The 539,589-nt window shown below is 30.7% G+C and overlaps 65 protein-coding genes, 2 long non-coding RNA genes, 3 other non-coding genes and 1 pseudogene across 102 annotated transcripts; 36 read left to right on the top strand and 35 right to left on the bottom strand.

The window, feature by feature from the left end:
- Window positions 1-4,950: 4,950 nt before the first annotated feature.
- LOC103496538 (ubiquitin-like domain-containing protein CIP73) lies at window positions 4,951-14,710 on the bottom strand. 5 transcript variants are annotated; one of them, XM_008458433.3, is made up of 17 exons: window positions 14,551-14,693; window positions 13,883-13,952; window positions 13,357-13,482; window positions 12,965-13,082; window positions 11,729-11,806; window positions 10,624-10,742; window positions 10,456-10,530; window positions 10,195-10,356; window positions 9,757-9,826; window positions 9,491-9,669; window positions 9,035-9,199; window positions 8,824-8,895; window positions 8,621-8,750; window positions 8,116-8,535; window positions 6,495-6,823; window positions 6,230-6,307; window positions 4,951-5,385 (listed from the first exon to the last, which is right to left on the bottom strand). In XM_008458433.3, exons 3-17 carry the CDS (start codon window positions 13,477-13,479, stop codon window positions 5,377-5,379), a joined length of 2,127 nt encoding a protein of 708 aa, XP_008456655.1. In that variant the 5' UTR covers window positions 13,480-13,482; window positions 13,883-13,952; window positions 14,551-14,693; the 3' UTR covers window positions 4,951-5,376. The 5 variants fall into 5 exon arrangements, with proteins under 5 accessions (XP_008456655.1, XP_008456646.1, XP_008456664.1 ...); XM_008458424.3 differs by lacking the exon at window positions 13,883-13,952 and having other exon boundaries at window positions 14,551-14,710; XM_008458442.3 differs by lacking the exon at window positions 13,883-13,952 and having other exon boundaries at window positions 14,369-14,650.
- A 10,518-nt stretch (window positions 14,711-25,228) lies between these two features.
- LOC103496525 (uncharacterized methyltransferase At2g41040, chloroplastic) lies at window positions 25,229-29,181 on the top strand. 2 transcript variants are annotated; one of them, XM_008458413.3, is made up of 8 exons: window positions 25,229-25,456; window positions 25,656-25,756; window positions 25,850-25,990; window positions 26,435-26,516; window positions 26,703-26,896; window positions 27,051-27,162; window positions 28,217-28,321; window positions 28,904-29,181. In XM_008458413.3, the coding sequence occupies exons 1-8, from the start codon at window positions 25,304-25,306 to the stop codon at window positions 29,030-29,032; spliced, it is 1,017 nt and encodes a 338-aa protein (XP_008456635.1). In that variant the 5' UTR covers window positions 25,229-25,303; the 3' UTR covers window positions 29,033-29,181. The 2 variants fall into 2 exon arrangements, with proteins under 2 accessions (XP_008456635.1, XP_008456627.1); XM_008458405.3 differs by having other exon boundaries at window positions 28,901-29,181.
- Window positions 29,182-37,650: 8,469 nt separating this feature from the next.
- Window positions 37,651-39,147, top strand: LOC103496511 (protein RGF1 INDUCIBLE TRANSCRIPTION FACTOR 1). Its single transcript, XM_008458383.2, has 4 exons — window positions 37,651-37,746; window positions 37,847-38,092; window positions 38,195-38,335; window positions 38,581-39,147. Exons 1-4 carry the CDS (start codon window positions 37,744-37,746, stop codon window positions 38,917-38,919), a joined length of 729 nt encoding a protein of 242 aa, XP_008456605.1. The 5' UTR covers window positions 37,651-37,743; the 3' UTR covers window positions 38,920-39,147.
- A 6,765-nt stretch (window positions 39,148-45,912) lies between these two features.
- On the top strand, window positions 45,913-49,392 carry LOC103496501 (uncharacterized). Its single transcript, XM_008458372.3, has 9 exons — window positions 45,913-46,113; window positions 46,223-46,413; window positions 47,223-47,404; window positions 47,500-47,784; window positions 47,862-47,920; window positions 48,008-48,044; window positions 48,139-48,210; window positions 48,475-48,802; window positions 48,913-49,392. Exons 1-9 carry the CDS (start codon window positions 45,993-45,995, stop codon window positions 49,282-49,284), a joined length of 1,647 nt encoding a protein of 548 aa, XP_008456594.2. The 5' UTR covers window positions 45,913-45,992; the 3' UTR covers window positions 49,285-49,392.
- A 6,222-nt stretch (window positions 49,393-55,614) lies between these two features.
- On the top strand, window positions 55,615-59,075 carry LOC103496492 (uncharacterized). Its single transcript, XM_017046968.2, has one exon. It carries the CDS (start codon window positions 55,615-55,617, stop codon window positions 56,218-56,220), a length of 606 nt encoding a protein of 201 aa, XP_016902457.2. The 3' UTR covers window positions 56,221-59,075.
- Window positions 59,076-60,331: 1,256 nt separating this feature from the next.
- LOC107991560 (uncharacterized) lies at window positions 60,332-63,289 on the bottom strand. 2 transcript variants are annotated; one of them, XR_001763740.2, is made up of 3 exons: window positions 63,140-63,289; window positions 61,072-61,442; window positions 60,332-60,900 (listed from the first exon to the last, which is right to left on the bottom strand). It is a non-coding gene; the product is annotated as an uncharacterized LOC107991560 (long non-coding RNA). The 2 variants fall into 2 exon arrangements; XR_007821004.1 differs by having other exon boundaries at window positions 60,332-61,442.
- On the top strand, window positions 60,588-63,375 carry LOC103496476 (calcium uptake protein, mitochondrial-like). The gene is made up of 6 exons (XM_008458349.3): window positions 60,588-61,002; window positions 61,103-61,397; window positions 61,723-61,806; window positions 61,919-62,126; window positions 62,629-62,925; window positions 63,007-63,375. The coding sequence occupies exons 1-6, from the start codon at window positions 60,588-60,590 to the stop codon at window positions 63,223-63,225; spliced, it is 1,518 nt and encodes a 505-aa protein (XP_008456571.2). The 3' UTR covers window positions 63,226-63,375.
- A 911-nt stretch (window positions 63,376-64,286) lies between these two features.
- On the bottom strand, window positions 64,287-67,645 carry LOC103496469 (uncharacterized). The gene is made up of 9 exons (XM_008458330.3): window positions 67,263-67,645; window positions 66,183-66,266; window positions 65,901-65,935; window positions 65,646-65,757; window positions 65,428-65,516; window positions 65,130-65,241; window positions 64,937-65,058; window positions 64,794-64,827; window positions 64,287-64,628 (listed from the first exon to the last, which is right to left on the bottom strand). The coding sequence occupies exons 1-9, from the start codon at window positions 67,458-67,460 to the stop codon at window positions 64,551-64,553; spliced, it is 864 nt and encodes a 287-aa protein (XP_008456552.1). The 5' UTR covers window positions 67,461-67,645; the 3' UTR covers window positions 64,287-64,550.
- A 103-nt stretch (window positions 67,646-67,748) lies between these two features.
- On the top strand, window positions 67,749-67,822 carry TRNAT-AGU (transfer RNA threonine (anticodon AGU)). Its single transcript has one exon. It is a non-coding gene; the product is annotated as a tRNA-Thr (tRNA).
- Window positions 67,823-73,296: 5,474 nt separating this feature from the next.
- Window positions 73,297-77,629, top strand: LOC103496455 (NADP-dependent glyceraldehyde-3-phosphate dehydrogenase). Of its 2 annotated transcripts, XM_051084807.1 has the most exons (10): window positions 73,335-73,706; window positions 73,876-74,069; window positions 74,159-74,287; window positions 74,854-74,973; window positions 75,245-75,381; window positions 75,469-75,624; window positions 75,986-76,364; window positions 76,567-76,683; window positions 76,760-76,868; window positions 77,400-77,629. In XM_051084807.1, exons 1-10 carry the CDS (start codon window positions 73,562-73,564, stop codon window positions 77,441-77,443), a joined length of 1,530 nt encoding a protein of 509 aa, XP_050940764.1. In that variant the 5' UTR covers window positions 73,335-73,561; the 3' UTR covers window positions 77,444-77,629. The 2 variants fall into 2 exon arrangements, with proteins under 2 accessions (XP_008456541.2, XP_050940764.1); XM_008458319.3 differs by lacking the exon at window positions 77,400-77,629 and having other exon boundaries at window positions 73,297-73,706; window positions 76,760-77,109.
- A 2,336-nt stretch (window positions 77,630-79,965) lies between these two features.
- LOC103496446 (bHLH transcription factor RHL1-like) lies at window positions 79,966-84,388 on the top strand. The gene is made up of 7 exons (XM_051084806.1): window positions 79,966-80,570; window positions 80,684-80,782; window positions 80,868-81,044; window positions 81,147-81,212; window positions 81,922-81,987; window positions 82,165-82,236; window positions 83,780-84,388. The coding sequence occupies exons 1-7, from the start codon at window positions 80,136-80,138 to the stop codon at window positions 84,140-84,142; spliced, it is 1,278 nt and encodes a 425-aa protein (XP_050940763.1). The 5' UTR covers window positions 79,966-80,135; the 3' UTR covers window positions 84,143-84,388.
- A 12,902-nt stretch (window positions 84,389-97,290) lies between these two features.
- Window positions 97,291-99,152, bottom strand: LOC103496422 (CBL-interacting serine/threonine-protein kinase 6-like). Its single transcript, XM_008458261.3, has one exon. The coding sequence runs from the start codon at window positions 98,777-98,779 to the stop codon at window positions 97,478-97,480; it is 1,302 nt and encodes a 433-aa protein (XP_008456483.3). The 5' UTR covers window positions 98,780-99,152; the 3' UTR covers window positions 97,291-97,477.
- Window positions 99,153-103,324: 4,172 nt separating this feature from the next.
- On the bottom strand, window positions 103,325-108,929 carry LOC103496431 (reticulon-like protein B21). Of its 2 annotated transcripts, none has more exons than XM_008458274.3 (8): window positions 107,713-108,929; window positions 107,523-107,625; window positions 107,365-107,439; window positions 107,108-107,255; window positions 105,903-105,972; window positions 105,276-105,317; window positions 103,716-103,838; window positions 103,325-103,602 (listed from the first exon to the last, which is right to left on the bottom strand). In XM_008458274.3, exons 1-8 carry the CDS (start codon window positions 108,362-108,364, stop codon window positions 103,472-103,474), a joined length of 1,344 nt encoding a protein of 447 aa, XP_008456496.1. In that variant the 5' UTR covers window positions 108,365-108,929; the 3' UTR covers window positions 103,325-103,471. The 2 variants fall into 2 exon arrangements, with proteins under 2 accessions (XP_008456496.1, XP_016901883.1); XM_017046394.2 differs by having other exon boundaries at window positions 103,325-103,616; window positions 107,713-108,738.
- A 2,803-nt stretch (window positions 108,930-111,732) lies between these two features.
- LOC103496437 (uncharacterized) lies at window positions 111,733-116,350 on the bottom strand. Its single transcript, XM_008458288.3, has 5 exons — window positions 115,909-116,350; window positions 115,055-115,177; window positions 114,642-114,747; window positions 113,375-113,490; window positions 111,733-112,169 (listed from the first exon to the last, which is right to left on the bottom strand). The coding sequence occupies exons 1-5, from the start codon at window positions 116,203-116,205 to the stop codon at window positions 111,960-111,962; spliced, it is 852 nt and encodes a 283-aa protein (XP_008456510.1). The 5' UTR covers window positions 116,206-116,350; the 3' UTR covers window positions 111,733-111,959.
- Window positions 116,351-118,428: 2,078 nt separating this feature from the next.
- Window positions 118,429-122,574, top strand: LOC103496408 (biotin carboxyl carrier protein of acetyl-CoA carboxylase, chloroplastic). Of its 2 annotated transcripts, none has more exons than XM_008458243.2 (7): window positions 118,429-118,824; window positions 119,710-119,763; window positions 119,850-120,025; window positions 120,110-120,425; window positions 120,549-120,620; window positions 122,093-122,158; window positions 122,265-122,574. In XM_008458243.2, the coding sequence occupies exons 1-7, from the start codon at window positions 118,672-118,674 to the stop codon at window positions 122,286-122,288; spliced, it is 861 nt and encodes a 286-aa protein (XP_008456465.1). In that variant the 5' UTR covers window positions 118,429-118,671; the 3' UTR covers window positions 122,289-122,574. The 2 variants fall into 2 exon arrangements, with proteins under 2 accessions (XP_008456465.1, XP_008456473.1); XM_008458251.3 differs by having other exon boundaries at window positions 118,432-118,824; window positions 119,868-120,025.
- Window positions 122,575-123,270: 696 nt separating this feature from the next.
- Window positions 123,271-128,095, bottom strand: LOC103496398 (uncharacterized). The gene is made up of 11 exons (XM_008458235.3): window positions 127,638-128,095; window positions 127,311-127,489; window positions 126,837-127,059; window positions 126,574-126,715; window positions 126,299-126,499; window positions 126,005-126,139; window positions 125,737-125,865; window positions 124,807-125,222; window positions 124,373-124,589; window positions 123,943-124,133; window positions 123,271-123,698 (listed from the first exon to the last, which is right to left on the bottom strand). Exons 1-11 carry the CDS (start codon window positions 128,000-128,002, stop codon window positions 123,521-123,523), a joined length of 2,376 nt encoding a protein of 791 aa, XP_008456457.1. The 5' UTR covers window positions 128,003-128,095; the 3' UTR covers window positions 123,271-123,520.
- A 10,699-nt stretch (window positions 128,096-138,794) lies between these two features.
- On the bottom strand, window positions 138,795-140,154 carry LOC103496393 (protein LIGHT-DEPENDENT SHORT HYPOCOTYLS 2-like). The gene has a single exon (XM_008458229.3). It carries the CDS (start codon window positions 139,583-139,585, stop codon window positions 139,016-139,018), a length of 570 nt encoding a protein of 189 aa, XP_008456451.2. The 5' UTR covers window positions 139,586-140,154; the 3' UTR covers window positions 138,795-139,015.
- Window positions 140,155-143,458: 3,304 nt separating this feature from the next.
- On the bottom strand, window positions 143,459-148,305 carry LOC103496384 (low-specificity L-threonine aldolase 1-like). 3 transcript variants are annotated; one of them, XM_008458222.3, is made up of 10 exons: window positions 148,137-148,305; window positions 147,519-147,974; window positions 146,743-146,854; window positions 145,677-145,727; window positions 145,313-145,384; window positions 145,092-145,224; window positions 144,901-144,959; window positions 144,305-144,402; window positions 144,016-144,082; window positions 143,459-143,740 (listed from the first exon to the last, which is right to left on the bottom strand). In XM_008458222.3, the coding sequence occupies exons 2-10, from the start codon at window positions 147,959-147,961 to the stop codon at window positions 143,699-143,701; spliced, it is 1,077 nt and encodes a 358-aa protein (XP_008456444.1). In that variant the 5' UTR covers window positions 147,962-147,974; window positions 148,137-148,305; the 3' UTR covers window positions 143,459-143,698. The 3 variants fall into 3 exon arrangements, with proteins under 3 accessions (XP_008456444.1, XP_050940762.1, XP_050940761.1); XM_051084805.1 differs by lacking the exon at window positions 145,677-145,727; XM_051084804.1 differs by lacking the exon at window positions 143,459-143,740 and having other exon boundaries at window positions 143,878-144,082.
- An 814-nt stretch (window positions 148,306-149,119) lies between these two features.
- Window positions 149,120-149,192, bottom strand: TRNAR-CCG (transfer RNA arginine (anticodon CCG)). Its single transcript has one exon. It is a non-coding gene; the product is annotated as a tRNA-Arg (tRNA).
- A 1,127-nt stretch (window positions 149,193-150,319) lies between these two features.
- On the top strand, window positions 150,320-150,392 carry TRNAR-CCG (transfer RNA arginine (anticodon CCG)). Its single transcript has one exon. It is a non-coding gene; the product is annotated as a tRNA-Arg (tRNA).
- Window positions 150,393-151,100: 708 nt separating this feature from the next.
- On the top strand, window positions 151,101-154,067 carry LOC103496378 (uncharacterized). Its single transcript, XM_008458216.3, has 7 exons — window positions 151,101-151,526; window positions 151,940-152,083; window positions 152,254-152,321; window positions 152,434-152,484; window positions 152,557-152,616; window positions 152,704-153,126; window positions 153,671-154,067. The coding sequence occupies exons 1-7, from the start codon at window positions 151,400-151,402 to the stop codon at window positions 153,707-153,709; spliced, it is 912 nt and encodes a 303-aa protein (XP_008456438.2). The 5' UTR covers window positions 151,101-151,399; the 3' UTR covers window positions 153,710-154,067.
- Window positions 154,068-155,470: 1,403 nt separating this feature from the next.
- On the top strand, window positions 155,471-161,167 carry LOC103496370 (uncharacterized). Of its 2 annotated transcripts, XR_007821003.1 has the most exons (6): window positions 155,567-155,789; window positions 155,929-156,001; window positions 156,129-156,177; window positions 156,752-156,875; window positions 157,701-157,871; window positions 160,821-161,167. XR_007821003.1 is itself a non-coding variant. In XM_008458208.3 (5 exons), exons 1-5 carry the CDS (start codon window positions 155,775-155,777, stop codon window positions 157,785-157,787), a joined length of 348 nt encoding a protein of 115 aa, XP_008456430.1. In that variant the 5' UTR covers window positions 155,471-155,774; the 3' UTR covers window positions 157,788-157,984. The 2 variants fall into 2 exon arrangements, 1 of the variants encoding a protein (XP_008456430.1); XM_008458208.3 differs by lacking the exon at window positions 160,821-161,167 and having other exon boundaries at window positions 155,471-155,789; window positions 157,701-157,984.
- A 1,117-nt stretch (window positions 161,168-162,284) lies between these two features.
- On the top strand, window positions 162,285-168,252 carry LOC103496356 (AT-hook motif nuclear-localized protein 14). 2 transcript variants are annotated; one of them, XM_008458196.3, is made up of 6 exons: window positions 162,285-162,757; window positions 163,980-164,032; window positions 166,717-166,848; window positions 167,106-167,258; window positions 167,442-167,730; window positions 167,829-168,252. In XM_008458196.3, exons 1-6 carry the CDS (start codon window positions 162,352-162,354, stop codon window positions 167,882-167,884), a joined length of 1,089 nt encoding a protein of 362 aa, XP_008456418.1. In that variant the 5' UTR covers window positions 162,285-162,351; the 3' UTR covers window positions 167,885-168,252. The 2 variants fall into 2 exon arrangements, with proteins under 2 accessions (XP_008456418.1, XP_008456410.1); XM_008458188.3 differs by having other exon boundaries at window positions 162,293-162,757; window positions 163,974-164,032.
- Window positions 168,253-170,717: 2,465 nt separating this feature from the next.
- On the top strand, window positions 170,718-174,038 carry LOC103496346 (uncharacterized). Its single transcript, XM_008458177.3, has 7 exons — window positions 170,718-171,083; window positions 171,190-171,299; window positions 172,323-172,537; window positions 172,627-172,709; window positions 173,054-173,156; window positions 173,290-173,432; window positions 173,634-174,038. The coding sequence occupies exons 1-7, from the start codon at window positions 170,886-170,888 to the stop codon at window positions 173,730-173,732; spliced, it is 951 nt and encodes a 316-aa protein (XP_008456399.2). The 5' UTR covers window positions 170,718-170,885; the 3' UTR covers window positions 173,733-174,038.
- A 581-nt stretch (window positions 174,039-174,619) lies between these two features.
- Window positions 174,620-176,310, top strand: LOC103499597 (probable prolyl 4-hydroxylase 10; annotated as a pseudogene).
- Window positions 176,311-178,077: 1,767 nt separating this feature from the next.
- Window positions 178,078-179,153, top strand: LOC103499590 (probable prolyl 4-hydroxylase 10). Its single transcript, XM_008462615.2, has 5 exons — window positions 178,078-178,167; window positions 178,246-178,343; window positions 178,464-178,561; window positions 178,675-178,807; window positions 178,940-179,153. Exons 1-5 carry the CDS (start codon window positions 178,078-178,080, stop codon window positions 179,151-179,153), a joined length of 633 nt encoding a protein of 210 aa, XP_008460837.2.
- Window positions 179,154-181,723: 2,570 nt separating this feature from the next.
- LOC103496316 (probable prolyl 4-hydroxylase 3) lies at window positions 181,724-184,841 on the top strand. The gene is made up of 6 exons (XM_017045879.2): window positions 181,724-181,799; window positions 181,892-181,989; window positions 182,677-182,774; window positions 183,884-184,013; window positions 184,097-184,284; window positions 184,369-184,841. The coding sequence occupies exons 2-6, from the start codon at window positions 181,937-181,939 to the stop codon at window positions 184,437-184,439; spliced, it is 540 nt and encodes a 179-aa protein (XP_016901368.2). The 5' UTR covers window positions 181,724-181,799; window positions 181,892-181,936; the 3' UTR covers window positions 184,440-184,841.
- Window positions 184,842-188,553: 3,712 nt separating this feature from the next.
- Window positions 188,554-192,289, top strand: LOC103496331 (probable prolyl 4-hydroxylase 3). Its single transcript, XM_008458166.3, has 8 exons — window positions 188,554-188,926; window positions 189,026-189,107; window positions 189,207-189,304; window positions 189,984-190,081; window positions 190,541-190,670; window positions 190,754-190,941; window positions 191,501-191,578; window positions 192,054-192,289. Exons 1-7 carry the CDS (start codon window positions 188,739-188,741, stop codon window positions 191,569-191,571), a joined length of 855 nt encoding a protein of 284 aa, XP_008456388.1. The 5' UTR covers window positions 188,554-188,738; the 3' UTR covers window positions 191,572-191,578; window positions 192,054-192,289.
- A 7,618-nt stretch (window positions 192,290-199,907) lies between these two features.
- On the bottom strand, window positions 199,908-201,512 carry LOC103496307 (AT-hook motif nuclear-localized protein 19-like). Its single transcript, XM_008458120.2, has 2 exons — window positions 200,843-201,512; window positions 199,908-200,663 (listed from the first exon to the last, which is right to left on the bottom strand). The coding sequence occupies exons 1-2, from the start codon at window positions 201,210-201,212 to the stop codon at window positions 200,152-200,154; spliced, it is 882 nt and encodes a 293-aa protein (XP_008456342.1). The 5' UTR covers window positions 201,213-201,512; the 3' UTR covers window positions 199,908-200,151.
- Window positions 201,513-209,179: 7,667 nt separating this feature from the next.
- On the top strand, window positions 209,180-213,179 carry LOC103496301 (F-box protein At5g03970). Its single transcript, XM_008458108.3, has 2 exons — window positions 209,180-209,323; window positions 211,811-213,179. Exons 1-2 carry the CDS (start codon window positions 209,257-209,259, stop codon window positions 213,103-213,105), a joined length of 1,362 nt encoding a protein of 453 aa, XP_008456330.2. The 5' UTR covers window positions 209,180-209,256; the 3' UTR covers window positions 213,106-213,179.
- A 1,279-nt stretch (window positions 213,180-214,458) lies between these two features.
- Window positions 214,459-227,763, top strand: LOC103496290 (myosin-11). 2 transcript variants are annotated; one of them, XM_008458093.3, is made up of 38 exons: window positions 214,459-215,175; window positions 216,038-216,166; window positions 216,418-216,561; window positions 216,645-216,790; window positions 216,859-217,015; window positions 217,165-217,223; window positions 217,642-217,801; window positions 217,906-218,055; window positions 218,152-218,288; window positions 218,369-218,515; window positions 218,658-218,759; window positions 219,180-219,237; window positions 219,314-219,415; window positions 220,286-220,323; window positions 220,529-220,655; window positions 220,734-220,904; window positions 221,111-221,242; window positions 221,330-221,439; window positions 221,612-221,672; window positions 221,980-222,157; window positions 222,307-222,512; window positions 222,601-222,720; window positions 223,006-223,104; window positions 223,429-223,650; window positions 224,012-224,151; window positions 224,502-224,613; window positions 224,717-224,764; window positions 224,884-225,135; window positions 225,235-225,390; window positions 225,489-225,695; window positions 225,803-225,946; window positions 226,151-226,221; window positions 226,305-226,404; window positions 226,477-226,533; window positions 226,629-226,685; window positions 226,785-226,865; window positions 226,988-227,070; window positions 227,269-227,763. In XM_008458093.3, the coding sequence occupies exons 1-38, from the start codon at window positions 215,173-215,175 to the stop codon at window positions 227,390-227,392; spliced, it is 4,590 nt and encodes a 1,529-aa protein (XP_008456315.2). In that variant the 5' UTR covers window positions 214,459-215,172; the 3' UTR covers window positions 227,393-227,763. The 2 variants fall into 2 exon arrangements, with proteins under 2 accessions (XP_008456315.2, XP_008456307.2); XM_008458085.3 differs by lacking the exon at window positions 214,459-215,175 and having other exon boundaries at window positions 216,032-216,166.
- Window positions 227,764-263,946: 36,183 nt separating this feature from the next.
- Window positions 263,947-268,515, top strand: LOC103496282 (GRF1-interacting factor 1). Its single transcript, XM_008458074.3, has 4 exons — window positions 263,947-264,544; window positions 266,189-266,265; window positions 267,456-267,540; window positions 267,811-268,515. Exons 1-4 carry the CDS (start codon window positions 264,464-264,466, stop codon window positions 268,240-268,242), a joined length of 675 nt encoding a protein of 224 aa, XP_008456296.1. The 5' UTR covers window positions 263,947-264,463; the 3' UTR covers window positions 268,243-268,515.
- A 6,337-nt stretch (window positions 268,516-274,852) lies between these two features.
- LOC103496267 (myosin-binding protein 1-like) lies at window positions 274,853-279,675 on the bottom strand. Of its 2 annotated transcripts, none has more exons than XM_008458054.3 (4): window positions 279,303-279,675; window positions 277,302-278,654; window positions 275,439-276,945; window positions 274,853-275,331 (listed from the first exon to the last, which is right to left on the bottom strand). In XM_008458054.3, the coding sequence occupies exons 2-3, from the start codon at window positions 278,554-278,556 to the stop codon at window positions 275,483-275,485; spliced, it is 2,718 nt and encodes a 905-aa protein (XP_008456276.1). In that variant the 5' UTR covers window positions 278,557-278,654; window positions 279,303-279,675; the 3' UTR covers window positions 274,853-275,331; window positions 275,439-275,482. The 2 variants fall into 2 exon arrangements, with proteins under 2 accessions (XP_008456276.1, XP_008456282.1); XM_008458060.3 differs by having other exon boundaries at window positions 274,853-275,321.
- Window positions 279,676-284,351: 4,676 nt separating this feature from the next.
- LOC103496257 (protein ACCELERATED CELL DEATH 6-like) lies at window positions 284,352-288,109 on the bottom strand. Its single transcript, XM_051084803.1, has 3 exons — window positions 287,515-288,109; window positions 286,082-286,599; window positions 284,352-285,100 (listed from the first exon to the last, which is right to left on the bottom strand). The coding sequence occupies exons 1-3, from the start codon at window positions 288,065-288,067 to the stop codon at window positions 284,417-284,419; spliced, it is 1,755 nt and encodes a 584-aa protein (XP_050940760.1). The 5' UTR covers window positions 288,068-288,109; the 3' UTR covers window positions 284,352-284,416.
- Window positions 288,110-299,035: 10,926 nt separating this feature from the next.
- LOC103499576 (protein ACCELERATED CELL DEATH 6-like) lies at window positions 299,036-301,377 on the bottom strand. Its single transcript, XM_051085376.1, has 3 exons — window positions 300,777-301,377; window positions 300,062-300,582; window positions 299,036-299,635 (listed from the first exon to the last, which is right to left on the bottom strand). Exons 1-3 carry the CDS (start codon window positions 301,375-301,377, stop codon window positions 299,036-299,038), a joined length of 1,722 nt encoding a protein of 573 aa, XP_050941333.1.
- Window positions 301,378-306,597: 5,220 nt separating this feature from the next.
- On the bottom strand, window positions 306,598-310,533 carry LOC103496245 (protein ACCELERATED CELL DEATH 6-like). The gene is made up of 4 exons (XM_008458030.2): window positions 309,850-310,533; window positions 309,486-309,629; window positions 308,383-308,912; window positions 306,598-307,446 (listed from the first exon to the last, which is right to left on the bottom strand). Exons 1-4 carry the CDS (start codon window positions 310,493-310,495, stop codon window positions 306,817-306,819), a joined length of 1,950 nt encoding a protein of 649 aa, XP_008456252.2. The 5' UTR covers window positions 310,496-310,533; the 3' UTR covers window positions 306,598-306,816.
- Window positions 310,534-312,337: 1,804 nt separating this feature from the next.
- Window positions 312,338-315,505, bottom strand: LOC103496241 (ankyrin repeat-containing protein BDA1-like). Its single transcript, XM_008458017.2, has 4 exons — window positions 314,821-315,505; window positions 313,944-314,087; window positions 313,324-313,853; window positions 312,338-313,048 (listed from the first exon to the last, which is right to left on the bottom strand). The coding sequence occupies exons 1-4, from the start codon at window positions 315,476-315,478 to the stop codon at window positions 312,422-312,424; spliced, it is 1,959 nt and encodes a 652-aa protein (XP_008456239.2). The 5' UTR covers window positions 315,479-315,505; the 3' UTR covers window positions 312,338-312,421.
- Window positions 315,506-320,019: 4,514 nt separating this feature from the next.
- On the bottom strand, window positions 320,020-326,212 carry LOC103496231 (flowering locus K homology domain). 2 transcript variants are annotated; one of them, XM_008458012.3, is made up of 7 exons: window positions 326,000-326,212; window positions 325,015-325,426; window positions 322,502-322,751; window positions 322,206-322,351; window positions 321,809-322,102; window positions 321,363-321,557; window positions 320,020-320,488 (listed from the first exon to the last, which is right to left on the bottom strand). In XM_008458012.3, exons 2-7 carry the CDS (start codon window positions 325,405-325,407, stop codon window positions 320,318-320,320), a joined length of 1,449 nt encoding a protein of 482 aa, XP_008456234.1. In that variant the 5' UTR covers window positions 325,408-325,426; window positions 326,000-326,212; the 3' UTR covers window positions 320,020-320,317. The 2 variants fall into 2 exon arrangements, with proteins under 2 accessions (XP_008456234.1, XP_008456230.1); XM_008458008.3 differs by having other exon boundaries at window positions 322,206-322,354; window positions 326,000-326,211.
- A 1,563-nt stretch (window positions 326,213-327,775) lies between these two features.
- On the bottom strand, window positions 327,776-329,490 carry LOC103496224 (uncharacterized protein At2g34160). Its single transcript, XM_008458000.3, has 5 exons — window positions 329,078-329,490; window positions 328,737-328,785; window positions 328,576-328,638; window positions 328,419-328,483; window positions 327,776-328,225 (listed from the first exon to the last, which is right to left on the bottom strand). The coding sequence occupies exons 1-5, from the start codon at window positions 329,189-329,191 to the stop codon at window positions 328,088-328,090; spliced, it is 429 nt and encodes a 142-aa protein (XP_008456222.1). The 5' UTR covers window positions 329,192-329,490; the 3' UTR covers window positions 327,776-328,087.
- Window positions 329,491-338,073: 8,583 nt separating this feature from the next.
- On the top strand, window positions 338,074-341,718 carry LOC103496211 (protein WVD2-like 1). 2 transcript variants are annotated; one of them, XM_008457989.3, is made up of 7 exons: window positions 338,074-338,355; window positions 339,059-339,665; window positions 340,166-340,251; window positions 340,367-340,460; window positions 340,549-340,620; window positions 340,755-340,865; window positions 341,074-341,718. In XM_008457989.3, exons 2-7 carry the CDS (start codon window positions 339,063-339,065, stop codon window positions 341,386-341,388), a joined length of 1,281 nt encoding a protein of 426 aa, XP_008456211.2. In that variant the 5' UTR covers window positions 338,074-338,355; window positions 339,059-339,062; the 3' UTR covers window positions 341,389-341,718. The 2 variants fall into 2 exon arrangements, with proteins under 2 accessions (XP_008456211.2, XP_008456216.2); XM_008457994.3 differs by lacking the exon at window positions 338,074-338,355 and adding an exon at window positions 338,488-338,948.
- A 1,098-nt stretch (window positions 341,719-342,816) lies between these two features.
- Window positions 342,817-348,136, top strand: LOC103496197 (uncharacterized). Of its 3 annotated transcripts, none has more exons than XR_539109.3 (10): window positions 342,817-343,314; window positions 343,842-344,108; window positions 344,478-344,604; window positions 344,882-344,943; window positions 345,030-345,260; window positions 345,854-345,975; window positions 346,413-346,551; window positions 346,739-346,942; window positions 347,152-347,293; window positions 347,902-348,136. XR_539109.3 is itself a non-coding variant. In XM_017045541.2 (9 exons), exons 1-8 carry the CDS (start codon window positions 342,922-342,924, stop codon window positions 346,898-346,900), a joined length of 1,503 nt encoding a protein of 500 aa, XP_016901030.1. In that variant the 5' UTR covers window positions 342,823-342,921; the 3' UTR covers window positions 346,901-346,942; window positions 347,902-348,136. The 3 variants fall into 3 exon arrangements, 1 of the variants encoding a protein (XP_016901030.1); XR_007821002.1 differs by having other exon boundaries at window positions 342,823-343,314; window positions 347,156-347,293; XM_017045541.2 differs by lacking the exon at window positions 347,152-347,293 and having other exon boundaries at window positions 342,823-343,314.
- Window positions 348,137-348,377: 241 nt separating this feature from the next.
- On the bottom strand, window positions 348,378-349,584 carry LOC103496189 (histone H1-like). The gene is made up of 2 exons (XM_008457952.3): window positions 349,285-349,584; window positions 348,378-349,190 (listed from the first exon to the last, which is right to left on the bottom strand). Exons 1-2 carry the CDS (start codon window positions 349,468-349,470, stop codon window positions 348,579-348,581), a joined length of 798 nt encoding a protein of 265 aa, XP_008456174.1. The 5' UTR covers window positions 349,471-349,584; the 3' UTR covers window positions 348,378-348,578.
- A 1,614-nt stretch (window positions 349,585-351,198) lies between these two features.
- On the bottom strand, window positions 351,199-354,373 carry LOC103496176 (receptor-like protein kinase ANXUR2). Its single transcript, XM_008457933.3, has one exon. It carries the CDS (start codon window positions 354,048-354,050, stop codon window positions 351,483-351,485), a length of 2,568 nt encoding a protein of 855 aa, XP_008456155.1. The 5' UTR covers window positions 354,051-354,373; the 3' UTR covers window positions 351,199-351,482.
- Window positions 354,374-358,510: 4,137 nt separating this feature from the next.
- LOC103496164 (uncharacterized) lies at window positions 358,511-366,607 on the top strand. Of its 3 annotated transcripts, XM_008457925.3 has the most exons (14): window positions 358,511-358,609; window positions 358,706-358,772; window positions 358,891-358,953; window positions 359,060-359,230; window positions 359,711-359,842; window positions 360,345-360,484; window positions 360,933-361,019; window positions 362,714-362,839; window positions 363,494-363,646; window positions 364,248-364,313; window positions 365,063-365,164; window positions 365,282-365,452; window positions 365,604-365,683; window positions 366,198-366,607. In XM_008457925.3, exons 2-14 carry the CDS (start codon window positions 358,742-358,744, stop codon window positions 366,250-366,252), a joined length of 1,377 nt encoding a protein of 458 aa, XP_008456147.1. In that variant the 5' UTR covers window positions 358,511-358,609; window positions 358,706-358,741; the 3' UTR covers window positions 366,253-366,607. The 3 variants fall into 3 exon arrangements, with proteins under 3 accessions (XP_008456147.1, XP_008456139.1, XP_050940758.1); XM_008457917.3 differs by having other exon boundaries at window positions 358,550-358,772; XM_051084801.1 differs by lacking the exon at window positions 358,891-358,953 and having other exon boundaries at window positions 358,553-358,609.
- A 573-nt stretch (window positions 366,608-367,180) lies between these two features.
- LOC103496149 (PRA1 family protein E) lies at window positions 367,181-369,806 on the top strand. 3 transcript variants are annotated; one of them, XR_539084.3, is made up of 3 exons: window positions 367,181-368,189; window positions 368,974-369,189; window positions 369,304-369,806. XR_539084.3 is itself a non-coding variant. In XM_008457902.3 (2 exons), the coding sequence occupies exon 1, from the start codon at window positions 367,510-367,512 to the stop codon at window positions 368,149-368,151; it is 642 nt and encodes a 213-aa protein (XP_008456124.1). In that variant the 5' UTR covers window positions 367,181-367,509; the 3' UTR covers window positions 368,152-368,189; window positions 369,304-369,806. The 3 variants fall into 3 exon arrangements, 2 of the variants coding, with proteins under 2 accessions (XP_008456124.1, XP_008456115.1); XM_008457902.3 differs by lacking the exon at window positions 368,974-369,189; XM_008457893.3 differs by having other exon boundaries at window positions 368,974-369,806.
- Window positions 369,807-371,504: 1,698 nt separating this feature from the next.
- LOC103496138 (probable prefoldin subunit 4) lies at window positions 371,505-372,969 on the bottom strand. The gene is made up of 3 exons (XM_008457883.3): window positions 372,851-372,969; window positions 372,624-372,734; window positions 371,505-371,984 (listed from the first exon to the last, which is right to left on the bottom strand). The coding sequence occupies exons 1-3, from the start codon at window positions 372,857-372,859 to the stop codon at window positions 371,724-371,726; spliced, it is 381 nt and encodes a 126-aa protein (XP_008456105.1). The 5' UTR covers window positions 372,860-372,969; the 3' UTR covers window positions 371,505-371,723.
- Window positions 372,970-375,112: 2,143 nt separating this feature from the next.
- LOC103496108 (E3 ubiquitin protein ligase DRIP2-like) lies at window positions 375,113-380,785 on the top strand. Of its 6 annotated transcripts, none has more exons than XM_051084800.1 (7): window positions 375,113-375,564; window positions 377,034-377,133; window positions 378,310-378,649; window positions 378,773-379,275; window positions 379,366-379,411; window positions 379,805-379,877; window positions 380,395-380,471. In XM_051084800.1, exons 1-6 carry the CDS (start codon window positions 375,450-375,452, stop codon window positions 379,862-379,864), a joined length of 1,164 nt encoding a protein of 387 aa, XP_050940757.1. In that variant the 5' UTR covers window positions 375,113-375,449; the 3' UTR covers window positions 379,865-379,877; window positions 380,395-380,471. The 6 variants fall into 6 exon arrangements, with proteins under 6 accessions (XP_050940757.1, XP_050940756.1, XP_008456071.1 ...); XM_008457849.3 differs by having other exon boundaries at window positions 375,114-375,564; window positions 379,361-379,411; window positions 380,395-380,785; XM_008457844.3 differs by having other exon boundaries at window positions 375,114-375,564; window positions 379,355-379,411; window positions 380,395-380,785.
- A 686-nt stretch (window positions 380,786-381,471) lies between these two features.
- Window positions 381,472-382,844, top strand: LOC103496095 (photosystem II reaction center W protein, chloroplastic-like). The gene is made up of 2 exons (XM_008457827.3): window positions 381,472-381,834; window positions 382,396-382,844. Exons 1-2 carry the CDS (start codon window positions 381,750-381,752, stop codon window positions 382,710-382,712), a joined length of 402 nt encoding a protein of 133 aa, XP_008456049.1. The 5' UTR covers window positions 381,472-381,749; the 3' UTR covers window positions 382,713-382,844.
- Window positions 382,845-383,427: 583 nt separating this feature from the next.
- Window positions 383,428-384,184, bottom strand: LOC103499571 (pathogenesis-related protein PR-4-like). Its single transcript, XM_051084798.1, has 2 exons — window positions 383,918-384,184; window positions 383,428-383,592 (listed from the first exon to the last, which is right to left on the bottom strand). The coding sequence occupies exons 1-2, from the start codon at window positions 384,182-384,184 to the stop codon at window positions 383,428-383,430; spliced, it is 432 nt and encodes a 143-aa protein (XP_050940755.1).
- Window positions 384,185-387,058: 2,874 nt separating this feature from the next.
- LOC103496086 (pathogenesis-related protein PR-4-like) lies at window positions 387,059-388,009 on the bottom strand. The gene is made up of 2 exons (XM_008457816.3): window positions 387,743-388,009; window positions 387,059-387,223 (listed from the first exon to the last, which is right to left on the bottom strand). Exons 1-2 carry the CDS (start codon window positions 388,007-388,009, stop codon window positions 387,059-387,061), a joined length of 432 nt encoding a protein of 143 aa, XP_008456038.2.
- A 5,341-nt stretch (window positions 388,010-393,350) lies between these two features.
- Window positions 393,351-393,976, bottom strand: LOC103496077 (pathogenesis-related protein PR-4-like). The gene is made up of 2 exons (XM_008457805.3): window positions 393,679-393,976; window positions 393,351-393,515 (listed from the first exon to the last, which is right to left on the bottom strand). Exons 1-2 carry the CDS (start codon window positions 393,940-393,942, stop codon window positions 393,351-393,353), a joined length of 429 nt encoding a protein of 142 aa, XP_008456027.2. The 5' UTR covers window positions 393,943-393,976.
- A 1,560-nt stretch (window positions 393,977-395,536) lies between these two features.
- LOC103496070 (pathogenesis-related protein PR-4-like) lies at window positions 395,537-396,359 on the bottom strand. The gene is made up of 2 exons (XM_008457796.3): window positions 395,989-396,359; window positions 395,537-395,823 (listed from the first exon to the last, which is right to left on the bottom strand). Exons 1-2 carry the CDS (start codon window positions 396,250-396,252, stop codon window positions 395,659-395,661), a joined length of 429 nt encoding a protein of 142 aa, XP_008456018.1. The 5' UTR covers window positions 396,253-396,359; the 3' UTR covers window positions 395,537-395,658.
- Window positions 396,360-400,094: 3,735 nt separating this feature from the next.
- On the bottom strand, window positions 400,095-403,283 carry LOC103496065 (equilibrative nucleotide transporter 1-like). Its single transcript, XM_008457791.3, has 2 exons — window positions 402,719-403,283; window positions 400,095-400,930 (listed from the first exon to the last, which is right to left on the bottom strand). The coding sequence occupies exons 1-2, from the start codon at window positions 403,242-403,244 to the stop codon at window positions 400,221-400,223; spliced, it is 1,236 nt and encodes a 411-aa protein (XP_008456013.1). The 5' UTR covers window positions 403,245-403,283; the 3' UTR covers window positions 400,095-400,220.
- On the top strand, window positions 402,960-404,016 carry LOC107991574 (uncharacterized). Its single transcript, XR_001763762.2, has 2 exons — window positions 402,960-403,109; window positions 403,537-404,016. It is a non-coding gene; the product is annotated as an uncharacterized LOC107991574 (long non-coding RNA).
- Window positions 403,970-407,754, bottom strand: LOC103496058 (aldehyde dehydrogenase family 2 member B7, mitochondrial-like). The gene is made up of 11 exons (XM_008457782.3): window positions 407,527-407,754; window positions 407,180-407,314; window positions 406,936-407,078; window positions 406,453-406,606; window positions 406,127-406,356; window positions 405,958-406,047; window positions 405,084-405,257; window positions 404,865-405,002; window positions 404,607-404,744; window positions 404,467-404,528; window positions 403,970-404,384 (listed from the first exon to the last, which is right to left on the bottom strand). The coding sequence occupies exons 1-11, from the start codon at window positions 407,606-407,608 to the stop codon at window positions 404,111-404,113; spliced, it is 1,620 nt and encodes a 539-aa protein (XP_008456004.2). The 5' UTR covers window positions 407,609-407,754; the 3' UTR covers window positions 403,970-404,110.
- A 3,143-nt stretch (window positions 407,755-410,897) lies between these two features.
- LOC103496046 (auxin-responsive protein IAA16) lies at window positions 410,898-416,406 on the bottom strand. Of its 2 annotated transcripts, none has more exons than XM_008457763.3 (5): window positions 415,765-416,406; window positions 412,660-412,871; window positions 412,109-412,244; window positions 411,652-411,713; window positions 410,898-411,130 (listed from the first exon to the last, which is right to left on the bottom strand). In XM_008457763.3, the coding sequence occupies exons 1-5, from the start codon at window positions 416,022-416,024 to the stop codon at window positions 411,090-411,092; spliced, it is 711 nt and encodes a 236-aa protein (XP_008455985.1). In that variant the 5' UTR covers window positions 416,025-416,406; the 3' UTR covers window positions 410,898-411,089. The 2 variants fall into 2 exon arrangements, with proteins under 2 accessions (XP_008455985.1, XP_008455992.1); XM_008457770.3 differs by having other exon boundaries at window positions 411,620-411,713; window positions 415,765-416,144.
- Window positions 416,407-438,741: 22,335 nt separating this feature from the next.
- On the top strand, window positions 438,742-440,427 carry LOC103496036 (auxin-induced protein 22D-like). The gene is made up of 4 exons (XM_008457752.3): window positions 438,742-439,090; window positions 439,252-439,457; window positions 439,570-439,669; window positions 439,883-440,427. Exons 1-4 carry the CDS (start codon window positions 438,879-438,881, stop codon window positions 439,959-439,961), a joined length of 597 nt encoding a protein of 198 aa, XP_008455974.1. The 5' UTR covers window positions 438,742-438,878; the 3' UTR covers window positions 439,962-440,427.
- Window positions 440,428-445,531: 5,104 nt separating this feature from the next.
- On the top strand, window positions 445,532-456,141 carry LOC103496018 (mediator of RNA polymerase II transcription subunit 14). Its single transcript, XM_008457733.3, has 8 exons — window positions 445,532-445,937; window positions 448,236-449,300; window positions 449,483-449,580; window positions 450,204-450,378; window positions 450,505-451,522; window positions 451,651-452,657; window positions 453,342-454,423; window positions 454,766-456,141. The coding sequence occupies exons 1-8, from the start codon at window positions 445,725-445,727 to the stop codon at window positions 455,568-455,570; spliced, it is 5,463 nt and encodes a 1,820-aa protein (XP_008455955.3). The 5' UTR covers window positions 445,532-445,724; the 3' UTR covers window positions 455,571-456,141.
- Window positions 456,142-456,418: 277 nt separating this feature from the next.
- Window positions 456,419-459,156, bottom strand: LOC103496026 (pentatricopeptide repeat-containing protein At3g04750, mitochondrial). The gene has a single exon (XM_008457743.3). It carries the CDS (start codon window positions 458,957-458,959, stop codon window positions 457,004-457,006), a length of 1,956 nt encoding a protein of 651 aa, XP_008455965.2. The 5' UTR covers window positions 458,960-459,156; the 3' UTR covers window positions 456,419-457,003.
- Window positions 459,157-459,853: 697 nt separating this feature from the next.
- LOC103496009 (light-inducible protein CPRF2-like) lies at window positions 459,854-464,110 on the bottom strand. Its single transcript, XM_008457728.3, has 6 exons — window positions 463,658-464,110; window positions 461,830-461,917; window positions 461,419-461,641; window positions 460,904-460,979; window positions 460,677-460,802; window positions 459,854-460,478 (listed from the first exon to the last, which is right to left on the bottom strand). The coding sequence occupies exons 1-6, from the start codon at window positions 464,060-464,062 to the stop codon at window positions 460,092-460,094; spliced, it is 1,305 nt and encodes a 434-aa protein (XP_008455950.1). The 5' UTR covers window positions 464,063-464,110; the 3' UTR covers window positions 459,854-460,091.
- A 9,384-nt stretch (window positions 464,111-473,494) lies between these two features.
- On the top strand, window positions 473,495-476,605 carry LOC103495988 (GDP-mannose 3,5-epimerase 2). 2 transcript variants are annotated; one of them, XM_008457709.3, is made up of 7 exons: window positions 473,495-473,883; window positions 473,998-474,408; window positions 474,739-474,832; window positions 474,920-475,049; window positions 475,144-475,276; window positions 475,834-476,041; window positions 476,150-476,605. In XM_008457709.3, exons 2-7 carry the CDS (start codon window positions 473,999-474,001, stop codon window positions 476,303-476,305), a joined length of 1,131 nt encoding a protein of 376 aa, XP_008455931.1. In that variant the 5' UTR covers window positions 473,495-473,883; window position 473,998; the 3' UTR covers window positions 476,306-476,605. The 2 variants fall into 2 exon arrangements, with proteins under 2 accessions (XP_008455931.1, XP_008455939.1); XM_008457717.3 differs by having other exon boundaries at window positions 473,550-473,747.
- A 2,198-nt stretch (window positions 476,606-478,803) lies between these two features.
- LOC103495980 (uncharacterized) lies at window positions 478,804-483,235 on the bottom strand. Its single transcript, XM_008457689.3, has 4 exons — window positions 482,868-483,235; window positions 481,557-481,751; window positions 480,687-480,868; window positions 478,804-479,515 (listed from the first exon to the last, which is right to left on the bottom strand). Exons 1-4 carry the CDS (start codon window positions 483,154-483,156, stop codon window positions 479,183-479,185), a joined length of 999 nt encoding a protein of 332 aa, XP_008455911.2. The 5' UTR covers window positions 483,157-483,235; the 3' UTR covers window positions 478,804-479,182.
- A 3,716-nt stretch (window positions 483,236-486,951) lies between these two features.
- On the top strand, window positions 486,952-488,889 carry LOC103495973 (calmodulin-like protein 8). Its single transcript, XM_008457678.3, has 4 exons — window positions 486,952-487,075; window positions 487,295-487,452; window positions 488,357-488,437; window positions 488,755-488,889. The coding sequence occupies exons 1-4, from the start codon at window positions 487,009-487,011 to the stop codon at window positions 488,887-488,889; spliced, it is 441 nt and encodes a 146-aa protein (XP_008455900.1). The 5' UTR covers window positions 486,952-487,008.
- Window positions 488,890-491,193: 2,304 nt separating this feature from the next.
- Window positions 491,194-494,426, top strand: LOC103495964 (putative calcium-transporting ATPase 13, plasma membrane-type). Its single transcript, XM_008457668.3, has one exon. The coding sequence runs from the start codon at window positions 491,251-491,253 to the stop codon at window positions 494,290-494,292; it is 3,042 nt and encodes a 1,013-aa protein (XP_008455890.2). The 5' UTR covers window positions 491,194-491,250; the 3' UTR covers window positions 494,293-494,426.
- A 505-nt stretch (window positions 494,427-494,931) lies between these two features.
- On the bottom strand, window positions 494,932-498,157 carry LOC103495959 (protein ECERIFERUM 26-like). The gene is made up of 2 exons (XM_008457656.3): window positions 497,495-498,157; window positions 494,932-496,140 (listed from the first exon to the last, which is right to left on the bottom strand). The coding sequence occupies exons 1-2, from the start codon at window positions 497,915-497,917 to the stop codon at window positions 495,148-495,150; spliced, it is 1,416 nt and encodes a 471-aa protein (XP_008455878.2). The 5' UTR covers window positions 497,918-498,157; the 3' UTR covers window positions 494,932-495,147.
- Window positions 498,158-501,731: 3,574 nt separating this feature from the next.
- Window positions 501,732-508,184, top strand: LOC103495944 (peptide-N(4)-(N-acetyl-beta-glucosaminyl)asparagine amidase). Of its 2 annotated transcripts, none has more exons than XM_008457625.3 (16): window positions 501,732-501,992; window positions 502,113-502,184; window positions 502,397-502,483; window positions 502,919-503,001; window positions 503,219-503,332; window positions 504,652-504,706; window positions 504,785-504,871; window positions 505,060-505,115; window positions 505,232-505,291; window positions 505,386-505,473; window positions 505,633-506,394; window positions 506,473-506,533; window positions 506,720-506,822; window positions 507,614-507,748; window positions 507,833-507,898; window positions 508,028-508,184. In XM_008457625.3, exons 2-16 carry the CDS (start codon window positions 502,125-502,127, stop codon window positions 508,083-508,085), a joined length of 1,875 nt encoding a protein of 624 aa, XP_008455847.2. In that variant the 5' UTR covers window positions 501,732-501,992; window positions 502,113-502,124; the 3' UTR covers window positions 508,086-508,184. The 2 variants fall into 2 exon arrangements, with proteins under 2 accessions (XP_008455847.2, XP_008455857.2); XM_008457635.3 differs by having other exon boundaries at window positions 502,110-502,184.
- A 716-nt stretch (window positions 508,185-508,900) lies between these two features.
- On the bottom strand, window positions 508,901-512,734 carry LOC103495923 (PITH domain-containing protein At3g04780). Its single transcript, XM_008457604.3, has 8 exons — window positions 512,585-512,734; window positions 512,327-512,413; window positions 510,793-510,916; window positions 510,197-510,245; window positions 510,049-510,106; window positions 509,897-509,943; window positions 509,720-509,797; window positions 508,901-509,270 (listed from the first exon to the last, which is right to left on the bottom strand). Exons 1-8 carry the CDS (start codon window positions 512,621-512,623, stop codon window positions 509,222-509,224), a joined length of 531 nt encoding a protein of 176 aa, XP_008455826.1. The 5' UTR covers window positions 512,624-512,734; the 3' UTR covers window positions 508,901-509,221.
- Window positions 512,735-514,831: 2,097 nt separating this feature from the next.
- LOC103495934 (probable ribose-5-phosphate isomerase 3, chloroplastic) lies at window positions 514,832-516,243 on the top strand. The gene has a single exon (XM_008457613.3). The coding sequence runs from the start codon at window positions 515,139-515,141 to the stop codon at window positions 515,988-515,990; it is 852 nt and encodes a 283-aa protein (XP_008455835.1). The 5' UTR covers window positions 514,832-515,138; the 3' UTR covers window positions 515,991-516,243.
- Window positions 516,244-518,850: 2,607 nt separating this feature from the next.
- On the bottom strand, window positions 518,851-522,009 carry LOC103499567 (uncharacterized). The gene is made up of 6 exons (XM_051084796.1): window positions 521,867-522,009; window positions 521,583-521,738; window positions 521,398-521,478; window positions 521,135-521,260; window positions 520,941-521,039; window positions 518,851-519,184 (listed from the first exon to the last, which is right to left on the bottom strand). The coding sequence occupies exons 1-6, from the start codon at window positions 521,967-521,969 to the stop codon at window positions 519,105-519,107; spliced, it is 645 nt and encodes a 214-aa protein (XP_050940753.1). The 5' UTR covers window positions 521,970-522,009; the 3' UTR covers window positions 518,851-519,104.
- Window positions 522,010-526,382: 4,373 nt separating this feature from the next.
- On the top strand, window positions 526,383-527,905 carry LOC103495905 (protein IQ-DOMAIN 19-like). The gene is made up of 3 exons (XM_008457587.3): window positions 526,383-526,478; window positions 526,997-527,227; window positions 527,336-527,905. The coding sequence occupies exons 1-3, from the start codon at window positions 526,383-526,385 to the stop codon at window positions 527,903-527,905; spliced, it is 897 nt and encodes a 298-aa protein (XP_008455809.2).
- Window positions 527,906-528,056: 151 nt separating this feature from the next.
- Window positions 528,057-534,451, bottom strand: LOC103495912 (serine/threonine-protein kinase Nek2). 2 transcript variants are annotated; one of them, XM_017045480.2, is made up of 15 exons: window positions 533,879-534,451; window positions 533,278-533,389; window positions 533,076-533,142; window positions 532,542-532,607; window positions 532,353-532,399; window positions 532,213-532,258; window positions 532,046-532,126; window positions 531,353-531,395; window positions 531,197-531,246; window positions 530,952-531,033; window positions 530,819-530,868; window positions 529,994-530,067; window positions 529,862-529,913; window positions 529,202-529,615; window positions 528,057-529,111 (listed from the first exon to the last, which is right to left on the bottom strand). In XM_017045480.2, the coding sequence occupies exons 2-15, from the start codon at window positions 533,361-533,363 to the stop codon at window positions 528,449-528,451; spliced, it is 1,821 nt and encodes a 606-aa protein (XP_016900969.1). In that variant the 5' UTR covers window positions 533,364-533,389; window positions 533,879-534,451; the 3' UTR covers window positions 528,057-528,448. The 2 variants fall into 2 exon arrangements, with proteins under 2 accessions (XP_016900969.1, XP_008455816.1); XM_008457594.3 differs by having other exon boundaries at window positions 528,057-529,114; window positions 533,879-534,450.
- Window positions 534,452-539,589: the final 5,138 nt, after the last annotated feature.

Here is a 539,589-nt window from a genome sequence, read left to right as displayed (position 1 = left end):
AGATTAAATCGAAATTTAGGTTCACGTAATTAATTAAAAACAGAAGAATTGACAAAATATTTAATCATTAATAATGAATTTTGTCTTTTAGTGATTTTTTATATGAAGTATAAATAGTTTGGTTTTTCTTTTTTTCTTTTTGAAAAAACCCTTTAGTTTATATGATTTATAATTATAATTTAGTTCTTACGGTTGACACACTCATAAATAGTTTTGATGGTAAAGGTTATGTTTGATAATTTTTTTGAACTATTTTTTAGTGTTTTATCAAGTCATAGAGTTATTTATGAAGATTTTTTCTAATGACATAGGCTAAAATTTTAATTAAATTTTTTTCGTTGTTTTGAACTAGATTTGAATCATAGATTTTTTTTTGTTGACATGAAAATGTATCTATTAAGAATTGAAGTAATTATTTTAAATGATAAAACTGTAAACAAAAATGAATATTTTAGGAATTATGTGTTCTTAGGTGCTGTTTGAATAGTTGAAATATAATCGGGATTATGTGAATTAAAGAAGTGTTAGAAAGTGTGAGTAATAAAAAGACAAAGTAAAAATGAGATTGTGAAGCATAAAGTGCGAAAACAGTGAAAAAAAAGGTTAAACGAGAATTTGTCAGACGAATAAATATTGCATTACAAATCGCACCCAAAACACTCGATCCAAACATTTATAATTTCTCCATCCTATAATTTTCAAAGTTATTGCAATATTTATATCAAAAGGATCCTTTTTGTCTTTAATACATTTCTCTCTTTTTTTTTTGTGTGTGTATCACTATAACTAATCTAACATTAATCTAATTTATTCATCATATAGCACTCTCTTAAAGTGGGCTTGATAAAAACTTGTTTTTTAATTCATAAAAAGCACTTCAAAATATTTCAAGTCGTTTATTGTTGATAAGAAGTAAAATTTTTCTATATTTTCAACAATTTTACCATTTAAAATTGAGAGTTGAATCCTCCTATTCTAATTGTTTTCTATCGTCGACAAAAATTAGAATTTTTCTATATTTTCAACAATTTTACCATTTAAAACATTCTTATTTTTACTGTGTATATTTTAAAAAGTACATTATCTATTAGTTTTTTTACTATAAAAATTTAAAACGTATTCATCTATAGATTTTTTTTCAAATATAGCAAAATAGATCAAAATTTTAGATTTAATAATAGATAATGATATCTATAAGTTTCGAGATATCAAATTCATTAATAGATTTTTATTTTAAAAAATCTTTATATCCATTGAGGGAAAAGAAAAATCTTAAAAAAGTAACCTATCACTTTAATAAAATGAAAGTAGATATTTTAGAAATTATTATGAGCAATGATTTAAATTGAAAAGTCAAATATTCTTAAATGTAGAAGTTTATACCATTTCTCTTATTCCTTTCACATTAGCATTTTGTCACATAGGGCCACGCAACACATTCACTAACCTCTAATTTCCTTTCAATACTTTATATTACTTTTTATATTTTTAAAATTTTAATCTCCAAAAAGAAAATTATAAAAATAGAAATAAAAAAATTAAATAGCCTAATATGCCAAATAACAATTTGTGTGCTTCCCAATTAAAGTTAATTAATTATTGTTGATTTTACTTTTATTATTACTAATTAAGTCGGTGGGTTTTTAATTAAATAAATTTGTTAGAAAAAGATATGATAATGAAGGTTTGAGTTAATGATAGGTGGGAATGGAAATTTGAGAGGAAATTCCATTGGAAAATGATGCATTCATGATAATGACTTTTTTCAAATTTTGGTTTCTCTTTTTTTCTTTATATTGTTTTCACATAAAAGTAATTTCTCTCACCTTCTCTAGAAATAGAAATTGACAAGTTTCATTTTTTATTAAAAAAAAAATATATCATTTTAGTTCAAAGCTTTCAATTTTAGTTCATTTACTTTCATCCTTTGAATTCGATCGTCATGGTTAGTAACATATATGAGGAATTTAATTTAAAATTTATTAAAAGTATAAGGACTAAAATTTAATATTTAAAAATATGATTACTAAAATTAAACGAACTCAAAATATAGAGAATAAAACGGTATTTTAATCGGTTTCATCTAGTTTGTAGAAGAAAGTCGATATTTTGTTTAATAATTATGAAAATGATACATGAAGCGAAGTTTCTAATAAAAGAAAATTAAGTTGAAGGGTAGATTGTAAATACAATGGATATAATAAAACCTTAGAATAAGTATGTAGTATGAACTTTTAAATTTTTTTCGATATTCTAAGAAATGTATGAATATATTGAGCTAAAGATTCAAGTAATGATTGTAACATAGACCATTGAGAGTTGTATTTTAAACCCAAAAGGAATTACTTCAATGCTTGAATCTGATTGGGGTTTTGTGGTGATGGGGAACTGAGTCGGAAAAAAGAAGGATTCCAATGGTAAGATATCTAATGAGATCGCCGCTGGAATTGAGATCTCAATCAAATAGAAAAACATCAAGTATCTGATTTTTTTATATATATTATATGCATGACCAAATCTGCAAGGACCATGGTATATAGGGAATTGTTCAATCGTCTTTCTCCGAGGGCGAAACATAATCGACTTGAATTTGGGACAGTTATACAAAATCTTTGTGAAAGACTGAATTTGTTATCTCATGTTTGCTTTTCGTGAAAAAGAATACCAATCGAAGTGGAAGGCTTCTTCAATCAAACCGAAAAGATTAGATTAATTAAATTGGGTAAGAATTATTATTTTTTAGTTGGTTTAAGATGTCAATGTCCAACAATAACATGGCTTTGTGGTCCCTTTTCATTTCTATTATTAATTGCATATCAAATACCCCTTTACCTAATATTTTGGTTGACAATTTTGAATTTGTGTAGTTTGCATCTTCAATGCCATTAAAACTTAAATTTCTTATTTATTACTCGTGAAATTCTCTTTAAACGTCGAAGTTCTAATCCTCCATCTAGAAGATGTATTAAAAGATTGTAATTTAAGTTAAAAGCAAGTTCACATATGCACTATATCAATCATCTCGTAAATCCAACAACTTTAAGATTTAGACATTTGAAACGTAGGATTGAATCTAAATTTCATGATTTTGTACAAAGATTAGATATGGATCCAAATTTTATGTTTCTAGAAGGAAGGAATAAAGTGGATTAAATTAAAAGTGGTTTTTGGTTAGCCTTATATTTAAAAAGTGTCCAACTTTAATCTTTCAGCTTCTTTCTTTGTTCCACTTTTACTAATACTTCTACTGTTTAACCTCATGATTTACAAGTTTCTTCAACCATAAATATTCTACATCTTCCAACAACTTTCCCACATTTTAACAATGTAATTCAACTTAGGTTCTTTTTCTTCCTTTTTCCTACTTTCAACACTTGCATATTATACCATCCACTATTTTTCATATCTTAATCAACAAAAAAACTAGATCACGTCTTCTTTTTTTGTTTTCATATATTGATACATTCGACTATGTCTCATTTTCTACCCTTCTTTCTTTTGTTAGTTGGTTTTGTTGCTTTCAATTTAGGGTGCTCTAGCTAATATAGTCACGTACCAGTTAATAAAGTGGAGAGAGCTTGTGAGTAGACAAAGAGAATAACGTTCAAAAAAAGAAAAGTTCAAGCCAACGAGATTACAAAAAGTATGAATGAGTTGGATGACAATTACAATAGATTGTCGATCTTGAAAGTGGTAGCAAATTTATCGTAAGTTAACTCAAAATAGAATTCAAAATATAAGATTCAATTCCTCTCGATCTTGAAAAACAAACCATATCATAATCAAATAGCAATTACAAGAGAGGCAACAAAGTTGGCTTCTCTCTCTCCAACTATAATCTAGAATCAATCACATGAAATAGGTTAAGGACGCACCACCAAGAGTAATGGCCTTAGAAAGGAAATTGATGATATAAAAGAATATCTAAAGCCACAACCCACATGCAAACATAAATATGGGCCACAAAAACAAAGGTTTAAAGTGACTACAAGGATTCCAGCCTTACCTTGGATGCCAATCAGCAAATCATTTTTATATACAAAGCCAACCTAAGAAAGATGCCTTATTTTGTTGTATCTCTAATCCAACAACATCCAACTTTTTATGGGGTAATGCCAACAATGTAGAGCCCCATAAGCAAGTGGTGGACCTTGACATTGCAAAATGTTCTCTCTATTGGAAGCAAATACAGCTAGGTTAAATGTGCAAACCTAGATCTATTATCCAAATCAAGATCTTTCCAATGATCAAATCTAAGTTGCACTTCAATTTTTAATCCATGGTATTAAATTCTTTTTTAAACAGTTCATATTCATGCATAAACAACATCTAGTCAAGATCTAATCACATTAACACATTACATTGATTCAAATTCCAGATGAGATCATGTCATAGTACTTCGATCAAGCACACCAAATCACTACCAAATTGACTAAATATCGCGAGATTGTTAACATACATGTCTGTCTTAACTCATGCTCGAGTTGAGTCACCTTAATCAAACATGCACCCCAACGACTTCAAGATTCACAAACTATCTAATTCCAACAGTCGCAACTGCAATCACGAGATAGCTCATTTCATGGTTCCTATTGACCATTACACCAATCCACAGTCAAATAAACCATCTTTGCCTAATAAACGAGTCAAACAAAGATAAGAGTAATGATAAGTCTTGACATGTATAGTACAAACCAACCATATACACACCCAGACGAGATCATGTGGGTGGTCCCTCAAATTGAATAGAAGTAAATAGATAACAAACATAAGAGTGCTTCAAATTTTTGTGCAATTACTCTATTTCTCTTCCATATCAACAATGTTTGCAACATAAAAAAAGGCAAATACAAAGGGCAAATGAGTGTTGGGGCTCTCTCTTAATAAGGGTAAAACATATGAAATTCAACTGGAGCAGTCTTGCAATCTCAGATGGAAGACAAATCACAGTTTCAAGAAGCAGAAGATGTGCTTTATAAGGACTTTATCTAATAGTTTTATGATCATTCACAAATATGGGAACACTGTAGATTCGAAGAATGCTTTCATTTTACTTCTTTTCCATTTCGGGTTCCAGGTACGGGGCAAAGGGGGGACGAGGGGTAAAATAGTAATGTCACACGATATCGTACAAGGTGATGGGGAAGGGTGGAGCCAGGGGAGGGAGTAGCCAAGGGAGGGAGGGGAAATGCAAAAAAAGAGAATGAAAAATAGTACACTTAATTGGCAAAGGCTGTGGTGCTCTGCTTGAAACTCTCAAAGTGAATTCCACCATTAATTGGACTCTGTTTTGTGATAATTTTTCGTTCCCAGAAGTTTGAAGGTGCAATTGCAGATTAAGATCCCATCCATAATATCTAGACGCCTTTTGTTGTATCAATCTTTCTGCAATAAGAAAACAAAAAACAAAGAAAACTCTGCTTAGCATCACTAATATCATATTTATAATCCATTCATCAATTACACTTCATGATGAAATATTTGCCACCATAGATTATAAAAGCTAAGACCCCATTGTGGAGTTTTCCTAGTTCTTCATTTTTGAAATTTTGATGCTCTCATCTTTTAAACGAAAACCAGACTTTTCATTGAATTAACGAGAAGAGTAATGTTCAAAGTAGAAAAGATCAAAGCATGATGCCAAAACTTGGAAACTTCACTTCTTTGAATACTTTGTTCAATTTTGAGATTTTAAGAACACTTCTAAAACATGGAGAAATTTTCCAAAAAAGGAAGAGAGAGAGAAACCCTTTTTTAAATCCCATTTGATAATACGATGAATTATGATTTCTACTTTAAGATTTCAAAAGCGTTTCTAAACAGCAGATAAACATAACAAAGACAAAAGAAATGTAAAAGGTAGAAGTAGCGTTTATTAGCTTAAAATAGGAAAATAGAAACAAAGGGGTTATTCAAAGGGACCTAAATACTGTATTTTCTAATTTCAGAATTTCCCTAGGATTTTAGATAGAACATTTGGAAACGACTGCAAAACAAAGAAAATTTACACATGGGTATCAAAGACTACCACAACGGCCAAACACACCACAAAAGCCCCCAGTTCTATGCATCTATCTGCTCATACTTGCTTTTGAAAGAACAATTGGCACAGCAGGCATCATATTACCAACCCAAGTCAAATTATAACATTATCTGGTGATATGCATGCATGGAATGATTAAAATTAAATAAATATATAAAGATAATGATAATTTTTCAGTGAAAGCACCTTTTGACGTTTTGAGCTTGGAGCACCTGCTTCTGAATCACCACGTCTGCGAGATGTTTCGGCATCCCGATTTGAAGCCTGCAAAAACCCACTTTTTTAGATCTTTGTTGGAAAAGAATGTGCATATGAAGATGCCGAATGGAAATTCAAACATGTATCATTTTCAAGCCTGCATGGAGTCGTAATTTGCAACAGATAAATACTGCTCCTTCAAAATGGGCAGCACGATGAATAGATCACAGGCGGTCTTGTCAGAATTGCTTACTTGTGCAGAAGAATCTGGAGTGTTTTGACGCTCAGAGGCATTTGCCTCTACTGAAGGCATATCCGGCTCACCTCCTTGGGCTGTAAATGGCATGATTTGGTGAAATATGTTGGACAAAAACATTCCTTCATCAGTAGTTCTTGATTCTGATTCTTGAACATTTGCAACAGAACTTGATGCCATTGAATGATGAGCAGGAATAGAACCACTAATCTCCTGGAAACTGGCATCTTCAATGTTGATTTCACCACCGGGAAAGAGAGTCCGAAGAAACTGGACAACATTACTGGGTACTTGTCGTTCAGACTCCAGGGTACCTTGGGCCCCACCTGTAAAAATATGTTGACGTCAATACTATGTGCATTAGATAACAGTAATACCTGCTGCCTTGAACTGTGAGATACTGACCACAAATTAATTAATTGGCTGACGCCTATTTGTGGAATATTAAGAGAAATAATTAAAAGGAATTAACTTGAACGTTTTGCTACTTGAAGAGTAAATTTCTGCAGTGAATATACAAACTTATATATGAGTTGTATGTTGTGGTGACCTGATGATCCTAGCAATTATAGACTACAAAGGTGACAAGTAAAATATTATTTGCTCAATGCAAAAAAGTAAGGCGTTAAAATAACCCTGACGGTGTAAACAGAGGTCATGCAAGCAAGCAACTATATCAACAAATTACAACATATAATAGGAAAGGAAGAGAAATTATGTAGTTAAAAATGCTGACAGTCTTTTCACAGTGGGTATACGAGTAATAATTAATATATATGAACTTAAGAGATCCTATAATCTTGAGGGCAAAAGAGGAACTTTTGGAATAGGATAGAATGGGTAGGCATCTCCACATTTAAAAACTAAAGGTGAGTTTTTCTAAATATAACTCAAGTAGTTACATAAAAGCTAGGGTTTCGCATACAAATGTTAGTAGTTACCTAAAAGCTTGGGTTTTGAGTACAAATGTTAGTAGAACTCTCTTTCAGCTTCTTCAGAAAGAAAGAAACGTGATCTTTTTTAGGATAAGCACAGATTTAGTAAATTTCTGTGATCGTGTGATATATTATTGGAGTGCTCTTCACAATTTATTTCTTTAGAAACACCCTCAATTTCTATTTAACTTATATCGGAAACCTCTGTAGTAATTCCTCCAAAGCAGAGGGACCCCTTGTCCCAAATCCCAATAGCCTTGGTTTTTTTCTTTTCCTTTTTTGGTACGTTGTTTGGTACACCTTCAGATTCTAATAAAATAACAACAATAATTGCCCAAACCCAAACAGCAGTACGGGGTAAAAGTACAAAGAAATGTGATCTTCTCTTCAAGGAACCCTGATTTTACGACTGCAAGTCTCTATTTAAAGGAATAAACAATGCATAATCAACTAATTTGTAATAATAATAGGCTAATGGATCCCATTGCCCCCTTCCTTAGCTTTGTATCTGATCATCTTTTCAATGAATATATGAACTGTTTCTTACTTACAGATGTAGGATTAAACTTCCAACAAAGTTGTTAGGCATGTAAGGCAATAGACTGAATATGCAACATCAATAAATTGACAGTTTCAATATTTAATAAATTAATCTATCCTATGGCTCAAAATAATAGGATTACCATCTCTTGCAGCATCTTCAACATTTTGCTGTTCCACAACTGATTCAAGAATTGTCTGTTGCTCACTCTGGAGGCCAGTAGACTGACGCTCCGATGAAGCTTGACTTCCTCGCTCGGCCCTCGCATTTGCTGAAGCAGGGTGAGGAAATCTTCCGAGAACAGGATAGTATAACCCAAATGAATTACCCGAAGAATTTGAAGGTAAGCGGCTAAAGGGTCCAGGTAATGCTGCAACCATGGTCCTAATTGGCACTACTCGCACTCCAGATTCTCCACCCACACTTGGGCCCTCTACAACCCTAGTGGTTGCTGGATTGGTGGAATTTTCACCCGCACCTCTGGTTGCTTCTTGTTGCCCTGAAGTCTGTTGAGCTCCACTGCGTTCCTCTGGATTGCCATTTGATGCCGTAGTTGGTGAACCTAGAAATTAGTAGAAGTAAATATAATCTTTCTAGACATCCAACAAAAGAAGAATAGTTAAGAAAAGGCTAAGTCTGTAGGTTACCTCTTCGAATTTGTATGTCAATACGCCTTGGGAGAAATCCAGAACCAAGACCATGAATTAGTGCAGAACCAGGCTGCATGGCACCCATGGGAACTGGGCCTAAGCTTGCATTTTGTTGGAAGGGAAGAGGCTGTTGATAGTACAAGAAGATATAAACTCAAGCCAGAAAATAGTCAAAACCCAGCCAGGCATGAAAATATTACCTGAACCATTATAGGATTTGGACCAGTTTGGGAAATGAAAACTGCTGGTCCTGCATTAACAACAGCTTCTGACTGCAGAGAGTACATCAAATTGAAATAAATGCACCAAATGTTAAGTTACCATTCAAAAAGAAACATAGAAAGAGAGAAATGACAAAACCATATAAATTAAAAGGAAACCACAGGGAAAGAAATGGAAGAAAAAACATACAGGATTTTGACCCATTCGCAATGTCATCATAGTGCGACCAAGTTCTAGGAGATATGCACCTAGGTTATTGAATAGAACTCCACTTCTCCATGCAGAAGACTGAGTATTCATCCTTAATGTAGGATCAGTAACATTTCTGTGATTCTCCAGTTGCCTTGCAAGTTGCTACCAGCAAATAAAGTATAAAAAATAAATTGTGTTCTCCTCTTAATCAACAGAAGAAACGGCTATAAGCTCTAAATATTAGAACTTGCTCTTATATTATAACTCGTCAAAAGGGGAAAAAACAAAACCTAGTTCCTTTATTAAGAAAACAATATTGAACTATTTGCATTCACCAATAAGTTCACAAGTTGAAACAAACGTATGATAAATTAAGGACTAATTATCAAACCCTTTATAGAAGAAAGGCCAAAATTTTACACTATTTGTGAGCATTAGATAGTTAGAACGCACAAGTAGGCACTCTGAGACTTCCCCTGTAAGCATTTGTCTGGTAGAAAGCATGACTTCAGCCAACGATGCAGGAGTTGGGAAACTTTCTTGGGTGGTGCTTGGACGAGATGAGGAATTAGAGCTGCTCTCCTCATCTCCATGAATATTAGCTTCTTGGGCATTATTTCCTCCAACTCTGCCTGCCAACCATTTCATGATAAACAAATATTATATACACACATGAGGAGACTTTCATAAGATAAGTTGTCAAACGGAACTCAACATACCAATATTTTCAAAATCACGCCTCATATTACTGAGGTTTTGAGACAAAGTTGTCAAAGAATCAGGAATCACCTGCAAACACCAAGAATCACTACCATTCGTTTCAACCAGATGAATTTCAGAAAGAAAAAAACAAATCGTGGAATGAAGTACTGAAGTACAATAACAGCCCAAAAATAATGTCAGTAGTCAGTACTTGCTTGTTTTCAAAGGTTGCTTCTGTTTTTAGAAGTCAAAAAACATCTAATAGTATAGCCGTTCAACTATACTTCTACTTGAAACAAAGGGTAAACCTTGATTTTTGTTGATAGAAATCACATAGGGCGCAACCAGTAGTTCAGTGAACCCAGTACAAATTGACTTTTTTGAAAATACATAGTGTAAATCTTAAGCTGAAAAAGACTCTTGAGCACCTAAAAAATCCCCAAATTTCAACTTACAGGAGGAGGGAACGATCCTAAAGAAGGAATTGATGGATGTCCAGAAGTGCCATGAAACCTATCAGATAGTGGCCTGGACCCATTGTCACCAGATTGATGCTGGTTCAAATCTATCATCCCAGCTGCAATCACCCGTTCTCCAGATCTTTGTTGGTCAATTTCCTTCAGTCATCATAATTCATATGAGGAAGATAGAATTGTACATACGAAGACACAAGATGAACAGACAACTAAGGAACCCAATTCAAAATGAAAACTTACCCTGACAACATCCATCCCATCACTGCCAGTTACAGAATTTGAAAGTCCAATTGAACTTAGAACGGCAGACACAATCTGTGCAGGAAAAAAAGTGTTTAGTTAGACACCTAAAACAGACTATACTAAGAACCTGAAAGAACGTCTTCATCCTCCAAGCCATAGACTGACCCTGTTGATTTCTGGGGGCACACCGTCCCCTTGAACAGGCATACTAAAAGTTTCAATCACCACACCCGGAGCCACCCGATTGCTATGAACACGACTTGTACTTGAATTTGGATCAGTCTCTGCAAACAACTTTCAAAAATAAAAAGTTAGTCAACACAGCAATGGTATTGGTAGATATGTCAGTTTGAAGCATAGTTTGAAGTGATCTAAGCGGTGAAGCAAAATAAGAAATTTCATCTGATTTATCTGAGTCTAATATGATTGAAGTTGTGCAAGGGGATTATGGTAGAGCGACACTACAAAATTAGGAAGTACAAAGGTCCTTCAACCCTCTATTTCCGATTGGAAGACTGCAGGTCTTATTGATAAAACAAGAAGAAAATTTTATATCGAGCTAAGTGGAGATTCAGGGAATACAATCCAAAGAGCACACAAAAAAGCATACCAAGTAAAAGCCAAAAGCTTTGGCTAAACGTCTCTCACAATTTCTACATTCATCATTGAAAATTCTTTAATTCTTTCCGAATAAAATATTTCAAAAAATAGCTTTAGACTACATCAATCCATAAGATCGTTGCCTCAGCCTTAAATTATGCCATACAAGGGGAACAGCATTGATTGAACGTGTGCTTCTGATTCTCTTTGTCGGGTACATGCTGGTTTGGGGACACGGCCACCAGAGGATGCTTCTTCTCCATAGTACACCAATTCCTGCCAGTTCCTTCATCCATGATGCTTCATCATAGTGATGATTTGTATTTCATCTCTCTCCTTCCCTAGCACCTATGAATTAAAAGGTCACACACTCTCCCTTCTTTGTTCCCTACCACAATGCTTCCTGATATGAACTGCCTGGTCTTCTTTCTAGCATTAGTGATAATGCTGAAATTTTAGACTTGACATAGTCGCTATACCAGTAGTCCATGCCTCACAACTTAAAAATTATGCAGTCATGCCTAGATATATGCCTCAAGGTTGCCTTCAGTCTTTTATAACAAACGAGAGTAACAGGTTTTGCTTTCAAGAGATATGCAACAAGGATCATAGAAAATATTCAATTCAGCATTGTCTATGAAGGAATCTTTTGCATGAAAGCAGACCGAACCTGGCCGATTGGGCAAAGTCTCTGATGGCGGAAGAGGCTGTCTGACAACCAAATGCAAGGTGTGACCATCTTCAACGTCTGCCTCCCATTAAAGAATACCTTACCATAGATTTTCAACTGAAAGATCATGTGAACACTTAATATGTAATAATAAATGACTTGCAGTACAGCATGAAAATCCACCCTACACAAGAGGGTTTTTTTTCTTCTTCCTTTTAATGAATGGCATGGCTTTCATCAAGAATAAAAAATGAATGAATGAATACAAGGGCATATAAGAAAAAAGTCACCAGGTAAACTACAAAAGGGGCCTCGAATCAAGAGAAATAAGCCATACTCGTAACAAATCATTGCGATAAGTGTTTGGTGGCAAAGGCCCATAAATTCAACAATTCTAACAAATTGCCAAACCTCACTTGAAGATCTCTAGAGCGCTAAAAAAATTCAATTGTTTCTCTCACAAGTTTAAATCAAAACCACGTATACAACACAAGCACAGTCCAAGCAGCCTATATAGTATCTGTGAGCTTAGTACTTAATAAATACAATATCTCTACACCCAATTTAGCCTGAAATTTTTTCCAACCGAGAGTACTTTCTAATAGGAAATATGAAAACCGAGAGTATTCTTATCAAACATATGTATATATAACTAAGACTTTACCGAAGGGTGCTTCATCTGGGAATTAAAACAAAGTATCCATAGCAAAAGAAGAAGAAAAAAGAAAAAAGGTAGAGCACACTAATTATTAGGCGCAAACTTGGATCTCTCCCAGATCTTCGACAAATTTTTAAACTTATCACTGAAAAGCAGCAACCCTTCAGTTAGCTCTTTTCTGGATGAATAACCAAGACTTGAGCACAATCTTGGTCCTCCTCGACTGTGATATCCCATAATCATACTTTCACGGGAAATTATTTCTTTTATATTTTCATTAAACTTTTGATATATTCTTGCTTCCATGCAAGTCAACATACAAAAATACCAAGCAAAATAGGCTGAAAATTCAGTTACAAAATTTCCATGCCTTTTTCACTTTTCATAGCACTGGCACACGACACATAAGACGTATCAATTCAAATTACACGTGGATCTGTATAAAGACATGAATCACATATTATCTCAGGACTCGGTGAAAATCCTAAATAAAGCAGCACTTCAAATCACAAGAAATATCAATTCAATCGATGTTTTGAGAAAAATAAAGGAAAATAGTAAAATCATATAGAGGATACGGTAGGCAGACAAGAGCTGATCATCCTTGAGAACTTTTCCTCGACATATAAGACGTTGTTGTTCTGATAACACACCAGTTACAGAAGCAATTTGTTCTTTCAAAGCAGGGACTGGCATCTATACAAGTTTACAAAAATTAATTTTTTTTAAACGAAAATGTGCCTCTTCAATAGATCTTCATTGAAGCCACAAAACTTGAATAAAATTCAAATACCCATTTAACTTATCACATTTCTAGCAACTTAACATGTTAACTTAAAATGTTCCAGGAATGCAGCACTGAAATTCTCTACACTATAAATACATTTTAAAACATCATCTTGAGTTAATTGATCAGAAAAATTAACTGTCCTTCAATCTTTATGACCTAAGAGAAAGTGAAGATATTAACCTGTTTATCCACTCTGAGAGTATAAATTTGTGAATCTAAAGTTTTTAACTTAATCTCAATAGTAGTTTCAGACCCATCAGCCTCACCACAGCTGGTAGCTTCGCCAATAAAATTGCTTCCCATACTCTGAAAACAAAAGGAAAAAGAGTAAGATACTCGCTTTGTATCCCTTAAAATGGAAAATATATATATGTATAAAAGCTTGCAGTGCTTGATTCCGTGGCATGATAAATTGTAACTAATTGCTATCCCGACTAGAGAAATTAAGGAAGCAAACTGCGTTGAACTAATTGAGAGACATGCATGAAGCATGACATCATGATTGGGAATTGTAACTAACGCCTTAACTGCACTCCTTTTTTTCTAATATTGCTACAGACGAAACATGCTTTTTGGTGTAAAACATAAAATTCACTTTCTTGGACAACATTTACAATGAAATGAAGCACATAAGCTTTGATATGCTAAGCCGATAACCAAAAGACATCCCATCTAAATTTCAAAATAATAAATTAGGTTCAACCACCTGAATGGAAGAAAATTAAGACACTTCCCCTTTGTTCTATCCCTCCTCCTCCGGGTTCTCTTCACCAATGCTAATCAAAGTTAAAAACTTATCATAAGTGAGAAACTCTTTCAACACCCATCATCCATTTAAAACGATCAGCCATTGAATTCAAAAAAATACATCACAAGGGAAAACAAAAAGACACAACCCAAGCCCTAAGTTAATTCAATGTCTCCCCAAGAGCAGAAATACCACAGACAAGTAAGCTGTCTAAGAATCAAAACCCAGTTGAGAAAAATGAAAATCAAGCAGAAAAAAAAAAAACAATCATAGGGTTCCCAAATCAGAACAACGACAAGGGGTTTCAAGATTCACCCCTACAAGAAAACAGAACACTAATTACAACAAAAATTCATATTGGGGAAAAAGAAAAAAGACCCAGATGAGGGAAAAGATGGAGGAATCAGAGAAAGAGAGAGTGAAAAGAGGGGAAATAATGAATACCCTTTTGAAGAAACGAGGCACAGTGAAGGATGAAGGGGAAAGGGGAGATGGGTGATGGGTGATGATTAAGAGAGAGGAATTTGATGGTTCCTTTATGGAAGTGGGAAGGGGAAGAGAGGGAAAGAAAACAAAAGAAGAAGTTTAAAACAATCAAAAGAGGAAAAGGGGTAGAGAAATCTTACAGTGAAGAGAGGTGGGTGGTGGTGATTCTGAAGGGGCGGTGAGACCCTGCAAGGGAAAAAGAGAAGGGAAGATGGGGAGGCCCTCGAGAGCTTTGTACTAGCTCAATTTTACACCTTACTGACTGAATTTCCCACCCCTTGCGAGAGAAAAATGGGATCTTTTTCTTTTTCTTTTTCTTTTTCTTTTGGGTGGAAATTAGAGTAATTTTTTAAATATTAACTTATTTTCAAAGAAATTAAAATTATTAGATGAGATTTTAAGAAACAATTCTTGAAATCTAAGTTAAAGTTTTAAAAAATAATGAACAAGTTTTTTGATTTACTATTTTGCTATTAATTCAAAGGTTTGAAAGATGGAAATGGGAAAATGTCTCAAAATCACCCAAAATAAAAACTTTCTATACCAGACCAATATGTTTTTCTTCTTCTTCTTTTATTTTTTTTACATTTTAGGAGAAATTTTTGTCTTAATACTTGCATTACCAAAACCTTAAATACCATAAATTTTGATCATGTCTCTTTTAATATGATTTCAATTTTATATTAAATCTTTTAAAATATCCGGCTAGTTGTCACATCTCTTTTTTATTCTTTTTCATCTTTGATTATGGACTAAACAAAAAGTTTAATGCTTTTTTACTTTTAACATTTGGATAGTTTAAATAATCTAAATATAAATTTTGTGACATCATTTAAAAGTTAAATATTATTTAACATTATTACTCAACTTACAGTAAAAAGAAAAAACAAGCAAATGTGAATATCATTTAGTTAAAACGAACTATCCAAGGGAACGAAAACAAAAACCATACGAGTACATGATCTCACTATGATTTTGTGCGTTGGTTATATCTCATCCCTATTTATTTCGCCATATCTGAAAAATGTGAATGGGGAATAAAACAGTAACATTGTTGTGTTATCGTGTAACGTCTAAATTAACTACCATTTTACTCACTTTTATCCTAGTCTTCTGAAAAAATAACTATCGTCCTTCTATATTCTTTTTTTCATTTGTTTACTATTTACTTCTCAAACTAAAACAATTTATATCTCAAAAAAATAACACATATTATTATAATTCAAATTAACCTCACAAAAACATATGGTTATAATAACTCACTTCGAATCTCAAATTACCCGTAATGATTTAGTGTTTTTCTAGATTCAATAAATCTATCTTAGGTTCAAGCAATTCCAACGTTAGCAAAGTACCAAGAAAGAATAGTATCATACTTGTATGCTTTTTATGGTTTTTTTTTTTTGTTAACTTTTTTTAATGTTCATAATTGAATACCAATGAGTTTGTGGTTAGGATAATGTTAAACTATGTTTTACCTACTCTTGCAAATTTGTATTTCACTTTTCATAAAAAAAAAAATTGAAATAAAATTAAAAACCAAGATCTCGAGGCAAATTTACCTCCGAGTTTTAAAACATTTTCCATGTTTTTTGATCGAGGAATTTGCTAAGGTACACATTTTCTAAGTTCATCCTTATATCTAATATTTCTACCACTTTGCCTACAAACCAAAGAACTCCTCAATGTGTTCATTTGTTCCTTTAATAACATGAATTTGAACTTTTGAAAACTTTAAAATTTGAAATCTTTATCCATCTTGGATAGATGAAAAAAAAAAACTAACCCGGCCCAACCAAAATTTTTTGAGTTCGATTGGGTTGGGTTGGATTGACTCATGCATATTGAATTGACGTGGTTCATTTTCTTGTTTGGCAACCATAATACTTTGGTTCGTCCATAATTTTTGTTCGATCTAGCATGTACATCCATATTTTTATTTAATAATAATATGAATATATATTTCAATTCTAAAGAGTAAATCAAGACTTGCCATTTTAGGGTTAGCATGTGAATTTTATTTTGATTACAATGATTTTGATATATGGGTTTAAATATTAATTTTTTAAAATATTATCATTTTACTTGATAATTAAATGGATATATAGAATCATCTCAACAAATTATCGTAATAACTAATAGACGATTTCTACTGTCAATGATACTAATCAATATTAATAAAAGTCTATCATATATTTTATAAATATTTATTATTTATTAGAAAGATGTCTCGCCATTCTATTTCAATTATGAGTATATGATAATTATTTTTTAGATTTAAAAATTTAAATATATGGATTGATTTTTTTGGAGAATTATCGTAAGTACGAAAGTAAATATTTTACTAATAATTTATGACTATTCCCTTATTGCAAATCACAAAACTGTATAAAATATTTTCAAACTATATATAACAAAAATTTAAATTCTATAAATGATAGATTTGAAATTTTACTGTATTTTGTACATATTTTGGTTTACTCTGTTGTACTTCAAAACATCACTATAGTTGTTTTAAAGATTAAATTAAAAACTTTATTTTATTTGATAATCATGGTTATATGAATACACGAGATACTTTTATTTTCATGACAAATATTAAATAATAAAATTGTTATTTTATTGTTACATGGATGTTTGAATATTTGAGATCATTTTATTGCAAGATTCATTATGCTTGTATAGTTATATGACATGCTTTTGTTTTAATTTTTACCTTGAATTTGAATCTTTTATGTATTTTTTTTCCACCATCATATTAACCAATTCAAAATAAAATCAAACTATCTCTCCTATTTCCATTATTTATTTTTCTATATTGTTATTTATATATACACACATATAGAATTGGTTTATGACTTCTATATCCAGTTTTTTTTTACATGGTCTATTTTTTATTTTCTTTTTTCGATTCTACATAGGCATCGCCTCCAATTTTCTTTTATTCAGATGTTTCTTTTTATTTTTCTCAAATGTATACCATCGATGTAAGATGAAAATATAATTTTAATCTTTAATGACCAATTTTTATAATTAGAAGTCTAGATGTAATTGTAACTAACAACGTCATACTTTAGACATAATTTTTCCAATTTATCACATAATTAATAAAATAAATTAAAAATGTAAAATAACAAACCTATCTTCTCATTGAAATTAATAATAATACATTTTCTTTTTATTTTGATAGTCAAATCATTCCAATCAAAGTAAAAGATTTTTGTCTCGAAATTAAAAAAAAAAGAAAGCACAAAATATTTTAATTTATATCTTATTTTTTATACAAATTTTGATAAATTATTTACTTTTCATATTTTATACCTAATTTTTTTTATATAATGTAAATATTTTTGTAAAATGTTTTATTTTTTACCATTTCTTTATTATTATTTATTATTAAACTTACTCAATTTAAAATAAATAAATAAAAAAAGATAGATACTTATAGACAATATAAAAAACCGAAAATATTTACAATGAAAAAGTTGATGTCAAATTTACAAACCCTACCCATACATTGTTAAACTACATACACATTCATATGTTAATTACGCATAGTCTGATTTAAAAAGAAAGTGAAGATATATAAACATATTTTCTATATTTTTACATACAGCACTAATATGAACATCAACAAATTTTGTATAGGTCAAATACATATACATATATATAACTAAAATCATACAAATACAAAAAGTTAGTCCATTAGTATATTTGTCTCCCAACTTGCTTTATACCCAAGTTCAAATCTCACGCCATAAAAATTATATAGGATGGTTAATGTTAAAATAATATATTGAATTAAATTTAGGTTAATTCGTGCACCTCATTAATACGCCTAACTCATGGTATGTCGTATATTTCTATTTATCTTAGTCATTCAAACTTAACTCGACCATGAATCTTGTGGTAACCTCGATTACATTGAGATTAAATTAGAAGAAACCTTTAAGATGTATATATATATATATAGTATAGACGCAACATATACATTTGCTTCTCAATATGTGTGCATATTAAATTAACAAAAGTTACCCAAAAAATGTTGCAGCTTTTCCGCTTACATGTTACTCTTTTTAAATCAACTTTAAGTAATTAATTAATTCAAGATTTCTATATACTTTGGTCTCTAAGTACTTCTAAATATTCCACACTTTATATCCTTTCAATTTAAAATTTTCATTTCTCAATGGCTCTTCCTCTCAATCAAGTAAAATGAAGTACTATGAAAAGTGAAAAAAAAAAGAAATTAAAATAACACAAAACAAAACTATGAAGAATGAGAATAATGGATTATTGTGGTAAGAAAAAAAAACACACACACACATAAAATTGAGTTAGACAATAATAAATGGAAGACTCAATATTTTCTTGAATCTTATTTAATAAAGAATTTTATCCTCAAAATTTCTAATCAGTAGAGACTGATCTATCATGGTCCTTGATTCAACCTAGAAGGTTAAAAGCTAAAACTGTACAACGTAGCTACCACGAACATGGTTGATTTCTCTATCGATCGTACACATAAGAAATTGACAGCCACATTTTGTTCTAGCTCTTGGAATGATTTCTTCTAAATCGGTCTGCTCCATGATCTTCATTAACTAACTTTACTAAAGAATATAATGATATTGATCCAACTAATTGATGTTTGGTTTCTATATGTACGCTTCAAATAATAATAATCTCATAAAAGAAGAAGAAGAAGAAGAAGAAGAAGAAGAAAAATCAATGGTGCCTAGATTTATGGCTTCTTGGTCCATGATAATCTTCTTGAATGCCTGGAAGCCAATGGGAATATGGTTTTCTTAAAGCCCTAATTGGGGCTCTCTTCTTCATTGTCATCAATGAGTTATCTCCACCATTTTTACTTACCAAAAAACCTCCACTTTTCTTGTACTCTTTGTTCATCCCTTTCTCCAACAACCGAATCCCTTCAAAAAAAAGAAGAAAAAAATCATTTTTTCTGCTTAACAAAAGGATGTCGAATAACTTTACAAGTGCACAGAAACACTATTACGTTAAAATTGTAGCTTTTTGTTATTAAAATTTATGTTTCGTTAGGTTTCTCTTTTCTTAAAAGAATATTCGAACTTTCTGTAAGTATTTAAAACGAAACAAAAAATAAATAAATATAGGAGAAACTGTTAAAAATATTATTCTTACAAAAACAAACGAATTTTTATTTATTTATTTTTTTCTTTCATTTTCAGAACTTACAAGAACGAAAGACATCGAAACTCAAAACAAAACAAAACCCAAGTTGGAATATATATATATATATATATATATATATATATATATATATATATTTGACGTCAAAACTAAACAATAATGATATTGGTACATACCTTGAGCTTGAAGCATGATCATAAGGAAAAGAAGAAGAACGGCCATTGGAGGGAGCTTCATTTGGAACAGTATGTATGAACAAGAAAGCTAAACTTTTGGTTTAGAGCAAACAATGGCGATGAGAATCGTCAAGACAAGATTCTAAAACTTGAGTGTGTCTTTTTTGAGTTTTTGATCTGATGATATATATTCTTTTTCAATCCAATGAACTTCTAAGGAAGGCTAGAATTTATATTGATTGGTATATATATATATCTATATATAAAGAGAGAGATAAAAAATGGAGCTACTTTATTTCCGGTTTGTTTTGTCTCTTTTGTGAAGATGGGGAACAGTGAAAAGACCAGTCATTTTATATAATGCCTTCTTTTTAGGTTATTACAACCATTGGAAGGGCTTCTTTCTTTCCTTTTTTTTTTTCCTTCTTTTTTAACAATAATAAATTATAATTAAAAGGGTAAATTACAAAACCCTTGTAACCATCGTAGAAACAAGAGATCAAACTTTTCACTTGGGCTAAGCTCGATTTGGATACGAGTAAAGATTATTTATGAAGATTTTACCGAATCAATAAAAACTATTTACAAGGTTTTATCTAACTATATAAATTAAGTTTTAAATCTTAAATCGATTACCCTCTAATTTTTTTAGACAACGTAAAGACCAAATTAGTATTTTGATTTTTTAAAATAGAAAAATGGCTTAAAAGTGATTGCATTGTGGGGTGTGAGTTGGTTTTTGTTTTGATTTTCTTATGATGATTTTAAAATAATAACAGTAATAAGGTGTCATCATTGAAAAAGGAAGAAAGAAATATATATTTATTTTTAATTTTTATAAGGATGATTATAATATTAGTAAGATCTATGTTGGGTTGAATGGTCAAATCTTTGTCTCATATTTATAATATAATGTTTGGTTAACATTCTAAATTGGAGTTAATTAATTGGGGGTTTGTTTTTTTCTTTGGGGGCATGTTTTTGTAATTTTTTTCAAGAAAGAGAATGTTTTTTTTTATAAGCAATTGATAGTCTTTTTTTTTTCAAAAGTAAATAGTTTTTATTTTTTTATTCTTAAAAAATGCTATTTTTGAATGGTTTTTATCTATAATATTTATTTTCTCTCGATTTTTCTATATATTTGAGTTTCTAGCTAAATTATAAAAACAAAAAAAAATTAATTTTTTTTAAAACAATAGTAGAAAAGATAAATAACAGAACATATAAACCTATAAATGAAAACCAATATTTATAAGTTCTATTTTTTTAGAAATAAATAGTTATAAAATATAGTTTCGATGGCTAATAAATTATAAATACTCTAGATTTTTGGGAAAAGAAATGAGATAATGTAATACACAGTTGTTTACGAACCAAACTGTAAAGTTATAAATTTTGTCTCACATATATATTGGCGAATTAAAAAGAAAAAACTTTCATTCAAATACCAATACAACTCGATGAAATATTTTCTTACGATAAAAAACCCCTTCCACGATATAAGTTATTACAAGGTTCAATGAATAAAATATGAAATTTGGATATGCATCCATAAATGGAGAGACAACGTGATTTGCTATCTACCAAACACATATATATGTCTAAGGTGAATGAGTTTGGCTTTTTGGCTTGGAATTTTCCTTTTTTTTGATTGACTAATCACAAAATTTGGTTGATTGATGTAATTATTCAATCTTGACATATGAAAATTTCCCTTCTTTTGGATAAAAAAAGAGTATACAAAACCCTTATATAACAAATTTGAGATTTTGAGAGATTTTAGTAATCATCATATATATGTACCTATACAATTTTCTTTCTTTCTTTCTTTCTTTTTTTCTTAGATTGAGCTAGTCACATGTTTTCGTTTGAAAACAAACGCTACGATAAAGCACATATTTCTATACGTTTATTAGGGTAAAATCAAAAAATTAAAGTCTTGTTTAATAATCGATTTATTTTTTTGTTTTTTCTTCTGTTTTTAAATTTTTGTTTATTAAAAACAAAATCCATCCTTGTTTTTTGTTTTTAGAAAGCAAAATGTATATTTTGAAAGCTTATTTTTTATAACTTTTAAATTTCTAATATAATTTTTAAAACAACTTTTTTTTGTTTAAAAAAACAAAAAGTAAATTAGTTAAAAAAAAATTAAAAAAAATAAAAGAGTTACCAAATAGGAGTTAAATAATATATTATTTACTTGGAGCGGATAACCTATTTGTTTTCTGTTTTTTATTTTTAAAAAACCAAGTTAAAAAAAATGTTCGTTTAGTAACTAATTCATTTTTTATTTTTAAAAACTTTTTTAAAAACATAAAACAAATTCGGTTACCAAGTATAATCAATTTTGTTTTTCAAATAAGCAAAAATTTAAAATAGAATTTAAAAATAGAAAAATAAATAAATAATTAAAATAGTTACCAAACGGAAGATTACTCATAATTTTTCATCAAATTAAATTTGATAAAGATGGATAATTTTAAATTCGCAATAAAATATTTTTATATATATATATTTCAAAAAGACTGAATGAATGTTATCAAAGGATCAAAATTTGTAATTTAAATTAAAATATTTTAAAATGTTATAACTAATTATGATCATATGCACAAACAGATATCTTCAAATTGTGTTTGGGAGAGAGGACTCTACAAAAATTAAATTATAAAGAATATTATGAAGAATTTAATCAATAGATTATTAGAAAAGTGAAACCCACTTTTCAGTTTCCACTAAAAATATGCAAAATTTACCAAGTAGTTAAAGTACAAGAACAATCAGACAAACTTAACATTAAAAAACCCTACCTATTAACACACAACACACACTATATTCTCATCAAACATGTCTTCTTTTTACACATTCTATGTTACTTTTGGATCATAGGTTATTTTGGATGTCTATTTCTTTTTTTTTTTTTAAATATATGTTTGTAAATGAAAAACGGTTGAAAGTTTTTACAAAATATATAACAAACTTTCATATTCTATTAGTGATAGATATTGATGATAATAAAATTTTGCTATATTTTTGTATATATTTTAGTTTATTTTGTTATATTTGAAAACATTGCCTATTTTAAATCACGACGAATTAACAAATTATAATTGGGATTATTTTAAAAAAAAATTATTGCATTTAATTTTTTACGAAGTTTAAATATTTTGTTAAATATTCTATTTTTACGACTTTTCTAAATATAATACAATTTTAGTACTTTTTGTATAGTTATTTTTAAATCAAAACATATATAACAACGGGACATTGAAAAAGAAATACTAAACAAAGTCTTACAAAATTGCTACTCAAATTGAATTTTGTTTTAAAGAGGAACAAATTAGAGAGCATTTAATTAAGATGTAACACTAAGTTACTTGATTTGATAAAATATAAAAACAAAATTAATTAGTAAATGATTAGTTGATTAAGTCGAATAATTAACTTTTATTTTGCACTTTTCTGTTTGATTAATTGGTCAATGTTTGGGATTTTAAAATTGATTTGGTATGTTAGTATTATTTAAAATTAAAGAGAGAGAGAGAGAGAGATGAAATCAAAGAAAAGTAGAGTTAGGTTTTTGGGAGATGAAACTGAAGACAGGAAAACATTGATTTACCTGTTTAGTGGAATTGGTTTTTATTGTCGTCATGTCGTCCCTCCCAACCTAATTATGTGCGTCATGTCGTCATAGTGAATACACATGCTTCATATATATATATATATATATATATATATATATATTTTATAAAGAAAAACATGCTCGTATTCAAATTCAAAAGCTGCTAATTGGAACTTTTTCTTTTCTTCAAGTCAAACAACATTGATGAGATTCAAATCTCTTCTCACTTCTTTCTTTCTTTTACTTGTTTAGTTTTGCAACGAGTTTTAAACATCTTACATTTCGATGTTACTAAAATTTCACATTGGTTAAGTAAAAACAACTACGTAGTTTTTTATGACATGAGGTAGTTTAGATAAAACAAAAAAACAAAATGAAGGGTTTCGCATTGTGGAGATGTTGGAGGTTTCGATGTATCGAAAACTTACTTTTTAGTTGAAGACGTGATGAAGGTAGAGGCTTGTCTCAATCTCATTTTTCTTGGAGGAAAAGGGATTTGCAACTGCGGAACTTTCTTTATTTTAAGTTTATTTTTTTTATATAGATTATGTAGTAAATAAATTGTAAAACTACTAAAAATATCTACAGACATAACAAAACTTCAACATTTAGCAATATCTGCTAGTGGCCGATGATAATAGCTTATAAGTGTTTACCAACACCTATCAATAATATTTTTTTAATTTATAAATATTTAGGTTTTTTTTTTTCATTTAGAAACAGCCCTCGATAAATTCCATTTTATTTTTTTAATTAAAATATATAGTTAACTTTACACTAAACATCAATTTAAATTTAAATGGTATAATTCCATTAAACAATCATTATTTTGGAAATAAGTGTCTTAATTAAATCATACCCACACCCAAATTAAACAAGTCACTCGATATTTAGACTATACATGTAGTCCACATATCAATATCTATCAGCAATTTTTATTTGTGATTATATCAAGGAGATTAAATATAGTTTTGAAATTTTAGTCAATACATCACTCAATCGGGTGATAATATTTCTATTTCATGTTGTTTTCATTTCTTATTTTGTAAAAACTGAAAACAATAATATATTTGGTAACTATTTCGATTCTTTTGTTTCAAATTAAAAATATCAAAGAAGTTTATGATATAAACACCGTCAATCCAAAATCATCAATAAAGTATAAAATGTTTATTGATCAATCAAAATAATTTTTAAACCTCTTTTTTTCTTATAAAATTTTCTAAAAGTATCACCATTTGTATGGACATTTTCGTAAAATTGAATTGTAAACATGTTTTTTTTTTTTTTTTTTGTGGTATGAAAATTATTTATTATTCCACTAATTTTAATAACAAATTGCAAAGTTTAATTATGTAAAATAACAAAAAAGGTGATTTCCATATTTCACATTCAGGGCGTGGAGCGCGTGGTGCCGCGTGGAACATTTCGTTTCATAAAAATACCTTTTGAATTCTATTATTATTATTATTATTATTATTATTATTATTAGAGATTTCATTCAAACTTTAGTAGAACAAAATTTATTTTTTTTTAAGTGTAAATATTTTGTTATTATAATTTTATTTTTTTTATAGAGTTTTAATTTATAAAATACAAAATTGCTTTATAAAAATAAAATTGTTAAAAAAATAAAAAAATATCAAAAATAAAATATTTTCGTGTGAACAACTTCATGCACGTTAATAAATTTTATCTTTTAAGTATTTTGTTTTGATAAAAAAATAGTTGGAATTTTTTTTTTAATTTTTGAAAAAAAAACTCACTAAAAAATAAAAAAATAAAAATAATTAACGACAAAATGTTAAGAGATTATTTATATATATAATCGACGTCATCAAAAACATTTATTTAATCTATTGGTGGAAGGAGGAGGAAGAAGAAGAAACAGAGTTCAGAGGAGCTCTCTCTCAATCCATTTTCATGGCGGTAGCAACTTTCTTTCCTTCTCAAACTTCATATAATAACAGCCATTATCTTTCTCGCAACATCCAATTTCGGTATCCTCTTCGTTTGTCCACTCCTCGTTCTTTCCTCTCCACCATTCGAGCAAGCTCGGCTCTCGTTCTTGAGTCGGTAAGCTCCACTTTATCATTCTTGTTTCAATCATCGTTTATAATCCCCCTTTTTGATGTTGAATTATACCATGATTTCCCAATTTCCATCGCGCGTTTGGTTGTTGGGGAAATTTTTGTTTAATTTGTAATTGTAACTCAATTTCGAGCTGTTTCATCAAGTTGAATTCGAAATTACTATTACTTTACGTTGCTATCAGGATTCCGGTACTCAACAAGATCAGAATTCGAAAATTGACGTGTTTTCATGTCCGGTTTGTTTTGAACCATTGTTGAGAAAAGGTCCGCCAGGTTTTAACTTGTAAGTTGACTAATTGAGATATCTATCATCTTTTGAAATTTATCTTGTTACATAACATTATAATTTGATCTGGTTGAAGTGGAAAATTTGCAGGCCAGCTATTTATAGGTCTGGTTTCAAGTGTAGAAGATGCAATAAGTCATATACCAGCAAAAACATCTTTTTAGATCTCACAGTTACTTCTGGAATGAAGGAATATGTTGAAGTCAAACCTGGGGGAACTGAGCTGTTTCGGTATCTGTTTGATATTTCCTCTTCATTTTTTCTTCGCTTAGTTGTCCTACTTTGTTTCATCTTTTTAGTGTTAGATGATGTAGTATCAAATTTATCTTTAACCACCGGCTTAAGCTTTTAGGGTAATCAACAATTTGATATAGCATTAGATTAGGTGGCTGTGGTCTAGAAAGGCCTGTGTTCAAACCCGACAATGTTATTTTCTTCTCAATTAATATTGATTTCCATTTGTTGGGTTTTTTCGAGTCATTTCGAGGCCACAAGTCAGAGGAGTGTTAGAATAATATATTATTAAACTTACTTTCACCCATCAGATTAAGCTTTTGGGTTCATGGTAAATTGATGTCATTCATTAGTCTAGTTAAAGGAAGGCGTACAGTATTGTTGCAGTTTCCCTCCTTCAGGTGACAACTCTGAACTGCTTCTGATTTTTGAACTTTATAGGAGTCCACTTGTTTCATATCTGTATGAAAGAGGATGGCGTCAAAACTTTAACCAAAGTGGTTTCCCAGGCCTCGACGAAGAAGTATGCTCTGTCTCAATAATTACACTATCATTCAAATGGACGTAGATTTTAGAGTTGATATTTTGATGCCATTCAAAATATTATTTGTGGAGAAAAACAAGTGTAATTGCAATGTTACATAATTCTCCCTGGTATTGTTCATTGGACTAAGTGACTAACCTTTTCTGTAACTATACACCATTGCAGTTTAAAATGGCCATGGAGTATTTTAAATCTGTTGAAGGTGGTCTTTTAGTGGATGCAAGCTGTGGTAGTGGTTTGTTTTCCAGAAAATTTGCAAAATCTGGTTCCTTCTCAGGTGTAATTGCTCTTGATTTCTCTGAGAATATGCTTCTTCAATGTTATGACTTCATTAAGAAGGATGCTACTCTCTTGAACAGGTAATTTTAGTGACTTTTGTTCTGTATTAGTTTAGTTCCTTGGAACTGCAATCACTATTATATTCTGCTGGCTTGTGTATTAAGTGAAGTCCAATTCACTTGCAAGAAAGAAAGTTTATATTAATTAGCTCATCTTCTTTTGGAAAATATGCAGTAATCTTGCTCTTGTGAGGGCAGATATCTCTAGGCTTCCCTTTTCATCAGGATCAGTAGATGCCGTTCATGCTGGAGCAGCCTTGCATTGTTGGCCATCTCCTTCAAATGCTGTAAGCATTGTCTTAAAGAACACATTCTATTATTTGATTTCCTACCAGTAGTCATAATCCGCTGAGTTCAACCACGTTTTTTTTCTTTTTTTTTGAAAGGAGACAGAATTTTCATTGATAAAATGAAAATGAAAGGACGATTACAAAGAGACAGCAATGAGACAACAACAATCCAAAATAAAAACCCGAATACAAATAACAGTACCCAAAAAAAAGAAAAAAACAAAACCCGAGCTAAACTAACAGACCAAACCAACAAATTCGGCAATAGTACAACAAAAACAACCCATAATCAATACAAAAACAAAACCTTCAACTTCAAAAAACCGTGGATCGAAAAAATCTTGACTTTCAAGAGGAACAGAACAGGGCTTGAGCAGATTCATGAGCTAATCTTCTAGGAGACAGATGTCTTGCAAAATCCTGAACAACTTCAAACCAAGATTAGATCACAATCTTTGACAATGGACCTTAGGTGAGCTAGAATTTTGGAAAGGGGCATTGGGGTTCGATGGGAAGGATCTTCCAACTTTGGAGACAAAAACTCTTCCTCAAAAACATAGTATTTAAAACTCCTCCCAAATTGTCTAATGGCTCCAGCAAATCTTGAGCTAATCCTTCCTTGGCGTCAACTGATTCTTCTCTACTCACACTAAAAGATGAACCAAACTCGGGATCTAACCATGTTACAGATTATCACTCTCGAGTCATTGAATTCATCCTATTATTTCCACTATTGAAATTGTCTTCTCAACCAGCATGCATGATTGAAATCATCTAAAGTTTCTCGCTTCATGTTAAAGCCTTTCTCTTCACAATAGTTAACATGGGACTCGATTCGTATGGAACAGTGCACATCAGTGTGTCTGAATTAACGGCAGGTTCATTGGCCAATTGGTATTTTGATACATCTTCTTGACTAATTCATTCCTTTTAGGAAGTTTTAGTTGAAACATGTAGGAATTAGCTCCCGGTTATTTTTATATATTCTAAGGTTAATATTTTTCCACTTCTTTTAGTTTTAGTAATGGGTTTCTTTGACTATTCTCATCAGATTGCTGAGATCACTCGTATAATGCGGAGTGGTGGAGTATTTGTGGGAACCACTTTTTTGCGGTACACTTCGTCTACTCCCTGGTACCTAAGATTTTTAAGAGAGGTATACTCTTAATCTATCCTTGCCCCATCCTTACTTTTTTGGATATTTGATCAGTATAAAATTTAGTTTCACTAGTTATCAGGAAGCAACTATGATTTAAAAATTTGTGTTATCTGATCAATATTTCTTGGGTCATAAACTTGGTAATCATGCATTTGCATATACGAAGTCCGTCCTTGCATAATTTCTAATAGCTCGCATTTTAAGGCAGTATAAACAAGCTAGCTTTCTAAATGAGACATTGGACTTCTTGCTGGCTTATATTTTTCAGTTTTATAGGACCGAATATGGATATTTTTCAGTTTTATAGAATTTCTGACTATTTGATCTTATGGTAAATACCAACCTCTACACTATGAATAATCTTGAATCCTGTCATAATCCGTCAATTGTTCAAAATACCAACTGATCCCAAACCAAACATATGTGAAATTGCTTTTGACCATCTTATGATAAACAATTACATTTTAACGATTCATAAGATTCTAGGTTTCTCCAACTCTGAACGATGCCATGATTTTCATACTGTCTTGATTATAAAGATGGAATTGTGAGCGTTATAAGTTTGTGTGTGTTCAGCAGCGTGGTTTTCAGCCATATGGCTACTTAACGGAGGAAGAAATAGAGGAATTGTGCAAATCCTGCGGTCTGATTAACTATTCAAGCAAAGTCCAACGATCTTTCATTATGTTCTCTGCCCAGAAGCCTTGAAAGTAAGTTCTCAATCTCATCTACATTATGTTGTCTATGTTCAGAAACAAACTTTAAAGAATTATATTGATAAGTAAATACAATAGCTTGTAAATTGTTGGAACTGAAGAATAATTGATTGAATTGAATATAAATTAAATTGAGATCAAGAGATGTGTAATGATGTCCTCTTTATTTGGTTGATTTCCCTTGAATCTTATTTCGTAGGCATAATCTCATAAGCTTGGTCTGGTTGTTTCTCTCTCTCTCTCTTTGTTATACCATTTCATTGTCTCAATATCCGTCCAAAAGTTTAAAAAATGAAACTAAAAGAAATAGGAAAAGAAGAGGATGGGTGAGGTGGGGTTGTATTTACTATTAAGCAAATAATAAAAAATGGAAGGGGCAAATGGGAAGGAGAAGTGGGGATTCAGAAATTCAGACTGACAAAAAGACTGTCCAATCCCCCACGTGCGGCACCCACGTACTCACCTCCCTCTTTCTTTGACCAACTTTTTTTTTTTTGTAGGAAAACCTTTTCTCATTATATATATACTGTAGATTTTATGATTTTGATGGTACTTTTTGTGTTCAATGCAAGTTGAATTAAGTTATTGTTGACAATTTTAATAATTCGGCCTATGTCATTAATATAAATCAAGTTATTGATACACTTCGATATTTCAATTAATCTATTTACTTCCCTTCCATATCACACGCCAAATATACTTCATATTTATTCTATATCACAATTTCACAATTTTTCGTATGTTAGAATATGAAATGATTATAATTATTTTTGTTATTAGGGTGTTTTTAATAATAATAAGAGAACAAACTATTTACGCTCAACAATAAAACAACTACAGATTTAGTTATTAAAAACATTTTATAAAAAAGGTGATCAAAAAATTAATTTTGAATCATTCAGATGGGTAATTTGAAATCATCTCAGGCTAATAAAAAGAAAATAGGTATCAGTTTAATTTTAGTTAAAATTCAAAAGTTTAGATCTATTTAATGTTTGTTGGACAATTCTTAAATTATAAGAACAAAATAAGCACAAATTTAGAAAGTTAAGAACTTGTCTATAACTTCATTTATTTAAAACCGGATAACACCAATTTATAGGGTTAATTGATCGATTTTTTTAAAATCATGAGTGATTGATCTAACAAATAGTGTCTTATTTATTCTTTTAGTTCAAAATATTATGAGGACAAAGATTCAAATCTTAAGCCTTCTTGATCGATGATATATGTCTAGATCAATTGAACTATGTTTAAGTTAAATCTCTCTTGTTCATCAAACTATGTTCGAGTGATCAATAAAGACATGCATATATATATATATAACATAAACTCAACTCTCTAACGTCTAATTACACAAATCTAACATTATTAAAAAAAAAAAAGAAAACATAAATGAAGCCTATGAGTAGATCTCTTGCACGTGAGCTAGCTTTATGCCAAAATTCAAATTGCTTTATTTTGTTGTCATGGCACGTGCACGTGGGGTTACCCACTCTTTTCTTTTATTACATATTTATTAGTTTTTCTTTGTAAAAGATATTTATTATTTTTTCTTTGTAAAAGATATTTATTAGTTTTTCTTTGTAAGAGTTTATATATATATATATATATAATTTGGAAAAAATATGTGATTTGAAAATAAGGTTTGCACGTGTGGGGTACAATTTTAATTGGTCGGTTTTAAAAGACAATCAAATAAATTGCTGTTAACAACCGAAAGTTCCATTTACTTTTTACTTTTAATTTTCATTTATTCAAAATTTCCTCTTTTTTTTTTTTTTTTTTTTTTTACTACAAATAGAAGTCAAATTATTTTATTATATTTCTATTTTTATTTTCTAAAGAATCAACTTAGTTTCTACTTAATTTGCTAAAAGAAAGCATTATATGATATGTGAAATCTATGTAGTAAATGAAAGTAATTAAAAAAAATATTGATATAATTAAGACCATCACACCATGATGATAACGATTTTATAATTTGTGTTTGTTTTCTTCTTATTTATTTATTTACTTACTTTTATGATTTTATCTTTGTTAAAAAACAAACGTAAATTTATAGTCAAATTCTAAAATAAATAAACATGTTTTTGAAAATAATCGTGTATGATTCCCTCTCAATTTATAGCAATGGTTTTGATCTTAGTAAAAAGGTTATATTCTTAGTTAAATTACAAAAACAATTAAGAATTTTTCTATGTTTTTTTTTTTTTTTCGTTTTCAAAACTTGACTTGATTTTTGATTTCATGAGTGAAAAAATGGATAACTAAACAAAGATAAATCTAGCTAGAGATTAAAGATCTGTTTATAGACATAATCTTTTAAAAAATGATTGGCTAAATATGGTTAGAATAATTATCAAACGGGTCTAAATTTATATACATTTTTATGTGATTATCTTTTTTGAGTCCATAAACTTAATTACCTTTCCCTTTCGCATGGGGAATTTGTTTTTGAAGTTGTGAACAAGTCCAAGGAAAGTGAATTATTTTATAAGGAAAAAAGAAGTAATATTTTTTTTTTACCTAACAATATTTTAGAGACCCACTACCTTATGGATGAATAATAGTTTTTATATATTTAAGAATTTGTCTTGCAAAGAATTAAAGTTATGTCTTTGCCTTCATAAATAAGAAACATATTTGATGTGTTTAGTTAAGCCATTAAAAATACTGAAAATTTAAGATTCTCCACAAATAAAGTGTGTGTGTGTGTTTTTTTCCCAAACCCTAGTTAGTAAGAAATATAATTAAAGATAAAAGTAGAAGTAATTAATTATAAATATAACGATTAGATTTAAAGTATTGACATATATATAACAATATTTTAAAAATAGTTGTAAATATAATGAAGTTTGTTAGAACGTTGATATAAACATTATATTTATTTTCACTCATATTCAAATTAACTCGTGCAACGTTAATTAGTGATCAAAGGTTTTCTTTCTTAATATCGTTATCATATAATATAGAGTAGCAATGATTTTAGTCAAGTAAATTTAAACGGAAGTCACGGTTCAATTTATGTTGGTTATCAATTAAATTTGGATTTTTTAATAACATAATTTTAAAAAATAATGTTAAAAATAGGGTTAAATGGGGAAGTATCGTAAAAATAGGTTAGTGAAGTTGTGTATCTCGTCCACGACTAGGTTAAGTTGTGGACTGAATACACGATATGGCATTCAAGTCATGTACCGTTTTGACATTATATTTTTAAAATAATATTATTTAAAGAAAATCTTAAATTTTATTTCACTATGTCCACATTGGTTTTTGTCCCTTGAATTTTTAATAACCAATAATCGAAAATAATGATGAAGTGAAAATTAATTAATCAAGGATAAAAGAGTGAATCTTGAAACCTAGAAAACAAATATAAACAAAACCTAAAATTCAAAGGAAAAAAATGTAACGCTTTGAAACTTAAACGACCATATGAAAATAAAATTCAAAGCTCAAAATTTATGAATAAAAGTGTAAAATTATGTCTCGTAAGGGATCAAATAAAAATCAAAAAGTATTTTCTTTTTCTTTTAAAAAATATAGATACACGTAATCGACTTACAATTATATTAACTATAATTTTTTCATGCATTCTAATCTCTTGTATATGTTCAGTGTTAAAACGAGCTTAAGTTCAATTGACACATAGTATTTGTTACGATCAACTTCCAAGTTAGAAATTTGATCACCATATTTCCCCTTATTATATTTTAGAAAAATCCGATGTTCAATTACCAAAGCTAATATCACCAAACAAAAAATAGAATCGTTAAGCTCAACATAATATTTATGTTCATGACAATCACACATAACATATCGTCTCTTTTTCCTTATAATTATAAACAAGTTTTCAAATATGATAATTAATAACTAAATGTATATTGTAATTTTCTTTTTGAGAAATAACCCTAAATATGAATTGAAAGAAATTAAACAAAATTTATTTAACCTAAATTGTAATTATATCTTTTGTCACGTAAGAATGAATGAAAGGTGACCTCTTGCAAAATTATTAATATTGAAAGCCCCAAGATGAGCCCTTGGTTAGAGCATAAAGCCATAATTTTTTTTTAAAAAAAAAATTACAAAAGTTAATTTAATTGAATTGAATTGAATTTTAATAATGGTGGGGTTGTTTTCTATGTTGTTCCTTAAAAATTGAAGCCAAAAACAAATAATTTTAGGTAAGCTATCCCATTTTGCCCTAAAAACTAGTGCTTTGTGAGTTGTGCTTTGTCTCTCTGTCAAACATTTATGTTATACTTATATTATATAATTTAATTTAATTTAACCAAAATAAAAACAATACATTATTATTATTATTATTATTATTATTATTATTATTATGATCATCAATTCTTACTAAGAAATAGAATTTAGTCTTAGTTTCTACTTGATTGTTAAGTTTTAAGATATTTTGAAATTCAATTTTAATCTAAATTTCAAATTAATCTTACCAATTTTACCCTTTTGTTTCAATTTGATTCCTATTTACATTTTAAACCTCAAAATTTTAAGTAAATATCCATTTTCAATCATTAGTGTTAAATATTTCTATTGTTTATTTAAAATTAATTAAAAAGTGAAATTTAAAATGAACATTGATTAATCATTTTTTTAATTAAAAAAATTGACATTAATGCTAAATACAAAAAAAAAAAAAGTGTATTTAGTCTAATTTTAAAATCGTGAAACTAAGGGACCAAATTGGAAATAATTTAAAACCTAAGAAGAAAATTGAAATTACCGAACCCAAACGTTAAGAACAAAACATAAAACATTCCAAAACCTAGAAATCAAATGAAAACTAGACTAAAAAAATCATCCATGCCAAAACGATATTTTTTTCATTATTACTATTATTATTATTAGGACAAATTTTTGGAGAGGATTTTGAAAAAAATGGAATTGATTTTTCATTAGTGGAGTGGTTGGTTTTTTTTTTTTTTTTTTTTGATTTGTGTTTGGTTTCCATGTTTGATTGCTTCAAAACCGGATTAATTAATTAATAAATTTTGATATATATATATATATATATATATATATATATATATATATATATTATAGTACAAACAAATGGATGTCTTATATTGATGTCTTGTTCCACTTCCTATTATTTGCCAAAACAACAGACAGAATACAAGGGATTTGAGGTTAAAAAGTTTGTACAAAAACTTCCCAAAGTTAATAATATATATATATATATATATATATATATATATATATATATATATATATGTATGTATGTATGTTTTTCAATATATAATCAATAACCCTAAACCCTTTTATTATTCCCCATGAAGTCTTTTCTTCTTGTTTTTTTATTTCTCCAACTTTCAATGTATGTTTGAATGCTTAAAAAAAAGGGTTTAAAAGGTAGATTGAAGAAAGGAATTAGTGTTTTGGTCTCCAACTTTAGAAAAAAAATTTAACATGTGTTTGAATTCTATTGAGGAATGGAACTTTTTATGTTTGGCTTTACGTGGTTTTTGTTTAGTTTGTATTTCTCGAGTTTATGTCTATTTGATCTCTAAGCATTTAAAAGCACTTTGGTCCGCGTACTTAAACTTTCAACTTCGTGTTTAATTAATAAATTTAAGAGTTTTCATTTTTTGTTTAATAAATTATTGATTTATTTGACAAATTATGTCAATTTATACATTTAAACTTTTTGGACTAAACAGAAAATTCAATTTCACCGAGTCCATATGCCGAAGATTAGCAGTACTATATCGGTACACCACATATAATATAATCCATTTAAACTTTGAATTTTCATATGTATATTAATTTACATACAAAAAGTTCATAGTCTGAATTAATACAATTATTCATTGATAGTTTAAAACAATACAACTTATAGAATTTGAGAGTCTCGTTAAACATAAAATTCAAATTTATATCTATTAGATTATTTTTAAGTTAAAAGTCTCATTGATTGTGTGAAACCCTTATTTATTTTATTTTTATCTAAAATTGTTTATTATTATCAATTTGATTCTTAATCTATTTCTTAAATATCTCATAGTAAATTTGGCTCAACGACAATTAATATTTTTTTACCGCGGAAGTTAGATAACTGTTTGAGTTTGTTTTTATTGTACTAAAAGAAAACAGAACCCAGTGGTTGTGATGAAATTCAAGACCTGCAAATTGAACAATTAATTAGCAATATCTTTTAGATTATAATTAAGTTCCATTTAGATTACTACAAATTGATTTAAAAAAAAACATAATTACTATTTTTATGTTCTTAAATATTGTTTTAGAGTCTACTTTACAGCAAATATTAATATTAAAGCATTTGCTAAAAAATAGAAAATAAGTCAAAGAATTTCCTAGTCAAACAGCCTTTTTTTTTTAATAGAAAGCTAAGGTTTTCATTTTAAAATTAATATATATCTCTTTTTTAAAAAAAGAAATCTATGAATATATATATATATATATATATATATATATATCATATTTTAAAAAGTATATAATTTATTATTGATTTTGTTAATTTTATCATAGTTCTTAAAAATTAATTTTGAAAACAAGAAAATAAAGTTTTTGGAATAATTTTACAAACAAGTAATTATGTGTTCGTTTGGTTAACTTTTTCATTCTTAACATTACACTTATTAAATTTTAAAATTTTGGATTCCCAAACCACTATTTGTGTAGAAATAAAAATTTTATTTTTAAAAACCTTTCAAAATCCCAACCAAAATTTAGTAGAAAAAATAAAAAGAAATGAAATGGAAACTAAACAAAGAAAAGTAATTATGTGTGAATATAATCGTAGAACTAAAAAGATTGTAGTTATTCTTTCGGTATATAATTTAAATACTATAGTTTGAATTTCAAAGTACAATTTTCATTCAAACGCATGCACTTCATCTTATTATACAAATTAAACATGAAATTTTTCATCTCAACATATATAAACACATAACACAATATTTTTTCAAACACCGAGAATACAACGTATCGAAGATCCAATTATATAATAAAATTTAAATTGCCTCATGATATTAATTAGGATTTTAATAAGCCCTACCTTCATTTAGACCTAGCTACATACATATTATATATTATGTAAAACACATTATAGTTAATTCCAATGAATAATGGCTGCTTTAAGATGATATTGACAACACTATATGAAGACAAGCTCCCATTTTTTGTTGCTTTTCTAGTCAAAACCAATTCAACTTTTATATATTTTTATTTAACTTTGATTATATGAATCTTTTTTTTCAATTTGTTTATGATCAAGCTAATAACAAAGCTCCAAGATTTTTTTTTCTTCATAATTTATTAACTACTCCTTTAAAAAAAAAGAAAAAAAAAACCTTGTCTATATGTGAGTATCAAGGCTTCCTATTGAACATTGTGCTTCATGGGATTGGGAGTCCTTTGAATTGTCTTTTCCTTCTCCCCTTTTATTCTGCCTCTAATTACTCTTTAATCATTGCTTTTATGTAAAAAACCATATAAATATCTTCATTTTTTGAAATTCCTTAGTATTTGTACATTAAAATTCAAATTGCGCGTTCATTCATTGACTTAAACATTTAGATCAATTGATATTGTTTTCTTCTCATTTAATATTGATTTTTATTTATCGGGTCTTTTACATATTTTAAATAATAGAATTGTAATTTAATATGTAGATTAAATAGTAACTTCTCCAACAAATAATATGGAAGTATGATTTACAAGGTTTCCAAAATTTATAGCTTATGTTTGCATAAATCAATTCATATATATATAATTTTTTTTCTCACACATGAAAAAGACTTGCTAAATATAATGTTCTTCTTCTTGACCCAATAAATATATCTTTAAAATAACCTTGAATTTTTTGTTTTTTACCCAAGATATTCTTAACTAAGCAAAAAAAAAAAAAAAAAAAAAGAAAAAAAAAGAGAGAATAGAAAAATATAATTAAACCAATAAAAAGACTATGCCAAAAACAAAAGATCTTTTAGATCTAAGACATAAATCAAACAATGATGCAATAATAGAGATAAACTTTTCTTTTTCTTAAAAAAAAAAGAAGATAATTTATGGATCTTTATTTTGGAATTAGCAAGAGATGAGGATCAAAATAGAGAGAGAAAAAGGGCAGCTAGTTCAAGAAAAAAAAAATTAATTTTGAAAAAAATAATAAATAAAAAAAGATTAGTTTTTTTTTTCTTTCTTTTTTATTTTTTTGAAAAACAATAATAATTAAAAAGAAAAAAAAAGATTAGTTAATTAAGTTAAGCAATTGGAGCACTTAAGCCAAGAAGATGAGTGGCAAATTAATAGTTTAAATTTAGAATGGGAGACATAAAAACACCACCCATGTTCTTTCTCATTTATCTTACTTCTCTTTATTAATTAATATATATATATATATATATATATATGTATGTATGTATGTATGTATGTATGTATGTATATTAAACTAAAACTAAAACTAAATTAAAAGTAATAAAATAAATTAGCCTCCCAATTGACAAAATGTTGTGTAGTTCCCCAAGGAATAAATTTAATTAATTTCATGTCCTTTCCTCCTTTGTGAAACTCCATAAATACTTCATGTTTGCCCTAATATTAATCCCTCTCTCCAAAAAATTTCTCATTAAAAACCCAAAATATATACTACTCTTCATTTCCTAACCCCCTATCTCTTTCAAACTTTTTCAAGTGTTTTATGTCATCATGGTAAAATTTTTAGAAATTTTTTCTCTCTAATGATTATTATGGGTTTTGTAGTTCGATTGATGATGATGGGGGGTTTTGTGTATTTTTCCTTTTTCGTTAGGGAATTCAGAAGCCTGCATGGTTAGAAGCACTTTACAACCAGAAGTTCTTTGTGGGATGTTCATTTCACGAGACTTCAAAGAAGAATGAGAAGAACATTTGTTGTTTGGATTGCTGCATTAGTATTTGCCCTCATTGTTTGTCGTCTCACCGATTCCATCGCCTACTTCAAGTTCGTCGATACGTTTATCATGACGTCGTTCGACTCGAAGATCTTCAAAAGCTTATAGATTGCTCAAATGTTCAGGTTAGTATAATATATATATAATTGATCAACTCTTTCTCTTAATTGAGCTTAATTAATTAACAATTTAGCTAATTTTGAAGGTTTTGTTTGTAAATTTCTTAGCCTTATACCATAAATAGTGCCAAAGTGGTGTTCATCAAGAAGAGACCTCAGAATAGACAATTTAAAGGGTCTGGAAATTTTTGCACTTCTTGTGATCGAAGTCTTCAAGAACCTTATGTTCATTGCTCTCTTGGATGCAAGGTACCTACATTAATTATATATTTTTTTCTCAAGTTAAATTACAATTTTGGTCCTTGATGGTCAGAAGAAAATTAAAATTTAGAATTTCAACCCTTATAATTCGTTGTTTTTAAGGGTTATTTTTATCATACTGTAAAGAGAAATTCTACCTTTTAAATCATAAGAACTAAATTCTAATTAAATTTTACAAAATTTAACCAAGATTTTAAAAGGGGTTAATTATAATTTTTTTCCACTAATTTCAGGTGGATTTTGTGTTGAAGCATAAGAGAGATTTAACTTCTTACCTCAGACCATGCAATTCTCTCCCACTTAGTATGGATTTCTTAATTCCACAAGACGTAGGCGACGATGAGATGACAAACGAGACTCCTCGTTCGACAATCGTGGACTACGATGAACCGATGAGCTCGTCCTCAGGTTCCGAGAACATGAGCATAGCTCAACCACCAATTGTTCGTAAGAAAAGAAGTGGTCTTTGTTTGTGTGGAAGATCGTCTAGAAAGATATCGAGTGAAGACATAGCAACAAGTATAAGCATAAGTAGAAGAAAAGGCATCCCTCATAGATCTCCCTTGTGTTAACTAACACCAAAAAGAAAACGAAAAAAAAAAATTCTCATTTTGCTCTAAATTAATTTGGTAACTTTTTCTTTCTTTGACAATTTGACTGAAATACCCCTTCACAATCCCATCTCTTTTCTTTAATTTAATCTATTTCTATCATTGAAATTAGAGCTTACCTTAATTAATTAATCAATTGGTCGGGTGGTTTTGTCTTAATGGCATCACGTGGTTCCCAATTCCAAGTTATGGCTTTGTGCAATTTTCTAATTTATCATATTACAATATACTAATTTTATATAAGATTGTGTGATAGCTTAATTTCCTTTTTCTTTTGTTACTTTTAGAATCTCGTGAATAATATCGAGTGACGTTATACATCTTAATCGGTTAAATTATAGTTTTAATTAAGTTTTTTTCGATATAAATTAATTTACTTTTACAACCTATGTTTGAATGAATGATTGATATAAACTAGTACAAATATGTTGTATGAGTTAGCTACACGATTAACAAACATGTATCAAACACTCTCGTAATTGTTGTTATCAAAGAGCTATTTTTATCTCTACTTTTGAGAGAAGATATTGCATTCAAAATCTTGCTTTTTTTTTTTTTTTTTTTTTCCAAAATCGATTCTTTGTCATATTTTAAATTTAGTGCATCAATGATGTAACTTTAATTATGTGTGCTAGCACATTAATCTAGTTATGAATTTAATCAAGTAGATTAAGGACAACAATGGACTATAATAATTGTTTTTTTTTTTTTTAACAATTTTATAATAGAGTAAATTATTTGTTTTTGGAAAATTCAAAAAATCAAAATATAAAACAGATTTGTAGTTAAGAGAGAAGTAAAGATATTAAAATAAAATAAATTCAAACTCTTTATATATATATGATTAAAAGAATATAGTAATGTAATAAAATAGGATTAAAGTGTCAATCATTGACTTTTAATGTATTTACACGTACACACTTACACATAAAATGTCTCTCAAAGAGAAAATAAACAAATTAAAGGAAGAAAACCCCATGTTTTGACTGGTCAAATCCGTACTTAAAAACCATTTTTTTTAATAACTTAACACTTAAAAAAGTAAATTAAAGAATCAAAATATATTAGTATTACACTTTCTTAAAATAATAAAATTTGTTAAATTACTAATTTGTCCCTAAACCCTAGATTAAGTTAATACAACTTCTTACTAGTTGAGTTTTGCTCACATTCGCTTTAATTTAGAATATTCCCGTCATTAAAAAAAAAAGTTACTTCAAGTACATCATTGATGTGTGATTATGAATTTGAAAGATCAAATTTAAAGACATGTATAAATTACTATTAAACTATCGTCGTTGTTCGAGGTGATTTTAACTATGGGTTGTATAAGTTGTCCATACACTTAGGTGTTGGAGTTTGGGCCAAGTATGTGGTTGGGCTCCCTTCCAATATTGATCGTTAAGTCTTTGCCTTGATTTGGTCTCTTATTGGATCCCCATGTGACTAAGTTTCTAATTATGAAAAAAAAGTTTATAAACATTATCTTCGAATTTTTATTTTTAAATTGATAAACTATTTATGCTTAATATGACAAAATCACTAAAAAGATAAAATTTATTATACTTTATTTTTCTATGAAGTGTAAATGTTTTTGTCAAAGATTCTATTTTTGATAATTTTTCTTACTTTTTTTAATATATATCTAAGTTTAGAAAATTAAGTCAACATCTGAAAACTTTTGAAAATTATTTTTGTTTTTAAAATTTAGTTAAGAATGTAACTATGGTATTAGAAAATAAAATTTAATTTAATAAAAAATAACCAAAACCATTTTAATTAAATTAAAGTGAATAAATTGGAACAAAAATTGAACCATAACACATTATTAAGTTGTCGATAAATGAAAACTTTGAAGATGAGTACAAATATTATTTTAGAATTAGAATCAAAGGATGAAGATTATAGTCAACAAAACATCATTTTAACCAACATAATAATTAAAGAAAAATTGTTGATGCATCATTTCAATTGAAATATGTTGTTTGATTGGAATTTGTTTGATAACCCAAAAGATAAGGTTTGGGAATGTTGAGGATATTTTTCTTTAAAATTAAAAAAAAAAAAAGGAAGAAAACATATATAAAAGACATTTTCTTTTCCATTGATCAAATCAGCCAGCATTAAAAGAATATCATTATATATTAATATATAGAACGTAAACGACCTACTTTGAACACGATCTCATCAATTAGTTAAATATACGTTATTTTATTTTTTTTTCATAAAAATCATTATTAGACTAAATTTAAGGTTAATTGAAACATCGTACTTTTGAAATTTTGAAAATAAAAATTAAACAACCTTAAAAACGAATAAAAATTATCTTACAATATTTTTAATTTAATAGATAAATGATATGTTGTACACTAAATATGCTTTGATTATTTATTTATGTAAAAAAAAAAATGAATAGATGACCTTTTAAGTAATATATTTTGCATTGAATATGCTCAAATTGTTTGTTTACATATTTATTTATATCTTTTAGTAAAAAAATTAGATAATTTTTTTTTTGCTTTTGAGTAAACTAAGTTTGGATTCAAGCTTATCAAGTTTCTTAGTTAATATCAATTTTAAAATAGACATATATATTCTCGAAGATTGACATATAGGTTTGATATCGATCTTAAGAATTGATATCAATAGTTATCTCTTATAAGTACATATAAAAAGACAATGATAAAATAAAAGAAAACATATATACATTCACCCATCAAATTTCATATAAATATGAATAACAATATTTCTATCAATGAATGCATATTTTAATCGAAAGAAGACAAATTTAACTAAAACATATAAAGAAAAAATATGCCAAAAAGGGGATGGTTTGATCCTTATAGGATAAAAGTTTTCAATGGTTTATTTGAATGATAGGAACTATATTAATCTCTATTCAACTTTTTTTTAAGAGAAAAATGGAAAGTGACATTCAACTTTTTTTTTAGTTAAAAAATGTTAGATTTTAAAGTAAGCGTTGGGATTAATTTTGTTTACTCTTTCCATATATGAAATAACGAATTAAAATATTTACAAAATATAGTAAATTTTTAGATTCTATCAAATTAATAAACATTAATAATTGATAGGTTTTGATAGAAGTTTATAATTTTGATGAAGATGATTAGGCTTGGATTGAATAAGTAAAATAGTCAAAATAAATAGATTATACAAACATTAATTTTATAATCAAGCGACTTGACGGTAAATTGTAAAACTTTGTCACTTTTTTTTTTTATTTATTAAACTATCAATAAATTATAACTTAGGTTGTTTATATTTAGGATGGTATTTGTGCAGTTAACGTTGGACCCATAATTGTCTCTTTTCAACTTTTATGGAATCAACGAGTTAATATTTGTTGGGTGGTTATGCTCCACAACGTGATGTTGTAACTAATGTCTTAAGTACTAGATCATCCCAGCAATTTCTAACGATTTCTTTACAAATAATCAAGTGAGAACCTAGACGGTTTCACTAGAAAGTTGAAATAGAGGAAGAACTTGCATGGAGAAATTTCTTTTTTGGATGATATTATCGGTGTGTACTCTACTTTCTCAATTACTATAAGGTCTTCCATAAATCTTCCAAGATCTCCCATGGATCCTACAATGTTTTTCATTTGACTTCTTAAGTCCTCGTGAGTTTCTATATAGATTTTCCATGGGCGTCCTTAGTCAAATTCCTTAATGTGACTTTTAAGTGGTATAATATTATTCACATGTCATACATAGGTCTCTCTAAGCTCCTTCTAGACCTTCTTATGAGTTATTTGAGCTACGTACCTTTATCACTATGTTTCAAAGCTCTTTACTCTCTACCCTAACCTACTTCGATATATAAATCTATCCAATCACTTTAATTTACGAATATTTCATCAAACATGTAGTTGATCAAAAGAGAGATTAAGATAAACATAGTTCAAGTGACATAACATTTGCATTATCAACTTTAAACGTAGAAGTTTTATTCTTCGACCCACGTATTCTGAAAGGGAGTTATACTACACAACGGTAAAGTGGTCGAAATACACATATTAAACTCGTAAATTCCAACGTCCAAAGATAATTACTTCTTAAAACTTCACGAATTAAAATAAAATAAAATAAAAGCAAAAGAATCAAGAGATAAACTGAGAATAAATCCACAAATTTATAATTTAGCCAACGGACAAGAAAACAAAAAAGAAAAAAAAAATCTAAACTTCAATTAAAATACTTGATTATGGCCCAATGATTAGGGAAACGTATGTCATTAAAGTAATTAAATTGCATTACGAATTCCAACCGGCTTTTTCTTAGCTGGAAAATCAGAGAAAAAAAGAAAAAACAAGGAGAGTTTACCACGTGGCGTTTCGCTGACGTGACAGCACGTTCTCTCTTTTTGGTATGCCGACAGCCAAAACGGTGTTTCTGACGTGGCATTTGTCTTTAATTTTAATATCAATATTTTGTTTTTAAAATGAATAATAAATATATTAAAATTATGAGAGAAAATTCCTCTCATCACACATCCAATATCTTTCCACTCATATTTATATTTATGGGTTTTGGAAATTAAAAATTTATACATTTGATAGCACAATGTAATGTAATTTAGAATAAATACGTAAATAAATAAAACTATTTTTACTATTTCGTAAATAAACCATATATAATTGGAAAGGTTTTACTACATTTTATAAATAGTTTCAAACATTTAAATATTTAAAAATGTCCTAAAATATATTAGACAAGTTTAAAGGAAGGAAATGTTGTAATAAGATAAAAATATTAATAAAAATAAGGTTGGTTAAGTTCGTGTTGGTTCAGGGAATTTGATATTATTGCCGGTACGACTCATTCTTTAATCTCTTTCATGGTTTTTTGTGTAAAAAAATAAAGAATAAAAACTAGGTTGTCAAAGTGAGCTTATCTTAGTAGTAATTGATTGACATGACTTTTCATTCAAAAAATGGAAGGTTCCATCACTCATATTCACGATTGTTGTACTCGAAGATTTTTTATTATTTTTGTTCTTATACTTTTAAAATACTTATTTTGATCTATATATTTTGAACTTTTGTTTTATGTACTTTCAAAACATTTTGATCGATGTACTTTCAACTTTGGTTCATTTCGGTACTTGATTTTTTAAATAGTGACAATTTTGACTCCTTTAAAATGAAAAAAAAAAAAAAAAAAAACAAAACAAAAATGAACCGCAGTTGAACATTTAGAAACTAAAATAGATATTTTGATAGTATAAGAACCAAAATGAACCACAGTTAAAAGTATATGTACCAAAGTAGTATTATAAACATAAATACTAATGTTTCAAAGTAAGCGTAGTTCAACTGACCTATAATATGTATTAGTGATCAAAAAAAGGTCTACGGTTTAAAATTTCTTACTCCACTAAAAACAAGTAAACTAAAAATTAAGTCGATTGGGTTCAAATTCTTTAATATTTTTTATTGTTTGTATTCAATAATGTATGTATGTAGGAGATTTCCAAACTTAAAACTTAACTATTTTGATTAAAGTTATATGCTTTAATCAATTTGTTCACACGAGATTTCGGAAGAAATTTGGTTCGTGGAGTTGAACTTGTGTTGATGTTGTATTTATGTTGATTTGATGCGATGTGGTTCGATCTCTAGAATTTGATCCTCTGATTCTCTCTCAGCTGGATGCTTACGCTTGATTTGAGGAAGCGAAACACGTGATGTTTTTGAAGTTGGAGTCTTGGAAGAAAGCTTGTATCTTCGAAGAAACTTCAATCTTCGAGGGTGTTCTTGAAGTTGAAGACTTGGAAGAAAGCTTGGATCTTCAAATGAGCTTCAATCTTCAAAGGTGTTTTTGAAGTTGGAGACTAGAAAGAAAGCTTGAATCTTCAAAGGAGGTTCAATCTTCGAAGATGTTCTTGAATTCGAGGGTGGTCGACTTTAGGAGTCAAAAATTTCCCACTCCTGCAAAGAACTGCTCTATTTATAGAGTTCCCTGATTGGTTTGTATGGACTTGAGTTGGTTTGGTCCATGGACTTAATCACATGAATTTGAGTGATTTTTAATTTTGGGTTAAATTAAGCTTATTTTTAGGCTCAACTAAATAATATTTAATTGAACCAAAATAATTAATTTGACCCAATTGTCATAACAAAGACATGTGACATCAAATTTAATTTGGGACACATGTCAATTTTTAGTTAATCCCAAATATAATTATTTTAGTGAATGATGTGACAATTTGTGATTGGTTCCAAAATTTCTTATTCAACACAATTGAATTGATTAATTTCAAGTCTCCAACTCATATTGTTTGAACTTAAAACATAAACATATACCTAAAGTCAAACATTATTATTTTAAAATCGAAGTCAAATTGTTATTTTTATATTCTATAAATATTTATAGTCAACATGTCAATAAAACATTAGATTCCAAGGAGGTCACCTTTTTTTCCCTAAAGAAAGAAACTAAGATTTAATTGCATAAATTACGTTTATGCACAATCATATTAAAATTTAACTTATTCCTTAAATTCAGATGAAACGTTTCGTTTGATAACCATTGTATTAGTATAATCATTTAATTATTAATTTCCATTGTTTGAAAATTAACACTCACCCCATCTCTTGTTTGTTTTAGAAAAGAAACGTAGTTTTAAAAACTAAAAAATATTTTAATTTAAGTCAAATTTAGAAATGTGAAAACTATTTAAAGAAATAAAAAGAAAACAGGTTCAAAATGTTTTTTTTTTTTTTTTTTTTTTTTTGTATAAAGAGAATAAAATTCATTAATTACATAAAAGTATTATATTTTTATTAATTTAATTGTAAAATTTAATTTGCATTAATTTTATGAAAAATTGTTGATTTGTTAATCTAATTATGAACGCGACCAAGGAATAATTGAAAGGTCCCACTTCAAATTCGTCCATTCCAATTCCCAAACCATAAGATCAGACATTGCCAAATCCAAAGACAGAAAAATCAGCTCGGATTCTGCAAAGCTCTATCCCTCTCTCCCCCTCTCTCTCTGAATGTGAGAATGAGAGCCATTATGTTCCTCCTCCGACCCATCTTCTCCATTTCCCTTCTTTTTTACCCTCTCTTCCTTTTCTCTCATTCTTCACTCACCGTCTCTGCTCTCAGCGACATTCCAATCTTCGGTACTCTTCTTTAACTTCTTTCCTTTTTTCTGGGTTTGTTTCAAAAACTCCTTTTTTTTTTTTTGTATAATCTGAGTTTTTTCTTTTCCTTTCTTTTGTTGAAAATCAGAAAACTCTGCTGGGGTTGAGGCTTTTCAGGGGTCGGAGCCATGGAGGAGTGGAAGAAGCCTTGCCGAGCAGGACCCTGCTGTGAATTCGTCTCTGATTTTGGCTGAAGACAGGACTCGGAGGAAAGACCCCCTTGATGACTTTAAACCATATACGGGTGGATGGAATATAAGCAACCAACATTACTGGGCTGTAAGTTCTGTTATATGTGATTACTCTGTTTTAATTGTTTGTATTGTGGTTTATGTGTTGCTCTTTTTGGTCTCTTCTCCATTTAGACTGATTTTGTTGTTGTTGAGAATGACTTGGTTGTCTTTTTCATTGTGTTGTTTCCTCCAAGTCCAATCTTATCATCTGTGTTTATTTGTTTATGTTATCTCCCCTGTTTGTGAATCCAAAAGTGTAAACTGATGAGTGAGTCAGAGTTGTTTCTCACAATTTTTGTGAATGGAAGTTAGTATAGGACTAACAAGTGGTTATTAATGTTAATTGGAGAGGAAATGGTATTTTATAGGATTTAAACGGAGAATCTTCTGTCGTGATATCATGCTAAATCACCTTTGAACTCACGGGCTTAAGCTCATTTATTCGTGATCGTCTTCGAAGTGAACAATCATGCGATCGTTTCTATGTCGTTTTGAACGTTTTTGCACGTTGTTTCTAATCATTGATCTTTCTTTGTCCTCTACTCGCTAGTGCTATGTATTTCTGTCCTTTCTTGTAAGAGAAGAAAAAGGAAGGAAATTTTAGAGCATGGTCATATGTGGCCTATGCCGCGTGTCTATTTTTATGGATTAAGTTTTAGATGGATTTTCTTTGCTTGAAACTAGATCTGTCTCGGTTGAGATCTTTGACGATTAGATTCAGGTCGGTTTAGATGTTAATTTTTGGCTAAACTTGAACTTGGGTTCATGTTTTTAGGTTCTATCTACATTACTTTTTGTGTCATTTGATATTTATGTTAACCATGGTGCCTTCTTTCCTGTTCCAATTTGATGCAGTCGGTTGCTCTTACTTCTATTCCTTTTACTGTCATTGCTATTGCTTGGTTTGTGCTCTTCGGGATATGCTTGTTCATCACCTGTCTTTGCTGTTGCTGTTGCCGGAGGGAGCCTTATGGCTATTCTCGAACGGCCTACGTTCTTTCTCTTGCTTTCCTCATTTTCTTCACCATCTCAGCAATGTAAACATCCCTCTCCCTCCAATCTGCAGTCTCAATATTCTTATGTGGCTCAGAAATTAATATGAAAATATCTCTGTTTTCATACTTTGAATCAGTGTAGGATGTGTTGTGTTATATGTTGGTCAAGGGAAGTTTCATAGCCGTACATCGAGCACATTGGAATATATAGTAAATCAGGCAGATGCAACTGCTGAAAACCTCAAGAATTTGTCGGTATATCTTTCTTCAGCAAAGTCAATCAGAGTCGATTCGATATTTCTGACTCCAGATATCCAGAAAGGAATTGACGATATTGGCACAAAGATAAGTTCTGTTTCTTCCACTCTTACCGATGCAGCTTCTAACAACTCAGACAAGATACAAAATGGCCTAGATGAAAAGTAAGTAGAACCTCTTGTATCGAAGTTCATTGCTTTCAGTGACCACGAGTAACAAGTTTTCGTGTTCTGTATCGCAGCCGACGCGCCCTCATTATTATTGCTGCTGTTATGCTCTTGTTGGCATTTATTGGATTCTGTAAGTGTTTTTAATTCTGTGAGTAAATAAAATTTGAACCGACCATAAATGTAACCTTTCTTATATCTTTTTTGATTCCTCATCCAGTATGTTCCATCTTCGGATTGCAGTGTGTTGTATACACGTAAGTATATGTACAAATCCATTTGCTCTGTCAAAATCATGTTTTTGATGTCATGTTGTAATATATTAAACACTTCCATGCTTAATGGCTGCAGCTTGGTAATACTTGGTTGGATTCTCGTTACAATCACATTCTTTCTGTGTGCCGTGTTTCTTCTTCTCCATAAGTAAGGGCCTCTATTTCATTAAGAGAGTTCTTTTTTTTTTTTTTTAATCAAAATGATGCATATAGGAAGAATACATTACACACATTGCCAATGGAACTCTTAGGATATTCAAAATGATAGATAGCTAAATATGGCTTTGGCTTGGATTGAAAAGCAGCAGTTTGAAGCTTGAAACAGACATCTGTTGTTCAAGAAGTGTTCTTGTTTTGTTGAATGTTGTCTCTATCAGCTCCAAATTGATCCATTTTTCGTCATATGCATTAGTGTGGTCGGAGATACTTGTGTTGCAATGGAAGATTGGCTGCAGAATCCCACTGCCAACACGGCGTTAGATGATATCCTTCCTTGCGTCGATAATGCCACTGCCAAAGAAATTCAGTCGGTAACCAAAAATGTGAGTTTCCAACTTGTTAGTTTGGTCAATGGAGTGATCAACACAGCCACAAATGTCGACCCCCCTCCAAATATCGGTCCCCCTGTTAATTACAATCAATCTGGCCCATTGGTGCCGCTTCTCTGTAGTCGGTTTAATTCCGATCTCACCAGTCGAACCTGCTTGGCGAATGAAGTACAACTGAACGAAGCTCCTGCGGTAAGAGATATTATGTTAATAGCTAGCTCAAACAAGTACATACGACACATCCTTTTACTACAATTTTTTTCTTCGATAATCTCATCGAGATCATGAAATTTTGCATGCAGGTTTGGAAGGATTTCACTTGTCAAGTATCAGCTTCTGGCATTTGCACCACCACTGGTCGGTTGACTCCAAGTCTCTACAACCAAATGACAGCAGCAGCAAACGTGAGTTATGGTTTGTATCGCTATGGTCCATTCTTGGTCGAACTTGTTGACTGTACATTCGTTCGACAAGTATTTACCGATATCAGTAACAACCATTGCCCTGGTCTTCGACTATACACAAAATGGATATATGTCGGGTTGGTTCTGATGTCTAGTGCTGTCATGTTCTCCCTGATCTTCTGGATTATATACGCAAGAGAACGACGACATCGGGTTTATACAAAGCAGTTTATTTCTAGAGCTCCAGGAGGAGAAGACAAGGGAAACTAGATATCAATCCCATATACTCATGATATTACACTAAACACTTCTCGAGTGTCTTTTTGTCTTCCAATGTATATTTATTTAATTATGAAACCAACTGAAAAGTTTCATTCATCTGATGTTACTTGATGTGATTTTAATGGGTCACCTTCTAAAGCAAGAGCACTTAAGAGGATAAAATTGATCAGAAAGTAAACTCTGAAGGGATCCTTTTTCTTTTTTTTTTTCTTTGTTAAATCTTTAACATCGTTCTTGCTGTTCCAATTGGAAAATGAGTTTTGGGGAAGACAATGAAACCTTTCTTAGTTGGAAGTATATGCTTTAATATTTGTAAGAAAAAATGATTTTGTAGCAGTCAATTCAACACCAATAAATCAAACTGACAAACTTACAAATTACAACTCTAACTTGGGGGTTATCTGCCTTTCTTAACTTAGAATTAAAATCTCTCCCCCAAATATATAATTATCTAAAGATAAAAAGACCATAGTTTGCTTCTTTTTCCTTTAGTGGGTTTTGGAGACCCACATTTTTTCTTTTTTTTTTTTGAAGTAGGCCCATTAGGGTGACAAGTGACAAGTGACATGATAATAGAAAGACAAAAATTTTGGTCTCTTTTCCCAAAATTGGATATTTCACACCAAATGGCCTACTTGTTTGTATTGGTAAAATGTCATCATCATCATCCCCTTTGGTTGCTAATGGCTGGCCCCCTCCATTTCCCTAATTTCAACTATTCTGGATATACATAACCCCTTCAAATATATATATATATAAAAGTTCACAGTCCGGGCTTTATTTTTTATTTCAAAAGTTTAAGAGTATAATTGCAACTATCTATCATATTTAGTAGGTTTTGTAATTTGTCCATTTTTTCTAAACACGAAACAACCAAAAATAAAAATAATAGTAGTGCAAAAGTCCTTGTTCAAGAGCCACCATCTAATTCGTACTTCCAACATCAACTGTTACCATTGTTACGATTTATTACAATTTCTACATTATAGTTTCTTCACCTTTCAAAAATAGATGGACTATAACACGCAAATATAATTGATTATTTATTAAGATATTAAATAAACAGAAAAAATCTAGTTATGGTTAATTAGAGTGCTTTCCTTTCTTATGTTCTTTCTATGTTTTATTGTCACCTCTAACTAGTGTTTATCAAAATAAAAATTAATTAATTAATTGTAAGTTAGGAATTAATTAAGAGACAAAACATGTTGATTTGATTCCAAAAGAATTTTTAATTAATAGAATTCCATATTCTATAGTTCAAAATCTTATATTTGATGTGGGTCCTAACTACAAAGTATATCATATATTATGAAGATATTAAATCTATATATCTATATATTTATAATAAAGTAAAGAATAAATGGGATTATATCAAACTCTTACTTTTATGGTATCTTCCAAGTTGCATCAATCCACCAAAGCTTGAATTGACACCTTTTGATTTTCCATAATCTTTTTGAATTTATATGATTTGAGACATTTTAGATAAGCATCAAAGTGATGAAGAGAGCTTATTATTCTTAGATGTCAAAGTCAAAAACTAAAGTGGAATATTAAAAAATTATAATTAATTCACCTGTTTCAAATTTATCTTTTAAAATTAGTATTTAGTAATTAAAGCTTTTATTCTTTTTAGTTTTCAAATCTTCAAGTGTATAATTTATGTTATTATAAGGTACATTCATTTGAGGATAAAATATCTACCTATATATGTATATTAAATATTGAATTGGGAAGATTGATTTTGATGAATGATGTGTTGTATATATTAAACATATTAATTACGTACGTTAAAAGTTTAAAAATGGAAAACTCGGGAAATTTTCATAAATATAATAAATTAGACACGTATAACCAAACCCATCAAATCTTCATTTTTTCAATGCTCTTTCATTTTTTTTGACGTCGTTTACATCCTTTAGATTTGGGTAACCTAATTTGATTTGTTAAAAATCGTCTATAAAAAAATCTTGAAAATTTAGCTAAATCTAGACGATTGTATACCAAATTTTGAAAATCTAAACGATCGTGTAACTCAATTTATTAAATGAATGGTTAACCAAATTAAACGATAGAATTGAAAAAATAAATCATTTATCTAAATCTAAACGAACGATCGTGTACCAAATAGATAAATCTAAATGATCATTGTTGATAGGACATTTTTTGTATTTTCTATTATCGACATGAACATTTTTCGTTTTTAGAATTATTCTCTACCCTATAAATAATTTTTGTGGTTTGTTATGTTTTAAAAAAGACACCAAACCCTTTTATATTTTAAAATTAGAAAGATAGAGATGAGTATTGGAATAGCCATCCTTCTTTTGGTTTGGATAACCACAAACCCCTTTGCACATTTTTTAAAATTATTTTTTATTATTTTAGGTTTTAAAATTTTTAAAATTTATATTGTTATATGATATATAATAATTATTATCATTTTGGGACCAATGCATGTCTTTCTCTTCAAAAGGGCAACTTCTTTGATTCTTTCTTAATTACATTTCATATTCCAAATTCCAAAGCTAAAACTAAATATATAAAATAAAAATCTCAATAATAATAATAATATAAAATCTTAATTCTATCAATAAAATATCGACATTTTCATATATATATATATATATTACCAAAGCACAAGTAAAAATGTGGAAGGTGAGATGTCTCTTTTTTTTTTTTGTTTTTAAAAAAATGATTGTATATATTATATATATGCCTCTAAAGATGATTTAGATAATATATGATATTATGTAGTTTATGTTTAGGTCAAACCTAGTACACATTATCTTTCAAGGTTTGCATTTTTCTTTAATAATCATAAGTGATCACAATTTAAATAATCTTCTAATTATAAAATGTCTTCTTTATGAGTAAGGGTCCATTTAAGTTTATAGATAATGACAACATAAGAAAAATGAATTGAATTGAAATAATCATTTGTACATAAAATATGAGATAAAGTTTTTTCCAAGTGAAAAAAATTTGAGTATGAAACATGTATTAGTTTCAATAGCTTGAATACCCACTTGACATATAGTATACATTAGAAATAGACAATGTTAGATTATATTAAATTGATAGGTAAGAATAAATAAATTTAGTTGATAGGTGGATTTAATAAATTTGATAAAAATATATACAACTTTTTGAGTCAATGTATGTATTTGATATTTATACTTTTAGAATGTTATAATAAACAAAAGTGTTTCCCTCTGGAATGGGGAAAGATTACCTTAATGAAAAGAGTATGATCGATCCCTATCAAAAGCACTTTTTCAATTATTAGGAAATTGATATTTCTTCCTTTCTCTAAAAAATCATTTTTGTTTTCTAAATGTCAAGTAAAAGAGCAAGTTCTAAATCTATTTAATTCAATAAATAAATAAATAGATCAAATATCTAAACTTTAAACATTATTTTTCAATTTCAACCCTAATTTAATATTTTTTATAATTAAAATTTGAATTTTTGTTAATATTTCAATTTATAGTCTTTTGTCTCAAACTCATGAATAAATTCATTTCACTATTTTTACAAACGGTCAAAAATAGCAAATTTGACAAAATATTTAAACATATAGCAAAAGTTTTAGATTCTATCAATAATAGACGTTAAACGACAGTGATAGAAGTCTATTAGTTTCTATTATCGATAGAATCCAAAATTTTGCTCGTAAATATTTTAATTTATTTTGCTGTTTTTTTAAAACCCTTTCATGTATTTATTATGATAATTGAAAGTTATATTGGATTATGAAAAGGTATGAATTTAGTTGAGCCAAATTATAAGATTCATGCTATATTTGATCAAATAAAATTTAAAGGAGTATAAATTGATTAACTTAAGAAAATTTATACAATTCACAATTTTAATTGATATTTACCCTTTTCCAAAGATTAACTTTTCTGGGTTTTTCTTTTCATAAGAAAGAGAAGAATGGTAGGGAATTAGATATTGGATTGGCAAAGAATGTTGGTATTAAATTTATAATGTTACACCCCAACTACTTGACCCCTTCTAAGAGGTCAAACCAAATATTTGAGCAAAGAATTATAAACCAACCCTATTTATGATAATAAATAACCTCCCAAATATATATTTATTTTATTCCATAATTGTCATTTTTAAACATAAATATAATTTTGGGACCATCTTCAATGTTGGAACCCAAAAATTTAATTAGTTAGTTGGGCAATCAACCCTTTTAACACCACACCACACCACACCACCTTTAAGTTTTGGTTAAGATTTTATATGTAGAGAAAATTAATTGTACAAAAATCTATATATATTCACATTCTACCCATAGATTCTTACACCACTTTACAAGTTTTGGAATATAGTTTTTGAGATATTTATAAAAAAAAAATTAAATTAAATTAAATTTGTAACATTGAAATAAAATGTAGCATTAAGAATATACAAAATTAAAAAAAAATTAAGAATATAATTGAATTTTAAATCCTAGGCAAAATTATTTAGATAGACATTAAGTCGAAGTTTTGAAATTTTGTTATAGTTTATAAATATTTTTGATAATTTTATTATTTATAATAATTTTACTGCGACCATTTTTCTTTTATCTATCACAATTCCAATATGTATTTGTATATATTGAGAGATAATTGTAAATATAACAATTACATTTAAAATAATTATATTAAAGCCTATTATCGATAGAACATAAAAATCTATTAGCAATAATATGTAAATATATCATAAGAATCTATCGGCGATACGAGTCTATTGAGAATAGATTTTGTTATGTTTCTACGTACTTAATTATTATTTATAAAATTATCGTAAATTATAATTACATGATCTAAAATAAATTTAATTTAAATGGAGGGCAATTTGGGGAATAAAGAAAGAAGTAATCTGATTGGATTAGATAGAGTCAGCAGGACGTGTAATCCAAAGCGGATCTGACAGCTTACGTGGCAAAAAGACCGTAGAATAGTATGACAGCTGTCAGATCAAACGGTGCAATTTTTGTCGTTTAGGTATTTTCGGGTTAGACAGCCGAAAAGGATAAATGAACAAAAGAGAAGAAAAAGAAGATAAAGGGGTAAAAAAGCAATACACTCAAAAGAAGAAGGGGCAAAAAGAAAATAAAGAAAAACTGAGCTCATGCACCTGAACCACAGCCCGGTTCAACTAACCCAACCGCTGGATGGTTGGTTTGCTTGGGTTAAACTTTTATTGAGAAATTAAAATAAGCATTTGAAAGATAATGAAAAAAAAAAAAAAATTGAAAAAATGTGAAAGTTTGAAAAATAAAATATATTCAAATTCTATATTTATGTGATTTTTTTTTTCCATTTTAGTCATGACAGCATCACAATTTAGTTATGTTTTAACATAAACTAAAGTATAAATGTACACATTAAAACAAACAAACACAAACTAATAATTGAATTTAACAACCTAAAATAATTGCCTTTTTTTTTTCTTGATGTTTAAAATAATTAAGATGATTAGGGAGGGAGGGAGGGAGGGAGCGTAAGGGCATATAAATTAGATGAATAAATTAATAGAAAGATGCTTTTATTTGTTAAAATATTAAAATGAATCTTATTTAAAATTAATAAAATCAAAATTTAGAGGTAAATGTGTGATTTTATTTTGAATTATTAGCTGAACAATTATAAGGAACATCACATGTATTTCTGTCCCCCCCATATTGGATTTGTGATTAATTATTATTATTAATGCTTAGTATCTTTTTTGTTTAATCATGGACCAGTAATGCTTTGTTATTATTATCATTATTATAGTTTTACTTTACTTTAACGAATAGAACACTTCTAAGATTATAATAAATAATAACCTCAGATTCCTCTCCACCTACATACATACACATTTATTATCTATTGATTTTAAAATATTCCACATTGAATATAGGAGTGGTCCATCTTTTATTTAAAAAATAAATAAAATTACTTTGATATAATAAAATTTTAGATTATATCGACGATAGATAGATAGAAGTGATTTTATTCGATGTCATTTTAATATATTTTGTTAATGGTTTATCAAATTTATTATTTTTAATAATTTTTAAGTGTAGGATGTATATGGAATTAAAAAATTGAGATGGGGTGTTTTAGAAATATGTGAGAGATGAAGGGTATGTTAGAAAAAGACGCCGCTTTCAATATTTGGAGTTGTTTTAGCGTTGAATCCCTATAAATACATAGTGGGAGTGAAGACGGGTTTGCCAAACTCAGCAGCCGAACGCGGCCTATAAGGCTTTTAGACTACAAAGCTTAGATTCATTCCCCCTTCTATTCCCTCTCTTCTACGACCAAAATGGCGGCAACTTCCCGAAGATCAAGCGCATCAGTTCTCAGGTCCCTCTCACCGTCCGGAAGATTCTACGGTCATCGGACTTCATCTTCCTCCGCCTTCGCATCCTCCACCTCCACTTTCTCCTCCAGATCCGCCACTTCCTTCTTCTGCAGATCAACTTCCCCCTCGCGTGTGAACCTCCACGGTTCGCCTTCGGTTTCCGTTCCCTCCGTGCGGTTTTCTCTTGACCGTGCGACCTCTCCGAACAGATCCGTCTCTGTTTCTTCTTCTCGCAGCGGTGGAACTAATCGTGTTGTGCAGAGACAGAGCAGTTCGAAGAGGACGTGTATGTGTTCTCCTACAACTCACCCTGGCTCGTTCCGGTGTAGTCTCCATAAAGGTATAATTTCGCAACCTCCTGCTCTGTACTCGCCGAGTAGGTTGAATGCTCGTAGATCGGCGATGACGAATTCTCTTGTTAGAATTGGAGGCGTTGAAGGTGATCTCGTGAAACGAGCTCTAGCGGCTTTGATTCGACCTTCCTCTCATCAGCAACGTCGTCGAGTTGATTTTAGGCCAAAACGTAGCCGGCTCTCGATTATGTCCAAAGCCGATGAAACATTATAATCCTTTCGGTATGTTGAAAATTGAAATTGCCTAATCTATGAATTTCCGGAGATAAGACAGACAGACGTAGTTCTTCTAATTCTCCGGCGGCGGCAGTTCGTGACGGGGCTATCTTTTCCTCTCCGGAGACCGTTACACACATTCATTCATCACTACAGAACTCTGAAATCTCCTTTTGTACAAATTAATATTTTATACAGATTACTGGATGTGAAATTGTTTGTGTTCGTCGCAATCGGCGTTCCGATCAGACCTAAAACTGAGAGTAATTGGAGAAATGGATCACAAATTTAATGAAATTCACATGAATTTAAGAATTAGGGTTTGGAAAATCCTCCATTAGCAGTTTTGCATTCCGTTATCTCCACCGTTTGGTTTTACGGTTTCCGTTTCGATAAGCATAAACAGCGTTAAGATGGCGTTTGGTTTGTTGCTTTGTGGCCTTTTTCTTTATGTGTGTGTGTGTGTGTATATTTTACCTTCTCGTGTTTAGAAATGTTTGTTTATTTGTTTTTAATGTTTGTTTTTGTTTTTTTGCAGGGATATGATTGGATTGATTCTCGGCAGCCATGGATGTGGATTCTTATTATTGTTTTTAGCAACAAATACTTCAAAATGGAGATTTCTTTTTTGTTTTCTTAAATCTTCACTTTGCCTTTTATGTTCCTCTTAACATCTGTTTTTGGTTCTTGAATTTATTTGTTTTCCTTAGAAAGAAATTTCACATTTTTTGTTGATAGTAAATCTGGTCCCTTATTTTTAAATGTTATTCTTTTAATGATTTTAGAGGAAAATTACTCAAAGTTTTGAAGAATACGGTCCTTAGTTTTGAAATGGATCTTTTTCTTTCTTTTTTCTTTTTTCGAGTGAACCGATCCTGAGTTTTCAATTCTATATTTTTAGTTTTGAGGTTTCAAAATTTGATTTAAAATGGATGAACTATTTAGGAATAAGGTTTTGTGTTTCTAGTGGTATTTTTAGGGGTTTTGAAAAAATGTAACACACCAATATATTTTGCAAACGGAAAATGTCTACGCCACGTTGGAAACAATATCTTTTTATATTTGTTGAGGTTTAAATTTTTATATTTTTGGTATGGAATATTTAGAAAAATAAATGAGAGAAAAAAATGTAAACGAATGGAAATTTTTGGAATATTTAAAGAAATAAATGAAAAAAAAAAAAGAGATGGGAAGGAAGTACATATTTAGAAAAAATAAATAGGACGAAAAAGAGACCACTTGGAATATTTAGAAAAAATAAATAAGAAGAAAAAGAGAAACTTGAATATTTAGAGAAAATAAACGAGAAGAAAAAAGAAAAATAAATTAAAAAGAAAAATAAAAGAGAAAAAATAAAACTAAAAGAAGGATAAATTTGAAATGTTTAAAGAAAATAATTGAGAAAAAAATTATATGAAACGGAAGATCAAATTTTAAATATTTAAAAAATATGGTCTCTTTCATGTGATTTTTTTGTTTTGTTAGATTAAATATTTTGATATTTGGTGTATTTAGGAAAATTATTTTTTTCTATTAGCCTTTGATCAAATATTTACGAAATTATTTTGAAAATGAAAAAAATTATATAGTACAATTTGAAAATAGAGTAAAGAAAATTTTCGAAATAGAAAAGTATTGTATAGATAATTTTAAAAATGAAAGAATACTATATAAAATAATTTTGAAAATAGAAAAATTTACCAACCTAATAGAAAATACAAAAAATGTTAATTTAAAAAATAGAAAAAAGTTTAAATACCTATAATAGAAAATACTTATTATCTTTATTTAGCTACTTTTTTTAATTTATATTTGACTATGTAAATCTAAACGATATTTTTTTAAAGTTTTTTATAATAAATAATAATTTAAGAAAAAAAGAAAAAGACGATGAAAAGAAAAAATAATTAGAAGATGAGAAAGAAAAATGATAAAAGAAAAGAAAAACCTCAAACATTTTAAAAATGGTTAATTTCATGAATTATGTTACACATAAAGTCGTAAATATTTTATCAATTTGTTACGAAAATTTTTACTATTTTATTTGTATTTTTTATTATTGTTGCAAAAATTTCTAACATTTGTATTAAATAATTTATCTCAATTTTACCCAACTCTTCAAAAGCTTAAAAAACAAAAATTAAATATTTTATATATTTATATAAAGACTATGGAGCCTAAATTTTAAAACCCAATGAAAAAAGTAGCCTTTGGAAACTTAAAAAAACAAATGTTTAAACTTTACCTTTTGATAACTTAAAAAAGTAAAAAATTTATATTTAGAGTTTATATTAATAAAAAAAATTATTTTCATTGTTTAATCATTTAAAAAATATAGATAAAAGATAATTAAAAATGAGTGGTGGTCAAAAGCCTTTACCACTCTCATTAAAGTCTTCTTTTGAAAGGAAAGAGACCTAAACCCTTTTTCTTTTTCAATTAGGAGATAACAAACAAGAAAAAAATGTCCACACAACCCCCCAAGAGGTCCAAAGGGTTAACACAGACATTCATCGTCCCCAAAAACATACACTTTACTAAGGATAATGATCATATGATAAAATGATAATTTACTTTAGTATATTATTTCTAAAATAATTTGATTTAATTAATTTGTATATTCTTTTTGCAATAATGAAAGGTGTCACAATCAATCATAGTAAAGAAGGTGGGGGCCCTGCCCTCCACGTCACCTACAATCATCTATTGATAAGTTTTTCCCTTTTCTTTTTTTGTTTTTGTTTTTGTGGATTATAATAATTTACTTTGTAAAAGGAAAAGTGTGGATAAGGCACTCAAAATGTGGGACTTTAATACAATGTCACATCAATAATACAATATGGCTTCTCTTTCTTTCTATTATTCTTATTGGATGTTTTCACTTTTATTCTTATTTTAATTCTAAAAACAAAAGACTTTATATATATATATTTATATATGTTGAAAAATATGATTGAACCTTTTAATTGGTCTGTTTCGTTTGAGGCAAGGATTATTCGAACTATAATAACTCATTATTATCGGACTAAAATTTATTTTATATTTTACAATTAGCTATGCTGCTAATACCATTTCAGAACTTTTTATAATAATTGAATTAAAATAGTTTAAACTTTGAACATATATTTTTGTAATTCAAACTAAAAAAAATTGACATTTAAAATACAAACTATTACAACTAAATTATAATAATTGAAATCTATAATAACCAATTATTCGCTCTAAATATTTTATTGTTGTCAAAGCTTGAAATTGTTTAGAAATATGTGAAATTGAGCTATTTTAGTTAGAATATTTCTCGAGTTTTCAAAGGGTATTTTTTTGAATAATATCTTTTTCTTTTTCTCTTTGAGATGAGGCAATTATAGGTACAGCAAATTTGACAAATACTATCCTTTACTTTCTAGGGGTAAACTTGATAAACCTAATTTTTATTAGGGCAACTATAACTTGTAACGATTTTAAAATAATAATTTAACATATAACAACATTAAAAAAAAAAATGTAAATGTAACAAAATAGTATGTGTTAAATTTTTTTTTATCTAATTACTATATTTATCACTATCTTTTTCTTTTTGTTAAAATTCAAAGGAAAAGCTAAATTTTTGGATCCAGTCTTATTTGCTAAACATGAGAATATTATTTTAAGTTTTCAACTATTAAAAGTGACCAAATTTTCTTAGAACTTTTCAAACAACATAAATAGCAAAGTTTAAACTTTCTTAAAGAAAAATAGTAAAAGCTTATTCAAATCTTAAAAATAGCACAACAATTTCTAAGAAAATAAAAAAGTACACTTAGTTAAACTCAAACAAATTTTGAATCGAAAGTTTCAATATCTCACTGAACAAGTGAGAAAATTATTTTCATAAACTTTTAAAAGTATCAAACATTAATATATCAAATATAGAAATGACATAATTATCAATATATAATAAAATCACATATCAACATCTATAAGGAGATTTATATATTTGAAATTTATAATACGTAGATTACATGTAATAATGAATTGTTATTTATATGTGTAAATTTAAAACAACAATATGAATATGAAAAATAAAAAGGGTTTATCTAATTTGTTTTAATTATTTTAAGTCACATATGTATTAATAAATAAACAAAGAATATTTAACCAATTTACTAAAAATTAATTCATTCAAACACAAAAGCCAACTAACTTTTAAAAAAACCGTTATCAACAAATGGCGAAGTCAAAGCCCCAATTTTAGTATCCAACTTTGCTAAAGCTATTAATCTCTCCTTTTGTTGTTCTCTGTCTCTCATTTTGCAAATTTTCTCCTTCCATTACCTTTTTCTTGATGATATTTGGAAGAACCTCAAGGTAGATCTAAAGCATAGTATGTTTTCTTCGACGTTTTTGGTTTCAAAATCTTCTAAGTCGATCTGTAGAGTTATACCTTCTCAACACCTTACTGTTCGTTTTCTCAACAATCAACTTGGTGGCTCTTTAGGATCGCCATCAACATCCCCATTGTCTTCTTCTTCGTCGATCACAACTCAACAAACTGGCTGCGGAGGCGAGAATAGAAGAAACTTTGTATTTGAGTTCTTGATCAAATTGATTTCTTCAGGGATATTGATTGGCGGAGTGGGATCACTTCTCAGCTCCAATTCTTCCACGTCCAATTCGCATTTATCGTTTGCTGAATTCCCTAAAGAAACAACATGGACAACAGTGAAAGAAGATCAATTCCAATACCCATCACCAAATCAAAATATAAATGCAAAGAAGAAATCCAAATTTCTATTTGGAGGTAAGAATGTCCCCTTTTTGCCATTAAACTTGAAGCAATCTAAGTTAAATGTGTTTAGGGTAAAGTTACCAATTTATTCACACTTTATGCTGGATGCCAGATGATTATAGGAGAAGGGTGTTTTTCAACTATGAAAAACGTATAAGAATCCAAAGTCCTCCTGAGAAGGTGTTTGAATATTTTGCCTCTATTCACACACCTGAAGGGGAAATATATATGAGACCATCAGATCTGATGAGGGCCATTGTTCCTGTATTTCCTCCATCTGAGTCCAATCGTGTTAGAGAAGGCTTTCTAAGAGGAGAAAGAAGAATTTCTGGAGAACTATGTTGTGCTCCTTCCAAGTTTTTCATGCTTTTCGACACCAACAATGATGGCCTCATCTCTTTTGCAGAGTAAGAATTCGACCCTTCTTCCAACTCCATGATAATTTGCACAACCTAACATTCACATATAGTTGAACCTCATTCAAACTTAAAATAAATTTCTAATCAATGCATATAACATTTTGTTTATACACCTAACTCTCAACATTAATTCTAAACTTTGTCTTATTGGTCTCAAAATAAATTATTTATTTATTTCGGGTGAGCTATCTAATAAATTGTTGAACTTTAACAAGGTTAAAGTATTTATCAACTTTGTTTATATGCCCAAACCTATTGGATCAAAACCAAAGGTTGGAAATTCATGCATTGTGGACTCGTCTTCGGTTTGCAGGTACATCTTTTTCGTCACACTTCTCAGCATACCAGAATCCAGCTTTTCAGTGGCTTTCAAAATGTTTGACATTGATAACAATGGGTTAGATAAATAATTGCTCCTTCAAATTCATCATTTTCCACGTTCGTTTCCTCTTCTCTTCACAATCCTCTAGGGTAATGGATGTTATCTTTGTCTTTGTTGATAAAAATAGTGAAATAGACAGGGAGGAGTTCAAGAAAGTGATGGGTTTGATGAGAAAACAGAACAGACAGGGAGCTCACCACAGAGATGGAAGAAGGTTTGGGATGAAAGTTAGTGTTGAAAATGGTGGTTTAGTAGAATACTTCTTTGGTGAAGACGGAAAAGGCTCACTTCACCATGACAAATTTGTCCAATTCCTTAGACAACTTCATGAAGAGGTATGTCATTCCTCCCAATATCAATTCTTCAAATACTTGAACTCTTTAGAACTCAAAGACACAATTGTACAACCTATAAAACAAAACCTGTTCAAATTCAGAACAGTTCCTATTCAAATTCAAGTAAGGTATTTCTTCTTATACTCAACTCTTTAGAACTCAAGGCACGGCTGTACAGCCTATAGAACAGATGTATTGAAATCCAAGTACAACTGTTCTTCCTGTACTTAACTCTTTAAACTCAAAGATTACGGGTGTACAAGCTATAGAACAGATCTATTCAAATTCATGTAAGGTTCCTCTTCCTATACTTTTTAGACTCTTTATACTCAAAGACACGATTGTACAATCTATACAATAGATCCCTATTTAAATCCTTCCAGTACTGAACTCTTTAGAAATAAAATACACGGTTGTAGAAACTCTAAAGCAGATCCTATTCAAATTCACGCAAGGTCTTCTTCCTACACTGACTCAACCTACATAAATTGGATGAATGCAGATACTTATACTAGAGTTTTCACATTACGACTTCAAATCACAAGGAAGCATATCAGTCAAAGACTTTGCACTATCAATAGTTGCTTCAGCAGATATAAATCACATAGACAAACTACTGGACAGAGTTGAAGCATTAAACAAAGAACCCCATTTCAAAAACATCAGAATCACATATGAAGAATTCAAAGACTTTGCAGAGCTACGCAAGAAATTAGAATCCTTCTCTTTGGCTATTTTCAGCTATGGTAAAGTAAATGGAGAATTAACAAAACAAGATTTCCAACGAGCAGCTTCCCAAGTAAGTACACACCAAACATTTCAAGTCAACAAACTTAAAATCAATCTAATACATAATGTGGGTTTTGTTTTTCTGTACAAGGTGTGTGGAGTTTCAATCACTAAGAATGTTGTTGACATAATATTTCACATATTTGATGCAAATGAAGATGGGGATTTAAGCTCAGATGAGTTCGTAAGAGTCATACAGAGAAGAGAAGTAAATTCTTCACAACCTGCTGTTGGTGTTGGAGGACTACTGTCTTGTTGGTTTAGCTGTGCAGCTAAATGTTCTTCCGCAAAGCTCTTTGTTCGCAGCTGAAGAATTTGTTGCCCTAATGATGTTCCTGTAAACATGTAAATTTTCCGACATGCTGATATACTTTCTAGTGGACTATGTTCTTTAGGGATATATTCATTTACAAGATTGATCTTCGATTTTAAGTTCAATCAAAATAAATAAATTACAAAACCTCGTTTCTCTTATTTTGAAAACAAAATGAAGAACGGTAGCAGAAAGTGATGAACAAAAGATACGCGGCTCAGATATGGAAATGGGGCAAAGCAGAAGAGGCCGGCCATGGCGGCGAAAAGTAGCAGAACAGCCAGATCGCCAAGCCCATGGATCGGACCTCAATCATCGTTGCCCTAAAACCCTCACACTCCGAGTTTGACACCATCGTCATAGCCTTGGCGTTTAGAGAGAGAGAGAGAGAGACAAAGACAGAGACAGAGACAGGCATCATTATATATATATATATATACATACACACACACAGAATGGAAGAGAAAGAGAAAAAGAAAGAAGAAGATGAGAGAGTTCGGAGGGGAAATCACCGATGCCGGCGAGACAGAGCGAGGAAAAGAAGGAAGTTCTTCTCTTCCAATCGCTCTGAAACGACGGACGGAGCATCCTCATTCATGGCGGAGTGTGAGGCCGAACCCTAACTCTTCGCCACTTTCCTCTGCTTCTATTTATAATCTCCTCTCTCTCTCTCTCTAATTCAAAAGAAAAATAAGAAAAAACAATTTTTTTAGCGCTTCAATGTGAAAGATTGATTTAAAGTTTTTTAATTCACTATTTTAGAAGATATCAAATTTTTGCACAAATTACCAATATAAACCTTATTGCATTTATCTATGGAAATTATTTTTCATAAAAATTGTCTCTTGATACCAAAAATTTTAAGTATAATTTTGTACTTAAAAGCATAGTTGAAGGTTTTTTTTTAAAGCATAACACATAACATATTTAATATCTATTTGATAAAAAAAAAACGATATAAAACGAACTTTCAAAATGTTTAAAAAACTATTTTAAGTAGTTATCAAATACTTAATTTTTCCAAAATGACTTGTATTCAAAATTAAACACTTAAAAAATTAACCCAAACACATTCTATTGCTTCGATATTCTCAAATAGAGTACAATTTTGGAGTGCCAAGAAAATAACAAGAGATACACGCCCACGTCAAAATTTTGGAGGGAAGCAAAACTCAAATTTCATTACATGTGTTTGAACTTATGAAACTCAAAAACACTAAATCTCTTGGTCGGGATATATGCTTTTGCTACAATTTTTCATTTTCTCGGGTGAGAGAGTGGGAGGACTTCTTTACTTGGTATTATAAAGCTGAGTAGTTTTTTCAAATGACTTCTCTACCCTTTTGCTGGAGTTCAGTTTTATGAACAACATCTCCTTCTGTGTTTACATAGTAAAACACCTGCCATGGAAAGAATTATACATTAGAACTTTCAAAGCATTCCTACAAGTTCCATTGAGAATGCCTGCATTGCATTCTCCTCATATAACGTATTTGCAAGACATATACGAAAGTCGAATAGTATTTCATTGAAACATCTCGAAACATGTTAGCATCGATACCCACCGTCTCTAGTGAGCTGACACGCTGAAGTAAGAATCTGTAGCAGATAAAAGATGGATTTAGTGATATAACAATGAGTAAAATGAGAGTATATAGAAGCTAAACATTGCGACGTTCAATCCAAACCAAATGTTGAAGGAACTTACTCTCTGAAGGAGGATTTTCGAGATTGGAAGTGCGTTTTCTGAATAGGACCAGGAATCCCAATGTAAGCTATGCTACCAATACGAACATTGTAACTGCAACCACGTCTACTAAGGTACGCATTCTGGCTCAATGAAAATGTATAGTAAGAGTTTGAAATAGAGGAAATTCAAACCCTCGACTTGACTTACTTACCACCCCATTTTCAACAAAGATTCGATGGACTGAATCAAACAAATGCTTTGTCTCCAGCGATCGAGTATTGTTTTCACAAGTAACCAATGGGTGAAACCCAACAACTATACGCCTTCATTTCAGAGAAACAAAAGGTAAGAGAATAGTTAGAAACAGAACGAGAAGTTTGGAGCACATAAACTAAGAACCTCAGGAAGGAAAACAACGTGTAATGTAAATGAGGTCATTGTGAAGAGGTCGGAACACCACAATAATTGTGAATGTCAACTTACTCAACAATAATCGTAAAATGTCTTACCAGTTACTGCTTGATGCTTGCAGAGTCCTTTTCAGCCATAGTAAATGACTGTTCAATGCTTGACTTGCTGATCCCATTGCAACGTGCTCCTAGAAGTTTGATAATAACATGTTAGAGCATCGAAAAATTCCAATTACCTACAAAGCTTGCAAAGGAAGTTCTAATTCTTGGATGCGACAACAGACAGAAAAATAAAGAATTGTGAAGCAATTTCAAACCTGCAACAATCCTGTATCTATGGCAATGATGTCTAATGTTTGCCCATATTGTAACTTGATTCGCTCAATAAAGTGATTTCCATCAACTCCTCGGGACGCTCGTATGCTGTGCCTGCATTAATAATTTCTGATGAAGGAAAGTAACACAAAGATAAGAATATGCAAATAACATCAGGGTTCATAAGATTATACAGCAAACATCATGGGACACAAATTTACCAAATTCACAGAACTGGTTTGAGAAGGATCTTATACCAGGGAACTTTTAACGATGAGAAATACCACGTACCCTGTCACGTCGAATAAAAAAAAGATAATTTTCTATAACGAACTAGCAGCTTAAATCCGAAGAAAAACCAAGTTGCATATCTTGATAGATTGAAATGATCCACAAACATATTATATGTAGTGTATCAAGAGGACCTCTATTTCAGTCTCCAATGAACATTTTAGCAAGCTCACTGTCAATTTACATCAGAACCAGTATATTTTGTTTTTTCAACTATTTGTTTGTTATCAACAAGAATATATACTTACATTCTGCATTAGGCGATCGTTCTCACCCGGTTCACGGATGTGCAAGATAAACTTTGCATGAGAAACCTTGGCCATCTTCTCCATCTTCATTATTCACATGAAACAATCTTAGCATTGACTTCAATAAAGACCCCCTCTTCCCCCCACCCCCCAAAAGAAAAAAAAGTGTAATTGACAATAACTTAATTCGACAATGATCAATCAATATACTCCATGGATTTAAAATATTGGAGATACTCATTACATATGGTCTAGAATTGGTTGAAACACAAGGATAATAAAGCTAAAGCTATTTTAAAAGTCATATAAAGTGACTTTGAAAAAGTATTTTCTTAAAATAAAATCATAATACTGTTTCTGACGAAACACTTTATAGACTACTTTTGCCCCATTTACTTCGATCAAGGAGAAAAGCAAACATTTGAATAGCTTATTCTTAAGTATTTTATTTAGATCTAAAAGTGCAGAGCAGTTATTCTACAAGGATTCTCAAACACACTCAAAATCATATCTTAGTAATTAATTTAATGCACATAGAACAATGATAAAGTAAAGACTAGTAATGTGCTTCACTTTCTAGTAAAAGATCAAGAATCCCAACGGGGAAGAGAAATTCCCATTGGCTACAGAAGAAAAAGTTGATCAGTCTTCAACCATAGCAATCAAATGTGTTATTGATCGTGATCAGTCTCCAAATACGTGTGTTCTTTGCAAAGGAACTGAGGAGTCACCTTCTCACAAAAAGGGTATGGGATTTCTTAAGGTTAGTCCAACTAAAGTGTTTCTAACCAAAATGACTAGAAACCAAAGTCATACACTCCTTTTACTGAACTAAGAGCCCATCACCTCCACAAATCTTTCCAATGTGGACAACTACTCTTCTAATAGTTAGATATCCTCGTCCCTTTGCTCGTTAGATTGTTTTATTTTTTTGGCTATTTTGGAATGAATGATTCACCATTCTTTATCAAAAATGGGAAAATGAATCGCCATTACAGTTTCTGCTATCACATTAGAAGAAGCTAATAAAATCTATGCAAAAGTAGGAACGACAACCAAAATGAATACACAAAATTTCACCTGTTTGAGAAGAAGGGTCTCTTCTTTTACAGATCGTAAGCCACCCCAGACGGAAATAAAGTAGAAATCGAGAGGGTTTTCATCACGAATCTTCAACAAGTCGTAGTTTTTAGAACGACCCATGTTGAGACACAAGTAGAAAGCAAAACAGAGACAGACCTGAGCAAGAACAGTTGTTGAAATCGATGGGTCTGCCATTTTCACTGGGGAAAACTAATTCTCCCGCCGAGCTTGATCTAGAAACGAAGTATAGGATAGAATTTCGCATAAATAAAAGATTTGAAGGGAGATGCAGATGCGAAGGCACATGGAAGTGAAATTTCCATCACTACTTTTTTTTTGGGGTGATGTTTTGTTTATTTGGTGGCATCTCTCGTCGTTAAGCTCACCTTAACCTTAATCAAACAGAATTATAACCAAAAACAATTCAAAGGATGTCTCAAATATTTTGCAATAATAAATGAAATATTCAGTCTTTCTAACAAAGCTTTCATAGCTCAGTTGGTTAGAGCACCCGTTTAGTAAGCGGGAGGTCTTGAGTTCGACTCTCAATGAAAGCAGTTTTTAAAAATTTAATTGTTTTTCTTTTTCTCAAATTTCAACTTTCAACTATAACTTTACAATTTAATTTAATTTAATTTCTATAAGTTTGCTTTTATTCTATTTTATTGATTATTAATTTGTTCAACCAAAAAATTTAGAGATACTCGAATTCTATTTGGAGAGAAGCACTTTTCAATCTTATAGAAGTGGGTGAGAGTTGGTAGGGTTTCTTCTCATTTCAAAATTCATTTTCTTGATTTTTTTTCCTTTCAAAATTATTGTTTTATAGAAAAATATTCTTAAATACAATTACAAGGTTTAATTAGGCTATAAAATATTAGGTTTTGTACTTAATAGGGTTTATCAACACTAATTAAGTAAAGTTTTGAAAAAAAAAAGATATATAATCCCATGACCATTTTGTTTTTTAAAATTAAGCATATTTTTTTTCGAACTACACAATTTGCATATTTTTCAAGTAAAATATTCTTATTTTTGACCAAATTCTAAAAAACAAAATAAATTTTAAAGAATACTGTGCATTTTTCTTTTTTAAACAAAAAGACAAAATAAATTTAGATTATAAATAGAAAATGAATCTTTATAGACATTTGTTTATTGAAAATAAAGTCTATTAAATATTACTTTTATTCTAATCGCAAGGCAAAATTTGAAAACTAAAACGATTACCAAGTAGGATTCACGTGTTTTATTAAAAAAAAAAAGGGATAGTTGCAAATTTAGCAATTATATTCAAAATAATTAAGTATATAGCAACATTTTAAAAAAATTGCAAATATAGCAAAATCTGTCGAAATCTATCGATGATAGGAGTCTATCACCGATAGACTATGTAGCAAATGTTGGTCTATCACTGATAAACCATAAGAGTCTATCAACGATAGAAGTGTATCACTGATAGATTTTGCTATATTTGCAATTTTTTTAAAATATTGCTACATACTTAATAATTATTCTAAAAATTGCTACCTATTATAATTCCCCCAAAAAAAAAGAGAAAACATATAATTGAAAAATCTTAAAAGAAATTAAAATGAATTTAATTTCAAATAATTTTCTTTTTCAAACTAAAAAGAAAAAAAAAATTGCCTTACCAATTTATTAGAATTTAAGAGCATATGCTATCCTTTTTAATGAAAGAAAGAAAGAAAGAAAGAAAAAAAGAGTGGTTGGACAGTGGAAAAATGTTGAGTGCAATTCACTTTATTACATGAATGATATTTATTATTGCCCCAATTATTGATATGAAGAAACAATGCTTTTTAACACCACACACCTAACTCTTCTATCATTCATCAACCACAAATATTTATCCCTTCCAAATTCTATATATTCTCTCTCTTTTTTATATATATTTCAAAATCTTTCATAATTGTAGTATGAAATTCATATATACCTAATAATATAGTATTAATTATACTCATTTGGTATCAACTACAAATTGTCTAAAAAGCCAAAAAGTTGATAAAATATTTGATGATTTAATTTGGTTAGATTTTATTGGACCAAAATGAGCATATAAGTCGATTGGAACAAATTAAACACATACTAACAACTTCAAGAGGCATAAGTTTGTTTTTCCCGCTCTACAATACCAAACAAAAAAAGTTTAGATTATGGGTTGTAAACATCGCTATAAACTTAATTATCAATCATACTCTACGTTGTAATTACTCTAGAAAAAGCGAAAACAATTTGGCATTGGTTTTTGGCTAGAAAAAGTAAATATATATATATAGTTGGGTTAGGAATATTCCATTGGCATAATATTCCTTTTGTATAGTAATATTTATGGGACAAATTATGTAAAAAAAAAAAAAAAAAAACCATTTAAGAAATTAAAATTTCCCTTTTGCTTTTTATGCAATATATATATATATAATTATATAATTATATGGCTATGGAATAGAGAAAGAGAAGTGGTGGGTCACTTTGCCTTCATTTTCTCACACAATGACCACAAAATATTCACATTAAGAAAAATGTCTTTTTGTTCACAAAATTTTTGAAGTCTTAGAAACCACAAAAAAACAAAAACAAAAAATTACACCATCATTTTTATAAGATGCACCTAACCCCTTTCTATAATGTATCACATACCTTTAACAAAATTCCTTATGTCAAATTTAAAAAAAAAAAAATTTACTTATCGATGCCGATTAGAATTGTCGAATTTTTTTCCTAAAAATGCTAATGAAAATGTCAATAGCAATCGAGATTTCTAGAAAAGTTATAAAAATAAAATACGTAAATAAATATTCTACTTTTTTTTTTTAACAAAATAATTGTATTCATGTCATAAGTTGGATTCTCCCTCTTTAAAAATTAAAGTCAAGAGTAAGAACCCATCCTCTTTACAAATTACATGTTTTCGTCTAAATTAACATATATCGTAAGAAAAAAAATTACTAATCTTTTCAAGTCTTTCACTCGAACAATAAAAAAAAAAGTTACCCAAATTAAACCAACTTTAGAAAAGAAAAAGTTACCCGTTAAAGTTTGGTTTGGGAATATATATAGTACTAATTCTCACCACACAAATTTGAAAGAGGGCTTTACTTCCTCTCTCTTTAATTTCTTTCTAACAATTGATGGGACCTCCTCCATAATAAAAGATGAACTAAGAGAGGAAATTTTGAATTTTATGTTATTGACAAAAGATGTCTCCATCACCAACCCAACTTTCTTGGAGGATTGATAACTTTTCCAAAATTAATTAATTAATTAAACATATAACTATTCAATATATATACAAAACATATGCATTGGCTAAGTGTTACATATATATATATATATATATATATATATATATAATATTGTACTTATATAGTGTGTTATATTTATTTTTTCAACCTTTCATGAAACGAGATATAGACCCATCGACTAATACGACTTTTATCAATATTGAAAGGGAAAGATAATAAATCAATTTTTAAATGAATAGTTATCAAGGAAGTGTTTGAAGGATTGAGTTGTGATTATTATAGTTTATATATAAGTAATAATAGTAAGGGATCGATGTAAGAAAATCGAAAATATCAATAGGATTAACTAAAATGAAAATATTGAAATTAAGGGGGATGTGAAGGGATATAGTGAAATGAAGGGCACTACTCTCTATGTAGAAATTGAAATGTGAGAAAAGGGAGAGTTATGGGGTTTAGGGGTATTTACCCATAAAGAGAAATAACCTTCTCTATCATATACATATTTATAACCTTATCAATTCATGAGAAAACTAATGTCTCAAATATTTGTGCACTTTTCCCAATAGGAGGTTTCATGTGGCTCATGATGGGAGGGCAAAATGGGAAGATGATTAGGGAATTTGGAGTTAAAACTTAAAACGTTCGCATGGATAACAACAGTGTATTAGTTACGCTTACAGATAGGGAGGAATTGAAGAATAATATATAAAACTATAATTCAAAATGAAAATTGAAGATGTCTTTAGGAATGGATCTTTGACTCGTTGATCTGAGCAACAGAATCTTGTACTTGGTCATTTGTTAAAAGAACTATCAATTTGATCTTTATAATTTGTTGATTATCCCAAATAGTTGAATGTGAAAAAAAAAAACTTTCCTTATGGAATAGTATTTCAGTTACACGAGTGTCTAAACTAACTTTCGTGCATCTAAACTAAATTTCATGGAACAACCCGCTTGACCCTACAACATTTGAATATAAAAAAAACTCTTAAAAAATTAATTCCTAATGTAAGTTGCTACACTAATGGATTAAACTCATGGCTTCTTAAGTTAATGAGTTTATTTATTTTCACACGTAATTAGAGTGGTTGTAGGGTATGCTTTTATGCTATTGATGTCAATCAATACTATACTTCTAGAAATAATTAAACTATACAAACAACATTAAGATGTGGGTTTTTTAACATTAACAAATCCACAAAACTAATAAAGGATTAAACTGAAAATATTATCAAATCAAAAACATAAAAGAAACGTTTTCTTGTTGTCATTGAAGAAAACAAAGGAATCAAAAGTTTGAATGAGTTGAGAAATTTAAGATGTGGGTTTGTAATGAAAAAAAGAAAATCAAATAAATAATAAACTCCATAAAACGACGTTTGCATGTTTTACATGGAAATGCCAAATTAAATCGAAAGTTTACACAATAAAAAGAATACAGTTTTTATCGATTTAACTGTACCAAATTAAATCTTCTAAACACATTCGTTCTCTTGGTAACATTTTGTATTTCGAAAATCATTGATACGTAGAATATTGGCTTATCCACTTAATCAGTGTTACTAAAAAAGAATGGTGTATTTACAATTCAATGTGAATATCAAAGACGATTTTGTTTTATGCTTAAAATAGATTTTCAATCATTGTTATACGGTATATTATTGATGCTGTTTTTTTGAGGGAAAGGATGACAAGAGAATACAATCATAGTGATCATACGATAGTTTTTTTTTTTTTTTTTTGATAATACATCTAGAGTGGGAGATAATAATTAATCGAACTTTTTATCTCGAGAGGTTGATAGTATTATAAGTTTACGTCAACTAAGCAATGCTCACACACTAAAAGAAAAATATTTTGAGATTAGGTTATGATATATTCATTTTACAAAAATTGATTTGTGTTAGAGGATCTAGGGTTTGATCCCCTTCTATAAAATTGTTGTGCTAAAGAAACCGAATATATAATTATTACTATCTGAAAAGATCGATAGTTGAATATATTGACATTGTCTAATTAAGTCTAACGTTAGTTTATCAATTTCATGATCGTCATGTGTAGGCTATATTAGTTGTTTGAACTTTAATTACATTATTTTAATTAACCTTTGATTTTATTTGAATTAAGGAAATTAAATGCATATTTTGTTGCTAATATTTCTCTTTTAATATTCCAAAGCATCTAATTTCCTCTTGCAGCATCATGAATTCAGGTTCTTACTCATAAAACTATGTGTTTTTTCTACACATAAGGATTCTTTTTTTTACTTCTCTACAATTCTTTTTTCAAAAATTAATATTTTGATTTTTTAATAAAAATTTAATCAGACAACTTTGTATATTTTTCTTTAGATAGTAGATAGAGAAGAGAATCGAACATCCGATCTCCAAAAACACAATAAAAGTTTTACTTTTATGTTAAGTTTGGTTTGTCTTTCTTATTTCAAACGGGAATTTAACATCTTGTTTACTAAAATTTAGGATGAAATCGGAATTAGAATAAATTTAACTAAAGATCCATTTTATTTCAAAGAAAAGAGTAACAACACAGATGAAATATCCACAACTTTGGGAGAACAAAAATATTAAAAATTTACAAAAAATTTAGTAAATATTTAAAATGAGAATGTTGTTTAAAATTAATTTTTTTAAAATACAAAAAATATGTCTATATATATATATATATATATATATATATATATATAAATATATAGATATATTGATTGATTGATTTATTTTAGAGTTAGTTTATAAGGAAGAAACCTTTTCCTTACTTTGCCATAAAAAGACAGTGAAGAGTAAAAAACAGTTAAAATGCTCACATGGCGAAAGAGAAGCCACTCCCTTGTCTGAGCCTTTCATATTCAAAAGCGTGGCTCTTCTTCCTCCTTCTTCCTATTTAAACCATCAACCCATCACCCAAATTCAGCCACATACTTCCACCAATCTTCCTCTTTCTTATTTTTTTCAAGCTCCCTTCAAATTCCTAAATTCCCCATTTAATTCCTTTTTCTCGTCAATTTCCATGGCGGGTAATGGGGTTTTTGCAGAGATTTTCGACGGTGAAGTCTACAAATACTATTCCGAAGGTGAATGGAAGAAATCCTCCTCAGGGAAATCCGTTGCCATTATCAACCCCACTACTAGGAAGACCCAGTACAGAGTTCAAGGTATAATTATGAAAATCCCCCCATTTTCCCATGTTTTTCTTTGAATTCTATGGTTCTGAACTTCAATTTAGAGATATTTATGGAAATTTTTTTGTGGGTTAATGAAATTGTTTGTGAATAATGAGTGTTCAGAAGGGTATTAATGACTGTAAGGTGTTTGTTAAAATAGCTTGTAACCAAGAGGAGGTTAATAAAGTGATGGAAATAGCCAAATCTGCTCAGAAATTATGGGCAAAGACTCCATTGTGGAAGAGAGCAGAGCTTCTTCATAAAGCTGCTGCAATTTTAAAAGAACATAAAGCTCCAATTGCTGAGTGTTTGGTGAAGGAAATTGCTAAACCAGCCAAAGATGCAGTCACTGAGGTACTATTTATTAGTTCAATTTGTTGTCTCTGTTGGATTAGTAGCTTTTAGTGTTGAAATGTGAAAAAGGGTTTGAATTGTTTGTGTAGGTTGTAAGGTCTGGGGATCTTGTTTCATATTGTGCTGAAGAAGGTGTTAGGATTTTGGGTGAAGGGAAGTTCTTGGTTTCTGATAGTTTCCCTGGAAATGAAAGGACCAAATATTGCCTTACTTCCAAGGTAAAATGTTCTCATCTTCTCGTTTATGTTTATGTTTGGATGACTAACACTTCATCTTAATCATTTATAATATACTTTATTACTCCGATTACTCTATAAATCTTTCTTTTCTTCTTAACATCTATTTTCACTCTCTCACTTCCTTTTTTCTCTAAAGTCTGCACATACCTTTTCTTATGGATCACCTTTTACCCATATATTCTCTCACTGATTTTTAATTTTCCCATATGATACTTTTTAAGGATAAATTACAGAAAATACCCCTTAATTTGTCCATTTGCTTAATTTTTTCCACACATAAATACTCTCTTGGTAATCTCTCTCCTCATGTACAATTTGTCACTAATCTTTCTTTTCACACACTTTTTTTGTTACATAATTTTCTTTTGTATTATTTTGTGTTCGTCTTGGTAATTTTTTATTATCTTAATTACTCTTCTAATTTAATTGATCTTCCAATTTTTGAACTAATTTTTAAGTTGAAAAATTACGGATAAAAACACCATTTGAAGTATTTCAAGTTGCTAACCTCTTTTGTGCTCTATTTTTTAACTTGAAAAATTCAGATCCCTCTTGGTGTGATTTTAGCCATTCCTCCATTCAACTATCCTGTCAATCTGGCTGTTTCAAAAATTGCCCCGGCTTTAATTGCTGGAAATTCTATTGTACTGAAGCCTCCAACTCAGGTACTTTATACTAATTAGCTCTCATCATACATGATTGTAGTCTCTTTAATACATTTTCCTTTGATGAACATGGATTCAAAAAACCCAACGTGCTTGGAACCTAAATGTACACTCCTGTTCTGTTCATTTATCTCTTCCTTACTCTCAAGTGGATCATGAGAAAACAGAATCAATATTTAGGATCATGGAGTAGATTGAATAAGTATAATAAAGGAGATTTGAAATTGTAAAATATGTTTGTCATCTGTATGACGCTCTTATCATAATGCAGGGCGCTGTTTCTGCTCTCCACATGGTACATTGCTTCCATCTAGCTGGTTTTCCTAAAGGCCTTATTAGTTGTGTCACGGGAAAAGGTTCCGAGATTGGTGATTTCCTCACAATGCATCCGGGTGTTGACTGTATAAGGTAAACAATGCTTCTTTCCCACTCGTTGATGATTTATGAGGTCTTCCATTTGCGTGACTCGGTTTTGTACTTGCTTTTTTCTGTCAGCTTTACCGGTGGGGATACCGGTATTGCAATTTCAAAGAAGGCAGGCATGATACCTCTTCAGATGGAATTGGGGGGAAAAGACGCCTGCATTGTGCTCGAGGATGCAGATCTTGATTTAGTTGCCGCTAACATCATAAAGGGAGGCTTTTCTTACAGGTATCCTTCTCAAATTCATCCAAGGATTCATTCATGAATTTCTAGGCACAAGCAATATTTTCGTATTCGGGCTTGGAAAAAGCCTGCTTCCGTTTATTTATACTGATTGATACTATTCTCATATTAGCTTCCTATTTTCCATTCCTTGATATGAATGAAAATCTAAAGTACTTGGTCGATTTAATAGAAAGTTGTCCTTGTTCTTCATCCTTAGAAGTAGAACAGAGTAGGTTGTTTTCTGTGAACTGAACATTGGATGATCTTTTTCTTATCAAAGTCATTTATTCTTAAAATCCATTTCAAAAGCTTACTAATGTATGTCAACACAGCTGCTCGATACTTAATTCTCTTTTGATTACAGTGGCCAAAGGTGTACTGCCGTCAAGGTTGTTTTGGTAATGGAATCTGTCGCAGATTCTTTAGTCGAGAAAGTAAAGGCACGAGTGGCTAAATTAACTGTTGGTGCCCCTGAAGATGACTCAGACATTACTCCAGTTGTGACTGAGTCATCGGCGAATTTCATTGAAGGGCTGGTTATGGATGCAAAGGAAAAGGGTGCAACATTTTGCCAAGAGTACAAAAGAGAGGGCAACCTAATTTGGCCCTTGTTATTAGATAATGTTAGGCCTGATATGAGGATTGCATGGGAGGAACCTTTTGGCCCAGTTTTGCCAGTCATTAGGATCAATTCTATCGAAGAAGGAATCCACCATTGTAATGCTAGCAATTTTGGACTTCAGGTATAAAATAACTTCATCTCGCATCCTAGTTATCTGAAAAAACATGATTTATCTTTTACTAACTTGAGTAGAAATAACTTCGCCTTGTCGTTTGGAAACATTTAAATAACAAATAACCTGTTTTTAAAGAAGAGGTCGATTTAATGCCATAGCAAAACTTCCAACATTGTGATTTGAGTTTCGAGTAATGTGTGAAAAACAGGGATGTGTCTTCACGAAGGACATCAACAAGGCGATATTGATAAGCGACGCAATGGAAACCGGAACAGTTCAAATCAACTCAGCACCTGCTCGAGGACCCGATCATTTCCCATTCCAGGTACCGTAAATATCTAAATGCCCTCCATTATTATCAAAACTTTCATCGTTCTTACAAACACACATGTGTGGAACAGGGAATCAAGGACAGTGGAATTGGTTCTCAAGGTGTTACTAACAGCATCAACATGATGACGAAAGTGAAGACCACAGTTATCAACTTGCCAACACCGTCCTACACCATGGGTTAGTTAGTTTGTTTGTTAGCTTTATGATCCAGCTTTATGCCTTAGTCTTAATCTAAGTAGTGTGAAAAAAAAAAAAAGAAAACATATGTGGTGTGAGTTTTGTTTGTAGCTCTTCAATATTATCTTCATCCTCTTAAATCAGTTCTTCCACTCTTGCCCAATGAAATCATTAGTAATAGCTAACTTGTACTCCTCTATAAAAATGCTATAGTAGTTAAAAAGAGTTTCATGCTTTCTTATATTCCTCTCATAACATGTACGGAAATGGACATTTTTTAATCATTGAGCTCTCGATTAAATGATATAATGTCTTAACTAATTGAGTCATACTCATCATTTTAAACTTGGATGGATATCACTAGAATTCTATTTGTTTATTATCTCTTTAAAATGGCCAATTTAACTTTGTTATCTTTTAAATTTCTATCGATTAGTAAATTAAAATTAGAGGGTATATTAGCAATCTTCTTTTATCGTCAACTATTAGAGCTCAAAATTTGATTTGTTCCCAAATGTGTGTTGTTGTTAGGGACCAAGTCCATTAGTAAGGGAGCCCTAGGGTCCAAATTGTGAGAGGATTTGACATTGTGGGCAGAAATAGAGCTACAAATTTGAAAAGCCAGCAATTGAAGATCCCCAAAATTTTTGTATTTCCAAAGCAATTCTAAATAGATTAGATTAGATTAGTATTTAATAATAAATATATAATAAAACTGATGCCAATTTTTCCAATAGTGGATGACAATTAGACTTTGCTTATAATTTTCTTTGTTAGTTCCTTCTTTTTTTTTTTCTATTGGTTTCTACGGTGGGTAGATTTATAAGAATTATTCGATAGTAATCAAACGAGCATGGTTTAATTGATATAGTATTTGTTTTATTAATCTTAAAAAGATATATAATAATAAAGACAAAAAAGTAATTTTCTAATTGCCATAATGCTTGATAAAGTGATAACTTGACCTCAAAGTCAAGTTCAATATATTAGGTTAAAAAAGTGAACTTTTTTTTTTTTTTTTAAATAAAGTTCCTTCATCTTACCCAATAAGATCTCTTGTTGAAATTCAAAAGGTGTTTTTTAAATTTGTGTGTTGATGTTGTTTTGGTAGCAAATGACATTATCTCAAAGCCAACCAATAATGTGGCCAACAACACATTCCCATTCAACTTCATTATGATTTGTAAATCTTAATCTTAATCTAAATCCAAATAATCCACTTTATTTATTCAAATCTTCCCCCTATTTCTTTCAACTATAGTGTTTAATTCGAACATACATCCATATTGAATCGTGATGAAAATAATATACAAACCAAATAGATGTTTTACTTTCAAGTTATATTTGTAATTTTTTTCACATAGTTTGTATATGCGTTATATTTGAAATTGATCCTATTAGATATTTTAAATAATTAAAATATTATTAATCACTATCGTATATTCCCAAGATATATAATTATTTTATATACATTGATTATATTGTTAATAAAAAATTGTGACACCCATACACAATTCCCTTCGTCTAAACTTTGTAAATCCTAATTGGTTATATATATCCACGATGTGATATGATATTAAATGGCACATGTGACATAAATCTTATATGTTATACTATGAAATATATATATATATATATATATTCTTACACCAATTTTCAATTAAAGTGGCAACCATAGCCACCTAGCTAGCTTGTTTTGGAAATCCCAAAATATTAAAATGATAAAAGTATCGAGTTGTAAATCTCCGTTGATACTAATCTTCAATTACAACACATTCAAGAATCTCTTAAAAGGCTTTCATCATATCTCTCGAGACTCAAGAGTCTTTAATAATATTGCACGTAACTCTTATACCAGACATCCTTACAGATATATGTTCGTCGAACGAAATTTGGCTTCGTCAATAATGATATGTCTTGAATTTGCCATTTTTACGTCATTTACTTTTATGAAGTTTAGAGAAGTGTATTATATAAAGTCTCTAACCCTAGAGATACTTTTAGTTTTCTATAATAAAATTGTTTCCCCTTTACTCGTAAACGTATATAAATAAAGTTTTATAATTTGAACGTACAATTAAACCTTTGTAAACCCCATACTCGAATGACTCAACAAAAAAAGAAAAAAAAAATCAAGAAATTAGCTCAAAATATGATTTTTGAAATTTAAAAATAACAATACTATATTAATTTCAATTTTCGTTTTCAATCGTGTCGAGATAACAACGATATAGAAGATTGGGTTAGATAATATGGTCGCATGTTTAGAGACAAAGTATTAAAAGAAAGATATACATTAAGTGTATATATTAATGTTAAGACATATATAATTTATGAAAGATAATATATATACATGCACTAGGACAAATAAATAAGTATGTCAAAAGACAATGAAGGGATCTTGTAGAGGTAAATGTTGTTGATTTTGCTATATGGTTTTTGGCTTCATTAATAAATTATATTCAAAGGGAAGAAGAGATAGAATAGTATGATAATGAGCAATATTATATTTTAATGCCCAAAAAGATTCAGGTCAATAATATGGAAATATTACAAAATTGTGCTTTGACTTTAGACCAACATTATCTCTTCATTTTCTATATAATTAGTTGTATTTTATTTTTTAAAAATAGTTACATTTATTGCTAATTTGTATATCACCAATCTCCATTATGTAATAAATTTTAATTTTGTATATAATGAAAATGTTTGAATCTTTTGGTTTCCAATAAATCATTGCTTTATTAGAAAAGTCCTCAAAAATAGTAAAATTGTGAAATAATTATTATTTTTTTTTTTTGAAAAAACCCTTAATTTTAAAAGATTAAATGTTTATTTTACAAATTCTCACACCACATTTACAGTAAAAAAAAAAAAAAAAAAGAAAAAGAGAGAAAAGTATAGTCTTAAAATTCAAAATTGAAAAATTAAAAAATGGTTAACCTAACTGTCTCAGCGAGATTAGTGTCAAAATTAGCGGGAAAATAAAATTAAAAATTTTAATTACATAAGGTTTTAAAAGGAAAAAGGAAAATGAAAGTTTTGTGTTGTCTATTTTTAGCCCTTTTCTTCTTCAACAAACAAACACACTTTCCACTTTCAACTTTCCACTCCCTTCCTTAATTTTTCGTCACGCGCCTCATTAAAATTATTGCTTGAATTAACTTATTTAATTAAACATGTAAACTTCATCTATAAAACTTCACTAATCCCTCCTTCAATGGCTTCCTCACTCACTTTCTTACTTCATTTCTCCCCACACTGATTATGAGACTCACCAACTCTCTCCCGGACCTCCATACCCATCGCCGTAACCCTCCGCCGGACACCGGCGCCTCTCAACTCCACCACCACCACCACCACCACCCACTTCAAACCTCCCTCTTCCATCCTAATTCTTCCTTCTCCTCCGACGATTTCCTCGAACAAATCCTCTCCACCCTCCCTCCTCCCTGGGAACTTCCCCCCGGTCTCCCTCCCCAACCACTGCCGCCATCTAATACTGACAATGTTGAGTTTCAGGTCGGCGACACAACTCCGGCGGCTAAAATGGCTATGTCCTTGCTTCAACAGCAGTTACTCATGTCGAGAGGAATTGACCCTTCCTCCACCGGCGATGATTCCGGTCTTCTTCAAATGCCTAGTAACAGCGTCGTTGAAGTAGACGGCTCTTCTTCTTCGTCTTTCAAATGCCCTAATCCGGTACTCAAAATTCAAACCGCTTATATACGTTTCAATTCGAAAATTAGGTTACAAATTGGTACCGTTTTTGGATTCTATTTCCTGAAATTTAATTAATTCCGTAAATCCTGCAGACTGATCACGGTTCTGTTGTCGTTCCTTCTCTTTTCAACGAATTCGCCGGGTTCCTGAACTCCTCCGGTTCCGGCAGTCAGAATCATAACCAATCTCAGGCAACAAATTAGTTCGATTCCATCGTTCAGTTGAAACAATAACTCCACCAAATTTTTAAAACCTTTTCAATTCACAAATCTGCAGGGGAACTCAAACTCTCAGAAACAAAACTTCGGAGCTCCGATATCAGCCAATACACCACCTCCGGCCGGGCCGAGCTCCTGCGGCGGCGCTGCAGCAGCACCAGCACCGGGTCAGCCCCGGCAGCGAGTCAGAGCTCGGAGAGGACAAGCCACAGATCCTCATAGTATAGCCGAAAGAGTAATTAATTAATTAACGCTAATTACAAACCGCTAATTACATATTATAATTTTGTAATTTAATTTTTTTTTATTTAACTTATAATTTGTAATTTTGTGACAGTTACGGAGAGAGAGAATTGCGGAGAGAATGAAAGCTCTACAAGAACTTGTTCCCAACGCTAACAAGGTCAGTTTTGTCTTTTCACGCATTTTGGATCTTGATTACACGTGTCGATAATACGTTATGCCTTTTTCTTCATCTCACGGTTCTGCTTTTGCCACGTCTACTTAGCATTCTGTATTTCTTTTTAAATTCTTTCCATTTTGTTTTCCTGGCCGGACACCGTACTCTTAGTTGCTGGGATTTGCCGCCCTAAATTTTTTATATATTCCTCAATTGAATTTTAAGATAAACTATTATAATGGATCCATATTTTAAAATAAAGCTTAAATCGTGAAATGAACTGTGTAGGTTGATTTAGCATATAAACAATGATGAACAATACCTCCAATTAATAATTGTAGAACACATTCTAATACTTCAATTTCTTTAAAATATAAAGTATGTCAAGCATGTTTCTCTTTATGGAAATTCTAATCATGTACACCATAAGAGTTTAAATAGCATACAAGCTTCTAATACGTACCAACCCCTTTCTTTAATAATTTTTTTTCTTTTTCTTTTTTTGGTTCTTTCAATTCTTTTTTGTACTTGTGCTCAAGAGTATGGAGTGTAGATTGATATTGGTTAACTAAAAAAGATAATATAAATAGTTCTTAGATGGGAGTGGAAATTTTAAACCTTTAACTTGTGGAACGAGTTGAGCTAATGATTTCATAATTAAGAGGGGTGGATTTAAATTTATATATTATGTTTTCTTTTTTGGGAATGACAGACAGACAAGGCTTCAATGCTGGATGAGATCATAGACTATGTAAAGTTCCTCCAGCTTCAAGTCAAAGTAAAAGTTCTCTCTAATTTTCTCTGTCTTATAATTTATTTCTGTCTCTCACAATAATTCCAACGTAAAAACATGATAAATTAATTAAAGAATTTGGATTGGAATATGAAATTTATTTAATATATATATTAAGTGGGTTTTGCTTTTTATTATTGTTGGGTTTGTGGTTTGCTGCAGGTTCTGAGTGTCAGCAGGTTGGGCGGTGCCACTGCTGCCATGCCTTCCCGTCTACCCGATCTTTCCACTGAGGTACCCCAATATTGCTTCTAATTACAAATTTAGTTCCTCTTGACTTTCTATATTTCAAAAAATTTCTATCCCTCCTCTACATAACTACTTGTTTTTTAAAAGTTAAGAGTCTTTAACCATCATATTTGATTTTTAAAAGTTAAAGTCTACAACCATCATAACCATATTTGTTATTAAACCAGATCTAAATTTGCAATACATTTTACTTTTTTTCACCTTATCCATACTTTTTTTTGGAGTCATGAAAAGGATAGTATAATTAGGACCCATTGAAACTACTTTAGGTGAAGAAAATTCAACTCTCCACAAAAAAATTTCACACACAACCATCATCATTCATCATGGAAAAGGACGCATGAGATAATCCTTAATTCATGAACATTCCTAATATAGGATTTCATTGTCATTTTCATCCATTAGAGATTCATAATTCAATTACCCACTTAATTGCTTCGTAAAATGTTTTGCTTTTCCACAATATCCTAAAAATTGGCACTTTAAAGGAAAAACAGTCTTTCTTTCAACAAATATTCCTAAAAGGAAAAAAGCTATATATATATACAAAATATTTATAGATATAATGAAATTAAATCTAAAGTTTTGTTATCGTTATAAATATATATTAAGTGGCTTTGTGATTTACAATAATTTCTTATATATTATCAAAATTACGATTTTATCTGTTAAAGGTCGGTTGTCTTACTATTCTAGGTGTTAACATGGATTGAGATTATAGTTTAGTTAGAGTTATAAATATAAGGAAAAGATATTATTGCTTTTATATATATAAATATATGAGTTTGGTTGTTGATATTATATATATAAATAGGGAGAGAATATTATGGAGTTGTAGGGTATACATATGTATTGGATTGGAAATTTGAAAATAGAACAGGAGAAGAAAAAGTTAGCTAATATACGTACAAGCATGAAGAAACAAAGATGTGTTTTTCAAGTCCACATTCCTATCCACTAACTCTTGGCTTTCTTCTCCATTGTCCAATGTCCTTTCTTTTCAACGCTCTTACAATTAAGTTTTGAAACATTTTACAACAAATTTAAGAGGGATTTTTGAATCCGAGATCTTCAAGTACATACAAGAGCTCATAGATATATATTTATATTTGAAACAAAGAAAAAGTTTAGTGGTACATTTTGTAACTTACTTTTCATTCTAATTAAAAAAAAAAAAAGTTTGTTATTTGTTTGAAAAACATCTATTTTCTTTTGAAAGTTACTATATTTGATTTGTCTTTTATGGTGAGATGTTCTGTTCTCAAGTTTTTGTTTAGATTACCTCAATATCATTCTTATGTACATAAGGTAATATTGAAAGGTTTTTTTTTTTTTTCTCTTTTTTGAGATTATTAAAGATATCAATTTTAAAGTATTCATAAAAACTTTGGAAATATATAATATTGCAACTTTCGGAATATGTGGATATTTTCTTTTTAACCAAGAGTGTTATAACGTAGATTTATTTCCATTATAACATGGGTCTAATTATATTACATATACAATTAACATCCTCTTGTCTATTTAGGGTGGAACTGAGTGCAACCAGTCCAACGGAACTAATGGGGCCGGCGGGCAGACTTCCACCGGAGCTCCGTCGAGTGACGACGCGATGACGGTGACGGAGCACCAGGTTGTGAAGTTAATGGAGGAAGACATGGGCTCCGCCATGCAGTACTTACAAGGCAAAGGCCTCTGCCTCATGCCCATTTCTCTCGCCACCGCTATTTCCACCGCCACGTGTCACAGCCGCCCAATCACGGCGTCCAAGGGCGGAGGAGATCCCCCCACCTCTCCCAGCCTTTCGGCGTTGACCGTCCAGTCAACTGCCTTGGGTAACGCCACCGTCGACAAACCCATCAGAGACTCCCTCTCCGTTTCCCGGCCGTGAGTTAACGGCGTCATGACGTTTGACCTGGTAAGCAAATGCCCACTAAAGTCTAAGAAAACATGGCTCCTCTCAATACGACGCCGTATTTGCTTCGCCTTTAGTAGGAAAAAAAAGAAAAAAGAAAAACCCTTTTACTTTTACAATGAATTTCTCTCCCTCTCTCTCTCTCTCTCTCTCTCTCTCTGTCACTAACTTGTTTTCAATGTATATTCCCTTTTTTCTTTAATGGAAAATTATTGTTTGTTATGATGGAATTAATTAAATAAAATATTGGGTAATAATGAATGGGCTTAATTAAAAATGATTATTATGCTTAAACATAACATAATCTTTCTGTGTGGACCATATATATATATATATATATATATATAAACAACATGATTTGATTAATTTAGTAAGTTTTTGTTGGTGTTTATTCTTTTTTAATTTAACATGTAGATTAGGACTTAAGTCAACTCTCTACAATGATTCTCATTGATTTGTTTGATTTGAATAAACAAAGCTGATGTATGTTTTGGTACAATATATCATTGTTTAAACTTCAATTATGAAAGCTTAAACCAATTTTGATTCCATTTTAAATACTTCCATTTGGCATTTAATTATGAAAGCCTCCATTGATTATGACTTTGTATTTGTTATTATTATTATCCAATTTTGTTTAACTGTTCGTGATGGATATTATATATATATATATTTCAATTCTTTACAATTTTTGTTATGATTTCAGAGAAAAAAAAAGTTTTATGACAATGGTTATAAATTATAAAATAGTTGAAAATAGTCGAGTTATGTTAATTGAAATATTAAAAGAACATTGAAAAGTATTATAACGAGGAAAAAAAAAAGTTCTTCTTATCATTTTTTTTCTTAATTTATAGATCGAAGATATATTAATTTCAAGGATAAATTGTATTTAAATATTTTTACTGGATTTTATTGATAATAACTAGTCGTGATAGTTTCTATAATTTGATATTTTTATAAAATTTATTAGTTGACCGGTCGATATTTGTTATTTCTATAAATATTTTATCTTTGTACTATTTTCTAATTTATGCTGTTTGTTATAATTTTCTTTATTTTTTAGGGCTATTTTTATTTTAATTTTACTTAATTCTAAATGGGCATGATTGGGCTGAAAATAATGGACTGGTTTTCAGTTCAATTCCCAATGAAACAAACAATTTTGTGGGCCTCTTATATTGCTGGCCCAATACCTTTTGTGCTTGGATTAGAACGAATCATGGACCCATACTTCACAAAATGTCCAAAAGATACTATTTTCTTTCTTGCTCAAATGGTAAAAAAAAACTAACAATTATATTCTTATAACTTTCTAATTTTAAAATCCGACTCTCAAACTTTAATTGTATTTTTTATATAAGTTTGAGGTTTCAATTTTATCATTTGAGGTCTAATTTTTATCATTACTAAATAGTAATTTAATCATTTGTTGTCATTAATAATTTGAGATTGTAATCGATTAATCTAAATTGAAAAGTAACTTTGAAAAGCCAAAACTAAGATTGCAAATCCTTAAATAAATTCAAAACTAAAAACAAAATTTGAAAATTCAAAACTTTGACTAATCTAATTTTGAGAGAAGAATACTAAATTAGAGAGCATAGAAAAGGGTATGGAATTTTTTCAAAAGTAACCTTTTATGAAAGTTAGAGATAAAAAAAATCATAATTAAATTTAGTAAAGTAAAAATTCATAAAAAAAAAAAAAAATCTTCCATCCTATTTTGCATTATAGACAATAATGTCTTGTCTATATCACTTTGAGTTAACTAAGTGTCTCTTGAATGGGACATCATTAATAACAGTTCAACCAACCGAGTTTAATGTTTAGTTATTTGGTTCAAATCTTTCCACGTCCGTGTGATTGGTACAATATTAAAAATATTATAAGTGTACTTCATGGAAGAAGTAATTTGAATATAGGAATCTATTTATGATCAATATGTGAAAAATAAAACTCAACTAAAACTACACTATGATCCAACTCTACATGGTCTCAATTCATCTTAAATTTGTGACGTAATAAAATGTGACCAAAAGGTATCATTTTTCATGGTGGAACTTACTATTTAGTACCTTCTTTTTCTTAACTAGACTACTAAAGTTCATACTTTTTTAAAAAAGACTAATCTATATACATATAGTTATCGTTCCAACTTGTTCCTTACATGTTCGTACATCTTATTATAGTTTTCAAATCATTCAAACTCAATCTATAGTTGAAAACACATCTACTTTGCTGCAAAAACAATGTTAAAGATTTATCAAGAGTCAAACGATCAAGGATTTTTAACTATAGATTGAGGTATTAAAACATGAAAAAATATGAGAAAAGTTATAATTTTAGTCCTAACATTTTGAGAGATTTTCACCTCAAGATTGATTTTAAACATATGTAAAATCATTCCTTTAAAATGACCTTAGAGCTAGAAAAATGCTTAGTAATAAGGTCAATGAATAATTTAGTTGATGATGAAACTTTATTTTAAACCTATGTTCTTATAGTTTCAAATAAAAATAAATCACCTCTTTTTTTACTTAAAAAAAATTAATTAAAATATTAAATTGAACCTACCTCAATTAACATAATATTTTTTTAAAATTAAAATTTTCTCCCACACACAATTTCAAAATATAACAAAAAAAAAAAAAATGAACCAAAATACTTGCATTAAAATTGAATCTGAAATTTCAGTCATATTTTAAATATTAAGAATAAAAAAACTAATAGAACATTTAGAAGCTAAATTTAATTTGGAATTATGGTGAAAACAGAATAAATTAAATTAAAGTAGCATTCCCACCAACAATTCGTAGTGGGAAGTTGACAAAGTGATGAGAAGTCAATAGGGAAATTAGAGGCATTATTTATTAAATGTGTGGTGTGGGTAGGGATTTAGTTCATGGCCATAATTAGTGCATCATTTCAAAGCCAATCTTCTTCTTTCTATACAAATGTGGAAGACTACTCAATATGCACACAAATTAAACCCAAGATATATATATATATATATATATATATATATATATATATATACAGAGAGAGAGAGAGAGAGAGAGAGTAATGAATTCACAATTTAGTATAATTAGTATATACTATATATTACTTGGAAAATCTTTAATCACTCATGCATGACTTCTAGGGCTTTAGTACATCATCTGGCAGGTCTTAGTAATATAGCGTTGATTAGGGTTTTTTAGTTGTACCAAAATTTTAAAACTTTTTGGTCCTTAAACTTCCATCGGACTGTATTTTTTTACTTTTAATAAGAAACTAAAATAAGAAGGGATCGGGGGATGCGCCAAGACATCTCACAATCAATTTGATATCTTCGTAGCAATGTTCCGTCGTTACACCCTAATATCCATAACAATCCATCACATCTCCACAGCATCAGGTGACAATATCAATTTAGTTCGTTAACTTTCACAGAATTTATGTCTTCTTTTGATTTAATTCCTTAACTTTCAAATAACTAGGTTTGAAGATTTGATTCGCACATTCTAACACATGATTTTATTAAATACTCATTTTTTCATCTTCAATGTTAAGATTTTATCACTTGATTTAAAATAATCTAAACAATTGATAAATTTTCACTATTTTCATTATCGATATAATAAAATTAAAGGACAAAAGAAAAATGAGTATTTAGTAAAAGTTGAAATTAAAAACGTAAATTTTGGAATGGAATAACTAAACCGAAAATAAAACTAATCAAATCTCAAAGAAAAATTGTAACCCTTTTGATCATAACATTATTATTCATCAAAAGAATAAGGTTAAGCCAATTTGGTATGTGTGTATATATACTTTCACTAGTTGAAAATGCAACTATTATATGTCACTCTCTCATAAATAATAATAATAATAATAATAATGTTATGATCACTCACACCACTAAAAAAGCAATCTTTTTTTATGCTTGAGCTTATATATATATATATATATATATATATATATATATATATATATATATATATATTATTATATCTTTTTTATTTTTTCTACTTGTATCTTAAATTTTATTTATTAAAAAAATTACCTCAGCCAGTTTTATATATACACACACACACAAACATGGTTTAAAAAGGTATATGGTCCCATAGTACTTTGGTCAAAATCGAGATGTTGATGTGAATTTAATTATATAAGACACAAGAATAATGAATATTAGCTAAATTCCAAAATATAATTATTCTTTTAGTTTTATAAATTTAGATTGGCTTTTAAAAAAAGTGGTAAAAGGTAGATAATAAATGAAAAAAATTAATTTTAGAAAAGAAAAATCAAATACTTATCCAATAAAAACCTTTATTTATTAATTAAAAGTGATCGATAAACTTGTGAGTACACTTACCCTAATCAAGAAACCAATTACCTAATTTTGGAGATTGATGCTCTAACGTAAAATGTTTTTTTACTATTACGTTCGAAAAAAAGAATTTAGAGGTCGAGAGATTAATGGATGTATCTAAACAACTCAATTAGTACTATTTGAACTAAAAAGATTTATTACTTTTTGTTTTTGAAAAATTTAAAAAAATTAATGTGTGGTCACTTTCTCTACTCTTTATTAACAATGAAGTAGGTGAGAGCCTTTGTCCTAACTAAGTTTAAAATCCTATGTCTATGGAAAAAAATAATAATAATTATGTGTGTTTGTATACAGTACTAAGACATTCGTTCTAACATAAGACAATATTTATAAGATCAATAATACTAAACCATCTAGTTCAATATATATTTAATAATAATTATCAGTTTCTTTTTTTTTTTTAGGTTTTAACGTACACAAATTTATGTGGTCTACAACGTATATGCATTAAAATGCACACCAACGCGTATACACATACATTTGTGTGTGGTTATCTTATGATAAACTAATTTTAATTTTCTAAGTGAACTGTATTAATTTAACTTCTATAAATCTTGAAATGTTTTGGATAGGTTAGTTGGCACATTGAATGACCATACACAGATCTTACGTTTTTTTTTATTATATAATATTTATGTTATTTGCAATTTTGACTCTAGGTTTAAAGGATTTTGCTATATAAATTAACCATCTAACAATAAAAGTTCGTCGTTTTGGATAATCGAATTTATGTAATGAGTTACTGGTAAATTCAATTATATCTCAACACTTTATTACACTCTCACTTATAGATAATATTAAAAGTTTTTGTGTGTGCAGTCGTTAAATATAACACGTTTGTCATTTTGGATAATCAAATTTTTATGTAATGAGTTATGGATAGATCCAATTATATCAACATTTTACTACACACTCTCACTTATAGGCTTATATGAAATTTGTAGAAAGCCCCAACAGACTGACTAATTGAGAAGGAAATGATATTACAAAAGTTTCAATATATGATCTCATATTCTCATCTATGTCAATTAATCACCACCCGAATCAAAAACCAGAACCGATGAATGTTAAAGATAAATTTAATTAATATATTAACAATTTCGATGATACCATATTAAATCACAGAGTGTTGTCACTCCAAAATCAAACCACAAAAGTTAGACAAAAGGTCCCTATCACCACCATTATTAAATCAATCTGATTGCTCCAAACCCCAAGAGCCTATTGAAACTTCCTCCACACAAAGCATTAAAACAATATTTAAAAGATATTGGATATCAGTAGTCTTCCCAATCTCCATCTTTCATGTCTTTTCTCTCTTCAATATTCCCAAAGCAATATATAATCTTTCTCAACTCTCTTTTTTCACATGAGAAATTTTTACTTACTATTGTAGATATCTATTTTAGCTTTTAGGTTTTTTGTTTCATTGATTTTGATTACGATCCAAAACCCCAATTATTTATTTATGTTCATTTGTCCATATCACGACCTAGACAGATCTGTGTAATTTAGATCATCAACTTGCCTTTGTATTGTACTATTCATCTCCTCTCTCTTCCCCACCGAGGCAATTATTAGACCAAAACAAAGCAACAGATAAACCGTTGGAAGACATAAAAGAAAGATTAAACATAACGTATCCCAGACTAATATACAACAAATATCAGAACAGACACATATACGGTTTGGAAAATCTATATCGTCCAACAGTTATTGTGAAGCAGCGCACCTTCAATAATTTTTCCCTTCCCCACCTCCCTTTTCCTTTTTGTTTTACACAGTAGAAATCAATGAGAGCATTGAGTGGTGGGCATAGAAGGTAAAGAACCATATACACATGCATCTTGCTTCTATATATACATATACATACCTAATTTCCATATGGGTTCAAGAAAAAACAAGATTGATAGAGAGAGAAATCTTGGGTTCCCCTAGATGAAAGATTAGGGTTTTTGTTTATCTATAGATTGAGAAAACGAAAGAAAGAAAGAAAAACCCTAATTTCAAGAGATAGAGAGATCAAAGAGGAAGATTTAGAAGATGGGGTTTTTTCTTTTTGGGGTATGAAAAAAAGTGGGAATTGAGAAAAGCAGAAAAGACCCAGAGAGAATTGAAAGAGCTGACAGAAGAGAGTGAGCACACACTAAACCTAATTGTATGAGAAAATTAAAAAAAAAAAAAAGTTGAAAGTTCATACCTTTACTTAGTATGTGCTCATTTCTCTTTCTGTCAGGCCCTTCTCTTTCTTTTTCTTCTTCTTCTTCTTCTTCATTTTTTCTTCTTCTTATTCTAATTTTTACCATTAAATATTATGATTGCTGAATCTGAATACTCTGTCATTTCTCTGATATAACAATTAGAATCATATTTTGACACTCAATTCTTCTCTCTCTCTTTTGTGTTAAATATATATTAGGAAAAATCAGAATTTTGTAGGTTTATATTCTTCTATACTTTACCACATGATACTTGAGGCAATTATAATAATTACCAAATATATTGTTGTTGTTATTATTATTTTGGGATTTGAGAGAGAACTTTTGATGATTGGTCTTTTCTGCCATTTTTCAATAAAAGAAATGAAAAGTGATTTGGACTTTTCATAATTATTACATTAAATTATTGATGGGGTTGATTTAATTTCATTGCTCAGGTGTCACCTTTTCTGATTTTTCTGGAGACAAAGGAGAAAAAAATAACACATCAAGGCTCAAGGCTAAGGGAGAAAGTTTTGTGTTTCAATTCTCAAGGAAATTAGGTATGTGAAATTCTCTTTATATTCTCAAAGACTATTCAAATGATCACATATTTTAAGAGTATTAATTCTTTTATTTCTCTAGTGGTTCCATACATTTGTTAAATCAATGAAAGATAATTTTAATTAATAGTAAAATGTTGTTCTTTCGTTTCATAGACGTTTGCTTTAAATTTGCTTGTGTTTGTTTAGTGTTTCCTTTGCTATATGGGCTGATCTCTGGCCCTCTTTCTCTTTTGCCATCATCTCTTATACGTTTTTAGACTCGTTGCTTATTGAGGGTGTTACAAGAGTGTCTACTTATGGAAATGTGTCAGCATAAACGGTTGACCCAATTGTAACTTTTTTCGAAGAAAAAAACGAAAAGCAAAATAATTTAGGTATGGAATGAGAGCATATTGTTCTAGTTGTTGTTTCGTTTATAAAGTCTTCCTTATTTGCAAATTATTTTGTGTATGACTTTGCTTTAGTTTAACATGGTTTTACGTAACTCTTGTTTGTAGGATCATCTCTTCCTATCTTATGTTAATATTAGTATTTTTTTTCTAAAATACAAAATAAAAAATAATTGTTGGGTATAATATGTAAAAGTGTACGATGGGTTAGTTGAATATTTTCATTGTAAGAATACATCAACCTAACATATCATTAGCTATGAAAAATATGTTGCATATAACTAACAATTTCTATAAAGCCTAATTAAAAATGATTAAAGATCCCACTCATTTGACTGTATATGTTTATTCAATAGGTTTCCAATAAAAAAGAAAAACTGTGTTTTCTATAACACTTAAAATCCTCGGGCATGTTGAGTAATTGACAATGAAATTACCCATAAACGCTTAACTAGGAGTACTTTCGGTGGGATCTGATGCATCGATAATATCTTGATGATTGAACTCGTAACTTATCGTGAGATGTATCAAAGTATTTCGTTATTATATCTAATTCAAAGATATATTACTTAATGAAAATTAGCACATACTTCTTATCTTTAAACTTGGTTTGACCAAATTATTTGACCTTTTTTTTTTCTTTTTGTGAAGATTATTATTGCAAAATGCAAAAAACTTTTAAAGGAATGTGGCCCTTTGAAGTTTTGGGCTGCAACAAATGAAGGGTATATCTAATTTAAGTGAAAGGGCCTTTTTTTTCATTATATTTTGCAATTATGGGCCAAAGATTTCTAAATAGAAAAGTATATAAATTTCTTGAAAAATGTATTATGGCTATGGGACCTTGGAAACTTTTTTTATAGAACTTGTTATATTATATATTACACTTCATTATTCTTTTATGACTTTATGAACTTTCAATCCATCAAGTCGTATGGTTAAAAATGGATCAAAAACTAATCTTATAGTTTAAAAATCTTCGAATTAATTAATATTCATGTTCACGACACTTTTCTTAATAAATTTTTGTGGTTAAATTGTAAATTTGATCCATGTGATTTACAAAACACCAAAATTTAGTATATAGTTTGATAAAATCTTCTAAATAATTTCTATAGTAGAAGTTATTTGTGAGTATTTAATCCAACCATAAGTACTGTATTCCTAACTTTTGAAATCATAAGGACTAAATTCTAATTTTTCCAAATTATGGGACCATATTTGTAATTTGACATGAATTGATCTTCGACGATAAATGAATAAAGATATAAAAAATAACTTTCTTTTCCTATAATCAACCTGTCCTAATTTCATTCTTTTTGTATTCTAAATTAGATTATATTTAATATCGGTCTTGCTATTTAGACGACAAACAAATTTGCTTAACGTCTTTTATTTCTATATAATATTGACTTGTTCAACACGTGAATGTGTTTACGAAATTCTATCTATATCATCGAGCTTTTAAACAATTCCATCTTATTGTACGTTTCTAACAAATATTTATTTTTGCATGTACAAAGATAGCAAAAATATAGGAGAAATTAGTAGGGAAGATTCTTAAAAGATGTGGACAATGGTGTTGTCCATATAAGCATATGATAAAGTTGGACTAAAGATTATACATGAGGCTAAGATTCTACTAGACACCAATGAAGATAGATTGACATTATCATGTTAAAAAGAAAAAAGAAAAAAGAAAAAAAGGCATACTAGTTGAGAAGAATTAATACAATCTATTACTAAAGTTAGATAGAAACCAATTAGGGTTTGAAATGCCAATGTTTCTATAGATATTTTTTTAAAAAAAATTACCTCAAAAATATCTTTATGTATAGTAATTATCAAATTTTATATTCCATTTACTATTACTAATAAAATGATTTATTTTGTTATATATGTCAATATGTAAAAACAACTTTTAGTTGTTTAAAGACCTTCCTAGGTCTAAAAATGCAACTAATTATTAAACAATGGCTCCCACATAACACATATAATTACACTAAATTAAAATATATTTTTTTTCCTTATGTTAAATTGTTAATGATAAAACTTTTCTAATAAACTTGGGTTTAGCTTCATGAATAAAATAATGATATGCTGAAAAATGTCAAATCATTATTTATTGAATTTAAACATATTAAACACAATCATTGTGGAAGCTATTAATTATTAATCAATTGCCTAAAATTAATTCCTTTACTAATTATTAAAAAAAAAAAATTGCTAAATTAATCATTAATTATCTGGATTTCTAATGCTTAAGCATAAATAATTTTACCAATTTAGGACCATAAATACCTCCCCCATAAGAATACAACACCATGAAAACAATGATATGTATATCACCTTCCTTTTCTTTTTTTGTCCCTTTTGAACTTCTCATGCACATATATTGGTATGTATAGGATGTAAAAATTAATTGAAATTACTTTCATTTGGACTTTATTATATTGAGTTTTTGGATGTAAAATAAATCAAATATATATATATATATATATAAAGGTGCAAAAAGAGAAATAATTGAACACTTTTGAGAATTATGAATGATGTATATAACATCATTTGAATTATTGAAAATGAATATTAGAGATAATATTTTTTTATTAGCTATGGAATAACAATCGTTCTTTTTCACATCAAATCATTTTTAATTTATCTAATGACCCTAAACCCTAATTTTAATAATAATTAAAAGTTTAGCCTCTACACTATATATATATATATATATATATATATATATTCAAAATTAAATTCATTATTTTTGCTTTTGAGGTTTTAAAAATGTCATTATAAATTTGATTGATGAATTGTCCAAAAGAGGACAATAATTGATGAAGTTTTTGCTGTTTTTGAAGATAGCAATTCCATGGCCAAAAATTTTAGAACTCTTTTATCTCTCTCTCCAATCATACAAACAACCCTATGCCCATATTCTTAATTTCATGCATCTTTTTCATCAATAATAATAATATGGGGATTTGGGAAACATTGGATTCCTTCTTTTATTATACGTTCACCCTTTTTCAATAATTTATCTTCCATATATAAAATTACTTGACCACACATCTGTTTTCTTCATTAACTTCATAGGTGGATATTTACAATAGACAAGTGTTTGGAGTTTTGTATTCTATGAGTAGCAAGTGTTGGATTTTCATTTTAAGTAATGAAATTGATAGAAACATATGAAGGGTTGATAATGCACCAAAGTAACAATTTAGATCAATTAATATGAAGTTTGTAATGACGGTTAGTTGGAATTTTCTTGCTTCATGTTGTATTAAGAAAATAAATTAACAATAATAATGATATATACTTTCTCAAATGAATCGTTCTTTGAGTTGTACTTTTTCAAGTGATTAAGTGTTTTTGACTTTCTTTACTTTGAGTTCAACGTATTATTTTAAGAGTGAGATACTTAAGGTAGTTTTACTCTCTCGAAAAATAATTTGACCTAGAATACTTAGGTCTTGTTTGATAACTATTAAGACTTTTTTTAAACTATAACATGGTTGTTATCTTTGTTTTCCTAATGAAACATTTGAATTACAGTCAAAGTTCAAAAGAAAAAAAAATAGTTTTTGTATGGTTTTCAAATATTAATCAATGTTACGGACAATTTTAGACAAGGGGTAGATTTGGAATAAATCAACTTTTTTTGAACATAAAATAGAGGTAACATGTCCTAGAGGAGTCCGCACACATACTAATTTAAGGTAGGTCGAGGTGGAGACCGAGCTTTATCTTCTAAGGGACCCATTCTCTGTGGGCACCAATCTATCCTCCAACGGGAACTCAAACTTACTTTACTAAGTCCTAATAGGAACTGTATAGGAAAAAAACTCTAAATTTGGTACGTCTCTATAATATATAGAACATGATAATTCTACATAAAGTACGTAGATTCATCTTTTATTTTAGCTACTAGTTCTTACGGCCAATTCTAAATATTGACTTAAGAATTGGTGTTTACCTAACAAAGCATCTCACCGATGTATTACTCTAATTGTTTCGTAGGTGACCTTTTCTTCCAAATCACAACTTCACGTGTGAAATTTAGATGAGAGCCGTTCTTAGCCAATTTTTTCCCTCAACGAGTAGAATTTTCCAAACATCTTCTTGAAAACAAATTTCAAAAATTAAAAAAGAAAAAACCAAATAATTACCAAACGAATCCTAAATTATTTTTTTTATTAATCTCGTACCCAACTCTACAAATCCAATTCATCTTTCCTTTTTTTCTCTCTCAAGAAAACGTTTAGTACTTTACTTTTCTTTCAAAAAAAGAACAAATTTTTATTTTACTTAATATTAGATATTACGTTTTCTTCTTTCCATTGTTTGATTTTAATTTCGAAATTTCGTAATATCTTTTCCACCTGTGTTTTTAATTAAATATATACAATAATATTCAAATCTAAACAAATTATATTTTTAGACGATATTTACATTTTAGGCAATTTCAAAACTAAACATATTATTATATATTAATTTACGTTTTAATTTTGAGATTAAAACAAATTATATATGTAGACTTGATAGTTAAATTTCCTACGTATTTCTAATTTATTCGACAAAAATCCACTATTCTCTACCTATCAATTTAATGTAATTTTCTATACTACTTCGTCTATACAACAAAAACGTTCCATAATAGAGAGATTGATCTATGATCTACTTAAAAAATTGATCAGGTAGTCGACCTAATCTCATAACTATATTAAATCGACAATCGATAAAAAAGACTAAACTTAAATAAAGACTTTTGTTTTCCCTTTTTCTTTTTTTTTTTTCTCTCTCTTATCTTTTATCCCTTGACAACAATAATAAAGTGTAAAAGAGTAATTCCCTTTTTCATTTTTCGAGGATGAATATAATTTGAATGATAAACTTGTCTATGACAAATGAATTCATATATTTTCACACGGTAAGAATAAGAATATAATGTATTTATTATCTGTCTAACACTAACGTCATAACATAGCTTAAAATAATATTGTGTGTTTAGTTGTTCAAGATATTTGTCACTTAGATTTTTCTAACTTAATGTACCAAAAGTACATATCTATCTATAATAAAAATCTTACGATAACTCACTATTATATACATTGGGAACCATCAAATAGTGGTTGGTATGAATCTAGTAAATATAAGAGATCAAAATTAATAAACGATACTAATTTGGATAATTTTAAATTCAAACATTCATGTAACATTCATTTTATAAAATTTGACATGATTTTAACATCATTCGTTTAACAAAATAAAAATTCATAAAATTAGGTATATATATATATATATATTTCAAATTTACTCTTTTTTTGAGTCTTTACAAAAAAAATCATTTAGATTTGGAATAAATTGTGTAAAGAGAGGAAATAAATCTAAACAACATTTATCGAATATAATCAATTTGAAATAAAAAGTAAACTATTAAATCTAAATGTATATCAAATCTACCGTTTAAATTCTAATAAAATATAAAAGATGATGTTTTCTAGGAGACCCCTTTTTTAGATTTATATTTCAAACACTTATATCTCAATTTAAAAAGAAATTAAACAAACACAGATGCCCACAACACAAATTGAACAAATTGGCTAAGGACCCATCCATTTATGATTTATCACAAATCATGAAACTAAAAAATTAACAAACTACAAGACATCATCATCATCCTCATTCCAATTTATCAATTTTGACATAACATAACAAAAACTACTCAAATCTTACTCCTACTTCAAATCTCAACATAATCTGATCCATCTTCTTCTTCAAGCTGGTGTCGAATTCCCCGTCGGAGAAGTCCAAACAATGTCCTTCAATGCCGGCCGGAGCTCCTTCCTGCAGAACTGATTATACTCCAATGTATCTCCGTTATCCTTCTTCACCTCCACCACCACAAACGACGGCGTCATCGCAAAGATATCCGCCGCAATCGTCAGTTTCCCTTTTCTCCCCATCTCCTGCCCCTGCAATCGAACCCGTGTTTCGCTCTTCTTCACATCGAACTTCACCGCCTTCGCCACTTCCTCGAGCTTCGATATCACACTGCTCGCCGTCGACGATGTTGCGAATCTCATCTCCTCTTTCTCTTCCCTTTTCTTCTCTTCAAACAGTGGCGACAGATCAAACCCTTCCGATAGAGATATTATGTGGAACGCGTTTAATGTTTCCGCCGGTGGCTTTGATTTTGTGAAATTCTCCTCTGTTTGTTCTTGTTCATCCTTCCTAATCAGAGTTTTCGGTACCGATTTCTTGAACCAAGACGAGGATGTAATCTTCGTGATACCGGCTCTGGTCACGGGATTTGGATCTAGCAGCTTCGTGATGAGCCGACGGGCTTCAGGGGAGAACCACGGCGGACATTTGAAGTCGCCTCTGTAAATCTTCCTGTACATGGCCACCATGTTGTCGTCTTGGAATGGAAGGTATCCGGCGAGAAGAACGTAAAGGATGACTCCACATGACCACAGGTCGGCCTTAGCGCCGTCGTATCCTTGCTTTCCGATGACCTCTGGTGCGACGTACGCCGGAGTTCCGCACGTTGTATGCAACAATCCGTCTTGCTTCAAGTGTTCTGAGAAAGCGGTGAGGCCGAAATCGGTTACCTTAAGGTTACCGTCTTCATCGAGAAGGAGATTTTCCGGTTTCAGATCACGGTGGTAAACTCCACGGCTATGACAGAAATCGATTGCAGAGATTAATTGTTGAAAGTAAACCCTAGCTACATCCTCTCGTAGCCGACCTTTCGCAATTTTGGAGAACAGTTCGCCGCCTCTAACAAACTCCATAGCGAAATAGATCTTCGATTTACTCGCCATTACCTCATGAAGCTCCACAATATTCGGATGCTTCACCATTTTCATCACAGAGATTTCTCTCTTGATCTGCTCCGTCATGCCGACTTTGATTATCTTCTCCTTCCCAACCACTTTCATCGCGACACTCTTCCCCGTCCTCAGATTCCGAGCATGATAAACCTTAGCGAAGGTACCATGCCCTAGAAGACGGCCTAATTCGTACTTCCCATCGAGTAAACTTGAGTAACCGCCGTCTCTGCCTTTATCCGCCATCGGATTTGAACTCGATTGAATCGAGATTAGGTGATTTTTGTATACAGAGTGAGTTGAATTGAAATGAAGTTAAAAGAAGGTAAATGGGGAGGAGAAAGAGAGAGGAGATAGATCACCCGTCTTCGACGTGTTTCCGGTGGCAATTTCTGCCGCCGATGATGAAGGTTTTGGATCTTCCGATCAACTCAAACTGAATCAACGAAGCAAATTTCATCTTTCCGCATTCCCTGCAGAGTTCTGAAACCCTAAATTTTTCGAATTGGGGATGATTTTCTGATTGTTTCTTTCTTGTTTGTCTCTGTCTCTCTCTCTCTCTCTCCGATTGTTGTTTGGGTTTTCTTCTTCCTCCGCTCTCTTGTGAATTGAAACCGCCTGGAAGATTATATAATAGAATTTAGATATGAAATTCCACTTATGCCCTCCTCTCTTTTCATTCCTTCACTGCCAAAACAAACAAAATGTGTACTTAACTGTATATTCTACTTTTATATATAATACTTAACTATAAAAATGGTAAATTTTAATTATATTTTCAATTTTAGGTTTATCGAACTTGATTAAATATTAGTTATAATTTCCATTTTAAAAAATTGTTTTAAAATTTATAATTAAAATTGTTATAAACAACAAACCTTTTAATTTCGAAATATTTACGTAATATAACAATTTTTCATATTTTTCATATCAATAAACTTAAAAATTTATTAACTTATAATATTTTTATAAATAGTTTGGTTTATTTTTCATATTTATTTGTATAAAAAATATGTTAGTTAATTAATTAATTTTAATAAATAATAATTTTTAATTTTTATAAATATAATAAAATATTCAAATATTTACGAACAAAATAAAGATATGTTCGTAAACCCGGCTTAAATATTCTAAGTTTATCTTTATTTCCATCCTCTTTATTCTCTCTTCTTTTCTTCTTTTATATATTTTTAAATCATGATTCATCCTAAATTTTATTTTTATTTGGTTCAATATCGGATAACAAATATATAAAATATGTACTTTGGATTTGAGATTTAGTTACAAAATACAAAAAAAAAAAATTCTTGCAGCAGATAACCTTGAGAAAATCCTAAACCAAAACTAAACCGACAAAGAATCTTAAAAAAAACAAATTGTTTAATAACCAAATCTAAACTAATAAAATTTTTGGAAAAAAATGGTTGGATGTAGGGTTTAAAACCAAATCTAAACCCGATTAAACAAAAATATTTTTTTAAGAAAGCCTAAATTTAATTTGAATGCTAGTGAATTTAAAAATAAAGTAACAAAATCTTAAACTAAATTATTATAAGCTTATCGAAATAGAAATAGTTGAGATAAATATGAAATCTTTTAACAACGTGTAGTTCTTATCGATATACCAACAAGGAAACGACGTCGTAAATCCCGCGAAACTGCCAAGAACCACCAGCACACGGGAAGAAGAAAAAACGTGGAAATTACTGTTCTGCCACTGGAATGATACGGAAACGGATATGATTGGTGGTGGAGACATGGCCCCAACAAAACATGGAATATCACCGTCCCGTTTTCTTATGACGGACGGGGACGGGAAGGGTAAAGTTGTAAATTCGTCATCCATCATTTAAAATTCGTGTGATGTGGCTGTGCTGTCGAGAATTTATGTTTCTTGGGGAACAGTAGAGATCGGGCCTACCCAACGAGGATCTGGCACGTGGCAATGTAAGCAATTTTTCTTATAGTTTTTATTATTCAACAATGTGATAGAATATCAAGGATTGTTGTTCTTTTTATTTATAACCAATCGCACATTTAATTAAATTAAAAGGCTATATATATATATATATATAATTCTTTATTTTGGTTCAATAATTATAATAAGAAAATTCAATTATCGATTTGTAAAATAAAAAGTGATTAGATTTTTATTTTCTCTAAAAAAAATAGTACTTTTGTACACTTTTTCTTTTAATAAAAGAAAATGGTGCAATTTGGTAACAAAGAGAGTTACCTTTATTAGGTATGAGTTGCATGGTCGCCAACTTTTTCTTTTCTTTTCCTTTTTATAATTTCTTTAAAAAAGGAAAATAATTAAGTTTCATGTTCAGAAAAGTCAAACTCGTTCATATATTTAGATCGTAAAGAAAAATCTGGCTATCTAAGGATAATCATTGGTTTATACTAAGGAAAATCAACAACGATGTTCAGCAGGTCAGTTTCGACCAATTTTGATTAGTTTTGGTCCTAATTTTTAATAAAACCAACGATTGAATGTCATTTAGATCGGTTTTTCGTGTGTCAATGCTCAACCCTAGGTACATTTGCATCGATATATATTTTATCATCAACTTTTTCTTAGTATTACATATATTAACTATATATGATCGTATAGTTATATTTGAATACAAACAAATATTATTTCTATGTTTCTTGCTCACAAATTTGATTTTGAACCTCAAAGGTGAGATGTGATAAGAATAACTTTAATTTTTAGTATTCAAATTGTGAAAAACCTAATAATTAGAAAGGGAAAAGTTTTAATTGAATATATATCATAATGTTAAAAAGAATGAAATAAAAAGACATGGAAGAAATTGGAGGGAAGTTGAAACACGACGCCGATGACAAGTGGCAGCCACACGTCAGCAGGTGGTAGTCCACGTGTGTGCGGCGGCGGCTAACCCTAATTTCCAAAATAATAATAATAATAATAATAAAACTCGAAACTCTCTCGCCGCTGAACCCCACACCCTCCGTCGGCCGCTACCGGACAAATCTTCTCCCTCCACTCATTACTTAATTTATATACAACAACACTAATACTAATAATAAAGTTAAGTCTTTTTACTTTGTAATTGTTAAATTTCTTAGGGCTATAGTCAAATTAAAATTGGAAGAGAATTTGAGTACAATTTTGATTGATTTAATTGAAATTTTTAATGTTTTAGACAATGACTTGTAAATTTTGCACAAACCAATTGGTTAAGTTATTGTCTATATATATAATTTTGTGAAGTCAAGAAGAGTCCAACAGCCATTTTAAAACCACACAATGAGAAGATATTAGAATTTATAGACACTTAGATTGACCTCTTCCTTTTGCAAAAAGCCATCCCTAATTCACTACTTATATTTTTGTCCATATGCAACATATTTATTCCTCTTTTTATTAATGGGTTTCAAATTAAGTATCAATTTGTATCAATCATTTTGTGAAATATAATAGAATTTTTTGCTAAACATGTGCATCAATTTTCATTAATTTTGTATTTACTATAGCCTCCTAATTTCGGTATTTATATTATGCAATATGGTTTAAAATAATAGACTTTAATTTGGCTAACTTTGTTGATTTGTGAAATTATTATAAACCTAAATTAATACTCATCATAAGACACAATCTTATCATCTTTTAAGAATCTTTTCTTTCCAAAATATAAAAGAATATAAAAACTCTGTCAACACATAATAGAAAATTATTGAAATTTTCTCACTCCTCATATTATAATTTTTCTTTGTTTGGCAATAAACTTGAATCTTTATCCATCTTAAAAGGATAAGAAATTGATCACACTTCAATGTGTTAATCCTAATGAATAAATAAACAAAAAGAAATGAGTAAAGACAAAGAAAAAGAATAATGATAATATTTGGAGTGACTTTTAAAGAAAAAAACAATGAGAAAACTATACAATTTGGAAAATGCTAAATATAATTATAAGAAAGAAAAGTCAAAAAAGGGAAACAAAGTTTTGATTTTAAAAAGAAAAGGAAGAGAAATTAGACTCTATGCATTGCTTTAAACCTATTAATATTAAAAATGTTTCACATGCTTAATTTGTATCTTTCTTTATTAATAATAATTTCAAATTACATCATCAAACTTGGAATCTTCTCTCTCACTCAATTCTATAATCTCCCACTCAGAAATAACATCTTTTAATTACAACAAATGTCAATATTTCATTAAATTTAAGGCCAATGAAGAACTGTCCTTAAACTAAAATTTGGAGATTAATACAATGAAAAGCTAAACAAAATGCCATTTGGTCGCACAGTAATCTACTTCTCCAGTTCGATGGTTACTAAATCGAACCATGTAGTTGGATTGGGCTGAGTGAGTTGAGTTGATCAAACAAGATCATAGATTAGAAAGTTTAGCAAAAGAAGGGATTGGGACAAAGTCCAATTGTTGGACCCAAAAGACAATTAAGCACAAGCCCACTTTGGGCACAGAAGTGTCTTGCCTTTCACTCTTGGAGAGACTAGAATGGAAGCCACTAACTGAAGAATGGAAGATCAAACCTTTCAACCATAGAAGCTCTGAAAACCGACCTAGGAAGATAACCGAAGACTTAAATTTCCTAGAAGATACTGAAGATTTCAAACTTGAAGCCTCAAGAAGATTTGGAAGACTTGAAACTTTCTTAAATAGCATTCAAGAGAAAGCCTCAAAGGAACATGTATAACATAATGTAGTTATGCTTTAACATGATCCTTCCCTTTTTCACTCACTTTGAGATAAAATAAAATGAAATTATTGAATTTGAAAATAAAAAATAAAAATAAATAAAAAAGAAGACATTTTCCATTTTTTTTCTCCTGAGATACAAGCTGATGCATTTCTACCATAGTGTGCATGAATTTACATGGTACATTTTAACTATCTTTAGAAAAAGAAAAAAAAAACAGAGAAAAAAGGCTCAAAATTGCTCAATATTGTCTCTTGAGCTTTGAACTCGTCGAAACGGTGTTGTTTCTTGAAGCTACTTCTCCATTTTTAACCCAAACATCTCTCTCTGGAGACTCCTGGTAGTACCGAAAGCTAACCAACACTATGAAAGCTGCCACAATCAAACTTTTAATTTCAAAATAAAACATAATGACCATGTTTAAACTATGTTTACGGAATTCATTTGATGATCTAAACGTCAGGTTTTAAGTACAGAACGTCTACCTGCCCATACGCGATATAGAGTCGATGAGAAATTCCATACGAGAAAAAAGATGGCAACGAACACACCTCTCTTGTGGGAACATAACTTCCAAGAACTCCCACAAAGTTTCAACCAGTGTTCACCTAATTTCACAAAAGTGAACACCACATCATCAGCCATATAGTTGGTTTAAAAAGTGATGTAAAGGCTTTCATTATAAGTCGCCCCAATTTCAAGATTCGGTTAGATTACCTTCTGTATTATAAGTATGAGAGATGAAAAGAGCTTGATTTTTTAGACAGCCACATAATAATCTCAGATAATATAAAGTACAATACTTTTTGAAGGGTAGTCCCCTTGGGTTAGAAGGCCAAACAACTCTCAGCTAGAAGTTAGGTAGTGGCTAAAAAAAGGGTCACATGGTGGTTGGTTTGTGACAGCCAACTCTCAAACTAGGCACAGACGTAGGATCCTAAGTAGTGAGGTAAGAAATTGTTTCTTCTTTTTCTTTTTTGGAGTATGGAAGAGACCAAACATAGATAACTGGTATTTCCTTTCAGATACATATATCTTAAAAAGATCAAGTTTCAAATTCCAATAGTGCTTTAAGGATAAATGAAAATATAAGAATAGGTCCATCAGAGAAGAATTAAATTACAATCATTTACTTGCTCCTAAACATTATTACCTTTTAATTTCGTGTTTCAATTTTGCATCAAATAACAACATCCAACACAAAATTGATAGTTTTGAAAATTTCAAAGAAATTTTAAGAGCTTTAGGACAGTCAAGGACATGTCAATGACATATATAACACAAAATTGATAGTTCATACTTCTAAAAAATCTTAAAAGTTTAGACCCAATTCGAGTTACTATTTGTTTCTTTGTTTATAGTTTTTGAAAACTAAGAACTAAGCCTACCTCTAAATTTTTTGATTAGTTATATATTTTTTACCAATGTTTTTAAAAATCTAAGTCAAATTCAATAATTTTGAAAAAGAAAAAAATTAAGCAGCTGTTTTAAAACAATAGGACCAAATTCAAAAAATTAATAAACTGAAAAGAAAATTTAGAGGACAAAATACTGTCGGGAAAAAAGTAAAATCCAAAGCAAACCATCCGACAAGAAAACCTATGGAAAGAAAAAGAAATCACCGACAAAAGAAATTAATAAAATTATTTCCTTCTTCCCAAAAAATAGAATTAAAAAAGAAAATAAAATCTCTGAAACCATCTCGTGAGGGTTGGCGTGGGACCCAGGTGACGTATAAAATGAGTAAAAGAAAATTCTCTTTTATATTTCATCTTTGTAGTGAAGAAGAAATTGATGGAATTTTTTAAGTTTTGTGATTGTGATGTGAAGGAGGAAACGTAGCCGTTATTTGAAGGGACAAAAAAAGGACGGTCAGGATGGGGGGGTAAGGAGTCAGACCCGTCAAACAAATCGACGAACCAAAAGACAAAGCGTACGGTGCTTTGTTGTACTCGGCCGTTTTGAATTATAACCCCGACAAGACGTATCAAACAAAAGAAAGGTAAAAAGAAGTAGAAGTGAGTGAAGGTATTTCTTTTTTTTACCGTGGGTAATTAATTTGGGCAGTGTGAAAACCCCGATGAATCCTGTCAGTCAAATCAAGTACATCAATTTGTCAGAATATATAAAAACAAATACATAAACCAAAGTGAAAAAAAAAGAACTATGAATAGTAAGTGTTTTATTTGAATGTTCTAATTATTAAATTATGAGCTTCTAATTGTAAAAAGGCCCATTGTAGAACAGACTCAAATATGTGTATAATGAAAGCCTTATACCATACAATTGGTTTGGTTTATTATGATATATCCAAAATTGAGGAATGGTAGGAAGAAATGATAGTAGAAATGAAATGAGAATGAAAACAACCAATTTAGAAACTTGAATGGGAGGTAAAGTAAGATGGACAAAAATAGGTTAGAAGTTAGATGTACACAATGTATGAAAGAGACAATTTCAGAAATACATACATAAACCAAGAATGAAGCAAGAACTTAGTAATATATATAATAGTTAAAAACAAAAATCAAATTACTATTTATGCCATTTACCTTAGAAGTTAAACCATAGATAGAGATTAAAATAGAAGATTTGAATCATTTGATGGCATAGGATTGAGTTTGAAAAGACAGAAGAGAGAGAGAGAGAGAGAGAGAGAGTAAAAAAGTTACCAATTTTGAGGACATTCCAAAGGGTTATGAAGCTACCCCACTTTGCCAAAACAAACAGCAACACACCCACCTACACATTCACATTCCAAACATTAAACAATATTATGTAATATTACAATAATATTACTCATAATTCAACCCTACTTCATTGAATATATGGACTACTTTACACACAATTTAACTAATCTCACGAAATAAGCCAATGTCAACGACTAACAAGATACCAATTATATCGTATATAGTTATTGCCAGTTTATTGTTTGACCTCTAACCCAATAATTTTATAACTGCATAGAATACTTCCCTAAATCAAAATTAATTTTATTCTCTTTTGCTTTTATCTTTTCTTTTTGGTTTATAATACTTGAAAAGTTTGTTTTTTATCCTTAAAACATTAAAACCTTTCCAATAATGTTAAGATAGGATTGACATACCTTTCAACTTGTTTAAGCATTACATTTCAACTTGTTTAAGCATTAGAATTGCCACTTGCATATTTAGTTTGATAGACACGAATGGTATCTTGTTAGACACAAATGCTATTGTTGATAGAATTTGAGTTTTGATATATTTGAAAATCTAAAAGAAAAAGAATTTCATGTGGTTAGATATCATCTGCGTAAATTTAATATACATATATATAATATATATGACCGACACTCAATTAGTAATCACCAGTTCATTTTGTTTCTTCATTATTAAATCTTACCATAAGTATTTAAATGCTAAATTCTAACCATCTCTGCCTTTTAAAACCCTATTTTAAGCATAGGTCTAACTACTACCTCAAAGTTGGATCATTCAATTTCAAGGGTTAAAATTGATATCTTATTATTTTCAAATAAGTAAACATTTCTATACATTTTCTACGTTATTTATTTTAGTAGAACTTCAATATTTTTTTTAATTGTTTAGTGGCTTTGTCCAGCCATGAAAATATAGATTCGCCCATCATAACAATATCGAACACAAGAAGAGATGAAAATATGAATTACAAGACAAAACCCGCTCTTAGTTAGAGCGGAATTGAGTTAGGTTCATATCGGCTAAATTACAAACAATAATAGCTAATAATACTCACTGTTTATAACCTACCCTAAGGTATGAAATTGAATTGATATATTTGCTTTTAGGAAAATATAATAATTTAAGAAATGAGAAAACTATTTCCACTATAATTTGGCCATTAGAAAAAAAAGGTTTACCTTCATGGTGGCAGAGGAATCTCCACGGAATAGAGCCTTGAGATTTTGGAGCAATTCATTCACAAAAGGAACTGACCGTTTAGCAAATCGAATCATATCTTCTTCTTCAACCACAAAATTTTCATCATCAGAATCGATCCTTTTTCTCCTGTAATTTTCCCGGGAAAATCAAATAGAATATCAGAGATCTTCTTTTGAATTCTCAGAAACTAATTATCAAAGAAACAAAAGAAAAACATATTAATTGAGATCATCACCTCCCAAAAATGGAACTATGGACGAAAATGGCAGTCAGATAAAGAAGACCCATATGCGAAATCAAACTGATAAAGCTGCAAAAACGCACACAAAAAGAACTTAACAACCCATTTTCTTCTTCCTCTCAACAATGGCGGATTTGGAATTTTTCTTCTACCTGATATTGATGTTTTTGATAAAACAAGAGAGGATTATAACCAAATTTCCCACTCCAAAAACCAAACCGGATCTTGAAAAATCTCTCCACATTATCAAATCCACTGAAAAACATCAAAGATTTCATGAATTAGGTGAAATGAAATTTGACATCGAAATTTAGGATATGAAGTGAAGGGAAGTTTTCTTACTTAATGTCTGCAATTTCTGTTTGTTTCCCGGGAAAGTTTGTGCGATGATTTTCTTCCGTTCTGGTAAATTAATTTCCTTAACATCGAAGCTTTCTTTCTCAATCTCTTCTTCAAATGCATCGAAGAAATCTTGAGATGTGGAAGACGAAATCACTTTCTCTTTGCATTCGTTTAACTCTTTGAAACTTTTCTCCGACGAGGTTTTTCCGATTCCATTCGTCGGTGGTTTGGTAAGCCCAACAACCGATTTACGAGATTGATCAGTCTTCTTCCTCGTTGAGTTTCTCTCTGTTTTCTCGCCGGAAACTTGAACTGGCTTATTTGGACTGCCGTTGGATCTCAATCTCCGTGAAGGAGTCGGACTTTTCCGACTCTGTTCATCGCCGCTACTCGGCGATGACTCTGGTTTTTCCTCCGCAATAAGAATCGGGTTAAAACCCTCATCGGATTTCCACGTCTTCCTCCTTCCGCTGCCGCCAGCGGCAGCGGAAGCGGCGGTTGTCGGAACCCCACATTCAGCATTTTCATCGTCTCCATTAAAAACCTTAATACCACCTCTGACTTCATCGAATCTGATTCTACTCTCCCACACAGACCCAGCTACCACGTTCCCTCTGGCTGCCACCGCCGCTCTCCGCCGGCTTAAATCCATGGCCGACGTCTAGAAAAGAAAGTAAGAACCCAACAGCGAATAAATTTGAAGAATTTAAAAAAATGGGGAGATGGGAAAGAAGAAGAAGAAAATCCCAGTTGAATGTGGGTGTTGTGAAGGGAGTGGAAGGTTTGGAGCAGAGAAACAATGGCGGAGGGAAGGAGAATCCCTGTGGCGGTGAGAAGAGAAACAGAGAATTTTGTCTTTATGATGCCAAATGGTAAGTGGCAAGTTGAGGAAGAAGAGATGGGATTGATTCTTGAATTTCCTCTTCTTCTTTTTTTTTTTAAATTAATTTTTATATTTTGTTCTTGGGAATCTGAAAGAAAAGTGAAGATGGGTGAGAAATGGAAATGGAAATGGAAATGGAAATGGAAATGATTTTGGGTGTTATCAAAAGGAGGGGATTTTTTGGGGTAATTATTATTATTCTCATGGAAAAAAGTCACATTTTCTAAATAAATAAATAATTGTGATTTTTTATGAAAAAAAAAAATGAATTGTTAAAAGGATTGATGGATGGCCATTTCCACATGCAAACAACCAAAAAGTTGAAAAGAAAAGAGAGCAAAAAAAACTATTCAAAACAATTTTATTTTATTGTCTTTTTTTATATAAAATAAATATTCCAAATCATTCTATGAAAATATTTGGAAAAAAAAAAAAAAAAAAAAAAAGAAGTTTAAATAAATATGTTGCTTAATTTTGATTGCTAAAAATTAGACCTACCACCAAACCAACATGATGTCCTCTACTTGTTCATACAAACCTATATGGCACCCAACACTTCCAAATAAATAAATACAAATTATTTTCATTAAAAATCACATGTTATACAAATATAAAATACTAAATTACATTTTAACCCTTATATATATATATATACACACACACACACACACACTCACATAGTTAATATCTATGTGAAAACAACAAAGGGAGAATTATGTTAACTAATCTGAAAGTATGGATTTGGTACCATAACTCTCCCATTAAATTAATTTGATTAGTCATTTTAATTACTTGCTATCCGATTTGATTGTTACAACAATTAAAGATAGTACTTAACGTTTACATGACATCAATAACTAATTTGTAAAAAAGATATGCATATTTATATCATGCTTGTCACACAAACTCTAAGAATGAAATTCAATTTATCTCATATGAAGTACAAAGATGATTGCTCTAGGTTGTTCTATTAGGGTTTCGAAACATTTTAGGATAATTATAAAACGTGTCATAATTTTAAGTTTGGTTATAGTGTTGGGTTGGCTAAGGTAGAGCATCTCTCCCTATGTCTATTTTGATTTTAAGATGGTGCTTTGGGTCGGGGCATATGCATGGGACATGCCCTCTTCATTCCTTGCCCTTGATCGAGGTTGAAGTCTAGCTAAGTTTGAGTTTTTCCATGAACTAACACTCCCTCCTACGCTTATTTCGGGTCTAAGATTTATCCTTAGCCCCAACTTTCTTATTTTTTTTCCTCTATCTTGTGTTTCCTTTCTTATTTATGTCGATTATACCAAACATCATTATATATCACTAAATTTGAAAGAGTACGTTAATATCATTTGTGTAATTATATATATAAATTTTACTCCATGAAAAAAAGAATATTTAAAATATAAGGTGAAGTTTGAGATCAAAGTTTGAAGGAGATAAAATTATTAAAATATCGACATGCGACAAATTAACACAATTGTTCTTATCAGTATCGATGGTTATCCAAGCCGACAATGATACTAAGCTATAAATTTAAATTATAAAATCGAACATATATAAGTAATTTATCACGTAATCGTATAAGTAACTACGAGATCCGTTGTTCAAATTTTCATTTTTCCTGTGAGGGTAAAATGAGATTTTTGTATTATTAAAAGAACAGAGAAGCAACGGTAGAGAACGGGAGACAGAGGGCGGTGGGATGGCAGTACGACGCCGTTTCCTACGCCCACTGAGGTTGAATTGCACCGACACAAAATGATCGGAATTTAAATAATAGTGATTAGGACACCATAATTAATTAATAATTAATACTTATAAACGTTTTTAATCCAAAAATAATAACAATAACAATTAATTTAATTAAACGTGCACACTAAAAAGAAACTGCATAATTGACCACTTTTATACTGCCATCACAATTTAATATTGATTAGTCCCCAACATAATCAATTATGCCCAAGTTTATTTAATTTTTATTTTTGATGTTTGTGCTCTTTTATTTTATTTTCCATCTTTAAAGAAAAAGTTACATCTTTATTCCTCATTTTCTTGAAGGGTCTCTTTTAAAAATTTTAATTATATGCTTTCAACAATATGAATATGAGATTGTGTCTTCAAATTAACAATTTTGAATTAAAGTATTTATGTTGGGTATTTGTAAATTATGATTGAATTGAATTGAATATTCTAACAAATGATGAAGAAAAGGGGTAAGTAAATTATGTAATAAAGAGATTAATAATAAAGGAAATGTAAAATTGACCAATTATTTAGTTTTTATATATTGCATTGGTACAAACAAAAGACATAGACTTTAATTCATTTACTTTTTAGGCTATCTTTTTCAATTCTCTTTCTTTTTGTTTTAATGCAAATTAATCAAAGGGGAAATTGATGTTGTTGTTGCCAACCATTATAGTTGTGGACCTCATGTTATGGTTTAGTGTTCTTTTCTTTCTTTTTTTTTTTTTTTAAAAAAAACACTTTTATTCTTCTAAAGGTTTTTAGGATATGTTGACTAATTTTCTAAATTTTAGGAAGAATAATTGTCTCTATTAACAATTCATTGATTGGAATTGCTTGATAAAAATGGAAAGGAATACTTTGCAAGACTTGATTAGACTTTGTAGCTTGTTTTTTTTTATTGAAAATTACATATATTCTTTCAAGATTAAATACTTACAAAGTTAAATTAAATATACCCTTTTATCTCTCGAGATCGATTTAGATTTCCTGTTTTCAAAATATAGTCGTTGGTCTTTCTAAAAATGGGTTGAACAATTGGTCGGTAACAATTTTAGAGATTATAATTAATTATATAATAATATTTTAGAAAAATTATAAACATAATTAATTTATCAATGTATAGTTTACTACCTTTGCAATTTTTTAAAATGTTGCTACGTATGCTAATCCCTTATATCTAATTATTATATTCCTAACTATATAAAAATATATTATACTAGACGATCTGTTTTTTCAGAAACGTACTCCACTTTTTTATATAAGAAAATATTAGTTTAAAATATCATTTTAGTACCTTGATTTCAATTAATTTGTATAAATGTTAATAGATGAAAATAAAAATCATCGTTGAGACTAATTTTAATGTATAAGAATTAAAATTAAACTATGAAAAATACAAAAGAAAAAATTTGATAAACTTCAAATTATTAATTTACAATGCAGGCTCAATTGATTAATAACTTAACATAAACCTTTCAAAAAATGAGCATATAAAATTGCAAATTGACATTCTAAAGACTCATTCGTCGAAATTTAGGGAAAATTTTTGGAGATTTGAGGAAGAAACTCCCAAAGGTGGTTGAACCTTTCACAAGCCAAAAACCATCACTTCGAATGTTATTTAAACGGTAGCCAACGAGCGGGCCTTGGCTGCAGCTCTTTCTAAGGCCTTCAACCTGTTTGCTTCCATTCGAACTCTCTGTTCCTCTGTGAGCTCACTTGTTTCACTTGAATTACTAGTCTTTGGTTCTTGGTTGGGTTCTTGGTTGGCCACACCTTCCATAGTTCCACCAGTGGTTAAGGAATCACTTTGTTCATTCTGCAACGGTTCCTACAATCATGTAAATAAAATCAGCAATCAGTTGAAGATTGTTGGGTAATACATCAGGAAATGGTACTGGGTTTCAACAAATTTGAGTTCTCTTAGATCACATTGGAACTGTTTTATGTAATCTTCTGGGCAGTCCTATAATTGCCAATGCTTCTCATAAAAGAAACAAGCAATCTCTAGTTAGAGATGATACAAATGCTAGATAATATAATGGAAGTATTCTTGCTTCAAGTTTCTCGTGGAGTGGAAGGTTCCATCGATAGATATCGTTAGTATGCAGAAGGGTTTTGACCTAAGAGCTTACTCTTAATCATAAGTAGGTAAAAACTGTTTTAACGCATAACTTTCACCCGTGTATAAAACTTCTTCGTACGTGTATCACACTTCATAACTTTCACTTATGAATGAAGCTTCTCCATATACAAGGACAGATGTAAATGAGAAAAATGCAGTTAGGTAATAAATGGTGGTGCTATTTTCAAGAACTTCGAATGATTTTTCATCTTCTAGTCTCGCTCTATTCTTTCTTTACTTATTTGGAAAGAATCACATGACAATTTTTCTTGCTTCTTAGGTGCGATGGGATTTGGGAGAAGAATAATTATATTCATGTGGTTTTGATCTTATATTGGAATTAAGTGAAAGGAGCTATAATCACTAACAATTCATCTAAATTGATTTGAAAGTTAGGGTTTAAACTGGCAGAATTATTAGTTTGGAGTTCTAAGAGTACAACGTTTTAGAGATATAAATTGGTTTTATCCCTAACAAAAGAAATTATAGACCATCATATGGGCCAGTTACTTAAAACAGCATTTTCTTACGATATCATTAGGTGAATATTCTTGCACCAAATGTGAAGATGCATGAACTAGTGCAATAATTAGAAAGTACCGACCTGATAAAAATAAGCTTTCAGCGCAAATTTTAGTTAATTGGGGCATTAACATATATATTTTTCATAAACGAGCTGACAATTTCACCTGTAAAATTGGTCTGCCAAGTAAAGGGCTCAAGAAACACAGTTTGCCTCACTGTGAATATTCCTGAAATCTACATTTGTGACTCGTGGTAAAATTTCTTCATTCAATTCAGTAACTACGATGCTTTTCTCGGTAAGAAATGGTATGATTGAAATTAAAACAATTGTAGGGATGGAAACCAACCAATTGTTCAGAAGGAAAAAACATAAGAGAAAGACTTACTTCCGTAGCTTTCTCATAAACTTCCTGAAGCATGTCCTCTTCAATGTCATCAGCACCATTATTCCTCAAAGACGCCTCTTCTGGATTATCGAATACACCCTCCGGATCCTTGGCTTCTGCAAGGATTGACAGATGGGTTTAAATTTCAAGCAGAGGGGGTAATCAAATAATGTTAGCCTCAGGATTTATATTTTTTTTCCAATCATCACATCAGTGAATAGTTCCAGACATGAGAAAATAGAAAATACTCGAGTAGATGGATTTAAATTCCCAAGTTACATTTCTAACCACACAGCCGGCGTCATACCATGCCACAAAGTACAAAGAAAAGTAAGAATCCAACATAATTATAAATTACTGACAACATTCTGATACAATATGCCAATCCCAAGCACCAACTGCTTAGTGCATACTAAAGTGCGCATCCAGATGCCAATGGGTTAGAGGGTATTGAGAACTAAGCCCCAATTAGCAAAGGTTTATATTGTTATCAAAACCCCCAAGCATATGAATGTGTAGAGAAAGATGAAAAGTTACTTTTTATTCCATCTCAAAATCAATAGTCAATTAGATAGTAACTCATGTATCTTAAAAAGATTGTGAAGTCTCTCCACTTTTCTAATGTGATCTAGGCCATTTTAAATTAAAAAACTAACATTCATCGAGAAGAAATGAAAGTATACCAGGCAAACAAAAAGGAGAAGCCCACAAAAAGAGAGCCAACTATAAGAAGCTCCAGTCGAGTAAAATGTGACTCGACGGAAAAAAGATTTGGATAACAATCCCTAAGAAAGATGAAAAGTTGACGGAGGCAGTATATTGACGGAAGATGAAGATAAGTAATGGCTAATGACAAACAAAAGCCACATATAGAACTCCTCACCAGAGGGTGTGTTTACCATCATCGGAAAAAAAAAATTAAGCTTAATGATACCAACCATCCCATTAATTACGCTCAGATAAATTGAGCCCTAGCCAACATCGTTCTCCAACGCAAATCTGAGAACGACAATTTTATATGGAGCTCTGTCTGGTGGGAGTTGGACATGAAAAACAACGATAATAATTGTTTCTTGCTTACTTATTTTGGCAATTCAGTCGACTTCAAATTTATCTAAACCAAATTTGATTTTTTTAATATAGAATGAGAGAGCAATGCATAACTAACTAAACACAAACACAATTTGATAAAATACATTCTATCATGACCAAACAGCTGATGAAAATGTACGAGTGTCTTTTGATAAATGAGAATGTTAGAAGGTACCTTTTTCATTGTTGACATCATCATCATCATTTAAAATTGGTGCCTCACGCCACTTCGTAGGATCCCCTCCCCTGGCAACTCTCTCTCTTAGTTCTCCAAGACACATCTGCTCAAAATGTCTTTTTAGTAAGAGTGCCAATTCATTACAAATTAGATATCATTTAATAAACAAACTTGCTCCGTGTTGATTTGATTTAGAAAAAGGACTCAGTTAAAATATTATGGAGTTCGCACTCTCTGTCTCTACTCCCTTCAGATGCACTGGGTTTCTTAAGAGCAGTTCCTTTAGTTCAAATTCTATCTATACTAGTATCACAGTATGCTATTAGGCTAAATTTGTGTACTTTGAAGCCATATATGTACACCTCTGCGATACGTTCATTGTAAAAGAACAAAAAAAAAATCATTTTTACCTTTACACGTTTCGTAGCAGCTACCTGTTCCACCTTATGTACAAAATGCTCGAAAGAGTAATAAGGGAGTATATGAGAATGCCATTCCCTGTATAATCCAATAAGATTTTCCAAATCACTGATCTGCAGAACACCAGTCAAGAGTATAACTCAATTAGTGCAATAATCAAATCATTAGAAAATGACAATGGATGAGAAGAAGACACTGTAATAAGAAAAATTATACATGTACACGTTGATGAAACACACATGGCTATAATTCAATGGAAAAGAGTTCGAAACCGGATTTCCAATAAACAAACCATTAGGATAAATACCGATTTCCCCTGATGAAGCTTGGGCTCTCTCAAACAATTCTTTATTGAAATATGTATGCACATCAAAACTGTTTCTAATTATACAGGAATGTCTTAAATTTGTTACTTGCTGCTCTGAATGACCAATCACTATTGGGGTTTAGGGGTGTTGGTATGTATTCGTATTTATATTATTCACAATTTTGGCTCTAAGGTTTAGATTGGTGCGCTCTGTATACAATCTCTAAGCACTCTATAATCTGTAATCTGGCATTAATCTCTGATAATATAATTGATCTCTACCACTGCCCTTAGATGATGTTAACATAGTCAGTGAACCACCTTTCGATTATTCAACAATTTACGTTTACTGTTTCCTTTGATTCTCGAATTCGTAACAAAAACGCATACCATAAAACGCATCAGACTGTAATTACTTCGAAACCCCTCTTGTTCTTGAACAGCAATGTTGAAATATATCTCAAACAAAACTCATATGTGCCAGATGGGAACAAATCGACTAATTAAGTTAGAATAGGAAGGAAAATAGAAGATAACCTCGTGTCCACGGCCGCGATACTTGAAAGCACGAGGAAAATGGCGAAGGACGTAACCTAGACCATCCTCAGAAAGGAGTAGCTCGGGAGTGAGCTTGGGCCTGGTTCTGGGGGCTTTCTTTGGCTTTTCTACAGCTTTTGAAGGAGCAGCAGGAGCAGAGGAGAAAGGAGGTTTGGAAGAATTGGAAGTAGGATTGGGATTTGGAGCGGAGGAAGGGCAGTCACGAGACCAGTGGCCCGGCTTCCCGCACTTGTAGCATCCCGTCGGCGCTGCGATGGCATTGTTGTCCTTGTCCATGTTGGATCCGTGAGGTTGGAGAGATTGGAAGGAAGTGTTTGTGAATCTTTGTGATTATGAACAAAATGTCATCAACCCTATGGGAAAATCTTCTTGATGTTTTTGGCGCCAATCTTGGCGCCATTCCCACCTTTTCTTTTCCTTTATTTTCTTTTAAGCCACATTTAACCTTTGTCTATGACGTTTAAATATAATTTTGACTTGATTTAAATTTATCGTTTAAATGTAAAACATTTTTTTTATTGTTTAAGATTATGTAAATCTTATCTAAACGATCACTTATCATAGTTAGTATGGTCAACACAATTGTTTGATTCAAAGTTTTAAACAATCATTTGCATTAGATTAGACGATCGCTTATCACAACCAACACAATCGTTTCAATTTAAAATATTTTTTCTCGAGTTGACCGAAGTATTTTTTATATATTTTATTGTGAATCTATGAGTTTTTTTCGTTTGTAGAGTTATATTATGCTGTGTAAATAATAAAAAATAGTTAAAATAAAGTTTCGTTTGATTTTATATAGAAATATTCTAGATTGGTCCAGAGAGGAAAGAGAATAATCTTTTAACTTTGTTAACAGTGTAATTTAAAGAATTCAGCTTTTGTAAAGGTATAATTTTGAACAATCAATATTGAAATTAGTTGGGAGTAAGGTTACCAAACATCATAATAAATATGTTTGACATTAATTTAGGTCACCCGATTGACCGATTTAATCACTTTTGAAAAATCTCATTAATTTAAACTTAACGCCAACCAACAAGAAACTAATTATTAAATTACAAAAATCACTATGTGAAATTTTATATTTAAATCTAACATATATATATATATATATATATATATATAAAAGCTTGAACGAGGATAAATTTTTTTTCCATTTTTGACCTTTTTTTATAAGTAACTTTTATAATAAGGTAGATGACAGTGTTGTATTTTTCTTTTTCTATTTTTATGCTAATTGAAGAAGAAATGAGGTGATTTTATGAATTGATTAGGCAAATTAATTGTAACTTATGAATAACTAATAGCTCAAAAAAACTTAAAATCTTTCTAACTTCTAATAGCTCAAGAAAACCAAAAGTTGTGACTGATAAACAATTTTATAGCTAAGAAAATCTAGAAGTTCATCTTTTTAAATGGAAATAACTAATAATCCATTTAATTATTGATTCTCACACAAAATACAATGAGTGAACATTTGCGAATTCTTAAATATGGATGGCTATAAAACCCCCTTTCTACCTTGGAGTTTGCACACAATTTGGATAGTCTTCCAAGTAATAAAATATTTTAGTTACATGTAGTATGTAGTTTTCAGCTGTGGGTTGTTCGTTTCCTTGTTTTTTTTGGTTTTTTATGCTTTTATAGATGTGTTTATTTTAAAAATATATTTCTTGAAAATCTTTTACATTTCATCAATGTTTCTAGTTGATACATAAAACATGCACTTTAGAATATCTCCATTAGTTGCCGAGTGTTCGATCAACCTACTAACCCAGGGGCTAGGTTGATCAAATCGAAGTTACTGGGTTTGATCAAATAAATCCATAAACATCACTAAAAATGAAAGCATCCAATACGAGCAACCATAGAAAAAGATTCAACTTATAGAAAAAATATATCTTTAATTGATAGTATGTGATTTACGAAGTTATTGTTTTTTTTTAAAAAATTATCTCATAAATTGACATCTTTAAGAATATCTACATGTACTTACATAAAAAAAAAAAAAAAAAAAAAACTTTGGATTTACCATCCTCTCTTAATTTGTATTTTTTTATTCACTCATCAACTCTCTTTTTTAAAAGTTTCTAGAATTTAAAAGGGTAAACAGATGTAGTATAATGGAGAGGAAAATTAATAAAAAATTGTTAGGAAGAAAAATTCAAGTTAAACAATAAAATGAAAATGAAACACAAATATCATGTGCACGATACGTGTTGACAACTATTGTACTTTTGATAGATCAAAGATAAACTACATATTACAGATAGTAGTTCATCTAATAAAAATTTATTATGTTTATAAATATTTGAGTTTATTTTTACTGTATTTAAAAAAATCAAATTTTCTTTAGTGTAATAAAAGTATAAACTTATAATTTTATGTAAAATAGAAATTAAATATTTGAATAAAAGATCAGATGTTGAAATCTCGACTATGGAAGCTAAATGTTAAAAAGAAAAGAAATAAAGGGAGAATTGAAATGTCACGTGGTAGTTAAGAAAAGAGACCCCATTTTACCAAAGGCAAGTGGCAACAAAGGGCGACCGAGTTAATCTCATCTTCCTCTCTCCGTCTCATTGGTTTCATCGTCTTTCCCTTCCCTTCGCCACCTCCATCTTCGCCGGCGGACATTCCTAAGCTCTCTCTCTCTCTCTTCCTCTTCTTTCACTACAATCTCTTTTTCATTATCGAACCAGATTCATTTTTTTTCTTTCCATCTCATATCATCCAATGGCTTCCTCCGTTGCTTCAGCTTCAGCAGCTTCCGCAGTGGCCAAACCTCCCTCCACTACTCTGCCTCCTCGCACTTTCAACTACAACACCTCTCATTCTTCGCTCTCGTTTCGCCTACCCAACAAGCCCAAACTCCGAATCTTCACAAGGGTATGTGCTAATTCAAATTCTTTTTTTTTTTTTTTTCCATTTTTAACTAGAATTTCTATCTTATTTCTCCCAATTGTCGTCATTTTACGTGATGCGTTTCTGATTTACGATTCTCCTGCAAAAAATAATTTCTGGGTTGGTTTTGACTTTCGCTGGGTGTTATTTGGTTTTGTGATTTGGAAAGAATCTGGAAGAGTGTGTTTGGAGGGTTCTTTTGAATGGAATTCTTGGACTGTTTTGTTGTTATATGAAGTTCGAAAGCGATTTTAAAGAGTGAAAGAGACGTAGATTTGGTGTTAATTGGGTACATGTAGCATATAATTCAGGGGGCTATGTTACTGGAAACGTATGCAAAACAAACTCCTCCAACTATTGGAATGGCATGTAGTTTGAGAGAGAAGCAAGGATATCGTCAGAAGCTCCCAAATGATTAAAATCTTTAAAAGGGTAGTATGTATAGAAAGGGAAAGTGTCCTTTTTGGTGGTTGCTATAGTTTGTCACTAGTGATGTAAGCATATACCAAAGATATGTTTTTAAGTAGCTTTCGGGGTATTTTGTGCTTCCTTTTTCACAAATAGCCATGGTTCAGCTTCAGTGAAGTGTATTTCATCTCTGTCAATTGTCTATCAGATTCGAAATCCATCTGTCATAGCTTTTTAGGTAGAACAATGAATGAACTTTAACTTAATAACAACTGAATCTTTTGGTGATCTCAAGACTCGTTGTTTAGTTTACTTGAGATCCATTGTTATTTATTTGGAGTTTTGTCAATGCTAATGGTCATTGCATTGAACTATACCACTTCAGCTGAAAATCTATTTTCCATGCCATGCTGTTACCCTCTCATGATTAGAGCATGTGATATACGTAAGCTTATGTTGCAGGGGGTGCAGCCTGTTCGTAAGCATTCAACTTTTATTCAAGCACAATTGAACGAGGTATGCATGCTTACTTCAAATTCTAATTGTAAAAGGATTTGATTTTGTTGAAGTATTCTCTCCTTCCTAACGTGCTGTTCTTGAAGTTGTCTGTTTCATTGAAGGATCCTGTTGATGTACCTACTGTTGCAAAGATTACATCTGAATCTGATGTTTTAGCATCAGATGGAAGTGCTAAGCCATCGAGTGATCAATCTTCTAAAATTTTGGCAACGGAAGAGTCGATCTCTGAGTTCATTACTCAAGTTTCAAGCCTTGTCAAGTTAGCTAGCTCAATCTGTGAACTTTTTCTCTAAAGTAACCTACGTATGCATGTGGTATAACATGTTCTTTTACCTGCTCCCAGATTGGTTGATTCCAGAGATATTGTAGAGTTGCAATTGAAACAGCTTGACTGCGAAGTGGTAATTCGGAAAAAGGAGGCCTTACCACAGCCACCACCTCCTGCTGTGGGTCCAATGATGTATGCACCTCCACCGTCAGTAGCACAGTCAGCTCCTCCACCTATGCCTGCTGCACTACCAGCGCCTGCTTCTGCTTCAAGTGCACCATCTTCACCTCCGCCTGCCAAGTCAGCCACATCCTCCCTTCCAACTCTTAAATGTCCTATGGCTGGAACATTCTACCGTAGTCCGGGACCTGGAGAACCACCATTTGTGAAGGTAAATTTTTATGGCCAATGCTAAATAGTATTTCATAAATCAATTTATTTGAATTGTTCTGCTGCAACATCTATTTTGATTGTAAATTTGTTTTTGGGTATATTTGTGGAATTCTTCACATAGGTTGGCGATAAAGTTCAGAAGGGACAGGTTTTATGCATCATTGAGGCCATGAAATTAATGAACGAAATAGAAGTAAGATTTCCCACCTTCATCCACTTAAATCTTATGAATATGAAAAGTTATTTTGAATTTTACAGTTGATAGAGTCGATCCATATTCTACCATTGCTTGCTAACTCACTGTCTTCCTTCAGTTTTATGCCCCGTTCCCTGTTTGTCTTTCTAACAGTATATTCTATACTTACCATTGTATTGTCTATTGATGAGGGAATGTACTTGAACCACTATCAGATTCACATAGTTCACGAATTTTACATTCACTGTTTATAGCGGCCTCATTATGGATGAAACAATCACTAAATACACAGGAAAGATGGAACAATAATCCACTTATTACAAGTTAACATTCATGAAAACAATATACGGGGAACAGAATTAGATCAGACCATTTTAGTTTGCTTCTTATTCTTCCATGTGAACAATTTACCTCACAGTATATATGTGAATCAGGGTAAATCTCCTATTAGTCCTGCCAATCCACAACTTATATTTGGTTCTTTGATCATTTCTAGTGATTCCATTTATTGATCAACGAACATTCATACAACAATGTATAAACAACCACAAAGGGAACTTACACAAAGGTGTTCCCACTGGCATTAATTACAAAAGGAGTAGAAAAAGGGAGAGAAGGAAGAGAAGCATCAAGATGAAACCCTGAAGTGAATAGCCTCCCACACATGATCTCAATCCTCTCCATTTTAAAAAAGTTGACTGTTTCTTTCCTTCCTAATATCCCAAAATGCATTGATGGCTGCAATCCAAATAAATCTTAGCTTTATGATTCATATCCAAACCATAAAGCTTTTGGTCCAAGGACCTAACACCATCCGTATGGGAGCACCAAGAGACACCAAAAGGATTAAGTAGATTAGTCCACATTTTTTAGCTAAAGTAGAACCAGAAAAATATATCCTCCTCATTCTTAACGCATAAATAAGCAACAGTAGTGGACAGGCAAAAGAGTGAGCTTAAAAATACAAAAGAACACATACATACGAAAAACTGAACCTACAAAAGATAGAGTTAACTTGATCGAGGAGGAAACGATATTATTAGAGTTTCAATGTAGGACTATATTATGTTAAATCACAACTAAACCCAAAGTTTAAGTTCGATGGGTTGCAGATGGAAAATTTTAGGAAGTATGTTTACATATGTTTAGAAGTTCAGTAAATTTGTAACACATTTTAATTTTAGAAGTTACATTATTTTATGAAGTGTATATCGCAATATATTACATAAAAAGAGGTAATAATATGCCCATGATGAAGGCATACATTCGACCATGGACATCTGTTCTGTCAATTGAACTTGAGAATAGTTTTGTTGATTCCGGCTTTGAATTCCTTGAATGTTGTTATCGAGCCACCCTTAAAGTTAATATAGAGTTGAGTAATGTCTCGTTGTCAGCTACTACTCAGATCACTAGTTTTAGTCACAACATATGCTAATGTTTGCTCTTTAAAAAAAATTAATCTTCAGGCTGATCGATCGGGGACCATAGTCGAGGTTCTTGCAGAGGATGGGAAGCCTGTTAGCGTTGACACGGTAAGTGGTTCGAACGATTACAGTTAATTGTAATGAATAGATTAACTCCACATTATTTGTTTTCTTGGATTCATGGACTTATTACTGTCCTCTGGTTTCTTTGCAGCCTTTGTTTGTCATTCAACCTTAGACTAATCCTGTTTCGAATACAAGTGACGAGTTAAGCAGATGAGATTAAGATGAGTTTGGGAAGCAAATTGAGTTTCCAAGGAAGTTTCGGTTGTGAGTTAGTTATGGTAGTGTCTATTTTTATCCCTCTTCTTTCTTCCTTTTTCCTCTTTAATTGAGTGTAGACAGAGAGATATTGTGTTGATAAATGTCAATTCCTTTTACCAGTTTTTGTGGGAACTTTCATCCTTCTTTGTGATATCTGATATAAATATATTTATCCTTTAATAAGAACTGCTTATTTGGTACTTTCTTTTAGTTGAACCCCGTTTGTAATTCCACAAATTGAAGTTCTTCATCTAGTAATGCTTTTTCCACATCAATTTTGAGTGAATAATCCACCTCCCCCTACATCTTTCTATTAAAATACTTTGAGATGGAAAAATTACAATTTCACTTCGGAATTCGATTTGTAGGCTTCACATTTTGAATTTTTGGCATCAATAGTGATGAAAAATCCATGTAGATGTAAGTCGGTAGAGAACCTTTTAGTGCGATAAACTCGGGTGAAAAATCTAATCTTGCAATGCACTATTTACTTCAACATCAACATCGGTTGTAGCAAATGATTTAACAAAGAAATGTAAATGCATTAGGCAGTGGTCAGATCCCAACAAGGAAATTTAAATGCAGTGTGTATGGATCACATCCCTATTAATTATCAAGATCTTGCATGGAACTTCAATTTGCATCGACTTTTTCAGAACAATTCATTCCATGGTTCCAAAAAGCAATCCATCATTGTTTTCTCTTAGGTTAGGTGTTTCAAAACAGGTCTGTTATAGAATCTCCACGTTTAGTTCGATTTCTGAAACTCCATACGGATGAATTTTAACGTCTTTAGACTAGAGGATCTAAATTCCTAACATATTTCATAACCATATGAACTAAATTTGTAACTTAACCAACCATAAACAACAAATAAACAGAAAAATGGCCCATGGTTGTAAAGCATGTGTTTCTGGTAATTTATAATTTGTCTAACAAGGTAATTTCATGTCTGTCGTTTACCCATTGACAAATTTTGACACAACCAAAGAAATTAATAATAATAATAAGAAGAAGAAGAAGAAGAAATAGACATATGCACCCTCAGCTCTATTCTATTATAATCTAATCTAAACCTAACCTTGATTACCATACGTCTCCACGACAGCTTAGATGAATAATCTTTAGTTCTTAAACACTGAAGTTCTACGATTCCATCGCCTTCATAAGAAATGCCGTTTCTAAAGCTGATTCTTTACAGTGCAAATACCTGTTTTCCTCCACTATGTCTATTGTTAAATTGAGAATTACCGGACGTTTTGGATCATAAATACTATAATCCCGTACTCGAGCAATCCACTTTGCAGCTTCCCATACCCCAAATCTGTGCAACACAAACAAAAAGATTGAACATCGCATATGAACAATAAAACTAGACGAGTATACGATATGATCGGAAAAGAAAAATGAAAACAAGCTGAAATATGAAATGTTAATATAAGCCAAGTACAATATCCTGAACACCTGTACAAACCGATTGTCTTCTCTAAGTAAGAAACATGGACAAGGATGCAACTATGACATATTCAAGTATATGAACTTTGACTAGCAGCAGAAAAGACGATTACCTTGTATTAAAGGAAGAGGTTATCAAGACAGCAGGATATGCGACATCCTTCTGTATGTTATCATAGGGAGAGTATCTGCGTATTGCATGAAAATCATCTTCATTTCCAGGGTATCCAAACTCTTCGTAGTCAGCAGGAGTTAGTGGTATAATGGGATTACGGAGCGTGCTTATTGGATCTAGAAATGGAACCTGGAACAAAATGGAAGATTTAGTGAAACAAAATGAAATAAGACTAAATTTAGTCATACTTTTCTTAAGGAAAATTCTTCTAAAACAAGCAGAGGAGGCAGAAAGAAGAAAACAAATTGATCATAGTAAAAGAGTAGAGTCTTTAGATAAGGAAATCCTTCCATCCAACTTCATAAGTAACATAGAATGCAACTAGTGTGCAAAAAAATAAATGAAGAAAGAAAGAAATGGAAGCATACTTTCAAAACAGCAGCTCGAAATAATTCTGGGCATTGATTGATGGCAGAGGCAACCAAAAGTCCTCCAGCGCTATAGCCCCAACCAGCAAGCTTCTCCTCATTTACAATCTTTCTTTCAGCAAGGAATTTTGCACATGAAATATAATCTTGAACTGAATTGAACTTTTTTATACGCCTACCATCTTGATGCCACTTCTTACCCCCTCCGCCTCCACCTCTGGAAGCAAAGCATCAACTTATATTTCAGGGCCAAACAACAGGAAATGACATGTCAAATTCGAGATAAAAAAGTTTTGATGGAATCTGAATAAATTATAACTATCATATGGTGAACGAAAACAATTTCACGAGCAAGCTGTCTAGCAGCATCACCAAATCAATAAAACAAAGGGCCAAGGCACACAGAATAGCGGGAAGTACAAATGCTTACAAACCTAACATCAGCATATGCAATGACCCAACCACGATCAAGAAGGCTTTTTAACTCACTACGCCACCGTTTGTCAAGTAGCTCACCATAAGCTCCATGTACATGAAGTAATCCAGGGTTTTCATTTTCTTTTTTACACTTGTAAGAGTATATGACGGTTAAAGGAACCAAAACTCCATCATCTGATGAGACGTTGTAGTGTTCACAAGCATAGTATTCAGAAAGGCTGTTCCACATCTGTTCATCATCAAAGTTGGCTTCACCCATAGAGTTCTCCAACGCATTAGATATTTCTCTTGATCCTCCAGCAGAGAAAGTTGTTCCATAAAGAATTCTTGTTCTTTCATGAAGAATGCTTTGCTGCTGGATGATATTCCATTTCCCATCTGATAGGTTATAATCAACTACAGCATCAGGCATCTGTTTGATATATAAGTAAACATTAATGGACAGCATACGGTCAGACAGACATCCGTCCTGAAGTCTAAATATGTTAAGTTCTTAGAATCATTACATTCCAAAGGATAAGTTGCTAAGCCAGCGCTAACATGGGTAATAGCTCAAGAACATAGAGAGAAACAGAAACCTAGGTTTACAATTACGAAACAAGTTGAGATGCAAACAGCAAATAGACAACTTTACATAGGTAAGAAGGTAAGAAAACCCCAAGTTACAGAAAAGAAGGAACTGCCTTTTGGAGAACTGAGACAAAAACTAAAAAGGGGAGGGGGATCGTTTAGCCTAAACATCTTTTGTATGGCTTACAATATAGCCTATTTCTGTATATCCTTAGATAGTTCATTTGACTAATGAAATTATTTCATGTCCAAAAAATTATCCATCATAAATTTGTGCCACAACCACCAAACAGTTATAGGCAACACTATTCGCAAAAACAATCTTAAGAATAAATGACCGGCAGAAATCCACATACCACAGGCGACGAAATAGTAAATCGCATCGTTGATGAATAAAAATCATAATTTGGTCCCGAGGAAATCTGAGATACATGCTTTGGAAGAGGCAGATATTGTAGTTCAAGTTCTTTGAGATTGATCGGTCCCTGGCACATTGAAAGTGGCAGATGAAGGAATAAGTACTGGTAGTCAAGGGCCAGCTTAATTGTATGGTAACTGTAGCTGCTTATTGTATGCAACAGGAGCCATAGATAGTCCTAAGTCCTACAGTTCCGGAAATCAGACCTTTCGACCAACAGGTAAGGGTAGACGAACAGCACAGAGTCTAAATTTCCTGCCTTCCCTAAGTATAAGCACCAAATGTGTGTGGCTGAAATCAACATCCACGATCACCAAGTCGGGGTCATCAACAAATACATGCTGCACTACATCAGAAAATTGGTTGTTTAAGAAAATGTTTTGGACTAAGAACTGCCAAAACAGAAAAGAAAAACTGCATTCATTGCAATGTTGAAATTTTTGGATCATTCAGAGTAACAGGATCAATAAGGAAAACAAGTCCCAATGAACAAAACCAACCTCCCATGTTCGTGAGGTAGAGTCAACCTTAAGGGGGCTTCGAAGAAGATAATGAGAATCAACGGGTTCATGACCTTTACTAGCATCCGTAAACAAATAAAGATCTCCAAGATGATGTTCCACTATGCAATGGGTCAATTTTTCACACTCCCAAATTAACTCCATACCCGATAATGGATCAGCAGCATCAATTAGAAAGACCTGAAATGGGGGGCAATAAAAGTATAATTTCAACTGACTACAAAACTAAGAAGTTCTTCAGATATCATACTTACCTTGGAAGATGTAGGAGAGAACCGATTAACAGTAACAAAACGAAAGTCTTTTGTGTGTCGAATGTAAACATGAACATCGTCATCTTGTTCTTCAAGAAGCAAAGTATCTTCATCGATTGATCCAATCATGCTACAATACAACCTAATGAAAAAAAAGAATACAGGAACAAGCACATTCCATCTCAACTTCACAACCATATTCAACATGGAAGGGGTAAAAACACTTATAAGGAGGAACTGTGCATGGAAACAAATGTACCAACCTACATGGTCTTTTATTTTGATCGGTGACAACATAGAGCAATGACTGACCACCTTTGGCCCATGCCAAATTAGAAACTCGATCAACTTGAGGCTTACTACATAAAGAACCAGAACTCAAATTCTTTACAGATAATCTGAAGTAGTCATTGTCCTTGTCATACATAGTATATGCAATAAACCGATGATCTGGAGACACTTCTGATAGTTCCTCATACGCATAACCTACCATAATAATTAAGAGGATGAGATTTAACATGTTCCAAACACAAAGGGGAGAGTACAAGATGACCATGCAGGGGGAAAAAAATCAGAAATCCAAGCTCTTTTTCTTGCAGACAATTGTTTCGTTTCATATTATGAGATAAACAAAATTATTGTGCTGCAAGAAATAGAAATCTCTCATTCCCCACAAAAGAAAATTTTGAACCAAAGGAAAAAAAAGAATAATGCAAAAAAAAAAATGTAACAACAACCTCCGAATCTCTCAGCTTCTTGATTATAATCAATCAACTTCTGCTCAATTTTCTGGCCAGAAACATAATCAAATCCAGCAGAAGGAGATTTGTTGGAAATAAACTCATCATGTAAGCTCGCTAATCTGCGGCAGAGAACAGGATATTGCTTTTCTTCTTCAACTCTTCGATAATACAACCTGCGGCGATTGACATTCGCCTTCAAAGAGATCAACAGTAGTTGAGGTAAAGAAATCGATTCTTATCGACATATATCAACAATAACACAAAGAGTTCACAATTAAAAAAAAAAAAAAAAAAAAAAAAAAAAAAAAAAAAAAACCCTACCAAGGTCCCCAGCGAAGTGGAGGAGTTGAGAGTTCAAAAGCCAAGCGAGAAGCCATTTCAGACTGAAGCTTACTCTGAAGGCGTTCTGTCCCGCCCATTACAGCCTCCGTATACTTCTCCTCCTGCTCCATGTAAACGTCCATATGGCGCATCGCTACCTTGTCGTTCAAGCTTGACATCCAACTGTAAGGATCCTCCCAAGTGATACCGTGCATTGTGAAGCTCTGTGGCTTTTTTGGAGGCTTCGGCGGCGCCGGCGGTGATGGCGGCGCCGGTGTCTTTGGTACTTTGTAGTGGAGGCATCGCCGGAGAGCGAAATGAATATTAGTGCGACGGTGGCGGAGGGCTGCGCGAAGTCGGTTCATTGCCGGGGAAATGATAGTAGATGGCGTTGAGGGCGGGCAGAGTTTCTCCAACTATTGCCCTTAGCACCGGTTGTGGTTGGGTCCGGTTCGATTTGATCGATCTTTTAGTAAACCAAAATGTAATCTACTAATGTTTTGTATGAAGAATAATTATAACAAATTAATACATTAAAGTATACAAATTTTGAAGGTTTGAGGTTAAACGTTCCCTCGCGGATAAAAGTAATCTCTACTTCAAATGTAATACCCGAAATGAATATTTTCAAAGCATACAAACTTAAATGAACAAAAATACGTTCAAAGTACAAAGATCAAAATGAATCAACGATAAAAGTAAATAAAATTAAGTAGTATTTTAACCAATATAGATTTTAAAATTCTACCGTCAACTATTTTCTACAAATTTTGCATGACATATTAAACAACATAGGATGAGAAATTATTAGTTTTAATCCACATGTTTGTTGTTAGGATTACGAGAGGGTCAAATCTGTCACCAATTAATAGACAAACTCACTATTTCTTAGGTTATTTTCATCGTATCTCTATTCTCTATTGATTTCAATGTGAAATAGAAATTAGAATATGAAATGAGGTCGTAATAGATTAATCAAATGTTTAATTGTGGATGAACAATAAAAAATAAACCAATAAAGTAAATAGGAAGTTAGGAACGCACAAATATTTAGACTAAGTTATACAAAATACCAAAGTAATGTAACTAGCGAATGACTCGAAATTAAAACTCATATATAACAGTTATTTATAAGACCGTTACATAAACTATCGCGACGATCGAAATATAAAAAGAGACTTTTTCATATTAGATAAAATAAATTTAAACAATTAGGTACATTGTACAAAATTATTTACTTTTGCAAAAACGGCAGAAAAAAGTCCAACCCAAATAATACATATGATACACATGTCTCGATATACTACTAATATACACTTGTACACTACTGATATTCACTTTAATACATTTGATACATGTGATATATAGACGATACACACTTAGGTCACTTAGGTGTATCAAGTGTATATTAAGGGGTATGTATCAAATGTATCACTTGGGTTGAACTTGTATCTCTCTAATATCAACGAAATGGAAAAAGTGTTTACAAACCTGCAAATCCCTTTAACTCAAACGGTCACCCATTATAATTTCTCATATAAAAATTAATTTGATACAAGTATACTAGTAACCATAAAGTTTGTGATTTGAATCATTTGCGATCATTTATTATTAAAAAAAATAAACTTAGTCATAAAACAAAAACAAAAGTATCACAATATCTATTCTCGATAGATTCTAAAATATTTTTGGTGGTTTGCATTAAATTTATTAATAAAAAATAAAAGAGAAAAATAAAACTTCCCAAAATTTATGTTTTCTTAACCTATTCCAGCTTAATGGGCCTTGGCCCAATTTCTTCCATATTGAAAGCCTGTGACTTGTGGGCTAAGTTTAATTTCTTTTTAAAACTATTCTATGGGAGATTTTCGTATGGGAGTATTTAAATCATATGTAAATATCGATTTGATAGTTTTTTTTTGGTAAGTGTCATAGTTAGTTCTTAATTAATTAAGATTTGATTATGGCTTAATTGGACTATTTTTAACTATTTTTAACCATTATTTCTATAACGTAAGACAAGATTTATGTGCGTAGAGAGCATAAAATTTAAGTAAATAAAAGTTTTGGGTTGAAAGAAAAAGGAAAAATATGGAAATTATAAAAAGTAGAACATTGAAAATGCTACATCGCCCTATGTAAGAAAATCATATTGGTGCATGAACAATATATATTTTCATATGAAACGACTATATCATTTGTTTGCAATGAAGACCATAAAATTAGAAAAAAAAAAAATTGAATTGAACTAATATATGGTCGTTAATTACTAGGAATGGAGAAAAAACGATAAATTTTCTTGATTTGAATGTTGGGGCCATGAAAAATTTCCACCATATAATGCATGCCAACAAACCTAAATATAAATACCAATACGAACATAACTTTTGCTCGTTAAGGCATGCATTCCATTTTTTTTAATTTAAACGTTCAAATATTCTTCTATGTTTATTGTACTCGAACAACACATTTTGAAAACTAAAAAAAGACAAATGTACACGCACAAAACTTTAATTATCTTATTTATTAAACTCCACTAAGAAGAAGAATGTCTAATTAGGAAATAATGTATTACAAGGATTTACCGGATAAATCTAGTGATTAAAAGTCTAAATTATTTATTCACTTACGAAAATTAGAAACTTAATCGATAAAAATTACAAAAATTACATTATATAACGTTATATTTTTCAAACAAAATATGAACGAGAGTGCAAATCATTCCATTAACAATATTTCATGCTTTAGTACGATACGATCATCCATCAAAAGTCTTCAAAGACGTAACCCTCAAAGTTCACGGATCTAAATAAGAATTTCAACACTAATAGGAAAAAAAAAAAGAATAGAAATTAAGTATCAATAAACGAGAGTTAAAACATCACATCAACAAAAACGTCGGCGACGAGAAGTCGACGGATATTATCTTTCTTTTTCTTCTTCGTCAACTTAAGTATATATAATAAAAATATGGATTTGTCAATGAAAACCGAATAGATGGGACGAAATAATGGTGGGAGAGATCAATAAGAAAGAGAGAGGGAAAGGGTTATATAAAAAAAGATGATTAGCAAAAACCAATGACTATGTTGGAGGGAATGCAGCAGAGGTACGTGGAAAACAGACATCCATTTAATAATAAAAATCTTATATATATATATATATATATTATAATATTGTACTATGAAAAGTAAATAAACCAAGAGAGAATTAAACATTTATAAATAAAATAAAATAAAATGATGAAATCCTCCCAATGGTGAGAGCAAATCTATATGAACCAAATTGATGATGATTGGTCACGAGCCAACAACAAGATAAAAATTGTGAAATATTAATGAAGAAAGAGTTTCTTGAAGACTGACATTTGACGGGAAATTTGAAACCATCATACCCTTCTTTATTATAATATATAATATTTGTCACATAAATATTAATTATACTTCTTTTAAGTACATGTGACAAAATCAATGTATGGATTAAATCGAATACTTATATTTAATTAATAACACGAGTTTACAAATTCCTATGAAAAGAAAAATATTTGTGGTTTTTCTCTAGCTATTCTCAACTTTCTAGAAAATCAAAAAACCCTTTTTATGCAAACAAGTTTGGGATTTCCTTTTTTTTTTCCTTCAAAATTACAAACAAGTTTGGGGTTCCTTTATGCAAAATTAAGAATCAAGGGTTTTGCCTTTTATTTGGTAGACAATGAGAGAGATGGTAGAAGGGCATTTTGGTAATATAGTATCGTGTTCCTCTCGTTTTGTATTTTGACTCAACTTTACTTTCATATGTGTTTTGTCAAATCAATATTGTACATTAGTTCGGTTTTTTTTACTTGTCATACGAACACATTTAAGTGATAGTACTGTTTGTGAATTTCCATAGACTGTACTATACGTTTTGTTATTCAACTTTACGATACTGCAACTTCTAACAAGTTACGATATTTTAACACAGGTCTCTTTTATTTTTGTATTTAAAAATATTTAATTTTGTCAAGCTAAGTCTATTTGAACGTATGTTTGTTCGACCCTAAATTTTAAAAGAAAATAAATTTGATAGTGTATTTTTTTAATTTTATATTTTTTAAAACATCAACTATTTTTCTAAAATGCAAATTCCAAACAAAACAAGAAAATCTTTAATTATATGAAATAACATAAGGAAAAAAAAAACTATTTTAATTTTACAAATACATGCATGAATAACTAAAAGCGACATATATAGTAATATTTTGATATAAAAATCATATGCTAGAGAGAATGAATTTGATATACACTAGTTTTAGAATATACGTGAGAATCAAATCTTTAAATCGAAGTTGATAATACATAATAGGTTTTTGTTAACGAAAGAATATAGAGTTAATTATTATTCTTTTACCCTGTCCACAATAAAACCCTTTAAAAACAAATCTTTTTCTATCGTCGTTTTATTAAAATTTTCATAAGCTTAATTCTTACGAGATTACAAATTAGATCATTTATAATACATCGTATATTTAGATTAGTTGGGGTGTATGTAAGTGAAAATAAGAATATAAACCGTAGAAGTAAATTAAATATGGGAAAAGTGAAATGATGTGGATTAAAATTCTAAAAACACCAAATCTCGAGGAAATTAAATCCTAAAAATAGCAAAGGATGCAAAGACCAAAGATGGAAAACATCGCCATGTCGGAAGGAAACATGAAGCCACTATTTTGGACCGTAGGATTCCATGTAATCAACGGCTCCCACAGGTCCTACGTGGCCGAGCCGATGGAGCGTCTCGGTTGCCGACAAGGAGTACATGGATCCACGTGGGATCACGAGGACCGTGGGGACCACTTGGAAGCGCACGTGTCAACCACCGACGTCCCATCCAGTTGACCGTAGATTGCGGGATCTTTGTACGGACTTTTTTTTTCTTCACCTTTTTATTATTTTCCCTTTCCCCTCTCTTTGTGTGTCCCCCCAGCTCTCTGGGCCTTCCCTTCATCCACTCTCCAATTTTCTTTCTTTCTCTCTTTTCTTTTTTTCTTTTTAATTATTATAATTAATTTCTTTTAGTACAAATTGCCACGAAAATGTTTGAAATTTTTGTTATTTTAAAGATACTTCATGCTTTTTCAAAATTATTTAATACAAGTGTACCCTTTTGATGATTGGGAGTTGTGTTTATTATGTTCTTGAACTTTTAAAAATATCAAATGAATCTTTGTGTTTAAGAGATTTATAACCTTTTCCTAAGATCTTATATGTCTAATAGACTCTATAAATATAAAGATTGAAAAAGTTTAATACTAGTCAATCAATTAAATATGAATTTAAACCACTCAAACATACAATTTTTTTTAGTTTTGTGTATTAGTCAAAGAGATTATTTAAAATTAAACTTTTTAAAAAAATCTAATGTTTAGATGATAAATTTGTGATAAGTTTAAAAATTAATTTGAACAAATATAGTGTATAGGAACGCTAGTATTTTGCTATAATATTCTCTTTATACACTTTGGTTGAATTGATTATATGCTTTTTCCTATAAATTTTAGTAGATAATTGAACTAATAACGACTTATCATAATTCGAAAAGTATGATACTAATTGTTGAATTTCCTAAATTAAATTGACGTCAATCCAAAATAAAAATTAGGTTTAAATGACATTTTGATCGACAATGGATAAAAGATAGGAAAAACTTGTTCGTCCCTTAGCCACAAGTTCAAGCATTCCACAATACAAAGTTGATAAGATCAAATCTCTCTTTTCATTATTGAGAGTACGAACATTATATTAGTTAAGCTACGTTCAATTTTGACAAAAAGAAATAAATAAATAAATAAGTGAATAATATTTTGGTGATTTAATCTTTAAATATTTAATTGGTTGACATTGTATAATGTTATATATATACACACATGTTCGTGAGCAATTTTGTAACTAGAAACCCTAACTCGTATGGTTTATTTTAGTATGCACAATTTATGGCATTCTTCAGGCATTGTTAGATCTAAATTTTATGTAAAAATATTTCATACTAATAAATACGTTAGGTTTGTCCCGACGTGGTAGATCTTTGGAAAACTTTTATTTATTTTAAATTAACACCATTACAAATATAATATTTTATGTCAATAAAAAAAGAAAGAAAATTGAAAAAGTTTGAATTGGTATAAGAAAAAGAAGCCTTTTTCAGGTAGGGGACTTTACATAAACAATAATACATATAAAATGAAAATTATTGAATATGGAAAAATTGGAGTTCCAAATTCCCACACGTAGTCATTTCATATCATTGCCTAAAAAGAACCAAACCTAAAGCTCAACCCTAGCAAAAAAAAAAAAAAAAAAAAAAAAAAAAAAAAAAAAAAAAAAGGAAAAGAAAAAGGAAAGTTTATATAAATTGTCTATCAACTTTTATGTGTATATAGTTAATTATGATCACTAATTTCATTTCATGAACATAAGAAATATTTGGAGTTGCATTACTTCGACATTACTTCGACATCGAGGTCAAATGTTTGGTCATTTAATTTATCTATATCATAAAGTATAAAAAGACCATATTTACAATATAAGTTCGAATAATAATTTAGACGTAATCATATTGATTTTTTTAATTTTGAAAATAAAACATATTTCCTTGTTTTCATATTTATTAAGTAAAAGAGTTCAACTCTTATCTAAATTGCAAAAGTAAAAGAATATTTCTACATTTTAAAATTCTTTTGTATAAGTTATCAAATTCCACTTGATTTTTTAAAATTAAAACATTAGCTAAATTTAGGGGTGAGCATCGGTCGAGAGTTGGTTTTTCGATCGAACCGAGTAATAATGTCGATTTAGTAAATGTTCAAATCGATCCTTACTATAAAAGAATACAAACACGCCATTGTTTAATAGATTAGGCAGTTTAAGCCTTTTAATTTTTTTTCCGAATTGACATTGACCAAATTAGCCCACATCGTCTTTGATCACCTTCAATTCGGTAGGTTTTGATCGTTCGATTCGATTTTTTGGTTTGTCGTATTATCAAAAGTATATAGCAAGGTGATTTGCACATTTAGAAGGAAAAAAAAAAAAACCAAATTATGCTTTAAAAAAAGAAAGAAATAAGTTAGGAAAGAGTGAAATATATGTAACAATTTGGACTTTTAATGTTTCTGAAGATGGAAAATGCAAAGACTTTTCAACTTTAAAGTGTCAAATCATTCAAAAGGGAAAAGAGAAAACACATCTGATATGCTTCATTTACTTCTATCATAACTTTTTATACTCCAAATTGGGGCTAACAAAAATCATTCTCTAAACCAAATCTTTTCTTTTGTAGTTCTCTTTTTCTTTTTTCTTTTTTTTTTTCAATTTATAAAAAGTAAGGTTAATGACTTTTCCCATCCCAACCCTTTTAACTTGGACCAGTTTAATGCTACATTAAAAGAAATTAGAAACTCAATTGATAAGGGTATATTATTCAATTGACATACAAAAGAAAACCCTACTTTTTAATTTGGAATTGTCTTAGTTCTTATACTTCAATGAAATATATTAGAAAATCAAAGAATAAAAAAAGGTTTAAAATATTGTATTATATAATTTGATTATAGTTCGATTGGTTTAAACTTATATACACGATCAAAAAGTTAATATTTGATACTAACTTTCAATGTCTTCAAAAAAAAGAAATTTTTAAGTCATGTTTCGATAACCTTTTCGTTTTGTTTGTAAAAGCTAAATCTATTATCTCTAACTGATTTTTGCGTTAAGTTAAATTATTAGACAAATTTAAAACTCTAAAAACAAGTTTTAAAAAGAGAAATTGTCATTCAGTAGTAGCAAAATATTGAAACTATTTACAAAATATAACAAAAAATCATAAATAAACCCTAGAGAATTCGATGAATTTTGCTATATCTTGTAAATAGTTCTAATATTTTTGTTATTTTTCAAAATACCCCTTTTTAAAAAGTTAATTTATTTTTTATTTTTTAACTTTTTAAGCTTTTGCTTTATTTTTTTAACTAATAATAATAAGTAAATAATAAACCAATAAATTTAGAGACAAAGGGAAGTGTTTGTAAGCATAACGTTATAGGGAAAAGAAAATCATATAATTATAAAACAAAATCCTAATCTTTTACATTTAAAAAATAAACCCTAATCAATCTTTTCAAACTCTAATTAAAAACAATACTTTAAAACTAATTAATATATATATATATAGTTGCAAAGTATTTGTATATTTTATTTGTAAAACTTGAAAAAGAAAATTCTAATTATGAAACCCATTTGAAGAATTTGAGAGAAACAAAAATATGAATTTCAAAAACCAAAGACAGAAAATTAAAGGTTATTAAATATTAAACAACCCTATTCTCTATTCATCCCTCGAGCTCATATTTTTGCTCGTTGTATAATTAACACATTATGCTTCACTTCTTTGCTAAGATGAATTTCATATTATAATATATTGACATTTTTGTGCATTGATATTGATATTTTATAAATGCACCAAAATATTTATAAAATATATATATATATATAAAAAAAAAAGAAATTAGATTTTTCACAAACTAATTAGTTTGCCATTTAATTATAACAATGACCCATTATTATTATTCCATATATTTCCACCATGGCTATAAGTAGTAACTTTAAGAATAAAACTGTTTGAGTCCTTTCACTAACCAATAAATAAATAGTGGCATATCAATTCAAAATTTGAAATTTCAAATTTGAATACCTTTTCTAACAGTAACTTTTAATCACATATATTATGATACATGCACTAACATATCCAATAGGACCCAACAAAAGAGAAAGTCCTCATCCATTAAAATCTTTATTCAACTCAACTTAATTAATTCTTACACTTTTGTTGGATCTCTCTTCATGATCTACATTTCTCTTTTACGACCAACAACTCAAATTTTCAATCTAAATGCGAGAGGTTAGACATTTAGAGATGTGTCATTGAGATGTCTCTCGACACACCACTAATCTTCTTTCTTGTGATTTTTTTTTTAAAAAAATTGTGTTTCAAATTAAAATCAAGTTCTAAAAGTACTGAAATAACTGAAATAGTGTATTTTTCAAAAACCATGGTAAAGAATTAATTGCAAAAACTAAAAATTAATTAAAATCCAAATAATTGTGAAGTAACTTTTTGGTTTTTAGTTCTCTAGAGGTGGGATGAGTGATTCGATCAACTTATAATTCTATCGGTTTTGCTTTTAAATTTCTTGTTTTGTTTTTGAATAAAAATAAGATTTGTAAATTAAAAAATTTAGGATTTGATCGATAATTCAATTCTCTTACTTAAGAAATGTGAAACCACGATAAAGATGAAAAAATATCTAAAAAACCATCAAAATTATTGTAAAACTATGCCTTTGTATATGATTTTAGTAATCTAATCATAACGATCAAAATGCATATATAACATCAAGAGGATTAGTGAACAAAAAGGACATAATTAATTGAAATTTAGGATTCAATTTCAACCCAATAATTCATTTCAGTGTAGTTCTAAGTTTTAGTTCATCTTTTTGTTATAATAAAACTTTATTTCATAATTTCACCGTCGAAAATGGTTATTTAAGTGAAAGCTATAGATCATCACAACTTTATTGAAAGTCTCGCTCGATAATTATTTGATCTTTAATCTTTTAATTTTTTTTTAATGTATAAACCCTATTTTCATTATTTATTGAAAACAAAAAACAATTCACTTTTTAGAAATTTAATTTTATGTTTGAATTTTCTAAATATTCAAATGTGTAGTTAGGAAATATATAACATATAGTAGATATAGTAAGAAAAATTAACACAATTGTAAAAAAAACAAAAATCAAATGATTACAAAAAAACAAAGCCTAATTTCCCGAAAGAGTAAAGCGATAATCAAAATTACTCATAGAAAATGATTAAAAAATGACAAAGTAGAACAAAGCCATCATTCATAATAATTTAAACTTTTAGTACACATCTAAGAATATTGCATGATATCTATAGTATATAGTTTCTAAATTGTAAATTATAGTTGTTAAATATATCTTCTTAATTACACTTCCAACAAATTTAAATAGCATCACCCACTCCAACCAATCAAGAAGGTTCATACCTACTACGTAAAGCATAATGTTAATTGAATTATAATCGTAATTACCTCAATGATTAGGATAATTAGTTTTTTTCATCTGATTAATATTGTGTTAAAAGATCATATAGCTCACATAGGGGGAGTGTTTCTCAATTATTTCCAGACATGGGGGCTGTGGCTGTCTCTCTCTGTTTTTTTTTTTTTTTCCCTTTCCTTTATAATTTCCCCTATTTTGTAGACACAATTGAAAGGTTTTTCCATTTCAATTCAAACCCTAATATATACATAATAAGAAAATAAAAGGAAAAGGAAAAGGAAAAAAAACAAAAACAAGATATATATTAAATTTAGGGTTTTGTCTTTTTGCTTAATTGTATAGATCTTTAGAAAGATTGTGTTTTAAGACCAAAAACAACAACCCTAATAAATAGTTTTTGACTGTTTCTGTTTTCTTTTCTTTATTATCTGATCATGGAAGAGAGAGAGAGAGAGAGAGAGAGACCAAAAAAAAATAAAAGAAGCCCTAGAAATTCAACTACAGAAAACCCAGAAATTGAAAGAAAATTGATAAAGAAAAGAAAAAAAGTGATCATCTTTTTACATTAATTCGATTCATATTTTTCATTCATCACATTTCTTAATTCTTAAAACTCTGCTGTTTAATTTCAATCCATATATCTATAAAAAGCACTTAGAAGAACATATCATATTCTCAAAATTGAAAACCACTTAATTGATCAGATAGAGAATTCCTTTTTAAAAAAACCCACCCAAATTAAACCACACACCAAGTCCACCAAACCATCAATTCAATTTTCAAACTTCACTTCAAGATCAGGAAATTATGTTCTTCTCATCATAATTATATGCATTTTAAATCTTCAAAATCACCTCAGGACCAAAAGAAGGGTCTAATGAATGATATATAGAAATTAACATCATATCCAATACTTGTCTCAACAGTTCCTCTGTTGATCTTCAAAATCACTTCAACATCAAGAAAGAAAAAAACCATGATCTTTAATAAATAATATCTTAAAGAGAATTAACATCTTCCAATACTTCTAGTCATAATTATAAATATTTATCAAAAGAGAATGATAAGAACATAACTCAAGATTCGTCACAAGAGAAAAAAAAACCTTCAATTCCAGTTGGAGGTTCAAATCTCCATCTCGACATTTGCAATAATTCAAAAGTAAAAATAGAGAGATTGCAACAAATCTTTTCTCTCACACAAAATATTTATATAAAAATATATAGATATATATATATATATATATATAAGAAATTCAAGTGGTAGAATCTTGATGATGATCTTGAGTAGTAGTTGAAGAAGTATTAATTTTTTGCTTAGGCCTTTTTCTCTTCTTCTCATAACTAACACCTCTTGCTTTCGCTTGAAAATCACGAACTTCCCTTAAATACAACCGAACCGCTCTTGCTCCGAAAGGATTTCCCTCTGCCCGACCGCCGTTCTCTTCGTAAGCTGCCCGAAGCCGACCGATGAGAGCGTCTAAGCTGCCCCACGCTTGTCTCAACGGGCACGGACAGGGGGCAGGCGGGTTGGGAAGGCCAAAGAACGGACAGGTTTGGTTGTGTACTTTTGTCTTACCGAACTGATCTAAGTACCGGAGGAATTCCAGCACGTGAGCGCCGCTGCACATCTGAAGAGCCAACGGCGGCCGGTGGTTCCGGAGGTATTGACAAAACGTGTTCCAATCTCTCCTTTTCTGATTCTCGTACCGGCTTGGTGTGGTGGCAGAGGCGGCAGCACTGGTGGTGGCGGTGGGTGGTGTTGTAGTGGTGGTGGTGGTGGTGGGATTATCATTATTGGATGATGATTCTGAAAACAAATCCATTCTTTAATCGAAAAGATGAAAAATAGGGAGGAAAATGTTCGTAAAGATTGAAACTTTCTGTTATGGCCGATGTGAGAAAGATTTCATCTCTTAGGGTTTTGAAGAGAAAACCCACTTGTTATTTTAGGGTTTTTTTGTTTCAAAAGAGCAGAAACTAAGAAATGGGTTTTGATTTGCATGGCAAAAAGAGACGATCAAGAAGAACAACACAACAACGTAAAGAAGAAGATCATAAAGAGATTGACATCAATGATGATCATATATAAACATTGAAAAAGTTACAATTTATACATATACATATATTATATAGAAAAAATAACAGAAATTGCTGAAAGTATATAGCCCAAAATAGCTCAAAGTAACCCAAAATCCAAAAACTTGAATCAAAGTGAGTTCCTTTTAGAGTAGTGTTATTGTTATAGTGTTTCTTAGAAGAAGATAATAGAAGGGGGAAATGGGGGAAATTATTAGGGGATGAGAGAGGGGGGGGGGGGGGAATTTGTTATGAGGAGAGAGAAGAGAAAAGGGAAAGAGAACTGAGAGTTAAACAAACTATGAAGAGAGAGAGAGAGGGGGGGGGGGGGGGGAGACATGAAAAGTTGAAATGAGGAGTAAAGGGGTTAAAGAGTGGGAACAGTAGTAAATAGGCAAAGAGAGAAAAAAAAAATGACAAAAGATGAAGCAGTGAAAAGAGGTTGATGGTGACCATTGGTAAAAGGACACTTGGGGCTGTCACCCACTCACAATTTGGCGCGTCTACTAACATAACTCTGCTTAATGAGAGAGATCTTGGGGTTTGTTTTTGTTTTAACAAAGTACAAAGGGGTTTATACTTTTCTAGGTTGTTAAGAGGACACTTTGGGGGGGGGGGGGGGGGGGGGGGGGGAGGAGGAGTTTCATAATGATGTATTATAATTACTTCAAAACCTAGCCTTATTATACATTTCAAACAAAAATAATCAACGTTTTTAATTTGTTAGTACTATATTTTCTGACATATATGCACGTGTCTCTACCATAGATTATTTGTAATTTAAGAAAGATAATATTATCTCATAAACAAAATTGTTTCATTATTGTTTTCAATACGTTTAAGTTGGCAGAAAGAGTTTTGGATGTAGTAAAAGTTTAAATAGGACATGAGATATCAACTTGCTTTTTTTATTCTTTTTTCCATTATGAAAATAAGATATTTACGTTTTTTTTTTTTTTTTGTCTAGATTTTAGAATTGTGAAAGAAAATCAATATAACATGCAGTTTTTCAAGTTCAGAACCTAAACTCCCATTGTGATGATCAACATTAGGTTTATCTAAAGTTGAGTTTTTGTCAAGTAGGATCGATCAATATTTCACTCATTTTCCTTTCGACCTTCAGCTTATCGTCCCATAAACCAAGTTTATAATAAATATTTGAAATGGGTCATGGAACTAAGGTGACAAGTTCATAGCTTTATGTTAACATAAACATAAATTCATATAAATATAATTTTAATTAGTTGCATTAAATATTAATTATAAATCTACAATAATTCCATTATATTGTAGAAATTTATGTCCACTAACATTGTTTTAAAACTTAGTCCCAAAACTAAATCTTTTATTTTTTTTTGGTTAAAATGAAAGATAAAAAAATGATTGATATGGGAAAAAAAACAGTGAATTGGAAACCTTTTTTCTTTTTTTTTTTTTTTTTTTTTTTTTGTAAAATGAATTACTTAGACGAATACATAATGGAAAATATATACCAATATCATCATAGTGGGAATAATCAATCAAGATATATTTGCAAATTCTTTGTCAACCACTTAATTTCCTCCCAACCAAAAACTTATATTACATCAACACAAATAGTTTTTCCCACCTTTTTTTTATATTGGGAAAAATATTATGACAAATTAAACATTCTTTCCTCACTAAAACAAAATAAAGAAAAATTCAGAGAATATATATATATATATATATATAGTGTCCAAAATACCTAATGCTTGATTGGAAATTAAACTTTTTATTAATCAAAGTATGAGGACTTGAATTTTCATTTCTTTAATAAAAAATATCAGTTGTAATTGAGCTATATTGTGCATATGCATAAAATATATTGAAAATAGTGATCTTTTACAAAATGTTTTTAAAAGGTTAAAACAATACTAATAATAATAATTTCTAGAGTTAAAAAATAATTAAAAGCTAATGCAAAATTATCTTAAACAAAGGAAAATTTAGAAATACCATTTCTTGTCATAAACTCACTTCATTTTTTAACTAAAATATATATTAGACAATGTGTTATAAACTGTATAGTATTACAAATGAATAATTATATACAAACTTTACAACATAAAACAAGTTAAAAAAATAAAATAAAATCATAATGTATAGCTTATAATAATTAAACCTATTATTTAGTTAGGTTTATAAATATAGCATTAAACATATACAAAACAATCCAAAATTCTTAAATTACTACCATGCATATAATTTAAATCTCTAAAATCATATACTTTAAAATTCTCTACCAAAACTATGGTAATAAATTAGTAATACACCGTTGTCACAGAGTAGATTCGAATATAACCAATACATTATATTACTTATTCTCCTCTAAAACTTGGATATTTGATCTTCTATTCGTCTCAGTATTGTACTGAAATATATACTTATATAAAGTAGTGAAAAAAGTACAAAAAGGATATGAAAGGACTAAGGGTATGAGCTATATATATATATATATATATATATATATATATATATGTAGGTAGGTAGAATAGGGAGGTAGCTATATATATATATCAATTAATAAGAATATATATGGCTGCATTTGAAGAACCCTATAGGTAATTCAGTCAACGAACAGTTTTATCCTTCATTAATTACAAACTACAAGGTGGTGATGACATTCCCAAAAAGAAAAGGAAGAAAAGGATTCAAAAGTAATAATTCATTTATTTTTCCATTTTTGAACAATGAAAAGAGGGAAATCTCATTAGGTAGCAGCAGTGTTTTACGAAACAGAAGGCTATTGAATTTGTAGACTTGGAAATGTTAACCCTAAAGTTGTAGGGCTGCCCTTAGCAAACAACATAATGGGAATGGGGGATACCCTTAAAAAAGGGAACATCGTCACTTCATTTTTAGTGCCCTATTTAGATAGGTATCTTCAAAATTTTCAATTCTTCTTTTCGTTTTTTTTTTTCCCATTAAAGATAATGTTTAAGGTTGGTGGTTTTGGTGTGTATTGTACAGATTAGGACATATGAAGATGAAGCCTACCATATTTGTAATATATTATTTAATTCTCTCTTTCCATTTCAAGTAAATATATAATGTACTTTTCTTTTCAAACCATAATAACAAAATTATAACAAATAATAAATTATTATAGTAATTTAAATTTTTAAATAGTGTTTGATTATTGTAGCTCATCCTAAAACTACAAATTAATAATAGATTGATTACTATAGGCTTTTTACATTGTAATGAAATTTTTTAACACTAATTTATGCATATTGACGTGCTGCTATGGATTGATTATCAACTTATCACTTTGGAATAAGGGTTTTTTTTTTTTTTTTAAAGATAAATTTGGTATAAGTTAGAACATGGTGATTTAGTGGATTCCTTTAATAATAAATATTATTAAAAGTGTTAGGTGTTGGTGTTATTATTATCCTTATACCATTAGCCAAAAGTTTTATATATATTCCTTTATCCACTTAAATAAGTGCAATTAGAAATAATGTAGTTCTTGATTCCACATGGTCCATTGAAATAATAATTTGCTACAACATTTTTTGGCCTCTCTTGGTCTAGATGGCTTAAAGTTTAAAACTAACCTCAGCAAGGAAATTATAATTTGAGGCCAAGGATGAAGATTATCAAATTAACCACAATTTTTCTTTTTTAAATTTATTATTAAGCATCATTGATAGAGGAGAACAACAAGCAACTTATGAGTTACTCTTACAAGTTCACAGATATGAATTGATTGTCATGAAGCTTCAGATCAGATTGGTATGTATTACTTTTTTATATACAAACTATTTACAGAGCATAGAGAAATTACGTCGACAGAGAATAAGAAAAGGCTCGACGATAACACGTACGTCATCCATTTACACGCCATTTTCATTTGTTATTGCTCCTGCCATTGCTTGCTGTAACATAGAATGAGAGGAATCAAATCTTATTTTAGTTCCTGTAATTTCGTATTTATTTAAAATCATATGTTACAATTTGAAACGTTTTATTTTAACCTTTATGCTTCGTATGAAATATCCAGCCGTCAAATAAGTGAGCAAAATATGCATTCATAGAAAGTTGATGACAAAAATAGAAATATTCGAAGGATTTAAGAATGAACAAGCTCAAAGATAGAAAAATATAATTTAAACAAGCAAACAACATTTGTTAGTGTTTTAGTTTTGATCACCTGGAAACAAGATAAGGTGTATTGTGTGTCAGTTGCTGAAATTTGGTGGTGAAGAACAATTCTAATCCTGAAAAGACAAAGATATTAGCGCATAGATTTTGGAATAAGTGGTAAGCCAAGTTTCTATTATGTGAATTTTGTGCATCTAAAATATTTTCTTGTTTGGATTATTTATTTTGCGAGTGTCCATCAAAAACTTCTAACGCAAGTTTATACAGTTATAGAATTTCAGGAGTGCGAGAACAGCAAAACGTAAAAGTTACGGGATATCGAAAGGCTAAGAACGAACCTTGATGAACTTTCTGGCAATACAAGGATGCCATGTTCTTCCAAGATTTTGCTTAGTTTTTCCCCTGTTATTGTTGAGTCTTTTATGTCCACAAATATCTGGGGTAATATAGCATGATGGAGAGAAATCATAGAAACTAATGTCAATATAGATTGAAAAGTAGACTGCAAGAAAAGGAATTTTGATGCATGAACAAGAAAAAGAAATACATTCTGTCTAAATCTTCACTGCTGATCTAAGAACCTTTTTTAAACTATTAAAAAAAATCCTGATTCGCTTAATAAAAAGAGAACTTCAAGTTTATGATATTTTCCTATGATCTTAAAAATATTTTTCTGAAAGACAGAAGAGTTTTAGTAAACAAACCTAAAATTCAAAAACAAGAAATAGAAAACAAAACCACTATCATACAAACGAGTTGGCAATTCAAAGATCCTATGGACATATGCAGGAGATTAAAATCTCAAACAAAGATGAGAAGCGTCCATCATTTTACCTCAAAAATAGTAGAGGAGGATGACAATGGTGATTGATTTACATTTATATAAGCAAAATAATGTTTTAAAGTAGTGAACATACAATTAACAGATGCTTACTATGTTTGTTTCAATCAAATGGCTTTCAACTTGCAATCCTTTGATTTTATTTAATCCATCTGCACAGATCAAAAGTCACAACCTCCCACCAAATAGGAAACAGAGAAAATGCAATGTCCATAAGCTTGCACTTGCAGTGAAGAAGCCAGAACAATGAGGAAGAAACATAATTGCTAGAAAGGAGGTTTTACCAGCCAAAAACTTAGCATTCTCATGATCTCCCTCAAGTTTCACAATATTCTCTTGTATCGCAACCAATGCTGCAGCACAAAGAATACCAACCTGCCTCATCCCACCTCCCAATGTTTTCCTCAGCCGTCTCGCCTGGAAAGAAAGCACAGACAGGTTTAATAAAACAAGTTTGAAATCCTTCGCAGTCAAGTTTAAGGGCAAAATGTGAATATATACATACCTTGTTAATGAAGGCCCTTGAACCAACGATGACAGAGCCAACAGGAGCTCCCAAACCCTTAGATAGACAAACCTAGTTCAAAAATTCAGTGAAGCAAAGATTCAATTAACAAGTATGCATTAGCAATGCTTGTACACTTCAGTTGAAGATGAGGAGGGGTAATTTTAAGAATATATATGAAAAATTAAATGTATGTATTCTTGTCAGATCAAAATTAAGGATTTAACAGGTGATTTATTAGATATCTTCCTTGAAGTTGCCAGTATTCTATTTTATCTGATTAAAAATGAATGAAGAAAATAAGGAAATGAAGATTTTAAGAACGAAAATGACTAAGAATAACAAAGCGGATGGATAATTATACAGATACAGAATCAGCTGCTTGCACGAGCCTGTCAACAGGAACACCAAGTGCCTGGATACACAAAAGCAATGGATTAATGGTTATCGTCAAAGAAGTTCCAGGGAAAAAAATCTACATGATTCCACTCCTTGAAAATGGAAGTTTGAGGGCTAGAGATTTCCCAAATGATATATATGCAGTGGCATTGCCTATTTTGGAATATCAGTGAATAGCACCATGCTTTGTTTAACTTTAAGCATGCACAATGTTATTAGAAAAAGGTAAAAATGACAAGTGAAGGAACAAAATATATAAATACAAATTTTACGTTGTAAATCATTTCAAGGACAAGAAGGAAAAAAGGATACATCTAAAGGGAAAGAATCGATTATAATAAAACAAATTTAGTACAAGATTTTTCAATGATAGCAGCTAATACAAACCTCTGCCTTTCTCACTTTAAATATCTCATACCATGGGCTTTCTGAATCAAGCCATTGTACGACATTTTAACCCTAAACCCTAAAGGATTTGGACAGTCACCCATGTTTAAAACATACAATTCTAAACAAATGCAGAGCAATGTAATCTATCATTGTTGCCAAGATCATCATCCAAGGGACTAAAAACATTCGCAGATCATCATCCAAGGGACTAAAAACATTCGCAACCCTATACATATTAATTTACTTAAATATTTGTATTCGAGCAAACTTGGCTGCACCTCAACTACTCTAACAGGACAACCATTTGACCTACTATATTTGATTGCCAAGAAAATTTATAGTAAATCCCAAGCAGGCGATCACTATAGCCTGAACTCATTTCCTTCCAAGTATTACAACCCGATACAAATCGGCAAACCAAAAGGAAAATCACTACAATTTATCGACAGATATAGAACAGGAGGCGCATTCACTTTTAACCACATTATCTTTCTTAATCATTCAGGACTCAGGAGCAACTTGAATTTAACATTTAAGTTTGAGCATAATTGAATAAAACATGCAGATTAAGATTGCCAGATACCAGAAGGCATCAAGTCATTGTAATTATTACTATTAAGGTGTTTAGTCAATCTACATACAACTGAGGCATTGAAAATACGAGCACCATCAATGTGAAGCTTTAAACCATGCTTCTTAGCTAAGTCTCCAACCCTGTCTGTATATTCCACGGAGAGGCATCTACCTCCACAGCTGCAGTGTAGAAAAATACTCTAAGAATGAAGTCTTGATGATAAATTAGAAAGTTCTAATCATAAAAATCACTATTGAATTTGGTGTGACCCCATGAGATGATGAAAAGTGCTATTGGCCAAGTAGAAGTACTTACCCTGGTATTTGGTCAAATAGTCAAGTTTGAAATTAATAGGTTAAAATATTAAAAGAAAATACCTTATTCTTTGAAAAATTGCAAACTACCGGCGAACTTTTCACAGAAGTTTCAAAAACTGCCCTTGAAGTAGAAATTCCATAAAAAGTCAAATAGAAACCGGGACTTGAAATAGGGTGATGGGTGACCTCGAATAAATTTCCTTCTAACTCATCATCAAACCGTTCTATGTTTCAATTCCCGTTTGACTTTCCATAGGAATTTTAGTTTATCGGTAATTTTTGAAACGCTTATGAAATGTGATAACTTTTAATTGAATACAAGATTTTTTAAAAACAAGAGCCAACCCTCAGGTCTATGCTTTATAATATAGCCAGAATTCTAAGACATAAAACTTAACAGCAATTTAAAGTGAATAAAAAAACATTTCAAAATGTTCCCACCAAAAAGCACTACTCCCAAAGCCATCCCAACACTCATCAAAACTTAGCGGTACAGTGAAATTAAAAAAAGAAAACGAGTCCTTACTTGGCATGCGAGTTTTCCAAGCAGATAAGCCTGGTAGTTGGAAACACAATCTCTCCTCTTGGGTCTCTAATGGCAGCTTCAATCAAATCCAAGTCCATGGTTCCATCTCCATTATTCCTAACAGTCCTAGGATGAACCCCTCCAATAGTTGCAATACCTCCATTTTCATAAATATGAATATGAGAATTATCCCCAAGAATAACCTCAGACCCCCTAATCTCACAATGGACAAGAACGCTAATGAGGTTGCCCATAGTCCCGGAAGGCACAAAAAGAGCCGCCTCCTTCCCCATAATCTTTGCCATTTCTGTTTCCAATCGAAGGGCAGTTGGGTCATATTTCAATACATCATCATCAACCTCGGCGCTCGCCATTGCAGCCCTCATTGCCTCGGTTGGTTTGGTGACAGTGTCTGAACGAAGATCGACAGTTCTCGTCACCATTTTAGAAAGAGCACTGATGAAACAAACAAGAAAAAGGTAAAAAAAAAAATCAGTTCAGACAAAAGGGGGTTTCTACTCTAGCTTTGATTTTTCACAAATTTAAAGAAAACCCATCTCGTATAACGATTTGAAGCAATTGAAAAGCAGTTTAAAACCACCCAAGAGAAATCGATACCTGTGTTCTGAAACTGTTTCTCTTCCCTAGGACTTGAAAGACTAAATAGGCCGGTGATTTATACGAGGGGAAGAGGTGATTGAGCAGTTCAACTTCCCCTCTTGTTTTTCTTTCTACGTAAAAGTTATGAATAATAGGATTCTAGAGGATCAAAACTCCAACAAGGAAGCTGGTAAGATAATTACAGAGGAAAAGTTTGATCGAAGGTATGAACACTGCCACGTCATTTGATGTGATTGCCACGTACTCTCCACATCACATCCAGTATTGCACAAATAAGGTATTTTCTTTTTCATGGAATAAATTAATGAATTATTCAATTACGTCTTAAATAATTATGATTACTAAATTTTTTATAGAAAAAAGTTCGTAAGTAATAAACTATTATCCATCATATATCTATTACAAAGAGATTGGAATCATTGTAATTTAAATAATTTATATTATTTAAAAATTATAATTAAGAATATCCGGTGCCACAAAAAAAAAAAAAAAAAAGATTCGTGTTCTTATAGAAAAGCTTTTCATATTATTCTTTCAAGATAACGTGGGGTTTAATTCCGAAAGATTGTTATATTTGGTCCATTTTTCGTCCTTTATAGAGAATGTGTCTCCTATATTTTGAGAACTCTCAACATTTCTACGCTAGTCTATAAATTTTGGTTAGTTATAACTTAGTCTATATATTTTCGATTTAGGTTTAGATTATATACTTTAGTAAGATTTTACTAGACATTTAAAATCAAGTTCCATTCGATCAAAAAATCAACTAAAATTAGAAATACGAGTAAATTAATCTTTAACTTTAAGGGAATTTGAACTTACTTAGAAAGGAAAATACAAATTAATGCATTGAAAATGTGGGAATAAATATCATATAGTTTTAATCAAAATATGCAAATAGAGAAAATTGATATGTAAATTTATTTTTTTAAAAAAAAAAAAAAAAAAAAAAAAAAAAAAAAAAAGAAGAAGAAGAAAAACGTTCACGATGGGACTCGAACCCACAATCTCCCGCTCCGGAGGCGAGCGCCTTATCCATTAGGCCACGCGAACTGTCGTGTTGAGGGAATCTTCAACATAAAATCTAATAAATTCCAATTCGACCTTTTTATTTTTTTTTGACAATTTTCTAACTAAAAAACATGCATGCTTATAAAACAAAAAATATACATAGACCATATTAAAGAAACCTAATGAAAAAGTTCAGTTTCAAGACCCAATTGATGATAGTACGATCATGATAGAACTAATCAATTGGTTTTGTTTTGTTTTTGGTTGATTCCAAAACCGACATAAATGAACCGACGATCATTTCTAATCTTAGATAACGAGCTCTATAAACATGATAGGAAAAGTGATTTTATCGTTCTCAAAATCACTATCGAACATATATTTAACTACTAAACGATTGAGAATAAGGTAAAGCTTTTTAAATTGGTAAATATCATTCTAATTACAAAATTTGGGTAGCCATTTTGGTTTTGGTTTTTGAACATTAAATCTATTTTCTTTTATTTTTTTACTATGATTTGCATCGATTTTAAGTCGAAGAATTGTATTCCTAACCAAATTTTAAAAAACAAAAACAATATATTAAAAACTAATTTATTTTTTCAAAATTTGACTTGGGTTTTGAAAATATGGGTTAAAAGTAGATATCAAAACAAGAAATTTAGAGAAGAAAGACATATCCATATACTTGACCCTTTTTAAAAAATCTGATAGGTATCAAACAAGTTTTGTTAACTATCACTTTCGTACTATGCATATGTTTTAAGGTTAAAGTATCCTATCCTCCTTAAAAAAAAAAAAAAGGTAAATTCTGATATTAGATTTTTATATTAGAAATTGTAACGTAAAGTATTTAAATTTAATTTTTACATTTTACTATTTGAAATTGAAATTATCTTCAAACTATTTTTAAAACTTTCAAAAGAATGGATTGTGTTTCAACTATTCATGCATCTCACTTTCACCGTATACGTAAAAAATGAGTAAAAATATTTAAAAAACAATCATAAAAAACTGTGATGCACAAATATATAAGTATATGTAAATAAATGTTTCAACAGAAATTAATTCACATTAAAATCTCAACTATTCTCCGTAAATACATTTATACTAAAATTCCTCTTTGTTTATAATTAATAATCTCAGTTGTTGATCAACTGTATAAAGATGTTCGCGTGGCCTAATGGATAAGGCGCTCGCCTCCGGAGCGGGAGATTGTGGGTTCGAGTCCCATCGTGAACGGTTATCTTTTTTTTAAAACATTAACAAAATTTACTCAATAATTTTCAAGAGATTTTTTGTTTTTAAAAAATATTTATGAATTTTGCTATGGTTTCAATGTTTTTAATATTCAAAACAATTTTTTTATTGGAGGTAAATATTTTTTTTTTTTTAAATTTATTTTATTAATTAAAACGATTATCAAAATTATACTAAAATTTTGTTATATATATTTTTTTAATTATTTTATTATATCTGAAAATAATACTATCATGAATGAAGTTAGTAAGAATGAATTAAAGTAGTATAGAAAGAAAATTACAGAGTTTGTTGAATGACAACTGACATGTTATTGAAAGACAAATGTTGAACGAATGTTTGTTGACATTAATTTTGAGTACGATTATCAAAAACATCGTTGAACATGAAAAATATATATCGTTCTAGCATCACTCTCACTTAAGTTTAGCGTCATTAGTTTATTGTCGTCAGTGCTAGTTTTGTTGGCGTTGTTCTTGCTGAGTTGTGCCAATGTCGTTGAAGATGTTCATGGTATCACTCGATTCTTTCGTTTTTTGAGTACTGTGGATGCTGTCGTTTTAGAGATTTGGAAAAAAAAAAAAACCTAAATCATGAAAGAAAGGGTAATATTGTAATTTCACGGGAAGATGTAACACATTGGACATTGTTTAAAAATGTTGAGTCATTTTGCCAAGTTGGGTCTTTAATACAATTAAGTGAAAATTTTCCAAATCAATTTCGAAGTTTTGATTTTGAAGAGATTATTATACCTCAAGTGAATATATATTCCATAAGTAGCTTAATTTGGACGAACCCTAGTTTCCGTTTCAAATTTGGGAAATTTCACTCTTTTCCTTTTTGATTCTCCTCATTTCCCGCTGTGAAATACTTCACATCTTCACAAACCTCCCGCCAGTCGTGTCAATTTTAATTGGGCACCCAGTTCTCGGCATCACTTAGCGTGAAGAAATTCTAGTGCACGATTTGATTTGTTTTGCAAACAAGAGATGATGAAAGGAAGAAATTCTGGGAATTTGTCGAACCCATGTTTGACAATGCATCAGCCATGGGCTTCTTTGCTTGTCTACGGAATCAAACGCATCGAGGGCAGGTCTTGGCCTGCACCGCTTAGAGGTTCGTTCATCTCGAAATCCCACGTTCTTCTTGCAAATCTACTTTTTTGGCGTGAGGCTCTGTTTGATTTGTTTGAATGTTGGAATAAGAAGACAAAATGATAGTAGAATTGAGAAATAGAATTGGGTAATCATGGGTTTGTTGTTACTTTACTGTTTGTCATTTGTTTGATTCTGGATCAGATGCTTGATTGGTTGGGAATAAGCGTTTTTGTTGTCTTTGATTTACGCTATAAAAAGGATTTGAAACCAAACTAACAAACATTGTTGGACATTGTATGTTTGTAAATGTGTGTCCTATTTTAGTTGTCTTGTTTATTTTTTTGTAGTGGTGTATCTTTTGTTAGTTAACCCCTTTCTTTTTGGATATGGTTCATTAAGGATTATTCTAAATTATGAATTTGATATCTGAAGGCCGTCTTTGGATTCATGCTGCAAGTAAGGTTCCTGAGGATTCTACAATCAAAGCAATGGAGGACTTCTATAGGGAACTTTATGCTTTGGATGGAATTACTGATCTTAAGTTTCCAGAACATTATCCCGTTTCAAGGCTTTTAGGTATTTAATTCGATGGTTTTTCATGATACATTACTTACTGGTTCACGTGTTTTTGTAGGCTCTTTTTTGGCTCTATTTCAATATTCCAGCGTCTGAATTATTTATCTTATTGCTTGGAGTCTATGATTAAAGTGACGCCATCATTATTTTTTACACCTTTGTTCATTCAGGGTGTGTTGAAGTGGTTGGGTGTGTGCGTGGTGAAGAACTGAAAAATTGGGATGAAGTACCTGAAGGGGTGGGTGGCATAGTTTTTCTTATGCATACCTTAGTTTCTGAGATATCTTAATTCTTTTTTGCTTTTAGAAAAAACAAGCTAACTAAAGTATACCTATTTTATTTGAACGCAGGTTAGAGTAGAAGCTCAAACTGATTTCTGCTGGCTCTGTGAACAACCACAGGTGTGTACTGATTTGAACAGATAATCACATTTCAGCAGAGTAATAGTTTACCAAATGGCATTTTTTTCCCAGAAATTGCTGATTCCATTCGAGATGCGCGGTTTCCAGGGTGTTTATAACTTAGAAAAGAGGGTAGGAATGTTAATTTTGTTTTGATTCTCTTCTTATTGCTTATTTTGTGTGTTTCCGTATGTTCTAAAGTCAATTGTATTTCGTCAGATATTTGAAGCAGCAGTTAGAGGTCTCACCCGTGTTAAATGCCCACTGCCTGTAAAGTTCCAACTTCCAGATCCTAGAGATCCATTCTCCTTGAAGCCAGGATCTGTATCTTCATGTTCTCCCGAGACTAAAGGATCTGGATCTGAAGTGGAGAAGTCATCTAAACTCAATGCTGCGATAGCTGGTGCTCGAGCAGCCGCTACTCAGTTTACAAGAAAGTACCAGGACCCCCAAACTTCATCTAATTTTGGAATGGGAAGTAAATCCAGAACTGAATTCTTGGGAGGAGATCAATTTCAATCATCCAACTTCGGTCAAGACAAGGTTTCACGAGAAAATATCGAAGAACAAACTAGTAGCTACCACACTCGATCTCAGGGACTTTTTGCACACCCGCAGCAGCAAAGTAGAGCTCCTTCCAAGGTATGCGTTTTTTTTAACAACACCTGTTATTATTTTAAATGAAAAGGAGCAGCAGTGAACAAATAAAATGACCATAATTAGCACTTCATTTTCAAAGATGTTACAAATTGTTGTAACTTGGGTTTAGGGGCATAATAGGATTTAAATCATAGATATTCTAATCATACTAATGAAAAGATGATTAATTATTGTGTATTAGTAGATAATCCTTACAGTATGTTCTTAAATATATTGTCAAATGCTATAGCTTGTTACTAAATCTAGACTAGTCTTGAATATTTCATTGCTCTTCCACCTCCAACTTGGGTATCTTCAAAACAGTCTGATGCCTTTCCATTAAACTGAAGAATGTATTGTTGTTCGCAAAATTGTCCGTGTCCTGTATGGCATTGACGTTAATGTTAGAGGAAGCACGTTTCAACATTTTAAGAGTCCTATTAACAGAAGTAATTCCCAATTCGTTCTAAGACAGTTTTGTATTCTTATTTGTGATGCCATTATTGATTGCTACACGTAATTAATGAGCCGTTCGTGTCTTGTTTAGATTTTTGCCGCTGCTGTGAGAGATCTGAGACCGACATGAATGTTGACGAATTCAATTGCTGAGAGGATTTGTACATAGAGAAGCAGTGTGTATGTGAAGGGTGTCTTCAGCTGTAACTGGTGTTTAGTTGGTTACGGTTAAAGTTATAAATGGAGGTTTGGGTTGAGAGGAAAGTGAACTATTTTGTGGAATTTCCATGGTAGGAAATTTGGGAGAGTCTAGCCCTTGTTAATTGTGTAAGCTTATCTGTTTATTGGTGATAAATAAACCCTTGTGCAGTTGTAATTTTTGAGAATCCACTCTCAGAAGCTAGATTTTACTTAAGAAATATGTGATTCAATCTGCATTAAATAGTGTATGGAAAAGTAGTAGGAGTTCAAGAAGTTACCAGTTCAAATCCTCGCTTGAGAGAAGATTGGGACAAGGGAGGGCAAAAAAATACAAAAAAAAAAAAAAAAAAAAAAAAAAAAGAAAAACACGAAATTTTCTTTTAAAATCAATAAATTAAAATCAGTACTTTTTAATGAAAACAAATGTAGAAACTCAATTTTTATTTTAATGTTTTCGTATTATCATTTAAAATCAATAAATTAAAATCAGTATTTTTTAATGAAAACAAATGTAGAAACTCAATTTTTATTTTAATGTTTTCGTATTATCGTTTTTTAGATTTTAAATAAAAGATAAGAAATTTGTACCAACAATCAAATTGTCAAATAAATAAGTTAATATTTACATATTCATCAATCATTTACATATTCGTTGAATTCATGATCACATAAAACGTCAAATTTGGCAAGGCTTAAGATCACAATAGCGAACGTAAGCAAAAAAAATATCGATGAAGGCACATCCCAAAAGAAAAATGGCAATCAAGAAGTAAATGAGTCGATGAAGGGTGGGACAGCCATGAGTGCTAGAAATGTCTTTGATGAAAGGACTAACACCTTGCAACTATGAGTATTAGAAATGTCTCTTATAGTCCTATCGCTATACACAATAGTAGGCGTGTGTGTTCACAAATATCCGCATTGATCACCTAAAGAAAAGTGTTAGTGGTCTCTGAAAATGAGATTCGAGCTTATTTTTTTTGTGTGTTTAACCAAATTAGTCGTTCTTAATAGTAACTAAAGTGTTAGAGTAGAGAGGCTCGACACCACATCAATGAGAGAATCTTTAATCGAGACTAGATCAGAGGGATGTGGGCTGGAGGTTCAGGCCACGACACCCAAACTGAATGACATCCAAGCGACAAAAGGTTCTACAATTTTTCCTGCACCCTCCCTAAACTTGGATCATGCAGTACTATTTTAATAATAATGCAAGGACAAATATTATTTTGTTGTTCTTTTACATATAGCACATATGAACATAAGAGACACTCCAAAAGTGTAACAACTTCCACTTGAGACAAATATATCCAATTGATATTAATAGAATCTATTAGGGTGCAACTTAGTCGTTTTTCGTTAGTATTAATTGTACTCAACAATCTAAAATTTTAATTTTAAAATATAAACATGCTTATTTAGTAAACAAATATTTGAAAATGCTAACTCTCTTTTCTTTCCAACCATAAATTCGAAAAATTCATCCATCCAATATATAACAATATAGGATTTACAAACAACGTCAAAAGGACAAAATGAATATGTAAAAATTGACTTATAATGATTCGAATAAAGATAAATGAAAAAAAGAACTTAATGGACGAACTAAGAATAATGGTGTCAAATGCATTGTTGAGTTTGAAAATTCAGCCACGACCTAAATCAAACCCGTGCAAATTGCAATCTTTTCTTCATAATTTTATGACCGCGGTTAATGAAAGTAGTAGTATCAATGGTGAGAGGAAACCATTCAATTTAGGCAATTCCCACCATATATAAACAATTCAGCAATGTTTTGGGCTATGGTGAAGCTGAAACTCACCATCATGGCCCAAGGGAATCAATGGCAGCCGCTGTGCGGGTCAAAACTCAGACATATGCAGGCCCCGAAACCAATATTCTTGCGGCAATGGGGACGGATCCCATCAAACAATCATCAAATCGAACACCCAACCAGCAAGCAACTGTGAAGGAGGAACCCCCATTTCTTCTCAATGGGACACAAAGAGGTCAGATCTATTTTCCCATTTTTGTTCTCAACTTATTCCAAGTTCTTCCTCTTTTTGCTTTTTTCTATTGAAATTGACAACCCCATTTGTTGAATCGCTTTATCTTTGTTATAATTCCAACCCCTTTTCTGCGATTTAGGAAAAAGAAGCGAAGAAGGAAGCTTTTAGAAAGTATTTGGAGTCTAATGGGATTGTTGATGCTCTCACCAAAGGTTGTTTATCGCCATTTCTCTGCTTCTTCGCTCTCTGTTTTTCTTTTTCTTGAGAATTCGATCTCTTTATCGATGCATTCGAATTTTGATACATTTTCTATTTTGCATTTCTTTTACTGGGTTGAAGTTCTGGTTGCATTGTATGAGCAAAATGACAAGCCTTCCTCTGCTCTCGAGTAAGTATTTTCTTTTTGTTTTGGGTTTCGATCACGTTCTTATGCTTTGCTTGCTGCTGTGATTGTTGGAGATCCATAGTTGAGGTTAACCGTGGTTGTAGCTAAAGCTATTTGAATTTCAAATCTATTTATCATTACTGATAGATAATATCACGATTCCTTATCCGAAATTTGGGTCTGATTGACCCGAAGTTGGACTAGTTTCGTTTTTCAAATTTTATAGAAAACTGTGAAGAAAACTACAAAAGCAAATCTTTCTTCTTCTAAATCCTGTCAAGTATTCCAAAAATGTATGTATTGTATTATAGGTCTAATAAACTACAAGGCGCTATGTTAGAGATAAATATTGTCAACAAGAGGTTTCTTATGAAAGTTATCGTTTACTTTTGCTTGTAATTTGGTATGTCCAAAAATGTAGTTTTCTTTTACTTTCTTTCTTAAGTAAAGAAAATCCGAAACGGATAATTTTATTGAAGATAATAAAAGTATACAAAACTTTCCTAGGAGTTTATAATAGCAAATTCCCATTGGAAGTAATCGTTGATAGACTTTCTTTTTTCTTTTTATCTGACAGATTTATTCAACAAAGACTTGGGGGTCCATCTAAAGCCGAATATGAGAAGTTACAATCTGAGATGGCAGATTTGCAAGTCAAGTATGATGAGCTTCTAGCTACACACAAGGAAACCTGTAAAGAGGTAGTGTCGAATTGAAGTTATCTGACTCGATGCTATTCCTTGTTGTTAAGAATACGTGTAATGGGTAAAATATATTCTAAACTATGAGTCTATACTTTTGGGTTAAGTGGTGACTTGATATGATAAGACACACAAAAAATGTAGTGGTCTTCTCAGGCTTAAGCATGAAAAGAAAAAATATAATAGATTAGATCTTTCATCGGTGATCATTTAATTAAGTTCTTGGAAGATATTTCTTAATTTCTTCCAAAATATTTTTAGAATAATAAACTAAAAAGTGCAAGACAAAAGAGTATACTTTCTTATATATTTATTTATTATCTACCACATCAACTAGTATGATTAGTTGATCAAATTGTGCAGTTAAAATGTTGTAGGACAAGTAAAGAAGCTGAAAGTAGGTAAACAAGAAAATGAAAAAGAAAAAGAAAAGAAAAAACAGAGAAGGAAAAAAAAAGTACCTAACAATGGTATCAAAGTTAGTCGCCGGTGTTTCGGATGGAACCGGTGGAGGGTTCTGACCAGGTGTGGTTGAGTGAGGTATTGTTGGAATACCCACCGGGATGTCGACTTTCCAAGAATGGGGTATTGTTAGGAACAAGGTAGTATGCGATGCCTTTCTCCACATTTGCTTAGAATGGGATGACCAATATGGTACTTATGTGGCTTGGCTCTTCCACTATTATAGCTAGCTTTTGGGGTGTGGTTCTCCGAGGTGCTTAAGTACCTAACAATTACCTGATTTGCTTAGTGCAATTTTGAACTGTTATCTTATTTTTCCATCGTACAGCCTCTTGAAATTCATTGGTCTATATTGTGTTGCAGCTGGAAGAACTTAAAAGCTCACATAACATCACTGTAACATCTACCAAGGATACCACTGATGATGAGGATGAGAATGATAAGCTATGAAGGACGAATGGAGCTGCACATAGGAGGTTGATGGATTTTCTGTATAGTAGCCAAGAAAAAAATTTGATATCTTATTCGTTAAAGGTATGTGAAGACCTTACGCTATCCATGTTTAAAGAGGAAAAAGGAAAATATTTGCTAAATAGTTGAATTGTATGAGGTGTGTATCTATCTTTTTACCTTTGATTTTTTGACAATGTTTGCGTTGAAAACTCTCACTTTAGTATGCCAGTTATGTGGTGATGTTTTTAATGTGCATTTGAAAATGTAACTAACGATCATCTTTGTTGCTGAAACTGCCACCTTTCATAGAAGCTGCATTAATCTTCATAGGTTACATGAAAATTGTCAAAAATAGAAAAATTAACAAAATATTTAGACTTCATAGAAAAATTAAATGTAATAAATTTTGTCTTCTAGTGGTTTTTTTCCATGGAGTGTAAATAGTTTGTTTGTTTGTTATTTATTTATTTATATTTATTTTTCATAGGAACTGCCATCCCCATTTAAACCTCAGTTTAGACACAACGATGAACTTTCCCTTGATTTGTCTTGGCAGTGATAGATAGGAGAGTGGGGTTTTTTTTCTTCTTACTTTTGTTATTTTTCTTTTACTCCTCATTAACATAAGATAAATGAAAAAAAAAACAAAACCACTACGCAAAATGAAGAATCCAAAAAACACAAGGGAGGCTCTCAAAGCAGCTGGAAATAATCCACGTGTTCTCTTTATGGGAGCGAAGCTGAGGATTTGAATAAATTTTTCCACCAAAATTTGGAGGCATTTTTATGACTTTTAAGTCTATTCTGGAGGAGGAGTTGTGTTCTTTGGTAGCTCTTTTCTTTTGGGTGCTTTATCTGCCTGGAAGGAATGGGAGAGTGTTTTGATAGATGGCAGTTGGAACGTGGAAGGATGTGTGGAATTTAGTGTTGTTTAGTGCTTCTCTTTGGCTCTTAATTCATTTTTCTTTTGTAATAGTTCATTACTTTTTGGCCATAATAAAGAACTTAGAGGGAATGTTATAGAGCCAAGTGAGTTGTCTGGTAAGATTAGTTGAGATTTGTGGAAATTGGTATAGATATTCTTAGATTTAAAAGGAAAAAATCATTGCTCTTGGTTACCCCAAGTTGGGTTCGGTTATTTTTTTTAATTGCATTCCCCCGGGTTTTGGTCTGGCGCTTCTTTTTATGAGTCTTTCATGGCTTCTTATTCTTTCACATTCTTAACCAAAGATGATTTTCTATACGTTAGAAAAATTTAGGAAAACTCCCTGGTAGTCACACCTACCCCAGAACTCTCATCCCATCTAAAAGATTCTTTTCTCTTACCAGATATTCTATAGAATAGCCAGAACAATTACATTTGAACGGTAAGATCGTTTACAAGCTGCAAGTACACCAAAGGTCTTGGAAAAACTATCACATATATTAATTCTAACTTGTCTCTCCAACAGGTGATCCAAATCCTAAGGACACTTGCATTAGACACGCCATTTAATCCTTCCATAGTCAGATCAACCATAAAGTTTGAACTTCTTGAGATTTTTAACCTTCCAAAGCAAGAGGAGAAAAGAGGACACGAGGGCCAATCCTAAGATCACACAAAAGAGAAAAAGAAAATCTACTATAGGATGGTGATCTAGATACCAAGATTTCTAGACCAAAACAAAAAAAAGGAATCCTATGCAATTTCAAAAAAAACAAAGACATCAAATGTTTTTTTTCCGAACAAGGACGTCTAAAACTGAAGTTCTATGAAGTGGAATTCTTAGAGAAAGATAAAACAACTGCAAAAGTGGATATCCATATAGAAGAAGAGAGATAAAAGATGAGAAAACCAAGCAAAGGGAAATATTTACCCAACCAAAGATCGTTCCAAATACTAGTATTGATCCATCACCATTTCAAAAACTTCATAAACTTTGAAAAGCAAGGGAAAAATATGAGATTGGTCTTCATAAGATTTTTGAAAGTTGCTTTAACCCCACGAGCTCAGATCCTCTCCGTCGCAACCAAGATGGGGATTTTATCTTACTTTTTGATAAATGTTAGAGCTTTTAGATTTCACCAAGTCTTCATGACGATTCATTCTGTAGGCTAATCAAAGCTTTTACTTTCCAAATGCATTTTGGTTGGCAGGATGACTAGTATCATCATTAATTGTGAATTAATGGAACACAATTTAGGAAATTAACTGGTATTTGCTATGCTGAGGCTAAAGCTTTGGATGTACCTTTCCAGATTAAGACAGATGTTGAAGTCTTAGCTCTGAAGGATATAATTGTCGTTGTTACTACTTGATAATTGAAAGAAACTTTAGGTCTTGAAGTCATTTGTCTTCGATACCAAATATTGCTGTCAAAGAACAGGTGAAAGGGATATTTTACTCGAATAGTTCGTTTTCCATATATCCCTTGACACTTTAGTTTTTGGGGCAAGTTTGATATAAGAACACCCAAAAGTGCTTAAAGAAGGGAGACATAGAAGCAATTGCCCACCCAACACAATTCAACTATTGAAGTATATATTCTCAACCAAAAGATCAGGAGTTCGAATCTTCACATTGGATTCTAGCAAAACATTAGAAAAGTAGTTTTCCCACGAATGAAAGATCCAAAAAAGTGATGAGCCCCAAATACTATAAAAGAAACTTGCCTTTGGTTTCTACCTTTGGTTTCTAATCATCTCAACTTGAAACACTATAACCGGGGAGAAATTTGTGTGATTGTAGAAGAAATTTTTTGGTACATACTTTTTTCTCCGATTGGAGTTTTTTTCGCGTTAACTATGGTGTCTTTAATTTTAGTTTTATTGTTTGCTTGTTCCTACTGCAGTAGTGGGAGATTTTTTTCCCCAAAAAATCACTCTCACTTAAAAATGAAAAACAATAATGATGCTATTTCCCACCTTCATTTTGTACTTTCTTTGTCATTTCTTACTTGTTATGGAGTTTTTTTTTCTGACTATTCTGAGCTAAGTTTATAGGAAACTCAACCATGAGTTATTAATACTATGTTATTAAATTATTGTTAGATTTGCAGGTAGCCCTAAATTTTTGGTTTGGTCTCTTTCTCCATAGGCATAGGCTACAGTTTCAACCTACTCAGCCTAGTTGGCTTTTGAAAAGGTGAAACTTTTGACATAACCCTCCAAATTAGACTTTGGGGGCTAGTCACATTCCTATGCTCCCCAAAAGTTTTAGTGCCCATCATATATAGCTTTGAAGTTATACATTCAAAAAAGTTGGCAAGTAAATTCAGTTGTTCTTCAGTTGGACCCACCTACTAGTTTAAGTTCAACCAAACTCAAAAAAACTTCAAACATATATTATTGAGGCAACTTTAAGCTAAAGCAACGAAAATTCAAATTTAAATATCTTTTCCTTCTTCATATATTTTGGTTGTGCCCATTTACATGTACTAATATGACACATCTAAGCATGGGAGGACGCAGTGATGACCTAAACGTTGTTGTTTATCGATTCATTTGGTAGTTGTAACTTAGGTACTTGTTTGACAAATTGTATTTATGTCCACAAATAGTATCACTCTTGCACATCGCTAATAATTATCACTAATAATTGAATTGAATTGAATTATGATCATTAGACATCTATTATAAATATAAAGTAGTTGACGACAAAAATTCCATGACTCTAAAACTTACATCTAACTCAAAGTTTGATGAAAAAGAAAACACTTATTCGTTCGAATATTGACTTATCTTATCCTAGAACACTTATTAAATCTCCATTCACTCGTAATTAAAGCTTAATTGAAAATTTTAATCCATCCAATTAAAGAAGAAGAAGAAGAAGAAGAGGAGATGGTGCATGTATTAAGGACAAAACTAAATTATTATTTCTCTATTACATGAACTTACTTATATGTTAAATGTTAAAATTCATTATATTAACAGTACATATTGAAATTAATAAATTGATTTTTACAATAACCAAGACACCTGATTCATTCATTTTTATCAATTTAATCAGTTTCAATTTAGTATATATGAAATTAAAGTTTGAATTTAATCTTAATTAAGGTTTTAAAAAATATTATTTCGGTTACTAAAACTCTTGAAGAAAAGAATTTCAACAACATTCCTAATTAGGGTGACAAAGAAAATTCATAAGGTTTTGTTTTTATTTATGTTTTAGAATATTAGATTATTAGAACATAGAAGGCAAGAATTTAAAATCACAAACCGTCTAGAAGAATAAAAAATGACTGAATTATTAAACAACATTATAGTAATGATAAAAAAAAAAATATAATCTAAGAAATCAATTGTATAAAAAAATGAGATTTAAGTGAGAGAAGAAAAAAAGAGTCAAAATTTTATTTATTTATTTATTTATTTATGAGAGATATGGATAATTAGTAGAATTAAGAAAAAGAAATAAAAAAAAGGGAAAAAAAGGGGGAATTGATATTTTTTAATTTTGAAAAAAGGGAAAAAATATTTAATAATTTTAATTTCCAAAACACACGCTCTCTCTCTCTCTCTCTCTCTCTCTCTCTCTCTCTCTCTCTTTCTTTCTTTCTCTCTCTCATCTCAAAAAATGGAACCCAATGAAAACCAGCTCAGCTCCTACTTCCACCACCATCAACACCACCATCAAACTCCCACCACCACATCGCCGACCAATGGCCTTCTTCCACCCACCCACCACCTTTCCGCCGCCGCCGCCTCCTCCGACGCCGGACCTCATGTTGTATACCCTCACTCCGTCCCTTCCGCCGCTGTTTCTTCTTCTCCCCTTGAACCCGCACGTAGGAAGAGAGGTCGGCCGAGGAAGTATGGAACGCCGGAGGAAGCTTTAGCGGCTAAGAAAGCTGCTACGGCCTCCTCTCACTCTTCGTCTTCTAAGGCTAAGAAGGAACTCGCTTCTTCTTCTTCTCTTAATGCCGTTTCCGCTTCTTCTTCCTTCTCAACGCCTTCTAAGAAATCTCAGTTGGCTGCACTTGGTGGGTTTTTGTTTTTTTTTTTTTTCATGTTTATTTGTGGAATTTGTTTGTTTGTTTTTTTTTTGCCCTTGTTGGGAATTTTGTGGATTTTTCTGGGGTTTTGGAATTTGGAATTCGTTGTTCTTTTTTTTTTTTTTTTTTGATTTGTGGGTTGTGGAATTGAATTTTCAATTTCGGTGTTTATCATGGTTTTGGTTTCTCCCTCGTTTACGTTTTTGGAATTTCTTTCTTTGTTTTTGTTTTAAACCCTACTCTCAAAAGCCCTGTCTATTCCTCTTGTAGTCCTTTAGCGACTTTTCTCAATCTGTATTATAATTTGGTTAGTGAAAACTTTTGGTTTATGATAGTTTTTGGAAACTACTTGGAACTTGTGGAAAATGTATCTGAATTTGGCAACAAACATTAACTCGATTGATTTAAACATTATATTATGGGAAGTTCGGATTTTTACCCCCACACATACATTGTTTAACTAACGGAAAATTGTATTGAAATTAGGTTGCAGTGGTTTTTTATAGTAATGCAGTCATTTGGGTAGAGGTTCATAATTCTAGAATGATTTGAATTCATGGCTGATATATTGCTTGGTTTTGCTTCTTGTTTTTGTAGATAATCAAACTTTATTGATCACTAATTCTGTTGCACTTGCACCATGATGTTTATAAGAAACAAATTTTGTTTATGCTGAAAATAAGGAACAATTTTCATTTGTTTAATTATTCACGTTGGATTACTTTAGACAAAGGTTTTAGTAGCTATCCATTTTGGGAAATTGTTTCAAATTGGAAAGCTGTCTTGAAAATTGATATTTTGGGAGGACGGTGAATTTACTTTAGGGGGTGTTTGTGAGGCTGATGTGATTGTGGGTTTACCACTTGAAACTTTTTGTTACTCTGCCCACCTTCTAAAGATAAAGAAGAAAAGGGAAGAAAGAAAAGAATGCAAATACTCAAACCTACAAGGCCAGAGGAACAGTTGGATTTTTTTTTTTTTTTTTCAAATAAGAGATGCAAAGAGAATCTTTAATTTGTATGCATGTTAATGTTTTCATGTTCTATAATAACATATTTCCAGACATGGAAATTGCTTATTTGGGGTTTTATCAGGAATATATATATATATTAAAATGTTTGAGTTTCATTTACTTTTTGTTTTTATTTCACTCATGACTATGTCTATGTGCTTATGTACTTGGACTTTGTTCTTCTCACTGGAGATGTAGGTAATGCAGGCCAAGGTTTTGCCCCGCATGTTATTAATGTTGCAGCTGGTGAGGTAATGCTTCTCCATAGCTGTCGAAGATTTGATTCCATTTATATTCATGTATTTGGATGTGCATGTCATGTGCAAGCTTTTGCACATACACATACAATGATATGGATAGAAATTGTGGGTCACATATTTAATGCATTTGAGATGGTAGCAACAAAGAAATACAAACTAAGTTACAATTTCCTTATATTTATGTAAGAATATGGGGCTTAACCTATGCTGTCCTGGCATTGATATATCTAGTATGATGGTAATCGTACCGCAATAGGATACGAATATTATTAAGGATCTCACGAAAGTTTGTATGATCTTGGATGCTATTTTCGGTTGGATTTTATTTTGTATGTGGGTGCAGATTTCTTTCAAACATTTTTTTAAAGTTGATAGTTTCTCGTTTTGATTTCCTGTCTCTTGCCTTTTGATATAGTTTATGTATTGATAAATAATAGACATATTGTTTCTACTTTTTATGTTTTTGATGTTATTTGAAGGCTTTGATGTTTACTGCTTTTAATTTAAAAGTACAGTGTGTGCCTTAAGAGATTCTGATGGGTCATAATGTTCACTTGTAGCGATTTTGGAGATGGTTTTTTGTTTCTCACTCTGTTTCACTCTTCCTCTTATTTCTTTTGTCTTGTTTTGGGGGCATTTGTGATTTGATTCATGAAAAGTATTCCATCCCCCAAAAAACCAAAAGTAAACTCTATTAAAAGTAAGCCATCAAGGACTCAGCCTTCTAAACTGTTAGGGGAATCGGACTATTGATTAGAGATAGCTATTTACTATTATTAATATTATACTTCCTATCCAAGGGTAATGCACTTGGATTTAAATCCACGAGATTCATTGTCAAGCTTTGATTTTTTTGTTTTTCTTCGTCAAGACTTTGGTATTGACAGAAAAAAAAGAAGAGTTTTCTCATCTTAGCAGTGCAGTGGAGTTGGTCTTAGTATTGAATACATAGAACATAATATGGTTGTGGAGTTCTGGAGTGCAGAAAAATAAGAAAAGTAATATATACTCTTGGTGCAGGTAATTCTTTTAACTTGTCAGGGAATTACATAAAGTGATAAGAAAATAATACCTAGTTGGATTCTTTATAGACGTGATAATTTGGAATATTGGGGAATTGAAAAATAATTATTTGGGTACATTATAAAAAAATTCTTCTCTCTTTTTTACCAAGTCTCAGTTAAAAGGTCTTGTACTGCAGCAAAAAAGAAATTTAAACAAGAAAATACACAATTAGAATCTTAACGTTGATAATCCCTATAAATAGTGGATGGAGATGAAAAAAATTGAGGACGTCTTGAAGATGAGGATGTGTTCTTACTACTCCTCTCACGTACTGGCACATGAGTATGTGTGCTCCTATGCATACACAAAGGAAATTTTGAACTTTTGTTCTTGAATATTCGTAAGTTATGCGTATCACATGTGAGATGTTTTTGGCAGAAATAAATGATTCACATATCTGAATAAGAGAGATAGTCTGCAACTCCACTTTGGTAGTTTTTAGTTTTCTGACAGAATAACAGTGAGACTTGAAAGTCTGCATTAAAATAAAAAGGATAAAAATCAAATTATAAATCAAGTCTTCTGGTTTTATTTAATTATTTATCTGTATATTTTCTTTTCTTATGCTGTAACTTTAAACTTGATCGTAGTTGTCAAATAGTTGTTTGCTTCTTTATATAGATAACTGCATTCAGGTTGAGAAAACCCTTAAAAGATATACTCTCTTTTTTCCTCCGTCTTTCCTTGTTCCTTTTCCATAAGTTTTTCTCCAATAACAAGGAGATGAGCGTTCAGAATTGCTGATTTGGGTTTTAGGGAAGTGGAGCTGTGATGATCTGGTGGGTTAATTTCATTGGAAACCTTAATGGTAGAGAGATGAAGAGTCTTTGGCCCTGGATCAAGGTTCTCTACTCGAGTGATTCAAGGGTCTGATTTTACTTAATAGGTTGGAGGCATTTTTTTTTCTTGTTAAGCCATTGTTTAACAATCTGGCTCTAAGCCTCTAATGATCTTATCATCTTCTAAGCTTATGCTGCCAAGCATTAAGCAATCTAAAATCTGAAGGAGGATAAGAAACCCACCCGAATCGAGGAGATTATCATGGAAAGAAATAAACTTTCCATGTTGTCTAAGTCGGAGAAGTAGAAATATTGCAGAAGGGCTTTGAGAGAAGTCTTGAACTAAGTGTTCAAATTTTAGTGTATCCCATTTCTCCATATCATTAAAAGTACTATTTCTTCAGAATTCAGGCCGCACCAGAAAACATTGCAAAGGGAGAACTAATCTAATAGATCTTTGGGTGGTGCTCAATGGAAAAATATTGTTGGTTACATAACAGCTAGAAGTATATCTTGTTTCAAGAAGTAAAAATGAATAGCAAGGATGCCCTTTGGGAATTCTTGTCATCTAGTTATTCTTGTAGTCATAGCAAACCTTGTGTATTTAATTGGCAGATATAAAAGAATTTTTTTTCTTTCGTCTTCCATTGCCGTCTGTGACATTGTGTACAAAAAAAAATCACATTATTGATTTCTGCTTCTTACAGGTTTACTTGTCAATTTTCATTTAATAATGGCTCATGTATACTCTATATTATATGCTTGATGAGCTATGGTGGTATCCCTTGGCCTCTTTACCCTCATAACACACACTACGATCATATTGAATAGGATGTGGGCCAGAAAATTATGCAGTTTATGCAACAATGTAAGCGGGAAATTTGTATCCTTTCTGCATCTGGTTCGATCTCCAATGCATCTCTCCGTCAGCCCGCCGCATCAGGAGGCAATATTGCATATGAGGTATTTTCGTTTTCCTCATTTGATATTGCTTCTCTTCCTTCTCAGTGTGCGGAAGAAAAGAAAATGAAAATGATACGTTGTAGCAATCCTGGATAAATTTGTTGAAAGCTTGACATATTTTATGGGCCGTTGAAGAAAATGACAAGGGATAACTAGCTACTCATTTTGATGGTCATCTGTGTTTCTTTTTACCACATATTTGCTTTTCATAAATTATGCATTATAATATTAACTATTTGCTATGTAATGGTACTTAGGGACGTTTTGAGATTGTTTCATTATGCGGATCTTATGTACGAACTGACCTTGGAGGAAAGACTGGTGGTCTTAGTGTATGTCTATCAAGTGCTGAAGGGCATATCATAGGAGGGGGAGTTGGTGGACCATTGAAGGCCGCTGGACCCGTGCAGGTACGGTAATAGACAGACTGAATAAGTCCAGTTGTCCACTGTATTGGGAGTGGGAGATTTCCGTTAATGCTCGAATGTTTTTTTGCATTCATGTAACTTTGTTAAGTTAGTAGGCTTGAAGAGTTCTTTTACATATATTATTCTTTTGTTTAGTTCATTCTCATACCGATCTGTCCACATCAGGTTATTGTTGGAACCTTTGTAATCGACCCAAAGAAGGAATTTGGTGGTGGTAAAGGTGATGGATCTGCTGGCAAGTTGCCCTCACCTATTGGTGGGACGTCGATGTCAAATCTACGCTATGGCTCCAACATTGACTCTGGAGGTAATCAAATAAGGGGAAATGATGAACATCAAGGTCTTGGGGAGAGTCATTTTTTGCTTCAGCCTCGGGGAGTGAATCTGACATCACCACGATCAACGGATTGGAGGACAGGTCTGGATGCCACAAACGCTGCTTATGATTTGTCAGGTATGATTTTAGTATAAAAAAGGCACACAAACTCTCCTTTCATCTTTTACTTTTTCTGAACTAATGATATTATGATATTGGGAACTTTTCTTTTGTAGGAAGAACAAGCCATCATTCTCCCGAAAATGGAGATTATGATCAGATTCCCGATTGAGCACTAACATATGAGACGGAACAGGACTGCAAAGTTTATCGTAGATAAATGTACAATATCAACAGTTGCAATGGCAGTAATCTTCTCTTCACTCCTTGTTAGCTAATTCCGGTTGTAGTATGCACCATACTGTAAAGGTGATAACAAACTCTTTAGAAGTTTCTATGCTCTTCTTGCATTTTTATTTTGTCTCCTTTCCCAAGTTTTTACCCATCCATCCACCTTTCATGGTGTATTTGCTGTTAAGTCTCTGTCTAATTCTAATTCTCCTGTTTTTCCTTTAGATGAACGAGTTTGCTGTAGTTGTTACAGTTTGCAATTTCCAATTTGATTATATAAACAGGCACCTCTCTGGTGATTTAGAATTCCTTGCAGTAATCTTCTAGTGATGAACAATGCCCCTTTGATTAATTCATAAAATTTTTGGTTACTAGATGTGAAAGGAAATACTTTATACACAATTTACTCCAGACTTTATGCTATAAATCGCTGGGACTCCACCCCTTGTTCGAACATTGGTCCAAGGGCATCAACTTTATGTTTTATTAAATCCTTATGTTTCATTGTTTGTTTCAAACGCTCCTATAAGTTTCCTTTTATCCACTAAACTTGGTTGCCATGTTCTCTTAGCACAACACAGTAAGTTGGAGCTCTCATGAATGTGATTGAAAAGTTTTTAGGAGTTCTTATGATGTTATATAGGTTGTGTAAATATCTTTTGAGTTCAACGTTCTTGACGGGGTTTACATAAAACTACTTTTATCATAAACAATAAATGAGGCGACTAATGATTTGATGAGATGAGAATCTTTCATGTTTCATTGGAGGATGACAGTAATCCAATGAAAAGGAAAAATCCCAACACTTTCTTCCTCCAATTAGAAACCAAGCCATTTCATAATTTGCAATAAGTACGTGTCAAACTCACCCCTTTTGCTTTTCATATCACTATCATACATGGTTTGAACTTTGAGCCACTTTAATTGGTTATTATTGAATTGTATCATTCTTGTTTCTAGTTTTTGCTAAAAGGAAAATCTAACTTCTTTTAAGAGATAGGTTTAAAGGTGAAAAGTTTTCTTTTGTGTGAGCCTGCCCTTTTTGCCCCTTTTTACATGGCAAAACTCATTGACTTGCTCAGCCTTTGCATCAAGCCTTTTTATAATTAACCCATTCTAAGGATTACTCTTAAAAAGTAAAAGGTACTTTGAAAATGGTGAATATCCCTTTTGTGGGAGCAAATCCCATATATCTCTCCCAAGTGTATCCAACTTTTGCACTTAAATTTATGTCCTATGGACTTTTTCTGCAAATCCTTTTTGTAAAAGGCAAAAGTATATGTTTCATCTTATTCCTAAGAAAAGTTGACATGTGTCGAATGTTAATTGGGTGCAACATGGGTTGCACAAGAAATGGAAGAAATTCGGTTGTAAATTTTGGTTTTCTTACAGTTGAATTACAAGTTTTGATTATTTTTCGACTCTTAAACGTTTGACATGTCTAATAGGTCTATCAACTTTAAAGTTTAATTCAATAGACATTTGAATTATGTTTAATAAGTTTTTTTACTGAAAAGTTCAAAATTGATTGATATTAGATACAAAATTAAATCGTCTGATTTGGTTCTTAGATTTCTTTTTGATTTTGTGTTTAACATGTTCATGTTTTTCAAAAAATGTCAAGGAGGTCCACTTTGTATTAAATTCTTCAAGGATTTGTCAAATACTTTTCATAAGCATGAGACAAATCAACTCTATCAATTGACTAGTTATTGAGTCATTGGGTTTACGTGCTAAGGAGATAGATTAGTTAAGACTCTAGTTCAATTATCATAAGAACACGTTATTATAGCTCTTTGACGTAGTTTTGAAAGAAATTTAATATGTAATACAAACATTGAATTTATTTTGATTTCAATATAGTCAATATAATCTCTAGTAAATGATGTTTTTTGAAGGTCGAAAAGAAGTATTTGTCTTATAGGCCTTTAATCTTCAATATAGTACGATCTTTAGATCTTCAACACTTTAGAGGTTCAATTTTCAGTTTTTTCAATCTCATAGAAATGGGGTAAAACCTTTTACTTATAGAGTTTGGTGGGTCTTGGATATGTTTGGATTGTCTTTTGGATCAAACAATAGGACTTGGGTCAAGGTTAGGTCCTTTACTTGGTCTAATTTTCTACCATGGTCTTAAATTTACGCATGACTAATCCAATTTAAAATTTTAGATTGATTTGGAAAGAAAAGGGATTATAAATTTAAATGAGTGAACGTAAGTGAGTCGATCTTATTTGTTAAATAAATTTTAGATTAAATTATAGATTTAGTCCCTAAATTTTAAATTTATGTATATTTAGTTAGATGAGACACAAATAAATCAACATTAACATTTGAGAGAGTATACATGAAAAAAAAATTAAAGTTATTACCTGTGTGTCAGTACACCTTCTTTCGGTGCCTAAAAAATTAATCATATTTAACTTGAACAATCTCATGTTAAATGACTTTTCGAAAACTTTCTGATAAATAAGAATGAAAAGTTTATAATTCCATTATATAGTAAACCTTCCGTTATAATACAATTCTTATATTTTAAAATTTCCAGTTGAATAGGGCTTTAGGGTGTTTGACGCACATTAAATTCAAACATCTCCTAACATAAAATTTTGAAAGGTTAAAAGTTTAAAACTTTAATTTTAATTTTAATTAATACTTAATTTTGAAAAAAATGGATTCTATAATATAAAATTATTAAAAATATTTATAAATACCATAAAATATATATAAACTATTAAACTTATAATTTAAGAAAAAAGATAAATAAAAAAATAAATGACCAATAACCTATTTAGCTAAAAAGTAAAGAAGAAGAGAAATGAGTATAACAAATTGGAGCATTATGCAAATTTCAATCCTTTAGAATTTGATGGATTTTCTTTCTTCTTTGCACTTTTCTTGGAGAATTGCTTGATCTAGACGCTTCAATTTTGAAGAATTGAATGGGGGAAGCAGCCGAATATTTCTCCAAAGACTTCCAATGGGATGATCTTCGAATTCGGGTCGAGAACGACCCGAATTTGCAATACCATTTGCTTCCATTTGAGCCCTCCAATTCCATTCCGTCAGTTTCTCCAGAAGCCGATTCAAACGCATGGAGTCGCTTTCACCTCCGTCATTCCTCCGGAAAATTCTTCAAGGTTTTGATTCCGTTTAGTATTTGAACGTTTTTGTATTCATAGCAACCTAACTTTTGCTGTTTCTCTTAGTTTGGTTGTGATTTGAGTGTTTCATATTTGGGTTCAGGAAAGGCGGTATTTGTTGAAGGAATTTCCTGAACTAGTTTCTTGTAAGAAGTATTGTAAAGTTTTGGAGGTGGGTTGTGGTAATGGAAGCACCGTTATTCCAATCTTGCGGTAACCTCCAACGTATTCAACTTTTCCTCTGCTTGATTTCTTAGTCATGTTCATCAATTTTGTTTGTTTTGTTTTATTTTTATTTTTAGAAATTTAATTGATAAATACTGTTTGTGTTTGCATTGTGCTTGCTTATATGAGATTTTATTCAAAAATCTTATCGTTGAAATTAATTCGGAAGTAGAGAAAAATCAGTGTCAGCTGGAGGAGACTTTTAGAACAGAAGAATAAAAAGACAAATGTTATTGAATGGGCTCTTAAAGCTTCCACATTTTCTATCTTGCTCTTTTAAATTTCACCTATGTTTCTATGTTTCTATGTTATTGTTGTTTAGGTTAGCTTTCATTCAGGGGTGAAATGAACATCTTTACAAGGGGAAGCCGAACATAATCCATATCCGTTCTTCTTGATTTCATTATGTCAAGTTCAATAGCTTGTTTTAGACATCTTCCATTTTCAATGAGTTAGAAGTGAGACGTACCACATTATAAGAAATAATTGATCCTTCACTTCCTTTTGAGATTTTGATTCTGGATGATCCGCCCTACTCTAGGCAGGTTCTCCTTTGTATTATCGGTAGGATATATATGCTCATATCCGTATATTGCCACATACTCTTCATATTTCATTAAAAGTCCAAAATTCTCATTTAGATCGATATTAATCTATTTCATTAAACAAGTTATAGCTTATAGAAAATAACGATGATAGCAGTGCCGAGGTTGAGCCATGTACTAAGGGTCTAGCCCATGGAAATGATGTGTATTCTATACATTTTTCTAACTCTGTTCAAGAGTTGAATCATAGATATTCCTTCATGAAACTTTATTGGGTGTTATGAATGCGTCTTGTGTGGAGAAAGTATATGGAATAGAACACAGCCTTCGCGATGTTTTATGGACATCCCAATAATTGTAATGCATTTGTATGGTCAAGATAGAAGAAATTTGAACAATTAAATATGCCTTTGAGTGGTAGATCTTATTGTCAGCTATTCGTTATCCTTGATTACTTTCTTTGTAGTGGGAACGAGAACATCATCATCTATGCTTGTGATTGTAGCACGGAAACTCTTGAGAGAGCTAAAGGCATTTTAAATGATGCTGGCTTTGCATCTCTAAAAGATCGATTCCGTCCATTCTATTGTGACTTTTCCATTAGTAAGTTTCCAACATGGTTGGCCTGCAATTCATGCCGTGGAAACACTTTCCAACAGCAGCGTGGTTTTACTACTCCAGGTTGTTATTTTATATATCTCTTTAGACTCATTAACATGCAAGATTATTGCTTTTCTTTACACCCTTATTCCCTTTCTCTATGTTTTCAGAGAATGATGGATCTCCGGCCACTGGTTCACTTGCATTAGAAGAACGTGGATGTTGCATTGGTGGGGTTGATTTTATTACTTTGGTTCGTATACCTCTTTTAGCATATTAATATAATTTTTAAATTTATCAAAGGCTTTGAATTTTGATTCCTAATTGTGGAACATTTTATATTTACAAAAAAAGAAGTAACAAACAGAAAAGCTAAAAGGCTCTAAGGCATGAATGGGTGATGGTGTGCTTTCTAAAATCCTACATGTCCTGCACCTATTGTTTTGATATTGAACTAGATTCCAACTCTTTTGACCAACATCACTAAGGGAAAAACCAATAACATATTGTGTAGCATAGCACTGACAAACTTTTTTCAGTTTTAACGTTTTCTTGAATCTTGGTAATGACAGTTACAACGTTCTTTGGCTATTTCAGATATTTACATTATCAGCAGTGCCTCTCCAGAGGATGCCAGCATCAATCAGAGAATGCTTTATGGTTTTGAAGCCTGGAGGCCTGCTCTTATTTCGGGATTATGGTAATCGATTATGATCAGACCAATGGTGATGTATTAGTTTGCTTTAAATCCTAAGTATATTTCCTTTTTCCAAGTTTTAATTTCCAGGCACATGTAACATGTTTAATTTGATGTTCGGTTTAATGGAATGCAGGTCTATATGATATGACAATGCTTCGATTTGCGCAAGATCAAAGAGTTGGATTCAGGGAGTATGTCAGATTAGATGGAACACGTTCTTATTTCTTCTGCTTAAATACCTTGAGAGATCTTTTTGCCAATGCAGGCTTTGTTGAGGTACTTATTCTGTTTTGAAAAGTAAAAAATTTAGGGATGAAATAAGATTTAAACCAAAGCATAAATGAAATGACAATTCTATTATGGTTCATATCCCATCTGCTCATAACGCTGATGATGTCGGCCTTATTAAGTTTATATTTAGTTGAGAAAATAACCGATACCGCCCCAACTAACATTAAAGCATGATTGTCATTGCAGCTCGAGCTGGAATATTGTTGTGTGAAGTCCTCAAATCGCCGAAATGGAAAGACAATGGAGAGGGTGTGGGTTCATGGAAAATTCCAGAAGCCTGTCTAATGAATCAAACAAGAGACACAGAGCAACATTTGGCATTTGGATTATAAATTTTCCTTAAAAGGTTGAAGAGGATGGATTAGTAACTCTTCAGGGTGTGTCATGAGCGTACTGTGGGGGCCAGATCTACTTCAAAACTTTGGTTGTACAAGAAAATGAACAAAGAACTTCGATTCATCTTGAATTTGGATGAACTTTGAGGACTTTTCTCTCTCTCTTATAATTAGAGGAGTTTAATGATGTTCCCTGGGTTATGTTAGAAAATTGGAAGTGTTACAATTGGCATTGGTAGTGAAAGTTCTGTTCGTGTTTGCTCCAAGTAATGCGATGAAAATCTTAGATTATATATTTTCGACCAAAGGTTAGAGGTTTGAATCCTCAACCGAGTTAAAAAGATCTTTGTTTAATTCTTTTATTACGATCACATGTAATGCATTGCTACACCTTAACATATCCAAGGCATTAAAGTTGAGCAATGCCAGAAAACCAGCTCGTCAATAATAACCAACTATTGCTTTCAATGCATCTACTATTATAAGATTATAAGATTTACATTTTTTAATTAATAATTTTATATAACAATGATCCTTTATCTTTTTTAAGTGCTCAAACAATTTGATTAAATAGTTACAAAATTGTTAAACCAAACCCATATATTTAAACTCAAACATATACATTAATTAGTTTTCCCCAATTAAGTTAATAAATTAATTAGATTTATGGTATAATTAATATGGTTAAGATTCTTCCGTAATCAATTTTTACTCAACAAACGCAATCCCAAACTGACTCTTCATATAAAAATATATGAATTAAAGCGGCAATCCTTCCTCATTCTCATTTTCTCACAACCTAAAAACTCAAACTTCTACATTATTATTCAAATTCAAATGCGTTCTCTGGATTCAATACTTGTGGGATGTGTATCATCAACTCTGATTTTGATTTTGATTTTGATTTTGGCTTTGTTTTTGGTAATTTTTTGTTGTTCAAATGATGGGACGAGGAAGAATAATGGAAGGAGTCCGTGGATTGAGTTCGTTTCTTGGGAGCCTAGAGCTTTCATTTGCCACAATTTCTTGGTAACTTCTTACAATCTCAGCATCTCTTTACAAAATTATGTGTTGGAATGTTTTAGACTTTTAGTATATACTATATACGTTTTTGTATTTGCTTCATTGTTGATTTCTTAACAATATGTTTGGATATGCTTTGTTAAACAGTCAGAGAAAGAATGCTTGAAGTTGATTAAACTTGCAAAACCTCATATGAGGAGATCAGTTTTATTTGATACCAAACTTCGCAAGAATATAGAGAACAGGTCTAGATTTTTATGTCACTTGGTTATTTTATAAACTGTTTGTGAAGTTATTTGTTCATACAATCCCATGTTTATACAGCTCTCGCACTAGTACAACGATGATTCTGAATACAAGGCATGACAGACTCACCCGCAGAATAGAGAAAAGAATAGCAGAGTTTACATTTCATTCCTATAGGTAAAAGAGATGTTCTTAAACTAATTATATATTACCATGTCTAATTTCTAAAGCCTTTTGTAACTATTCCCTGTTTGTCTGGGCTTGTTTGGGAATACTATGAATATCACTTTTTTTTTAAAATACTTGTTCGAGTGGTTTCGGTGAATTCAATCTTATCAATCTTTACAAGGCATTCAAATGTAGTTTAAAGAGGAATAGTCCTTCAAAATAGAGTCCGTGACATAACATAATCCTTAGTCTAACCTTGGTATGGTTAGACTATTGTAACGTAGGACTCGTGTGATTCTTTCAAAAGGGCGGCCACCACCAAGTTAGGACTTAATTTGTAGGGCAAATGACAGGTCATGAGGTTCATAATGAAGAATTACCTAAAATCTCATGTTGTGGGTCTGTTTTCCACATTCTTGGTTTTAATACATTTTAGTACTGATATTCACAATTTCAAACAGAGAAAGGAGGAAGCTTGTATATTCTGCATTATGAAGTTGGGCAGAAGTTTGATGCTCACTATGATTACGCTAAAGATGAGTGCACCATAAAAGAACGGGGCCAAACAATAGTCACCTTCCTCATGTATCTGTAAGATATTCTGCATTAACAATCACTCAAACTCATTTGCCCCTCTCTAGCTGGATTTTGTGATCAATACAAATGCAGGTCGGATGTCGAAGAAGGGGGCGAGACGGTGTTCCCTGCTGCAAACAAATGCGCCAGCTCTGCGCGATGGTGGAAGAAATTGCCTATATATGGTAAAGATGGACTCTCTATAAAACCAAAGATGGGAGATGCATTATTGTTTTGGAGCATGAAACCTGATGGTACATTGGATCATACAACTTTGCATGGTTAGTGTGATATGTTTACCCCCACCAAAATCATATATATATTTCCATCCTGTTTTATTAACCAAAGTTAAAAGAGTTTCAAATACAATAATGATTTTGTTTCTATTCTCAAATATTGTTTCATTACATATTTTCAATATGTTCTTGTGATGTATAGGTTCCAACCCCGTTATAAGAGGGGACAAATGGGCATGTGTAAAGCTCATGCGTACTTTGGATACAAAATTTAACTGAGGTAAGTTATATAATTCTTCCTCTATAATTGTATTTAGATCGTCTATATTTCTAGAACTTAAATCATGCAATAAATATTTAAATTGTATATATGCATGTTAAAGTTATAGTACTAAAAGGTAAGGAATATACGTTATCTTTTTTCGTTTCCGAGTTTAAATAATAGGTCAATTTTGTAACTCAATCTAAGTTTAAGAAATATTGATGCATGTAGTCTCATATAAATATTTTGACGTTGGTGTGTGACACTTTTTTTTTTTAAAAAAATAACAACTAAGAAATAAAATCAAACTATTTCTTTAAGTATATGATTTTGATTTTAATAATATATTTATTAGTTTTTCAAATTTAAACTTAGTATAGATATGTAAATATTTTTTTTATTTTATCATATTTCAGGAGTTAAGTCGGAGGACATCAAGATGAGAAGAGACTCACTTCCACATCTATCAGTGGAGAAGATATATGATTTCAATGTAGAATTTTCTTTTTCTATTTTTAGTTTAAAGGATTCAAACTTCTAATGTTTTGATCCATAAATCAACTTTTTTTCTTCTTTAGGTGAAGTCTTTTATTAGTTACTATATATATGTGTGTGATTGATTTTGATTTATTTTTGAATCATGGCAAATATGGTCTCAATAATTTGATAAAACCTTTATATAAATTATCCCTTGGGTTGGAAATATTTATGAGTATTTTTATCAAAAAAGGAAATTCTAAAAACACTTAACCACCTCCCAAATATAATGTTAAAATGTAAATCTAAAAAACCATATTTCCTTTTTTTCTTTTCCTTTGAAAAATAAATAAAAGGAAAAAAAAAAAAAACAAGAATCTAATCTATATTATTCACTCAAATATTCTGTTGGGTCATATTTGAAATATTGCAAGATATTACTATTTCCCAAACCTATCATTTTTTTCATTCAAATTCTAAAGCCTTACCTTTGAGATTGTTGAAGTTTTAAAATATATTTAAAATAGTTTTTAGGGTAAATTTCAATTTTAAACTTCAATAAAGTCACTATTATTGGTAAGTTAATATTGGGTTGATCAAAACCTCTTTCCTTCCAAAACCTTTATATAATAGTAAGGATTTAGTTCCACAATTTAGAGTGTATTAAATTTCAAAATACATCGATTAATTAATTACATTGTCAATCAAAATTCATGCACTAACGTCTGTTATATTTCATGAACTAAATAAGTGTAAACTGAATGATTTTATAAAAGTGATTTTAACAGATCCAATCCCATCAATTCTACCAATAATCTTTTGGACAAAGCAAGATCTTATTTTGGAAATTTGCGATATATATAGTTCCATCCATAGATTTATGTGGGATTTTAATCCAATTGGGGTTTTGAAATATACCAAAGATTATAAAAAAAAAAAAAAAAGGCCTTTTCAAGATCCTACCAATACCATCAATTTTGTTTGATAATTAAATTTGATCATTTAAGTATTTAATGATTCAATAAAACTCAACCAATTCAACGTGGATTAAGATAAATCCAAAACATAATCTTCATTATAATCTAATTAAATCACCTCTCCTAATTATATTTCATTATCAATATATCATATAATTAGAGCAACGTTTGTAAACCGGAGTTATCATTTTCTATTCCTTTCATATCTCCAATGTACGTAGTCAGTCTTTTTTTCGTACGTGACATTATTCAAATGTTCATCATCATCATCATCATCATCAGCTGTAATTTTGATTTGGTTTAATTTTGTGTTGTTGTATCAGTGGTGGGATGAGGTTGAGGAGCAGCACGAAGGGAAAGGATTCATGGGTTGAGTGCATTTCTTGGGAGCCTAGAGCTTTCATTTACCATAATTTCTTGGTAATTAATATAATTAATTAACACCCGTTTAGTAACCCATTTTGATTTTTAGTTTTTAATTGTGTGTTAAAAGTGCAGTCGGAGAAAGAATGCTCGCAGTTGATTAATCTTGCAAAGCCTCGCATGAAGAGATCACTTGTGAGTGACCAAAAAAGTTGGAAAGGTTTAGTGAGCAGGTCGATCTACATTTGTTTTTCTCATCACTTCCTTATTTTGTAAAAATTGTTTAGCTTTCATTAATATATATTATTTATAATTTGTTAATATTCAATCATCTCATGTGTTCATGATCACAGCCATCGCACCAGTACAGGTAGGTTTCTGGTTAAAGGGCAGAACCAACTCGTCCGTAGAATAGAGAAAAGAATAGCAGAATTTACATTCATTCCCGTAGGTAATTAAAAAAAAAAAAAAAAAAAAAATTCTAAATGGAGAAGAATTTACATTTAATTAATGTCAACCCAAACATACATTTTAGTACTGATCATATTCACAATTTTCAAACAGAAAATGGAGAAGGATTGAGTATTCTACATTATGAAGTTGGGCAGAAGTTTGATCCTCACTATGATTACTCTCGTCCTGAGTCATTCAACTTTAAAACATTGGGCCAAAGAATTGCCACCCTCGTCATGTATCTGTAAGATTCCACTCACCCCACGTGGGATTGAAACTATGCATAGTATCGTAACAATCTTTCATGTTTGGATTGAGCTTGAATGGTAACACATTAAACTCGTTTCAGTTTCCTTTGGTACTGATACGAATGCAGGTCAGATGTCAAAGAAGGGGGTGCGACGGTGTTCCCGGCTGCGAAAAAATGCCCGGTTTCGAAACAATGCGCCAGCTCTTCACGACGATGGTGGAAGAAACTGCCTGAATATGGTGGAGAAGGACTCTCGGTAAAACCAAAGATGGGAGATGCTTTATTGTTTTGGAGCCTGAAGCCTGATAGTACATTAGATCCTACAAGTTTGCATGGTTAGTAATCTTTACTTATCACCAAAATCTTTTATATATATTTCCATCTAATATTGTCATAAGGTATGGAAGGAATTATGAATCTAAAATCTATCTTTGCATGGTTCTTTTTGCTAAAAGAACACAAATTAGCTTTTGTTTATTGTTTTGTCGATTATTCATTTTTGAGTGTACGTTGTTCACCACAACTTCTGATATCTGATATATATATATATATATATATATATATATTGGTGATATATATAGGTTCTTCTCCAGTTATAGAGGGGGACAAATGGGTAGGTGTAAAGCTGATGCATGTTAAAGATTTAACTCAAGTAAGTTATATGTATATATAGTTATAAATTGTATTTTGTGTGATATATCTGATGTGATTTTAAGAGGGATTATTTTGGAATTGCAGGGCTAATAGATATAGAGAAGTACATGATCTATTGGTAAAGTAGATGCATGATGGAAATTAAGGAGACTCATTTTTGTTACTATATTTCTTTTTAATATAATATGATTGCTTATTTTTAGTTTAGGTAGTCGAAAACTTTGACCTTTTAGATGAGTTCATAGGTTAATTTTATGATATTTGATTAGTTGTTGATGATCATGAATATTAGCTCCTTCTTCTTAACCTATTTTAGTTGTGAGAAGTAATTAGTTCTTCATTTGCAAATACAAAATTATGTTATTGGAAAAGTCGTTGCTTTTGTGTGTACTTTATATTGCACCAACACAAACATAATTAACTGATAATGAAGATCAAAACTTTTATATAGGGGTAAAATTATTAATCCATTACATCTTTTAAGCTTTTTTTTTTATATCGTTTGAGGTTTTCGATATCAATTAAAAGTTTAGGTATTTATTAGAATAAAACTTGAAAATGCCAATAACAAGGACGTTACTATATATTTTAATTGTAAAAATAGTAAATTTAAAAGCGGATTATCCTTCAATAGTCCATTTGATAGTCTAATATAATTAATTAGTGTCATATTTGTCATATTCACAATATGCAAACAAAAAAAATTATTAATTATTGTCAAAATGAGTGATGTGCATGGTCCCTTCGTAGATATGCTTTTAATTTTCTTTATATTTTGCTTAGTTTCAATTTAGTTTCATAGTTTGAAAAAAATATTATCTCCCGTCAAATTGATTATACTTATTTTCTAAATTTCTTTTATACAATAATTAATCTATCTAATTTTATTTATCTATTGTTTTGAGGAAAGTAAAATTTGTCTTTACGATTTATAATTTTCAAATAGTATCTACTATAGTAAAAGTAGTGGCTTGAAAACCAAGGATATGAGCAACCCTATTGCACGATTTTATTAGAAAAATCTTAGGACATGCACATGGATATGAGAAAAAGAATATCTTCGACAATATTAAATCGGTCGATTCCAATAAACAATCTTGAAACCTATTCCAACTCGAGATTTGATCATGAGTCAATGGATAATCCAATCGAGCCCCATCTATCTTTGGACTAGCTCTAAGTGTCAAAGGGGAATCCAAGTGGTGAAATAAATTTACACTATGGTGGATTATATAATACATAAAATTCAATCAACAAAATAAGTTCGGATAAGATTTTGAAAATCTAATGATATATATTCAAAACAGTTTTGTAACATTATATTTTTTAAAGGTTAAAGATTTACAAACTTTTGGAAGGATACCAAAACCCCATTTTGTAAACAATTTGCTTTCAAATTTAATTTTATAAAACACACTATTTATCTCTAATTTTCTTTGTTTATTACCTACTTTTTACGGGTGCTTTTACGAAGTTGTTTTTGTTTTTAAAACTTGATTAAGAATTCAATAGTTGAACTTGAATAAGAGAATATATTTTGTTTCTGAAATAAAAAACTAAAAACGAAATGGATACCGAGGTGGATGGATAGTATATATCTCATTTGAATGTATATGTGTGTAAATTGCATTACACTTTGAAATTAAATAAATTTCAAAATTAGTCTCCTCCTCCTCTCTGCGTCAAGAAAAATAAGAAAGAAATAGCTTTAAAGCAAAACGCATAGAGAAAATCAAAATATATCATAGACTGTGGGCGAACACAAATCCAATCCTTCAGTCACCTACCAAAATTTCTCCCCCACTTTCTTCAATGGCTAATTTTCCCAGACCCCACTTACTATATATTCATTTTCCCAGACCCCACTGCCACTTACTATATATTCATTTTCCTTTCAACTCCACCAGCCGTGTTTCAGAATCGCCTTGTTGTTTTGATTCTTTTGTAGCCTTTTCATTCTGTCAATGGCAGTATCTATAGGGAAATACATCAAGTTACAGGGTAAGAAATGGTCCACATTCCAGCTTTCGAAGATGATCATGGCCCTCGTTTTGGCACTTGGGTTTTTCATGCTTAGTGCTCTTTGGTTCTTCTCTCCTCCTGAAACTTCTCACCACCGTCTCTCGTCCGTCCGGCATACAGCATTTTTAAGGTAATCCGGTAAAGCAATGGGTATGATTCTTTAAGCTTGTTTGTTACATGAATCAACTGATTTTGATTTCTATTTTGGGAATATTGTTGTTGTTGTAGTGATGGGTTGGGGAAGAGAGGGGATCAGTGGGTTGAGTTCATTTCTTGGGAGCCTAGAGCTTTTGTTTATCATAATTTCTTAGTAAGTTTCTAGAATTGTGGTTTTTTTTGGAAAAAGAAAGGAAAATTTGTTTTGTTAAAATGGTTGGCTGATATTGGAATGGTGTTGGACAGTCCAAGGAAGAATGCTTGTACTTGATTAGTCTTGCAAAACCTCACATGGAGAAATCAACTGTGGTTGATAGCGAAACTGGCAAGAGTGTGGATAGCAGGTATATATTTGTTATTTTCTTTGCTGTCCTGTTACTAACAGAAACAGAACTTGTCAATGTCAATTATTGACTATGAACTAACTCTGGTGGGGCTTACACTTTGACACATTTAAAGTGTAAGAAAAAGTAATCTCAAAGAGAGTAAATTTGAACTAAACTCATATTTTAAAGATGGTTTATCTATATAGTCGTTTCTCATTTAGAACTTAAAAGCCAAAGGAACTGAGAGACTAATCCCAAACGTGGCTGCGTCTAATGGTGCAAGCAAAAAGGATAAAAAAAAATAGTTTAATATACTATTTTACTGTAACCTACTAGCTTAACCTTTTAAGTTGATTTTTAATTTAATACAGTATTAAGTAGGAGGTCTCCGATCTTTGTAGTGTCATTTGTTCCCGCCACAAAATTGAAAAGCTAACCCTTTCTCCTGGACTAAGCTTTTGGGTCGATCAGTAATTTAACTATTTGAATTATACTGTGTAGGAGCGAAGATAGTATGAATACACTTTTGTTGTTCCCTTTGGTTTGATTGGTTTAAGTGAGATGGGTAGATTGGTCGGTTCGGTTCTTGAAAAATCAGTTCGGTAAAAGTCCAACCTGAACTGATCACAATAGAATGGTTATGTATGAAGCATAATAGAAGGGTATAAACTTACAACTTTTTGCTGTACAATGTCACGTCCACAGTGTGCGAACCAGTTCTGGGATGTTTCTGAATAGAGGGCAGGACAAAATCATCAGTAACATAGAGAAAAGAATAGCAGATTTTACATTCATTCCTATAGGTAAATAATTCAAAACTTTCATATCACCATGGCTAATTTCTGAAGCATTTTGTGATAGTTCCTATATGTAAGGGCTCATTTAGGAATACTTTTCAAAACAGTTTTTGAAAAACATGTTCGAATCACTGTTTTTTGCTAGTTGTTTTATTTCGTCTGTGTTAGTGATTTCATTCAATATATCAATCTTTACAATGCATTCAACTGTAGTTATATTGAATAGTTCTTCAAAATAGAGTTGCAACCTGAACATAATTGTCAAACTAACCTTTGTTAGACTAACCAAACATTGGCGAAAAATTCGTTAAATTTCATGTGGGATTTTGTTCACCATTCTTGTCTTTTGGCCCTAACCAAAAAGGGCTTTGGTGAATGAGCTATTCATTTGCTGCTTGTTGTTTTGTTGATGTCACTGGCATTTTTGGTCTTAATACGTTTTGGTACTGATGTTGATATTCGCAATTTGAAACATGCATACAGAGTGTATGGTGTAGTTGAAATGATATACAATTATTATAATTTAGTTAATCTGGGTTTAGTTGTAAATTTAGATTGGTTAGTGTTTGATTATTAGTTTATTTGTGCCCTTTGAGGTTTGTATTGATTTCCCTTTATTTATTTACTTTTATTTTTAGATCTTTGTTTTATAGACTAGAGAGTTTTCTCTCAACTCCAAGGACAAATTTCTCTTATTTGGCCATGGATTTGGTCTATTCTCAAATCTGCTTCATTAGCATGGAGAATGTGGGTTTGTTCTCCATTCTAGTTTTGAGGCCCAAACCACACAGGGATTTGGCGAACATCATTCATTTCTCTTTATTTTTATTTACTTTATTTCATTATTGTTTTTATTTTATTTATTTTGTTTTCTTTGTGGGGATGGGAGACCAAACCTTGACTTCTAAGGAAAAAGACCATGCCAAATATCATTGAACTAACCTCACTTTGGCTATTCATTTGCTTGTTGATGGCTTTTTTGATGTCCCTGTCATTCTTGGTCTTAATACATTTTGGAACTGAGAGACTTGTCTCATTTATTATCATTAATAAAGAGGATTTTTCTGTTAAAGAAAAAAATACATTTTGGTACTGATATTCACAATTCCAAACAGAGCATGGAGAAGACATTCAAATTCTCCATTATGCAGTTGGGCAGAAGTATGATGCTCATTATGATTTCTTTGTTGATGAGTACAACCTCAAAAGTGTAGGCCAAAGAATGGCCACTCTCCTCATGTATTTGTAAGATTCTACTTTGACAATCTCTCAAACTCATCTACCCTCTTCTCTAGTTTGTCTCTGAATCGATACCAATACCAATGCAGGTCGGATGTTGAAGAGGGGGGCGAGACGGTGTTCCCCGCTGCAAAAGGAAACTTTAGCTCTGTGCCATGGTGGAATGAACTGTCTGAATGTGGTAAAAGTGGACTTTCTATAAAACCAAAAATGGGAGATGCTTTATTGTTCTGGAGCATGAAGCCCGATACTACCTTAGACCCTACAAGTTTACATGGTTAGTCCTTTTCTTTTTCCTTCCTATTTTACTGTTTTCACGCATTATAATCTTATTCGTCTTTTCTTTTTTATTGATATGTAGGTGCCTGTCCTGTCATTAGAGGGAACAAATGGTCATGTACAAAGTGGATACATGTTAATAAATATATTTAACCCTGAGGTGAGTTACATCTTCTAAAAGATTAATCTGTATACATCATTTGTATTTCACAAGGTGGCCAACAGCTTAGTCATTAAAAAATATAATAATTAAAAAACAAATTGCAGAGTGTAATGAAAACACACTTTGTTGGGGAAGAAGACAATTGGAAGACCACAGATGATTTTCTTTTTTAACATTATACTTTGTTTAGCTTAATTTGTTATCCACTCTCTCAAAATTTACATATTTAGTTGTTAATATAATACAGAAAAAGTTCCTTTTTTTTTTCTCTCTTTTCTAAAGGGTGTTGTAATAAAAGGTATGGTGGGGAAATTTGAATCGTAGACCACTTGTACCCGATACATGCCAGTTGAGTTGAGTTCATGTTGGCAAAAAAAGTTAATCTTTTTAAAGCAGAAGATTTCTTTCAAGCTTAAATTTTATTTGTACCTTTTCTTTTTTTATAACACCGTTCCATCTTAGATAATTTTTTTAAGACATTTTCAAATATAGCAAAATAAAAAAAAAAGTATTTACAAAATATAACAAAGTTTTAGATTCTAGTAATAATAGACTGATGAACTTTTATCGGTGTCTATTAGTATTCTATCAATGATAGCCATTAAAAGACTTTTATCGATGTTTTATCAATACACTGATAGAATTTAAAATATTACTCTATTTTGTAAATATTTTCACTAATTTTGCAATTTACAATCATTTTCCTAAATTTTTTATATGTTAAATTAAGTCGGGCCTTTTTATTTAAATTTAATTTCTGCTCAATATTTATAACAATATAAAAATAGGAAGAAAATTAAATGCTGAGTTTCATTAGTATTGTATTTCAATCATTATTTAAGCATTTTGTTTATAAAAAAAAAATAAATAATAAGAAAAGTTTGTGAATAAAAATGATATGATTCAAACATGTCTTTATGGTGGCAAATGTAAGAAGAGAGAATGAAGAAGAAAGGGGAAAGAAGAGAAAGGTGGAGAGAAACAAAAGAAAAAAGGAAAAAAGGTCATATCTAATTTTAAAAATACACTAAAAAGACTTAACACATAAACAATTAATAATTTGTTTTTGTTTTAGTTAATGGACATTTTAGTTCTTAAACTAATTAACCACTTTTTAGTATTAAATTAATTAACTAATCAAAACTATTAACAAATAGGCCTTCTGTTTAATTATATTTATTTCATTTTTACTACATAAAATCCATCTTTAATATGATTAAATTATTTAATATTACTTTAGTTGATTATCTGTTATTTCATATTAGTTTATTAATTTCCCAATAGTTCTATTACGTTATTTAGTAATACTTTTTCATTAATATTTTATTGTAAAAACAAATTAGAGGGGTTTGTTAATACTTTTTACCCAACATGTTTTTACCTTTTTGATTGGATCATATCTAAACTATCTTTGTGATTATAATAATAAGGTTAGTTTTTAATTAAAGTTGTGCTAATTGAAGATTGACATATTAATTAACATGCCTAAACAAATGTCAACTATAATATAATATAAATATTTTTAATGATGAAAATTAATTACCATATTGAATTGTAGGGTTTTGCTGCCCATCAAATCATACAGTAAAATATATCTACATTTCGATGGGTTTGATCTTGACGTGAGGTGAATTGTAAAAAATTTCATAGTATAAATAATATACAAAGTTTAACTTATTTACCTAAAACGTGTATTTACCAATTTAATTTTATTAGTATTTTTTTAATTTTTTTAAAATTATATTTATTCACATCAACAATTTATTAATATTTGTACTCTTTTTTGGTATAAATGAATCTCTTTTGATCTTGAGGTGTGTGTTCAGCTTAAGAAGTGTCAACCTAGTTGAGATGTCTCAGATGTACCTACTAATCCTTTTTGTCTAGTGAATATTTAAAAGAAAAAAAAAAAAGATTTTGTCGACATTAAGTATTTAAATATTGGCTACGAAGAAACAAAACTTTCAATTTGTTCAATCACTCATTAAAGCCTTGAAAATTTTATAAGTAAATGTTTCAATATTTAAAAGAATTTAGGTTTGAATTATATTATTCTTATTAATAATAAAATGTGAACTTAGGGTTGAATATGTAAGAATGTTAAGAGTTTGAGGGGTTTGATTCGAACTTGAAAGAACATTATAGTTTAGACTTTGGAGTAGTAAGTGTAATAATTTGGATTCTTTAAGGATTTTGTTGCAATTTACTAAAAATAGAGGATTTAATTGCAATATTTATATAGCCTAATTAGGGGGCTAACTAATCAAATAAAAAGTTGGAAGAAAATATTTTTCTCACTCGCATTATTCAATTGTTTACTTTCATTAATATTTTATGAGTGTTGTTGATAACAAAATATGTATAGAAAAACTCACCTTTCCTTACGTGTTCTCAACAATAAATTTTAATATGGAGAAGAAAGAAAACCTGTCAGATAAAGAAGAAAAAGAAGTGTGCGATAAAATCTTTGATGCTTAAACTATTATGGTAGTGGCTTGAAAACTAAGGTCTTTGTTGCAGGGATTTGAGCAACCTTATTGCAAGCTCTAGTAGGAAAAATCTTAGGACATGCACAATAGAAATTAAAAAAAGAATATCTTCAACAACATTAGATCGGTCAATTCCAGCAAACGATCTTGAAACCTATCCCAACTCGAGACCTGATCATGAGTTAAGGATAATCCAATCCGTTCAATCTATCCTTGATTAATCTTGGAAAACCTCACATGGTGAGATCGGTTGCAAGAATGTGAAGAGCAAGTGTAGATTTTCATGTCACTTCGTTACTGTATAAATTGCTTTTATTAACGAAACGTATATTTTTTGTTTATTCAAATCTCATGTTTGAAGCACTCGTACAAGGATGCATCTGAGTAGAGGGTAGAACAAACTTGTCCATACAATAAAGAAAGAATAGAAAATTGTATATTCATTACCTATAGGTAAAACGAGAATTCCGAAACTTACATAATACTATAACATACCATAATTCTCAAAGCACACCTTGGTTTGACTAGCCATGTAACCCTTGAAGGCCATTTCTTGATATATTCAAAGGTTCATCCAAGGGATGAGGATATGAAAACATGTGAGTAAAGACAAAGGATGTTGAAGGACTTATTGGTTAAAAGAACTGCTCAGTTGCAATTGGATGCAACGGTACACAATTTGGATTCAGAATCATTGGTGATATGGGGCATAGGCTGAATGAACGATTAGCTAAATCTCCATATTCTTGTTTTGAGGCCCCAAACGAAGATCACTAGATTTTATTTATTTATGAAATTTTTTAATCGAGTACAAGTTTGATATATGATAGTAACACTATGTTCATATTAACTTCATTCGTTACTTACTTTGCTTGTATAGTTACTAATTTGGTGAGAACTCTCTATAGGATTAGTTGAGTCTTGAAAACACTCTTTGTATGAGTTGATTTTTTTTGACCTCAAGAAAGAAATAATTGGAAGTACTATTTTGTTCTCTTGGTTACATTTTGAGAATCAGTAATAAAAGAACACTGAAGTTTGAGGTTAATCAATAACATAAAACAAATACGATCATTACTATTGTGTAATGATAATATTAAATTCTTATCAAATTTATCTACACAAAATCTAACCTTATTAGAACTATTTGGGGAAGAATGTGTGTGTTGGAATACAAAAAGAAAAAATGTGAACTTTAAATAGAAATGGTTTCTATAGGACCTACCAAGGTCCAGTATAATAGAGGCAAAACCTTGTGCAGCCCACCATATTACTCATGACTTCTTCCCCCTCAAAAAGGAAAGAAAGAAACAAACAAGAAGAAGAAGAAAGAAGACTTTTTTTTTTTTTTTTTTTTTTTTTTCTTTTTTCTTCTTTCAAATCTTGAATTGATTGTGTGGGTGCGACCTTGAACGATGCAACTATTTAAGTCATCATCCCACATTATAGTTGTAATTTTCATTTGAAATTCTAATGATTTGTATTCAAATTAGTTTTGTAACATCTTTTAAAGGTCAAAGCTTACAAACTTTTGAGAATTGAACTTGAATAAAGAAAACACTTTGTTTATTCAAATTCATAGCTTTAAAGCAAAACGCATAGAGAAAATCAAATTCATAGACTGTGGGCGCACACAAATCCAATCCTCCAATTACCCACCAAAATTTCTCTCCCACTTTCTTCGATGGCTAATTTTCCCAAACCCCACTTACTATATATTCATTTTCCTTTCAATTCCACCAGCCGTGTTTCAGAATCGCCTTGTTGTTTTGATTCTTTTGTAGCCTCTACATTCCGTCAATGGCAGTATCTAAAGGGAAATACATCAAGTTACAGGGTAAGAAATGGTCCACATTCCAGCTTTCGAAGATGATCATGGCCCTCGTTTTGGCACTTGGGTTTTTCATGCTTATTGCTCTTCGGTTCTTCTCTCCTCCTGAAACTTCTCACCACCGTCTCCCTTCCGTCCGGCGTACAGCATTTCAAAGGTAATCCGGTAAAGCAATGGGTGTGATTCTTTAAGCTTGTTTGTTACAGGAATCAACTGATTTTTTATTCCGATTTTGGGAATATTGTTGTTGTTGTAGTGATGGGTTGGGGAAGAGAGGGGATCAGTGGGTTGAGTTCATTTCTTGGGAGCCTAGAGCTTTTGTTTATCATAATTTCTTGGTAAGTTTCTAGAATTGTGGTTTTGTTTTTTGGAAAAAAGAAAAAAGGAAAATATGTTTTGTTGAAAAGGTTGGCTGATATTGGAATGGTGTTGGACAGTCCAAGGAAGAATGCTTGTACTTGATTAGTCTTGCAAAACCTCACATGGAGAAATCAACTGTGGTTGATAGCAAAACTGGCAAGAGTGTGGATAGCAGGTATGTATTTGTCATTTTCTTTTGTTGTCCTGTTACTAACAGAAACAGAACTTGTCAATTATTGACTATGAACCAACTCTGGAGGGGCTTGTACTTTGACACATTTAAAGTGAAAGAAAAAGTAATCTCAAAGAGAGTAAATTTGAATTAAACTCATATTTTAAAGATGATTTACCTATATATAGTCGTTTCTCACAAGTTCACTCTTTAGAAATTGATTCAGAACTTAAAAGCCAAAGGAATTGAGAGACTAATCCCAAACGTGGCTGCAAAAAAAAAGTTTAATATACTAATTTACTGTAACCTATTAGCTTAACCTTTTAAGTTGATTTTTAATTTAATACAGTATTAGAATAGGAGGTCTCAAATCTTTGTGTTGTCATTTGTTCCCGCCACGAAAACGAAAAACTAACCCTTTCTCTTTCTCAGACTAAGCTTTTGGGTTGATCGGTAATTTAACCATTTGAATTATATTGTTTAGGAGCAAAGATAGTATGGATACACTTTTGTTGTTCCCTTTGGTTTGGTAGATTGGTCGGTTCAGTAAAAGTCCAGCCTGAACTGACCACAATAGAATGGTTATGTATGAAGCATAATAGAAGGGTATAAGGTAGAACAATACAATTACAATGAACAAGGCAAACTTAGAATTTTTTGCTGTACAATGTCATGTCCACAGGGTGCGAACCAGTTCTGGGATGTTTCTGAATAGAGGGCAGGACAAAATCATCAGTAACATAGAGAAAAGAATAGCAGATTTTACATTCATTCCTATAGGTAAATAGTTCAAAACTTTCATATCACCATAGCTAATTTCTGATCATTTTGTGATAATTCCTTTATGTAAGGGCTTAGTTAAAAATACTTTTCAACACAGTTTTTGAAAACATGTTCGAATCACTGTTTTTTGCTAGTTGTTTTATTTTGTATGTTAGTGATTTATTTCAATATATCAATCTTTACAATGCATCCAACTGTAGTTTTATTGAATAGTTCTTCAAAATAGAGTTGCAACCAGAACATAATTCTCAAACTTACCTTTGTTAGACTAACCAAACATTGGCGAAAAATTCGTTAAATTTCATGTGGGATTTTGTTCACCATTCTTGTCTTTTGGCCCAAACCAAAAAGGGATTTGGTGAACGAGCTATTCATTTGCTGCTTGTTGTTTTGTTGATGTTACTGACATTTTTGGTCTTAATACATTTTGGTACTGATATTCACAATTCCAAACAGAGCATGGAGAAGGACTTCAAATTCTCCATTATGAAGTTGGGCAGAAGTATGATGCTCATTATGATTACTTTGTTGATGAGTACAACATCAAAAAAGGAGGCCAAAGAATGGCCACCCTCCTCATGTATTTGTAAGATTCTACTTTGACAATCTCTCAAATTCATCTACCCTCTTCTCTAGTTTGTCTCTGAATCGATACCAATACCAATGCAGGTCGGATGTTGAAGAGGGGGGCGAGACGGTGTTCCCGGCTGCGAAAGGAAACTTTAGCTCTGTACCATGGTGGAATGAACTGTCTGAATGTGGTAAAGGTGGACTCTCTGTCAAACCAAAAATGGGAGATGCTTTACTGTTCTGGAGCATGAAGCCCGATGCTACCTTAGACCCTACAAGTTTACATGGTTAGTCCTTTTCTTTTTCCTCCCTATTTTACTTTAGCATTAGAAGATTGCTTACATCTAAATTTTCTTGTTTAGTTCTTCAAGTAGTATTTATATGTTTAATTTGCAAAAAAAACCAAATAGTTATCAAACAAAAGTTACGTTTTTGCTTTTAGTTTTTTTAAAAACAAGTTTACAAAACACTTCATCAGTTTTTTTGGCGGGTTTTTCCAAAATGTAAAAATAGTTTTTAAAAGTTTATTTATTTATTTAGTAATATTGTTACCCAGAATCTCACATAATTATCAAATTAGACAGGAGGATTATGGTTATACATTAAATGTTTAGACTGTTTTGTACATTAACTCATTAATTTTTGCATTAGTTTAGACTGTTTTATATGTGGCTTGCTCACAGCATGAGAGCACTTTAGACCGTAATGAAATGAATTTGTGTTGTTATATAATCTAAACTCATATTTGTATTAAATGTCGTGAGTTTAACTTATAATACAAAATTCATTCCATTTCAATAGTTTTCGATCTAATTTTTTATTTTATTCGTTTTTATTGATATGTAGGTGCCTGTCCTGTCATTAGAGGGAACAAATGGTCATGTACAAAGTGGATGCATGTTAATAAATATATTTAACCCTGAGGTGAGTTACATTTTTTAAAAAGATTATTCTGTATATATCATTTATATTTCACAAGGTGGCCAACTTAGTCGTTAAAAAGTTTCTAATAAATATAGTAAAATGCATCTAAATATTAACGAAATATAGCATAATTTTATAATCTCGTAAATATATATATATATTTTTCACTACTGTGCAAAATAATTCTACCAATGAAACTAGAAATATCCTTTAAAAGTAGATTGAGTACATTTTTTGTTTTCTAAAATTAATTTGTGTTGAATTTGTATATTTAGAGGGGGGGACATTTTGAAGTGCAATAGTTTTTTCTTTTTATTATCACTTTGTTATTTTTCTAGAACTTAAAAGAACATGCAATAATAAATTAGAAGAAATTATAAATTATTAATGTAACATATTTTATCCATTTATCCTCGAAATTTTTGTATGATTTTATATAAAAATATGATTTAAAGAGATTATTTCCAAATTGCAGGATGTAATGAAAACACACTTTGTTGGGGAAGAAGCAATTGGAAGACGACAGATGATTTTCTTTTTCAATATTATATTTTTTTAGCTTAATTTGTTATCTACCCTCTCAAATTTTATATATTTAGTTGTTAATATAATATAGAAAAAATTCATTTTTTTAAAAGCACAATTTTTTTTTTTAAAGTTTAAATTTTACATGTACCTTTTTTTTTCTTTATAACATTTTCCATTTTCGATAATTTTTTTTGGGTGATAAATTTATGTTTGTCATTTATAGAATCTAAAATTTTGTTATATTTTTAAGGGGCGTTTGTGAAAATAGCAAAAAAATTTATAATACTAGTGTCCATATCACTACGTAAACCCTACATTTTCTAAATTGCAATAGTAGGAAATTTAAAAACGAATATCTCTTTAATAACCTTTTGGTAGTTTTCTGATCAAGAAGAGAAAGGTGGAGAGAAACAAACGAAAAAAGGAAAAAAGGTCATATCTAATTTTAAAAATATACTAAAAAGACTTAACACATAAACAATTAATAATTTGTCTTTGTTTTAGTTAATGGATATTTTAGTTCTCAAACTAATTAACTACTTTTTAGTATTAAATTAATTAACTAATCGAAACTATTAACAAATAGCCTTTTGTTTAATTATATTTATTTAATTTTATCACATAAAATCCATCTTTAATATGATTAAATTATTTAATATTGCTTTAGTTGATTATCTGTTATTTCATATTAGTTTATTAATTTCCCAATAGTTTTATTACATTAATTATTTAGTAATACTTTTTCATCAATATTTTATTGTAAAAACAAATTAGAGGGGTTTGTTAATACTTTTTACCCAACATGTTTTTACCTTTTTGATTGGATCATATCTAAACTATCTTTGTGATTATAATAATAAGGTTAGTTTTTAATTAAAGTTATGCTAATTGAAGATTGATATATTAATCAATATGCCTAGAAAATGTCAACTATAATATAATATAAATATTTCTAATGATGAAAATTACTTATAATATGCAGGAATTTGTTTGATCTTGATTTGAGGTGAATCGATATTTCCACTGTATCATAAGAGAAATGGAAACAAAATGTTGTACAATATAAATAATATAACATACAAGTTAAACTTATTTACCTAAAATGTGTATTTACTAATTTAGTTTTAATTAGTAATTATTAGACTTAGGAGTAGCAAGTGTAATAATTTGTATTCTTCAAGGATTTAGTTGCAATTTACTAAAATGAAGGATTTAATTGCAATATTTATATAGCCTAATATTAGAGGGCTAACTAATCAAATTAAAATTTGATTATATGATTTTGTAACAACAATTGACCAATCGTTTAATGTATGCCTTTTTTAAAAGAAAAAAAATCATATTTTTCTCCCTCGCATTATTCTATTATTTACTTTCATTAATATTTTATGAGTGGTGTTGATAGCAAAACATGTATACAAAAACTCATCATCACGTGTTCCCAACAATAAATTTTAATTTGGAGAAAAAAGAAAAGCTTATAAAAAGAAACGTCGTCTTATTTCTAGAGAAGTAAGTTTTGGGATTTTTAATCCAAGAAGGACTTAGAGATGTCAATTCGGACCTCACCATATTAAGGGTTAAGAACGTAACCAATATGAAATGGGCCTCCGAAAGTAAAAGAGAATGACCTTGGCCTTGGGGCATGTCATAATTAGGTTGTTGCTCGGTTTGAAGTGACCTCGACCTTGGCCTCCAAGGTCGAAAATGGCATTTGTTGCTTGAGTCAATTTTCCTTCTTCTCTCCCAGGCTCCTGCTTACACTCCTTTGACTCGTTACGATTACTCTTGTTTCGATTTTTATGTTTAATGTTGTGCTATTTCGAACGTGTGACTCTTGCGTATCTAGTAATTTAATTACAAAATTAAATATAAACTTAGTTAAATTTGATTTTATAAAAAATTAAATGACAAAAATGAAAAATAGTATTGACATCAAAGAGAGACCAAATGATTTGTTTAGTAAAGGGAAAAAAGGAAGTCTATTAAATTAACTTATAAAAAGTACTTAATTATGTCTCTCTAAATGTTTATTATTTGGGATTCTTTGAGAAGTACCTTCAAATTCTTTTTTAATAAACAGAGTATCTTCCAATAATCAATTATTCTCTTTTAGTACAAAAGTTGAGAAAGGAAATATATTTAATAAATGCCTAATTTAATTTTTGGCCTAAAGAATTTCTTTCTTTCTTTTTTTTACATAGCTAAGGTGTCGCTAGTAGATAATAATAGATGACAGCATAGTATAGACATTCCATGTAAATATTTTAGTTCGTATATATATTAGGTATGACGCTTAAAAATAGAAAAAGCGTTCATTGTCTTACTTTCATCATTATCAAATGGGTCGATAATTTTTAACATTTAAACCTTCTCAAATCCTATCCTATGTACGTGTGTGTGCGTGCTTACATGCATGCGAGATGTATACGTGGATATATGTTAGATGTAGATGTATATATAGATATGTATATGTTTATATATATATCAAGGCCATCAAAACAAATTAAACAAAATTCTCAAAAATTAAACTATGTTAATTCTTAGGGTGAATATATTTTTAGTAACAATTTGAATTTTAAAAATCCAATTTATAAACATTATTTGTATCCTATAAACTTTCTTTGTTATGGGTACGTATTTTAGAAATCCAAATTAAAATTTTGAAAACTAAAATAGAAAGTAGTTTAAAACTCGGTTTTATTTCTAGAATTTAACTAAGAATCTAATATTTTGTTTAGGATGGACGAAAGATTTTGCAGGAAAACAAACACACATCTCAAAAAAACAAAAACTAAAAATTAAGGTCTCCATTAATATCAATTTTATTGTTTGTTTTGTGTTCATGGAAATTTATGCTTATTTCATCCAAAATCTTCAACTATAGTTTTCATATTTATTAAAGAAAAAAAAAACACTTAGAATTTCAAATCAAAATCAAATTCTAAAAATATAAAAACCTTTTTTTTTTTTTCCTTTCCAAACCTTGACTTTCTCTCTTTGAAATAACATTTATAAAAGGTGGATGACAAAACTATAAATTTAATAGTAGAAGTAGTATTTACATAAGACCTGACTATTTGGTGGAATGCATGAATGAATTGAGATTACATCCGAATTCGAATGAGAGACTCTTAGAAAATTATTATAGAAGTATGGTTAAGAAATGTTTAAAAGAATTGAAAATTACTATATTTATACTAAAAATGGTACACCATTTTCATTGATCAATCATAAGAATTCCAAAATTAATCATGTTTATCCTAGAGTAATTTTATTGTTAGATAACCTCTTGGAAAAGTTCTAAAATTAAAATTCACGTGAACGAGTACAAAACATACTAGATTGACTTGTATATCTTTGTCCTCCTAAAATTATTAGACTTCAAATCCGAGGTAGAAACTAAAAGACTAAAATCGACAAAAACTAAATGAAGTAAATTAAGTAGATCAAATATGTATATATATATATACCAAAAGAATTTAACTTAGTACTTATGAAACCTTTCTTCAACTAAGACACATCTTTAAATTACAAAATTCATGGGAAAGACCTAAAGAGTAAAGAACTTCTCAAAGTTGGAAAGAACAATAATATAAATAATCAATCTTATTATTTTAATTAATACCAAAAGAAAATTAAAGTAAAAGAAGGCATTTAGCTGACAAATTATTCTCCATTAATTATTAACAATTACAAAATTTAAAAATCAGTTTGCTATATTCCTTTTTCTTTGTTCTTGTTTGTAGGGTTTCCTTTAAACACAATATGATATAATAATTTTCTAAGAACACTAATCATAAAAAGAAAAGAAAAAAAAAATTCTTTGCTAAAACTTAGACTTTATTTCAAGTGGTCCATATTTCCTTAATGCTTGTTTTGTGGATTCTCTTTTCAAAGTAGCAATAAATTAATTAATTAGGTTTTGGTTTTTTGTTAGACTTTCAAAAAGATGTCACACATATATCAAATAAACAATATATAAATTATATTATAAATATATGTGTTATTAATTAAAATTAATTAAATGTGAAAGCAAGAAAAGATTAGTATACCTCTCCCCCATTTGTTGTTTATATTAATTTAAAATTTAAAGCCCAAGATTATTTTAATCAAATAGGATAGATTAAAAAAATGCAATTTGATCTTTTTTAATGGGGTCCATGGGGGTATTGCCACCTTCACCCAATAGAATGTTGTAAGCAAAAGTGATTTCAATATATATATATATATATATATATATTGAGAGTTAATTTTCTCATAGGCAATGACATGTGATTCCATGTGAAGAGGGTCCTCCCTTGTTGCCCCAAGAACCCTAGGATTCTTTTAATTTTACCCATTTCATTCCTATTCAAGTTTTTCTTTCTCTAATTACTATATAACCTAATCCTAATCTATGCTTATTATATTCTCTTTTGGTATAGATATATAATTTAAGTTTAGCTTATTAGCTTAAGCAACTCTACCATGTTTAAATCATTCGTTTCCTTTTTTTTTTTCTTTCCAAATACTGTGTTTTCTTCTCTCGTTTTTTCTTATAAATAATAGATTTTGTTTAAACAAAATCTATTTTATAGATATTTAATAATAAAACAAAACTAAAACTAAACTTATTTGTGTGTGTATATATATAATTCATTGTTTTTTACTTTATGTTAATTTTTTATTTGTTTTTTTTAAATTAAGAATTATTTTAGAAGTTTTTAAAGTTTGTCTATACATTCCAAACTAATATATAACAAATTTAGAAAAGAAAAAAAAAAGGAAATATTTTAGCATTGTTCTCAAAAGGAGGTAAAAGAAAAAAACAATAAAAATATTGTTATGTGAGCAATTGGTTATATAATATATATATATATATATATATATATAATTAGGGGTTTTTACATTTTGACTTTAATTTTTAATAATTTTTACAAAATAAAAAAAATTGTAACAAAATCTTATCAGATAAATTGACTTTTAAAAACAAAGCTATTCTATCCAAACTCTAAAAAGAACTATTTGTTTGATAAGGTTTATTTTTTAGCTTTCTGTTTTTGGAATTATAAGGTTTAAATAATTAACTAATCTTTTTTTTTTTTTTTTTCTTCATTTCTAATCTACTCTCAATATCACTTTTTGAAATTACAGTCAAATTAGAACTATAAACTTTTAAAAATCAAATTAAAAAAAAAAAAACCCTAATTATTTTTAGTTTAGATTTCAAAGATCATTTCTAATATATGAATGTATTTTTTTTAATATAAAAATGAGATATGTTCAATTATAATAAAATGAGATAAATTAATAATTCTCTCGTCAACTCAACATTCATCCACTAGTATTTATATTTTTCTCACATCTTAGTGTCTTAAACATGTTGGTTTAAAGAACGAATGGTGATTTTTTTTTTCAACTCTTACCAACTATATCTTGAGATGTGTTAACACCGGCCCTAAACTATATTTACACGCTTATCATAATCTAATCGATTTTTCGGTAGAGGTCAACAATAGATAATTACTCCCCTACATCGACTCAACAACTTTATTGTCCTTACTTGTTAAGAGTCAAAAAAAATAGACAAAAAAAAAAAATCCATATGTATAGTGATATATATATATATATATATATATTGTTATTGAAAGAAACAATTCATCAGTAGCTTCAACAATTTATGTCTAGGGAAATTGCATCTTCTCTATATATAAAATTAAAAAATGACATCAATTTTCATGATGGGTTAGCTACCTTCCCCTCCCCCACTATACAACAAAGGAACCCCTTCAATTAAACTATATTATATGTGTGGCCTTGTCTTTCTTAAAAACTTAGCACCAAACACCAATATAAATATTTTATTCATATACTTTTAAAATTTTCCCCCCTCTCTCTTTTCTTTTCTCTTCTCAATTCCCCTCCCTCTTTTTTCACCTTTAATTTAATTTAATTGTTATCTCTTTCCCATGTCCCACACTTTTCTTTTCTCTTATGTTCTACAAGAAAGAAAGAAAAAAAAAAGTTGTCTCCTTTGACATGAGATTTTTCTTATGTTAAGATTTTCCTACTTTACTTGTCTAAGAGGGTGAACAATCAAAACTCTTTTCACTCCAAAAATTGATTGTGTCGGTTAAATTATAATCACGTTGGCTAGGATGTTAAGAGGATTATTATTGATGATCGACTATACATGAAGATAGTTCTTGTTGACTAATTTATATATTAGTTTAATTAGTCTCTTAATTTTGATGTTTTATATATATCTTATTTGTTCTCCAACATGTCAAATGCTTACAATAGATTCCTTTTAACTTTTAGTTTTGTACAAAATATGTCAATGAGTTCTTTTACCTAATATGCTTTCAAAAAATTCAGAAATTCTAAAATTAATTTTCACTTCTAGATATTATGCCTAATAAAATGAAACCTTTGTAAATTTTAATTGTACTATAGATATCATTTAGATTAATTAAAACTTTAAATATTCTTAAATTAAATTTTTGATTTTGAAAATATTGCACATAGATTAATAATGTAATTGACACATCTCTACCGTTCAACTAGTTAAAACATTATATTGTAAATTAACATTTCATAGTTTCCTCCATATTTTAATAATATATTGTTGTATAAAAAACTTTGTTTGAATTGTATATATAAAAGTACAAAACAGAACATTGGGAGTTCCACCCCATTTGCTACCTTTTTTTTTTTCTTTCTCTTGTTGATTTAATATTATATAATTAACTCATAGAATTGCTTTGGCTAATGTGGTGATAATGGGAGGTGGGGTATAAAGCTAAAATGGCAACAAACAAGTATATGTCTTACCAAAACCATGATGATCAAATTTTTACATCTTAATTAATAATTAATAAACCACACACATAGCTATAGATAATATAGAGAGCAGTAAATAAATGAGGTTATATTAAAGTAACTAATAATAAATTAAAGTTATAGAAAAGCATAAAAAGGTTTAATCAAATTCTAATGAGTTTTTTTTTTTTTTTTTTTTTTTGTACCAAATATCTTGAGATTGTTTATGATTGGTAGTTATGTTTAAAATAGTAGTTTTTCTTTTTTTTTTTAAAGTAAAAAAAAAAATTGACAAAAAATAAATATATTATATAAAATACAGAGATAAGTTATTTATTATTGCTTTTTTAATATCCTAATTTCTTAGAAACATATAAATTAATTGGACGACAAAAAGTTGTTTGTTGATTTAAAGCATATAGAAATAATTAGAATAATCAAGAAACAAATTTGATTTAGAAGATGAAGCTACCGCTGAAACCGTCAATCGAATAATTAAAAAAAAATTATGAAACCCAATCTTCTTTGTCCCTTGGTACCCCCAAATGAAAGTAATTCACTTCTTGATATATCAAAAGAAACAAAACCCTAATTTCTTCCCTTAAATTAAACCTAGCTAAACCTTAATTAATTTAACAATCATGACTATGATCAAATTAAGAACTAGAGAACCCATTCATAAAGGATGTTTTATTTCTCTGTTTTAGAAATCAAATTTGTTTAATTAGTATTATTTTCTTTTATAATTTCTTTTGAGAGGTAGAATAATAATAAAAAGAAAATATATATCATAGTAAAACTAAGCTGATCCATTTTTCAAAAAAACAAAATCATTTCATCAAATGGGCCATAGTTCTTACCAATTTGATGCATATTTTATAGCTTGAAGTTTATGGAGGTTTGATTATTATTATTATTTTCTGCTTCCAATATTGTTTTTCCCAAAAATCATCAAGACAGAAAATAAAAATTAAATTAGAAGAAAAAGAGAGAGGAATTGAATATAAAAAAGTTAATTAACTCTCCTTGTATTTGCATAGAACAATTAATTTAAGGGTTTTTTTTTTCACACTGAATATTTATAATCAACTAAGACATGAAATATATAGAGAGACTCATCTCTTTCATCTTTTATATCTTCAACTTCCTAAACCATGGCTGCAATAACAAAACAGCCTTCCAATATAATCTTAAAACATTTTCTAACCTTTTTTTTTAATTTTTTCTCCCATCAGGAAGCTTTAAAATGACGGCCGGCCGCCGTGAGCCCAAGAATAAGCCTCTTGGTTCATCTGCCCTCCGCCGCCATTCGGTAGTAAATTTGGTGGTAAATTGTACAGTGGAGTCATAGCTGATGGATCCCCGCCGACTCCGCCTCCGATGCCTTGTGGTGAACTGTCGCCTGCGCCACCGCCTGCCGATGTGTGCCCTTGCGCTCCTACTCCCCCGCCTTCTTCTTCCTCTTCTAAGGGTAATCTTTCGTATGTTGCGTTGGAAAATGTTGCAGCAATCACCATCACCGGGCCAGCAGCGGTGAGTGGCCCGACGACGCTGCCACCCACCACTTGCCCTTGTCCACCAGCCAAGTAGATCGTTAGTCCGGTTGAGCCAGGTGGGGCTGGTCCAGGGAGGAAAGTTCCAGTTAAAGAAAGTATCTCGAATCGGCCCTGGAGGGCTAAGACTGCACCAGGCGCAGACGGTTGTCGGAGTGTGACATTTGTAACCGTACCGCTACCACTAAGCACAGAAACTCCTGTTAACGAAAATATTTTTCTTTTGAAGTCAATCCAAACATGCCAGTTATGAATCGCGAATTCATGTGAACTCAATTAACCTAATTTCAAAATATACAAACTCTGTGACTCATGGATATATATAGATAATTAAAATCAACAATTAAATTCACCGCAACCTATTAGCTTAAGCTCTCACCTCTCTGTCGCCGTCGAGCGAATTGAGCAACGCTCTCGGCAATATCAGCTCCATTAGAAATCTCCATGACATGGCTTTTTAGGGCATTAGGGCTATCTCTAGTAACAAAGATAGGTGGCTTAGGCTTATTCTTGGACCCTGGCGGGCGACCACGGGGACGACGCGTTGGAACTTCAACTGCTCCTTCTTTAGGTTCATCGCCACCGTTATCCCTATCGTCATCGTCATCACCACCACTGTGAACAGGACCACCGTTGTCGTTCATGGAGATTCCCAGATCTGGTTTTCTCATAGCAGAGGAGCTTGTTGATGTATGATCAACTCCGGGAAGACCCATCTGGCCGGAGGTCCACCACCGGTTTGCCATCATCAAAGAGATCAGATCTTGAAAATTTTCAGAGTTTTAAAAGTTACAATTCTTTTCTAAAAAAATTAATTTTTCTGCTGAAGAAGAATTAGGATGGTATTGTGGGGTTGAAAGGAGGAAGAAGAAGATGAAATAATAATTAAAAAAAAAAGGAAAAGAAATAGAGAGAAGAAAGGATTAAATTAATAAGTAGAGAGTATTGGGAGGTGTAAATTAAATGGAAGGATTAAGGAAAGGGGAGGTTGAAGTGATGATGAAGGGGAAGGAGAAAGAAAGAAAAGGCAAAGAGATGCCTAGAGAGTTGAGATGGACAAGAAAGTATGTGAGGAGAGAGAAAGAGAGAAATGGGGTTTTTTAGAAATGTTGAGGGTAATGTGAGTGTTGTGTGTGCTTATTTTAATATATATATATATATATATATATATATATATATATATATATATTTGTGTGTGTTTTTGGTCTCTTTATACAGTTGAATATGGGATTCAGCTAGGTTAATGACTTAACAATATTTGAGGGAGAAAAAACAATCACTCAAAATTTTCTCAAATCAAGGGTTTAGACCATTTTAGTGAAATTACCCATATGAAATCTCACATGTCACTTAGACTTCTTGCTTGCTCGATCGCTCTCTCGGTTCTCTCTTTTCCTCTCTCTCACTCAAACTCCCTCTTTCTCACATTCTATAGCACAAAATTATCGAGATCAAAACACTTATACTTACGACAGAGAGGGATCAAAAACACACGAACAAGCAAAAGATCATTTGCAACATAAACCAACAAAAAAAGGAAAAAAAAAAAAAGAAGAGAAAATAAGGACGAAGAAGAAAGGAAAAGAAAGCTATGTTATTGTTTTCTTTTCAATTATATCCATTTTCACATACTTCGTTTTTCATATATATTCCAAGCTTACAATAAGAAGGAAAAGTGTTAGATCTTATATTATATTAAATTTGTTTTCACCTATACAACTTAATTAAACCGTTAAATTAATCGATGACTTAAAAGATTAATACCAGTGATGTGATTGAATAATTTGTGAATTTTAATTAAATGGAGAGTGGTTGGAAGTAGTATGGGTGTGTGACAAAGTCATTGCTACCTGCTTTCCTCTCCAACTCTATTTGAATAAACAAATGAAAAAAATTGTGAAGAAGAAGAATTAGAAGAAGAGGAAGAAGAAGGAGGGGGAAGTGGGGATGGTGATTAAGAATTCTAGGGTTTTATTTGTGAGTGGGGTGGCATGCGCTTATGATGGTGGGATGCACGTCCTTGTCTACACCGACCCCACATAATTAAAAGAACACACATATACACATACATAACAACAAAACATTACCCTAAATATATATATATATATATATATATATATATATATATATATATATATATATATATATATATATATTAAAACATCAAACTTTTTAATACAAAGTTTTCTTTCCTAATTGAAACCCTGTCCATAAATGAAATAAATAAATATAACATTGTTATTACCCAATTTCTCTTTTCATATGTTTGAACTATACATGAAACCTTTCCCCTTTTTTAATTTCCTCTCTATATATGGCCAATGTAAATACACACACAATTCAATGGTTTTGGGTTAATGTGAAACATATCAATTATTGTCTTATGATTAATATATGTATATGTTTATCTCATTATTATTTATTAATTAAAAAGTATATATCTGCAAAGAATTTTAATGGATAAAACTTAGTTGGGTATGGAATAATCTATCAAAAGTTTGATTCTTCTATAACTTTTGAAATTTTTTTCTTCAATTTAGCGTTCGAATATGCAGCGCTTGGATGAACTACTAAATACAAAAAAGGAAAAGAAGAAGAAGAAGAAGAAACGAAGAAAAAGTAAAATCCATGAAAATAAATCCTTTGGAGTTGCTCATGTCTCAACCTCATATGTTTGCTAGTAATATATGGCTATTTTGTTTATCTATGATAAACTTATTTACTATTGATGCTTACTAATGAACATTAATTACATTTAACGAGTGAAACATACATCATCTTCGTCGTATGATACACACTAATAAATAATTTAATCGTAGAGTACTAGATGTAATTATGAAAATATAATTGATAGCTACGCATTTATCGTATTTACGTAGAACTATTATACCAACACATTACAAAGAGCAAATTATGTAACAACATCATCATATTTTCATAATTAAAACGCCAATACTACTGCATAACTTGTAAATACACATACGCCATGTTTTGTTAAAGTTGATGTAATCATAATGAAATTTCTTTGATGAATCAATTTTAATGAACTGAAATCGCACACAAATTGGATTGTTGTGGATCACCGTTTTCTTTATACTATAGTTTTTATCAAGTTTATTATTACTGTTACCTTCCTTTACCAGTAACGATAATGTTAATAATGATCTCAAAATTAATAAAAGTATGTTTAATTTAAATAAAAAAAAAAACGAAACTGGTTATTGAGAAGGATTAAATGATCATCAAACAACAGACTTAATAAATCTACCTAGGGGAGAGAGAGTAACACTTTTACTATAATCATGAGATAAAAATTTATGAGATGCATGTCAAGTCATAAAAAAAAAATATGAAAATGTAATAAATCATGGCTCAATAAGATAGAATTAATTATTATATGGTGGGTTCCTAATACTGACAAGCCACCTTTGAATAAATAAATTATGGCATGTCAAGACAATGAATCCTAACATGAGTAAACAATAATCCATATCAATCTTACAATCTTTCTTTAAATTTAAATAGTCGTAGAATTAGAATTAGATGGATTGTTTCGTAGAATTGAAAAAAATTAATTTCGATGGAAAGTTTCATAAAACTTTGTGAAAATTAATAAAAGAAAAATTATAATTAGTTAATAAAACTTAGATATTAAGACTTTTATTAGATTATATAATTGATAATTTAATCTTAAAGTAGGACAATATTTAAATGTATATGATAGATTTACCTGTGAATTAAATGTCGATTTAAGAATAATAAATTCAAAAAAGAATTTAAGTCTTCTTGAAAAAAAAGGAAAAAAACCTCTCATAAATTTAATTTTGAAATTTTGATGGAAATTTTTGATCATGTATATTAGTTTGCATGATTTATGTTATTCCTTATTTATATTCATGTTTTATTTGTAATAAATTAAGTTAGGTTTTAAAAATTGAAAAAAAGAATACTATTTCATTTTTCGAATTTAATTAGGAATTTAAGTATTTTTATTAAATAACACACCACAATAAATCTAAAATAGATAGAAAACAAATATAGAAAATTAGGAAGAAACCATCATAAATTAAAAGAAAAACACACCATCATAAATGTTTTTAAGTATTTAAAAATGATTGGTTTGGATTAATTAAAAAATTGTTTTTAGAAAAATCATTTTTATTTAAACTCTTTTAATAAAGACAATTTTTAAAATATTTAAAAAGAAAATTTGAGGATTATGAAACATTTAAATTGACTTATTCTAGAAATTAAACCCTTACAAAATTAAACAAAACAAAACAATTTAAATTCAATTATCTTTTCTATATTTATTTTTATTTAAATTAAACAAAAAATATTTAATAATTGGCTATTAATTACTTTCTTAGTTTCTTACATGAAGATTTTTTTTCCCAAAGTATATATATAAAAAATACAAACTATTTATACCCATATAAAAATCACTAAAAAACAAAAATTATTAGACTTGATTTTATAAGTATTAGAATATTTGGATGCATAAGTTTATTGAAATTAATTTCAGAAATAACTTTAAAATTTAACCTTTATTTTAATTCACATACTATACATTTTCAAAGGTTCTAAATTAGTCAACTAGTTGACTTTTTATATTTAATTAAGATTTAAGTTTTTTTTTATTTAATTATTAATTATTAAGATTTTTATCATTTTGGTATATACTAAAATTTGAAGCCAACATATATCAATTGTGCAATAATCATATATCATAGTGTTTTTAGAATTAGTTGGGTTGCTGCATATATAATTGACCCTTTCATTGAAGCTTAAAAAAGATTTCTTTTAATGGATTAGGAAAACATATCTCATTTTTATAACTCATCAAGTTGATAATCTAATCATTAAAGTATCTTCATATACTACTCTTTCTATAAACCAACATTCTTTTTGTAATTATATACCATTTTAAATTATATACATATATATATAATATTTGTATTGTATGTGTCAATTTACGTATATCTTGACTGATCTCATGAAACAATATGTTCGACTATATGATATTTGAATGTCAAAAAAACTCGTAGAAAATTAATTCATAGGGTAGTTGAATACCATAGATAAATTATACATTGGTTTGAATAGTTGTGTGTTTCTTTTAAGAGGAAGAAATAACCTTTGGTTCTTTCCTTTTTAAAATATGATTAAAAAAATCTAAATAATAATGTTTTACGAAGAGGATATATGAACCAAAAAATATTTTATAGTATATATATTTGAATGTTCAACTATGAATATTTTTCACTTATTGTACTAGTTGTGTCATATGATCTGGTTCATTAATTTTTCTGTTGTTCCACTGATAATGTTTTAGGAGAACCATGGAATCACTATCAACTAACTATGGTTAGGGTATATGACTCTGATACCCCACTTGTCGAGAACCAACAAGGCTCCAAATATCTTTATGATACTATATGATATTATCTATTTTGAACATAACTTTCATGGCTTTGATTTAATTTTGATCCCAAAAGTGATCTTATGATTATCATTTTTGGAGGTAGTTGCTCGTATTTATATATTCACGATGATCTTTTTATCAAGCTAATGTAGTATATACTTTAATTGCATTTCCAACACTATTATGAATGATTATAAATTTTAATAGTTTCTCGTCATTTAAATTTAATATATATATATATATACATATACACACACGTATGCTCATATTTATTGCCACTTTTTAGCTATATTTTGTCACCAATATAGCAACATTGTTCGCTAAGAGTGTTATATAAATTTCAAAATTACAAATTACTCTTAATTTTTAAATCTATATAACATGTTACACTACACACATAAAATTTTAGCATATGATTTGAAATCAAATCTCTTGAAAATTTCATTATTTTGTATGTATCTTCTTTTTAAATTCTTAAATTTAGATATTGTTCATGCATGGTCACACATATTATATTAGACCAAAAGTAGACTTTTCCCTATAATGAAATGCTTCCTTATAATATTCTAAGTACTATACTATAATAAAAGACTATATGTATATATATATATATGTAATTATAGGGGGGAATAATATTAAAAGAAGTGTTAGGGTGATCTCCACTAATTAAATTTTTACATATATATATATATATATAGCCACTCAAAAGCACATCTAAATATCAAGATCATGAGACCAATAAGTAGCTTTTGTTGGGATTAAAAAGGTGATGAAAACTTTAAATTATATTATAATATTACTATACTCATTTAGCCCAATTAACATCACCACTAAATCTAATTTAACCAAAGTTTTAGGCTATTATAGCCTTGATGAATAAGATTAAAATATTATTTAAATGTCAACTTTAAATATATATATCTTTTTAGTTTTATAAAACTAGCCTTTAACAAAGTCCTATTTTTCACTATCATTTTATTTTATTTTTTTTTTATATGAAGAAAAGTGACCTTTTGTTAACTTTTTTCTTTTGTTTGTTGTTTCCTTTTTTCTTTTTTTTTTTTGAAAAATTAAGCATAAACAATAAATTAAAACATACAATTTTTTATCTCAGACCCATTTTAATAACTACTTTTATTAGTATTTTAAATTAAACATATTTCTTAGGTAAGAGAATTGAATTGTCGGTCAAATCTAGATAAATTTTTAAATTTGTTTTAAGATTTTGGTTTGGTTTTTTAAAATATTGATAAAATTTAAATTAAATAACGAAAAAAAAAGTAAAAGATATATTATAGGTTTAATTTTCAAAAACTCATCGTATAATCACGAAAAGTTCCTCATTTTTAGTTTGTTTTTTATTTTTGAAATTTGTATTAGTTTTTTACCTATTATTTTCATAAATACTTAAAACTTTTTTTTGTCAAGAAAATTAATAATTTTTGGTAGTGTTTTATGGGTTTAATTTTATAGAATAAAATAAAAAGAAATTAAATGGTCATGAAACTCATCCTAAAATGATGGAATTGACACCCTCTTTGATTTCTAATATTTGGAAGAGATTTTAATGTTGAAGTTTGGAAAATTAATTGACCTAAATATAGTTATTGAGATTGTTTAGCTATTGGTTTGCTAGTAAAAAATGATGCATGTGACTTAATTCATTTATTGTAACGTTTTTATTTGGTTAACATGAGTCTTTTTCACTCATTTTCTTTCTTTCTACAACGTACTATTGTTGTCATTACTATATCCTCTCTTTTAGTACAATAATTATACGATAGAGAATTGAACTTTTAACTTTCTAGAGACGAAAGTCATGTCATATTGTGATTTTACTTTGTGAGTTTTTTCTTTGAAGGGAATGAAGATTGTTAAATCATCGGTCACACAATATATATATTTGGTTATCAATTGTGTCATACGATCGATCGTTAACAATTGTATGGTTGTTGCTTGATGGCTTGGTTGATGCACGTCGTATTATTACTTATAAGAGTAAAAAATTGAGGGAAATTTTTTCTCAAACGGCCATGACATTCATTCAAAAAAAAAAGAAAAAAAAAACTTATAATTCCAAATCCGATGACCCATGAGCTTGGTTTCTTGATCTTGAAAATTTTAGTCCAAATGATCAAATATAATCTTAGTTTTAAATGTCAAACCCCTCTATTTCCAAATTTATGGGCCAAACATACCAAAAAAAAAAAAAATATATTGATGTTGATGAAAATGTTTGAGGTTTTAATTTTACAAAAAAATACGAAGGAAATGTCGAGCTCTTGGAGGCTCGACCTTGGTTGGACCCGACTCATTCTAGAATCCACCCATAACATAATGAAAATGTCGCTTCCTCCTCACATTAACGTCAAATTTGTGAAAATGCGAAAATTTGAAAATATCTTAATGAAAACTTAATATAATATCAACATTAAGTGCTGAATTAAACGTCCAAAGTTTCATCACTTTACTTTTCTTTTTCCTTATTCTTGAAAACTATATTTAAAGAAACCGACCAAGATTTAAAGTAAAATAGGGATATGGACATAAATAGAATTTAAATGGTAGTTGTAATTACACTCTCGTAGTCCTAAGCTTCTAAAAATATTAAAATTAGATTCTTAATCTTACAATAATTGAAAAATTAGATTCATAAATGCTAAAAATTAAATTCTATGCATACAATTGTGTAAGTTTTATGGTCTAATTTTAAATTTTGAATCGACATCAAAGTTTAATTTTTAATTTTGAAAGTTTTAAGACTATAATTCTAACTACTAATAGACTCTATAGGAAAATTTAATAACAGATACTAATAATTACAATAATTGATTATTTGACATATTATTAAATAATTTATTAATTTACTAAATACTTATTATGTCAACACGTATAGATCTTGATGACTGCTTAGATATGAAGTTAGTATTGAAGTAGCAATAGAAATTTCCTCATTTTAAGTATAATTTTTGTCATCGGTTCTAATTGGATAAACTAATATTAAGCAAAATTTGGGATGACAAATTAAGAATAAAATACTATGAAGAGTCACACATTTTTTTATAATTTTGATACTTTATGATAATGTGTGAGATGTATCGAGTGTATATCAAGTGCATTCATATTTTTTGTTTTTACTTTTTGTGGATTGAAATTTTTTTTTTGTCATGTTTTGCAAAAGTAATAAATTTGTATAAATGAAAATTGTAAAATTTATTTCACCACATATGTGAAAGAAAAAAAAACTTGTATTAATAATGACATATTTTCATATTCTTTTAAAAAAGAAAAAGAAAACATGATTTGCAATTTCCCGTTTGTTCAGCTAATTTATATTTTTGGCCAAATATTTTCTTGTACCGTAAACCATGGATAACGCCAAAAATTCTCCCCGCGCGGCTTCTGCTTCTGCTTCTGCAAGCAATCGGCCATCAGGTACGAAGATCATCGCTCTCGTAATCGGTATCTATAAATTTCTCTCTCACTCAAACAACCCAGATCGTTCTTTCTTTCTTTTCTCTTTTCATTGCACTTTTTTCAGAGGGTTTTTGGTTTGTTGTTATAAAATACAGATGGGTTTTGATAAGTTTTGTTCGTCTTTGCTTTCTATCATTTCTTGTTGTTCTAATTTTAAGTTTATGGTAACAAATAGAAAAAAAGAGACTGATAGGAAGGATTTGGGTTTTTTTTTTTTTTTTTTTTTTATGTTGTTTGTCGTATTGTAGATTTTTTTGCTCTTGGATTTCTGGGTGGAATGTTACTTTCAGATTGAAGTGTTCTGGGTCTTTGTTGATATATTCATTTATATTTTTGCACGATTTATGGGCGATTAATGTTGCATGTTCACTCTGTTATGGACTGAACATGATTATGTCATTTATAATGTAGCATGACTAGTTTCAAATTCTGGTGTTGATCGAAATCTTCGTTGGATTTCTTCAGTTTGGATTTCATCTGACGTATTCAACTGTCTAATCTGTTTGAGAATTTTGATTAAGGATGCTGTTGATAACGAATTAGTTCAATTTCGGGATTTAGAGATAAGGTTTTAAATTTTAATAGTCATTAAGTTTTCAATTTGGAGATTGAACCTTGAATGTTGGATCCTTCTCTTTGATAGCCATTTATCATGCCTGGGTGAAGTTTATGCTTACCCTTTAATCCTTCTCTTCTAAGAAGCACAGACACTTTGGTTTAGCTAGCGTGTCCGTGTTTGACACTTGGACACTCCAACGCTTGGTGGACACCTATCAGATACTTGTTAGTGGAACAAAAGTGTTAGACAAACATAGAACACTCGTTGAGTAGACTTAAAAGACACATATATGACAATAATGATAACGGTTGAAAATGAATATTTTAATAAATGTATCCTTTAATAAACGAATATTTTAATAAACGTATCCTTGATGTGTCATGTCCTAGATTTTTAAAAAATGTCGTGTTGCTGTGTTCACGTCGTGTCATATCCATGTTCATGCTTCTTAGCTTCTCTTTGGTTAGAGTAAGAAATGTTAAGTTGATTAACTCTTAAAATGAAGTAGTAGTATTTTAGAAATAAAGATAGGAAAGAACTAAGAGAACTTTCATAAGCTACTCTAACTCCTATTATGAAGCAGGATGCTTGCTCAAGTGGAAACCAACTCTACCCAAGGGATCAAATTTGTAGTTTGTCCTTTTATGTTTGTTACTGAAGATCCTTTGGTCTAGTCTAATCATTAGGCTTGATACAGTATCATCCTTTACATTTGTCGATAACAATTTAGCTTTTCTATTGGGTCATAATGTTTACTCTGGTTAGGGTTAGCTGTCTTTGGTTTCCAGGGGTGTGTGATATTTTGTAGATTTTGTGGGGCAAGCAGAATATTAGGGTTTTTAGAGCCGAGAGGGACTTTATTAAGATTTGGTCTGCATTTGTTTTCATGTTTCTTTGTGGACTATCGTTTCAAATGCTTTTTGTAATTATTCTATGGGTGTTATTTTCCATAGTTGGATTCCCATTTTTATAGAGGGTGCTCCTTCCTTTTACGGGCTAGTTTTTTGTATGCTTTTATATTCTTTCATTTTTTTTCTCAATGAAAGTGGTTATTGTCATCTATATATTATATATGAAATGTTTGATTTGGTGTTTGAATTTGAGAACTTATAGGTTTTGGATATACTAAAGAGACAAATGAAACTCTTGATACTAATGATTGGATTCATGATGCAAAAATAATATTAGAATGAAATGTTGGTGGTTTCTAAATGCTTTAAATCTTTAACGTGGCTTTTAAACTCTATATTCCACTCATTAAGCAATTTAAGAGAGCTCTTTTATGTTGATAAGGTAGCATTCTCCCATCAAACAGCAGTTCAAGTTTTTTGGACATAATATCAAAAGATATTGTCAATGCCACATTCGTTTTTTCTATTTTTTTTTTGTCCTTGATTGATTTTGATTCTTGAAGTTTCATTAAGCAGTTATTTTTTTCATCTGTATGTCGTGTTATAACAACTTGGGCTCATATATGAAAATGTCATCATCAATTGCTAACATCTTCTTATTGTTTAAACATGAAACAAACTTTCCACTAATCTGATGAAAAGACACTAGCGCTCAAAATATACAAACTCCAAAAAAGCAATAAAAACAAAAAATTACAAAGGAAATATAAATGCATTCCAGTTAAGATATGTCTTAAATAGAGTACTCAGTTGCTAACTTGATTCTGGGTTTCCATATCAAATTTTCATACTTAGACCTCATCTTGATTCTCATTATGTGCAATGCAGTATTTATTGTATTTTCTTAAGTACTTTTTCATCTTTTCATCTTTTACTCGTTTGTGAACTCTTACATTGTAGTGTAACTAGTTGCATGTGATTGCAATAATGTTAAATGCAGTACATTTTAACTTGCTAGCATATTGATTTGTTTAGGTAACACTGGAAGTTCACACTCGTTGGAAAGCTTCCCCAGTCATAGAGGGAAGAGAATGGTTAGCGATAGTATTCATTCAGCTTTGGCATGTGATGACATCCTCACTGAAATCCTCCTTCGTTTGCCAGAGAAATCTATTTTCAAACTTATTCTCGTGTCCAAAAGATGGCTATCCTTGATTTGTAATTTTTCATTTCGTCGTAGTTACGAAAAGCAATGGGGTGCACACACTCGTCTTTTTGGCTTTTTCGTATGCAATTTTCTTTACATTGACAGACCACAAGACGGGGTGAGGCGCCCCCGGTCTGAGCCAGCTCTACCTCTACTTTCAACTTGTCAAGAGAGTGATGATTTAGTATCATCTGGAATCTTAAGGAAACTTGGCTATTTTATTGACTACTCTGACGGGCTTCTTCTCTGTGGTCGTCACCCTAAACATTATTATATCTGGGATTCTGTCACCAAGTACCGACGCCAACTTCCTCAACCTCAAAAGCACTACAAATATCTATGTACTGCATTCATTACAGAAGACCCTGGCCCAGATTGCGGAGATATTGTGTATAGAGTTGTTCGAGCAAACTGTGAATGCAGAGTTGATGTAATTAACACCATCTCTATAGAGACTTTCTCCTCTCGGACTTGGACATGGAAGCAATCCACTCTTGTTTGTTCTTCAGATTTTGCTTTGAGCCCGTGGACAGTAGGCACTGTGATTAAAGAAGTTATTTACTGGTTTGGAACATATCGAAGTCTAGCGATTTATGATCCCGGATTCGGAGAAAGGCGGATAACCTCAATCAAGCTACCGACCGGTAAGCTGACTCAGGACTATGAGGACTCCATTTTAGGAGTGTCATCAGATGGGCTTTTGCAATATGGTCAAAGTGGGAAGCTTGGTTTGGAAACATGGGTTCTCTTCAAGGAACAAGATGACTCCTCATCATCATCATCCTACACCATAGAATTCGACACTCATTGCGAGTACCGGTGGATGCTACGACACAAGTTAAGCTACAAAGACTTGTGGAAGCAGAACCCGAATTCAGGTCTTCGCTCTAAAGAAACTCAAATATTATCATTTATTCGTCGAAACTCCGACTCTGTTTTCATTAGGTTGGGAACAAGCATCTACCAATGTAACATCAGAAGCAAATCACTGGAAGTGACTCCTTACCATCATGGTGATTTTTCTATTCCATGGGATTTTTGTAAAGTAGTGCCTTACTTTCAAAAGATTTGGCCCCAATCCCCTTTCCCCACCTCCCCAAACACAGTTAAGCAGCTACTATGACCATGAGATGCCTGTTCTGTTGCCATTTCTTCTTTTGTTAATGATGCTTGGGAGGTTATCTCTTTTTGTTTGTAGATATTGGTCCTTCCCTTTCTCCATTATTCTAGTAGCCATTTTTGTTTAGTTTTAAGTTCTTAAGAAATTAAGCTTATTTACTAAATTTCATTTTCTTATTTCTTATGTGTACTTTTAAACTCGTTTCTTAAGTTGAGTAGTTTTAAAAGCTATATCTATATAAGGAAAATGGTATGCATGACCCATTTTGATGATTCATTTTGGAGGGCCCAAATGAAAAACGTCCTACCTTTTTAAAATCGAAGATTTTGTACCTCTTTCTTCAAGCAATTTTACCTACTTACCTCAATTTTATTTTTCTCTTCCTCCATCACCTTTTCTTTCTTTTTCTGTTTCTCGCTCTCTCGTTCCTCTTCTTCTGCTCCTCCCATCTGGTGAGTGCTCAAATTTGTTCTTTCTTGTTTTTTTTGTCCTTCACCCTTTTTCTTATCTTGTTCAGTAAGAAATTATACCTAGATTCGGAGATGTTGTAGAGGAGAGCGAGACAGAGGAGAGAGACCCCATGCAGTTGAGTATTTTAAAGAAGAAAGAGCAAATCGAAAATCTTACATATGTATAACCTCAGCCGAAGGTTGATGTTTCTAAAATTTGAAAAATATTTTTCAAAGAATAGTAGTAAAACGTCGCACCATGATTTTGTTTATTTATTATTAGGATAAGTATAATAAGTAGCAATTTTAGGGGTAATATTTAGGAATATAGCATTTAAAAAAGATTATAAATATAGCAAAATTTATTAGCGATATACTTCTATTATTGATAGACTCTTATTATCACTATTTGCAATATAGTTTATCCATGATGAACTTCTATCTCTAATAAATTATGACAAACTTTACTATAATTTCTATTTTTTAAAAATATTACTATATATGTCAATACTTTAAATCAAATTATTATATTTACAACTTTTCTTTATTATTATTGGTTGAGGGATCAATGCGCTAAAATTCGAAACCTAACAATAAATGCATTATTTTTTCTAATTTTAATTTGTATATGTTAATCACATAAAATTCTAAGACTATCATAAGTGTAATTTTAAACTATATGATTGACATATAAGAGGTTCATATTCAAGTAATAAATGAAAAAATTTGCTCTATGTGAAAGATAGATATAATGCGTCCAAGTGGAACTCTAATCCTATAATCAATTTAAATACACAAATTTGAGTGGAAAATTTAAACTTCCACCCTATGATGCGTACTTTATTCCAATTGAAATATATTCATGTTGATTGTTTATCTTAATATGAAAAGAAATCAAAACAAAGAAAAAATTAATGTATATACACTCGAGTTTGAATGAGATTCAAATATTTTTATTATAGTTGTGGGAGACGTCAATGAACTGTGCATGCATGTAATGTATGAAAATGAATGATGATAAATTTTTAAATTTAGGTGTGACATTTTGAGAAATTATAATAAAAATATTAAATTTGAATCGAAGGGTGAGGATGAAGGGTTGATTTATGGCAAAGTCAGTGTAGCATTTGGCTCAGCTGAGACATCTAAATTCATTTCTGTTGAGAGCGAGAGAAAAGAGAGACTTGGTAGCCATAAATTGGCGCGAATTTAACGGAACTACCGAACTTACCGGTCTTTATGAACAATGTCACTCCCACATTCCATCCCATCCACATTCACTACCTCTCTCTCTCTAAAGCACACATTTTTTTTTTCTTTCTCACATCTCAATACCTTCTTTTCCTTCATTTTCTTCATCCACTTCCTCCCCCCCAATGTCTCTTTTCTGCATTTTCTTCCATTACACTCCGACCCATCTCCCATTTTCTTCCATTCTCTGCTTTCTCATGTGAATTTAGTCATGATTTTTGTCAAATGGGCCATTTTGGGTCATTCTAGTTTTGATCAAGGTGATGTTTTCTTTAGCCGTTGTGTCTTTGGTATGGTGTATGAGTTAGGCAGCTGAAGTGTTTGAAGAAAGTACCCAATCGTCAACAAGCTTCAGATTGCAGCATTAGAAATGGTTGGTGTACTGCCATCATATATCTTGATTGAATCACACACACACACACACACACAAAGTTCTGAATTATAGCTTTTATGTTTGGCTGTAATATTTATTTGCTAGATCAAAGGGGCTAAGGAATCACAAAAGATGTATTGCATTGTGATCTGATGCTGCTGATTAGATTGATAGCTGAAAATGTCATTTAACTGATTTCTGTTCATAATCTTCAAATAGACCTTGAAAATGATGCAAGATAATAAAAATGTGGTAAGTGAATGACTATAAGTGATGATTTTCTGCTCATAGAGATATGTAATGGAAAAGATTTAGAAATCATTGTCTATGTTAGAATGTAAATCTAAGGCTTATGATGGGGTGGGAGGATGAGCATTAGCAGGTGCAAAGTCGATCAATATCCCCTAATAACTGGGCATTTTCATCACAGGGTAGAGATTTTGCAGTAGTATGGATGCTTGCTGTCATATAGCTTTCCTAGTAAATATTTTTCTCTTGGGATGTTTTTTTAGGATATCAGTTAGAAGCAAGTTCAAACAAATCGTGTTTCCATGGAAATGGAACATATAGAGAACTTAAGAGTTGAGTTCGTGCTGGACTCCTCCCTTCTATGGAGAGAAGAATTGTAATAAGCGAAGAGAAGAATTGTAATAAGCGAAGTTATTTTGCTTTGGAAAGAACTTACTATTTCAAAATAAACCCCGGATGCCCTTTGCATAATTTCTGTAGCTTGTTTGCAAGGATGTGTATACTTTTCATAAATGTGTCTCTTCAGAAGTAATTTCAAAGTATTATTTATTTTTAAAAATAGTGCAAATGTGATAATTTCTGAATTAAGTTTTTTTTTCTTCCAAATATGCAGGGTACTCCAGTTAACATTATTGTAGGTTCTCATGTCTGGATCGAAGATCCAGAAGTTGCTTGGCTCGATGGACAGGTGTCCAAGATTACAGGACAGGAAGCTGAGATCCAAGCCAGCAATGGAAAAAAAGTAGGCAAAGACCTTTTCTTTCTTTCATATTATCATTAAAGTTTTGCTAAAAGAAGATAATTTATAGGAAGTTCAGAAGGTAGGATATAGATATATATTTTTGAACAAGAAACATATACAAGAATCCCTGTATTTTCTCAATATAGTAACAATTCTTTTGACTCAGATGTTCCTTACGGTCTCTCTTAGAAACACTGCTTCACCGTTTATCTCAACAAATATTAATTTTTGTATGCTATTTGGCATCTTAGGTTGTTGCAAAATTATCCAAAATATACCCCAAAGATATGGAAGCTCCAGCTGGTGGCGTTGATGACATGACAAAGCTATCTTACTTGCATGAGCCTGGAGTTCTACAAAATTTAAAAATACGATACGAACTCAATGAAATCTATGTAAATTTTCACCCTTCATATTGTAGCTATCAACTCTGTTGAAGAAAAAAAAGTATATCGTATAATCTTCCTTCTCATTGCAGACATACACTGGCAATATTCTTATTGCTATTAATCCATTCCAAAGATTGCCTCATCTTTATGATGGTCACATGATGCAACAATACAAAGGAGCGCCATTTGGAGAACTGAGTCCTCATGTTTTTGCTGTTGCTGATGTTGCATACAGGTTAAATTTCAACATTTTAATCTTGAAGAAATTCTACATACTGACAATTAACATTTATACCAAAACAGGGCAATGATTAATGAGGGTAAAAGCAATTCAATTCTGGTCAGTGGTGAAAGTGGAGCAGGGAAGACTGAAACCACAAAAATGCTCATGAGGTACCTTGCATTTTTAGGTGGCCGGGCGGCCACTGAAGGACGAACAGTTGAGCAACAAGTGCTTGAGGTATGATAAATTAGAACTTCAATATAAAACCACTATTTTCTCCAGAACAGTAAGACACGTTTTAAGCTATGTTTTCTACCCTCAAATATTATATAGTTAACTTCTGATTCAAGTCTCGTGGTATTTTCTCCCTTTGACTTGATTTGCAGTCAAATCCAGTGCTCGAAGCTTTTGGAAATGCTAAAACCGTCAGAAATAACAATTCCAGGTACAATATGTGAAGGATTGAATGTGTTTCTATATAAAATAGTAGTGTTTGGTTAACACTTAAAAATATGCTTTTAACTTATTAAAAGCATTTTCTAAAAGTTTCAAGATTTAGAAGTAGTTGAGAAATTCTAGAACTTGATAAAAAGCACTTAAAGTGCTTTTAGTGAAACATTTAATTACTTTTCTTTCGAAAGTGTTTAAAAAGAGTGTTTCAATCATATTTCTTTTTCATAGACAAACCTTTCCACATTCCAAGAGGTATAAAATTCATTTCCCCTGGCAGTTCAAATTACATTCATTAACTTTACTTCATTTAATGCATGCAATTTCCTCATGAAAATTCATTTTTAGAAACTAATAAAAGAAGCAAACTTTCATTTCTCAAATTGTTCCTGAGAATTATTTTCTCCATGCAGTCGATTTGGTAAATTCGTTGAAATCCAGTTTGACAAGCATGGGAGAATCTCAGGAGCAGCTATCCGAACTTACCTCCTCGAGAGATCTCGTGTTTGCCAAGTTTCTGATCCTGAGCGCAACTATCATTGCTTTTATCTCCTTTGTGCTGCACCTCAGGAGGTATTCAGCAGTTCTTAAACTAAGAATGTCACATTGTTTCGGACACGTGATCGTGAAATTGGCACGGTCCTGGTTTGTGAATGAGATTGTTTGTGATATAACAGGAAATTGAAAAATACAAGTTGGGAAATCCCAGGTCATTTCATTATCTAAATCAATCAAATTGCTATGAGCTGGTTGATGTAAGTGATGCTCATGACTATCTTGCAACTAGAAGAGCTATGGATGTTGTTGGAATAAGTGCGAAGGAGCAGGTATGGTATCTGCTGCAGCTTGTAACTATTTCCTAATTTTGAGCATAGTTAATCATCTTCTTATGTCTTTCCTCTCTTCTCTCTTTACTCTGTCAGGAAGCAATCTTTAGGGTTGTTGCTGCAATTCTTCATCTTGGAAACATTGAATTTACTAAGGGAAAAGAAGTTGATTCATCAATTCCAAAAGATGACAAGGCTAAGTTCCATCTTAAAATGACTTCAGAGCTTCTCATGTATTGATCCTACATTAAAATGGTGCTTATGATCACATCTTTTTATATTAGTGGTATTCATCTAACCGCACGTTTATCAGGTGTGATAATGCTGGCCTTGAAGATGCATTATGTAAGCGTGTCATGATCACCCCTGAAGAAGTGATAAAACGTAGCTTGGATCCTCAAAGTGCAGCTGTTAGTCGTGATGGTTTGGCTAAAACTATATATTCTCGACTATTTGACTGGTAAATTTCCAGCTTTTAAAAGATGTCATTCGCTTTAATGGCTAATAATTGAACTACACCCTGAAACTACTATACAAGATTGAAACTAGAAAACAATACCAAGTTCCATACGGAGTCTAAATGTCTTTTATCTCCCATGCAGGCTGGTTGATAAAATTAATGTCTCAATTGGACAAGATCCTAACTCAAAGTCCCTGATTGGGGTCCTTGATATCTATGGTTTTGAAAGCTTCAAAGCTAACAGGTAAGGGATAATGCTTGTAAATATGGATATTGGTTCAAGTTTTCCAATCGACCCATATATCAAAATCAAAGAGATAAAAGAAAAACAAACAGATGTAAGCATTAGAGGCTACTGGTTGATGGAGTGAATTACATAAGTTTAATTGGAGTTCCATTATTAGCTTAGTTTGCTTCTTGTAACTTAGCAATACTTTGAAATTTTGTTCTCATTAAATGTCCTCCAACAAGCTCTTTCATGTAACTCGTAGATGCTTTGCGTGATTTTAATCCATAAATACGGCCACGTTATTTGTTATTTATCATGGTCATGCATTATTCACTGAATTATGTGCATGTTCATGTGTGATTATATCGGTGTAAGCTTTGTATTTGTACTTTTGGAAATTCTTGTAACTTAATTTCAGCATATCATGCTGTGCAGTTTTGAGCAGTTCTGCATTAACTTCACAAACGAGAAGTTACAGCAACATTTCAATCAGGTGACTTTCAGAAATCATTACACCATTTAAGCACTCTTAACTTGCTTTTCATTAATTAATACACATATGTTTCCAGCACGTTTTCAAAATGGAACAAGAAGAATATACAAAAGAAGAGATTGATTGGAGTTACATTGAGTTTGTCGACAACCAAGATGTGTTAGATCTTATTGAAAAGGTTAGATATATATATTTTTTTTCATTTTTTCATTTTCCTAATTTTATCCATTCAACATGGTAGTATATGCAAATGGATGTACACGTATCTTTATGTATATTGTTCAAAATGGCGAGTTCATAAATATATATATCCGATCAGCAATAGGTGATTAACATAATAAATGGTCCTTCAATAATATTGATTAGACATTTGATTGATTACACTACAACACCGGATAGACAACTAATGAAACAAAGAAATCTACAAGTACTTTGTGACCAAACCTGATTATTGTCCAACCTATCGTTAATCTCATGATTACTTCTCTTATTTTAGAGAGATTTTTTTGTTGCTTCTGTTACTTTCATGTAAACAAAAACAATTGTCTATTGTAGATTAGAGCAAATAAAAAAAAAAACAAAAAAATACAAAAACAAAACAAAACAAAAAAAAATCAAATGTGGGATAATGATAGATGAAAAGAAACAACTAGGACTATCCCTATAATTTATATTGTGAGTTTCAACCATGTAGACTTGGATGCATCAAATAGTTCCTTGAACATTTCACCATTATCAGATGGAATAGAAAAGAGCATTAAAAAGTTACATTGACGACCATTTCAATTTAACTTATATGAAAAAGTCTATTTAGGTTTCAATATCTCTTTATAGTTCTCTTTTCTCCAAAGTTCAATGATAGACGAGGTGAGAGATTTGAACCTATAACCTCAATCAAGGACATGCTTTAAGCCAGTTGAGTTGTGCACATGTCGGCAATATCCCTTTGTAGTCATGACTATGGTTTTGATATATTCTCATAATCAAATCTTGTACATTAATATTGTCATGCCTTTCTGAAGTTGGTTGTGGTATCTTTATTTGACAGAAACCCGGTGGAATTGTGGCTCTCCTTGATGAAGCTTGGTAAGTTTTTTGTAATTCAATTAAATTATCTAAAATGTCACTTTTCACGGAGACTGACCATTATCAGGTAGGGAATTTCTTGTCATTATACAATTCTTAAAGAAGTTGTGTATTTTGTTCAACACTTCAATTTTTTTTTTTTTTAATTCAATTGTAGTTCTATCAGTTTTAACATGTAAGTTGTCCTTTTTCATCTTTTTTTCAGCATGTTTCCAAAGTCAACACATGAGACATTTGCTAACAAACTCTATCAGACTTTCAAAACACATAAGCGGTTTATAAAGCCAAAACTTTCTCGAACAGATTTTACCATTGCTCATTATGCTGGAGAGGTAAATTGAACTCCAAGGCATAATTTTGTTCATGGCAGGGAAGATTCTTCCGCTTACAATTTATGTATTTGTTATCAGGTTTTGTATCAATCTGATCAGTTTTTGGACAAAAACAAGGATTATGTAGTTCCTGAACATCAGGATTTGTTAGGTGCATCCAAATGTTCATTTGTTGCTGGTCTTTTCCCCCCTCTAAAAGAAGAATCTGCAAAATCTTCCAAGTTTTCTTCAATTGGATCTCGCTTTAAGGTAGTTCTCTCAATCATCAAAATAATTTCTGTGACAAGAACAAACAACAAATTCAAACCTCACATAAAAAGGCATTAGGATGAAACCTTTTTTTATCAATCAGTTACTTAATCTGAATGTAACATCCTAACTTGCCTTCTTGGAAACTAAGATATCTTTTCGTGTTGAGAGATCATAACCTTAAGTACTGGATCATGTGTTTGCAGCTACAACTACAACAGTTAATGGAGACACTAAATTCCACAGAACCTCACTACATCAGATGTGTGAAGCCAAACAACCTCTTGAAACCTGCCATATTTGAGAATGTCAACATTATGCAACAACTACGTTGTGGTGTGAGTACTACTTTTCTTTCCTATTTTGTTCAGTCAGTAACTGGATTTTGATTCTCCCTCTCTACAATAATTTCAATGCTTTTATAGGGTGTCTTAGAGGCAATCAGAATCAGCTGTGCTGGGTACCCTACTCGCCGTGCATTCTTTGAATTCATTAACCGATTTGGAATTTTAGCTCAAGAATCCTTAGAAGGAAAGTAAGTATTTTCAGTTTCGAATATTTTATAGCTCTCTCTCACTCTCATACACTTTCTTAAGTTTTGTGGTGTGGGAAACAGAGAGCACCTCTGGTATTCATTCTGTAACAATACTGCTTAGAGGAATTTATATTCTGCATTCTGAAACCAACTTCCTTTTCTTGGTGAGCAGCTACGATGAAAAGACTGTTTGCAAAAAGATATTAGAAAAGCAGGGACTTAAAGGGTTTCAGGTAAGACAGAAAGTTCCTTGAGCTTGTCTTACATCTACTTCTATGTGAAAAATACTTCTTTCTTAAATAATGAATCACTTTCAAAACTAAAATAATCTAACCTTAACTTTCACAATTATTACATTAACCAATAGAATATAATCACAAGATTTTGATATTTTTTTTTCCACTAGCAACAATGATGGAGTGGTTGTATGTGTTTTAAAACATCTACTTATATCAAATCTTATTCTTAATGAAAAATTTGCCCAAGCATGCAGTCATATATGGTGAACATGAGGCATATATATCAACTTGCATTTTGCAGATAGGTAAGACAAAAGTATTCTTGAGGGCTGGTCAGATGGCTGAATTAGATGCTCGGAGAGCAGAGGTATTGAGTAATGCAGCAAAGACTATTCAACGGCGCACACGAACCCATATTGCTCGTAAACAGTTCATTGCATTACGAAAGGCAACCATATACGTGCAATCTAGATGGAGAGGTATGGCATTTGAATTAACTTGCTGGTACATGAGTTCTATAACAATCGATATGCCATTTACTTTTATGAAGGGCCCCCCACCAAATTGAGGAAATTTTAAGCTTCCTGTTAAGTACGTTGCTATGGTTCTTTCATTACCATGATTACAGGAAAACTGGCATGCAAACTTTTCAAGAATTTGAAGAGAGAGGCAGCTGCTGTGAAAATTCAGAAAAGTGCTCGAAGATTTCATGCAAGAAAAGCCTACAAAAGACTACAGGCCTCAGTGCTTTATGTGCAAACTGGATTAAGGGCAATGGCAGCTAGGAATGAATTCAGATTTAGGAAGCAGACAAAGGCGGCAATTATCATTCAGGTTCCATACTTATATTTTAATTGATTTAAGCAATCTATTCCTGTTATTGTTAGATTAAATATTTTCCTGTTAATATGTAAAATTGTAGGCTCGATGGCGTTGCCATAAAGCTGCGTCATACTATAAGAAACTTCAAAGAGGCTCAATAGTTGCACAATGTAGATGGAGGGGGAAAATTGCTAGAAAGGAACTTAGAAAACTCAAATTGGTAAGCATTGATCAATTTGTTATCTTGTATAGAATATATTTCATACTATATACTTGAAATTTGTCAGTTCGAAATATCCATTTGATAACTTGAAACCTTGTATGCTTGTATGTATGTACCAAAGTGGCAACCAACCAAGGATGTATCAAATCTCTTATCTAATCTTACTCTGATTAGTGGTTTGGATAGAAGTAGACAATATTCGTATATTTCAAACCCCAAGTTCTTTTCAGTCTCTTGTTCTCTGTTTCCATATTGGGCAACTTAAAAGCACTCTATTTTCAGGCTGCAAGGGAGACCGGTGCACTTAAAGAAGCAAAGGACAAGTTGGAAAAGAAAGTGGAGGAACTTACTTGGCGCATACAGTTAGAAAAACGCCTAAGGGTAATTTTATGTACATTAAATTTTATTATACTTGTCACAGGTGGGGTTTTATACGAAACTTATCACTGGGTAATAAACTATGAAAAATACTCCCCAATAAGACACTCAGGCAGTTTCTTTTCATCAAAATCTAAAAAGAACCAGTCAATTTGAAACAATCAATTACTTGTAGTTTTGATCTTCCTTTTTGGTTGACCTTATAGAGCTGACAACTTGTAACAAATTAACTACTTGTAGTCTTTTTCATCGTTTGTGGTTGACCCCAGAAACAATAGTTGTCTGAGATAAATATTTCGCCTAATAAGCTTTGTATCATCTGTGCAGACGGACCTGGAAGAGGCAAAAGCTCAGGAGATAGGAAAGTTACAAAATTCTTTGCAAGAACTGCAGACTAAAGTTGATGAAACTAACTCATTGCTCGTAAAGGAGCGAGAGGCTGCAAAGAAGGCTGTTGAAGAAGCACCTCCTGTTATTCAAGAAACCCAAGTTCTGGTTGAAGATACCAAGAAAATTGATGATTTGACAGCAGAAGTAGAAAGCTTAAAGGTATTAATGATTTTGCTCATCATATAAACTAAATTTATCTAAATCATTTTTTTTTCAGCCTCTTCTTTTCGTTGATTGAGCTCTGCATACTGAGACCAATATATTAGTGGTTATGCAAGTACATGAAAGTCAATGATTTGGCCTGATGTCATTAGTGACAATTTTTCTTTCTGTTTTCCGAACTTTTCTTTATTTTATGGTTGATTGGTATTTCAGCTAGATGAGAAGTGTTTCTAACATTCTGTTGTTATATATTAGTATTAACACGTGTCATATAATCAGTCATTCATTGCTTTTACCATTCCAGATGATTGATAATTCCTTTTACACTGGTTAATACATTTATTTTACAAATTCTCAGACCTCACTGGAGGCGGAGAAAAACAGAGCTGATGAATCTGAGAAAAAATGTAGTGAAGTAGAACAGTCTAGAGAAGAACAACGTAAAAAGTTAGAAGATACAGAGAAAAAAGCTCATCAGCTCCAGGAGTCATTGACCAGGTAATATCACTATGTTGAAAATAAATAAAGTTCTGTCAATCGCCTTCTTAGATTGCCTCTATCTATATATTTTGTAATGTGGGACTGCTGGAACTGAATTGTTCCGACTTTTTGTCGAATTTAGGTAGATGGACAATATTTATATGTTTACGAAAATTCAACTCAGATTGTAGTTAAGATTTCTAATAATTGTATTAAGGTTTTTTAGGGAACTCAGCGTATGATCTCTTGTTTTCAGTCTTTATAATAATCCTCTATATAAGTTTAAGGCACTTCATCTGTCTTCTACCTGAGTAAGAGCTACTAATTTGACATTCATGAATTGATTAACTGAACACTCTCTTGATTAGGCTAGAAGAGAAGCTTTCCAATTTGGAATCAGAGAATCAAGTTTTGCGCCAACAAGCTTTGTCTATGGCACCTAATAAAATCCTCTCAGGACGGTCTAGATCAATTCTTCAGGTATTATGAGACATTGCTATTGTATGGCAGACTGATAAGTAATAATTAATTACATTGTGATGTTGGGGATATTTACATGTGAACTTTTTGCGACAAATGACAGAGAGGTGCTGAAAGTGGTCATTATGGAGGAGAAGGGAGGACACCTTTGGTCAGTAAAAGTGTAAAACTGTTATTGAGCATGAAATTCGTTTGAAGGAATAAATAGAAGTTCTTCATTCCATTTTGGTTTTTCTTACGTTTAACTTACTATCTCATTTACTGAATCAGGATCTACACAGCCCCTCTATTAACCAAAGGGATTCAGAAGTAGAGGATAAACCTCAAAAATCACTTAATGATAAACAGCAAGAGAATCAAGATTTGCTCATTAGATGTATTGCGCAGCACCTTGGCTTTGCAGGAAACAGGCCAATTGCTGCTTGTATCATCTACAAGTGTCTGCTTCAGTGGAGGTCGTTTGAAGTCGAACGCACCAGTGTGTTTGATAAGATAATTCAAACTATAGGCCATGCAATTGAGGTTCAAACTGATTGACCTTACATGTTACGGCTCTTTTCTGCATGTCTTTTTAGTTTAGTGTCACTGCTAACATGAATACAAACACCATTTTCTTTCCAGTCTCAGGATAACAATGATGTCTTGGCCTATTGGTTATCCAACGCTTCAACGCTTCTCTTACTGCTTCAACGTACATTGAAAGCAAGTGGTGCTGCTGGAATGGCTCCACAACGTCGAAGATCATCGTCAGCTACAATATTTGGGAGGATGACGCAAGTTAATACAAAAGAATTCACGAATCCTTGTTATTCTATACATAAACTACCATCATACTTAAATTTATCTGATGTTCTTCTTCTCTAAACTTTTTCTAGAGTTTCCGAGGAGCTCCACAAGGAGTCAATCTATCCTTAATCAATGGTGGAACAAGTGGTGGAGTGGACACTTTAAGGCAAGTTGAAGCGAAGTACCCTGCTTTGCTTTTCAAGCAGCAGCTGACAGCCTATGTAGAGAAAATTTATGGAATGATAAGAGATAATCTGAAGAAAGAAATTTCTCCATTGCTAGGATTGTGCATCCAGGTATGTATATTTAGAGTTATACCTCATGAATTATCTGGTTCACTTCTTTAGTTTCATTTCTTCCTAATCACTAATAGTCTAACCCTTATTCATGTAATATGGAAAAGGCACCAAGAACATCAAGGGCAAGTTTGGTGAAGGGATCTTCTCGTTCTGTTGCCAACACCGAGGCCCAACGTGCCTTGATTGCTCACTGGCAAGGAATCGTGAAGAGCCTCGGAAACTTCTTAAACACCTTAAAAGCAAATCATGTATGCAGAACCTTTAGCTTCTTTTTGCAAATATGGTTGACAAGTTATTACCTTGTGATTTCTCAAGTTGAAATTCTCTTTAATGATTGTTTTACTCCAGAAGCGCGCATACGTAGGTGTAATTGGTTGTTTTGGATCTTTTTAGTTGTTTTCTTTTTCTGACTCATATATTCTTTTTCCTTCCTATGTCTAATGTCATTATAGGTACCCCCATTTTTGGTTCGCAAAGTCTTCATACAAATATTTTCTTTCATCAACGTCCAACTGTTTAACAGGTATTCAGCCCTCCCATTTCTTGTTTTTGAGGTACTTAACCAACAGCTTTCTCAATCAGAAAACATGTTTTCTTTCTTTACAGTCTTCTATTACGACGAGAATGTTGTTCATTTAGCAATGGTGAATACGTCAAAGCTGGGCTGTCCGAATTAGAGCATTGGTGTTATAAAGCTACTGATGAGGTACCTTGAATATGCTGCTTTGTCTTATTTATTTTGTTTAAACGGTTACTGACTGATAAAATTAAAATACAGTATGCAGGTTCTGCTTGGGACGAGCTAAAGCATATTAGACAAGCGATCGGGTTTCTGGTATCTCCCCATCCTTCTATTATGTCCAAGTCCTCCCCCCAAAAACTTTTTGAATTGGAAAAATAAGCTAAATTCTTGCTTCAATACTGTAATAGGTTATTCATCAGAAGCCAAAGAAGACATTAGATGAAATAAGTCACGATCTGTGTCCGGTAAGTGGCGTCTAAGCAATTGGTGTCCAATGCACATACATAAGTACTGTTTTTATGCAGTTACTCACCTAATGACCATACCAAATTCTTCATTCATAGGTACTAAGTATACAGCAGCTGTATCGTATAAGTACGATGTACTGGGATGACAAATATGGCACCCATAGTGTTTCACCCGATGTAAGATTTTAAACATTGTATCATCTCTTGTAGTTCGACTCCAAAGATTTATGTTTGAACCACTCTTGTTTATATCATTTTTGCAAAAGTGCATAAATCTTTATTGTTCAATCTTCTCCTAGGTTATATCCAATATGAGAGTGTTAATGACCGAAGATTCAAACCATGCAATTAGCAATTCATTTCTATTGGACGACGATTCAAGGTTAGTATCTTTTTACCAGGATTTGAAGGACAGTAAATATATATTTTTCTCAATCTTTGTGAAAAAGAAAAATCATAAAGGGCCTTATTTATATATGAACCACTACTTTACGTGTGTTGTATATTGCTACTTGATTTGTTTTACCAAACACAAAACAAAACAACCTTAACAATTTTATTGGTTGCGTTTGTACTGCAGCATTCCATTCTCAGTTGATGATTTATCAAAGTCTATGGAACAAATAGACATCGGAGATATCGAACCACCACCACTGATTCGGGAAAACTCGGGCTTTAGTTTCTTGTTACCACGAACAGACTAATAGACAAATCTCTGATCTCCTTCTCTCTCTCAGAGCTTAAATTGTCAAGTTCCTGTCTGAATTGGAACCCCCCCACATGCTTATTTCCTCAAGATCAGGTTCTACAGATGCAAATATGCCTTGCAGTTTGAACTGAAATGAAGACAACTCTGCCACAAAATGGCTAAGAAATTGCTTCAAATCACTTTCCTAACATTGTAGTTCAAATTTCTTCACTATACCTTGTATGAGTTTTAGATTTTTGGAGACAGTCAGTTGAAGTAGAAGGCGGTATCATAGATTTCCACATTTTGTTTGTATTTTAGTTGTATTTTCTCTGAGATTGTTTCCATTAACTTTATAAATAATAAGTCATCATCAGTTCAGAATAATGTTTTTTTCTTTATCAAATTGCTTACAGATTGGTAAGCTTCATATCAACTTAGTTTGACTCAAGAAAGAGAGCTTAAATATTTAAGAATTAGCTGGCTGAGTTATCACACTACAAAATACTCATACTGTTTATTCTGCTATCATGTGCGAAACCTTTAAACAAAGCACCAAAACAGTATATCAAGCAAAGGAGTATAATTTTCTTGTAGTTAATTGCTCAAAATTTGATCTCTGACTAAAGTGTAAATCAACTCTCCCAGATTGGGGTAAGAATTCAACCCAATATGGATCAAATCAACGAGTTTTCCTTACTTCCGTATTTCGCTCAAAAGATTGAATGGAGGAGATACAGATAGTGTATCAAGTTGTTTCTACTGCCTTGGTTATTACATTAAGTAATCTGAAATGGGAGAAACTTAGCACTATATTCCCTATTATTTAACTAAAATTAGCACTAATCACCCTCTCAAAGGTCCATTGCTTGATCCCATTCTACAATAAGAGAAAACAAAATAGCTTGGTTATTACTTAAAGCAAAAGAAAGACTTGATAGAATTTAATAGTTACTATTGATGTATATGCTTCAATCATAAGAGTTTCAATATAGGGAAGATGTTCAATTCCTAAGCATAGGGGATCGAAGATGTTGGTCTAAGTTGATTTATTTATTAGACTTTAAAGTTTTGATTTTAATTGATAATTTAATACAATTCCCAATGTTTACGGCTATAAATTGATTTCTATAAATTGATTTTACCCAAAAATTTAATAAACATGGGCACAAAAAATAAATTAAAGAAAAAAAAGTATCCCTAAATTGTAATAATGGTTTTTTCTATTTCAATTATATCCATTACAGTTGACCTAAAGCTCACTATGGTACAATAGTGATTAAGTATGAATGAACTAAATGGTAAATTGCTAGTATCATTTGTCCTAACTTTTGAAAAATAATAAAGAGAAAGGCCCTCTACTATTTTCGAAGCGCATACACTAACAATATTACTAATTATTCATATTCTCCCTCATGCATCACCAGTGGACGTATAGAGCATAAAGTTTGAGTGAGAGTAGATGAGAAAGCACCCTCGCCCGTACATGTAAGAATACGAATACTATCATATTGGATTATTACTCGAGAGTGAGTGCAAGCCAACCAAAAGAGGGATGAAGAGAGTAGAAAAATAGGAAGAATACTGTTATCATGTAAGAGCACTAAAATCACGATAGACAATATAAATAAAGTAACGTATACTTTATGAGTTGAGATATCATGCTTTCTAACATTATAACATTACGACCACAGTGAGTTAGGGGTCGTATCTGAAAAAGAAAAACTATAATTAAAACATTGTATAAAGTTTTTTTGAAAAGAAAAAGAAAGAGAGAAAGTCTCTCACGAAGTGATCTAGTTTACTTTACCACATGAATCAAGTCAAATTTGGAGTTTGAATAAATATTGAAATTTTCAAAATGGTTTCAATTATGATTATTACTAGTCACATCAACAATGGCTTTAGTTGTCTAACTTTTCATGTGCTGCATACTAATATACATAATATAACTAGTCAAACTGCAAATCAACATCAATCACCATCATTATATATTTTTCAATCAGTATATAATCTTTTAGTAAAGAAAAAAAACATAAATGAAATCAAAATTACAAAATAATTAAATTTCTTTGATCAAACAAACAAATCAATCTTCTATTATCTTGACTTTGAATGATTACTTTGTATATATATATATATATAGAAGAAAAATAGTGTTCTAGATGCTTTAAACCGAACTCCTTGTATGACTATTATTTATTCAAGTTTCAAACTTCCAATATTTTTGGTTATACATGAATAATAAAATTATTATAAGTGTCATTAGTTTTTCTTTAATTACTTGAGAAAGTCATGTAATATACTGTGTGTGTATATATATATATATATATTAGTAGAATTCTTTAATATCTCAAAATATATATTAACTATTTTAAAATATTTGACGTATGAGCATGAAATGAAATGGGATGTTTAGAATATGATGATTACGTTCAGAGTTAATTAACATGCGAGGAGGAAATTTACATAATATATGATATGAACATTTTATTTTATCTAAAGGAAGCTAAGTTACCCCATGCAACGTCCAAAAGGCCATGGACAAGTCCACTTTTTAAGAAAAATAGGGAGGTGGTGTGCAGAAACGAGCGTCCAAGAAAAATGCTAGAGTTTCGAATTCTGGGCTAATCAGTTAAGTCATCGAATATATAGCAATCAAAAGATAACAAGTGGCTCTCGATTTAACACCTTGGTAGCCTTGGGTGCCAAAAACTTATAGACATAACACCAATGTAAGAAAATTTCATGCAAGTTGGTTTGGAAAACGAGACCAAACCAAGAAAAAGGGAACTAGAAATCCAAGTGCATGAGATGCCTGCAATGATATGGTGAATACGTGTGAAGTTCGAGACAACCAAATCATTTCAATTTAAGAGTGTTAAACTAAAATATTTACTTTTTCTATTAATATTTGATTCTTCCTAAAATAAAATGAGAAATTTTCAATTTATATTCCATCAACATTTAAATCTTAAATTTTTATTATTAACTTACAACTTTTTCTTCATATTTAGTAAAAAAATATTACGAGACATTTGATTTTTTAAATTAAACTTCAACGCCCTATGTTTTACAAAGAGAATCAATTTAGAACTTTAAATTAATTAGGACTATATTTGAAATTTTGTAAATGGATTCAACTATCACATATGTAGACTTATTCGATTATCAAATTTTCAACAAAATTTTTAATTAAAAATCAAATTTGTTCGATCATCTATACGAAAGTTTAAAAGCTTAATCGATAAAAGTAGAAGTCTCACATTATATTAATTTAAACAAATAGAAATATAAGGTTTAATTAAATTGATATTGCATGATTAATTAGCTAGATACAACGATTTTAAATTGATACAACCCTAAATGTATGAATACATTGGTAGTATGCGTAGAAGAAGTTGACTAAATGAAGCATATGTTGAAAAGGATCACATAGTTGAATTGAAAAATATTGCAGTTCACAAAGACTAAGGATTTTGTTTAATAATTAGAGGAAAAAGACTTTTAAATGTTTTGTATTTATATTTTAAAATTCAAAACTTCCTAATCTTAATTATGTGCTGTTGCCCTAATCCTAACCAAGTGATCGTTTTTTCTTTTGTTTTTTCATTTCTTTCAATTCATATGAGGTGAGAGATTTGAAGAGGCAAATATAACTTTAACCCAATTCAACTATAATTGAATTTGACAAATAATTATTATTATTATTATATATTATTATTTCTTAAAATGAATTGACCTAAAAATTGGATAATATATATGTTACATCCACATGATTATTATGTCAGAAAAATTCAAAATTTTGGATAGTTATAACCTAAACTAATTATTATTTTTAAAAAGTGTGTATATATATATTTGTGGATAATAAGATGAAAATAAGTAGTAAATAAATATTATTAGAATTTGGTTTACCAAAACATAACTTATTTTTTTCATTTATACTCTGTGGTCTAAGTTATCTCTTCAACTCTATATACTGTTTAAATTCTCTCTATATTTAGATGGTTTATTTTCTAATAAACTAAATATAATTCTGTTGACAAACCAATGTATATTAATACCTACGAGAATTATGGCTCGAAGGCTCCTATACCTTCAATTGTATTTAAAGAAACACGTATGTATTTTGATATTGTATTAAATATTATTTACTCGAGTATAAATCAAAATTTATTTTAATTGTTAGGTTAGTATGAACATAATTTAACAGACCTACAAAGATGTTAGCGAGCTCTTTGGCCAATTCCATCGTACATTTTCTGTCTCTAAAATTAGGGGGAAAAAAATAATTCTTCTATAATCATGAACTTTTTAATAAATTATTGAACAAATGCATACCAAAGACAAGCATATAAAAGTATTTGTTTCTAAATTATATTATTCATTTAGGATTTTTTTTTAAAAAAAAAGTCTTGGAACACAGCTGTTTGATTATAGCCCTAATTTTGGATTTCTTCTTTAATTTAGCTTTGTTTCCTTACCATTGATTTACCTCATGGTTCTCATCTTATTCACAAAAAAGTAGACAACCAAATTTTTTTTTTGTTTATGAACTAAAATTTCAAATTAAAGATCAAAAAAATCAAAAACCAAATATTCATACAAATGAAGGAAAAAAAGAACAAGTGAAAGTAGTTGTTCATAAATTAAATAAAGACACAAAACAAATTAATGTTCAAACATGTGTCTTCACAACAATTAATCCTAATTGAAATAAGCAAGTTCAAATAAAGTATATATACTTGAAGCTTGAAAATTTGCTTTTTTTTTTTTTTTTTTTTTTGCATATATATACTTGAATTCCCAATCAGACCAACAAAAGACAACCTTAAATATAATCTATTGGAAAAAACAAGAAGATTGAAATTCCATAATGTTGTTGGGAAGAATATTATTATTATTATTTTGTGTGTCAAAACAACCTTGATCATCAAATTGGAGGAGCGACGCCATGTGATCATCTGAGAACTTCAAAACTTCCATTTCACGATCTGCATGAAACATTGAAGATGGAGTTCGGGCGCAGTCGGAAAGCGGTTTCTGGTTCCTCGGGCGAGTAGGAGTACTGTTGGAATCGAAGCCGGTGAGTTGCTGAACAATGGCTCTGAACTCAAGTGCACTACTTGCTTTGATCATCATTGGACTTGAAATGTACTTTACTTTTATGGGTTTTCTTTGAACTTTTGTAGGGTTTTGGTTTTGGCTTTGGCTTTGGCTTTGGTTGGTGTATTGATTCTCTCCACACTTCCCCATTAGAGAGAGTTAGAGAGAGATTTATCTCTCTCTTGCTTTTGAACAAAGAATTGGTTCTGTGTATATATAATATTGATACCTAGAGATAATAAAGATGTAGAGAGTTGGAGAGTCAAAGTTATATATTTATTTAATATTAAATTACAACTATGTCTCTAAACTTTTTGATTAATATCTACTTAGTCCTAACTTCCAAAAGTAATAACTTAACCTATTTTGAATTTACATCTCTAATACACATAAAATTTTAATGGGTAAAATGCAAAAATCACCGTAAAATTAATACGGTGGTAGTTGCAATTATTATACTATCAAAAACTTAAAAAATTAAGCCCTCGAGTTTAGAAAATGTTATAATTGGAACCTCAAACGAACGAATTATATAAGTTTAAAGGTCTAATTTTTAAAACAATTAAAGATAACTTTTAAATACTTCGAAGATTTTTCATAAATGTATTAGACAATAAATTGAAATTAAAATTGTATTTTAAAATTCTATATAAAAGAAAATTACAGGAACCAAATAAATACATAAAATATTTCAAAATTATTTTGGATTAGGATTTATAATTGGATCACTTTCGAATATAAAAAAAAAAAGTAACCAAAACATTTACATTATAGTAAAATATGTCATGTTTATCAATTTGATATATAACAATAATAATATATCATATTTATTATTAATAGATGTCGATAAGTATGTATCATTGTCAACCTTTGATCAATTCAATATATTTGTGAATATATATTTGAACAATTTTATTATTAAAATAATTAAACTCTATGATCTAACCTGATATGTATTAATTACGGTAGATAAGGGGAGTTTTGGTTGCAGGAAGCAGAGGGGAAAGAAGAGTTGGTAATATAAAATAAATAAAGCATGCTTATGGAAATTGACTAAAGGAAAAATAACAATGTTTGGTTTATAATTAATGAACCAAAAGACTTTGCGTTTTCCTAGTCTACCAAAGTTTGGTCAATTTGTTTTTGTTGGTTTTTTGGTCTTTTGGGTGGTTGGAAATTGCCCCTTCTAAATTGTCTGCTTAAATGTCATAATCTCCACTTCCAAACAAAAAAGGAAAAACAAATGATAATTAACTCCTTCTGGTTTACCCTTTGATTTCAAGTTTATATATATATGGATAAAATCCTATTTTAGTCTTTGTTGTTGGGTCCATTTGATGTGAACTTGTCTTGTATCATGTAGGTATAATAGGTATTGTATTTGTTAGGTTTTTTTGTATTAAGACATGTATGACCGATAGAGGAATTATTTGAGTAAATAACGTGTATGCTTAGCTTTCTATTGAATGGAAAAAAGTTTAAAGTTAATTATGTTACAATTTTTTTTTTGAAAAAGATACATTGGGTTAGTAGGTGCTCCCGGACGTCTCCACTAGGTGGACAACCTCTTAGCATCATCCCCACTTCATTAATGATAAAAAAGAGAGTACAGGAAGCTAGGATAACGAACACAAAAAGGACTAGAGATAAGCCCAAGACACCCTAAGAAAGTTAACATAAAGCATTTAAATTTAGTGCAATAGTGCCAGCAGTGTAGTTGAGGAACTTTGGAGATCTGATAGTCCATAGGTCAGTGAGCGCGCGAACATCTTCCCAAGTTTCTGCCGAAGATTTTTCTTTATGTTACAAATTTAAACTCAATTTTTTGATTGGTTATAATCTACTTAATCGTAATTTTCTTAAAATAAATCAATTTGTACATCTAAATTTTTAAAATGGTCTTTAGCTTATAGACCCGAACATTTTTCAACTTTTGGCATCACCTCCATCGCCCATAATTTCCATCCTTTCTTGCCCTTATTATCTTCTTCTCTTTTTCTTGCTCGAGCTATTTCTTCTTGGTTGTCTTTTTTCTTGAATATGGACGTATCTAAATTGGTTTGGTAAAATATTCTCTTCCTACGACTTTATAAATTTTTATAATTGTGTCAAACAATTAAATTACAAATTAGTAATTATATCAATTTAAAAATCTGATGGATATCAATTTAGCTTTTTTATTTGTGAGTGAAAGTTAAGCAACGATGGTGTTCTAATGTAGTTTTTAGAGTGATTCCATAAGAGGATCGACGATAATAAATTTTTAAGTAGAAGATGATTGTTTGGAATGCAGATAGTCTTGACACATGCAAATCAGAGTAGGTTGGGTTAAATGATTATAGATGAGATGTTGATCATGTTGTCTTTCTTGTCAAAGGAGACATCAACTTCCTTTGAAGAAAAAAAAAACAAAAACAAAAATAGAATTCATCCTTATGTTATTCTACTTGTGATGTGATGTTAGAAGTTCTACAAGTTTGCACACAAGGATATTGAGTCGTGGTGTGATTTTCCAAGGTGTGTGATGGAAGTTCTATTGATAGGTTGATGAACTTCTAGGTGAGTCAAGTAGGTGGAAGTTGCATTAGAAATTTTAGTTATGATTTATCAACCATATGTGTGACATAAAAAGGAAAAACTTTTGGAAGATCATGGTATTCCGAGTTGTCTATGAAGACAATGGATGTAGTAGAAGTTGTGAAATCTTCAAATATCTTATTAATTTTAAATTTATTGTTGAGTTTTAACAAAATATAAATAATGCAAAATTCTTCCATATCTAAAAGATCGAAGGAAGTGATGTATAGACTCTAACTTATTAAGCACTACAAAAGGAGTGTGCAATGTACATCTTTCATTTCAAAGAGTCTCACAATTATTATAAAAACATTTTAAACTTAGGTGCATTAACTCTTGTTAAATTCTTTTAATTAAAAAGTTTAAACAATACAAAAGCTTTAAGAAAGTGTTACGATCTCATTGAGATTAAGAGAAAATTATTTTACATGATTTTAATAATACTTCACACTAGTGTAATTTTTTTGTTCCATAAATTCTTTTTCTGATTTAGAGTTTTTCCATGCTAATTATTATGTTTTTAGTTTTATTGTTTTTTTTTTTTTTTAATTTCTCTATTCCTTTTATATTTATTCACTGCAATAGTGGGATTGTTAATTTGGTAGAATGATAAGCAATAAAATTTAAATATAAATTAGTTTTTCTTTCTCCTGTTTTTACTTCATAGTTAAGTATATTTATAAATTAGTATGAAGAAATTTTGAGTTACTATGACAATAAAAAATTATCTAATACTGTTAAAGTCTTATTTATTGTGTGTCACATCAACACATCTTTATAAAATAAGATTCATTAACATTAATGTGAGATTAAATAAAAATAAATTAATATAGTAAACAAAAAGAATATTGTACACGAAGGAACCATGCATGTGTAAACTCTTCTTCTTGGAATTTGTTTTTTTTTTTTTTTGAATTTGTGTTTCTCTATTTTTTTTTTTTTTTGTTTTATCTTAATGTGAAAACAAAATTGCACTACTATAGTGCTAGAAAAACTCCTTCCAATTGATTAGTGGTTTGGTGGTATCATTAACTAAAGTGATGTTATGAGACATACCCTATCATAAACAAATCAGTTGATTTGACATAATATATATAATAAACAAAGTGTAGAAAATAATAATAATAATAATAATGCATACAATTAGATAAAATATATTGCATATTCTTCCACAACAAGTTTTAAAAATTAAGATGTTTTGTACCTAAGTTAATTTTGATAAATTATTTTATGTAAGATTCCCTATCATCGAGGGCATGAACAATTTCAGTCAATTATATAATTTTGTTCCTCACCAAAAATAATCATAATAATAATAATATTTTGAACTTTAATTTGTTTTGCTATCACAAAATTAAATCATTAGTTTTAATTTAATAATATCAAAGAATAAATAGCACATCAAATATCATTTGGTATATCATATTTAAATGATAGAATTTCTAAAAATAATTATAAATATAGTAAAATATTACGATAGATTAAAATAGATAATTATATGTCTATCATGACCTATTGCAGACCATCGTATATAGACCGTGATATTTTACTATATTTTGTAAATATTTTATTTTATTTTTTTAAAAAAATAGTCCATTATTGGGTTAAAACACATGTGAACAAATGCAAACAAGGTTTTAAATGTTTCTTGTTCCAAAGACATGTAAAAGAAAACCATTTTTAGAATATTCATTTTTGTTTTGTTTGTTGTTCATCAATTTTGATAAAAAAAAGAAGAAAAAAGATAAAAAAATGTGTACGTAAATTTCCGGGAGAAATCATATAAATTGATCACCTTTTTTACTCTATAATTGAGTCCACTTTTTCTATTTCATCTTTTTGACCAATTTAAGGGAAATCCAAAATTAATTATTTGAAAAATATTGGTAGACCAACATAACTTTTGAAATTGAGTGTTTAAAACATACTTTTTTTTCATAAAAGTTTTCTACTTTATTTTTAATGATAATGTTAATCAAAGGTGGCCACAAAAATAATGTTGGGGGTCAACACACGTGACCTTTTGACTTTTGAGTAAAAAATTTAGCCAAACTTAGTTGCTTGTTTGGTTTAAATAATTATGAGTATTTGTTGTTATAAATGTCCACAACTTCTAAAAACTACTTATACTTATAACCAAAACATCATATCGATAGACTGCTATCATCTAATAGTTGTTTATAAGTATCTATTACTATTTATCATTGGTAGGACGGTAATATTTTGTTATACTATCTTTGTAAATATTTGGTTCATCTTGTTATATCGGAAAACAGTGTCCAATAAATTTTTTTTTATCAATTATTGTACTAAAATATTTTAATATGATTCACTGTTGCTCTATGCATGGCTATTGTTTTTTTTCTTGAAATAATGATCTCTATTAACATTCTCTCGATGAATATTCACAACGTATCATAATATATGTACCATTGTCAAATGAAAACTTTTGTTCATCTATTTTCCTAACTAGATACAAAAATAACTTGAAATTAAATAATTTAAAGATTTATTTAAAGTTCAATGGAGATTAAAATGTAAAAGAAATAGTATAGATCAGACTACCTAGTATTTGCCTAAATAGAGTGAAGTTTTAGTTTATTTGTTACTCCTAGATATTTTAAATGTTTTTAGTTCTTAAAGATTATTAAAAAAAAATAACCATTTGGGTCATTTTTATTTTACATTAAGTATGACTAAATCTAACTATTTGTGTATTAAGAGATAAATTCAAATTCACTCATAACTATTTTAAAATATTCAGGAATAATCTGTAAACCCTAAAACCCTAAAATAATATTGAAAAGAAAAAACACTTTTGTAGTTAGCTGAGTCAAAAAGTTTAGTTTGCATCTATATGATATGATTGGTTTTGAATGTGGAAAATCAACATTCTTTACCAAAATTTGTCCACAAATTCTGCAAGGTTTAGTCAATGTCCATTAAAAGCCACAATAATCTCTTGATTAATTGTTTTATAATTTTGGCTTAATGGACCAAAGACAAAGTTTACCAGCTTTGCTATAATATTAATTGTGTATTATTATAATAACAACAATAATAATCTTTTTGTCTCTCACTTAGTTTGACTGTATAACAGTCTTAATTGATAATCTATCTCCCAAATAATAATATTAATAATAATGTCTTACTGAATCAATAATTTAGACCTAATAATATTAAACTATATGTTGTTTATGAGACTAAACAAGGGAATGTAATGTGAACAAAATAATTTCCACTAAAATCTTGTCTTTATCCCAAAGAGGGAAAGAAAAACAACATTGTCATTACTTCATTTTTTTTTTGAAAGGAAACAGCTAGATAGGACTTAGGAGTGAACCTAAGACCGCACTAGACACACAATTTTATTAATGAGGGGCTAGAGAAAAGCCCGATAGCTAATTACAGAAGTTGCTAAGGTTTAAAGCAATTGTAGCAGCCGAATAATTTTTAAAATAAGAGTCCCTACTGCACCAATTGCCTATCAGAATTTTACAATCCTCCCACATATTGGCAGTTGTTTTATGAGAGCTAGAGGTTTCAAAAATTCTTAGATTCCTTTCACACCAAATTTCCCAAAATAATGCTATAATTCCACAAAAAACGACCTTATGTTTTGGGATGGAGCACTTTAGAGAACTGAAGAAGGAGAACACGTCCTCCAGATCGTCGGTACTGAGAGCAAAATTGAGAGAATGCTGGAGAAAGGTCCATAAGGGTTTCACAGCTTCGCATCGAAGAAGAAGGTGGTTTCCTGATTCATTATCTTTCTTACAAAGCACGCACCAGTTGGGTTGAAGGGGAATGTTGGGCATTCTTTGCTGAATAACCTCCATCGTATTTAATCTTCTTTGTATCAGGCACCACATGAAGAATTTGATCTTCATTGGAATGGTGGACTTCCATATAATCTCAAGAAGCTTTGCTCGAGGGTCCCCTGGAGATTGATCCAGCTGCCGAGAGATCAAGACTTTTGCGGATGCAATGGAGAAAGAGTTATTGCTGTCAGGAATCCAGGTAGGCTTGCTTGATCCTCTATTAGACCTCGGACAAGGGAGAATCTCTAAAATTTTTGCCCATTTGCTTCTTTCTCTATCGTTCAGCTCTCTTCTAAAAAATTATGTTCCATTTATTATCGAATGTGTTCCACGCATCTTTAACTGAGATTTCTTTGTCAAGTGTAAGAGCAAAAAGTCTAGGATAGGCAGTTGAGAGACGTCCTTCTGGAGACCAATTAGAATACCAAAAGGAGATTTGATCTCCATTATTCAGTTCCCAACTTTGATTACTTTTGAACCAATCGATGTTGTCAATGATAGATCTCCACGGGGCTTTAGAAGTACTAGAGGAGATGTTTGATGGAATGTCTCCTGGATAGTTGCCTTTATATTTGCATTGAATCAGACTCTTCCAAAGGGCTTTAGGTTCCGAGAGATAACGCCAGAGCCACTTAGTTAGGAGGGCTTTATTTGTCACATGAAGCCTTGAGATACCCAGCCCACCCTCTTCTTTAGATTTAGAGACTTTAGTCCAGTTGATTAGGTGAGACCCTACTGTTCCGTTATTACCTTTTCAAAGGAATTTTCTCCAGGATTTTTCAATGTTTTTGCACGTCAAGGAAGGAGCTTGAAAAACAGATAGTTGATAAATAGGAAGACTGCTAAGGGTAGACTTGATTAAAGTGAGTCTTCCGCCTTTTGATATCTGAGCATATTTCCAATTATTGAGCTTTTTTTGGATCTTATCTTCAACGTTGTGCCAAAAAAGGTTGGATTTTGGATTGCCACCAAGAGGAACTCCCAAGTAGGAGAGGGGGAGAGAGTGGCAGGAAATACCCCAAAGCGAAGCACAATCTTTAGCTCTATTCACAGACACATTCACTGGCACCAGAGCTGATTTCAATAAGTTGATTTTGAGACCCGAAGCTCTTTCAAACAGAGATAAAGCCATTCTAAGGTTATTCAGGAAGTAATCATTATCTTCTATGAAAAGAAGAATATCAACAGCGAAGAGGATGTGGGAGATGTTGCAGTTACTGTTGAGAGATACCCCTTTAATTGCACCAGAATTTTCCAGATGGGATAAAAGACGACTAAGGTAATCCATGGCAATAACAAACAGAAAAGGGGAAAGGGGATCACCTTGTCTAAGACCTCTGTTAGCTTTAATACGTCCTTGGGGTCTTCCGTTGACAATAACAGAGTAAGTGACATTGCTTATACATCCTCTTATCCACTTTCTCCAAAGGTTTGGAAAATTCTTTTTCTCGAGGACAAAATCGATGAAATCCCAATTTAAATTGTCAAAAGCCTTTTCAATGTCAAGCTTCAAAATAAAGCCCTTTATCTTCTTCACCTTCCAAAAATCCACAGCTTCATTTGCCATTAGGATAGCATCAGTAATTTGGCGATTCTTGACAAAAGCTAGCTGGTTTCCTGAGATGGTGTCAGGAAGGGCAGTTTTTAACCTGTTTGAAAGAGTTTTGGCAATGATCTTATAGATGGACGTTGTTAGGCTGATTGGTCTGAAGTCTTTAGGATGCGAATAGTCCTTCTTTTTTGGGATCAAAGCATCTAATGTCATTACTTCATTAGATGCAATCTTTCTTTCCTACTTCCTTATTTGGAATAATTTTTTAGGTTTGTTTTGTGAGATGTAATCTTCTAATTATATGACTTTCTGTTTTATTTATATTGTCCAAAGAAAAAAAAGTAATTTATCGGAGACATCGTCACATCGATGTACTGTTTGTTATTTAACCAAAAATTTTCTAGAACATATTTTGACCCATTTGGTTAGATTTTTATTTATGTAGATGCTAAAAGTTGATGTACTACTTGTCAAATTAGGTTTCGATTTGTAGCATATAGGAAAGTCTACCAATTTAATTAGCACCAATATAAAAGAAAGAACAATCTACAAAGAGATTAGATTTAGAGGACCACAACAAAACAAAGATCGATAATATTGTCGTTTCAAATTAAAATGAAACGCTAAAATTGGTTAGATGTCATTGAAGAGACGATGGTTTCGTCGCAACTAAAATTGCTAATTAAGTAGAGCAAGAAAATAAGTTGATACTCGAGAATTTGCCTTTGTCAACTGCTGCTAAAAGAGTAGAAATTACTTGGAAAAGTGTACTTCATATATGTATAGCTAGAAGAGTTTGCTCAAGAGTTTTGTTATACTAATTAATCCAGAGTTTAATTATATGTTGTAGCTCCATTATAATTGGTTGAGTTTTGAGCATATTATATATCCTAATCATTATTATTTTTTTGGTTAATCAATATGTAAATACTAATTATGAATATTCATAATTATATAGTTTGTTAATAGCTAGGTTATTAATCATATTCACCTGCCATTATCATCATATAAATTAAAAATTAAATCACAATTTATATATAAATAAATTAAACCCTAAACCAATAATTATATCACTTAAAACTCTATATTTTTGTCAATAATTTATAACTATATTATTTTACCTAATGTCATTTACAATTAATTCAAAATTATGAAAATAAAAATTGAGAAGAAATTATAATAGTACTCATTTTCTTGAGAACTCTTATGCCTACATAAGAATTATGCAAAGGAAATCCTATTGAATTAAATTCAATAGTTTTATAATTTGGACACTAATCAAAGAATAATTTCCCAGTCAATTTTTTTGTTCTCAAACAATTAGGATTGAGTTCTAACACAACACAAACACTATCACTCTAGTAAAATATTCCAATTAAACAAATCCTTTCATTTTTATTTTTCAGTTGAGAATTGTTTAGGCTAACAATCATGTTATTTTTTGTTTTTAATTTTTGAAAATTAAACATATTTTTTCTTAGTTTTTTAAATAAAAAAGTAGTGTGCATTGGCTTAATTTTCAGAAACCAAAAAGAAAATGATCTTGAAATAGTGAAAGAAAACTCAAATCTATATATTCATATATAACCTTGCACATACTAAATACAAAGTCCGACAAAAACTATACTTTAAAGCTAAAAAAGCCATGATGTCACTACTCATCATCCATAAACTTTTCCTCTTCTTCATCTCCATCACCATATATTCACACAAGAAGAAGCTTGAAACCCAGAAAAAGAACCTTCCATTTCACCTCGCCAGTACCGTCCTTCATCACCGTCCCCAATCCGGTCGTCGAAGAGTACATCACCGGAGGCCGAACCATAACAATCCCTAGGATCGAAAGAAACCCCGGGGGTGGAGGACGAGGGTGGTGGCGGATAAAAAGCATGGTTAAAATCTTGAACTGATTGATCAAAATTAGCATCATGATCAGGAGAGTGCTGGCCAGTGAGTTTTTGAACTATGGCTCGAAATTCTGACTCGTTATTGGCTTTAACCATCATGGGACTAGAAATGTACTTCACTTTGATGGGCTTGTTTTGTTGATCAATTGTGGTTGGTTTGTTGGAATTTTGGCTAACTTTTCTATGATGAAAATCAGTTGGAAGGGTTGTGATCAAATTCTCCATAAAGAAAAGAGAGGAAAAATTGGGAAAGGAAGAATTAAAAGGGAAATTTGATTTGTTGTTTGTGATGAGACAATTTGAGGGGTTTTTGTAGGATTTTGTAATGTGTTGTGAAAAGGGGAGTTTCGTGGAAGGAGAGATTTATTAATATTATTATTTATATTTTTTAAAATTATTTTTTATTAAAATGGTGGTTGAAGAAAAAAGGGAAAATGTGTACTTGTCCAATGCTTAATGTGTACGATTATTAATTTCCACTTATTACTTTACCTTTCTAACATGGCTGCCTTTTTCATTATCCTATCCTTTGATCATTAGGAGGGTTTCTTTGTATCATGGGATATATTGTCTTTCTCCTTAGGGTTTCTTATTTTTTAATATCCACTTTCATATATCATAATACATATAAAAATTATATTTTTTATGTTAAAATTAATTGACAAAAAGGAACTAAGAAGTAACTTGTGTATTTTACAAACATCGTGATTTTTTTTTAATCTTATCAATGTGATATCCGATCCTCACATGTCTCTTCACAATCATCACTATTTTATGTTGTTAAAAACTTAGGATAATAAATATTAGGAGTAACGGTTTTAAAACTCTAAGTTTTGACTTTAGTTTTTTTATTTGGTCACATTGCACTTTCTTAAATTTCGAGTTTCAATTTAATTTGGTCACTCGATTTTAAAATGTTACAATTGTATTTATTGAATTTTCTTTCTAAGTTTTGAAACTTACATTTTTAACCTCACTTTATTATTATTGTTGTTATTTATTAAATATTTTTCTGTCCTTAGGATTAATATCTAATTAGTTAATAGATAAAAACTTGTTTTCTGAAAATAAAATCTTGGAAGTTATTATTATGAAAGGAGGCAAAGAAACGTCAAATCCGTTTGGAATTTTCTTTGAAGACTTTGGAATATCTAACAAAAGATAATAGATACCATTCCAACTTGTCTTTTCATTTTAGCGTAGGTTCTTTTCGTTACATTGGAATGTTTTTAATTAATTTGATATTATAATTATTTAAAAGATCAAAAATGGGATTCCGTCGAAGTTTAAGAGTGATGATGTAATATCTCTAAAACCTAAGTTGTATTTATATTTGTCACATATATATTTACATTATTTACGATTTTGATCCTAAAATTTATAGGAGTGTGCTATATAAACTTTCTAACTACACTCGAGATACATTTTCTTCGTAACCTAGATTATTTTTTCGAACAAATAAGTTATAATTCTTCTACTGCTTTGTAGATATATAGTTGTTAACATTTTGTTAATGGCCCACGTTAAATATTGGTATCGATTTTTTATTGTTTAGGCTTTTACTTACTTGGATTTTTATTTGTGGATTAAAAATCCAAACTTTTTTTTTTTTTTTGTAACTATCTATTTTCTATGTAGAATTTCATTATGATTCATTGTTTTTCTCCCACATTCACAACTATTTGAAATAATAAATATATATGCATTGACCAATTAATTCTTAAACTTTATGCTTTTTTCATCTAAAGGGAAATGAATAATTAATAAATCTATGACTCTGAGGATTTGATATATTATAGAAATATATTTTGATAAATGGGAAAAACATGTGGCATGACAATCCATATTACTATAAAGTTGTACATTAAATTCCACGAGAGACAACATCCCATTAGATTACTTTTGAGATCTTCTTATGTTTACTTTATCATTACAACTTTTGACTAAACATTGGAGCAATAATTCAGGGATTTTTTCTATTAATATTATTATTTTAACAACTTATTTTATGTTGTATTAATAAAAATGCGATTAAAACAACCATATTTCAATAATAAATTTTTTAGCTTAATTTTCATAAATATAACAAATAGATAAAATATTTACATAATAAACTCATGAAGTTGATTTTATCGTATTTCTTTTTCTCGTATCAAATCTCTTCGTCTGTGATTTGAGTTTTTTTTCTTTCCATCGTCTTTTTTTTTCCTCTTCTTGTATCTATTAAAAAAAAAATCTCAAACTATTATTTGGTTATTCAAGATCGTATACTAAATATAAAAGATATTGAAAAAATATTGTTGAGATTTAGATAGCCAAATCTAAAAAAATAAACGATTGTATATCCCAATCTAAAAAATCGTGCACCAAAAAAGAAAAAAATCGTTTAGACAAATTAGCCAAAGTATAAACAACTGTTGTAGCCAAATCTAAACAACGATGAATATTGAAAAAAAATCGTTTAGATTTAATTATCCTAAATCTAAATAATCAAATCTAAAAATAAATAGTCAAATCTAAACGATTTTGCAACCAAATTAAACATGTACCAAACAATAGTCAAATTCAAACAATCTTGTAACCAAATTTATTACGTGCATTGTTGACGACATGGTTGACAAAATATTTTTATATTTTTCATTGTGGACCTATAGACATTTTTTATATTTGAAATTGTCGTAAATATTTTACGCTTTGTTATATTTTTTAGAAGACACATGTAATAAATTAGAAATAACAATATTCATTTAATAAACTTCATAATTAATTTAGGAGTAGGATTTATTGACATTAAATTTGGATAAATATATTAAAAAAAAGTGCTAAAATCTTAACATATGTGTCGACTTAATTGGTATATATCGATGCACCTTGTATTTTTATTTAAAATGGAAAATCCTATTTGACCTTAGACTCTACTTTTCCTTTTCCATATGTTTGTTTTAGTCATGAAAAATAAAAGTCATGTTCTTTTTTTCTTTTTGGTACATTCACTATTTAAAAGTTATTAAATATAGAAATCTCATATTAAGCATATACTTTAATTTATATATTCAATTTACTTAATGTTTAGATGTCCACACACACAATTATATATCTAAAGCCACATAACACATGTAGTATGTCATGTGTTTGAATTCAAAATGGAGTCAAATTTATGTTAAATAATTCAAGAAATTTGAATTTTATAATTAGTTAAAATAAATGTTGTTGTCTTGACTGAAAAAAAAAATTGTTTCACATAAAATTTAATGATTGATATGAGATTCTCAAAATTTAAAAACTAAAAAAATAAATTTAACGTGGCATGTTCACAAAGATAGCAAAAATATCAAACATATCAATTGAAAATTCAATTCTATGCTTAAAAGGAAAAACCATGGACTACTAACAATATGAAATGCCAAAATAATTTTTATTTAAAACATTCTTACCAATCATAGGCATTGTGTGAATTAATATATATAAATATAGTCAAAAAGTACTTGTTTGCATCTGTGGAGGATTGATTTGAAAGTCAAAAGAGTCATTGTTGATTCATTATATTAATAAATAATATATAGTTTTATAAAATGTGCATTGATGACCATCTAGAAAATGGCATATAAGATAATACACTTGTCACATATCAATAATGTATTTTATAAATTTAGAATAAATTAATGAGATTTGGCTACTCTTGATTGACTAAGGGTATCATTCATCAATAAGTATGCCTTTTGAATTACTTAATTATAATAAGCTATGAAAAGTTCCAATACAAAAGTTGTAACCATTATATATATATATATATATATATAAATTTATAATGGCCCTTCTCCTTCTTCTTCATTGGATTAAATTACAAAATTAATCCCCTAAACTAAGTTTTGTATTATTTAGTTTTTTAACTTCAATTTCAATATTACTATTTAGTTTCTAAATTTTTTAATCATTAGAAAATTATAGGTTTATTAAATACAAAACTAAAATTGTGAGATTCCAAAACGTCAAATACTTTAGGGAAAAAAGTTCAACTTTTATCCTTCTATTATACCGATTAAAATTTTAAACTAATAATTTGATCCATCTAAACTTTTAACTATTAGTGATGGAAAAATTTACATTCTTAAATTTCGTCCGAATTATATCGTATTAAACTTTTTAGATAGTATCAAATCAAACTTAGCTTTTAAGTTGTCGTTATGGATCAAAATTTAAATCTTTTCTAACGGTTATCTTTGAAAATCATTCACCCATTAGTTCTCATATATGTTTAGAACTCTTCAAACTTGAGATCAACGAGAATGTATATAAAATTAAGAGATTTTTTTAAAGGTAAACTTTCATAAATATAATAAACTATTAAAATATTTACGGTCCGTGTAAGAAAGTTAGTAATTTTTTAAATATTTCAGGTTTGTTCTTTCATCTTTCTTCTCCCCTCCGTTGCAATTTTTTCTATCGTCTTTCTTCTTTTCCTCTTTTCTTTTTTACGTCGTTTAGATTTCTTCATTTTCTCTTCTTCTTTTTCGCTGCTATTTATTTCTATCGTCTTTCTTCTTTTCCTCCTCTTTTTTTACGTCGTTTAAATTAGGGTAACCAAATCTAAAAGATCATATATAAAGAATTTTTGAAAAAAAATCGTTTAGATTGAAGTGGTCAAATCTAAATAATCATGTACCAAAAGAATTTAAAAAAAAAAAATCGTTTAGTCAAATCTAAATGATCGTGTATCAAATATATTACGCGTTGTTGACGGGTTATTTTTAGTATTTTCTATTGTAGGCTTATGGATTTTTTTTCGTTTTTGGAATTGTTTTATACAGTATAAATATTTTATCACTTTGTTATATTTTTTAAAAGACTCATTTTTTTAAAAAATAGGAAAAAACCGACAAACTATTTATATTGTATAGAACAAAACCACTAAAAAAAATTTACCACACTTAAATTTTTTTATATGAAATGTAAATATGATGTGAAAGGGTCTAGTTTTTATAATTTTCTTAAAATTAATCATAAGTGTTTATCCAAATAGATGTATTAAAATATTTTGAACCAAATATAATCCTAAAGCCCATTTACGAAATGTTTGGGCCAAACTATATTGTGCTACAACTACGATAGACAGGCTTGGCTCAACCAAAATATTCCATTATTCAAACTTAGATGGTTCTGTTTTCTATAGCTTCTATATACTTATTTACCTTAATTTTTGTTAAATAAAGTCAAAATTCGGAAATTTATTGTAAATGACACCCAGCTATCATTATATATTATTAATAGAATTTAAAATTTTGTATATTTTGGTTCATTTTGTTATACTTAAAACTACTTCTAAAAATTATACATTTTCTTAAGATAAATGTTTGAAACACCCATCACTCAATAAGTAAAAAAGAAAATCCTCGAAAATAAGAGAAATAGGAAAGAAAAAGAAAAAACCAAGAGAAAAATTGAAGTATATGTAATGTATGAATATCAACACCGACATATATATTAAGGTCTTAATTTTATGAAACGTAGATAGAAATATTAAAAGAATATCAACGTTGAAGGAAAAAAACAACAATTATCTCCGTTGTGAATATGAAATCAATGTAAATGTAAAAATATATCAACACATAGGTAATATCGATGTTGCGGAGTCACATGATAATTAGAGGGGAATATAGGCATCAGCCAAAGGTACAAAAAAGAAAGGTAGAATAACAGCAACCATTAAAACCCTAAATCTAAAACCCTAAAGGAAAATAAAAACCACGTGAAAATGAAACTCTTTCTTTTTTTCTTTTCTTTTCACTCATTGAACTCATTCATTGTGTAGCTGAGCTGTCCCATTCAGTGCCAAAAAACCTAGTCATATTGGCACTCTATTCAATGCTTTTGTTTCTCTCTACCTCTATCTCTCTTCATTATTATGCCCTAAATTTCTCCCTCTCTTTCTTTCTTCAACTTTTCTTGTTCATCATCTCTTCACCCCATTTCATTTCAACTGTTTGGGAGAAGAGATAAATGCACAGTGAAAGTTTTTGTCTTCCTGCCATTCCAACAACAAAGAAAAAAGAAAGAGAAAACAGTGCACTTTTTCTGATTTTCCCATATGCTACTCACTGTCACACAGTGTATTGCAGTTTGGGGAAAGTGAAAGGAAAAATAATAATCAAGGTAACACACACACACACACATATATATATACACATTATTTACACCTGTATGGTATCAAGATTTTATCGTTTGTTGATATTTTCGTTTAAGTTTTCTTATTTTCATAGATTTGATATAAGATCGAGAAGAGGTAAAAGAACATTTCAAGTCTAACAAAAAAAATGTGTGCATCAAACGTTTAAAATAAACAATAAACAATACAAAAGTAGTTTTAAAATATTAATTTAAATTTATGGTTTTTTTTATATATATGTTTTGAAGTTTTTCAGAAATTTCTGTTGGTATTTATATTCCATCACTGCACTATCGTGGTTTTTGTAAAATCAAAACATCGGTATTTGAGTTTGATATCGACATTTTAAGTATTGCATGCATATGTCGTTTATGTGGTTTATATAAAATTTTAGGATCGAAAAATGTAAACAATATTGTGTTTGGTTTAAACTTGAATAAAAAGATTTTATTTTATCATAGTAGTATGAAACGAATTCTAACAAAAAGATTGTACAAATTTATTCATAAAAAAATATTTCAGATTGTCCCTTCCTTTATTGCAACTAACTAAGTTGTCAAAAAAATTTTAACAACTAAAACCATTTTTTAAAATAAAATTAAATTGAGAAAGAAAATATAAGAATATGGCATATTTGTTTTTTTTAAGAAAACATAATTAAATAACTTTTGGATAAAAACATTTTCATAACGCAAGCAAACTTTATACTCGAGTTATAAATACTTAAAAGAAACAATTTTTTTATCTATTTTTTCTAGTGTAATATTTCAAACCTAGATTTTATAGGTTAAAGAGACACATTAAAATTAGATTATACAAAGTTGAGTTTGTACCTACCTAATAAATCATAGCGAGTAGTATGTGATCCAATATTTTTTTGTCTTAAAATATAATGATATTATAATGAAAATTTATGCTAATTTATTATTAATACTCATTGATTTTTTTTGAATAAATATATAATAGTCATTCAACATTATTAACTTATTTACAACTTGACAGAAGACTCAGAACAAAGTTTCCTTTAAATTCAAAAGAATATTGGAAAAAAGCTGACAAGTTTCATGTGTGTGTTTTTCTTTTCAAGAAAAAAAAAGTTAATTGGGGTTGGAAACATGAAATAATAATAAACCTAATCATTTATGCTTTGGTATATATGTTTAATAATTACACAAATTGACTCCCAACACATGCATGATTATTAGAAGTCAAACTTCCTTTGTAAGACCACACCACCTAACCCTAGCTAGCTACTATATATATATATATATATATATATATATATATACACACACACATACTTAAATTAAACTTCATGCAAAATGCAAAAGAAAAATAATATTTAACATGTCACCTCGTATATTTTTATTTCATTTATATATGATTGTCGAACTTCTAAGATCGAGAAAAAGAGAGTAAGACTAATTACTTTGTAACTTTTCAACCACACCCACAGGCTCATCTTTCTGAGATGGCTTCCATTTTCGTAAAGCTTATGAGATTGCAAATTCGGTGGTAATTAATTATTGTCTTCTCCATAAATTCTTTTAAAGTAAAACTTAGTTTGCTGGCACATGCATATGCTATAGCTATTCATATGCCAAAATTCTTTTCAATTACTGTTGGTTTTGTCGTCTGAGAGAGAAAAATATCTTTATACTCTTCTACCTACTTTGTTTGTTTGCTGTACTAAACAAAAGTTAGAAATCTTGAAATGTTACTCTTTAGTCATTTGTCTTAACAAATAAAGTTTTTCGGTTCATAACTTATTCATTTGCTTTGATTTTTTCGATAGATTGCATTAATTATGGATTCGTAAAATTGTTCTTTCTTTATTTTTTAAACACTAAAAATTATTCCAAATATGCATTTAAATAAACCTAATATGTCAAATAAATTGTTGACGATAATATATTTTTTTAAAAAAGGAAATGAACGGATCAAATGCAACGTGAATCCTCATTATTGTTGACATTTTCTTGACACTATCATCATACTACTTATAATGATATTCAATAATAACCATTCCAATGAAAATCAAATTCTTCATGTGGTGCTTGATTCAAAGGAAAATAAATACGATGGAGGTTGTTCAACATCGAATGCCCAATATTTGCCTTCAACCCAGCTGGTGTGTTCTCTGTAAGAAGGATAGTGAATCAGGAACCCATCTCTTTCTCCATTGCGAAGCTGTGAAACCATTATGGTCCTTTCTCCAGAATGCTTTCAGCTTGGCTCTCAGCACTGATGATCTGGAGGATGTGTTCTCCTTTTTCCGATCCCCACATTGCTTCAGCCCGAACCGTAAGGTTGTGTTTTGTGGAATCATTGCCTTATTTTGGGAAATTTGGTGTGAAAGAAATCGTAGAATTTTTGGTCCCCCTAGCCCTCATAAAACAACTGCCAATATGTGGGAGGAATGTAAAATCCTTATAGGCAATTGGTGCAGTAGGGACTCTCACTTTAGAAATTATTCGGCTGCTACAATTGCTTTAAATCTCAGCAACTTCTGTAATTAACTATTGGGCTTTTCTCTAGCCCTTCATTAATAAATTTGTGTGTCTAGAGTGGTCTTAGGTTCATCCCTAAGTCCTTTCTAGCGGTTTCCTTTCAAAAAAAAAAGATATTCAATAATAGAAGAGGTTACATGATAATATCCAAAAAAAGGACTACATCAAAACCCATAGGTACATAACCAATCTAAAAGAGCATTAAAATTTTGTGAAATGATTGAATAGATGGTGTCTACTAGACCACAAACCAATCTTTCATGGAGTTGATGATAATATGTCAAATAAATTGTTGACGATAATATGTTTTTTTAAAAACTAGGAAATGAACGGGTCAAGGGTAACATGAATTCTCATTATGTAGACATTTTCTTGACACTATCATCATACCCCTCATGATGATATTCAATAATAGAAGAGGTTATATGATGATAATAACCAAAAAGTACTCTATCAAAACTCATAGGTACATAAACAATCTAAAAGAGCATTAAAATTTAGTGAAATGATGTCAGAATTGTTGTCTTTGAACAGATGATGTCTACTATACCACAAACCAATCAAACCAAACTTTCCCAGAGTTGACGATAATATAAGAATTACTATATAGATTTAATTAAGTCTGTAAGTGTGTCTTAATTTTTTTTTTCAAAAATAAATAAATAAATAAAAGTTTTCCTTTGTGAGTTATAGAAGTGAGAAATTTATTTTAATACCATATGTTATATATTTTTCAATTTACATTTTGATACAAAGATGAAATATAAATTATGAATTTCACAGCCTTTTACAAAACAAATAATACATATGATGATATTATTAAGTTTGTATGCTATCTTTTGCAAATATATAGGATTGTGATAGAATTAATAGTTACTTCCTAACATTATCTTTCACTTTTTCGATAGGCATTTTGGTTGAAAATTTGGACGTCATTAAGAAGGAAAATAGAAGCTAGGACAATTTGGTTGGAAAGAAAAATAATAGAATTTTTAGGGAAACCAAAAGAAGCTAGCGTAGTGAATATGTAGGAAGACACAATCATGTTGATAGGCATTTGGTCAAACAAGCATAACTCTCGTAAAAATTATACCCCTAGTACTATTTCCCTAAACTTCGAAGCATTGTTAGATTGAAAGTTGTTTTAGGTCCTCCCTAGCCTTCTTCCCTTGTAACAATGCTATTATTATTATTATTGTTAATATAGCTCTAACAGGAGGCCAACAAAATATATAAGTAGTTCAGAAGGTTTTCTGGTTCGTTTCTTGCTAAAAAAACATTATCTTTCACTTTTCAATTTTATTCTTTATAAATTAAAATTGATCTGTAAATATATCAGTTTTTGCACAACACCCAATTTCTATATCCTAAATTTAAAATATTAAAAAGTATAAATTATCGAAGGAAATGATAAAAAAAAATAGAACATTTGACAAAATATTTAATATTCACACTTCATAGAAAAATCAAATGTAATAATTTTTTTCTTTTGATGGTTTTGTTCTATGAAAGTATAAATTGTTTTTTGATTTTTTCTATTTTTGAAAAAAATCCATTCACCGATAACAAAACACTGTAACGTTTTTACAAGGTTCAATACTTAGAAATTTAACCAACAATAATTTACTTTATTTTACACTTTATTTTTTAGAAGCATAATTGCCATGAATTATTTTGAGAGCTCACACTATATTTAAATTAGAATAGTTTTTTAAAATAACAAAAATAAACCAAAATATTTACAAATAATTAAACATAATTTTAGATTCTATTGATGATGAACACTTATAGAAATGATGTATCCAACACCTATTAGTGATACATTAACAAACACTTATAGAAGTTTTGTAAATATTTCTTTTTATCAATTTTATCGTTTACAACCATTTATTTTAAAAGAATTTAAACATCATACAAATGCTTGAAGTAAGATTATATCAAAAGGAAAGGTAGAATAATATTAGTGTAGGAATGAAATTCCAATACTACTCTCTACCTTTAAAGAATACCTTTCTTTTTTTTCTTCTTTTTCTTTAATGAAAATCCCTTTAAAGAAGATTATTGATACCTCACATCTCTCTCTCTTTTCCTTAAAAAATCCCTAAATAATCCACACTTGAATTATTGTTTCCTTAACATTTACAAACATTTGATTGATCAAAAGAAACAATCTTTTTTATTAATAATATCTTTGTATAATAGGCTTGAAACTTTTTCGATATAATAAACTTTGAGAATAGTAATAGTAATTATAATAACAATGACAAATTTCAATACGTAAAAATGCAATAGATGGCACCTAATATGTATCTAATTCGACATTCTCTTCTTTTTTATAGATGTAAAGAAAAGTATTTTAAAATTTATTTAAAATATTATTACGTAACAATTTTTTATTGAACGACTACTTAGGTTGCAAAGAAATAAATGCGGACGACACCTAAATGCTATACAAAAGTGAAAAACGTTTAAAAGTTTCAAGAATATGGAAACAAAAATAAAAATGACAAACGAATTATTTTATTTGCCTTTTACAAAATAGAAATCCATATATCACACATTTTCTTAATAATTTTACGTTATGATAAATTTGTACTTTTTTTCTACATATATGAACATAATTAACAAATTGTTAGTGAACCACGTAAAAAAATCTGTGTATTGATTCTCTTAATTTGCTCTACGTCTTATGTCCATTTTTATTTTTTAAAATACAACAATTGTGAGATAGCTAGAAAAATTGAAAATCTTTCCACTTCTAGCGATATAGATCATATCAATACCACTAAGCTAAACCAAACTCACTTTGACTTTCGTCTTTGCTCATTATATCATCGATCAAATGAATATCGCCGTTACCTAAAAAAACAAAAAGGAACTTATTATAACATGAACTTAAAACTATAAACTTTATATGGCCTTAAAAGTTTGAAATAATTTCTCAACATTTGTAAAACCCTAGAGTTAATAAAGAAGAGAGAGCCCACCATGGGGGGTGGTGGGGTATGACATGAAAAGGTTAGAAATGAAAGGAAAAGACAGATTTGGAATTTTGAGTACCAAAAAAAATAAAGAATACTTTTGAGAGACACCCTAACCACCCATCATGTTCCCACACTTGGGAGCACCACCTACCTTTCATTATTATTCATTTTTAACTCAACTATTTCCTTTTCCCCCTCACCTACACCCTTTACATTTTCCCTTTTTTTTTTTAATAAAATTCTTTTATTACTTTTCTCTTTTCTCTCTACAAATTTACAATTTTATTAGTTACCACTTTCAAATTGCAAAAAAGTACCCTTTAACAAATAAAAGGAAACCTTTTGTTGAGATTGATGTTCTCGTTCAAGATATTATTCTTATTCGAAAGTCTATTAATGGTTTTATTTTCTATCACGTCTTTGAAAAAGAAGAACAAACTATTTCATACTTTAACAAGTTGGATACAATATTGTTTGTGAGGAGGAAATTAGGGTGTAGTTTATTTATATGTACATACGGATTTGTTATGATCTAACTTTAAACGTTGAACTCTAAAATTAGATGATTTCTTATAATTTAAACGATCGTGGTGTGTTAGCTTTAAAAATATAAAGAAAATAATTATAAATATTTCAACATAGGGTTAAAAGAGTTTTTTTTTTTATTATTCTTTTTTTTCTTTTGAAGTGTTTAATGTAAGTATGAAACTTTTCTAAATATGTACATTTTTAAAGGAGCACCAAGACAAAATCTTGAATAATATTAATTTAAGTACATTTTCACTATTCCAATAACCATAGTAAAATAAAATCACCTAAAAAGTACACATGAATAACTTATTTGATAGAACATCATAAATCTATGGATAGATGTTAGTCAATATATCATACACTCTGACACCTTCAAATTTATAACAACACCATTTAACTTACCCTACAACATTAAACATCGTTGGTGATATTATTATTCAAAGAAACAAATTTGAAAATGTGATTGTATAACAACCTTTTAAAAAATCTCGAATATTGATCGATCAGAAATCAAAGAGACCCAAAAACCTTAATTTCGAGAAGGAGAAAATAAGAGAGAGAGAAATGTCGACTGTTTGGGAGACAAAATTACTAGAGTGAGATTGGTGACCCATAGTCACAAATACAGAAATGGAAATGAGAAAAAATTGAAAGGGGAGAACATTGGTATTATTATTGGGGAATGTGTGGAATTGTGTTTGAAAATTGAGGATAAGTTTTAAGAGAGGTTTTTTTATCATAATATCTTTTTTGGGAGTGAGGGACCAATGGTGGACAGAAGGAAATGGACTAGACCACACCATCAACCAAGGTCCATGTGACCCTCTTCCTCTTGGGTCCCAACCCCCTCCCCCTCCCTCACCTCATTTCAAACCTTACCATCATTTTCTTTTTCTTTCTTTTTTCCAATCAAAATTGCAAGTGTAATCTTTGTAATCTTGAAAAAAAGATAGGATAATTAAGCTTCCCTCGATAACGGTTGATCTTTTGTTTTTCAAAATTAACTCTATCGGCCTTGTTTTTCTTTTCAACTTTCTTTCTTTGTTATCTGCATTTTATTAATGGTTTAAAAAACCAGATCAATTAAGATTTAAAAAATTGGAATTTGGCTAAGAATTCAACCTTTATGCTTAAAAAATAAATATAAATCATGGTAAGGAATGTAAAGAAGTAGGCTTAATTTTTAAAAACCAAAATGGTTACAAAACGGAACCTTAGTTTTTACAGCAGGATAAATTTTTTATAAATAGTTTTCTATGATATGAACTTTTTGAGAGAATTTGATCAAATCATGCATGTTGATAGACTATTTATGAGGTTTATTAAATTATAATAACTAAATTAATATTATCTTTTAGGAAAATTGTCAAAAATAGAACATTCTACATAAAATATTTACCATTCATAGAATAATCAAGTATAACGAATTTTGTCTTTTGGTTTTGTTCTATGGTGTGCAAGTAGTTTCTCAAATTTTTCTGCTATTTTTTAAGAAATCTCTATATTTTAAGAATAGCTTCAGTAGATAGAACCATGTTATTAAATCACATCAGCATATTGATATTTTTATTATATCGTAAAATATCCATGTAACCTTAAAAAGTAATAAAAAAATGTTACTTATATAAATATAATATAAAAATAAGGGTAATAGTACTTTTAGAGCTACTAATTAATTAAGTGTATGACAACCTTTTATAATTGCAAATATAGTAAAATCTATCTATGATAGACTCTATCGTCTGATAGACTTCTATCAGTGATAGACCATGCCGTTAAGCTTGAAAGTTGAAATTAAACTAAATCTTATTATACCTACAAATTCTTTTGTATTATATTGTGATATAGATACAAAAAATTCGAGTCTCATTATTATATATAACACAACTATCCCTATAAACATTGAACAATGTGTTGACATTTTTGTAAAACTAAAACCTTAACATCTTCATCACAGTTTCAACACTTTAAACCTTGGATACTGCAACTCATTACCATTTTTGTAACTGAATGCTTTAGATATAGACTTTGTTAATCCAAGCATAGTTCAACAAACAAAAAGAAGATTGTTCGATCTCTCATCCTTCCCTCACGAACCAATAAAAAAGAAAAAAAAAGTTACCTGTCTGCAAGATTTACTTTGCTTTTACTCCAATTTTTTAGGTTCTCTTCTATCTTTCTTTTCAAGACTATCACACACTTTGGGAATTTTCCCTGCTAGGAATATTCCTTTTCTTTTTAAGCTTCCTCTTCACTCTTTTTTATTCACTATTCTAAAATTTAAATTAGAGTTTTTTAATTTTTTTTTTTACACTTATTGAGTTTTTATATTTTGTTATGATCTTTTGTGAAGTACTTAATCAACATGTAGGTATAAATAGTTCTATAATTATATATAGTAGAGGTCTAGATTGCGTAAGTATTTTATCTTTAATTTTTTTTTGTTAAAACTAAAAATAAATAATTGAAATAGATATTTGAAAGTCCAGAGAGAGAGAGGGGGAAAAAAAAAGAAAAAAAAAAAAAAAGAGAAAAGGGTATAATTTGATATGATTTTTTTGTAATTTAATTTCTTGTTCACTTTTTTGTTGTCTACCATAAAGAAAACCAAGCAAAAGGAAAAGATTTGAAAAGACATTGTTTGGTGATAGTTGAGACATTTTTGGATGTGGAGGTTGTTGGGGACCTATATCTCATATAATACACACATTTTTCCCCCCTTCTTTTATGGTATGCAAACTTTCTTTTTTCCTAGGGAGGAATTTTATATATATGTGTGTATATATGCGCTATAAGGGTTATTATTTTGTATGAGTATTTTAAAAAATATAACCGGCGTTTATATTTGTATAGAACAATTTTAAAAACGAAAAAAACTCACAATGAAAAATATCAAAAATATCCCGTAATTAATTGGCACCTACCATGCATAATATATTTTGGCAAATGATCGTTTAGATTTGACTATCTTTTCCTAAACGAGATCATTTAGATTTGATGGTAAAATCTAAACGATTTTTTTTTCAAGATTTGTTGGTACATGATCGTTTAGATTTGATGTTTTCTGTTACCTGCTCGATCATTTATATTTAATCATTTAAATTTAGGTAGTCAAATCTAAACAATTTTTTAAAAGATTTTTTTGCGTAGATGATTGTTTAGATTTAATCGTTTAAATTTGACTACCTAAATCTGAACGAATTTTTTTTTAAGATTCTTTATACACGAATCATTTAGATTTGGCTATCTCATATTTCAACAATTTTTTTTATCTTTTATATATTTGGCAAATGATATTAAACAACCAAATAATAACAGTTTGAAAAAAAAATCTTTTATTTTTTCTATGTAATCTTGAACCAAATAATTGTTTGAAAAAAAAATTAAAAAAATTGCAGAATAAATAAATGGAAAGGAAGGGTGAACAAAAATATTTAAAAATTTGTAGAAAAAGAGAAAAAGACAATGGAAAGAAAGACGATACAAAGGAAAGACAAACTTGTAACATTTAAAAAAATGCCTAGCTTCATGGATTTTTTTATTTTGTTATCCGAACGGTAAATAATTTTTTGATTTGTTATATTTATGAAAATTATTTTTTTTTTAGAGGAATTGATTTATTTAGGTGAGGGTTAATTTTGAGTTGTTTTAAATGGAGCTAAATGTAAATAGTTATAAATCATTACTAGGTGCTTTAAATTGATTTCAATTATTGATAGAAAAGAAAAGAATTTAATTGCGTAAATTTAGAGCTTGAAATTATATGGTTTTTTTTTTTTTTTTTGAGATTTTAATTGATATAAATTTAAGATGTATAACCAAAATGAGAATTTATGGAAAGTTTATAAAATATTCTAATTTAGCATTAACTTTAAATGACATTTAAAAAAGAAGGGTCGCAAATATAACAATTATATTTAAAATAATTAAGTATATAGCAACATTTAAAAAAAATTGTAAATATAGAAAAAATTTGTCAAAATCTATCAATGATCAAAGTTTATTACTGATAGACCATGTAGCAAATATTGGTCTATCACTAATAAACTCTAAGAGTATATCAGCGCTAGAAGCTCTATCACTAATAAATTTTGTTAGATTTGTAATTTTTTTAAAAGTATTGTTACATACTTAATAATTATTCTAAAAATTGCTACTCATTATAGTTACATTTTTACAAAATAATTTAATGACTATGACGCGGTATCAAATCAAAGTATTAAATTATTGATTAAATGTTATTTAATAATTTTGATGTAATTTTAGTTTTTTTAATGATATTTAAGTAAGGGTGATTTTATTATGGTAATTTTATTATTATTTTTTAATATGTTGCATTAGGATTTATTTAAAGCCTTACCTTTAGGTTGTTCGGAAATAAAATTTTTACGATGAAATTTGGCCTTTTTAGCTTGTTTTCATATTTAGTTAGAGAGTTTCTTGAATTGTACTAGAATTCATGTGTGTTGCAGGTCAAGAATGACATTCAAGTTGGAATGATCATCGTCGTATGAAGTGTTTGTATCTTGAGCTAGAGAGTTTGTTATTTGTCTCAAGATATTTGATTTCAAGGCAATTCATGCCTAATCCAATTCTTAGAGTTGAAATTGAATTGATTTTGTGGTTTTTTGGTGATTTAGAATTAGGATTATCATCCCGAAGGGTTTATAATTCCAATTGTTAAGATTTTCTTATAATTTGGTATCCGATCTTGAGCATCTCAAATTTTCAAAAACTAACCACCTAAAAACACTATGGTAAAAAAATTACCAGTACTGAATAGAATTAATTTCAAAAACTAATCGTTAAATTAAACATGGATCTAACTCAATGAATTTGATTTGTGAGATTTCTAAAATTAATTAATTTAAGTTTGAATGGAAATTAATCACATTAAATTCCCAAAAATTATAAAAGATATTTAAGTTATTATTATTGTATTTTAATAATTTTCCCTTCAAAATTTTCTTTCTTGGATGAGTATCAAATTTGAAATATAATTGGATATAGTAATCTTATCATAACAAATCTCATTCAATCACAATCTTTTGGGAATATTTTAAAAAAAAATTGGTAATAGAATTTTTTTTTTAAAAAAAAATGTTCATAGGCTTGCAAAATTATTGAATATTGGATTCACATGTTCTAAAGCTATCTGCCTGTTCAAAAAGAATAGGTCAACTAACTCATTTATTATTTATTCAAATTCCAATTGTGTTAATATATATATCTAAAGCTTTGATTTTGAAGAAGTTCCTTTTCCATGTGACAAAGATTTGGTTGATATATATAGATACATATACACATTTTTGTCATGATCTAAAATTCAATATTATCTTCTAAATTTTGAAAAGATTTATTCAAAATATTATATGCTTCATTGGATTGCCTAAAATATATATATAATATATATTCTAGTTATTATCTTATATTTACACGTGAATCCTACCCATATAATTAAAATTAAAATTTAACGCATCCATGTGAATCTGTTTAGTTTCCCGTAGAAATCAATATATATATTTTGAGTGAAACACGGTCTAGTTCGATAATTATTTAGTTATTTTATTTTTTATTTATTAAAATTAAGCTTATATTCTTATATTTTTTTTACAATAGTTTTTGCATATTTTTTTCAATGAAAATGTTGAATTTTTAGTCAAATTCTAAACTTCAAAAACGAATAACTATAAATTATAATATAATTTCAAACACGTTTTGAAAAATAATTGATAGATGGATTTCGTCACCTAAACCCGTGAAAAATAATCTATAGATTCACATACGAAGCACTAGTTTTAGTGGTAAGTTTGGATTGATCACACGGAGCACATTGATACTCTCTAATAAATTAATTTCCATCTACGTAACCCCGGGGGTTGAATTGAAATTGATTCTAAGAAAACGAATTGCAGAGAAAGAAAGTGAAAATTGTGAAAATTCAAAAACCAAAATAAGCTTGAGTTATTATGACTTCTCCCTTATCCAAATAATTCATGTATCAAACCATCATCACATATCTAGATGCAACCTTCATCTAACAATTTAATTACTTCAGATAACTAAATTGTCTTAATGTTCTAATTTTTCTAATTCAATACGTCTGAGCACATGTCCGTGTTAAACTTTGGAGCGCCGCGGCTCTTGGACCTTTCCGCAACGAGGTAGTAACCTTTGCCCCGGCACCAAGGTTTCAACGTGCCAACTTCATACTTGTTTGCCCCGTGTTGTTTTAGTTCACTTTGGATGATGTCGTATGACTCCAAATTGCTAGAATTAGCTCTGAAATGACATGATCACTACATTCTACCTTCGAATTGCTAAGTACCTACAAAATATCCAATCAATAACATAAAATCACGAAACGAGATCGAATTAAGCAGAAATAGGTAGCATATTTCATGCGCTATCAATTATTTAAATTAAAATTATTTTTTAATTTACTACCAAACCCAGGTATGAAAACATGAAATACAACTTCAATTTCTTTTAATCCATTATTTTCATTTTTTTTAATTTCAAATGTCCTACCAAACCGATCCTAATTTTTTCAAATTTTGGTTAGATTTTTGAAATTCTAATAATAAGTAGACAATAATGAAAATAAATAAATAAAAGTAGGGATAACATTTATAAACTTAATTTAATTTTCATAAGGTAAAAAGCCAAAAAGTTGTACAACAAACTAAAATAGTACTTTAATTTAATGAGCAATGAAGACAACATATTACTAAGTAAGCCCTAACAATAAAAGACAAATCAAATACAAATATATGAAAGGAGATTAAATATCCTAGCAGTCCGAGCCATAAATGATGAATCCTAGGGTGTATTGACCCTATAGTGCACTAGCCAATGTATTATTAAGTGTCCTATCGAGGAGTACATTTGTAAGAAAGGACCTTACGAAGCTTCCCTATTCCTAGGATTAACTTTTGGCCTTACAGCCATCAACGAGAGATATCAACCTACAAGTCGAGAAAATAAATCTAACTTTCTCAGTGTATAGTCTTTCGAATAACTTTTTTCTAAATTTCACACACTCTATATCTATCAACATATAAAATCGTTTCATCTACGTTATCTAAAATATTTGTTATCATTACGATATAATTATCTTAATTTTCTACTTTATATAGACTAGATCTTCCAAGTATGATAGACTTAGAATTAACTGATTACCAATCTTGTTATAAAACAAACTAAAAAGAGTAAGTTTGAATCATCATTAGTTTCTTTTTATTATTTATTATTAATGGAAGGATTTTGATTCTCTAATTTTGAGTGAGTGAACTAATAAAGTCTTCATCATTAAGATTGATTGCAAAACAAGAAAGTGAAAAAGGGTTCCAAAATGAAAATAAAAAGTTGAAAAGTTTTGGGTCATAATCATACTAACATTGAATTTATATTATATTATTTCTTTTATTGTGATCTCTATTTTTTATTTATTTATTTTTATTTTACCAAATATTTGTCCTTGGCATGTCAATATTCAAATGTTAATAAATTTCACAATGAATGAAGTGATATTTCTATTATATCATAAAAAAAAAATCACAAAACATAAAAAAGTAAGTATAAAATGTCAGTAACTAATATAAATAATAGACATGCTAACTTTATTTTAAAATTATAAAATATTTATTTAAACTTTTTTTTTAGCTTCTTGCATATTTGACAAAAAATAATAAATTTTACAAATTAGGTACTCGTAAAAAGTTAAAAAAAAAAAAAGGGGTATATGGATACATCTAATACACGTTTGATTCATAGGATATACTTGATAACACTATTAATATACATTTTCACACATAGACCTGATATTCTCACATTACACTTCATACACTAAAAGTTGACGCATCTACAAAATGAAAAAAAAATTGTGACACACATTTTAAGTATTTTATTCTTAATTCATCATTAATTGCAATTTAATTTTTATTTTTGCTTATATAACCTTTTTAAAAATATCTATTGAAACCAATAATTTATTAATATTTTCATTGAACTGTTTTCTTTATAAAATTAAGATCTCAACCTTATTTTTATCAATATCTTCGTTTTAAATAAATACAAATATTTGTGAATTGAATTAGGAAATAAAAAAATGTGTTAGGGATAATAGTTCATTAAATTCTTTATTAAAAACTATAGTTGATTAGAATCTATAAATAGAATGTGAAAGGTTAATTAGGTTATCATTTTAGTTTTGTCTCCATAATTTAATTACAACTTTCCAAATTTTCTTAGATTCATTTGTTATTGACAATTTAAAACACATTTTTCTTTTCGAAGTTAACTAATTTAACGTGTTTCTTTTGTAAAAAAGACATCCTATAAATATAAGTGTTTTTATTTTGATTTAAAAGATCTGTGAGACTATATGAAACCTAAGAGAAGTAACAAAGACTAAATTGAAATCGAACTCTAGTAAACGGAGGAATAAAGATATTTGTGGAATAAAGTTGTGGTGAGAAGAAAAGAGAGAGAATGAGGGAATGAAAGAGAAAGGAAAAGAAAAGGAATCTATTAACAAAGCTATAACGTCATCATCAATAAGTGAGACCAAAAGGGTCTTTGGAACCAATTGGTCCACATAACAACCAAACAAATACATTGTCATCTTATATGTGATATTCTCTCTCTTCTTCCATATAAAATCAACTATAAATTAATCTTGAGAAATGTATATATATATATATATATATATATATATATATATATATATATATATATACTATATAATTTTAAAACTAGAGTATATTTTTGGGTTATTTCTTTTCTCTTGTGTTCATGGGTGTTTCATGATTGTTCGGTGCTTAAAGCTTTAAAGGAGCGTGAGTCTTCGTGTTTTACTTCTTCTTACCTCACATGGTTTTTGACGTTAGTGACTCATGACGTAATTTGTTAGCTTATATCTACGTTGTTTTTGCATGTTTTGTCCTAAAAAAACAAAAAACAAAAACGACATTTGTCTCCATTTCAAAGGAAAAGTACCAAAAATAATATGTTGAAGGTTAAATTACAAGTTTAACCCTTGAACGATTAGGTTTATGTCAAAAGATGTTTTTGAACTTCGGACTTGTAGCTTTGATGTTGATAATACAAGATTAATGCACGTTTTGACTCACTTTGAACAATTTAAACAATTTTTAACAAATCCTTTTAGTCTTTTCAAAAATCATTAGCTACTCAAATAAAATACCAAAAGTTTACTGATCGAAAATTAATATACTATGAACTCGTTAGACACACACTTAGAAATTTTAGGACACATCTACTATATTTCTAAACTTTTTAAAGACATATAAAACACATCAATGAAAGAATATTTTCTAATTTTAAAACAATTTATAAATAAATACACACTTAAAAGCAAAACTCCAAAAATTGTTCTTCCCAAAAGGAAAAATAAAAGAAAACAGATTCAAACAAAAATTGGATTCTCTCTCATCATCACTCACGTGACACCCTTTTTCCCCCTAGAGAGAGAGAGAAGCCAAAAGAAAGAAAGAAAGAAAAAAAAAGACGAAGCTTTTGCTCTGTTCCTTAGGGAGGGAAACAAGTAGCATCTTTGTATAGAGAAAACAGAGAAGAGAGAGAGAGAGAGAGACGAAACGCTTCTGTTGGCCACATTACAAAGCCAAAACGGCTGCACCCACCACCAGAAAAATTCCCCAAAAACCAAAAACCAAAACCCCCTTTTCCTCTCTTTCTCTCACATAAAACAGAGTTTGGTTGTGTGTATAATCTGCAGAAGCTGCTACACCTCTCTCTCTGTGTCACTATCACCGTCCAACGCCACTCTATTTCATACCAACGAAGAACATAAATTTAAAAAAAAAAAAAAGAGGAAAAAACATCCTCAAAAGCAAATAGCATCTTGAATCAGCCGTTTCTGTGAAAAAACTCATCATTCATATTTCACAAATGCAGCAGCACCTGATGCAGATGCAGCCCATGATGGCAGCTTATTATTCCAACAACGTCACTACTGATCACATTCAACAGGTCATTCTTCTTTATCTTCTTCTTCTTCTTCCTTTTTTTAGACTATTTATCTTATTAATCCAACCCCATTTCCAGTTTTTTTTTTTTTTCCTTTCATTTCCCCTCTTTTTTTTCAACTGGGGTTTCTTTGTTTTTCAACTTAGGGATGGTTGTTTTTCTACTTTTTCTTCCTTTTTTAAGTTTTGGGTTTGTTTAGTTTTGCTTTCTTTCACGTGCCTTTGTCTCTATTTAATGGATTTTCGTTTTCTATTTACAGAAGCTGAGACCAATACATCTATGGCTATCCTTGTTTATTTTGATCTCTTTTCTTGATCAAAGTTAATGACTTTGTTTCTTTTAATTGCATGATTGATTTCTGCCTTTTTGTCTTAATCTTAATGGAAAAGAAAAACGAACTGTTTGGATAGTGGATTTTTTTAATGCTTTCCCCCCTCTCTATCGATGAAGTGGAGAAAAAGTGGTTTGTTGGGATATAAAACTGTTGAGAGCTTGAGCTTGATATTTATATGCTTTAAATATCTTAGATTAAGTGGCTTTTTGGGTAGTCTTCTTGTTCAAAAACTAAAAATAAAAAAAGTGGCTTATTGGTAATGTTTGTAGGTGAAACAGTTAAGAGCTTGAGCCCTTTGAGGTTTGCAAGTTTATTAGTTCTTTATATCAATTAGTCTTTTATTCCTTTTTTCTGCTTTTTGTAATGTTATTGTTTTACATTGACATAATCGTGTTGGAAATTTAAATCTCATTTCAATGCTTTGTATCTTAACTTGTTGTAAGTGAATGTACTATATACAAGTCCTTGAATGTGTTTTCTAAGGTCTGTTATATCATGACTTGGTATTTGGGGTTCGATCAAATATTCTCATAAACCCCCCTATATTCTTGGCCCACCTAAGATATAACAACTCAATGGCTTTATTGAGAATCAAATGTTAATAGGTTTAAGTTGGAGATTAGCTGCGGGGCAGGTAAGTTGGCTTGAACACTTAAGATATTTTAAGAATAAAAGATTCTTTTATCTTTTAATCAGCTCCTTTGTAGAGAGAAAAGTGGTGTGACTTAATAAGTTGAAAAATATTCTTGTGCTAAAGTATTAAAGGATGGGGGTAATGCAAGTCTTTTTTAACTTGACACTTCTTGTTTAAATCGGTACTTTTTTAAATTTATGTAAGTAGATAAGTTTAAAGTGCTTAAATATTATCTTATTATCATGCTAAGATGGAAGAGAGAAGCTTGAATAGTGATTGGTCAATCATGACACAGTATTTAAGTTGCTGTTTAGTTATGATTTTCCTGAGTTGCTTTCAAGGATCATACATTTCAGCACTTGCTTTTTATGGTTTATTATGTCGGATCAATCAAATCTAACAATATATGTGATATGTACTTGGTAGATTCTGCACAAATTTAGGAGTTTCAATCTGTTATTTTTTTGTGTGTCCAAAAGAAGCTAATCTTTTTCAAGAATGACCTGTTAAACTAGTTAAATTTGTTCATTTTCTTTCAAAACTGCCTTGTAGTTGGATTCTTTTTCCTTTTCCTTTCTTCTTATTCTACAAACACCAATACTAATGATGATTTTCGGCAACTTCTTGACGTGATATTTTAATAATTGTCTAACTTATTATTTGATAATCTATGTTGCAGTATCTGGATGAGAACAAGTCGCTGATATTGAAGATTGTTGAAAGCCAAAACTCAGGAAAATTGAATGAATGTGCAGAGTAAGAATCTATGCTTTCTCTAATGGTTCTACTTATCATACATGATTGCTATTGCTCTCATTCATTGTCATTTTTTTTATATGGTCGTGACTTCCATTGCATGTTCCAAATTATTCTCTCTGGCTCTCCCTACGTATCTTTGCTCTCTCTCTTTTTGTATATTTGGCTGCGACTGTAATGGTCCAAGAAAGGATATAGTATAGCTGAATCGTTGCATTACATCTCTCTTTAAGTAACTGTCTTAATTTGAATTTTCTTTTTCAGTTTAATATAATGGGTTCTAGGATGAAGAAACATGGATTTCGATATTTATCCTTGGGAAAATCATGTTATAGTTCTGTTTAAACAAAGTTTTGTTGGGGGTTAAAACAGGGTTCATTTGAAGGTTTTTGTTAGGATCCCACATAACAAGGATTATCTCAAGAACAAAGGATGGACTTAAGAACAGTTAAAAAACAATAATATATGAAAATATATGAAATATATTCTAGAATATCATAAGAACAAGTAACAAAGTAGCCCTAGCCTTTCGAGAGGGCTAGGCTCTTCCAAGGTCCCCTTACAAGGAAATCCCTATACAAAATTCTTCACACCTCTCCCCAGCCCCTCTCCTACTATTTATAACAAAAGACCTAACTAATAGCCATCTTCATTTTCTACTAATAATCTACTATTTTCCTATCTAGGGTCCTTACAGCTTTCTTTGGTAATAATCCTCCCTGATAGTACTGCTAAAGGTCACTTCCTCTTTCTGCTTGATCATTTTTGTATTTGATTCATATTCATGGTGATCACGGTTTCTACTTGAGTGAGTAACAACTATTCATGGATGAAAAATGGAATGATATTTATGCATCTAATCATTCACCAAATATTCGATTTCGATACGGACGTTGGGAAAACAAAACACTGTCATAGAATTTTCTTGAAAAGAAACCCAAAAATGAAAATATATGGCTTGGTTGTTAAAGTAGGCGTAGGTCCAAGTAGTACGAACTTATCACTCTTCCATAAATGAGTGGAATAATGTCAAGTTTCTTCAATGATATTGACTTTAGTCACAAGCTTCTGAGGCTGACAACAGGGATTTGATTCATGTTGTTTAATTATCTTGTATTTCTAAACTTCATCACGTGACACAGTTAGTAGTTGAAGCGCAAAACTTACTCTCTCACCTTTTTTCTCTGCAGGAATCAAGCTAGGCTACAGAGAAACCTCATGTACTTGGCTGCCATTGCTGATTCTCAACCTCAACCTTCTGCGATGCATGCCCAGGTATGGACATAATTGTTTCAAGATGTAAATTTATCCAATCACCTGCCAGGCATAGTTATAAAAAACGCATTGCGATTCCGTTAGTTCAACACCCTGATCGTTTTCTGGATTTGTTTACCCAAGTTGATAATAAGGATTTTAAGTTATTTAAGTTACAGATTTAGGTGCTTTATCCTTTTCTTTTTTCTTTTTTTTTTTTTTTTTTTTTCCTTCAAACTAAATGGAATTGAAATTAATCTAAGATGATTTGCTTTGTCATGGTCTCTTCAGTACTCTTCCAGCGGCATGATCCAACCAGGAGGGCATTACATTCAGCACCAACAAGCTCAGCAGATGACGCCACAATCGCTGATGGCTGCCCGATCCTCTATGTTGTACTCCCAGCAGCCATTTTCAACACTGCAGCAGCAAGCTTTGCACGGCCAACTCGGTATGAGCTCCGGAGGAGGCATAGGATTCAACATGCTGCAAAACGATGCTGGCAATGCAGGAGGAGGCAATGGAGGAGCACTCGGAGGAGGAGGCTTCCCAGATTTCGGCCATGGTGCTGCAAGCGACAGCTTGCACCGTAGCCTAGCTGGTGGGAGCAAGCAAGACATGGGAGGAACCGGGTCTGCAGAGGGACGAGGTGGGAGCTCCGGGAGCCATGGTGGTGATGGAGGCGAGACTCTGTACTTGAAATCAGCTGATGATGGGAACTGAAAGTATGAGGAGAAAAAAAAAAGAAAAGTTGGACTGTTCAGTAAGTTGATGGTAGAAAATTAAAGTAGGTACAATAGAAATTAGGAAGATAAAAGAAGAGAAGAAACGCTTCTTACTAAAAAAAAAAAAAAAGCACTTGCCTATTATCTTATGTGTAAACAATGGTGTGAGGATTCAAACCTCATAAAACTTCGACCTTTGGGTATCCTTTTTCCATGTTAAAATATGTGCTTGTAGTGTATTATGTAAAGTTTCTTCTCTTGTTCTGTGCTATGATCTTGCTCACTTTTTTCTCATGTGTTCTTGACATTAAATATTTGAGCATTTAAGTAATGGAGTACTCTATGTTCATAAGGTTTATTGATAATTGTACAATCTACTATCTGGTGTAGAGCAAAGTACTAAACTTTTGTGGACATTATTTGACATTGATATAAGGTGTAAATAAAACAAAAGTGTTGAAATATTTATTTATTAATTTGTCTTATAAATATGTAAGAATGAGAGTTCTTGCAAGAAGTGTATATACAACTTCAATCTTGAAAGATGAAGTTTGAAAATCATAAAAGAGAAGGGATCAAAACATCAATATCTGAGATAATAATTGATATTAAATTAGGAACGCATTTTCGTCATTATACTTTTTAAATGATTAATTTTAAGTTTTATAAACTTTCATTCTTATTGTTCTTACTCTCTACTTTTCTTATTGAATTTAATGAAAATCATACGTAATTATATGGACATTTCAAGTCAAGTTGTCAATTCATATATAGCTCATCAATAAAATATCAGTTTATTTAAACGATGAGTTTCTATTCTTAAAATTTATCAAAAGTCGGTTTGAAATGGCTTAAGAAAAAAAAATGTTTTCTAAAAAATGCATTTTCATTCAAACATTTCTTTTTTAAGAACTCCTTATAAAAAAAACATGTGTGTTTGACAACTTTTTTTTTTTCAAAAGTGTTCTTAGTAAAAACTTGTTTGATTTGTAATAGAGTAAAAGATTATATATATATATATATATATAATTTGTTTGTGGAGATTTTGATAGAAGTTCGACAATGATCATTGGGATGGTGGCCGTTTAGAAGTCAAATGACGACAATCTCAAAAAAAAAAAAAAATGATTGTTGGCAGTTGGTCGATAACAGTCATAGAAAAACGATTGACAAAAGTTGATCGGTTAAGATAAAACAATTGACAAAAATAAGCCAATAATGGTCATAGAAAACCAACAAAAGTTGATAGGCAACAACCACGAAAAACCGATGAAAAACAATTGACTAATGACAGTTGGCAGAGATGGTTGTCGAAGGTTGCCACACTATTTTATAAATTCATTCTTTCAAAATTTATTTTAGGTGGTTGCTAAGCACATAATATTTCTTCAAAAAACCTATTTTTCAATTTAATCACTTGAAAATGCAATCCAAACAAATCATAGATTAAACAAAATCTTTGTCCTCAAAACTATATAGATTTTCAACTCCTAATTTCCCCCTAAACTTCCAAAATATGTAGATAATTATGAATGGTCCATGTTCTTTATAGACCATTTCAAAACTTACATTTTGAGCAAACACTTTTAAAAGATTTGACCTAAAGCTGACATCCATGTTTATATATACTTCAATTTTTTCAAAGATTAATTATACATTTAGTCCATGTACATATTTTCAAAACTTATAGAAGAAAGCTAATGAAAACTTCTTTTTTTCACGTAAATATATGAAAAAGTCAACAATAATATGATATAATAATATGAACTATTTTTAAGACTTACGAAAATCTAAACATTCCTAGATCAGAAAAAAACCGATTTTATATAAAGTTCATAAATTATGGTACGTTTGTACTAAAAATGGAAATGGTGATATTTTGACCTTAAGAGGTCATCAGTTTGGTGGATTTGCATTTAGAATATTTCCTTATATTTTATTAGAATATAAGATCATATCGAGAAATGTTCATATTACAAACATTTTAAAGATAGGTTTTCAAGATTTCTATATTATTGATATTTTTTCATATAAATGTAAAAGTTTAATTGATCAATCTCATATGCTCAAATCTTTTTGGTCGAAATAATTTTGAGAAACGAAATGAAACTATATAGTTCTAAAATAAATCTTAAAAGGTAAAAATTTGTAGATATAAAGATATATATTACCTTGGTTTTAAGTTTTTGTTTGTTGATTTATAATATTTCATCATATAGATTCAAACTATATAATATAAAAGAAGAAGAAATTAAAAGTATAAAACAATGTTGAATATATTATGTTAAGAGTGACGTTCGTCCCAAGCAATTTTCAAAATAGAATAAGGTTGGTTTTGAATAATGTTATATCTAATATTAAAGAAAATATGGGAGTTATATATATATATATATATATATAGATAGATAGATAGATATTATCATATAGTATTAAAATTTTAATAATCAAAATGTTAGAGGTCAAAAAGTAAAGAAAGTAGTCCATTATCAACAACTATATAACCTTTTGTGAAATTTCTCAGTTCTCACCATTCATACTTCATATTCAAACATTCTTTCAATTTTAAAAAAACAACAATATTGATACATACAGCCATTTTCTAAAAACAAATTTTACACTTTTTTCAAAAACAAAAATAATATAACATTTTTTATAATATATTTAGACCTTTTAATTTTTTTTTTAAAATTCGATGAGGCTATTAATCTCTAATTCACGTTTAGTCTAAAACATATCTCTTCACCCATTAAAATGTGGTGTGATTTTATAGTCGATTAACTTTTACTATATAATTGAGTTGTAAATAGTTTTGTTTACAAACTATATATCAATTAGGCTCAAATAAAATTAATATATATAGCCATTATGTACTATTAGTCCTATATCGTATAATAAAATTTTGTAATAAATGTGTAAATTTTAAAAAGAAAAAGAATAATGGGTTTAAGTGAGTTTTCCTTCATGGTATAATTGATATGACTCATCATTTTAAAAGGTGGAAGGTTTGATCTCATCGTCTCAAAAGAAAGAACTAAAATTTTTTTATTATGATTTTGTGTCTGAAGAGAAAATTAGAAAAGATTCATTTATAAAACTTCAAAACTATCCATGATTTTATCAATTAAAATTCTAAGAAACAAAAAAAGAAAGAAGAAGTGCATACGATCATCAACAGACATTCTTTGGTTTTCTTTTGAAACTCCATATCATTTCATATTCAACAATTTTCCTTAGTAATTTAAAAAACAAAAGAATGGAAAATTTTGGCCAATCCAATTACATCATCAATTCTCACTCATTAAAAACAAATAAATTAAATTAAATATGAAAAAAAAAAAAACTATACACAAACTTCATAACATCATTCAAGAGCTCAAAGAAGAATCTTGCTTCTGTGTTTGATTAACCATAGAAGCCGCTGCAAACCCATCAGCATTCAAGCCCGGGAACGCGGAGGAGCCACCATGAACACTGGCAGCACCGTCGTCCACCTCGCTCAACGTACACCGGCCCCGACTAAACCCCGGAATAAAGGAACATGGATTCCTACTTGAACTAGGCACGGGACCTCGTAGCACTGCGATGGGAACCCTTGACCCCGGAAGCCACCGTCCAACCGAGACGTCGAAAATGGAAAGAAAAATGAAAAGAAAAGCAACCGTCTTCACAAGAGAGAAAGCCATATGTGAGAGAAAAAAGTATTGGTTTTGTTGTTGAAAGGGGAGATTTTGCAGCGTTTTGTATATATAGAGGAAAAAGGTATGAAGGGTTTTGAGTAGAAAAGTGATTTTTGGCGTTGACTGAGACAAGCCGCGGGGGAGAGAAAAATAATGAGTTTGAATGTTTGAATAATAATAAAAAAGAATCAAGAAATATTCAACACCCATAAACTTAGTCATACATGATCATATATATATATATATATAATATAATGCCTTTTTGGTTTTGGATTTTGCATTTACACACAAACACACAAATGATACACACATATACACATTGGACTGAAATTAGGAATAATTTGGGGAGTAGTGTTTTGCTTTCTTTACTTTGATTTCTGGGGGTGTTGGGGAAAACGACTCAGCCACCTCTACCTATATATATTAAATTCAAATATGTTATGAAAGCTACAGTGAAAAATAGAAAAACGTGTAAACAGTAGGAAATCGACATAGAAATAATTTATTAATATATAAAATGTAACACTTTAATTAATTGTACCAATTGATATATATATAGTAATCTAATAGTGATGATTGTAGAATAAAATAGATGAGAATAGGGCAACAATTCTTATACTATATGTGTTTTTAGACTATTAAGAAAACCAAAAACTACACGATCTCATTTATAGTTTTTTTTTTTCTTTTTAACTTTGTATTTTGAAATTTTTTTTAGAACCAAATCTTTAAAATAATACATAAAAAATGAGAAAGAAGCCTTCTCCCTTTTTAATAGATCAAAATTATGCTCAAGGCATCATTATACTTTACCTTTTCTATAAATGTCAAGAATAAAACCCAAAAGAAACAAGTTAAGTCCATAATGTGTGAACACTAATAATGACTCTTTTTACAAATGGTACTTTTAATTAAGATCATGTGCATATATAATATAATTATAATACAAAGATAAAGGTAATTTCTTAGATATTCTCCATCAAATTCTCTATATAAATATCATAATGATATAAAGGGTTGAGGGTTGAATATATAATATAAAAAAGAAACAAAAAGGGTGATCAAAGTTTGAATGTTAAATATAGAGATACAAAAGGGCAATGAAAAAGGATATGTAAGCGAGTCGTTGTTGGTGTTTGGTTAACAACTTTTTTGTTGTTTCTTTTTGAACCGTCCAAGGTTTTTTCTTTGTCTAAATTTTGCAACTCCACAAAGAGGCAATGGAAAACCTTACCTAGTTGGGTTTAGAATAAAAGAAAAGAAAAAAGTCAATGTCTCGTGTGCAAAGAAAAATAAGCGGTACATATATACGTCTTTTAGGGTGAACATTGGTCGGTCGAAGTCGATTTTCCAATTAAACTATCGCTGAACCGTCTATGATCGGTTTAGCAAATGCTCAAAACATGAAAGAGTACAAATTAATCGTTGGTCAGTCGATCGCGATTGGTTTAGGTCGGTTTAAGCTTTTGGAATTTTTAAAAGATGTTGTCGACTGAGATTTTTTCCCAAACATACATTGACCTAAACCTTATTTTTCTTTGAAACTCGATTTTTTTGATTTATCATACTCACTCATAATGTTTCTAACTTAGAATTTGGACTAAGATTCAATATACAATAGATAATTGTAGCCAGACACAAGGTAGTAAAACTTTTTTGTCTTTGTCGTGTTTGATCACTTGATAATGACATAATCAATCAATAATGTTTAAGATGTTGAGGTCTTAGAGTTACAGAAATATTGATGAAGATAACGATAAAATGTTAGATGTTGAGAGATATTAATAGAAAAAGTTTAACGAAATTTTAAATTATATATATTTATATCGATAAATAAATATTTTACGCATTTAAAAAAAAGTTAATTTGGTATAGTATATATATTGACTTGGATTGATGAGGGGTGGGTCAAACATGAAATAAGAAATTATGTCACAAAATTTATAATTCAATCAATAGTGTAGTGATGGATCTCAATACCATTTAATATATGTTAGTTTTAATAATACAAAAATTCAACCTTAAAATCAGCAATTGTTGGTTGACAAACTCATATTCAACTCTTTCTACAATTATTAGAAAATAAATAATCCATCAACTTGTTATACCATCTACTCTCTTATTTTGTTTTATTTTCTCTTCTCTTAATTATTCAACTATATCTCGATCATCATATTAAAAAATAAATTATTTTGATGCTATCACCTCAATGTGACGAACAATTTTTTATCGTTGGTGTAGAAAAAAATTGCATCAAATGACAAGAAAATTTAGAAAAACAATCTATGGTACCTCTTTTTTGCATTTTGGAAATATGACAAATAATTAGATATATCATACGGTTATTAAAGGACTATTAGAAGATTATTCACTTTTAGATTTGCTACTTTTGTAATTTAGAAAATGTAGTGACATGGTTTCTATTATCATAAATTTTTCCGCTATTTTTACAAATATTCAAAAGAAAAAAAAAACGATATAATGAGTTTCTTAATTCTGTGTTCTAATTAAGGTATTTGATATTTTTTTAATAGATATGAGTGTTTAATCTCACGTAATAATCATGAATTATTCATTTGTAGGTAAGAGATCACCATGAATTGAACACGTGATATCTTAGTCATTACGTCTCATTTTTTACCACTTCAGCAATCTAGGAAGGTTCAAGAAATCCATTAGATATAATATGAAAAGTTGGAAAGACATTTTTAAAGTTTAGAAACTAATTTAGTAACAGTGTTGAAAAGACTTAATGGGACATTTTTAAAAGTTTTATGGAAGTATATTAAACACAACTGAAAACTAAACTTGTAATGTCCCCATCATCCTAAACCATTAATTACTTGGTCAGGTCACCCTCTTCATTCATAAACTCTCTTTTTATAAAGTTGCTGCACAGCCAAAATCAACCAAAGGGAGAGAGAGAGAGAGTGAAAAAAGGCTTTTCATTTATCATAGGGATCACCAACCAATACAATGATCAAAATAAACTGTTACAATATTCACACGTGACCAACTCACACACACAATCCACTCCAAAAATGAAAACCCAAAAAAAAAAAAAAAAAAAAAAAATGCAAAAGTGAAGACGTAAGAAAACAAATGGAAGCAAGGACTCACCCCCCAACTGAAGGAATGAACTTTCCTATCTTGCCTTCTTCACTTAGTATCAGTACTCTCAGTTTATCACAATATTTCAAAATTATTGGTAGTGAGTAAGAATTAAAATCCTAAAAGTGGCAATTGCTATACCAAAAGAATTAAATAAGTCACACTGTTTTAACTTTCAAATCCTTTGTATTCTTCAAATCTTTGAAGAAAACAAGCTAGTGGAACTGTACAGTTGTCTGAAATAATCTTGCTCAGTATACGTTGTCGTTGTCGTCGTCCTCCTTCTCTCCTGCATGTAACTGATAGAAAATCATAAAACAGAACTTTTTGTGAATATAAAAGCGATACGGAACAAAGAACAAGCATGTATTGATTAATGAAACGGATTTCGGTTTGAAAAACTCACTTTTGAATAGTTACGTTGGAGCATATCATCAGGCTGCATGTCCTTCAACTTCTTGTCTCTATTTTTCGTAGTTCTCGCAAATGGGAAGCAATCTCTTGAACAAACTGAAGCCCTTCCTCTCCTTTTCTGAGTGAATTGATTGTGTGCTCGAGGAAATTCTTGTCAGCTTCAAGTGCTTCCATCCTTTTGTTAAGATTGGACAGCTCGTTTCTTAGAAAGGAGAAATCCGCCGTTTCAGTAGCCAGCGGGGAATTCTTATCACTACAATCAAGTTCACTACTTTCTTTATCAAATGAAGAATTTGTGAGTGAGGGAAGATGATCATCCTCGATATGAGCATCTTCCCCTGGTAAACAGGCATGATGTTCCCGATCTTCAAGTTTTCTGTCATCCAAATCAAGATCATTTGTCCCACTTGAAAAACTTCGTTTGTTTCCAAAATATTTTCCATTGCTGAGATCCATCTTGACCCCGTCGTTCGAAAACAAATGAAGCATATTCTCGAGCTTCTTAAGGTGTTGCTTGATGTTTAACTTTTCATCCTCAAACTCTAACAACAAATTGTTATATGTACTACCTTCACTTCCAACTTCCTCGTGGAGATCAGGTTTACCTGTGACCAGATTTCTATTACCGATTGGTTCGATCTGATTAGACTCTAAATGAACAACCCTGATATCTCTTTCCTTCACTGAAGTCTCCACAAGATTATCTATTGTATATGCATTAGGAAAGTTAATCCGATAAAATTCGAGTTCTGCTTCGAGATCTTGTATCTCTTTGTCCTTCTCTGTAATGAGATCATTCGCCTTCTGCAGGGCATCATCATCATACTCACTTTGCTCTTCCATCATCCTTAGACAGTGCAATGCCTCCATGTGAAGATTGGCCTTCTCTTCTTGCAGCCTTGTAATCATGGCCATTGCCTGATTTGCAGCAATTGCGGATGCATTTCTTTCTTCCTCCAATTCCTTGTATAAAGAACTCATAACCTTCTTATCATACTCAATCTGTCGTTTCAACCTATCAGCCATGTTTTCCCCATCGATTTCACTAATTATGCTTCCATCTAAAGATTCTACACCGGACTCATTTCTTTCAAGCGAAATCCTTTTTTGTAGCATTTGCATCCCAACAGCGCTCAAGTAATCAAAGTTCCTCACCTCGTCTCCATTTACGGACAGCCTTGGACTCATCTCCCGTGATTGGTCATTCAAACGATTAAATGAGAGTTGTGTCAAGAGAAGCTTCAGATCTTCACTAACTTTTGAAGATTCCTTCCCAATCCATTGTTCCAAAAGCTTGCCAGACAATTGTCTTCCTCCTCTAGCACCTACAGCTAGCTTATAAGCATCACCGAGCTCCAACATATTGGGTACCATCTGAGCAGAATCACTGGAAACAGGTTGGACTTCAGAACCTGCTTCAGATGTTGCTTTTGTCGGTAAGATTTCAGCCTTCTCGGTTCCCCTGCTTTCCTTTTCATATTCTTCACTTCTTTCAACACCTACAACATTTATAAAAACAATTCCATTAGTGATAATCACTAAGAATTTCATCTGAACAAACTGGCTGAAACTATAACCAAAGTTGGACAAAACTATTAGATGCAACCTATGCTCCTATTCCATCCCAATCTTTGCAATATAAGTTACTTAGCAATAAAGATTATACATTTTGGATCAGTGTTATAGCCTAGTTACCTTGAAGAGGCAGGCGAGACAATGACAACAATAACATAGATTGATTTTTGTTCTTATCATTTTGTGTTGTGTCCTACAGCTCAAAGCAAGTAAAAAGGAAAAAAGAAAAAAAAAACAAATAAAAAACTAAACCTAGAACTGAGTGGAGAAAAGAACTCACAGCTTTCTTCTACAGCTTCAACAGGGGTTTCTTTTGTGTTTGAAGAAGAAACCACATTGTCGATGGGAAGGAGATCAGATGGTGAAGAGAAGAACCCATTAACTTCCACAAGCTTTGGAGTAACTTCATCCAGACCGTGCCCAATCAAGACGCCACATTCTGCAGGAGGCAGTGCATCGTCTAGAGAGACCAGTGGCTCTAAGACCAATGGTTCAGGAGCCAACGCTGGCTCTACTAGTTTTGCTGAGGTTAAATTACTGTCCAGAGAAATGATGTTGGGCTCCGTATTGACACCTAGAACGGTGAGATCATCCTTAGAATTGGTCGTCTCAACCCTCAAAGTGCTTCCATTTCCATCAGATTCTGTGTCAGGAGTAATCTTCAGCTCTCTGTTTTGAACATAAGGTGTTGTTGCTAGTGGCTCTAAGACCAATGGTTCAGGTGCCAAGGCTGGCTCTATTAGTTTCGTCGAGGTCAAATTACTGGCCAACGAAATGAAGTTAGGCTCCATATTAACATCTTGAATGGTGAGATCATCCTTCAACGAATTGGCCCTTTCAACCCCCAAAATGCTTCCATTTCCCTCAGATTCTGTGTCTGAGGTAATCTTCAGCTCTCTGTATTGAACATGAGGTCGAGGATTGTTTGAACACTCCTGTGAATCTCCGTCATAATGGACAGCAGAACTCGCCAAGGGAACATCAAGATCCTCCGCCTCCAATCCACTTGAACGGGTCTGGATTAAGCTCTGAGCAAACCCTCTTGGAACATACAACTCCTTACAACATGAACAACATTTTTGGCTCAAAGTATCATACTTTTGATCCCCAAGCAAAGGGTCTCTATCAATTCGAGGATAAGGATCCTTCCCCAATTTACCAACCAATAACCTGTAAGTCTCAGAGTTCGACTTATTGAATGTTGCAAATGAAAAGAGGCAGTTTTCACACATTTCATGAACATTCACAAGTTTGTTGTGAGCATGACAAAGTACCAAGGATGAAAGCTCCAGCTTATGCTTGCTACAAATTAAATTCCAAATATACCCCCTTTTCTCTGAGCCAAAAATGTGATCAAGTCTTGAACATAGCAGGCACGGGGTGCATAATTTCCAGAAATGAGCACATTTTGTGATGAAGAATGAGAATATAGAGTCCGCAAACAGCATACATATCAGTAACCATTCAAAAACAGCAGACACCAAAGCAGTAAAAAGACTTCTTTCGGTACGCGCTTCAACAGACGAAGTTCCCATTATGGTCAAAAAACTAAGTTCATAGGATAAATTAACCGTCTCGAGTTTGAATTTCAATCCTCAAAAGCAGTCCAAAAGGAAACTCAATCAAGCATCAACTGCAGGGTCAAAGAAGTTACAACACTGATTAATAAAAAGAGTGCAAAAAAACAACATAATTATGAAGAAACCAACGCTTCTCCACTCCTCTTCCGACCCGCCCAAGAACAACCAAGTAGAGGAAGACAAAAGGATCCAAATATAGACAGTTTGACTTTGATAGAACAGAATTCCAAAACAACCATGAGGATGGTGGGGGAGAACAAATGGAATTAGAAGCAAATTGTGAAAGTGAACTTAAGAGCACCCAGAACAAAAATTATAGGAAAAGAAGAATCATAACCAAATAGAAAAACAAAATTAAAATCTAAGGAAAAGGCAAAAAGTTATTAAATTCAGGAAGAGATTAATCAATGGAGTCAACCCAAATTAATAACTCCAAAAACCTAGACAAAAAAGGAATCATAACAGCATAAAATCAATTGTTGAATATTAATCAACGAGACAATAACCATATAACAGATAAAACCCAATTTCCATAACAGATCATACCCCATCAAGAAGCAGAGCATAAAACAAATTACCAAACAAAAATCCAACAGATCAACTCATGGAAAAGGATATAAAGACAGAAGACAAAAAACTCAACGATCATCAGAATCCATCAACAGGTAACAAAAGAATCAGATTCACAGAACGAAAATTACCCATCAAAATTTCAAAACCCAGGAAATGGTGTCTTGAGAGAGAGAACCCACAAATCAAAAAACAAAAAGAAATCAGAGGAAAATCGCGATCCCAATAGAGAGAAGAAAGTAAAGAACAAAACCCAGAAGCAGTTTTCTTTTTTCTTTTTAATTTGTATAAAGATGAAAACCAAAGGCCCACCAAAAAGGTTGAACAATCCAACCAATTGGGGACGCAATTAATTTACATTTTATTTATGGGATTAAAGAAAATGGAAGAGATGGAAAGGAAAGAAGTTGGAAATGGACATGCACGCCGACCAAAGCCAAAAAGTCGGCTGCAGATCAAAAAGGAAAACGACGACGTTGATGAATATGACTGAAAGTATAATCTCTGTAAAATGGGAATTATAAAGAAGGAAAAAAAGTTAATACTTTTGATTCAATCTGCATGGAGAACAGCAGAGAGATTTTGGGAAATTTTAGCGGTAGTTATTCTACGGTTTTCTTTTTCTTTTCTTTCTTCGTTCTTACATCTTCCCCCCCTCTCTCCTCTCCATTAGTTTTTTTTTTTTTTTTTTTTTTTACTTAATTTCCATTTTCTTTTCTTGTAAATTTTTCAATTTGTTTTTTTCTTCTTTAAAATAAATATATTTTTTTCTTTTTTCTTTTAAAAGAATCAAATGTCAAATTATTACATTATCTTCTTATCATAACAGATTTAAACCACAGATAACAAATATTATAATATACTTGAGTTCTGCTCGTTTTAAGAATCATTCTAAGCGCTTTACTTCAACAAACACCCCAATTTCTAACTCTTGCAATCATCTCTGACTCCCCAATTCTATGATAACCACAATTTGGATGATCAAACTCTAACAACTACTTCCGATAATAACCATCTCTAATAATTATCTCCATGACCATTTTCAGTGTCCAACTTCATATGACTATCATCTCTAGCCACCAACTTCAAAGATCATCTCCCCCTATTGACAAAAATCAAACCATCAACTCCATCGATCATCTCCAACACAGCTAGCTAGCTCCTCCAACAACCATCACATGCAACAACTGATCATATACCGGAAAAAAAAAAATTAGTTGGTGAAAAGTGTTTGCAAAGTACAAAATCAAAACTATTAGTTTATGATGTTTAATAGTTGTCCTCTTATATATATATATATATAGTATAGTAACTTTATATCATCATGACTTTACTTTTTTGTTTCATCCAAATACCTCATTTGTTATTCCCCTTTATATATTCATGATCGGTCATCCTTTTATCTAGCAAATATAAGGTTTTTTTTTATCATATTCTCAACAACAACATACATGCATATAATAAATTCCAACTTACAATGTAACATAAGATGTCATAAAAAGCCCTAAACCTCTTGATAACCCTTTTTTTTTTCTTGTGTGCATACACATATACATTCTATTAATGTGAAACTATATTATAATTATCTTTGTTGTTACTGTGCAATTAAAGAATTAAACAAAAGTCAACAAATATTTTAGAAGTATTGGTTTATTTATTTTGACAAAGATTAAAAAAAAAAAAAAGAAAAGGAGAAAAAAAAACCGAAGGTTATTAGGAAATAGTAAAAGAGGGATATTGAATAATGGGTGAGGGTTGAGATCACCGTCCAATGAAGGGTGAAGTCCAGAGAGAAATAGAAATTTGAGGCAATGAGAAGGTGGGTGGAAATTAGTAAAGTGAAAAGCGGGTAAGTTTAAGGATTTGGAATTCAAACGTGGGAAGTGGTGGCCGCCCAGTCCCCTCGGCTGCCCTAATGAGTTGACCGTTGAAAACCACTTTATTATTAAATGGATGGGTTATTCCCACTAACTATTATTAACTAATACCTCAATAATTATACTATTTTAACTTTTTTTTTTTTTTTTTTATTGTTGTTGTGCTTCTATCTTAATTGATATTTAAATTGATACTTATATGAGTTTATTAGTGTCTATTACATATAGATTCTGAAATTTTGTTATGTATTTAGCAGTTTTGTTATTTACAATAATATCTCTGAAAATAGATTTTAAATGAACTTAATTTTTTTTTCTAATTCACATAGAAGAAGATGGAGATAAGAAAGAGAAAGAGGAAGAAAGAGATATAATCAGAAGATCTTTCTTATCGACTGCTTATAAAGTGAATTAGAGATTAAAATGTACCAAAATATAATACCAAAATAAATCAAATCCAAAGATAGTATAGAGAATAAAATAAAATTTAAAATATTCTAAAAGGATACTGTTTAATATTTTTATTCGTTCATGAGTTCAACTATTCTAAGACATGGAAAACAAATCAAATGTATTCTGTTATACATACATACATACATATATATATATATATATATATATATATATATATATATATATATTATAATAATTATGGAGATGAAAAATCGCATATCTAACTTCCTCAAAAGAGAAAGTACTTATAAATTATCGTTGAGCTAAACTCTAAAATCTTAAAGAATAATAATTGATATCTTACGTTTGAAATTTTAAACTACATCTTTTTAATCTTTTTCTTTTCAAACAAAATAAAATTTTTAATTTCTTTTGTCATTCAAATTACAAAATTTAAATAATTTCTTGAACTATCTTAGTTCTCTATATATAGAATAAGAGATCATGTAAGAATAATGCCTCTCTATGTAAGCTTTACTCATGTTTCATCTTTGTAAGATATATAATAATTCACCAATTATCCTCTTCTATATACATGCATGAACGTTGAAATTTTATTTAGATATTGATTATTGTTATTATTACTGTTTATGAGTTTCATGATTAGTTATTAATGTAGAATTGATGCATTACAAATTCACAACGGTATTATCACTTGTATCATATCGATTGTCCTTTTGTTATGAGTAAAGCTTGCATGTGGCAAGTAACTTTATGGTACTACTTTTCTAATAATCATAAAAGTGATATACTAGAGAGAGGATTAAATTAAAGTTTTTCCCAAAGCTATAGTTTATATTTGGAACAATTTTAAGGAATTAATTATGGAATATTAACTATTAAATGATAATAAATGAAATTGAAAAAATGAATCGTAACCTTAAATATTAATTCTTTAGAATCAACAAAATGTTTACCTCAACTAGCATTCGAGTGTACTAGACCACGAGATATGTGGCTGATCAAGTCCTTCTACTTCAATTATTATTCTAAATAATTATAACGATAATCTTTGGCAAATTACTACTCATTGACTTTGCCACAATGTTATTAAAAAAAAAAAAGTTAAAAAAAAAGTTCAGATCAACGGTAATTAACATGACTTTCTTTTTTTCCTAGAACCGCTAGATGGTTGTTATTCAGGATTCCACGTTGGCGAGGTAGGTCTTGGTTTTGTGGACCTTGTTAAAGCTTTGACTTTCATAAGACCACTTACTAGGCATTCAAAGCTAGTATTCATAAGCCTTCTAACGACCTCGACTCGATAATAAGTTGATATTTTATATCGAGATATGATTTGTCATTTATGCAACAAAATCAAAACATATGCCCATAATTACACTATTATTTGGCATATAATAGGACCCCTTTCCTATAAAGCTTAAATATCAAGACATAGGGGTCCATAACTACACTATTATTTGGCATATAATATGACTCTTTTCCTATAAGCTTAAATATATCCATCAGTTTCAAAATAGTTAGGTAATAGTTGCACACATCTTTTCCTTCATCATTAAGGTGAGATGTGAGACCTATTTATTAATTAATCATATCTATATATAGATAGATAGATAATTTTCTTAACCAAGTAAAATATCATGAAGAGATATAAACCTTGTATTAGTGTTGAATTTTACAACATCAACCACAATACATTGTGATGATCATAATTAATTTGAAAACCAAGAATTAACACATTGATGTTAATTTATTATATATTTATATAAAAAATTTAATTTATAGAACTATCTATATCCATACAAATTGAAGAGATTGATTGCAACAATTGACAAATTACAAAGTATTTGTCGGTATTATTGATCAAATTAAAAGTTCAAGGGTTTAACGGTAAAAAACTGGTATAGATCCATAGTAGTTTATACAATTTTAAAGAACGACCCGATGTCCTAAATAAAATTAACACAAGAAATGTGAGGGCATGAGAAACTTTAATATATATATATATGAAGAGTAGAATTAAGTTGATGACCACAACTTGAAAAGTCTCTCTCACATCTCATTTTTTTTAAAACAAGTTTGGATATTTGATTAAAAAAAGTGCTTAAAGTTAGGTTCATTTTTTAAAATGTTTTTTTTCTCAAGGAAAACAATATTTTTTTTTATCCATTCTTATTTATTTTATTTTTATTTTAGAAGATTTTTAGTTTTACACTTTTATCCATAGACGCCAACGGCGTACAAGGCCTAAAATGAGAATATAAATAAATGAGAGTGTATCTTTATGTATTTCCTGAATGGCCAGTTTGCCCAAAAGTTTAAGGTGAGTAGAGTAAATGTAATTATATATAGTCTTACACTCCTCTCACCGGTAGGATATGAAGAATACCATGAATCAAATTACGATAGATTTGAGTTGGAAATAAAGACTTGCATAGAACTAAAACACAAAAAACTTTTGGATTGGACTTGATCAAGAGAGTACCCATGCATAACTAAAACATATAGAACTTCTGAGCTAGAGAGAATATCCACGAAGAACTAAAACGGTGAACTTCTAGATTGGAGTCAAAACCCTGGAAGAACTAAAACACAAGTCGAATTTATGGGCCAAAACATAAACCACAAACTTCTAATTTGAAAATGAAAAAAAATACCTTAGAAAATCTAAAAAATGAACAGAGAATAGAAAAACAGAGGTTGAAACCCATGAACGAAAAACAAATATACATTGAAGACAAATCAAGCTAGTTCTTTTTTTCTAACAGAACCAACGAAAGCTGAGCAAGGGACTTTGCAGATCGAGATAGTTAGGTCAAATCGAGATAATAAATAAAAATGTATTAACTAATCACATTCTACAAAAATATTAAAATAATAAACAAAGAATGACTCCAAGTTTCCATAGATATCATATGCATATATACTTACTATTTCATTGCAAACAACAATAATCATTCCTCATATCTTACATGTTGAACAATCTTCCTTCTTATGAATCTTTGTGGTATATGAAGGAATGAATATCCCTCAACACCAGGATCACAAAAAGGAATAGCAAAGTAAAGAAAAGCAAATCCCCCACAAATCAAAAAAGGAGTTAAGGAAAATGCTTGTGCATTTGCTATCACAACATAAGTACCCGAAGCAAATGCTATAACCATAGCAACGATAGCGATACTAGTGAACGTTACAGCAATTCCCATATACCTTACTCTCTGATAATGGTCAGTAATTGAAGTGTGGAAATGAAGAAGCACTGCAAAAACTGAGCAACAAAAGGCTATTGTGTTGAATATTACAAACACTTTAAAACCTCCTTTGTTACTAAGAATTGATAGTCCAACGTTTTCAAAGTATCCACCAGGCATTGAGAATCCAGCTGCAAATGTAACTGTGGCTACTAAAGTTGCTACTAATAGATTCACTTCTAATGCTTTTTGTTTTTCTGTATTGTATGAACTCTCTTTCTTCTTTATGCTAATTATTCCATTTGTATCATTATCACCATCATCATCATCTTCTATTTCAATTTCTTGGTTCATCTTTTTTATTTCTTCTGCAGCTAAGTGTTGCATTGTCATTGAGCCGGTCGAACCAACGAGAATGTTTCGGATTACTGCTGCCCTTAGTCCTTCCTGACAGAAAGGTTAAGTTACAAGTTTAGCCTATAAAACTTTATAGAAAGTATTCGAAGACAATGGAGCTCCATTGTATATGCATTGAGATATCTCAACTAGGTTGACATATCATTAGTACCCTCATCATACCCGACAAAGAATGCATTGACACATGAGAAGGATAATTAAGGTTCAATACCTATATTAGATTAAGCTTGAGATCAGCTAATTAAAGCACAAAAGAGAAAGCAAACGACTATAGCAAAAGTCTAAAGGAACGCCATCTAGTTAGGGCTATAGAAGATACACTACTACAAAAACTACATTACGACATTCTTATAGTTTTTAATCAAAGTATTTAGTTCCCCATCTTGTTTCTATTTCCCTCCCTCCTTGATTAATAAAACGTAAGAAAAGAAAAACATAAATTCAAAACCACTAAATTTCTTTGTGAAAGAAACCCTCTTTCTTCTCTTACGCACATCTCTCTGATCTCGCGCCACTCTCATAACTATCGTTATTCCCCATCTCTGTACAGCATACAAGTCCAGCAGCTTCGCTCCGATCCATTCAATTAAGCACCGTTTGAGCTTTTTGTTGCATGTTCTTTCGTCCCAGCATTGTTTGAGCTCCATTCAAGCATCCTTAAAGATTTGTTTTACGCCGTTCGAGCTAGCGTCGTTTGAGCTGCGTTCGACTTGTTTACTTTTTTTCTTATATTATTTTTATATACATGTGTTTGATGTCAAAAATTCATTTATTTTTGCAAAATACAAAATCGATAGCTGATCGCTCAACCAGCCAACCGACATCTTTTTCCCATCGATTTCGGTCATTCAGTTTGGTTTTCCAAATCATTTACTCAGTCGTGGTTTAAAATAAATTTCATGCATTCCATTACCAGAACATTAAACATGTACTCTCAATCAAAAGGTACGTGATTCAAACCATATCCAAAGAAAAAAGAAAAAAAGAAACTTAAAAGAAAGAGAGACATACCAGGTCATGTTTATTGAAGATATCAAGTGCTGTCAAGAACTTGTTATTCTTGACATTCAAATCCACTTTTTCATTAGTCGCAAGTATTTCAATAATATCGTAAAACTTGTGAAATGCTGCATGATGCAAAGCCATATTTCCATCACAATCAGCTTTATTCATTACTCTTCCTTGCTTTGCCCTTCCTAATATCAATTTCACAACTTTTCTTTGATCACCTAAAACTGCAGCATGAAGAGGCGTTCTACCTTTGTTATCGACAAGATAGCAAGAATCTTGACAACAATTTAAAATCTCTTCCACTGCATCCGCATAGCCTCTAAAAGCAGCAATATGTAGAGCAGATTCTCCATTGTTGTCTACAATGTAAATGGAAGAACTTTCGTTTTGAAGAAATAGATTTATTGCTTTTGTTCTTCCATAGAGTGTAGCATAATGAAGAGGTGTCAATCCCAAGTCATCTTGTTCTTTTATCATTTCTTTCCTCCATTCCACCAATGATTTGATCATTTCAAAGTCTGAAACATTTAATAAAGAAGAAAAAAAGAAAATGGGCAGTGAGTTGTTGAATATTAATTTAGAAATACGTTATTGAATGGCCTCCGATCTCAAAAGAGGGTGTGCAAACCGATTACCACTAATTAACTTCACTAGTCGAACATAGTTCTTTCTACAATAATTTGCATGCATACCTAAACCCTAAATCAATTTTTTTAAAAAAAAAAAAAAAAGTTGCAACAAGGCAGAACCAGCTTGTAAGACAATTCCTTGAATTGCAACAAAATTGGTTTAGTTCAAGTGGACATCCAAGTTTTAACTTTTTTTAAACACAATGTTAAATTAATAAATTCAAAGTTCTTCCACAGCAAATTAGGGTTTATATTCATAATAACAAAATTGTTGAAAATATTTACAAAATATAACCAGATTTATCTTAAATCATATGAAATTGTGGTAATTTTGAGTGTGGTTTTAGGTAAACAAAAATCAATTATGCAGAAACACAAGATTTGAAATTACTTAAAATTGTAAATTATTTCTTTCTCGTAATCACAAATAATGGAACTCATCTTATTTTATTTTATTTTAATGAGGCACTTTCCTATAGTGAAGCCTAACGATCATTTAAAGGAACAATTCTACAAAATTAGAGATATAAATTAATATTTTTATAGACATTTTTAAAATTTGAGATTTAAGGTAAAATAAACATAAATTAATCCTAAAGTTTACCAACTATTAAAAAAAATGTTCAAGAATTATGTGGAATTTTAAAACAAATCATCTGAGGTGTTAAATGTTGAATAAGAGTATGTACTACCACAATTACTATCAAAGATGATGACATTTTTATACATTTCTATGGATTTAACATTCCACAAACCTTCATTTTCATTTTATCATTGAAAAGGGTAATTTATGAGAAATGTTACCATAATTGCGATAGAAAAGAGTTGGATGCAATGCAGTTAAGCCCTTAGCTCCTTTATATGAAGCCAACAATTCCGCCTTACGAATAATGACCTGAGGAACTTCCCAAAATCCGGCAGCCACCGCTAAGTACAACGGCGATTCCCCGTTATTATTCACGACGCCGCAAAGCTCCGGCTCCGCTTCCACAATCTTCTCCACACATATCAAACTCCCAATTCTCGCAGCACAATGCAAAGCCGTATCGCCATTGAGATTCACCATTGCAAGGAGCCTCCGGAATTGGATGAGAAGTTCCACAAATTCTGGGAGAGCTTCCTTGGCTGCGACGTGCAGCGCGGTGTCACCGGCGCCATTCTGCAGCCATAGAAGGGCTTCACAGTCTCGCACGATGGCTTTCGCAAAGCCGAGTTGGCGGAATTCGGTGGCGACGTGGAGTGGAGTGTTTTGATTTGGGGAGAATTGAAAGGGGAGGAGAGATTTTTGAAGTGGTGTTAGATTTTGGAGAAGATCCAAGTCGCCATTTGTGGCAGCGGTGAAGAGCTGGGGATCCATGGAGTGGAGAATTAGTAGTAAAGGTTGTCGTTTTAATGGAGGTAACCGGTTTCTCTTTTATCTTTTTCAATTCAATTAGTAAACGATCGTGTCATTGTCTCTATTTCTCTCTCCGTTTACTTGAGTCAAGTCTTCGTTACTATATACAAGAGGTCAATATAAGTGGAATATATAATAATTGTTACCCATTAGAAATGTATTTTAACTATATTTATAAATATAACAAAATATCATAGTCTATACTATGATAGATAGAGATAGAGTAATATATGTGTCTATCATAATACATATAGACATCGATATAGTAGTATATTTTGGTCTATTGTTGTCCTTTGTAAATAAATTGTGTGATATATATTTTGGTTTATTTTGCTATATAATTTGAAAATAACGCTATTAATACTAACCGAGTAAATCTTGATAACGAGCAATTTTCTTAGGGAAAATTAAAGTGGGTGACACACTTTTCCCATTTTACATATATAAAACTTTTTGGTTTATGAAGTGTATAAAGGGTAGCAAGTGTATATTATCAGTGTAGTAGTGTAATCGTGTGTATCATGTGTATTAAATGTATTTGTACTTTTCTTACATTTTATGGTCGGATCCTCGGATTGGAGTCAACTTTCTCTCTCGTTTTCCCGTCTATTCCCCCTATTCCTGTCCTGGAACCCGATCTTCAAATCATTCTTTCTGAGGCAGCTGTAGATGAGAACCTCTGACTTTGGGCGAGTGAGTACGTTCGGGATGGGAAACCTAGTCCCTCTTTTCTTACTTTTTATGGTCGGACTAGCTAGCTAGTGTTTTGTCATTTGTGCAAAAATAATAAGCCTAGGCTATGCGATTATAGTTTTAAATAACAAAACTGTTGGAAATATTTATAAACATATAGCAAGATTTTAATGTCTATCGTTGTCTATATTTGTAATATTTTAGTTCATTTTGCTATATTTAATCATTAATTTATTAATAAATTTCAATTCTATCAATGATTTCTATAAGTGAAATTGATCGACTTTGATAGAAATTTATTGTGAATGATATTGATAGACATAATTAGAAGCTTATTAGTATTTATGGGGTGTTATTTTTAATGGAATTCGAATTTTAATTAGATTTGATGGAATTGAAATTATTTAAGCATATATATATTAAATTAATTAAGAAATTTGGTTTTTGTTGAAAATATTATTAAATATATATAATTAATTAATAGTGAAAAGTAATGTTAATTGTAAGTTGTATTATAATAATAGGTTTTGTCTCGTAAAATTAGTATTCTTTTTGAAAAGTCGTTTATTCTAAAATATTCAAAAAATTTAATTTAGTGATGGTTTTAGGTTATTTGGTGCATCGAGATCCATGTAGATTAGTCATTTTTTAAATCTTCCCAAACTTTAACTAACTTCCTTTTTTATTATGAGTAAAATTTGAGAACATAAATTTATGCACATTTCTCAATCTTTTATTCTAATTTATGTATTTCATAGTTATGTTGACAAGATTATCGTAGAAATCTTATTTACAACAAATTTGGCAAGGTTACGATAAAAAATTTGACCAAGAGTTAGAGTTTGGTAAAAGATTTGGTTTGATTCATCTCGGTTCATCAGATGAATTAATTAAAGATTTGACATAAGATTTAGAAATATGAGATTAATTTTCTTTTGAACATCTAAAAGAAAATTAGTTAAGATTTTGTAGAATATTCTCATTCCGTCTATGATATATAACGGGAGAACTCAAAACAACAAAAACAATCATAAGTTGAAAACTTCTAATATTTTAGAAAAATGTAGGTGGTTGATTTTGCTCGGAGCCAGACGTTTAATTTTGGATTTGTTGTGGTTATTCGATCTAATAAAAAAATTGAGATATTGACAAATCTAAAAAAGACATATATATTTGAGAATCTCACATTTGAAAAAGCTTAAGATACTCATACAATCCTTATAATATATAAGATGGATTATTCCTTTCAATTTCAATTAACTTTATACAAAGAAATTTAGAGTAAAGTCAACGATTTAGTGAATGGTTGAATGAGTAAAACAATTTCAATTACATTTGTAAGTGTACAGTACTGCACTCCTAAGTAAATTAAAATTTCTTTGCTCTGGCCAATGTAGGATTAAGTTGACAAGTTGTGTTGGAAAAACGTAGTAGAACCCTCACAACACAATGACTCAAGTGATGAGAAGAAATATGTTATCGTACTTGCACAATTTAGAAGAAAAAGAAGAGGAAATAGATTTGATAAATGATTTCACTTTTTCTAGACTTGCTTACAAATGAGAAGTGGTACATATATATTTATACCAGTAAGAAAATACATCAAAATAGATCAAAATATTAAATGCTAATACACACCTGTGACTCTTCACCCATGCCATCTTTGAAGATCATCAAAGATCATCTTTGACTCTTCACTTCTTCTAGAACACAGTTGCGATCCTCTTGATGCTCTTGTGTATTTTTTGTTGCACCATTATTGCGATGACTCTCATTACTAAATAAGAAACATAAGCTCGTATGTGCATATGCGCCAGTAATACAAATATAAAAACAGCGGCTACAATGGAAGGAACCATAGCGAGTCCAGTTAATTTTGTAAGCATAACGTAACTGCCGGAACAAAATGCCGATATCATCACATAAACCCCAAAGGTGGTGAAGGGTTTGACACTCTCTTTGTAAGCTAGTCGAATAAAATCTTTGTCAACTGTTGAGTTGATGAAGTGAAAACACACTACAAAAATGGAGGAAAAAAATGCTAGAGAGTTAAAAATTACGAAGGCCTTGAAAGCTGGTTTGTCGGTGAGATTGGCTAGCCCTATGTCTTCTCCCTTATCCTCCAACCCTCCAGGCAATGCCAATCCGGCTGTGAATGTCACCGTTGCCACCAACGTTGCCACCATTAGGTCCACGTCCACTTCCCTTTTCATTTCACTCTCTAAGTCTTTGTTGTTTGTTGATGTCGTCTCCTTCGTGCCATTATTTGTCGTTGTATCTTTTAATATCCCCACTTTTTTCAGTCGTTCGATGGCCGATTCACGTAATCTCATTACTTCATTACCTTTTTCAGCTAAGTTAATATATAAATAAAGTTCTTGGATGGATTCCTGCAATTTAACAAAATGTTTTACGTACACAAAATTAACCTCCAACTATATATATGTATATAAGTTGGGTATCTATAATCTTTCCACCAAAACCTAAAATTAAGTAATTTAAAGCAAACTATGATTGTATAATTTATTATATACTTTTAGATGCATAGAAATAATGAAATTCGTGACGGGTAAATGATTAGGTTACACCTATATATCGGAAAGCTCCTTGGAGAAACATTATAAAAGCTATGCACTGGTATAAAAAGATCAAATGGGGTGTTAATAATGAGAAAAGACTCTTTCTAGAAAGGAAATTGGAGTGATATTGGTCCTTCGGTTCTGTATACTCCCAGATTATTTGCCCTATCTTGCCGGCAAAATGGATCAATCAAAGAAAATAATTGGAATCAAGTCACGGGTGATTGGGACTTTCAGCCTAGAAGACATCTAAGCAGTTATGAAATTCAACAATGGAAGATCATCAAAACATTTCTTCCTACTTCAAATGAAACATATATAGGAAAAGATATCCCCATCTGGAACTTAAATCAAAATGGCACATTCTCAATTGCATCTGTTAAAAAGGCTATTGCCGAAGCTGACATGAACAATACCAACAATACAAGGGTTTTCAAAAAAACTTTGGAAATCTAAGATTCTCAAAGAAAAGCAAAATTTTCATTTGGTCCATATTGCACAAATGTATTAATACAATTGATGTTATCTAGAGAAAGGTCCCTGCTCTAAATCTTAACCCAAGCTGGTGCTCTTTATGACGACAAAGCTCCAAAGATATCGATCACATTTTCATCCAATGCAAAATTGTTAGATCTATTTGGAGAAAAATTGAAAATCTGATCAACTGGAAAATGCAACATCTAAGTGTATTCTCCCTCAGCTCAGAGCTTTGCAACATCGATCCGAAAGGATATTATCAAACTCAACATTATCTTTGTGACCCTTTGGAATGTTTGGATGGAAAGAAACAATCGCATTTTTAAGGAAAAAAACTCCTCAATCATCAACCTTTGGGAAGAAATTTGTGTTCTGATGGGTTTTTAGGCCTCCTTTATTTTCGAGCTATTGTGCTAGCACCATTGCTATTAATCTTAATAGAGATGTTCGGATGCATCTACTGATCCATCATATGCTTTTTCAAAAAAAATGTTACATATATATCTTTCATCCACATGGAAAACATTTTTATTGGGTAATCGGTTGGGTTGCGTAACTAGGCCTAAGATTTTAAGCATATACAAAAAAGCATATTAGTAAACATTTTAGAATGATAAAATATTGGATCAGTAGGTGCACTATGGAAGCACCCTCCAACTTCATTCAAATAAATAGACAAACAAGTACAGAGAAGTTGTCCGTCAAAACAATGACAACCAAAATACAAGGCTGAAGAAAAGTCAAAAGAAAGGAGGATGAAATTATACAAAGGCATTCATATTGTTCCTGGACATCATGGTTAGATTATTAGATCAAGAAGAGATTCGATCTATGACATCAACTACCCAAGAAGGAGAGTGAATGAACTTTTTCCATTAAATTAAACGAATACTTTATGCACCTCTTTCTTCGAATTTACGATTATTTCTATTGTTTGAAAAAGCGTAGCTGATAGCAACAGCCCGTGTTGAAAACGATGACCTGTTTTTGTGTATTTTGTTTATAAAGACACGATTTCTGAAAATGAGAGTTGCAACAAGAGAGATATACCGGGAGTTTGGGACTTGAGATATTGGAAGTAGGGTCTAAAGTCCGAAGAGTAGCGGAGATCATCTTATTCCACAGGCCACAGGCCAGGTGTGACATCGTAGGTGGATAAAAAAGTGTGCATCTAATGAAGATATTTCGGTTTACCCGTGACTCAAACTGTATCTTTGTCTAGAATAATATATTGAAAATACCTTGAAGACGACAATAGGACAAGTTTCCAAGTATTGCAATTTGCAAATTTAGATTTCAAATCCTGGAGTTAGTATTATATACATTACCAAAATAGGTTTGGTAGTCATGAGTCCCATTTATCCAAGAAAGAAAAAAGCTGTAAAACAAACGAGAGAGAAATCTTACCGGGTTGTATTGTGTGTAAACACGAACAGGCGTCCAAAATTTATTGTTGAGAATATCGAAACGCACTTTTGTGTTGCTGCTGAAAGTTTGAATGATTTGAATAAATTTGAAATCAGCAGCCAAATGTAAAGGTGTATTTCCATCATTGTCTGCCATGTTGAACAACCATTCGAAGCTTGGTGTTTCCAGTATAAACTTTATAGTTTCTTTTTGTTTACCCAAAACTGCAGCATGAAGAGCTGTTCTACCCATTTTGTCTACCATTTTATAGCAATCAGGACGACAATTTACAAGCTGTTGTAATATTTTTATATGACCACTATAAGCAGCAAGATGGAGAGCTGACTGACCATCATTGTTCATCACGTAAATTGCACTGCTATCATACTCAACAAACAACTTAACTACTTCAATCCTTCCATAGAAAGCAGCAAAGTGGAGAGGGGTCATTCCCAAATCGTCACCTTTTCTTATCATTTCTCTCCTCCATCTCATCAGCAACTCAATCTCTTCAACCCCTAAAAACGTACACAAACCAAAATCACAATCACTATACAATGGACCACCAACTTTGTAATTGCTAACATATAATTAACAATGTCAGTTGTTGGGCAAATTCTCTCTTTGGGCTTGTTTAAATATTTTTAGTTTAGCTATTTGTGAAACCAATTTGTGATGACGGACACTATCGGTCAGTGCTTTAATAATTCTGATTTGATATTTATACTAACTATTTAGTTAAATAAGTACTTTTCGAACTAAAAAAGATCAGGATAATATTTAACCTACAACAGAACTTGTTATATCCAATGCATGCCACAACTCTAATAGAACATCAAATATAAACATAAAATAATATAGCAAATAGACAGATGGTTTGGCAAGTCAGTTTAGTGCCGATACTGTTGAGATTGAGAAATCCACAAACTTGAAAAAACAAGAGTCCTCGCATCCCTTACAAGATAGATGAACTACTTTTCTTATTGGAATCATAGTTTTGAGATAGAATTTTATGTTATCTAATATATGGTATTATAACCTATAAACTCCAAACAGGTATTCAAAAAGAAACTATTAACCTAGAATCCTTGTTTTGAGAATACTTTTACTAATATAAACCCAAGTCAACACCAAAATCTCTAATACGAACCAAACATAATATAATAATTCAAAACCACTCAAATTTTTCATACCTTTTTTCACTGCGTAATGACGAACTTGAAGCAGTACTGATGCATGCAATGCCGTTAGACCCATTGGTCCACAATAGAATGCTGATGACGAAGAAACTAGATCATTGTTTATGATAATCTCAGATTGAATCCCATATCCTGATGCAACAAGGAGATAAAGTGGGGATTCACCATTTTTATTCACAAAGCTACAAACTTCAGGATTGGCTTCTGCCAGCAGTCTCACACATTCGCATCTTCCTCTCCTAGCAGCAACATGTAAGGCCGTGTCCTCCTTCCAATTCACCATTCTAGTCAAATCCCCACACTTTCCAGTTTCGTTGTCGGAACGATCCATATAGTCAATAAAAACCTCAACCAATTCTTTGTTACCTTCTCCCGCTGCAATGTGCAGAGCCGTGTTGCCTGTGGAGTTTGCTAGCAACAGCAGCGGCCGGCACACCTGCAAGGTCTTTATTGCAAACTTCGTTTGATTGAATTCTGTGGCCACGTGAAGTGCAGTATCCTTGTATGGTGTTAGCTCTTTCTCAAAATCTGGACTATCTTCCAAGTTTTCAAAGTAACTCAAGTTTCCAGAAACAGCAGCGCCTTGTACAGATTTGGATCCATGGAGATTTAGGAGCTTTATTTCAAGCGACTAAAACAATAATAATAATATTGTAAGAATAGCAACACACCCAAATGATGTGAGAATTCACCAAGTTGTTACGCACTTAAATAGAAGAAAACATATGAGGAGACTATATGTTTCTATGTATATATGTGTGTGTATGTATATATATTTTGTAAACTTCTATTAGATTTTTCCATCATAAAATTACAAAGTTTAGTTATTTCTTTTCCTAATTTTTTTTCCCCAAAAGATCAGTATACAAGAAGAGAACAAGAATGTTGTACAAGCCAAACATTATATTAGGTATGTAAAGGGCGAAGAGAAATTTGTCCCTATTTTAGTTTTTTATTTTGGGCATGAACAAGACAAGAATATATGTGCTACTTTCATTTACACATCAACATGTTATGGTAAAGTTATGTGAAACATGAATGTGCTCCAATTTTAACTTGAAACACAAGTGAAAGACAATTTAAAGTCTAGTTATGTTGATAACTAACAAAAAAAATAATTACAAATCTCACAAAACACCACTCCTTAATGAAGTGAGAATGACGAGAGTGCTAAAGAAGTGTCCACCTAGTAGAGGTGTGTGAATGCACCTACTAACTCATCTTATCTTTTTTTTCTTTTGAAGAAAAAAAACAACACTCCATTTATGTCTTAAACTACTAATTGACCTGAGAAAAAGTATAAGTTTATGGATCAATCGGTGATTTAAGATCGTTATATCTAAGCAAGTGGTTTCGAGAAAGTCTTCAAAGTTCAAACTATATCAAATGATTTTCCTTTTCAACTAATTTCCACTCACTATGCTTTTTATTTTCTTCAAAATTGCCTTCCATTCTCTACTTTTTGTATTGTCATCGTTTTTTTAGATGTTATTAACATTCCAGCCAAACCATTTTATACTTATTTTTGTTGAATAAGAATTCAAAATGATTTCTTAGAAAATACAAAAACAAAGATATGGTAAAAAAAAAAACACAAATTTTAAAAATTAAATGAGAGACTAATTTTTCTTCTAAAAATTGTGAAATTTAAAATTTAGGGAATGATAATTTTTTATTAATGTAACCATCTTTTGTAACGCAGAGGGATTAACAGGTGCACTAAGATATCTCAACTTGGTTTAAATACTACTTCAGTTTTTCTATAGTTTTTGTACGTTTTGATTTATTTTGGTATCTATACTTCTTCAAAATATTCATTTTGATCCTTATACATTCAATTTTGATTCATTTTAGTCATCATACTTAGTAATCATTTCGATCTCTCATTATTTCATTTTTTTAGGGATCAAAAAGATCACTTTATTTATATTTCAACCACTAAAATGAACCACACTCAAAAGTACAAGGATTAAAGTGATATTTTTAAAATTACGGGGACGAAAATGACCCAAAGTTGAAGCATACTAAATCAAAATGAACTTTTAGAAAGTACAAGGGACGTCCAAATGTTATTTGAATAACATGATATGGAATTTAAACATATATGTTTACATTTGAACTATCAATATCTAATAACCACTCTAGCTATTGTGGAATAATTGCAAAAGCGATACTAAATTGACGAAAACATAATAAACAAAATTTTCTTTCCTCTATTTTTTTCTTTTTTCCTAATTAACGATGATGATGGATGAACATAATAATATGGACTATTTATGTTTAAACCGATACTTAAGTTTTATATCTCGACCATAAAAAGTAAAAGTTCAAATCAAAGGATATGTTGAACTATCTTTTTATGATTATTAAAGCTTTTGTAATTACATATATAGAAATGATAAAAGTTTTTATGTATTTAATATATTCTTTTTGCTATTCCTTACTTGTCCAATTAATGTATAGCACTTTAGACACACCTCCATAAAGGTGAAAGTGACCACAAGATTTATCCATATGTTCATAGAGAAAATAGTGGAAAATCTATAAGCTATTTAAAGGCAAAAAGGGCCTTCCAATTATATATGGTATATGAACAAGATAAAGAATATGTTCTCAAAAGAAAATAAAGATTGTGTTGTTGGGATATCATTTCCCAGGTTTAATTTAAAAAATAAGTCATTTTGAAATAAGTTAAAAAGCTTTACCCTCACTCTAAGAAGTTGTCTGAAATAATTTTTATGAAATGAGTTTCGTTAAAATGGGTTATTTGAAAAACATATATGCATATTATATGTATCTATTTACTTTAGCTACCATTTGTTCCAATGTTTATGTATTATGTATGTCATTAAGGGACTACATATTGAGATTTAAATTTTTTAAGTTTAAAGATTTATTGTCGAGCTATCTTTTTTTTTTCTATCGATTTGTCACATTGTTATAAAGTCATTATATTTTAGTTACTTAGTTACTGACGATTATTTAGGTCTTTTTTGGTAGCCATTTTGTTTTTTATTTTTGTTTTTTTAAGATTAAATCTAAGAACACTATTTTTTACCTCCAGCTTTCTTTTTTTGTTATCTACATTCTTTTTTTTTTTTTACAATGATTTGTATCTACATTCTATCAATTGTTTAAACAATCAAGCCAGAATACTTTCAAAAAGTTGTTTTTATTTTTAGAATTTGGTTAAGAATTATCAAACATTGTCTTTAAAGATGATACAAATCATTGTAAAATAATGGAGAGAAAATAGACTAAACTTTTTAAAAACAAAAACAGAAAATGAAATATTTACCAAGCGGGACCTTGAAGTTTCAAGTTTTGTTTAGTCTTCCGTGATCGTTGCAAAAACCCAAAAATATTAGTGAAGCCTGAAAAGGCCTGGAGAGACAATAAAATGTCATTAATTTGGTTTAAAGAGAAAGTGACAAAATGTATCCTATTGGGTAAAATATGGGAGAGGGTGTGTGGTGGATTTGAAAGTTTGATCTAATGTGTAAAGATGTTAAAAGTTGAATAAATTGATACAAATTTGGAAACTACATCATATGACAAAAAAAATTAGAAAAAAACAATTCATAGCACCTCTTTTTGCATATTGCAAATATGACAATGACAAATAACTAGATATATTAGACGGCTATAGATGACTATCAAAGAGGCTATTGGAGAACTATCCATTTTTAAATTTGCTACTTTTATAATTTAAAAAAAAAAATGTAGTGACATGAGTTCTATTATCATAAAAAAAAAATTCTATTTTTGCATACGCATCATAAAAATTTGGGTTCCATAATTTCTCCCATATTTTCCTAACTTATTCATCATCTTCTACCTCTCAAAGGAATCATTAGTTTTGGATTTTTCGTGTGGCTGAGGAGTTAGTTTGAGCAGATTTTTTTTTAATAATGTACCACAAAGTATACTCTTTGTGTTAGATTTTCTTTTAATACTTCACTCAAGAATTTTTATACAATTCCTTTCAATTAAAACGACTTAGAATTTTTAGACGAAATTTTGACGAAATTTTTATTCATATTTTTTGCTAGCCACTTGTTTATTGACAAGATTGTTTTTCAAGTTTGCCAATTGATTTCATAGCTTAACTATAATAATGTATTGTTATCATGTCATGTCCTATATTTGGTTGGGTACGTTGAGGTAGCTTAGCTAGGGTGTGATAGCAGTTAGTCCCTTCACAACACAACTTCAGTCACAAGAGAGGAAATTTGTTGTCTTATTAACATAAATTAGAAGAAACCAGAACTTAATGAGATATAATTAATAAACGATTTCACTTTTTATGACTTGCTTAGAAAGGACAAATCCTACACATACAAAAGTTTATCAAAAGACATATATCAATATTCAATACACTAATACATCATGACACATGTGCAACATCACAATACAATACGAGAACATTCATCGATCTACGTATACTTTAGTAATAATTCATACATCGAACACTATGTTCGTTGTATTAATTTTAAGAACTTGGGAAGAAATTTTTTGATCATCTTGTCGGCCATATACATCGGATGTTGCATCGTTGCAGTGACTAGCTTCCATTAGGAAAAGTGATGGACGTATATGCAAGAATAAAGTAGACATAAAACAAGCCGATAAAATGAAGGGAACCGTAGCGAGTATAGTTGATTTGTGAGCATAACGAAATTGCCAAAGCCAAATCCCAAGGTCATGGCTAGAATAGAAAATCCGGTGAAGGGTTTGACAGTAGCTTTGTAAGCTAATCGAGTAAAATCATTATGTACGGTTGAGTTGATGAAGTGAAACCCCACTACGAAAATGGAGCTACAAAATGCTATGGAGTTGAAAACTAGGAAGGCCTTGAATGTTGGTTTGTTGGTCAAAATCGCTAGCCCTTCATCTTCTCCTCCATTACCCACCAACCCTCCAGGCAATGTGAATCCGGCTGCAAATGTCATCGTTGCCACCAACACTGCCACGAGTAGGTTTACTTCTAGTTCCCCTTTCATTTCATTCTCTAAGTCGTTTTGGTTATTGTTGTTTGTTGGTTTCGTGATCTTCTTCTTGTCATTTGTTTTAACTTCTTTCCTCAGTAGTGCATTGGCACGATCATATGGTACCATTACACTTCTTTCTTTCTTAGCCAAGTATGAAGTTAAATAAAGTTCTTCAATGGATTCCTACAATAATTTAAAAAAACAATGATTAATTATTTTACCTATTTAAAGAGATATATTTTTAAATATAACAAAATAAATCATCCATTTTTGTTTTAGGGCTTGATGTTAGAAAGTGTTAACCTAGTTCAGATGTATCGTTACACCTCATGATCCTTCATATCTTATGATTATTCAAAAAAAAAATATATATATATATATATATATATATATATATATATATAAAACAAAATGAGTCAACTTATCTACAAACATATACAATTTTGCTTTCTACAATGATATACTGCAATAGACCGTGATAAATGACTATTTAGATCAATCGCAATATATCACTAATAAAAAAGAAAATATTGTTATATTTATAAATATTTTCATCAATTTTGCTATATTTTGAAAATAACTCAATTAGAAAAAGAGAGTAAATCTTACCGGCTTGTGCTTAGAGTAAAGTTGTAATGGCGTCAACAGTTGGTTGTTGACAATATTGAAACGAACATTTTTCTTGCTAACAATGATTTGAATGATATGAACAAACTTGAATTGGGCAGCCAGATGCAAAGGTGTGTTACCATCTTTATCTGACTTGTTGATCAACCTTTCCAGCCTTGGTGTTTTCAATATAAACTCGACGGCTTCTTTTTGTTTGCCTAAAACCGCAGCATGAAGAGCTGTTCTACCCATTTCGTCTACCATATTATAGCAATCATGACGAAGAAGTACAAGTTGTTGTAATACATTGACACAGCCATTATAAGCAGCAAGATGTAGAGCAGTTTCGCCTTTCTCGTTCGTGAGGTGAATAATTGCGTCACTACAACATCTAACAAAACTCTCAACTACATCAATTCTTCCATAAAATGCACCATAGTGGAGAGGAGTCATTCCTAAATCGTCTCCTTTTGTTATCATTTCTTTCCTCCATTTCACCAGCTTTTCAATCTCCCCAGGTTCTTAAAAACACACCAAATGAAAGCTCAATAAAATAACCAAACTAACTAAAAATATATATATATATATATATATATATATATATAATGGTGCATTTGCTAGATGATTTAAGAGAATGGCATCACTATCTATCAGTTTTCCATACCTAACAATCATCTTATTAATATATATGTATCAAATTAAAAATTTGTCTTACTATAACCACCATCTAATCTGAACAGTACTGAAGCATGCAATGCGGTTAGACCCACTGGTCCTTGATAAGCTGCGGCTGTGAAAGATGAAGCAAGTTCATCCGTTACGATAATTTTATCTTTAGACCAACATCCTGATGCAACAAGGAGATAAATTGGCGATTCATCATCATTATTCACAAAGCTACAAACGTCAGGATCAGCTTCCGCCAGCATTTTCGCGCATTCATAACTTCCAATCCTCGCAGCATAGTGCAAGGCCGTATCCTTCTTGCAATTCACCATTCTCGTGATCACGTGGTCCTTGTGCTCTCCAGATTCGATGTCGGAGCTTCTTTTCATAAAAAGGTCGACCAATTCTTTGTTACCCTCTCCCGCTGCGATGTGCATAGCCGTGTTGCCCGAGGAGTTTGCTAGGATCAGCAGCGGCGGGCAGAGCTCCAAGGCTCTTTCTATGAACTCCGTTTTATGGTTTTCTGTGGCCACGTGAAGTGTAGTTTCTTTACATGGGGTTAGTTGTTCGTGAAGATGTGAAGGTTGTTCCAAGTTTTGAAGGTAGTCCAAGTTTCCTTCCTCAGCCGCTCGGTAGAGTTCTGGATCCATGGAGAATTATTTTCAGTTTTTTCTTTCTTGGAAAGTAAGAATTCTAATGTTGGAATAAATATATTAAAACACACCCAAAATGACATGAATTTAATAAGTTGTTTGGCTGTGTTAAATAGGAAAAATAAAGGCATCACTTTGAGGAATCCAACATTTAAACCCGTAATTGAATCATCTCTTCTTTACGACCCTTTTTTAGTTGTTTTATAATTTCAATAAACCTTAAATTTAGCTAATTAAAATTTGTTATATACAATAATTTTAGTTTACCATTGAAAGTATTACAAAGAAAATTGTCGAACAAAGAACATGGGAAACGCCTACTCATGCCTTCTTTCCCTTTTGTGATTTGTTAAAAAAAAAAAAAAAAAAGAAGGAAATATGAAAAACGTAAAAGAAGAGAGAATCGACACTTAGTTTTATGTGGTTCACTAATTGTGTATTGTTAAATACGCTCATAATGGTTGAATTAAAGAGAGTACCAAAAAACATAATAGATGGCGCCACTAGGATTAGAGAGTTTTATACAATGCAATATTATAAACCATAGCTAGGGTCATGATCGTAAAAAAAAATATTAAATAATTAAATAAACAGGACCCTTCCTTGGTTATTCGTATTGTCAGATGACATATTCAAAGTTTTCCTGCAGACATAGATTTTATTTTTGAAAAAACCAACCAAAAAAACTAAATTTAAGATTTAGCTAAAGTAAAATTACTAGGAGTGCAAACAAAGTCTCACATTCACTAGAGAAAAAAGTGATATGAGATCTATCTCTGAATCATGGTATGGATCAGTAAAGCTACAAGAGTTTATGCTCAAAATAAACAATGGTATAACATTAGGAAAATATATGGAAGAGTTTCGTTGTCCTTGTAAAAAAAATAACTAAAGTTGGATATTTTAAAATACATAACATAAAATTTGAATAGCCTAAGTCGTAAAGTAAAACCAAACAAGAACACCAGTTATTGATTTTTGAGACCTAATTTATTTTGAGACAAGAGTACTAAAGAGTAGAAAACGTGACACACATTATTTCTTCCAAACAAACTTTAAACATTCACACACATAGTACTCCAGCTATGACATCTTGGCCCCATTAGAGTGGGGTCATATTTATAGTTTGCAAATGTTTAAAGTTATCAATGATAATATAGACTCAATTCCAAAGACTTGTATTAGTGACATAATGAGTCTACTTTTATAATTATTTGAAGTCTATAATAGTAATATGACAATATTTGTTTAAGGGGGTGTGTTGTGGCTAGCTATTGCTCTTTGTATTGCATATCATCCTTTTTCTTGGATTTTACTTTTAAAGTGTCCCACACAATAGTTGTTCTAGACAAAATGTTGTTTTGTAATCAAAATGTCGATGCTCATAATACTTTCTTTTCCATATCTGGAAGACTTTGTTTGATTAAATATCTCGAACAATCACTCCTATATATGCTCCCCTAATTTGTGAGATCTCTAGATATTTTGTTTGATTAAGTTTATCAGAGGGAGTCTCACAATTAAGAGAAACCCAAGTAGATCACTCAAGGAGTTAATACACAAATCGTTGTAATTGTTTGACATTATAGACATGATTTATCTTATTCAAATATACCATCCTCCGACCTACATAAGTGTGGTATAATTATTTCATGCACCACCATATTGAATTACCAAACTTTGTGTTATGTTATTGCTTTAATTTCCGGTTTTATCATCTAATGTCATTATGTAACAAGCTGCGTTAGATATCCATTGTTTTGATTATGATAGTCGAAGTCACACTTTAAATATAAGAGAGAAATCTATTAGCGGTGAGAAAATTGTGTGATAATATGGGATTTCATCTCAAAATTAATTAACTTTGGAACCCTACACTATCAAAACAATGGTATCAGAGCCCATTAAACCGAAACGGGTATTTGGTCCAAGATAGATGAACCCAAAGAGACATCATCTTGAAGGGACGTGTTGGAGATGTTGAGAGTTCTACGTTGGAAAAACCAAGGAGACACACTCTATATAAGATAGATAAACTACTTCTCTCATTGTTAATTGGTTTTGAGATAAAACCCTATACTGTATATCGAACAAAGTGAATATTAACTTTTTCTTTTTTGTGTGTGTTATTGATATATATTCCAATTTTATGTGGTTCTTATGTGTTAACTTTTGGAAAAGAAAAAGATTACATCAAAATACTTTAGGTATATTATTGAGTAATCAATCAAAAATGTTTGAGAAATCAAAATTTGATGTATAGAATGAGAAATTAATGGATAAAGAACAAGAAAAACATTTTGAATGAACTTTAAACAACAAGAAAAATGGATAAAAGAGATAGACTATAAGCTAGTTGTGATTAAAGTCTGTAAATGATAATTACTCATCACTAATAAACTTGGGATGTTAATGAAGTTTGTCTCGTGATTCCCCTGCCATATATCGATTAATAAATCATCATTATAAAAACGTATTAATACCGATAGAAGTCTATCTCCATTGATAAACTTCAATAATACAATGATGTTTCTTGTATGAATTTTATGACTAACTTAACCAACTCGGTTCCAAGTTAAAAACAAGACACACATTTAGCTTTATTCCTTAAAAAAAACATGTGAATTTTTATTTGAAATCTATCCTTAATAAACATATACACAGGTGATGGAGCACTCCAAATACCAATATCAACACTTTACTTTATTGGAGGTAATACATTTACATTCACATCAATAATAATATCCTTTGTTTTCAAGGATTTCATGTTTGACGTTTATCAATTGGAAATATTAATATATTTTTAACTTGAGCTCCAATGAGAACGATTCCCAATCATATGTATATTTCGCATTGGGCTTTTAGCTAGCAATAATAATCAATATCAGGTGCCAAACTGGAAGTAGCAATAGATAAAAAGATTGTCATTTCCACCCATAACAAATAGTAAGAGGCCCCCTTTCCACAACTTCAGATTACTCCAAGAAAAATCATGATGTAACTGATCAATGATATTGATATCAATCCATCTGTCTTTAAGTTAAAGGTCGAATTGCAGTCTATCATGATCAATAGGATATATTTAATTATAGTGATATATTGAATTTTGGCCGAAAGTGAAAGTTTGCCAACATCCCAAAAAAAAACTCAAGCGACAACGAAATGTCTTTTCAAGTGTATATAGCACAAAATTAGTAAAAGACTAAATAATATCTAAGTACAACAAATGTCGCTTCTTTTCAAATTTCTCAAATTAAAAGTTTTAACTCATCGATGTTATTAGTTGCTATCATCAATAGCTATTATCAATAATAACTTTTTATTTGACATAATAGTTTTTTTTTTTCGATTTTCTCACATTGAAAGCTATGCTATATTTTTTATTTATTTCCTAAATTGTGTCATTTGCTATAATTTTTCGGTCCTTTTTATTTAACTAAAAAGGGAGGATTAAACTAATGTTGGTGAAGTTTACAAAGAATTTTCTTTAATGGAAGAAAATAAAGGAAAAGTTGTTGGAAGTAAAAGTTCGTTGAATAAATTGTTGGTTAAGGGTAAAAAGAAGATATTTATAATTGTAAAGATTTCTTCTGTCTTTTCTCTCTTAAAAAGAAACAATTAATATAATTTAAATTAAAAAAGATGTAAAAATAGTAAATAAATAAAATATTTATAATTTGAGGGTACAATTGTCCCCCATAGCTAATTTATTACAAGTAAACTAGAGAAGAATGGAGGGGGAAAAGACTAACTAAAACCTACAACCATGGAGCTGAAAGGGAAAGAGGAAAAAGATGAGGTAGAAAGAGAAAGGAATTTTAATAATAAACATATTATTATTTTCATATGGAAAAATCTAACATCAATCATAATGGATCATGGAAAGAGAGGAATTTAAAATAGAAAGCTGCACTAGATACGTGTAACTTGGTTTTTCAAAAATTTATGTACTTTTAGGTTTGTCGTTTTCAAATATTTCAAAATAAACCAAAGTCTACTAGATCGACTTTGTACTTCATGTGGTTATCCGATACACCTTATGAATCTGCTCTCATGGTGTAAACGATATGGCGATTCACTGCATACTCCTCGTGAATGTGTTTCCATAGTGTGAATGGTTTTGTGACTTTATGATATATACACCTATGGTTATATTATTCCTTTTTCAATACACCACAAGAATATGTTTCTATTGGATTATGTGGTGTTGTACGCACGTATGGAAAAAACAAATTAGTCCATCTTTTATAATGGTATCACCTTACGCTAACATATGACAGGAAATATTGGGGTATGTATATTTGGTGATGGTTTCACTGAGCTACTTTTAGGTATCAATGGTGTAAGAACCCAATTTATTTTCTTTTTGTGTGAAAATGTATTAATTTAAGAAAGGTAAAGGCGTAGGAGGAAAATCACTTAAATTAAAAATAGGAGTAAAATAGTAAATAACGGATAAAGGTTCGAATATGATCAAAGGGATGTTTGACCAATGAGTAATGTCTAAAAGAGAGAATTGATTTCGTGGATGATTTTATGAGAGTTATGGCTGCTAAATATTTTAGGAATGAATGATGGTTCTTATCGATAGTAATAGAGGTTTTTGTATATATGATCTGTTTGAAAGCACGTTTATAATTGATAACTCACCCTTCACAAAAGTATGATTTATAATTCTTTTTTTATTAAGTCATATCTAATTGCCACATTTTTATCGTTTAGTGTGTTAGGGAATGACCCTATATAGTCGTTTTAACGTGATCACAATTGAATATTCCACCTATATATTCATGAAAAAATCATAACAATAAAAGTGAGCTTTGCCATTAGGCTGCCCATATCTTTGTCTAGGGCTATACATGACCATGATCCCTAATACCTTGTGAATATCTTACAAGAAAAATCCTAACAAACTGTGAATAAATATATGCTTATTGTGATCAATTGAGATTAATATTTCATTCCATTAGATGAATTGTTAAATCATAGTAGTGAGATCTAACGTAATCAAAAGATTAGAATTCATACTTTTATGAGAGGTATGTAGTGGATCATTAATTATAAAAGGCACTCCCAGAGAGCTCATTCGTACACAAACTCATAGTAATCCAAGCATGTACAACAAGCTTAAAGAAAAGGGAAGACGAACAAGTTTAAAAACGACCCATATCAGACTCATGTCTTGCTACCTAGACATCATAGTAAAACAAAAGATAATTAATATCAAGTTGCTTATAATGTATATATATATATATATATATTTATTACTTCTTGAAAAGTTACAAAGACGAAGCATTAATTAAATCATAATTAAATTACAAAATACCAACCACATTATTGCATGGACAGAGTATATCATCAAGATGTACCCAACATTCTTATTTGTAACCTAATAATCTTTTCACTACACAAAAATCACAATATTATTAATGTAAGTCAAGGAAAATAAGTAAACCAATTAACAGCCACAGCCCCTAAGAAAACCACTGGCCAAATAAAAGAAACACAAGCCACAGAACGAGCCAACCCAGCAAACCCCGAATGTTCTGCCATCACTGCACTTGTCCCCAACATGAATGCAAACACCATAAACCAAACAGAAATACCTGTCAAGAATGTCACCCATCTTCTCGGGTAACTGAACCCCGAATTCGCCCCGAACAATCCTGTAAAAAATGTGACAAACATCGATGCCGCCGCAAACCCGAAAGACAAAGCATCAGATAGCAAATACAATCTGAAATATTTTTCCTTCCGTAGTACCGCCATCCCATCACTTTGGTATCCACCGGGAACTTGGAAGGCAGCGCTGAAGGTAACTGTTGCAATAATAGTTGCTACAACAAGATTTGCATCCGATAGTTCGCTCCATATTTGCGATTTCTGAAGTTGATTACTGCCTTTATTATTATTAAGGACAATGGCTCTATTGATTTCTTGTTCTGTGACATTTGGTTTTGGTTCCTCTTTTTCGAGCAATGGATTATAGCTTTTTGATTTTCTAGCTAGCACTTGTTCCATTCCTCGTAAAGCTCCATTAAATTCCAAACGTGCTATGCTGAAAGACTGCATATTTTACCAAGTGAAAAAAATATCAAAAATTTGTAGAACCTTTTTTTTTTTTTAATAGTATAATCTTTCTCTCCATTATTTTTTTTTCATTTTTTCACATACCCTTGAAATTTTATTTTCTTTATTTTAAAATACGATTCATCTTCATTAGATAAACACCATCGTGTCATTTTCTAACAAAATATATCATTAAGCTCAATGAAAAACAAAGATTACTAAAATTTTATATATATATCTTTGACCAAAATTTTTCTTGGCATGTCTTGTTGAACTAAAAAGAATTTGAGTTCATTAACATTTCGAACTATTTTATGAGAGGCAATTAAATATCCATATTTCTTTTTTTAGCTAATTACTTTAATTTTTCCATGAGATTGTCCAACACATGGGATAATAATAACATAGGTTTTAATAGAGAAAAAAATTAAATGGGTTGCAATTCAGTTTCTCATATCTTTTAATATATATAACTACAAGATTATATGATTTTTAGATATAACATTTTAATAAGATAAAAAAAAAAAAATCAAAGTACCAATTTGATGGGATAAAAGTAATATTTGGGTGCAGCTTAAGCTGCATCTAAGTTCATTATAGTCTCCATTTTTCTACTCATACCAAAAATATCATTTTTAAAAAATTTTAAAAATAAAAAAATAAATTGACATGTAGCATCTTTTAATGTTGTACCTAAGTTTTTTTCTTATATGAATTAACCTTTTATTCTGTATATCGATATCGCAAATATAACATTTTTTTAATATATATTATTAATGGTAGTCATCTATTAGGTAAGAGTATGTACGTATAGATATCGATGTTTATGAGTGTTACGTCATTTTCATTAGTCGTAATAGTGCATCGATGGACATTTATTTTCCAAAATAAACATATAATACTTGCATTCATAACGATGAAGAGAAGACATACCTTTTCATACCAACTAAACTTGGGATTCAATCGAATAATATCATTTGTAGTAAAACCAGCCTTGTTCATAATCTTCTTGTCAACTCTCCCATGTGAAGCCAACATCATGATTATAACATAGTCCCCAACAATGGCAGCAACATGCAAAGGAGTGTTCCCATCAATGTCCTTTTGGTTCACCAAGTTCCTAAAGCTTCTCAACTCCAACATCTTTCGGACAGCGTAAGCCTGTCGGTTAGCGACCGCAACATGGAGGACTGTTTGGTCCTTTGAGTCCAATAGCTCGCAGCTGTCGGGACAGAGCCTTGCAAAGGTCTTGAGGACGGCAGAACGGCCTTCTTTCGCGGCTAAGTGCAAGGCCGAGACACCATTTTTGTCTTTCTCATAAGCCATGGATGGTTTATGGTTTAGTATTAGTTCGACGAGTTCCTTGGAGCCGAGGTAGGCCGCGTAATGAAGAGGAAGCCATCCGTAAATGTCGGGTTCTATAAGAATGTTTGGGAACTTGTTCAACACCTTCTGAATAAGATCTGTAAAGTTCGATCAAAGGGCTCCTTGAATCAGATAAAAGTTATATTTGACTTGTTTAATTTTTCAAGGAAAAATTAATGATACTGCAAGAGATACTTTTGCATTAGAGAAAAAAGAACAGTCTTTTGTGATGATTTTGGACAGGGTAAAAAGTGATTTTGTTCCATTAAGAAAAACAGTATTTTTCAAGTAATTTGTTGATATTAACAAATATTTCATAAAATTTATTTAGATCAATGGATATTTAATATCGATACTGAACTGTTCGATTTACAGATATATTGCGTTGTTGAGAGTGGTTTTTGTAAACAAAGAATAAAGTTTAAAAATATTTTAACCTAAAATAATGATTATAATTAACCATTGCTAGCCTTTAATTTGGTCCTTCCAATCAAAACTTTCACTACAATTATGCTTTTCCATGCAATATTTCTACTGCCTATTATTGTCATATACATGAAGTATCAACTTTTAAAATACCTAAACTGATTATAAAAGAAAAAGAAAAGTAGAAACATTTGGAAATTAAAATTGTCAACAATAAATGAGAAAGGAATGAGAGCATTTTGTACCTTTTTGAGAGGGCCTAAGTTTACAAGTGATTTTCCTTTCCCAATAAGGCAAACCCAGCACTTGTGGAAGGAAATGGTTAACATACAACACTGGAAGAGCCAAATACACTCTAAGTGGAGTCTCTATCAGATTCTGGGTATAGCCTATCAACAATAATCCAAAAAAAATATATTTATTATGTGAACTCCGAACAACCAAGCACGGGAGTCTCATTAAGAGCCTAGTTTGTATCTGGACTCGGATTTTTGTTACTTATGATTTTGCATGGTTCCTAGAATGATTAATATTATCTCGAGCTATAACACATCTGTTTGTGGAGTTAGTTTAAATTAATATAATATGATTGTATATCAAGAAACTTACGCTTGAGGGTTCGAATGATAATGGCATGAAGAACATTGGCGCCATCTCTTCCTCCATACAAGCAATTCAAATCCACTCTCAGAATCTCTTGTGCAATCTCCAAATAATCCTCCTCCACCGCCACAAACAGCGGAGATTCTCCGACTCCGTTCACGAACGTTACCAGCTCCGGACATTCCTTCACTAAAAGCTTTGCAATCTCGCCATGGCCGTTCCTCACGGCGTCATGAAGCGCAGTGTCCTTCTCCAAATTCACTATCCTCAACAACTCCTTATCTCGATAATCATCAGCCTCCAAATCATCACCAGCGCGACACTTCTCCGCACGTTCAATAAGATGCTCCGCGGCTTGGAAGCTCCCTAGCCTCGCAGCCAGATGCAGTGCAGTGTCCTCTTTTGAGTTTGTCGCGTACAGAATCGGAGGATGACGGTTGGTGATCTCTTCGGCAATGCTTTTCTGATTGAAGGCAGCTGCCACATGGAGGAGGGTGTTTTTCTGGATGGTGGTTTGGAGGAGAAGAGAAGGGTTGGAGTTGATTAGAGAAATGAATGTGTTGTAATCCCCTGAGCTTACACATTGGTATAACTCAGAACTCATGGATTCAGAAAGAGGAATTTGAAGAGTTGCAGATTTTTTGGATTCCATGTCCAATGTCAATCAACAACAAAATATAGGAAGCAAGTACATATATATATAGCCAAGGGGATAATCAGATTATATTTAAATATAACCACACATCTTTGTAAAGCCTAAATATATCAATCAATGAATACTTTGTTGCGTGTCACAAACCCATGATGGTTTGCATTTTCTCGGTTTTTACATCCAACCTGCATTATTAAGGGCTACATTATGGTGGTCTTATCGTGTCAAATTAGCTAACATGCATTCAATATACTATATTGTTACTTAGCTTATTTTAACTATAAACATTACATAGAATCACAAACTGAAAATTTTAGAGAATCTAATAATTTGGCATATATTATTCACAGTTTTAGAAACATAAAATTTCAATATTCTCCATACATTTTTATACAATTTTCTTATATTTGAAAGTGTAATTTGAAACTTAATGGTGTATATATATTTTTTGGTTTAAATATCACATCAGAAATGTACAATTACACATGGTTTATAATTAGTATAAAGCCAAATCTTTTTTAAATTATATTATATATATTTATAAATAGTTTTTTGCTATTCTTTACTTGTCCTGTGTATACTCTAGACACATCTTCTTTTAGCATAAAGTGAAAGGTGATGATGACAACAAGATTTATTCAATCATAGAGAGAAAGAAAAGAATGGATAACATCAAGTGTTGAAAAAGGCAGAACTTCCCATTTCATTCTCTATGCTATATGGAATGAACAAGACAAGAATATAACATATGTCCCCAAAAGAAATTTAATATATTTTATTGGCTTAAAAAAGCTGCCCCATGCACATTGAAATATCTATCTTTATGTTGTTAATTAGCAATATATATGAACTTTTTTTTCTTGATCAAGTTATATGTTACCCTGTCCTAAATTATATATATATATATATATATATATATATATGAGCTAATATCATTACTACATTTTTCTTTCTTTTTTCCTATTTATAACTCGCATTATTATGCTGAATAAGAAATATGATGTCTTTTTAGCTAATGCAACTATATAAAGATTAAATAATTATGTGTGATTTAGTTTTTTTTATTAATCCACGTGTATTGCATCTAAATAAATAATCTCAGTTACACCATTGTCTAGACTTTCTAATTACTTCTTGAGAAATAATTGGTTCTTAGTTATCTACAGTAGTTGTGTGGTGCACAATCAATTCAACTAAAGCAACAAAAAAGAAAATAAATAACACATCAGAATTTGTTAACACAGTTCGATGATTACATGTCTACATCTAGGGGTTGTTTGTTGGGGATATAAGATTTTATATACTGTACATGCAATAATTGGTGAATGCATGGTTATGACTAAAAATATAGCCCTCTATACATTTATTTACGTGATGTCCCGAACTTAATATGTGATAACACAATAATCATAACTCATAAGAAAGATAAAATATCTCCTTCTTAATCTTAGAACTATGGGTTCTGACTTGTTGTTTCTTCTATCTATTTTCTTATTGTTTTTCCATATTTCTTCTATTTGTTTAATTTTCTTATTGCTTTTCCATGGAGAAAGTTTGCACAAGAAGAACTTACATCAATGCTTAATAGTTTTTTCTTTCTTCCTTCGACGCCCCAACTCACACATAATTTGACGAATAAATCATAACAACACGTGGGACCATCCTTGAAAGAAAATCCTAATTAATTTTTTGATTTAATTTGCACGTGATGAAATAAAGTAGATAGGACCATTTACTAACCTTCCTTATATGAATATAAGTCTTATGACCTTTCATAAATAAACAGTTGGATTGTGATCAAATCAATTGAGCTTAGTAATTAATTTAATTTGGTTTTTTCTAACAAGATATTATGGGAGAGAAGTAACAATACATTTATTCAAAAGAGATCAAGTAAAACCCCTAATCTTGATCTCTCACACATCATCAAGGAAAATAAGTAAACCAATTGACAGCCAAAACTCCTAATAAAAACACAGGTGAAATAAAGGAAATACAAGGCACATAACGAGCCACCCATCCACGCTTTGAGTGTTCATCCACAGCTAAACTCGTCCCCATCATGAATGCAAACACCATAAACCAAACAGACAACCCTGTTAAGAATGTCATCCATCTTCTTGGGTAACTAAACCCCGAACCAACCCCAAACAACCCCGTAAAAAACGTGATGAACATCGACGCAGCAGCAAACCCAAAAGATAAAGCATCATACAACATGTATAATCTAAATTGTTTTGCCCTTCGTAGTACCGCTATACCATTGTTGTTGTATCCGCCGGGAACTTGAAAGGCAGCACTGAAGGTTACCGTTGCAATAATCGTCGCCACGACTAGATTGGCATCAGACACTTGGCTCCATATTTGAGATTTCTTTAGTTGTCTATTGGCTGCTTTGTTGATAATAATGGCTGCATTTGTTTCTTGTTGTGTGACATTTGGTTTTGGTTCGTCGTCTTCAAGCAATGGATTATTGGTTATGGGTTTCCTGTTAAGGGCTTGTTGTATGCCTCGTAGAGCTCCATCGAATTCCAAACGTGCTACGCTGTAAGACTGCATGTGTTTTAATTAGAGAAACGAAAAAGGATCAAAAGGATGTGTATGAACATATTGAAGCGAATAAAGCTTATAGCTGAACTATGGTAGACTTTGCTATGTTTGTAATTTTTTAAAATATTGCTATACATTCGATTATTATACCTATAAATGCTACCGGTTACAATTATTCAAAAAAAGAAAGTAGTTAAACGTACGATTTAAACCATACAAAAACAATACAATTAAATTAATGCCTTGATTAAAAGTAAATAGTACTGTAGGACATATACCTTTTCATACCAACTAAACTTGAGACTCGATCGAATAATATCATTTGTAGTGAAACCAGCGTTGTTCATAATCTTCTTGTCCACTCTCTCATTGGCAGCCAACATCATGACTATAACAAAGTCCCCAACAATGGCAGCAAGATGCAAAGGCGTATTCCCATCAATGTCTCGTTGGTTCACCAGGTTTCGAAAGCTCCCAAACTCCAACATCTTTCGAACAGCGTAGGCTTGATGGTTGGCAACAGCGAAATGGAGGGCTGTTCGATCCCTTAAATCCGTAAGCTCGCAGCTATCGGGGCGGAGCTTAGTGAAGGTTTTGAGGACGGAAATGCAACCTTCTTTGGCCGCTAAGTGCAAGGCCGAGATGCCATTGTTGTCTTTGGTGTAAGCCATGGATGGTTTGTGGTTTAGTATTAGTTCAACAAGTTCCTTAGAGCCGAGGTTGGCCGCATAGTGAAGAGGAAGCCAGCCATGGTTGTCGGGTTCTACTAGAATGTTTGAGCACTTGTTCAACAGCTCCCGAATAAGATCTATACATCGAGTGTGCATGTTAAATTGGTCGATAGAGCAAGAAAAGTTTTTTGATCCAATGATTATAAACAAAATTAATAATAAAATACCTTTCCGAGGAGGGCTTAGTTTGTAAGTAATTTTTCTTTCCCAGTAAGGCAGCTCCAACAGTTTTGGAAGGAAATTATTTGCATACAAAACTGGAGAAGCCAAATACACTCGAATTGGCGTCTCGAGTAAACTCCGGGTGTACCCTGTTTGATATAGAATAACAAATTTGGTCCCATCTTTTAAAAAAAATTGGTTCTTGGGGTCTTTTTCTTGATAAACGAAATGAGAGAGTTGAGGGCATGCACTAGAACATCTTTAACTATATATTTGTTAGAAATAACATTTTAAAAAATATATGATAAAAGGTTTTTCTGGTTTTACTAATGATATATCCTTTTTGAGCCATTGTTTTAACAGGTCGTGTTATGGTGCTATCTAAATCAAGATCAATACCAAGACCAAAACATATAACTTTTAACTTCTTTTTGTGGCGCATTTAAACCATCACATTTTGTTTTTTCATTAGCAAATCTCGACCAAGACGACGACATGAAAGAACAAGGATGGTCGTCGCCCAGAAATCACAAAATTGATGGTTCAAACTTCAAATATTGCTACTTTTTATTTCACTGATATCTTTGCTATCGATGGAATGTTGAAATTAATAGATAACAAACTATATGAAATCAGTGAAAAGATATGAGGAATTAAGACACTGAAAACGTTCAAAATCTCTGCTAACTACTAATTTATAACAATATTGATGGGGTGGGATCAGAAACTTTATCTCTAATATTTTTCCGGTTAAGTTTTTTTTTTTTTTTTTTTTGGCAATCACCAAAAAAAGCACTTTTAAAACTTTATTTTAAATGATTTTTATCACAAAAGTTTAAATAACTTTTTCTCTGATGAATTCAAACACGTTCAGAAGCTTACGTTTGAGTGTGCGAATGATAATGGCATGAAGCGCATTGGCGCCATCTCTTCCGCCGTACAAGCAATTCGAATTCACACTCAAAATCATTCCTGCAACCTCCAAATAATCCTTCTCCGCCGCCAAAAACAGCGGCGAATCTCCTTCTCTGTTGGCGTATGCAGCCAATGCGGGGCATTTCTTCACTAGAAGCTTCGCAATCTCACGGTGGCCGTTCCTTATGGCGTCGTGAAGCACCGTGTCTTTCTCCAAATTCACCATCGTCATCAATTCCTTATTCCGACCAACTGCTTCCAGATCTCCATTGCCATAATCATGATCCTCCTTCTCCTTCATCGCACACTCGATAAGATGCTCCACTACTTGGAAGCTCCCAAGCCTCGCTGCTAGATGCAGTGCCGTGTCGTCTTTCGAATTCGTAGTGTACAAAATCGAAGGCCACCGCCGTGTGATTTCTTGGGCAATGTTCTTCTTGTTGAAGATGGCTGCAACATGAAGGATGGTGTTCTTCGAGACCGTCGTCTGGTGAAGAAGAGAAGGATCGACGTCGATTAGAGAGACGAAATGATTGTAATCTCCTGAGCTTACATATTTGTACAAATTTGAATCCATTGATTCAGAAAGGGGAATTTGGTAAGTTGTTGATTTTTGGGAGTCCATGGAGAATTTCTTTGTTAGAAGGCAAGCAAGTATGAAATGGAAATGATTGATATATGTGATTAAAGTTTACTCTCTAAAAACTATATATATATATTAATAACTCTACCTAGAAAAATATCAACTATTGAATTGTTTAATCATAGTTTGTCAAATGACTAACTTTTTCTCTTCTTTATAATACCCACTATCTAATTATTTAATCATAATTTATCATGTAGCAAATTCTTCTAGTATTAAGATATTCTTCTCTCGACTATATATAATTAGAGGTGTACCAACTTATCTAATTGGAGATGGTCTTAGAAAATGGGCGACACAAGTTGATAAGACTTTAATTTTATGCTAAATAATATTTTCCACAAACATTCAAAAAGCATCGATAGTTAAGTAATTGGAAGTCAAGTCTTTCCTCACATAATTAGGTGTCTTTTAAGTCTTAACTATGTTCCTCAATTAAGTCTCTATTTCATTTGTTTTGTCTTTTTGTTATTCTTAGTTATATTAATTCGAAGTTCTAATTCTAGCTCTAATATATTGTATTTTTTTGTGTAACTTTATAGATTTTGAACCTTAAATTAGTAATTTCCTTTGAAAATAAACAAAGTCAATGAAATGAAATCTTACCTTTGTACTGTTCTATATGTAATTTCGTTTAGAAAAATTATATTCCAAATATAGAATTGCTATGTAAGTAGGTCTAATAATTTATTATTAAATGATCTTTAAACAGGGATTTTCTACTTTTACATTCTTTTCTCTCACTTAACCATAAGTAAATATTTGGGTAATTATAATATGCAGCAATATTTAGAATAATTATTAAGTATGTATCAATATTTTAAAAAAATTGCAAAAATAGCAAAATCTATCGGTGATACACTTCTATCGTTGATAGACTCTTATGGTTTATCGGTGATAGATCAACATTTGCTACATGGTCTATCAGTGATAGACTCCTATCATTGATAGATTTTAACAGATTTTGCTATATTTGCAATTTTTTTAAAATGTTGCTACATACTTAATTATTTTGAATATAATTGTTACATTTGCAACTATCCCTAAATATTTATATATATTTGATATATAGTTTAAGAGAATCTCACTTTCGAATAAAGTAAAAATAATATAAAGGTTAATAATATAGTTTGATAAATTAAAATTGTAAAGGTTACATTAATGGTATGATTGCATTGGAAACTTGGAGCAATATAATACATCGATCCTACCTTTCAATATAATAATAGTTAGAAGTTGTTTTTTTAAAATGTTAGAATGAGATTATTCCAAACGTCACACAACACGTCCTAGCAACTATATAAAACAAGAACAAATCATCAGAAAGAGAAAATAATTAACAATAACACACGTGTGTGATAGAACAGCTACGTTCAAGAAAGATGATCCACTAATACAATCAAGTAAACGATTACAATGTTGTACTTATTTGTAAAACAACAAAGTGCCAAAAAAATAAAACATATCTCAACTGTTGTAATATGCAAGATATTAAGATAAATATGGAAAGAAACTGAAATAATAAGCAGAAATAGCATCACAACAGTTAAGAAAAAATCTCACTAAAATACATTTATGGAATAACCACACGCAATATCAAAGAATGAACATTTTTAGACTCCGAATATTCATACAACTTTTGTCGTAGTTAAATAGGGGTGGAGATTTAAATTACACCCCTATTAAGACATATATTATATTTTAGTTGACTATGCTCAATTTTAGCAATACTCATATCAATTAAAAAAAAATTGGGAAATTGTTGATAAAAATGTAAGAATTGGCAAAATATCCACACAATTAGAGCAATTTATTATTATTATTATTATTATTATTATTATTTGTTCAAACGTTTAAAATGTTTAATAATTCTTTCTAAATCTTTTTTAACAGTGAACTTTTAATTTCAAAATATGTGTATATATGTTAATTCAATTTTTTAGTTGCATTTTATCACATTATATCATAATTAAGTAATAACGTGTAATATTAATTTATTGAAATTAAGGCTTCTTTTTGGACATACAAGAAAAGGTTAACAACAAATTATATTCGATATTCAAAGAAAAAGGAAAAGGATGGATCTTATAAGATTTAGATGGTGAAAAGGGGGCCTTCAATTTTCCTACTTTATGGTATGAACAAGAAAATTTTAGTCATCAATCAAGAGCAAATTAATGTTTTATTATTTACTTCCATACCATATATATGCTTTTTGTTAGATCCACTTGTTGGTTCTTTTTCAAAATATTCTCGTTTCTTTGTAGGGAAGCAAACGAGAAATAGTCAATCGTAAACTACACCCTCACCTCATCGATGAAAGAGGAAGAAAATCACGAAAGCTGCAATAGCATGCATGGTGTTATTCTCCTGTTTGAGGATGCATGTGATAAAAACATAAGCAATTAACGAAGTTTAATTTACAATAAAATAATATTTTTCAATGAAAATTCTATTATCAGCTAACGACGAGTTATCCTTTCTATTTAGAAGATTCCACCATCAGTTACGTTCAGTCGCAATTAAACCTTCTGAAATTGCACTAGCAAATTGAAAATATAAAATATTTACAAATACAACAAAATGTCATTGTCTATTAATGATAGACACTCGCATCTATCATTAATAAACAGTAACATTTTACTATATTTAAATTAAAATGATTGTCTTAAAATTTAGGGATTTTTCGTTTAACATAACCAAAAATAATGTAACCAGAAATTATTTTAAATATTTTGTAAATAAATGAGAGACATAGAGAGGAAAAACAATGTGATGCATATGCTTTTGCAGTGTAAACACAATCCAAATTCAAATCCAAAGTTTATTATTTTCTAAAGTTAAAAGCTACCCCACAATTCCTCATAATTAATAAGTAATGAGGGAGACAAAGACTTGACCAAACCATGGAAACTTTAAAATGTTGTTTAGTGAAATAGTGATATAATTTTAGAAGTTAACTTCAAAATTGCTTTTCCATTAAGAAATGAAAGTTTTCATTTTTCCCATGCAATCAAATAAATTACCTTCAACAAAAGTGAGTTTAATTCAACGTTAATTTGCCTGTGTTGTATTCAAAAAAAATAATAATAAATTTTGTTACAACATCATTTTTAGTTAAAATTATTTATTAAATTATTTATTTTTTCATATTCGTTTCTTTTATTATTTTTCTCCGTTCAAATTCTTCATCTCTCAATGGTTTTCTGTCACTACCCTTCCAAAGTCTCATCTCTTACCACGTATGATGTTGAGATAGTTGCAAATATAACAATTAGTTTCAAAATATCAGCATATGTAGCAACTTTTTTTAAAAAGTTACAAATATAACAAAATATGCTGATAGAATCTATCGTTAATAGATCATAAGAGTCTATCAACGATAGAAGTTTATTACTAATAGACTTTGCTATATTTTTAATGTTTTAAAAATGTTACAATATGTCTAATTATTGTTTTTAAAATTGTTACCCATTATAATTACTATGTTTTAAAGACCCTTTGACCCACTAAATATTACTGAACTTGCACTTTTCTTGAACTAACTTTATTTTTCAATTTTTTTCTTTTTTAACTTTTCATATTACGAAGAAATAAACCTCATTTTTCCTTCTATTTTTACCATTATTGTCACGACCACTCCTGGATCACCTACTCATGTCTTCTCGCCTAGTACATCTTTGGAGGTTATTTTCCTTCAATTTGACCGCCTACATAAGTCCATCTCGCCTACCATGCCAAAAACGCCTACATATGGACTTAGCCAAAATTTCCACCATGACTACAACCCACTTTAACCAACTTAACTTAGTTTTTCTTCTTTCCATCTACCATGACTCACTTTCCCTTTCCAAGACCCTCTTTGAAATACTTTTCAATCTTATCTCCAATCAAAGTCAAACCTTTCAAACCAAGTTTTTCTTGAGGTTCAGGATTTACGATAATCTATATATTTCCTAAATCATCAAGAAACTAAATCTAATAAATTTACACTTTAAATACAAACTTATTAACTCTAATTAATATCTCTCAAAAACAAACTTATTAACTCTGATTAATATCTCTCAAAAACAAACTTATTAGCTCCGATTAATATTCCCCAAGCACAAACAGCCAAACACCGCTAGGAGTATGAGCAAGAATACAATAAATTTGTGGTTGCTCGATATGTAACTTTTCCCTCTCAAGTTTTCTTAATAATTGAAGTTAAATTTCTTGGGGCACTGCTGTTATTTAGAATTCCTCAACAATTGGTGAGTAGTAAATTTATAGTAATATATAATTGTAAAGTTCACAAACATGAATTGGCATTCATATTTTAAAAGGAAGAATTATGTATTTCTCGTATTTGAGTGTAGTTGAAGACTCAAATTTGATATAAACATAGACACTTGTTGACATACAAACATTAAAATGTAATAAATTTGAAAAACAATTTTAAATCATTTCTTACCAAATTTAAGAGTCGTAAATTAAACCACTATACTATTTGGTTTGGTTGGTCAAGAGCACAACACATAAGATACAGCTTTAACCAAATCAATTAAGAATATAGAATAACTCTGGACAATCTAATTCTCATATAAGTTCAAATCGACAATGTTAAATTGGAGCTTCTCTTGAAACGTCCATCATATGTAGTCAAAAATAAGACGGTGCTTAAAATCACGGAGACACTGAATTCGCTAAACCACACAAATAGGCTATTTTAGAGAACGGTTGTAAGTCGTTCAGGTAGAGTATGTTCAAAAAAGATGATTTAAAAAGAGGCTACATGATACAAATCTTTCTAATGATGATGTGGTTCGAGTGGCCAAAGGCTTAGTACCCATAATTCGTACCATAGACAGAGCCGTAGCCACCAGCATGAGCTGCAGGGTTTGCAGGGGGAGATGCGTACACCGAACCATGAGCAGCATATGAGTTGTAGCCTTGGTCTGTTGATACCCCGGCTTGAGGCTGGGCTGGAGCTCCAGCACCGGCCATAAAATTCTGCATCACAGTTGAAGGGTTTTTAAAGGCCATATATTACACCAATGACTATAGTAATGTTGCGTTCAAATAAATATTAATCAAGTCTAAAAAGGACTACACCATCAGAAACTTATCAAGGTGAATGAGAAACGGAACTTATACAATGTCAACGGTGAGAGCCAACACATACTTTGAAATTTACAAACCCCCTGTTTACTCCCAAACTTTAAAAAGATCCTGGAATTTTAATTTTGTTTTGGGTCCTTGAATCGGAAAAAAACGTAGTGTCATTACCAAATATTCAACATTTTAAAAAATTAGTTGATCAAATAAATACAATTTGGATTTTGTCTCCAACGAAATTATGTGCTTTAAAAACTGACTGAGACGTACAATTAAAAGTTCAGGAAACTATTGGACACAATTGAAAGTTTGAAGTTTAAGGATCTATTAGACACATCTTAATGTGGTGGAAAGTGCTGGAACCTATCACAAAGTTGAAACTTAAAAGAGACTTTCTAGAAACTTTTAAGCGGAAAGTTCATGAGCTAAACCTATATTTTAACCATTTAAAAAAAAAAAAAAAAAAAAAAAAAAAAAAAAAAAAAAAAAAAAAACCTTTTCTCCAGCCTAGTTCAATGAGAAAAGTGTTCGATGAGAAAAGTTATCACCGACTAGATTCCCTAATGAAATGAGATTCACAACTTCACCAAGTTGTGTTCAAGTCAAGCAACCAGATAACTGACGCAGAACAAATCCATCAAAACAAAAAAAATGAAGTAAAAGATTTTTTTTATTGAAAGTTGAAGATTTTTTTATTGAAAGTTGACTTCATATCTAAGGTCATCCTAATAGGAAGATGCAAAATCAAAGGACTAGAAAAAATAATTGCCTGTATAAGCTGCTGGGCCGCTTGAACTTGAGAAGCAGTTCCACTCATTTCTACCGTCATTTCCCCAGGGACTCCCCTCGTTTCTTGAATAGTAACAGTTGCCCCACTAGCACGACGAATGTAGCTAATACTAGCACCAGCAGTTCCAATTACAGCATCCGCAAAAGATAACGGGATCTGCATTTGTTGAGTTGTCTGCACATAAAACAAAAACATAAGCATCTAATGATATTCAACAATCTCCAAAGGGTGTTCTCATTCATTGGTAAAATGCAAATCTGAAGAACGATGGGATTAGGCCAAAGAACGCTTGTCTTAGTAATGAAAAACTGGAATAGAAATTTCAAGGATGTACCACAAGCACCAAATCAGAATTACTTTGGATAAAGCTTTAAAGAGTTTGCAAAATCACATTTCAAATATAAGAGTTTAAAAGCTTATCTGACCTGGGTTACAATTGATGGCGCCGACTGTGCATTTGATGCTGCATGAACACCCATAGGAGCTTCCCTTCCATAAGCAGAAATTCCATGATGGGGCTGCTTATCCATAACCGCTTGCATCTCAGCAGGTGGATAATAATTGTCAAATTGACGTGGTGGTGGTGGCATGTATTGAGGAGGATTTGGTCCAAACCCAGGACCACCTCCAGCATTTGGTGGCATTCCTTGAGGCGGGCCCCAGGGTTGGTGTGGTGGCGGCGGCATGTGCTGGTCCATCTGTGGATTTGACATCTGCATCTGATTTATGGCCGTTTGGATTGGATGGAAGAATAGGAACGTTAAGACTTCATTACATCTAAAAATGGAAGAGGTTGAAAAATCATTAGGAAATTATACTCACATTCATTTCAAAAACTGGGATGATACTTCGATCAACAAGAAACTTCCTAAGATGGGAAGCAATGAGTTCCACTGCTTTGTGCACACCAGCTGGATCACCTAGTACTTCAACGACTCTATCGTCTTGGAGAGCGAAAACAGGTAAATCTTCTGCAGTAATTCCCGGATGACAAGGGTAGGGACACATTGAAAAGGGAAAACTATAATTATCGATTCAGAAACAAATGAAAGAAAATAAAGACATGACGATATAAGAATATTGAAGCAGAAAATCAAATGGCATCTGTAGAAATCCACCTGATCCAAGAACTCTAACTATACAGTTTGATTCTTCTTGAATGGATTTAACAGTTCCACCCTGCTTCCCAATTAAACTTCCTGCTTGTGAAGCTGCTACAAGCAATCTCGTTGAAACTTTACTTCCCGCATTGGGAGCATGAGCATTATCACCCTCCAGACCGTCTACAATGCGTTTATGAACCCTCAAAAGTCCATCCACCGCAGGAGGAAAAGCAGAATCAGGTTCGTCCTTTGCAGACACCATTACCTATCAAATGAAGCATGCCCTCTTGTGAGAACTAAAAAAATTTCATCACAAATTGACCAACAACCACAAGGGGAAAATTCAAATGAGTATGAAGTAATACAATTTAAAATTCCCAGTTCTACAGATACAAAATAGCTCATATAACAACAGATGCAAATCAAAAATAATTCATCAAATTTCAGTGCCAGCTAGTGAGCTCCACAACAGGACACACATGAAATTCCCACTCCCAACCCATGAAATGACCGAATTATAACATCAATTAGAATCACAATCCAAAATTTCTGAAGATGTGATTTCTTCAATAATTACACTTCTGAGAACAAATTTAACAGTAGCAGATCAGTTTTCTTACACAAATTTCCACCTGTTCAAATAATAAATGCACTGATGGACTGTGATATGCATCCAATCATAGAAAAAATTGGAAATAACAGAAATATCACCTTTACCAATTTTCCTAGTCTACCATGAAAAATTACTTTTATCTGCAAGTGAGGACCAAGAAGATGCCAGAAAATGTACACGCACTACACGTAGCACTATGGCCTTCAAAAACTCTTCATATTAGTTTTCACTGAAATCTCCCACAAAATGCCCAAACCCTTCTCATCCAACTTGCATGACTTCTTAATTAATTTTTAGCTCCTTGCAATTAGAATCGTAAAGTTTCCAAAAGTATCAGGCAGACCAAACAATTCTAAAAATGGTCTTCCAAACTACATATCTGAAACAGCTAGTGCCAAAACGGTGAATGATTTCTTCCTCCAATATATTATGCAAGTACTAGAGGCTGCAAACATATACAAGGATAACGACCAAAGGAACCGTGCAGCAAATGTTGAAATTTGCAAGCTACTATTGAACATGGAGGTTATTTATCAGTTTTCTATGTTTTCAAGAAATTGTATAATATAATTATGTTTTCCTCATTTTTAAATTAACGAGTTTAGGTTTTCACTTTATTACTTCATACGTTGTTGGAGTATAGACCCAGTTATTGATAAAGACACAATAGAAGCACAAGCAAAAATATTAAACTTCTATTTGATATTGACTGGCCAGTTTTAGTGCCTCAATTTTTTTTAAGCACATCTTTAATCGTATATAAGCATCTTTAAGATTAATAAAATTTTTAACTCTTAACATTTGTCATTATGTTTTCCCCATTTTGTCATATTTATTATCCCGTTGGAAATCTTGACATCAATCTTCAGATCTGAAGTTACCAGAGATATTGCAGTGCTTCGTGGTACAAAAGTTCCATACGTGTTATTCAGATCAACTTTTCAGAACTTTGTAATGTTGAGTGCTGATCCCCGCATCTGGATCTTTGGTTCTTCAAATATGGAATCCTATTGAAGATTGAGTCGTTGCCTTAAACACACAAAACCTGCACAGATTCACTTTTTTGTTACAACAATCAAGGCAACTGTATCCATATTTTGGGATTACCTGGATTAGTCTTACATTCCTTTTTGCTTTACTAATAATGTTGTTTTTGCATGTTTCAAGGGTTAATCTTAGTTTCCCACATTTCCTTTTGGCAGTTATAAAGGTGAAAGAGAATCATGCTTTTAACACCCATCAATGGGGTGCAGAAGCACAGACATTTTTGAGACGGAGAGCTCAATCATCCCCACAAGTGTTAGCAGATCGATTTTAAGTGTTAGCAGATCCATTTTAAGTACGCCGAGTGGTTTAATTTAATCAAATGTTTGTTCCACGACTCATAATAACTTTAGAACATTGTCCAACATTGTCCAACTTTAAAGTGTTTTAAAGTGATTTAATGGCTTTTAGTACAAGTTCTAATCAGATTACTAATGATAATTTTTGTCAACGCTTTATAGTCTTATTTTCATAGGGATTTTCAGTGTCACGTTTCCATCATTACACAGCCATATAACTGATGTCATGTGCTTGAATATGGCAAACCAAGAGTGCAAAAGATATTAAACAATTAACTGAAAAAAGTTAATAATCATTCAAACTGAATGCCCAGCCAAATTGGGCTAATCAGCCCGTGCAGCAATTCACAGTATTACCCTACCTTGATGCAATGTGCTACATATATTGAGAAAACAAAACTTAAGAAAACCTAAGACAATAAATTTTTAATGAGTATTAATATCCATAACAAAAGAAAATAAAACAGGGTAAGTCGCATTACTTTTGATATTAAATAGTCTGTCTCACTAAATCCACGTAAATTACACCAAATTATTAGTTACGAAGCTATAATTAGAAGGGGGACACTTACAGCTCTTTCTGCTGTTCCAGGAGGACCGTCAAGAATTTTAATCCGAGCTCTCGTTTCCTCAACTATTTTCTTGATAAACTCACCTTTCCGACCAATTATACTACCAACCTTTTGGGCAGGAACCAACATTCGAAAAACACTCTCCCCTGGCCATCCAGGCCACTTCTTCTCACTTACTACAGTCAGAGGATCCTCATTATGCACCTGTTTTGGCTCAGACTCTAAGGTTTCTGGTATGTGTTCATTCTGAAGTTCGTGCAAGTTCTCTACCTCCTGTGTGTTTTCCTGTTCCAATGTAATGTCATGTACCTGAGCATTCTCATATATTTGTGCATTCTCATCTACTTGATCATCATCAACGACATGCGTATAGTTCTGTTCCACATCAGCCATGCGTTTCTTACAGATTCAACTGCAAAAAAAAAAAAAAAAACTACCTAAATCAGTAAAAATAATAATTATAATTTAAAAACAAAAATCCTCTCATTAGCATCAAATTACAATGTATAAATTCCAAAAAAAAAAAAATCAATAGAAAATCTCCAGGCCTTAACTCCTATTATTAACAAGTGTAATTAGTAAGAAACATGCATTCCTCAACACTCCCAACAGAGAAACTTCCAGCTTACATCATACCATCGAAAAGAAATTTCAAAAAAAATAAAAATAAAAATAACCCTATGTGTGTGAACTTAACTATTAAAAAAACATAAAGAAAATCCCACAAGAAGAAAACTTCCTGGCTAACCCCCATCGAATTGAACCCTAGCGGTTCCAAAAAAAAAAAAAGGCATTAAAAACAAGCTACAGACCCAAAAGACATACAACCATTCCGTAACTTCCATTACAAACATTAACCCGAAAAAGACCGATAAATGAACGAAATACATAGCAGAGCACAAGAACAGGCAAAGAGAAAACTACGGAAGAAAAAAACCTGAATATATAACTCAGAAAGCAAGAAAACAAGGTGATTTTGGCATACCTATAGAAAAATCGAGGAGAAGTAGAGGAAGAATGAGAGAGATGAGTAATTTGAACTGGAAAATCGAATGGGCGCTTCTAGGGTTTTAGAGATTTGGAGAGAAGGAGAGAGAGAGAGAGAGAGAGAGAGAGAGAGAGAGAGAAGAGGCGGAAGAAGGCTTGCGACCACAATGGAAGACAAAGCCGGTGGATTTTATCTCATTAGCCTTTTCCTTCTTTTTCTTTTCCTTCAATTTTATAAAATTTATATATATATATATGTGTGTGTGTGTGTGTTCGTAATTACTTTTCATCATATTATATTTTTATTAGCATATTATATTTTTAAAAAAAATAGAATTTTAATATAATGTCCAATATTAAATGATAGAAAAAAAATTTGAAGAAGATTTCATAAAGTTAAAAAGCTTCAATACGTTCATTGATATTTTTTGAAGGGTTGATATTGGTATTTTAAATTTGTATATAGTATAATGAAGAAATAGTGGAGAGTTGTTATAAAGTTATGAGTTAAATTATTCTCTTCTTATGGAAAACATCAACTTGTCATGTTATCTTAATTTCACACCTCACATTTTCTGTTTCATCATTTTTTAGGTTTAAAATTGATTTTAAAATAATTTAAATCACTTTTCTCTTTTTTTTTTTTTAATTAAACCTATATTTAGTTTAATTCATGGTATTAAAAAGTTAGTTTTAAAGTGTGTAAAATTTAATATTAAATAAATTTTGAGTAGATTATTATTTGAATTTTTAATAATTCACACACGAATAACACTCAAAAATTTCAAAGACTCTAATGCTATTTAGGAAAAAAAAAATATCAGTACTAACTATAACTATCATTGAAAAATAAAATCATTACAACAATTCATTATTTACCTTATTCTTAAGTACTAATTATAATTTTCTTAAAACTTCGAAGGCTAGAATGTTCGTTTTAAAAAAATTAAATAGACGTGAACATTGAACTTCAATGATCAAAAATATACTTTGTAGCTTTTTTTCTTCCTAAGTTTGAATTAGGTCTTTAATGATTTTGATTAGGTTCGGTGGCTTAGTCGTGTAATATAGTCAAAACTCATTAATGAGTTGTTAATGGTTATTAATCATATTCAATATGTCATATGTTTTTCTATTTCCTTAGCAATAATCATTAATAATCACATATTTTTTATCATTTGCCAAGCTTCTTTAATACAAGCATTGAGTGTAGATTATGGTTTTTTTGATGTTGAGTAGGGTGAGGGGGACAATTATTCAACTATAACCCAAATTTGAAACTTTTGAAACCAAATTTAATATCACATTTATTAGCTTATGCTACATTGTTTGATTAATAAACTAGAGAATAAAATTTCCCTTTTTTTTATTTTATTTTTTTTTTTTTTGTCTAACTACTTGTGAATAATATACATATTTAAATTGGAGTTGAATCAAGATAAAAAAAATTTAATTCTTGAGTAACTCTTGACTTTTATAAGATATACATTTTTAGTCTCAAAGTTAAATTTTATTAGGATTATAATGGAAAGAAAATATATAATTTTTTTATTTTAAAATGTCATATAATCATTTTAACTAATAAGAAGAAAGTTCGACTCTCTTACAAATTATAGAAGTAAAAATAAAAATTTACCACAAAAACAAGCAATGTATTTCTTACCAATATTCCTTCGATTATGGTCATTGAAGCACAAAAATTTCAAATAGTAAAAAAAGCATATAAGCAAAAGATAAGACAAAAGGGAAAAAGAATTCTAAAAGAAAACCATCATTTTCAAAGGATTCAACTTCATTAAATGAACAAGAAAGTACCAAATGATGAACACAAAAAGGCTTCTTTTCTTAACACAGTTGATGGAGAGGAAAAAAAGGGGGTTTTTTTTTTCCTTTTTTTTTTCTTTTTCTTTTGTTCTTTTTGGTTGATGGCATGACATCTCATTCATAACTGTGACTGTCCAGAAAGATGCAAAGAAAAACTAGTAGAGGAATTTCAAATGAAAATAGCCTATCCTATGATATTGCAAATGTGATTCTTAAACTACAACAATGTAACATCACATTCCTTTCTCTCTTTAATTTCCCCCTACTGCTCCTCCTTGTTTTCCTCTGCTTTTTTCTCCTCCTCGCCAGCTGCCGCAACGGCCACCACTGTCTCCGGTACTGCTGTGGCCGCAGTCATCAGAGAATCAAACTTCTCAGACTTCCCCAGAACAATCTCAATCTATCACAAAATAAACCAAAAACAACACTCTCAATATCTCAACACAAAAAGGAGAATGCTGAAGAGTGATTTCAGAGAGGATTAAAACCATTTTTGAAAAGTACAAATCATTTTATGAGAACCCAGATACTCATCCAAAATCAATAGATCCTACAAGAACAATATCTCTACATTCATAACTAATTGAACAAACCTTAGCTTTCTGAACCAAACGACCTTTGTTCTCATCTTTCATGCCGACTGTAGAAGTCAAAACTTCTGTTTCATAACAAAACCATAAAGAATATCGGTAAAATAAAGTATTACCATTTTAATCAAGAGAGATTAACATTAAAGATTATGGATCATACTCTTTTCTGTAGCCAGCCCATTGTTCTTAAGAATCTCCGCAATTGTGACAACAGTAGTGATTGCTGTAATATTCCAAAGAAGGATTTGAGCCAAGAAAACCAAAAATTCATCAGATATATATCCATAAGTTAAAAGAAACTACAAGAAACGAAAACAATACCCATTCCCAAGGCAGAAAGCTCAACTTCATTATGCTGTTGAATGTACCTCTGAATTTAGGGCAAACAATAACGATTAGAATTCCCAATCAGGAAAAAAAAAAAAAAAACAAACAAACAAACCCAATTACTCAAATGAGAAAGCAAATCTAAAGAACAACACGGATTATCGATGAATCGTTCATACATTGCGAACTTGGGGATTCCATTAAAAAGAAGACCATAACGATAACGAAATCGGGTGTAATAATCTTTTTGAGTTTTATAACAAACGAATAATGAAAGAAATGGAAGAAGTGAAAGAGGGATTTATGTATATATATATATACACATATACATATACCTTAGCAAGATTAACGTAGAAGAAGAGGGGTTTCTTGGTATTAGAAACCTGAATTCTGTTCTTCTTTTGTGTTTCAGTGGCGGGTGTGGCTCCCGATACTGCAATCGTCGCCATTGCTAAAACTTTTCACTTTCTCACTGAGTAAAACAAAAATCTCTGTATTTTCCGGTAAGCAGATGGAAGGAAATCAGAGAGAAGAATTTTGGGTTTGTTGAGAAATAGTATGGGGGAAAATTGGAAGGAGCGGGAAAAATGGAAGGGGAGAGGGCGATTGAAGGGCTTCGGGAAACGAGGTGGAAGTCGTTAAGAAGAAGGATTTTATAGGGGGAAAGAGCGGGAAAGTGACACGTGGTGAGGTATGATTGGGTGGAGAAGATGGAAGTTAGTTTTGTTGACCGTTATCACCGGAATAAGAGATGGTCAAAAAGTCTTTAGTATTTGTAAAAGGCCGTTAGAATAGAACTTTCTCTTCCCCCCCCCCCCCACCCTATTTTTAGATTCCCCAAATTACCCTCTACTTTTTCTTTATCAAGTAAATCTTTACTTGGTCTTTTTTGTCATTTTTTGTTACTAATTTGGGTCTCAAATATTAATTTTGATTTATAATTGGTGCCTAAATTTTTTTATTTGGTTTTTTAGTATTAAGAATATATAAAATCCAACCCATCTAAAAAATCCATATTACCAAAGTCCAATCCAACTCATTATTTCAACCATTACAAATTAGATTAATAAAGCCAAATTTGTCATAGTTTATCGATGAAAAAGATGTATCACTCATAAATTATATTGAATCTAGTGTCTACTAAATGTACGTTTTATTGCTAATAGACTGTGTTATATTTACAATTTTTTTAATTTGTTATACACACGATGATTATAGTCTCTAAAATTACTACTCGTCATGATTACCCTTTAAAAACTACCTTCGTGTACCTGTCAACACTCGCAACGTATATATCCTTTGAATCGAATGTTCATATCTTCAATCTTTATTGTAAGAAAAAAAAACTCTACCAATCTAAACATGGTACCAATTATAATCCAAAAATTTAGATGGTTCAATTCTTTCAGTGGCAAATTCAAAATTATGGTACAAACTCATTTAGGTTAAGATATCGTTTAGTTTCTACCCTATGAAGTTTGTTTAGTTTTAAGTTATTGTATTTTCAATTGTTTGATTGTAGTCTTGCTTTTAACGAATCTTTCGATTAATTCTATTTTATGTCTAAATTTTTATTAGCTTTGTAAACATATTCACTAAATATTGTTGTTATTATTAAACAACGATAAAAATTAACTTTGACAGATTAGACTCATTAAGAGTATATATTTGAAGGATAATTAAACCTATAATAATTAACCATCATTTAAGCATTCCCCAAAAACTATATACATAAATATACACACACATATCTTAAGCATAAATTGGGCCAAGGAAGCCCAATATTAGAAAGTTGCCACTAGTTTTGGCCCATAGCATGAAAAGCATTAGAAAATTTAATTGAAGTAATTGATAACTATATATAGATAAAGAGATTTTGGACATTTTTTCTTTTTAAGAAGAAAGAAGAGATGATGAGTGAATGTTTGAATTATAAACTTTCTTTGTGTAATTAATTAAGAGATGCATTCAAAGCCTATCAAATTAGCATTAGATTGTTTATAGTTAGTTTTCATTGTAAGGTAAGGTAAGGTAAATTATGGGACAATTTATTTGGGTAGCCAAATATGCATAACATTAGATTGTCTCATTTGATAAATGTATTCCAATTAACCTTATTAAATTTTAGCTTGGGTTAATTTATCTTAAATTTCTGCCTTTTTTTTTTTTTTTTTTTTGGATTTGTGTTAAATTAAAAGTTTAATCCTAGGTTCCTAGACTTGTAATTATTTTAATCTAATATATCCTTATTAAGGTATTTTTATTATTATTATTTTAAAGTTATTGCTATTTATATATAAATTTGAAGATTATAGATGTATTTGAAATATATTTTTAAATGTTTAATTTAAAAAAAAATGAGTTTTTTTCGATAAGACATTTTGCTCAATGCAATAAGAGCAATTCATGTATCTAATGAAACCCTAAACTTTTATTTCAATTTAGCATATGGTTAAACTGGTATGTTGTAGTAACCACCTTTAAGCAACAATATTATTTATGAATCGTGTTTTTTTTCCTCCAGTTCAACGATACATGAGAATGAGAATTTGATGTCTCATTTGCTTCGTGGTTCCTATTTCATTTTTATGTTTACAAAAACAGAAAATACAAGGAAAACAAGTAAAACAATAGATCGACGTTTTTTTATTTTAAATTACCAAACTAATCGAAAATTTTGAATATGAATTTAAAAAGTTTTAAACTAAAACCATCCTCAAATACAGTGAAAAAAAAATTATTTTTGTTTTCTACTGAACTTTTTATTCTCTGAAATAATTTTTTAGTCATAAACAAAACGACACCTAAACTCCTTTGTCTTTTAATCAAACAGACAATACAACATTTTAACCAAGTGAAATTAAACTCAACAACTCATTTAAGTCGGCATACACACACCTTCCAAAAAGAATATTACGACATCCTATTTTTTTTTTCTCTCTTTTGAAAAACATAGAACTAAAATAATTATCAAATGGGACCTAGAAATATTTTTCTAAGACCCCACAAAACTAAAAATGTATAGGAATCTTTCATAGTTCAATCCAATGCACACGATCACCACCGACAAATATCACACACACACAAAAAAAGTAATAAAAGGGAAAATTGGACAAACAAGATTTAGATGAGATCTAAAAGAAGAAGAAGTTGGCCTAAAATTGGCCTCTTTGTACTTTGCTTATTCTAAGAGAATTAGACATTGACATCTCATAGCCAATGGGACCAAGCAATGGTTAGGGGAATATTATTTTTTGTTATGTGTCACATTTTCAATATACAATATTATTGTTTAATCACATCACTATAATTTCAAATATATTATCTTGTGGGTGGTGTTTCTTTGCCTTAATTAATTGTCTTTTTCAATCTTCTTTTTAATGGCAACAAACTACTCTATTATACTTTTACGTTTTCAATTACGAAAATTGAACTGATTATAGATCATCGTATTTAGGTTATGTATAGAAATTTAACAGTAATATTTTTTCTTATCTAGGAGTTCAATGTCTGCAACTATTATAAGCTTTTAAGGTCCACATTTTAACACGATTCAAATTTTATGCTGTAATTATAATTATCACTATTGCTATATTTTAAATTTTTTTTACTCTAATTAATTTTACTAATTTTTATATTAAAATTAAGTACATTATTCTTTGAATGTATGTCATTTTTTTAATGTAAAATCTTAAGCCATTCCTCCAACTTTGAAAAAAAAAACACACTTTCTCTCTTTTGTCTCCTCACCTTCCAAAAGGATACAAACAAGTTTTCCTTTTTCATAGTTAGGATGACTTTCCTCTTCCCAAAGCCAATTTGCCTTTAGCTTTTTGACAATCTCACTTTATCACAATTCAAGCAAAACTACATAAATTTTGTTCATTAATTGAGCAGAGAATTCCGGCATATCGAAACTTATCCAACTCTCTGTTCTTCGTTCGAAATTTTTACTATATTTTATAAATAGTTTCATTTTCTATGCTATTCATAACAATTCTTCTTTTATTTTATTATATATATAATCTTGATTTACAATTATAACGTAGGTCATTTTTAATTTAAAATCTAATTATATACGTGCTGTATATTTCTGTATCTTTCTATTTTGATTCTTACGACGTACATTTTGTTTTTGACTTTTAGATGAGTTAATATTGGATCATTGTTTAATACATTTTGAATTGACAATTTTTTTATTAGCAATATTCTATCTACAAATTGCATTTCAATAATTTTTTTCTTTTTACTTTTTATGAACCAAGAAAATACCATTAGTATGTAAGTAGAAATAGAAGACGTATTTACTAAAAAGAGTTACAAAATACTTGGAGAAAAAAAGTGAAGTAGAAAAAAATTGTCATTTCCTTAATTAATTTCTTTTTCAACGTCTCGTTGAATGATATTATTAACTTAAATTGAGGTTTGATACAATTTGTTTTAAATGATAAAAATGTTTAAAATATTTTCAAACATAGCAAAATTTTATTTTCTATCAGTAATAGAGACAAGTCTATCCTAAATAGTAAATAAGGATTTGCTATATTTGTAAATAAGTCGGTTCGTTTTGCTATACGAGACAACGAAACTGATCTCAAGTTTTTCTTTTCTTTTTTAATTTTGGGGTCACGAACATTTTTAATATGTTTATTCAACTTATAAACAGTTGAAAGTTTATAATTGATATATATATATATATATATATATATATATAAAAGTTCATGTTTTAAATTATTGTATTTGTGAGAGTTTGAAGTTTTAAGTCTATATATAACTGCCAGAGTTCATGGTTTAGATTGATACAAGCTTCAAAGTTCAATGACTTAAATTAACATTTGTCGAAAGATTTTTTAGACCGAATAATTATTGGGTTGATAGACTTAAAATCTTCTCTTTTTTTTCTTTATAAACTCAATAAACTCCCCCTCCAAAAAAATAGAGAAATATACTATTCTTCCATAGGTTAGCTTTAGTTATCAAAAAAAGAAATCCCTTTTGACGATATTTACTCCTAATTTATGTATATATGCATTAATGTACTAAAATTGTGAGCTTTGCTTAGGTTTCAATTTTTAAATTTAATAATCTTGCTTATTATCCAATTCATTACTATACATTTTTTCTAAAAAAATAATTAATTGGGTTTTAAAAATAATTTGAAGGTTAGATTCAAGGTTTAATTTCTAATGACCTTCCAACTTTGTGTTTGTATTTAATATTTCAACTTTCCAATATTTTGATATATTTTTTAAAAAAATTTATATTAAAATTTTATACTATAGATCGAAGATTTATTACGACATAAAATTAAAAATTGGAATGTTAGAAATATAGAATGAACGTGTCTCGTTTAAAATTTTGTCTTTGAAATTTAAAAGTGACATAAAATTAGTCATTATTTATCTTTGATTATATTTTATTTATAGTTTTAATAAATCAATTTAAAATAGAAGAATTATCATAAATTTAATTCTAAATTTAGGTCGTATGTAATACAATAATAGTTAAATCATAGACATGAAAAAATCAACATGTTGTTTTCGTCTATCTATAATTATCTTAAAAATCACTTCTAAAATATATTTTGTGAAGCAAGTTTCTAAATTAAAAAAATAGAGTTTTTGTATCTTTAAACAATACTTCCAAACAACTTAGAAAAATGACTTTTATTGATGTAATTAAAATTAAAATGATCTCATTATTATGAAATAAAGGAAGTTTAAATTTACATATATATAATATCCTACAATAATTATGGTATTTGTTTAAAAAAATACTCATATTTTGAATTTTTATAAACGTTTCAAAACTAACCATGCGGTAAAAATTATTTTTAATTTGGACAAAATTTGAAATATGGAGCAGTGTAGTAGGTGACATGAAACGAAATTGTGAATCACTAAATCGTTATAAGTCATCGTCACACAGTTCTAAAATCCGATTTTTGTTTGAAATTCTAAAGATCTATATTTCAAGGTAACTTTTAAATCCATAAGAGTAATTTTTTTAAACAAAGAAAAAAACTTCGAGAATATTAGTAATAAGTTAGTCAATTAAATATAATGATACAGACATATTTCATTTTTCTTTTTTTAAATTCAACAATATGCGAGACAGGAGAGAATTAAAACATCTGATTTTTTAATCGAAACATGTACTTTACCTGTTGAATTCTTATCAAAAAAAAAAATTATGATATAATATTTAGAAAAAGTTGTAGGGGAAATAAAATGTTGGGAAAAGAGGCAATAATGAAACAAGAATGTGCATTAATGTTGATTGATATAGATATGGTTGAAATTTCAATCTCTTTGTGACAAACCCCTAATTTTGCTCCAATTTGGTCTTCATTTAAAGTGCTTTACAATGAAACTTCCACATAATTATAATGACCCAAAAAATGGCCTCACACCCACCAATTCAAGACGTTATTTCATTACAAAGATGCTTAGATGCTTGTGTTGTTGGTTAATTAATCAAGGGTCCTAATTTGGTGAGAGATAAAAACATAAATTAATTAACTTTGAGTCAAAGAATGATTAATCCAAAGGGTAATTATGGAATAATTTATGTCATTAAATCCAACCAAAAAATGTTTAAATAAAAGTTTTATATCAAAATACTTCCAATTATTTTATAGTTTATGAAAATTTTAAAGATAAATAAATTTTTTTATTAATACTATTGGTAGTAGAAAATCGGTTTAAAAAATTTACTTAAGAAACCTTGACAATGATTTTATTCCACCCACTAACCAATTTGAATATACATATCCTATGTTTCTGCTTTGACTATCTTTTATTTAATTCTCCTCTTTTTTTTTTTTTATCAATATATACAAAATAAAAATAAATAAACCATAAGATTATAAATATTATTCTTAATATTTCAAAAATTCAAATTTAATGTTTCTTTTACTTCTCAAAGTTTCAATTTATGTGTTTGAAATTTGGAAATTAGTTTTAAATTATTAAAGTGTTTCTATAGTGTTTTTTTGTTACGATATTGGTAAACGTTTTCATTTTTTAAAATTAAATATACTATCTTTTGAATAAAATAAAAAGTGTAATTTTCGTAAATATAACTGACCATTGAAATTTTTGTTATAACAAAATTAAAAAATTCCTAAAGTCATTTTTCTAAAATATTTCAGATATGTCATTTCTTTTTACTATTTTTCTTTGCCTCCTTTTCTGTAGTTTTTCTTTTCATTGTCTCTTTTTTTTAAAGTATTATTTGGTGCAAAATTGTATACTAAATATAATTTTAAAAAAAATATCGTTGGAGTTCAAAACACGATCATGTTTAAATTTGGTAGCATGTAATCAAATCTAAATGATCTTAGTTTTTTCATGTCAGTGAACTTTTTTCGTTTTTGAAATTATTCGTAAATATTTGGTCACTTTGTTATATTTTTTAAAAAACCTCACGTAAAAAGTTAAGAGATTTTCACTTTTTTTTTTAAATTTATTTAATTTAAAAATTTTAGCAACGAACTTCTCAAGCTTTTATTTATTATCTCATTGGTCATTTATTTTTCACGGGGTGGATACATTTTCTAATAAAGCCATTTTGTTTTTCTTCCTTTTAAATTCAACCTTAAATTGGATATCTTTTTTCCAAAATTTAAATATAATAATAAAAAATCCACCAATGACAAATAACTTTATTCAAATTTAAAAATCTATTTGCTTTTATTTATTTTTATTTTTACAAACAAATCTAACGTGAAACCAGTAGTAAATCGTTCAAGTTAATATATTTTCTTAAATCAACTAATCAACAATGAAGTAAAAGTAAAAAGATATCTTGTATATCAGTATAAATCGATATTAAAATTATATGTCAATAGATTGCATTGACCAAGTGAATACATTGTAAGAGCAGAAGAAAATTATGTGACAAATATCATATGATAAAACGATTATAAATTAAATACGAATATTCGAATATGTGTTACGATTAAAATGAATGTTTTTAGAATTTTTATTGTTTTATTTTATAGTTGAAATTAGGAACCCATTTTGGTCAATTTGGCCCATCTATTTATCCTAAAAGACCGTCAACTTACGTCGTTAATTTAAAAATAGGATCACATTTTATATTTGTTGCTTTTTGTTAATTTTGAGAATATAATTTGAGTTCTAAATTTGCAATAATTAATTGTGATTGAAGGGTTTTGAAAATGAAAGAAAATTGTAAACAATTGAGAAAGACTTTTCCTTATCTGATTAGCCCAACTGAAAGCAACTACCTCTTTTTCACAATTCCCAATTCTACCCATTCCTTTTTTTAATTTTTTTTTAAACATTATATATATATATATAAGGTTATACGATGGTATGACGTTGGAGATCGAAATCAATGTGATTTGATACTTGAAATAGGTCGTTATGTTTAAATCATATATACATACATACAGTGGTGATTTAATACTTAATACTCGTGATACTCTAACTTCTTATGGCTTATGATAAATGAGGAATGAAAATAAGATTTATTTCTTTCTTTTGTTCTTCTAACAAAAACTAAGGTTTATAGAGTTTGATTTGAATTTAACATATTTAAAAATAATGTATTTAAGTACATTGCCATAGATTTAAATATGAATTTGATCAATATAGTAGTTTTTTTTTTTTAAAAAAAAAATATGTATTATTATGTATGTTGACATGTTTGATATATGAGTGTGACTAAAACATAATTCAATTGATAAGATATTAAGGAGTCGTTTGTTTATTGAAAATGTAATAGTCAGTGTCTTAAAGACTCAAAACTATAAGTGTATTAAAAGGTTTTGAATGTGTTAAATTTACCAACATTGCAACGGTTAAGAAAATATAAAATTAAAAAGAAAAAACCAACGTAGTATAGTTTCAAAAAGTGTTCATAAATTGAGATTTGAAGGATACCCATTTTTAAGTTATGTGAATGAAATAAAGAAATTAAATTCTCTACTTTCTTCAATAAATGATTTCTCAATCTAATTGAATTAAAATTGATTATGTTTAAAACGTGAGGTGAGGATGTTTCAATATTCTTACCATGATGACGTGGCAGAATTGACATCTTTGAAGTAGGTCCCACAGACAGAAAAATAAAAAATAAAAAATAAAAATAAAATAGATTTGTCTTTTTGTGGGTTTATTTTTATTTTTATTTTTATTTTTTTAAACTAAAAAAGCGTTAATAATCCAACGCCGTCAAATAAAAATACATAATTTTAAGGAAGAGCAGCCAATTAAATTTGACCCAAAAAGAAAGAAAGAGAAAAAGGAGAGAAGATATTTGGTCTATGATCTATAAATAAACAATAAAGCCATCCAATCCAACAGCAAAACACCGATAAAAAGCCTTCATTTCTTTTGTTGTTGGGGTTTTGTTTTCTCTTCCGATCATTACGCTAACGAAAAGGAAAACCGCTAACATTGATTTATTTGTAATAAAAGAGGAAAGAAGAATAACCCAATTTTCAAAAAGAAAAAAAAAATCTTCACTTGTTTTGATTTCTTTTTCTTGTTTTTAGAAAGGGGAGGGGAGGGGAGGGGAGGGAGAAAGGAGTGGGGAACCAGGGAGATCTTGTCAGATCGGCAAGGGGAGCTGGTTATTCAAGGTGGGTCTTCTTCTTCTTCTTCTTCTTCTTCTTCTTCTTCTTCTTCTTCTTCTCTGTTTTTCATCTTTTTTTCATTTTTTTTTTCTAATGGTTATGTTTCTCTCTGTTTTTCTTGAGTTTTTTAACGGTGGATATGAATCCCTTTGTCTTCTTTTTCATCTTTTTTGCTGTGTTGTGATGAAAATGGTTCTTTTTGGTTATCCTTTTTTCTTCTTCTTTGATGGGTTTGAGTTGTTTTTGAAGCTTGGGGAAATGGGGTTCTCTAGTATCTGAATCTTTGTGTGTGTTCTTTTTCTTTCTTTTGGGTGTGGTGGAATTGGGATTTTCAATTAACCCTTTTGATTCTGTGGGTCAATACAAACTTTTGAACTTTCCTTTTGCATTTTGAGCTTATATTTGAAGCTTTCTTGAGGATTCAATTTGATGTTTCTCTTTTCTTCCTTACTTTTTATGGAGTTTTTTTGAGAAACTAATTGATTTTCTTAGTTCAGAAGTCAATTCCTCTTTTATAATCTATATTAAATAATTTGGTTGGTTGTTGTCGAGAGGCTTTTTGTTTCTTTTGAACCAAAGTTAAATCAAGTTGAGTGAGTGTAAGTTTGTAAATTTTGTATTAAAGGTTCTTTTGATTTTGGTTTGGAAAATGATGCCTATTTCCTTTTGGAGGATTTTGATTGCGATGTTGTTGGTGTTTTTGGTGCAGGGTCATGGGTAGGGAAATTGCTGGTGGTGTAGTGGAGAAGCCAAATGGTCTTGTAGTGGTTTTAAATGGCGTTTCTCATGAAAAAGCCCATGTTTCCCCCAAAATTTCAGAAGAAAGTATTGATTTGGAGGAATTCGAAGAGAAGGAATCGGGCGAGGAGAATTCGTTTGCCGAAAACTATCAAGAAACAGAGCACGACGTTGCAGCCATCAAAAGCTCTAACCTTGATGCCAGTGTGCCTGCACCTGTGACCGTGCCTGTGCCCGTTTCCGAGCCCGTGCCTGCGCCTCCGCCTCCGCCTGCACCTGCACCTGCACCTGCACCTGCACCGGTGCTTGTACTCGAGGAAAAGAAGAAGGAGGAGAGAACTGTAGCACAGAAAATCAGTGACTTCAATAAGTCTATTTCGCCTGGGACTATAGCTATTACTCCAAAAATAATGAGGGTGAACCACAAGATTCAACAGCCACCCATGCAGTCACCGGAAAAAGCAGTCACATGCTCACAAACCATCGAGACCGAGCGTACTTCGACTACAATTCCTGTCGTTGAGGCGTCACCAAATACAATTGAATTGCATCCTCCCAGCCCTGAAAAGAACTCGCATGTAAGTACAACTTTTAGGAATGTCAATGAAGCCACATTTGTAAACTACTAGAAGTAGTTTTTATGCAATAGGAAAACTGGAAAAGTACCACAAGACTAGTTAGATCTTCTTGAATAGAACATTATTGACTGGAAAACAGCTTCCCGACTTTGATTTTCGGGTTTGATCTTCTATTGGACTTCTTTCATGGACTTTCAACACAAATATAACTATGCACTTTTGTTCAGTTTCATTAGGGTCAGTTACGAGTTTCAAACTGCCTCAACTTCGATTTAGTTTGAGTCTATGTGAGTGTAAAATGCCATTGCATATCTTTATCTTCAAAATGGTTGGTTTTGTTTATAGTTCTTTGGGAAATATATTTAGTTGCATTACAGTTTTGTTGAGAATGTCCTACCCTCCTGACCTTGTTTCTTATATCTTCAAAGTATAGATTAAGATTTCTGTTAGAAAATGAGATGCACGAAATTATGATTTCTATATGTTTTACTTTTCTACAGCCAAACTCGCCTCAATCATCGTGTAAATCTTCACAGAACGATCTTAAGAAGCATCACGAAGAAGATCACTGGTCTATCGCCTCCTCGTATCCTCTTTTCAACAACTACCGTACAGAACTAAGCCTTTTTTTTTTTTTTTTTTTGTAAATTCTTAATTTGTTCATATTATCAGATTTTCTGTTATCCTTAGCCCATTCATAGTACTGTTCAATCTATTCGACAACTCAAATCTAAAGTAACTATCGGAACGGCTCCTACATTTAGATCGGCTGAACGTGCTGGTAAAAGGAAGGAGGTATTACTTGTGTTGAACAATTTAGACGTTGCCTTGCCATTCAATCTGTGGTTTTCTGTTTACTTATGAAATTATGTTCTCTATTCAGTTCTATAACAAGTTGGAGGAGAAACACAAAGCTATGGAGGCAGAGAGAATCCAATACGAAGCACGAATTAAGGTAGTTTGTATTACCTTCTTGTTTATGTTTTGTTTCTACGTTTGTTGCATATCTTATTCTTCAACACTTTGTATTGACGAGGGAAAGGATCAGCTTAGTTCCATCTTTGATTTACTGCTTTAAAATGCTTTTAGGAAGAGCAAGAAGCAGCAATCAAGCAGCTTAGGAAAGGATTAGTGATCAAAGCAAATCCAGTGCCCAGTTTCTATTATGAAGGACCACCACCAAAGACAGAATTAAAAAAGGTAGCCATTGAAACTCTATTCTGATACGATCATTCCCCTCTTAGGCTTTTAAAGTAGCTTAACGGGTAACTCGGTATGCCCTTACGGGCTGGGAATTTCAAGAGTTTAAAAATTAATTAAGTTTGTTTCTACCATGTAAGGACTGACATTTTGCAGATGCTTCTTTGTTTTATGATGGCAAAGTTTTTTAACTAGTATTTTATGTCAGTTACCATTAACTCGGCCAAAGTCTCCGAATCTAACTCGAAGGAAAAGCTGTGGTGATTCGATGAACTTTAGCATAGAGGAAAAAGGAAAACTATGCCCACGAGGACATCGTCATAGCTTTAGTAGTCAGAAATCAGAGGAATCATCAGCTAACGGCATAGCTCGCAAAAGCAAAGCACAAGTGAATGGGCAATGCCACAACAATGAATCTTTTAAACATAGAAACCATGTGAAGCGCGAGAGAGAGACCAAAAAAACGACTCTTGCAACAACTGATCCACTCACAAGTAATGTAGATATCCCCATTCAGTCATGAACATTTACTTTCTCCTTAATGTGAACTAAGAAAAAACAAAAAAGAAAAAAAAAGAAAAAAAGAGGGGGGGAGCAAAGAAAGAAAAAGCTTGATCTTTCAGTTGCTAGTTGTTTCTTTACCTAAAAGAAAACAGCTTCTTTTCTTTTCTTTTTACATCTAATTACTTCACTGAGTGATTTGTGCTAATATGAAATGTATATGTTTTTCTTTTCTTTTCTTTTTTTTTTTCCCATGAAAGTTATAATGATTTCTTATGTTATACATATAAGGGAGATTTTGATTCAGTGTGAACTATTGTGTATACACAGATACAGATATACTTTTGCTTTCTATCTTTGTATCTCTCTCTCTCCTTCTTAACTATAATTGGTGTATTTTAGGAGGATTGGAGAATGATTTTTTATGGTTTTCAAAGATTTGTATTTGATGCTGATTCTGATGAAGTTTGAGTTGGGTGAGAATTTTGAACCATTTGGTTGAAATTTTGTTGATTATCTACCTAAAAATGCATGGAGTTGGAGATTGAATCACCAACCATTCGGTTAAGGTATATATATATGAATAAGTTGAACAAAGTCTGTGTTGGCTTTTGTTTTACATATAATCAACTAAAATGATATATCGTATAATTAAATAAAAGGTGATAAATGTGAAACGATAACATTTTAGTAAACAAAAGAAAGTTTAGAACAAACTTTTTGAAAGAGATCTCAATGTTTACTCTTCCACTTGGGATCACGTGGCGAGACATAGAAGCTTAATCGAGTGCTTGGGAGCAAGAGGTGGAATTGTGAAGTTGTAAAGCTGTGAAATTCCTACTTCACAACTTTACTTTCTCTGATGCTCTAACTTTTTTAGTCGAACACATTTGAAGTGTAACGTTTTTATCAATTCAAAAGGTTTTAATTCATGTGTAACATAAATGTATTATTTAAAAAATTGTGTAGTAGTATAGAAATTAGACACATTTCTTTTAAATACGCATTAAGCACGTTAATTTCATGCATGTCTGTCCATATTTGACTCTAATTGTTTGTCACAGATGGCATGACTAAATACTAAACTAAGAAAGTTAAAAGTTTATAAAGTTCATTTTTATCTATCTATTTATAAAATAATTATTTTGGTCTCTATCTTTTAAGAAGAATCGCTCAACTACTATCCTACTTATATTATTAATCGAAAAATTAAGGTTTTATTTTCAATTTCTTTAACAAAAAATTATTTTCAAATATAGCAAAATAGACTCTAATAGATCAAAATATACTATTATATATATATGTCTATAAACATAGTCTATAGCTTCTATCGTAAATAGGTTATGATATTTTGTTATATTCGTAAATGTTTTTAGATTTTTTTTTTTAATTTTCTTTTGTTTAATTTTTTTTATATAAAAAAAAATCCATTTTGAAGTTTGAAGGAACCAATGGATATCTAACGAACAGAACAAAATGGCGCGCAAGAGAGTGGAGAAGAGGATTAATTGAAAGCTTTGTTCTTCTCTCATCCACTGTTTTCTCTACAAAAATCATGTCTTCCTTCTTCACCCCTTTCATTTCCTCTTCCCTCATTCTTCAACCCCTCAAAATTTCTAAACTTACGATCTTCTCCTCGAAACCCTACAGCAACAGGAATTTCACTCCGGTTCTAGCATCCGATTCTCAACCTAAACCTAATTCTAGACTCAATTCCAGAAAACCCACCATGGATGGCAACAAACCCACCTCCAAATTTCGAAGAAAATCATCGTACGGTACCTCTAGGAGGTCGATTCTGAAGAAAACTTTCAATCAGGAGCAAGTTACTTTCACTTCTGCTCTCTCCGATGACCCCCTTATAGCCATTATTGGCGGCGGCATGGCGGGAATCATGTGTGCTCTGAGTTTGGAGAAAAGGGGTGTTCGTTCCACCGTCTTTGACACGGTTGGTTATTACGTGCCTGTTATTTCATATTTGAATTTTTCTTTAGTTTTGGCTCATTCTATATACGTGACATATGTTTCATGTTGGGAAACATCTTTGAATTGGGTTAGGAAAAAAAGGACTATTTCAGTCCATGTACTTCCATTAGGATTTAGTTCATATTACCTTTGAATTGGTGACAATTTAATCATGTTTAGTCCATATTGTGAAAATGTTGTTAAGATTTTATTTTAATGAGATTTCTTATGAGTAGATCGATCAACAAGGAGATGCCAAATGCTTTTATAAACTACAAATATTAAATTTTTAAATAAAGCGAGAATAGCTCAATTGTCAACCCATATGATGTTAATCAGGTCTATGGTTCGAATGTCTTGCTCTTATTCACCTGATTTAAAGGCTTTTTAGTGCCTAGTGAATGGATTTGTATGCACCTTGTGAACTCCCTTTTATGTTGGTTGATATTTATTTTTTTTATTCTTAGTTAATCTAGGAGGGGGCATTTCAAATTTTAATTTTTGTTGCAGGGTATACATGGGTTGGGAGGAAGAATGGGGACTAGAAGTCTTGGACCTGAACCCCTAATGTTTGATCATGCGGCTCAATTCTTTACAGTGACGGATAACCAGTTTGCTCAGTTGGTCGATGGTTGGTTGGCTGCAGGTCTAGTTAAAGAGTGGAAGGGGACTGTTGGAGAGCTTGAATTGGGTGGTCGATTTGTTCCAATGTCTTCCTGTCCAAGGTATATTGGTACAAATGGTATGCGGCCACTTGCTGACTCATTGCTATCTCAGGTGATTGAAATGTAGATCTTCAACAAGAGCATTTAAGAAGTGCACTAAAGTATAAGGAAGAAATAAGCAACAAACCAGCCGCTGCCTTGTTTAGTAGCAAAGATTTATGCTTACAACATGTTTAAACTTTGATCATAGTTGAATGAACGATGGAATCTATATGGACATAATATTTAGTAATCCTGATTGCATGAATGAAACTATTGATTATTGATGGCTAAGTTTGTAATGAGCTCTAGTTTACTATTAATCCCTGAAGAAAAGAAAAAAAAGGAATACTATGCTGTGGTATGGTATTCTACACTCTTTAGATATAGCTTTTGCCCTTGATTTCCTCTGACTTTTCTACTATTTGACTTTTGTTGCTAGACTTCTCTGATTAATGTGATCCGCCCTTGCTGGATAAGTAAGCTGGAGCCATTTAATGGAATGTGGCACTTAAGTGAGAACGGGAAACCTTGTGGGCATTTTGATGCTATTGTAATCGCACACAATGGCAAGTTGATGGTTCTTTCTTTCCTTCTAGAGCTTGAAGACTCCATATGTTGTTGACTTTTGACAGTTGCTAGGTGGTTTCATTCTATGAGTTAGTGTTGACTACCAAAACACATTATTTCTGAAGCAAGAGGTTTAAATTCCATTCGCATGATATCATTATGGTTCAGCTGCAATATATATTAATTTTTATTTTTCGGTTTTGTCATAATGCTTATCATAAATTTTTCTGTTAGAATGATTTAGATTTTGAAATGTTGAATTGGTTATGCTGGCAGGTAAATGTGCTAATCGGCTTCTTTCAACATCTGGCTTACCTCTGATTGCTAGACAAATGAAGGTGAAAATTTTGATAATTTTTCCAGCTTGTTTAACAATAAGTATTTACATGCTCCTTAATTGATTCTGTCTATTCTGTGTTTGTAGAGGTTAGAATTGAGTTCTATATGGGCCCTCCTTGCTGCATTTGAGGACCCTCTTCCTTTCCCAGATACTGCACAAACATTTCCATTTGAAGGAGCTTTTGTAAAAGGGGTTGATTCCATCTCATGGATGGCAAACAATAACAAAAAAATTCTAAACTTTCAGAAAGATGGACCCCACTGTTGGACCTTTCTCAGTACTGCTGCATATGGGAAACAGAACAAGGTTCCACAGGTTGGTTTTCCACCTTGTATTAGGCTTGCCAACTTTTGCACTTTGCCTACACTCTTATCAAATATTCAAATGCCTTTTTTTTTTCTTTTTAATTATTACAATAACTCTAATAACATTGTCATGGTTATGATCATCAGTGGATTTGTATTTTGGGGGCTCCAGCTAGAAACTGGAGGAGCATGCACTATTTTTTAAAACGACCACTAGAAATGAAAAGAAAGAGTTCCTTTAATTCCATTTTTAATATCAGTTATGGGGAAAAAATCAATTAGTAAGACTATGAGCTTTCATTAAAGGAAAGAATGCTCCACCAATGCGAAAATAGTATGGAAACAAGTAATAGGAGCGAAATGAACGGCTTTCTTGGCCATCTTTTCATTCTTGCTTGTGCATTGTATAAAAAATTCTGACTATTTGTAATCAATTTGTCGCTGCCTGTTCATTTTATTGTGTTTACTTATAATAGTATCACTATGTATGACACCTTTGAGTCGACATTTGATATTTGTTTGTTCATAGCGTATTTTGAATTAATTTACATCAACTTTTTTGTTAAAGTACTGATGGATATATCAACTATGATGTTCCGTTAGGAGAATATCCCAACTTCTACTGCTGAGAAAGTGAAGAAAAATATGCTAGAGGGTGTCGAAGCTGCCCTGGGATTGTCCAAAGGGTCACTGCCAAAACCCTTTTACACCCGAGTTCAGCTATGGTAATAAACCAAAACATAATTCACATGAATTTGAACTAAACTTAAGTTCAGCACATTTGAACCATCTTTCTTGATCGTTTGAAACTTTATATATTTATAACGCACATTGCAAATTGCATATCCTTGGTGTAATTCCTATTCTTGAAGTTTCATTAAATGAAGCATCATAACCTCTAAACAAATGTCCCTTTCTTTTTACCTCCTACACTAAAGAAACCTCTCAAAAGCTGAGATCAATAGGTGAACACGAAACTAACAACAAAGTAACTCCCAAAATATCAAGAAAATGAAGTTGCAAAGATTCAATATAGGATCTCTTGCCCTAATATTTGATTTAGGAAAAGAATGCTCAACTCAAAAGCTTGAATGTATGGACGACAGAATGTTTAATATGGTATAGATATTTCTTGACTTCCTTAATAACATTCTCTATACAGGGGTGCAGCACTGCCTACAAATTCACCAGGTATTCCATGCATCTTTGATCCTCATGGAAGAGCTGGTATCTGTGGTGATTGGCTACTAGGCTCAAATATAGAATCAGCAGCCCTAAGTGGGATAGCTCTTGGAAATCATGTAAGCTTGTTGAGTTTTCTTTATTTGTACTCTTGTTTCTAATTTATCGATGACAAGCATACCACTCAATATTCAGTAGTTAGAAGGGTAGTTTCATATTTGCTATGTGTGAATAAATGTAATGGCAGTCAGATCGCCCTGGATTTTTGTAGCATTATATTTTACCGAAAATGAAATGTTATTGTAGATTGCAGATTACTTCAAAAGTGGCAGCGAACATTCCGAAGAATTTGCAGTTGGTTTACATAAGGAGTTTCAGCCCATTCAAGGACATGATATTGGGCAATTTCCTGGTTTGGGAACTGAAAAGCAGGCAGAAAGTACACTTGCATTCCAGCTTGCTACTTGAATTTGTCTTTGCTAGATGCATGAAGCAGAAATTATAATTCAGGTATGTATACTTCCGAGAAGTCTAGAAATTGTTAAATTGTTTGAAACATAAAATCTTAGGTAACTAGAAATTGTTAAATTGTTTGAAACATAAACCTGGCGAAAATACCTTGAATGATGATTTACATGAAATTCATTCGAAACATAAGCTATCTTTTCTTTTTCGTCTTTTTTTCTTTTTGGCAATGGCGTTGATGATGCTTATTGCAGGAAGATTGGGATGAACATGTCATTTCTATCAATATTTTGGAGAAACTCGAAATAGTAAGACTCACAGAGCAGAGGTGACTTGACTACTTTGATCAAACCTGTAGCAAGGACTCATCTCTGATTTGTCACAGACAAATCAACAGTATGTCTCTCTTTCCAAGAATTTCGAGTTCTCAAACATATAAAATATGGAAATAAAGTATGGTAGGCGATATAAACTTGAAGAGGATTAAGATATTGAAAGTAGTGAGCCTGTCGAACAACTCCAAGGACTTGACTGATGTGGTTTTCTTTGTTGACGATGTCAAGTCTTTGGCTCAAAACCATCAACAGAGTTTATTCGCTCATTCCTATTGACAGTATAATGGCTCGACATAACCTCTTGCACACAAAGATCTATAGAAACTGCATTTTAATGTTGATCATACCCTTACTTGGCCTCTAAACTTTCAAACATTTTATTGTAGTCATCGTAAATCCTTTTGTATTTTAGTAAGTAAAATTACACATCCTAATGTAATTCCATTTTCTTCCTCTACTTCATTAACAAGATGCATAATAAGCAGACAAGTAAGCTTTTGAAGTTTATAAAAACGGAGTAAAATAAAATTTATGAAAGCACATTCCAACTTTCTATTTTGTTCAAATTTGGAACACCTCTTTGAAAAGAGATTGTCACAAGAGAATGATGAACAATGTTTTCTCCAATGAAGCTTTTAACTTTGTCTGTTTACATGACTTTTTATGCAGAGTTCGAACTCACGGGGTGTGTGTTTGAAGATTCAAGCTCATGAAAATGGAAATGGAATTCTTCTTTAGGGAATAACCACAAAAAGATGTGTGTGTGTGTTACTATCTACATCATGGTTGCCTAAAGTTGTTAGACATTGGAATGAATATACACTTCTTCTTGTAACACTATTATTCTTCTGTGTAATTTTTGAATTTAAATCAAAAGAATAAAAATAATACTCTTAAATTCTAATGATTTACCTAAATAAATTATTATTAATTATTGAATATTAATATAAAAAACTCACCGAAATCCCCAAAATTAATATATAATTAAAAGTTTAATAGAAGTTCCGCAAAAGTAGCCACGTCGGCACGACGTGGATTTGAAACCGCGTGCAATGCACGTGAACGGTTCCGATTATGAATTTTGCGTTTTATGTACATAAAATCCGCCATTGAAGCAAAACTTGAAAAGCTTTGACGATTCGACAGAAACAAAGAGATGATCACTCATTTCATTCAAAGAAAAAGACCATTGAATTTACCAAACTAACATTTGATAAAAATATTGTATAACAACGAACGGTTGCATCTCATATCATATCCCCTAATTTACATTGCTACGTACTATTGATAAGTACCAGAGAAAAAGAAAACCCTAGAAATTAATCAAAAACCCCTAAGCACATAATTCATTTCTTGACTTTCCTTGCCTGGACTTTCCTCGCCGGCGACTTTACCGTCTTTGGCTTCTTCGCTGCTACCTTCTTCGCTTTTGCCGCCGGTGCAGCTCTCTTTCCTGGCGACGTTCGCGACAGTGTTTTCGCTACTTTCGTAGCCTTGGCTCCCGCTTTAGGTTTCGGAGCAACCTTCTTAACCTTCTCAGCTGCCTTCGTCTTGGCGGCGGTTTTTGGTTTTGCGACGGTCTTGGATTTAGTGACTGTCTTCGGCTTCGGCTTCGCTACAGCTTTCGGCTTCGATTTTGCAGCAGTTTTGGCTTTCGGTTTGGCAACGGCGGGTTTCTTGATGCTTGCTACTGCTTTGAGCTTTGAGCTTACAGGCTTCTTGGTGGCGACTGGTGCTGCTGCTGCGGCTTTCGCTTGAATAGAACGAGCCGATGGAAGCTTATAGGAGTTCTTTACCTTAACGAGTTTATCAGCGGCGACTAGTTTCTTGAGATGAACGAGCAAAAGCTTCCTGAAATTGGAAGGCAATTGTTTGTGTTTCTCTTCGGTGAACTTCGTAATGGCGTACTGACTCGAGCCGGTTCTCTCCTTCAGAGAAACGATCGCTTCGCTAATCATCTAGCGAAACAATTTCAAAATTCGATCAGAACACAACGTAAAAACTCAATCAGAATAACCATAAACAATCGAAACAAAGATCAATCATTCATACCTGAAGGAACGGAGGGTGAGTCGGAGAAGATCTAGCCTTCTTCGCACCAGATGGTTTCTTGGCCTTCGATGCTTTGGATGCCGCAGCTTTCTTGGACTTCGAATCGTTCTCAGCTGGCTGGGCCACCGCTGCATCTGCGGCAGCGGGAGCGTCGGATGAGACAACGGGATCGGCGGCGGAAGACATTATTGGAAGAACGGAATCGATTAGAAACGGGGGAGAGGAAATGGTTTTAGAGAGAGAAAATTCGATGAGGAGAGAGACGGTTGCGAGCGGTTTATATAATCAAACGAAATCATGCTACTGCGATCTGATTGGTCGAAATGCTTTTGACGCGGATCGAGATCCTCGTGAAAGTTTAAATTTCGGCCGTTAGATCTTGGATTTATCCACGGTGGGCATTCAAAGTAGGGGTTGAGAACCGATATGGATTGGCATGTTGAATATGGAGATTGGGAGTTTCTTTTATGTGTTTTTCATTTCAATTCTTAAGGCCATAACTTGTTTAATGCTTAATGAAATTTAGTGATCTTTGAAATGATTTTGTAGCTTAGAATCTAAGCTTTCAAATGACTGTAATTTCAAATTGTTTGGTATCCATTATCAAAAGTAATTGAGTATCGAGTCAATGTTGGTTGAAATTAGGGTTTTTTTAACATGCGTGTGATTATTGGTTGATTTGACTACAAAATTAAAATTTAATTGTCTAATTTTTTGTTTCACTGGCTTGGGTAACTTATAGATGGTTCTATTACTCTAACAATTGTTGATTTTTTTTACCATTGAAAGCAAAAATGTAAACCAAAACACCAACAAAGTTGAACACCTCAATAGTGAATAGTTTTCTGTAAATGACGAATCATAGTAACTATAGATAAAAATGTCCTTAGGAATTAAAATTATGATTGTTTTCTTTCACTACTTTTCTCCTAGGGCGATATCAAATGAAAAAGAATAAATTAAACTTTGCTCTCTAAGCTTGTATAACGAGTGTATCAACCTTCGATGCATTGAATCATAGACGTTACCAAAAACTCTTTCAAAGTATAATTGGCTTAGATTTATTTCAAATCAACCACGCCTATGTTCGGGTTTTTTTTTTCTAATTTTCAAATTATTTGAAAAATATACATTATCAAATACCTAACTAGTAGTGTGGTAGGGTTGAATCATTTATCCAATTTGCTACACATGTATCAGAAGTACCATAAAGCCTATTAGATTTTGTGCATAAATTTGAATCATTATCGTTAGATCAAGCCAAAACATAGTTGTTAAGACAAATATTTTGAGGAGACAACATCGAGACCATGAAGATCATATGCAAACCACAAGAAAACGCATTACTAGTTACATAGCATTTAGATGTCACTCTAACTCGACGCTATCGTGTAAGTGTTCTAAGATCAAAGATGGACATTTGACACTATTAGTGATAGTTCGAGAGTTGGAGGCTCGAATTTGGGTAGAACCATTGTATTTTCAAAACTATACTAATAGTGTGTCAATTGTTAGATTATTCCACTAGCCTAGCAATACATTATCTAAGTACCCACTTCACTGTGAAGCAAACAATGATTAAACAATGGTTCTTTGATTCAAAGTTTGCAAGCTAAAACAAGAATGTTTAAAAGTTCAAGAACAAGAAAATAATTATGAAAGTGTTGATAACAATATCAATCTACATATTTAGAACTTGAATTTGCCCATATTTACTTTATTTCTCTAACCTTACAAAATCACATATAGAAAGAATACCATTACAAGATTGATAAACACGGACTCTGATTCACAAAAAGGAAAACCATTTAAGAGAAATGAAAATTGGAATGGAAAAAGAAAAACTAACAACTTGACATATTTCCTAAAAGATAGTATATGCATATTAATTGTACTTTGCAAAGAGCTAAAGTGTAGTGTAAATATAACTTTATCATAAGGAATAGGCAGCAGGTTGAACTTGAATCTGATCAAGTTTGTTCTGTGTAAAGTACAAATTGCAATGCATATACTGTCCAATAAAAAACAATCAGAAAGACCCAATAACTAATACCAACATAAATACAACAACACTCCCTGAAGTTTGACAAAATAGCAGTGGTTCAACATGCTTGAACTCCCATGGTTTTTGTTTGTTCACTGGTTAGGCCCCCTTGTTGAGGGAGACACATGAACAATGTCGAAGAGGTTTCCGTGCATTATCGGCCTGTCGGATGGACAAGTTGAGAGAAGATTGCAGTACTGTTTTGTTCATTAGATTGAAGTAAGTCTTGCTCATTTCCAAGGCTGAGGTTGTTGTAATGTGCAGCCATCTCTTGGCTTCTCTGGGTATCTTCCTCATGTACCCTCGATCTATGACTTGAACCACCATCGGCACTTTCCTGAAGTTGGAGAGCAAATTCAAGGTTCCATAACACATCGCCCATAGACGGTCTCTCGGCACCATGGTCATCTAGGCATTTCTCAGCGGCATCTGCAAACTTCTTCAAGCTGTCAGGGGTGATTTTCCCTTTAAGATGAGGGTCGATGAGATCCTCAAGAAATCCTTTCCGTTTGCAATGCAACGCCCAATCTGCAAGGCTTACCTGTTCCTTCGGCAGGTTTGGATTCAAAGCAGGCCTTGCACATAATACTTCAAAAAGGACAACTCCAAATGAATAGACATCAGATTTTTCAGTTAGTTGTTGCCTTCTGAAGTACTCCGGATCTAAGTAGCCAAAGCTACCCTTAACTACCGTGCTAACATGACCATTAGCCATGTTCGGACCAGTTTTCGAGAGTCCGAAATCAGAGACCTTTGCAACCCAGTTTTCATCCAAGAGAATGTTGGTAGTTTTAACATCTCTATGAATGATGGTGTATTGTGCTCCTGTGTGAAGGTAATGAAGTCCCCTAGCTGCTCCAATACAAATCTCCAACCTTTGCTTCCATGAGAGACGAGTTTTGTTGTTGGTCTTATACAAATGTTCCCTCAAAGTTCCCAAACCCATGTAATCGTAAATTAAACACATCTCATTCTCTTCATCACAAAAACCAATCAAGGACACCAAATGTTTGTGCCTTAGCTTTGAAAGCAAATCGATTTCCGTAAGGAACTCGTGAACTCCTTGTTCTGATGATGGGTTTGACCTCTTAATAGCAACTTTTGTCCCTCCATCAATCACTCCCTTGTACACCTTCCCAAATCCTCCAACCCCAATCACATTAGATTCACTAAAGTTCTTGGTAGCATGTAAAATCTCGGAAAGCGAGAAATGTCGAGCCAAACCTTGAGCCAAATTACTGGCCGTACTCTTACCAGACACTGTTGATTTGCTCCCACTCGAATGTGAGTTCCCATAGATTGGTAGCCAACTAGTTGTGTGTGAATCATTCCCTGGCACTCTATTCTTCCTTTGGTACACTGCAAAGCAAAGTGCAACCACAACAAAAGCAGCAGCGCCCCCTGCAGCCCCACCAATCACTTCAGCATTATTGCCCTTTGTTTCAAAATTCCTCTCTGCTTCAGCCTCAACCTTCACCCTAAAGGCTGAGGGTTGAGGATTCTTCCCTGCCAAGTTCTTCCCTGAATCGAGCTTGAAGATTTCGACCCCATTCAACATAGCATCTGCAAATTCGGGTGCATCCGACATCCTAGGATGCATTGCCAGCCAAATCTGCTGCATTGTTGGCGCTTCGCTAGAAAACACAACATAATCCCTAAATTTGGGAACCCCCCTAGCACCCGACCAAGCTATCACATCGATCCCATTCACATCCGCAGTTTGATTGTTGATGAACACATCAAACACCACCTGATTTGGCCTACTCAAAGACACATCACAAAAATGCAACCTCACAAGATACATAAACCCTGGATCAATATTAGGAAACAACCATGTCAAATTGTAATTAGCATTCACATCCTTAGATGTTCCCATTGATCTCAATGTCCTGTAAATGTCCACAGGTCCAATATACTTTGGCATATCTTTATAATCAATCACCAACCTCTTTGAAGCTTCCATCACAACACCCTCAGAAGCACCAAAAAGATAAGGATAATCATCATACCATGCTCTACTCAAACCAGAATCGTTTGCTGGAGAAATGTAGCTCCCTCCGACGTTCAATCTCGCTATTGTTTGCATACTCGACCCCGTTACATCCATGGTTTGCTCCCTTGCACCTACCATTATAGCTTCCCCAAAGATCTCCGGCATTTGAATCAATTCAATCCCATTAACAAAAGCAAACCCAGAAACAGGTGTGAAAGTCAGATTCAAAGATTCAGATTCTGTAGCTGCGAGTGTAAATTCACGAACAATGTAAGCCTGAGTGAAGGCTTGACAAGTCATATGAGCACTAAAATTCTTCACAAGAGTCAAATCGTTCGCAGCGACGGTGAAATAAGAATTCATAGAATCATGAGGTCCGTATGTGGAAGGGTAAAAATGAAGTCGAAGCCAATAACGATTACCAGGTTTGATCGGGAATTTATACGCCGTCACGGCGGTGAAAACCCGAGCTTCCATATACGGAACCTGAGAAGTCATGGATGGATCTTGAAATCCAGCCGGTACGGCTAGGGTGTTTTTGGGGTCGAGGAATTTAGAATCAGAAATCCATTTTCGGCCATTTTCATCAGTGGCGTCCTCATTAGAACCACAGCGTAACAACAATGGCGGATCTGGAGGTGGAGCAAGAACAGAGGCAGAATAAACGCCATTAAAAATCCCTAGCAAGACGAAGAAAAGAGATAACATCACATTGGTATTGGCATTCATGTGGGTATTATGTGTTTTGGCGTACAGGAAAGGGGAAAAGAAAAAAAAAAAGAAAAAAAAAAAACAGAGGAGGAAGAGAAGAAAGGAAAATGGGTGATGATGAAAATGGAGGAAAGCCCTGTTTTCCTGCACGCCAGAGGAAAATAATGGCCAATGGGTTGGCTACTTTAGGTTTTGTCTTTAGGAATCATAGCCTAAACCATCTCTAATCAACAACGGAGGAGGTGCTTTAATGGTATAAGAGAGATTTTTGGGTCGAAAGGAGACTTCAAGCTATGAGGTTGTTTAAGATTACTTGTTCCACCGTACATTTCTAACTGAAAATGCAAACAAAATTTAGCTATTTTTAGGATTTTGAAAGAAAATTTCACAGTTTGTGGTAAAGGGGTTTTTCTTTTTCTTTTTTTTGATTTGTGTTTTGTGATTAAATATGAGAAAGAATGTAAGGAGAAGTTGAAAAGACTTCACTGGTTCATCTTCTTCCATCGTCGTCTTCACCCTTCTCTCTAATCCAGTTTTTTTCTCTCTCTAAATCACGTGGATTTAAAAGAACCGTAATTTGAATTACGTAATTTATATATATATATCGATTTTTCCCTCTCTTTTTTCTCTTTAAAAAAAAATAATTTTTCTTAAAAATAATATTTAGATTTTTAATTTTTAGTTATCGAAGTTAACTAAATTCGAGTTAGCTCAATGACATTTGTCATTTTTATTTGTTATAATTTTTTGAATCAAAAAAATTATCTTTGTTATTTAACCAATTTTCACTTAATTTAAAATTTTAAGATTCATCGAGAATACATTTGTTACTTTTAAAATGAAGAGACCGATATAAATATAGAGAATGAGGTTTCAATTATTCAAAACTGAACAAAAATAGACAATATTTTTTTTACTTTGGAGTTGATTTTCATTATAAGTCTATTGGGATAATTAGAATTGATGTATAGATTTGTTTTCAAATGAAGTATTAAACGAAAGTTTAAGAGGGTTGTAATTGAAGTAGAAAAAATTAGGGGCGAAGTAATAGATGGTTAGAATAGTTTCCCGAGGGAAAGTGTTAAATTTTGGAGGTATAAGTGATATGAACATTCCAAGGCTAAATTGGTTAAAGACTATCTATTTCTGTTTTTAGTTATACACTCTAATTTTATCTAATAATTTAATGGTTAAGACATCTATATCACTTCTCACGTGTGTTGGGTTTATGATATGTTAGAAAGTTAGAAAAGAAAATGTCTTAACCATTAAATTATATAGTCTTATGTATGTCATAAATAGGATAAATTCGAATTTGAGTCCGATCATTATTTATGGAAATGTATTTTTAGATAAAAAAAAAAGATATGGAAAACTATCTTGTCTTATATCTCTCCCCCTCCTCCTCTTTTTCTGTTCTCGTCCACTCCACCACTTCCTCTTCACATTCTTTTTAGGAGGAGCTTATAGGTCTTATTAATAGTACCAAAAATTTGTTAACTAGTTTTGTTTTACGTTCTTATTTGACTATTTTATAGGTTTTCAGCAATTTGTTTACGTTCTTATTTGGTTATTTTATAAGTTTTGAGCAATTTAAGGTATAATTCATTGTTGATGTAGATTTAAAGCTTAATTGTGCATATACAGAGTCAAGTGGCATCAATCGAGACAAATGAGTGATCAAAAGAAGCTTATGCCTTGCAGCATTGCATTACCCCACAATGCAATGCACGGTGCTGTAAATCAGTAGGGGTTAGAATTTGCGAAAGCCATATAGGCCGTAACGTTCCTAATATTTTCCACTAGCAAGCTTCTGTCAGTACCACGACGCCTGCATCAATTTTATAAAAGGGTTATCTGTCGCTAAGTTTGAACCATCTTTGATTCCAACCTACTTTTGTTAGTTTTCTCCCAATTTTTGGAGCTTCTCTAGTTGGTTTATGTCTTTTAAATATTACTCATCATTCAACGTGTGGATGAGAGGCTATAAGATACTTGTTTCTAGTTTAGGTCTCTGGAATTTCTTCCTTATTTCATTGTAATTGTGAAGATTGAATTTAACTCTGTTGTACCAAGTTTTAATTATATTATTCAATGAAACTTGGTTATACTTTCGACAGAGGGGAGTGTATGACTTTCGTTTTCAATTAAATATATGATTCGTGAATTTCATCGTAAGTTTGAATTAGAAGCAATAGGTTTAGTTAGCTTTGTATTCTATTTAGATCTATTTGGACAAACATTGTTCCAACCGACTTATAATTGAGTGAATGTTCAATTAAACGCTTGGAAATTGGTCATTCCACCTAAGGATCTCTAAAAACTTAATGCAATTAGGAAAATTCAATTATGCATTTTTGTCATCTTGTTGAATTAGAATAATTAGAAATTTGAGACAATTTAATTAGCTTATGTTATAAAGTTAGTTAGGTGAAACGATACATAAGTTAATTAACGAGGATTCATTGAACAAATACTTTGAATAGGGAAAATTTCGTTTCGACCCAAGCTAAATCTTCTTAATATTGAATTCCTCAAATTTGCTTTGCAATTCACTACTTCTTGCAATTCAAAGCAATCAATCCCCGATTACTCAAACTTGCCACTAGAACTAGCTCTTGGTGTGTCAATTAACTATGTACTCCTTCTGCTTACTGTATGTTACATCAACATGATTTTTTAGATAATGTGAAACTCAACGACATTGCCATGGATTTCCTAATGTTAATGAAAACAAGTTGACAATGTGAACAAGTATAATTCGATACTTGCACAGTAATAGAATATAGCCATTTTTTTATGCTCACTCGCATTTACTCTTTTTTAAGTTGTATAGTATAGTGAAAAACTTAAGTATTAAGAAAGACAACTTCTTTGGCATAAAAAATGATTTAAGGTTTATTAAAATACTATGATCATCAAAGTCACAAGATCTTGTTACTTTGGCTGAATGGTTAGGGCTTATGCTTGCTAAGTACGTGAGGTTTCCCTCTAAGATTTTGAATCTCTCAGGTTAAGATTTTTTTTTCTCGTTTTATGTTCATTTTTCAAACCAAGTTGGAATTTTGAGCTAAACAAAAACTGAGCCAAGTCCATTCTTAGACGAAGTCCAAGTTGTGGGGCGTAAAAACAAATAGGCTCAAGTCCATGTATAGATAGGGAGTTATCCCTTGATTCGAGGAGATTAAATGAACCAAAGACCATCGATTTGTTGAAGCTCTCATATTTTGAAGACCTTAACTCTCAAGCTATCAAGTTTCGAAGATTGTAGTTCCTAAAGCTCGTAAACTCTAAAAACTAAAGATATAAAGTTCTCAGACTCACATGAACATCTTTTGTTCTTTTAAAGATCTAACACTAAATATCAAATGACTCTCTTCAAATTTTGAAATCAAACTCCCAAGACGACCTAGAATATAAGTAATAAACTCTAAAAAAGCTAAGAGAATTCAAAAAGTATAACATCAATCTTGATAAAAAAGCTGCAAAGCTATCAAGACAAAAACCAAATAAAGATAAATGACTCAAATATTTGAGATTATATTCAACTAATTTTATCGAATTAAATTTTTTCGAAAATATTGTTGAGCACCAACTCAATTCATAAGATTTCTTCTGATTCATCAACTTATTAAGTTGAGTTTAGTTCAAATTAGTAAAAATTCATAGATGCATTAACTATTATCTTTATGCTTTATACCTAAATTTATCTACAGTCGTACTAACTAAAACTTATTATTAAATTTATTTTCTTGTTCACTATACAATTACATATACCCACGTTGAATTTCATTTTATAACTTTTAAATCATTCTCCAAACACTTTACAATATAATTTTTATCAATGTAAAATGCAACTTTTCGACCTTTGCATTGTGAGTATCAATTCTTATTTCAATAATTAACGACAAAAATTTTACTTAATAATTCTTTTAGATAAATAATCGAATAATCTAAATTAATCCAACTTACGAAATATTTGGATTCATCGTTTAACAAGAATTGTTTTGGTATCAAACAATCGAGTTGAGCAAGAGATTATCTAAATCCCCCGATTAAATTTTGATATGTTTTTAAAGCTAAATTATTACAAATACTCTTAAACTTTTCTTTTCTTTAAAAATAACCTTATACTTTCAACTTTTGCAAATTACCCTTAAACTTTCACAAAAGTTTTGAAACTACATTGAAATATAACTTCTTAGAATTTAAAACAAAAACCCGAGTTTAGAATTATTTGACGAATACATATAACTATTTGGCGATTCAAATTTTAATTTTATTTTTCATTCAAATGCTAGAGTTTCAATCATGAGAGTATTGAGGTTATTTTTCAAAAACAATCTAACCTATTTTTAGTTCTCATCGATTTTTATCGTAATAATTCAATGTTCTACAAAATAATATAGAAAACTTTATGTTAATTCATATTACCTAAATAATGTATTAAACATATGGTTGAGACCATATTAAAAATTGAAGATTCATTAGATATAAGTTTAGAAATGAATTAAAATGTTAATGTAAAAAAGAAAAAGAGAAGAACTCAAGCTTCTACTGTCTTCCTCGTCCTTCCGGTATACTCTTCAAACTCCATTACTGCTCCGTTCTTCTTCTTCTTCTTCTAGGGTTTTAGGAACCACACTCACAAGCCCACTTGCTTCGTCTTTTAGAATTCTAGGAACCACTCTCACAAGCCTTACATCAACATGGCCCCCGATGCTTCAGACGCTCTCGCAGGTTCTTCTTGCTCTCTTTTCTGTACTTCTTTTTTTTTTTTTTTTTGGTAATTTTATCTTATTGCTTACATCTTAACGGTTTATACAATGCTAATATTGTATGATCGAATCCTATCTAGCGAGGGAGATAGTCCAACAATTTCTCAATGCTGCTCGTATAGGGAACATTGATATATTGAAGAGTATGTTTTTTCATTAGCTGAGTTCTTAAAAGTACAAGCTTTAGTTTAGTTATTTATTTATTTGTTGATTTCTTATGTAATGTTTCGTTATGTTATGTTTAATTAGATTTGGCTGCTAGGCTTGATGATGGGAAGGGATTGTCGGGGACTGTGGCCGATATTAAGGATGCCAATAAGCGAGGAGCACTTCATTTTGCAGCAAGGGAGGGAAAAACTGAGGTTTGCAAGTTTTTGATTGAGGAGTTGAAGCTTGATGTTGATACAAGAGATGAAGATGGCAAGTTACTTACAACTTGTTTATTTATTTGGTGGGGGAGTTTTGATTGAAAGATAAGGGAAATTTTGTGTTGGTCGTTAGAGTTGGCAAACTATGAACCCTCTGAAACCCCTTTCTGTCTTTTAAAAAAAAAAAAAAAAAGAACCCTTTTTGTTATTGGCGTAGTTCTCATTAATTAAAGAAAAGCTGTGACTTTTGGATTATGACTTGCTTGTTAGATGCACTTTTTGTGTTGTAGAAATGATTATATTTTGTTAAACAAAGAAAACAAGGTAAATAACCGAACCTCCTAGCTTAGTCTTGAAGAAAAAGTTCCCTGAAAGAGTTTCATTTACAACTGGTGCTAATTTGGACGGTAGGTGTTGATTAGTTTGGAATCCATGCTAGCATTTAGATTTAGGTGGATTGTATTTGTTTTCATTTACAAATTGTGTTTCCCCCCTCAAGGACAATGTTTGACAACACTTGGAGTTTTTACAGGTGAAACCCCACTTATTCATGCTGCTCGACAAGGACACACTGATACTGCAAAGTACCTTGTTGAGAGAGGTGCCAATCCTGCAATAGCAAGTGACTTAGGGGCCACAGCGCTTCATCATTCTGCAGGCATTGGTAAATCTTTTTTTTTTTTTTTTTTGGGGGGGGGGGGGGGGGGTGGAAGAATAGTAAATCATTTTTTTTAATCTTCTTCTTTCCTCTCACGCTCCTGCATGTTGTGGGTGATAGGCTTCTGTTTATGAGCATTTTGATTTGGGTAAGCCGGTAAGGAGTTGTTCATAAATAGAAAAAAGCATTTGAGTAACAGTAGAGTTCTTTTCTGGAACCAAATTTTGTATCACTATGCATCTACTTCATAGGTCTGGCTATTAGAAGGGAAATATTTTCTTATCATTGAACATCTTACATCTAGGGATGTATCAACAAGTAGCTTGGCTGCTTAAATGGTTGTCTATTTGAAGATAGGAAATTCTCCCATTGCTTGGTTACATAGGGGTGAGATTTAAGGTTTTGAGGGAGAATGTTTAATCACGTCATGCCTTGAACAGATTGAAATGGTAAGGACTAATTTTGTAGAACAGCGTGTAGCTTTTATTAATTATAATTTCTAATGCAGGAAATATTGAGCTGCTAAATTTTTTACTCTCAAGAGGTCCTGATGTTAATTCTCAAAGTGATGCGGGCACCCCTTTGATTTGGGCCGCTGGTCATGCCCAACAGGAAGCTGTAAAACTGCTTCTTGAGCACCACGCTAATGTATATAAGCTCACAACTTTACCTCCATTCTAAAATTTCTTGTTCACAAATATATAATTGATTGAAATATCTTGTGTGCTCCAAGGTTGCTTATTTGATTTGAGTTTTTTTAATATGAAAGTTTCTGTTTGAAGAGGTTGCTTATTGGGAATTCTTGTGCTTTATCATTGACATGATATTCATAATGTTGTATGCTTCCCATAAGATTTCTCTACGAATCAATCTCTATTTGTGGGAGGTCATTAATGGTTTAGCTGTAGACAAGAGTATTGGTCCGACATTTGAAAATTTTCAGATATTTTTTAATGGGTCTTTGTCATTGGTTGTGGTTTATCTCAGCTCTAATATATACTAGTTTGGCATATCACTATTTTTTTGTTAACATGTTTTAAATAATTTAAACATCCAATGTGAACTGATGCGACAAATATTCTCCATCTTTTTTCAGCCCAATGCTGAAACTGACGATGATATTACCCCCTTACTGTCGGCAGTGGCTGCTGGTTCTCTGGCTTGCTTGGATTTGTTGATTCAGGTTTGTTTCTATCAACCCTCGTGTGTGTGTGTGTACTTTTATTATTTTTTGTGGTTTTCTTGTAATTCCTTTTGATGTCACATACCAATTATATTTTATCAAATTCTGATAACTTCGAGCTCACATGTGTAAATCAGTAGTGTCTCATTTAAAGAAAGAGATTAGTACAAAAAGTGATGGAAGCACAAGGCATCAGAAACGGTGCTTATCCACTCTAAAGCACACATAAACTATCCATTTTGTATGAATAAGAAAGATAAATAATTAGAAAAATTGTATCTAGTATAATGTACACCACTTAGAGGTGAACTCTGTCATTGCTTCTTTTTCTTGTATCAGAAGCTTTTTCATCCATCAGATTCTGTGCATTCAACATATAAAGCACAAAAAGAAAAGAGAAAAAAAAAAGAAAAAAAAAAAGAAATCCAGTTCGTCTGAGTAAAAAACGATGAATAGTTGGAAATATTTATATCTAATCTATTATATCTCACCTGGAGGCTGAATGAAAGATTTCTCTCACAATCCTCGTCATCCCTTCAAGCTGAGGAATCTTATTTCCTATCCACAGTAAAGAGCTGAAGTTGCTGAACATTAGCTGTCAAGCAGTTGGTCCTCATTATAGTTTTTAGTTAAATTCTAATATGACTAGTTGATCATAGGGATATTAGTAATATGATCAGAGAGTTTCTCCTCCATACGCTTTTTGGTGAAAAGGTCCGGTCTTTATGACTTGCTGGGATGTGCACTATTTTGTGGGATTTTTGGTGTGAGATAAATAATAGTGTGTTTAAAGGTTTGGAAAGGGATCCTTTAGATGATCGGTCTCTCGTTAGATTTCATGTTTCTCTTTGAACTTTGACTTTGAAGAGCCTTTGCAATTACTCTATACATGCTATTTTGTACAATTGGAGCCTTCCTTTAACGGCCCTCCCTTTTGAGGGGTTGTCTTTTTGCATGCTCTTGTATTTTTTTAATACTTTTTTTCAATGGAAGTTGTTTCATTAATTTTTTTTAACACATTGAAATCTAAACATTTTGATTTTACAAAAAAAAAAAAAAAGGGAAATCTAAACATTTGAACACATTCTTCTAAATGGTTACTATAGAAGAGTAGTGGAAGTGTCCATTAGGTCTAAACCATCATGGTTGACCTAGTGATAGAAAAGGAAACGTGGTCCTAATAACTAACTAAGAGGTCATGGGTTCAATCCGTGGTGATCACCTACTAGGAAATAATTTCCTATGAGTTTTCTTGACACCTAAATGTTGTAGAGTCAGGCAGGCTGTCCTATGAGATTAGTCGAGGTGCACGTAAGGTGATTTGGACACTCACAGATATGAAAAAAAGTGTCCATTAGGTCAACTTTTATAAACTTGAGAAACTTGAGACTGGGCCGAAAACTTGGCAAAAGGCAATCTCTAGTGGGACTTGAAAGTTATTAATGAGAAGACATTACATTAGGGATTAGGATGTTAGGGAAAGGAACAAATAAGAAAGTTGATTATCCTTTCTTCCTAATTTCTCTTTCCTTTTGAAAAATCTGAGTGTCTCTTACCAAAAAATTGTACTTTGATTTGGTGTTTTTGTTGGACAGTTCTCTTGCTTTATGCTAATTTTGAATCAGCAAGAATTGCTTTATGTCCATTTCTTATAGAATTTTGACATTTTCGCGTCCTTTGCATTTAATCTACAGGCAGGTGCAAAAGTAAATATTACTGCTGGTGGAGCAACCCCTCTTCATATTGCTGCTGATAGTGGGAACCTTGAAATTATTAATAGTTTGTTACAAGCTGGGGCCGATCCTAATGCCACTGATGAGGTAGTGTGGTGCACAGCCCATGGACAAAGTTTTACAGCTATTCACTAACAATTATTACTTCTTAAAAGAGAATCTGTTCTTACCCTTTCTTTTACTGATTTATGGGATGAGATATCAATGCAGCATCTTTTTCTTTTTTCTCTGTTCTTTCTTAAACATAATGGAAGTTATGAAAAAATTGTAGTAGAAAATGCAATAAAATCTATAAACCTTATCAAAAAGATCTTACAAAACCACAGCCCAACTTTAGGTCATTACGAAGGTATTGGAGACACCAAAAAAATTAAAATAATCAACATATCATATCTTACGCACCCCTACAGGCAATGGAAAGTTAAAAATTTCATTGATATTTGAATTCTCCTCTATAAGAAAATAGAAACGAATGGTTGCTTACTTTCAAGTATTTTATTGATACTTCTTGTAGTGATATGAATATGTGCTAGATTTTTTCAAACTCTAGTGACACTTTAATGGTCTTATTCTGTGTTTTTAACATTTCCATCAGCTGAAAGCTGTGTGTAGTTTTCTGCTGTCATCATTATAATTCTTTTGTTTGCTCTTGAGGGCCTTTTTTTTTGCTATCAAGAAATGGAAAAAGTTGTATAAAAGAAAACATCTTTTAAGCATAAAATTATTATTGTTGTCTTGTAGGATGGATTAAAGCCAATACAGGTTGCAGCAGCTAGAGGTAGTCGGGCAGGTGTTGAGATTCTTCTTCCCTTGACTTCAGCAGTTAAGGAGATTCCCAGTTGGACGACTGATGGAATAATTGAGTATATGCAGAATGAAGCCAACAAAGATCAGGTATGATCTTGTAATTCTATTTTGGCTGTCTAAATAGTAGATAGGTTATTTGCGATAACTTCATTTTTTCATTACCTTTTATAGGCTTTTGAAACTCATCGTCTTCTTTATCAAATTATATACAATTGATGTTAGTCTCTGCTCCCTTGTGGACCTTTAGGTGGCAGCGTCCCTTGGATAGTCTCCTGCTTCTGGAATGAGATTTTTTTCCCTTTATGGAAATAAATCTTTTATCAAAGCGAAGAAATTGTTCAAAATAAAGGGAAGAAGCTTAGTCATATACCTAAGAGGCTAAGATGAGCCAAATGTGAAATGAGGTTACGGAAAATGTATATTTGTTAACTTGTTGTTGCATCACAAATTAGGCTGGCTATTAAAGAAAATTATATGTGAAGATATCTGAACTATGAAATGGAGAGATCAATGAAAATATTGTTGCTGTAGTGGAAATACACTACTCTCACCCTTTATGCTGGAATATAGTAGCAGAAGGATTGTATTTACTACGTTTTATCAAGCACAGGATTTGAATCTGCCTGTATTTTGTTTCTCGTATATGAGATCTGCTTCATTACTTAACTGTAATGGATAAATTTTGTAGGAGGTTTCAAGAAATCCAGAGGTCAATAAACATAAAGACTCCACAGTGCGAGAAGATTTGCCTGAGGTGCATTTATAATAACCCTCTTGTTCAGCTTATTTTTTTGGTTATACATCTGTCTGACATTCTCATATGGATCGTTCTATACTACAATCCAGCATGATCAATAAGTGATGATGATGATAATGAAAATTAAATGGCTAATTAAAATCGTAACTTAAATTTGTTAATTCGTTCTATATATTGGTTGGAAAAATATTTTTTTCCTGATTGTGTGTGTGTGAGAGAGAAACTACTATAATTTCATTGTTGAGGCAAGAATAAACGTCGGTTCAAGTGTTCAACCTTTCACAACTTGGAGGAAATTAAGCATTAAAAGCTATGAAACCTTTCTTAAGATGAATCATTGGGCAGGTTGTGAATTGATTGTACTTTGTAGGTTGCCAACAAATATGTATTATTCAGAATATGGATGTTTCTCCAATCTCTTTTCAATGGAAGGCGTTATTTTATTCAAAATATGCATGCTGCCATAAGTTTTTCAAATTAGGTTTCGACAGGATACTTACTAAATTTTGATGTGGTGGGTTGTATTATATTCAAACTTGGTCATATATGTTTTGATAAATTAGTCCCTGGAAGTATCATGAAATAATATACTTCTTTCCTCTCCCATAACAATCAACTTTTTCTTCAAATGATAACATAACAATGCTTATGAAGCACAAATTAAAATAATGTTTATAAGTGGTAACGCAATTCTCTGTTGTGACTGCTGCTTTTAAGTTTAACACCAGATGGCACTTAAATTCTAGGTGTCACCCGAAGCAAAAAAGAAAGCCGCAGAGGCCAAATCCAGAGGGGATGATGCTTTCAATACAAAGGATTTTCATACAGCGGTTGATGCCTATACACAGGTAGATCTTCACTTTTTTTGGTGGGTTGTTTTTCTGAAGTTATGAGAGGTTTTGCTGAGACTGAATTGCAAAGTATAGCCGATCCTACCAGACTACTAATACAATGTGAATTTGTAGGCCATTGATCTGGATCCAACTGACGGTACGTTACTTTCAAACCGAAGTCTTTGTTGGATACGGTTAGGTCAAGCTGAGCATGCCTTAGCAGATGCAAAGGCATGCAGAGCATTGAAACCAGATTGGCCTAAAGCTTGCTATCGTGAAGGTGCAGCTTTACGTTTATTGCAGGCAAGTCTTTAGTTTCACATTGGATCATCTCACTGGCATTGATTTCATCAACCTTACCATTCAATATTTTCATATTGTTTTTTTGTTTGTTTAAGTTTGAATTAGAAGACTTTTCTTACTATGCCGTTAAACTCATTGATCATAACTGCAGAGGTTCGAAGAAGCAGCAAACTCTTTTTACGAGGGCGTCCAGCTTGACCCTAACAATATGGCACTAGTTAATGCTTTCAGGTTTAATCTCAATCTGTTTCTATCATCCATGTGTTGTTTTAATTTCTATTTGAATGTTTCGTTTTGGATGGCTTATGCTATGCCATTTTGAATTTTCTTTTGGTAATCCTTTATGGTAATTAGTAAAAGAATGGGAATACTCGGAGATTTACGTATTATTATTTTTCTAAATAATAGAAACAATTGCTCTTATCGAGAAGAAACGAGAGAATACAAAGCACGCAAAAAAAACCAACCCCACAAAACCTCCTAGAGAGAGGGTTTCCAACTAAGTAAAATAACGAGGGAATAATTACCAAATGTTTTTGAAACCGAAACCTTACCATGACGGCCAGATCTCACTAGAGTCTCTTAACACCACCAAACACTTGGTTATTTTTCTCCCTCCAAAGGTCCCACAATAAATTGCTCATCCCCACAAAATCAACTTTCTCTCGGTTTACCTTTCATATCAATTTTGAACCAAATTTAATACCATGTTCATAACGCAGCACAATACTTATTTTCTTTGCAGGGAAGCAGTCGAAGCAGGTAGAAAGTTTCATGGCACTGATAAACAAAAATCATAAATCAAGCATCTATGGCTCTTTCTAGAAATGATCAGGTTCCTTTCTTTTCTACTTCTATTTGTCTTCCTTCCCTGTAATTTATATCTTTTTGGGGTGGGTGTTAGATGGCAACAATGGAAGTGTTGATTTTGATAGAGAGAAATTGAGGTGTGGACACTTCAGGATGATCAGTCCCTCTATAGAATATAACTTAAAAGTGAACGTTCTCTTTTTATTATTCAATTTATTTGATACTGTACCTGTTCTACTGTTGAATTAGGGTCATGTATAACAATGCATAATGAAAAGTGGTGGTGTAATCGGAATGAGATTTCATTGATGGATTAATTGTAACGAGCTTCGTTTGCAAGTATAATTGGATTGATTTTTATCATTTTTATCTAAATATTTTGTAAACAAAATCTATCTAAATCTTTACCATTACCAGATCAATCAATAACGACAACTATAATGGTGATATTTCATAAATCTTCAATTATAACACTAATATTATCACTAGTGGTAACAATATTTCTACCGCAATCAGATTGAACACATTTTGTTGGCTAAATGGATTACGGACTTTGATAACAAGTTTTTTTTTCTCTAGCCTCGCTTGCATTGGTTTTTATAAAAAATTTTGGAGTTCCTTTATCGTTTTGTGTGTTTAGCAAAACAATTTAATTTTTTTGACAACAAATTAGAATTTATGTGTAAATATTACAAATTTTAGATTCAAACTTTAGAGGACAATCTATCACAAATCTTTCTTTACGTCTAACCGAATGAAAAAAAGATTTAGAAAAAAACAGCTTTATCCTTTTTGCTAATATGGTAAATTTGACAATCAAACTATTTTTTATTTTATTAAGGTAACAAAATTAAAATTAATCATTTTAATCACTCCTAATAAAATTATAAATTATAAAAAAGAAATACAAAAGTTTCTTTTGAAGTTCAATATAAATATTTATTTTAGTTATTTAGATATAAAACAAAATAAATTAGAAAAGTATAGAAAATTGCAACAGAAAAAACTCTCCATCTTCATCTTCTTCTTTATATCACATTCTCTACAATCAGAAAGAAATGTAAAAAAAAGGTTATTCATAAACAACAAGAACTGGAGATGGGAGCCCATTCCCATCCCCCGTTTCTTCAATGATTTCCCCAAAAATTCAAAACCCATTTCCCCCCTTCATCTAAACAACAAAATTTCCCAAGAAAAGCTCCAAGATCCGTTCAAATTTCACTCCCAAACCCTTAATCGCCCCCCCAATGTCATCGGTAAAATTCTCCTCCGGCTATGGCGCCGTTCCTTCACCGGCCGCCGCCACGATCCCCACCACTTCTTCCGGAGCTCCACCTCCTTTCCCTTCCAGTTCCTCCTTCCTAGAACGCGCTAAAACCACCACACAATCCCTAATCGCTACACTGCGGCCATGGCGAGAGCTCTTCGATTTCTCCGCTTTCTCTCTCCCTTTCAGCTACGACGATGCCATGGCTAGAATCCGTCAGAATGTCAACTACTTTCGTGTTAATTACGCTTTGGTGATGCTGATCATCGTTTTTTTGAGCTTGTTCTGGCACCCGATTTCGATCATCGTCTTCTTGCTGATCTTCGTTGCTTGGTTGTTCTTCTACTTCTTTCGTGATCAGCCTCTTGTTCTCTTCAACCAAACGTTTGATGATAAAGTTGTTTTGGGGGTTTTGAGCATTTTTACCATCATTGCTCTTGTTTCTACTGATGTGGGATCGAACGTTTTAGGAGCTCTAATTACAGGTGTGGCAGTGGTTGGACTGCACGCGGCTTTTCGGATTACGGCGGACCATTTTCTCGATGAGGAAACTGCCGCAGAAGGGGGATTGCTGTCGGTTGTGGGTAATCAGCAACAACAACGAGGTTATACTCGGATTTGATTCTCAATTTCATTCAGAGTCATGGCTATTTTTGATGGGTATGTCTCAATTTCTTGAACTTCAAGAAGGTTGGATTTGATTCCTTATTGCTTACTTGGATTCATCTGGTTCTTGAAGATGCACAATCCAATTCATTTGTTGGGTTTATTTTCATATTGTGCTTTTTGACTTGGGTTCCTGAGTTTGGATGTGGAAGATGCTGGTTTTGAATCATCGATTTTCACTTTTTTTTGGAGATTTAGTTTATCTGGTTTGGTTGGATTTTAGGCTGCTGTGGGCGCCTTGAATTTGGTGTTTGTTTTCTGGATTTTGAAGAGTTCTTTTTCCTTGCTTTTTCTTCTTTTTACATATGTATATGTAAAATATTCAATTGTCAAAAATGGGTTCAGTTTATCATTTAGCTGGAGGAATTGTGATTTATCTTGTTCAATAAATCCTGTGCTTGCATTGTATTGATTATTTCATCTTTTGTATTTGTGTTCATGGTTTCCATGGCTTGATTTGACAATGTTTTGATGTGGGTTTCTGTTTAACTTGATGGTCATTTACCCTTTCCAAACATTAATTCATTCGTGGTTTAGCATGATGTTTAATTTATATAGAAAAGGAAAGAGAAAAGCTTAAGAACTTGAAAACAACTTAATCGGTTTAGGCATACTTTCATCTAAGAGATCAAAAGTTTGAAACCAATATTTGCGTTCAAGAGTTGTTTTATTTATATGATGTTCAAATGGAAAAGAAAAGATGTATGGCACACACCTCGATCTCGACCAAAAAGTCAGGAATTTGAATATTTTCTGATTTTTTTTAATAAAAATTTAGGGGTTGAAGACGTGTTGACAATTGTCTCTCTTAACTGCCAAGAATACCATATTGGTAAGGAGTTTGAATGAATGGGAGGACACCTTCAGAAATCATGGATTCACATCAGCTTCCAAAAATGCTCTTCCTAGGATGAAACCTTCTTAGGGATTGATTTGCGGAGATAATTGACTAAAACCTCAAGCCCAGAAATGATATCTTTCCCACTTTTTAAAAGTAGAATTTTGATCTTTTACTTGCATCATCATCAAACAATTTTACAAAGTTTATTTTTCTCTCTCCTCCTTCCTCCGATCCCTCTCTCTCACACACATTCTTCTTCTTTATCAGGCATTTTCAATCTAATGTGATGTTCCTGACGAGTCTACATGAGTAGTTTCGACCTTCTTCTTCTCCTCTCTCTTTTCAGTTTGTGTGGTAAGCTGAGACCAAAGAGTGAGATCATGTGAGGAAGGGAGCAAGGAGAGTGATCTGTAGGTGAGAGGAAAGAAAGACCAAAGATCGAGAGGCCCAGAAAACCCATTTAGTAATTTCACCTAAAAAAAACCTCAATGGGACAAATTTCGTTTTCCTCCCAGCATTTGGGTCATCCATCCAAGAACCCTGACTTGTGTTGGTTGAGTCTAATGGTTGAATTAGACTATAATATAATGTTTCGTTTGTTGTGCAGTCTAATAAGAACAAGAGATTTAATGCAAAATTAATTGGGATTCCTATCATAATGCAAAATTAATTTGGATTCCAATCAAAGTGTGTTAATACATTGCAAAAGTAGCTGTAGTTTTCTGAGTTAAAGCCATTATTAATCTATTTACGAATATTTTTGTGTTTTATAGTTATTGTTTTGTAATATTATAAATTTTATGACATGTTATTATATATATATATATATATTAATTTAGTTAAAATAATTGAATTTATAACATGAAATATTATATTTTGAGATTTGTTTGTATTTACGTTCGTTCTTAAAGTGTGTTTGGAATATATTTTCGTGGGTCTAGTTCTTTTTAAAAAGAGTTATTTCGAAAAAATTAACATATTTGCGATCACTTAAAATGGCTTCTAAGTGTATCTTAAACCACTTTTTAAATCAAAAGTGTTTAAATAAAAATTAGTGTTTCAAAACCCTATCAAACGATACAGTTGAAAATCTAAGCTTTTCTTGTTAGCATTTTTTAATACCAGTGAACACAGCTACAATTTAGAAACTTAAAAGATAAAGTAAATTTATTGTATGCATATAAATTGAGAGTAGAGAAATTTGAATTACGAACTTTTTGGTCTTCGATGCTAATTTAGTTAAATTTTGATCCGCACTCTGTTCAAAACACACCACTTTTGAAAACGAGTTGGAAAAACTGACAAAATGACTTGGCACCAATAAGTGTATGAATTATTGCTAATCTCTGCTGGACCCAAACAAACAAATACTAAAAGAAAGCATTATTATTATTATTATTATTTATTGATTATTATAACTAATAGATGAGGTGGGTAAGGTTAACCCCCATTCCCATTGTGTGTGTAATGTCCTCACGTTCTGTTAGTTGCTGTGTTAAATATTCAATTTTAAACAGATACAAATGACATTGTCAGCAGGGAACTAATGATTTTATTATCACTATCTCACCGATTTCGATTTTAAAAAACTCAACTTCGTTAGTAACACTTTGGAGTTTATACATTTATCATGAAATTCTACCATACGAACACAAAATTTTCAAATCTAAACTTATTAGTTTCATTGAACGAGCCAAATGCATCTAAATGTTAAAGTAATATTACACTTTTTTCTAAGGTAAGAAAATCGTTTTCTAATATTTATGAAGAAAAAAAGTTCACATCTAGCAGAGGGAATAAATTCAGGTGGCACGTGGGGATGAAGTGGGAATGTTGGAATACCTTGTGTTTTCCTCTTTTTACTCCTTGAACTATCTTAAGGGTGACACTAGATCTTGATTCATACAACAGAAGGATGTGAGTTGGTTTGATACAGTTAAGTTTTTCAAAAAGGTTCCAGTCTGAAGGTATATGTCTAAATGGCCAAAACACACTAGCTATTGAGATTAACATATTAAAATTCAAAAGCAAAACTAAAACTAAGATGGGTGGCAAAATTGACACCAATACTTTTTAGAGAATAACTCAAGTAAATGAATTGAAGACAATGTCATTTAGAGAACGATTGAAATGGCCATGTGTTTAGGCAAATAAAAGAGGTAAAATTGAAAACAAAGCTATCAATTGGTCAATAGGGATTTTGGGTGTGCATAGGTATGAACATCAATAAGTTGGAGTCAGTTTTTCAATCAAACCACCATCAAACTGATTTGGTCGGTTTTGCGAAAGTTCAAATTGATTCCAACCATCGAAGAGTAAAAGTTGGTTTTGGTCGATCAGTCGGTTTAACTCTTTAAAAACATTTTTGCTATTTACCAATTTAGAATTTTCCCAAAACCAACAACGACCAGCCAAACAGATAAAGCATAAAGGGAACCAATAAGCAACCAAATTAGTGAATCCATCAATTTAAACAAGACTAGTCAAGGAACACTAGATATTCATGTATATTAGAGACAAAAACAGTACCATAAACATCTATTGATCTTGAATAAACTATCAAGTCACTTTCTCAACTCAAATTCCAGAGCATTCCAAGACTACATGGACCACATGAGAGAAATACAACATCAAGATCCTAAGAACATAGAATCAAAACAGCTTCAGAAAAATCTCATCTGTATTAATCAATCGTCTTCTAGATTAATGGAATCTTTGAACTTCCCGTACAGAATTTTCTTCAACTCAGCCATCTGGGCCACTATAGAATCCTTTTCTTCCTCAAGTTTCTTCAAGTGCTCAACATTTTCCTCTTTCATTTGTTCCAACCTGCCTTCAACTTCTTCCTTCGGTATATGGGCAAAAACTTCCCCAATTTGGAAACGAATCACATCGTCATCACTGAGAATCAACTCATTACTTGCATCCTCTAGATTATCATTTGTTTCCTATAAAAAGTAACCATCAAAGGTGAGTTCAATATGACTTTTATAACAACCAGAAGTGTGTTTAGCCAATTTTCATGGTATTCAAAAGTGATTTTGAAAGTTCCCTTTGGAAGGCACTTTGAGACGATAATGCAGAAAGAAATTTCCCTTAAAAGCATTACCCTCAAAAGTCATCCCAAATTCACTAACTCTAATAAACATTTGGTTGCAGGCACATTCTAGAAGACAGAAGGTTCAAATATCGATGAATCGCTTCACTGACTAAAGTCTCCCAAGTCCCAAATACCACTAAAAAGTAGAGCTGAAAAAGAAAATACATTGTGCTGAAGAACAAAACAAGAATTTAATTCAAATTAATCAATATTTTGGGGAAATTATATGGATAAAGAGACTACATGTTTAGATCCACTTGCCTCTAAAAGTAGAAAAATTAAACCCAAAAAGAAAATGGTATCAAGAAACAACCAAAATGAAAACTTTAGCAAGATTTCAAGCATTCAGGAAGAGAATCTCTAATCCAATATCACATTGATACTCAAAATCCATCAGAGATTCAGCAGACGCGTCAAAATTTTGAAGTAAAAAAGAAAAAAGAAAACCAAATCATGAAATACCCAATTCCTCGGATGCAACCAATACCTTGGCAGTTCTAATCTCATCTTCAAGCTCGTGGAACCGATTGTTCAACCGACTAAATTTGTTAATGTTTTGTTGGTCCTCCCACGTGACCTCCGACTCAGATCCTCCGCCCTGTGCAGATTCGGTACCAAGAAAACCATTGTAAAAAAAGGGAAAAATAAAGAGAGATTTGTACAACACGAAATGAAAAATTTTGGGGGTGGGAATTTGATTAGGGTTTGGTTTACCTGCTGCATGTTCGAACAATCAAATCCCTCGTAGTAAAGAATGAGAGAGAAGTGGAAGGTAAAGTCACCATGAAACTCTGATTTAAATTACGAAAATGACCCTACTATGTTAAGGAAATATAACATTGGAAAAATGACCCAAATCATTCCTAAAATGTGAAATTTGTTATGCCTGTCGATAGCATGACAGTGTCTCAATTGTAATATTAAACTCATTTTGTTTCAACCATTTTTAATTAGACTCTTCTTCTTTTTTATTGGGTTTCACTTCTGGTTCGTTAAAATTAATATTCTAAACTTTAATTTCGTTATTTAGTATTTGTATTTTGTGGATCCTTGTAACCAATCTCTATATTAATATTGATAGCGATATATTTATAGAATGAAAAGAATTTGGTATTGATATTAACGCTAATCTCTTGATCTTTCACTTTGCATTGTTCCTCAATAATGATATCAAGTTTGTTAGTTTATTATCTTTAATTTTTTCAAAATGAGTAGGTTCAACTGATATAATGTTTGTACTTTTAATTTTAAAGTTAAAGATTTGATTTCTCTCCTGATTATCGTAGAAAAAGGGATACTGTTTTTTAATCTGCTTAATTATAATTTTTTGAATTTTGTTGCCCACCACTTCCATTATATATGTACCACACGTACAAACAAAACTAAATGTAAAATTTTAATTTTTTAATTTGCAGTTTCAATTTAATTTCTCTGTAGTTTCTTTCATTATAGAAACTGATAAACTTTTACTATTGTCTATCAATGTTATTGATAGAAGAATACCAGTGTCTATCAATATCTATTATTGATAAAATCTAAAAATTGGTTGTATTTTGCAAATATTTTATCAAACAACTTCTAGAAAACAATTATATTTTCTTAGAAAATCATTTTAAATGAAAAACTTCTAAAAATACTTACAAATATAGTAAAATATTACAGTTTATCGGCGATAAATTACAATAGATCAATTGTAGATAAACGAATTTGGTTATTTTGCTATCTTTAAAATAACCCGAACTCTTTTTCTAAATAGACGCCATATCAATTTTCAAATACTAATCAACATAAAAACTAACATAGTCACTAAGATGAACCAAAAGCAAATGAGAAACAACAATTGAATTTGAATCTCGAAGAACCCTAATGCTACTCAACCCAAATTTAAAGGTAAAAAGACAATGTAACTAATTCTCTTATATAATAAATAGCTCGACAATCGAAAACTAATGTAAATACAACCCAAAAAGTAAAATGCAAAATACCTAATACAATGTTCAAAATAACCCCACAGACATATGCACACCTTTTTAGCTCATTTTAGTTTTAAAAAAAAAAACATTACAAGTGAAGATCTTTTATCATAATTAAACAATTATGGCTAAGTATTGACTACAAGATCTTGGTGTGGTAGATATGGTTGGGAATTCAAATCTACCAACCTAACTAAAATTTAAACACAAATATATATTTATATTTATTTTCTTTACCATTTAAAATATAAAAACATAATACCATAAATGCAACCAAAGCTAAATATTTTCCACTAAAAAAAAAGGAGAAAAAGAAAAAGAAAAAACCAAATCTAAGCTCCAAACAAAACAATCCCAAATTGACATCTCCGTACATATCAAAAACATCCGACAGTATTATCAATTTAATGACTCAAAATACTAAATCTACCAATCTTTTTAATTGAGCCCCTAATCTAAGTGTGCTATTTCTTTTACTATTGCATGCTTTTAAAACATTACACTATCAAATTTTACAACAAAGAATCCATGTGTATAAGATTTGAAGGAGAACTTTGTAAGGTGGAGATAAAAGAAAAACCACTTAAAATATTTAAATGAAGAACTTGAAAATATATACTTTCTTTGTTGTGGCTTTCAGATATTGAAAGTATCAGTTGATGGAGGATGTTAAGGTGTCGTTGAAGGGATGCAGGGAAATGAGTGGGTCTGCTTATGATATTTATCTGTTTATTAAAAAGAAAACATGAAGTACCAAAAGGAATAAAAAGAGAAAATTTTGAAAATGGTGAATCATAGGGTTATTTTGGATAACGTGGGCAGAGGATTGACGGCGCAATTTATCCGGTTTTCCTACCAAATTACCAAACTCGAACCCTCAACTCACTCTCCAACTCGATCTCCAACTCACTTTTTTCCTCAAAACAATGCACAAATCTGCCAAATAGTGCTCGCACCCGCTCCCCTTTGTTTCGTATATATATAATTTATCATATTATATAATATACATATATATTTCTTAAAGACCATGCTATTTCATCGAAACCTCAAACCTTCCCCTTCTCCTATACCTTTCTTGTCCGAAATCAAAGCAAGAAGAGCCCAACCCCACGTAATTTTTTCTCATTCAGATCAATACCCATCTCTGAATTTCCCCAAAATTCCCTTTTGCTTCACATTCAACCTCAGATCCATACTTCTCAGTCGTTTTACTCAATCAAACCTCTTCTCTTCACAATCTGGCCTTGATTCTGTGTTGATTTGTGTTAATCTGTGTTTGCTTCAATGTGGTTTACACAAAGGGTTTAAAGAGGAAGAGGGAAAAACGAAGGAGGTTGGTTATGGCGGGTCAAGTGGTGAGAGTGAAGAGGGAAATTCTTGAAGCATGCATGACGTGCCCTCTTTGCAACAAGCTCTTGAAGGAAGCTACTACCATATCTCTTTGTCTTCACACGTGTAACTTCCTGTCTTCTCTTCTTTTTCCCCTTTAATGTCTCTTTTATTTGATCTTTACCTTCCATTTGTGTCTCTCTCTCTCTGTTTCTCTTTGTTCTGCATGTTTTTCCCCTTCTCGCGTTTCTCTTTTTTACTTATTTTGTGATCTGGGTTGCTCCCAATTTTGCTTCTTCTGATGGGTTTTTGGAGCTTTTACATTTTGATTCACGAGAACTAATGTGGTATAAAAAGTGTGTTTTTTTTTTGTTTCTTTAGATTGAACTATTCCTATACTCTTACGTAAAATCTTTCACCTTATGCGTTTGATTCCTCTTTTCGGATCAATATATGTGTTTGCTGTTCTATCTTCTCCTCCTCAATTTTTTGATTTCTCATGGCTTCCTTAAACAGTTCACTTCAGCTGGGTTCAGTTGAATTTGGTTGTTGTTTCTTCTGTTCTTCAACAAGTTTGTTCATCATTTGGTTAGATTAAAAAGATTTGAAATTTTAACTGAAATTATATCTTTACTTACTTGATTTCAGTTGCTCTACATTACCTAAGTAACTAAATACTGAAATTTTTAGAAGACGCTGTGCTCCTTAATAAGCTAATATTGTGATTCTTACTCAGGATGTTTTGAGGATATCTGAGGCTTTGTCTTACTTAGATGCCTAATCGTTTACACGTGAAATAAAATTTGCGAATATGTTTTGGTAATGGGGCGGGTAGCTATCTTCACATATTATTACGATCGAGTTGTATTGTATTTGAAGTCCTAGAGATATCAAGCCTGATTTTCTACTAATATAAACTTCTCAGAACAATGGATTTATGCATGCAACGACTTCTTCTGTTGATGTTTTCATTAATATTTCTGGTCTTTGCGTTTTCTTATCTGAACATCAAGCAATTGATAACTCTATATGGATATCGAATGTGTTGGAATTCTCGAAATCGGTCTGATACCCGTTTGACATTGCTATAATATTGTTCTCTCTGTCTACTGAATCCTACTTCTACAAATGGGATGATAAGACTTCCCTGCATTTTCTTTTTTCTAACTATTTACTTTTGAAATGTATAGGTCCCCTTTGATGATAGTTTAGCTTTAGTTTTATTGTTTTTTAAATCTATGCGTATGAAAAATAGTTGTACCTATGTTTTTTTGTTCGGTTTTCACTCTTTGTTAATTTTAACCAAAAAAAATTATTTAAAAAAGGTTTTTGTTTTATAGATTTATTAGAATAAAAATAAATTTGTTGACATATTAACTTAATTTATCTATAAAAAAAAATCATCAAATGTGTCCTTAAAGATCTTGTTTGGCAGCTATAATAACTGTATTTATACTGTGTTTGTTTATATTTATATTTGTTTGTGACTTTTGTGAATATGTCTAAATAACATTCCATTTCTTACTCAAACTCATGTATTGGTGGATTTTCAAATTCTAGCTTTCTAATACATATAAATTTTGGTTGCACAACAGTTTGCAGGAAATGCATATACGACAAACTTTCAGATGATGAGGTTGATTGTTGTCCTGTATGCGACATTGATCTGGGTTGTCTTCCTGTTGAAAAATTGAGGTCTGTTATTTTAATTCTGTAGTTTCCCTCCTTTTTATTTGATATCCATTGAACATATAGCTGTTAGGTGAAGTAAATTGTTGGGAAGAAAGAGCTGTCTTAAGATCCTAAAGAAATTATCAAGGTTTATGCTTCCATGCTCTTCTATGCTATAAAAGAGTTTTGATGATACTATTGGCAGTGGCAGTGTAGTGTTGCTTGGGATATGAGGACAATTTAATGGTTGACTCTAAAGGAAGAAAAATTGTGAAAGGGGTAAAAAAAACAGAAGTGGAACACAGACGACGAAAGGGAAACTAGTTATGGAAGAGTTGGTCTGGCTCACTTCATTTGTCCTCGAGGGGGTTTCATCCCGTTTGTCTAATGATCACATTTCAATCACTAGATTAAATGAAGGAGTGAAGTATGACCTAGATTATTAACAGAAACAGAACAGAATTACATGGTTTAAAACTGCGCCTGGGATCTTCCAATCAAAGTTGTCTAAAATTTAGTTTGCTAAAGTAGCCACCAAACCATGAAGATGTCCCTAGGTTTATTACACACTACCTCTTTGTTTTCAGGCATAACTGAGGATTTCAATGAAAATGTCAACTTTTCTGCAGAGATATTTAGTGGAAAGATTCTGGAAATGCATACTTTGTGCTGAATGTGTGGAGGAGCTGTGCTTTGCCCAAGCGATGCTGATCTGAAAAATCATTCATTGTTTTCTTCTTTCTTAGAACTTCTCATACAACCATCGCAAGAAAGGAAGACAAGATGCTGTTAATACAATGGCTTTCAAGATGTAAAATAACTCATTTAAGATCCACAATTTATTGAAAGGACTTCAGTTTGTTGTTTCCTTGGATTTGATTTCTTATTGCTAAACTCTAGAACCTTTCTCTTGCCTGTAAATCCATATGGATTAACGGGTTTCAAAAAGGACTCTAATTTGGTGTTTTCTTGGATGGGATTTTGTAATGCTATAATTTAGACACTTTCTTTTGGCCGCTCAGTCATTTAGTTTTATAAGCATCTTGAATATGCCGACTGAAAATAGTACCTTTTTCTTCTTTCTAAATATGCTTGAAAATAGATTTTCAAGATTTGTATTATTGAATATCGATCCATACGGTGCTGGAACAATTCCATGAAATCAGCAGCCAAATTTAGATTTTTATTTATCTTTTGCAGGCCAGACCACAATTTACAAGATATAAGGGCCAAAATATTCCCGCTCAAACGGAGAAAGATTTGTGCACCTGAAATTTCACCCTTGGCTTCATTGCCTGTAAAAAGGAAGGAGAGATCGCTATCTTCATTGGTCGTAAACACTCCCAAAGTGTCAATGCAGAGTGGTGGTTTGACTGGAAGAAGATCCAAGAATGTTGGAAGAACGGCTGCTGCTTTACGAGGATGTAATTTTGGCACCGAGGAACCGCTAAAGAAAGAAGAAGATTCTGGAAAAGATCATACAACTAGTTCCAGCTCTTCTGAATATTTGAAAAGTGTTCGCTTTCGGCAGAGAAGGCAGGTAAGGGGATTTACTTAATGTGCAGTTTATGTTGTAGAAACATTGTTAGAATATAGGAAAAGTTCTCAAAATTGTAGCATTCTGAAAACATTCAACAGTGATAGATGTACGAATTTGTTGCAGGACTCATCTATGGCTGAGCCTTCTAACAGTCTAAGACACGAGCATCTCAAGAATAATGTAGAAGCAGTAGAAGGAAAAGCTGATCTCTGGACACCATTGAATTGTTTGGTTGAAGCTGCTAACCGAACGAAGTCTACCAAGCTAAATTTCCAAGGGTCATCAACAGCCAAACTAGAACCATCTAATGTTGCTGATTGCGATGTTGATGCACAAGAAAGTAAGGAGAAAGCACTGTCACTTGGAGCTCCAAATTATGGATTATATATGCCAAAAGCAAGAAATAAGGAGCACGGAAGCAACCCAAAGGCAAAAGATAACCATAATAATGGGACCACGTCACTCCCAGAAACCATGAAACGCAAAAGGTTGAGGGCAACTGCTCGCAACAAAGCAGCTGCATCTGGTGAGCTTGGTTCTCCAGCACAACTCGTGCTTGATGCGTCAGCTGCTAAATGTAGAAGAAATAGTCCAATCTGGTTCACATTAATAGCTTCGGAGGACAGGTAATTTACTCCACCTTTCGTATATTTTTAAAGTGGAATCTGTTTTTAAGTTTGTTACCAACTGATTTGTTATTAAAAGTTTTAGGAAAGGTGGTTTTCCGTTGCCTCAAATATCAACTCCGTACTTGAGAATAAAGTAAGTTCCTCTCATCTTATTATTTCATTTAGTTTTTTGAAATACATTAAAAAGATAGCAAATAGACTTGTGATATCTTTACATACTTTTCAATGATGTGGCAAAACATTAATGTTACAACTCTCTAGGAGGAAAATGATCTTTGATCCCCTACTTTTAATTTTTGTGCTGATTAAGTTTTTAAATCATGGTTTGAAAGCGTGATGGTCTTTTTTTTGTTTTTAATTTCAAATTTATAATTATAGTATAGTTCAGTTGAAATTTGTATTGTCAAACCAAACAGTTTCCATGTAATTCCTTTGGGACAATGTTAAGATATTTGAAGTAACTGATGCTCACTTGCTGAGTACTATGATGTTCTGATTTTTGGTTTATTCATTTATTACATTACAGGGATGGGAAAATGCCTGTTTCTTCCATCCAAAAGTATCTTGTAAAGAAACTAGATCTTAAGAGTGAAGCTGAGGTGAGTTCTTCAACCTTCCAAAGAAATAAACATCTCATGACTAAAAATGCTTATTATTAGTATTCATCTCACGTTAGTGATATTTATTGGTGTACATATATTTTTCTAATTAATGATATTCTCACAACGAAATAGAAACATCAACTATGTATTCTTTGATTCTCATTGTTCAACCTGCAATATAAGAAAAAATTGACATTTTCTTCCATGGATACAATTTATTTTATTGGTTGAACAAAAGAGTATGGTACCTTTTGTCATTTAGAATATGTTGGATTTATCTAAAAAAGCCTCATAGATTTTCTCAAACTATGATTAACAAATTCTTTCAGCATGAATTTGTGAAATTACTGTTTAAATCCTTGAGAAACGTGTTGACATCTACTTAATCATAACATACATAAATGAGATTTTTCATTTGTCTCTGAAATGTAGACAAAAATAGCTTCTGGTTGATCTCAAAGCACCACAATGCTTTGCCAATATGTATATGTATCTAAATCATGTTACGTCACAGGTGGAAATCTTGTGTCGGGGCCAGCCAGTGCTGCCAACACAGCAGCTACAGAACTTAGTCGACTTGTGGTTTCGGACGGCATCAACAGCAAAGAAAGTACCAGCATCTGTTGGCTCATCTGCAAAGGACTTCGTTATGGTTCTATCATACTGTCGAAAAGTCCAAACCCCTTGACAAATTTCTAAACCCAATCCTGTTTTTGCTTCTGTACGTCGTTTACATCTTCTTGTTATTTTAATGAGCGTCAGAATCCGGACCCGAAGTCTTCGGGTTCGTCATATTTGTGCGAACATGCCAGATGATTATTATAAACCTGAATTCTTTGATTGTTTTATTTCATTGGTATACCCACATATAATGAACAATTGGTCCAATTCTGCCTCTTATTCCATTTTTGGCTCCTTTTACTTGTTCCTCACTCTTTTTACTAGATTTGTCTGCAAAGACTGCTACTGTCTTGAGAATTGAGCTACGTTAGTCTATAAAATGTTGATATTTGTATGGAAAGGAAAAGATGAGATGCTGGGTGACATATAGTATATTACGTCCCTCGAGATTGAATTCTCCCCAAGTAATAAGAAGAAAAAGAAAGGATAAAAAAATAGTCCCACCTAATTTATTTTTAGCTTTCTCCCCTGTCCTCAGACTTTCTCCTCTCCCACTCAAGAAAACTTTCTTTTTCGTAATCCCTCTCACTCGCATGTATAGTTCTCACCAATTCTCCCTTTCTTCCACCTCTGGCGACGATGCTTTTCACTCAGATCAGCAAACATAAACTTTTATGTCATCGAAGTCACTCAATTAGCAAACGATGACATTATGTGGCATGACAAAGATGTAACAGTGACGATATACACTGTGTGGCGTTTTATCATACCTGCAACAGAACGGGGGAAAGAGTGGTAAGTACAAAGAAAATTTCATAACACGCAAATGGTTAGAAAAAACGAAAAAGTCGGGTCAAATATTATATGGGCGCAACTTAAGTAATTACATACTATTCAGTATGAGAACTCTTTTCTTTTTTTATATAGTTTTTTTAATCTTCTCATTTCTTTATTTTTCTCCCACAAAGCCATCAACAACACCATTAGTCATAGACTATGACTCAATATTTCACTGATGCAAATGGATGGGTGGTACACGTGGAGAGCAAATATTGGATGAATAAGGATTGAGTATACAAAACTCTTTGGCTGTTCTCATATCCAAACTGTGTGGTGCATAAAAATGAAAACTTTTCATTACCCTCAACTTTAAAACACAAAAAAAAAAAAAAGAACACGAGATCCAAGTTTTACAGCCAAACAAAAGCATTTCCCTTCATCCTCAAGCAGGTGTTTTTAGCTGCAAACATGGCTTCTACTCTGCTTCCTCACTCCAGGCTTTTACTCAAAGGATCATCCAAGCTTCTTCCATCCTCAACAATGGCAGCTCCCAGTAAGTTTCTTCGTTTCCAAACAGCTTTTTCACTACTTTTTGTTACCCAATTACGGAAAAAGCTTCAACCTTCTTACTCTTCCTTTCAACAACTGAACTGGGTTTTGACCCAATTTTTAAAATCGCTTTGAAATCCCAAGAGAAATTTTGGTTGTATGAAAAGAGCAATCAAAAGTGTAGAACCAAATTTTTTGTTGATTTTGAATGGTGGAAAAGCATGTTTGAGAACTGAGAGTGATTTTCCATACGACAAAGGTGATTTTAGCAATCTCAAAATCACTCCCAAACAAGTCTCTAGTTTCTTATTAATCAAATATGTTAAATATAGACAATAAGATTAGATTTGACAAAGAATATGTGTGAAACATGAAAGGTTAAATTGGGTTGACTTTTGTTCAATCCAGCCTTTTCCCTTTTGCTATCCGTCTTGATGGACCGACAAATTTCATTATCGAATAAGGAGGAAATAGGTAAGAGGGAGCATGGTGTGTACATTTTTATCTAAACATACTTCCACTGATCTAAACATACATTTAAACTGATATAGCGTACTTTTTCCAGGGTTGCCCACGTTGCAAAAGATGAAGATGGGAAGGATAAAATGTAAGGTGGAAGAGAAGCCAGAAGGGAAGAAGTCAGAAGAAAGCATGGTTCCGGGGACAGTGGCCGCAGTGGCGATGGCTGCATTGGCGGCAGCAGGACCTGCGGTGGCGCTGGTGGATGAGAGGATGAGCACAGAAGGGACAGGGCTGCCTTTTGGTTTGAGCAACAACCTTCTTGGGTGGATTTTGGCTGGGATGTTTGGTTTAATTTGGGCTCTATATTTTGTCTATGCTTCATCCTTGGATGAGGATGAAGATTCTGGTTTGTCTCTTTGAATCAATCACCCAAATTTCTTAAAATGGAAGTAATGGTTGTATTCATTTTTTCACCGTTCACCCAATTGCTCAGTTCAACCATAACTTTTCATGTATTAATTCCAAGTATACATATCTACATTTTCTGCTCAATCATTGTACAAAATTGTTGATTACTGAGATAGATTATTTTTAATTATATTTTAATAAAAAGATGAGATAGGAAGATTTTGAAACTTTAATATACAATCATAAAGTTGAGTGTGACGACAATAAGGTTTATTAATAATCACACACAATCAATGTTGTCCGTTTCGTTCATGTTTTGTAGACACCAACCATTCCCAAAATCATAGTTGACATTCATAATACTTTGATAGTTTATATCACTTAACAAGTTTTCAACTTTCAACATTTTTATTGATATTTTCTATGTAATTATAATTCTAATAATCATACCAAAAGGATAAATCAATGATTAACTATAAAAATAGAATAATATAGAGTTCATGTTTTTCAAGATGTCTTAATACTTTTAAAAATCTTAACTTCAACGTAATGACAATAATGACTATATATATTTATTTATTTATTACGACGTGATATATATCTTTATAAATACAAAATGAAAGTTACTGATAAAATTGAAATTTAATTAATTCGAATAAGTTTATTTTGGGCATAACATAAAATTTCCCCTCTTGTCTTGCTTACATACGTTTGTAGGATGAGAGCATCAACAATTCACAAAATCATAGTTGACTGTGAGAAAGCCATTAGCATTGCCATTTCCATCGGTGTCGAGACTTTGAAACACTCCAACGTCCAAATCTAACCCTCCATTACTACATTGATCTACAATTCTCACTGTTTCTTGAACTCCTGTTTGAACATTAGTCACCTGCATATTCATACCTTAATTAATTGTTTTCGTCATAAGACAAATTATTATCATCCTTCATCCACACATATATATGTAAAATAATTTAGTGAGATATATTAAATATTTGGAGATGAAACTAATTTTTAATATGTACACATGACAAAAACGACGAATGTAAAAAGAACTTGTTAAAGGTATATGGTATAGTGCAAGTCTGATGTTGTTGATAAGGGAAAAAGGTGATGGATATACCTTTCTAAATAATGTTTACGTATGATATTTTAAAGTTGTTTCAAACCGATCGTAAGTGTAGCCAATTAATAAATGGTGTGAAAACACATACTAATAAACATAGGCCACAAGAGTCTTGGCCATGAGGTCCAATAGGGCCACAAAAGGCAGTCCATCCATATTGGCTACGCCATTCCAAAGGTTTATTTGCATCCCAAGTTGAACAAAATGCACTCACAGCATTCAAATCCCAATTGATTTGTGGAGCATTGTATAAGTTAAATGTTGCTCTAACGTTACTCCCACTTTGAGCTTTGGACATCATTACAAGACATGAACACAACAACATTACAAACGTCACCATACTTCTTGTCTCCATATTTTGTTTTGTTTTTTCTTGGAGAATTTGTTGTGTTAATGCATGAGAGTATGAATTTAATTTATATACAGAGGGGAAAAGTGAAATCTCCAATGTTGGAAATGTGAATAAGAATGGGAGAATATTTGTCATCTCTCCAATATTTCATAGTATTATGATCTTACTATGTAATACAATGGCCTGCAATCGTTGTTTTTTCAATAATATTGACTTTGTTAAGGATGTTGGAGTCTTGTGTTTTTATAAGACCAAATTTTAATTTAAAAGTTTTTGACTAATTGAATTTTAGTGTGGGTTTGTTTATGGCTTTAAGTGAAATAATAATTAGGGTTTGTGTTTATGTTTTTATGTCTCTCATTTTTTTTTTCCTTTGTAAACTATTTATTATATACTCCATAAGTTTTAAATTTTTTGTTTCATATTGAAACGTAAAATAGTTCAATTCAAGTCGATATATATAAATATGTTTATTTTGATACAACAAATTGGTTAGACCTATATAGTTAATAAAATATATTTGTAAATCAAAGCTTTATCAATTACATACCTCTCTAAACTATGTTCATGTTAATTACTATCGGATATAGTGTTTTAAATACGACGATATGTTAGACGAATTTTCAAAATAAACCCTACATGAACACAAAGCTTAACTATAATTTAAATTGTATTCTTATCTTTGATTTTTTTTCTATAAAAAACCCTTTAGATACCTCACTTTTGGTACACATTTTTTTGTTAATGAATTTATTAACCATTTTTATTTTTTTATGATATCATAAAAATATCCATTTGTATTTTATGTCAATATCAAACCGTTGATTATATACTTGGACAAATGATGTCAAACTTTTGAAAAAAATGAAATGCCCCATAAGATTATATTGGATGTAGCATGATATTGATATATGGCTTAAAAATTACATTTTGTGTCTATTATATTGAGGTGACAATTTTAGGGGAAAAAAAAATGACACATCGTATTCGTTAATTAGGGAGTCGACAAATAAAAAAAAAAAAAAAGCTAATACAAAAGTTTATACTGTTACTAATAGTGGTATGTTCGCTACATATAGAAGGAGAACGGTTTTATTATTGAAGTTTTTCTTTAAAAAAAGCTACAAAATAGAGGTCCTCTAGGTGAGTTTATATATATCACATCCCACTAAACTTTAGAGGTTCATCAACCTAAATAATAGAAAGATGACAAATACATAAATAGCTCAGATTTCGTGGTTATTTGAAGAGCCAAGTAAATTAACAAATTCAAGACATTTCAACAATATTTTTCACAAAATAATTTTTCATCTTTCTAAGTTCTCAAAAACAATAATGGTACTAACAGAGACGAAACTTCCAACATCATAAAAAGTAATGCATAAAAATTTTTATGGCTTAAACTCCCCTTGACATATTATATTCTTACTAACTTCAGATCATCGCACCAACAATTAATAATTTAATCCAGATTATTTTAGCAAGAATTGATAAAAAAAAAGGTCTAGTTTTGTAAAATTGTCACCACAGATGTTTTTATCTTTTAGTACAATAATGGTAAAAATGCAGTCGAACTTCTCACTTAAAAGATATAAAAAGTCGTGATAATTATTAATGAACTAGACTCACTTTGACTATATAACATTTTTCTTAAAACGCATCAATAAATTTGTATAACATACTATTTTATTTAATATTGAACATGACTACCACAATCCATAAGGGGTAGATGCATTAATTTTTTTTTTTAAAAAGTTATCATTTTAAATTTTATTTTCACACATAGAGACGTAAAACAATGGTAATTTTTTAATATGTGAAGTCCTATTAAATAGCACAACTAGTAATTAAGAAATATATTGCCCACCCTGATTTAATATATTTACATAATATTTGTAGTATCTCGAACTCGAAGCTTACGTTACATGTTGTCCAAGAAAAAAAATGTCATCGAGAGATTAAAAATAAAAAATTATACAAAGAGATTAGATTAAGTTTATCTTTGAACTATGAAAAATTGTGTTTAGTTATTATTTGATCCGTGAACTTTTAAGAGTATTTAGTATAGGTTTTAGATTTTTAATTTTGTGTCGAATAAATACCTAAACTTATATGTCCTAGATTTTTAAAAATGTCTAATTCGATTTTTAAACTTTCTAATTTTTTAAATTTATGTCTAAAAAGATCATTGACATCTTCAATATATATTTTTTTAAATTCATGAATAACAATTAATAAATAAATAAAAACTTAGAGCTATAACTTTTTAAATGCAATATAAATTTTTTGTTTTATGTTCTATTGAGTTATCTGAATATATGCCTTTAGTATTTTTTAAAGAAATTGTTTTTGAATTATGAGAGTCCAAATAGATACCTTTTTTAATTTTTAATTTTATATTTTCAAGTGCATTAAAATTTTATAGAAATATATAATTAAATTAGAAAAAAAAATATTAAGTGAAATAAACTAAAATATTTACAACATACCCAAAATTTTAGATTCTATAAAAAATAGATACATATAGAAATTACTTAAACGGTAGTATTTTAATTCATTTTTTTGTCAAATTAAAAGTATATGCATAAATTATATATTATGATCCAAATTTTAAACATCTATATCAATAATTACCAAACACACTCGAGTTCCATCATTGGACCTAAAGTTAAAATTTAATTTATATCTAACAAACACAACCCATTGTAATTTTAAGAGTTTTGGTCACATCATAAGTTTTTTAAATACAAACTCGATGCATTACACACGATCGATAACAAGTAGACACTAAATAAATACAAAGCTCGAAGGTTCGAGAACTTTATTTGTAGCAATAAATTTTCAAATACACATTAAGTTAATTACTTTGCATAAGATTTAGCAATTAACAAAGTGGTAATCAACTATAAGATGACCACGAGCAAAGCCATTTCCATTACTGTCCAATTTTTTGAAAACATCATAGTCCAAATCTAAGCCACCATTGCTGCATTGATCCACAATTCTTACTGTTTCTTCATCTCCAGTTTCTGTGTTTCTCACCTTCACAGATACAAAATTATTTTGGTTAGGTTTGAAATATGACAACATTATATCATTTTTAAATGAAACCACAGATATCTATAAATAATTGAGTTTTTTTAGTATAGTACTTATAGAGATCGGATATAACTGAACCTTCAACTTTAAAAGAGGAAGTAAATGCTAATTATTACGACTAGGGTAAACTCATTTTGACAAAAAATATTTAAATCTTAAAGTTTTTGTTTTAAAATACAAAAGTAAAGATGCATAAATTTGAACCTCGAACTTTAAAGAAAAGTCAAAAGTAGTATACATTTAATATAGCTTATGTGAAATTAGATGATTATTGCTGTCATAAAAATTTAATAGTTCAATCTCTCGTTCTTTTATAACGGATCATTTAGCTAACTAAATCCTAGTTTTTTCAAAAAATAAAATAAAACAAATAAACGGTATAAAAAGAGAGTTGCACAATCGAAATAGAATTGAAATCGAACTGAACTGATATAGAAGATAGTGAGGTAGATACGTATATACCCTAAGGCATCGACCACAAGAATCTCGGCCAGTCGGACCGACGGGGCCGCAAAAGGCAGTCCAACCGTAGTGTTTACGCCAATTCAAGGGCTTATTAGCATCCCAAGTTGCACAAAACACACTGGCTGTCATATAATTCCAGCCTATGGTTTGAGGATTGTAAAAATTATAGGTTGCTATCACATTGCTTGCGCTTTGGCCCTTGCCACTGCCAAGAAGGCTTGCCCACAAGGCCAAAGCAAAAACAATCAAACTTCCTCTCTTCATTCTTTTCTTTTTTTAGTCCTTTTATTTTGTTGTTTTCTTTTAGAATTGGGTTGTTCTATTTATAAGGAAATAAGGGCTATTTTTCATTAAATTTTCAAATATTGTTGAAACAATATTGATTACATTATGCTTATCAAATCAACTTGTGTGTTTTCCTTCCCCTTCTTGCCCTAGCTGCCCTTGAAATTGTATATATATATATACATACATACAAAAATTTGAATGAATTGCACTCTAGTATTTGTCACATATATTAACTCGATGTTTAAGTTAATAAGTAAAATAGCATAAAAAAATTGGAATTTCGAGTGTAAAATTAAAGATATTTCATAAAGAACTATAATGATGTATTTATAGTATAATAGATTGACCTAGATCTTCTTTTTTAGATAATTATTTAGGAAAAAATTAATTATTAACTTATTTTTTAGTAAAAAAAATTTACATGATTTGTATTTTAACATTGTATCCAGATTTTGATTTTTTACGTAGAGCTAAAAACACTTTGAACATACATACATATATGTATGTGATATTTTAAGCACAATTTATATTTTTTAAAAAATTTGAAATATATATTATGTAATGTGATAAATTGTATAGTATTACAAAATAACGATTATATACAATTTTTTTACATATAACGTCGTTTTGATTCAATCCTTTGGCTTCAACTTTCTTATCAAATAAACCCTAAATATTTATAAAAGTTCTTTATATCCTCATCTTAAAGAATATTCTAAAACTAGATCCTCAGAAAATACTAAAATATTTCGAGTTCTTTTAAATATTTATTTATAATTACACCACATTATAAGTATTTGAAGAAAGCTGCTAAAATAGTTAGTACAATTACATTCATCTAAGTTAAAAATTTATGTCACCATTCATGTTCTTTTTTTCTTTTAATTTATGTCACTTTTCACGATCAAATTTTGGTGTTTGGTAATAATGATTGTTCGTAAAGACAATTTAATACGTGACAAAAATTACTGGCCCCCCTTTTTGATATATTCTATTATATATGCATATATAAGCCAATGACGTTTAATAAAAACAACAATTTTACCTGATATTTCAAAATTATTACACACTAACTACAATATTAATAAACATTTTTTAAGAGAAAAATTGAAAATACCGTAAGTCAACTAAAACCCTAAAACACTAACTACCATCGATCATTCACGTTCAATTGTCGAGAATAAATGATATAAATGATTTTATCGAAAAATTGACGATAGGTCAACTAAAACTCTAAATAGCTTCGGTGAAATTTTTCTCTCTTTATATACCAGTTTAATTAGGGTTCCATTAACCTGATCAATTTAATAATAAGCTTCTGCTTATTTAGTTCATATACTTGATTAGGAAGGTAGAACTTTGATTAATCAGATTACATAACGAAACCTAAACTAATAAAATAACGAAGGTGATAAAATACTAACCCACATACATAACTCGTATTTTAATTAATTAAAAAATTGGTCTAACAAATACATGACTAATTTAAGCTATATATGATAATTTAAATTCAAAATTACATATAACATTGATTATTGCTTAAATTATGTTTATGTTAGATTGTTGTTAAAATAAAGAGTGGTAACAATTTAGTTGTACTTTGAATATGCGCATATTGGGATTATTTTTTTGTCACATACTTTTAAGTCATATGAAAATTTCACAAAGTAAAATAGAACTTTGAAACTCCAAAATATTTGCTTTGATAATTTGTAAAGGGTTGGAAAATTTGACCTTTTATATATCAAAAAGAAAACTTTTTTTTTTTCTTTTTTTACTTTGATAATTTGTGAAGAGTTGAAAAATATTTGCTTTGATAATTTGTAAAGACTTGTTTGTTCATATTATAAAATGGATTGGTAATATATTAGCTAGCTACCAAAGGATAGCGTGACATCTTGAATTAAATTGATATAAATATATAAACTAATGTGTTTGATGGATAAGGACACAACGTAGGCATCACTTTTACGCATAAAAATTTGGGAAATTGTAAAAAAGGTTAAAAGGACAAAATATGTCAAAATTTTAGATTCTATTAATGATAGATATTGATAGATATTGATATGCTTCTATAAGCTTTTACCGGCATCTGTTAGTGACATTGACAGATATTAATAAAAGTTTATCGATATTTATAAATTTCTGTTATTAATAAAATCTAACTTTTTTATACATTTTATAAATATTTTAATTCATTTCGTTGGATTTGAAATGTATCTATAAATTTTTAATAATAAAAATTATGTGTGGTTTAATTTTTAACAACAAAAAGTCAAATTCCTTATCAAGTTGAGGTAGATTTCCAAATCTTATTTTTACTTTTAAAATTTAACAAAAGAAAGAGAGAGAGAGAGAGAAATTCAAGTATTTTCTAGAAGAATTTGAGAACTATAATAAGAAAATTAATTAAGAGAAAACAACCATAGTTATTTTTAAAACAAAAGAAAATTGTTATTTCATAGCATACTAGGATAAATGAAAGAAAAGATATTTTAAATAACAAAATTTTATAGTTTATAACTTGAAATTTTGGATCAATCATATTTTTAAAATTATTTATTTGAAGTTAAATTGAAGTGTTTAACATTGGTATGAAATAATTTTTAGAAAAATGAGATTATGAAATAAATCATTTTAGAAAAAACATATGCAACCAAATTTTAAAATAAATGTTTATTTGATGTGTAACGAGAAATCCTTTTCAAATATCTATTTTTCTTCATCTATTTTTCTATTCTTTTTTACTATCTTTTTTTCACTTCGTCGTTTTTTTTTTAATTTTCAAATGCTTTGATAATATTTTTTTCAATGTATGTTCATTTACATTTAAATATAGGGATTTGCAAATGTTTTTCTCTCAGCTAAATCTACTTCGCCTTAACATTTGTGAAAGAAATCATGAGGACATCAATGAAGAACATGATCGTTCGATTCATTAAAAAAAATGAATGAAGAATGTGATCGAATTGCACATTCTTTTGTCTAATTGATATTATAGTCTCAAAAAAATTATTTATCTTATTTATATTTTGGTGTTGGAAATTAATTATTCTTTTATAGTTATGTATTTACATTTCAAGATGTTTGTGCTTCTAAAATTGATTTGTCCAAAAAATTTAATACAAAAAAATGAAATTAATGTTTGATTTCAAGTAACTAAAAAGTTAATAATTTCAAGATAACGTATGATTAGTTTTATAAAATATATTTCTGAAAAAAAAATCAAAATGTGTGTATTTCTATATGAAATTAGTTCATAATGTTTAATAGTTTTTTTTTTTATGGTAATCTGACCTAAGTATAAACATTGTTAGTATAGGACAAACCAAACACAATTTTTGCATATAAACATTTATAAAGAGGTCAAACCAAACATATAAGTGTCTAGATTATAAACTCATTTTACAAAAAAAAAAAGTTTTAAAAAATATATTCTTAAAAAAATATTTTTTTTCATAGGCAATCCAATCGAGCTCTAAATATTATTTATTTGAACTAAAATTTAAATTGAGCACATAATAAGTTTATTTTAGCACAAATGTTAAATAAGGCCCAAATCCATATGGTTGGACCTAGAGGGTTTGATCCATGGACCCGTCCAAGCCCAAGCTCATAAAGCCTACCAGAGACTGGACACACTTGAAGCTAAAGTTCCTTGGAAATACGAATATCTAAGACTACGACTTCAAGAACATTACACATTCTGCTTCCATACATCACATTAAGCGTACAAACTCGATCGAGAGAGAATTAGAGGATCAAACACTATAGAACAAACCACATTTCATCTAATCAATACAAACACAACATCAACATAACTTCACGAAACACTTTTATCGGAAACCTCGTGCGAACAAATTGGCACATCCGGTAGGACATGCGTTAATGATAGTTTGCTATATTGGTAAATATTTTGGTCTATTTTGTTATATTTGAAAACAAGTATAGATTAAGCTTAAAATTGATTAAATTAATTTAATAAGTTTAACCTGTTTTTAATTAAATACATTTATTCAATATTATTTAGCAGCCCTTGGAATTTTCTTAATTAAGCACGTTTTCATTTGCTCATTATTGGGTTCAAATTTCTTCCTTGATCAAAATCTAATGTTCTTAATTTGGGTTCATTAAGCATATGTATGGTTAAATATTTAACACATAAAGCTACGACTTTACTAAACCATTAATCATACAAGAAAGTATTGAGTGAGTTTGACGCAATCACCTTATTATTACTATACATTGCTTATAATGAAAGTTCTTATGCAATTCTTAAAATTTGAAGGTTCCTTCCAGACGTTATCGTATTAATTGGGGAGGAAATATAATTGCAAAAGTTTGAGTACAACTACTTTGTAGACCACACATGCATTGATACGTGGTACTATATTAATAGCATAGGAAAATATCCATTTTGAACTCCTAAAACCTCGAGAGCGTTTTTTTGTATTGAATTTAAACTCTAAACGTTGTATAATGATCGATTTTACACTATTTTTAAAGTCTTTTTCTTTCGAAAAATATCACATGAAACTTATGATTGTTTCAACTAAATTTCACATGAATCAAATTAGACCAGTTATATTCACATTATTTCTTGATCAATTGCCAAAGCATTATATATAATTCTTACACGCATGTACGTAGATTTCTTCAAATGTCAGGTTAATTAACAAAATAAATGATGAGAAATAATCTACATTAGATGATGATTTTCGAGGAATATATTCTGGAAAGTCCAAAATTAATTTTTTTTATAAAATTTTAGAAATTTAATTGATAGACTTATTATTCTCACGTATAAAACGAGGATAAGAAATTAATAACCAATTAAAATTGAGATTTGAACAATAATCTAATATAGTCTTAAATAGAAACGTAAAGTTTAGGAATATAAATCGACATTTCTTTGTGTTTATTTTGTATGCTTAATTATTTACTCTTTTTTTTTTCTTTTCATTTCTTTGATTACAAAATAAAGAGTGATTTAGTTTGATTATAGAGGAAATTAAAGAGGTGTATATATATTCAATTGTCAAAGAAAAATGCTTAGCAGTACGACCCTGTTATATATATGTGTAACACTTTCTTTTTTAATTGAAGTATTCATATAATAAAAAGCACTTCAAACATAAGCAATTCTTTAACGGGTAATTCTCAAAAGGCATTGGCATATAGTCATTGTAAATTCATTTTATTTCATGAAAAAAGAGCTCATAAATTAAAGCCTTTACTTCTTCATACTTGATTTAGTAGAACATGATTTTCATTTTTCTTCTTCTAGGAAGAATGAAAAGAAACTAAAGTAGATTAATTAGCAATCGACAAACTCATAGTTGACCATAATAAACCCATTCGTGGATCCTATTCCATCAGTGTCAAGTCTCATAAATACACCTACATCCAAGTCAAACCCTCCGTTGGAGCATTGATCAATAATTCTCACTATTGTTGAAGCTTTCGTTTCAGCGTTAGTCACCTGCATATTACATCTCATTAAAATCTATCAGCTTAAAGAATTTTCTTCTTTATCACGATATATAGGATTAAGCGAACTTTAAGATTACTTTTAAAACATGACGATTTCGTAGGGACGAAAAAAAGTTTCGAAAACGAAATTATAAGAAGATTTTACTAGTTACCTTCGTACAACGTCCACAAGAAGCTTGGCCATGAGGACCGACAGGGCCGCAGAAAGCAGTCCAACCGTACCGACTTCGCCACTCCAAAGGCTTGTTAGCATCCCATGTTGCACAATAAACATTTGCCTTAGTGTAGTCCCAATTGATGATTTGTGGGTTGTACAAATGATAAGTAGCTGTTACATTTGTGGCACTTTGAGCATTTGCTAAGCTCAAAACCCCCAAAGCCAACAACAATATCATCACAATACTTTCTTTCTCCATTCTTGACTTTCTTAATTCTCTCTAATAACTCTCTTTCAATTATGATTCTTTGTAGTTTTTTCTTTCCATTGGGAAGCTTTAATTTATAGAAGAATATGAGTGCATATACTTTTCAACTCAACTTTTTCCCAATCATATTCACCATATCTATATTGCCTAATAATAATAAATGAGGCCCTTATTATTTTTCGTTGATTGATCATATCTTAATGTAGGTCTAGGTAATTACATTTGAATTTTCTCTTCAATTTTTTACATGGAAGTTTTTCAAGTTTTCATTAAGCATTGTGCTTAATAAAAAGGATTGATTTGAACTTCCGATGTAGAAGATTTCCAAAATAAAATATATGGTTGGATAAAATCATGAAATGTATATAAACATGTTTAATAAGGTTTTGAATTTCCGATTATTGAGATCAAAATTATAAAATAAATAAATAAAATAGGATAGACTGCTATCACCCCCACGAAAAGGTGTAAGGAGTTCGAGTATCTTACGATGGTTAGTATGTCATCAGGAGTAGCTTTGTAAAAATTGAGTTTATGAAACAAACTCATGACATCATGACATTGTTGTTAAGAGATATGCAAGCTCCCGACGAAGAATTATCACCCTTCAGGAGTTTATATCTCCCAGTGATGTATACAAAGGAGTTATGAGTTTACCATAACTCCTGACAATTGGTTTTAGTCATCGGAAGATGTCCCCTGATGGATATTTCACCAGCTCCCAACGATGTCTGCATTGTTGGAAATTTATCTCCAGACACGTTTTTTTTACCATTTTCCATCGAATTCAAACATTAAAAAAAGTAGTGTTTTCTTGTAGTGATATCTTAGCAAAATTATATATGTTTGATATTAAGTATATGCATTATCAACGATCAAGTTACAAATTTGACCTCTATAAGTTGAAAAATAGTCGTCAGACTTTAATTCTTATGTGTGATTTTAAAGGTTAATATTTTGTCTATATAGCTCGATATAACTTCATAAATAGTCCTCATGATTTAATAAAATTCTCATAAATAGTCTTTATTATAAACTATAGGGACTAAATTTTAACATTCGTAGAAATTTGGTAACCATTAGGTATTAGTGACGTCTTGATAATGTTGTGAAGGTTAGGACAAAAGTGGATCTCTAACAACTGAATATAGACTAACAACCTAAACATAAGTTGTCATTTGACCTTAGCCAAATATAAATCACATCTCATAATTAGATTGAGAGATTTCATGACTTCATCTATAATTCGAGTTACTTATAATTTGAGACTAAACGTTGTTTTCACAATTAATTTACATTGTTTGGATAAGAAAAAATTCATCAAAACAAAAAGTAATGGCGAGTGTACATTGATAAATAATTATTAGTCTAAGGTTTTAATTGAAATTTTTCTCAGTTCAATTTTTCTCCACTTGATCATACATTTACTTTTTTTGATAATCTATTTCGTACAAAATGAAGAGTCAAATTAGTTTTTATATGTATCGTCTAGTATGTGACACTATTAGGTAACACTCCTATACTTTTCTTTTTCGAAATTGAAGCATTTATACAAGTAAAAGTACTTCAAACCAATGCTTTAAAATTAAATTAAAGAAAAATAACCTTTTATTTCATACTTTATATTATTATTCCTTCTTTATTCATTACAACATGGATTTCTTTCTTCTTCTAGGGAAGAATGAAATGAAATTTAAAATAGTGAGCTTAGCAATTGACAAATTGATAGTTGACAGTAAGATGGCCTCTGAAGTTTCCATTTCCATTAGTGTCAATTCTCCTAAACACATTCACATCCAAATCTAGCCCTCCATTTGCGCATTGATCAACAATTCTCACTATTTCCGAAGCTCCCGTTTCAGTGTTGGTCACCTGCATTATACTCATCAAAGTTTCTTAATTTAAAAAACTCTACTTTCTTTTTCTATGATAGATTAAATGACTTTAAGGTTATTTACAAACACGGAAAGATTTTTTGTAAAATATGAAAAATGTATGCGGTTAATGAAAAGTTCGTCAACTAAAAGATATACTTACCCTCAAACAACGTCCACAAGAATCACGGCCACGAGGGCCGACAGGGCCGCAAAAGGCAGTCCAACCGTATCGACGACGCCATTCCAGAGGCTTGTTGGCATCCCATGTTGCACAAAAAACACTTGCCCTAAGGTAGTCCCAATTGATGTCTTGTGGGTTGTACAAATGATAAGTAGCTCTTACATTTGTGGCACTTTGAGCATTTGCTAAGCTCAAAACCCCCAAAGCCAACACCAATATCATCATAATACTTCCTTTCTCCATTCTAATTTGCCTTTCTTAATTCTCTCTAATAAAATATAACTCTCTCCCTTATCAAACTTTGTAGGCTTTTTTTTTTTTCTTTTTCTGTTTGTAGGTAAGGTTTCATTGGGAGAGTGCTTTAATTTATAGAGGAATTTGAGTGCATACTTTTCAACTCTATTTTTCTTATTTTAATTATCCTTCTCTTCACCATATCAATTTTGCTAAGTAAATGTGGTGGCTATTCCATTTTGAATTTTCTTACCAATTAATAATCGAATTCTCCATTTTGACTAGTTATTTATTTTGATGTAGACGTATCTTAATAATGTAGGTTTGGATGGTGAAGTTTGAATTTTCTCTTTGATGATTAAAGATAATCTTAAGTTCATTAAGCATATGTTAATACTCAAATGAAATAAATTAAAACATATGCTAAATACAATAAGATTGATTTAAACTTTGGATCAAAGATTTTTTATATATAAGTTTCGATAAATCACAAATCATTAATATAGCATTAGTTGAACTGAGTTTATTTTAAGTAAAAACATCCAAATTAAATAATTGTTATTTAGAAGATCCTTAACAATTAATATGACATTTTACCCTTTTTAATTTTCTTAGAAAAACTTACCTGAAAATTTGAATATTGCGTTATCAACTAAAACAGTGGTGTTTGTTTTTATAATACAATATGATTAGCCTGGAAAAAGATCTTATCTAATATTATACAAGGCAAAGAAAATATTATTGACTTTAAGTTGTACATTTGGGAAATTTTTAAAAATTGGCTAAGTTGGACCATTATTCTCCAGTCTTTCACAAAACTTGATAATTTGATTTGTCACATCACATACCTCAATTGTTAAAACACCATTTTTAAATTATTAAAAAAATAAAAAATTATTTTTAAAAAAAAACATTAAACAACATATATAATGTTAATGTCTTTGGATTGAGGTAACCATATGTAGAGACATGTTAGATGATGATTCTCAAATAGTTAAAATCATTTTTATAATTTTTGTAATTATTTAAAATTAGTTTTGATCTTATAGAAATTAATTTAAAACGATTTACCAAAATCGACAAAACTAGAACAATTTGATTGTGGTTTTCAAATGATTTAAATTATTATGCAATTTCAATGCCCGACAGCCTAAAATTTGACCCTTCACTTTGGAAAGGATTGCTTTTAAATTTCAACAAAAAGAATAGTGATTACTTTTACCACTATATTTATCGTCAATATTAGCAAAGTGCAAACTACGTTTTTATTAGGTTTGATTATTCTACTAACACATTTTCTAAAATATACAAATTAGATTGAAACTTTAAAACTACACAAACCTTTGAATACATATAAATATCAAATATCAGTTGAGTTAAGTTATTATAGATGACAAAAAATTTAACTCATGTTAATTAATTTTGTTTTAAAAAAAAGTTTAATTTAATTAAAAAGTTTATGGTTGGAATTTTAACTTTAAATTAAAAAAAATATTAGATGGAAAAAATATATATATATACATAGATGAAATGAAATGGTCATTTTAGGGAAGTTCAAAAGTTTTAGAAGATTTTGAGTTCTTATTTGTGATATCTTCAACAAAAAAAGTCAAGATTGCACATTCGATTACCATAATTGTTTTTGTTTCTTTTGTTTGAAAAGATACGTGCTATGATAATTCATAATTTTAATTTATACGTTTCAACATAATTATTTCTTTTATATATATGTTTTAACTATTATAAATTTAATTTAGCTTAATTATAATTTGATATTTCTATTTTCAATTGTTGTAGTTTAAAAATGTTACAATTTTGTATTTAGTTAATTATAGATTTATTATCTTATTTTATGTCTTTTGTTTTCATTTTGTCCTTAAATTTTAACATTCATATCTTTAATGGTGATATTTTTAATCATTAGATTATTAGAATTTCTGTTATTAATTAATTTGAAGGAATCAAAAGAAGTATAACTAATCGATTTTATACTCTTTTTTTTTTTTTTTTATCACCACTAAAATTTATTTAAAAACTTTATTTCATAATTATTTTAAATTAATTGAATGTAAGAAAAAACAAGTAAAATAATATAAATTTTGTTATGAATACTCAACTTCAAAACATTGCAATAGACTTATTAACATCATAAGATTTAGATTTAGAGACCAAATTTGAAAGTAAACCTAAAGAACAAAGAATATTTCTCCATAAATTCTATAGGACTATTAAAATGTTGTAATTTAATAGTTAGTTTACTTGGAATTAACATAGCAAGGCATATATTTAATATTGTTTTTGTGTATGTATATATATATTAGTTTATTTAAGAAAAATAAGTAAAGTTTGACTATTCAATGCAACAAATTAAAGGTGACTTGAATTCCAATAATTCTTGATTGGATTTTTTCTAATTGAACCCTAACAAAAAAATTTTGTTAAATGTGTTTAGGTTACATTTTCAGGTAATTAAATTAAAGAATAAGTTGTTTTAAAGAAAAATTATATGTTGACAACGATCTAAAATAGATTTTGAAAAAAAGAGTTTATTGTTATAAAAAGGAGACAACCCGAATATCTAAGAAATATAATATTAAAATTATAAAATTATAAAGAACTCAAAATTTTAAATTTCTTCCTATAGATTTCTCTCTGATGTTTATATCTTACAAATTCGTCATTATTTAGAAACGACAAGCATGAGGTGAATTACATGGTCACTAAGAATGAATATCTTTAAAGATATTTGAGTCAATTATTGATAGTCAACTAACCTTTTTTTTCTCCGACAATTATGAAGACAATTTTCTGATTTTGCGATCGTAAATATAATAAAGTCAAGGTCAAGAATTTATCTAAGAAAAGCCCATCTAGAACATTCTAACAACCATTTTCTTATAAATATATTTGTTTTGGTTTCTTTCATTTCTTTCCTTCACATGCCTTTAATGATGATTTATTTGACGTTTTTTTTCCTATTATTTAATTTTTAATTTAAGATTTTGTTCATAGTATCTTTTACCAATTTTATACATTTTTTATTTCAAACATTTTGGTGATAGTTGTAATTAATACATATTATATCTTAATTAAATTGTCAGATCTTTAGTTGTTTTGATCTAGTGTGGTATCTTTTAAACAAAAAAAAAATTGTTATATTTTATTTGCTGGTAGTTTTTAGTCAAACTTTGCCATAATTGAATTTTAGAAAAACGTCTTTTTATATTTATAAACTTCGAAGATACAACAATTTAAAGTTGTAAGGTCTCTTAATCGATCTTTTCAATATGAGATTATCAACACGTCCCTTAAGAGAGGATAGAGTTCCTTTTTTTTAATTAATGTACTATTCTTAGATTGAGCCAGTAAATTTTTCAGACTAAATACTCGTTTGAGTTTTATGAGTTTCGGTACCCTATTAGATAATGTAAGAATTTATTGGTGTTCTCAACAAGCTAGGGAGTACCATTATCCTTTTTCACGTTTTGCTTGATAAATGTTAGGGAATGTAAGAGCCATGTCACAAAAACATTGACATGACAATATAATCTAAAACTACAATATTATAATGGGTCATGAACAAAGTCTTCGTTTCAATCCTTATACGGCCCGTCACTATTGTTGGGAATGACTTGAACTTTTGGCCCTCTGGAAGTAAAAAAAAAAATGGTCTTTATCTTTTTTATTGTACAACTATGTATGTAGAAACAGTTGCATTTAAGTAATGTACGCACCACGAATTTGGCTAACTTTTTTAAAGTGTTGTTAAACTTAAAAGATCATGTAGAACTTGAAAACATATATAGATTCACATAAAAACGATGCTTGCTTTTTGATAAAACGTAAAGAAGTAACAATTAAGTTTCATCTCATTTCTAGAAGAAGTAATTTGTGTATCTTTCCAATGGTATAAGTTGGTGTCTCTTTCATGTTCATCATGTGTTGGATCAGACAAAACGATCTCATGTATATCAAAGCTAAATGATCCAAAACCAAGACACTATTGAACCAACAACCAAACCAGCAACCAAAAACAAAACCATGACAACTCCTGCTATTTCCGCTTGCTGTAATGGGACAACTTTAGGAGCCAACATCATCAAAACACTTGTCAAATAGCCATTGCTAAAACCCATCAAACAAGTCAACAACATCACAGGAATCTCAGTCCTAAACACTAATGGACCATGAAGACATATAAAGAATAATGGAAAGAACAAAAGTCTCAAAACACATCCACCAACAACAATCTTGAGATTTTTTATAACATAAACTAAAGTGAGTGACTTGCCAACAAGATCAAACACATTGTACCCAAAAATAAGAAGAATAGGGTACCAATCTTTGAGAATTGAAGAATGAACATCCTCACTAATGTAACCTGGAAATATTGATAAAGTCACTGAATAGATTAGGATAATACCAAACTCATACCATTTGATACTCTTTACTATTTGCCACAATGTTAGAGGTCCTTTTTCTTCTTTTTCGATGTTCATAGCTTGAACCTTTAGCTCCTTGTAATACTTCACAATGGGTAGCTTTTCAACCACATTGTAAAATATTATACATATAACTATAATTACAATGGAAACACCAAAGTAAAGCTTTGCGCTTTCTCTTAGGCCAATTGCATCTTGTGAGTATATTGATTTTGTTAGAATCCTCAAAAGAGAAACGATGACTCCTGCACAAATTTAGGATAACTTCTTTTTGTTAAAGTCTCGTTTGATAACTATTTTGTTTCGAATGTTTTCTTCTTTTTTCCTATTGTTATTAAAAACGTTTTAGTTTGTAAATAATAGTTATAATGGTGTCTGAGTCAATTTTAACCTATCGAAATGATAATTAGATTGCTATATGATGACGTAATTAAATAAGTGACGTAGTTGTTTTTGTTTAATTACATGACAAAAGAAGAAGAGGAAAAATTGACAAAATAATCCTGCTCAAGATTTTTACTTTGGCCGTTAAACTTCTATAAAATAATTTAAAATTTTGACATTTTGACTTTAGAAATACCATACAAAGACGTCATTTTTCTTTTCCTTCTCACTTCTCAAATCTCATTTTAACCTTTATTACTTAGAGTGCGTTTTGATTATCTATAGAAAAAAATGATTTTTTAGGAATAACACATTTTTTTTAGATACTTTCTTTAAAATGTGTTTAAATTTTAAATACTTACATGTTTGATTGGATCTTTTTATAAATGTTCATGTATAATTTTGTTTAAAAACTTTTTTTTTTTCAAAATTTGGTACTGAGTATTTTCTTTAAAAATGAATTATTTTTCAAACTCATTTTTAAAAATGCATTTTAAAAAATTATCAAACACTTCAAATTTTTTAAAAATGATTTTCTTTTTTACAAATTTAAACACTTTAAAAAGTAATCCAAACACATTTTTTTATATAAAGATATGTCATATCAACCCAACAAGACAGAAAATTTTAGGTATACAATTCGTCATCCAATTTTAATAGGTAAAGTAGGTCTATATTTATTTTTCATTATATATTTAACAAGTGAGGGCATGAATGTAATTTACTTTATACCTGAATTGTACTTAATTTACTTTTTTTTTAGTTTATTTTACCTTATAGTTCTATTTTATTTATTCATTCTATTCAATACTTCACTAACTTGTTTCGAGAATTCAAACCGAAGAAAAATATATAAAAATAGAAAAGGGCATGGGGAGACGGGAGCCGATGTGAGAGATTTAAACGTTGAAGAAAAAGAAGAGAACAAATTAAACTAGCTTTTAGGTTTATTTGATAAATGTGTTGATTATATATGTTTTAATGTTGTTATAAAAGATTTATAGAATAAGTTAGTAAGATTTCTTGATTATTTATTAATTTAAATAATATGATGAACTGGTTTTTAGCTGCATCATCATTCCTTTAAAAAAATTAACAAATTCCTAACAACAGAGATCAAAGTAAACTTTTGAAAATAAAAATAGAACTAAGGTATAAAATTTAAGAACAAAAATAGGATTTAAACCTTTAAATAAATTAAACTGAGTAATACTTTTAAGAAATTCAATCGAAAAAGAAAAATAATTTAAGTATATTTATGGGCTACACGTATCCTATCAAACAAATTTGAGAACTATCTAATATATACATTGCTTCTCTAATCTATTGATATTAAATTTATTTTATATAGTCTTCTTTATTCTTAAATTTATGTAAAAACTTTTCCATAATGAATAATTTTTCATACTATATTTATTTATTGTGTGTCACGGGATCTACTGATATGCATGTAATGAATGAATGCAGTTGGTGTAATTCCAATAACTCTCTCCGTCACAAACATTCCCATCACTAACCCAACCCCACCGTTATCTCTTCCTCTTCATCTACTCCGATCACAACAAATTTTTAACGGCGAGCGATGTGAGATATTGCCATGGAATAATCTAAGGGAAAAAAGAAAAAATGAAGTGAAGAGAAATAACTACCAGAACCCGCGTTGCCAGCCATAACAGCCTGCATGTACTTCTCCGGCAACTCTCCGGCGGAGCCAATCACTCCACCTTGCACCACCGCATCCGCCGCCCCACACAGAATCACCGATCCGACGGTCACATAAAACCCTTTGTATAATCCAACCCTACCCTGAATGTAAACCACATCCATAACAGGGACCAAAAGCAGAGTCACCACAAAAAGGCTCAAACCCAAGTTGATTCTGAAGCTTGGGTTTGAGTTTTGGGTATAAAAGACGATGAAGATGAGGCAAATGAAGGAAACCCCCATGTAAACAATGGCGAAGATTCGATCGATGTTTGTTTCTGGGTAGAGATAGGAAAAGTAATCGATTGCTGTGACGAAGGCGTTCCATGGAAGGAGGTAACCTAATCCTAACGTAAAGTAGATTATGTAAGCTAAATTGAATGAATCTTTGGGGATTTTTTTGGGTTTTGTAATGATGGATGTGGTTTTAAGAAGTGGGGTTGATTCCAAATCTTCATTGGTAAAACCCATTTGAGAGTTGAAGGGTTTAGGGTGAATTAAAGCGGGAATTCATGGTTGGAATTTATTGTGTTTATGAGTCCTGTTCTGTGTCATGATTCATGGCATTCCATTGCATCCTGATCTCAGCCATTTATGTTTAGTTCTAATTAATATTCAATTTGATTGCGACTATGTTAACAATTATACTAATTTTCTGCTTACGTCACAAAACACTTAGATCGGACTAGCTACTTTACTTTATCCTTCCCAGCACTCTTCCTTATATCCGCTCCTATTTACATTTCTCCTCTTCAAACACTAGAGGTAGAGCGAATGGAAAATGGGATTCTGGTGAAATGGCCAGAAAGAGGAACTCAAGGTTAGTGCATTTCAAAGGTGGTGGTTGAAGCGAGTGATGGACACTCGGACGATGGCCACAAGTAACGGAGAAAGGAAGGTATGAAGGTAGGTGCATGGGGGAGAAACGAGTGCAAGGATGGGACTAACAGAGAAAGTAACGATCGCGATCAAGGTGTTATATGACACAAAAGGTTAATATGCATTATGTTTAGAATCCATTTCATTCGACATTATGACGCAAGGTAGATTAGGTCATTTGTATAAAAAAAAAGAAACTCTATTGTAGAGGGGTGCTACTTGCCTTCTTAGGATATAACCCAATTAATTATTTCAACAAGCAAAAGGTTGTATTATATATCGAATTAGTCAAGGTAGGAGAGGCATTTCAAACGAGCTTTAATTTGAGAAGTCAAGAAAGGATCTATTTTATTTATTTCTGAAATCTGGACTCTTCTATTTATTGGTGACAATGTGAACAACAAAAAGAACAAGAAAAGGGAGAAACGTATGCAATGGGATTCATCCATTCATCCATCCTAAAGCCAAGCAGGGTTTTCCAAAGGAGTGACCACAGCCTTTACTTGCAGGTAATTGCTAAGGCTGTAAATTCCCTTTTCTCTCCCATGTCCACTCATCTTGTACCCACCAAAAGGAACTGCAGCATCAAATATATCAAAGCAATTGATCCATACTGACCCGACTCTCAGCGAGCGTGTCAACCGGTTGGCTGTGTTGATGTTTTGAGTAAACACACCTGCAGCCAGTCCATAACGACTTGCATTCGCCCTCCTTATCACCTCATCCATATCCCTACAATTACCAAAAAACTCAATCAACCCTCATATTGATATGGAAAGACTCAAAATTAGAAACTAGTGAAGCCTTCACTTACTTGTATTTTAGGATTGTTTGTACTGGACCAAAAATCTCCTCCTGTGCAATTTTCATGTCATCCTAAATGCAGAGAATTATGATGACGTTAGATAGTTATAAATATTATGTCTATCGTAAAAAAACTGGGAAAAGATATACCTTGACATTTGAGAAAACTGTTGGTTGGACATAGTAACCCTTGGAACCAAACCTTTCTCCTCCTGCTTCAAGAGTGGCTCCACCTTCAATCCCATATTTTATATATTTCAATATCTTCTTGAATTGTTCGCCATCAACCTGTACTTGATTCGAGTAGGATAAAAATCATTATGAACATGTGGATTGACTTGGCTGTAAAAAACAAAGAAAACTTGATACAGAACTTGCTGTGTTCTGTTCTAGTTCTTGCTCACTCACCTGAGGACCTTGCTCGATTCCACCTAAGAAAGGATCACCAACAACACGGTTTGCAGCTCGGTTCCTTGCTTTTTCTAGAAACTCGTCGTATACTTTTTCATGAACAAAAGTACGAGAACCAGCACAGCAACATTGTCCCTGTAAGAGAACCATTCTTTTAGTGGAAGATCAAAACGATTATATGATCCTGGCAAGTTATCCTTTTTTTTTTTGAAGTACCTGGTTGAAGAAGAGAGCAAAGTGTGCCATTTCCACAGCCTTGTCTACATCAGCATCCTCACATACAATGAAAGGGGATTTTCCGCCAAGCTCCAATGTTACTGGCTTCAGATTGCTTTTTGCGGCTAATTCAAGTACAACCTTCCCTGTTTCGGTTGATCCAGTAAAAGCAAGCTGGGAACAGAGCGAGACGTTTCATTCTTACTTTTTATTTTTTTAAGAATTGACCTTTTCAGTGCAGCACTCATAGATCCGACTAGGTTTGCCATATTTTTAGTTTCAAGCAACTTAAAAGGGGTTCTTGGATGTGAGGTTTGAAGAGTTGTGAAGACGTGGGATCCACAGTGTAAAGTGTTAATGAAGCATAAAATTAATATTTTCAAGTCATGGACCCACAAACTACTTGAACCAAAGAGTTGAATTTACAAGTCAACTCCAACTCCAACTTCGTGAACCAAACACCCTTTTATGGTTTTATTAGTATCTAAAAATTATGATAGAAATTCTCACTAATCAAAAGATCAAATGAGAATGACATAGATACCATACCATACAATGAGTCTTTATGACGGAATCTTTTCACAATTAAACAACAATTCAAAGAATCTATTCATATAGTACTCGCCCATCTCGTTATTCTACAAAAAGATAAATTAATTGAGGTGGCTGCTTCACAATGATGGTTAGATATGGATTCAAAAAATCTAAATTAAGGTATTTCTATCTCATAATCTATGGAGAATTGGAGACTTGAAAGAAACCAATTATCTCTCTTTTTTGTAATAATAGTCTTAAATCATCAAATTAACCCAAAAGCTTAATCTAGTGAGTGAAAGCAAAATTAATATTATATATCATTCAACAAATTGCTTACTTTATCAACTTCCATATGACTAGCAAGAGCAGCACCAGCAGTAGGTCCATAACCAGAAACAATATTCAAAACGCCCTCAGGAAGTCCAGCCTGTCATAGAAAGATGAAACAGTTTAAGCCTGATGCCAAGTAAGAAAGAAAGAAAAGTTTTTGATAATCGGCCATCTACCTCATGGAATAGCTTAGCCACCAATAAAGCAGACAAAGGTGTTTGCTCAGCTGTCTTCAGAACAATAGTATTCCCACATGCTAACGCTGGGCCGACTTTCCAAGCAAACATAAGCAGAGGAAAGTTCCATGGAATGATCTGACCCGCCACACCAATAGGTTCGTGCAAGGTTTGTACATGATACGGGCCATCGGCAGGAACTGTGAGTCCATGGATCTTATCCGCCCATCCTGAGGTAAAGTGTAGACAATGCAAGGCAATTATAACACATTGATTGATAAGTCAACTTGTACAAAAATTAAACTCGAAACCTTCACTAAACATACCGCCATAGTATCGAAAGAGACGTACGAACATCGGGACTTCAATTTTTAAAGATTGTTCATATGTTTTCCCATTATCCCATGTTTCGAGTGCTGCAACTTCTTCCGCATGCTTTTCAACCAAATCTGCAAACCTCAAAATTATCTTTGACCTTTCCTGCAAACGAGTCATCGATTAGATAAAGAACATAGATACGGATATGAGACATGGATACAATAACAAGTCATTTTTTTAAAAAAAAAAAAAACTAAGACAGAGGCACATTAATTAAAAGGAAAGTCAAAGTCAATGAATCCATGCATTTGCTTAAATAATTAGGTTGATACGTAGTTCACTCACAAATTATTATTTTTGTGTTACATATGCCTATTGGGGTATACATAACAAATGTCGGTCCTACTTTACTTTGAGTTTGCATAACCAATGTAAACATGTAATGCACTAATAAAGCGTCTATGCGGCTATATCCAACGAGAAGAGCTCACATAAGCAGTCATTTTAGGCCAAGGCCCTTCATCAAACGCCTTGCGTGCAGCAGAAACTGCAATATCAACATCTCTAGCATCACCTTCAGCAACATTAGCAATGACTTCCCCAGATCTTGGATCCAAAGTAGGAAATGTTTTTCCTAAATTAACAGAAAACAAACAAAACCGATTGAAAAAAACTGTTTCAAAAAGTGAAAATCAAGCGTTTTCAAAGAAAAAAAAAAAAAAAAGAAACTCAAACCTGAGACTGAATCCACAAACTGTCCATTAATCAATAACTGATTATAATTCACTTTCACAGATGGAGTGATAGGATCTTCAACAGCAGATGCAGTACTATATTTAGCAATTGTTCTTCCATTAAAACCCCTTTTCCCTAATCAAAACACAATACAGTTCCATATCAATCCATTAAACAGTCAACCAATCAAATAAAAACAAACAGAAACTAGAATCACAATCTAATGATCAAAAACAAAAAAGGGGTTCCCTGATTCGATTAATTAATCGAAATTTCTCTGAAAAAAACAGAGATCATGAGACGGGTTATTGAAAAAAAAAATCAGAAGAACTGAATTGTGTAATTACCTTTGGAAAGGTGGAGCGAAGAAGAAGAAGAAGAAGAAGAAATGGAACGAGATAAGAGTGAGGATATCCTCCGAGACGCCATGATCGTGAAATGAAGAATCTTGAAAAATAATCTTTAATTTATATTTGTTTTTGAGAGCTTAATCTTCCTAGCGTTGAATGATTGCACTTTTCTTCTCTTCTTGTGATGGTCTTATATGTATTTTATACTATGATGATAAGGGAAAGTGGAAACGACTCTTTTTGTGTTTAATTATCCGTTTTTCTTTATTCTTAGGAATTTTCCGTTTCTGTTTTTAATTATTATAATCGTTTCTTGTTTTTGTTAAATTAGAATTATACTTATTAGGTGTAAACTAAATTAGAATTTTATACTATATCTGAAAAAGCAAAAATATTTGAGATATATAATGGGATGACGTGTATGAAAATAGAAGGAAAAAGAAGAAAAAAGAAAAAAATGTTTCCTTCATAGAAATGTTTCTTCAAATTTGAACAAAGATTTGGGTCAACTCAAGTGGTGATTTTGAAAAACAAGGATGCATCTAAGTATTTTGTTTTGCCGTATGAATTGGAATGATTGGTTGTCATCCAATGAAAAGCAATACTTTGTTGTATCTTTCCATACCTATCTTTTCTTTTTTGTTTCATTTAGTTTTCATTGGTTAAGTAGAATCGATAATTAAATATACATCCGAAGATGATAGTAGTTTATTGATATGCTTAACTTTAAATATTTTTATTCATTTGACTATATTTTAAAATAATCCTATTTTATGTGGGAAGAATTTTACCATGTGTCGACGTCTATAAAAAGAGAACTAGTGAAATGAAATAGATGCAGTCTGTGAGCACCGAGAGAAGTTATTATAGTCATATTACTTTTTGGATGTAGAATAGCCTAATTTGAGTTATATTTAAAATAATATCAATATAGCTTTAGAGTACTTATGATCAAATCAAAAAAATAAGTTTGTTATGGAACTTACTCTCTTTACTTAATTAGAGGGGTGAGCATGATGTACAGAAAAACCAGTGACCGACCAAATCGAAGTCTTGGTCGGTCGAAAAACGAGAGGGATCGATTGGGTTGGTTACAAAATTTCAAATCGAAAATTTTCAAAAAGTATTTCTAAATGTTAAAATCGATAATAAAAAAAATGAACCGACCCTTCTCATGAATGTCGAGGTGGGTTTGAACATTTACTAAACCAACTATAGCCGGTACAATGGCGATTTTGTATAAGTAAACAATAGACTCCAAACCGACCGATGATGATCATACTTGAATTAGACCTTAACATGATAAGGTTTGGTTAGAACTCAATTTCAAAATGAGGCAATGTTCATGATGGACACTCTTAGCTATTATCAGGCATAGATCTTAATCAATCACTAAGAATAGAAAGCTTGGACGTGTTAAGAAAAACTATTTCAAAAGCAATGAATCTTAATTAATCAAATAATTGGAAATTGACAACATGATAGGAGAAGACGAGGGGGGCTGTTTTGTGCAAAATATTATATGAAAAGGGACCTGATATTAATTATGGGGAAGTTAAAGGAGTTTAGTGAAAATTTTAGGAAAAAAAGGTCAAAGATTTGCAAATATTGCAAGATAGCCTCCAAGATTGACGCTGGCAGCCCATCACTCCCCCCTTCTTTTTTCAACCATTTTCTTTCCATGCTTTCAATTTATTCTATTTTTAGTTTTTATATAGAGAGTGTATCAAAAAACATTAACGAAAATTTTTATAAACATAAAAAATCAGTAAAATATTTACGGTCCGGATAACAAAATAAAAAAATCATAAAGTTGGTCAATTTTTTAAGTATTTCAGGTTTGACCCTCTTTTCCTTCATCTTTCTTCTCTTTCTCTCTCGCGATTTTTTTTGTTGAAATAATAATTATTTTTTCAATCAATAAATATTGTATTATTTTGTTCAAGGTCGTGTACTAAATATGGTGTAGCAATTCTAAACTAACAAACAAAGAATCTTAAAAAAAAATCGTCAGCAAAATCTAAACGAGTCAAACGAAATTAATATATTACACACGCTGTCAAATTAATCATGTGTTGACAGGACATTTTCTTTTTGTATTTTTCATTGTGCGCCTGTGAACTTTTTCTATTTTCGAAACTGTTTTAAATATTTTTTTTGCTTTGATATATTTTTTAAAAGACCTTTATAGTATGTTGTTTATAAACTTAATTATTTTTGTTGATTTAAAATATATTTAGATATACTAGGTTTTCATCAACACATATATGTATATATATATCAATTTTGTTATGAAAATAAAATTTATTCTCGATATATAACTTTTGAGGTAATGAATACATTTTCTTCTTTCCTTCTTTCTTTGTTCTTTTCCTTCAACTCTTCATTATTTTGTATTGTTGTATGAAAAGGTAACCAAATAGTTGTGGTAATATAATAAAGTTGAGGGTTGTAGGGCTAAATGATAGATTTGAAGAAAATGAAAGAAAACAACAAGGACAGTGTTGCTGTGAGGCTAACCAATTAGCATCATCGACATCGACCATTTGTTATTATACGAATTCCAATTCTAAAATATCTTAGACTCATTAATATCCGTAATTTTTTTTTTCACACCCAAATATTTAAAGATCAAATGGGTTCCAAATATATATTTCATTTACCTACGAAAGAAAATAAAATAAAATTTTAATTTAATGTGCATATATATTTATTTATTAAAAATTACTACTGTTCTAGTTTTTCCATTTAAAATAATTTTTGAATTTGATCATTTAAAATTACACAATATAAATTATGCTAAATACAGTTTAAAATGTTGAAAAAATTCAATATAAAATTTAAATGTTTTATAGAAAAAACAAAATTATATTTAAATACATTTTTTTTTTTGGCTCAAAGTTAATTATTCCAAACACAACTATTGATATAATATTGTCATATTATTCATTATATTTCATGTGAAACTTAATTAAAGCTATAAGTGGTCATTAGCTACATGTGAGAGAGAATCAAGATTGCATCTTTCTGAAGATCAAAAAAGTTGAAGGAATTTAATTGTTCTTTTATTAGAAAAAAGTTCTTTTTTTTTTCCTTTTCGGAAAAGTTCTTGGTAACAGAGATTTTAACTTTTGAAATTGATATAACATGCACCTTTTTCATTTGTGGTTATCTATATTATTATATATATAGATATGTATGCATACATATAAGATCAAATTTTATCTATTGATTATATAGATATATGTACGTATAGAAGATATTATTTATATGTGTACGTAGACGAACAAATTCTATCTTAATAAGAATACATAATCACAACACTAAATCGAAAAAGAGAATAATGCAATATAAAGATGGAAGAGAAATAATTAAAAGTTTTAAAGTAGAAATTAAAACCACTCTATGCTAATGTTGAATTTATATAATATCCCTACAAATTCAAATTCAACATCAATTGTTCTTATATAGATATAATATTATATTGATTTAGAAGAAGAAAAAATTGAAAATTGGAACCATATGATATCAAACAAATTTTTGTTATTGGCAAAAACAGCTCAGCTTCTGTTGTTCTTTTGTTTCTCCATTGATCTTGGTGCTGTCAATGATTAAATAAATTTTGGAAACATCAAGAAGATATATCCCAAAGAAGATAATATGTATAAGATAATTATAAAAAAAATCAAGAAGATATATCCCAAAGAAAATATGTGCATATATACACACACACACACACACATATATATATATAGCTTTATATTCTTTTGTTTATCTTTCTCATGCAATCTACTGTTTTTTTTTTTTTTTTTTCTTTACTGGGTCCATAGTACTTTTTAAAATTAAAGTGATTTCTTTATTAAATTACAAATTTAGCTTATGTTGTCGTAGAAAGAAAGGTAGAGTTCCCTTACTGCTGTTTTAAAAATAGGAAGGTTTAGGTATTGATACTAAATTCTAGCTATAAATCGATTGAATTCAACGTTTTTCTTCAAATTACAGGGATCAAATTTATCGTTTAACAAATTATATTTTAGAAAGATATTTATGCATGCATAATCGAGAGAGGAGAGAGAGAGACATAGTTTACCTAATTTTAAATAGTAGAAGGTGATGACTTACCTAATCCAATGGCATCAGACTCTTTCATGATCCTCAAACGTTTGCATGAATCAACAAACATCCTACGTCAAATTAATGTGATATTAATTATTCTTTTTTTGTAACAAATCAAAATCGAGAAATCAAGTAATATTTGATAATATATGTATCTATATATATTATAATTAATCCAAGGATAATTTTAAATTTATTAGCAATCAAGTACTCCATAAATATTTGCATATATTAAATCATAATATTGATAGGCTTTATTAAATTTGCAATTCTTTATATATAGTCGTTGCTACATATTTAATTATTCTTCGTAAAAGTGATATTATCCAATGCAATTACCTTAAACTCATATTATAACGATGATCCAAGGTTTATATAAAGTTAATTTTTTTTTTCCAATAAACAAAAAATAATGGTTATAATAAATGAGAAAGATATATATGAGAAAATTGATTAAACTTACTCCCATGGGACATCCCCAACAAGCATCCAATCTCCATCTTTGTCTTCGTAGGTGGGTACATATTCTGACCCATTCAAAAGGTCTACTGATTTGCTTTCATTCATGAAATCCTTCATTCCTTCTGATTCGCACTTTCCTGTCAATTCCACTCTCAAAATATATTACTCAAAAAAATAATTATAACTAAGAAGCATGTAATGTCAACCAACTATATGTTGTATCAGATATACAGTAAGCTTTGGATTTTTTTCCTACTCCAATTTATTATAACTTTACTATTAACAGATTCATAAAACCTGCACATTGAAAGCAAGCAACTAAGTGTGAATAAAATACTTTAACCAAATCTTTTAGAATCAAAGCTTGAAAAAGTGATCGAACTATTATTTATTCATGTTTGTCAGCAATAAATAATATAAAAAGTTTCCACATGAAAAGCTTGATTATTAAAATTTCTAAAAAATACATTAAAACATGTGTAAATATTGACTCTGATTGTCCATGTGAAAGAAGAATTAAAAGTAAAAGGAAAAGGAAAAATGTATACGTACCAATAGTGAAGGAGCTAAACATTTTGGCAAGAGCATGAGAGAGGTCTTTATAGCTGCCGTATAACTTCAAGTCCACCTTCCGTAAATAAGGAGCACCGTCCATACTTACTTTTACGAACGACCCTCCACCCTCATCTCCGCCCTTCCTTGACGACGACACTCCTAAGTTCTTTCGAGATGATCGTACTGGTGGCCAACCCACTACTTGTGTTCTGTGTTGATAGGGAGGGTATTCAAACTAATTACCATAAACGTTCATCCAATGAGTTCAAGTTCAAGGGTTGAGTTATCGAAGATCGTGCCCACTTAATTCAACTCAACTCTCAGACCTAGCCCTATATCAATCTTGGGCCTTCAATTTTTAACATTGGCCCATATCGAATCGGCCCATGGATGATGGCGTAGTAAAGTCTATCGATAATAGATTTCTAATCGTTGATAGACTCTTAAGACCAATATTTAAAACATGGTATATCAACTCTAGACTCCTATCAGTGATAAAATTTGATAGATTTTACTTTATTTGTAATTTTCTTTAAATGTTGTTATATATTTAATTATTTTGAATTTAATTGTTATATTGACAACTATTCCTAAAATTGTTAACTTTAATTTAAGTTTATCTAAAGACACTCAAGCAAAAAAATATGTTCAAAGTTTGAAAACCCGAAATCGAATATTCAAGTCACATTATTTTTCATAATCATTTTAGATTTTATTAATTTCACCAAACTTATGTTTGATTACTCTTAAATTTCATATTTTAGTTTTCGTATTAAAAAATAAATAAATACTTAGTTGAACTCAAAAAGAAAATTAGGAAACTACTTTTCTAAAAAAAAATTTAATTGACGAATTAAATCTACAAAAATTATTTACAAAATCTATACACAAACAATATTATATTATAGCGTAACAATTTGATACATTGTTATATTTATAAATCTTTTAATTCATTTTACTATATTTAAAAATAAACCTTTTGTTTTCTGACATTTTTATATTTTAATTTGATTTTTAATAACATAACTAAAAAAATATATTTATAAGTGAAAATAGTGCTTATAAACTTAATTTATAACTAAAAAAATATATTTATAAGTGAAAACAGTGCTTATAAACTTAATTTAAAAAGTTAAAAGTCGAATAGTTAGGAAACGAGTCCTTAATAACCAAAATATAATTCCTTTCGAAATCTTTTCTCTTTTCTTAAAGAATATGAAGTGATGAACCATTTTTCCTTTTTTTTTTTTTTTTTTTTTGTTTATCTTAATATTTAATTGAAGCTATCTTATTATTTTCGTAATTAAAAAGAAAAAAAAAAGTCAATGTATAAGCATTTCTATTTTTGGAGTAAGCACTTTTATTTTTTTGTTGAATGTTTGGTTGGTGAGAAAAAAAGCAAAAGATTCGTTATGTTTTGTAATTTTGCTTAATTTTCCCGACAACCAACCAACCGAACCATTCAAACTTCTCAACCTTTTGTTGTGTTCTAAGGTCATCTTAACCTTTTCTTTTTCTTTTTTGATAATCCCAATAACTCCTTTTGAATCATCTTCTTCAATCATCATCATTCTCTACATATAAAATATATAAAGAAAACGATGCAAATGTTTTTATAACTATTAATTTTTTTAATATAAGATTCTACCACGAAAAACAATTTCGAAGTCAAAATATACATATTTCAAAAGTAATTAGTATATCGAATAATCAATTCAAGTTAAGGATATTTGAAAGCGGAGTTATAGATATAATAATCGGACTCAAAATATTAATAATTATAATACAAAATAAAAAATAAATCCATGTGTAGCAAAATTTAGATTTAACTTTCGAAGTTTATTAAAAGTAAACTTATATGCTTATAGAAATTTATCTCGAATTAATCTATCACTCATAAATTATTGGCCTTAAAATGGAATTTTTCTTATTATAAAATAATATCTATAACTTTCGTTAGATATTTTAACAATGGCAACCAAGTGGGAAAAAGAAAAATAATTGTAAATAATTGATATAATTAAAATACTATGTTCGATTTTAGTCTATATTACTGAGTTAAATCACTAATCAACCCAAAAATTTATCTATTATATATATCACGATATTTTGAATGTGAAAACTTAATACCTACACTTTTAATAAATCTTAAATTTAGCATTTTAAAATTAAAATTTATCAAAATTTATTCGATAAAAATAATACTTGTCATGCAAGAAACAAAACGTATAAATATATTTTTAATTTTCAAAATTCATAAAAAGAAAATTATATTTTATTGTTTTTAGTATAATTGAATAGACTGATTTAAAAACCAATACAAATTTATACAAAATCGAGTTAAGTTCTTGTTCGCAATTATATTTTATAGTCGCCTATTATATTTTTTCCTCAAAACTTGCTTCTATATTCCTTTTAAATTATTAATAATTATACCTCCAACATTTATTGATTTTGATAAAATTATTCTTCCTAAAATAACTAGGTTATTTATTTCTCCATATTTTCAAAATAGAAATACAAATGATGAGGTTGATTTTAAATATATAGTTCACGATTCCATTTTAACCTTAAAATTTTAAAAACATTCGCTATATTATCTCTATTTCTTTTCAATTCTTACCTTTTTTTTTTGCTTTTTCGACGTGTCCACGACATATATTTATGTTTCATTTCAATTCTATAACTAAAATGAAAGCGGCAATAAAATAAAATAAAAAATAAAAAATTATCAATTTTTTGTAAGACAAGGTAATTTCAATTACTCTATATATATAACAAAGAAAATACAAAGTTAATGTGTTTTTAGAAGAACAAAAATAAAAAGAAACAAAGCTGATGCTAATATAATTTTAATTTTACCCTTTCTAAACAAACCAAATTTTTATATATATCTTAATAAACCCTAAACTTTTAGTAATTAATCACCTTCTTAGTTTCCATATCTAATTCTCAAATTTTATTACTAATATATATATATTTGAAAACAACCTAAATTCATATTTCTAGAAACAAACAAGAAAATAAAAAAGATAATATTTGTTTTGATATGAGTTAAGCATAAACATGAATTAATGAGAAAAGAAGAGAAAGAAAATTTACTTGGACGGAGGTTTAGCAAAATCGTTAGGTTGTTGCGAACAACTTTTAATCTCTTCCAAATTCGTTCCCTCTTCCTTCGCCGACGCCATTGAAGAAGCTAAATTAAGCTTCAAATCCACAGTTTCCATAAACCCTCTCTTCCCGGCCGAACTACTCTTCCCACCGCCGCCTCCGTCGCCGCCGGGCAAGCCGAGGCGGAGCTCCGTCTGCTCGAAATTGATCAAGATCGCACTGTACTCATCGTTCTTCCCTGATTCCATTTCTTTTTCTTCGAATTCGTTTGGATTTTTTTTTTCTCTAATTGTGTGTCTTTGATTTTGGTTGTGAAATCGCTGAGATCGAGAAATTCTTCTTTTGTTTGAGAACGGACGAATTTGAGATTTGGGGATTGGAATTGGATATGTTATATTAATTATTAAGTTTTGTGAAATGGACCCGCTTTTTTTCTTCTTTTTGGAAAAATGGTGTTGGAATTTGAGTTGAAATTACGATTTTGGGTTTAGAAAATGTTGAGAAATGGCTCTATGATTTGATGAGGAAAGAGGGGTCGTTTTGGGAGTTTTTATTTTTCTAACCTTCTTGGATTAAATTGTATGTTTATTCTTAGTTTTCAAACATTTTTGAAGTTGTGAATAATAATTTTCTTATTGAAAGATAGTAAATTATATGAGTCGTTAATTTTGTGTTTAATATGTTACCGTTTTGATCATTCTTTTAACTTTTGACTTTGGATTATCGTCTTCCTATTTTAGATGAAAGTCAATTTCTTTTTCTTAACAAAATAATGATTTTTTTATTAAAAAAATTGGAGTATTTTACGGAAAGATTAAACACTTTTCAAACAGAAAAAATAAGTACACTAAATTGTAAAGTAAAAAAGAAAACCTATCGAACATGTTTTTAACTTCAAAAATCTATACACATATCTAAAAGTTTAGAGACTTAAATTACCGGGTAAATTTAGAGTGTCTTAATTTGAAAAAAAAAATCGGTATTTAGCAACTTTTTAAAATTCATTTAAAAAAAGATTGAAAAATAATATATTTTAAAGAAAACACTCAAAATCAAATTTTGAAAAAATGGGTTTTTAAACAAAATGACATTATATAAACACTTGTAAAAAAATATCTAACCAAACACCAAACATGTAAGTATACTCATTTTGAAAAAAAATATTTTAAAAAATGTATTTTTGACAAATATTTTTTTCATAGATAATTCAAACACACTCTTACTTTAAAATTTTAAAGCGATAACATAAATTTATGTTCGAAAGTATATGATTAAAATTATTTTAAAGTACAGATATCAAAATGATATTTTAACCTAATAAATTATAAACATTTTTAGATGAAGTTCAAATTAAAATTAAAGCTCCAAACTATGAGGGGGTAAATTAGTAAATTAATGTGATAGAAATGAAAACGAGATTTTGAATTCAGAAAAAACATAGAAAAAGGTAATAAAAAGAATTAGAAAGTTAGCTCTCGCTGTCTAATTAATTAGACATAAATCGGAATATGGTAATTTTCAAAATTAGAATTAAAATTCCATTTTGGAGAAAAGTGCGATCCTCTTTTTTTCCTAAAAGGAAAAAAGAGAGATCCTTTTTCAAAAAGAAGGAATGTGTGAGTGATTTGTGTAATGTAATGTAAATGTAAATGTAATGTAATGTGTAGAGAGGCTCACGCAAATCGCATGATAACAACAGAAACAATATGGGGACGGTGTAAGATGATGCCACGTGTGTAAGTTTGTTGGATTGAAGTGATGTCATGAGTGACGTGGTTTTGGAAAATGATTATAGGACGACAAAAGCCCTATTGGAAACTCCTCTTTTAAGAATTTCTTTTCGATTTGTTTGTTAATTTCCCAACACTATATTGTTTTTTTTTATTTATTAATCAAGTTCCCTTTTTTAAATTTTAAAATAAAAAATTATAATTGAATATTAACTCTTATTATTTATCCAAAATTAAATAAATAAATTAGTTGGGTTAGAAGTGTTAGATCACATATTCCCCACCTAAACTTTAATTAATTAGTGTATTAAAAATATATATATATATATATATACATATACACATATGTATATGTATCTGTATATCCATGTATGTATTCGTATTTTATTTGTATTTTTAATGTCATCAAATGTAATAAGCTATGTATTACGAATGTCAACATTTAAAATTAAAAAGTATTATTACTAATTTATGATAAAAAAAGATTTATTTTATAGATAACTATATATATTTAGAAAAAGTTATATCAAACTCGTTTCGACGTTGGATGAAATGTAAAAAAATGAAAAATTAAAAGATCGATCGAATATTAATTTTTTTTATTTTTATTGAAAAAATCGATCAAATCAATGGGTGTGAAAGTTGTCAAAAGTGTTAAAATAAGACTCGTTCTACAACATTATTTGAATTTGATTTTTTTTTTTTTAAATCAAGTCTATAAACACTTTTTTTTTTTTTCCTTGGTTATTTACTTCTAAAAAAATAAGTCTAAATTCTAAAAACTAAAATAAAATACTCTTAGAATTTGACAAAGAATTCATCTATCTTACTAAAGTAAAATGAAAGACTATTAAAAGAAGAATGGAGAGAAAGCAGAGCTAATAGTTACCAAATGCACATCTAAACAAATTTCTTAAAATTATCGTATGTATAATTGTACGTATATGAAATTAGCAGTTCTATCTTTTCGTATTTAAATCGATCTTCACATTACTAATTTATTATCCATATATATATATTAACTAATAAAAAGAGTGGTAAATAATAATAAAAAAACATATGTTAGAATTTAAGATAACATATATATAGACATATACATATATAGGGTTTCCTTTTTAAGAGGAAAGGATAAGGTTAAAAAATGTGAAGAGAAAGATGGGATATAAACCTTTGCCATTACCATCTTGTCAATAATGCTTATACCCTTCACCACCATTAATGGTCACCATTCATGGAACCTTAGCTCTCTCTCTCTCTCTCTCTCTCTCTCTCTCTCTCTCTCTCTCTCTCTCTCTCTCTCTCTCTCTCTCTCTCTCTCTCTCTCTCTCTCTCTCTCTCTCTCTCTCTCTCTCTTATTGTTATTATTATTATTATGATTTCATATTTAACAAGGCATATGGGTCCATCTATCTTTTCCCTCTCCACAACATGGGCAAAAACCAAAATCTTTTCATACTATATGTAAATATAATTTATGATATATATAAATATATATATATGTCAATTATCAAAACCTATAAAAGTTTCCCATCAAACAAATATATGATATGAAAATCATATGGTTTTGTTGTTGTTGTCGTCATTGATTGTATATTCTTTTTTTTCTTTTTTTCTTTGGTTTGGTTTGGTTTTGTGTTTCCTATAAGAGATTCATGTATACCTATATATTGTTGTTTGATTTTGTTTTCAAATTTGTCTTTTGATTTTGTTTTTATTGTTATTTTGGATTTAACTTCTTCAAAAAAAAAAAAAAAAGAAAGAAAGAAAGAAAGAAAGAAAAGAAAAGAAGTTATAGATAAACTAAAATTGTTGAATCTTACTATTAACTTTTGGTGTGGCTGTATGAATTGAATTAGTAAATGAGATTGCTTGGGTTTCATTCATAATTAACAAGAGTAAAACATGACAACTATTTTTCAAAATATATGGATTTGAAATTGTTTTATATAATTGTTTGGGTGTTCTTCTTGGTAAATCAATAACAAAATTAAATACTTTATTAAAAAAATATTTAGGGTTTTATCTTGGAGAAAGAATGAAAGACAATACATTCAGTAAAATGAAAAAGAAAGAACAGAAGACGACCTTATTTTTATTAAGATCAATAGTGTACATTTAAATTATTAATTTATTATTACATTACGTCTAATATGTGTTTAACATTACTTTTAAAATTATGTTTTCTATGTATGGAAACACTTAAAAATGTCTCGTTGGTTTTTTATATTTGGCTAGAAAAAGTAGTTTGAGAACTTTTTAACTTCTAATGATAGATCAAATGTTTTAAATACTTTTAAATGAAACAACATGAAATTATGAATCACAAGACCAAAAATTATTGATGTTGTCAGTTTTAATTTGGTGAACTAATATTAAATTATTTCAGCTTTAAACTCGAGATCTTTTGATCCTTAGATACGTACAAATCAATTGAGTTAAGCTAAGTCCGATGACTAATGTTTATCGTTTATTAATATTGCGTTGATATTCGACTTCAAAGCTTTATAATGTAATTAACTTCAAATTTAATTTCTTTTCTTGAAATAACAATTTTATTATCTTTGACAAAAAAATCATATGGTAAATAAATGTTATTTACATTTAAATAAAATGTTAGTAAAATTATTATTGTAGGAACTTTATTCAAACTTTGACTTAGTTAAAAATATGTCTTAATTAATTAATTGAGTCGTGTTTTAACTAATATAAAATTTTATATCTAAATTATGACGTGAATAATTTTAAAAGAAATGCATTTCAAATGGATCATGTCGTCTACTCGTAAGATTGTTTAAATCTTATAACAAGATCAATAGTTTTGAAGATAGTGAATTAAAACGACTTTGACATTAAAGTAGATAGTGTATATATCAACAATTTATGCTTATTTTATCAATAAGGAATGTGAACCACATGAACCTCTTGATCCTTAGTACGTATAGAGATATCAACTAAGCTCTTGTTGGTAATTTCGTTCTTTGTTTTTTACTAAAAGAGAAAATTCTAATTTTTGTATTTTTTTTTATTATATTCTTTGCAAAGCTCGAATTAATTATATGTTTCGTCAATTAATATATCATCCCACTCAGAATAGTTATCAAATTCATTCCTATATACTTTCTTTTCTCTCTTTCAAATTAACGTAAAAAAAAAAAAAATTATCGTAAATGATAAAATTATTAAAAAATATTTATAAATATAACAAAATTTCAAAATCTATCGACGATATATATATCAGTATTTAGCATTATTAATTTCTAAAATTTTTCTATATTTTATAAAATATTTTGATTCATCTTATCGATTTTGAAAATAAAACAACTCTGAAATTATTATCCATGATCATGGAATTTATTAATTACTCTTTATATTCTCACTAATGATTATATATTAACAAATGAACTCTTCCAAATATATATATATATATATATATATATATATATATATTAAACCTTAATTAGCTATAATTTTTTTTAAGGATTAAGCTAAGAATTTAAAATAGAATATCCCTCAAATTATTATAGGCATACTCATAAGTTAATGTACATATAGTAATGTTTCTTTGTTACATGTATAGGTTAATTAGAAGAATAGCCATTGCCATCTTGGAAAATGGAATACACATTTCTCAATTATTAATAAAAAATATTTATTTAAGAACTCTTTAAATAAAAATACAGATCGAAAAAATGATTAATATTAATCATTAAATAATATAAATTAAACATTTTATTTTCTTTAACCACTCGAAGAAAGCATTTAAATATCTATAGAAATTTAAACATAATATTTGCTATATGAAATCAAATCTCATGATGATTCTCAAAATTTAAAAATAATAATATTAATTAACTTATTATTTTGAGAAGTACTTTTTAATTAGTTAAAAAAAAACACTTTTTTCCCTACTAAAGAAAATTAGTTAAGAGCACCGAATAACCATGAAATTAAACTTTGTTTTTGATCTTTTAAATTTAATTTTGATGAATAATAAAAAAAACTTACATATTAATTTTATTATTAAATAAAATAAAAAAAATTCTTTAATATTTTTAAAACTTGAGTTGTTTTTCAAAATATTATTAGATTACGGTTTATTAACTCAATTTAAAAAAAAAACAATTATCATCGATATGTAAGTAGTATAAGATAACGTTGAATTCTTATCAAGTGTAAAACTCTTTTCATAATTCTCGAAATGTTTCCAAAATTTGATTTTCAAAACATTACACTTTTAATATCGTCTTCTTTTTTTTCTTTTTTAGTTAATATAACGTTTGTAACTTTTAATTTCACACGATAATAATGATAAATTTGTAGTTTGAAGTTTTGATAAGATTTCATATCACAATTACGAGAAAAAAGGACACAAAGTTTACTGTTCCCTCTTACGTAAAACTACACAGATTAGCCATATATATATATATAAGTTCAAATCCAACCTTTTTTAACGACATATTTCATCAAGTCAATATCATCTATAACAACTAATATACTTATATATATACACACACATAGCATAACATTTTGTAACTTAAGAACCAAATGAATGTTATCTCCAATGACAAAAAAATGTCAAACTTTTTTTCTATTTTCCTTCCTATACTATATATATATGTGTGTGTGTGTGAGATAGGAGACAAAACGTACATAGGTACAAACATGAAATCTTGGAAGATATAAGATGGAACATAAGTGGTTATATAACCGACACAATAATATTTAAATAACTATCCAATTAAAAATTTTAACCATATAATTATAAGTTGTAATTAGTTTTATAAGAGAGTGTTATATATAATTATGATGATGAGATGAATTTTAATATAAATTGGTTAACGTTTGGGCACCGACTTAAGATAAGAAGAGCTGTTAAAAGAAATTCGAAACAATTAATATATAATAAATGACATGTCGGGGTTGTGGGACCCATTACTTACAAAAAAGAAAAAAAAAAAAGTCAAACGTCAAACTTTGGAGAGGGAGGGGGCGGGGGGGACATTCGTGCGTACATGGTGCAACATTGGGAATCTAATTTCAAACCCAACCAAACCAAATGTTCTTTTTTTCTTATAATAATATTTTTTCATGTCCTAACATTTATTGATTTCTTTGTGTTCATTATTTAGGGTGGCTTTGGGACGGAAAGAGTTACAGGAGAAAAATATTATAATAATTCTATAACTATAATAATTTTAGTGTTATGATAATATGTGTTTGGAAAAATGTTATTATGGATAGTGTTATCGTAATATATGTTTAGGGAAAAGAATATGAAAGGTAGTGTCATGATAGTATGTGTTCGGGAGAAGGATTATGATAGTAGTGTTATTATAAGATAAGATAAGGTTATTTAGGAATTAGAATAACCATAATCCCCATTTATCATAATTCTTGGGTCAAACACGGTTTGACTTAATTTTCTAATCCTTTTCCCTCTAAAATCTCACCCCAAACATACCCTTAAGGTTTTGGCTTGTTTAACATGAAAGGAAAATTTTGTAGATGGTATAACCGTTTGAATATCTTTATAAAATATAATAAAATTTTATATTTTATCGATAATATACATTGTTGATGTTTTTCGTTGAACTTTCAAATTTTTGTAATAACTTACAAGTCTTTGAAGTTGTAATATTGTGTCTAATAAAAGGTCCATACTAAACTTTGATTTGTGTCTAATATATTTATAACAAGTTTGATTTTTTTTAAAATTAATTGTTCTATTAGATATAAATTTAAATTTAAATTTGTCAAATAGAACTTTTAAATATTATTAATTTTGTATATGGTAGAATTAATCATAAATTTAAAAAAAATTTAAAGTTAACTGAGAGTGAGAATTAAGTTTTTAAAAGCTTAAAAATGTATATATAAGTGTAAAAAAGAATGTTTAAACACTTAGAAAATTAATCTAAAGCATACCTTAAATATTTAATTCGAAAATCAACACTTAAATATACACAAAATTTAAAATTTAATAATAATAGAAATGAAAATTGAATCATCCATTCGAGATAGTAATGAATGTCTTTCTCGACCAAACTAGACTCTTATTGATATTGATGTCTGGTTGTGTGATTATATCCATCGTTTTAGTTTCTAAAGTGGTTTTGTTTACCTTTTCGTTTTATTTTGTTTAATTTACTTGGTTTAAGAAATGTAGAACACAATTTATAATTGGAAACAATATAAATTGGTGAAATGTCGTATTAATTAAATTTGGATTAGTAATAAAAATTGGTAGTGATTTGAAAACATAAATTTAAAGACAAGTGGTTTAATCAAAATCAATTATATATTTTATATCTAACACCATTTTTACTATAATTTTTTTTTTCATTTTTTTAGAAACAAACATGTTTACTAAACAATTTTATTTATTATATCTAAAATAATAGAAATTGAAAAACTAAAGAAATTATTTTTCTCCCCTATTTTTTATAGAAATTGAGGAAGGTTAAATTTTCTTTATTTGTTTCTCTATTATTACTTTTTCACTTTATTTTTATCACTATATTTTTGTTATTAAATGGTTAAAATTTACCATTCACTTCAATTTTTTCAATGAACAATCTAGTTGTTTGGTTTTAGCATGTAACTAACTTTCACATTTGTAACAATACTATCTCTAAAATTTAGTATCTAATTACTTTTTTTTTTTCAATTCTAGTACACATAATAATTGATGCCATATATTTTTTTTTTTGTATATTGCATAAATTGCATCTAAAGTACTCATGCAAAAAACCTAAAACTAAAAACGAATCAAATTTACCAAACAAAGTGTAGGGTTTCTATTTTTTAAAAAAGATAAATAGATGCGTCATATTTTAAGAACCTACCATCACTCTGACCTAGCTTCGAAAACTGAAAATAAGCCTACTCAATCCGGTAAAAGGATAGCTGCACCTTTTCTAACCTCTTTCTATAGGAGATTCTAACCACTACGTGGGCTGATCATACGACCTCTTCAGACATGGAAGAACTCTTCCCCGTCCCAAGGACTCCGAGTCCCATTCGGCTAAGGCGAAGAGCATTCCTCAACCTATCGGTCGACTGCCTTCATTCCTCGTCCCCCGATTCCTCTCCTTACTGAATTAGAAATTCCTCAAAAACTGGTAACGGAGATGAAAATAAAAAAAAGATATTGAATTATAATAACAACATTGAATTGTATTGATTATGTATTATTGATTAAAACAACATAGTATTAGGAAAGAAAGAAAAACAATAACCCTAAGTAGAGATAATTTAAAACAAGGTTGAAAGAAAAATGAAAAGAAATAAATTTAAAAAAAAAAATTGTGTTCAAGAGAGTATAATGGGATTCCCAAATTATCCAAACAAAGAGTGGGTTGGACATGTTGGGATGTCACCTAGTTTTGGATCCAACAAAGGAAATTAAGGGGGGGGGGGGGGGGGGGGGGGGGGGGACAATGGCCATGTGAACCATTAATGAAATTGCATCCAATAAAAGAAATAGAGAGAGAAATTCATATATATATATATAATTATGTAATTGACATTTTGCATTCATATCAAAATGACATTGTACTAAATTTGTGAAAGATGTTTTGATTTGTTAAAAAACTAGAAGATTCCTTGTTGCTTTTGCCAATTAATTGGATTCAACTATTTATTCTCAATTCTTTGTACTTTCCTCCCCCATCATATCATATACTATTCTCTATTACTTTAATTCATCCTTTTTCAATTTCGTTAATTTAATATATCTGTGTGTTTTTATTATCGTTATCGTTATGGTTATTATTTTCATTTACCTCCTCTCTTTCTGGTTGAGTTTGATATTAGGAAAAGGGGTGAATTAACAATTACTTGATCAATCTAGATCAGAGTTATTGATATAGTTCAGAAAGTTTGGACTTTAATTCGGTTATGCCCAAACTAGGTTTTGATTACTGTGTAGTCCGATATGCTACTAGGTTTGCAAATTTCTTTTACCTTAGCTTTCTCGTATATTTCAATTTGGAGAATTTTGGACGTAACTGATTTTTCGAGGTGAGTTGTGGATGTAATTCTTGATAACACGAGCTGATTTATTTTGTGACAATTAATTTTATAAATTCAATTTGGTTTAATTTAATATATATATATATTATATATATAAATTATTATTATTACTACTGTTTTTTTAACCATCTAAAAATATTTTCAAATTTCAAACAAAGAGTATGAGAGAAAATAAATACAATTTGAAAGAAATAAAAATTAATGAAAAAGCAAAATATTACGATTAAGAAAGATTTAATATATTTACTGTGCATCGTGTCAAGACGGTTAAATCTTTTTTTAAATATGATCGGAGATCATACCGTTAACATTAAAAAAATAAACGAAATAAACATACAAAAATATTAGTTTTTTCTTTTACAATATGTAAAGTGATATAGAATTAAACTTTATATTTTAAGTGTAATAGTGCAAACATTATACTAATTCTTCTTACGATGACAAAAATATTTTTAAATTAAAAGAAAATATATAGATAATCAAAATCTGAAATTCAACCAAAGTTTATTTAAACATTTTCTCTATTTCGAGAGAGACATCTAATGTCATCCATATACATTTAAGTATTATATACTTTTCTTTATGGGTAAAAAGAATAGTGTTTTGCCCATCCAAGAAGATTATCCAAAGTGTGAAGATATTTTCAATATAGAATAAGGCTCTATACATTTTTTCAATTTCTAAATATTAATACTTACATCAATCCCATACTTCGTAATTAAATTCTTCTCTTCTTCTTCTTCTTCTTTTTTTTTTTTTTTTTTATCTTAAAAACCAATTTTGAGATCTCATTTTAACTAACGAATATTTGACTTAACGATATGCATGTTTTTTTAAGAGTGGTTTTGAAACGTTTAAGATCATTCATGTCGTATCTAAATTCATGTCTAAACATGCCTTAATGACTCAAAGTCTGATTCAATGGTAAGTCAATGTTTAATTTTATACTTTTAAATGTATATTTATATTATTAAATTTCATTTTGAATGATTAATTAAAAACGCTATAAAAATCGTTTTGGAAACGGCAAAAGTAAATTTAACCATTTTAGAATTATGATCAACGATCACCGACGATTTCAAATAATTTAATTACTTCCTACTGATCAACGACAACTTTAAGGTATGTATGCATTTGTTAAACAACTAAAGGAAACACACAAACATGTAATTTGATGGTATGCATAGATTAATTTAAAGTCATAGATAAAATGAGAATTTTGCAACGATCACCAACCGACATGGTTAGAAGAATTTCGAGGCAACAAAAATCAACTATTGTCAACTATTGTTGATATGTGATAGAACTATATAACAATAAAATAAGAAGGATATAAAAGATGTTTGTGATATGATTGTTATATTAATTTTGCAATATGATTGATTTCCTCTCCCTCTTTATTTTTAATTAGTGTCGTTATTTTGAATCTCAATTCAATGATTTTATACATATCTACCAAGTTGTTAATTCTCGACTGAAAACTTCATTCATAGAGTCCACATGTTTTCAAATAGATATGAAATAATATTGATGTTATAAGAACGAAATTTTTCATAGTGTTAATACGTCATTTAGGATACATTATTTTATTTCATAGATTTCACGTAATTTTTAAATATTTATGAAGTTTTTTTATAGTATATATTGTCAATATATGTCAAATTTTGGACAAGGAGTAAACACATCTAACCTTCACACGACATCAATCGTGAATTTGTTTGAAGAGGGGAAGAACGTGTCTTGCAAATAATAAAACCATGCACACCGGTGTGGTATTTGTCATATATACACTCTAATGCTTAAGTTAGATAATGAAATAATGAGAAGCAAGAAAGAGTACTTTGAGAGTCAAACTCAAGCCACAACTTGATATATTCTCAAAGAAAATTAACCTAAGGTGCTTTCTACGATTTTCTAGTCACCTTCGGATAGTTAGATAATAAAAGGGTGCCTCCAATTTCGTGTTTGGTTAGGGTCAGCCTTAGCCGAACATATTTATTGGACAATATCCTAGAGTACTTAACATGAGTGTAGCTTTGGTTCAAGCAAGGGCCGAGTATATCTCGCTTTAGTGTTTAGTTGTCACTTTTAATTCGAGACATGCTTGTTCGGTTTTGTCATTAATTTTAATCTAAAAACACCTAGAATATAAATGTATATATACATTATTAGTGTAGAAGAAGTAGAAATAAGTTGGATAATTGTAGAGGTCATTAGGGGAAATAAAAGTGATTATGGAAAGAGACAGAAAAGATTCGTAGTTATGATCATGGATGGGATGTGGTGTTTAGCAATTTGCATGGCAGACAAAGAGTGTGATACCATACCATATTACCAATACCCAATTCTCTCTCTCTCTCTCTCTCTCTCTATATATATATATATCATTTCTTTAAATAAAAATAAAGGCTGACAAGACATGATAACTATATATACATATATATATATATATATATAACTATATATATATAGCTATGGAAAAGCAATATAGAGAAAAGTGGGACCCCATGACAGAGATGCAACCAATCCAACTCATAGATGCCTTTTCTTCCTTCGTGTGGTGGGACCTTCAGACAAAATGGACCCACACTCTTCAATTCTATAATTAAATCACTTTTTTAAATAAAATCCAAAGATATAGTAAAAAAAAAAAAAAAATACATGTAGAATTTATAGTTTTATATATTGTAGTAATTATTGCATTTATATTCATATGTTTGGATCACAAAAATGTAAAATGATAAGGTAATAGATAAGATGTGAATCACAATATATAATCAAATCAAATAAATTAATTAGCGAAAATTACATACATCAAAGAATTAAGATTTTTTTTTATTGTGAAATTTCTATATTATTAATTAAATCATAATAATAATTCATAGTACGTAATGATGTTTTAAATAGAAAATATATAATCTTCAAAGAAACTACTAAAGAAAAATCCATAAATGGAAAATATCAAAAACACATTGACCAGACGACAGAAGTGGTCTTTCCCCTACGTTTCGTATCAGTCGACGAAGCTTGCGTTGGACAAAAGCAATTGCTGACGTTGTCTCGTTTGCGCGTCGGTTTTGCCTCCCTCGACGCATTACTGCCGACATTCTGTCTGACGTAGCTTACTGCACTAGGAGAGTCATTTTCGACGTGTTTTGTTATTGTTGCCGATCGGGAGAACCCCTAATTCTCGTAGTAGTGTATAAATAATAGTCTTTGTAAAATTTGAGTGCAACTAAATTTTTTTCTTCTTCGATATATGTATGTATATGTATAAATTAGGGATAATGCAAACTTTTAACATCTTGTCAAACTATGTTTGGTTATTATCGTCAACATTACCTATATCAACAAGATGAATTAAATCGTAATTTTCATTGGGTTGGATTGAATTAGATTGATGTTTGGTAATTTATTGATTTTGTATTTGAGTGAACATAACACGTGTGGGAATGAAGTGTGGTGTTGATAGTTAGAAGAAGTGTTTATAAAAGCAGTTGTTGGGTATTGAGTGAGGTGGAGATGATAAGAACCTAACGTTAAATTGGATTGGTTATTCTCTTCTCTCACATCCCTTTCATTAAATACTACAATTTTTCCCTCCCTCCCTTCCGTACCGTACTCTTTTATTACCTTTTCCCTCTTCTAGGGGAAAATTTTCAACTTTTAGAGCAAAATTAATAGAGGTGAAATCGACCCGACAACGTCGTTTTTTTTAATATTCTAAAACGTTTAAGTTGCTTTCATTTATAAAGAAGACAAACCAATTGTTAGACAATTGATTGGTTTAGATCGGTTTAAATCTTTGAGATTTAAAAAAAAAAAATTACGTTGTCGGTTTGAGAATCTAAAGTGATGCATTGATCAAATCCTTTTTATATCTAATTAACTGTCTTTGGTTTAATCGGGTTTTAAGTCGATCAACTTGATTTTTGTATCCATCATGTTCATGTTCGCCCCTATCAAAATCCCTTGGACCTTATTTAGTTATCGATTGTAAACTTTAAAATTTGTAGTAATTTTGTATTTTTATTACAAAATTGGTTAACCTATATCAATAGAGTTATAAGACGGGGCGATTGGATTGGTAGTGAACGCAAAAAATTTAACCTGATAAATTATGATAATTTTTTAACAATATCTCAGTAACAAATAAGTTAATAATGCTATTTAAATTAAATTTCTTGCTTTTCGTTATTTTTGAACTTAGTATGTTTGTGTTGGCAATTCTTTTGTACCCTTTAATCGAATTTGTATGAATCGTACGAGTTTTAAAAATATTTACTTTATAAATGTCTCTATTAACATAAGAAAGTATAAATAGAATTTTATTTTAACGTAAAAATCAGGACAAACAATTGAGTGCAGAGTTTGTTGTGGAAATAAAAGTTTGATGTAAAAATTGATACAAACTCTAAGTTGAGTGCAACTATTGCTTTTCTTTTTCTTGTTTTCATTTTTCCTTTCACGTGTTTAAATTCAAAAATTAAATGAAATTTTTGTATGGCCAAATTTGTCTATAGATAAAGGTGTGGTCTTCATATGTTGAGAGAGTAATATCATCCTCTTCCAATAATAATAATAATAATTAATGGTTACTTCATCTTCTTGTTAACCTAATTTTTTATTTTTTTATTTTAATTTTATATTTAACGTTTGATAGGTTTAATTCAAGGTTGAAGTGTTCGAGAATGTTTAAAACACATTTTCAGGTGCTTAAAGAAAATTAAAGTATTTGACAATCATTCAAAATATATTTTTTTAAAATGTATTTAAAATAGTTTCGATAAGAATATAGTTTAAATAAAAATAAGTTTGTTGAAAAACGTTTTTTTTCTTAACCCTTTATTTGATACTTCACTAGAGGCGTTTGATCCCAACTTACCTTAAGTAAAGTTCGCAATGTAATAACTAACTTTATGTTTGGTTCTGGGCTATTGCAATAGTTCGAGTAATTACATACAATTAATTCGTAGTACTTTAAATGTTAATAATTAAGTATATGATAACGTTTTTAAAAAAATTACAAAATATAACAAAATCTGTCATCAATAGACTTTATAATTGATAGCCAAGTTGGATTGAAATGTTGTGATAGTTGCAAATTCTTTTACATTTTATTGTATCTACTAATATTTGGATTTGATTACGGTATTTGTAATTGCCTTTAATAATCAAAGTTCTCAATAACTTTTAAAATTAAAACCCCATCGTCTATTAGTTTACTATCTTATTGTCTTGTAATAATTCACTCTTTTCATTTTTAACTTACACTGAAACAATTCGCATCTTAAACATAAATTATTGTAATAATTGACTTTAATAGCCAAACCCATCCCCTCAAATAGTTTTTCGATCTTTAATAAATAAATCTTATGTTCATTTGGTGACTCTTGGATTTTTATTGTTTGGTTTTTAAAAATTAACCTTATTTCCTCTCAATTTCTTATCATGTTTTTTTAAAATTAGACTTGAATTTTTAGTCTAATTTTAAAAACAAAAACAAGCTTTTGAAAAATCACTTTCACAAATTTTTAAATTTTAATTTGGTTTTTGAAAATATTGTTAAAAAAAAAATTATAGATGAAAGTGATATTTAAGACTAAATATTTAAAGATTTGAAAGAACAAAAATCAAAGGGTTACTAAAAAAATAAAAAAAAATTAGTTTGAGGGTTTTGAGATTTTAAAGGCAAAATAGTGAAAGTTTATTGACCAAAATTAAAACTCTTTTCAAAAATTAAAAAATCACAATAATTCAAAAGGGCCAAACTAATAATTCCATATACTGTTTTTTTTTTTTCCTTCCCTATTTTTATAATATTTGTATTCATGTGAACAAAATTTATTTAATAATTTATTTTGATGATAACAAATAAATAATAATGTTGTCCCTAAAGAAAACAGTGAAAAGTCTATAGCTTTGAAAATTGAACTTTCAAGAAATCTCAATTTTTGTTCCCTCAAAAAGTTGAATTAAATTATTATTTCTTTTCCTTTTCTCAATGATTTTGTTATTTGACAGGAAAATTCACAAAACTTTAATTACAAATCTAATTACAACCAAACTAATTAATTTTAACTTTAGGTTGGTGTTTGGGGTATTGAGTTAGAGTTTGTAAAATCTATGAGATAATAAGTTTATGCTTCAAATGTAACGTTGTAAGATTAAATTCTCTAAAATACACGTAAAATTAAAAACTAAAACATTTAATTTCTCAATAAATATGTAAACTTCAAATCATCGTTAAACTTTACCAATTTTTTAACGATAATTTAGACAAATTTATAATGACAAAAGACAGTTGAAGTGGAATGTTTAGAAAAATGCTAAAACTTAGCCATAAAATGAAAGGAGTCCAATTTTTTAAGAAGTAAAAAAAAAAAAAATCCCTCCAAATTCGAAATATAATTGTCCAAATCAAGAAATAAAGTAAAATAATAATAAGGGGAAGAAAATTAATTAGTGCCCACAAAAAGAGTCTTTCCCAACAATAATATTCATAGTTATCCACAAATTTTCTTTTCCTTTTTAGAAAAGAAGCACTTTGATTGATTGAGAGTGTTGAATTTTATGGGAATTTTAACTTCAAATCTCAACGTTTCAATTATTAGGGTTTAAAAAAAAATTTGTTATCTAAATTTTGAGTACTATTTCTTACATTTTAATCGATACATTTTTATTTTGAATTTTGAGTTTAATTTCTATTGGTTTGTAAATTTTGTTATTTCATAGTTTTACGTTTAAATTTTTATTAATATTCATCTAGTCACTTTGAAATTCAACGTCAAACATTCAATCAATGAATTTAAAATAATTAAGTAGAGAAGATAGTTAATTTTAATAAGAATGTAACTTTAGTGAAATCAAATTAATTACAACAACGTCAAAGATAAAAAATGTATTAATTAAGTGAATAAAGAAAACAAACTTCCAAAGTGTAAGTCTTGAAACTTACGAACCAAATAGAAACAAAACTGAGACTCAATGATCGACAACATATTTTAAAGCCTCAGGACGAAAATGAATTAGACTAGAAAGATAGGCACAAGAGTGTTTATCCTAAACCAAACGGAAACTAAATCCAAGACTAGAATCCGAAAATATATATATATATATATATATATATATATATATATATATTTTTTCCTTGGAAAGAAATCAGAGGGTTGGTTTGTAAAATTGAAATTAATTAAATGTGTTGAAAATGAAAAAAAAATGATAGGGAGAGGGAGAGAGAGAGAAATTGATAGGTAATGGTAAAGAGTGAGGGGCCACATGATTGGGTGTTATGGGCTTTAAAAACAATGAATTTGTTGTATACAAAAAGCTCTAATAATGCTGTGGGCCCTTTGTGTTCCATTTTTGTTTGGCCCATTACCCGCACGCCCCCTCTTTTCTTTTCCTTTTTTCTCTTAATATATATATATATATATATATATATATATATATATATATATATATATATCATTTTTCTAAAATCTCTCTCTCTATATATATATATATATTGAAAAGTAAATGTTAAATATATTGTTTTTTTTACATTTATGTCATTGTTGACTTATATTAAATTAAATAATTTACGAAACTAGCTAGTTCAACCGGTATAAGTGTTTATACTATACTATCAATCTCAAAGTTAGATGTTTGATTTTCTCTTCACAATAATAATAATAATAATGTCTTTTTTGTTTTTTATTTTTCTAAAATTATTTTAATTGTTGAAACGGAGATTTGAACTTAGCTAACATTTGTTATGAGGTCATCAGTGTGTTTAACATGTTAAGTGTTAAGTATATATAATAATATAAAGGAGAATGAGAGATTTGAACTATGGATCTTTCGTTCTTGATCAACATATTCAGATTCACTCGGACTAAAAACTAAATAATGTATTTTAACTTGTTTAATTATTATACTCACTTATGTTTTTAAATTGGACTTTTTACATTAAAAGGTTAATATATTTTTTTAGAAAAATATTTAAGAAAAAAAAGCTACTAAGATAAATTGTAAATTAAGAGGATCTTGCTAAACTTTGCTTAGAAAAATAAAGTTTAAAAATGAAAGACTATATCATAAAGTATTAATTAAAAGAAGCTATATTATTTAGTTTTCTTTTTTGGGTTCAAATGAAGCTATAATTATCACTCTATAATTCATAATTATTTTCATAGAAATAATAACAATGATAATTATAGATGATAATTATTGTAATGATATATTGTAGAGAACATTAGACAACAAATGTTATCAATTAATTAGCACTAAAACTTCGGCTAAAATTTTGGAGCAATTATAGGAATGAGTAATGTTTTTATTCCATTGGCAAATATATAATAACAAATAATATTATATAATATTGTTTAGTTAATTCTTCAAAAGAAAAATGTTTAGTCAAAATATGATAAAAAAAATTAAATGTTAATTGATTTTAGGTTAAAATTTTATTTTAATCAACTTATTATAAGAAAGGATTTGATTTTAATCTTTATATTTTAATCAACTTTATATATGTATATCGTAAAATTTATGTGCAATGACAAATGTATATTGACGTTTCATTAATAGATTTACGATGCAATTGACAATTTAAGCAATTCACTATTTTTAGGTAGAACTTTTTTTTTTTTTTTTTTTTTTTTTGTGTGTGTGGATTAGGATTATTAGAATTTAGAAAAAGTAATATATTACCAATGACTTTTATTAGTTATTTTCATCATCAAAAATAAAAATTTGGGGTCTTGCCTCTTTAACACCATGAAAAGCCAATTTTATTTTTCATAGAATGATGATAACTTTGTGAGCAATGTAACACAAAGTTAGGTTTAAACTTACTTTTTTCATCTAAATTATGTCATTTGGTCATATGGATATGTTTGTTAAAAAACAATGATAATAAAGTAGATTAGTGTTAATGCTATATATATATATATTATGTTAAAAGTGAGTACAATTTAAAACTTAAAAATAATTTATGATATTGATCACTACTACAAAATATACCATTTTGACGTTTTTTAAAAGTTAAGAATTTTCTGTACTTGACGTTTTTAAAACGTCCTTAAAACCAGTATCAAGAATGTCGAAGTTGATCATGACCACCCTTAACAAAGTCAAAACTATTTGAACTTTAACATTTATTAAATGTAAAAAAATATAGATGTTCTTAACATGCTAAAAACGTCAAGAACATCATGAGAAAAATGTCAAGATGTTGAATACTTGACATGTAAAAAATGTCAAGAATGTAAGTATCTATGGCGCTGAAAAACGTCAAGAAGTAATGTTTTTGATATGTGAAAAATGTTGCATACTTGATATGTCAAAAAATTCGGTGTTTATGACGTTGAAAAAACATCAAGAACTAGTCATCTTCTCGGAGCTTGAATGAATAAAAAAAAATTATTCCATTTTAATTTTATTACATGACATTCATAATTAAAATTTATATCAAATCTATATTAAATTTCTTCACAATGTTTCATTATTTACCTTCTTTAATTAATTTATTTTGAGTGTATAACTCAACCAAATAAAATTTATATTATAGTATTGACCAAGCTATTAAAAATTTGAACTCTATATCTTTCATATGTCATTAAATCCTTTGTTAACTTAATTCCATCTTTTGAGGAGAAGACAATTACCTAAAATTTGAAAGATTAAAGACAAATTAGTCCAACATAAACATAATTAATGTAAAAAGTTTCACCCTACTACAAAAGTAATAAAACTCTCCCTCCATTATTTATTGTGTTTTCATGGTGATATTATTCTAAATTTGTTCAATATATAATTTACTAGCTAGATTAAAAAAAAAAAAAAAAGTCCACAAACGTAAAACCGTAATTTGAACAAAAAAAAAAAAAAAAAAAGTAAAGATCGTAGTCTATAATAATAAAAAAAAATCATAACTATAACCAATCAAGACATCAATATCTCATACTCTTCCGTTATTTATAAGTAAGAAGTTCGAATCCACTCCCACAAAAGTGTTAATCTAAAAAATAAAACAAAGATAATTACTTGAAACACTAAGTTGGTTATTATTGTCAATAAGTTTTAATAGTATGTGCTTATGGTATTAACTATTTTACTGGGAACAGGAGATCGAGAAAATTTACAAAATAGTAAACCCTAGTAAACAATTTAGGGTTAATTTTCCAATAATTTTCTTATATATATAGTTGAACATAGTTTATTTTGAAGTGCAACTATACTTTGGAGATGGAGATCAAAAGTCATATCAATTATTGTTTAGTCATTGAGTTCACTTCGTCGATTATAATAAGTCAAGTTGAGGAACCAAACACATGTTAAAATAGCGTAACGTGGGTGTTGGAGAGAGAAATATGTTACCCAAATTCTAGAAGGTGAGTGAAAGAAATAAAAAAAATTACCCCATGATTCCCTAGAAAATGTATATGTGAGAGAGAGAGAGAGGGAGATCTACCCAAATCTTAAAGTATATATGAGACAGAATCACAAAAAAAAAACCTTAAAAACATGAGAAAAAGAATTTACCCTAAACCTTAAAAAAAAAGGAAAAAAAAAAGTGTGTGAGAGAGAGAATCATATATATCCAAACTTTAAACAAATGAAAAGAAACAATAAAATTTACCTAAAATATATATATGTTAAAAAAAGGTGAGATGAGAGAATACCATTATTATTCAAACATATACATGTGAACATAATTCAATGTATGAACAACTTTCCTTACTCATCATAACTTTAAATCTCACCCTTTTATTTAATTTGTAATGTTTTAAAACTATAGTTATCAATTTCCTCTAATTAGGGTTTATGTATATAACACAAATAGTTTACCAACCTCTTAAGAAATGAGAGATCAATAACTTTTTTTTTCTTAATGGATTCTTGTTTGTTAATTATCTTTCATCTTTTTAATACAAACCCTAACCATATATTTAGAGTTTGGTAGTGATTATCAACAACTCGTCATGATATGAGAGAATTCCAACCTCTAATTTTAAGATCTCGAGAGTTTGTGTAACTTAATCAATCATTAATATAATCTACGACGTATCCAAAAAGTTTATATATATTATGTAATTAATAACTAGTTTATACAAAGTTTAAAATACATCAAGTAATTTCTCTTTGGTTCAAAGCGTTGAATGAAAGTTTTAATTTCACAAATACGTCGGTGAATATTTTTAAAAAATTACAAAAACAAATTAATAAAAAAATTTATATGTATTTACAACAACTCGACATATCTATTATTTGTATTAGTGACATTACGTAGATTATCCTTTATGTTTCATGAATGTTTTTACAATTAGATGAAAAAATCGATTTGATTTGCTAACACGACGATCGATCGACCTTCGTTCTTAGAAATCGAAGGTTCAATTAATAATCCTCCACCTTACACGTATATATCGGTTCGATATCAAACCTTAAAAAACGTGAAAATATCGATAAAAATATCGGGATGTGATGTCGGACGAAGATTTGTGGATCGAGAGAGAGAGAGAGGGGGAGAGGAAAGAGAAGGAGTTTTTAATACAAGGATGGAGGTGAGCACATGGGGAGGGGCTGCCCCAACCGCCATAGCCAAATAGTTTTTCTTTTTTCTCTTTTATAAAATATATACAGGGGGGGGGTTGAAGGGCAAACACCATTAGCATCCACCATAGTTGTCTCACCCAAAAACAGCACCCCATGTGGGACCAACTTATTGGATCCAACGGTTCTGAATTCAATCATCTTTTAATTCTACTTTCCCTAATCTCAACCCTCAGCCGTTGGATTGAAAAAGAGAGGGCCTTTAATTTTGTCCTTAAAATTTAAAGACAGCCTCCTTTAATTTGTGTAGCTCATTACACAAACACCCTTACCTGCCCCATGTCCCTACCTCTTACCTATTTGATTCCTCTTGCCTTTCCCATGTTCCCTCCCCCACTCTCCTAATTTTTCAGCCCTACTTCTTTATTTTCATTTTTTTTAAAAAAAAAAGAAATTATTGATTTTTCGGGTCTAGTTGTAGTTCAACACGGTTCTAGAATATCTTCCGGTCAAGATTCTTAAGGGGATATTTGAGATAAGGAATGCGTACGTTATTATAGTTGGATTGTAGTAGTTTGTGTTTAAAGTGTAGATTATTTCAACCTAGGATTATAATAATATGTGTTTGATATGTAAACTATATTAGTTAATTAAGAAAGAAATAGTAAACACTATAGTATTAAAGAATAAAAAAACGATGAATGTGAAACTGTAAAATACTAATGCAAATTAGAAGTTTTGAAAATAACGTTCATTATAGCTAATCAAATACTTTTAAATAGTATTTACTATAATTGCCCCAAACGCTCCTTAAATTAATGTCAATTATATTTTTCACTGTTTTGTATTGATGGTTCGTGGATTAGTTAGATCTTCTCAACCATACTACTCTTACATTCTAATTCATGGTGTGAGTTTTGAATTTAAAAGTTCATTTTGGTGTAAATTTTTTAGTAATTAGTGTAAAATATTCAACCATAGTAAGAAATAAGGAATTAAGAAAATAAACTTAATTAAAAAAAAAAAACAAAATTGGTTACTCAATGGTTAACCTAAAGAACTAAAATAATTTTTAACACAAAATTAATAGAATAAAGGACAACAAAATATAATACAACTTGTAGAGTAAATAAAACTAAAATATGAAGAAAAAAAGAGTGCAATTATTATTCAACTTTCATATTGGTAATTTTATGGAACCCAAACTAAAACTAAGTATAAGGTTATAATATACCATTTTGATCCTATACTTTGGATTCAATTTTATTTTCATCTTTATATATTTAAAGTTTAATTTTTAATCAAAATATAAATTATTAACCAACAAAAGTTTAAAGAAAAATAAACTAAAAAGGTTAAAAAAGTCATTTTAAATCATATACTTTAAAACTTAATATGAATTTTTGTTGTTAATTTTCTTAAAAGGAAATACTTAGTTATCAATATTTTCTAGATAATATATATAAAAGATTTGAACTACGAACTTCTTGACCTAAATGATATTCGAGTTAAATTTTTGTTAGCAAGTAACGTCGAAATTCTAACCTAAGAAAATCCTCAACCACAAGATACAGAGAGCGTGGAGAAGACGCACTTGATAGGGAAGTGGGGAAATGATAGCCTCTTTAGCTTTAATCGGCTTCTATAAAATACGTTTGAGCGTTACTTGGGCCAACAAGCATTTCCATTTCTCTTCTTCCCAACTTTCCTCTCTCCCCACTTTCTGTTTGTTTCCCGAGAAAATACACAAATCCATCGGAAAATTCAACAAACCCATTTCAGAGAAGCAAAAATTAAACAATGGCCTTTGAGAAAGATCTCAACTTGGAAGCCACCGAGCTCCGATTGGGTCTCCCGGGAACTTCACCTGACGATCAATCTAATTCTCCCATCAACCGAACCAACTCCAACAAAAGAGCTTTGCCTTCCGACGACCAAAATCCCTTGGAATCTCGCCGAGAAATTAACTCCGATCCCTCCAAATGCACCCAAGAAAACACCCCTCCCACCAAGTAAGCACTTTTATCAAACAGCAATGTTTTGGTTTATTATCTATTTACGAGATTTTATCAAATCAAACTAAATTTTAAATCATCTAGATCGCGAGTTAGATATACGATCTCTTCATAATGATAATAATAATAATAATAACGAATAATTTTATATTTAATAGGGCACAAGTTGTCGGGTGGCCGCCGGTGAGATCATTTCGAAAGAATTGTTTACAAGCAAAGAAAAAAGAGGAGGCGGCGGCGGCCGGAATGTTCATAAAAGTGAGCATGGATGGAGCTCCATTTCTAAGGAAAGTTGATCTCAAGATCTATCAAGGATATCCTGACCTTCTTCAAGCTTTGGAGAACATGTTCAAATTTTCTCTTGGTAAATATATGTTTTTTTTTTTCAAATATAATCTCTCTTAGTTAGATCTTGAGATCTCTCTCTTTAATGATGAAAGTTTATTGATGTTTCCTTTCTTTGAATGTTTTTTCAGGCAAATTTTGTGAGAGAGAAGGGTATAATGGGTCGGAATTTGTTCCAACGTATGAAGATAAAGATGGCGACTGGATGCTCGTCGGCGATGTTCCATGGGAGTAAGTTTCATATCTCTACATAAAATAAAATGCATGCATGGATAGTTTTACTCTATTAGTTATATTTTTTTACGTAATAGTCTGGTGAAGATAAGTCTTACCATCTTTAGAAGATAATATTATATAGTATCAAAAACAATTTTACAATTAGAATCTGACCTAAGAATGATAAACATAGATCGATTATTGATTGGTTTATATGAAATTTTGCAGAATGTTCATGAGCTCATGCAAGAAGCTAAGGATTATGAAAGGATCAGAAGCAAAAGGTTTAGGCTGTGGATCAGTGTGAAATAAAGAACAAAAAAAAATGAAAGTGAAAAAAGGGATTAGAGAGCACCCCAAATTGCTCTCTTTTTTTATAAAGATCATCGAAAAAGTCGTGAAAGTTCATCACAACCGCCGTGGATTTGCCGGCGGAGTGCAACCACAACCGCCGGCCGCCTTGCCGATGATCTGACTGGATTCGGTCTCGTGTAAATGTTTATGAAAAATCAGATCTTGATTTTCTTAGAGAGAAAGAGAGAGAGAGAGATGGGTTGATGATGATGAAGAGTCAAGACCCCAAAACAAATAAGTGAATTGAGTTTTTTTTTTCCTTTTTTTTTTTGGTGATTATATTCATATTTATTTCTTGTGGGGGATAATGTAATTAATTCAAGATAGGTTGGAAATTATGTTAGTTACCCCCAAAGAGTTTGTATATGTAATTGAATGTGATATGTAATCATCAATTCCAGTAGAAGGATCTTCTTCTTCTTCTTCTTCTTCTTTTTTTTTTATTCATGATATATATATCTATTCTTATTGAGTTTAAATATTGAAGCATTATATTTAACATTTGTTTCCTTTTCAACGAATAATTAACATATGAACTTTGGATATATAGCAAAAGATGTTTTTTTTTTCTTATAATTGAAAGAACAGATTTGGACTGCAGAAAACTGTGAAAATAGCAGAATTTTAAATAGAAAAATGAAAATAACAAATCTCAAAATTATTTGATTCATGACAAAACTATCTATTAGATGAATTTTTCTAATTTTCTTAGCCCGAATATATCAATTGTTGTTCAACATCCCTAATTAATTAGGATACAAAATCAAGTAATTAACGAATTTGTATATTTCATATTATTTATAAAAAAATATGTTAAACAATACATATTACAAATTTTTAATAATAATTTGAATCTAAATCATCCCCTAAAATCGTCAATTTGAATTCAAATTCCCTAAAATAACTTCAAAGATAAATTTAACTATATAACATTCTTTATATTATTCAATAAAAAATAGACATAAATAATACATAATACATATTTTTTTATTTTAACATTATTTTCTAAATTCTACCCATTAATCTTAGATTGTTAGTTTAAATCCTAAAATTATGTAAAGATAATTTTGATATATATCCACCCTAATTTTACGCGTTAGACCCTGATTTTCTCTGGTTTTAATTCAAAAATTTCAAATTATTTTTGAATTAAAATTTTATACCTTAATTTTAGATCGTTTGTTTGAATCCCTAAAATCATGCTAAAATAGTATTTGTTATATATCCCACCCTAAAATTACATTTTGGTTTTCATTTAGTTTGAATCCCTAAGATTATGCCAAATGTAATGTTTGAATCCCTAAAATTATTTTGTATAATTTATGAAACAATAATTTTATATACATCTGATATGCTACGATAAAACTGAAAATCAAATCTTTGTTGCTCAATAATATTCTAGCATATATCTCTTCACTTAATTATTTCCACACATTTTAAATAATGTTGCCAATTTAAAAATATACTGGACAATAATTTAAGTTACATATGTCATATGATATGACCAAGCTGAAATCAAATCTTTGTAATTTAATAACATTTTAACATATATCTATTCATTTAAATATTTCCACACATTTTAAATAATAGACGATGTGTCGGACGAAGAAGATGCTATGATGCGAAGCCTGAAGATTGAAGATGCGAACGGATGCTTGAAAATTGGAGATGTGCCGGACGAATTTGAAGATTGGAGATTGAAGTGGAACGGACGATTGAAGTTGAAGATTGAAGTGAAACGGACGAAGTTGAAGATTGGAGATGTGTCGGACGAAGGAGATGCAAAACGAACGATGCAAATGAAGTTTGGGTTTTTCAATTTGAAGCGGACGAAGTTAGGGTTTTCAAAGTAAGGGAAGGAAATTGAATGAGATCTGAAACGATGTCTTGCACAAATTGAATAAGTTCTGATGAGTTTTGAGAATGTGATTTGATGGATTCTTTTCTGTTTCGGGGGAAAATAAAGAAAGTAGATTATTCAATTGTGGGTACGAAAATTTATTTAATTATAGAATATTTGGAAATTAGTAAACAAATGTATTTAGGAATCACATTTGTCTAGAGGTATTTATGTCATTGTTCCCCCAATTTTTATTTAAAATTCTTATGTTTTGCTATTTTGTTAATTTAAAAATAAATCTGTCATCTATACACAGTAAATCTCTAATTTTGTTATTTTTCTTGTTGGCTCTAATTATGATCTATATGCCAATAGATATGATTGTAAGAAATGAACTATTTAATTTTCATGGTTCGATAAAATTCTTATGAATAGTTTTTACCGTATAAACTAAAATTGAACTTTTTGTCCCTAAATTGTAGAGTTAAATTTATAATTTAAACTAATTTGCATGACTAACTTACAAATCTAAAAGATATATAAATGGTAGGCCTAAGATTAAATGAATTTCTTATGCTGCTGATCTATACAACTTTTTTCATACGGCTCATATACCTTTTTTCTTTAATCTATAAGAAAAAAATTACTTTTAATTGTTTCTTACTTTTAATAATATATAGAGCATTAGAATGTTTTTTTTTTTCTTTTCTGGTTCATTTTAATTTGATGATAGTATTTCTTTCAACGTAACAAAAAAAGTGTTCCAACCTCTTGGTCATTGAAATTGATTCTTATATTTGGTCATTGAGGTTGAAGTTTGTTTAACGATAAATTTTGGATTAATCATCGCGTTATTTCTTAATTAACGACAAAATTACAAATGATGATATGTAGATAAATTACAATCAAATCAAAAGTGTCCCAAATTAAAATTGATGACGGTGAAAACTAGCAAATCCTAGAACATAAGCTTCATTTGGCACAAAAACCATCTAACTAAGGGCCAAATCTAATTAGTTGAGCCCAAATGTCAAGTTTATGGACCAATCCAAGTTGAATTCTACAAAGTTGCAAGAACTTAATAAAGTGAATTTTCTTGACAAAAGTTAGCGCATTTTTTTGTTTTCATTTTTTAAAGTAGCACATTTTTTAAAAAATTCGTAAAACTGTTTTTCTCTATCAATATTGGGTGAGATTGATCACCGAGATTTCTTCTTAAAATGTTAAAATTGGTTTTTCTAGATGCATCTCGTCCATGAGATTCTACCCTTTTTCAAATCTTTCCAAATCTTATTAATTTTTTTATCTTTCAAAAAAAGTATTCAAATCTTCCAAAAAAAACTTCCATCAAATCTTAACTAATTTCTTTCCAAATCTTTATTTTTTTAAAAGATAAAAAAATCAAATAAGATTTTGGGAAGATTTGATTGTCTAAGGAGATGCATGGGTAAAACTCAATTAATATTTTAGGAAAATCTCCATTGACAATCTCGCCCAAAATTGATCGAGAAAAACAGTTTTACGAGTTTTAAAAATGTGTTTACTTTTGAAAACAAAAACCCTTGAAAGTTTGCTAGTTTTGACAATTTTTCAATTTTCTTCGATGAAGATTTAAAATTTTTAAATTCTTCTTCAGAGAACTCTCCCAACGAAGAACTCTCTAACTCTTGAAGTAGAACCTCATTGAAAATACAATTTTTTCAAAGATACTAATGTCTTTTCAAGACCTCAACTTCAATAACATTCATGTCTTTGCTTCTTCAAATCAAGTGAACACATTTCACATGAAAAACCAGAGAATCAAGTGCTACAAGGAAAATGCAATTGCAAATCCAAAAACCAACATTTGTTTGATCTATGGGATTTAAATTTATTTTTAATTGGTATTTAAAATTGGAAGTTACTTTTTAATTGATTATTGAATATGAAAAAGAAATCATATCATTGTTTTAATTAGTTGTCAACTCTAAGTACCATTAATAAACTAACTTCAAACTTTGAGACTAGTTAAAAATCAAGAGGTGATTTGTATAGATGATCCAAAAATTGGGCTTACAATGTTAAATGACTCACGTTTTCAAAAAAAAAAAAAAAAGCCAAATGATTATTTGTTGACAACGAGTTTGAGTGAAATTATCAAAATGAACTTGTCACGAGGAAAAATCTAACTCGCTCTTGCTATTGATTCATTTGCGAACATTCATCGAACAAACGAGTCACCTTCTTCTCCCTCTTTCTTTCATTGCTCACTATCTCTCTGTCAGGTTGGTTTCTCTCTTGCTTGTCTCGCTCTAGTTTGGGTTGCACATTGTTGCTCAGAGCTGCTAGGTTACAAAGAAGCTTTCAGTTTCTTTAATTTTGTTCTTTCACACATCGTTGTTCGGAGTTGGTCACACATCATTCATTATCAGAGATGCAATGCAGCATCGTTGGTTCGAGCTGCATTTGTCGCAAAGAAGAAAAGGAAATCTTGCATGTAAGAGTTTTTTCAAAAGTTGAGTATATAAATTAGGAGGAAGAGAAAGAAATCGTGTTGAGTCGGAAGAAAAAAAGAAAGGGCAACTGTATAGCTTCACGTGTCTATAACATTAGTAAAAGGTCATTTTGGCATTCTTTTCAAAAAAAAGTGGATCAGTTGTCATTTTAAACTTTTAAAATAGGTTTTCTGTACAAATATTCTAAAAATAAAGACCAAAATTTGTGATTCTTATAAGCTTAAAAACCAAATACAGTAACCAATTAAAAACGTGAAAATCATAGATGTTAGCTTAGCCTCAAAACTCAAAAACAAATAAAAATTTGATCAAGGAAAACCAAGAAGAGTGTAACTCAATGGACATAACCTCGAGATAAGGAATTCAATATATCACAACAATATATTCGGTAAAAAACGAAAAGAAAATAAAAAAAATGTTGATCTTATGTTAAGAGCAGTAGAAGAGAAAAACCAAAATGAAAGGAACCTACTTCAATTGACGTGAAACATAATTTAAAACTAAAAGATTCGGTACCTTGCTTGGTGAATTTTTTGGCATACCATAGTAAAACTAAAAATCAAGATAATATAAAATAAAATAAAATAAAATAAAATTTAATCTAACTTGTTTCAGATTAGGAAAACTCATACCCTAATCCTAGAAGGGTTAAATCTTACATAATCTTAGTATGATTAATATATATATCCTTGCGATTCCATATGAGGTATTTAAGAATTTCTGACTTATTTTTTATTATATAATTCTTCTTGGATGAGCTAATTTATTTGTATTCCAGATTCTCTCTTATCAAAATTACAAATTTATGATTGATATCACATGAAGGTCAAATGCGCTTTTTTTTTTCGTTATCGAATTTGATATCAACGCTATGGCGTAAAAAGAGAAGAGGAAAAAGAAATTTGATGATAGATTAAAAAGAATAGAAGAGAAAACCCAAAAGGAAAATGTCGCATGGATATCAAACCCTACACAATCAAATTTGGTAAAAAAATGAAAGAAAAGAAAGAAAAAGAACATTAACCACCAAAACGTTGACTAAGAAAAATGCCACGTGGTGACAGAAATCAGCAGCTGAAAGGAGGCGCCCTCCAAATTCATAAAATCACAAAGAAAAAAAAGAAAAGAAAAGAAAAGAAGAAAATTTATATAGAAAACTAATCTCAAACTAAAAACCTCTTTTTTTTTTTTTTTTTTTTTTTTCTTTTTTCTTTTTCGTTTTTTGGGTTTTCCCCTTTCTCTCTCATTTTTTTGCTGATAAACTGTGTATTCCCCAACTCATCGTCTTCCTCAATTCCCCTTTCTCCCAAACCCTAGCTTCCCATGATTTCCACATTATAGATCTCCCACTTCCTCCTTGGGTTATCCAATTGCCCTTATCATGGCGGCCGACCTAGGCCAACAAACGGTCGAGTTCTCTGCCCTGGTTTCCCGTGCTGCTGAGGATTCTTTCCTCTCCCTTAAAGAACTTGTAGACAAGTCCAAATCCTCCGACCAATCCGATTCCGAGAAGAAGGTTAATATTCTCAAGTATGTCTTCAAGACCCAGCAGAGGATACTCCGTCTTTATGCCCTTGCCAAGTGGTGTCAACAGGTTGGTTGCTTCCTTCCTTCCTTTTCTATTTTACTTCCAATTTTTGTAATTCATGTCTTCCTTCTCAACTCTCTGTTCTCTTGAGTTACTTCGAAAATTCAGTGTACCCTGATTTTGCCTTCTCCATGTATTTGGAAGATTGGGAATTTCTTTTTAGCTGTTTGTGGTGTAGACGTGTAATAACGCCAGGTGAGGTCGTTGGGAATTAGGAATACCCCATTTAGGAGGTTATTTTTTTTCTTCTTAAAATTGACTTTAAAATGCTCACGCTCATGTTGATTATGCTTGAGGGAAGGAAGACAGGGTTAGGTATAACTGAATGAGTGGAAGATATGGGTTGAAATTTTCCAAGGTTCTCAATTTTCTCTATCTTTTTTGGTTCGAGCCAAGGAGAAGGCTTTTCTGTGTGGCGTGCTAAGAAAGGAACACGTTTCTCTGTTATGGTTTATCTTTGTTCCCTAAGCAAAATGGTGGATAGAGGGGTGGGAAATGGGTATATTGAAGGTCGTTAGTGGGAAGTATTTTCACCTTTGGACGACATCATGGGTAACTAGGAGTCTAGGAGTCTTTGATGACCCTTGAGGAATTATCTTGTTCGGGTGTAGCTTGTAGGATCAAGCTAACAATTTCAAGATTCAAGATGAGTTGGCTTTGGCTAGTTTGATAGTTGGGTTTGTTGACATTGTTTATTTAAGTTGATTAGAAACCCTTCCATTCACCAAGGATCATAGAGAAAAAGGAAAATTGGCTTTCTATAAGCAGCTAAAGTGCTTACAAGAAAGCCCCGAAAATAATAGGACTATAATTACAAAATTCTCTGTACAGGAGGTTCCATCTAAAAGCTGGAGATTTAGTGAGATTCAAAGTCACTGAAGCTCCTATTCTTTACTTCAAATATTTTTTGTATTCTTCTCTATCCAAATTTCCAAGGAAGGGCTTTTACATCACCATTTTCCATAGAACTTTGGGCACCTTTAAAAAAATGCCACCATAGAAATTGAATCTTGCATCGAATTTATCCAAAAAAAAAAAAATCCTCTAGACATTTTTTGCTCACAAAGAACTAGCTTCGAGATAAAAGACAAGCAGGAAATTTCATTTGGATTCCGTTCATGCTGTTGACTTCCCCAGTGCCATTGTTAATAGAAAAATCTTATTTTGGAAATTTTGGTTTTAAATAGAAGAAAACCTACCGGCTACCGGCTACCAGAGAACTCCCTTGAGCCAACTTCCAAATAATGCAATGTTGATGTTGAAACGGCCTCATCTTGGAAATCAAATTGGAAAGAAATGCCAATTCTTCAATTTCATTCTCCATTAATTTTCTTCTAAAGTTTAGTCTCCATTTCCACCAGCCATCCGTTTCTTGGAGAAAAGGAGGGATGCTGAGTCCAAAAATTATCAAATCTAATTTGGACCCTTCTTGTTCCAGAAGAGAGTCGACTGTTGACTTTCTAAGCAATGTTGATTTTAAATGTATAAGATAACTAGTCTTTTGATGTTCTCTGTAACTGTTGTGCCACATTAACGGGATACCTTAGTGCAAATGACATGAAGATTGACTTTATTTGTCTTGTTTTATTTCATGTAACCTTTCCTCGCCCCTCTCTCTCTATATATTGTATTTGACATGGGAGAAACGTAATGATCTTGGATTGTGGAAGTATTTTTTTCTGCTCAGTCTAGCCCTTTCCCAAGGGCTAGTGGGTCCAGTTTTTAATTTCCCAAGGGTTAGTGTGTCCAGTTTGTAAGGGTTTCCTGGTTTTTATTTTATTTTTTTGTTGATATTGCATATTCTGTGTGTACTTGTTATTAGCTCCAGATATTTGGCCGTGTGTTTTGTGTGGTTATGCTTTTATTTCTTCCTTTTTCCTAATAAGAGGGTTCCTACAAAAATATAAAGAAAGTATCAATTTACACTTAGTTGTGACATGGATCACTTTGTTCTCTGAAGAATAGTATGTACAATATAGAATGCAGACATGAAATGAGTTAATCCTGTTGACTTTTTATATTTTGATATTTCTTTTTTTTTTCACCTTGATCAATTGTATGTTAAATGTCAAAGTTGATAATATGCATAATAAATGCATTTCTCTTCATTCTTAAATTATATTTATGTAATTATTCCCTAGACAACATCTTTAACTAGTTGGAAACCTTTTATTTAGTGGGCTTTTATGTGGGCTTGCATTTTTATATGCCTTTGTATTCTTTCATTTTTTCACAATGAAAGTAGTTTTTGTTCAAAAAAAATCATATTTTCTCTTGTTTTACACTCTACCCCTTGCCTTGCAGGTTCCATTGATTCAATACTGTCAGCAACTTGCATCAACTTTGTCGAGTCATGATGCTTGTTTTACACAAGCTGCAGATTCTTTATTCTTCATGCATGAGGGGCTACAGCAAGCTCGTGCACCTATTTATGATGTTCCATCTGCTACTGAAATTCTCCTTATGGGCACCTATGAGCGCCTACCTAAATGTGTAGAAGATATCAGTATTCAGGGAACACTGACTGACGACCAACAAAAGAGCGCGTTAAAAAAGTTGGAGATTTTAGTTCGCTCTAAGTTACTGGAAGTTTCACTTCCAAAAGAAATTTCTGAAGTAAAAGTCACTGATGGTACAGCACTGCTGCGTGTAGATGGGGAATTTAAGGTTTTAGTTACTCTTGGCTACAGAGGACACTTATCGTTGTGGAGAATACTGCATTTGGAGCTGCTAGTTGGAGAGAGAAGGGGACTTGTAAAACTGGAACAAGTGCACCGTCATGCTCTTGGAGATGATTTGGAACGCAGAATGGCTGCATCTGAAAATCCATTCACTACATTATATTCAATTTTGCATGAACTTTGCATCTCACTCATTATGGACACTGTTTTAAAGCAAGTACATGCTCTTAGACAGGGAAGATGGAGAGATGCTATTCGGTTTGATGTCATATCTGATGGTATTACTGGTGGTTCCACACAATTGAACCATGATGGAGAAACAGACTTATCTGGTCTTCGAACCCCAGGGTTGAAAATCATGTATTGGTTGGATTTTGATAAAAACACTGGTAGTTCTGATCCAGGATCATGTCCTTTCATAAAAATTGAACCAGGACCAGATATGCAGATAAAGTGTGTCCACAGTACATTTGTCATAGATCCGTTAACCAACAAGGAAGCAGAATTTTTTCTTGATCAAAGTTGCATTGATGTTGAAAAGTTGCTGTTGAGAGCTATATGTTGCAACAAATATACTCGGCTTCTTGAAATTCAAAAAGAATTGAAGAAAAATGTTCAAATTTGTCGAACGGCAGATGATGTTGTTCTTCAGCACCAAGTTGATGAGCCTGATGTTGACCCTAAAAAGGTTGTGTGTTTCATTTATTTTACTTTGCAAGTGAAAATGGTTATCATATTAGGGGAGTGAATAGGGTTTTCATTCTTTCCTGCCGGTGGTGTTATTCATCTATTTTTGCCGGATAAGTAACATGTAATGAGAATAAACTAGAGTTCCTCTTACTTTTGTTATAATGTTTATTGTTCTTGCAGAAGGATATAATTCACGATCCCACTGCATTTGAGGGAGAAGAAATATTGCGGGTGCGTGCTTACGGTTCATCATTTTTCACACTTGGAATAAATACAAGGTACCCTTCTCTTGAGATGAATGTTAACACAATGAAATGGGTAGAACTGACGGTAAATTGAAATTTGTTTGTTTGACCAATAATAGTAAAAAAAATAGAAATTTTACCGGAGAAATTTTATGTAACCAGCAAATCTTTGTTTCCTTAAACAACACCCCATCCCCCCCCCCCCCCCCCCCCAAAAAAAAAAAAATAATAATAATAATAAAGAAAAAGGTTATTCAATGTGAAGAGACCAGTTGTGTGTTAATGTTTATGATAATGAGTGTAGTTAGTGGTGGATGAGTTTGTTTGTCGAATTTCTTTTCCATGAATGTGGTTATAATTATATAACTCGTTTTAATAAAAAAAATGAATTTATAAGTTGGTTGTTGAAATTGTTTGAGAATTTGATTAATTTAACATGAAAATGAATATTATCACAATATTTATGGGAATTAACCCTAGGTTTACTAACTAATTTTTTAGAGAAGAATTTCAAATGTCAATTTAATATTGCAAAGTGGGATTTAATGCACGTGATCGTCATAAAAACATAATAGTCCAAAAAATGTTTCATTTGATTTAACGTATCATAGATTTCTTTCAGCTTCTTTGTCTCTTACCCACTGTTTTGTTTGTAGGAATGGTCGTTTTCTTCTCCAGTCTTCACACAATAAACTTGTAACCTCATCTCTGACAGAGTGTGAGGAAGCTTTAAATCAAGGAAGTATGAGTGCAGCTGATGTTTTTATAAGATTGAGAAGCCGGAGTATTCTGCATTTGTTTGCGTCTATTAGTAGGTTTCTGGGCCTCGAGGTATGGTTGTCTTATATTCTTTGTTCGAAGATGATGTGATTCATTCTGATTGCTATTATTTATTTATTCTAATTGTTGTATCAAGCATGGGTAGGTAAATAAAATTTTCACATTAATTTTATGCAGGTATATGAAAATGGGTTTTCGGCTGTTCGATTGCCAAAGAACATTTCAAATGGTTCATCCATGTTGCTGATGGGATTTCCAGATTGTGGGAATTCATACTTTTTGTTAATGCAGCTAGACAAGGATTTCAAACCTCAGTTTAAATTGCTGGAGACAAAACCAGATCCTTCTGGTAAAGCTCGTGGTCTTAGTGATCTAAGCAATGTGATACGCGTGAAGAAAATTGACGTTGATCAGACACAAATACTCGAAGATGAGCTGAACTTAAGTCTGCTTGACTGGGGAAAGCTGTTCCCCTCACTACCAAATTCTGCCGGTAATCAGACTCCAGAAAATGGTCTTCTTCCTGATATTAGCATTGGTGGTGCTCTGCAGATTGCTGGATATCCACCATCCAGTTTTTCATCTGTTGTTGACGAAGTGTTTGAGTTGGAGAAGGGGCCTCCCCCTGTACCTTCTTTTTCTGTTTCAAATATGTCTCAATCTTTCAATTCAACTGCATCTCATTATGGTTCTCTCTCCAATATCCATAATGTTAAGGGAGTTCCTTCTCCCAAATGGGAAGTGGGTATGCAGCCATCCCAGGGTAATAATGTTGCAAAACTATCTAATATTCCTTCACACAGCAATGGTTCCTTGTATTCAGGTAGCAATTTAAAGGGTCCAGTGCCTTCCACATCCATGGGTTCTATTTCTTCTGGTCCTGGAAGGGGTGCTGCGACAAGACGACTTTCAAATTCAAAATCTGAACAGGATTTAACATCCCTTAGATACCCAAATCCTGTTGAGGGTGGTTCTTATACTGCATTGGACGATGATCATATAAGTATGCCAAGTGATACTTCAAAGGATGGGGTGTATGCAAATAGGTCTTCTCGGCTATTGTCTCCATCTCCACATGGTGGCCCTCGAATTTCTGGAAGTATAAAACCTAATGGATCTAGAAGTTCACCAACTGCAGCTCCAACAGGGTCTTTAAGGCCCTCTGGATCTTGCTCGTCTGTTTCAACTCCCGTATGTAAGATACTTTCTCTGAGTTTCTATGTTAATGGTTGACTGCTTGTAATATAACAATTGAAGCTCTGAACTTATAATAAAGGGAATAGATGTCTTATTTTCACTAACTTGAGAGATGTAATTTTTCAGCCCAGAATCAAGACACTTGCTCTAGTCCCGTGTATGAAAGTGGTTTAAAAAATGATAGTTCCCGGAAGCGTACTGCTTCAGATATGCTGAACTTAATTCCGTCACTTAAAGGTATTGATGCATATAATGGACTCTCTAAGAGAAGGAAGGTCTCAGAATCAGCTAGATTTAGTAAAACCTCATCACAGTTGCTTATTTCAAAAGAAATGGTCTCCAGAACTGAATACAGTTATGGTAACCTTATTGCTGAAGCTAACAAAGGCAGTGCACCTTCGAGTACATATGTCTCTGCTCTGCTTCATGTAATCAGGCACTGTTCACTATGTATCAAACATGCCAGGCTTACCAGCCAGATGGATGCACTGGATATTCCTTTTGTTGAAGAAGTTGGTTTAAGAAATGCATCAACAAATATATGGTTCCGGCTTCCATTTGCCAGAGATGATTCATGGCAACACATATGCTTGAGACTTGGAAGGCCTGGAACCATGTGTTGGGATGTCAAGATACATGACCAGCATTTCAGAGATTTGTGGGAGCTTCAGAAGAAAAGCACTACAGCTCCATGGGGTCCTGACGTTCGAATAGCAAATACATCCGACAAAGATTCTCACATTCGTTATGATCCAGAAGGTGTTGTTCTCAGTTATCAATCAGTAGAGGCAGACAGCATAGAAAAGTTGGTGGCAGACATACGAAGGCTCTCCAATGCAAGAATGTTTGCCATTGGGATGCGTAAACTGCTTGGGGTTGGAACAGACGAGAAGCTAGAAGAAAGTAGTATGACCTCAGATATCAAGGCACCAGTTACAAAGGGGGCCTCTGACACAGTGGATAAGCTATCTGAACAGATGAGGAGGGCATTTAGAATTGAGGCAGTTGGGTTAATGAGCTTGTGGTTTAGTTTTGGTTCTGGTGTGCTGGCACGTTTTGTTGTAGAGTGGGAATCAGGTAAAGAGGGTTGCACAATGCATGTTTCGCCCGATCAACTTTGGCCTCATACAAAGGTTTGGGTTATGCCCCTTATTGTTATTTATTTCATCATGTTGTAATTTTTTCCCATTCTCCTTTTTGAATTTCTTTTATTGTTCATAAAACAACTGAAAAATATTCCTCAAACATTTGGTCATCTAAGAAGATATTAATATTTTTTCCTACCAATCTAGGTTTAAGTCTCCTTGATTGTTTCCGTTTTAATTAGTTTTTTGTTGCTGGCTAAGAACTACAATAAGAGTGTAAATTTTTATTACGAGTTATAGTTTATGATTTTCATAATTCTTGCTTGTAATAAAAGATGTTTGCAATAAATGTCCTATTATCAAAGATTGAAGATAAACATTTGGTCTTCTAATTAACTGTCAACCAATTTTCCTATTAATCTATGTTTAGATTCCTTTATTTTTTCCGTTTTATTTATTTTCTTCTTCTTCTTCCTTCTTTATTTTTTGAAGTATCATTTTTTGCCTAAAGCTGGGGAGCAATATATATATATATATATATATATATATATATATATATATATATATATATATATATATATATATATACACATAATTTATTTTTTCGAATATTGACGATATGTGCCTTGCTTGTGTTTTCTTTGAGTCGTTAGGACATGATTTCAAAATTTTGCCTAGATATATTTCGTTTCCACAAGTATGTTTACATGTTTATATTTCTGTTGTGTACAGTTCTTAGAAGATTTTATAAATGGAGCTGAAGTTGCGTCACTTTTGGATTGCATTCGTCTTACTGCTGGACCACTACATGCTCTTGCAGCAGCAACCCGACCTGCTCGAGCTGGTCCTGTTTCAACACTTCCTGGCATAGTTGCAACGCTTTCTTCTCTTCCAAAACATGGAGGATATACACCAACTCAAAGTGTCTTACCAAGCAGTTCAGCCACGAACACTGGCCAAGTTACCAATGGCCCAGTTGGGAATGCCGTTTCTACAAATGTTTCTGGCCCTCTTGCAAATCATAGCCTTCATGGGGCTGCAATGTTAGCTGCTGCTGGGCGTGGTGGGCCTGGCATTGCTCCTAGTTCATTGTTGCCAATAGATGTCTCTGTTGTCCTGCGTGGTCCTTATTGGATAAGAATAATATACCGAAAACAATTTGCGGTCGATATGCGCTGCTTTGCAGGAGATCAGGTTTGGTTGCAACCAGCAACGCCTGCCAAGGTCAACCCTTCATTTGGAGGGTCATTACCATGCCCACAGTTTCGGCCATTTATTATGGAGCATGTTGCCCAAGAATTAAATGGCTTAGAGCCAAACTTTCCAGGTGTTCAACAAACCGTTGGATTGTCAGCCCCAAACAATCAGAATCCAAATTCGAGTTCACAGATTACTGCTGCAAATGGAAATAGACTTAGTCTTCCAGGTTCTCCTGCAATGCCTAGGACAGGAAATCAGGTAGCTAGCATCAATCGTGTGGGAAATGCTTTGTCTGGATCTTCAAACTTGGCTTCTGTGAGCTCAGGGTTGCCATTACGGAGATCACCGGGAACAGGTGTCCCTGCACACGTCAGAGGTGAACTGAATACAGCTATTATTGGACTTGGGGATGATGGGGGGTATGGTGGAGGTTGGGTTCCTCTTGTCGCTCTTAAGAAAGTTTTGAGAGGTATTCTCAAATACCTAGGAGTTCTTTGGCTGTTTGCGCAGCTTCCAGATCTTCTGAAAGAGATCTTAGGTTCAATTTTGAGAGACAATGAAGGAGCATTGCTGAATTTGGATCCTGAGCAGCCTGCCTTACGTTTCTTTGTGGGGTAAGTCTGTTTCAGTTTTTAATCCTATTTGTTTGGTTTTGCTTTGTTGTGAAGTTGGAAATCGTACCATCATCTCTTTATTTTTATTATTTAACATCAAGTACTAGTGATATATATCCGAAATAAGCTGTGGGCTATGCATGGAAATATCCTTTTGCACCTTTCCACGTTGACAGCATAAGACTAGATGATATCTGTTTTTTTTGTTGTTGTTTTCATCATTCTGAGCACATGATTTTCTACATGTTGGATTTAGCCATCCACCACAAAAAGGAAAAATTCTTTCTGTTTAATCTACATTTTGAGCCATTCATTTCATCCAATTACATATTTTTTTTGTAGGGGATATGTATTTGCTGTAAGCGTTCACAGAGTCCAACTGCTTCTCCAAGTGCTTAGTGTGAAGCGTTTCCATCATCAACAGCAACAACAGCAGCAGCAGAACTCCGCGACAGCACAAGAGGAATTGACACAATCAGAGATTGGTGAAATATGTGATTATTTTAGCCGTCGTGTTGCATCAGAGCCATATGATGCTTCTCGTGTTGCATCCTTCATTACCCTCCTCACCTTGCCAATATCAGTTTTGAGGGAATTTTTGAAATTGATAGCATGGAAAAAGGGAGTGGCTCAGGCACAGGGTGGAGATATAGCTCCAGCCCAAAAACCCCGCATCGAATTGTGTCTCGAGAATCATTCCGGGTTGAGTATAGACGAAAACTCTGAAAGATCCACGTCCAAAAGCAATATCCATTATGATAGGCAACACAATTCTGTTGATTTTGCGCTAACAGTTGTACTCGATCCCGCTCATATACCTCACATGAATGCAGCAGGTGGCGCTGCATGGTTGCCATACTGTGTCTCAGTTAAGTTGAGATATTCCTTTGGCGAAAGCCCTGTCGTCTCTTTTCTTGGTATGGAAGGAAGCCATGGGGGCCGAGCATGTTGGTTACGCATTGATGACTGGGAAAAATGTAAACAGAGGGTAGCTCGTACTGTTGAAGTGAGTGGAAGTTCAACCGGAGATGTTAGCCAAGGAAGGTTGAGAATTGTAGCAGATAATGTCCAGAGAACACTTCATATGTGCCTTCAAGGATTGAGAGAGGGCAGTGAAATAACTACAATTACCAGTTCAACGTCGTGATGGGCAAATGTACTCGGCTTTCATTTCTAACTTTCCTCAACATATGGGAATTGGTCACAATTTTGCAAATCGCCTGTGCCTTCTCCATTTACATGTCCTAATACCTTCAATTGGAGAATCGTGCAAGGACGGGTAGAGCAAGTTTATCACAGGTTTGATGATAAAAATTGTGGGATGAAGTTGGAGAATCTTGTAACATTAGACTTCATTGGAGTTCTGGCAACATATCTGGGGCAAGTTTTGGTCTAATTAGCTGATTTAGAATTTCAGATTGATAGGTGCTGCTAGTTTGAATTGGATCAAGTTAAAGTCATGATATTAGGGTTTATAATATGCTTTAATGTCAGCCTATTGTAACATTGGAAAATCATTTTTTGGCTCTGATTTTGTAAATATCACACTAATCAGGCAACTACTTTGTAAATTTGTTCTGTTACACTTGTACTTGTACACCTCCATAGCCACTCTGCCTCGGCTGTTTTCAGTCCAACCCTAGACGATAGGTTCCTCTATGTTACAGAAAGTACTTATTTTTTCAATCCAATATCAAAGGTTGTCCAAGATTCCATTACCTCCTCCTCTATTCCTTTAACAATTCTATCTTTTATTTTTGTCTTTCAAATGGCAGTTGTAGGGAGGGAATGATAAGTTACCATTGAATTCATTTGTACTTGGGTTGTGTGACGTTTGGCTATGTGATGAATGAACTGTTTTCTAACAATTAAATATGATAGTTGATTGATACATGAGGATATTAGAGAAAAAACAATTTTTTGTTGCTTCTTGTAGATCACCTCTTCATAAATCTTGCACACGTTTCATAGAGCAAGCTCATGAAATCCTCTATATTGGTAAATAAATCTCTAAGTTCATATCTGATTCAAAGGAAGCAATGACATTTGATCTCTCAGTTTCAATCAAACATGTATTCCAACAGTTGAGAATATACACCCATATTTCTATTTAAATTCAACGAGTTAGATTCACACTTGATCCAAGTGCAAAGTTTCTTTTCACTGAACTAATATGGATGAGAAACACATTTTATGCTTGGAACTTTAAAGATTGAGAAGGCTACCCTCACTTCTTGCAACAATAATCATCCTTATAAGTTATAACCTTCCTTGTGGATTAACCATAAAAGATTGTGTAGCGACTCATGATCTTTCTACGGTGTAAAGTACGATTGTGACGCCAGGTGCAAAAAACCTTTAAAAAGTGTGGGTTTATGGAGCACTAACCATGAATGAACTTTCTTTCAAAAATTGACTTCGAGGTTGGTTGTGCATGGAAAGTAAAGATGAAGGCATGGGGTGCTGTAATAGTAAAGAGTCATAGTTCTTATAGCAACTACAACTACTTCACTGCCTCAAGGAATGGGTTCAAGCCGAGATCGATATTCAAAACAAGCTATTGAAACCTTTTGACATACCTCAAGTTGTAGCCAAGTGTGCTTTTGATGGAATATTAGCTTCCAACCTCATTTCACTTGTTAAAAAGCTTAAAATAGAGCAAATGTCCATCCATCTTGGATGCTGTTTATTTGAAGCTGTGAAATCATGAACCATACCATCCACCGCCACACTACTACAGCCTGCAATCTTTTTCACTCCCCTGCTGTTCATCACTTCTCTGATACTGTCCGAATAGCTCCACCTCCCACATGTCGCATACACGTTAGATAACAAAATGTATCCGCCCTCTTTTTCGGGCTCTAACTTGAGCAGCTCCATCAAAGCTCTCTCTGCTAGTTCCATATTTCTGTGCATCCTACATGCACTCAATACTGCACCCCAAATAGACCGACTGGGTTCCATAGGCATCTTTTCTATCACACCAATGGCATCCAACAACCTACCTGACCGACACAACAGATCGACCAAACATCCATAATGTTCGACTCCTGGTTCGATAGTGTATCTTTTCTTCATGCTGCTAAATATTTTGAGTCCTTCATCAACTAAGCCACTGTGGCTACATGCTGCAAGAACTGAAACAAGAGTCACATCGTTAGGCTTTGTTTCGGTCTGCATAACTGAGAATAGTTCTAGAGCTTTGTTTCCACATCCATGAAAGGCAAACCCAGTGATCATTGTTGTCCATGTTGTGACATCTTTCTCAGGAATCTGATTGAAAATAACGAAAGCTCTTTCAATGCTTCCGCACTTGCAGTACATGTCAATCAATGCCGAGCCTGAAAATGCCTCTATTTTTGTCAGCATTTTCACTGCCAATCCATGGATCCATCTCCCCTGATCTAAAGCTCCCATTTCTGCTACTGCAGAGATCAAGTTAATGATTGTTACCATGTCGGGTTTAACATTCTCGGCAAACATACGGGTAAACAAACATTTGACTGTCACATAATCACCATTCTGTGCATAGCCAGAAATCAAAGAGTTCCAGGAGACAATATCTCTTGTAGGAATCTGATTAAAAAGGTCACAAGCAAGTTCCAATTCACCTACCTTGGCATATCCTGCAATTATTGTATTCCAAGACACCGTGTCCTTCTCCATTGGCCCATCAAAAACTTTTCGAGCAAGCTTCAATTCATTGCACTTCACATACATATCCAAAAGGGCATTATACAATATCAAATTCGAAGAACCAATGGACTTCTCAATCTGTGCATGAACAGATTTTCCCAACTTTGTCTCACCCAACTGCCCACACAACAAGAGAAGGCCTACCATGGTGAAATCATCAGGCTCAAGACCATGAGACCTCATATCATGGAATAACTTCAAAACTCCCAAAATGTTTCCCACGTTAGCTAATCCAACAATCATAGTATTGTAAGCAACAACGTTGGGTTCCGACATTTTGTCGAACAACTGGCGAGCACATTCAAAACATCCATTGTCTATATACCTCTTGATCAGTGAGTTTTGCAAGTATTCTTCCTTTGATAGCAAACCAAAAACCAAAGCATGACAATGAACCTGTTTCACTTCAGCAACAGATTTTGTAGTCTGAAGAAGGTAAAGAAATGTTTGCCTACCTGGGTAAGTACCATTTTGGAGCATAGAACTATAAATGGAAAAGGCCTTCTCATTTGAAAATGAAAACCCTAAGATCATTGTATTGAATATATAAAGATTTGGATAAGGAGTAAAGTGATTAAACAACAGAATAGCCAATTCCAGATTCTCAGGATGTGAAACAGCAGAGAAAAAGAGAAGCCTACTCATAGGAAATGTTTGACCCACCAAATTGTTTCTCATCATATGCCCTAAAATCTGCTTGAATTGGGTTCTTGAATTGCATTTTTCAAGCAAAATAAGAGATGGGTGATCGAGTTTAAGGTCAACAGCTGGATCCCAGTTGATCCTTTTAGCTGTTGAAGCTGAACTAAGAAAGCGAACGCCTCGCCCATAGCGATACATAAGTCAAAATTCAAAAGGGAACTCAAATTATTTCTCTAAATCATTAGAGACGAAACGAAAGATCAATTGAAGAACAAAAATACCCGCCATTGATTTCCAAAAACGAAAGATCAATTTCTGTTCTATTCATTAGCATTTATGATTCTTAATTTAAATTCCATTGGAAAAGCCGTTGGAGGGTCTTCACAAAACAGGACGTCTTTGTTATATGTTCAATGGTTATTCAAACTTTGAAGAATAGAAACAAAAATTTGGAGGGAAGAAGTAAATATAAATTTGATCAATTATAATGAGTAACAATTTTAGAAATAATTATATAACTATGTTCTAACAAATCACAAATATGACTAAAATATTATTATATATTTAACTATTTTAAATTTATTTACTACATTTGAAATTTTCCATATAAATTTGTGCATTACTTTTTTCTAATATTTTTAGATGTTGATGGGTCTTAAAATTCATTGTCATGTTTCTAATTCTTTTAATAGCGTACTTATTTTTAAAATGTCATTAGAATGAATAATGTTGGATACATTTTTATTATGTTAATTGTAACTGCAATTCTGTTGTGCACGAACTTACTATACATGCATGCATCGAATGACATAGATTTGGTTTGAAGACTAGTGATCACCCAATATACGGGTACTCCCTCCTAGATCTTGATTGTTGTTTTTCTTAATTTATTGGATTTTGTTTGTAGAAGGAGGAGCAGAAGTAAAGAAGGAGAATGGAGAAAAGGTCGGTAGAGGTTGTCGATAGTGGACGACGGCGAGAGGTGGCAACCATAAACATAAGCCTTTTAAAGGTTGGATTCAATAAACACAAGTTCCAGTGTTGTGTCTTGTTAACAAAAGAAGGCATTTCAAAAATCTACAAAGAACACAATTAGATGATAATTACCTTGTTTCATTTAGAATTATTACATGATAAATGGGGAGAAGGCCACAAAATTAACAGTATTAACGATCAATCTCGATGTTGTGTTAGCATAAGAGGTAAGATTTCTTTCTTTCTTTTCTTAATCCAATCTCCACAACTAAATCTCGTTTTCAGCTCATGAGGTCAAAAATAAACCATTCGTAAATACAAGGGCCATCTCCAAATCTTGCCTGTTGTGTTTCTACTACTGCTCTGCATTTGCTTTCACTCCACAGATCCGTTTTTGCAAATGCTCCAAGCTAGCCACTCTCTGCAGAGACTCTGATCTTCCGGTCTTGTTCCCTGACATGGCTGGCGGTACCTGAGATGGAGAATTCTGTTGCCCATTGCCCACCTGTGAAATGTTAGGCAATCTGTTGTTGACAACTATGTCGTGTGGCCCAACGGGGTTGTTAGGTGTTGATTGATACAGATGACGACATGGATCATCATGCAAAGGAACAGCAGCATCTGTTGATGTATCGGACTGGCTACCGTCGAGTGAAGAGATGCCAATGGAGGAGATCTCAGACATGGCATGGAACATGGGGTTACCGGTAACTCGCTTGACGGTCTCTTCAGCCATCTTTACCTGACAAGATGAAAATAACATTAATTGCATTTTGTGCTCAACGGAGATTAAATATTTGAAGTGGTAACTTTATATATTGAGCGTTTCTCTTTTCCGGAATCAGAGGAACAGTGTGTTGCATTTTTAAACAAAGCTTGTGAGCGAAAAGAAACTTCTGATCCATTAAGAAAACTGACAACCAACAAATTGTTGTTGTACCTTTGCTCTTAATGTCTCAACATTAGCTTTTAGAACTCGGTTATCAACATTGGCTTCATTGTACTTTTGGCTTATATCGGCAAGGCGCTTCAACAAGGTAGAATTTTCAAGTCTTAATTGGGCAACCTTGGTTTATGAAAAGAAAAGGAATCAGTGTATCAGTTCAGCCGATTATAAAAGAGGTATGAAGGCATTGGACAAAGAGTTGTTGGCACGAGTAATAACACCTGCGTCTCAAGTTCAGTTAAATGGGCTTGCTTTCTTCTCCTTGATCGTCGAGCTGATTCTCTGTTTGATAGCATTCTGAGAACAATGTGAAGAACAATGAGAAACATTTAACAAGATAAATTCTTTTTAGTGTTATTAAGACAAGTAACGAGAACTCCATGACTAATTTGCACTATGATCTAATCTCAATTGCAATTACCATGCAATTGAAACGACCACATCATTGCAAAGATTACCCCTTTGAAGCCCATAACATGTAGAAATGACTTATAACCAAGGATAATTTTGAATCATGCAAAAGCCAGAATAGCTTTCATTCCGCTGAATGAGAGATTTCCAAATCCAAATGAACACATTATCTCGGACAGTGGAAAAATCAGATATGAATTTATTGTAGTTATGCAGAGCCAACTCCACCATAACAATTGTCAATAAACACAAAAGTAAGGACAGCTCAAAAACTCCAATGCAATCCCTAAATTAGTACTTAGCAGATACTGATAGTTTACCTTACCTCCTTACACGTTTCACATCGGCTGGGTCCTTGCTTTCATTTATTTCAGTTTCCCCCTCAATCTCCTCATCATCCGACAGATCTCTTGATGATCCACTAGTAACAGGCCGAGCTCGAACCTCAGATATTTTTGGCACCACGGATGAGGAAGTAACTCCAGCGGCTCCATTTATATCCTTATCCGGTGACCTTAATGAATTATTCCCAGCTCCTATATTAGAAGCTATGGAAAAGAAGGGTACAGATAAAAATTAAAATCTAGAATTCAGTAGCTTGTTGAACTAATCATCCGCATGTTGAGAGAGAAATAAGATATTGACAATACATATAAACTAAATAATAAAGGCAAAATATCAAATTACATCCCTCTTATTTGTGACAAAAGGAAATTATACAAGTCGCACTCCTAACCTTTAGGAGCTTGAATTCCCAACGTATTAGATGCTTGTGATCCGCAGTCAGCAGAGGTGGACGAAGCTGGAGTCATTCTAAAGGATCCCTGCTTATACAAAAAACATGTCACCAACCTTACCTTGAAAGAGGCCTAGGTACTCTCCAGATCGATTAATATGAAAGTAAGGCTTTTACTTTATCCTATATCTAGCTAGGATTTGACGATTGTAAATCACATACACAAGACAGAAAAAATAAGTAAAAGAAAAAAATGAGTGTTCTAGTTTCCAGCAGTTGATATTACTTCTTCAGACAGGCTACTTTCCAGCAATCAAATGGCTAATAATACTTGTTTTTCTTCTTCCTTTCCTTCGGTGATAGAAGAAACAAATAGATTAAACTATCAAAAGGGATGTCCCTTTGTCATTGTTTCATAGCTATCAGACTCTTCTAATGAAGCTTGTTTCGTCTCTTAAAAAAGGGTGTGAAATTAGTATCAACAGTGACTAGGAAGTAGGCTAGAACAGTACAGATAGCTATAAGAGGACGTTGAAATGATGTAGCTTGAGAAGACATTGGAACTGTGCATCCAAAGAAAGCATTCGGCTAATAAATCATAAGCCTCTAGTTGTAGTAACTTGGAGATTTAGAAGTCATGAAGGTCGTGGATACAATCTATGGTAGCACCTACAAAAAGAAAACTATTAAACATCCTATAAGGGCCTACTAAGATCCTGCAGGTTTTCATTTGAGTTATGTCTACCGTTATCAAATATCTCAAAACTCTTCCTCATCTCCCCTAACATCATTAAAAATTATTCCTTTCCTAGTTTACCAAAATAGTAAAGAACACAGCAGCTGCACTCCCTTTAATATTGTTTTCAGCTAGTCATACGTCTCTATTGCCAAGCAGTTCAAGTAAAGTTGTAACATTTTTTAGTCAATTGTCAACGAATTGATTCTGGAAATCGTGATTGGCCTTTTTCTCACCAAAAGCATAGAAGTTGAGTATTGTAGTCCGTGATTCATCTGAAAGTTTACTTCAAAGAAAAGCCTCTCATTAGTACCCTAGAGTCCAGAGCTTCTAAAAGAGTTAAACCCTCTCTACCTTCTAGGAAATCTCTTCATACAGATGAACGGAAGATTTTCCACCAATAAATTATCAACAACAAATTCATGGACAGCTAAACTTGATAACTTTCAGAATATGCTTTTTCTTTTTCCTAAAGACTCTGCAGACAAGCAATCATTCTAGTCACTAGCTACAGGGTTCTTTCCAATCCGACCAGAGCCAGCCAAGAGAATTTAAATCTAAACTACTAATTAGCTCCAATGGAAACAATTTCTCATATAATAATTGGTCCTAGGGGAAGGGGGAAACATAGCCACAAACATTAATCAAAATAGTATCTTGCTTTAATAAATGACGAAGTTGAAATTCACAAAAGAAACATAAGAAAACGCTTGATCATACTAATTATTTCTAAAACACCCACAAGATATTCAATGAAAAACTCAACTCCTAATCTTAACCCAGCGATCTTTCACGCTAGAGCTAACTCCCTTCCTCTACAAAAACAAAAAATGTGAATAGAACCGATGGAGATATTTAAAAAAAAATGAAATTAGTAAAGTTGAGCTTCGACCAACCAGTCCCCTACTGAATCAGTACATAAATGAACGGATAAAACAACCAAAGAAACTTCCAAAACGTCAAAAACCATTGTTCAGATTTCCAATATATTGTTCACTCTCTAGAAATTCCCTCACCAAAAAAGCACAGAAAAGAAATAAAAAAATCCCTATCAATAAAAGGGAAAAGAGAAAACAGAAGGGAAAAGTTTACCCTCTTCATAGCAACAGCAGCACAAGCCAAATGAAGCTTGCTCTTAAGGAAAGCCTGATATTCCTCAGAATCGATCGGAATATTCGGTGGCACAGCATTGGAAGAAATGCTGGTGCTATTACAGTTACTAACACCATCGTGGTTAGTATTAAGTTTCTGCAATTGATTAAAGGAAGAGTCCTTGATCTCGATGACTTCCCCTTCCCCATGGTCTGCAGCAGAAGAATGAGGGGAAGTTTCAGAGGCTTCTTGAAGGAAGCGTTGAAAGGCCCACTCGGATGCGCTACGGTTCATCTTGGAGCCTTCGTCAGCAGGTGGCGGCGGCCGTGACGAGGGAGTAGCGGCGGCGAGTTCCGACGACCAGTATTGATCAGAAATTTCACCCACTGAAAACATCCTATCCATTTTCTCTCTCTTTCTCCAATTGTCTTTCTTTTTCTTGTCGACTCCTTTGCAAATCTGATGCTTAAACTACTTTTGGTTGGCCAGGGTTATTTTCGTCCTTTTCCATTGAATCCACGTGTGAAAATTATCTGTCAATAAAATTCAATTTTATATCTAACAGATAGTTTTACTTTTACAAAAATTAGAGAATTTGTAAAAACCATCCTTTCGATTAAAAAATTTATCGTGATTACACTCTTAGAACTTTATAATTTATCGTAACTAAAGGGTCGTTTGGGTCAAAGGTTATCTACGATTTTAATAACTACATCTTACTATAATAGATATTATTTCAAAACTCTCAATTTGCTACGATATTTACTATTTGCTATAGTTTTTACTATTTATCATTCATAATTTTTTATTATTGTTTACTATTTTCTTATCAAACTAAAATAGTCTACACACCAAACACATACTATATTATAATTCAAACTAAATTAATCTATACCTCGAGCACAAACTATTATGATCAAACTATAATAACTCAATTCTTGCTCCAAACATCAACAAATAAATGAATGTTTACAAACTTATAAGATATTTATTTTAATTTTTTCTAAGCAAATAGCTCAAACTTTAAACTTCAAAATCGAAACTTTTTAATTAACCTATAATATATGTTTTACTTGCTACTTTTTTTAGCTTCATTCCTATTTTCTCAAAGTTAAATTACAAGTTTAGTTATTGAGTTTACAAGTTTTTAAGTTTAAAAACGTCTAATAACTTATTGAATTTTTAATTTTGCCTCTAATAAGTATATGAAGCTTCCAATTTTATGTCTAATAGATCATTGACCTATTCAAAATAGTTACACTCAAACCTAAAAGTTACAAGTATAAAATTGTAATTTGATATTATGTTTAAAAGTTGAAATTAGTCCCTTATTAAAATGATATTTCATTGTGGGTGGATGTGTAATATTGACTAATGATAACTTTACGTGACATGATACTTAAAAGATAGTACAAATTTAAAAGAGAAATTAATTAGACCATGAAAGAAAGAAGAAAAATCAAATCTTCCAACCCTCTACGTATATATATATATATGTATATATGTGTATATATTTTATTTGTTGAGAGTGGATTTTCTATTCTAAATTTGTTTTCAACTCATATATACAATCTTCGGTTAACATTTATAATCATAAAGATTACTCCATAATTGTTAAAACTTGGGAGACTAAATTAAAAACATCAAAGTTTTTATATGAGGAGCATTACCTCCTTAATTCTTATATGATGATACTGCAACAAAGTCAAAGAAACACTTATTTAAGACGTTAAAAGATATAAACATAAGAGAAGAATTTTGATGGATCAAGGTGAGTCTCATTCATTAGTGTTTCAAGGGAACTATTTTCTTGGGTTAACATTTTGTTTGCATATTAAAAGTTGAGTTTGACTATGAAGAAGAATTAATTTGTTATCCATACAACTTCCCTTTTATCTCTATATACCTAAACAATTACTAAACTGTAACTATAATCCAGACCAAACACAATTTCCTAATTTGATAAAAAAGAAACTTGAGATAAAAGATTCCATGTGATCGAAAGGTAATGTAAAACCAATTTAGCACTTTTTTAAGTTACAAATATTTAACCATTGAACTTAGAGATTTTTGTTGAGAAATTAACCGTTTAATTGAATTTTTTTTTTTTTTTATCAAAATCATTCAACTGAGATTTTTTATTTTTAAATAAGTGAGCATGGAAGAGGTGTAGAATCCAATCTTTACAAGTTCCTCGTGAAAATGAGAAATCAAATGAGGTGGGGACAAAAATGAAGAAGTCATTTCTATCTTAAACAAACAACACGACACCTACTAGCACATTGATCTTGCATACTCCTTGATTGACATATAAACAATGATTGGGATAACAAAATCTCCACGGAATACCCTTTGTTTATCATCATATTTAGTACCATCTCTTGAATGAAAGAATTCATAATTTATTCGCACCATCTAAATTCGACTAAACTCATTCATACTCAATTTTTTTTTCATATATGAGATGATAGTTCAAAACCCTAATTTCGTTAGTATTTGTCCAAAGTTAACAAATAACAATAAATACATAAAAATTCAAAGATGGGAATAGAAACAAACTTAAACCTAAACGAAAGGTCGAAGAAAAACCTAATAAACCAACCTATTTTTTTAGACCAAAAAGACATATTGGATAATGTTAAATACAAAGGTGGACATAATAAAACTAGATTTTCCACATCTTTTCTTTTATGGGGAGGAAGAAAAGAAAAAGAGAGAAGTGAAGAAGACCAAAAAGGAATAGCCAAAAAGACAAAGGGGATAATATGATTTTGTGGTGCAAATGAAAATTTTCAAACACTTTTTGAGATGAAGAGAAAGAAAAGGGCAAGTGGGATCCATTGATACGGTACGGCACCTCCAAATGGATAACCACAACTTTCATGTCCATGTAAAACCATGGTCCACATATCTCACTCCATTTATTTTTCATCACTTCAAATACTTCCCTTCTATTCTAAACATGTTTGAAAAAAATTGTTAAAAGTATAACAAAATCGGTCAAAGTTTACTAATTATAAACGTTTATTTGACATATCATATTGCAAATGTAGGTAAATCATTCGTGAACTACTAAGAGTTTATTGGCAATAGAAATGTATAATTGATTATTGAGTAAATTTCAATTCAAAGTCGAAACAAAATTGAATAATAAATTTAAATTAGGGGTCTTTTTAAAAATATAACAAATCGGCAAAATATTTATTTGTATAGAATAATTTTGAAAACAAAAAAAGTTCACAGAGCCACAAGGAAAAATATAAAAAAAATGGTCTATCAATCACGTCATCGACAACGCAAATAATATATTTGGTATATGATCGTCTAGATTTGGCTATTGTTTGATACACGATCGTTTAGATTTAACTACACAATCAATTTTTTCAAGATTTTTTGGTAAATTTGACTACACGATCATTTATTTTTTTTTTACACGATCGTACCCAAATGTGAACGATTTTTTAAGATTTTTTGGTACACGAACATTTAAATTTGACTTTTTTTATACACGATTGTTTAGATTTTGCTATTCAAATTGTCCAAATCCAAACCATTTTTTAAAAGATTCGTACATGATCATTTAGATTTTCATAGTCAAATTACAATTAAAAAAAATCTTTTATATTTGATACAAGATCTTGAACCAAATAACAATCTAGAAAAAAAAAGATAATGAAGAAAAGAAAGATGTTGGAAAGAAAAAAAATCGCAAAGGAAGAGAAGAAGAAAGACGATTAAAGGAAATAACAAACCTAGAATATTTAAGAAAATGACCACCTTCTTGGATTTTTTCATTTTGTTACCCATGTCGTAACTATTTTACCGATTTACTATATTTATGAAAATTTCAAAAAAATTAGTATTTGAGTGAGTTTTGGTAAGATGATTTTTTTTACATTAAACTAAAAACCTATTTTTAACAACATTATTGAGCAAATTGAAGAAGAATTTAATATCTTGAAAGTAAAATGGTGAATTAATATAAATAGAAGGACTAAATAATAAATATACTAAACATTTATATATATATATATATATATAGTAAAAACAATGAATCTTTTAATGTCCCTAAAATAGGTTTTGGTCTCCCCACCCACCCTCCCACTTGTGCAAAAAAAGGAAAGGCAAATAAGGAGATCTTTATAAAAGGCTTTTTATCACTATCAACTTGCTTTTTGCATGGAAGGGAGAATGAACCTTTTTTTTTTCCCTTCAAATTTCTAAGAATAACACTAGAATATTTTGCCTCTTCATTTATGTTCGCATTATAAAACTCAATTTCTTTATATATTAGTATTGCATGGTTGGAAATCGTATATTGAAAAATTTAAGAAAACTCATGCTTTTTATAAGATAAATGAACTCATCTCATTGTCAATTAGTTTTTAGATGAAACTTCATACTATGAAATATGGTATTATGTTATATGTTGAGAATCCTACGTTGGAAAGACTAACTCCTTATAAGATATTCAAAATGGAACCTTATAATATCAAATAATTAGTAATCAACTTACAACGTTGTCGAAGAAGTAGATCATATTAAATCTTAAAAGAAAATGAAGGAAGATATTATTAATATTTAAATGGTTTAATAAAGGAATGACAAAAAAAGAAAAAGGATAAATATGAATTTGTGGTGCATATGAAAATTTCACAAACACTTTTTGAATTGAAGATAGAGAGAGAGAGGCCAAGTGGGTTCCAATGAATGGCCTTCCAATGATACGTACGGTGACTCAAATTTTGGATAAACACAACTTTGAGGCCCATATAAAAACTGGCCCACACTATGTGGGCCCAATGTAGGCCCATTGCCTATTATTCTTTTTTGGCTTTTCATTCGATTTATATTTTGATCTTTTTCTTTTATATATATATATATATATATATTCCCATCTTCATATCCAATATCTTAAAATCTAAAAAACACACAAACAAATCAAAGAACTCAAGGGGAGCTACAAACATCCTCATGAATAGTAGAGGGACACAAAAAAATTAAGGTAGGTAGAGAAGCCCAAAAGGCCTCCCCAACTTTTAAAATATGGAGAAAGTTGGGCTAAATGTAAGACAACAAAAAGACGAGACTTGTCTAAGGATGAGCGACATCGTGAAAAATACTTACGTGCAGTTTAGGGTTATGCCGACTTTGTGTAACTTACCTAAATTTTTAACTACAAGTTGTCACGTAGAAATGTAAGACCGTGTTCAAGTATTGCATGTTGTCGAACATTTGACAAATAAGAATTCTCATATAGTTTCAACTTTCTAAATGATAGCTATGGTTGCTAAACTCCTACTTCAAACAAAGGTTAAGATGGCCCATTTCAAGCCCAACCATGTTTCAATTAATATTTTTCTTACATGAACCAAAATTTTACATAAACAATCATTTTAGTTCTTGGGAAGTTGCAGTTAATTTTTCAGGCTTACTAAAATAAATTGGACAATATTTAAATGAATATATTAGATAGGGGAGACTGCCCTTCATTTGAGACATTATTTAGCAATTAAACTTCGATTTAGTCATTGCCATTTATTCAAAAGAGTCGTCAACCTTTAATTAAAGATTAGGGGTGTACACATGTTGGGTTGGGATTTTTTGGACCAACTCAAAAATTTGTGGTAGTCTTGTTGGTCACGCGAGAGGCGTAAACATGGTCTCCAACTCAACATGACCCAACCCTTTAGGTTGGGTTTTCATAATTTTTTTTAGTTAATTTTAAAATAATATATATTTATTTACAACACATAACTGATAACTAAAATTATCTTGTAAAGCCCAAATGTTAAATATCACATATCCACGATATATTTATTACAAACGAAAAAAAAAAATACAAACATGGTAAGTACAATTCTAAAAAATAATATTATTTTTAACATAAATGTAATTCAGAATGGGTAGGATGAACTCGACAAAAAACATTCAACTTGAAACTCAGATAACCTAACAAAATAGAAAAAATCTAACCCAGTCCAAATCGAAAATAAACAAAAATAACTTAATCAAACTCTTATAGTGTAGGTTGAATAGTCTGAGTTATTAAACTTGTTGGGTCATTTGAACACTCCTAGTAAAAGTCTACAAACCTAGTTAATCGTTTTATTCACAACATACAAGTTAAAGACTATAATATCCCAAAACTTAAGATAAAATTCACAAGTCAATCAACAACCCAAAGCTTGATCCAAATCGATCAACAAGCCAGAGTTCAGTTAAAGCCAACCCATTAACTAACCAAAGATCAATCCAAGTTGATTAATATAGTGAACATGAGATCTTGATTGTTTCAAATCTTCAAAAAATATAGATAATAATTAAAAAAAAAAAAACTAAAGAAAAGCTTTTTGAACAACCCATTTTATGTAGTAGTGAAAGTGGAATGAAAAAAAAGTCAACAATAAAAAGTAAAAATAAGGTTTTCCATATCATAAGATTTGGAGATCTTGTAGACTTCTAACTCTCAATTTTCCTTCTTCAATTGAGGAGACAAATTAGGATTCCTCTTTCAAATGAAGTATGCTAATGATTATATAAAATTAAATCTTCATATATTATTTTTATTTGATCAAAATTGACTTAATTAAATATTTTATTATTTCCAATTTTAAATTGCATGTTTCTTAATATTTTTTAATGTTTTAATTTTGTTTAGATAACCACTCACCAAAACTTCTTGAAACTTTTGCTAAAATGTACAATAGCGAGAATTCAAATGTTTTAGCAAAAATAATAATAATAATAATAATAATAATAGCAAAAAAATTGAAAAAGATGTCGATTAGTTTTATTATATTTTGTAAATAATTTTAATATTTTATTATAATTTTTTAAAAACAAATCTTCACATTTTTTTTCTTCTCTTTATGAAAAATTAGTTTAAATAATAAAATTGTTAAAAATATGTTTTTAAATATGGTAAAGTTTTACTGTCTATGATTTAGTAATATAAAAAAGTTATAAAAAGTAGAACATTTGACGAAATATGTATACTCCATAGAAAAATAAAATGTAATAAATTTTGTCTTTTAGTGATTTTGTTCTATGAAATGTAAATAATTTGTCATTTTCTACTATTTTTTAAAAAAGCCCCATAATATATATCTATCGAAACCTATCACAATCTATTACTAATATAAAAAATAAAAGCATTATTATTTTTCTATATTTGAAAACAATCTTAATTTTATCCTTAACAACAACGATTTATATCGTAAAACATAACAATTTTAAATTAAAGTCTTCTTAGAATGAAAAAAAAACCATATATATTGTTTTTTCTTTCCTTAACTAAAATATTTATTTTATAAATACATGTTGTCGCTAGGATCGATACACGTAAAAGAAAATTATACAATTTTCAAAGTTTTCAACGTCTTCTTATAATGACTAAAGTCTACGAAACATCTCTTTTATTATTAATAGTGAGAAACAAAACAAATAATATATGAACCAACGCATTCTTAGTTGTATGTATTTAAGACAATACGAGTTGTAATGACGTGTAGTGTACTCTATTTTTAAAAAATATACTTCAAATCTTAAAGTTAGGTTCATATTTTCCCACTAAATGCATCCATGTGATAATATGTAATTTCTTAGACCCCAACAACTGCTTAACATCTTCAACTTTATTTGTTGTTATTACCAAATAAAGCTTTATTTACCCTTTAAAGAATATAACAATTTATATATATATATATATATATATATATATGAAAAGAAAAGTTGAATTAAAGTTAAAATTTTACTCATATCAACGAAGAATTCAATTTGAAACACAAAAAGTTAGAGAATATAATTTTATAACTTTCGTATATTTAAAATAATTTTGAAAGAAGAAAGTCAAAGGTTGACTAAAAAGGAATAAAAGACTATGTATATATAAATTAATGTTCGTTGGTTCAAAGTTCAATAATAATATTAAATTATAGTATTAGATTTTTATTTAAAGAAATTAACCATATATTATAATGCTCCATGGAATGTATTAGAGCTTCCTTCTATTAAAATCTTATTATAACATAATTATACAATATTCCTTCTTATAATAAACTCCTAGTTTGTAATTAATTTTAAAAATCATATTTAATTTCTTCCATTATTATACCAAAAAAAAATGTACTAATTTGAATATAATAAACTAATTAAACCCTATATATATATATATATATTATAGAAAAGTCATATTGTATGATCGCTTGTTTTTTATAATATTTTATTTTAGAAAATCTATAAATTTAGTAAGTTTGGTTATTACAAACTTTTTTTTATATTGAAAATTAATGTGGTCTTTTATGACATTTTTATAACTTTTTTATATAAAATTTAAATTAGTATGATAATTTATTGGAATTTTTTTATTTTACTTTTTAAAACTCTAAAATTTTATTATTTAAATTATTTCTATTTTTTTTAAAAAAAATCCCTCTAAAATTGAGTTGTTTTAGAACAAAATTGGGAATAATATGTCAATGGTCTCATTTTCTTTTTCATCTTTTTCTTCAATTTAATTTATTTACTTTGACTTCGAATGAAATGCAAGTCTAAAAAAAAAAATCATAGATCCTAAAGATATTTCAAAAACATTATAGGATCAAAACAAAGGGACAATACCATCTAAGATTCGGACTATGATTATACAAGAATTGATGGCTCTGATATTTACCTACATCTTCTATGACCTAACAACGTCATTCTTGCTTGTCTTGAAAATTTATTAGAGTGGAAGTTGTTGTCACACACTAGAATTAAGCATAAAAATAGAGTGGTTTGTAAAGATATTTGTAAAAAACAAGTAGAGTCGAAATTATTCGAAAAAGTAGGGCAATTTTTTCTTTTTTTCTTTTTGTTCTTATTGGTTTCAAACTTCTTATACACTAATTTATCGATTTTGAACATTTTCTTAACACCCATTTCGACATTCTTTTTAATCCCTTTCCATCTTAAATGAATAACCAATAAAGTAAATTCTTTGAAACAACTTTTGGGTCATTGATTTTTCCAATGAGATTTAAATTACTTTTTTTTTTAAACATTTCTTTATACTTTTATTAAAATTTCATAAATAATATTATTCTAAAAATACTATATATATATTTTTTATCATTGCTAAAATATTTTTGTAACTGCAACCTTGAGTTTTTCTTTAAAGAAAAAAAAGAAGATAAATTTATAAAAGAAAATGATTATTTGAAGTAATCAACTTTGATTCATTCGTCCATTAGTTCATATGTCGATAGACCTTTTTAAATATCATATCAACTAACTCAATCATTAAATTTGATAAATTTTAAGATTCATTTGTGTAACAAAATTATAGGGTTTGAAACTTATACGTTATTAACTACTACATTATTAAATTTTTGGAAACTGTCATAAGTAAATTAATTCTTTTAAATCAAACAATTAATTAAAAACAAGCATGAACTAAATCTTATATGTGAAGTGTAAAACTTTGTATGTCCCTTTGAAACTCTAGTAATTATTTGGGTCTTAAAATTTTTAATTTCGTTCCATTTGGATAAATACTGTAAAGTCATAAAATGTTATTCAAATTCAATAATGATTTCTAAATGTTTGTGTGAAACTTTTAATTATTTTAAGAAAATGTTAACTTTACATTTGATGTTTCTAACAGTGGTGTTCAAAGTGTAATGTGGATTCAGAGTACACCTTGTTTACAATTCACTTACCCTAAACTCGAAAGCAGAATTTGGTCAAAAAATGGTAAGAAAGTAAGGAACTTTTTTGTCTGAATCCATGAGAAGAGAACGGCCGTTTTAGAATGGGAAGTGCCGTTATCGAGCCTGAGCGATGGGACCATTGCCATTGGGAAGGTAAGTGAGCAAAACTAAAACGAATGGCCTTCTTTTCTCCTTCACTTCAACCTTCTCCTCTATTAATAGCGACCCAGAGCCTGCATCCTCTGCGCCACGCCATTCTATTCGACCCTTTTCCTCTTATCACCATTCATCTCAACCCATTTCATCTTCTTCCCTTGTTGTACCTCTTTCAACCGTCAATTTCTGCCTTTCTTTTTTCTTTTTGGTGATAAAAACACCCAAATTCCCAATTCCATTTTGTGGGTTTCCTCTGCCTTCTTTTATTCATTTCTAGATTTTCTTCTTTTGAGTTTTTGGGAACTTTTTGGGTGTTTTCCCTTCAGATTTAGGGTTTGAATTACTGGGTTGTTCTTAATTTCTTGTTATCTTTATTGGGTATGTTGTGTTTTTTTTGGTTTGATTTGTTTGAATTTTGTATGAACTCTTGTTTCTCTGTCCATGAGTCCTGAAATTAACCTTCCCTTTTGATGAATCTTCATGTCGGTGCAGAATGGGGAGCGCAGGGGAAACCACTTATGGGTCGTACACTTATCAGGAGCTTGAAAGAGAGGCTTATTGGCCATCGGAGAAACTGAGAATCTCCATTACTGGAGCTGGTGGGTTTATTGCTTCTCACATTGCCAGGCGTTTGAAGAGCGAAGGGCACTACATCATTGCTTCTGACTGGAAGAAGAATGAACACATGACAGAGGATATGTTTTGCCATGAATTTCATCTTGTTGATCTCAGAGTGATGGATAATTGTTTGAAGGTGACTGAGAAAGTTGACCATGTCTTCAATCTGGCTGCTGATATGGGTGGTATGGGCTTCATCCAGTCCAACCACTCAGTTATTATGTATAACAACACCATGATCAGCTTCAATATGCTTGAAGCTGCAAGAATCAATGGGGTTAAGAGGTTAGTTTTCGAGGAAAATTTTTCTCAATTCATGGTTTTTTGGGCATGCTTTAAATCTTTAAGTGTAGAGGGTTGGTTAAAGTTTTTTTTTTTTTTTTTTTTTTTTTTTTTTTTTTTTTTTTTTAAATTTAGGTTTATGGCCTTTGGTTGGGGGGTGGGGTCAGGATGAGCTAGAAATTTTTATGGGGGGAATGTTTTGCATTCTAAATCTTTTATGTGTATAATCTTTTTAATCTGAGATTGTCTCCTCCCTTGTTGTTGGCTTTGTCCCTACCATTGAGGAAGGAAGTACCCAACAAATGATTATGATATTCTATCATGTGAGTGCAGGTTTTTCTATGCTTCTAGTGCTTGCATCTATCCTGAATTTAAGCAATTGGAAACTAATGTGAGCTTGAAGGAGTCAGATGCCTGGCCTGCTGAGGTTCATATTTGCTTGCGTGTTAGTGATTTGGGCGAAAATACTGTGAGAAATGTGCTTATCAAAACCGTGTTAACGTTTGTTTTGTAGCCTCAAGATGCTTATGGTCTGGAGAAGCTTGCTACGGAGGAGTTGTGCAAACATTATACTAAGGATTTTGGTATTGAATGCCGAATTGGGAGGTTCCATAACATTTATGGCCCATTTGGAACATGGAAAGGTAGACCCTAATGAAAGAAATGGTTTTGTTTGATTTGAACTTACCTCTAGACAATTCTTGTGTAAGATCTAATGTTATGGGTTTATTCATATAGGTGGAAGGGAAAAGGCTCCTGCTGCATTTTGCAGGAAGGCCCTCACTTCTGTAGACAAGTTTGAGATGTGGGGAGATGGTCTTCAGACAAGATCTTTTACTTTCATTGATGAATGTGTAGAAGGTGTCCTGAGGTAAGAAAGCTCTAATGCTGTAAAATCCGTGTTTAAAATGTCTACTTTGTTGGATTTGATATAATCTTAAGCACACACCTCAAGGTGTCCCAAGGTGAAAAATATTTGAGACATTTGGGCCAAGTTGGCTGAGGAGTGGGCCATGTATCGTAATGCAAGAGCGACATCTGTTATGAGTATAAAAAACAACCAGAAAACAAACCATAATCTTAGTTTAAGTGCTTTTTAGCTTATTGGTTTTATCTCAACTCTAGCTATGGGAAAATGACCGGTGTAGATCTTGTGTGTAATCTGTATTCTTGATCTGGTTTGTTGTGAACTCGGATACGTGCTTATTGATTGACATCTTTGTTGAGCAAAGTAACGGATTTGCTTTCCGCCTCTCTTCTGTGCGTAGTTTTCTTTTGAGATCATGTTATGGAATGCTGTTGGATGTTTATACACCCTTGCTGCTGTGGCTGCCATATCTTTTCCCACCATTTCAATTTATACAAACAACTAAACATCGACTCACCTCTGAATGAGACTAAATTTGTGAAATTAATCTTCTGTTGCAGATTGACTAAGTCGGACTTCCGCGAGCCAGTGAATATTGGAAGCGACGAGATGGTTAGCATGAATGAAATGGCAGAAATTGTGCTTAGCTTCGACAACAAAAATCTTCCAATTCATCACATCCCTGGTCCTGAGGGTGTCCGTGGTCGTAACTCAGACAACACACTCATTAAAGAGAAGCTTGGGTGGGCTCCCACGATGAAGTTGAAGGTAAATTTAGATAAAATTAGCCTTTTGTTTTAACCTCAACGATCAAAAAGTTCTTCCATCATCACATAAGCTTTCCTTGTTCATCATTTGGTTGATTTTTGTATGTAGGATGGATTGAGAATTACCTACATGTGGATCAAGGAGCAGATTGAAAAAGAGAAGTCTAAAGGCATTGACCTGACAGTTTATGGATCATCAAAGGTTGTTGGTACCCAAGCTCCGGTTCAACTAGGGTCACTCCGTGCCGCTGATGGTAAAGAGTAATTAGTTAGTTCGAGATAATCTAATCGGGCTGCGTTGGACGACCTGAGCTATATAGTAAATGTTATCAAAAGTTGTTATTACCCCCACCCCTTTTTCTGTAGTATTGTGATGTTTACTGGATGCCTTAATATGTCTTTCTATTCTATTCAATTTTATACTGCCCTTTCCTCCCCCATCCTCTTTCCTTAAAGTAGGAAATATTTTAGTTTTCTTTTCCCAGTGAACTATAATAGTTCGCCTCATGTTTAAAACTATGTTGATTACAGTATTAGTATTTCAAATCCTTCTTTGTTACCATAATCCAGTTTTCTTTTGTGTTACAATGTTTACTATTTTCCATCCACTCCAAATTAAAATATGCATCAACAAATTGATATTGCTACTCATATTTTCATGTCTCTTTCATTATTGATAATGAAATAAATTAAGAAAGACAATCTGTCAAATGAATCAAGTTGATATTATGAGGTCCACCATATATATCTTTATTCAAAATCTTAATTTTATTGAATTGTACCTTAAACTTGGATATGAGTGTTATAATATTTATCTAGGAATCTTTTAAGATTTTTTATTCAAACTTGAATAAGTGTTGCATGTTTTTGGGTAGGATTTATTTGAAGAATAATGAATAAAATGTGTTCCAAGTATGTGATCGATAAATTCTTTTATATACACACACACAAACTTGATAAAGATTCTTAGAAAAAAGTGGTGTTGGAACAGTTCTTTTTTGGGTAGAAATTTGTGTAGTTTTATAGAATTTCACATTGGTTGATGATTGAATTGGTGTGTATTAATCAAATTTAATTTAGTAGAAAGTTTGATTTGATTGAGGTTATTGTGAATTCGAAGGCTTTTACTATCTTTATCACAGTTTAGAGGATGAAGTTTAAGTTCATGGTGATGATTGACTAAAAAATTTATTTGGAAGAAAGTTGATAATTTTCTTTAAAAAGAAAAAGAAAAAGATAAAAAAGAGAGACAATTTTGAGTACCGAGTGTTCGGGTTTTCTTTCATTTTGTTTTCATATATTTCAAAAAATTAGTATTTAGAATCTTACCCAAATTATAATAATTAACTTGCGTGAATCATAATCGATATGTTAGCTACGTTAAGAGAATGTTACCAAAAAATACGTAAATCAATGTCTTTAGGGTTTATAAAGTTTATATATTGTAATCTCGTGAATTTTAGGTCATAATCGTAAATAACCATAAATAATTACACATGTCAAATCCAAATGTTAAAATGACAAGACCTCCACATTAGAGCATTCAAAAAACAAAAAAACAAAAAAACCGTAAATGAATTAACTTTATAAACTTCGTAAAGAAATCAAATATTTATTAAAGAACTTAAAACTTTTTCTTCAATTTAAAAGAGGACAACTTACAATTCTCATTCAATCAAACCAGAATAAGTTTAATTTTTTTTTTCCCTTCTTTTACATGAGTTTCATACGAGATTTGAATTGTTGGTTGAATATTTGTGGACTTCAGATTTAAAGGGAATTATAGAAATGACAAGGTCGAATTATTAATTGAAGCAATGAATCACAATGAAAGCAAAATGTGATGGGTTGAACTTGGTGCCAATGACTCCACCCTTTTCCCCATCTGCTTGCAGCTTTTTGCTTTGTGGTTCTTATGAAATGATTTGTACCTTTCATATTTCGTACCATGTTTTTAACTAGTAATAATTGATGCATCAATCTTTATGAACTTATTCTATCATAAAAAAAAAAAAAAAAAAAAAAAAAAAAACGTTTTCAAAAAGAGGTGAGAAGAATTTATCATATAAATGAAAAAGGATTTCTTCGACCTCCTCCCACCATTTCTCTCCCATCTTTAATAAATTAGCAACGTTAATGATTTCATACATCCAATTTAATTTTCATAGTAAAATTGGGAATAAAAATCAATTTATATATATCTAAGAAACAATTAAAACAATTTAAATGAACTAATAGAAGCAATTAAATTCAAGAACGAATATTTTTAGTTAATTTAAAGCAATAAAGTATAAGAACAAAATTGAAAAATTAAATAAGAGAAGGATAGAGATATCGACAGATTTTACAAATTTCAACACTCAATAAATGAATCCAATGATCACATTTATTTCTAAACTAGTAGAGAAAAATAGAAGACTAAGGCGATGAACTACCTCCATTATCTATTTTAAAACAAAATCAAATGAGAGTCTAAACGTGTTTCACGTATAAAAGTTGGTTTATATTGATACAATTATTCTCTCAATTTGTATCTTTTTACACTTGAAAACAAAAAGGTCTTGGGTTCAAAATTCCATACCTACCCAAATGTACCGACAAAAAAGAGTACAATTATTTTTTATGTTTTAAATGATGGAACCCAAAAGTTTAGGGGAGAGAAAATATAAACTTTCAAATTTTTTTGTTTGTCAAGAATATATGTTTTAACCAACTTAGGTTGACAAGCTACTCTATCTAAACCCATTGAGTACAAGTTCTCCAAATTCAAATTTTAGATAACCATTTGATCCCACCAGATAAAAACTTCACTAAGGAGCACAAGAATTTTGTCAGTAGGATTACAAATTGTTCCTCAAAAAAAAAAAAAAAAAAATGTACACAAAAGAAGCATAACCAAAATGATGTATTTTCATACTTTTGATTTTGTATGTCATGGTATAGAACCTGTTGGCCACCTTATGATCAAGGACCTTCAAATTCAGTATGGTATAATGAAAATGACTATGATCTCAATATTATAATTACCTTACCATTAAATGCTCGTACCTGATCATAAGAGAATGATGATTGTATCGTAGAAACAACCAATTCTTTAACTGACAATCCGAGCTCCTGATTTTACACGGTTGCCACCTTTTGTTCATTTGTGCTCCCAATCATCATAATACACAGGACTTGCTTCAAGCTGCTCCACAAATATCTCCAAAATCTCCTTTGCAAGTTTTTCAAGTTGAATTTTGTCAGTTATTGAACCACATTTCTCTTTCGCTATATCAGCAAATATTTCATCATAGAGAAGAACCACGGCTTCATTGGTTTCTGTAGGTGGTGGTAAGCCCAGTTCCTTCCATTCTTTTTCGAAGTAATTCCTGATTTTTTGCAAAGTTGTTACCCCATTCTCTTCTTTATAGGTTCCTTGCCACTGCCAGAGCTTTTCTATGACATCGTTGAATTGCTTTTTGTCAGCCAAAAGCTGCAAATTCATATCAGAAATTACAATATATTAAGAATCGAAAATCAAAGGTAAATAGAAAACATAAAAGAAAAAAGACAGATTTATGTGGTTCACTATCAGTGTGTTAACTATGTCTACAAGGCAGAGGGAGAGACCTCTAAGGTTATAGAGAGTTTATATAGTGCACTTCAGCAAAGGTCTCATACTTGGTCCTTCCAAGCATTAGATACCAGATTCAAGGCATTACGACAAAATATTTTCAAAATTGCTCAGTTTCTAAATAAAAGTTAGAAGTCAAGCCAGGCAAGATGAAAAGTTTATTGACTTCAGATGGCAAAAAGAAAAAGCTACCAGATCTCATTGTGTATATGTATATTCAGTTTACAATATGTGAAGTGCAAACTTAATTTAAAATGCGTACACTTAATGATATCATTTATCACTTGAAAATTAGGGTTGTTCAATAGCAGATCTCTTGCGAGATCAGTTCGGCTTGGCTGGTTGAGATCAATTTGGATTAGCTCTAGTTCATGTAGAGAATATGGTTGGAGGAGCTAACTGTAGAGCAATTAGACACACATTGATATGGATCAGAATTTGGTAACTTCAACTTCGGTGAACTGCACCCAGTGGTAGCTTTCTTATCATCATAAGACCAAAAGAAAGGAAGTTTTCCTCAAGTATAAAAGAATAATTTCCATTTTACATGGTATTATGTGCAATGGATGGTGCTTTACCATCCAGAAGTTGGTTACAAAAGTGCAGAACTTAAGAGGAAAAAGCAACACTGCTGGTTAGGGCTTACCCGTTTTACTATGTACTGTTTGATATTTCCAATTCCCAGTATCTGCTACTGATAGTATATAATGTTCAATTTACCAAAGTTACCAATATGAGTTATCAATTACATCCCTTAAAATGAATCCAGAATTTGAATGGATGGAACCCCTTTAGAACGTACGATGTAGGATGTAGATAAGGCCAGTAAAAAGAAAAACAATCAAAGAAGATATGCTAATAATGGTATCAAGATTTTACTGCACTTCCATAATAAAAATGGGTCTAATACAGTTCCATAGTTTTCCATAAAGATTGGTCCGTTTACTACACTTCTCATATCCAACGGCAAGGAAAAATTATTTTTGAAAGGTATGTCCAAGGTAAGAAAAGGAATGGCAACATGATTTACCTTTTTAATCTGAGCTCCATTAGTGATCTTGATATTTTGAATGAAAACATAAGGCTTTTTTGCTAGAGCATCTGCCAACTCTTGAAGGACAGCCTGAAGCACTTCTGCAAATTGAGCTTGACCCAATTCAGTGCTACTCTCCACTTCATGTTTTTGCAAAATGTCTCTCAGCAAAGGATATTCTGTTTCACCACAAATATGTTACATAGAGAAGTTCGTTGCAAGTGCAAACACTTAATCACTTCAAATTTGAAGAGACTGCCTTTTACTAATTAGCTAAAAATAGAAGAAATCCTCAAAACTAAAGTTTTAAGTCATATCAGAGAGTTGCTTGAAAGCCATTTCCAACTTAGGAAATACCATAAAGAATGTTTTAAACAAAAGTTTCCCATTGATGAGATCTAATCTCATCTCCTTAATGATATTAAATATTTTGGAAATTCTTGCACATATTAAAAATGGAGAATATTCATAGTAGTAGTATTAATGAGAAGCAATATGGTTTTTCTGCAATTGCTTAGAGACTTGTACTAGCATAATAGCTCTATGTGACTCCTGTACCACTAAATGGAGGATCAAAATATCCTCGAAGAAGCTTATGTAAAATAGTTTTAAGCATGATATGTTGAACACACAAAACAGTGTATATAATTGAGCAGAAAATTTTGAAATTCTTCACAAGCAAGGGCTTACCAAGAATTAGATAATTAAAAATAGATTATCACTCTTCATTTTAGAAGTGTGTATAAATGTGTACAATATAATTCTCCATTGACACCAAGTAAGGATGGGAAATACATTACCAAGAATTAGATAATTGAAAAAAAAAGGGAAAAGAATGAGAGAGAGGAAAGTAAAATATGAATAAACCTGAGAGAGGTGGTACACCCGTTTCAACCCCCATGTGGACAAGAGCATTTTTAATCTCACTCTTCTTGATCTTTCCTTTATCTTCTGTATCTAAATCAGTGAAGAGAGTCTCCGCTAGCATTGCAAAATCATCTTCATCATCTAAGAAAATACGCAAAGTGCTCCCATCCAAAATTGATACTAAAAGAGGATCATCTGGAAACACAAAAACACATTAGTAATGTTCTTCTGCTATATAAATAAATTCAGAGAAAAATATTTAACAAATCAATTACTATATAAACAATGACAAACGGCATGACCTCAATAGAGAAGTGGACCATCTGGAACAAAAAGATGATCCACGAAAGCAAGCTAAATTTCATGAGCCAGTGCCAACTACTTACTCATTCTGTTTGTGCACAAACAGACACCATATGACAAAGGGAAGTGCTAGAGCATTGTTTACAAAGAAAATACGGTCATAGCAGAAGACACATTACTAAAATATAGGTCTGAATTATACTCTACAAAAAGGTTAGGGATCATTGGTCACGAGTTAGTCTCACTGTCCGCGGACATTCAAATTTACAAAAAAGTTATACCAACCGGAGTTGTACACTTCCATATATTTTTTATTTGAATATAACACTGCCCGTGCGTCTAGATGTTGTCATATAACTAATCAGATGGCCTTACTGCTTAAAATTGGCTGAAATGGCCATATTATTCAAATGCCTCAAAGGAAATCCTAAGAAATTTATCACTTTTCAGCTACAAATCCGCACATTAGGAACCCATCATTTCCTCCTCTATTCAAACCCCGGTTTCCCATAAGATTTCACAAATAACTCCAAGCCTTCCAACCCCTGCTCCGTCAAACATATTGCAAGACAGTAGTGCAGACTCAAATTATAGCACTTGTCCACAATAACCAATTCATGAAGTATCTTTATTCTCACCACACAAGCAAAATACAAAGTTATCAAGGCAATCCTCAATCTCTCTACAAGATTAAAATGGTCGAACCAGACAGATATATAATATCTGTACCGAGGTGCATATATTCTAAAGTATCAGATTATAACATTGGCAATCAACGCCCTACACCTGTTTGAAATCCACTCAAAAGACCAACAGTTAAACCATCCGTTCAATTTCAACACACTAAAAAAATTTCTCCTCCATTATTCGCAATCTAAATCGTCAAATTCACGAAGAGAAAAAAAAACACTCAATCGTACTCCCGGAGGAGCTGCCAAGAGCTCATACAACGAAATATACGAACATTACGCGCATTCAGACACCATACATACACACACAACAAGATACCTCGTAAAATATCGGCAATCGCAGACACATAGTCCTTGAGAATCTCAGAGGCTCGTTGTGGAGTGAGCTCGGATCGTCGGAAAGCAACAATGTCGTGGAGACCGATGATATTGAGAGCAGATGATTTGAGAGCCTCCGGCAAGGGGATCCGGAAGAGAGAGGAGGAGACAGTGGAATCGGCGAGGTCGAGGAGATGAGCTCCGGTGAGAAGAGCATCGGAGAAGGGGGGAGTAAGGTCAATGTCTCTTAGGTGTGTGCCGTCAAGGACGGTTATTGGGCCTTCTGACATTTTTGGTGGGAAGAAGAAAAAATCTCGAGAGAGAGAGAGAGAGATGAAAGAGTTTACTTGGAATGCGGAATATCGGTCTTCTCGTGAAAATTATATATATTTGTTAAATTTTCATAAATATAAAAACTTCCTTATTAAGCCATCATTTTTTTAAATATTTTTTTCTAAAACAAAAAAAGTCGTCTAGATTTGAGTAACAAAATATCAAATCTAACAAAACGTCCTTTATATTTAGGTAACAAAATAGTCAAATCAAAATATAAACAATCATTTACGGAAAATTTTAAAAAAATCATTTAGATTTACAAGTTTAACCTGAACAATTGTTTAAAATAATAATAAAAAATCTTAAAAAAATAGTGTGTAAATCTAAAAATGTTTGACATTTTTCCGTTTTAAAAATTGTTACATAGAGTGTAAATATTTTGCCCTTTCAAAAAACCTTTTGTATATATTTCATTATTAATAAAGTCTATACAATTTTTTTTTAAAAAAAATGTAAATGGTTATAAATTTTAATTTGTAGTCTTTAAAATAAAATGTTTGGTTATTGAAATTCTAATGGTAGATCGATACCATATGCGAGAATAATTGCTCTAGCATCATCGACACATACCAAGATGCAAGTTAGTGACGTTACATACAATATTGTATAAAGCGACAAGTGAAAATAGATTGAAATAGTGAAAGTTGTAAACATGAAAAAAGAACTAATGTTGTGTTTAATTTTATTTTAAACTATACATTTTTAATTATCAAATTCTCATCATATGAGAGTAGAGTTCAATTATGTCTAGTAGATTTCATGATTTTTTATTAGATTGATTTCTTGATTTTTTTCAGTTGATCTTGTTTACACAAATATAAATTTAATTGAATTCCAATGTGTATTTTTAGTTGAACTTATGACGAGAATGAAACGATTGAACTTTGAAAGATTAAATTAACTTTAAACATTTCACTAACATTTTTTTAAAATAAACAAAACAAATCGAAAGACGTTATAAGATGGAGCTTTTTTATATATAGCAAAATGAATAAAAAATATAACAAAATTTCTAGTTATTTCTATCGATGATAGACATTAATAGACACATATTGAGTTTTATATTAATGCATGTCACATATATTGAGTTTTATTAATGTCCATCCGTGATATTGATATACACTGATGGAAGTCTATCAATATCTTTCATTGATGGAATACAAAATTTTAGTATATATTTATAAATATTTTCAAGAATCTTTTCGTTTATAATAATTTTCTTTGTAACAATCTACAGTTAAATTATATATAATAGTACATATAGAATGCAATCATTTAAAATTTTAAAAATATAAATAGGCATTAACATGTGATACTATACTTGTAACGTCCCAGACCTAGGATCTGAAAATTGGATTCGGCTAGACTTGAAATTCGTATTTGACAACTAATGATCTCGATATTTCCTTGTGTCCTTAACACGGGTCCTTAGAAAAATTTTTAGGAAGTTATCCAACATAGAATTGTTCTAAACTAAGCATACTTAGTCATAAATTGAGCCACCGAAAAAAATGTGCATCTTATTTGTATATGTATAACTTTTAATTCTTTTAAGCCTTTTATAAATTTACTTTTATATCCTTAAGATCTCTCTCATGCAGATGTGATATCGTTTCATTTCATATTCCTCTAGTAAACTCAGAGTATTACTAATTATTTCAGGTTCTTAAAATTCCTTTAATGCAGATATGATATCAATTTATTCATGACTCTTTCATAAACTCAATAAAAGTAGATTTTCTTAAATCTTGATCGATAAATATTTGATTTCTAAAGTGGCAATTATTTAGGTAGAATTTTTAAATCGACTATTCTCACATATTTCCTACGTAAGTATTTGAATCCTTTATTAGACATGCTTACCATATCGAAGTGTTCTTTATACGTTTAATTCTCTAAATCAATAAAAAAAATTGAAATGATAACTAAACAAAGCCTACGAAAAACAACATTATTATATTTTAAAAAAACCATTATTTAACTTGAGAAAAAAGAAAGAAAAAAACAATCTTTGAATTGTAAACATTAGTCATTTTAATTTAATCTAACTTATTTTCTTTTTTAAAAAATAATTTTATTTAATATTTTGTATTATATAGATATAATCAAAATTTCCTTGTCAATGTAATTAACAATAACAAATAATTTATATGAGAGAACAAAAAACTTGTTTGGAAAACTAACAAACACTTCTGCCAAATAATTTTCATTTTATTTTGTTGAAATATGACAAATAAAATATTAGATTAAAAAAATGAAATGAATCCCAATAGTTAATAAACAAATGCTAATTTACAAATTAGAGTAATTTCTAATTTCATTGCAGATTTTGTCCAATAGTGAAGAAATATATATATACTGAACTTCTTTAATTTTTTGTATCATGAAAATCACCTATTTTTTAGGACTTAGTCAATATGTCCACAATTTTTTCAAACTATAAGGTATTGTGTGACAATGAGTTTAGTAAATAAAAAAAAGGAAATATGTGGGTCTACAAATTTTATTGCTTACAATTTGTAGTTGAAAATTTTAGATGGAGGAATTGTTAGGGAACATTTCTTTATTTTTAATTTTTCTCAAGCTATTGTTTTTCTTCTTCTTATTTTTATGAAACCTTCTTTGAAATTGTAATCCGATTTCTTTTTCTTTTTAACTTTATTTAATAACCATTTATTTTTTTTTAGTATTTTGATTCAATTTCGAAAATTAAGATTATAAAATTTCTATTCAATTTTTTTAAAAAAATTACTATTATTATTTTATTTAAAGAAACAAATAATTTTAGATTTTATTCTTCGTAGATTTAGGAGTCTGTTAATGTTTATTATCGATAGAATTTGAAAATTTGTCCAATAGTTAATATATTCAACTTCATCAATTTTTCTACTTTTCTATTCAGAAAATCACCTACCAATTAGGACCTAGTCAAAATATCCACAATTTTTTTTTTTGAAATTAGGGTATTGTGACAATGAGTTTAGTAAAAAAATATACAGAAAAAAAAAATAGAGACCCATATTTTTTTTTATCTTTTTAAAAATAAAAAAATTGACAAATTATTTATACTTAATAGAACATAAAATTTATTATATTCGATTTTTTTATTAAATGTGAATATTTTTTCAAATATTCTATTTTTACTTTTTTTTTTTTCAAATTTTGAAAAGCATGAGTTTTTGTTGAGGAATTTTTTTTCTTCTTATTTTTAAGAAAAGTTCTTTGAAATTTATTTAATAAATATTTAACTTTTAGTATTTGGTTTAATTTTGAAAATTAGGAGTATAAAAATTACATCTATTTAATTGATTTCTTTGATTTATTATTTTGTTTTTTTAAAAGCCATATTTTAACTAAAATACTTTTTTAAAAATGTTTTTTTTTTTTAATTTTGGAAGATTACCCTTTGAAAAAATAAAAATCATAGTAAAAAGTAAAAAGCATAATTTAAGGAACCAAAAAGAATTTCTTTCATCATAGGAAAAAAAAAAAAAGCTTTATTTTTCAAATATATATATCTTACTCATGTGCATTTACCAAGTGGACATATTAAATCAAGTTTAATTAAGAGGTCATAATCTTCATTAAAGAAAAATCAATGTGACCCATAATTCATAAATATAATATATAAAAAAGAACCCAATATATAATATATTCTTAAACTTGAAGGTGTAGTAGTTATTATATATAATCTATAGCCTTTAGTATTCCAATTTGTTCCAAACCCAAAGCTTAATTAATTAAGCATATAATTAATTTTCTCATCAAAGTTCCTCTAAGCTCTTTTTGTTCTTCTTCATCACATCATGTCTGAAGAGCAAATAATTTCAGAATTTCAAGAAGCCTTTTGTCTACTTGACAAAGATGGTGATGGTATGTATGATTTTCCTTTTTCTTTTCTTCTAAAATATGTATTATTAGTATAAGTAAAGAAATTATCAAATTCTCCAAATCTATCGTCACTCATGTTTGTTCAAATCGTCATTTTATGCTCTAAGTATCATTTAAGTTACGTTTGAGTTGACCATGATCACACTTAAATGATCATATATATGATTATAACTCTAATTAAGTGTTTTTGGAATAATATAGGATGTATAACGATCGAAGAGTTAGCGACAGCTATTCGATCATTACATCACAACCCTACTGAAGAAGAATTGCAAATAATGATGAATGAAGTTGACGTTAATGGCAATGGATATATTGAATTTGGGGAGTTCTTCAATCTCATGGCAAAAAAGATGAAGGTAATTAGTATTTAATTAATAGCTTTGTTTATATAAGAAAATGTGTTAAGGGTTAAATTTATCATAAACCATTAATTAATACAATATAATTGTTACCATTTATTTTATTTTAATAGATAATATAATCAACTTTTACATAAATAATTTTACGCGTGAATTTATTATGAAATTGATATACGAAGAACATAAATAAACGTAAAATAGTAGAAAATCGATACGTAAAATGGTTAAATAAGCATGTTTATATTTTCAACAAATATGGTTGGATTTTTTTTTTTCTAATTTCAAGTCAATTTGCTTGTTAAACAAGCATTTTTGTGATTAAGAGATTGATAGATAATTAGTTTATAGTCAATATATATGTTGATAATTTACTACGATAGTCATTTGATATGTAATATTAAATATTATATTTCAATGATTAAAATAAAAAACATATAATATAATCCATAAATTTTAGATCCTATTGAGTAATTTCAACCATTTGAATTATATTTTACTTAAAAAAAAAGTTCCCTTTTGACTTAAAGTTTAAGGTTTTCATGGGTAGATTGAGATTTCTTTTAACTTAGAAATAATTTATTGCCATCAAATAATATTATATGTGATAATTAAATTTCAACCTCAAATTTGGTTTTAGGTCTATAAGACACACTTTAAATTATTAATTTAAACTATTTAAAGGGTTTATAGAAAATTTGATTTCGTTCGAAAAACTATTTTTTAGAAGTTCTTAAAAAAAATTATAGTTATAACGTATAGGTAAAGAGATTCAAAGTTCGACCTTTTTATAAAGATAATACTTGAACTAGCTCTTACTCGTGCCTTTGTTTATTTAATTTGATGCAAATACAAAGGGTAAGGTTATAAATAAATATATATATGAATGCATTTGAATATTTAGGAAAATGAAGCAGAAGAAGAACTAAGAGAAGCTTTCAAAGTATTTGATATGGATGATGATGGGAAAATATCACCTAATGAGGTTTGACTACTTCTAATTCCCCTAATTAGCTATTTTTTAGAATACTTAATTATAACATATTCGAGAGTAAATTTTAAAATGGTTAAAATTATTTTTGTTATTTCTAAAAATCACTCGATAATTAAACGGTTTTATACATATATAATTGAACTATCGTCTCAAAAATCATTCTCAAATGCATACACTTCTTTTAGAAGTCTCGACTGATAATTTATTTGATACTTTTACTCGGGACAATAATTAAGATTATATGATCATATAATCACTTTAATTTATTTGTTCAATAATACCTTGAAAGTTTGTGTATATTTGAGCAGCTGAAGAATGTAATGATCCACATGGTAGAGAAATTAACAGATGAAGAAATAGAGCAAATGGTGTATGAAGCTGATTTGGATGGAGATGGACTTATTGACTATGAAGAATTTGTTAAAATGATGCTTCTTATCTGAACCTAAATCCCCAAACTCTTCAAGAAAAAATTATTCATTTCATGAAGATATTCTTCATAATATCATTAATATTAATGTTTTGTTTTTGAAACGTATATCAATATATTTATCACAATATATTTTGTGGTTAAATTGATTAAGCTATAATTTAAGATTATTGTAAGTGAAGTTGGTTCAAGATTCTTAATGTTTAAATGTGTGATGTTATTTACTTCTCAACTAATACTAATTTTTATGTAAGGGATAAAGTTGAATGTCATAATATTAAATTTTCGTTTACTCATTGGTCAATTATTTAAGATGACATTAAAGTTTTGATTCATAAAGATCTCGTATATAATACCCGATATAAAAGGAAATGAAAGTCCCACCATTCAAAATCTTGAGCAATATGAAATATTGAAATCTCGGTTAAGCTTCGTATTGTACAATTAAATAATTTGTAGACTAAGTTCAAATTTGCATTTTTTCCCCATAAAAAACTGAAGTACTTTTTTTAAAAAAAATGCAATTTTGTGGATATTAACTAAGAAAAAAGAGGATCTTTTAAAAAATATAACAAAAACTGCAAAATATTTAACAATTCCAAAATCGAAACCAACATCGAAAAAAGACAACAGACCCACCATTAACCACATCGTCATTTGCCTACACGATCATTAGATTTTGTCCTTATCAAATCTAAACGATTTTTTTTTTAAGATCTGGTAGTTTAGATTGGCTAAACTATTTTTTTAAAAATTCTTTTAGATTTGGCTGAATTATCTGTTTTTTGTTACACGATATTGAACAACCAATTAAAAAAAATTAAAAAATAGATATTTTATATTTTAAAAAGAAAAGACTAAGAAGAGAAGAAAGACGAAAGGTTAAATTTGAAATATTTAAAAAAATGGTTAAATTTAAGGATTTTGTTTTACGGTCCTCAAATATTTTAGGGTTGTTATTTCTACGAAAGTTTCAAAAAAAAAAAAAAAAACTATAATACTTTGTTGTTTGGGTAATCAAATTAGAAAAGAGATATTTTTTTCTTTTATGAAGTTTCTCCGTGCTTAACCATCCTTCTAAACTAAGCCAACCTAACCATACCATTTTAGGTATATACTTTTCACCAAAAAGTTAAGAGTTCGAAATTACTTAACATCCACGCTAAATTAATTACAAGAAGATTTGAATGAAAGAAAATTAATTTTCTCAATAAGAAACAAGATGGTTCTTAGTTGTTACAAGATGAATAACATAGATTATGTTCAATATATGTTTGTTAAATTATGTTTATGTAGATGGAATCCTCTCAAAGCAAATTGTTCCTTGAAAGGAAAGCTGATGACTCGTAAGATATTGCTTTTGAAATTCTCTCACAAATTAATTAAATCAATTCCCATTTACAAAACCTAAGTTAAGTTCTTGGAAATTTCCTTTGCATGCATCTTTTCCATACCTAAAATAAATTTCATTAAATTCTCATCAACTTTTTCAAGAATTTTTAATTAACTGCCAAACTTTTTTTTTGGATAATTAAGTTTCGAAGTCAATCTAAAGTCTCTTAGAAAATGTTTGAATATACACGTGAGGTAATGTGTTTTATTATGAATGACGTCATCTACCATAATTCTTCCATGGAGGAATCACAGTATATTACAATAAACTTTAGTTAATTCAAAATGCGTATAATTTGTACTATAAACTTTAAAAACTTTAAAAGAAAATGAACGTCTAATTGACATCCGGTCTTTAAGGTCAATACTAAATATCAATTTATACCACTGGAACATATAAGTGTATCAATTTACACCTTCTTCTTATTTTGTTTGACCTATAACATCATCGACATTTGAAACTTAAAACAAGATATTTGTTTTAGACTAACAACAATCTTTTACTATGATCTTTCTCGATCCAACTTAATTAGCTTAATTTAATTTATGGGGTAATTATAATGGGTAGCAATTTTTAGAATAATTATTAAGTGTGTAGCAATATTTTTAAAAAATTGCAAATATAGCAAAGTCCAGTGATATACTTCTATCGTTGACTCCTATGGTTTTATCAATGATAGACCGATACATTTGGACAGATTTTGCTATATTTACAATTTTTTTAAAATGTTGCTATATATAATTTTGAATATAATTACTACATTTACGACTAACCCTAATTTATGCGTAGACTGTTCAACGCAAGTAAATTCATAAGAACAGAATTTGTTTGGAAGGAATCTAAGTGGAAACTTCGTTTTCTTTTGTTTTCATGTACTGGTTTCTTCAATCCATTGCATTTATATATTGACACTTTCTGTTTCTCTCTTTCGATCATCCTTTGTTTTCACCAAAATCAAAGCAGCATTCTCTGTTTGTATCAATGGCATTGTTGAGTTATAGAAAAAATGATGACATAGTTGAGATTGACTATGAAGAATGCTCGGTTAATCCCAAAACTCACAAACGACGATGGAGAATGGCCTTTGCAGCCATTTATTTCACCAGAGTTCTCATTTCTCTATCGAAAAAAGTCGGCGGCCGCAAGTTCTTGCGATCGCTTTCCTATGTTACTATTGATATGCACCTGAATAATCATCATGATGTTGAAAATATGGATTCAGACGAACGGTTGTACGTTGATCGAAAAGTTTTGAGTATGATGGTGAGGGAGAAGAATTTCGAGTGTTTGGATCGATTTGGAGGTGTTGATGGACTTGCTGATCTTCTCGAAACGAACTCCGAGAAGGGAATCGTTGCAACGGAAGATGATCTAATTTATAGAAAAGATACTTTTGGAACAAATACTTATTTGAAGCTCCATGGTAGAAGCTTCATGAGTTTTGTGATTGAAGCGCTTAACGATACAACGATGATTATTCTTTTGATATGTGCAGCACTTTCCTTAGGATTTGGTATCAAACAACACGGTTGGGACGATGGATGGTACGATGGTGGCAGCATTGTTGTTGCCATATTTCTTGTGGTTGGCGTTTCCACTATTAGCAACTTCAAGCAGTCGAGGCAGTTCGAGAAGCTTTCAAATGAGAGAGAGGACATAAAAATCGAGGTCACTAGAGCCGGTCGACGCAAACCAGTATCGATATTTGACATCGTCGTTGGCGACATTGTGTATTTGAAGATTGGAGATCAGATTCCTGCCGATGGAGTGTTCCTCGAAGGGCATTCGCTGAAAGTCGACGAGTCTCACATGACTGGAGAGAGTGATCAAGTTGAAGTAAATCATGGAAGTAATCCATTTTTGCTATCAGGAACCAAAGTGAGTGATGGTTTTGGTGTGATGATGGTTACTTCAGTGGGAATGAACACAACCTGGGGAGAGATGATGAGTTCAATCAGGCAAGAAGTTAATGAAATCACTCCTTTGCAAGCTCGTTTAAACAAGATGACCGCGGTGATCGGAAAGCTCGGACTGACGGTTGCCCTGCTCGTACTCCTTGTTCTTCTTGTTCGCTATTTCACCAGAAGCACCGGCGAGTTCAATGGAAGCAAGACGAGGTTCAATGATATCATGAATGCAATTCTTGACATGGTTACCGCCGCGGTTACAATCCTCGTTGTAGCGATACCGGAAGGTTTGCCTCTAGCTGTTACTTTAACTTTAGCTTACTCAATGAAAAAGATGATGGCAGATAATGCAATGGTTAGGAAACTCTCTGCTTGTGAGACAATGGGATCAGCAACAACAATTTGTACAGATAAAACTGGCACCCTTACTTTGAATGAGATGAAAGTTACTGAGTTTTGGATTGGGGAAGATGAAATTATGGACAAAGATCTTTCCAATTCAAGGATTGTTGAATTGTTGCACCAAGCAGTTGGCTTGAATACAACTGGTAGTGTTCAAAGATCTACTTCTTCATTGCCTCTAGAAATATTCGGGAGTCCAACTGAGAAAGCGATACTTTCATGGGCCGTGTTCGACTTGGATTTGAACCTAGATGAACTGAAGAAGCAACATGAAATAATCCAAGTGGAGACTTTCAGTTCAGAGAAAAAGAGAAGCGGGGTTTCGACAAGACGCTATGGGGAGAAGTTTATCCATACACATTGGAAGGGAGCAGCCGAGATGATATTGACAATGTGCTCATATTATTATAACAAACAGGGAACAGTTAGAGCCATTGATGACGAATCAAGAAAACGATTGATTACGACAATCACAACTATGGCAGGAAAAAGTCTCCGATGCATAGCCTTCGCCCAGAAGCAAAACGAAGACAACGACAATCCAGAAGTTCCTACTAAACTTGACGAATCGGGATTGACATTACTCGGAATAGTCGGTTTGAAGGATCCTTGCAGGCCAGGAGTTAGAGAAGCTATAGAATCGTGTAAAGCGGCAGGAGTGAACATCAAAATGGTGACAGGTGATAACTTACACACAGCAACAGCCATAGCAATTGAATGTGGGATACTAAATCCCGACGACAATACGAACAACAACGAAGTTGTAGTCGAGGGCATAAGATTTAGAAACTACACGCCTGAGGAGAGACTAGAAAAGATTGACAACATCAAAGTAATGGCTAGATCTTCTCCATTTGACAAGCTTCTAATGGTACAATGCTTGAAGAATTTAGGCCATGTAGTGGCAGTTACAGGGGATGGAACAAATGATGCCCCTGCTCTTCATGAAGCAGACATTGGTCTTTCAATGGGAATTCAAGGAACCGAAGTTGCAAAAGAGAGCTCGGACATCGTCATCTTAGACGACAACTTCACGTCGGTCGTCACGGTTTTGAAATGGGGAAGATGTGTTTACAACAACATCCAAAAGTTCATTCAATTTCAACTCACAGTAAATGTTGCAGCATTAGTAGTGAACTTCATTGCTGCTGTTTCATCAGGTAAAGTTTCTTTAACAGCAGTTCAGCTATTATGGGTGAATCTTATAATGGACACCATGGGAGCTTTAGCCTTAGCCACTGAGCAACCCACGAACGACCTCATGGCCAAAAAGCCAGTCGGACGAACCGAACCATTGGTGACGAAAGTCATGTGGAGGAATCTCATTGCACAGGCTGTGTATCAAGTGACAGTTTTATTGGTTTTGGAGTTTAAAGGAGGTGTCATCTTTAATGTGGAGGGAAAGGTTAAGGACACACTCATTTTCAATACTTTTGTGCTATGCCAAATCTTTAACGAGTTCAATGCAAGGAAGATGGAGAAGAAGAATATTTTTGAAGGGATACATAAAAGCAAGGTGTTTTTGGGAATAATTGTTATAACTTTGGGTTTTCAAGTGGTAATGGTGGAACTTTTGGGAAGGTTTGCAAATACAAGAAGGTTGAATTTGGGGCAATGGGGAATATGTATTGCCATTGCAGCTTTGTCTTGGCCAATTGGATGGCTTTCTAAGTTAATACCAGTTTCTGCCCTTCATTTTCCAAGGAGAAATTAGCAATCTCTCTAGTTGATGTAGTTTCTTTCTTTCTTTCTTTCTTTTTTTTTTTTTTTCTTTTTTAAGATTTGTTTAGTATTATAGTAGCAATGACATTAAATGATTGTGATAATCTTATTGATTTTCTTCTTTCTTGTCAAAATATGTAATTAAAGGAGTCCCCAACTTTATCACAAGCTATCAATTTACTAAGTAATGAACCAAAAAATAATATACTGTTAATGGGGAAGAGATCAAAGAACAAAAATTGATCAATAAGGAATTATATGCATTTATTTTATTCCATTTTGTAGTTAAAAAAGAAAAGTTTAATTGAAATTAACTCGATAGTTTAAAAGAGATTTATTCTTTTTTTGGGTAATACATAGTTTACGATATAGTTTTGATATTTAATTACGTCGATATGATTAAGATCATTGCTAAGGTTAGAATTACAAAACCTAAATCTTCTAAAACGTTCATTAGAAGAGACTAAATAGACTATCATATGCGTCTATTTGTATCATAATAGATATAACAAAAGTGACGAACTATGTATTGCTCAGTAACCATTATTCATGTCTCAATCCACGACTAACATTGACAAATCAACAAATATTCTAATATCCTTAGTTTATACTTAAATTTAAAGAGATATTCTTTTTAACAAAATATAAGGACTAAATTGTTATTGGCTTATTAAATTTTTATTTCTACACATTTGCTTTTTAACCAAAAAAAAAAAGAAAAAAAAAAAAGAAAACTTAGAATAAGACCATATAAATACTCTTATATTAGTATCACTCTATCAATGAATAGAGTACACATTCACACACCAAAAAGCAAACAAAAACTAGATTGCTAACAATTTAAAGATTATTCGTCTCTTCCACCAAGGATCATTGTTGGGTTGAAGCTCAAAATGGCTTGATCTTCACAAAGCTCATCCACTTCCCTTTTTGAAGGTAACATCACCTTCACATTCCTTGCTAGCCCTCCTTCATTTGAAGGCATTATAATTATCAATCCTTCACCTTCAACATTCCCAATATTATAAGATACATGAACAGGCTTTGAATCCTTCACAAACTTTGTTGCATAACTCAAAGACTCATTCTCATTTCCCTTCTTCATCATCATATGTTCCATACTTACACAACTCAACTCCGGACCGTACATCGTGAACGGCATCACGTATCTCCCGTCTTTTTCCTTCTGAGACTCGAGCCATTCCATAGCAGACCAAGTCTCTTCTTCCTCTTCTCCAAGCCTTTCTAAATGGTTGTGTACCAACTCCACAATGTGTCCCAGTTCATTTTCCGCCATTTCTTTTGGATCTATAGTCAGTTGTGATATGTGTAGAGCATTTCCAAAGTAGTATCTTTGTGAATTTGAGGATTGAAATGAGTTTCTGATGTCAGAGCATATTGATATTGAGTGATTATTATTGTTGTTGTTTTGTCCGTCTTTGGGGGAATTACTCTTTATCTTGAGGATTTGTTTCCAAAAGAGTGAAGCAAGAAAATCAAAAGGGGTGGCATTAGGACAATGGGGTTTGATTTTTGAGAGGCATTGATTCATTGTTGTGTTGGAGAATTTGAAGGTAACTGAGGACATTTTGGTAGGAGAAACAATGTGATCATCTAACTTGGACTTGTTGGCATAGAAAGTAGTTGATTTTGTGGCTATGTTGGGGATTTTTTCTCCGTCTCCAAGCGACAACCGTCGGGTGAAAAGCGGTGGCGAAACGGGTCGTCCTCGATGTGCATCCGCCCATGTTTTCAAGAGAAAAGTTGCAGAGGTTGGATCTGCAAGTAGGTGAGTGAAGCTGACTCCAATGGCCACACCCCCTCCTTCAAACTCATTGATCTGTTTAGTCACTAAAAATGGTTAGTCTCAACTACTAAGGTTTCATCCGCTCCATTTTCTAGAAATTGAACTTTCAAATGATAAAAATTGATCTCTCAAAATTATACAATCGTTACAATTATGTAAGTTCGATTGATTGAATATCTAATTTTTACAATTAAATAAATTTGAGATTCAATTTTTACAATTGAAAGTTTATTGATATAATTACCATTACAATCGTATTTTAGGATAGTTTTGCAATTTGCTTATTTAAAAAGTAGAGTTCACTTCATAAGTACTGAGTATAAAACAAATATGTTTTTTCAAATCTAAACAAAGTTTACACTAAATTTGTATATTAAAAAACAATTTCAAAAATTTAATGGGAATATTTTCAAATATAACAAAATTAATCAAAATATTTATAAAATTTTAAAGACTTTTATCAATAACACATATCGATAGACATTGATAGAATCTAAAACTTTTGTTTTATTTTACACATATTTTCAACCATTTTATCGTTTATAATAATTTTTCGATAATCTTTAATAAGGAAAAATAATCAAAACAAGCAAGATAAAATTACTAAGATTTAAAGTACTAAATATAAATGTATAAACTAATAACTAAACAAATTAAATCTCACCCTGCTATCATAGTCAAATTTATATCTATAGTCAATTGGTCAACATACGAAAATGTACAAATGATTTTATTTATTTATTTTTTTGGTTAAATGTTCACCATAAAGAATCATATTTATGAACAAAAAGACCTCATTATTATTATCATTATCATTTTCAACAACTTTTTCATTCAATGTCAACATCTTAATGTAACAATTCAATGCAAAGAAAAGATAAAATTATATTCATAAATGTCCTTTCATATTTCTATTATAAAAGTACTAAAAAAAAAAACAATTAATCAACATTATTTTATAAATAAAAAAATGGTCCATTTATAAGTTTGTCTATAAGGTCGAAGAGTTATACCTACAAAGTCAATCCATACAAATTATATAATAGATATTAAACTTTTATTATATGACTAAAATATTTATAAAATATAGTAAATTTTCATATTCCATTCTTAATAGACACTTTCGATGCATAGATAGAGATTGATATCAATGTTTATAATCTAAAATTTTCTTTTGTAAATATTTTTAGTATTTTTTTTTGTCTATTACAATAATTTTTTTGAAAACCTATATTATGGAATATATAATTTTTCTTTTTTTAAAGAAAATGTTAAAAAGGGTACAATTTTTGGAAAATAGAAGTACAAGAATAAAAAATAGACATTTGAAGAATGACTAAAATAAATTCAAAGTACAAATGATTTTTTGTTTTAGAAAATTATATACCTGAATACGGAACGGCGACCATATATACGGATCCTCCGGCATGTCATCAAAAGCCGCCAGATCTCTTTCCTCAACCGAATCGGCAGATCTCAGCCACTCATCAAGACTGCTCCCCACCTTCGTCATCGTAACCCTAACTCCGGCGTCATTCCCTTTCACCGCCCAGTTCCCATTTTCAGTTCGGGTCAACCGACCCGTCACCGTCGGGTACAGCGTCAGAATCTTCGACAGCGACTCTCTCATCGGGTCCAGAATAAAAGACCCGAACGGATTCTCGCTGTAGTACATGACAACGGCGGCGCTGTGCCGGGCCAGTGCGTGGTCCGCGGCCAAAAGCGGGTAGACGCGTCCCGAGACGCTCGGGTTGCTGGACACCGCTGTTAACTTGGTGATCGGCTTCACGCGGCTGTGGATTTGAGACATTGGCGGCGGAGAGAAATTGAGAGAGATTTTGAGAAAAGGGATTCTTTTTCTTCTTCTTTTTTTTTTTCTCGTTTTTCTTGTGGCGGAGAGAGTGGTGGAGATTGGGGGTATTTATGCCGGAGCAGGGGAGGGAGTTGGCCGTTAAAAGAGTAGAAGGAGATGGTTGGGAGTCTTAATTGTTAACACTACTTTTGCTCTTTCATGGACTTTTATGGCAAAACATGCAAACACCACTAAAATTTCAACACGTGTTTACACTCAATTTATAATTGTTGTAGACTCAATTGTAAATAATTATTTGATAATTGAGCTTCTTTTACTTGGTGTCCATTTTTCAATATTCAAATAGATTTTGATCAAACCATCACTAAAAGAATTGCCTTCAATTCAGTCAATTTTAAAGTTTTAACTTTACAAAAATTTGAATGAAACATCGATTAAATATTAATTTCTTTTTTAAAAAAAAATTGTTATAAACATAACTTAAAAGTTGAAGATTTAAACTCAAACCTCTTATCCTCGAAAACATATAAATGTAAGTTAAATTAAGCTCATGTTGACATTAAATATTAATTTCAGTGGATCTTTCTAGAAAAATTATAAAAACGAAAGAGAAATAGAGATCAATAAATAAATATTTTGTATTTCAAATAAGTTAATACATCTCTTATTTATATTATATCTATATCAGTGATATTTTAATATTTATTTGGGAGATTTTTTTGTTAAAGCATAAAAATTAAATGCTTATTTATATTATATCTATATTATATCTTTCTAGTTTTTCAGTCTTTTTAAAATCAATACGTTTGATTCCTAATTTTTCAAAATGTTTATTCTCTTCCATTAGAAAAATAAGTTTGAAAATTAAAAAAAAAAAAAAACAAACTTTGAAGGTTTTTTTCAAAAATAAAAAAAATCGAGAAACTATTTAATAAAATTTATTACACGTATATTTTTTATAAAGTGTAAATATTTTGTCAAATGTTTAGTTTTTGACAATTTTTTTTATTTTTTTTAACAATTATTTTCTTAGTACAAAATATTCTAGGAACTAAAAGTATATATTTATATATTTTTTAAAAAACTCAAGAACCAAACATATTTTCTCATCGACCAATCGAAAAAAATAAAAAAAAATAAAAAAATAAAAGGTATTAGAAATGTTGGACGAAGCAAACATATTTTTACCACTTTGGGTACAGAAGAAATAATTATTTGTTCTGTAATCATATATCAAGTGATATCTGGACATGTGTGACTCAATTTAATTTGCTACACCTCCCCCCTCCCCTATCTAAAGAAATGAAAATTGAGTTTAAATTTACTCGATTTTCATAAGAAGAAGAAAAATGAGTGGGCAGAAACAACCACTAGCTGCCTCATTCAAATTTGGGTGGCCATTCCAATTAATTCATAACGACAAACCCTCTTCGTTTCTCACATTATTAATTTCCCTATCTGTCTTCTAAAATTATTCATCTTCTTTTTTTTTTCTTCATGAGAATAATTTCTCTCGAATCTCCACCCGTCCAGTATTGAATATAAAACTATCATTTTAGTTTTCAAATTGGTAACAATAACAACTAATGGCATATATTTTAAAAATTACTTGAGATCGAACACACGTATTCCTACGAATTTGAGTACTAAGAAAGTAATTTCTCAATATTAAACTAAGCTTTTAGGTAAAATCACAGTAAAAATAAATAAACTTTTATTGTTTTTTTTTTTTTTTTGCAATAAACAGAATTTTCCGTAAGTTTAATTATATTTCGTAAATAGTTTTAATTTTTTATATATTTAAAAAAATTTCAATAAAATATCCAAAATCTAATGTTATATATATTAATAATTTATTGTTAAATGATTAATATATATAAATTATCAACATATTGGGTAATGATATGTTAATCTTGTTTATATATATGTTTCATCATTTTTTTTTAAGTAGATGATGATTGATTATTACGATCTATCATTTACGAATTATATGATTTACGACTATGACTAATAAATTATGATTTGTATATATATGAAAAAGTTTGTTACGTATGGTTTTGTTATTTCAACTCTATTTAATGTTATTAATGATAAGCTATAAGCAACAAATAAAGATTTATCGACAATAAAATTGCTAAAAACTAGGAGATATATGAATGATATATTTTTATCATTCTATCAAATAGATGATAATCCGATTGATATAAGTAATATTTGTTGGATTTTGTTTTGAAGTTTGATATATTTATTTGATAAATAAAAAAAGAAATATTTAGAAAAATAGAGACAACCTCACAACCACAAATTGGTAAATGCCTAAAGATATTAAATATTTTTATTTTTAGATTATATGTTCTTTTTACTATTTTACCCTTCTCCACATTAATTGCTTTTTTTTTTTTTTTTGTCCACGTAATTTTCCATGATTTTAGGAAGCAACAATTTCCTATGATTCCAATATCTTTTTTTTTTATAAAATTTCTATCATCATAAACCAAATTCTAACAAAAGTCAAATGTCATCCATAAAATTAAATTTGTGAAAACTAAACCCAAACCTTATTAGATTTATAACATATATAGAGAGAGCTTTCTCAATTTGTTTTTTTACAAAGTCTTATTTTTCATGGATTTTGTTCTTTTATTGATTGTCTGTTGCTTTATAATTTTTAATGGTAAAGAGGCAGAAATAATCTCAATAACAAACTAAGAGATTTTAATCTATCACAATCACCTACTTAGAAATTAATTTTTTACGGATTTTCTTAACACTTTGATATTATAGGTAGTTGTGTGAGATTAGTTGAAATGTGTATAAGCTGGCTTAGACACTCACAAATATATAAAAATAATAATAATTTACTTTATAATTAATTTTTTGTTAGATGGTCTAATTTTAATGCTAACATACTTCAAGTTTAAGAAACGATATATAAGTAAATAAGAAGTTTGAAAAATGAACGATCTCGATGAGGAAAAAACAAAGGATATATATATATATATATATATATATATATATATATATATATATATATATATATATATATATATATATATATATATATTGGGAAAAAAGCAAAGGATAGAGCTGAATTTAAGCATTTGTGAAAATTATGCATTTAAACTAACATTTGAAAACTTAACCACCAAATAGATGTTAAGGTAAACAATATTTAAGATATAAGATGTATAATTTATAATAAGTTTCAAATTATTTTCTTAAATAGAAATTAAACTAAAAAAAAAAAAAAACCAAGACAACCTCATCAATAAACTTAAATAAAAGATACATATTATACTAAAAAAAACCTAACAATCATATTAAAATAAATCTAAAAAAATAAGTATGATTATGAAAGTATTTACCACAAATTTACAAATATTTTATTATTTTTTTAAAAAAACATAAACAAGTAATTATCAAATAAAAAATATTTTCAAATATAGCTTAAATGAATCAAAATATACAAAACACAACAAAATTTTAAATTTTGATAGATATTGATAGACTCTATTAATGTGTATGGTAAAATTTAGTTTCGTCATTTACAATATTTTTTAATCTAATATACATCCAATTATTCTATGATGTATATAGGTATCTACTTAGATATTAATTTCATATAACTTTAATTGACACAAAATCAAGCCTATAGTATCGTGAGATTAGTGAAAGTGTGCGATCCAAATTTAATTTTTAAAAAATTAAAATTAAAATTTAATCAATAAAATTGAAATAACGTGTTTTGCACGTGATCACTAATATATAATATATTTATATATATAAATGAAGTGAGAATCTTACGTCTTAATTAGCCGAAACTATTTTAGAATCCCCCAAAGTTGCATTTCGTTGGCCACCTTCGAATTTGGAGGAAGGGCAAGTGGAAGTTCAACTCGAAGGAACGTATCAAAATCACTCTTCCCTGTTCTTCAAATTCCAATTTCACTCTTCCTCCTATTCGTCATCCATCAAACGCTTAAATCCGAGAAGAACCATCAGCTCCTGTTGTTATGATCGACCACTGGAGGACGACATACAACAACTTAACAATTTATCAGAACTGTCGAAGGTTATTCGATCAAATTTTTTTGTGGAAATGATTCTGTTCATTTCTATTGATGATTTTTATCATACTTTGAAGTGGAAACGTTAGGTGCTACGTTATGATTTTTGAGACCGATTTTAGCAGGAGTAGTTAGTTATGGATGATCGTGAGAAGTTTGAGAAGAAGATAAGAAGCTACGTTGATCAAGTTCGTTTGGTATGTCTTTCTTGTTCTTTTTCCATTTGTATTGTGGATTTGATTTGATTTTCATTTGTTCGGTACGTTGATAGATAGTTTGGTGATGTTTGTGAATAATGTGTAATGAGTTTTTTCTAGCATTGTAGGAATATCCACTATCGATTGTTGTATGATGCTTGGAAGAATTGTTTGCTCTTTGATTAATTGGCTTGTTTGTAAATTTGCTGTAGTATGAGGATCCAAAAAGCCAAGAGTCTGCAAGGAAAACTGTTCCTGTGGATGAGCTTCAAGAGAAAGCGATAGTATCTCTGGCCAAGGTGTCAATCAATTTGCTTCTATATCCTGTAATTTATTGAAATGGCTCTCGCAGTTTCCTCTTGTTTATCTGAACTCATTTTGAATATTGTAATACCCAAAATTGGAGACAAGGCAGCGTATGTTTCCACGAACATTTTAGCTCATTTTTTTTTCTTTTTATCCTGAATTTCCATAGGACATATCATAATTATAACTTAGTCAGTTTCCTATGGTAAGTTATAGATACCAAAATATCCTGGCGTTCTAATTCCTGCCTTTCATTTTGTGGCTTTGCAACTTTCCGAACTCTGTTGCGGTTCTTATTGTTTTTAACCGAACAAGGACTTTATTTTTTATTTTTTAAAGTTTTGTAGCTCTAGCTGAATAGGTCTAAGCAACATCATGTCAAAAGTTTGTGTGCTTGACAATTAGTCATTGTGGTGAGCCTATTGTAGGAGGGAAAGTACGAACCATCCAAACAGGAACAAGATCATGCTTTTTTGTTGCAGCTTCTTTTCTGGTTCAAACAGTCATTCAGGTACTTGCTTTGTATAACTTTATTGTATAGATTTTTAAACTCCAATCATTTTCGGAGTCCATGGTATTCTTTTAAGTTGTAATCCTTGGTCAATATGTTTCAATAGTTGATAGTTCTTACTGATATTATTTGAATCTTGTGATGTATCTAGTCCCCTTATGTGTTATGCCAACATCATTGGTCCATTAAACTCTTGCTTTTATTTATTATTGTGAAGGTGGGTTAATGCACCTTCTTGCGAGCACTGTGGAGATACAACAACATTTCAAGATATGGGCGATCCACTTCCTTCAGAACTCCAATTTGGTGGTTACCGAGTGGAACTATATGGGTATGTGCAATGGACTCTTTTGGTTAGACTTATCTTCTGGATTTGACATTCTACATTGCTGGAACTATTCTCTGTTATGTTCATGTGCAGTATATTTTTTTGCCAAATTACATAAAGAATAAGGTGTAAACGAATTGTTTATAATTTTCCCCTGCTACCTTTGTGATTACTTTCTCTACCATCTGACGTTCCGCCTATATTATTTGATTGAATGATGTGTTATGTGACATGTTTGATTACCATCATGTTATTCTTTGACAACTACCAATAGTTTTCTTCATTCAAATAAATAGCCATGAAGAAGAATTTGGTTTATTTCACTTCTCACATTTCTTCTTAAAATATAGATTTTGTGTTCTTAAATCAAATAAATAATTTTATCTAAGATTCAACCAAAAAAAATATTATTATATATATAAAAAAAAAGAATCCCAACTCAATACTAACCTGCGAAGAAGCACTGAAACTTCTAAGATGGCAAAGTATCGGTGTCTGTCCGATACACCCCAACACGTCTTTGACATGCCAGTGGCATGTCGATTTTTTTTTTTAAATTTTCGGACCCCGCCCAGACATGCCTGGAGAAAAAAACCCATAGAAACGGCTCAATTACAATAATTATTAGGTTTCTTTTCTTTTTTTTTTTTTAATTATTAGGTTTTTTTTTTCTTTAATTATTAGGTTTCTCAGTTTCTTCGTTCACGCTCTCTTTTCCGACGCTCCCCACCAGACCACCAATTGTCTCTGCCCTAACCCTCTCGCCACTCGCATTGATGATTTTAATTACTCTACTAAAACTTGTTATGTTTTATGTTGATGTTTTTAATTGGAATCCTTGTTATGTAATATGTTTATACGCGTGACATATATTTAATTTTTTTTACTAAAAGATTGACATGTCCTTGACATGTCGTGTCCTTTTTTTTTTTTGAAAAATGGCGTGTCGTGTCGCGTGTCAGTATCTGTGCTTCCTCGCTAACCAGGTGTGGAAAACGTAACACTTATTATTATTATTATCATTGTAGTTTAACTTATTTAATTACAAATTCGAAAGCACATTTTTTGTACACCTATAGGTGTTTGGATTTTTACTCTTTTATTTCATTATCAATGAAATTTGTTTTTCTTTTCAAGAAAGATGGTCTGAACTGGGTTCCATTTCCAAATGTGAACAGTTTTTGGACAGTGGTAAATATTAGGCGTAGGCATAGAATTTTAGTTTGAGGTTTTGGTGTCTTGGTGAAATAAAATTAATGTATTTCATATTCTTCCCTCCTTCCTCTCTAATCTTCTACTTCTCTCTCTTTTTACACTTCTAGCTGTAATTCATGCCAAAAGGTTACTCGTTTCCCACGTTTCAACAATCCAGTAAAGGTACTCAATTTTCTTTATGGAATCAAGAACTCTTATATAATTAACTAGTTTTCAATTTCACTCCCTCCTGGCATGCAGCTTACTGAAACAAGGAGGGGACGCTGTGGAGAATGGGCCAATTGCTTTACATTCTACTGTCGTGTTTTTGGCTATGAGTCTCAATTGGTGAGTTACCTCATGATCTAATATTTTTTTAGATGATGTTTTTTTAGATAATAGTAATCTGCAATTATGTTCAGGGAAGATACTCAGCTACATGTAGTAATATATATTAAATGATTTAATGTATTCTTTAAGAAGAAATGGTAGCTTGATGATTTGGCTATTTTATACTAATTTTTGTTTATCACCAGATTCTTGATCTTACCGATCATGTTTGGACCGAGTGCTTCTCCCATCTTTTAGGGAGGTTAGTTAATTTCTAGGTCTATTATTCTTATCAGAAAAAAGTAATAAGCACCTTGCAGTAGTGATTAATATTAGTGAACCCTTAAAATTTGCTCTTGACTGCTATTTATTACTCAGGTTTATGCATCTAGATCCCTGTGAAGCAGTGTATGATCAACCACTATTGTATGAAAAGGGGTACTTGTTCTTTTATCAAATTATCTCATTATGACGTATGGAGCAAAAGTAATCTTTCACTCATCCGAGTATAATTTTGTTTTTCTATTCACAGGTGGAATAAGAAACTAAACTATGTCATTGCAATTTCTATAGATGGAGTTCGTGATGTCACTAAGCACTACACAAGGCAATGGAATGAGGTATGAAGTAATGACATAGTGTCTGTTCCGCAATCTAATTTTCAACTCTACCGTAGAAAAAAGAAAAGAAACAGTATGAATTATCTTCTCTTATGTGTAATGTCTTGCTTTTCTCTTGTCAATTTATGCATGATTTGTTTTTTCAAACAAACAACATAGGTTTTATCTCGAAGAAATATCATTACCGAGGAGATCTTATCAAATATGCTTGCAGAAATAACACGACAATGTCGATCAACCTTTACATCTCAATTACTGTCTGAACTTGAAGATCGTGATGAAAAAGAAAACCAAGCCCGGGAAAGAAACTCTCACTCTGTGGATGATTCTTCAGTTTCTTTACCTGGAAGACAGAGTGGAGACAAGGAGTGGCGCAAATCAAGATTGGAGATTGGCTCTGATGAGGAGGGCTCTTTGAGTTCTTCTGCATGTTCTGTTCGTAAATGCGTGGATGAGCATGTGACAAGGATTTATAGTGCATTTGGTTCTATTCTATCTCAACTTCCTGATGAAGAATTTTCCAAGTCTGCAACAATTGAAGTACTTTCATTTATTCAAGGGATTGTAACTGATCTCAAGAAATCTGCCTTTAGGACAAGAACGGCTTTAGTAGATTCAGACTCAGATGAGACGAAAGCCTTTTTGCATCGGTTGTTTCCTTCCTTGAAGCATTTTCTCGGTGCTTTGTCATTAGACAGTAATCTGGACAATGATGGGAGGGTTGAAATTTGGTTGGCCAAGGAGCCTGTTTATACCTCTTTAGCATTGCCTGTTGTGTTAGATGCTCTTGAAGAAGTAATACAAGATATCAACAAATGTGATAACTTTGGAAGAGCCTTTTTATGTCTTCCTCGTCTGAAGTTAAACAGAATTCATTCTGGTTCAGTCCTTGCAAGTGGCGAGGAACTTCCTTTTGGAATAGTAAGTTCTGTTACCATTGCGTGATGCTTTATTATCTCAGGGAAGCATGTGCTTAGATTTCTTTACTCAAACTTACAGGCAACATCGGCATTTGATGGGATTCGTTCATCCAAATGGGAAGAGCCAAATGGTGCGAAAGGTATGTATAAGGCTGTCAAACACTAAATACGTTAAAATATATTGAACACTTTGTGTTATGTAAACCACGGGGTTGGAAATTAGCTGAAAATTTGCATTCATGTACTATTCTTCTCAAAAACTCGTCACAATTTCAGCTAGCTAGTCTTCGGACTCATGTAGTATTCTTCTATACTTCCTCTTTTAGGTTGTTGGATCATGTACAAGGTATTTGACAACAAGATGGAAGAACTGGTTGCATATGAGTTGATATCTGCTAATGATGCACCTGAAAGGGATCCAATGGATTGGTATTATTTTCAAAGCAGTTTATCAAATATTCCCATTCTGTATTACTATTATATGTTGCCTTGTGGTTTTATTTTCAAGTGATCTGTTTTGAACTACTGATTTCATTGTTTGGCCCATCTGCACTTTCCATGCATAACCTGACAGGAAAATCTCTAGTAACGAAGTTGCACGATAGTTTGTCCATCAAATTTTTAAGATTATCAACTACGGATAAGAGATGAATAAGTTCTTCAAGATATATGCAACATTTTTCGTCGGGCTGTTCGTCTTTTCAGTCTCTTTGACATAGTTGGTTGAAGCCTTTCAGTTTGTGTTCAGCTTTGAATCGAACTGGTTATGCTATTTTTGAGGAAAAGAAAACATGGATGCAATCTGTTTGCACCCATCTTGTGTAGCCCCGCCCATACAACCACCCAATAAAAAGCTGCCATGTGTCAATCTTTTCCAAAAAAATTGAATCATTTTTTTAAAATTTTTCCATGCAAGTACACAAGGGAGCATGAGGATAAGGTGAAGCCTAGACTGTACCTTAGAGAAAATTTGTTTGTGGCATACTAGTTTCGTTGCTATTTTGTGGGTAGTTTGGCTCGATCGAATCAGTCAAATTTTTAGAGAGGTCGAAAGATAGGGTGATGAGGAATAACATGGTGTTGCGAGCTGTAACGTTTCTCGGTTCTTTTTGTAATTAGGATCTTATTTTAACTTTAGTAGATCAGAGTCTCGTTTATGGGTCTTCTTTTCGCAGTTCTTTCCCCGTATATTCTTTTATTTTGCTCAATTCTGGTGGCAGGATTGTCGAAGGGAGTGAAGATGGGGGAAACAGCTGGCATCTTATTGATGAACAAACAAATCAAATATTTGACAACCGTTTTCAACGTAGAAGTTTCTTTGTTACCAAAACTGGTCTCTTATCAAATACTTTCAGGTGAATATGCTAATGATCTTGTCTCCAACATCGAAGAACGGTATCTTCCACGTTCCTCTTTCTAATATGTAATCATGGATTCAGGTTTAGATTCTTGGCAGTTCGTGATGGCGAGTCAACGTCAAGGTTACAAATCGGTAGCATTGATTTGTATGCTCCAAGTTTTAACTCAATAAGCTGAACCAGAGATTTCCTCAACATAGTCAAATAAGTAAAAGAAAAATAAACTGAAATTGGGAGTAATATGGATCTTTTCAAATCTCTCTATAATATTGGCAGGAACAAGGAAATGACCAATGGTTTCTATGGGAATTCCATGCAAAGGTTAAAGGTATAAATTTCATTTCCTTGGTATAAAAAACTTTTTACAAACTTTATTTGAGCTCCAAAGTTAATTAAGTGATAATTGGTATGCATTGCTTTCATTGAGATTGAAGATTCCATCTTTCATCCCTTATATTAAAAAAATTAATAATGATAATAATAAAAACGTAACTTCCAAACATCTCTATGTTAAAAAAAAATAGTAATAATAATAATAATAAAAGTATAACTTTCTAAGTTCGGAAGTACTTAAATTGTAAAGAGATCAATTACCTACGATAAAATTTTAGGGAATTCTTGAAAGATTTGTTAAGAGTCTAAAGTTTGTGGTTTGAAATTTATAGTATTTACGTTGTAATTAAAGCAATCTGATGAAATAGGAACTAGTATCTTATGAATGAATAATTTATATCATTGTTAATCTAGACACTTTATGAATAAATAATTTGCATGATCAATATTTTAGTTCATTGAGTTCTACACTTTTCTTTATATTATTTCGTTCAAACATTATAGTGTTGAATTTATAATTTGATTTGATTAAATTTACAAAGTTTTTCATAACTCAATCAATTTTTTACAATTATGTTTGGATCATCTCTACGTTAACGCGCAAACTTCAAATAAATTTACAAAATGAAATCACCTAAGAGTCTTAGATTAATCCATTATAGACTTTACATGAAAAAATTCCTACACTTACAAAAGTTGGGTTGAAACAAATAGTTATTAATTCAATGGTCCATGAAACTTGACATGGGATGATATTAAAGGGTCATTCATCAACCAACCTTATTGAGAACAAATAATACATCTAATCAGCACAAATTACATAAACAAACACCCCCTTGCATTCTTTTAAAATGGCCAATCTCAACCATTGATCAAGCAGCCCTAATAGTTAGGTGAAATTATCAGGCATTAATCCTCCTTTGTAAACTACCTAACAATGTGCATAAGTGTGGATATATTTTGAATGAACTACACATCGCCCCCGATCAAACAGGTATAACAAACTCATCAAAATTCCAGAATATGACATCAAAAAGCCATTATATAGTTCTTTCTTTATCGTTACGGAAAACTGAACTTTGATATCAATTACTCGTAATCATATGAGATGTGTGAGACAGACCATGGTTTCTGCATTTAGTGATCCTCGATCTTCTTCAGACCCTTCATGTCGGTTGTTTCAACGCTGCATGAACAAATCAACAATTTCAACGTTTCACAAAACATAAAGAAATAATGAAATAAAATACATAAACCGTTGCTTATAAGAAACGTGTATGCTAATTAAATAATCCAAAAAAAAAAAAAGAGAGAGAAGAGGTTTAAAATATCTGGTAGGCAAAATCAAGTAAGGGTGATTGAAAGCAGCGAATCTCTAGCATGAAATTTACAAAGATAGTCTAAGTTTCCTAAATGGATAAGGCATCCTGTTATTTTCCTTGAAATTTCTCCCCTTTTTTTTGTTGTAAGTTCATATGTATCACTCAGTTATTAGTCAAGGTAACTAAAATATAACCTCACATCAACTATGTTGTTGGGTGCACAATGTAGGAGTAATTCAATCAAAACATAGCAAAGAAAAAATAGACGATAAAAATTTAACTCAAATGGAATATGATGTTAATAACAACTTACGTTGTTCCATACAAGGCAATCTTTTGAATTTTTGTAGTGTCGGTTCCAGATTGGTTATCCTCTATAAAAATTGTCAAGCTGATAAAAAAAAAATGTAAATTATTTAGAACAATCAACCAATACTTTCAACATCTGGTTTGAATGAAGAAATTAACATTGAGGACAAAAATGACTTACCTACGAACATTTTGAAATTTCACGTACTTCACAACCTCTGGCTTTCCCTACCATAACAATAAAACAATGATCTCCTCATTCATTAGTATATTCTCCCCGAAAGAATTTTTTATTTATTGATGAGATACAGATTGAAGTATGGGAAAATCTACCGTAAGATTATCTGGGGACAACACGATTGTGTCACTGGGAGGGTAGTCATTGACGTTGCTGCAACATTCATGAAACAAACAATCATCGACCGATAATATTTAGAAAACATTTGCACCAAATATTAACTAAAGAAAACAATTAGTTTACCCAAATCCCATATTCTCCTTGTTTGAGAAAAGCTTTACAGTCCTAGGACCTGGGGAACAACCTCAAAATTAGAATCCTGTGATTTGATAATTAAGCAGAAAAAAGGAGAAAGGTGAAAGACAATATGTACGTTCCTGGTTGAGTGATTGCACCATTCCATGGCAATACATTTTTTCCATTTAAAAAGAGAGATTGCAATATATTTGTTTGAATAGAAAGATAACAGAGGTACAAACGTAACTAAGGGGCAGGCAGAATTAGAATTAGACATCTTCCAACAGCCAAGAATTACTAGAAAAGAGAACTTAGCAATTGACTGATTAAAGACAAGATAATTACAAATGTTTTGATAGAAAAACAAGAAAGCACAACAATTCACTTTCAAACTCGAGGTTGAGGAACAAGGGGCAGTGAGTGAATAACCCAAAATAACAATAATCAAATAGTAAAAATTTGAGATGGAATTATCACACTCTCATTGCCCACGTCGGATTTGTAAGACATGTTACGTCTAATTACACATGCCAAGCAGTGATGAAAGATACAGAAGAAAAAAAACCATGGATTAGAAGTAATAAGTGGTGTAGAGTACTAACCTTCCTCTTCAGGTCCCTTGATGACCAAGGAATGCAATTTAACGACTTGGTTAAAAGGTATGTATATCAAGAGCTGCTCATCTGCATCACTCTCCAAAAGCAAGCTGTCATTATCCCTACAAGTCTAATGTAGGAAAAAGGTTGATTCAAACCGTTGGTATAATAATTTCCCTTGGCTGTTGGGAAGAAATTAAGAGGAAAAAGGGACTGTTTTATCATGAAGATTTTCTTTTAGGTTATAATATCATTCAGGATCCTCTACTTTGAGACTTGTTTTATTTTAGACCTTGTACCTTAAAATATAGGAATTTAGTTCTCATACTATTGATAAATCTTTAAAACAAAAGAAGTGGCCTAAAATATAGATCCAAAAAAATAAGCAATCTAAAAACAAAATTACAATAGGTTAAGAATTAAAAATAAAAATAAAAAGAATAACTCCATAATACATTAGACCAGAACACCAGAACAGAGACAAATTAAAACTCCAAATCTATCTAAAGACTACCATTAACATAATTCATTTCTTTCAAGCCATGGTTTCAACAAAGTAGAAAAGAAAATTTTTGCCAATGATTTTGAATACAACAATCGCAAGGTGTTCAAACCTCTAGAAACAAAGGTCATGCTAATACCACTAAGTCAACCACACTTGGCAAAACTTTTGCCAATGACTTAGACTCTTATCATGGAAATCTGAGTTTAACAAGCACCTTCGCCACATCTCTAATAATCTTTGGGAGTAGTCAAACTGACTCCAAACACATGCAAAAGTCAATTCTATGTTTCACGAAAAAGTGATATCTCTATCTTTATCTTGTATTGCTTTCATATGCAACACACACCACTGACAGCCCAGAACCATAGATGACGGCTTTTCAACAAAGTCTAAAGTGTGCATTTAATCTTCCCAAAGAAACCATTTAGGCAATAACTTCATCTTCTTTGAGATTTTAGCCTCAAATCAAAGTGAAAGAGGAGGATGAGGAGTTAAAAACAAAAGATGCCAGAGCCAGATGACTGAAGAACCCAACGACACGTATTGCTAAAAATAGAGAAAGACATGACAAAACTTGTAACCCAATATCACAAACAGGTCTTCCAAATTGAAAATAAAAAATCAACAAACATGAGAGGGAAGGTAGTAGTTACGAATTAATAATGACCAGACCAACATCTGCTTTCAAAGGGAAATATTCACCAACTTGGTTCATAACACATTCGCCAACTTCCATATACCTATCCCAACCTCCAACTTCCCATCACAGCAAATGTAAACCCCACTCCCTCCTCTATACCATTCTCGCATAAAGCTTTTCAAGAAGATATTAAACATAAAAAGGATTTGCAATCAGAAAGAAAGAAAGAGATAAGTAAATTGCAATCTGCAACAACACAAGTCTAACTCAGCACCATCTTCAACTTCATTAAATCAAGAAATTAATTACTAAACCATGTAAAGAAACTCAAGACAATTGCAATGAAGTAAGTGCAACTAATAAACAACTCAAGTCAAATTAATAACAAACAGCACCTGATTAAGAGCATTTGTAAAAGTATGGCTAAAATTCTGGTTGAGGCACTCGACACCAGACCAGTTAATGAAGTCGGACAGATCAACCTGGTTAAAAACAAAGGATGAGTACAAACAACAAAACCAAGCTTAAAGCAATAAAATCCATCCTCAAAACTCAATCGACTGATTCAAGTATTAACACCATTATTAATCATTTCCCGACGAATTAAGCAAGAAACTGTGAACCAAAGGCCGCAGAACTTGAAAATCACTGACCTGATTCCGATTAATAGCGGTGGCAGATGCGGCAGCCATAGGTAATCGAAGGAGAAGAGAAAGGGAAAAAGAGGGAAATGGGAATGAATTCTTTGTAAAGCAAACTCCGAATGCTCTCAAAAATTGGTAGCGTCGGGGCGCAAAGGTCCGTTAGGAATCTCCATCGACCCGGAAATTAGTTGGGTCAAACCGATAACCCGATTCCATATTCTACTTTTTTGGCCCATTCAACAACTATTCCTTCTCACAATTTTATTTTTAATAACTAAAATACAAACTTCTTATAAATAATTGAGAAAAATCCCTACAAACTTGATAAAGAAGAAGAAAGACGTACGAAAGTCCCTAAAATATCGAAAGATATTGCCATACGAGCAAGACGGTGTTTGTTTTATTCACCGATCTTGAAGATCAGGCAAATGATTGACGTAACAGTGTTACAGACAAGGAGACAATCTCCTCCACCAAGTTATTTATCTCTAACCAATCACATGTCTCATAGTTAAAGGCATTGGTATTGATAAGATCAATGTAATCAAAAGGAGAGATTAACAACTACTTATCTAAAGTAATGAGATTCAATAGTCTCCTAATCAAATCAAGTGCTTCCAAATTCTTAATCGCCAAGTTCACAACCACACTCGTACAACTTGTGAAGTCACATGATTAAACTTTAAGACACTCCAACATTTAACTTCCAGAATTTTTTCTCGAGCAGAGACCTTGACACTTGACTCAATGTCTCTCCAACCTTCACAAGGGCCTACGTGTACCCACCCTAGCCCTTAATTCCTCAAATGGAATCCAAATTTTGTACACTCCAACATTTAACTTCCAGAACGAAGTCACTAGCTTTGATAAAGTTATGGATTCTATGCATCCTATAGAACAATGGTCGCAAAATCCTTGTCTAAACCTTTAACGATGGAATCAAATTTGTGGCATTAAGAGCAATGATAGAGTTCTATATTAGTTGAGTTATGCACATGTCTAACCCTAAACGCGGTTGAACCATAATCCCATCTTAATTGAATTGGGTTTTAAGTAAGATTCTTGTTCGTATTAAATCTTAGGGATGTACTCATAAGGATTTAATTCATTCTCTTTAAACTTTTTGTTATATTCATAGGCCATAACTATCCACTAAGTCAACTCATATTAGATTTTGACGGTTGTTCATAAGTAATAAGGAGAAGATTCAAATCTATGATATTTTCTTATAAAGTAGAAATCTAAGCATTAAATACTCAAATTATTTGAATTAACAAGTAAACGAGAGATTTTATTTGAAATGCTTTAAATACTCAAGTAGTTGTTTAAACATTCGTTTGTAAGATTTTTTTCAATGTTTAAAAGGTTTTTGAAACACTCAAAGAAAAAGAAGTATTTTTACCAACTTTTAAGTTTATTTAGAACAAAATGTTTGGAATTTTTTTTTTCTTAAAGCCAAACTATGACCATTTGGGAGTTTATAAATGACAAATTGAAATGTAAAGGTGCCCTAAATAGTTGGTGGAGATTGAAACAATCCTCAATATTCAAATCATTTGTTGAAACAAAATATCTTTATACTTTCTAAAGTTGCAATTTATTACTCTAAACTCTTGTAATAGTTTTTAAAATTAAAATTTTAAATTTTCGACAAAATTGATATATAAAAGAATGCAACAACCGAAAATGATCTATAACGAAAATTTGGACGAGCAGAATTTACCACATCATTTTAAGTCACAACCACATGATTTAGGATACCTATTTATGTTTAAAATTTTAAAGGCTTTTACTTTTACACGATAGTTTTGAAATATTTACGAAAGTCAAAAGTCAAAAGTTATATTACAATTTTTTAAAATATAGAAGTTTTTTCAAAGATAGAAAAATTGATAAACTATTTACACTCAAACAAAACCAAATATTTGTCAAATGTTTTATTTTTGATGATTTTCCTAAAAATAAAAAATATAACTATAATTTTTTCTATAAAAAAATAACATAACTATATCTTTAGTACAAATTCAAGTAGGAGTGAGCATGTTAAACCAAAAAATCAAACCGACTAAACCAAAGGCTATCGGTCAAAGATAAAAATGGATTTGATCGGTGTCAAATTGGAAAAATACAAATGACAATATTTTAAAATATTTTTAAAAGCTTAAACGACTAATGATCTATTTGTACCTTTTGACGGTCAAGATTGATTTGAGGTGAAGCTATGTATTTATTATAAGGCTAATTTAACAAAGAGGAAAAGCCACCAAAATTGAATCTAAGAGCTCCAACAACACCAAACCTCTACCAACCCCAAATGTCCATTTCACAAACCACACCTAAACTAAAAAGTTCCTTTTTTTTTTTCCTTCATCTTTTCCAAAAACCTTTTTTTAAAAAAAAAAATTCAAAAATCAAAAACCTTTTTTTTAAAAATTGCAAAATTATTAGCCATTGAGAATTGGATAAGCAAAGTGAAGAGAAAAAGGAAGAACAAAGAACAAATTCAAAGAAGAACACAAAAGCAAAAAAGAAAAAACCTCAAAACCCTATCCTTTTCTCATCAATGGCGTCCCTCTCCTTCATTTCTCCTCCTTCTCTCTCCTCCTCTCGCCATGTTTCCTCCATAGCCAACCTTCTCCTCCGCTCCTCAAAACCCCTAAATCTCTCCACCCATTGCCGCCCTCTCTCCGTCCACGCCCGCGTCTCCACTCTCACTCAAGACGACCTCAAGAAACTCGCCGCCGACAAAGCCGTCGAGTATGTCAAAAGCGGCATGGTCCTCGGCCTCGGCACCGGCTCCACTGCCGCCTTCGTCGTCGCTAAGATCGGTGAACTTCTCAAGACTAATCAATTAACCGACATTGTAGGAATCCCTACCTCGAAACGAACGGAAGAACAAGCTAGGTCATTAGGAATTCCTCTCTCTGTATTAGACGACCATCCGCATCTCGATTTAGCTATCGATGGTGCTGATGAAGTCGATCCAGATCTGAATCTCGTCAAAGGCCGTGGCGGCGCTTTATTGCGTGAGAAGATGGTGGAGGCGGCGTCCGATAAGTTCGTCGTCGTCGTTGATGATACTAAATTAGTCGACGGTCTAGGCGGAAGCGGTCTCGCGATGCCTGTTGAAGTTGTTCAATTTTGCTGGAAATACAATTTGGTGAGGCTTCAAGAGCTGTTTAAGGAGGAAGGTTGTGAGGCGAAACTCCGATTAGAGGGCGACGGGAAGCCATATGTTACCGATAACTCGAATTACATTGTGGATTTGTATTTCAAGACTCCGATTAAGGATGGATTGGCGGCAGGAAAAGAAATATCGGCGTTTGAAGGAGTGGTGGAGCATGGATTGTTCTTGGATATGGCGACCGCCGTGATCATCGCCGGAAAAGATGGGATTGATATCAAGAACAAATGATCTCTCTTTCCAGTTACTACTTCTTCAATTGGTGAGTTCTTATGAAAAACTGTTCACAATTTCTTTTTTGCAACTTTTTTGTTTTTTTTTTTCCGGTTCATGATTTCTTGGTAAGAATGAGCTTGATTTCATCATTGTATTATAAGAAATGTTGTGGAAATTTTTGATGATGATGATGATATGCTCAGAATTGGGATGGGATAAATGTAAATTGTTAAATGAGGAAGTGAAAACTATGGAATGTTATAAATTATGTTGAAGGATGGAAGAATGAACATGTGAGTATCAAATAATTGAATGAATTAATACTCCAATTATACTTTTCATCTCAGTATGGTTAGTTTTAGATTAAAAGTTAATGTCCCTTTTTTTTCTCTATGAAAATGTTTTCTTTTTCCAAATTAAGTTTTTAGAAGGGTTTTTTAAGGAAAATCTAAAAAATAAAATTTGACAAAATATTTTAAAAAGTAAATATAAATTTTGTCTCGTTTTATTATATTCTATATTTATTTATTTGCTATTTATAAGAATCTATCTTTTTCAAAATTATTTTTTTAGTTTTTAATGTTACTTAATTTTCTTTTAAACATGGGTAAGAAATAGATAAATTTGGAGATAAAAATGGTTTTTACCTGTAAATGTTTTTTCAAAAATTACAAAAAAATACACAAAATATTTATGAGAAGAAAATCACAACGAAAGGTAAATATTTTGTCAAAGGTTGTATTTTTTACTTTTTTTTTTTTTTTTTTTAATTTTTTTAATTTTCTAAATTTTAGATTATACTTTTAAATATCTATTTATTGAAAACAAAAATCATATATGTTTGGTAATCAATTTTATTTTATTTAAAAACAAAATATATTTTTTTAAAGCTTTTTTATTTCAAATTTTCTTCCTAATTTTATAAACAGATTTTTTTGTTTAGGAAAAAAAAGTGAATTAATTACTAAAAATATTTTTTAAAAAGAAAAACTAATTTAAAAAAAAAAACAGATAGATTACCAAACATACTTCTTTATAAAAATACTAATTTTTAGAAATAAATAACAGGAAACAAATAGATTAGCAAACACGTTGATGATAGATTTTTTGATTAAGTAGATCAATAAAACTGAGAGAACCCAAGTTATAAAGTTTAAAGTCTAAATGGTTGGATAATAAAGTTCGGATTAAATTACTACAAATTGAAAGTTTCAAAATGTAATTATTACAAAATTTAAAGATTATAGACTCAAACATTACAAACAAAAATTTTATGAAATTTAAAAACTAAAAAATGTATTTTAACTTTGGTGCTCAAAATAAATAACAAATAAATTCTACCATCTATGAAAAATTGAGTCTAGCTTAGAGTTTAAAAAACACAAATGATCTTTAATTCAAAATTTTCACACTCACATTTATATTACAATGTCCTAAAACAAAATGAGGAAAAATCTATGAGCCCCCCTAATGACTAAACTTTAAAATACACTGTTTTCTAACATTTATTTTCTTTTAATATAACTACATGTCATTTTTAGGTAGAATGTTAATTAACTCAATTGCTTATATCAATTTGAATAATTTAATTGATTAATTAAGAGATATATTCTCGATTAAAAATTCGAAGTGGGATTAATGAGTAGACAAGCAAATAACTAATAAATTTCAATTGGTGGGTTGGTGACATATTCATCGTTCAAATACAAATAACTAATTTGTTCTTCGAATACTTTACTTTCGTTTGGATTAATTTGAGAAAAAAATTAATTTTTATTTAAATTTTTAAATAAAAATCGTTTAAAACCTATTTAATAGGTGATCGGACATTGTAATTTTTTCAAAAACTAAACACATGAAATGTATTTCAAACACATTTATAATTTTAAATTTTGGTAGGAAAAAGAAACTTACAACTTTTTCTTTCTTTTCTTTTATGATCCCACCTACCTTATTATTATTTTTTTTTAGGATTTTGGGCTAAGAGTAAATTATTCAGATTCATATTTTCCTACAAACAAACAAGTGTAAGTACTTTTCAATCATTTTTTATTTTCAGCCCTTTTTTTATAATGATTTTATCAAGGCCAAGAACAAATATTGCACATGGTTTCATGTTCAAATGGAACTAAAAAAACAATGTCTGTATGGTTTATTTATAGGACAAGTGCTTGCCCATTAAGTTCATCTCATCTAAATTATATCTATATTTTAAAGACTCTAACCTCTCCATAGAAATGTACCGATCGTTTCCGTCCACCTTAATCATATAAAGAAAAGGAAAAAAATCAAAATCCAATTTAGTTTTACGATAATAATTGACATAATTTTTCATCCATATGGGAGGTTGGATCATCTTTCTTCCACAATTAGTGTACTTTTGAAAATTAAAAAAAAAAACTTCAAAATATTTATTAAAAAGATAAAGTGACATTTACGGTTAGGTCATGGTAAAGAATTGATAAAAATAAACAAAGAGAAAGAAAATCTCACTACAATAATTTTGGTTTCCGCTGACAATTTTTTCTGGCAACGCAAAAAATAAACGTGTGCAAAGATATAATGTGCTGATATAGTTTTCATTGCGTGGGCACATCTTAGTTTTTGTCAACGAAAATATGTACGTGGGCAAAAGTTGGTGCATTGCGTGAACATATTATCATTTTTACCGGCGAAAATATACATGTGAGCAAAAATTGTGTGGTTTTAAAGGAAAGTTTTAGGTTGGATTTCTACCGACGTTTTTAATTTCTACAATTATGTAAACTTGAGAGTTCAATTTTTAACATTGATATAGTTATGAAACTCGATTTTTACAATTAAAATTTCGGAGCATGATTTAGAAGTGATTTTTGTAATTAAAAAAATAATAATAAATAAAAACCAGTAATAATACAAATAATTAACATCAATATGAATGTACAAAACAATTACAAAATCAATCATCACCAGCCTACAAAGGACTAGAGATATGATTTATTTATTATATATACCAAACTCCAAACATAAGATATAAGAATAACCCTATATGAAAGTGTCACAACCAAAATGAATATCCAGTTTATATATATATATATATATATATATATATATATATATATATATATATATATAAACAATAAGAATGTGCTAGTTCCAAAGCTCCATAGCCATGGCAAATAAAACTGCTAAAGCTACCCATTGAAATTTTCCTGGTAGAATTGAGTTTCCTGGAGAAGAAGTGTCATAAGGACAAATAATTAGCATTCATTTCTATACAAAAGAAAACATTTTTATTTCAAAGTCATGTTTACAAATACTTTGGCTATGTTAAACATTGAGGAAAATGTCACTCTACGTCGACTTTCTAGCTAGGATCTTTGCAATGACAAAGTTGAACATCTAAACATCACATATTGGTGCTCGTCATCGTTTACCATCTCCAACGACATACACAGTGGTACAAAAATGACAAGAAAGGAGACAGGAAAGAGAAGAAAGAAAGAAAGAAAGAAAGAAAGAAAGAAAGAAGAACATATAATAAGTCATATTTTGTTACGTTATCGATCCAATTTATTATTAAAAGGACAATAATATTTCAACCTATACCCTAAATTCTTAGTAAAGGAGAACATTAATGGTTTTATTTTAAAATGTGTTTCCAATTCTCACATATATTGCAAGAAAGTCAAGAGGGAAAAAGAAAGATGATTTAACGAATAAATAAAATTATAGACCATTGTTTCCAATGTCTTTGTAGGGTTTAATCAATGTCGTGGCCTCGTTGCCAATATATATATATATATATATATATATATATATATATATATGATATAATATATATGTCATGTGGTAAATGGAGAAATTAATGTGGTTACTGTTTCAACTTATAGAGAATATATGCAAGGCAAATACTTGGTAAATGATTTCTAAAGTTGAAAATTATTAAGATTGTTCACTAAATATTTGATGGTGACTATGTTTGATTGTTTTCTATTATATATACATATATAAACCATCTTTGTCTACTAATTTCTTTTTTAGAAATAAATAAAACAACAATAAATAATAATACATTTTTTCAAAGATTTTGAAATTGTTTGTATATATATAAAAAATAACTGTAACGACAACTCTTATTATTTTCTATAGATTAGTGATAGAAAAAATATTACACTAGACTTTGATGTGAGGTTTTTTAAATATATTAAAATAAATCAAAATAATTATAGATTATAACAAAATTTTGTTTATATCTTTAATAGAAATATTATATATTATTAATAGATTCGAATTAGATTTTGCTAATCACCCATTATACAATTTTACCATTAATTAGATAAAGTTTTTAAAAAAAGTTCAACTTTTATAACATATAGAAAAATAATTAATTTATTTATAATTACAGTAAAATGGTAAAATAAATTTATTTTAAAGGTTTTTCAAAAAATAAAAAAAAAATTAACAAACTATTTAAATTTTTTTAAAAGATAAAATTCATTTTTCTTTCTATTTTTAACTATTTTTTTATATTTTTATTTCATCTTTCAATTATTTAAAAATATTCATGGTAGTTTTCATATTTAAAAATAATTTCATTTGTAAACAATGAACAAATAAAATTAAGTTGACAATAAGAGCCACGTGGTTTTCTTCTTTCGAAAGAAGAAGAGCCCACGTTGTTTAAACTTTGACCTAATGACAAACTTTGAATTTAAGTTTAAAATATGTTATTGGAACACTCAAATTGGTTATTTTTAATTGTACACAATTTATTCCTTCCACCTCTCTGTTTTGATATTTCTTGATTCTTTCCTGTTATATAATAACAAAACATATTTTCTACTTTACATGTAATCCCATGTCTATTTGTTTATCTATTAACAATTTCTTTTCCTATTTAGCCTAATGCATGGTTTTTAATTCATCTTTAAATTGTAGATAAATTTGAAAAAGAAAAAGAAAAAAAAAAAAATCATATGTTACCATGTCCAGTGCCATTTCCAGAACCACTTCCATTATTATCAGTACCATTCACATTTGCAACTTTAATTCCAAGCTTTGCACAATCAGATCCTATTGTACCTATAAAGATTACAAAGATAAGTCGTCGTAACGGAGGTAACTTAAAATTAGTCGGTAAAAAAGGGAAAGAAAAAAGCTAAGGGTGATAATCTTACAATCAGTATAGCAAGGGAAGGTAGAAATGTTGAGGAGATTGTAGAAGCCAGGTCTGCATTCACATGTGTGTATATAGGTTTTGTTTCTCACACAATCTCCTTCTCCACAATATGCCCAATAGCAAGCTACAATAACACCAATCATAAAAATGATGAGATTGATTGATTTTAAGGATGAGAAATGCAAGGATGTTGCTACAAATTGTGAGAAAAATCAACCAAGAAAAGTTCACTCAAAATTTATATCTCTGAGAATGACTTACGGTTGAAGAAAGATGAGTTTTTCGGAACAGGTTTCTCCGGCACCGGCGGTGGCGCTGGCTGGCAGCCATAGTTGAGAGTACCTACGGAAACATCAACAAGAAACGTAGACGATATATCAGTTGACTAATTGAATTGGATCATCGTTTTCAATAAACAGAGAGAAAAAGAGAGAAAGAAAGATTACAGTTAGGGATGACGCAAGGAAGAAAGACGAGATCGTCGTCGTTGTCGCGAGTTCGCTTCCAACCTGGATCACATTCGCATGAGAACCCGAATGGAAGATGTTCCACGCCGGGTGTGCAGTTTCCTTTTCCACAGTTCACTTCTTCACATACTTTATCTGAAAAAAAAAACATATCATTTACCTCAAAAACATCACTTTATTTGTATAAAAAAATGTAAAGAAATATAGATGATATTTAGAAAAAGAAAAACCCTAAAGAGATCAAGAAGAGACAATATATATACCTAATGGAAAAGGAGAATCATCTGCCATAACAATAGAAGTAGGAAGGAGAAGGAGGAGGAAAATGGAGAGAAAGTCAACAAAAATGTGAGAGGAGATTTCCATCTTTAATTTCTTGTAAAGAGATCAGAATGGTTATGGTGAATTGAATTATAATTTATATTAAGTTTATATAGAGAGGCAAAGGGGGGAAGAGTTTGAACAAATTTTTTCATTTATTATTATTATGATTATTATTTTATTCAAAAGACTTTTTGGATTTATATATTTATGAAGTTTGTCCATTGTATCTATTAATTCTTCTGCCTTAAATTAAGTTAGTTTTAGCTTCTTTGTCCTTCTCTTCATAATCTCTACAAAATTGATTTTCTAGAAGGTTAATGATAAAGTTTATTGGTGAGGTTCTTGATAAATATTACAATAAATTATTTTATTTAACTTTCTAAAGAACATGTATAAATACTAACTTGTATTTAGTTTTCTACCAAATTGATTTTCTATTGACATATTATTTTGTATAGTTGGATGGATAAAATTTATACTAAGTTAAATTTAAGTTAATTTTTTTTTTTCACTCAACATATAATGAGTATATTATTATTTAATAACCAATTTGTTGACCCCAAAATGATTTGCATAGGGAAAATGCGGAAAAACGTATTGAACCTTTACATCATAACCAAACAAAGAAAGAAAACTCTAATATCATAATCTGTAGATAGGGAGCTGAGAATAGAATTAGAAAAGAAGCCAAAGATATTCTCTTACCATGCATTAAAGAAAATCGAATAAGAAAACCACATTTCACCTTCGTATAAAAACAACGTTGATTTGTATGGTAAAAAGACAACAAAACAAAGAAAAGAAACTTCAATTGTCAAGGTCGGAGATAGAAAATTATAGAATTTGAAGATGAAGCCAGAGGCTTACATTACTTCCTAATATATATTCAAAGGAAAATTGATATAAAGTTCATCGTAATTTTTATAAAATTGATTAGGCTTTAAATCTCGAACGTATTTTCTCTCTGATTTTCTTTTGGAACTTCTAGAGGTTTTTGAGAGGGAAAAAAAAAAAAGTCAGAAATATATGTTCAAAGAAAAATGGTCAATGGCACAGAATTTTAGGTTAATTATGAAATAAGCTAAGGTTGTGGGGATAAAATTCAAAGGTATTTGGATTTAATAAGCTTTTTAATATATGATACTCTTGTACTTTAATATTCAATTACAATAAGGCTATATGACACATTAAATTATTAATAATTGACCCAATTGGTCAATAATTGGAACATTTAATTATTAATTCCACCTAAGTTTTCAGCATCCCTCAGCTTTAAACCACTTCGTGGTCTTAATTAAATAAATTAAATAACCCTACTTCGAGCTATTTCACGTTATAATTTTTTATTTTAAAATTATAGACTTTTTAATCTCTAACACATGAAATAAGTTAGTCGAGTTAAATTCGTTTTTATCGTGTATATATATATATATATATAATTGTATTTATTTTGAGTAATATATAAATAAGGTTTATAAAGTGAAATTTTTATTTCTGGTTAGGTAAACTTTAAAGTTTGAAAATTAATTTAAATACCCTTCCCAACTTTTAAACAGTTAAATTTTAAAGGATAAAAAAATACTTTAAATTTTCTGTTTTGTTTTTTAAATTTAGTTAAAATGGTAATACTTGAAAAATGAAAGATAAATCTTATAGATAGAAAAAGATTTAAACAATTTACAAAATATAGCAAAGAAAAACTAAAATGTACTTAGAGAAGTTTGATAGTTTTCTCGTATATTTTGTTATAGAACGTAAAGAGTTGAAAATTAAAAAAAGAGAGAGAAAGAAACAAATAAAAAATTAAGAATATTAAAAAAATGAATTAAGATGAAAAAGAAAATTGTTATAGAAAAATATAAATTAAATATGAGAGAGATTAGGTATATAAAAAGATAATGTAAATTAAACATGAGAGAAAAAAGAAATGATTGAATCTTTTGATACAATAGAGTTGGGTCATAATAGTCATACATGTCATGAAGAGTTCCATGTAACCTAAAATTTCAAAATCGAAAAAAGGAAAAAACAGAACGGTTATCAAATGGTACCTAAATTATTATTGTTATTCATGTCTAAGATAAGTTTTTTTTCCTTTCATTTTTTTGTCCAAAAGGAAATGTATAACTTATAGTAATTTCCATAAGTGTATAACTTATACCTTTTTTTTCGATTAATATCGTATGAATTTGAATTAAAAGTAAAATAAAATAAAATTCATAAGTCAATCAAATTAGGTCTTTTATTATAATTATTTTTTAAAATCATCCGTATAGTAATTTCAAATGTATATATATGTAGCCTCGCATTACAAAGTAGACAATTAATTTTCAAAGAAAATTTTATTTAAGACTCTAAATTGATTTAGTAGTTTGATTGATACATTTGCAAGTCTGATATAAAATTTTCTCAAAGAAATCGTAATAAAAAAAAAAAAGTAACTTATAGCATTGTACACTTGTAAACGTTCAGGATTTAAATCTTCAATTTGTTTTTCTTTTAACGAAACTAAAAAAAATAGAAAACCAAAAACTAAATAAATAGAAAAGTCTTAAATATTTCTAAGGTAAATTAGACCAATCACTATTATTAATCTTTTTTATACACAATTAAATGTGATATTATTTTCCTCCATATTCTTGAAATCCTAAGGGGAAAAAAACTATATATTGATGTGATCAATTTGACCTTTCGCCTCAAGAAATGTATTAGATATAATTAATTAACCATAATTTTATAAAGATTGAAATTTATTAGTTATAACTTTGCTAATCATCATTTTTTATTATCATCCATTATATTCAACATTATATTAAACTTTTAACACATCAAATTCCTTAATTGCCGTCTTAGCACTACCTATGATTATATTTTATCAAATTCATTGACCTATGGCAACCCTATTTGCAAATTGAAGGTTTAATTTAACTTTTTGTTTAGTTTAACGAAAATAAATAGATAAAAAGAGAAATTATTTTAAATAACAAAACTTCTGCAAATATTTACCAATATAGCAAAATATCACAATATCTATTTTGGAATGATAGTCGGTAATATTTTGTCATATATTATAAATATTTTGTTGGTAGACTTATACGACAAACAAAACAAAATGATATAAACAAAATAGATTTCTTTTTCAAGTGGTATGTTCATGTTAGAATGACCAAGTCTCCCAATATATTAATAAAACATTAAAATAATTATGTAACGATTCTAATAACAAATTCTAGGGTAAGATCAATTTAGTCAATAAGGTTTGAATTTCGGTTTCTATTTGATCTAAGAATTTAATACTTTATATTCTCAAATTTTGAACTTAGTTGGCTGATTCGAGCACATAGCTTAGTTTAGATATATATCCTCGACTAAGTAACATATCTAATTAGATGATTTAAGCTACTTACAGAATCAATTTCAAACTTTAAATCAAAAGTATATATTTAAAAAATATTTTTTACCTAAGCTTTATTAATTTTTTTTTATTAAACAATTTGGTTAATAACACATTAAGAGTAGTTTAAGGCTATTTTCAAATATAGCAAAATGAAACAAAATACTTATAAAATATAACGAAATATCAAAGTCTAATTACGATGGACCACGAGAAACCATTGTATCTATCTATTTGTAAATCGTATTCATGATAAATACAAGAATAGTTTATTTCGATATTTTGATATTTTATTATATGCTTAAAACAAACTTCCCTGAAATTTATAACTTACCAAACTCAAAATCTTCTAACCACCCTTTGATATATTAATTACTTTAACTATATATATATAATTTAAAAACATAATGAAAATGTGATTTAAAGCATTACTAGATCACTAGTTTCTATCAATATGAAAGGTATCTCTCATCTAAAATCTTCATGATAATGGCAAATGGCTAAACCATAGAGAGAAAAAGAAAACATATATGTATATATGTGCAGGCCATAGGTAAATAAAATGGACAAAAAACATAAAAACACAAATCAAAAGTACAAAAAAGAAGAAAAAAAAGTCAGATTAAAAAGGGGCAAAATTGCTTTAGAAGTCAACAGTTTCAACAAATCATTTATAAAAAGTGGAGAGAAGAAAATTTGATTGCTGGCCAAACATAACACAAAAAAGCCCCACACCCATTTGAAATTTGATGATCATAATTCAAACTGTTTGAAACAATTTCAAAAACCCATTTCTTCTCTTTGTGTTTGATCTTCTCAAACACCGAGATATGGGGAAAGCTGGAAAATGGATACTGAATTTTCTTGTTGGGAAAAAGGAAGATAATGAAAAGAAAAGGAAGAAGAAGAAAATGGGTTCTTCTTCTTCTTCTTCTTTTTCTGATCACCATGAAAATTTGAAGCTAAAATGGAGTTTTAGAAAGACATCAACCAAAAGTTCTAACCTTCTTTTAACTCATAATCTTTCTAAATCTGTTAACTCCATTGATACCATTGAAGCTATGAACCATGTGGCCATCGCAGAACAGAGGAAGCCACCATCAACTGTTCAAAATGCTGCTGCTACCACGATCCAATCCGCGTATCGGTCTCATTTGGTAACGAGTTTTTCTTTTCCCTACTTCCAAGTTCTCAATTTAGTCTCTATATTTTATTATACGTTTTGGTTCTTTTACTTTTTATTTGTGCTAGTTTTATTTATGATAAATTACATAAACCATCGTAAGTACGATGGTAGTTGTAATTACGGTTTTGAAACTTTCATTCATGCTCGAATGATAAAAAATGGACCTTCAAGTTTCAATTTTTATAATTACGTAAGTTTGGTGTTCCAATTTTAATACTCGTCTTTTCAAATTAACAATATATAAAGGTCTTGATTCTGCCGTTACCTTAATTGCCTTTCTTTGTTATAATTGCTTGAAAGTTAACTGGGACATTTTGATTGACCATGTCTATTTATATGGAAAGTTGGAGACAAACTATGCTTCTCATGATGATGTTGTATGAGCTTTTTATTTGTCAATTCAATTGAATGGCATTTTTGTAAAGTTGTTTGGTAGTAAAATGAATGATTGTTGGTTTCATTTGTTGTGATTTGCTTGGTTTGCTTTAGGCAAGGAAAGCATTGCATGCTTTAAGAGCATTGGTTAAGATACAAGCACTGGTGAGAGGCCATCTTGTGAGAAAACAAACAGCTGCTACCCTAAAGAGCCTGCAAGCTTTGATGGCAATCCAAGTTCGAGCTCGGGCAAGTCGGATCCAGCTGCTCGAGGAGGATGAAGAGCTTCTTGAAAGGAGGCGTCATAAGCATCTCATTAACACCAATCTCGAACAAGAATACAAAGTAAATTTCATAATTCATCTTATAGAAGTGTTTCTATTTACTTTGAAAACATTATGAATAATACTCGTTTCGATTTGTTTACTAGTTTTCTTGGCTTTTCTTATTTAGGAGAGACTAAACGTGAATCTCAACGAAAAATTGAAACCATATAAGAGCAAGAGTGGCCATATAAGTCGTTCTCAAATTGAACAGATAGAGAATGAACATGATGCTTATTGGAGACGAAATGTTTCGGTTTCTAGGAGGCAACTTCAATACAAAAATCAATCCTCCTCTATGGAATCAGACACTCCTGAGTACTATATTTTGGTGTCCAAACCAACAGCTGAAACAACCTTATATTCCATGGATCAACCAAGACATTCAGATTTTGTGCCAGATGACTATCTCTTATATCCAAATTATATGGCCAAGACGGAATCCTCAAAGGCAAAAGTCCGATCGCAAAGTGAACCCAAACAAAGACCCTATTCGAACGCACGAATGAAGAGCAAGCAAATAAGAACAGCTGAAAGAATCGATCTAAATGATCAAATCCAAAACTCTTTACAAAGCCTGAAGCACAATGGTTATGAAAATCACAACCCTTGGTTCATGAAGCTTTATCAGTTTAAAAAAACATCCAAGAACCAAGATGGCGATTCTACAAGCAGCAAATTTAGTTATCCCAATGACTGATCTTGAATATCTTGCTTACTTTTCATTGATTCTATTTGAATTGATCAAACTTCTATGAGGTATTATACACTTGAAATCACTATTGACTCTGTCGAATTTACAAGGAACGACTTCAATTGTCTTAGGAAGCGTTAAAAAAGGAGTGCATACATTTCACAGAAGAAAAAATTGCTTCTAAACTCTCAACTCTCGAAACAGAGCCCTAATTTGTACTCCATTGAAAGTTCATTTCTAATTCAACAAAGGAACATTCACTAAAACTGAGATCATCTTAGCCATCTAAACTGTTGTAAATTTACATTCCTACAACAGAAATGTAGCATATCAGCTACTACTAATGAGTTAAAACTAAGGAAGACAAATAACCGCTACTCGTTACATCGTCTATCAAACTAAAAGAATTATAATCTACAACGAAAAGATATTTTTCTCCTTCTTAGCAGCTGCCTAAGTGTCAAATATGCCTCGAGAAAATATGGTGACTTCTAGATCATACACTTGCAAGTTCTAGCAGTTACGTTATCGTACATATTCGAGAGCGGTTCACGTTTCCTGCTTGGGAGTGTTTTCTTTGAAGCTTTTACTCAACCAGATAGCAGTTTCCCTTGGGGAGACTTTCTCAGGCCCAAATGGCTTCAGCAACACCCCAAGCTCTTCATACCTCTCTTGCTGCAGCAATCTCGCACTAAACTCAAGCAGACCTTCCAAAGCCTCAGCTCTTTGTTGCAAAGATGAAGTATCAAAATGGCGTCGCCGTAAGTCTGATGAGGTATGGCTTGATGCCCCAGCAGTTGCATTCTGATCTGAGGAATCGCTTCTTGCCACTTGGTCATCTTGGAATAAGCTGCATTGTATTCCCTGCCATGCCCTAGTGTAACCAGGAGTTGAACAAACCTTGTCACAGACTTGGATTGTACATTTGTCTTTGGTTATTGAACAATCAACGTGCTGCAGGGAGCCAGTTGATCCGTGCATGGATGGCAGTGAAGCGCGGCGAACAGGAAGAAAGGTATCATCATATGATGCTAAAGGGAATTCAGCAATCCTGTCGATTCGTGGAGAATTCACTGAGACATCTGGGGACTTGATATGGTGAAGAATACCAGCATTTGGTCTGCAAGGGTTTTGATCAGTAGCAGCTTTCGTATGCAATGGGAATGATGCTCGACGGACATGAGATTTACTAGGAGTAGATGAAACGGGAAGCTGCTGTAACAAAGATGAAGTTTCAGTTTTTATGACCACAATTGGCATTAATAAGGTAAATCATCCAGATTTGGATCAACATCAACTCACCACTTTTTTATCATTTTTCAACGGTTCAGCCCATTTTTTTGGAGTGGCATGTGCTTTTGATAGAAGCCGTGATGTTTTAGCATTAGTTGCAGACTTCGAAGGCGTCTTGTGAACCACTACTCCACCCCGAGTGCCACCGATGGATGGTTTTCGACTTGGGTAGTTTTGTGTATCATGTATATCATGTGTTGAGCTGATAGAATCGTACTCAATTACAGAAACACTTGGATTTATAGCTCGATCGTTGCTTAAAGAATGTCGCTTATAGGGAAATGGCTCAGAGAACCTCGTCTTCTTCATATAATTGGGTTCGGACCAGAGTGCTGGTAACGTACTGCGTCTTGGAGAATTTAGTTTGAGATGAATCTGAACTATATAAGACTGCAAATGAGGATGACCAAGTAGCTCCCCAGCCTGCCAGACAAAATTATTCAAAACACTAGAGTTGGAAAACCTAAAAAATATAATAGATAATGAAATTTATTGGCTAAAAAAACGAATAAACTTGATGAACTTTTTCCATATAAATTATTTGTCACTTCAGTCCATTTGGAATTCTTTTGGATAAGAAAATTAGAGGATTGGATAGATCAGATAGACTCGTAGATGGTTTTCTTTTGTTCGTATCAGAGTAGAGTATGAGTGGAGGATAACACATACACTTGGTCGAAGTTCTGGATTTTTGCGTAGCATGCTTTTGACGAGACCTCGACTATAAACCAAAGAGGAAAGAGATTAGATTGAAGATAATGCAGGATCAACAAGAAGTATAAAAAGGAGGAAAGAACTTACAATGCACCAGAATATTTTGTGGGAAGAGGGGCCACTATGGACTTGTTAATTTTATTGATAAGAGCTTGCATATCCTGCTCAAAAGACATGATCCAAATCAGAAAAAAAATAGAAGACTCGCCATTCAACACAAATAAGCTTCAAAAGATACTGTGCCAACTACAATAAGGCCATCCAAAAATCGGATATTTTCATTATTGTGCACAAAATCAACATTGGTGCAGAGTGGAAAGAAACAAACGTTAAAAAGTGAAAAGGTGCACGGGCTTTTAAAGGGAAACGGTTGGATCTAAGAATTTCAGCCATTAATGTATGTTTACATATTATACGTGAGGCTTTTTTTTTCAAGGCGTTCATTTGACTTTTCTAGCTTGAACTTCAGTATGTACTACAGTTTATATATAGTTAGCTGACTCTCAATAATCACCCCTGAGCAGGGACTTACTCGGTATATTCAAAGATATCATCTATCATCCCCGACGTAGAAAACTCAATAATTTAAATCATTGATGTCTCCTAAAGCAATTCGTAGGGTGATTAAAAGCCCCCAAGGAATTAGTGGGGTGTACCATGAACAAAATAAGGTAAGAAGTGGATCACAATTCCTTAGTTATAATATAAAACCACACTAACTACAGTGGGAATGGAGTGATCTAATGCACATAAGCTACCAAATTTGGGCAAAAAAAAAAAATCCATCAGCTCAACAAATTCAAAAACAACAGGTGTAAAAGAATTCATAGTTTATAGAAACAATCATGTGCTGAAGATCAGGAATTGGCATTTGAAATTCCCAAACAAGAACAAATTGCATCCGGAACTTACAAATGCTTTAAATGCTGGCTTTAGAGCAGTCATCTCATATATACAGCATCCTGAGAAACATATTTGTAAAATAGAGTCATTTCAAGTCAATAAGGCAAAAATAAGGTTCACAGTCGAGTTCAGCAGTTCCTACCTAAAGACCAAATATCCGACTTTGAACCATAAGGTATATCAGCAAGAAGTTCTGGACACATATAGCTCGGTGTTCCTACGACCTGCATTATTGTGCAGAGTGTTTTAAAAGACAATAGCAAGGCATCAAAAGTGAATGACAAAGTGCTCGACCTTAATGTGCAGCAAAACTAATCAGTTGAACACTAGGTCTTTATTGATGATAGAATTCTTAGTGAAAAGAAATTGAAGTGTCGAATTACGTACCGAGGAGGCAAGATCGTCTGATGTCAACATTTTGGCTAGTCCGAAGTCACCTGTTTCATCGATGTGAAGTATTAACGATTTTTTTGTTCAGGCAACAATTTTTTTGCAATTTTGATCAGATATATTGTGGTGGGAATAGAGGGAGAGTTTGCTTACCAAGGCGTATATCTCGATCTTTAGTCAAAAATATATTTGAACACTGAACAAATCAAAATTTTGATAGTTAGTAAAGAGCTTAATATATTTGCATTGACATGAAAACAAATCCATCTGAGATGGAGAAAAAGAGTAAAGGCCTAGATATTAGGCCTCATTTAATAACAATTCATAATTTCATTTTTTGCTTTCTATTTTTAAAACTTGTGCTTATTTCCTCCCAATTTTCACTTATGCCATTCACCTTTGTTAAAGAAACTCTAGAATTCCTTATCAATTCTAAAAACAATAACTATTTTTGGAAAACCACTTTTTTTAGATTTAAAATTTGGCTTGTTTATTAAAATATTATTAGAAAGTGGATAACAAACGTGGAAACTTATGAGTGAAAGCAGTGTTTATAAAGCTTAATTTTCAAAACCCAAATAGTTATAAGAAAAGGGCCTTAATATGTTAGTTTACTTTTTAATTTTATCTTCAATTTTTCAAAAAGTTTAAGTTCTGATGGATTCCTTACAATGCACTGATTTCACCAGAAAATTCAATACCACAATTGACAAATGTGAGAGGGTCAACTATCTCTCCACAAACATGCAGATACCGTTCGAAATTTAAGATAACTCATCTCAATAAATTGAACTAGACGTTAAGAATTATATTATATATTTAGCCAAAAACAAATGCACATCAAACCTTAACGTCCCGATGAAGGATATGATTCATGTGCAAGTAATCGAGTGCCATCAGAAGTTGGACTAACCACTTGCACAGTTTCTACAAAAGGAAATGAAACACAAATCAGACATAAAAGAATTAACAGTGAAGTTTCACAATGTTTGTAGTAGAAAAAAAATAACAACCTCTTCGGGGAAATGAATGCTGTTAGCTTTTTTTATCGCTTCAGCCCTGTAGAATTTGAATACATGTAGACTAATTAATGGAGAAGTAATACAAAATAAAATGATCGATCTGATAAACATTGGGCTGGAAAAACACTTACATGTCCCCTCCTTCACAATAACCTATAATAATGCACACATAGCAACCCTGTCAACCACAAAATAACAGACAAAATTAGACCATACCGATGCAAAGGGTGAATTAGAGATAATCAAATGGTAAGAAAGAATAATTTAAGTGCATTGGCAACATTAAACAGCATTAGTAATAACCTGTAGACATCACATACCTTCTCGACCCATGAATCTTTATACTCCACAATAAATGGATTTCGTAGTTTAGAAATGAGCTCCATCTACAAGAAAACGGGAAAGGATTAGTTTGGAAATGACAGCAATGTTGCTAACATAATCTGCAAGCTGACCAATGATCTAGGCTTAGCTCTCGATTTGGTCAAAGTTCTCAGATAATGAAATGCTTTCCCAAAGTTCACATGAAGTGAAAGAAAGTCTAATGTTCAATTTGGTCATCATTTGTTTTACAAAAACATTCCTCAAGCTTTACCAAATAAAGCACACCGGAACTTTAAGGTAATTGAATACAATCTAAGGCAAGTAATAGAGAAAACCAAAATGGTTGTGGTAGTAAAAGAGAATCTAAACAAGTCAAGAAGCAGAATAGGACGCTTATGGTAGTAGAAGCATCCGGACACGGCAATAGTAGAAGATAAACAAGTTATAAAGACTGAAACAGCATTATAATCTAACAACAAAATTAGATAGGTTATTACAGACTAGAGAAAGATGTAGTGAAAAATACCAACCTCCTGGTGAGCAGATCTACGGGACCTATCAGTCTGACGAGCAAGACGAATTTTTTTCAACACATACCTTAATACATAAAGGTAAAAAAAATTAAAACCAAAACAGTGCACGTACAAAACTTAAGTGTACACAAATCAGAAGTTTTAAACAGGGGAAATTAGCAAGAACAATATGAAAATAAAATAAAATACTTGAACTTACTTCTTCTTTTCATGCTTATGTCTCACAAGAAGGGCAGAACCAAAGGATCCCTTCCCTATTTGCTCTAATATTTCATACTGCTCCATTTGCACAGATTAATAATTCCCTTTCTCTGAGTACACAAGAAAAAGGGCATAGTTTCACAACAGTATCAAAATCTACTTTAAGAAGCTACTCAATCTGTTTTGTGCTTTTTCAAAGCATAAACAATATTTCAAAGGGTAAAAGCTAGAATCTTTTAAAATGCTAAGTAAGAAACAGAGATATTAATTATTATCCAAAGACCACATTGAATCATAAGGATTTCACTCAAATTTACCTTCCATAACAACTACTTCTTATCTAAGCTAAAACAACACATTATCACTAACCCAAATCAACCAAATTTACAAGATTCAGTCAAAAAGGAAAAAGGAAAAAATCAGTAAAGATGTAGTGAGAAAGAGAGAAACAATCTTCATTTCATCTCAAGCACAAATCTTCTAGTAAAAAACAGAAAACCCCCCAAAATTATGAAACCCCATTTTCCATTTTAATATTAAGACGCCAAAAAAGATCCAATGCACCACAAGAAAAACAAAGGAAAAAGAAAGAGAAGAACCTGAAAGTAGAAGTAGAAATGTGGATCCAAGAGATTAAGGCAAATGTATTAGAAGAAGAGAAGAAACAAAAACAGGGTTTTGAGAGTTACAAAGGAGACAAGGAACGACACCGTTTTCGAAGAAGAAGGAAGACAAACAGAAGCTGAAGCTGAAGAGGAAGAAGATAATGAAGGGCTTTCTCCATTGTTGGGATTTTGGTTCAAAGCTCAGAAAGAAAGAAAGTAAGAAACTTTAAGCAGCAACTCCAAAGGAAACAAAGAAAAAACTGCAACAACAATTAAAAAATTACTTTTTTTCCCTTACTTGAGAGAAATCAGGATATGGGTTGTGGATTTAAAGAAAGCTACATGACAAAATCTTAAAAAAGAAAAGAAAAAAAAAAAGCTGAAATTGGCACTGTTTTAGAGAGAGAAGAGGGTTAGAAGGGGACAATAGTATGCAAATCTAGAGAGATGTAGAATTAAATATTTAATGGGATTATTAAAATTCTAGAGAAGAGGTGGGAATGATGGGTCAAAGTGAAAGGGAAATGGAAGAAAAGAAGTTAATGAAGAGAGATTTTGGGGATGGTGGGTCAATGTGAAATAATTATGTGATTTGTGAGAGCAAAGTGTAAACTAAAGGGAAAATCAACGCTAAGAGAAGCAATATAAAGAAAGATGGGAAGTAGAACTCATGGGGTGAGGATGAAACAATCAATGCAATCGTAGAAAGAGACCAAGAAAGTGGCCATTTTGGAGACAAAAAGATAAGTAACAACTTTCCACGTAGAATAAAATCAAATACTTCGTTTCTAGTAGAAGAATAGTGGGATCAAAGATTGAATCTCTTACTTTCTGACAGAAGATTATATCAATAAACTAAGCTCATTTTGATAATCAAATTATGGTTTGGTACTTTCAAGATTACGCGCAGTAGTGTGTTTGTGTTAAGAGATATAAAATTAAATTCACATGAACTCATCAGCTTCAACTTTTGTGTCAATTGTTGATTGAAGATGGTATAAGATCAACTTCAGCTTTTTTGTTTGCCTTCAATCATCAACTTACCATTTTGAGCCAATTGATGATTTAACTTGTTTATGCAAACTTCAACTGATCTCATGAGACAACATGCTTGACTCGACAACATTTAAGTGTCAAAAAAATTCATATGATATGAATTTTTAGGTACGTAGTCACCATGGATTTAACAATAACCTTTTAATCCTTTAATAAAACAATATCTCTTTGTTTTACCACTAAGTTAGCCCATAAAATATTAATTCATGTCTCTAAACTTTGAGTAATGTATTAATCAAAACCCTAAAATTTTGTAAGCATGTCAATTTACTCTTCTTTTGAATTTCATTTGACCAATATCACATAACTTATGACTTGAGTCGATTAAACTTCTAAATTCATAAGTCAATCAAGTTAGATTTTTCATTACAACGTATACACTTCATCAAATATTGGTTTTAGAAAATGGACAAAGTAAAGTGGTTCTTAAAGAAAATTATGACTAAGAATGTAATGATACAATTATAAATGTAAGGTATGAGTTGAATTAGTTAAAAACACACAACACTTTGTAAGAAATGCTAAAACTAATTAAGTAGCACACAAGAAGGAATGGTGGAAAGAGAGATGAAGAAGAAGAAGGTGAAGTTGAACAAAATTTGAGAGTGAAAACATGAGAAAAAGTGATCATTTCATATATAGAGAAAAATAAAAGGGTCAAAGTGCAAATCATGACAAGTTTCTTTTTCCCCCAAAATTGTGCTATGAAAACAACAGCAGCAATGGAATACTTGTGAAGCCATTTATGTTAAATTTGTCAGCTTTTTCTTCTTCTTCTTCTTCTTCTTCTTCTTCTTCTTCTTTGTATTTCCCTTTTAATTTTCTTTTTTTTTTTCAATTAATTTTATATTTAATTTGATCTTTATGGTCTAATTTGAGAATCCTTGGTGGTAGGGACTCATGAAAGGAAATGATAATAATAATAATAATAATAATAATAATAATAATAATAATAATAATAATAATAATAATAATAATAATAGAAGGGAATAATTAGCAAAGGAAAGCATACCATTGAACACATTTTCCAACAAATTTTCTATTAAAAGGCAAAAACTTTATGCTAAATTTGTGAGTGAGAATTAATGGATGTTTTTCTATAATAAAGTAAAGGGGATGCTGAGAACATTAATCCATTATATTCATTTTTAGCTTTAAGAAAATTAAATTCAATCAAATGATACATGTGACAATTGAAATAGTAGGAGCTTTCAAAAATAATATGGATTCATTCATCTTGTGATTTTTCTTGGAAGCGAGCTTCATTGGTTGGAAAATCGAGTTGATGATTCATTCGAACACGTCAGTCGAAGATAAGGAGTTTAGAAAGCATTGAGTTGAAAAAAAAATCAAACTAACAATAGTAAAAGAAAATTCAAAGGCTTAAATCGACCAAAACCAACAAAATTGATGATTGGTTTGCACTTCTTTACAATTGGGGTCAGTTTGAACATTTATTTTAACTGATCGTATCCAATTTAGTAGTTGTTTGGACGAAAAATTAAATTCAACCCATTAATGCACCTAGTTTTCTTTTTTTTTTCTTTCTATTTTTAGAACAAAAATTGCTTATAATATTTTGAAGTAAAAAAATTAAATAACTATTGTAAAATTATTGAAAATAAATAGATGTCTTATTGTAGACTAAGCTCTAATAAGATCCATTTATTATTACTTTTTTTTCTTTAATCTTTTTGTATGTTAAGAATATGTGTATTTAATTAATTACTTTTTAAAGATACAAATGTGTGGAGGATAGAATGAAACTTTAGATGGAACCTCTCTTTATATATGTTATTTTGTTATGACATTTAAGTATTAAGAAGATGATTGTGATGATGTGGAAATACTTTCAATACTATATGATTAGAGTCATACAATAAATAACAATACATTTTACAAAAAAGAAAATGTATAAAAATTTGAACTTTCAACCTCATTCAATTAACGCTATATATGCTCACGTTGATATTAACGTCTAAATAGATTTTTAAATTTCGAAATATATGGTTTTGGGATATAGTTTGACTTTGAACTTTATCTGTCTAAATTTTATGAAGTTATTTATAATGTATTTTTGATGTAATGTTAACCTCTCTCGTTTTTTTTTTTTTCTCTCCTAGACTTTACTTTTAAAAAAATCAAACAAAAATCACGATGTGAAATAAATTCTAAAATGACGTCTAAACGTTGTAATATATTTTGAAAAGAGTCTTATAATTATTTCAAAAGTTACCATTTTACTTTCAATCGTTTAACACAAATTCAGAACTACTATTATAGTTAAATATGTTAAATTATTTTAATAAAAATTGAGATTTGGAATGTTTACGACTTGATTTTAAATGGTATAGCAGAATTCATATCTCAATGTTCTTCCAACATTAATTCTAACAAATTTCTACTTCGACCATAGTTTTGAAACATTTAAAGAAAAACAAATTAATATTACAACTTTTATAAAAGAATACAAATATTCTTAAATAAATAACACAACTCTTGGATTCTTTTTTTTTTTTTTTATTTAGCCTATAAAATATTAGCCAATTAAATAAAAGTCAAACAATCTTCAATTCGACGATTAAAAACCAGTTAAACAAAAACGGATTTTTCTAAAAGACATATTATATAAAAAAAATTATTTAAAATGATAAAACTACTGAAAATATTTACAAATATAGCAAAATATTATAATCTACATGTAATAGACCACAATACTTAAATAAAGTCAACCAGTATTCCATCCAACAATCAAAAGTAGTTTAACTATAATGAAGTTGATTTTCCTAAAAGAAAAAAAAATACATATTATGATACAAATAGACTACTTTTACTATTTTGACCTATCACGATTTAATGTCGTAGATAAACGATTATATTTTATTATATTTTATAATTTTTTTTTATATAAACATAACCCTAATATATATATATATTTTATGTATATATATTTGCGAATTTCATGTTGGGAATTAAAGGGAAAAAAAGGTATATATTGAATGAGAAAGAAAGGGAGTAGAAAAATAAACATAAAAAGGAGAAAAAGACACAGAGAAGTAATAAATGTAATGGGAACATTGCATGTGATAGTTCAGTCCAAGATTTCCTTTTTTAATATCTCATTCTTCCATTTCCATCACACACTCTTTCTTTTCTTTTAATTATTTTACATTTCAAATCTAATTCTATTTCTCTTAGTTATATTCTTTTTAACACCCAATTCAGTACTCGTATCAATTTAAATCTAAAATTTTTACATATATATCAATAAACGTATCGATATAAGTCTTGGATTTACATTTTTTTCAAATTTTTATTGACCTATATCAGTTAAAATTTATATTTTGAGTCAATTAAATTTTTAAATTTTCATTTGTCAATCAATTTAAACATTTTGTTATAATATACTTAAAATTATTCTACGTTAAATTCTGAAGAGATATCGTTAAGAATTTGTCATGCTACACGTGCATAGGTATATTGTATATATTTTTCAAAAAAAAAATTAACGATCTAAAATTTGTTGATAAAATAGACATCTGAACTTTTAACCTAAAATAAATAAATATATAGACACACGTACAAATAATAAATTTAATTAAAATTTAACGATATTGAAGGTCCATAAACCACTCTAAAATTTCGTACTCATGATTAATAGAATAAACTAAACAAAAATACACAAATGGGTGATTGAAAAAGAAAAATAAAAAAACAATATAACTCATTTAGATCAACTTATTTAGAATTCAAAAAAAAAAATATACGGATTTATAGACAACCCATACTATATTATTTTATTTTACGTCAAACATAGTAAAATAAATCAAAATATAAAAAAAAAATATGATATATTACCTACAATAAATCGTGATAGATTAAGATAGATTATATTAGTTTGTCCTATATAGATTATGTAAATGTTTTTTTTTTATTTAAGATAACTTTTCTTAATATTAGAAAAAAAAAAAAGATAAATAGTTTGACAAAATGAATTTAAAATTTAGAAAATGATAAAAAATTATTTACTTTGACAAAAGATAAAGAGAGGATGGCACGCACAAATATAAACACTATTGGGATCTATGACAATAACCAAATAAATTAAATACATATTTATTTCCTTATCCAAATGCTTTCATTTATATTATAATATTTTTCTTTTCATTGATATTATGTGTGTAATAAAATAATGTAATAGTCCTTCTTTAGAGTTTTGACATTTTATATTTTAATCCTTCTTTTCTCGAAATATTTATTTGGTGGGTGTTCTTTTTAAATTAAAATAAATTTATTTTTAATTTACTTTTTCTTTTTTTTTTTTGTTAGGATGTCTCTGGTGAAAACCATTATGAGTTATAAGAGAAAAAAGTTTTAATTCTACGTCTATAGCATCAAATTGGTCAAATCGTTATTAGATATAAAACTAAAAGTTTCGAAATTCATTAAACATGAAATTAAATAAAAGTGCACATTTTATTTTAGTTAGAGTATAATCGTGTTGATAAATGGGTAGATCTGTAATTATTCAACGAAATAATTTTTAAGACTAAAAGACTATTTTGGTTCATTGAAGTTTGATCGATACTAGTTTATTTTTAAAAAAAAGAAAAAAAATATATTTTTTATCTATATAGCATTTTTTGCTA

Source organism: Cucumis melo, chromosome 5, assembly GCF_025177605.1.
Source record: "Cucumis melo cultivar AY chromosome 5, USDA_Cmelo_AY_1.0, whole genome shotgun sequence".
Classification (NCBI taxonomy): Eukaryota; Viridiplantae; Streptophyta; class Magnoliopsida; order Cucurbitales; family Cucurbitaceae; genus Cucumis; species Cucumis melo.
The sequence above is the reverse complement of the archived record's forward strand: the minus strand, read 5'-3'. Positions and strand labels throughout refer to the sequence as shown.

What these genes read in the sequence shown, in the direction of transcription:
- LOC103499576 (XM_051085376.1), bottom strand. Translation starts at nt 301,377, where the DNA reads ATGGATCCAGAACTCTACCGAGCGGCTGAGGAAGGAAACTTGGACTAC. An exon ending in CAGATTAGATGGTGGTTATA is followed by an intron (nt 300,583 to 300,776) that starts GTAAGACAAATT and finishes TGTGTTTTTAAG; the next exon opens with AACCTGGGGAGATTGAAAAG. An exon ending in TTTACTCTAAGCACAAGCCG is followed by an intron (nt 299,636 to 300,061) that starts GTAAGATTTACT and finishes AAATTATTGTAG; the next exon opens with GAATCCATTGAAGAACTTTA.
- LOC103496398 (XM_008458235.3), bottom strand. Translation starts at nt 128,002, where the DNA reads ATGAACCGACTTCGCGCAGCCCTCCGCCACCGTCGCACTAATATTCAT. An exon ending in TTACTATTTCGTCGCCTGTG is followed by an intron (nt 125,223 to 125,736) that starts GTATGTGGATTT and finishes TATATCAAACAG; the next exon opens with ATGCCTGATGCTGTAGTTGA. An exon ending in ATTGCATATGCTGATGTTAG is followed by an intron (nt 124,590 to 124,806) that starts GTTTGTAAGCAT and finishes CTTTGCTTCCAG; the next exon opens with AGGTGGAGGCGGAGGGGGTA.
- LOC103496231 (XM_008458008.3), bottom strand. Translation starts at nt 325,407, where the DNA reads ATGGCTGATGTGGAACAGAACTATACGCATGTCGTTGATGATGATCAA. An exon ending in CTGGAACAGCAGAAAGAGCT is followed by an intron (nt 322,752 to 325,014) that starts GTAAGTGTCCCC and finishes TTCATTTGATAG; the next exon opens with GTAATGGTGTCTGCAAAGGA. An exon ending in CGGCCCAGCAGCTTATACAG is followed by an intron (nt 320,489 to 321,362) that starts GCAATTATTTTT and finishes ACTGTGATGCAG; the next exon opens with AATTTTATGGCCGGTGCTGG.
- LOC103496257 (XM_051084803.1), bottom strand. Translation starts at nt 288,067, where the DNA reads ATGGATCCCCAGCTCTTCACCGCTGCCACAAATGGCGACTTGGATCTT. An exon ending in TCTTTTCTATCGCAATTATG is followed by an intron (nt 286,600 to 287,514) that starts GTAACATTTCTC and finishes TAAATGTTTCAG; the next exon opens with ACTTTGAAATGATCAAATCA. An exon ending in TCTTCAATAAACATGACCTG is followed by an intron (nt 285,101 to 286,081) that starts GTATGTCTCTCT and finishes CCTTTCTGTCAG; the next exon opens with GAAGGACTAAGGGCAGCAGT.
- LOC103496026 (XM_008457743.3), bottom strand. Translation starts at nt 458,959, where the DNA reads ATGTATCGCTATGGGCGAGGCGTTCGCTTTCTTAGTTCAGCTTCAACA.
- LOC103496431 (XM_008458274.3), bottom strand. Translation starts at nt 108,364, where the DNA reads ATGGATTTAAGCCGGCGGAGAGCGGCGGTGGCAGCCAGAGGGAACGTG. An exon ending in CATAGTTCCATTTTTGGGAG is followed by an intron (nt 107,256 to 107,364) that starts GTGATGATCTCA and finishes GGAAAATTACAG; the next exon opens with GAGAAAAAGGATCGATTCTG. An exon ending in GCCCAAATTAATTACCCACG is followed by an intron (nt 103,839 to 105,275) that starts GTAAAAAAAAGA and finishes TTGTGAAATTAG; the next exon opens with GTGAACACTGGTTGAAACTT.
- LOC103496301 (XM_008458108.3), top strand. Translation starts at nt 209,257, where the DNA reads ATGGATAACGCCAAAAATTCTCCCCGCGCGGCTTCTGCTTCTGCTTCT. An exon ending in TGCAAGCAATCGGCCATCAG is followed by an intron (nt 209,324 to 211,810) that starts GTACGAAGATCA and finishes TGATTTGTTTAG; the next exon opens with GTAACACTGGAAGTTCACAC.
- LOC103496455 (XM_051084807.1), top strand. Translation starts at nt 73,562, where the DNA reads ATGGCGGGTAATGGGGTTTTTGCAGAGATTTTCGACGGTGAAGTCTAC. An exon ending in TACTGAAGCCTCCAACTCAG is followed by an intron (nt 74,974 to 75,244) that starts GTACTTTATACT and finishes ATCATAATGCAG; the next exon opens with GGCGCTGTTTCTGCTCTCCA. An exon ending in AACACCGTCCTACACCATGG is followed by an intron (nt 76,869 to 77,399) that starts GTTAGTTAGTTT and finishes TGTTGTTGTTAG; the next exon opens with GGACCAAGTCCATTAGTAAG.
- LOC103499571 (XM_051084798.1), bottom strand. Translation starts at nt 384,184, where the DNA reads ATGGAGACAAGAAGTATGGTGACGTTTGTAATGTTGTTGTGTTCATGT. An exon ending in CTTGTGGCCTATGTTTATTA is followed by an intron (nt 383,593 to 383,917) that starts GTATGTGTTTTC and finishes ATGAATATGCAG; the next exon opens with GTGACTAATGTTCAAACAGG.
- LOC103496018 (XM_008457733.3), top strand. Translation starts at nt 445,725, where the DNA reads ATGGCGGCCGACCTAGGCCAACAAACGGTCGAGTTCTCTGCCCTGGTT. An exon ending in CTGATGTTGACCCTAAAAAG is followed by an intron (nt 449,301 to 449,482) that starts GTTGTGTGTTTC and finishes TTGTTCTTGCAG; the next exon opens with AAGGATATAATTCACGATCC. An exon ending in AACTTTGGCCTCATACAAAG is followed by an intron (nt 452,658 to 453,341) that starts GTTTGGGTTATG and finishes TGTTGTGTACAG; the next exon opens with TTCTTAGAAGATTTTATAAA.
- LOC103496476 (XM_008458349.3), top strand. Translation starts at nt 60,588, where the DNA reads ATGTTTTCTTCGACGTTTTTGGTTTCAAAATCTTCTAAGTCGATCTGT. An exon ending in GGCCTCATCTCTTTTGCAGA is followed by an intron (nt 61,398 to 61,722) that starts GTAAGAATTCGA and finishes TTCGGTTTGCAG; the next exon opens with GTACATCTTTTTCGTCACAC. An exon ending in TCCAACGAGCAGCTTCCCAA is followed by an intron (nt 62,926 to 63,006) that starts GTAAGTACACAC and finishes TTTCTGTACAAG; the next exon opens with GTGTGTGGAGTTTCAATCAC.
- LOC103499590 (XM_008462615.2), top strand. Translation starts at nt 178,078, where the DNA reads ATGAGGTTGAGGAGCAGCACGAAGGGAAAGGATTCATGGGTTGAGTGC. An exon ending in TGGAAAGGTTTAGTGAGCAG is followed by an intron (nt 178,344 to 178,463) that starts GTCGATCTACAT and finishes TCATGATCACAG; the next exon opens with CCATCGCACCAGTACAGGTA. An exon ending in GCCACCCTCGTCATGTATCT is followed by an intron (nt 178,808 to 178,939) that starts GTAAGATTCCAC and finishes ATACGAATGCAG; the next exon opens with GTCAGATGTCAAAGAAGGGG.
- LOC103496095 (XM_008457827.3), top strand. Translation starts at nt 381,750, where the DNA reads ATGGCTTCTACTCTGCTTCCTCACTCCAGGCTTTTACTCAAAGGATCA. An exon ending in CTCAACAATGGCAGCTCCCA is followed by an intron (nt 381,835 to 382,395) that starts GTAAGTTTCTTC and finishes TACTTTTTCCAG; the next exon opens with GGTTGCCCACGTTGCAAAAG.
- LOC103496086 (XM_008457816.3), bottom strand. Translation starts at nt 388,009, where the DNA reads ATGAAGAGAGGAAGTTTGATTGTTTTTGCTTTGGCCTTGTGGGCAAGC. An exon ending in CTTGTGGTCGATGCCTTAGG is followed by an intron (nt 387,224 to 387,742) that starts GTATATACGTAT and finishes GTATCTGTGAAG; the next exon opens with GTGAGAAACACAGAAACTGG.
- LOC103496525 (XM_008458405.3), top strand. Translation starts at nt 25,304, where the DNA reads ATGGCGGTAGCAACTTTCTTTCCTTCTCAAACTTCATATAATAACAGC. An exon ending in GATGCTACTCTCTTGAACAG is followed by an intron (nt 26,897 to 27,050) that starts GTAATTTTAGTG and finishes GAAAATATGCAG; the next exon opens with TAATCTTGCTCTTGTGAGGG. An exon ending in ACCTAAGATTTTTAAGAGAG is followed by an intron (nt 28,322 to 28,900) that starts GTATACTCTTAA and finishes GTGTGTGTTCAG; the next exon opens with CAGCGTGGTTTTCAGCCATA.
- LOC103496408 (XM_008458243.2), top strand. Translation starts at nt 118,672, where the DNA reads ATGGCTTCCTCCGTTGCTTCAGCTTCAGCAGCTTCCGCAGTGGCCAAA. An exon ending in GAGAACCACCATTTGTGAAG is followed by an intron (nt 120,426 to 120,548) that starts GTAAATTTTTAT and finishes TTCTTCACATAG; the next exon opens with GTTGGCGATAAAGTTCAGAA. An exon ending in AGCCTGTTAGCGTTGACACG is followed by an intron (nt 122,159 to 122,264) that starts GTAAGTGGTTCG and finishes GTTTCTTTGCAG; the next exon opens with CCTTTGTTTGTCATTCAACC.
- LOC103495959 (XM_008457656.3), bottom strand. Translation starts at nt 497,917, where the DNA reads ATGTCTCAAATCCACAGCCGCGTGAAGCCGATCACCAAGTTAACAGCG. An exon ending in GGTCGCCGTTCCGTATTCAG is followed by an intron (nt 496,141 to 497,494) that starts GTATATAATTTT and finishes GTGACTAAACAG; the next exon opens with ATCAATGAGTTTGAAGGAGG.
- LOC103495912 (XM_008457594.3), bottom strand. Translation starts at nt 533,363, where the DNA reads ATGGAGCAGTATGAAATATTAGAGCAAATAGGGAAGGGATCCTTTGGT. An exon ending in AAGATTCATGGGTCGAGAAG is followed by an intron (nt 532,400 to 532,541) that starts GTATGTGATGTC and finishes TGTGGTTGACAG; the next exon opens with GGTTGCTATGTGTGCATTAT. An exon ending in ACAAAATATTCTGGTGCATT is followed by an intron (nt 529,914 to 529,993) that starts GTAAGTTCTTTC and finishes TTTGGTTTATAG; the next exon opens with TCGAGGTCTCGTCAAAAGCA.
- LOC103496138 (XM_008457883.3), bottom strand. An exon ending in ATGAGATTAGAACTGCCAAG is followed by an intron (nt 371,985 to 372,623) that starts GTATTGGTTGCA and finishes TACTTTTTATAG; the next exon opens with GAAACAAATGATAATCTAGA.
- LOC103496370 (XM_008458208.3), top strand. An exon ending in TGTTGATGCTCTCACCAAAG is followed by an intron (nt 156,002 to 156,128) that starts GTTGTTTATCGC and finishes ACTGGGTTGAAG; the next exon opens with TTCTGGTTGCATTGTATGAG. An exon ending in ACAAGGAAACCTGTAAAGAG is followed by an intron (nt 156,876 to 157,700) that starts GTAGTGTCGAAT and finishes ATTGTGTTGCAG; the next exon opens with CTGGAAGAACTTAAAAGCTC.
- LOC103496189 (XM_008457952.3), bottom strand. Translation starts at nt 349,470, where the DNA reads ATGTCTTCCGCCGCCGATCCCGTTGTCTCATCCGACGCTCCCGCTGCC. An exon ending in CTCACCCTCCGTTCCTTCAG is followed by an intron (nt 349,191 to 349,284) that starts GTATGAATGATT and finishes TTGTTTCGCTAG; the next exon opens with ATGATTAGCGAAGCGATCGT.
- LOC103496378 (XM_008458216.3), top strand. Translation starts at nt 151,400, where the DNA reads ATGATGAAAGGAAGAAATTCTGGGAATTTGTCGAACCCATGTTTGACA. An exon ending in GGGATGAAGTACCTGAAGGG is followed by an intron (nt 152,322 to 152,433) that starts GTGGGTGGCATA and finishes ATTTGAACGCAG; the next exon opens with GTTAGAGTAGAAGCTCAAAC. An exon ending in AAAGTAGAGCTCCTTCCAAG is followed by an intron (nt 153,127 to 153,670) that starts GTATGCGTTTTT and finishes TGTCTTGTTTAG; the next exon opens with ATTTTTGCCGCTGCTGTGAG.
- LOC103496197 (XM_017045541.2), top strand. Translation starts at nt 342,922, where the DNA reads ATGTCTTCCTTCTTCACCCCTTTCATTTCCTCTTCCCTCATTCTTCAA. An exon ending in CTGACTCATTGCTATCTCAG is followed by an intron (nt 344,109 to 344,477) that starts GTGATTGAAATG and finishes TTTTGTTGCTAG; the next exon opens with ACTTCTCTGATTAATGTGAT. An exon ending in TGATTGCTAGACAAATGAAG is followed by an intron (nt 344,944 to 345,029) that starts GTGAAAATTTTG and finishes CTGTGTTTGTAG; the next exon opens with AGGTTAGAATTGAGTTCTAT.
- LOC103496437 (XM_008458288.3), bottom strand. Translation starts at nt 116,205, where the DNA reads ATGGACAAGGACAACAATGCCATCGCAGCGCCGACGGGATGCTACAAG. An exon ending in CTGCTACGAAACGTGTAAAG is followed by an intron (nt 114,748 to 115,054) that starts GTAAAAATGATT and finishes CATTTTGAGCAG; the next exon opens with ATGTGTCTTGGAGAACTAAG. An exon ending in TGATGTCAACAATGAAAAAG is followed by an intron (nt 113,491 to 114,641) that starts GTACCTTCTAAC and finishes CAATCCTTGCAG; the next exon opens with AAGCCAAGGATCCGGAGGGT.
- LOC103496070 (XM_008457796.3), bottom strand. Translation starts at nt 396,252, where the DNA reads ATGGAGAAAGGAAGTATTATGATGATATTGGTGTTGGCTTTGGGGGTT. An exon ending in CTTGTGGACGTTGTTTGAGG is followed by an intron (nt 395,824 to 395,988) that starts GTAAGTATATCT and finishes AGTATAATGCAG; the next exon opens with GTGACCAACACTGAAACGGG.
- LOC103495944 (XM_008457625.3), top strand. Translation starts at nt 502,125, where the DNA reads ATGGATGATCGTGAGAAGTTTGAGAAGAAGATAAGAAGCTACGTTGAT. An exon ending in ACGTTGATCAAGTTCGTTTG is followed by an intron (nt 502,185 to 502,396) that starts GTATGTCTTTCT and finishes AATTTGCTGTAG; the next exon opens with TATGAGGATCCAAAAAGCCA. An exon ending in TTCTCCCATCTTTTAGGGAG is followed by an intron (nt 505,116 to 505,231) that starts GTTAGTTAATTT and finishes TTTATTACTCAG; the next exon opens with GTTTATGCATCTAGATCCCT.
- LOC103496356 (XM_008458188.3), top strand. Translation starts at nt 162,352, where the DNA reads ATGGAACCCAATGAAAACCAGCTCAGCTCCTACTTCCACCACCATCAA. An exon ending in GAGGCAATATTGCATATGAG is followed by an intron (nt 166,849 to 167,105) that starts GTATTTTCGTTT and finishes AATGGTACTTAG; the next exon opens with GGACGTTTTGAGATTGTTTC. An exon ending in CGCTGCTTATGATTTGTCAG is followed by an intron (nt 167,731 to 167,828) that starts GTATGATTTTAG and finishes TTTCTTTTGTAG; the next exon opens with GAAGAACAAGCCATCATTCT.
- LOC103496511 (XM_008458383.2), top strand. An exon ending in TAGATTGCTCAAATGTTCAG is followed by an intron (nt 38,093 to 38,194) that starts GTTAGTATAATA and finishes TAAATTTCTTAG; the next exon opens with CCTTATACCATAAATAGTGC. An exon ending in ATTGCTCTCTTGGATGCAAG is followed by an intron (nt 38,336 to 38,580) that starts GTACCTACATTA and finishes CACTAATTTCAG; the next exon opens with GTGGATTTTGTGTTGAAGCA.
- LOC103496422 (XM_008458261.3), bottom strand. Translation starts at nt 98,779, where the DNA reads ATGGCGGATAAAGGCAGAGACGGCGGTTACTCAAGTTTACTCGATGGG.
- LOC103496384 (XM_051084804.1), bottom strand. Translation starts at nt 147,961, where the DNA reads ATGGTGACGAGAACTGTCGATCTTCGTTCAGACACTGTCACCAAACCA. An exon ending in GTATTTTCAATGCCTCAGTT is followed by an intron (nt 145,728 to 146,742) that starts GTATGTAGATTG and finishes TTGTGTATCCAG; the next exon opens with GCACTTGGTGTTCCTGTTGA. An exon ending in AAGCAGCTGATTCTGTATCT is followed by an intron (nt 145,385 to 145,676) that starts GTATAATTATCC and finishes TTTTTGAACTAG; the next exon opens with GTTTGTCTATCTAAGGGTTT.
- LOC103496245 (XM_008458030.2), bottom strand. Translation starts at nt 310,495, where the DNA reads ATGGAATCCAAAAAATCTGCAACTCTTCAAATTCCTCTTTCTGAATCC. An exon ending in TATCATTCGAACCCTCAAGC is followed by an intron (nt 309,630 to 309,849) that starts GTAAGTTTCTTG and finishes TATTGTTGATAG; the next exon opens with GCTATACCCAGAATCTGATA. An exon ending in AGTTTAGTTGGTATGAAAAG is followed by an intron (nt 307,447 to 308,382) that starts GTATGTCTTCTC and finishes TAAAATATGCAG; the next exon opens with TCTTTCAGCATAGCACGTTT.
- LOC103496492 (XM_017046968.2), top strand. Translation starts at nt 55,615, where the DNA reads ATGGCGGCAACTTCCCGAAGATCAAGCGCATCAGTTCTCAGGTCCCTC.
- LOC103495988 (XM_008457709.3), top strand. Translation starts at nt 473,999, where the DNA reads ATGGGGAGCGCAGGGGAAACCACTTATGGGTCGTACACTTATCAGGAG. An exon ending in CAGATGCCTGGCCTGCTGAG is followed by an intron (nt 474,833 to 474,919) that starts GTTCATATTTGC and finishes TTTGTTTTGTAG; the next exon opens with CCTCAAGATGCTTATGGTCT. An exon ending in TGTGTAGAAGGTGTCCTGAG is followed by an intron (nt 475,277 to 475,833) that starts GTAAGAAAGCTC and finishes CTTCTGTTGCAG; the next exon opens with ATTGACTAAGTCGGACTTCC.
- LOC103495973 (XM_008457678.3), top strand. Translation starts at nt 487,009, where the DNA reads ATGTCTGAAGAGCAAATAATTTCAGAATTTCAAGAAGCCTTTTGTCTA. An exon ending in ACTTGACAAAGATGGTGATG is followed by an intron (nt 487,076 to 487,294) that starts GTATGTATGATT and finishes GGAATAATATAG; the next exon opens with GATGTATAACGATCGAAGAG. An exon ending in TCATGGCAAAAAAGATGAAG is followed by an intron (nt 487,453 to 488,356) that starts GTAATTAGTATT and finishes TTGAATATTTAG; the next exon opens with GAAAATGAAGCAGAAGAAGA.
- LOC103496176 (XM_008457933.3), bottom strand. Translation starts at nt 354,050, where the DNA reads ATGAATGCCAATACCAATGTGATGTTATCTCTTTTCTTCGTCTTGCTA.
- LOC103496446 (XM_051084806.1), top strand. Translation starts at nt 80,136, where the DNA reads ATGAGACTCACCAACTCTCTCCCGGACCTCCATACCCATCGCCGTAAC. An exon ending in AGAATCATAACCAATCTCAG is followed by an intron (nt 80,783 to 80,867) that starts GCAACAAATTAG and finishes ACAAATCTGCAG; the next exon opens with GGGAACTCAAACTCTCAGAA. An exon ending in TCCTCCAGCTTCAAGTCAAA is followed by an intron (nt 81,988 to 82,164) that starts GTAAAAGTTCTC and finishes GGTTTGCTGCAG; the next exon opens with GTTCTGAGTGTCAGCAGGTT.
- LOC103496036 (XM_008457752.3), top strand. Translation starts at nt 438,879, where the DNA reads ATGGCCTTTGAGAAAGATCTCAACTTGGAAGCCACCGAGCTCCGATTG. An exon ending in GAAAACACCCCTCCCACCAA is followed by an intron (nt 439,091 to 439,251) that starts GTAAGCACTTTT and finishes TATATTTAATAG; the next exon opens with GGCACAAGTTGTCGGGTGGC. An exon ending in CATGTTCAAATTTTCTCTTG is followed by an intron (nt 439,458 to 439,569) that starts GTAAATATATGT and finishes ATGTTTTTTCAG; the next exon opens with GCAAATTTTGTGAGAGAGAA.
- LOC103496501 (XM_008458372.3), top strand. Translation starts at nt 45,993, where the DNA reads ATGAGAGCCATTATGTTCCTCCTCCGACCCATCTTCTCCATTTCCCTT. An exon ending in CAGCGACATTCCAATCTTCG is followed by an intron (nt 46,114 to 46,222) that starts GTACTCTTCTTT and finishes GTTGAAAATCAG; the next exon opens with AAAACTCTGCTGGGGTTGAG. An exon ending in CAAAATGGCCTAGATGAAAA is followed by an intron (nt 47,785 to 47,861) that starts GTAAGTAGAACC and finishes TCTGTATCGCAG; the next exon opens with CCGACGCGCCCTCATTATTA.
- LOC103496065 (XM_008457791.3), bottom strand. Translation starts at nt 403,244, where the DNA reads ATGGGTTTTACCAATGAAGATTTGGAATCAACCCCACTTCTTAAAACC. An exon ending in GGCTGGCAACGCGGGTTCTG is followed by an intron (nt 400,931 to 402,718) that starts GTAGTTATTTCT and finishes AAATTTGTGCAG; the next exon opens with GAGTCATCGTTTCTCTTTTG.
- LOC103496211 (XM_008457989.3), top strand. Translation starts at nt 339,063, where the DNA reads ATGGGTAGGGAAATTGCTGGTGGTGTAGTGGAGAAGCCAAATGGTCTT. An exon ending in AATACGAAGCACGAATTAAG is followed by an intron (nt 340,621 to 340,754) that starts GTAGTTTGTATT and finishes AAATGCTTTTAG; the next exon opens with GAAGAGCAAGAAGCAGCAAT. An exon ending in CAAAGACAGAATTAAAAAAG is followed by an intron (nt 340,866 to 341,073) that starts GTAGCCATTGAA and finishes ATTTTATGTCAG; the next exon opens with TTACCATTAACTCGGCCAAA.
- LOC103496316 (XM_017045879.2), top strand. Translation starts at nt 181,937, where the DNA reads ATGGAGAAATCAACTGTGGTTGATAGCGAAACTGGCAAGAGTGTGGAT. An exon ending in GGCAAGAGTGTGGATAGCAG is followed by an intron (nt 181,990 to 182,676) that starts GTATATATTTGT and finishes TCACGTCCACAG; the next exon opens with TGTGCGAACCAGTTCTGGGA. An exon ending in TTTTACATTCATTCCTATAG is followed by an intron (nt 182,775 to 183,883) that starts GTAAATAATTCA and finishes AATTCCAAACAG; the next exon opens with AGCATGGAGAAGACATTCAA.
- LOC103496224 (XM_008458000.3), bottom strand. Translation starts at nt 329,191, where the DNA reads ATGGCGACGATTGCAGTATCGGGAGCCACACCCGCCACTGAAACACAA. An exon ending in TCTACGTTAATCTTGCTAAG is followed by an intron (nt 328,786 to 329,077) that starts GTATATGTATAT and finishes CCCTAAATTCAG; the next exon opens with AGGTACATTCAACAGCATAA. An exon ending in GTTTGGTTCAGAAAGCTAAG is followed by an intron (nt 328,226 to 328,418) that starts GTTTGTTCAATT and finishes ATTTTGTGATAG; the next exon opens with ATTGAGATTGTTCTGGGGAA.
- LOC103495905 (XM_008457587.3), top strand. Translation starts at nt 526,383, where the DNA reads ATGAACCATGTGGCCATCGCAGAACAGAGGAAGCCACCATCAACTGTT. An exon ending in CCGCGTATCGGTCTCATTTG is followed by an intron (nt 526,479 to 526,996) that starts GTAACGAGTTTT and finishes GGTTTGCTTTAG; the next exon opens with GCAAGGAAAGCATTGCATGC. An exon ending in ATCTCGAACAAGAATACAAA is followed by an intron (nt 527,228 to 527,335) that starts GTAAATTTCATA and finishes TTTCTTATTTAG; the next exon opens with GAGAGACTAAACGTGAATCT.
- LOC103496393 (XM_008458229.3), bottom strand. Translation starts at nt 139,585, where the DNA reads ATGGATTTGTTTTCAGAATCATCATCCAATAATGATAATCCCACCACC.
- LOC103496077 (XM_008457805.3), bottom strand. Translation starts at nt 393,942, where the DNA reads ATGGAGAAAGAAAGTATTGTGATGATATTGTTGTTGGCTTTGGGGGTT. An exon ending in CTTGTGGACGTTGTACGAAG is followed by an intron (nt 393,516 to 393,678) that starts GTAACTAGTAAA and finishes TGTAATATGCAG; the next exon opens with GTGACTAACGCTGAAACGAA.
- LOC103496331 (XM_008458166.3), top strand. Translation starts at nt 188,739, where the DNA reads ATGGCAGTATCTAAAGGGAAATACATCAAGTTACAGGGTAAGAAATGG. An exon ending in TTGTTTATCATAATTTCTTG is followed by an intron (nt 189,108 to 189,206) that starts GTAAGTTTCTAG and finishes GGTGTTGGACAG; the next exon opens with TCCAAGGAAGAATGCTTGTA. An exon ending in TTTTACATTCATTCCTATAG is followed by an intron (nt 190,082 to 190,540) that starts GTAAATAGTTCA and finishes AATTCCAAACAG; the next exon opens with AGCATGGAGAAGGACTTCAA.
- LOC103495934 (XM_008457613.3), top strand. Translation starts at nt 515,139, where the DNA reads ATGGCGTCCCTCTCCTTCATTTCTCCTCCTTCTCTCTCCTCCTCTCGC.
- LOC103495964 (XM_008457668.3), top strand. Translation starts at nt 491,251, where the DNA reads ATGGCATTGTTGAGTTATAGAAAAAATGATGACATAGTTGAGATTGAC.
- LOC103496307 (XM_008458120.2), bottom strand. Translation starts at nt 201,212, where the DNA reads ATGATGGCAAACCGGTGGTGGACCTCCGGCCAGATGGGTCTTCCCGGA. An exon ending in CGCTCGACGGCGACAGAGAG is followed by an intron (nt 200,664 to 200,842) that starts GTGAGAGCTTAA and finishes TTTCGTTAACAG; the next exon opens with GAGTTTCTGTGCTTAGTGGT.
- LOC103496164 (XM_008457925.3), top strand. Translation starts at nt 358,742, where the DNA reads ATGGCCCCCGATGCTTCAGACGCTCTCGCAG. An exon ending in TGCGAGAAGATTTGCCTGAG is followed by an intron (nt 364,314 to 365,062) that starts GTGCATTTATAA and finishes CTTAAATTCTAG; the next exon opens with GTGTCACCCGAAGCAAAAAA. An exon ending in GCACTAGTTAATGCTTTCAG is followed by an intron (nt 365,684 to 366,197) that starts GTTTAATCTCAA and finishes TTTTCTTTGCAG; the next exon opens with GGAAGCAGTCGAAGCAGGTA.
- LOC103496346 (XM_008458177.3), top strand. Translation starts at nt 170,886, where the DNA reads ATGGGGGAAGCAGCCGAATATTTCTCCAAAGACTTCCAATGGGATGAT. An exon ending in ACCGTTATTCCAATCTTGCG is followed by an intron (nt 171,300 to 172,322) that starts GTAACCTCCAAC and finishes CTTTCTTTGTAG; the next exon opens with TGGGAACGAGAACATCATCA. An exon ending in GCGTGGTTTTACTACTCCAG is followed by an intron (nt 172,538 to 172,626) that starts GTTGTTATTTTA and finishes CTATGTTTTCAG; the next exon opens with AGAATGATGGATCTCCGGCC.
- LOC103496149 (XM_008457902.3), top strand. Translation starts at nt 367,510, where the DNA reads ATGTCATCGGTAAAATTCTCCTCCGGCTATGGCGCCGTTCCTTCACCG.
- LOC103495923 (XM_008457604.3), bottom strand. Translation starts at nt 512,623, where the DNA reads ATGGCTGCCGCATCTGCCACCGCTATTAATCGGAATCAG. An exon ending in CCGCTATTAATCGGAATCAG is followed by an intron (nt 512,414 to 512,584) that starts GTCAGTGATTTT and finishes GTTTTTAACCAG; the next exon opens with GTTGATCTGTCCGACTTCAT. An exon ending in TTACAAATGCTCTTAATCAG is followed by an intron (nt 510,917 to 512,326) that starts GTGCTGTTTGTT and finishes TTCCTACATTAG; the next exon opens with ACTTGTAGGGATAATGACAG.
- LOC103496469 (XM_008458330.3), bottom strand. Translation starts at nt 67,460, where the DNA reads ATGGCAGACCCATCGATTTCAACAACTGTTCTTGCTCAGGTCTGTCTC. An exon ending in TCATCGTTAAAAGTTCCCTG is followed by an intron (nt 65,758 to 65,900) that starts GTATAAGATCCT and finishes TTATTAATGCAG; the next exon opens with GCACAGCATACGAGCGTCCC. An exon ending in TCTTTGTTGAAAATGGGGTG is followed by an intron (nt 65,059 to 65,129) that starts GTAAGTAAGTCA and finishes TCATTGAGCCAG; the next exon opens with AATGCGTACCTTAGTAGACG.
- LOC103496046 (XM_008457763.3), bottom strand. Translation starts at nt 416,024, where the DNA reads ATGGAATCAGGGAAGAACGATGAGTACAGTGCGATCTTGATCAATTTC. An exon ending in GTTTAGCTCCTTCACTATTG is followed by an intron (nt 412,245 to 412,659) that starts GTACGTATACAT and finishes TGGAATTGACAG; the next exon opens with GAAAGTGCGAATCAGAAGGA. An exon ending in GTTGGGGATGTCCCATGGGA is followed by an intron (nt 411,714 to 412,108) that starts GTAAGTTTAATC and finishes AATTTGACGTAG; the next exon opens with GATGTTTGTTGATTCATGCA.
- LOC103496058 (XM_008457782.3), bottom strand. Translation starts at nt 407,608, where the DNA reads ATGGCGTCTCGGAGGATATCCTCACTCTTATCTCGTTCCATTTCTTCT. An exon ending in TTCGCTCCACCTTTCCAAAG is followed by an intron (nt 407,315 to 407,526) that starts GTAATTACACAA and finishes TGTTTTGATTAG; the next exon opens with GGAAAAGGGGTTTTAATGGA. An exon ending in GAATCGAGCAAGGTCCTCAG is followed by an intron (nt 404,745 to 404,864) that starts GTGAGTGAGCAA and finishes AATCAAGTACAG; the next exon opens with GTTGATGGCGAACAATTCAA.
- LOC103499567 (XM_051084796.1), bottom strand. Translation starts at nt 521,969, where the DNA reads ATGGAAATCTCCTCTCACATTTTTGTTGACTTTCTCTCCATTTTCCTC. An exon ending in TCCTTGCGTCATCCCTAACT is followed by an intron (nt 521,479 to 521,582) that starts GTAATCTTTCTT and finishes ATGTTTCCGTAG; the next exon opens with GTACTCTCAACTATGGCTGC. An exon ending in CTTCCCTTGCTATACTGATT is followed by an intron (nt 521,040 to 521,134) that starts GTAAGATTATCA and finishes TAATCTTTATAG; the next exon opens with GTACAATAGGATCTGATTGT.
- LOC103496009 (XM_008457728.3), bottom strand. Translation starts at nt 464,062, where the DNA reads ATGGATAGGATGTTTTCAGTGGGTGAAATTTCTGATCAATACTGGTCG. An exon ending in GATGTGAAACGTGTAAGGAG is followed by an intron (nt 460,980 to 461,418) that starts GTAAGGTAAACT and finishes CATTGTTCTCAG; the next exon opens with AATGCTATCAAACAGAGAAT. An exon ending in TTGAGACATTAAGAGCAAAG is followed by an intron (nt 460,479 to 460,676) that starts GTACAACAACAA and finishes TCATCTTGTCAG; the next exon opens with GTAAAGATGGCTGAAGAGAC.
- LOC103496108 (XM_008457844.3), top strand. Translation starts at nt 375,450, where the DNA reads ATGGCGGGTCAAGTGGTGAGAGTGAAGAGGGAAATTCTTGAAGCATGC. An exon ending in ATCTCTTTGTCTTCACACGT is followed by an intron (nt 375,565 to 377,033) that starts GTAACTTCCTGT and finishes GTTGCACAACAG; the next exon opens with TTTGCAGGAAATGCATATAC. An exon ending in CTTCCTGTTGAAAAATTGAG is followed by an intron (nt 377,134 to 378,309) that starts GTCTGTTATTTT and finishes TATCTTTTGCAG; the next exon opens with GCCAGACCACAATTTACAAG.
- LOC103496267 (XM_008458054.3), bottom strand. Translation starts at nt 278,556, where the DNA reads ATGGGAACTTCGTCTGTTGAAGCGCGTACCGAAAGAAGTCTTTTTACT. An exon ending in TGAAGCTGTAGAAGAAAGCT is followed by an intron (nt 276,946 to 277,301) that starts GTGAGTTCTTTT and finishes TAAATGTTGTAG; the next exon opens with GTGTTGAAAGAAGTGAAGAA.
- LOC103496241 (XM_008458017.2), bottom strand. Translation starts at nt 315,478, where the DNA reads ATGGACTCCCAAAAATCAACAACTTACCAAATTCCCCTTTCTGAATCA. An exon ending in ACTAAGCCCTCCTCGGAAAG is followed by an intron (nt 313,854 to 313,943) that starts GTATTTTATTAT and finishes CTCGATGTATAG; the next exon opens with ATCTTATTCGGGAGCTGTTG. An exon ending in AGTTTAGTTGGTATGAAAAG is followed by an intron (nt 313,049 to 313,323) that starts GTATATGTCCTA and finishes AAACACATGCAG; the next exon opens with TCTTACAGCGTAGCACGTTT.
- LOC103496290 (XM_008458085.3), top strand. Translation starts at nt 216,032, where the DNA reads ATGCAGGGTACTCCAGTTAACATTATTGTAGGTTCTCATGTCTGGATC. An exon ending in CAGAAGTAGAAAGCTTAAAG is followed by an intron (nt 223,651 to 224,011) that starts GTATTAATGATT and finishes ACAAATTCTCAG; the next exon opens with ACCTCACTGGAGGCGGAGAA. An exon ending in CTATTGGACGACGATTCAAG is followed by an intron (nt 227,071 to 227,268) that starts GTTAGTATCTTT and finishes TTTGTACTGCAG; the next exon opens with CATTCCATTCTCAGTTGATG.
- LOC103495980 (XM_008457689.3), bottom strand. Translation starts at nt 483,156, where the DNA reads ATGTCAGAAGGCCCAATAACCGTCCTTGACGGCACACACCTAAGAGAC. An exon ending in GATTGCCGATATTTTACGAG is followed by an intron (nt 481,752 to 482,867) that starts GTATCTTGTTGT and finishes TTGTGTTTCCAG; the next exon opens with ATGATCCTCTTTTAGTATCA. An exon ending in ATGGAGCTCAGATTAAAAAG is followed by an intron (nt 479,516 to 480,686) that starts GTAAATCATGTT and finishes ATGAATTTGCAG; the next exon opens with CTTTTGGCTGACAAAAAGCA.
- LOC103496282 (XM_008458074.3), top strand. Translation starts at nt 264,464, where the DNA reads ATGCAGCAGCACCTGATGCAGATGCAGCCCATGATGGCAGCTTATTAT. An exon ending in CTACTGATCACATTCAACAG is followed by an intron (nt 264,545 to 266,188) that starts GTCATTCTTCTT and finishes TCTATGTTGCAG; the next exon opens with TATCTGGATGAGAACAAGTC. An exon ending in CTTCTGCGATGCATGCCCAG is followed by an intron (nt 267,541 to 267,810) that starts GTATGGACATAA and finishes TGGTCTCTTCAG; the next exon opens with TACTCTTCCAGCGGCATGAT.
- LOC103496538 (XM_008458424.3), bottom strand. Translation starts at nt 13,479, where the DNA reads ATGGGAAGCAATTTTATTGGCGAAGCTACCAGCTGTGGTGAGGCTGAT. An exon ending in TCAGCTCTTGTCTGCCTACC is followed by an intron (nt 11,807 to 12,964) that starts GTATCCTCTATA and finishes AATGGGAGGCAG; the next exon opens with ACGTTGAAGATGGTCACACC. An exon ending in TGAAGATGCTGCAAGAGATG is followed by an intron (nt 6,824 to 8,115) that starts GTAATCCTATTA and finishes ATATTTTTACAG; the next exon opens with GTGGGGCCCAAGGTACCCTG.